The sequence below is a fragment of the Protopterus annectens genome, chromosome 7.part0 (genome assembly GCF_019279795.1).
Source record: "Protopterus annectens isolate FY-2018-M chromosome 7.part0, PAN1.0, whole genome shotgun sequence".
NCBI classification, from domain to species: domain Eukaryota; kingdom Metazoa; phylum Chordata; order Ceratodontiformes; family Protopteridae; genus Protopterus; species Protopterus annectens.
The window spans coordinates 492737439-493261851 of NC_056739.1; the positions used below are offsets into that span (position 1 = coordinate 492737439).

General features: G+C 43.0%; 1 protein-coding gene across 2 annotated transcripts; it reads left to right on the top strand.

Moving 5' to 3' along the window:
* Positions 1-32692: 32692 nt before the first annotated feature.
* SPAG7 (sperm associated antigen 7) lies at positions 32693-414763 on the top strand. Of its 2 annotated transcripts, none has more exons than XM_044077096.1 (7): positions 32693-32805; positions 88756-88823; positions 114278-114366; positions 116873-116957; positions 193262-193351; positions 216553-216709; positions 411598-414763. In XM_044077096.1, exons 1-7 carry the CDS (start codon positions 32721-32723, stop codon positions 411732-411734), a joined length of 711 nt encoding a protein of 236 aa, XP_043933031.1. In that variant the 5' UTR covers positions 32693-32720; the 3' UTR covers positions 411735-414763. The 2 variants fall into 2 exon arrangements, with proteins under 2 accessions (XP_043933031.1, XP_043933032.1); XM_044077097.1 differs by lacking the exon at positions 32693-32805 and adding an exon at positions 33167-33257.
* The last annotated feature ends 109650 nt before the right edge of the window (positions 414764-524413 follow it).

Sequence of the window (524413 nt, forward strand, 5' to 3'; positions counted from 1 at the left end):
ACAAGAATTACTTAGAGGGACTGACAAATGATAAAGTATTGCAGAACATGGGGACTCTCAGAGACAAAGAGAGAAGCAACTGCAGAATGCTAAACAGAAAATAAGGGATTACCTCAATAGTATGCATGAGTTCAGAAAGACTGCTGTTAAGCAACTGTTTTTTGATAACTCTAGCACAAAATCTTTTAGTACAATGACTCAAGTGACAGAGACTAGAAAAGGCTATCACCAAGCTTAGGGAGCCTATAAGAAGGAAGATAACAAGGGATCCTATAGAAGGATTAGAAATATTTTGGAAATTGTATGCAAGTTTGTATAAATCAGAGAAATATGGAAATCAAGAAAAGGTACAAATGGAAATGTTTATGGAAGAATTACATATACCATGGTTAGAGGCAGATGAGGCTCATATACTAACAGTTAGGATAGGAGATGATGAGATAAAATGGTGATGTATAACCAATCTACAGGAAAGTCACCAGGAATAAATGGTATTCCTATAGAAGTTTGGAAGCTAGGAGGGGAAACAATGATAAAGATCTGAAAGGTTTTGTTTAACAGTATTTTAAGAGGAGGAAAAATAACATCCTGGAAGGAAGTGGTGGTAGTTGTAATACCTAAAGAGGGTAAAAATACATCAGATTCACCTTCATACAGGTGCATTTCAACAGTAAACCATGTTTATGTCTATAATGGCTAAAAGAATGGCAAAAGTGATGCCAAAACTGACAGATATGGATCAATGTGGTTTTGTGGAGGGCAGGCAAACATTTGACAACATTAACAGAACACTGATGATCCACAGGGAAGTAGAAGGTCAGAAAATACCACTATTGTTGGTAGGATGGCATTATATTTAGAACCATTGGCAAGAAAATAAGGGACTCAGAAATTCAAGGATATAATTGGTATGGTGGTCAAGAAAAGCTAGCTCTAGTTGCAGATGAGATGATATTATTTTGCATCTGACAAAACCAGAAAGGGGCATTGCAATGTTGTGGAACATACTAAAACAGTTTCATATCTTTTTCAGATACAAAATTAATGAAGCTAAAACAAAGGCAATAGAAGTAAATTATTTACCCACATACAAATTGTTTCAGCAATATCCATACTTATGGGGACATGATAAAATGAAGTATTTAGGAGTATGGATTAAAAATTATTCTGGTGTGGCAGCTAAAGATATGTGGTAAGAGACTAAACAAAACATAATATAAAAACTAAAAAAAAAATGGAAGCTCTGTTATATGGCTATCGATAGTAAGATACAAGCAGTTAAAATGTTTTTAATCCTTTTAGTCTTATACACAGGTTAGGCATATTTTTACCACACAGAGGAGAAGTCGTGGATAGCAATTAATAAAGAGCTGAAGGATTTTATCTAGGGGGGCAAGATGGCAAGAGTCAAGTGGGGTAAGCTTATTCTTCCAATAGAACAAGGCAGATTGGGATTATCCAATTGGAAGGGGTATTTTACAGCAACACAGTTCAGGCTCCTATACATAACACAAGCAAAAAACTATAATTCAAAGTAGAAAGAGATGCTGGCAAAACAGGGGAGAAGCTCAAGAAACAAGGAGAGACTGGGATTTTGGATTCAGACCTTTAAGGAGAATAACAATAATCATACAGAATATTAAATTCATAAAGTAGCATAGCAGAAAGTATTCTAAGAACTAAGCCAACACTGTAATGGAGAAAGGAAATTCTGCCAATAGGGATGACTGCAATTAGGGTATAGACAATAGGCAAGAGGGGGCTGGAATTTATTCAAGAAAACTGGCAAAGGAACCAAGGTTTTGGGAGCAAATAACTAGAGAGTGAAAGGTAATAGAATGGGAGGACACCAAGAACTTATTTGGACTGCAGGTTAGAAATTGCCTTCCCTATCAAGGATTGATATCAGAGTATAGACAAAGAGAAAAAGTAGGGGGGTCCTAAATGAAAGAACAGTATTGGTAGAGTTGTTAGAATCTAGAACAGAAGTTGTCGTTAAGAAAGGAATAATTAGTAGAGCATATAAAATATTGCTTGATAACTATAAGAATCAGAGGAGGTTAGAAAAGACTGGGAAGAGAGACTGGATAAGGAATTCACAAAGAAACAATGGGGGGATATGTGTATGTCTCCCAAATATGCAACAAAATCTAGAAGATTTAGGATCCTTGCTTGAAAGTGTTTACATAGGTATTTTTATACCCCAAGTAGACTTCAAATAATTTTTCCTCAGGTAGACAGCAAAGTTTAGAGGTGTGATAGGGAAGAAAGAGGTAACTGGGAACATATTTTCCTGGGAATATAATGAGTTGGCAGACTTTGAAGATTCCCTGCAGACTGCTCTGTTGGAGATACTCCATTAGCAAATTGCTGAAACTAAGGAAACGATTTTTGAGCTATGATACAGAATCAGAATTGCCTACAGATAGTAAGGCCTTGCTGAGTCTAATTATGCTGGCTACCAAAAAACAATTACTAGAAAATGGAAATTAAAGTCTAAACCAACTTAACTAGAACTAGTGAAGATAATAACAGAGGTAAAATGACTGGAATTGGGATCTTTAGAAAAGGGTAGGAGCAAATTACTTAGGAAAAATGAGAACTGTGGGATCAGTACATGCAAAGGAGGAACGAGGTTTAAAAGAAGGCAGGATCTGAATGAGGTATGTAAAGTTTGACTGACAATGACTGGATGTATAATAAGTGATGTATAATGTTTGCAACTACAGTTGTGTCAGCATGGTTTGCAATGTGTAATGTTTGTAACCGAGATTGTATCGGTATGGCTTATTTTCATTTATATAAATGTAAGATTGCCTATATCATACATGATAATTTAATAAAGATGTTTCTTGTTTAAAAAAATGGAATATTAACATGAAACTTTATTCAAATCTCTCTTATTCCTACTATGCTACAGAATTTTACATCTAACTAGAGAAGTACATTTGTGCCTAATGCTAAAGGCATAGGTTATTAAAGTGCCTGTGATCTCTTGAATTGTCTAGGTTGATCATTGATTTTAATGAATATGTTGATTTCCACAGTGTTAATATAAAAATAGTAAACATTATATATAATAATCTGGAAATTATTATTACAGAATGCATGGCAATGATAGTGGCTTGTCCTAATACCATAAGTACAGTTTCCTACAGAGGTTAGCTGGCATTTCTTTACACCCCCCCCCTTTTACTGGCTGCTTTAAATTTGTTTGAAAATCAGTGTAAAGGAACATTAGATTTTTATTGAATAACAACAAGTCTACCAGAAACTTTAACTTTTCTCAGCTGAATACAAACCATTGTGTGAACTTTCCAGCACCCCCCAAGATCATGGAGCAAGACAAAGGAGGTGTTGTTATGAACTCTTTTTATGCAGTACTAAAATGTTTTATTAAGCAATGATGACTTTTATTCAGTAGTTTCTAAAAATAACAGTAATGCATGTCATAATCACATTGATTTGTTTCTTAATGATGTGTTATTTAATCAAGTTGTTTCTCCTTCACTATTTATATTATTTCATGTCAAATACCTGATTATTCCTTGCATTGTTTTGGTATACCAAAAATTCACAAAACAAACCCAGAGAAAGATCCCCCTTTAAGGCCAACTATTGTGGCTGGCAGCATAGGAGAACCTTTGTTCAATGCCTTGGTAAGATGACATAGTATTAGTTTCTGCTGATCTTCAGAAATTTTTTACATTGATACCCTCAATGTTTAAGCAGGGAATGGTATTGGAATATCTTATTAAACACTACATTTCTAGCAAATCAAGACAATGATCTGGTATGTGAATTTTTTTAGACAGAATTCATGAGTGAGTTCAACGTCAGCACCCATTTTAGTAAACTTAATTGTATGTAACTGGGTAAAACATTTTGTTTTTAAGCGTGTTCTTTTTAAACACGGTTAACTTTATTTATACTACCTGGATGAGTAATTTGTTTTATGGAATGGCAGGTTGACTGAACTTAAGTATTTTTTTTAACTTTTGTAGAAACAAGTACCAACTTATTAAGGTTTACATATTCATATTCTAATCAACATATTGACTTTTTGGGGGACTTCTAAAATGGACGCACATCATTGGTCTAAGCTCTCCTAGTGTGAAAAAAGAAACTGAGAGAGCAGGGCCAGCAACACTGCAAGTTTTAGTAAATTCAATTACTATCGAGTAGGTACACTGCCTTTATGCCAACAAGGAAGAAAACCAACTAGAAAAAAGTGAAGAGAAAAAAGCTGACTGGGAAGAATCCTGCACCTGTTTAACAAAAAGCAGTTCAAGCACCAGCTTTGGTGCAAGACATGACTTCAAGTAAGTTAGAGGAAAAAAAATAAATCAAATGTGCTCAAAGTTCATTAAAATAAACAAAACACTGAAGGAGTGTATCAACTCAAACAACAAAAGGCTGGAAAATGGAAGAAGATTTAAAAAACTATTCAGATGAACTGATAAAATTACAAAAGTCAGAGGTTACAAAACAACATCCACATCAACACACAGAGCCACATCTCATGGAGCCTCTGCTACTAAACCCATAAGGCAAACCATCACACAATCCAACATTCTGGTCATTGGAGACTCCATCGTGAGACATACTGATGTCCCTCTCACCAGGCTGAGTAAGGAGAGAGTCATAGTCAGTTTCTTATCAGGGGCTAGGATCCACCACATTATGCACGCACTCAGATCATTGGACCACAAGTACCAGTATGACTAAGTCATAGTTCATATGGGAATAAATGACCAGAGACATACCTCCCTAGACTACATGAAAAGAGACATCATGGAGCTCTTGGAATATGTGTCTCAGGCAGGTATGGGCCTAAAATTGAGCAGCATTTTATCTTCTCCAAGGATGATGTCACAATACGAACAAAAAATGACTGAATTTAATAATTGGCTTAGTTTCTGGTATAACCCTAAGGGGGGTGCAATATCTGTCAGCATGGAAGGAGATGGTCAATAGACCATGCTGCTTTGTCGGGGCTGGTCTGCACCTCTCCCCTTAGGCTTTTGAATATTAGCTAAAACATTGTGTCCCCCCATACTGCCTTTTTAGGCAATGCCAAACTGAAAGCACTTCTGACACAGTAAATCAAAACCAAGAAAATTTAAAGGTATTACTGCTCAATGCTAGGAGTCTAAACAAAAAACTCCATGCCCTAGCAGCCCTCTTCACTCTAGAGAATGCTGACATCTGTGCAGTCACTGAGACATGGTTTAAAGCTGTGGAAAGCACACCAACACTGCAAGGTTATAATGCCTTCCACACATTTAGACCAGCTACTACACAGACAGGGACTAAAGGTGGAGGAGTCTCAATTTACATCAAAAATAAATATATCTCAAGGCTGGTCAGACAGGACAATGTACTTGAGCTGCTCCATGTTCAAATTACCAAAGGCAAAATCCAGTACTACATCCTTGCAAGCTATAGGCCCCCCTGTATGATCCAGGAAACCCATAATATGTATTTAAACTTATTGGAAACACTCACTATCCAACCCTATACCATAATCATGGGTGACATTAATTGCCCCACTATTAACTGGGAATCCTATACGGCACCAAATGTACAAGCACAGAGATTGCTGGATTTTGTAAACACAAACTCCCTGGACCAGATTGTCAGTACACCAACCATACTGGATCTGGTCTTCACTAATATGGGAGAATGCTGAATACCCCCTACTGTAATGTCTTCCCTGGTAAGGTCAGACCGCAAAATGGTCTTCTTTGAAGTAAAAATAAACCCTGGACCCCCAGCTAAACCTGGAATATTTAGGAACTACTCTAAGTCTAACTTCCTGCTATTAAGTAATAACCTGGCAAAATTTCAAGCCCCCATAAACCCTGAGAACATTGCTGCCTATGCATAACTGTTCACAGAAACCCAATACAAGCATGTTAATAGCTGCAGAGGAGCAACTGTACCTACCAGGAAGAAGTACAGAACTAACTCAAAGAATAAGCCACCCTTGTAGGATCACAAAATCAATGGGCTGTATAACAGAAGGAAGAAAATCATGGCAAAAATTAGGGGGTGTAGTACCAAGCAGGAAAAAGCACTCTCATCAAACCAAACAAGCAACTCAGAGGACAAATAAAGTCTACCAAAGCTAAATTTGAGGTAAATTTGGCTTCACAGGCCAAGGACATACAAGAAGACATTATTTAGCTGTGTCAGCAACCTCATAGACAATACATAAATTGTGTGCAGAGCTCATTGTAAATGGAGCCACCTATACTGAGCCAGAAGATATAGCAAATGTACTGGCCGATAAATTCAGCTGCAACTTTACCCCTGTCTCCTCCTCAACCTTCCCTCAGGAAATGCCATCAAATATAACCCCCCCCCCCTGCTATCACTAGCGAACAAGTCCTTAATTCTCTCTCTAAGACCAAATCTCTGCATTAATGGCCCAGACAATATCCCTGGATGCCTTCTAAATAGCATGAAACATAACCTATCAATCCCTTTGGAGTTGCTATTTAACTGTAGCCTCTAAACAGGTTTCATGTCTCATGAATGGAGAACAGCAACAATCATCCCTCTGCACAAAGGTCGGCCATCTACAGCCCTTGGAAATTACAGATGCATAAGTCTTACTTAACTTATATGTAAAGCCATGGAAAGAATTATCATGGAAATGATCAATAGTGATATATTAATCCTCCAGACACTGGACCCAATCCAGTTTGGTCTCTTCAAGGGCAGGTCATGCCTACTCAACCTGGTGGACTTCTTTGAGAAGGTCACCAAAGCAAAGGATGAAGGCAAAATGGTTCTCACTGCCTACCTTGACCTGACCAAGACATTTGATACAATACCCCTATGATGATGTGAGGTACTACCAGCTATGCAAGGAGAAGTAGGGCAGTGGATGTGTAACATATGCAAGTATAGTTAGTTGGAGTTTTATAAAGAATTATCTGTCATTTGTAAATCTAACAGACTTCTACAGATGCTTGTGTTGAAAAATGTGTTTGTAAAGCTGCTTGTATTAAAGATGTACCAGCAGTGGTTCCTACTGTACAGAAAATAAATACACTTGTATGTCAGACTGTATTGTAACTATTAATATTAATATATTGTAACAGAGGATACTGGAAGATGAGAGCTTAATCTCAGTCCAGCTAAATTTGAAAAATAGGCTGAAATTAAATTACCTGGTTTAGGCCATAAATATTATATCTTACAGTTTTGACTGCAACCAGAGACAAAAAATCTGTGAAAACCAGGACTAGAAATCCTACTGTATTGTCTTTAATGGTGAACTAATTGCTACCCTGGAAGGGTGGACATTTTTTAAATGGTTTTATAACTTCCAGATGCCATAATGCATCTTAGCAAAGCTGTGTGTGTGTGTGCGTGTGTGTTATGACACATATGTGCTAGATTCTGGTTCGGTTTCTAGTAAAGCAGCTAGTGTAGTACCCAGAGCCAGATGACCAGATGTATGTGATGTTATTCTGTAATCCAGCAATGAAATGTTTTAATACTAGATGAGACAGAAGTCTCAGGGCAGTCTGTTTGTGAAACCTAAGAAAGAAGGATGACTCACCTACATCATCTTGCCTTGCTCCAGTAAGTGAACTAGGGGACAGTAATTCTTTAGCTCAGTCAGGAAAACATAGTGAGATTAGTTAAGTATTGTTTTTCTGTATCTATGTGAACCTTTCCATCTGTGTTATTTTTAATAGTTCCTGTGATTGAAATTCTGGTGTTTATTGTAAACAGATATTAAGTATTTTAATATTATTTTATTATTTATTATTAAATATATTTAAACTTTTCATTGTGGCTGGTCTTTTAGAGAATATTTTAACCGTTGAGGGTACTCATATTTATTTGGGACACTGTGGCTGCTCCTGAAAGCCTTGCTGCATTGGTCAAACACTACCATTTGTATTAGTATTAATTTTACTCAGTATAATTGGGTACACTTGTAACAGCTAAGTAGCTATCTTTGGAGTGTTCTGGTGGCAATATCCACCTTATAGATTGGGCAGAGTAGGCATAGTTGGTACCAGCCTTTCCCAGTTATGTGTGTGTGTGTGTGTGTGTGTGTGTGTGTGTGTGTGTGTGTGTGTGTGTGTGTGTGTGTGTGTGTGTGTGTGTGCACGTGTGTGTGTGTGTGTGTGTGTGTGTGTGTGTGTGTATGTGTGTGTGTGTGTGTGTGTGTGTGTGTGTGTGTGTGTGAAAATCAAATCTCAAAGAGTGTGTGGGTCAGCTACTTGGAGCAGGGACACATAGTTCTGGTTTCACAGAGAGAGTGGTGGTGGACATTGCTTGAACACTCGGCGGCTGAGGACTCAACTCTACAGCTCTGGTTGGTATGGAATCTTATTTGGGGCCTGGTGAGAGAGAGGAATATGAATGGATAGTACGTCTACAGGCTGATAAACCTCTGGGCCTAAATGGGTCAGTAAGTATAAAACCAGTGTTAGTTAAGCGACAAAGGGAGAATTTATGAGAATTGTTTTGTCTTATCATTTTTTCTAATGTTCCTTATATTTTATTTTAATATGGATGATTTAAGTATATGTATATATGTTTTATATATGTATTTTATAAGTATAATAGAGTATTTAAGAAATTCAGGTATGATGTGCTTTTAAATAAGTTGCATAATTAATTTGGGTCTTTATCTGAATGGCTGGCTTGTTCATGTGATTTTCAAATGTTCCTCTATTTAAATGTGGTTTGTATAAGTTGATTTTATGTGCTGATGAAGGGTGTAGACCCGAAAGCTTCTTTGAAGCTGTTTGTTCGTGACTACTGTGTTTTTGGATACTACTTGACATTTTCTGATCTAGTGTATTTTCGTGAGAGAGAGGAAAACTCAGCCACCAGCAAGGGAGTGTGCTTCCTGTGTGCTCTTAAGGGAAATTGTGCTTGGTGCAGAAAGCTGCATCTGAAAATACTGTGTGTATCTATCTTTGTTCCAAGTGAGCATCCCTCACTGGTGTCAGTGGTGAGGATTGAGGCTCCTTGAGTACTGGCGCAGAGCAGGGATGTCACAACCCCACTTGGGTATTGTTGACAAACTCATGAGGTTAAGTACCAACCTGTATGTCACCCGGTGGATAGCCAACTGACTCACAAACAGGACCCAGGAAGTTATAATTGGGGAGTCCACTTCTACAAAGAGGCCAGTCACAAGTGCTGTCCCTCAGGGATCTGTCCTTGGACCAGTCCATTTTGGCATTTACTTCTATGAAGTTGAGGCCGATGTCAATGGTCACTGGCTGAATACATTTGCAGATGATTGCAAATTAGAAGTTGTCATTGATTCCCACACTGACACAAATGTTCTCCAGGAAGGGCTAACACAGACATGGACTAAAACTAAATGCCAAGAAATGCATAATAGTATCATTTGGGAAGTCATCCACCCCTGGTAACGATCATATTGATAACACACCCCTTAGAGCTGACCCAGTAGTCAGGGACTTAGGGACAGACATAGACAGCAATCTGACCTTTGACCATCATGTGTCTACAGTAGTGAGGAAATCATTCTATGCTGAACAGCTTATAAACAATGGTATGGCATCTAAGTCCAAAGAAGTCATTGTTCCACTGTATTCAGCATTCATCAGACCTGCCATTGAGCACAATGCCCCCTTTGGTATGTACCTAACCAGGCATATCCAACAACTGGAACATCCACAGAGGTTCCTCAGTAAAGGAATACAGGGCATAAGTAAAATGTCCTATGCAGACCACCTCAAGGCTGTAGCCCTGCATTCTGTCTCCCACAGGCTTTTGAGGGGAAATCTATGCCTGGCATACAAGGCATTGTCAGACTCCACTCTGATGGATCTATTACATATCCACAAAACAAACAGCATCAGAATTACCCATTCTAAGTACGTAAACATTGCCTGTGATATAAATAGGACCTACAGAAGAGACAGGTATGTATCCCAGAGACTACCTCATCTCTGGAACAGGCTTCCCATCCATGTGAGGCAGAGTTCCTCCTTAACCCAATTCAAGTGCAACTTGGACAATTGGATGGGGAACAGGAAATTCATTCCTGGTTTGGCACCTATATCTCTAATGGACACAGGCAACCTGTAAATGGTTCATCTCCCAGGTCCCTGCTTGTAAATGTTTCATCTCCCAAGCCCCTTCTTACACTTATCAAATGTATTAGAACTTGGCAGAGATTTTGGATGCACAGCTAGGCTTAAAAATGCCCCTGTGGTTGTTAGCCTAGTAAACACTTATGAACTCAAGAAAAAAGGCTAGCTGAGTATGAGACTACCCAAAAACAGCTATTTCAAAAGTGGTACTGTTAGAAGATGGAGCACACAGGGAAAACTTTACCAGAGAATCTGGAAGAAGCACACCATATTCATTCTATAAAAGCACAAATAAGCACCTGGACTGGTATTCCAGAAGTGGATTTGTTAACTAAAAGGGCGAATAGCATATATCCTCTAAACCTGGCCACGGAAAAGCAGCCAAGACCTGTATTTAGTAAAGATGCAGAAAAAGTTGATCCTGACAAAACTGTGGCAGAAGGCCAAAGTATTAAGATTAGAGACAGTAGAATGTTTGTGACAAATGATTATTCACTGTACATCAGATGGAAGAGAAGCAGGTTTATCCCAGCAATCAGAGCATGTCAGGACCCAGATGTGAGATTCAAGCTGCTGTATCAGGCTGTCTTCAGAATATTTTTTTTCTGGAGGATCAAAGTCATTTTTTTATGTAGGACAAACTAAGGAGGAAATACAAATTTGTCCAGCAAAAAGTGAGCTATCAAAGAGAAGGGGACTCTGCTTTGCATTCTTTTGATAATAAAGCTTAAAGAGAGACTTTGATAGTAAAACCTTTTCCAATGTTCCAAAGGAAAATGCTTGAGAGAGAAAAAAAGCACATGCACAGACTAGAAGACTCAAGGATAGTTTGGACTTGAACAGGAGTCCAGGGTTGGTAGATGGAGATGACCAGGAAAACTAGATACTTTGACATTAATGAATAAATGTGAGGTTATAAAGCATCAATCACATTTTTGAAATATGGCTTTATAAGAAGAAGTGGAAAGACTGGACTTTTGTTGACTTTGTTAAATTTATGGGGCACTGAAACACATGTACCTCACTTCATGTCATTAATATCTGGAAGAACACTGAAGGGAAGAGGGGGGTAGAAAAGTAACTGTAAGTAAAACAATGTTTGTTCTTAATATTTGTTTAAAATACTTTATGATATAAAGTGCATGTTATATAGTAAAACATTTTCAGTTGCTGTATGTGATAAAGATACTAATGTATGCAAGTGTCTTTTTTTCTTTTTAGTTTTAGGAAATGTAGGAATTACAATGTAAAAAGAAAAGAAAGGCTGGATAAAGTATGACTAAGATAACATACTGCAATCTTGAGTTTTTTATGCGGGCGATGGGTGTAAAAGTGCACAGATTATACATATATGTAGAGTTGACATATCTTCTCCTAAGTTTGCATATGTGAATGTCTGGATAGAGGCCCTTGGCTTAATCTAATAAGTTTATCCATATTATTTTGGAACGTGAATGGCCTCACAAGTATAGACAAAAAGGAAAGAGTATGGAATTATATTAAGAAATGCACAGTGCAAATGGCAATGCTATAGGAGGCAAATCTGGAAAGAAGTGAGCATGTGAATTTGATAAAGAATGGATTTCAGGAGGGATGTTTAGTAAAATATCAGGGATAAGGAAAAGGGGAGTACTTATACTAATTGTTAGAGGAGGTCTAGTAATGATAAAAAAGGGGGAAAGATAATAATGGTAGATTTGTGGTAGTAAGGGGCTACTGACAGGGGAAAAGGATTATGCTGGTGTGTATTTATATTCCACCTGAAACTGTTGTTATAGAACTTAAGAACAATTTTGAGAGACATAATCAGCTTTCAGTAGGGAATATTACTTAAAGGTGGGGAATGAATTTGATTTGCAACAATGAGGATGTATCTGGGGGACCTAGAAGGGAAATATAACAAAATTTGTGTATATCTCTGAGGAGATTTATGAAAATATTTGGTATGGAAGACGTAACTTTAGTTGTAGGAACTTGGAGAGCATATAGATATTATTCTCAAAGGGACAACAACTGTGCTAGACTAGACAGAAATTATATATCACAGGAACAGTTTACCATCAGAATGTCGAACCAGGCCCCATCAAATGATGGGATCATCAACCCCTTTCCGCAAAACCAACAATGTCGAATTCTGACATTGTCGAAATATGACTCACCGTAAACCTTGTAACGGGCTTTAACATGAGTTGAGATGGGGGCAAGATTCGTACTTCAAAAATGTCAGGTACGACACTGTTGCTGTTCGGCCTCCAGACTTCAACTGAAGAGGGTTCGACCGAACCCACTTTGACCTTCTGATTATCACCCCACAGGAACACATGCATTTAATTGAAAGTTTTGACAAACATTCAATACCTATTTCGGATCATGTGCCAATAAAAACTAAGATAAACATGCAGGGTACTGAAGTAAAAATGAGACAGTGGCACTTCCCTACTTTCCTATTAAAAAGAGAAAAATGTAAGGCATGGTTAGTGGAAATTATATGAGCATTATAAGGGAAGACAGAATTTTTTTTGGATGTTATAGCTAATGAGTAGGATAAAATAAAAGTGGAGTTTAAAAATAGGGTAGAAATAAAATAAAATGAGATATAGTTAACAAGTGACAGGAAATTATTTAGAAAGGCTGAAAAAGTTTAAAGTATTGAGAATAAGGGGAACCTCACAGAACAAGAAGAGGTGCAGAGTGCTAAACAGAAAATAAAGGTCTATCTGGATAATATGCATGAGTTTAGAAAGATTGTTGTTAAGCAACTATTTGATAACTCCAAAGCACAAAAATATTCAGCACAGTGGCTTAGGCAACAGGAAGTAGAAAGGGTTGTTGTCAAACTCAGGGAACATATAACAAGAAAAATAACCAGACATCCTACAGAGGCACCAGAGATATTTCAGAAATGTTATGAAAATGTATATAAAGCAGAGAAATGTGAAAGTCAAGAAAGAGCAAAAACTTAAATATTTATGGAAGACTTAAGTAGGCCAATGTTAGAGGTAGATGAGGCTCAACAAGATAAGAGATGAAATAAAAATGGTGATGGACAATCAGTCGGCAGGAAAGTCACCAGGAATAGACGGTATTCCTGTGAATATTTGGAAACTGGGAGGTAAGAAAGTGATAAAAGATCTGGAAGGTTTTGTTTAACAGCATTTTAAAAGGAGGGGAAGCACCAACATCCTGGTAGAAGCGGAGTATAAGAAAATACTTCTGTTGTTGGCAGGTCTTGATGCAGGAAAATGACACAAATGACACTTAGCCCACAAACTCAGTGTGCCACTCAACCACAGCCCATAAGGCATAACAACGTACCCAACACTCTAGTCACAGGTGACTCTGTAGTCAGGCACACTGATGTTCCACTCACCAGGCTAAACAAGGAGAAAGTTACTGTCAGCTGCCTATCAGGTGCCAGGATCAGCCACATAACGCATGCACTCAGGTCACTCCACAACAAGTACAAATATGACTCTGTCATTGTCCATGTTGGTGTGAATGACCTGAGACGTACATCCCTGGACTATGTGAAAAGAGACATGGAGGAGCTGTCCAATCTTGTAGCCCAGGCAGGTATGACCCTAGCCCTGAGTAGCAACCTGCCATCACCCAGAATGATACCACAGTACAAGGACAAAATGATTAACTTCAACAATTGGCTAAGCTTCTGGTGTCATTCTAAGGGGATCTAGTATCTGTTTGCCTGGGATGACATGATCGACAAACCATGATGCTTTGCCAGAGATGGCCTGCACCTGTCGCCCTTGGGCTTCCAGATACTGGCTAAGGCTCTTGCCACCCCTATAGTGCCTTTTTTAGGCAAGGTTCAAATGACAAATTCACCACCATAACAGGCACAAGCAAGCAAAATCTGAGGGTAATGCTACTTAATGCTAGAAGTCTAAACCTCAAAATGCACTCACTCGAGGCACTCCTTAAAATGGGGAACATCGACATCTGTGCAGTGACAGAGACCTGGTTCAAGGGTCCAGAGAGCACCCTAGCATTACCAGGCTATAATTTATACCATACCTTTTGGCCACCTAACCTGGACCGAAACACTAAAGACAGAGGAGTGTCCATATTCATTAAGGATATCCACACCTCCAGGCTAGTTGCTCAGCATAATGCAGCTGAGATTATCCAAGTGCAACTAACTCTGGGCAAAACCACAATCCAAATTGTAGCTTGCTACAGATCCCCCACCATGCCCCAGGATTCCCACTCCTCATTTCTTGATACACTGGAAAATATTAGGGTACGACCAAACACCCTAATAATGAGCGATTTCAACTACCCCACCATTAATTGGGAAAACTACTCATGTACCAACTCTTGTGCTCAACGTTTTCTGAAATTCATAAATTCCAATGCCTTGGATAAACTTATCCACACCCCCACCAGGGGCAGCAATATCCTAGAACTAGTGATTACCAACATGGGCAACCAATGTTCCACACCAGAGGTCAGTTCCACGCTGGTCAGATCCGACCACAAGCTAATCACCCTAGACATCCACATCCCACCCCCACCCCCCATTAGGGAAACCACCATAAAAAATTTCTCCAAAGCCAACTTCACGCTTCTTAAGACAGAAGTGGCAAAATTCACAACATCCATGCTGACGGACAACAGAGGTACGACTGCTGAATCCTATATAAATGCACTTTATAAGCACTTACACATGTGCATGGATCATGCAATCCCTAACAGAACCAAGATGCTATCCTCCAAAAAAAGGTAGCCAATCTGATAGTCCTCTGCCATAAACAAACTCTACAACAGAAGAAAAAAACTGTTGCAAAAAAAAGAGTAAAATCCCATAATTGGAGGAACTTCGTGGTCAGCTTCAGTAAGAAGCTGAGATCCCTCATAAAATCCTCCAAAGCTAGTTAAGAAAACAAAATTGCCACTGATTCTAAAGACTAGCTATGCCAAGAATCTCAATGGCAACACTCAGATGTGCTCTGAGTTACAGCACAATGGTACTAAATATACAGAACCAACTGATATTGCCAACATCCTGGCAGATAGGTTCAGTGCTACCTTTACCACTCTCTCACTCCATAAAGGGCCCATCTCTATAACGGAAGAATGCAAAGTTCCTGTAGTCACAGTTGCACAGGTAAAACCACACTCTCCAAAGCCAAGAACACAGCATCCATGGGACTTTACAACATCCCAGGCTGCATTCTACATGAACTACAGAACGAACTGGCAGCCCACCTAAGTACCATGTTCAGTCATCACCTCACCTCAGGCATTGTGCCCACTGAATGGTGCACAGCAACGGTTATCCCACTCCATAAAGGGGGAGCCAACACGGACCCTGGGAACTATCGCCCCATCAGCCTGACAAGCCTGGCCTGCAAGTCTATGGAACGTATCATCATGGAACTTATAAACCATGACATTGGTAATCTCCAAACTCTGGACCCTACCTAGTTTGGGTTTGTAAAAGTCAGATCATGTCTTCTAAACCTGATAGACTTCTTTGAAGTGGTCACCAAAGCTGTAGATGAGGGTAAGGTGGTTCACACAGCATATCTAGATCTCGCCAAGGCTTTTTACACCATCCCCCACTTTGGAATTATAGATAAACTCACTAAACTAGGTATAAATCCCTATGTCACAAGATGGGTTGCCAACTGGCTCACTGACAGAATCCACACTGTGAAAGTAGCAGACTCTAAATCCAACTTCAGACCAGTGACACATGGAGTACCACAGGGTTCAGTCCTGGGTCCGCTCCTGTTTGGTATCTACTTCTCTGAAGTACAGGCTAATACAGAATGTCTTTGGCTAACAAAGTTCGCAGATGACTGCAAACTAAGAGCCATAATCAAAACTGCTAAGGATGTGGACATCCTACAAAAGGGCCTCACTGAGACAGATGCCTGGTGTCAAAGCCATGGCCTCAAGCTCAATGCCAAAAAGTGCATTGTCATCCCTTTTGGTAAAAACTCTGTACCAATGAACTACCACATAGGCGATAGTCTACTTAACACTGAAAGTGTGATAAGATACCTTGGGACACAGGTGGACAGTAGTCTCTCCTTTGATAATAACATTGCCACATTAGTCAGGAAATCCTTCTACGTGGCACACCTCATCACAAAAGGTTTCTCATCCAGGAAAAAAGAGGTCATTTTTCTTCCTTACTCATCACTCATTAGACCCATTATAGAGTACAACATCCCTTTTGGTAAGTACCTCACAAGACATCTACAACAATTGGAAAGGCCACAGAAATACCTCATAAAGAGGATTACCAGCCTCAAACAGATGCCCTACAAAGACCGTCTCAAAAAACTCCAGCTTTACTCTGTCGCATATCGCCTACTCAGAGGCAATCTCTGTCTAAAATACAAAGCTACGTCAAACCCAGAGATGTTGGACATGCTCCACTTAAAGAAATCCCAATCCCTCTGAGCTACATGTTCTAGGGACCTAAACCTTGTCACCACAATAAACAGAACATGCTGGATGGATAGATTCCTGTCCCAGAGACTTCCCATACTCTGGAACAAACTACTTATCTATATCAAACAAAGCTCCTCATTAGCACTCGTCAAGAAAAATCTTGATGATTGGATGGGAGATAGGAAATTCACCCGGGGATCACTTTTGTGGCTCTGCTTGACAGAGGCACAGGAAAATAATTTTCTTGGGTGGCAAAAGCCAGGATACCATTTGGCTAGGCTTATATAGGCCCTAGGACCAATAGCCTAGTACCTACCTATGAACCTATTAAAAGCATTTGACAGAATAATCCAATAGAAACGTGTATTCTCTGATACACTAATAAGGTTAATTTGGAGGATATATGAGGGATTGTAGGCAAAAATTAAAGTGGGAGAGTTCCTATTTGACAATTTGTTTCTGAACAGAGGAACCAGGCAGGGAAGTCTTCTTTCCCCTTTATTATTTTCTTTATATTTAAAGCCATTGGCAAAGAAAATAATGCTTATTACTGAAATGTAATTAAAAAGATCTGGTCCTTTTGCCTCAGTTCTATGCCAAGCACTAAGCACAAATGGGAAAACTGTTTCTTCTCACAATTTTTTATAAGACCATGTGCCTGACATTTGCTATTGATAATTCTGTGATCAGAAAAACTATTTCTAACTATTGACTTATTCTGAGGTATTTTGATGGGTAGAATACCAAAATTTCATTCCAAGGTGTCAACAATATTAAACATAGGTTGCAGAAAGCAAGCAACTTTAAAGTCAACAATTGTATCATGGACATGTACTCATGCGGTACATGTAAACATTAATGAAGGAAAATTTCTTATGCTGGGTATCAACAATCACATTTTTCATAGTACAGAACTTTATAATTGCAATACACCAGGTGCTGTTTAAGTGTTTATGTATATATCATGTCCCGCATCTTATGTGGGGAAACTAAGTAAACTAAAGTACAGAATTTATCAACACAAATCTGCTATAAAAAGTATGATTCCACAAATACCCTTGCAAAACATTAGTTGTCCCAACTTTAATAAATTCATATTTTTCATTTTGGAAAAAGTACCCAGCTTGTAATGAAGGAGCTGATTGGCAGAGCTTGCTAATGAATAGAGAATTACATTTGCAACTCCTTCTGCAAGCTGACAGATACATCATCAGGTTTGAATGACTACCTTTCAATTAGTTGTGTTTTACAAGGAAAATGAACAAAATAAAATAATGTTGATTTTTTTTATATGTGTGATTTTGCATCCTTATTCACAGTACTTTTTAATTTGGTACTATCATTTTGATGAAGTGTATATCTTACTGGACAAAATCACTTAATCTGTATAATAAAGTTCCTGCTTTTCTTACATTTGACTGAGTTTTGTTTTACTGACTTGGATTTTTCTCAATCTACAGCTGTGGTGGTGCAGGAACCTAGAACTATTACACCATCTAAATATTCTGAAACTCTGAAGATAAACCAAAGTTTCTCTACTAAGCATATTTGCAGAAGACATTATGGTTCCCACATGTCTTGAAGTCAAAAATATTATCTATGATTTCAAAACAAGAAGAAGAGGAATTTGTATTCAGGAATAGGAACACGCTGCCTTGCAGAACCAGTGTAATTCAACAAAACACTGAAGCCATGTCTGGTGAGAGAGCAAATATGAAGCCATACCAAATACCAGAATCCAAATACCCAGCAGTTAAGGAAGAGGTACAGAAAATGCTTAAAATCAGGGTTACAAACTCAAAAGTGAACTTAACAGACCCATTTTATAGGTCCTCATGTGTGATCTGTCTACAAGGTTTTGTAATGTCTTTAGAAAGCTAAATATCATATCTAAATTTGATTTTTATCCCATGCCCTAAGTGGATGAACTGATTGAAAAATTGTGAAGGCTAGGGTGATGTCAACTTTGGACTCAACCAAAGGCTGCTGGTAAATTCCAATAGCCCGCAAGCTAAGGAAAATGGCATTTTCCTCACCAGATGCACTTTTTCACTACAGAGTTCTGCCTTTTGGTCCTCATGAAGCACCTCCAATATTTTTGGAGTTAAAAGATAATGGATAAAGTCCACAGTCTCCATACCTCATATGCAGCAGCAGCAGCAGTCTACCTGGATGTTGTGGTAATATTTTTTGAGGCTTGGAAAAGTCACCTCCTTAGAATTCAAGCCATCTTAGATTCCCTGCATCAATCTGGATTAACTAATAACCCATCAACACACAAGTTGAACACAGCAGAAGCCCATTACTGGTGCTAATTAATAGGTTGTGGGATACTGACACCACAGGCTGAAAAATTTGAAGCAGTGCTAAATTGGCCAACGCCAACACCAACCACTAAGACACAGATTAAGAATGTTTAGGCCTGACTAACTATTATTGTAAAGTCCTAATTTTATTGTCACTGCTTGCACCAACTGACTAAATCAACAGCAAGGGTCCCTTGAAAGTTAAGGGGACAGATGAAGCACAACAAACCTTTAAGCAACTGAAAGATATTCTGTATTTAGAATCACTACTAATACTTCCAGATTTTTCCAAGCAATTCTTAATTCACACTAATGCCTCTGAGGTAGGCATTGGTACAGTCTTATCTTATGTCATGGATGGGGAAGAGAATCCCATCAAATAAGTAGAAATCTCAGCAATACTGGAGTGCCTTCTGTGTGGAATCTGCATGTCCTCCCCGTGGTCGAGTAACGTATAAAGACATGCAGGTAGGTGCGTGCGTGAATGGGTATGCCTTCTTTGATGGTTGGGCATCGGGCTGGCCACTCAGCACCATAAAAATCCACTGCCAATCATTAGCAGACCGGAGTTCCGCTGTGGCAACCCCTAACCGGGAAAAGCTGAAAGACATTACTAGTGAGAGATGTTATTTGGCTACTGAGAGAGAAAGCCTTGCCACAAAAGGTCCCGCAGGAGGAACTTTATATTAATCAAGGACTCCCTCTATAATGGGTCTAGAGGCAAATATTATAAATTGAAACTGTCTAAATAGGCTTTGTACTCTAGTCCTTTAACTTTAAGATTCACCATCATCCTGACCACAGTCACTTAAAGACAGATGGGCTGTATCAGCCTTAAATGCATCTGGTGGGACTGGAACTGGTGGTTCTGTTCTGAGGAGATCATGTGGCATTATGAATTCTGAGACAGTTATTGAACCAGGGAAGCATGCTGTGACTGAAGCATAGGGTGTATCAGAGGATCTGAAGCAGGTAAAACATCCCCACAGCAGTTAACAGGCATCAGCTGTCTCTGGAGATGTATATGGGCCATTACCCGCACAGGAAGTAGATTCCCAACTTCTGGCCTTGCAGAGGATTATGGAGAGAAGTCTTGTGAGCAATATGAGCAGTCGGGGGGGGGGGTATCCCTGATGCTTGAAATCTGAAAGGAAAATGAGATGTTTGGAGTTATCCCTGCTTATATTAAGGAAAGATGGAAGGAGTTATCTTGCTTGCATGATAAAGACTAAAAAACAGTAAAGGTTCTAAGTAAAGGAAAGCAAACAATATGATAAAGAACCAAGGAAGGTCTGTGTAATTCTGGGATATATAGGAACTGGGATACATACACAATCATTAACATGTAGGCTCAAAGATTCATGGATTTTGTCACTGTAAATACCTTGCAGCAGCTAGTCTGCACACCTACTTAGGGTGCAAATGTCCTGGATCTGGTACTCACAAATATGAGGGAACTCTGTGCCCACCCACTTGTGTAATGTCCTCACTGATCAGATCAGATAACAAAGTGGTCACCCTTGAAGGTTAAACTCCCAGCAAACCCCAGAACCTTTAAGAACCTTTACCTCCTATCAAAATGATGGCGTAGTTGCATTTGAAGCCACCTCGAACTCAGAAAACACGGTGGCCTATGCAAATGTGTTTACGAAAATCCTGTACAGACATGTAAATAACTGCATAGAAACAGCAGTACTAAACCCAATTAAAATGAGGAAAAACTCCAAAAACAAGCCCCCTTGGTTGCCCCCAGTATAAATAGGTTGGACAACAAAAGAAAGAAAATCCTGTGCAAAAATAGGAAGGGCTATTCCCAAAAGACAAAAAAATCCCTCATCACTCTCACCAAGCAACTCAGGGTACTACTCAAGTCCAGCAAAGCCAACTTTGAGTCAAAAATAGTCTCTAAGGGTAAGAATAACCATCCATAATGTATTTTTTAGTTATGTATGCAAGCTTAATGGAACATCCAACAGTGTGCTGAACTAATAGCAAAAGCAAATTCCTGTACTGAACCAGGGGGATATAGCAAATTTGCTGGATGATAAATTTAGCTCCAATTTCACCCCACTATCACCCCCAGTTCCCTCCCACAAAATATCCTCTACCATTTCTCCCCTATCACGAAAGAGCAGGTCCTCACTGCACTCTCCAGAACTAAAAATACTGCATCAATGTCTTGTGACAGTATCCCAGAATGTCTCTTAAATAGCTTGACACATGACCTGTCAGGCCCACTAGAATCTCTGTTCAGCCACACCTCCAGACAGGCCTCATCCTAGTGAATGGAGGACTGCAATGGTCATCCTTCTATACAAATGTGGATCATTAACCAACCCAGGGAACTACAGACCCATAAGTTTGACAAGTCTTATATGGAAAGTCATGGGAAATATTATTGTGGATCTGATAAACAAAGACATAGGAAATCTTCAAACACTGGACACATCCTAGTTTGGTTTCATCTAGGGCACGTCATGCCCATTAAACTTTGTAGACTTCTTCAAGAAGATCACTAGTGCCATGGATGAGGGCAAAATGGTACATACTACCTATTTTTACCCAGCAAAGGCATTTGACACAATACTGCGCTCAAGTATTTTAGACAAACTCATAAATTTAGGCATAAACCCTAGGGGTGGGAGATTGGCATAATGGTTAAGGTGTTTACCTTACAGATACAAGGGGCAGGGTTTGATTCTCACATGGGGTAATTGGCTAGGCTTAAAATGGCCCACAAAGGCAGTTAGCCTAGTACTAATCTATGAATCTATGTCACCAGATGGATAGCCAAATGGCTCACAGTTAGGACACATGAAGTTTAGTTTGGGAATCCACCTCCACCAAGCGGCCTGTTATAATGGCGTCCCACAGGGCTTGGTACTGGGACCTCTCCTGTCTGGAATGTACTTCTCTAAAGTCAAGTTAAATGTAGAGGGTCTTTGGCTGACCAAATCTGCTGACTACTGCAAGTTGGCTGCAATTACTGAATCCCTCAAATATGTAGATATTCTGCAGAAGGATCTGACACAGACAAATAACTGGTGCTATAACCACGGCCTAAAATTCATTGCAAAACATGCATAATTATACCCTTTGGGAAGACAGCCACCACTGCAAATTACACATTGATAGAACTCTCCTAAGAGTAGATCCAGTGGTAAAGGACTTGGGTATTCAGGTTGAAAGTAACCTGAAGTTTAATCACCACGTGTCCATGGTAATGAGAACACCCTTCTACGTAGCACAACTTATAAAAAAGGGCATGGCATCCGGAGCTAAGGAAATCATAGTCCATCTATACTCAGCCCTCATTAGACTAATAATCAAGTACAATGCATCCTATGGCATATATCTGACCAAGCACTTACAACAGTTGGAGTGGCCACAGAGGTTTCTCACTAAAAGAATACACGGTGTAAATAATACGTCCTATGCAGACTGCCTCAAATGACTGTCCCCGTACTTGGTTTCCTACAGATTACTGAGGGGGGTCTATGGCTAACCTACAAGGCATTCCCCGATCCAGCTACACATTCCCAAAACAAGGAGCACTAGAATTACCCTACCTAAGGATCTAAACCTCGTCTGTGACATAAACAAAACATGTTGGACAGACAGATATGTGTCTCAGACATTACCCATTTTCTGAAACAGACTCATCTTTCATATTAAGCAGAGCTCTTCCCTAAGCCTATTGAAATGCAGTTTGGACCAATGGATGGGAAACTGCAGATTTACTCCTGGCTTGTTGCCTGTGGCCTTTATGGATATGGACAGTCTGTAGATGCCCAAATAAACAAGTATATACCAAATCCATTCTAGCCCATAGGCATTGATACTAGGGAAAAATGGGTCAAGAATGACTAATCTTAAAAAGGCTCTAGTTTAGTAACCTCTTATAAAACATAAAAGTCTGAAATTTAAGGTGAATCTGATGGTTTAAATCCTAAATTTCTTATGCAAACACCACATTGTTGCTGTCTTCCAACTAAAGCACATTATTAATGTCACACTTTTGCTGGATGTTGTCCTGCAGCTATGAAAAATATCAAATATAACACCAATTCCAAACACTTTTTTGCATTCACTTATCCAACCTGAATCCTACAGGCAAGTCTGCTCTCCTCTCAACACGGGCCAAAATATTTGAGAAAGAAGTTGTCTTGCAACCAAAAGGACATCCTGAAGTGACCTGTAATCTAACTAGTACCAAGTGGATATCACCTTAGCCTTGTATACTTTCTCAAGAAAGGGCATAATACAAAGACTGCAATAAAAGCTTTCAGGAACAATTCTTGAATTGGAAGCAGGCAAATCCATACGGCAGTCTTCATAAATATTTCAAAGTCCTTTGAACCTATGGATCACAGTATGATGGTTAAACTACCAGTCTGTGGAGTGAATGCCTCTTCCCCGAAGTGGTTTCCTGACCATCTCCAACACAGTTAATTTTGTGCAGCATTTGAATGGGGTAATTTCCAAGTTATCTTAACAAAATCTGGAGTTCCTGAAGCCTTTATATTTCAATCCCTACTCTTTATGAAAATCAGTTATTAACTATTTCATTTTGCATCTGAAATGTTACTTTACACAAGCAATGTAGTCATTTGGCATCTGGAAATTCTCCCTTCATTGTCATTTCTCCATAACACTCCATCTAAACATTTCATTTGAACATTTAAGAGTCAGTATGAACTAGGGGATTACCAAAACAATGGCAGAACTATTTACAAATGTTTGAAGTACCTCTTACCTAGTTGGCAGTTCACTGAAAAGTATCCAAGGCTACAAGTACCTTTGTGTCTGGCTGGTCCCATAGTTAACTTTTAAAGCCATATTCTCAATTTAGGGACTAAAGCTTCTGCTATACTGAAGAAGTGCACCAACTGAAGCCCTCACTAATGGTCTGTACTTTGCCATTGCAAAAGGTGCAATCTTTATTGCTCTTTCAAAGGCACATGACTCACTTAATCATACTTTCCTGGCTACAAGTGCTATCAATCTCTGAGCAACTTGTGAACAACCAATTAATATTAACAGGAAGGTAGTGCTGCTTCCAGCTCTCAGACATTTCTTATCAAGCATTAGCACTACTACAACTTATACATAACAAAAATTACCAATCTTGCAGAGCAAAATTTGGACATTTGGGATATCAACACACGGAAGGACAATACCACTGTCAGTGAAGCTGGTCTGACATCTATTACTGCTATGGCAACAAATCTCTTTTGTACACTACTTTATATATCAATAAATTCTGGCTTCTGTAGTACTTTTGGGCAACTGAGTTCACTGAAACATTGCTTAATAACTCAGAGATGAGCAAGTTCACTGGCATTCTCTTGAAGTTCCATAATTCTCTTTTATCGCACTCTACCAATGACTTTTCTAGTGCAGATGTAGCAGTCTGTAATTCTCTCCCTAGACACGTCACGCTCCATGACACCATACCAGCCTCCTCCAGTCAGCTGAAACTTTACCTTCTGCCAAAGGCAAAATGCTGTTGCACAGGTGGTGCTATTACGTAATGCCAGCAAGATAGTTCTTATGTGAATTTGTGGATCCAGCCTTGTGAAACTTACAATGGTGTTCTTACAATTCATAAATAAGTGTTGTGTAAGTTTATTGCACCGTGTTAACAAATCTAATAACATTAATACACAAATTTCTGTGATTCTCTCTTGATACTTAGTGTAACTAGTTCATGACCAAAAAAGGGGCCATAGAGGTCAAACTCACCTTTCAATAAATTAATCAGAGTACTGGACTAGGCATTGTCTCTCTTGCAGCTCCAAAATGGCTTGAGTGAGTAACTGGAGAATGAAGGAATAAAAAAGCATGCAAAAGACAACCCTTATAAGGCCTGAGAAGAAATGAAGACACATCATTAAAAACTAAACTACATAGATTAGATAGTCCTTATATCCATCAAAACCTAAGTATCTGGGTGTTGGTCTATAAACTTAGCAATGGAGTCTTCAGGGAGGCTGTGACTTTGTGATGAATAATCAGAAAGCTTTAGTTAACACAGACAGCACCATCCCATTTAGGGAAACTGCAGGAATTAAAAAGGGAATGAATGAAGACACTAAGGTAAAAAGTCAAAAGCCTTCCCCTACTTTAGCAATCCGTCCATTTTTGTTAAATCCCACCCTGTTTCCTATCAACTCTTTCTACTTCCTTCTCCTAATTCATCACACTGGCCTCTCCCCTCTATTTATCCACATCCAATCTCATTCTTATCTCCCTTCTTTTGCTATTATCACAATTCTTTTCCACACATATCCACATTTTGCCATACTTCCTATCTCCTTTATTCTTTCTCTTCTCCATTACATGTTCTTTGAATATCAGATTAGCTGACCCAAGGTTCTTCTGCTCTGATTATTTACATCAAATCTCCTCCATAAAACATATTTAAAATGTCTTATTGCAACAAACATTCCATATCCCTAGTTCCTTGTCACTAAATTTGCTTTGTACAGTTGGCTTTTGCTTGCAAGTGTTAAGCAGACACTGCTGACACATTTACTGCTCATTGTACATACAAACATCAAGAACTCATATCTATATTCAGTATAAAAAGGCTTCTGTTTCTTCACACATCTGAAAGGCATGTGAGCAGATGAAATGCAATGTTTATGTGTGTGGATATGTGTGTGGACTAGCATGTGTCCTGTAATGAACTGGCATCCCATCTAGGATGGGTTTCTGACTGACACCTGCTGCTTTCCAAGATAGGTTTAGCTTCTCCCCGCAGCCCTGGGTTGGATAAATTGGGTAGTGAAAATAGATTGATGGCTAAGCATTCCCAGTTTAGTGCTCCAGTTTCCACTACCTCATTGATTCAGCTTTACAACCAATGAGAAGCTAATTTCATGGAGTTTGTCACAATCAAAAGGATCAACAGCAGATGCAACTGGGCATTTTGAACCACTGCGTTGTGTTCAACAATTATACTGCAGGGTGCTTAAAGTCTACCATCTATTTGTTTTTAAGATCAGTTAGAAAGGGAAGACTGCAAACAAAGAAAATAATTGTAAAGGTATGAGTGATTACTGCTGCTGTCTAATAAGCAGAGTTCATGAGGAATTGGGCAAAAATATATGAATTGCAGTAACAGTGTTTGGTGTCTCCCAGCTCAATGCCACTGTTTGCTAGACAGGAAGCTTCTGCATTTTTTTCTTTCTGGTGGGCTAACGTGTAGTTACAGCTTCTATTAACTGGTATTATTTTCTGTAGTAATGTTTATTTTTATTCAGCTTGTTAAAAAAAATATCCAAAGAGGTTGAGCCTCAGATTTTTAAAGAAAAGCTTTGAAATATAGAGTATACACAAAGAGCAATTATTACACTACAGGTCATTAGTATCATTAAAGATGAATTCCTGTTCAGCAGAACAGGTGTGCAATGCATTCCTGTTTATATCCTAGACATGAGGTAAACAAGTATGTGGGTTTTTAACATCAGCTGCAAAGTCTTGGTTACTTATTTATGTTTAGTTAATGTTAAGGCTTTGTATACCAGGTATGCATTTTTATGGGTTCATACATTGTTACTAGGCTAACGGCCCTACAGTCCTTACAAGCCTAGCCATATTTATTCTAAGTTGCTCCAATTGGTGGTTAGGTGAGCAAAGTTCACAGTGATGAGTCTATGGTACTTAATAATATGTCACGCATCCATTAATCTTGGTTGTGTTTGAAGAGGGTCAGGGAGGAGCTCTTTTTCAAGTGAATTGAAACCTTGTTTCAGAGAAGTGGCAGTCTCTGGGAGACGTATCTATCTCTTAACCATGATCTGTTCATGTCATAGGCTAGGTTAAGATCCCTAGAGCGAGTGACCATAGTGCGATTCAATTTGCAAATCTTTATCATTTCCATCAGGACAGGGTCAGAGACTGCCCTGCAGGAAAAGCACAGTTAACCACTTAAAAGCCTGTAGGAGACAGATTACAGTGACAGTGCTTTCAGTCTTTCCACGTAGGTCTTGTTTTGTGTGCCCTGTATTTTCTTGGTGAGAAACCTCTGGGGTCTCCCCAGCTGTTGCAGCTATCTGGTGAGGTACGTGCAAAAGGGAGCATTGCACTCAATTATAAGTCTGATGAGGGCTGGGTATAATGGAATTAAAACATCCTTAGATCTAGATGCAATGCCTTTACTTATGAGATGTGCTGCATAGAAGGATTTCCTTGCCACTGTGGAAATCTGGTAGTCAAAGTTTATATTGCTATCAACCTGAATATCCAGATCATGTATCACTGGGTCTATACATAGGGGGTGCTGTTTATAGTGTAATTAGTAGGAAATTGGCTTTTCCAAAGGGAATAATAATGCATGTTTGCATTTAGCTTTAATCCATGACTTTGCTACCAATTATTTGTCTGCATTAACTGTTTCTGCACTATGGTAACACTGTTGAAAGACTCAGTGATTGGACCCAATTTGCAATTATCAGCAAACTTGGTCAGCTACAGGCTTTCCATGTTTGACTGGACTTCTGAGAGATAAATTCCAAACAGTAAAAGGCCAAGCACAGAATCCTGTGGTATGCCACTGATTACTGGTTTTCTGTTAGAGGTAAAGTCACCTACTTTGACAGTGTGTGTCCTGTCAGTGAGCCAACTGGTTACCCATCTAGTTATGGGTTAATTCCCAGTTGGAAAAGTTTCTCTGTAATACCTAAGTGGGGGATTATGCCAAATGCCTTGGCTAGGTCAGGGTAGGTGGTATGCATGGTCTTTCCCTCATCCAGGGCTTTGGTGACTTTCTCAAAGTCAACCAGGTTTAACAAGCATGATCTATCCTTAAAGAATATTAACTGTTTTGGGTCTAATAATGATTCTTTCCATGGCCTTGCAGATGAGGCTAGTCAGGCTTATGGGTTTGAAGCTCCCAGGGTCAGTTGATGCCCCCCCCCCCCCATTTGAGCAGAGAGATTACTGTTGTTGTTCTCCATTCCTCCGGAACATAGCCAGTTCACAAGCTGTGGTTAAACATGGATCCAAGTAGGTCTTCTTGGTCATGTTTTAAGTTGTTTAAAAGGCAACCTGGGATGTTATCTGGTCCCACTGAAGCCATGTTTTTGGCCATGAAGAGTGTAGAGATGACCTGTTCTCTTGAGATAATAGGCTGAGGAATGGTGGCAGGTATTCTTTGGGGAATGACTTGTGGGGACAGGGGGTGAAGTTTGCACCAAATCTGTCAGCTAGCAGGTTGGCTATTTCCTCCAGCAGAGTATGAGTTGCTGTTCACTACCAGTTTGGCACATAGCTGGGTATTCCCATTCAGATTTTAGACATAGTTAAATAATGTCTTGTGATTATCCTGGGCTAGGGAGGCTATTTTGCTTCATAATTAGCTTTGAAGACTTGACAAGATTTCTAATTTGTTTGTTTAAGCTATAGAGGGACTTCTTCCTTTTCTGAGCCAGTTCCCTTCTTGTTCTTTGACATTAGTTTCTTCCTTTTGTTGTACAGCCTGTTTATACTATAGGTCCACCAGGGTGGGTTGTTTTTCAGCACAACCTGGTTTTAATCTGGTCAGGTACAGCTGAATCTACACAACTAATTATACAGGGCGCTGGCATACACCCCTGCACAGGAGTCCATGTGATCTGTGATTGAGTGGGCTTTGAAACTTCTTATACCATCACTTAGCAGGAGACAATTTGTTTTGGAAAAATGTTTAAGCTTTTTGGAACTTTATGGAGTATTTGGCCTTATAATTACATTGAACAAGACTGATTTATGGTCTGACCTTACCAGGGCAAACATCACAGGTGGGGGTGGGGTTTGCAGACAATCTGTTCCAGACCATTTTCATCGACAAAGTCCAAGAACATCTGGGACAGCATGTTTATGGTTGTGAATGTTTCCGATTTGAAGGAATGATAGTTAAAATCACCTGTGACCAAGAAGTTTGGCTGTATGGCAAATGATTTCAGTTAAGTCCAGGTATGCCATATGCTTTTCCTGGTTCATGGTGGGGGACCTATAGCTTAGAAGTGATGTGGTAGATTGTTTGCCTATAGTTAATTGGACATGGGGTAGCTCGAGAGTTGTATTGTACGACTAGTCTTGAGGTCTACTTGCCTTTAATGAAGATGGATACAGCTCCTCCTGTGGTTCTTTCAAGCTCAGTTTGTGGTCTGAATGTATGAAAGGTGTTGTAGCCTTGCATGGCCAGGGTGCTTTCTGCAGCTTTGAAACATGTCTCAGTGACTGCACAAATATTAGCATCTTCCAAGGTGAGAAGTGCTTCCAGGGAGTGCAGTTTTCCATTTAGACTCCTAGCATTAAGCAGGAGAACCTTGAGCATATCTACACAGGATTTTGTTATGTTGGGAGGTTGGTTGTTTTGACACTGCCTAAAAAAGCCACAAGAGCGGTGGCTAATACCTTTGCCAGTATCTGAAATTCTGGAGGAAACAGGTGCAGACCATCTCTGTCAAAGCAGCATGGCCTGTCAACCATGTCTTCCCAAGCTGACAAACATTAGCCTGGGAAGACAAAGTCAATCATTTTTTGTTTGTAGTGTGGCATCATCCTTGGTGAAGTTAGTATGCTGCTTAAGGCTAGGCTCATACCTGCCTGGGACACATAATATGAGAGCTCAGTCATGTCTCTCTTCATATAGACTAGAGAGGTACATCTCAAGTCATTCACCACAACATGGACTGTGACAGAGTCATACCAGTACTTGTTTTTTTTTCTCCAAAATGTTTTTATTCATTTATAACACAACAACTTGACAATATAGTAACAAGAAAAATCAAAAACTATATAGAATTTTGATAACAATTAAAAAAGCAATATACATAGGAGAACAGATTAGACAATTTTGTCCAAGCAATTAAATGATGAGTTATGTTGTTAGTCCTTGCTTTTACAGTAGCAATCTCATTCTTACAAATGTATTTCACAAGATGAATAAGTCAACTTTAAAGACAGGAGTAGACTGGATTTCCAATTTTTAGCAACAATTTTCCTTGCTGGAAAGAGGATAGACCATAGTAAAAATATTTGTTTTTTAGGAATGACTTCAAGAACACTGAGAAGGATAAAGTAGTTAGAAATTATACAGTTGTCATTCCATACAGCTTTACAAAGATACTGAAAGTCTAACCAAAATGGGAAAACGTTTTGCAATTAACAACCATGTGTACCCAGTCAGCATCAGGGTTCCACATCTCCAGCATTTCATTTCATCTTTCTTGTACATTATTGCTAGCCTGTGTGGGGTGAAAAAGAATCTATGTAAAAATGTCCATGTGTATACATGCCATAACAGGGAATATGTGGATTTCTTCACTACCAACTGTAAACAAAGTTTTTTTTAATTTTTTTTCTAAGAATACTTGTCTATTAACTTCACTTGAATAATTCCAAAAAAGAAACATCTGTTTTGCTAAAATCATTTCTGAGAATTTTATAAATAGATATGTATGAAGTGTTCTTGGGTGAGCTATTAATAATTGTTGAGATAAAATCCAAGATTTTTAAGTTACTCTTATTATATGCCTCTAATGAGGGTACGAGCTTAGTATGTATAAAATCCCTACAAGTTTGGCTGTAACAAGTTTGCAATTTTGCAAACTACATCTGCTGCTCAAATAGTCTGCAGAACTTATTTTATTAGCTTGTTGAGTGACTTGATGGCTTCTGGCACCTGACAGGCAGCTAACCATAACCCTCTCCTTATCCCAGCCTGGAGAGGGCGACATTCATGTATCTCACTATGGAGTCACCTATGGCCAGTACATTAGGTTTTGCATGGTTACACCTTATGGGCTTATTTGTTGAGACATTGGTGTGTATGTGTTACGTGTTGTGGTTGTTTTTTGCATTGCTGTGTGTGCAAGTGGTTTCATTGGGAGGTCTCTGATCTATTGGTAAGCTTCTAGTGAGTACTTCTGCATATGGGGATTTATGTGTCATGTCGTTATTTTGTACAGGAGGTACTGTGTGTGTGCTGACAACCTGTTTGGTGTTCAATTTGTCCTTATGTGAAAGTATTACCTCTAATTTCATAGTGTAATTACATCTCTCACACAGAATGTTTGTCTCAGGAGTAAGTGGTATGCATGAGACAACTGCTACATTGCCTCACGATGCCCATGTCAATCAGGTTGGTGGAGAGATGATGGGAAACTGCCCGTCCATTATAGCAGGTTCTTACAGTATGTTCTAATAGGGAAGGGAGTGGGCTAATTTAACTAGACTTGCTGGTAGCTCCAAGACTACCAGAGGGACTTGTACTTGTGTATGCTAAGGCTGATCAATAAGGCAACACGGCTCAGTGTGCAACTGAGTTGCTCCTAGAGCAGCAGAGAAGCCTGGGTGGGTTTCACTGACGGCTGTCTAGAGAAAAAAACTGTGCTTGAAGGCTTTTGTGTCTTATACAGGGTACTACTAACCCACACTGTGCGAAGTGCAAATAGAAGGCTTAAATACAAGCCAAAATAAACACCTTTAAGTGTAGCTACCAACAGTAAAGCACACAATGAGCATTCCTCCAGCAATTCCCAATTCAGATGGGGCTTGATCTACACACTTCTGCACAAGGGTGCAAGAAAGCCATTCTAATGTAAGATGGCTGGTCTAGTGCTCCAGTGTTAAAAAAAAAGTCTAAATTCAGATCTGAATCTAAGCCTACACTATTTAAGTGAAAAGTAACAATATTTAAATTGCAGAGAAATGTAGACACAAGCAGCAGAAATGAGGCAGCAATTAAATACAATCAGTAAAGTGCAATAGGGGATGCTCATTACCCATAATTCATCTGTTACACTGGTTTACTTTATTTATAGCTAAAGCCTCATGAGTGTAAGCTTCTTTTAATTAGTACATGTGCTAAGCTGCTTCTATATTCATTTTTTAAAACGCCACTGTAGTATATGCAGTACAGAGGTGTGCAACTGTACACCGGTAAATGATTTCACCATCTGTATGATGCATTTTGGTTCAGCTCGTACATATGTTTTTACTGTCAAGAAATGCAGATTTTACACATTATACCGTAACCCTCTACGGGCACAAATTTACACATATCGGACAGTCTTATAACTCCGAAGGCAGGATGGATACATACCTCTCAACCATTATTCAGGCATAGCGCTAGGATTTCAGACTTGCCCTTGTTCTTTCTAGAGTTACTGGCATTCTTCATTAAATCAAATATATTCATAAGTATGTAACTTATACATACATTAAGCCACTACAAGACTCTGTTTCGCTTACTATAAGAAAGATATTCTTGTGAAAAATAGTCTTTCCGACCATCTGCAATGTTTTTTTAATACTCGGCGGCGGAGAACGTACAGGTAGCTGAGAAATTAGAGGGGGGTGTCAGTCAACACAAATAATAGGTGTCAGAGGGTTAAACAAGCAGAAACTAAACACATTAAGCTAGTTTTAACACAAACACAAACGCTAGTTTTAACACACACATATCTCAGTGTAAGGCATCTGCACAAAGACCGATATAATGGGGGGGGGGGGGGCATATTTTAAATACTATTCCTATAAACTTTGAAAGTTGCTAGAATAACAAGATTTGAATTATGTATTTTCAGAAGGATTTGAAGCCTGAAACTCAAATGTACGTCACTAGTAACTTCGACCCTCAATGATTTGCCAGAAAACTACAAATTTTCTGAAGAAAGGACCAAATATAAGAGTAAAACAATCTGGACAGTTGATAGATAGTATGACACACACACACAAATATTTGTTGACTGCTTTAAATGATGCTCAAAACAAGATTGAAAATACAGCAAACTCGTATTTGTGAGCCAGTAACTTATTAAGATCGCTGTGCCTTTAAGGGTTCTGCTCCTTTAAGAACGCGATGCTTCCGCAGGAGGTCAGTCTGTCCAAGATGGCCGACCTTCTCGGTTCAATTCTGAGCTCCATGGAAAAGCCTCCTAGCACCGGCGACCCGGAAAGTCGGCGCAGGGCTCGCGGTAAGTACACCGTGTCCCTGCTTTCTTCTCATTTGATTTTGTGGTTTCTTTCACTTTAATGACACCTTTTCCTGTATCAGAACACCGTTTCGATACCGGCTCTTTCCTATTTTGACTAAGCGAGTTTTGTTCCTCCCGCGGCTACCCATTGGACAACGTGCTAGCGATTTCGCGGCCATCAGATGGCTTTTCTATCTATCCATCAAAAACGGTTTAAATAATTTATGTAAAAATTTTCTTCTCTTGTTCACTGGTTGGCTTAACATCTCCAGTGTAGACGTCATCACTGATTGGTGCTGAAACGGTTAGTTTTAGATTGCACTACGGTCCAGCACACATTTTAATCTGTACTTCGTTAGTTGTAGAAATGTAGTCTGGTATGTGTGTGGTCTGCTATTCGTGTTATGTCACCTGACTTTTGTCACGTGAAAGTGCATCAGATGAAAAACGGGGTAAATAGAGTGTAAATCAGAATGCAAAACATCGTGGATTATTACCGAGACCAGTCAGTTTTGTCCTTCGTTCTTTTACAGCTACTAGCTAAAATTTGTGAATTTTGTGTAGACAAATATGAGTTAAAGAATGCCGGCTATGGAGGTGCCAGTATGTAACAAACACTCATTTTTTTTAACCGACCCTTTAATGTGGTTGAGAGGAGGGCTGAGAATTCTTTTCCTAAGAATCTCCAACAATAGGAGCGTGACCAAAGTTTTTGGAAATGCATCCCAACTTCTTTCACCTTAATACCCCATCTCAAAATGGAGGGGGGGGGGGGGTTGATACTTCACAACTGTGCACATTTTTTGGGGGGGGGGTGATACTTCACAACTGTGCACATTTTTGCAGACTGTCCATATTCTTTGCACATATGTTTGGTCTGTTCCTCATAAAAACTTTTTTTTTTGACAAATCACTGGAATGAACTAAGGGTTAAAGTCATTAAATAATGACAAGCATTTGAGTTTCAGACTTCATACCCTCCAGAAAAATGCCTGCTAACATAAATCCTGTTCTAGCAATGTTGTAAGTTTAAAAGAACAATACTTAAAATGCATCCCTATTTTTGGGACTTTGTCCCCTCATAATGTTAGGCTTTGTCCAGATTTCTTATGCAAAGAAGTTGAGGGGTATGGGGGTGGGGGGTGGCAATGTATGTCTCAGTTTTACATAACTTTTAGTATTGTTCGTAGGATCGTAGAATCCTAGGAAGTTAAAAGGCTAATGGCCCTAAGGCCCTTACAAACCTAGCCAAGTTATTGTCCTTATTTCCACAATCAGCACCTGTTGCCCCTGTCCAGGAGGGACACAGGTGGAACCCCTGGGGTGAAGTTATGGTCACCTGTCCAACCGTCCAGATTGCATTTGAAGAGGGCCAATGAGGTTCTCTGTTTGACATTGTGGGAGTCTGTTCCAAAAGTGTGGTAACCTCTGGGAGACACATCTGTCTCTCCAGCAGGTTGTATTAATGTCACATACCAGGTTAAGGTCATTAGAGTAAGTAACCAGTATACCATGTGACCTTTGGATATGAAGCATTTCCAATAACACGGGGTCAGAGATTGCCTTGTATGCAAGGCAGAGATCACTTCTGAGTAGTCTGTATGAAATAGAATAAAGTGACAGTGATTTCAGACGACCCCCATAGGACAGATGGAGGGGACCTTGAATTTTCCTTGTAAACTATTTATTTATATTTGTTGACCGGGAGTGTCCGACTGGACGTAGGTCCATTTTCAGTGGAGGCCCGGGGAGAAAAGCTCCACAGTTAAAATAGACAGTAGTTAGTGGATTACATAGCGATTATTAATTTACATAGCAATTACTTACAACATATTTACAGATGAAAAACATAGTACATCAGTAGACAACTAGAATCTTTATCTGTGAAGTACATAACAGACATTAGCAAATGTTAACATAAGAAGTTCCTGCTGTATAATAAGTACTAGGCTTATGAGCATCTGAGCTTGCTATAATTAAGGTAGTTAGTGGAGTGGAAAGAAAGGTAGTGGTTGGATGGGGTGGGTGATATTAGAGTGGGAGTTGCAAGGGCATAGCCAGCATGTTTTTAGGTGCGCTTTTAGTAAAGTTTTGAAGTGGGTGCATGATGGTATGGAGGTAATTGTGGGTGGGAGGGAGTTCCATAATTTGGCTGTGGTGCAAGAGAATACTGCTTCACCAGCAGAGTTATTGGCTTTAGTGATCTGCAAGTGAGTTTTGTTGCTGGATCTTAGTGGTCTGGTGGTGCGATGGGTTGGAGTAGATTCTGGAGGGATGGGACATTTAGTGGATGGTTTACTAGTTTGTGGGCCAGTGAGAGGTGATACCATTGAAGGAGGTGAGGGAGTTCAAGCCAGCCCAGTTCAGCAAGTGAGTAAAGAACCTTTGTGGTTTCTGCGATTGCTGCAGGTGCTTAGGAAGGTATATACCAAAAGGGGCATTGTACTCAATTCTCGGCCTGATGAGGGAAGAGTACAGGGAGGTTTTAATTTTTTTTTTCTGGAGGCAATGCCCTTGGGTATGAGATGAGCAATACAGAATGCCCCTCTTACCACTGTGGAGACATGGTGGTCAAAGATGTTGTTGACCTGTGTGCCCAGGTCTCTCACCACTGAGTGCATACTTAAGGTGTTGCTGTTGATGTGGTAGTTAGCAGGAACATTGGTTTTGCCAAAAGGAATAATGACTCAATTTTTTTGCATTCGGTTTAAGGCCATGAGTTGGTACCAATCACTTGTTTGTGTAAGACCCCCTTGTAGGATGTTGACATCATTTGGAGGAGATTTTGTGACCACTCCTAGTTTGCAGTCATCAGCAAACTTTGTCAGCCACAGACCTTTAGTTTTTGCTTGTACTTCTGAGAAATAGATTCCAAACAATAGAGGTCCCTGGATTGATCCCTATGGAACACCACTGGTTACGGGCCTGCTGTTGGAGGTGGATTCCCCTATTTTGATTATATGAGTTGCATCAGTGAGCCAGTTAGGTACCCATCTAACGATATAAGGGTTGCTGCCTAGTTGGGTGAGTTTGTCAATGATGCCTGAGTGGGGAATGTTGTCAAATACCTTGGCTAAGTCTAGGTAGGCTGTATGCACAGATTTCCCCTCGTTTGGGGCCTTGGTGACTGTCTCAAAGAAGTTCACCAGGTTTAACAGGCATGATCTCCCTAAGACAAATTCAAACTGAGTAGGGTCAAGTTATTACCTATATCTTTGTTGATAAGGTCCATGATGATTCACTCCATGGTCTTGCAGATAAGGCTAGTCAGGCTAATAGGTCTGTAGTTCCCGGGGACAGTGGAAGCACCACCTTTGTGAAAGAGAATAATGGCTGATTTCCATTCAGTTGGTATGAAGCCAGTGCTTAGACTGTGATTGAAAAGAGAACCCAGTGGTGTTGCTAATTCCTGTTGGAGCCCATGTAGGGCATGGGATGTTATCATGTCCCATAGACGCTGTGTTTTTGGCCTTAGAGAGGGCATTTATGACCTGCTGTTTAGCGATACAAGGTAGGGGACACGTGGTAGGGATGTCATGGGGTACGTGTGACGGAGACAGGGGAGTGAAGTTTTCACAGAATCTGTTGGCCAACAGGTTAGCTATGTCCACAGGCTCAGTATATGTGGTATCATTAACTTCCAGTTCTGCACATATCTGGGCCTTTCCTTTTAGGTTACCGATGTAACTATAGAATGTTTTGTGGTTGTCCTCTGTTGAGGAAGATTATTTGAACTTGTAGTTTGCTTTGGAGGACTTCTCAAGAAGTCTTATTTGCTTGTTTAAGCTGAGGAAGGAGTGTTTCCGGTTTAGGAGGGCTCACTCCCTCTTACTATTAGACGGCAATTTCTTTCTCTTATTGTAAAGCCTGTTAATGGCAGTTGTTCAGCATGCATGGTTGCTCTTCATTGAGGAGCTTGTTTTGGTCCGATCAGGTACAGCCGAGTTAGTGCAGTTTTACAGGTGTTTTTATAAAGCATTGGTGTAGAGCTCGGCATAGTTGTCAGTTCTGTCTGAGGGAGGAGGTGCAGTGATAAATAATTGTTAAATGATCTTAGGGTCTTTTGGCTGAGGGAGTGCTTCTGTGATCCTGTCAGTATTCTGGAAAAGTACATCTTAAAAAGCACACACTGTGACATGTTTGGCTACTTTGTACTTAAGAAAAATAATTTGAATATGTTGGTCATACCTGACTGCATTCTTACTCTGGTGTGTTGTCTTCTTCCCAGGTGGATTCTGTGAGAGCAGCAGGACTGTAGGTGACTCAAGCAAGATCACCTTGTGAAGTGATGGTTGAGTTTGAGTAATTCAAGTTCATAGGTTCATAAGTTCATAGGTGTTTACTAGGCTAATGAAAACAAAGGCCTTTTTAAGCCTAGCCATGTCTTCCAAATCTCTGACGAATTCCGATACCCTTGATAAGTGTAAGCATGGGCCTGAGAGATGAACCATTTACAGGTTACCCATCTGCATCAGAGACATAGGTGCTAAACCAGGGATGAATTTCGGGTTTCCCAGCCAATTGTCCAAGTAATTAGGGAGGAACTCTGCTTCACATGGACAGGGAGCCTGTTCCATAGATGGGGTAGTCTCTGGGATGCATACCTATTTCCCCAGCAGGTCCTATTTATATCACAAGCAATGTTTAATTCTTTAGAATGGGTAATTCTGGCACTGCTTGTTTTGTAGATATGTAGGAGGTTCATCAGAGTGGGCTCTGACAATACCCTGTATACCAGGCATAGATCTTCCCTCAAAAGCCTGTAGGAGACAGAATGTAGGGATAGGGTCTTGAGGTGGTCTGCATAGGACATATTACTTATGCCCTGTTTTCTTTTAATGAACCTCTGTGGACGTTCCAGTTGTTGGATATGCCTGGTTAGGTACATACCAAAGGGGGCATTGTACTCGATGTTAGTTCTGATGAATTCCTTATACAGTGGAACAATGACTTCCTTGGACTTGCATGCCATACCTTTGTTTATAAGTTGCGCAACTTAGAATGATTTCCTCACAACTATAGATACGTGATGATCAAAGGCTAGATTACTATATGTTTGTCCCCAAGTCCCTGACTACTGGGTCAAGTCTAAGGGGTGTGTTGTCAATATGATAGTTATCAGGGATGGATGACTTCCCAAAGATTAATAATATACATTTCTTGGTATTTAGTTTTAGTCCATGATTCTGACAACAGTTGTTTGTCTGTATCAGTTCCTCTTGGAGAACATTTGTGTCAGTATGAGATTCAGTGACAGCTCCTAATTTGCAGATTTAGTCAGCCAGAGACCACTGACATTGGCCTTGACTTCTGAGAAGTAAATGCCAAAAAAGAGCGGTCCAAGGACTGATCCCTGAGGGACTCCACTTGTGACCGGCCTCTTTTAGAGGTGGACTCTCCAATTCTAACTTCCTGGGTCCTGTCTGTGAGCCAGTTGGCTATCCACTGGGTGACATACGGGTTTGTACCTAACCTGCTGAGTTTGTCAACAATAGCAGGAAAACGAGCTGAGTAACGCAATTCTCCACACCACAAAGCAGGAAGTTTGAACCGTTTATTGTAAAGCGCTTTTCATATTAGGCAATCCTAAGACGACTTCAGACAAAGTTACAGCACACATGCCCCTTCTTTTATCTTCCACAATTAAGTTAAACATCACACCGTTGGTTAAAAACGTAAATTCATTAAGTAAGCTAAAAAGCTCTAGATCTGAAGTCATGAACCCGCCCACTGTGAGCAGATCCCAGCACAGTGTAAAAAATGGGCTGCATGCATTCGCCTTTATGCATAAAACAGTTACAATCACATACTTAAGAGACAGTACCTGCAGATTTAAGCTGTCCTGAAGTACCAGTAAGTTTTTTAGCATTGTCATGTTTTGACCTAGTGAAAAGCACTAAGTCTGAGGGCACGAGCCTGCCCACTGTGAACGGGTCACGACACCTTGAAAATTACGAATTACATGCAATTGCCCTTAGGCATTAAAAATTACGAACACCTACCGTAAGGCAGTACCTGCCGATTTAAACTGTCATGCAATAAAAAATAATAAATAGTAAGATCTACACATTAAGTCATGATTTGACCCAATATGCCTATAGTTTAAAAACAAAGTTCGCCCAGTATATGTAATACAAGTGGTTAGGGCGAACAAATTACAACAACATTTACTAACATAAACAGTAGATGATTAACATGTGCGATAAAACCAAGGCTTGCTCCTTTACACAATTGTGCAACAAATATTGACAATATCCAAAATAGCAAAAGTTGTTTAGGAGTGTCAAGACTATTGCACAAGCAGAAGGTAAAATGCTGAAGGTAAAAACTTGCTAATTGCATACTAAATAGCTAACGTGCGGTGGGAGCACTACTACTACGTACATATTTGTACAGTAAAAACTGACAAAATATAGGCTAACATGAACAGTTTGAAACTGTTAGCAACTATTGGTAGTGTCAAGAGTCAAAACTGTTCCTGCCTGTTGTAAATCAACGAAGACACCTAGAGGAGGGCAGTTGAGGTACAAGACGTTGCTTCTACAATATTAAAAAGTGCAATGAACAGAATAAAAAATGAGATATTGAAAATTTATATAATATAATAAAAAGTAAATGGTGAATAATGTTTAAGCACTAAACAAAATGTGTGATGAAGTTATCTAGGAAGTAATATTCACTGTTTGGTCCTAAGCAGTAAATACTAAGTGCTAGACAATAAAACCAAGTCATCTTAAAAGGCTCTTCAATTTTAAAATACAGTGTATGGAGCACATTTCATTTAAACCTGGAAATGTGCTGGCGTCTATACGAATTTGCCACGTGAGTTCCAACACTTCAAGGTGGACAGCTTCAGGACCAACTCTCCCATCAGAATTCACACAGTCAATAGCCCTAAACAAAAATTTGTGGTTAACATTGTCGGCTGCATGTTTTGCCAGTGCGTTAATTGTTTTTAATTTCTTGATGTGATAAGTGTGCTCATAAACACGTTCCCGGAGTTTCCTGTCCATTTTGCCGATGTAAAATGCTGGGCACTGTTGGCACTGGCCAAGATAGACAACGGCCTTAGACTGACAGTTGAATTTGTGTTTAACTTTGTGTTTTTGACCTCTAATTCTAAACTGTTCCCCTGCATCCATGTGAGAACAGAAATTGCACATGTTACATTGAAACATGCCTTTCCTAATAGTGGGGTGTAACACATTGACCTCCAAAAGGTGTTTTAAATTCTTTCCCCTCCTCCGGGTAATTTTAGGGAACTCTGGTAGTTTATTTCTAAGGTTGTTATAATTGTGGATAAACACCCAATTTTTCTATAGGATGGATGAAACAGTCTTGTAATCAGTACTGAAAGATGTAAAAAGACTACAAGGTGGTGGGGGTAAACTCTCAGTATGGTGGGTCATGGGCTGATTTGATGGATACTCGTTCCTATGGGGGCCTTTTAAAATTGGTTGGTATGTCCCCTGTTCTCTCTTGTTACTAACCTCTTGAATCAGTTCATCAACCAATTGTTTGGGATAACCCCGGCCCAGAAACCTAGATCTGAGTGTGTTACATTCCTCTATGAAATCTGAAATTTTGACACCATTCGGGCAGTTCTAACAAGTTGATCTTTTACTAAACATCTATTTTGATAGGTTGGGTGACAGCTGCTGTAGTGAAGGAAGGTGTTGGAGTAAGTGTCCTTCCTATGAATTTTAGCACACAATGAATTTATGCTTAAGTCTTTCCACAAGTCCACGTCCAGGTAGGCTATTCGGTCAGAGCTAAATGTGTGTGTAAAAGAAAGGAAATTAGTGGTGGAATTGAAAAAAATCCACCAATTCTATGGCAACTGCTTCGCCACCTCTAATCAGCATAAATATATCATCCAAGAAACGTGTATAGAAGGCAATTTTGTTATTAATAACTTCATTCTTCTGGAAGATTTCTTGTTCCCAATAAGCCATGATGAGGTTGGCGAAGCTGCCGCCACAAGGTGACCCATGGCTACATCTACCTTCTGTAAAAAAATGGTGTCATTGAAGATCAAGTAGTTACTATTTAGAATGATGTCAAGTAATTCATCCACCAAAGAAATATCTAAAGTTGGTGTGCCTCTCTTTCTCAACATGAAGTTGACCCATTTAATACCCACCTCATGTGGAATGGATGAGTACAGATCCCTCACATCCACAATAAGGAAGTTGAGGTTATGGTCAAATTCAGGGTCGTTGATAGACTTGTAAGATTGACCATGAATCTTTGCAAATGTCCGGTTCCATGACGACATATTTTTTAAGTATGTTGTCAACAAATTTGGTGCATGGGTATGTCATGCTAATCCTAGCATCAACCAGTGGTCTCATTGGTGGATCGTGGATGGATTTGTGAATCTTAGGAATCCCAAACAGTTTAGGGATTCTAGGGGCTAACATGGAAAGGTAGTTGAAGGCTGCAATGTCGATTTTCCCTTCAATAAAAAGGTTGTTCAAGTATGTGCAAATCCTATTGTATGCTGTGTTTAGTTCGTGCCTAGATTTCACTTCATAAGTGTCGCCCCTTAAAACACTCAACATCCTATTTGCGTAATCATCTTGACCCATAATTACTGCACCGCCGCCTTTGTCTGGTTGCATTACCCTAACACCAGCTTCCTTAATAGACCATAAAAGTTACTTTTCTTCAGGTGTTATGTTAGGTCTAACATAACTTTGTATACTTTTGTTGTGTAAGGAACATCTCAGGTCAAGTTCACACATTGTGTCAAAAAGAGCTATGGATTCATGTAGAGCCGGTGAAAAGGTACTGGACACATGTAGCCTACTGTTGTCAGCAGGATTGCCCCCAAATAATGCATTCAAATTAAGTTTCCTAGAAAAAAGTTTAAAATCAATAATTGTTTTTACCAAGTCAGCTTTAGTATCGGGGACAAATGTGTTTCCTTTCGCTAAGAGTTCCACTAAAGGTTGATCAATAGCGATGTCAGTAAAATTAAAGATTTTGAAATCCTTGTTGGTGTTCAGCAAAATAGTAGGTTTGTTTGACACTGCAAAAGTGAGTTTGTCAACAATGCCTGAGTGGGGGGTATTGTGTCATATGCCTTGGCCAGGTCAAGGTAGGCAGTGTAAACAATTTTGCCCTCATCCATTGCTTTGGTGACCTTCTCAAAAAAGTCCACCAGATTGAGTAGGCATGATCTGCGCTTTACGAAATCAAACTGGGTTGGATCCAGTGTCTGGAGTATTACTATATCTCTGTTGATCATCTCCATGGTAATTCTTTCCATAGCTTTACATGTAAGACTAGTGAGACTTATGGGTCTGTAGTTTCTGGGGTCTGTAGATGTCCCACCTTTGTGCAGAGGGATGACTGTTGCCTTTCTCCATTCATGAAGCCTTTTTGAAGGCTACAGTTGAATAGTAATTCCAGAGGCCCTGGTAGGTCATGTTTCATGCTATTTAGAAAGTATCCTGAGATATTGTCTGGGCCCATTGATGCAGTGTTCTTGGTGTTAGAACATTAGTGACCTGTCCTCTAGTGATTGTAGGGGGAGTTATATTTGATATTTCCTGAGGGAAGGTTGAGGGGGAGAGAGGAGTAAAATTGGAGCTGAATTTATCATCCAGGAGGTTTGCTATATCTTCTGCCTCAGTATAAGTGGTTCCATTTACAATGAGCTCTGCACATAATTGTGTATTGCCTTTGAGGTTGCAGACATGGCTAAAAAATGCTTTGTGGTTATCCTTGTCCTAGGAGGCCAAACTTACCTCAAATTTGGCTTTGGTAGACTTTGTCCTCCGAGTTGTTTGTTTAGTCTGAGAGTGCTTTTATCCTGCTGGGTGCTGCACCTCCTAATTTTTGCCATGGTTTTCTTCCTCCTGGTATACATCCGATTGATTTTTGTGATTCCACCAGGGTGGCTTGTTTTATCATTTAGTTCTGTACTTCTTTCTGGTGGGTACAGCTGCCTCTATGCGGGGTGGGTACAGCTGCCTCTATGCGGCTATTAACATGCTTGTACAGAGTTTCTGTGAACAGTTCTGCATAGGCAGAAGTGTTCTCAGGGTTTATATAGGCTTGAAATTTTGCCAGGTTCTCAATAGCAGGAGGTTAGCCTTAGAATAGTTTCTAAATATTCCCAGTTTAGCTGGGGGTCCAGGTTTTATTTTTACTTCAAAGGAGACCATTTTGTGGTATAACCTTACCAGGGAAGGCATTACAGTAGGGAGTGTGCAGCACTCTCCCATATTAGTGTGGACCAGATCCAGTACGGTTGCACCTCTGGTGTATTGACTATCTGGTCCAGAGAGTTTGTGTTTACAAAATCCAGGAACCTCTTTGCTTGTACGTTTGATGTTGTGTTGGATTCCTAGTTAATAGTGGGGTAATTAAAGTCACCCATGAATATGGTATTTGGTTGGATGGTTAGTGTTTCTAATAAGTTTAAATACATGGTATGGGTTTCCTGGTTAATAGAGGGGGGAAGTTGCAGGGAAGTGGTATTGGATTTTACCTATGGTGCTTTGAACATGGAGCAGCTCAAGTGCATTGTCCTGTTTGACCAGCCTTGAGGTATATTAATTTTTGATGTAAATAGCAACACCTCCACCTTTAGTCCCTGCCTGTAAAGTAGCTGGTCTAAATGTGTGGAAGGCATTATAACCCTGCACTGTTGGTGTGCTGTCCGTGACTTTAAACCACATCTCTGAGACCGCACAGACATCAGCATTCTCTAGGGTAAAGAGGGCTTCCAGGGAGTGGAGTTTTTGTTTAGGCTCCTAGCATTGAGCAGTAATAACTTTAGATTTTCTTGGTTTTCATTTGCTATGCCGGAAGTACTTTCTGTTTGGCATTACCTAAAAGGCACTATGAGGGAAGACAATGTTTTAGCTAATGTTCTAAAGCCTAGAGGGGAGAGGTGCAGACCATCCATGGCAAAGCAGCATGGTCTGTTGACCATTTCCTATGCTGACAAATATTGCACCCCCTTAGAATGACACCAGAAACTAAGCCAATTGTTAAAGTCAATCATATTTTGTTCATATTGTGGCATCATCCTTGGAGAAGGTAAAATGTTGCTCAATGCTAGGATCATAACTATCCTGAGGCACATATTCCAAAAGCTCTGTGATGTCTCTTCATATAGTCTAGGGGGGTACGTCTCAGGTCATTTACTCCCACATGGACTATGACTGATCCATGCACTCAGGTCCTATTGTGATCCAATGACCTGAGTGCATGCGTAATATGACGGATCCTAGTCCCTGATAAATAACTGACTGTAACTTTCTCCTTACTCAGCCTGGTGAGAGGGACATCAGTGTGTCTCACAATGGAGTCTCCAATGACTAGAATGTTGGATTGTGTGGTGACTTGCCTTATGGGCTTAGAGGTAGAGGCTCCATGAGATGTAGCTCTATGTGTTGATGTCACTGGAGGCAAAGCTGTGACATAAAAGTAGGATATCTGCTTAGTGCACACTGCAGTGTTTAGGATAACAAACACTGCAGTGCAAACGCCCTGACAGCAATTTTTGGCACAATTACTCAGTCAGGAACCCAAAAAGTAAAGTTTGGAAAGAATATTTTAATTTCATTTATTTATTTTATTTACTAGGGGAGGTCTAATTGGGACTCAGCACCCATTTTCAACAGAGTTCCAGAGAAAGGTTCTGAAATAAATATGAGAGAAATAATGTATTGGTGCATAATCCAAAAGTATGTGCAATATATATGTGTGTGTGGTTGTGTAATAGTTGTACAATAATTATAAAATTATAGTTGGAAAATATTTACAAGTAGTGGGTATTAATTACTGTTTGTTCAATGTATAAGGTAAACACTTTGACAATTGGTATTATAATCAAGAAATTTGCCTTTTTTTGAAGAGGATGATATTTTGTATGTGATAAAACCAGAAAAAGACATGTCAGTGTTGTGGAACTCTTGAGACAATTTCATGTCTTTTAGAGATACAAAATTAGTGAAGATAAAATAAAGGCTATGTATACACACACACAAAATAATCTAGCAATACCCATTTTTTATGATAACATTATTAAATGAAGTATTTAGGAGTATAGATTAAAAAGGATTCTGTTATGGCAGCTAAGGGTATATGGGAAAAGATTAAACAAAAGATAATACAAAAACTGAGAAACTGGAAGCTCTTGTTTATTGATATGGATAGTAAGATACAAGCAGTGAAATATGTTTTTACTCTCTTGTTTTATAAGCCAGTCAAGTATATTTTTATTAATCAGAGGCGAAGTTGTGGAAAGTAATCAATAAAGAACTGAATGAATTTATCTTGGAGGGGAAGAGGGCAAGGGTCAAGCGGGTTAACCTGATCTTTCAACAGCACAAGGTGTTTTAGGATTACCTGATTTGAAGGTTCATACACACTTAAGGCTCATATACATAACACAAGCAGAAAGCTATAATTCAGAGTGGAAAGGGATGATGAAATGGGTGAATTAAAAGAAGGAGAAAGCAGGATTTTGGATGCAGATCCTAAAGGAGAATAACAGCCGTACAGAATATTATATTCATAAAGTAGCAGGAAGTATTCCAAGAAGTAAGCCAATATAAGGATGGAGAAAGGAGATTTTGCCAATATGGAGGAATGCAATTAGGTGTACAGAAAATAGGCAAGAGGGGACTAGAATTCATTGGATAAAACTGGTAAATGAGCTAAGGTATTGGGGGCAAATAACTAAAGAGAGAAAGGTAATAAAACGGGAAGTGGCCAAGAAGACATTTGGACTGCTGGCTAGAGACTGTCTTCCCTATCAGAGATTCATGTCTGAGTGTAGGCAGAGAGAAAGGGATAGGGGAATCCTACGTGAAAGACGTACTGTGGTTGAGTTTTTAATTTAATCTAGAGTAGAAGTTGCTGTTAAGGGATAATTAGTGAGGCACATAAAGTACTGCACAATAGCTCTAGGAATCGGAGGAGCTTAGAAAAGACTGGGAAAAGAGATTGGATAAGTAATTGATTAGGAGACAACAGGGAGGACATGTGTATGGGTCCAAGTATTCAGTATGGGTCCAAGTATTCAATAAAAGTCTAGAAGAGTTAGGATTTTACTTGGAAGTGTTTGCATAGGTTATGATGAAAGTAGACTCCAAAGAAATTTTCTTCAGGTAGATGGCGAATGCTGGAGGTGTGATGGGGGATGAAAGAGGTAACTTGGGAGTGTAATGAGTTGACAGACTTCAAAAATTCCTTGCAGCGTACTCTTGTCAGAAGTATTGGATGAGCAAATGGAGGTAACTAAAGAAATTATTTTTTTGAGCTGGGATATAAGATCTGAATTGCTTAGACATAGTAAGGCCATCCTAGTTTAAATTCTGGTGGCTGCCCAAAAACCAGTTTCTAGAAAATGGAAATCAAAGTCTAAACCAATGTATTTGAAATGTTGAATATTGTAATAGAGATAAGCCCTTTTAAAAGGGCAAGTGTAAACTGTCAATTACATATAAAAAATTTGGAAATTGTGGGAAACATACATGCAGAATGTTTTGGAAGAGGAATGAGATTTATGGGAAGGCAGGAATTGAGCAATTTATGTAATGTTGGATCGATGAGTTATACAAAAAAGTGATGTATAATGTTTGTAACTAGGAAATGTTAATATGGTTGGTTTTCTATTATATAAATGCATGTTTACCTATGTCTTAAGTGATAATTCAATAAACGCGTTTAAAAAAGATAAATTGTTTTGATGAAAAGATCGAGCTGTAATTTAGATAGTTGTTTGTTTATACACTTGCATGTGCACACGCGGTCACGCACACACACACACGGGTCTGTGTCACAAGGTCCACTGTTTGGAAAGTCAGACTTCATATACTTGAGACATGTTCTGATTCGAAAAAGTCAAAACAAAACAGCAAAAGTCTATGTTTTTGTAGGGGGACTGCACCCCCCACCCCCTGCAAATTATATATACCAACTCCAAGATCGCACTACAATGGAGAAAATGTAATGTCCACAATCTCCACACTACCACGATCTCTATACAGCTGCTTTGACTTTGAACATACGGTCTCGATCATATGAAGCACGATTTTCCGAAGAATCGATCTTCTGAAAGTGGTGTGTGTGTGTGTATATATATATATATATATATATATATATATATATACATATATATATATATATATGTATATATATATATATATATATATATACTATAAATAAATAGAGAATTTGGTTTGTAAAGATTAAAAGGAGTTTAGAATACTTCATAGGTTAATACTAAGCTAACTGCTCTTGCGAGCCATTTTAAGCCTAGCCAATTATCCCTTGTGAGACTCAAACCTTGCACCTTGTGTTTGTAAGGCAAACACTTTAACCATTAGACCACCCTCCCTCCCAAGAATAAAGCATAACATATGCTTTCTATGCATCGCAAGCATGCAAATATTCTATATAGAAGATAGTTGAGAGGATGCAGTGGAGATGTGAAGACAGAAAGGGATGGAAGGCATTTGGTCAATGTCCAGTGGGACTTAGTTAAATTGTGAGCAGGACCAGAGTAAGATTGTGTATAATGGATAGATCAAAGTGATGAAAAGGTTGATTTAGATTTGGTTTAAGAAGCTTGAATGAAGAAACTGGATGGATTTGAAGAAAGGTCATGCATTAAGATTCAGCTTGATTAGGGAGGCAGGTCGCATTTGAGTGCGAGTCAGAAGACAAAGGAAGCACGGAGAATGAACCCTGTGATTAGAGTGCAGCTACAAAGTCTTGAATTCCTGTGGTGTTTTTTTAAGTCAGGCTTTAGAAGTTTGTAGATTTTTTTATGAGTCTAATGGAGTTTAGAAGTTTGTCCCAAACGTTTGGAGATACTAATGGAGAACAGTGATCCCCTTGTGAGTTACTGGATTTTTGTGATACAGCTAGGTAAAGATATTTGTAATGTGGTATGTGCTCTGAATGAGTTTAGACAGGGATGGGGTATGGGATGGTTGATATAGTAGTTTGTGAGCCATCACTAATTGAGAGAAGGTGAGATAGTGGGGCAGTTTGAGCCAGTTTTAGGGAAAGTAACGAAGAGCAGTGGTGGGTGCTAGGCTAGGAAGGCTATAAGCAAGTTTGCTAACTTTGTTGTACCATTGTTCAAGCTTAAATTTTTGGAAAGAGGGTGGATTTGTGAAGAAGGAGAAGGCGTACGGGAGGGTAGGAAGCAGAAAGGAATCAACTGTTTTTTCTGTTGTAATCAATGAGGAAGGATTTTGCTTTGTAGAGGAAACCCAGTCTGGTATGAGTCTTTTTGACAACTGAAGCAGCAGGAAGGTCATATTTCAGTTTGTCAGTGATGATGCCTATAAGTTTTGCATTGTCAACTTGTTCAATTTTTAGTGTTGTTTGATGATACAATGTTGAGAATTAGAGAGGTTTAGTAGTTTCAGGGTGAAATATAATTTTTTTGGTAGCTTGCCATCCTTAAGAGTACGCCTTTACTCAATTAAAAAAAAAAATAACTGTGAGTATTGTTGGTTACTCTTTCTTTCCGTACCATGTCATCTCCTGTGGCAAATTTGATGAGAGCAACAAGGTTTTGTGGGGAGGATGGCTAAAGCCAGACACCTCTTGAAGTGATTGGTGACATATGTAACACCAGTGTACAAGTAACAGGTCTTGTTTGTGGGCACCATTTATTTATTTTTTCTTCTCTTGGTATTAATTTTGTTGCTTGTCTGTAACTTGATTTCTCCCCCAAACTAAGTTTCATGTATCAAACAGTTTTCGTTTCTTTTTTATTTATCTGAACAAATGACTTCCATTCGCATAGTCAGTTTCAGTGGTGCAACACATTCACCTTTGATGCAGAAGACGGTGGGTTCTATTCCTACACTTGATAAATCGATTGCTGACACTGTAGAGCAGTATAAGGGGAGTGCTGCACTCCTGAGTGTCATCTTTCAGATGAGATATTAAACTGAAGCTCCATCTGCTGGAGTTGGTGGTAGCTCAGGTGGATGTAAAATACCCTACAGCAGCTGTCAAAAAGAGTAGGGGAAGTTACCTGATGCCCTTGACAAATTTCCCCTAGTTGTATAAATACCATCTTGGTTCTCCCCTGAAAAGGGGCTGCTAGGTTAGTGGGACAAACCCAGTCAACAAAGAATAAATAAAATAAAATGAAATAACTGAATACCTCACATTCTGATTGATAACCTATACTGTTCTTCTTCTTCTTGGTATATTGAATCCTTTGTCTATATTGTTTTGTCACGTAACTTTCCCTGTTTTTGGGTTTGTACTTTACTTCATTAGCTGCTAGATGAATGTAAAAAGTCAGTTTGCTTACAGCTTTTAAAACATACCACCAAACTGTGCCTTCTATTTTGAGAAAGCCATTTTTGTTCCTGCTTACTCTTATTTGCCTCCCATATGTCACATGTTCAGTCATTCTGTGGGCACTGTATCCTTCCGGTTGCTTATACTGTTCCCATCCCACATCGGTTAAGTGGTCATGCTAATATAATCTTGCATGTGCGACTGTTGCAGATAATGACATTCAATAGTTTTGTGACTACTAACATTTCTACAATAAACTCTCAGTTAACCGGAACTCAAGCAACTGGCACACTCAAGCAACCAGAAAAAGAAATCAAAGAAATACAGTACAATTTTCATGTGTTGCACTTTCTGTCCTTCCCCCCTGCAGAAACATACCTTACCTTTTTAGAGTTTTAGAGCTTTTAAAAGGAAGATGGGAATAAATTCCCTCTCTCCCCAACCTGAGAACAAATCAAACCAAACAAATAGTATAGGGTACAGTATTAATCTGACCTATTTTTAGTAGTAACTCTCAAGCAACCAGAAACAAAAAGTTATCCAGCATCTACCAATCCCCATGGGTGCCGGTTAACTGAGAGTTTACTGTATCTTATCTGTTTAAATGGATACTCTTATGCAGTGCTTGAATTTAGCTTGTGTATAGTATTCATACTGTTTGTTATATTGTTATTGTATTGTTCATTTGTTAAATTGCTGTTGTATTGCCAGTCTTTGTGTGTGTGTTTTCTGCTAGATTTTTTTTTATTTATAATGGATTATTCCAGTTGCATTCATGCTTGAGTCAAACAATTTGTACCTGGAAATGGGGACCTTGCTGTGAAGTGTGCTTATGAAAAATGAATGAAGCGAATGCAGGATAATTATTTGATAATTGGGTAGGTTTGCTGATAACAGTTGCCTTTTTTTCTTTTAAGATATCTCTCACTTTGCAGAAGATATACTGATGATGTTGGTAGTATGTGTTTAGATACCTAGGAACCGTAACCCTTCTGTTGTGTTCAGACTGCATATTGATGTGCTAGTTAAGAAGTAAATTTTAAGAAATATTAGTACATTAAAGAATCTCTTGATGTGAACCCATTTTGCATAATTAGAGAATTGTTATGCGCAATTCTTCTGTAATGTTTAATTAACCAAAAATAGTTTTTTCGCGTCCCTTGAGTGATAAGACGCATTTAAACATGGGGTTGGGGGTAGAGGGGCAGATGCATACAATACTAATTTTAAGAACTCTACTTCCTTTTTACTGTTTACCTCACCCATTTCCACTTAGATAATGTTGTAGCTTGATATAGAGCTAGTATCTTTACATTATTGCGTTTTGGTGTAGAATTCTGATCATTATTTGTTGCGACTTATGAAGTGACCCTCCTCATCTAGGTAGTAGAGTAGTTCATTAAAACATACCTAGCAGACAAGCTTGCCTGCAGTTGCTGAATGTAGGCAACTTTTTTATAATCGGGTACAATGATGACTGATGCACAAGTGCTATGACTTCTGTCTGCCATTCCTCATCACCATAACTGACTTTCTTTTTTCAACTTTTTGTAATGTGTGAATTTTATTCTGATTTTTTTTTTTAACAGCGTATAAGCCTATTTAGGCTTGTTATTATACTAGTCATCAGCATACCTCTGGATACTGCAGTTTAACTCTTCAAATGTTTCTGCTGTTTTGAGACCGTGTTTTTTTATATTGTACTTTATATTGTTTTAAGCAAAGGACAGCCACAAAGCTTTCCACGACTGTGTCTGTAAATTCAGAGGAAATGGACAATAACCCCCCAATCCCCCCAGTAGTCCAAAGGAAATATCACAACACAATCTCCTAACCATTACTATAGAACAGGTCATTAATGCACTTTCCAAGGCTTGTGCCCAAGGATTGGAAGATGACTACTCTCCTGCACAAAGCAGGTACAACCAAACTACAAGCCCAAAAGTCTTACCAAACTTGTATGCAAGGCCATAGAAAGAATCATCATGGACATGATAAATGAGGACATAGGTAACCTGCAATGCTGGACCCATCACATTTCGGCTTTGTTAAAGGAAGGTCATGCCTATTAAATCTGGTGAGTTTCTTTTGAGGGGGGTCAACAAAGCATTAGATGAAAGCAAGACTTTACACACAGCTTTCCTTGACCTGGCCAAAGCCTTTGATACAGTACCTCACTCAGGCATTATGGACATGTTCAATTATTTAGGTATAAAACCCTTGTATCACCCATTGGATAACCAACTGGATCAGCGATAGGACCCAGGAGGTCAAAATAGGTGAGACCACCTCCACCAAGAGGCCAGTCACTAGAGGAGTCCCTCTGAGCTCGGTATTGGGCCTGCTTCTTTTTGGCATTTGTTTCTCTGAAATGAAAGCAAATGCTGAAGGTTTATGGCCGACTCTGTTTACAGATGATTACAAGCTAGGGATTATTATTAACTCCCCTGTAGACACTAGCATTCTTCAAGAAGGTCTGTCTCTGACTAGTAAATGGTGCAATCCCGGCTAATTATCATATTGATAGTACAACCCAAAGAGTTGACCCAGCGGTCAGGGATCTAGGTACACACATAGACAGTAGCCTTACCTTGAAACACCATGTTGCCACATTGGTGAAGAAATCCTTTTATGTTGCACAGCTTTATAAGTAAGAGCATGGCATCTAGGTCCAAAGAGGTCATAATCCCACTGTATCCTTATCAGACTAATCATTGAGTATAGTGCTCCCTTTGGTATGTACCTGACCAGGCATATGCAGCAACTAAGAGTGACCTCAAAGGTTCCTTACAAAAAGAATACATGGTGTAACAAACCTGCCTTATGCAGAGTGCCTTAAAGTCCTTTCCCTCTACTCCGTTTCCTGTAGCTTGCTGAGGGGTTATCTATTCCTGGTTTAGAAGGCATCCACAAACTCCACACTTATAAATCTCCTACATATTCTTAAGTCAACGAGTACTAGAAATACAAGGTGTGGGGACCTGGATTTTGTCTGTGACATAAACAGAACATGCTGGAAAGACAGCTGAGTGCCCCTCCTATGGAGCAGGCTACCCATCCATGTGAAGCTGAATTTGTCCATTACCCAGTTTAAGCACAACCTAGACAAGTGGATGGGGAATAGGAAATTTACACCAGGCCTGGCACCCATGTCCCTTATGAACAGAGGTAGCTTAGAAATGGCTGGCCGTCAATGTCCTGTTTGGATGCAGGACATCATTATTCTTTTGGAAAAACTTGGCTAGGCTTATACAGGCCCCTTGGGTTATTAGCCTCGTAACAGTCTATGAATCTGTGTTAAAAACAATTCTGTTTTCTTTATAGAAATGCGTGAAACAGTGCAGTACTTATTGGTACATGTTAAATCATGTCAAGTATCTTTAAACATAAAAGGTTGTTTAGCTTTCACATTAACTAGATGGATCAGATAGTTACTTATAAAGAAACCATGTCATTAAACTGAATGAGGTTGTAGTTCTTGGTTACTAGTTCTGTGTGACATACTTCCTGTAAAATGGTTGGGCAAGAATATGTCTGGTCTGTTTTGGCAAATGGTGCATAATGTTTGGATCAGCTGAGTTGTGGAATGTTGCAGGCCTGGTCCAAAATTCTACATTACAGTGTCTCAGAACTTCCAGCTTTGACAGTAAAGATTAAAAAAAAAAAAAACGACCACTGAGGCCTCAAACAGTGGAGTCCCCTTTCATTAAAAAAGATTCAAGACCATCAATAACATGAGCTCCTATAGTTCCTTTATTCCAGGAGAGGGAGGCTACTGGACACATTTACAGCATGTAGATGTTATCATCATACCCCGATTCTAATTTCCTCTTTAAAAAGCACTTAAGGCCGTAATGGGTAGGAATTTTGTTGCATGTGCACATGTAGTACTTTTAATTTTAGGGTGCAAGGTGCAAAAAAAAGTGAGCGTCATTGCATTTACAAAGGGTATTTGCCTGTTACTTATTTTGGTTTAGAAAACTGGTATTCACGTATGTCTGAAGGAATGGGAGAGAACAGGATCATACATAGCTTAGCTGTCGAAGAACTGGATGGGTTTATTTCTTTATAAGTTGTCCACCTGTCTATTTTGATGTATATGCTAACATCTTTTTGTAGTTGTATTTTGTTTGATGCCACAAGGTTTGCAAGGGAAGTATTGCAACTGCAAAATGCTGGTGGTTTGTTTAATCAAACCAGACTCTCTGTGACCTCAAGGGCTTTAGCATGCCAAGCATGTCCGTCAAGAACTTCTTTTAAGTTCTTTAAAATAACTTCTGTCCCCTTTCCTCTTTTAACTTAAGTCTTTTCCTGGCATCTGTGTGTTTTCTGTAGTGAATCTTGTTTTTGCATTATGTGGCCAAAGTTGAGTTTTAGATTTAGTACTGTCTGGCTTTCAAGGGAGCAGTCTGGAATTATTTCCTTAAACATTGACTTCTTTGATCTTGTTGAAGTCCATAGAAGTCTGTAGTTTTCTCTAACACAACACTTCAGAAGCTCTGATTTCTGGCTCATACCCTTGCCTGCAGTCACAGCTTTGTTATTACTGGAAACAGCATAGATTTGGTTATATGGACATTTGACAATATAATGCCTTTGCTTAAAATAAATCTTAACCCGATTTGCCATTGATTTCCTTCCAAAAAAGGGTCCTTTTAATTTTGTGGCTGCAGTTGTCATCTGCAAAGATCTTTTGAGCTTGAGTAAAATAAAATCTGTCACTTCCACTACTTCTTGCCATCTGTTTACAAAGAAAAACTATGGTTGAGTGACATCTAACTGTATTTTTTAGTTTGAACAGCATGCAATATTTTGTACTTCACCAATAGGCTCTTCAATGCCTCCTGACTTTCAGCTATCAAAGTGGTATCATCTGCGTATACGAAGTTGTTAATAATAATTCTCTTAGGCAGTTTTAATTCCAGCACCTGAGTCCTTTAACCCAGCACTTCACATTATATATTCAGTATATGAATTGAATAAGTAGGGTCACACAATGCAGTTTAGTCGTACTTCTTACCCAACCTTGAACCAGTCATTTATTTCGTATTGGGTTCACATTGTTGCTTCTTGTTCTGCATACACATTCTTCAGGAGTTAAATATGGTGATTTGATAAATTCAGTTCTCTTAATAACATAATTAAAAAAAATACTAATGTTTGTTATGGCCCAAACAGTGAAAGGCTTTCTAGAGTAGTCAATAAAGCAGAATAAAGTATTTTTCTGGAACTCTCTTGTTTTTTCCGTTAGCCAGTGGATATTGTCAAGTTGATCTGTGATGCAGCTATCTCTTCTAAAACCAACTTGTACATCTGTCAGTTCTGGACCCATACATTGCTGGAGTATGGCTTGCAGTATCTTGAGCATTGTCTTTTTAGCATGTGAAACAAGTGTTAATCGTTCATTAATTTGAGCTGTCTTTATCATTGCCCTTATTTTGTGTGTGTGTGTGTGGGGGGGGGCTTGGAGTATAAATTGGTCTTTTCCAGTATAATGGCCACTTGTGTTTTTCACATTTTCTGGCAAATTTTCACATTTGCTGGCAAATTCCAGGCAACACTGTAACAACAGGATTTGAATCAATTTGGCTGGAATTCCATTACTTTCTGTGGCCTTGCTATTTTTAGCAAGGCTTTCTAGGGTATCATTTAACTTCAGTGTCCAGGATGTCTGGCTGTAGGTCAGAGGACATGCCATAGTATGCATCAGTGATGATAGTCTCCTTGTTATATAGTTCTAGGGTACATTCCTGCCACCTGTTCTTGATATCTTCTGTTTCTGTTGGGTATCCACCGTTTTCACCTTTTGTCACACTCATTTGTACCTCGAAGTTTCCCTTAATGTCACCAGTGTTCATGCACAGACCTTATGTCTTTTGTGTTATTGTTTTCCATTTCTTTACACTGTTCATTTAAATATGTGTTATCTCTTCTTGCTGTTATGAAACTTTGCATTAGTTTGACATTTTTTTCCTATATCCATTGGCTTTTTTACTTCTTTCCTCGCCACTTCTAAAGCCTACACCAGCAGTCATTTTGCCTTCTTAAACTTCTTTCTAATTGTTATATTTGTTAATGCCAAGTCTTGGACAGTATCTCAAACTTCTGCCATTGTTCTTCATGTGCTCTATCAGATTTGATCTCTTAAATATATTTTTTATCTCTGCTACATATTCTCTTGGAATATTGTTGAGCTTGTATCTTACTGGCCTAGGTTCTTGTCTTCTTTAATAAGAAGCTGATGGTCTGAGTTGTTGTCAGTTCTAGGTGTTGTTTTTTGCTGACTGTATAGAACTCATTGGACTGCAAAGCACATAGCCAGTCTGATTTTGGTATTGAACAGAAAGTGATAGCAGTGTGTAAAGCCATCTCTTAGGTTGTTGAAGGAAAATGTTTGCTATGACTAGTGAATTATCTTGGCAGAATTCTACTAGTCTCTTTCCTGCACCATTTCATACTCAAAGGTCAAATGTGCCTGTTATTTGGCTGTCAACTTTAGAATTCCAGTCATCTGTGATGAATGTAATATTTTTTATTAGTGAATGTAACATTTTTTAGTGTTATTTCCACAATTTGTTGCAGACTTAATAAAACTGGTCATCTTTTTTCAGTGTCTGTACTTGTGGCATAAATTGTCATTGTAATTGTTGAAAGACTTGCCTTGTTGTTTGAGATCATGCTGGCATTTTTGGGTTGTGAAGAGCCCATATTTTGATACTCTATAAGTACGTTGGCTGTTCCACTTGTTTTGCAAGATTCTTGACAACAGTAGAAAATCTGATTTATATGATGTAAAATGACCAAATCCAGTCAATTTAAGTTCACTGATTTCCAGATGTCAGTTTTTATTCTTTTCATCTTATCCTTAACCACGTCAAGTTATACCTTGGTTCATAGTTCTTGCATTTTAAGTTCAGTGGTGCATCGTTCTTTGCAGCAGTGGACTCCTGTCTGAGCATCTCAGCAGTTGGACTTCCAACTTTAATCCTTCCACATTTTTAGGCAGACTGGGACTTACCCTCAAATCTCTGGAAAATGTTATTATTTTCACATCTTTCAAAGCTCTGACTGTATTATTTTCACAAGAGACAATATCAGGTAAAAATAGCTTTCTCGGTGCTCTTTATTTCTGGGACTGTTCATTCTGGCCAAAGTGTAACCTTTATTATAATCCTGAAATGTTGCAGTTTAGTTTCAAAAGTTGGAAAAAGACAGTGTTGAGTTTTCTTTTTTCATTAGGCACCCCATGTACTGTTAAGATTGGTTGTCATGCAAAGAACAGCTGCTGAAGGTAAAACTAACTTGAAATGCTAATAGACACTTTGTTCTTCCAGTGGCAAAGCCAAGTGTCTAACAGCTTTTAAAGCCATTCATTTCTCCCTGCTTTGAAACTTTTGTTTTCTTTAACCGGTTGCATGTTGAGCAGATTAAGCTCCATGAATTGCAAAGAAAGATGATTTGGGTGTTACTGATTTTAACCCCTTCATGTTTGTTTACACAGATAACACAATGCACCTCTTTAGCTTTGTAGTTGAGGTAAATTTATTATGGGTTCTAGATATGTATGTCAAGAAGTTTTGATTGGAGAATTGACTACAGTCTTGTGCATCAGTAGTGATTTGCGGATTATTAATGAGGGTTTCTGTGTAATAAGGAGTATCAGTAGCTTGAGTTGGGTCTGTGTAGTTTCTATATTTTGATTTGAAAATGATTCACTGTACTTGCAAAAGACATTCAGTGTCATTAAAGCCATTTTTAGTAACATGGATATAAATGAATACTTCAATATGGTATAGATCCTCCAAAGTAAGAGGATTATAATAATGGTAAAAACATGCAGTGGCCATGCTGATACAACTTTCTCCTTTGTTTATAAATATCTTGACCCTAATATGGTTGCGTATTTGGTGGTCAAAGAAGAAGGAAGTCATCAAAGTCAGAAATTTGACAGCAAAGGTTGTAGCTCTTGAGATGGGTATATTGGTAGAAAAATGGCACATCAGAGCTGGGAGACCACAATATATGACAGAACAGTCAAGGATGCAGCAGACAGAAGCTTTAATATAGTCCAGTGATAAAACCAGTGCTAAAAATCAAATAAATTTTAAGCGCTTCCGCCTCTTTCTAGTCAGAGACTTCCTCAGAAACATTTCCATTATAAAACTACTATCTACAGTCCATACAATGCTTCGCTAGAGCATTTGTCTCATTTTATTTTTTATATCCCTTATATGCTCGTATATCCAGTTTTCCTATATAACAACTTGGGCATTTTGTGCAGAAAGCGCAGTAAACTACTTTATCAGACTGAAGTATTTCTCTATTTAACTTAACATGCACATTATTTACTTTAAAGGTACAGCCTTCCATAATGTAGGAACATCAGTAGTGGTAGCAGCCACATTTTTTCAGGAAAGGAAAATGTCTTAAAAACATTTTAGAAGTAACACCCACAGAACCTTTAAATGGTTGTGTGAAAAAATGTGGCCGCTGCCACTACTGTTCCTACATTATGGAAGGCTGTACCTTTAAAGTAAATAATGTGCATGTTAATTTAAATAAGAGAAATACTTGAGTCTGATAAAGTAGTTTACTGTGCTTTCTGCACAAAATGCCCATGTTTTTATATAGGAAAAACTGAGAGACGGCTTAAAAAACAGATATAACAGCATATATGGGATATAAAAAATAAAAATGATACAAATGCTCTAGCAAAGCATTGTATGGAATGTAGAGACCACTCGTTCAAATTTACTATTACTGAAAGCCTTGTTCCTGACATTAGAAGATGTACATGGACATTAATGCTTGAGAAAAAAGAAGCTATTTGGCAATTACAGACTAATGGAATGCAGTGGCTAGGACTAAATTACTCCTTTTCCCTTTCAATTTTTTTTAAATTAAAAGCACTGGAGAGGGGATTCCTTATGTATGTGTGAACTGATTTAGTTTTACTATATTTGTTCTGTCTGTGTTCATCATTTTTAGATAGACATTTAAAATTATTTGTAAATATGTACTTTTGGGGATACAGGATTGGTTTATGGTGGTAAATAGGAGGTGTGATATTAACTAGTTCTTGTATTTAAACTAGTGGTTTTATAATGGAAATGTTTCTGAGGAAGTCTCTGACTAGACAGAGATGGAAGCACTTAAAATACTAGGATTTATTTTATTTTTATAGGACTGGTTTTATCATTGGACTGTATTAAAGCTTCTTTCTGCTGCATCCTTGGCTTTTCTGTCATATATTGTGGTCTCCAGCTCTGCTGTGGCGTTTTCTACCTGAGTTTGTGGTTTGCTTTTATTTTGTTTGTGATGGGTATGTTGGTGAAGAATCTAAACATTTTTCATGGTAGGGCCATCATTTTGTTGAGTGAAGCCTTCCTACAGAGAGTAGCTCTAGGTAGAGCCACATTTGGAGGTCATCCTTCATCCTGATTGGCAGGAGGTTTGTGTACACATTTTTATTATGTTACATATATTGTTATTTTACATTAATGCTGAGGAGTGTTAGTGTTTTGAAGACTGTGGGATATTTCTCAGATGGCTTATTCATCAAGACTTTTTCTCTTGGACATAGAGCAGATGCTTGTTCAAGTCCAAAGTGGTTTAACATATTCTCTAATGTGTGAGTGGCTGTGGATATATCTGTTGTAGTTTAAGTGAAAAGAGGAATTATTGGGCATTAATTTAGGATTCACTGAGTTCAGTCTTGCAATAATTATCTTTCGCTGACCTTCTGCTTCTTATTTTGCAGGCATAACATTTTGGAGACTTTTTCTTTTCCTTGGGTCCTAGAAAATATTGCCATTTTTGATTAGCTAAGAGATTTACCACATTGATTAAGTATACAAATTTTCAACTACCTTAGGAGTTTGTGAAAAATGCATATTCCTTCATCCTTGCCTTTGTGTCCAAACCATAAATGATAGGAGGAAGAACTCTGACTCACACTTTTAGCATTGATTGAGTAGATCTTCCCCAAGGCAGTGCAGCTGGATTACATGTACCTTCTTGCAGCTGAGGACTGAGGGGAAAGTTTAACTCATTCATATCTTTCAGTCAATTGATGGGAAAATTGTAATCTCAAGTTTCTTTAGGATGCCTTGAGTCTTGAGCTTTTAATGGTACAATTTTGTGTTCACTTCATTTATATTATTTTACTGGTAGGTAAAATAGACTATTAGAGTGAATTCTCAGTTGCAGCCTAGTTAAATTTAAATTAATGTAAAAAAGTGAAGAAAATGCATGATATATGTACGCCAAACAATGGCTTTAAGTTAAAGTAGAAATTATAGCGAAACAAAGAAAAATAAATAAATGAATACTTAAACTCTTCTAGTCACTGAAGTACACCATTTATGACAAACTCTTCTAGTCACTGAAGTACACCTTTTTGTGACCCCATGCAGCAACAGCCCTACCTGGTTTACTAATGCATGTACTGGAAAATGCAGAGTTAAGTAACCAGCACAAGTGCATTTGCATTCTGTTACACAGTGAGAGCTGTCTGTAATATGAATCTATATTGGATAATTCACTTTTGAACAGGAAGGAGAGTTCCATGCCTTTGGATTTAGAAGTAAAAAAGCCTTTGGTACGCAAGACAATAAATGTGTGAATTGTTGGTAGTTACACTTGACTTTCTCCTCAATCATTTCATATTCCTGAAGCTTTTGCTGCAACTTTTCCCCATATTCCATCCCTCTGTCTCATCTTGTGGCTGTCCACTGTCTATATCAACTGCTGCCCTTATTTATTGTTGTATTAATGTCTTTTTTCCCCACTAAATTTCTCCACCAGCTGCTGTTTGCCCCCCAAAGTCTTGCTGTCATGTTAAGTGTAATCAGTTGTTCTTCATATTATGTGGGGCCATTGTCTGAACTGTCTAGCCCTGACCTGTGTCTTCCTTAGAAAACAGTGAATTTTCTTGGCCCCCGAATGGCTTTTCCCAAATCACTCCAACTATGTACTATTTACATAGCTGTTTCATGCACTTCCCCTCCACTGTAATCCTCCTGGCTGTCATTATAATGTATCAACAGTTATTGTCTTCTTTCCTTTCTTCTACCTCCACATTGCACCCTGTCCATAATATGGTGAGAACTCCTCATGGTTTCTATCATGTTTTCATTCTATTTCTTTAAATGCATTTCTTGGAGCATAGTAACATCAAATCTCTGTGTAAATATCTAGCTCGCTATCCGTTTCCTTTTTTCTCAACTGTATCACAAATTACGTACAGTACCCCCCCCCCCCCCCACAGTCTTCTTTTCTGTTGTGACACCCGTGCACTGGCCCAGCAATCAAGGAGCCTCAATCCTCACTGCTAACAGCAATGAGGGGCGTCCATATAGGAAAGGATAATAAATACACACACACACACACTAAACTACAACAGATTCAAAAAACTAAATTTCAGAAATTATGGATGGGAGTAAAAAGACTACTCCACCCAGGACAAACCACCACCCCAAAACCATCTGTCGCTAATCAAAGCTCCCCCAAAGATATTGCCAACTCCTTTAACACCTTCTTCACCGAAACCATCCAAACTTTAGCTAACCAACTCTCACCCACTGGCTCCAATCCGAGCACTACCAATTCCAAAACTACAACTTCCTTTAGCCTTCAACCAGTCCCTACTCAACTCATCAAAACCCTACTTGGGAAACTAAGACCAACCACCCTGGCTGCTGACCTCCTCCCAGCTGATTACTTACAAAAAGCTGCAGATGCAATTGCATACCCCATCTCCATCCTTATTAACCGATCCATATCGGAAGCTATAATCCCTGACATATGGAAAATCTCACACGTCATACCACTACACAAAGGGGGCAGTTCCACTGAACTGTCTAACTACAGGCCCATAGCAATCTTGTCTCCACTAGCTAAGATCATGGAGAAGTGTGTACATATTCAACTCATGAAATATCTCACACAAAACAAACTTTTATCCAACTCACAACATGGTTTTAGGCCCAATCACAGCACCACTACAGCCCTTCTCTCTTTCACAGACACTATAAATCAAAATCGTAACAACAACGTACTGTCCTCTGCTCTCTTCCTAGACCTGTCCAAGGCCTTTGACATGGTGGACCACAAAATGCTAATGAACTGCCTGGAGGCCAACAACTTAAATAAACTGACCCTCCAATGGTTTGAGTCCTACCTACAATGCAGGAAAACAGGCTGTACTGTGGGAGGGTAAACTCTCCTCACACCTCTCCATCAGACTAGGAGTACCCCAAGGCTCAATACTAGGTCCCCTTCTGTTCTCCATCTTTATAAATGAACTTAGCATAGCCATACCAGAGGCCACCTGCATTCAATATGCAGATGACTCTACCTTGATCTGCACTGCCTCCACCCCAACCAAACTCACCAAAATAACACAAATCACCTTCAACAAGGTAGAAAACTGGCTGCTAAACCAACGCCTAATACTAAATCCCAATAAAACTAAACTACTTCTCTTTACCCCAACACACAGGACCTCCTCACCCCTGTTCAATATAACAGCTAATAATGGTACCATCATCACCCCAGTTACCCAAACTAAACTATTGGGTGTCATGATCGACTGCAACCTCAGATTTGATGCACACATCAATCAAACGATAAAAACTACCAATATAAAACTTGGCAGTCTGTTCAGGATCAAAGCATACCTCACCCCGCAAGCTAGAATAACAATTGCCCGCTCTCACCTCCTATCTACCCTTCTCTATGCCTCTCCTCTATTCTCCCACCTGAATAAAACCAATCTTAAAAAACTGTCTTCATGCTACAACCAAATCGCTAGATTTGCTACTGACTCACCCTACCGTACCCACCACTGCCAGAACCTGAAACTCCTGGGCTGGTTGGAACTACCACACCTCCTACAGCTCAACCAACTCAAAGTCGCCCATAAAATCCTCCACCAACCGGACACCACCCTAGCCCTAAGAAACACAATCTGCTCCTACAATAACAGTCGCCCACTACGCTCATCCACCAAACTTCTAGTACTTACAATCAAATCCAACCATGCTGCAGGTGACTGACTCCCTCTTCACCAACTCTGTCGGTAAAAACTGGAACTCACTACCTACTGACATTACCAAAGAATCTTCTCCATCCATATTTAAAAATAAACTTATGTCACCTCAAGTCACACTGGATATGCCCCTGTACCAACCCAGACTAAGACTTCATACTTCCCTCCAACATATTCTGTTCAGCTACTCCCCCTCTCATTAATTAATGAGATCCTTTATGACTAAACTACAACTATTGCTATCCTCGGCCTCCATGGTCAATAAGAAAAGCATGCCACTGGACTAATAGAAGTATGTATATACTATGTCTACAAGCAAATTGTATTGTAATCACAATTTAGTGGATTGTCTGTTTTGTCATATCTATGTACTATGTCTACAATCTTCTTCTATGTAACCTCTATTAGTTGAACATTTACTTGTAATGTCTATTTCTTATCCTAATCTGTATCTTTGGAGCTTTTCTCCCCGGGACTCCGCTGAAAATGGACATGTATCCAGCCGGACCATCCCGGTTAACAAATGTAAAATAAATAAATAAATAAATTTCCCTTAAGAGCATACAGAGATCCCAATCAGTCTGGAGCTGGTTTCTCCCTTTCTCTCCAGGTCCCCAGTAAAACTCCCCACTGGCACAGCTGTAGGGTCCAGATCTCAGCCTAGTGGGCAAGCTAAAACCTCCAACTCTCTCTGTCCAGCCGGTGCTTCGTTTCCCTGCCCAAGTAGCTGACACACATACACACACACACTTTGAGATAAGAGTTATATACAATCACACACACTCCTGTGGAAGGGTGGCACAGGTTCTCCAGCTGTGCCCCTTCTACCCAGACCATGCAGTAGATATCCCTGCCACCACCCACTAATATTTATCAGCTACCAGAAGGCCCTTATGAAAGGGTGTCCAATTATACTGTGCAATATTTTTATCCAAATGGTAAGTGCAATTGAACAGTCAAGGCTTATTGGAGTGGCTTGGTCAGTATCACAATATGCATGCAATGTACTCTAGAGCTTAAATTATCTCTACACAAAACAGCCACAGTTGAACGGTTTAAAAATATTTAATAACATTAAAAACACAAGACAATACTTCTTACTACACAGTGCTAGTCAAGAGTTCAGAGATCACAGAGAAATACTTAAAATAATACAGTAGAAAATTTCTGGCATCAGTACAGAAAAAAAACTAATCTAAGCTTCCTATTTCCTAGCTATGTCTAAGAAAAAAACACAGTTCTAAAACTTACATATAGAGCAAGACAGTGCTGGTGAGTTGGATGTTCTCAAGGCAAATGCTAAAATGCCCTCCTTCTTTCTGTCCTTAAATTGTTAACACAGTACCACTGATTCATTTCAGATGACATCATTTCTTTCTGGTTCTCAGGCTAACATAAACTCGGAGGTTAATAGCCCTTTTGATCATGCAGCTGGTCAGGAAGCCAGAGCAATAAAATAAATTATATATACAAATTCTAGCAATTAACTTGGCTCTCAAAGCAGTAGCCAAAATTCCTTCATCCAGACATCTCGGCTCCGAGCCCTGAGATCAAAGACAGTCATGCAATGCTTGACTTATCAGCTTTCTTACAGCAGAGTGCACTGTTGTTACATTTTTTTCAACATCCAACACAGTCTTTTCACATTTAAGAGAACAGGTCTGTGGTTTGCATTATTAACAAATGACAGAATAATTCTATCTAGTTAGGCTGGCAGCCTTCACCTATCTTCACATCTGCCTCTGAGTATCTGCTCAGAATTAGCACCATGAGTCAGTCATAAAATGTTTGTGTGTCTCCCTTTCCATGAGCCTTCTGAATTACTAATTGTATGACCTGTTTTGCATTTTTTTCTATCAGTATCATTTCATTATATATATATATATATATATATATATATATATATATATATATATTTTTTTTTTTACTATTCATTCTTTTTCTTGTGGTTAGTTCCATAACCCCTTTGATCTTTGTATTTTTGGATTCTTTAATTCATTCTATTTTCCTTTCTTTTTATCTCTGTCATTAGCCTCTCTTTTATTTGCCTTTCATTTTAAATTTTGTCCTACTGGTCACATGTTTATTTTAGTCTTGGGTCTAAATTGTTCCTAGTTCCTTGAATCTGCTACTTTGTTTCCTCTTTTTCCCTTCTGCCTTATTTTCTTCTGTACAGCCAATCAGTTCAGCTTGCCCATCACCTTTTCCTAATTTTTCACTTGCTTATATTATTCTTGGTTTCTTTTGTATGTATAGTTGATGGACTTGAGTACTTTTATTTCCATTCAACTTTCAGTTATAACATTGTCTTTCAGTGTATTCACTCTGTCATATTATTCCTGTCCAATAGTCCCTTAGTCTGTTATTCTCCTTCCATATCTCTTTAACAGTTTCCTCCTGTCTTTTTCCCTTTCTCACCCCTTCTTTTGACATTCCTTTCTTCCTGCCACTTGTTTGTTTTTGTATTTTCTGCCTGGGTCTCTATACTATTCTTGGTGCTCATCCCATGTTTCCTTTCAAGTGTTGCATGCATCGCCTGTTACCTCTGCCCATTCCATCAATAGTTTTAAAACGCGAGCTCTGAATTTCTCTTACTTATATCTAGATGATTTTTTTTAGGCCTTGTCAGCTTGGGCTGCACACCCGTACTGCTGCTACTACTGCTCAGGGCCTGACTTGCCTACCCATTGAGTGCATCTTCAAGTTCAGTATTTCTCCTCTCCTTCCTTTGAGTTGTATTTTTCCCACAAGCTAGAGAATGAGTGCCTTATATACAATAATAAAAAAATAAATGGAATAAAGTAAAGTGAAGAGTGTGTTTTTTCAGCACTAACTGAGAAAATGTTTTAATTCTCCATGTTGGGAACTCATTGTTTGCCATTACTGTTGCATTTCATGTATTAACAGTACTTATAGGTGCATGCATTTAGTCAGCTGCTTCTCCAGAACTTAGCCACTGGAAATTCACTCCATTGTTGTTTAACAAAAACGTCACGATTAACACACACACACACGCACAAAAGTTTGGTGTAAGTCAGTCATTTCTGTTGATCCTGCTCTTGGACTTCTACACTCATTTGGACATGTGCCTTATTTTGCATGTTAAACTTTCCCTCACTCACTTTGAGTACTTTAGCATCTTGTTCTTTTTATCAGTCTGTCTTTCCTTGGAGTTTTTTCGCTACTTTCTCTTCTCCGCTTGCTTTCCCACACTTGCTGGATTATCTTGCTTTTGCTGTTAAGACAGTTCTGCTGCAGCCTCTTCCTGGTCCAGTAAAATATTTGTTCCCTGGGGAAAGAAAGTTCTGAATGTAGCGGGGTAGAGCAACTTGAAGATCAGGTTAAGTTGCTTACACATTTTTGAAGAAAATGGGTGTAAACTTTTCACTCTCTAGTCTTGTTCCCAAAGAGCAGTCATTGTCAACAAATTTTTCCTGTTCACCTATTAATAGAGCCTTTGCTCCCATTTCCATAGTAATGACAGGAGTTTTGTTTATTTATTTTTATTTAACATTGGTTTACCAGGAAAGATCCGACTTGGAGCAAAGCCAATTTTCAGTGGAGGCCCGGGGAGAAATGGTCCAGATGTATGTCTTTGAAACGTGGGAGGAAACTGGAGTACCCTGAGGAAACCCACACAAATGCAGGGAGGACATGCAGACTCCACACAGAAGGCACTCCAGCCAAGAATCGAAACAGAGAACCTCTTGCTGTGAGGCGACAACGCTACTGCTGCACCACTGTGCCATTCTTTTACTCTTCCAAGAAGTTGTACTTTTAATTTATAATTTTGGATTTTTAAGACAATAGGGCAATGGAGACTTTGATTAGCTATCACCATTACAAAGACTGTGTGCTCTATCACAATCAAAATTCTGGGTGGCTTGAGCTGAGCAGTGAAGAACTTTTTATAGTCCCTTCCCTTGATTCCTTCAGGAATATTGGAAAATCCTAGACTCTCTTACTGCTCTGTGTTGTAAATCTCTTGAATTTTGGTTTCCATTTTCTCTCATCACCTCCAGTTGTATTAGCCTTGCTTGTCTACTTTTGATTTTCTTTTTTCATGGACAGCCTGTCAGCGGGTTACTTTAAGCCTAGCCAGTTAGTTTAGCAGAAGCCATACCTAACAAATTGTCTGATCAAGCAGGGAATACTGCTGTTGCTGCTTCCTACCTTACGTCTCATCTTACATAAGTCTTGGCAATCTTTATCAGTCTATAGTCAAAGCATCTCACAAAATTTGAGCTGTCATCATACAACAACAGTGCAAAGTTTGTCCTCAGCCTTTTAACAGAGCACACCATTGTGTAGCTCTCAAATAGTAAGTCTCGCTCAACTTCCCCAACTCGACCAGTTAAAAATAGCACAAAAAGTCCTCCACACCCCCCCCCCCCAGCAGTTTACTGCACTGGTATGTCCCGTTGTACTCTCTGTTCATGTGAAATATATCTGGGAAATGTAACACCCTAACACATCTCTCATGGGGAGTCATTTTATGATTGCCACATGACAAAAAAAGAAATACACCAAAAATGCAGAATTATTCCTCCTTGATATCTGCCACTGTCACTAATACAAAGCACCTGACTAGCTCCTCTCACCACACAATAGCATACTGCTACCACCAACTTCAGTATATCTCTTGGGCAGACTTGCTTCTTCTAAACTAATCAGCATCATCAGAATGCACCCCTGTTATGTCATTGACCTTCTCAAGGTGCTTATGTACTTCTTATCCCAAACGCACCTCTCTCTGGCCACCACATACTTCATTGTACATATCTTCTGCTGTTTATTCCTCACTAACTCATTTCTAACCTGTCTCACAATAATCATCTCTAGTTTTTCCCAAGGATCTCCTTTCCACTACACAACAGTATATCATCTTTCACACTTGCATCTTTCCAACCTGAACAGTCAGGTATTGTTACCCCCTCATTGTTTGCACGCCTGTCTCCAGTACTGTCTCTGTTTCATTTTTATAAAGTGTTCTCTTTACTATACGTGCATTGTACAGTACAATTCATTTATTGACTAATTCTTGACATGACCTTATTATAACTTCATAAATGGTTTTGCAAAATGTCATAATAAGCTCCATGGTTGCATATACGAAGTTTTCTCCCCTGGCCTTTGCAGAGAAGGGGTTTTAATTCCCAGTCAGACTTTCCCTGTAAATAAATAAATTGGTGTAAGTGAAATAAGTAAAAATGAATAGTGACTACAGGGGCCAGTAATTTAAATTAAAGATATATCAGTTTAGTAAATCGTATGACAAGTAGAGTTTATGTTTTTATCGGTCTTTTTAGAACCTGGTACATTTGTGCATCCTGGCCAGGTGGTCCTTGAGCAGTTTCCTAAATGGTGGGTATTTGCAGTTCTCAGATTCTTGGTTAATGGAGTCCTGGGAAGAAGGTACAATTTCAACAGAGAGTTTTCTCCAGCAGAAAGTTTGAGTATGTGTCCTGCTGTGTTGCACTGGGGGAGCAGTAGTTGTGACTATAGTAACTTGAAGGTTGGGAAGTAAAAAAAAGAGGGCAACTCTCTAGCTGTGATGGTGATCAATTTTACATTTGAAATTGAAAAGCAGTGATGGTCTTCAGAGATAGAGATATAAATAAAATAATTTTATTAGTTAGCTTGAAGGCAAGAGGTTTTGTAGTTGTACTTTAGCCTGGGTATTAAAACATTTATTCCTAATGCCTCTGTAGTGAGCCGGTTTGATAGCATGTAGGCATATTTAACTGTGGAAAAACGTATCTACTGTGCTTTCAGTCTGGTTGTGTGGAATAAGAGGCTTGGTCTACTTAGATGGATAAAACATCAAGTCACAAAACAAAAGTATATGTGATACAGATAGCTGGCTTAGAGGTAAGGCACTTTAAGGTGTCAAGCAACATAACAGCTGATTTTGAATGCTTTACAGTCAGGTTGCTTGATGTTAACCATTTCCAAAAGAGATACAAATCTTTGTCGACCTACTTAGTCATTTGTATGATCACTTAGTTCTGTTCCAGTGGTAAGGGTGTCAAGTATAGTAAGCAGTCCAAATTTAGTAGGTCCCTAGATGGGTTGTGTATGAATATTGGAGAACAATTTAACAGTTTTGTCGGAGAAGGCAAATATAGGTAAAAGTTTGAAAAAGTAGACTATTGGAAGCTGTCACAAAGTGTCTGAGATCATTGAATAGGGCAGTGGAACATCTTTTGTTAGCGATTTAACTAAAGACTTCTGAGTGATAGGGTGCAGAGAGAGGCATTTAGGAGGGTGTGTTATATCATCTTGACTTTCCACTGCTAAAAATTCAGTTTCCTCATAGACCATTACACAAAATTGCTCAAGTACATAAGAAATTGTTCTAACAGTGATTAAACAAGCAGTCATTTTGTACAATTGCCTGAATTTTTGCAGGGGGCAAGTCCTGCTGTACCCCTTCTGGGTGAAGCCTCTTCCTTACTCTCCGCTAACTTGTATTATTCTCAGAGTATGATGCAGGGTGGCCAAAGAGCACTATTTTAAAAAGTTAGTAAAACTGATTTTGCTGTTTCTATAGTATGCCACATTCTTTGTGAAGGAAGTTTGTGATCAAGCTAATAAGCCTTCCTGTGTAATATGTGAGGCAATAAGAAATAAACAAACATGTCCCTTGAATAATTAGGCATGAGCAAAATAACGATAAGCATACTGATTTCAAAGTTGTACAGGAAAACCCAACAAAGGTAGTAAGGGGTCAGTAGTTTGCAGTGTACTAGGAAAGGCTTAATTGTCTTGAGTGTATCCTGTCAGAAGTAGAAGGGAAAGTAGGGATATGATCCAAGTCCATATAGTGATCGGAAATTGATATGGAAGGAACAGAGTTGAGTTGATAGGAAATGACCAAATGACCATATGGAATCTTATAAACAAAGCCATAGTTATGTTTTTTGTATAGTCTCCTGCTGTCTTTGCCAAGGAAGAGTGGATATGTATTTATTGCTTGCTCAGCTACAGAAGAGACGGGTAATTTAGAACCTACAGACTCAAAAACTATGGGGTATTTCTGGTAAAAAGGGAAGACCAAAGACTTGCAACCAGTACAGACAGTGTGCCTCCTTTGGTACTTGAGGATCAGGATATGATTACTTCCAAGTAACAAACCTAGCATTCCTATTAACAGGCTTCATGAGGGATAACTTGGGGATCATTGCCTTTCTTTTCAAGTGAGGTATTAAAATATTTGAAGGGGAGTAACAAGTCACAGCCCCTCCAGAGTAGAATTCAGTAGTCTGATTACTTCTGTAAAGGAGGATTCAAGTGGAGGAAGATGCATTGCTCTTACTTGTTTCTAGCATAGGAGCTTCTATCCCTTCAGAATATGTGATGGCCAAGGCTGGAAGGCATTCTGTGTGTAGCAGTTGTTCAGTTTTTGCAGTCTTCTATCAGGTGATGCTTAGAATATTTTCAGTTACTGCAGAATGTGATGTCTTTCAAATGTGTTGTGCATAGATGTACCATGGGTAGGGAGAAGATGGCGGAGGACATGGTACTAGTGTTACAGATAACTTCTGAGTTATGTGCACACTTGGCTATCTCCTGTTATCCACTATTCATATCAAAGTTCAGCATAGAAAGCAGTAATGCTGAATATCCAAAACAGGCAGAGGAGAGCCTCTGAAAGTTGTCTTGTCTTGTCCCTTACTAGTGAGTGTCCAACCTTTCACATGGGGGAGATGAAAGACTGATGCCCTGTTGTTGAGTCCACACATAGATATGCTTTCTAGGGACTCAGGGGCCTGTTGCTGACTTACCTGACATACCATGGTGAGTGGAAGTTTTGCAGCCTGTATCTGTCCCTTATTGGGTGTAATCAATCTTGCACCAATCCATCAGTGAACAAGAGAATGGTGTGTGTGTGTGTGTGTGTGTGTGGGTGATGGCCATGAATGTGAACTTTGTGAGGCAGGTACTGGATCAGTCGACTTTGAAGCACATCCAGGGCTGGACGTAGCCCTGGACGTCAGGCCCCTTACCGTTAACTTTTCTTTCTCGTGCTTGGTACCTCTAGATGAACTTTCAGCCCATTCCTTATTCTCTTCTTCATTGCTTAGTACTGGGCACTAATAAAGGCCTCATGTTTCTGTATTTATTTGTGGTGACTGAGTCACATGGTTGAAACACTGATACTTTTAACTGTTGCCACTGTCAGACTGTGATCCCAGTTAAAACAGGCAGCTGTTGTGGTGAACTAAATATATGCTATGGAGACTGCTGGTATACTTGGAAGGTTTAATACTTTTTTATATGGAGTATGGAAAATTTCCATTTAAACAAGTTAATAAAGCCAAGTGCATGAATGTTCTAGAAAGTACTGGAGATAATGGAGAAGTGTAGGTCTCTCAACATTATTGCAAACTCCATGCTTCCGGTGCAAAAGTTCATATGTCTTAATTTCAGTGAACTAACAGCTGGATGAAGGAAGAGATGAGAAAAAGAAATAAATTAATGAATGAAAAAGGAATTTTAATTTATTTTGGGACACAAACCAAAAGCGATATGGTAATGCATGGACTAAGTATAAGAATACTGACAAAGTTAATGAAACAAGCATGTTGACTAAAAATAGGTTAGATACCATGCATCACAAAAATAATTCACTGGGAACAATGACTGAGGGAACTTGTTTAAATGCAAGGAAATGTTTGTATGGGCATGGCAGTTTGGTGAAATTTAAAGTGAAAAAGATTCACACTAGAAGGTATTTTAAAACCACTGGGATTAGTAACTTCTAGTGAGAAAATAACTTCATTTCACTTTGTATACTATTTGGCTTAACCAAAGCCACATTTGTTATCAGGATTTGAATTGGAAATTTAATCTGCATACTGACTTGTCTCCAGGGCTGATGGAATGCATCTTGCCTTCCTTGATAAACTGTGCTCGATTGCAAGAGGGTGGAGTAGCTTTGACTAGATAGTTGAGCTTGACTTTTGTTAAAAATGTGCACTGGCTGCAGGAATAAACAACCTGTACAAATTAATATGAAAGAATGTAGATAGCCTGGCTGTCTAGCACCATAAGAATAAAGGGACCGCTTCAGAACTAAAATGCAGCATGCAAGTGAAATAAGGGGGTCAGTAATTTTGTAATAGCTATTCTCCAGCCCAAAGGTGTTAATCAGGCAGTGAGTATGATTAGAGAAGACTGAAAGAAGCTTTACACTGCTGTTTCTACAGTGTCTCATCTGTATTGCCATGAGAAAATAGGCATATAGTTAATATGTTTATTGTTGGTAGTAAGGGATTTATGTGCTGTTATAAGGGATCAGTTCCATTGGGGTATTACAACACAAAAAGTGTCTAAAATGGCATAAAAAGTATAGAAACAGACAATGAATGACCAGTTTGCAACAGGAAGACGAATACTGTAAGTCAACATATAAGCTTTACAATGGCGCAGTTTGACTTGTTGGTTTTCAGTGTTAATGGGATGGTTAACACGAAAATACTGATTTTTAATGCACAGATTATGATGATGTGGGAAATGTATGTGCATCATGAAGAATGTGACAAAAAATGGGGAGGAGGGTTTCTCTGGAATAGAAACAGAACAAATGAACGGCATCTTGATATTAATTAAAACTGGTAGAAAAATAAAGGTTGAGGAACAAATGAAGGAAAGGCAGGGAATATTTGTAGTGGTGAGGGGTTGTTGTCATGGTGAAAGAATTACACTGGTTCCACTATATATTCTATCAAAAGTAGTGAGTCAGTATATAAAGAGTATTATGGAGGAAATGTAGACATTTGTCAAGGACGGATGAAAGTATTTCCCCCCCCTCAAGTGTCTGAGAGGGGTGGTTGACGACAAGCAAAGTCTGAATGAGGAGGTCAAAACTAGAATCAGTGGGGCTGTAGCTAACAGGTGCAGATTATAAGGTGAAGTGTATGATAAAATAATTCCAAAGAATCTGATAAGTAAGGTATACAGAACAGTGGTGCTACCAGTACTACTGTACTGTACAGAAACCTGGGCAGTAAAGGCAGAGCAGTTGAGACAAATGTGATTGAGATGAATGCCAGAGATGGGTGGTAGGATGCACACTGTGGGCCAGATGAAGAAATGAGGATATAACAGAAGCCAGAGTAGCTCCATTTGAAGAAAAGGTCAAAGAGAACAGATTACGGTGGTTTGGGCACACTTGTAGAAAAACAGAAGACAATCAGGTGAAGAAGATTTGGGACACACTGGAAGGAAGCAAAAGGAAACAAGGGCTTCCAAGAGAGAGGTGGATCAATTGTGTTGGAGAAGACCTGTGACAGTCAGGCATGAGTGTCAAAGAAGGTAGGAGACTGGCATCAAATAGAGAAATATGGCAACAGTTGACATGACAGCCCAACCCCATGTAGAAAATGAGGGATGATGATGATAATATATGGTTTGTAATTACATTATGTTTTGCTTTGCTTTTCATTATATTCTGCAGTTTCTTAAACTGTGTAATAATTTGTAAACGTATGTTGTGTTAATTTCAATTTGTATACTGTAGCTTTTCTCCCCGGGCCTCCATTGAAAATGGGCTCTTCTCGGCCCAATGGCCTTTCCCGGTAAACAAACTGTAAGTAAATAAATAATAATATTGAATGATGATAGTAGGAGACTGGAATACTACAGGAAGTAAGGAAGATGTCTGTGGAGAACCATGATACCACAAAATACTGGCTGAGGACAGATAGTTAAAGAAATACAAGCATGTGTTTGGGCTTACTGATGTTATGAAAATAAGACAGAATGAAGTGGAATATACACATATATTTCAGTGAAATATGTTTTTTGGGCAAGATTAGATAGCAGTTACATATCAAAAGAATACTGTAACATGATCTAAACCATGAAAAACACATCAGGTGATGGTATTGGATCATTTGCCTGCACAGGTTAAGTTTTGTATGCAAGTAAAAATCTTGTGATAAACATTGGCATTTTTTCAGTATTTAAATTGAAAAATAATCCAGTTAATGTTTGGGTAGATAAAACTTTAAGCAAAATGTTATTAGATTTGAAACTAAGGTTGCAAAGAATTGGCATAATAGTAAACTGAAGGCAGAAATGTGGCCACGATGAAAGCAAGTGAAATATGAATAAAAAAGCAAGTATGCGACTTTTGCCAAATAGTATCTGGGACTCTTGTATTGACTAACATAACCTATTTCTTTGGGACTAGTGAGGAAGCCTTAGCCTTGCAGTTTTGGTTTTTGGCATGTCACAAGTTAGCTTATAAGCAAATATGCTGATTGCCTCAAATCACTGGTTCTCTCTGCATAGTCTCATACAGATTTCTGAGAGATGATCTTTGCCTGGCATACAAGGCATCCATGGACCCTGTTTTGATGAACCTTTTGTTGTACATCTCCAAAACAAACAACATCAGAACTACTAGATTAAAAAACATAAATTTTTCTTGCGACATAAATAGGACATGTTGGAGAGATGGATATGTTTCTCAAAGAATTCCCATTCCCTGGAACGAGATCCCCATCCATTTGAAGCAGTGTTCTCCCTATCCCTATTTTAAGTGCAGCTTAGGCCGATGAATGGGTATTCAGAAATTCACTCTGATCTGGCACCTATATATTTGATGGACCAAGGCAGTCAGTAAATTGCCCCATGTATTAATGAAATTTGTGGGCCACATTTGGGTTGCATGGCTAGGCTTATAAGGGCCCTAGTGGTCGTTGGCCTAGTATATACTTATGAGCTTATAATGAATCTTTCCAAACAGAAATGTGGCAAATGCGCTGAAAACCACAACTAAAAATCAAAAACAATTAGAGCGTCAGGAAGCAAACAGCAATTCTGAAGAAGTTTGTCATAGAGATGAAAGAGCTCTTATTATCTGTTTTTAAACAATATATAGTGCTTAGTCTAGTGGGAGTAAACATGCTTTTTATTTTTATCGCGGCATTGTCAATTTTCATTTTAGCTCTGCATGCTGTTTGCTTTCTAGTGCACTAATTATTTTTGGCTTCTAATGAATCTTAATAGCCTTAACCTTTGATCCCATATGCTCAGTCATTCAATAAGCCTAAAAAGAAAAATGTAACAAAACCACGGCACTGGAGATGTATGATTTAAAAACGTTTAATTAATGCAAAAAAACAATAAAACTGAAAAACTTTAAACAAAAAAAACGAAGGTCACAGTAGAGAAGGCTGAATTATAAAACTTATTCGTGAACGCTTTCGTTATCCAACTCAAAAAAAAACTTCATCAGACAAAAGCCATCCTTCCTTTTGTAGTCATTTTAAGTCACATGACTAAAACATGACTACAAGTCAATCAACATATTAAAATATATATGTATATATATATATATATATATATATATATATATATTTTTTTTTTTTTACTAAATATTATCATTACTACACCTAAAATAAAAACCAACCTAACCTAAATAATGTTTATTTTAGAATATATTTAAAACCTGTATACTATAAAATATAAGATCATTACCACATCAGATTTCTAGCTTTAGTAGACAGGCAATTGAACACTGTTCATTTAGACCTGGGAGACAGGCATTTAACATTAATTGCCACCATAATACTTGTTTTTCGAGCAATAAGTTATTCACCGGGCCCCCTCTGTAATCCCCCACTACTTGTTCAATAATCCTAAATTTAAAATGATGTCCTGTGTTATCTTGCACATGTCTTGCCAGGGCATTGTTTTCTTTTCCTTTATTAATACTATAAATATGTTTGTAGACCCGTTCCCTTATTTCATGGTCGGTCTTGCCAACATAAAAAACAAAACATGATTGTTGGGCCTGGTGAACTTATTAATCGAAAAACAAGACTTCTGGTTAAATCTGATGCGGTAATGATTCTATGTTTTATAGTGTACAGGTTTTAAATATATTCTAGAATAAACATTATTTAGGTTAGGTTGGTTTTTACTTTAGGTGTAGTTATGATAATATTTAGTAAATATATGTATTTTTTTTATATGTTGATTGACTTGTGTGTTTTAGTCATGTGACTTGAAATGATTATAGAATAAGGGGTGGAATGTTTTTAATTTGTCAAGTTGGACGAATGAAAGTGCTCACGATTAAAAGTTTTAGAATTCAGCTTTCTCTACTGTGACCTTCTTTTTTTGTTAATTAATGCAAAACAATAAACAGTAAAACTCTGATAACAAGTGCATCCAAGTGATAGAACAAATGAATTTATAAGTGCTTTCATCCATAAAATACTGGACGACTTCTGATAATTAGTTAAAAAATTCAGAAACTTTAAATACACAATAAAACAACCTCATTGATAATTGCAGCTAGTCACAATTGGTTACCTTAAAATACAACAACCAATAAAACTTTCAACTAGTTTGCTTATGGACTCAACCTCCTTTCCGATTGGTAATAAAAACGAGTTAATACATATACAAAACATTGTACATCTAGTCAGTCATGACTGGTAAAATGAAAAACCTTAAAACCAATAGGAAAGGCCATATATTCATGGGCGAATTGGTAATATGACCCGTTCCTTAAATTGTGATTGGTTATGATACAAGACATAGCTACTGTGCAGGACATTATACATCTAGCCTTTCATGATTAGTGAAATGAAAAATCTTAGACCCAATATACGTGTAGTCTTTCATGATTAGTGAAATGAAAAACCTTAGACCCAATAAGAAAGCACATATATTCACGGATGGAGTGGTAGTACAAACCATACCTTAAATCACAATTGGTTACCCATACTACCCTGGTGTATAAGTATAAATAAAAATAATTTCCAAAACACACATTTCCAACCTACCAAAATAATCATAAAAGGAAATATTGTTTAACTATACTTCAGACAGCTTACTATCATTCCATTGCTTTTAACTTCAAAATACATGCAGTGGAAGAGTATTCATTTATGTCTGGCCATACTCCGGCATTTAATCAGAGTTGCTAAATTAATTCTTTCTTTTCTAATGTCTGAGGTCTGCCCCTTAAATTCTCAATAGCAATATAAAAAAAATTATGCCCAGGGCACTGATTTAATATGTTTCACCGGAGCACTATTTGGGCAATTCTTTTTAATATTAAATTCATGTTTGTAAATCGTGCTCTTGAACTTACGGTTCATTTTACCTACATAAAAGACCATTCATTTCTGGCACTTAGCTATATAAACAATCCCTCTGGTTTCACAATTATATCTTCCCCTAACCTGAAACTCAGACCCTTTTATTAACAAAACTTGTACCCTCAATTATATATTTGCAATAATGGCAAAAAATGCATCTTTTCATTTTTGCCCTACTGTTAGTTTTTATGTAGTTGTCAGTAAGCCGTTCAAACTACCATGTCTAATGATGCTACCTAAAACCACACCAACAGCTTTGAGACAGCATACTTTATAAGAAAGTTGTTGATGTGTCTTGATGTAGTTCATCAGTGGGTTTGCCTGTTATCACCTGCCTAGACCCAGTCACAATTAGGCCCATTTCTTCCTGTTTGGAACAGCTCCCCCAAAATACACAAGTCTTGAATATGGCCTTATGAGTCACCTCTGAAATTGTTCTGTTTATTTCTATCCTGCAGTAACTGAACGTGGATTGGTTTTATAATGTGAATACTTTTTAGGTATATAGGTCTTCAGTTTGGCACCCCTTTACTCTTTTTGCCAGTGGAGTAAACTTTAGTTGTTATTCCAGTTCTTTGTGATGCGTTAATAAGGATTTCACTATATATTTTTCCTAGTGGTCTGACTTGTGTAGTTTATCGTAAAATAGACTGCTGTGTGGGGAAAATTTTTGTGCTCCTCGTTCTTTTTTTTTAATTAAGGTGTTTCTTGTTTATCACTTATGACATAGACAAGCATACATTTATATAGATGAAAACAAACCGTATTGACTTTGTTTTAGTTTCAAACATTATACATCACTTATAATCTATCCAGTCACTCAGTTAAAATATTACATAGCTCATTCAAATCCTGCATTCTTTTAAACCTCATTCCTCGTCTGGATGTATTGTTCCCACAATTTCCATTTTTCTATGCAGTTTGCTCGTACCCTTTCCTAAAGATCCCATTTCCATTTGTTTTATCTCTGTTACTACAATCCCTACTTCTAGCACCATTGGTTTAGACTTTGAATTCCATTTCCTATTAATTCCTTTTTTGGCAGCCACCATAATTAGACTCAGCAAGGCCTTACCATGTCTAGGCAATTCCAATTCTGTAACATAGCTCAAAAAAAAAAAACATTTCCTTAGTCATGTCAGTGTGCCTCCCCAGTATTTCTGATAGATTAGTCTGCAGGGAATTTTTAAAGTCTGCCAACTTGTTACACTCTCAGAAAAATATGTTTCCAACTACCTCTTTCTTCCTATCACACCTCCAACATTTGCTGTCTACCTGAGGAAAAATTCTTTGGCATCTACGTGGAGTATAAAAATACCTATATAAATACTTCCAAGCAAAGATTCTAAATCTTCTATACTTTGCATGTTTGAGAGATTTACAGTAGATATAAAAAGTGTACACACCTCTGTTAAAATGACAGATGTTGGTGATATAAAAAATGAGACCACAATAAATCATTTCAAAACTTTTCCGACCTTTAATGTGACCTGTAACCTGTACAATTCAATTGAAAAACAAACAAATCTGTTGGGGGAAAAATTATAAAAAATAAAAAAATGTACAATAAGCTGGTTGCGTAAGTGTGCACACCCTTAAACTAATATGGCACATCTAGGGTAGCAGGTACTGGTATTGTAGTCCTCTGCCAACCATGGGTGCATTTATGTGACTTTGCAGAGAATGTCAAGATGTCATTCTTGAATGACCCATTTGATGAGTCCACTTTGTTTGGTATAAGAGAATCTTACCAGGAGTGAGCAGGAGTGCACCTACAGAGGTCCTTCTGCAACCAGAAGTGTGGTAAGTGTCTGTTTTTCTGCAAATCCCAGGGTTTTGTCTCAGACGGTCCTTGTGGCATAACCCCCCCCCACACACACACACACACACACACACACACAAGAGGCAGAGGAGAGCCCTCCTCATCAGGAGTTCCATGGCCCATTTACCAACAACCCTTTCAGCGTTCCTGAATGCATGCTTGAAAGTTCTGCTCTGGAGGATGTCGAGGGATGTCTGTCTTTGCAGCTGCAAGCCTGGGCAGCCATCACTCCAGATTCATGAGTGCTGAGAACAATTTCCAGAGGTTGTTTTATCTTTCTCTCTCTCACCTCCCAATGTGGGGTTAAAGGCTCTTCCAGACATTCCTCTCCCTCAGCGAAGGGCAGTAGCTGTAGAAATTTCAAAGCTATTAAACAAGCAAGTCATCCAAGAGGGTCCTACCAGACCATAGAGGATCCTGAGTCTATTTAAGATTCTTTTTAGTTTCAAAGAAAAACCTAGGACCTCAGGCCAATAGTGGACTTCAGCAGGTTGAAGACTTATGGTCATGGTGCAGTCTGTCTTGGCTCTACTGAGGAATGGTGAGTGGATGTGTTCTGTGTTTTTTCCAAGATGCCTGCTGCCACATCACAATAGTTAGGCAGTCAAGACAATGCCTAAAACTCTGGTTGGGAGAAAGTCATTATCAAATGTGGCCACTGCAGTTTGGTCTCACTACTGCCCCCGGGTATTCACCAAGGGCATGGCAGCTGCAGGATTCCATTTGCATGGTTTCCGATTGTTCTTTGTGTAGACAACTGGCTTATCACAGACACCTCGAAAGACTCCCTTATATTAGTCAGAAAGTCCTTACTCCAGCTGTGCTCATCTCTTTGTCTTGGTGTCAGTTGAGAAAAATCTGCTCTGGAGCTAGTTCAGGTGGCAGCATTTATACACTACCACCTGGACACTACCTCTCAGATGGCAAAGCTTCTGCTGTTCAGACTGTTATCATTATGACTTCAAGATTCTAAGCTGGTGTTGTAGTAGCTCAACTCCCGGCTCGCTTGCTTCCTCAGCTTCTTGGATCTGTGGTAGCATCTGTCACCCTTGTCTCTCTTAAGAGGATATGAGGATTCTGTAGTGGACACTCTGGTCCAGTAGTCGATTCTTCATCAGACTATAGATTATCCAGACCAATCCACCCAATTTTGTAGATAATGTGTTCAGTTGTTGATATCTTCCCTTCTACTTCCCTTAGCTTTTTCCTTTGTGTTTCCTCCTCCATTGTCTACAGTGATCAGATATCTCCTTCATAAGGTAGGGTGGGAGCATTTCGAAGGGAGAATGGTCCATTGCACCTGGTCCCAGATCAAAGCCAAGATTTGCATCAATACACTGGAGATAAGTTGTCCTGTTACTGTTGCAGGGATGTGATTGGGGTCCATATGGACAAATGTTATCAGTCATCTAGTATATCAACAACAAAGTAGAACCCATTCCTGTTCCCTGTGCTGGGAAGCCATGAAGGTTTGGCAGTAGGTGATGTCTTCCCCAGAATATGTGTTGCTGGAAGAAAGTGCTAGGAAGTCCAATATTCTGATGGGTTGGTACACTAATTAGGTGCATCCTTTTGCCTCATGAGTGATCTCTCAACCCATAATCGGCAAAGATTTTCAGCCGCTGGGGCCAGCCCTCCTGTGACCTGTTTTCATTCCCGTCCAACACCAGGTGCATCAGATGTTTTGACCTGATCCCAAAAGAGTGACAGTCACTGAGGGATGCCTTGGTCCATACTTGGCTACTGGGGCTTCTTTATGCTTATCCCCCGACCTTGACCAGATTTCTTCAGAAAGTGAACTGGTGCAAGACAAAAATGGTCCTCTTCAATTCTTTTTGGCCCTGTTGAGTCTGATTCCTCATCAATTGGCCTCATTTGGTTAACTTTCATTAGGTCTTTGATCCAGGTCCAGATCTGTGTCACCCGTTTGGCATACTTCACCCAGACATCAAATCCGAGTCTCACCATTTGATTTATTCACTTCCTGTGATGGCCAGAAGCTCAGGCTTTTTCCCAGTGAGGTTCACATTTTTTTCTCCTTTCAGAAACACTCCACTAGGGAAGTTTACAGAAGTGGAAAAGGTTTTCAATTTGGACTTGCTGTAAGGAGATGGATCCTTTCTCTTCTCTTTCATAGTGCCTCCCAGGGTTCATGTAACTGGGGGACTCTGTCCCACTAGCTGAGGCGGACTTAACTTTTGCATCTGATGTTCCTTGTTATGTACCTACCATAATGCCAGATCTATGTGGTCATCTTCCATCCATTTCAACATTCCCTCCCACTGTCCCCCTTCCAAATTACCTTTTTGTTCTGGACTCCTGTGGGCTGCACTGGTGTTTATCCAGGGCTTTGTTCTTCAGTAATCTACTGATCTGCACCTGTTGTGTAGGGTATGTGATTTAAGTGCTATAAGCCCTTAGCAGTGAGTAGAGCAAACTCAATCTGAAGGATTGCTTTTGTGATTGTGTATTACGGGAAGGGAAGAAGCCTGAGCCTTGGAGCCAGAAGTCTTGTATGAAGGCCAGACTTGATCCATATGGATCCAGTATACCTAGTAATGACAGATGGAGGAAGACAACACGGATCTAGCATTATGGTAAGTACACAAGTTTTATTTACTTACTATTGGAAGTGTAGTCCATAATCTAACATACTGTATAACTGTATTTCACATTCTTTCACATTCTATCATTTCACATCCTGGCAAAGAAATTACAAAGTTGTCAGAGGATTAATGAGGATGCTATACAGTCACCTGTAGAGGTGTGGTACTGTGTAATGTAATAAAGTTACGTAAACATTTGTAGAAGTCAATTGATGTTGCATTTTCTTCTCCCTTCTCCTCTTACAAATAACAAAAAAAAGAACTGTTTATTTTGTAGGAAATGCCTGCACACAATTTAAGTTGCCTTAGACTTTCCAGTGTTGTTTTTTCGAATAATGGTCTTCAGATGATTGTTTTTTAAAAAAAAATTAAAGTTGTACATACAATTGAATGTGCTGTCATGTTACCTGTTTTGCAGCTGGGTCATTTTTCTGTGAGTTGTTATAGCTGTAATACCTGAGCGAAGGAGCCTTATCGTGGGATTTACTCCCATATGGACAGGTTTGAGTCTGAGGCAAAGGCCACTGTTATCAAACACTCAGACAAGGAGGTAGTAAATGCCACTAACTGCCACCTCACACTGTCTAGGTATTATAGCTGTTCTGCTATGCTTTTTAAAGGTTTGTTTCTCTTGTTTTTTTGGTGGGTTTCATATTTTTATGAGTACTGAACAAACATTTCTCTACTTATTAAGACTCCAATATGTATGACATTTAAAACTAAGAAGTAATTGAAGGCATGTTTAAGATTTCCCTTTGAGTATTTAAGGGAATGTGAAATAATGTCACAATGTTTAGGGCATAGTTTGTCTTAGATGGCAGTTTTTGTAGAACATCGCATATGGGAATTACAGAGCTGAGGAAGGCATACCAACTAGATACTATGCAGTATAAACATACTAGTGAACTCTTGAGAAACTGACACTGTGATTGGGACTATAAAAGTCCCAGCATAGTATATTGAAGAATTAGTTCATATGCAGATTTTGGCACAGATTGATTGTATTATTCAGTGGCCCTTCTTAATTCTGGCATCAGATTCAGTAAAGTTTCTGAAATATGGTAACATGTATGAAACTTAATTTGTTACCATTGTAAGTCTGGAAGTGAGGATATCACACCATATAGTTTAAAAATAAAAACAAATATTCAACATATGTGGACAGTAGAACTGCAAAAACCTTATAGACCTTCTAATATACTTTTGCCAAATCTGTAATGTACTGAAAAAGTAACAGTACTTCATTATGTTTGGTATTTGTAAGCCATACTGTCTGTGTGACAAACTGTAGTTCAGTGTCAGATTCCTGCTACAGAGCGGTGAAGTTCTGAATGCATTGCAGCTAGGTTGGGTTTGATTAGCAGTGTGGGTACTGAAAGAGTTGAGGAAAGAGAGACTACTGCAGTGCTGTCTTGGGGGAAAGGAGTGGGGTGTGCCAGATGTAATGAATATCAGTGGGGAATGGCACCAATAACAGACAACTTTGGCAAGGGAGCAAAGCAAGTGAAGAAGATTGGTTTGGAGGTGGAGCAGCTACCTTGTTATTCCTATTGCACCCCCCATCGACTAGAAGTACTCTGCAAGCAAGGAGAGCGGTAGGCTGTAACATGTAGTTTGCCAAAAGTCCCTTTAGGCAACATTTAATGATGCTCCTGCAGACTCTTTCCCCTCCCTCCCTTCCAGCCCTGATGAGCCTGCCAACTATTGGGCCATATGAGAGAGAGACTGCTGGCCTAGGCTGAGATCGGAAAATAGATGGGCAGACATTGATGCTGAGGTAAGGAACCTCTGTAAATGTAGATGTTTCCTTGCCATGGAGCCACAAACTGTTAGACTGTTTAATCCTCTGAAAAAAATAAACTATACACTGTTGTGCTAAATGTGTTGTAATTGGTGATACATAAGAGGTTATCTCCAAGATGACACCACTAACCTTGTTCAAGTTCAGCAATGTACAGAGTATGTGTCACCATGCACGAGAGCACATGTACTGTATATTTGAGATGACTTCACTGACACATTTCAGGCAGTGCACTGCAACAGAAATGTAAGGCACATCTTTTCAAAGTAATTCCATTGTGTAATCAAAGTAATTATTGCCAACCTGAGGTCTTTCAAATGTACCCATTGTTAGTTATGTTTATCCACTTAACTTGTACCTAAATAACCCTTGGGTTGAAGGTGAGTATTAGATGAAGACATGTGAAGAGGGTGTAATGGAGCTTAATGTCTACACCCATGAGGAAAGCTGAGATGGAAGACATAATCTGAAGGGTTACCCATCAAGAGAATAGATTTATGTCCTTTATTTTTGGTATGATAACTGAGCCACTCAGTCCTTTTAATTTATGACCTAGAAAACACAAAATATAACCTAAAATTACCAAGCTTGAATTTTAAACTGCACATCATGTTGATTTCTTAAATTACAGAAAATGTATTATTGTAAAGCAGCACAGAAAAAAGTTATTGAAAAAGAGGAGGTATGCAAAATAGTGCTTCAGTTAGAATGGGAAAAAGAAATAGGGTGTAAGTACTGTTTCAGATGTTTAGCTAAAATTATGTGTTTGGTATTATCACTTTTGAGAGTGAGGGTGGTATGCTTACTTGAGCATATTACTGTAACATGGGAACTGATCTTGATCCAGTTAGCCAGGAAGTGTTTTTAAAGATTATGTAGAATGACTGAAGGGGTGAAATGGTCCCAGCAATGAATTGGTTTGGAGTTGCATGTTTTGAGTCACTTAATGGCAGAGGCATTACTGCCATAGAAAGGTGGTGATGAGAGACAAAGGCTGCAAGTTGGAAGGTGTGGAGGAGAAATAGTTCCTAACATGTATATGAAAATAGTTCCTAACGTATATGAAAAGAGAGTGCACAGGATATGGATGGAGTAATGTTGCAGATGAATGTGCTTGGCTGAGAGTGAGCAGACCATTGTGATGATCCTTTTGATTATCTGCAATCATGTTGCCTTGGACCTCTGTGCTTAGTGATGCTATAAGTTTGCAGGCTGACTGGAGAATACATGTGCATATTTTATCACTTTAAAGGAGGGCAGAATGTATTGCTGGGATCCATTTTACTTAATGCAGATGCTGCTTTGTGGATCACTTGGTGATGCATACTGTATGCAGTTATATTAAGCGAATCATCTGGATGTAACAGAGCAGCGTGTTTCAGAAAACCTAGTGAGGCAAGAGAGCAGGTGCAGTAAACACTCTTCCAGAGGTTAAGGGGCCAACGATGTTGAGGGATTTATAAATGGATGCAACAGATAAGGTAGCTGAAGTGGGAAGAATTAACTCTGGATTAAATGGTATCTGCAGTTTATCCAGTAGAATACAAAATTTGCAAAGTAAGTGCATCATGGAGAATTTTATCTGGTGTCAAATTATCATAGGTTCATAGATTAGTATTAGGCTAACTGCCCTTGTGAGCCATTTTAAACCTAGCCAATTACCCAATGTGAGAATCAAAACTTGTACATTGTGTCTGTAAGGTAAACACCTTAACTTTTATGCCAACCTCCCACATAAAAAATAAGCTATTTATTCTTATTTTAAGTAAGTCAATTTTGTGTTCATGTTTAAAATGTAGCTTTTTTTTTTTTTTTTTTTTTTTTTTGCAATGACTGTGGGTGTACTGCTACTCGGTTACACCAATGCTAACTTCATTCATTCATAGCCATTGCAAATCTGCAAAAATTTGGTTCTGAAGAAGTTTTTTACGAAAGCGTTGAATAAAGTGGAAGTTACGCTAGTCCGTGGTTTCGTATTTTCCAAGCCTTTAGCAGTTATTTGATCTATTTTGTTTGTTCAACTGCTTTGTCGACTTTTTGATTTTTGTTGGCATCTGGTAGTGTTGCTATGGCTGTTTCTCCTAATGATCCTTTATTGGATTTGAGTTTTCATGACACTCCTAATGGGTCCGAAGGGACTTTGACTCACCAACTGGTCAAAATTCTGGGTGATATACAAAAGACTTTGTGTCTTAACTTCTGAGCATAAAATTCAGACACATACTGAAGGAGCTAGTGAACGTATTTTTAATGGATCTGATGAGGATGTCCAGACTGTAATTGAGGTTAGTACTGGTAAATCTCATAGAAATGAGTCGGAAATTACATCTAATATAGGGCGGAGAGCTGAAAAGCAAAGTCCTACGTATGCCAGCATTGCCTCTGTTCTCTCTAGCAGTAAGGATCCATTTAACAGTAAGAAAAAATCTACTGACTTGATTTATCAACCACATTTCAAAGAAAAATGTGAACGTCTAGACAAACTTTTGAAAAAATACAAAAGTTTGGATATTGAAAATAAATATTTCTTGAAATGTATTGAATTAAATATAGTTCCGAAAGGCTTGAGGTTTTTTAAATGTCCCAGTGGTGTTTCAGTGACTGATCCATTCTTTAAGACTCTGGAACAATTTTTCAACAATACGGGGGTTACTTTCCTCAAGCTATTGATAGAACGCAATTCTAACATGATGAGAGAAATCAAAGATGAAACTGTGGCTATTGAAGACAGTTTTGTATCAAAGCTCCATATTAAGTTCAGCGAAAGAAATGAACATGTTACACTTTTAAAAGAGAGAGAAGAGCATGAAAGGTTGTTCATTGAGAGAAAGAACAAAAAACTGGAGCGTGACATCAATGCATATAGTACTGGCACTACTTTTTCCATTTTTCCTAAAACTGAAAGAAAACAACTGTTTGGCAGACCGAACAACAAGTGGTCCACCTTTTCTTCAGTCCACCTTAAATCCAATGCACAAGGAACTTTATTTAAGCAAGCGGGGCATATGGGTAATTTTGACAATGTTTGTGGATTCAGCAGTGTCTCAGAAACTGAAGATTCTATGGTTAATGTTGAAGAAACGGCTGTTCCATCTATACCTAAAACTTTTGATAAAGTAAACAGTGACACTGCTATCAAACAGGGTGTTTTTTTAAGTTCAGAGAAAGAGCAAAGAACTTGCAAGCAGCAGCAGATGACCAGAAAGAAGGCAAGATTAATGTCTGAATCATCCACAGACAACGAGTAGGTGAGGGTAAGTTTGAAAAGGACATTTTAAATTTATCTGACTGTATTTTAAACAAATTTCATGTTCAACTGTTAAAGTTAGGTTTAAATTTCATTCCCATTAGGCGAGCTGATGTAGTTGAAACCATCATTGATTTAAAGAAATTTACTAGGAAGTTAAATTTAAGATCTATTTTGAAAGATGTGAGAAAAAACAACAGCATGTTTTTTAAACCTTCTAACTTTAATCCAGCTTGAATTCATACTATTCAGGTGTTTGAAACAACATGTGAGAATGAGATTAGAGCTTTGCTCAATAACAAGAGTCAATATTATTTTAATAACTTGAATGTCAACATGAGAAAAGCTATGAAAGAGTTAGTGACTTCTAGAGACATCAGAATAATGAAAAGTGATCAGGGAGGGCTTACTATCAGAATAATGAAAAGTGATCAGGGAGGGCTTACTGTCTTGATGAATCAAAAGGATTATATTAATAAAATGGAATCTATGCTCAGTAATGTGAATGAATATAATATTGTTTCGACAAAGGACATAGAGAAAAGTTTCAGATATATTAACAGTTTTTTGTATGAAAATTTGATGTGCAGTAATATGGATTCTGCAATGTACAATTTTTGTGAAGTAGAACATCCTAGAATAGGAGTGATGTTTGGCATTCCTAAGAGTCACAAAAGCCTAACGGACCCTCCCTTCAGACGTATTATTTCTGCCCCGAATTATGTCACAGTGGGTATGTCAAAAATGATTGATGCAATGCCTAGTCCTATTGTTTGTAAAATGAAGTCATATTTGAGGGACTCTTGGGATTTTTTAGATAGTATTCGTTTTGTGAATGAAGCTCATTTATTCAGTCCAACACAGCACATTGTTTACTCTAGATGTAGTGTCTTTGTACAAGTCCATACCCCATGACAAGGGGATAGAAGCAATGAGAGCATTTTTATAGCAGTGTAGTAATATATCTAATGGAGAAGTCAGTTTTTATTGTGATTCTATGGAAGTTATTTTAGAAAATAATTTTATTTTTAATCATAGATTTTACAAGCAAGTTCAAGGAGTTGCGATGGGGTCCCCAGCAGCCCCAGTTTTTGCCAACTTAGTTATGGGGTGGTGGGAACACACCATCTTGGACTCCTTGAAAACTGAATTCAAGGTCATTTATTACAAAAGATTTATAGATGATTTAATTTTTATTTTATATGGAGGGGTTCGAGAAATGCAGTTTTTTTGTAATAAGTTGAATGAAGTTTCTGACTTCTTGAAGTTTGTTGTGGGATGTTATGGAAATTCCATTAACTTTTTGGATGTAACTTTGACATGGAATGCATTGGGAGAAAAAACTTTACTAGCAGTATTTTTCGTAAAGAAAGTTTCAAGAATAATTATTTACATGCAACTAGTCAACATCCGAAATTCATGCTGAATAATATACCTAAAAGCCAATTCATACGAGCTAGCAAGATGACGAGTGTTGATGAGACATTTATTAATGAGCTTGAATTCATCATACAATTGTTTTTGGAGAGGGGGTACAGTGAGAGTTTGTTAAGGGAAACAGCTAATGACATCTCTAAGCAACGTGCAACCTTGTATCCACCCATTTTGAAAAATAGGCCAACACTCCAAGTTAAGGAAACTGGAAAGTATACTGAAATTTTATGTTTCAGTAAGAATATGAATGTTGACAATATAGGTATACGTAATATTATAAACAATAACTGGAAGATCCTTGAAGGAAATGCTGATTTAATGGCAGCCATTAAGGGGAAACCAAAATTTGTTTATAGGAATGAACATAGTCTGCAAGGAGCATTTGAAAAGGGGAGAGATAGAAGCACATGTACCATTAAGAAGGGGCATATCAACAGGGGTATGCACAAGTGTCATGACTGTTCCGTCTGTAGGTTTATTTTAGAAGGTCCCTACATTCAGCTTCCTCACATACTTTATACCATAGGGGTCCCTGGTAGTTTTTGTTGCAAAACAAAAGGAGTTGTTTATATTGCAGTGTGTGACAAATGCTCATCATTTTATATTGGTGTGACTACTAGAAAATTAAATGTTAGAATGAAGGAGCATATGTTTAATATTAGAAAAAAGGACAAAACCCAAATATTTTATAAACATGGTGTTGAAATGTATTGGTTTTAAAAAAAATTTGTTTTCTATCCTGGAACACTGTGAACCTGACATCGGGGGGTGATTACAGGAATTTTTTGGCTCAAAGAGAGGCTAGATGGCAAATTAAATTACAGGTGGATCATTTTCCTGGGTTAAATGAAGCCATCAATGTTAAATGTTTCTTAAAAGATCGTGAAGCATATGTTTTTTAATGTTTGTTATTGTAATTATGCCTATTCTATAGTGCATATTGATGAATGAAGAGTTTGCTTTTTGTAAAGGGCTCTTTAATTATGTTTTTACACTATGTAATTGATTAATTGATTTTAATTGTGTGCAGTATTTAAATGAATGCTTGATGTAACATTCCTTTTGGTTCTGAAGAAGTTTTTTACGAAAGCGTTGAATAAAGTGGAAGTTACGCTAGTCCGTGATTTCGTATTTTCCAAGCCTTGAGCAGTTTTTTGATCTATTTTTTTGTTCAGCTGCTTTGTCGACTTTTTCATTTTTATTGCAAATCCCTGTTGAATTGGCTAGTCTTTTGCCCATCTGCAAACTCACATTTGAAGCAAAGCTTTACTGAGTAAAAGGAAACTTAACGCGAATATATAAAAGTAATGGGGCTTCAATTCACACAGAGCAACAAGTATTGAATCATATAAGATGTTACTGGCTTAGAAAATGAATAACATATTGGAGAGATGTAAAAGACAGGCTTTACTTCTTTCCACAAATTCGATGCTATGCTTGGTAGGGATCACCTTATTTTGGCTGCTCTAAGAAGATCTATATGTTACGCAGAACTGTCTAGTCCTGTCATATTTGCTTTTGTATGCAGAACATTGTTACATTAATTTTTTTAACTGTTTTTCAGAACATGCAGCAAGAATGAAGAAAATGCAGGAGGAGGAGAAAAGGAAAAAAGTGGAGTTTAGAAAAAAGGTAAGTGGATAATATCTGTACTGTGTATTCCCCACTGTCTCTGTGGGCAATGAATCTTGAAAAGTCCTACAGTATGCAGTAAGAAAATGTACAACAGTCAAATGCAGCAGGTGTGACACAATGTTTCATCATTGTTTCTGGGGAGTTTGCTTTGTCTTTACCTCAGAAGAAGCTTAATCCAGACGTGGTTAGAGCCAGTTCACATCAGTAGTGCTTGCATTCTGAATTCGATGGAGGAAGTTGTATACTTTTGTATGCAAGAAGTAAAGAGGTTTAAGCATTGTATAAGTGATAAAAGGGTAAATGCAGCAGGTGTGACACAATGTTTCATCATTGTTTCTGGGGAGTTTGCTTTGTCTTTACTTCAGAAGAAGCTTAATCCAGAAGTGGTTAGAGCCAGTTCACATCAGAAGTGCTTGCATTCTGAATTCTGATGGAGGAAGTTGTATACTTTTGTATGCAAGAAGTAAAGAGGTTTAAGCATTGTATAAGTGATAAAAGGGTGTTCAAGATACAGAAGTGTAGTGGCACTGGCTTATGCCATGCAATGAAAGCCACTACTACCATCTTGAACTTTGGAGAACCTGTGTGAAGGGGATGTGTGATGCCCCTGCACTGGCCCAGTAATCAAAGAGCCTCAGTCCTCACCAATACCACCAGTGAGGGGCATGCACATTGGGAGGATGACAAGTACACACACAGTAAAGTACAATTTCCCTTAAGAGCACACAGATCAGTCAGTCTGGGGCTGGTTTCTCCCTCTTTCTCCAGATCCCCAATAAGACTCCCTACTGGCACAGCTGTAGGGTTAAGATCTCATCTGAGCGGTCAAGCCAAACTTGTCCAATCAGTGTTTTGTGTCCCTGCCCAAGTAGCTGACACACACACTTTGAGATTTGATCAAAATACAAACACACACACACACTCCTGGGAAAGACTGGCACAGGGTTTATTAGCTGTGCCCCCTTCTGCCCAGACTAAAAGGTAGTTATCACTGCCACCAACCAGCTCTTTATCAGCTACTGTAAGGCCCTTACAAAAGGGTGCATCTTACTGTGTAATGTTACAATTAATCCAAATGGTAAATGTGACCTAGTCTAAGGCTATTATAGTGGCCTGTACAGTGTCACCAGATATATATGCAAGTACCCTAAGAGCTTAAATATCTCTAAACAAACCAGCCACAATCAAAAGGTTTAAATATATTTAATAATAAATAATAAAAGAACAAGACATTACTCAATAACTCAACACAGTGACTACAGAGTTCAAAATCACAGGAAATGTTTTAAAACAACATTGCAGGACAGTCTCAAATAAATACAGAAAACATCTAAACTAAAACTAATCTTACTATATTCTTATCTATCTCTAAAAGAAATACTATACTTAAATCTTAAGGCAAATACAGATGAGAAGTGCTAAAGATTTTCAGGTCTAAAGACAAATACAAAATGCAAAGTCTCTGAGAGAGTTCCTAAATAAATATCAAAACATTACTGCTGGGTCAGCTGGATGACATCACTCTTGTCACCTGTCTTCAGTTCCCAGACTAACAGAAACTTAAAATTTAGCACCTCTGTTTCAAAAATACTTATCTCTCAGAAGTTTGCCTAGAACTGGAAGTCGTAAAACAGTTATATTTGAAACCTGTAATTATTTATTTTTCCAGACCGTAGAAAACTTCTAGTTGTAGGCATTCTGTCTCCTAGTTTCCTTGAAACTGAGATAAATACAGTTGTAAAACTATTCACTTACTTTCTTAGAGTCTGCAAGTTAACTCTGTTCTTTTCCAGCAGGGTACACTGTGGTTACATTCTTGAAGCTCCGTACTTAACATACAGTTCAACACACACTTCTGCACCAGTTGTTTAATATCAACATAACATATAGTTTTCTTACATTTGTAAGACAAGCATATGAATCCTATTAATATTCACAAATGACCTAGAATTATTTACAAAATTCCAGCTAGCTGGGCTGGCAGCCTCACAACCCCCCCTGGAATTTTTCAAGTGACCCCTCAGAAATGTTGCTTGAGAGGGTTGAGCCGATCTGGGAATACCTTACCTCATTCCCTGTCTTGAGAGCCTGTCTGCATTGGCATTGCTAACCCCACCCAGGTGCTGCACTGTCATATCATATGCTTGCAACCCTAGGCTCCGCCTTAGTAACTTGGCATTTTGCTGGCTGGCTTGATGTAGCCATATTAAGGGATTGTGGTCTCTAACTACAGTGAATTTCCTTACATACAGATAAGGCTGACGTTTCTACAGTGCCCATACTATGGCTAGAGATTCGTTTTCTACAGCTGCATAGCATTCCACCCTGGGCTAGAGCCTACTACTGAGGTAATCCACTGGATGCTCTTCTCCTTCTGAAGAAACCTGGCTATGTACAGCCCCCACCCCATGGTTTGAAGCATCCACCTGCACAACAAATTCTTTGCTGTAATCTGGACTGGCTAACACAGGGGGTCCTCCCAAAGCTCCTTTAAGCTTCTGGAATGCCTGCTCACATGCTGGGGTCCACACTACCTTATCAGACCTGTTTTCCCTTGTCAGGTCTATGAGGGGAGCAACTGTGGGTACTATAACTGGGGACAAACTTTCTGTAGTACTCTGCTGTCCGTAAAAATACCCTCACCTGCTTTTTGGTAACGTGCAGGCCATGCCTGAATGGCTTCCACTTTGGCAGGTTCTGGCCTGATCTTACCACTCCCCACTCTGTCCCAGGTGAGAGACCTCTGCCATACCCGCCTGACATTTGCTGGGCTTAATGGTCAACCTTGCCCTCTGTAGTCTGCTCCACACCTCCCTGACATACTGAAGGTGCTCTTCCCGGGAATGGATGTAGTTGGCAATATCATCTAGGTAAGCAAGGACAAAATCTCCTGCTCCTGCTTAGATACAATCTACCAGCCTCTGGAAAGTCACTGGGGCATTTTACATCCCAAAGGGCATCTTTGTGAACTCAATACAAGCCAAAAGGAGTCACAAAGTCTGACATCTCTCTAGCACTGGGAATTGAGGGCACCTGCCAGTAACCCTTGGTTAAGATCAATGGTGGTAAGATACTTAGCCCCACCCAGCTGCTCTAGGGCTTCATCTGTCCTAGGTATGGGGTAAGCATCTGACTCTGTGTGACTATTTTAATTTCCTGTATTCCACACAGAACATGGTGCTGCCATCCTTCTTTGGTACCAATGTCACTGGGGAGACCCAGGGACTGCTGGACTCCTGAATTACCCGTAGTTCCAACACTTCCTGTGTCTCCTCCCTCAGAGACTGACTGTCTCAGGCACCCTGTAAGGGGCCTGCTTAATAGGCTTTTGGGGTCCTGTATCCACATGGTGCTGCACCAGGTGGGTACACCCTGGTTTCCCAGTGAACATATCCCCAAACTCCTGTAACACTGCTCAGATTTCTCGAACCTGGGTAGGGGATAGCTGTTGGGACATTGTTACCCCTTCCACTGAGGTGTCAGTCTGAGCCTCACTGAGGAGATCAGTCATCAGATCCCCTCAGACTCCTCCTACAGTCCACTGCAAATAGTCAGCACAAGGGCCTCCCTTTCATGGTAAGGTTTCATCATGTTAACATGGTACATTTTGTGCTCCTGCCTAGCAGTTCTACCATGTAGTTAACATCACTGACCTTCCTTACCACCTTGTAAGGTCCCTTCCAGGCTGCCTGCAGCTTGTTGTGTCTGACAGTAATGAGAACCATTACCTGTTTCCTACAGCATACTTTCTAGCTTGAGCATTCCTGTCATACCAGACATTTTCTGCTGTTGGGGTTCTGCCAGGTTCTCCTGGGTCAAGCCCATGAGTTCCCTGAGCCTTGTCCTGAGGTTTAGGATGTATACCACAACAGACTCCTTGTGGGATTCACACTCACCTTCCCACCCATCTTGAATTAAATCTAGAGGGTCCCTCACCCTATGCCCATACAACAACTCAAAGGGTGAAAAACCTGAGGATTCCTGGGGCACCTCTCTGTAAACAAACCACAGATGGGGCAGATATTTGTCCCAGTCCCTCTTAAACTGGTCTGCAAATGCGCGTAGCATCATCTTGAGTGTAGAGTTTAACCTCTCAACAAGACCATTAGTCTGGGGGATGGTAGGGGGTGCTCTTTAGGTACCCCACAGTATTTCCACAGACAAGCCAGCAGGTCTGACATGAAACTGGCACCTCTGTCAGTCAGTATTTCATTTGGGAAACCTACCCTGCTGAAAATCTGTAACAAAGCATTTGCCACCTTTTCCCCCTCAATGGAGGACAGAGCCACTGTCTCAGGGTATCTTGTAGCATAATCTACTACAACTAGGATATACCTTTTCCCTGTGGAACTTGGGGTACTCAGAGGCCCCACAATGTCCATAGCTACCCTCTGAAATGACTCCTCAATCACAGGCAAAGGCATCAAAGGAGCTTTCACCTTGTCTCCTGCCATGCCTACCTTTTGGCACTGCTCACAGGTCCTGCAGTACCTGGTTACATCTCTAGAAATCCCAGGCCAATAAAAGTTTTGCATAGCAAGTCTCTTTGTATGTCTTATGCCCATATGACCTGCAAAGGGAATATCATGGTCTGTGGCTTGAAGTGCCAGACGGTAAGCTCTGGGTACTACCAACTGCTGTATTCTCTCATTCTCTAGCCCTCCGTCAGTGGTCTAATCTCTATACAGTAAATCTTTGTCCCAGTATACAGATTCCCCCTTCCTTTGAGAATCCGGTACCTCACTAGCTACCTCCCTCAGGCCTTGTAATATAAGGTCTGAGAGCTGAGCCTTTCTCTTTGTAACCCTTCCCAGCTCCCCTTCCACAGGAAGTCTGGTATCGTCTGACAGCAGTGCCTCACTGTCAGCCTGGGTACTACTACTTGCCTCTACCCTTGCAGTCACTCTGTCCAAGTGAACATCAGTACGCACAAGCAGCTGTGGCTCACCATCAGTCTCACTGATACAGGGTTTCTCCCTCCCTGAAGTAACCACCTCACCAGTCATGGCTGCAACTTTGCGGTCTGTCTGGGTCTCACCCAGGCTACCAGACCCACACGCTTGTCTCCAAGCCTGACTTTGTGTAACTGCATGCACACACGGTACTGCAGTGTCAGAATCATTCCGTAGCAGGACATCTGCAGGGATATCCTCAGACACACCTGCTTGCTTGCTTCCTTTTCCACCTTCTCAGTCAAGGTGAACCCTAGCCAAAGGTATTTGGAATGGGGAATGGGGTCCCTCCTAAAGCTCTGACTGGAGTAGACTACCCAAGGGAGTAGTGCTCCTCTGTAACCATCGTAGGCTTCACAATGGTTAGGTCAGAGTCTCTCTCTCTCTCTCTCTTTCTCTTAGCAATGGCCTCTTTCCCATTCACTAAGATATAACCTCTTGTGGTAATTTGGTACCCTAGTTGTCTCAAGACAACCTACTATTGGCATTTTGTCATTCTCACTTAACTGTCTCTCCCACCTGTTGTTCCCCACCTTGCCTCCATGGACATCTATATGCTATATTGCCCCACTGGTTACATTTAAAACATTTAACCCCTGGTCCTGGATGTATACCTGGGCTAGTGGCTTCCCTTGCTACTGACAGACTGTTGTGGCAGTCTGGGCTGTCCACCATGGGTCCCCTTAGATCCACGAGCAGCACTGGGTGTCACTTTTCTGTGACTTGCTAGGTGTAGGTTTCCCTTCTTTCCCAACTTATCTACAGTATAGCATTGACTATCAGCTAACCAGATTCTCATGTCCTCAGGCAAAGTGCTAAGGCCTTGTTCCCTCACCAAAAGGTCTGCCAGCTCTTCAGAAGTAGTGGCCTAATATCCACTCACCCACCTATGAAAATAAGTGCTCAGTTCAGCAGCATATTCACACACACACTTTCATCTGCCTTGCGTCTATGCTCACGAAATGTTTTCCTATAAGCTTCAGGTGCAACTTAAAAAAATTCTATCAAACAGTTCTTTACAACATTATAATTTAAATAGTCAGTGTCAGACAGTTTGAAAAGAACAGTTACAGCATTACCATGGAGTAAGGGGATCAGGAACCATACTCTGCACCCTTGGTCAACTTATACTGTTTACATACCCTCTCAAACATACAAATTAAACTATCAAAATTATCCCCTTCTGCAAATTGTGAAAAAAAAAATTTGCTGACCTTTGTTGCTTCTGGGGTTCGGTTACTCCCTTCCCCATTACCTCCATGACTGTTGCAAAGAGTCAGCATCTCCTTTTCATGTTGCCTCTGCCTCTCCTTCTCCTCAGCTTACATGTGTCTCTCTCTGCTGCTTCTGTTTCAAAATGCTTGGCCTTCAGTACAAGTCTCTTTAACTCCAGGTAGATTTTTAAGTCCTCTGTAGAAAGGTTGAGCTATCCATTTTCTGGGAGTTGTACATCTCCATGACCAGTCTAATTGTTCTCCTGGTTGCTATTCTCTGATGCAGCTGTGACTAAAGCTGCAATCATGTCTGCATTAGTCAAGTTGGCATGCAGCAGTCCTTTAGGCTGGAACATCTCAGCCAACTGGCTCCTTGTCAACTTGCCAGACTCCTCTGCTGACATGCTTGCCTGCTCTCCCTGACTAACTTAAAATAAAAAAAAAAAAACAATTGTGATATGAACTCTGAATGTTCACTGTGTGGCTGATTAAGAGTACAAACACTTTCAGTGATCACTGTACACAAGCTACAGGAATTCAATATCCACACCACTACAAGCTAATTAATATGTGATGCGGCTAACGCATCACATTCAACCAATTAATATGTGATGTGGCTATCCCACCACTGCCAAACAATTAATATGTGATGTGGCTATCCCACCACTGCCAAACAATTTATATGTGATGTGGCTATCCCACCACTGCCACCAATTAACATATGACACCCCTACACTGGCCTAGTAGTCAAGGAGCCTCAATCCTCACCAGTAGCACCAGTGAGGGACATGCACATTGGGAGGATGACAAGTACACACACAGTAAAGTACAATTTCCCTTAAGAGCATACAGAGATCACAGTCAGTCTGGGGCTGGTTTCTCCCTCTTTCTCCATATCCCCAATAGGATTCCCCACTGGCACAGCTATAGGGTTAAGATCTCACCTGAGCGGTCAAGTCAAAACCTCCAGCATCCTCTCTGTCCAACCAATGCTTCGTGTTCCTGCCCAAGTAGCTGACCCACAGACACACACACATACACTTTGAAATTTTATCTCTATGCAAACACAGACACACTCCTGGGAAAGGCTGGGACAGGTTTACTAGCTATGCCCCCTTCTGCTCATGTTAAAAGGTAGTTATCACTGCCATCGACCAGCTCTTTATCAGCTACTATAAGACCCTTACCAAAGGGTGCCCAATCTTACTGTATAATGTTACTATTAATCCAAATGGTAAGTGTGACCAAGACTATGGCTATTAGAGTGGGCTGTACAGTGTCACCAAATACATATGCAAGTACTCTAAGAGCTTAAATATCTCTAAACAAACCAGCCACAATCAAAAGGTTTAAATAATAAAAGAACAAGACAATACTCTTTAACTCAACACAGTGACTACAGAGTTCAGAATCACCGGAAATATTTTAAACAACATTACAGGACAGTCTCAAATAAATACAAAAAACATCTAAACTAATCTTACTATATTCCCATCTCAAAAAGAAATAATATACCTAAATCTTACTTACAGAGGAAGGCAAATACATATGTTTAGTGCTGAAGATAAATGTTTTCAGGTCCAAAGACAAATACAAAATGCAAAGTCTCTGAGAGAGTTCCCAAATTAATATCAACACATTACTGCTGGGTCAGCTGGATGACATCACTCTTATCACATGCCTTCAGTTCCCAGGCTAATAGAAACTTAAAATGTAGCACCTCTGTGTCAAAAATACTTATCTCTCAGATGTTTGCCTATTTGAAACCTGTAATTATTTTTGTTTACAGACAATAGAAAGAACTTCTAGCTGTAGACATTGTGTCTCCTAGCTGCCTTGAAACTGAGATAAACATAATCGTAAAACTATTCACTTATTTTCTTAGAGTTTGCAGGTTAACTTTGTTCTTTTCCAGTCGGGTACAGTGTGGTTACATTCTTGAAGCTCAGTATATAACATACAGTTCAACACACATTTCTGCACCAGTAGTTTAATATGCACTTAACATATAGTTTTCTTACATTTGTAAGACAAGCATACGATCATATTAATATTCACAAATGGCATAAAATTATTTACAAAATTCCAGCTAGCTGGGCTGGCAGCCTCGTAGGATGTACAACAGTTGTGCCATTGCTTTGTAAAATTCAGTACCAGTTGTCTGTTTACCATAGAGGCAGCTGTGTGGCTGTAAAAGCTTTGTACCTAGGTAATTGTGGTGGCCCATGACACTATTAAAAGCATAACTCTGCTGAGGGGGTCCATGCAAGACAAAGGTAAGACATCTCTTTGGTTATCTAGTCTGCCCAACCTATTGGTATTCTGCCATCTGGCAGATCTAACTGGCAATTTCAGCTTCTCCAGGGCTTGATCTCCCTCACCTTCTGCAATGATGCACCTATTTTCAGTGCTAACTGCTTGACACAGAGTCCTCTGCTCCTTCTTTGGCACTGACAAGCTCTGCACAACTGTTGGTGTTGGGGTCCCTGGCAGTTGAGGTGCTGGCGTCAGTATTTATCCTGGTGTCATCTGAACTATCTCTTCTAGAGGGTACATGGCTCAGAATTGTTTGAGACTGCATCTCAGTGCTTAAACATCTTGTAAATTTTGTATGCAAAAAGTAAAATCTGGGACTGAGGGTTTTGGTGTTGGCTTTTGATCAATTTGAGTGGATAATAACCCACCAGTTTAGTAGGTAGAGGACATGCCATGTGTTTTGCCTCCACTCTATTGACACTTGATTTTTTTTTTGCAACTTTGGCCAATCATTTTCCATCTTAGGGTCAGAGCCATTCTAAATGCCTCATAACCGATCCATCTCCAGCAGGTGTGAACTAAGGATGCTTCAGGAACTTTGGTTGATTCCCCATTGGAGCCTCCCAGGAAGATGCCCTACAGAATCTCTCACTGAAAAGACGGACCTTGATAAAGAAGAAAGGCTTCCCCACTCTTCCCTCCTGAGGATACCAGTTTTTGGGAAATGTTAAAGTTGGTGAGGCAGGGGGTGGGTCCTAGCCCACTGAGTTTTTCTTCCCTGGATGAAGAAGTGTTTTCTGTGACATACAGGTCTGCCCTCTCTATTTACTGACTGATCCCTCCTGCTGACCAAAATATGGACTTGGTGACTGAGAGCATGGTAGGAACCATATGAGAAAAATCTATACCAAGAAAACCTGATAAGATTTTTAGACCCCCCCCCACCCCAAAGGATAGAATTCACTGGAGCAAAGGCCTTTCATTGGGCTTTATTATTGTGACAGCTGCTACCAACTGAGAACTCTGAGGGGAGCTTAGCTGTCCATCCCACCGAACTAGGCGTTTAGGATGACTGATCTTATGAGGAAGCAAGTTTACACCTTGGGAACGTTTTCACACCAAGGCATAAACTACCCCACAAATGTGAGAAGGTTCTAGTGAGACGTGATGTAGCCAAAAAACATGCCTTGGTATGTTTGAGATTTTGCAATCAACTTTAAGGTGTCTTTTCTCAACCCCCCCCCCCTGAAAAAAAGATGGGTTCTACCTCTTCTGACAGAAGGTAAAAGGAAAGCTTCAGAAGAATGAAAAATAAGGAGAGAGACTGTCTGCCTTAGACACGCTTTGAGACTCCATAAAGGTCCTTCTCTAGGCATCAGAAGGTGCCTAAAGCCTTCTGGATTAAAAATTCCAGAGATCTCCTTTTGACTTCCCTTTGGACAAGGACAGTAGAGGATGACCCCCCCCCCCTTTGAAGGGCACCACCCCAGAGGCAGAGGAGATCTGCAAAACTAGTGCTTTACAGATTACTCTTCATTGAGGCATCGTTAGCATCCCTGAAGGGTTGCCTGAGCACTCCTCTTTCGAGGCAGTTGGGGGTTATCTGTTCACCTGGACTTGCGGATGGCCATTACATGAGACAACTGGGTAAGGACAGTATATCCAGACTATGTAATCCGAATTTCCAAAATCCCAGAGTTGCCATCTCATACTCTTTTAGAAGTTTCACCCTACCAGAAGAGATCAGCTGCAAAAGAGATCATATGGCTCATCCAAGAAAAGCGCTATCCAAGAGGTCCCACTAGACCAGAGGGCTTCTGAAGTATGTTACAGATACATTTTAGTTCCAAAAAGGTGGAAGGACTTGGGCCCATTCTAGATTTAAGTAACCTCACAGTTTAGTGATCATGGTACAAACTACACTTTTGGGCTTATACGATGGAGATTGGATATACTGTGTAGAACTTCAGGGTGCTTATTGCCACATTAAAACAGAAAAACCTTATGGAAGCTTTGCCTGATTTGCTTTTGCTTGGGAGATGTAAATTCTCAATTTTGGACCCTGTCATCTGATATTACCCAAGCCCCTGTGTATTTGAGTGCTTGTCCTTTTGTGACAGCTCATAAGTTCCAAAAGATGTACATTTTCTAATACTTCGACATTTTGCTTCTAGCCAGTACAACAAGGGAGTCCCTGCTATTGCAGGAGATTATTATTCCCTAGTCCGTCCACCTCAATGACCCACCCACCTTCCTTCACTGAATTCTGTCTTGGCACTTTCCCAGACTTGTCTTGTAGTCCTAGTCTGAAACCTGTTCCCATCTGCATGTATTCTTCATTCTTTTGCATTTTAAGAAATTTAGGTTGCAGTCTTGATGTGAGAGCTACAGGAGAGGACAGGGACAACATGGGAGAAAAGGATAGAGCTTGAGCACTGGAGAAGCTGAAGTTGCTAGTCAGATCTGCCAGATGGCATAATATCTGTCAGTCGAGGTGGACAGACTAAGGATAATCAAGGTCAGGCTTTACAGTAAGTATATAAATTCCATTTTTGTGTTGCTGGCAATGTTCTTTGACAGCTATCTGTTATTTTTGTACTGCACAAACAATATTGCTGAGGTCTGCAGGCATAAATACTAGTTACTCCACATAGCACGTCTTTGCTACCCTGTCGATGTGTCAGAGAGCTATGTAAGCAACTTCATTTATGAACCGGTAATTTGCAGATGCTTCCTCTTCCCTTAAAGACAAATGTTAATTCAGGGTAGCACATTTGGGAATGTGTGTGTGTATTTGAATATGTGGTATATATTTTCATGTGTTTGCATACATATCTATGTATGTGTAAATAGTTATATTTATTAATTTAGAGATGCAGAAACATCAGTATCTGCGTGCTAAAAGTATCAGATCTCAAAAATGAAAAATATTGAACCTACTTCGATTGAAAAGGGGAAAACCATTGCTTTTCTGATAATTTTTTTTTACGAAACAGTACCTTTTTAAATGTACATTGTCTCAGTGGAGATACTGTTAGGGAAAGGGTTTTTTGTAAGATAATATGTAGAGCTGGAGAAGGAGGCAGTGGCAAGGTTAAGGCAGTAACCCCAGTCGTAACCTTGCCAGTGGGCGTAATCCTAACCCTGCACATTACCTTACAAAAAATGCTTTCCCTAACTGCACAGAAGATATACACACACACACACACACACACACACACACACACACACACACACACACACACACACACACACACACCTACCTTGCATAACCACATGAGCACAACATTAAATTTATCCCCTTACCTAGCCCATACTGTAACCCTAACTCGCAAATATTTATTTGCTGGTGCATGTGCACACACACACCCCCATCCCTAATGCCAAAATTTTCAATGTATATGAAGTTTTGGCATTGGTAAACAACCCTAGTATCTTCGTGCCAGCAAACCTAATACACTGTCTAGAAAGTCTATGTTCCCATCACCAGCATTTCTTGCACTTGAAAATGGCAGTATTCAATAAAAAATACATTAGTTTGCTTTGTCAGTAAAAGTGGATCCTGTTCATTTAGTCCATCTGATCTGAGATGTTGGTCCTAGAGCTGCTTGTAGTATCTGGCTCAGCAGCATTTGTGCTCCAGCCTAGAGCAGCTTTGATTTTCCCTCCTGTCATGCATTAGGGTCTAGCGTTACCACAGTTGATCAATATTCCCACTGCTCCAGTATGCTTAGGCAATATGGATTGTTTCTCTGCCCAAGAAACAACTAGCTGGTTTCGCAATGCTCTGGCTCCCCCCACAACTTCATTCTGTCTGCTGATTAGTGATTTTCCTCATTTGGACTAGCCAGTTAATGAAGATTTCTTCAGTACTTTCTAGCTTCTCCTCGAGTCAACATCTTTGGCTCTTCACAAGAGTAGCAATTGGCTAAGAGCTTTGTTTCTGGCAGAGTCCTCTTTCAGTAACCCCTCCACATGAAAAATGTTGCTCTTAAAGAAAGTAGTCTTTAATTAAAAATGTTATTTCCCCTTTAAGATACCTGATATATATTTTTATCAAAAAGTTTCCTGTCAGGCACTGCTATTTTTACATGTTGTATTTTTTTTTTAACTAAGGGGGTGCTATTTTTGTGAAAAAATATGTACAGCTTGTGTAAACTTATTGTGATGATAAGTTGTACTTTGGGATGAGCAGGGATGTTTTTCAGCGTAGTGCTTCTTTTCGGCTTGTGACAACTTATCTACCATTTTGCTTTTCTGACAGTGTAGTTAGGAGTTTAAATGGAGTGCTGATGGAATTTGTGTGCTGCTTGTGCTTTTGCATTGTGATGTGGCTGGGATAAATGGTGTGAATGTAAGTATGCTACTTGCGTACAGTCTGTGACAACTTGCCTTCTGAAAGTACAGTTGTGTAAAATCTTACCGTAACAGTAGATGTTTTTCTCTTCACTGTTAGAGTACTCAAAATAGAAGGAATTTCCTGCCCAGAGCAGCAAGACACTAGACCAGTATGAAAAAACCTAAAAAAGATCTTGTATAAACGCCATACGTCACATTTATGCTCCCCACACACAAGGTAAGGCATAAAAGGGATTTACGATGCAATTGCCTAGAATTGAATTGCCCCAGAAGAGAACTGTCACCATAGGACAAAGGAGGCCATGCACATCTAGAAGGAAAAAATGCAGGACAAACCAGAAGGGATGGAGAGAGGGAGCGAATACTGCAACAGTGAAGAGAAGGACATCTACTGTAATGGTAAGATTTTGCACAGCTGTATTATGTTCTTCTATATCACTGTTTCAGAATGCTAAATACAAGGGAGACAGCTCAAGAAACAGAATGGAAGGTGGAAGATTGAGAAGAGCCTTCAACAAACCCACATAAATGGTTTCAGCAAAACCTGCTCTGGCCCTAGAAACCACATCCAACTTATAATGCTTAGTAAAGGTATGCACTGAAGACAAAGTTGCAGCTTCAAGGATGAAGTAGGTGTCTATCCCCCTTGAAGAAGATAACAGAAGAGGCAGTAGCCCTGGTGGAATGAGCTCTAACAAAGCAAGCATAGATTTGCTATGAAAGGAATAATAAAAGGAAATGGCCTTCGATATCCAGGAGGAGATGGTTTGTTTAGACACACCCAAAGACCTGGGATGAAAGGAAAAAAAAGCTGATCAGACTTACAAATAGTCCTAGTTTTACCAAATTAGTACCCGAGCTGTCTGTGCAAATCCAAGGTATGCAGGACCCTCTCACTAGCAGACTGAGGGGAAGGGAAAAAGGAAGGGAGTTGTACCGACTGATTCAAGAACAACTCATTTACTGCCTTGGGCATAAAAGAAGGATTAGTACAACAGGACACCTTGTCCCTGTGAAAAAACATAAAAAGGAGGAAAGCCCATAAGTGCCTGGAGCTTGGAAACCCTCAGATGAGAAGTAAGAGCCAGCAAAAAAAAAATCCAAAAAAAAAAAACTCTTCCATGTACAATGTTGTAAAGAAGCAGAATCTGCAGACTCAAAAGGAGCCTGAGTCAAAAAGTAAAATTAAGGTCCCAAGGAGGAGGAATAGGTTTTCTTCGAAGCTGAATATGCAGGAAGCATTTAAGAAATTATTTGACCTTAAAACAAGAAGTCAAAGGAGGATTCAAGGACAGAAAAGCAGAACTGACTGATAAATGGGCTTTCACAGAAGAATAGGCCAAGCCAAACTGGTGCAACACACACAAATAAGAGAGGACCAGAGGGACCCCCACTGAAAAAGGGTCCTGGTTACGAGCATGGCAAAATACAGAAAGTCTCTTCCATTTGTACATATAAAAGTTTCTGGTTGAGGGTTTCCTTGCCTCTTGTAAAACCTTGAGCACATCATCAGAAAAGAGGTGCCTGAAAGGGATCAAAAGCCTATCACACACTATGTCAGTTGCAGAGGGGGACAAGTGGGGATGGATGAGAAACCCCTTGTCCTGTGTGAGGAGATCCAACAGGTGAAGTAACTTGTGGTGATTGCCCCTGGCCAGATGCATTAAGACGGGGAACCAGTGCTGTCTTAATCAAAGTAGTCACTAGTGAGATTTTTGGGTAGTCCAGCTGAATCTTCTGCAGGACTCTTGGAAGTAGAGGAAGAGGAGGGAAAGCATAAAGAAACCTCCCCTTTCAAGGAAAGGAAAGGCATGGCACTCTGGAACAGAAGAAAGGAAGCTGCCTGTTTAGAGGGGAGGCAAAAAGATCCTACCTGAGGAATACCCCACTGATGGACAAGGTCCAGAAACATGTCTCTATGAAGTATCTATTCATGAGCCTGTGTTTTTACCTGCTCAGAGAGTCTGCCACTAGATTGTGCATTGAAGGAATGTATACTGCCTGAAGAGTTAACTGATAAATGAGAGCCACTTCCCAAGCTTGAAGCACCATCATGCAAAGGAGGTAAAATTTTGTAAACCCCCCCCCCCACATGTTCATGTACCACATCACTGTAGTGTTGTCTGTGTACAGCTTCAAGGGGCCTGGAGAAAACATGGAGTGAAAAGGCTCATCTCTTTGATGTTTATATGGTCTAACATCTGATAGGGAAGCCAAAGAACTTTCAGGTGACCAATTGAAGCCCCCCACCCTCACCCTATTTCTAAGGCATCAGTGAACAGCTCTTGAGAAGGGACTGGAGTCTGATAGGGTCGGCCTGGGTTGAGCACAAACTATTGAATCCACCACTCAAATTCCTTCCTGAGACAGAGAAGGAGAGGTACACTGAAATTCAGAGGGTGACTGCTGTAGTCAAACTGATGTGAGGTACCATTGAAGCTTCCATATATGCAGTCTAGCAAGAGGAAGCATTTGAATAGAAGAGGCCATGAATCTCAGGGCCCGAAGAAATTCCCAGACTGGCAAGGCAGTCAGAGAAAGAAGGGACTGAAAGAAGACTGTCAATGACAATACCTTTGTAGGTGGAAGAGAGGCCAACAATGGCATCATCTGAATCCTGCATCCCAGATGTACATGATCCTGAAAGGGAGTGAGGATGGAAGTTGGTAGTAAACCCCAGACTTTGAAAAAGAGAGACTGTGAACTGCAGATCATATAACAGTTGACTCGGAGAAGGCACCTGAAGCAACAGTTTATGTAGATAAGGAAAAATCTGAATTTCTTGCAGCCTGTGGAAGGCAATCACAAGAGCTAGGCATTTTGTGAATACCCTTGGGACAGTAGAAAGGCCAAAGGGCAAAGCAGAGAACTGAAAATGAGAGGAAGATACAGAGAAACAGAGAGACATAAAAACTCCCTGAAGAGAGGGTCAATAGGTATAGGAAGATAAGCATCTTTCAGATCCAAGGACACCAGAAAAAACCTGGTGTAGTAAAAGAGGAAACAGTTTGAAGAGCAAGCATCCAAAAAGATGGGATCTTGAGAAAGGTGCTCAGCCGGGAGAGATACATAATAGGTCTCCACATGCCCTTCTTTCGAGGAGCCAGGAACATCTTGGAATAAAAATCCCTTCCTACTTGGGAAGGGAGGATAGGTTGAATGGTTCCTTGATTCAGCAGGGACCCTGGAACCTCAGTGAAATGAGGAAGTTGCTCTAGAGGAGGTTGAGGAATGCCTGAAAAAGGAGGGAGAGATTTCCATATCATGAAGTAACCCTGACGCATGATAGAAAGAACCTAAGCGTCTGAAGTGATGAGACACCAATTTGGGAGAGCCGAAGTGACAAAGGAACCTGGTCCTAAGGGGGAGGGGGGATTGTCAGAGAAGCAGGCTTATTGAGTAAAGGTGGCATCTGGGCCACAGAACACTGACATCTTAGCAGAGGGGGCCTGCCTCCCACCCCTCTTGCCCTTAGAGGCCTGGTGAGGTTGCCTGTGAACAAAAGCAGACCTAGAAGGATAATTCTTCTGGAACTTGCAGATAGGAGAGACAAAAATATGTTTAAGGTCTTGCAAGGCTTTGCCTTTCTTTTGAAGAACAAGAAACTGCAGCAACAGAACAATCACCAAATGCTGGTACTGAAGGCAAAGCACAATAACTCCTCGGCTTGGACAGTAATCAATTTATTGCAAAGCCAGCAATACGAATACGAATGAACTCCACTAAAATACACATATACAGTTAAGCGCTTTCATCTGACAAAAAGCAGACTTCTTCAGAACAACAACAATAAAAACAAAATCATTTAAATAGTCTTTTAGGCACCAAACAGCATTCCAATTAAAACTTTTAAAGGTGTATGCGCCACATAATAAATCCCATTCATACTACATAATAAATGCATACAAATATTGAATCCATTTCTAAAAACATCCTTCCATAAGTGACATGTTGTCATAAATATTCATAACAAAATGTACCTAGCAAAATTATTAACCTAAAAAGATCATAAAATATCATAAAATAAAATACCTTGATTGGGGGTTTGTCCGGCCACCTATGGTATAAGGAACTACCCCAAACATAAAAAAGGTTTGATGCTTATGTAATCATTAATGCCAGGGAGCTTGGTGGCATCCGTAAAAATCTGCCATTTACTCTCCTTCATTGCCAGTAAGGCTTTAATGTTGCCACCATATACTGTAACATCAGCCTGATCAACAATAGCAAATTTGAATTGGTGCATATCCCCACTTTTCAATATATGTTTATAAAGAGCATTTTTCTTGTCCTTAGATCTTATAGAATAAAGATGGTCATAAATCCGTTGTCTCAACTGTCTCTCCGTTTTACCTATGTAAAACGCTGGACATATATCACATGTTGCTATATAGACCACATATTTAGTGTTACAATTACCTGCTCTATTACCTGCTCTACTCCTTATATAGGACATTATGGTTAAGGAATTAGACTTCATTAAGTGCATGTTTAGGGTAAGAGGGTATCCTGAACATTTATTAAATGACGTTGTAAGCTATGTAAATAGCGAGTGGGGCAAGAAGTATGTACCCCTATTAGGTCATCTTACACAGGATGTTCCAACACAGGCGAAAAAATTAACAGTGGGCCTTGCTCATAGAGTTTGTGTACTTACATATTCTCCAGTTGTACAAAATATTGAGAATATCATAAGGCAACATTGGAATTTAATAACCATGGACGATAATTTAGTGCAGGTTTTAGGTATTTTGCCCAAATTTGTTTACAAGACTGGATTTAACCTCAAGAGGATTTTGGAATCTAAAAAGTATGTAGAAAAGGCTAAAACAAAGGGTACCACGAGATGCGGTGCTTGTAATCAGTGTAGTTTTGTCAACAAAACAGCAGGTTTTAAATTGTTTAATTTTAATAGGACATATATAATGATATATATATATATATATATATATAGGTCTCTTTTGAAGAGACGTAAACATAGCAGCAGTAGCAACAGTCCCAAAAAAGATGTGTATTATCCAAAAGAGCATCTAACAACTTGGCCTTAATGTCCTCATGTAGGGACTGGAGCTGAAACCAAAAATGATGGACCCAAAAGCCGCAGCCCTAGAAGAGGCGTCAGCAGCATCATAGCTACACTTAATAGAGTGACCACTTGAGAAGCAGAACCTAAAAATAAGGCATAGATAACATGACAAACCTGTCAAGGCCAGAGCATACCTGGTCATGTGGGTCTGGTAATTAGTAGCCCTAAAGGCCAAAGTAGAAGCAGTGTAAACTTTCTTGTCAATCCTCTCCATTGCCCTACTTTGGAAGAGGGCAAAAGTTTAGAAGGTTTGTCAGAAAAGACTGACACCAGAGCAGAATCAGCAGGAGGATAAATAAAAACGGACTCTCCTGGAACCTTATAGAACCTGTCAGGTTTCTTAGAAGCAGGAGGCTGAGAATCAGGAGACTCGGAAGCAACAAAGAAAATATCTAACAAGGCAGCCAACACAGGAGGAACTGACAATGTTTTAGGAGTATCCATCTGAAGCAACTCATAATATCTTCTTTGAATATCAGACACTTAAAGAATCCCACTTAAAGAATTCCATCATCCTAGCAATTGTGTCCCCAAAGGACAATTCTTTCAGAGGAAACGTAGGGCTGGCAGACTCCTCGTCATCAGAACCACAAGACAAAATTGAAGGCATCTGTGAAGAATAGGACAAAGACTCCTCACCAGGCACTGAATTCTCATACAAGGAATCTGGTTCCCTAAGCCATTTAGAAGGGGCAGAGGTCCAAGGAGGAGCAGGTACTGAAACCCCTTGAGGAGGCTTTAGGGCTGTTAAGGCAGCAAACAAACCCTGAGAAACTCTTTGTAATTTCCTTTGAGGATCTGTAGGACGGACCGAAACATGCTTTAGTTTTTGTCTTTTCTTATAAGTGACATCAGCCCTAACAAATACCAGAGGTTCCGGCCCTTGGCAAGATATGATTAGAGAACCTGGAACTTCCTCCTTGACCAATATCTGCAGAATTCTCAATCCCCTCTATGTTCAGAGCAAATGTCTGCAAAGCCTTGGAGGACATACAAAAAGACAGATCCATACTGGTGTTCACGGCAGATGAATCCAATGCAGATGAATCCAACATAGACACTAAATGACCTAAAGAGCTATTAACTGCTTCTAGAGAGATGCCTGGTGGAGGCTGGACAGCTAACGAATATGGCCGAGTCTTCTTGGCCTTCTTTTTATCTAGCAGGAATATCTCAGGGTTAAAGGATTCTGCTGTGGTGCCCTTGGCTAACTGTTTAAGCCATTGGTTTTCAAGATAAATGGCCAGGGAAGAAAACTGGCTTCTGAGTGTCTTAGGCACAAATGCTTTACAAATACTACAAGAGGTATGGTCGTGGAAAGCCCTCAAACAAAAAAGACACAGTTTGTGACTATCCTTGTAGGGAATCTGCCTCTCATACTGACATTCTCCTTTCTTGGATGACATGAACTCTAGGTAGTAAGATAAAACACAAGTGCAAAAAAAGCACTTGTCTGGTGTTGCTAAATATTCAGTAGAGCAACAAGGTGTTCAGACTGGGTCTATATCATAACATCGAAGTGTTATAACTTCGAACCCAAAACCACGAAAGCCGAAAACCCCGAAGACTGAGAACAGCGATTTTTTTTTTCCTCTGGGAAAAAAATCGCTGTTCCAGTACAAAACGCGAAACACACGAACATTACAAATATACAAAAATAAAAAAAATGAACAATGCTTTATATGTTCACACTCTAGAATGTCCCAACTACAAGAGATTTTTATTCTTTGTCATAGATAGAGAACAGAGTGACTGTAGGGGTGGGGATGATGAATTAGAATTAGAAGCCAGAGAAACTAAATGGCAACTGAGACCAAATGCTTGTCGCAAGCCAAGTTTAAACGATTATTATTCAGTAGCTCCCTTTTTGAAGCAAAGGGCAGCAGATGTTTAATTTTAAGTGTACTATGAAAACACTTATCTTGACTACAACAAACAGGTCAACTATGTATTGAATTTTTTAGTTTATTTTTTAATCAACCAGAATATATGCTGTAAGTGAGGCAATGGTGCTTCCTAGTACATCCAAGCAACGACAGATCAGTCCATATAAAAAGCAGTTTTATTTTATAAAAAACAGATGAGCGCTTTCACTACAAGAGCTTTGTCAGATCTATGATAAAAACACTGAAAACCAGGGTATAAAAGCAGTATTAATAATCAATCAACCTATCTAATGAAAGGTCTAATCAAGCCTTAAAGCAGCACTGATGTTATCAAAAAATATAAATATAAATTCTCACACAAACAAGTATATAAATAAATTGATGTGGACTATATAAATTCATATGTAAATACATAATTAACCAAACATATCTATAAATACAAATACTTATATATTAAAATATTTATATATTAAAGTACACATGAAAATATACAAAATAATAATATTACAATTCACTTTACATTCCTACGCTGCTTCAATCTGGGTTTTATTGAGGCTCGTTCATTGAGACCTGATCCAGAATCTGCTCTCAATAAAATTATCCATTCACATTCCCTACTCTCAGTGTAGTTCACAACATCACCTCCCCTCTTATTTGGTGTGATAACTTCTAAAACCTTAAAAGAGAAAGTGTGTCCTTCTCCAAGCAGAGTAACATGTTTTGCTAAGGCATTACTTTGTGTTCCTTTCCTAATGTGGTATATATGCTCTCTCATTCTGCCACGCAAAGGGAACGACAGATTCTGGATCAGGTCTCAATGAATGAGCCTCAATAAAACCCAGATTGAAGCAGCGTAGGAATGTAAAGTGAATTGTAATATTATTATTTTGTATATTTTCATGTGTACTTTAATATACAAGTATTTTAATATATAAGTATTTGTATTTATAGATATGTTTGGTTAATTATGTCTTTACATATGAATTTATGTAGTGCACATCAATTTATTTATATACTTGTTTGTGTGAGAATTTATATTTATATTTTTTGATAACATCAGTGCTTCTTTAAGGCTTATTTAGACCTTTCATTAGATAGGTTGATTGATTAATTAATACTGCTTTTATACCCTGGTTTTCAGTGTTTTTATCATAGATCTGACGAAGCTCTTGTAGTGAAAGCGCTTATCTGTTTTTTATAAAATAAAACTGTTTTTTATATGGACTGATCTGTCGTTGCTTGGATGTACTAGGAAGCACCATTGCCTCACTTACAGCATATACTCTGGTTGATTTTATTTACATTTATCGCTGAAGAGAGGCATTAACCTGTCGTTGCAGCAGTCGTTTGGTTTTATGATATTTTTTAAGTATGTTTTATATTATTATGTTAATTATTACTAATATTTTTATCTTGAATGTACTTATTGTGGTTTACAGCATGTTATTGTGTACATTACATATTCAGGGGAAGTATGCCTTTAAGTTTAGTCAGGGTAATTTCATTGATGCAAGCAAAGTTATGAATATTTGCTTAAGTAATTAGAGTATATAAAGGAAGTTGCATCATAATTGAGTGACTCTGATGAAGCCAATTCATGTTTCTTGGCAAAAGCACTTAGTTGGTTTTACTTTGACAGTGTTTAATGTTAAATAAACTAGTGTTTCACGCAAATACTGCCTTGGTGGCTCACTTTTTTATTTTTATTACTATTTACAAGTTTTTGAGCCATTTGGCTTGTTTTTGTTATCTTTCCAGCCATGCTTAATGCTTTTGGTATCTAATCCTCAGCTGTGGCGTGGTTACTTACTGTAGTCCTGCTGGTTCCACTCCTGCTGTAGCTAGAAAGAAAAAAAAACACATACCAATGAGCCCTTGCCGCTGCTGCAGACTTGGTGTACACCTGAACCTGTAGTGGCCTCTGGTTTTACCTCGGACCACTCTTACCTCTCTCCAGCTTCCCCTGGTGTAGTCCTTTTTCAGCCACATCCCCTCTTGCTGTTCCAGTGTACAGTCTGGGCGGGAGAGCTATCTTCTGTAGGTCTGAGAGACAAACTAGGCATTTCTTCATAGGGTAACAGAATCAAGAGACCATTAGACTGGTCAGATGTCCTTTGTTCAAGTTGGTCTTATTCCACAGGGACTCCTATAAATTAAAAACAAAAGATTAAACATTTGTTTATTTCAAGACGTAATTACATTAAGAAAGATGATTTTCTTACCTTATCAAAGCATGATTTACATGCTATGAATCATGGTATCCAGAAGCCATTACAAGTGGGCATCCCCTGTTAAAAAATATCATTGAGGAGACTGAGTGTGCTGATTGTGACAAAGATAGGACTTGACTTATCCTACAGATTCATAGGCCCAACTGTCTGACTGTTGGCAAAATATTAACTCTTCCCTTTCTGTGGATGAAACTGTTTTTTTAATCAGACCATAGCTAGGATGAATGCAGTATTTTTATGAGAATGAGTATATGTTCCCCCTGATCTGAGGAGATATTATGAAGTCTTACAAATTTACTACTCCTCATTTTTCTCCCATCTTTCCTATACTGACAGCCCTGGAGGCTGTGTTGAATGCTGGCTGAAATCATCTAGATACCCAAATGTCAATCCCTAAAAGCAGATAAAATGTATAAAGTACCTCAGACTAAAATGTTTCTTTCCTCTCACCTTGGATACGACCCAGCAGTCATATCCACTATTTCCCTGTTGCTGTAGGTTGATCCTAAACACAAACCCTTCCCCAGGTGACTGGGAAAGCAAGGTGCTGGACCACCTAGGTAGGGAATGCTTTCTTCTTCCCCTCTAGCATTTAGAATTGTTAGTTATCAGGCATACATGTTGAAGTTTATGCTTTGTTGTATGTACAGTCTGAGGGAATTTGCTACCACACTTCCTACAGAATCAAGCTATTCTGAACCAGACTGTTTCTTCCTTGTCCTAGGTATCCAAACATGGTGTGAAGTGTGAGTATGGTTATGAAAATATTGTGTCTAGGGCCACAGCTACTGATACAGTGTTGACAAGATATTCCTGGGTATGTAACCAAAAATTTGGTAATGAGGTTATCTCAAATTTTTTGATTCTGCTTTAGACAAGGAGGTGGTGTTTGACTCTTCTGTTACCCAAGTTCTTAAATAATTTGATGAAAGAAGAAAATTGATTTGGGGAGTTTCCAAGATATTTCATGTCTCCCATTACAAATTTTTTATGCCTCCCCCTTTTACTAAAAAGGCAAATATGCAAAACCAGTCTTATTCTGGCAAAGGAATTAAAAAGAGATCAGTGGAGGGAAAAAAAGAAGAACTGGGGTTGGGGGTGGAGCTCCTTTCAGAAGAAGAGACAGAGCAGTAGTACAGAATGACTATACCACCTTCTTTTCCCTCCTCCTTCTCCTCTGGCCAGTATCTCTTCAAACCTGTCTCAGAAGCTGTTCCTCAAAACCTCCCTTAGGTAAAAGGTTGTCTCAGAGGTACAATGTCTGTAAGAATTCAGACTGATGTTTACAGATTCATTGGAATGCTAACACAGTTGACTAAAAATATACTGCACTTGCCAGGTCGACAAAATGCATAGTCGACCAAGTGCACTGCGACTGTGTGAGTGTGCATAATACAGGTGTCTATGTATGTGTGTAGTATTTAACGTGCTGTAGGTTGTAGTTGGAATTGCTCTCGAATTATTACTGTGTAGTGAAAGTAAAAGAAGATTACAAATGGCATTGAATATTTTCCGCAGGTTCTTCATTCTTTATACACATAAGTGGCTATAGAACCACTACCCATAAGTCAGAGAGGCAAAGGCTTCTATTCCAGAATGTTTCTGGTACAAAAGAAAGAGGCTTGTTGGAGACTGTACTAGAGCTTTCATTCCTAAATCTGTATGTGAAAGTACTGACATTCAGAATGTTGATCCTACAGAAAATGTTACCCCTCATTCCTTTTATGACTTACATGGTTCAGGAAATTTTTAAGGTTGTCTGTTTCTGGATCATATCAGTTCTCTGCATTACTATTTGGGTTATGTACAGCACCAAGAGTGTTTGTGAAATGTTTAGCACCAGTCGTAACTCATTGCAGACTGCAGAGTCTTTATCCAGATGTTAAGAATCATAACCTGAATTGTTTCTTTCTGACAAATCTGAGCCTCCAGATAAACATGTATTTATTTTATTTTTTATTTATTGACATTTTTTTTAACCGGGGAAAGTCCACTGGGTCAGAACCCCATTTTCAGTGGAGGTCTGGGCAGAAAACTTCCAATTACAAATCCAAAAGAAATATTTTAAGACAATATTATATTTTCAGAAAAGATAGTAATATAAAACATTTTTGCACAATTTTTTTCGAGGTTAGAATGAACTTATACAGTTCTACCACATACACAAATTTCAAGATATTAGTAGTCCATAGACTGTCAAGACATAACAGTTTTACCACATGCACAAATTACGAGAGATTAGTTGCACACAGAGTACAAAGTTTTTTAGCAGTCTAGGTGGTGTTGGTAATGCACATGGATTATTTTAGTGTCATTTAGAATTTTCAGGAAAGATAGTAGATACCTTCTTCTTATAAAATTTTGATGCATATCAATACATGGGCAGATTTGGCCTGATAGTGAGATTAAGAAAAAAAATAAAGCTAAGATCTTAACAAATATGGAGTCAAATCAAATTCAGAGAATTTAAAAAATGTCTTGAAGTTGATGGGAGTCATAATACTAAGCATTTCTTAGACTTAGTTTACAGTGGTCTAAAGTTTTGTGCACAGGGGCAGATTGGTTTATTGAGGAAGTGATTTTTTTTTAAGTGAATTTGAAATTTTTTAAAGAATCCAATTGAGTAATAAAAGGGGGGGGGGGGGTAGGGCATTCCATAGTGTGTGAGTATAGGCATTGCCCAGGCCTTTTATTAGGTTTGGAAATATTTAGGAGCGGTTTGTTAGTGGACCACAGATTTCTGGTGGGAATGTAGAATTCTAGGAGAGAATGAAGTGATGGACAATTTTCCGGGTTGTACATCAGTTTATGAGCCAGAGTTAGTTGGGTAAAATAATGGTAGTGGGGGAATTCAAGTCATTTCAGTTCCTTAGTGGCCTGACAGTGATGTTTGGTTTGGACATCCAGAGACAAATTTTGCAATTTTGTAATAACATGATTGTAATTTATTACTTAGAGAAGCATGAAGGTTAGTAAAAATGGGGGAACCATAGAGGAAGGAAGGGAGTAGGAGGGTATTTGGCAGCTTTATTTTTGTGAGTGTAGATCTTGCGTCTGTAGAGTTTTTTTTTTGTTTTTTTTTTTAATTGTGCTTAGAATGTGTTGTTCAAAGGATAGTTTTATCATCAATGGCAATGCCTAGTAGTTTTGCTGACTTCACTACTTCAATCTCAGATAAGCACTGAACGTGATGTCAACCGCTAACAAGAACATGCAATGTTGTTTAACAAGTATTAAGTGTGGAGTTTGGTGTTTTGAACTCCGTCTGATGGAGTCTTGCTTATAGATGAAACTGCTAACTGAGTGAATAAAGGTATTTACGTTTTATGTTCAGCAGTGTTTTTCTGTTTTTATTATTGCTTATTATTGATTTCACAATTTTAGGCTGTGCATTGAATGTGTATGCGCACAGATACAAATATACACATACTACAGGGTGCATATTTACTTCTTGTCTGTTTTTACAGATGGAAGCAGAAATCTCAGCATTCATCCAAGACACAACAGAAAAGAAGAAGAAGTTTGAGCCAATGAACAAGCTTGAAAGAAGTATATTGTAAGTTCTGTCATTTTTCACATCAGGGTCTGAGAATGATAGTTACTTTATTTCCTTCGTGAGAATAGTGACCTTGTAACAGCAAGGATAATGTGGCACTACCACAGTACAAGGAAGGTGTTCAAAATGACCGGCAATGTACAGTTTCCTCCCAGTTACGCTGTCAGTAATCAAGATTCAATCAACAGCATTGGCACTGGAGTGTCAGCTGGGGAGGGGGGGTGTTCCATCATCTCGTCACAGGAAGAGGGAGAAGGTCGATTCAGAGTGACACTGACCCCTTGTGAAAGTTCGGTTACTCTGCTAACAGTAACACTCTGGCCTGTACTCAGCAGCGCTTTAGACCTGCAAATGTTGTATTATCTGTTGTTACAAGAACTGCTTGGGCGCAGTGCATGAATATTATCAGGTACATGGACAAAAAAGGTAGAACCCGTCAGCAATCCAGGCTAGTTCTGCTACCTGCATTTCACCATAGCACACTGATATGGTCTGCTGTCCCAGTGTATAGTAGTGAGTCAGGAAGTTATAGACTGTAGCAGTGGAGAGGATGATGTTTTTGTGCTCAATATCACACTGCAATTAAGAAGAAAAAATACATGGATATAGAAATGGTTATTCTTGCATGTCTCAGCACTGACACTTTTTTTTTTTGCACATTTTTCTTGCTTTAAAAGGATTCTGATGATCAGTTGAAAATAACCTGGTCAAATTACACAGAAGACAGTAAAATCTCTGAGGAGTTTACTCCACCTCAGTGGGAAGGGGGAAAATATCTTAATTTAGGGGATCAGGGAGCACACACCGGTACTTGTGGGATGAGAGGGCTTTGCCTGTTCTAGAAAAACAATGTTGTCCATTTAATTTTGGCTGTATTTCTGCACATATTACGTTTGGTTTCATCATATTTAGACAGTCAGCTGAGACCTTTGAAGCAGTAAGGCAGAGGGGATATTATAAAAAAAGCAAATTAATCTACAGTTTGTGGGAAAGTGTATGACAACTGGAGGACGCAGGTTGAGGATACAGTGTGGACAGACAGGTAATGGGAAATAAGAGGATTTTTTTTCTTTCTAGAATGATGGATGATCAGAGCAACCTTCTTGAATAGATTTCATTATCAAAAGTCAATTAATCCAAAAATGATTGGGAATTGGGTTGATTATGCATACTGCATAGTAGGTATAATGAGTAATTTTGTATGCCATTAAAATCCATGGTTTCTGTGGGCAAGGAGTTAGCAGTCCTAAGTAGAGTGACATGCCAGCAAGAAAGCACAGGGACTTAAAGTCAAGGTTAAGAAGCTTGAAGGGAGTAGGGTGAAGAAAGAGTTGAGGTGGAGCACAAGGGGAAGGACATGGTAAGCAGAGGTGCAGAGTCTGTAAGAATTCATACTGATGTTTACAAATTCATTGGAATGCTAACAAAGTTGACTAAAAAATATACTGCACTTGCTGGGTCGACAAAATACATAGTCTGCCAAGTGCACTACATCTGTGAATGTGCATAATCTAAGGAGTCTGTGTGTGTGTGTGTGTGTGTGTGTGTGTGTGTGTGTGTGTGTGTGTAGTATATAACTTGCAAGTAGGTTGTAGATGGAATTGCTTTATCTGTTCATTGTACCAGTTCATGACAGCTGCTGTGATATTCTTACTTCCATTGATATTGTCTGCCCTGTCCAGTGTCACACCACTAGTCCAATGGAGCAGGTTGTCTTAACAAGGGCTGGGAGGCAGAGAGAAGAGGAGTTGTACAGCATCATTACTTTTGCATGTGGCAGCTGGTAGTTCTGTTCTGATTATACCCTGATACTGTCCTTCTGTGCCATGTAATGCTTCGGGATGACATGCCTGTTGTCCTAGCCCCCAGTGTAAGGGTGATAGGTTTGTCAGTTCCCCTGCCCAGCCCAAAAGCTTGCTAAGCACCTTGTGAACAGTTCCAGTCTTTATCAAGAACAGTCATATCACATGCATCCCAGCATGCCTCTACACCTCTTCCTTTGAGAAAGGCGAGTTGGGGGGGGGGGTGGGTGACACTTCTTCATTTCTCTCTCATTCACCATTGAATTCTCCATTATGTAGAGTGCTAGTCAAATTCAAGTCATCTGAATTGTAGTTAGGGCTTCATCTGTCAATACGGCTGAGCCAGCTATGTGCACATGAAGGATTTGCATGGCTAATTATCCTTTGCAGAAAAGAAATTGCTACAAGGAAAAACTCTGTGTGAGCAAAGTGACACTTTTCTGTCACATAAGTTTAGAGCCATTGTTAGAATGTCACTCAGCAGGGTGAAGATAAAGCTGTAGTTGGATTTTATATTGCAGTTTTGAGTAGCCCAAGGGAAGAATAATGCATCAAAGATACAAGTTCATCAGATTAAGGATTGTCTGGTAAGAGATCTGATTACGTGTGACAGATCTTAAAATGAATCTTAGTTCTGTACAAACTGAACAGTCTTATGGGTTCAGGCACATTTAGTATTTTAATCTTTTTTTCTTTCCTTTCAGGCATGATGTTGTTGAGATAGCTGGGTTGACATCCTTCTCTTTTGGTGAAGATGAGGAGAACAGATATGTCATGATTTTTAAAAAGGTAGACGTTTTGTTTAATAGAGATCACAAAAAAGGATATGTAATTATAAATTTAAAATTTTTTTCTTATTTTTTAAATCCAAATGTATGAGCAACTGTCATTTCTACAAGGTTGTAGGAAGTATCCAAGTATGCAGACCTGATATTACATGTTAGAGAAAACCACTGCAGACAAACAAAAAGAAACAAACAGAAACATGGACTAATTATGTAGAGTATCTCAGCTTGTAGACAGTGCTTCCAGTGGATTTGTGATGGTCGAAGGAGATTACTTTCAATATATACAGATTGTCCTGTAGCAGCAACAGTACATATATACTTTGGGTAGTTAGGTTAGCACTTGGTATACATCCTGAACAGTCAACTGAGCTTAGTGGTGCTTATAGATAAACTAGTCATCAGAACTTTATGAAATGCTACATTTTAGCTTTCTGAAAGAATGTGGATTATTAAGTTTCTCTTTACAGGAGAATTAATTCTGTAGGAAAAAGACGAGAGAGAGACATTCCTGAGCCTTTAATAGTTGTATTATTGTTCACTGTTTATTTTTATTTTTTTGCAAGGTTTGTGACACTCCATATTTATTTTTAGAAACTTGCTTTTACCAGTTTCTTTGTTTATTTTATTCTGTTATTAGCTATGTTAACTAAAGTAATTGTACTAATTCATACTGTCTTTGCTGTATGTGATCATAACAGTTTACTGCTGCTGTGTCATACCTCTAGTTGGTACATCTGTGTAAGCTGATTTACTGACTGTTCATTTGAAAATTAGGGTGTATGTTCAGTCATCGAATGGGCTAACCATCGAACAGCTGAACATTGAACAGTAAGCATAGAAAGTTCACTCACCGAACTTTCATTTAATTCATAGGGTAAGTAGCTACTTGTCCAACACTTCCCCGTGTCACACATGGAATTGTTACAAACCCACCCAGGTGAGGGGCTTTGACCCCCCCACACCCCACTTACTATATATAGCAACTCTGAGACTGCACTACAGTGGAGAAAAGGGGTTTAAAACACTCCCTTGTGTGAGATGGGGAAGTGTTGGACAAGTAGTTATTTACCCTGTCGATGAAATGAAAATTCGCCGAGTGAACTTTCTATGCTTATTGTTAGATGTTCAGCCATTTGATGGTTAGCCCATTCAATGCCTGACAATAGACCCGAAAATTGTATATTTGTAACTGTTCTGTATTTTATGGAGTGCTGAGATTACACTCCAAATGAAGAAAGAAAAAATGTAAAGTGCTTGTGCAGATTGAGATACAACTGTAACAATGCTTTCAGTGGTGTAACAATGCTTTCAGTGGTGTAACAATTGTTGCACATACCCTAAGTACTGTTATGGTTGGGTCTCATGGAAGGGGCATTCCTTGACCCTTAACTGTCCTTGAATATCTTGACTTGTATTTTTGTTTTGCTGCCAAATTTTACATGCTTCAGTTTGTAAGTAATTTGTTTTGCAAAATCAAAGCAGCATTTAAAAAGCTGTCTTTGATATTTTTGTCCGATTACATTTACTTGCCATCTATGTGGCACTACTCACTGCATACTTTGCTGGCTTTCTTTTGAAACTGAGAACACCTGGAGTAGGAAAAAAATGCCATACACTACAAAGAGATATGATCTAGTTTTACTGAAACTGCATTATTATGTTTTTTCGACATGGATGCCAAGAGTCACCTCTCGAGCCCCACTGTCTGTGAATTTTTTTTTTTTTGGGTATCCGTGTCTCGAACACATAATAATGTGGTTATGATTGGAGTCCTTATTATAACCCTAGTGTTTCATTCATGTGGTCCGGGAAGTGTCTGAAAAGGGTCATGCACCAGCCCACTCAACCAATTAATAGACAGTAAGTAAATAAATGTGTGTGTGTGTGTGTGTGTGTGTGTATATATATATATATATATATATATATATATATATATATATGTGTATATATATATATATATATATGTATATATGTATATATATATATATATATATATATATATATATATATATATATATATATATGCGTGTGTGTGTGTGTATATATATATATATATATATATATATATATATATATATATATATATATATATATATATGCATCCTCATTTGGAATTGTGCTATTTAATTCATCAGCAGTCCTTCAGTTCCCAAATGTTTTAGTGATGGATCATTCGTGTTGAGTCTTGAATGTTTATTGACCTCTTGGGGTTAATTCTAGAGTCTTAATATGCCCTTCCATTTGCATCATATTGTATGCACATAACTGTATTGTATGTTTGATGTTCTTCGTGTTTCACTGTTGCAGTCATTACATTTGGGGGTAATCTGCTGTCAGGTTGCCCTCAGTTGGCCTAATTAACAAAGTCTTGGGTCCTGCGTCAGTTGCTGTCCCTTCTTCCATGACGTTAGGTCGTCAGGGGTGTAAAACATGTAGCTGATGCCATTAACCCAGTCTTTCTTGCCGCGCGGTGCCCGAAGCAGAAACAGTTCGCAAGTGCCTGTCGGCCAACTCCTGAAATTTTCATTTTCGAGTTTCAGCACCGAAGTCTTCAACTAAACGCTAAGTACCCCATTGGGGAAACTTTTTCTTGCTCCTTACCGATGTCAGTAAAAGTTAATAATTGCATTACGTGTGGGAAGCAAATACCTCATAAGGATTTTCATTTGTACTGTATTCCTTGCCTAGGCCCTGACCACAGCGTACCTTGCTGTCGGTTTTTTGCTAAATTTAATCAACGCACTATTAAACGTTGGTATATTTTTGCTTCTAAATATTTTGGCTCACAATTTAATTATCCAGAAATGTCTTCGGTTAGCAATTCGACTGCCAGAATGCCTAAAAAACGCAAAGAAAAAGACAGAGACAGACCGTCGAGGTCCAAAACTGACGACGCTTCTCCTAAGCCAGTCGTCAGTTCACCAGTACTCAGGTGCTTTCGCAGCCCCTGATACCCACTACTTCTGATTCGCAGGGCTCTACTGAGACCCATTCAGAGTCCGGTATGCCGCGAGATGCTTCAATTATGGAAACTGTGGATGTCTCTACCTTACATGGGTCTGGCGCCGCTGTGCAGGCAACGGCTTCTGAGGATGTTTTCAGGCCTACAGATTTGTATATTAGACTGACGCCATCTTCAAAACTAAGGCCAAAATCTAAATCTATGTCTAAAAAACTGACGCCTGGCCCACATGTGCAGGCCCCTATGTCTAACAAAGAAATTATCAAAATGGCTGAATATTTAATTACTCTGATCAGGAGTAGCCAACCCCCTCCTTCCAGGAGGCCTAGGTAAGACATTGATTATGACTATTCTGACCAGGATTCTATTTCTTCTGACTCTTCTAATAAACAGGATTTGTCTATACCTACTTATGAGGACTCTAATGCAGAAGATTCCATTCCTTCTGCTTCTCCACATGAGGAATTTACTTTTGGGGAAACTTTACATACATTAAGGGAACATTTCCACTGGGAAAGTCAGGATTTCTCTGAATCTAAAAAGAGACTTAGGGATTTTCTTCTTCTTCCCCAGCATAGGCCTTTGGCTATACTTCCTGTTTTAGACATTGTTCATGATGTTTTTTTCAGAGTCTAGTATGGCTCCTGATTCTCTGCCTCCGGCTCCTTGTAAGCCAGACAGATACTACAGGGTTCCTGACTCCCACAAATTCCTTTTAAAAAATCCTACTGCTGATCCTGAAACCATTTCTCAGGGTTCCAAGGGCATTAAGGCCTCTACTGCTAAAAATCCTACCCTTTCTGATAGAGATTCCAGGGCGCTGGATAGATGGGGTAAGAAGGTTCACACTTCTGCAACCTTGGCAATCAGGGCTGTAAACTGTCAATTTCATATGCTTAAATATCAACAGCATATCATGGGACTGTTTAAACAGAAAATTATGTTAATTTCTGACTGTGTGGAAAATAAAGATTTACAGGATTTATTGCTTTCAGCTGAACAAGTTGGAAAACTTACTTTGCAATGTGGTTTTGATTCTTTGGAGGCCTCTTGCAGGGCTGCTGTAACTGGGTCTGTGCTAAGAAGGCATGCTTGGCTCAAAGAGCAAACTCTGCCTGATCATGTTAAAGCAAATTTGTTGGATGCTCCTTTACAACAGGACCCTCTCTTTGGTAATAAGGCTGAAGACGTTTTAAAAAAGGATGGAAGATAAAGCTAAATCTATGCAAACTGTGAAAGATTTCTTACAAGTGCAACCTCCAAGATTTAGTAGGCACTGGCCTACTAAGAACTGGTCCTTTCCAGTTTCTTCGAGAGCCACTCAAGTCAAACCCAGACATTCCAAAGGCCCCAGGTTTCAGTCACAAGGGACTTTTAGAACAAAACAATCTGGTGCCTCCACCTCCAAATCTGGAAACAACAAGGCACCTCCCTATGGTAAACAGTCTCAATGACTTCCCTCTACACTCACCAAGCACTTACCTTTTAGCCACCGCTTTGGGGGGAAAACTGGCGCTTCATGCATAAAACTGGCAACTTATAACCCAGGGCAAATGGGTTTTAAATATAGTATCCCAGGGATACAGATTTCATTTTTACACGTTGCCAATCCCAAATGGATGGCCAGACCTGCCCCCAAATCAGTGGGCAGAGGCCCAGAAACAAGTTCTGTCCCTCATGAACATGGGGGCTATTCAACCAGTACCAGAAGAGGAAAAGGGACAAGGTTTCTATTCAAGACTTTTCCTGGTACCCAGAAAAGACAAATTATGGCGTCCAGTTCTGGACTTATCTACTCTAAACACATTTCTGGACATTCCAAAATTCAAGATGCTCACTCTTCAACAGTTACTTCCTGTGCTAGGCAAAGATGCCTGGTTGGTAACTCTAGACTTAAAAGAGGCTTACCTGCATATCCCAATCAGGGAATCATGCAGAAGATACCTCAGCTTCAAAGCAGGCTACTTGCATTACCAGTTCTCTGCACTGCCCTTTGGCATCTTCACAAAGTGCCTGGCTCCAGTAATTGCATTTTGCAGGCAAAGAAATATTCAGATATATCCTTACCTGGACGATTGTCTAATTCAGGCAGAAAACAAGGACATTCTTCTAAAGCATCTGGAGTTTGTAAAAAGGGTTTTAACTTGTCTAGGGTACACCATGAATGAAAAGAAATCACAACTAGTACCCTCTCAAAAAATTACATTCCCGGGTGCAAGCTTGAGTACAACTGCCCAGATGGCTTACCTTACACCAGAAAAGCAAATTCAATTGGTGACTGACTTCAAACAGGTGGCCACAAAAACCCTGCTATCTGCAAGACAAATTCTGCAAGCCTTTGGGGTTCATGGCCTCCTGCATTCTTCTAATTCCATATGCAAGACTGCATATGAGGAAACTTCAGTGGAACTTAAAAAGTTTATGGAGTCAACATTGTCACAGCCTGGAAACAATGATTCCTATCATACCTTGCCTGCAACTAGAGTTCCTATAGTGGGCAGAGGCCTGCCCTGAGCATCCAAGTGTTCCGGATTGTGCGGAACACTCCGCATTTAAGACGAGCGAAGCGACCGTTCCGCTGTTCCGCATTGAACAGCTGTGGCTCCGCTACAAGGATTTTGATTGGTTTGTATCGGCACTGCGGTATACAAACCAATGCAAACCTCTGCTGCCCTTCTGCATTACACAGCGTTGGCTGTGCGCCGCAGTTTTTGATTGGCTCGTAGACTGCATTTACAGCCAATCGTGAATGCATTCTACGAGCCAGTCAAGTAAAGAGTCTCAGGAGGACAGCAGCCATTGAGAGCTCCCCAGTACTAGCCAGTCACATTCTGGGAAGCCTTTTTGCGCCAAAATAATGGCTTGCAAAAGGCTTCCTGGAATCAGGGATTTTACTTTTTAGGTCTAATCTCCAGGAAAGAAGACCGGGAAGGAGCGGAATATGGGTTGAAGACATCGGGAGAAGGAAGGTGCATGTTGTGGACATAGGGAGAAGGAAGGTGCAGATTGAAAACATCGTGACTCGGAAGTGGCCAGAACAGAAGGGCTGAGGTTTTATTTTGCTGCTGCTTGCTGCTGGACTACTGGGATCATCATAGTTTGTGCCGTGGTCATCGTGGTGGATTATTTGTGCTGCTGGGGACTTTGGCTAACTGCATATTGAGCGGTTGCTGTGTACCTAGACAAAGGTAAGTGTTTTAGCTGCAATGGCAAGTGTTTTCTTTGAGAACTGGTATGCTAGCACAGATCTTGTTGTTTTAGCAACTTTCCAAGTTTATAAGAGCAATGTTTAGTGTCTGTAAGTTTGTGCTGCTTGTTTCTAGTATGTCTGTGAAGTCTGCCAGAAACAGAGCTAAATGTATGCCAACACAGATGCTGTTATAAACTTAAAATGTTGCTAGAATAACAGGAATATTTAAAGTTTGTTTTTGTACTGCTTGTCTCCCTAGGATTTTGAAGTCTGAAAGTAATTGAGCAATTGTGTACCAACACAGATCCTGTTATTCTAGCAATATTTGTAAGCTTATAAGAGCAATATTTAAAGTGTCTCTATGTTGGTGTTGGTGTTGCTTGTCTTCCTAATATGTCTCAGAGTAATTGCCATTTATTCTAGCAGTATTTCTAAGTTTATAAGAGCAATATTTAAAGTGTCTCTGTTGTTCTGCATGTCCCCCTAGTATGTCTTTTTTTCCAGAAACTGTATGCCAAGCCAGGACCTGTTATTCTAGCAACTTTCTAAATTTATAAGAGCAATATTTAAAGTGTCTGTGCTGCTTGTCCCCTAGTACGTCTTGGAGAGTAATTGCCATTTTTGTTTTAGAGAAAGTGAATGCCAAGACAGATCCTGTTCTAGCAATATTTCTAAGGTTATAGGAGCAATATTTAAAGCGTCTGTTTGTGCTGCTTGTCCCCCTAGTATGTCTCGGAGAGTAATTGCCATTTTTTAGAGAAAGTGAATGCCAAGACAGATCCTGTTCTAGCAATATTTCTAAGGTTATAGGAGCAATTTTTAAAGTGTCTCTCTAATATTAGAAAATGTAGTAAATCTGATTTTTATTTTTGTAAAGTGCTGTTTCATTTACTTATGGTGTGGTTATGGTATTTGCAGATTATCAAATAAAGGTTTTGGATCTGGGAAGTGTGTTTTATTGAATTTTACAGATGTTCTACCATGATCCATGGCAATGGCACGTTTCACGCAGTGCGAAAATAGGGTGTTCCACATTTTGACCATTTGTCACACATTGTTAGGGTCTGTGGTCCACATTGGCCTCTTAACAGGTTGAGACCTATGGGCCTGCCACCAAAACAAGGGACTGCCATTCACTCCACCCCCTGCCGCCCAAACCCTAACTACAGACGCATCAGCCTATGCTTGGGGGGCTCATCTGGCAGGCAAGTGCGTTCAGGGCAAATGGAGCCCAAATCAAATGCACCTTCATATCAATCAGAAAGAGATGCTAGCTGTACAGAATGCACTGACAGCCTTCAAGAACTACCTTCATCCAGGACAATTAATGATAAAGACAGACAACAACACAGTTATGTGGTACATAAACAAGCAGGGGGGGGGTTGCACATTCCTACCCCCTTTGCAGACTAGCCATGGCATTGTGGAACACGGCCTTGACCTACCAAATACAACTACAAGCTCAATTCCTGCCATGAAAGCTGAATACTCTGGTAGACAAACTAAGCAGAAATCACATGGACCCACATGAATGGAAACTGTAACCACGAATTTTCAACATGTTGACACGCAAATGGGGGAGTCCAGACATAGATCTTTTTGCCTTGCCCCAGAAATATCAGTTGGACAAATTCTGCACAAGAACTCATCACAAAAAAGCTTGGAAAGTGGATGCTCTAGCTTTCAGCTGGAAAAACCTATCAGTCTATGCTTTCCCTCTCTGCCTCTGCTCTCCAAAGTTCTACTAAAAGTCAGACAGAACAAACCAAAAATGATTCTGATTGCTCCAGACTGGCCTCGCCAACACTGGTATTCACTCCTGCGCAATGTGTCACACCTTCCACCTTGGCACCTGCATCAGGCACCATACTTACTGTCTCAGCAGAACAACGAAATTCTGCACACTCAGCTCCAAACTTTGAATCTTGCAACGTGGCTAATCATCTAAATTCACCCTTAGCATCCCTCAGCAAACCTGTGATGGATGTCATTTTGGAGGCAAGAAGGCCTAGTACTAGAAAATCTTATGCTGACAAATGGAAAAGATTTAAGCGCAGCAGTGCCCAATATTCCTCAGATTTTACAATACTTAACTGAGATGCTTCACAAGGGCCTGTCCTTTTCTTCCATAAAATTTCATGCCTCTGCCATTTCAGCTCATTACAACACAGAACCCTCCCCTCTTCTCTCATCCTCTGCTAAAGCAGTATCTCAGAGGGGCCAAAAACTTAAGACCTCCAAGTAGAGCTCCAAACTCCTGCCTGGGACCTCAATTTTGTATTGGAAAAACTCTCTCTCCCTCCTTTCGAGCCAGCTGCTACTGCAGACCTAACATTTCTCTCCTGGAAAACCGTTTTCCTTTTAGCAGTCACTTCAGCTAGAAGGATTTCCGAATTACAGGCTCTTATGGCAGTGGAGCCTTTCATTATTTTTCATGCGGACAGGGTGTCTCTCAGGACCAATCCATCCTTCATGCCTAATAGGTGGTATCCAGTGTGGCTCTTAATCAGACCATTCATTTGCCAACTTTCTTTCCCAATCCACAGAACAAGGGTGAGTGGATTCTGCATTCATTGGATGTACACAGACAACTTAGATTTTACTTAAACAGGACAAAATCTCTAAGAAAATCTGAACAACTACTGGTAGCATTTGCTGCAGGGGCAGAGGGAAAGGCTATTTCAAAGCAGACTATTTCCAAATGGATAAGCCATTGTATTCATTTCTGCTACATGCACCATGGTAAAACTATCCCCCAGGGGATCAGATCCCATTCCACCAGGGCTGCATCTACTTCTACAGCCTTTCTCAGAAGTGTTCCTACCAGAGACGTTCTAGAAGCTGCTACCTGGAGCTCAGTTCATATGTTCACCAAACATTATCATTTACCTTTCTTCTCTAAATCCAGAGCTGGCTTTGCAACTGCTGTCCTTCAGGGCCTTATAACTGGTCCTAATGCTGTATAAATCCATCCTCCCAAACATAGCTTTGGGAATCTACCCTAATGTAATGACTACAACAGTGAAACACGAAGAACATAGTACAGTTGTGTACACTTACCATAAATGTAGATGTTCAAGTGTATTCACTGTTGCAGTCCTGGTTACCCACCCTCCAGCCCCCTGTTTTTCTCTTACTATACCTCTACTTTCTTTTACTATACTTAAAAGCCTTTTAGGTGTATTTGCTTTTGTTTGGAGGTATATTTTTTGTGTTTTAAATTTTTTATATATATATATATATATATATATATATATATATATATATATACATATACATATACATATATATATTTTTTTGCTTCCCGTTTGGGGAGCACCTGATGTCTGGGGCAAGAAAACTGATGTAATGGCGTCGGCTGCAAGTTTTATACCCCTGATGACCTGACATTATGGAAGAAGGGACAGCAACTGACACAGGACCCAAGACTTTGTTAATCAGCCCGACTGAGGGCAACCTGCCAGCAGATTACCCCCAAATGTAATGACTGCAACAGTGAATACACTCTAACATCTACATTTATGGTAAGTGTACACAACTGTACTTTTTTGCACTTCTGCCCTGACCCCTTCACCTCAAGCAGAGTGCATTACATTATTAAATTGACTACACAAAGAGGCAGTGTGCCTGTCTAGTCTTTTAATTGCATTTAACACTGTACACCCCATCCATGCTTGCCCGTCACCATTTCCCTACCTGTCCCATGCTCTTATGAATCCTTCTGTGGATTTCCTTTCCAAAAGCCATTCTAGTGGTCTATTCCATATCCATACGCCACTGAAAAGTACTTTTCAGTGCTTTAGGGAAGTAGTTCATAGATACATTTATGGGCCATATTAAGCCTAGCCTGTTTCCTTCAAAGGTGAGAATCAACCCTGTACCTTGTTTTTGTGAGGTAAATCACCTTAGCCATTATGTCAATCCCCAACACCTTGGAGAGTATTGATATATGTGTCATTACTAAAAATGGTCCTTAGATAAAGATCTGAAAAGAACACCTAAAATCCGGAAACCAAAACTACAACTCCGAGTAGAAAATTGCTCATATAATTAAAAATCAGTGGCGATGAATGCAATATTTTAGGTCTGTGCTATGCACCTTGACATATGCAGATTATGAGACTATGTTAAGTCAAACTATTTGGAATAAAACAAAATTCAAGTAAGTGTGGCAGTGTCTTGGATGTTCTACTACAAATCTTTCTGCTCCCACAGATGGTTATACCTTTTGTAATTAACACATCATGATACCATCATGTTTGCTTTAGAAGTAAATAAGTAATTCATCCTAGACTTTACCTATGGAAAATGCCATACAGAAGATTATATACTTTTGAAAACAGACCGGGATATTTATATCTGCTTAGGATACTTTCAGTGAGCTCCATTGATGATAGTTCCAGCTGTCATGAGCACATACAGGTAACACACAGATGTAAAGTAAATTCGGTACCCCCCCCCCCCCCCGAAGCAATCACAAAATCAGTGAGATGCACAACAACAAATAAAAATAGTGTATAGCGTCCAGCCATTACCCTAGTTATAAAACGTGTAGAGTAAGATTAGGAGCCTAACCAAAAACTGCACTCCCTGGAAGCACTTCTGTCACTAGACAATGTCAGAAACCTGGTTTTAAGGCCTCAGAGTACCTCAGCCCTGCAAGGTTACAATGCCTTCCACACCTTTAGACCGCATAATGAATGTGTGAAAACCAGAGGAGGTAGTTTTTCAATCTGTATTAAAGGTAAATTCACCTCCCATCCAGTTAGATCACCTCCCATCTAGTTAGTCTGGACAACTTCATGGAGTTACTGCAGGTCCAGATTATAGTGGGTAAGACCCCCCATTCAAGTCCTAACTAGTTATAGATCCCCTCCATGGGTCACAGCACCCATGAAGCCTACTTAACCAAACTGAAGACAATCCAAATTTTACAGAACACACTGGTTATAGGGGATTTCAGTTATCCCACCATCAACTGGAAAACCTACTCTAGCCCAAACTTACTAGCACAAAAGTTCCTTGACTTTGTGAATCCAAATGCCCTGGAGCAAATTGTCCATTCCCTGACGAGGAACAAATATTCTAGATCTGGTCCTCACCAGCATGTCTAACAGGTGCACTGCTGCAACTGTTGACCTCCCGTTAGTTAAAACTGATCACAAATCAGCTACCTTCGAACTGACACTAACACCAGAACTCACAAAGGGTGAAATCAGATTAAAAAAGACTTCAAGGCAAACTGTACCCTCCTAAGTGAAGGTATAAAATACATTCCAAGCCCCACCGCAAGCTGAAAGTGGTAACTACGCTGAAGCTTACACTAATGCCCTGTACATTCACTTGCATAAGTGTATAAACTCGGCTGTACCAGAAAGAATTAAAGCCAGAGCCCCAAGTAAAATCAAGCTGCCATGGTGGACTTCCAGCATCAATAAACTACAATAAATGCAAAAAGTTGCTCTCCAAGAAAACAAAGACAAGGACCCAACAATTGGAAAGCACCCTCCTCAGCCTTAACAGGCAGATAAGACAACTTATAAAATCCTCCAAGAGCTCCTTTGAGAGAAACCTAGCAAGTACTGCCAAGGATAGCCATAAGGCCTTTTGCAACTACGTACATAACCTAAAGGGTAGGACCCAAGCATGTGCAGAACTGGAGGTCAACGGTATCACACACACTGACCTCAAAGAGATAGCTAGTGGATATGTTTGACAAACATTTCTCTCCGTTATCCCCTCCTAACTTACAACAAACCCACCCCCAAGCCCCCACCTTACATATCTGAAGAATAGGTCCTCAAAGCCCTGTCCAAGGCAAAGAATACAGCCTCTGTGGGACCAGATGACATCCCAAGCTGTCTTCTAAACAGGCTAAAACATGAACTAGCATCACCACTAAGTTCCCTTTTCAATCATAGCCTAACCACAGGCTTTGTTCTTGCGGAATGGAGAACAGCTACCATTATTCCCCTCCACAAAGGTGACCTAGTGACAGACCCAGGGAATTACAGACCCATAAGACTAAACAGCCTCATCTGTAAGGCCATGGAATGTATTATTGTGGACCTTATAAATAAAGACATAGGTGACCTCATAACCCTGTATCCTACACAATTTGGCTTCATGAAGAGCAGATCTTGCCTGTTAAATCTGGTGGATTTCTTATCAAAGTGTGCCCAGGAACATTGATGAGGGCAAATCTGTGCAGACAGCATACCTCGACTTGGCAAAGGCTTTTGACACATTCCCACATTCAGGCATTACCGATAAACTTAGCAAACTGAATGTAAACCCCTTTGTTGTAAGATGGGTTGCCAACTGGCTCACATATTTGGACACACACTATCAAAGTGGGTGACTCCACATCATCCAGCAGACATTTTACCAGTGGGGTGCCACAGGGGTCACTGCTGGGACCCCTACTGTTTGATATAGAAGTTCAGGTCTAAACTAAAGGGGTGTGGCTGACCAAGTTTGCAGACGACTGCAAACTAGGTGCGGTCATTGAATCCCCAAATGATGTCCGTATACTCAGGAGGGTCTTGCACTGACCAACAACTGGTGTATTAGTCAGTCTCAGACTGAATGCAGAGAGGTGCATCATCATTCCGTTTGGCACAAACAATGTCCCTTCACATTATCAGATCAACAACAATACCCTAAGTACCCATGAAGTGGTAAGGGACCTGGGATTACAGGTTGACTGCAACCTTAACTTCGACTACCATGTGTCTCCCGTTATAAGGAAAGCTTTCCACATAGCTCACTTGATTAGTAAAGGCATCGCCTCGAGAGCAAAAAGAAATTATAACCCCCCCTGTACTCAGCACTTATCCAGTCCATAATTTAGTATAACGCCCCATTCGGTGTGTACCGTACTAAACACCTGCAGCAATTGAAGAGACAGCAGAGGTTTCTAACAAAGAAGAACAAGGGCCTCCAGCATGTGCCTTACACGAACCAACTAAAGTCACTGTCACTATACTCTGTATCTTATACACTTCTTAGGAGAGACTTATGCCTGGCCTACAGAGCAACCCCAGACCCTAACCTAATGAACTTACTGCATATCCATAAGTCAAATGAGTCTAGGGCTTACCCATTCCAGTGACTTAAATATGGCCTGTGACTTAAATAGGACATGCTGGAGGGACAGATTTATCTCCCAGTGACTTCCACATCTTTGGAAAAGGCTAGCAATTCATGTGAAATAGAGCACATCCATGACACTGTTCAAGAGGAACCTGGTCAAATGGGAGAGGCATCGTAAATTCTTACTGGGGAAGAGGGCCCACAAACCTCCTGGACATGGGCAGTCATCACTAAATGCAGTCTTGGATATTTGAATAGTACTTCTACTGTAATTACATTGGGTTGAAATGGCTAGGCTTAAAATGACGTCCGGGTCGATAGCCAAGTAATCTCTTATGATAATATAAACTTTGAAGGTTGTTTGCTTCCTACTTGTTATAATGTGGGATGTACTTGCTCTCGACTTGCTACTGTTTATTGCTCACTGTTGCATTGAGATACATGATTATAACTTGATTGTAACCCCGGGCTGAACTTGAAAATGGTACCTTGAGATCAATGCTCTGTCTAGAGTAAACAAACCTGTTGGTCAATTTAAAAAATAAGTACAGAAATTGATTATTTTTGTATTAAAATTTTCGGAGAGAACTACAGACTTAATCTCAGTGGTTAAAAGCTGTAATAACATTCTTTCGTAGAATCAGAAAATTGAAAAGTGCAAAATGTGAATACAACATGCTAAGTCAAGCAATCATTCAGCTGCATGATATAGATAACGTGCCTGCAGAAAAATTTTGTGCACACTTCATAATAAGCAAAAGAAATATGTCAGAATACTATAGATGTAATGGAAAAAATCACTTGTATAACAAACTTGGTAACTGCTGCCACATATAAATTTAAAAACTCATGATTTTCCATAATCCGGACACTTGGCATTTTTATGAACTTTTCTGTCTCAAAACTCTTCCCATAGTGTTCCATCCTTCCATCCCCTACTGTCTAGGTCTTTTCCTCTCATGAGGTATTCCTAGGCTCATTCATAGTAATTTTTTGAAATGTATGTTAAGTTGTCTATCTCGCCTTTGTTCTTGCTGGTTGGGATCGGAGCCAAGGATCAGCTCCGACTCGGCCATCTTCAATAGCTCGAGAGCTGTTTACTGGCTTGAGGCTACCCTTTATCCCATGATGCCTAGCGATAGCTACCCAGATCTCGTTTGCCGCTTCAGCTGCGAGGTGTCGTTTTTCTGGCTCAAGCTTGTATAGAATTTTTTGTGTAAATTCTTACTAGAATTTAACTCTTCTACTATGTTATTATTAGCGATAGTGTTGTTACTGTGGTAGATATTTGTTTATTCTATAGTATTCCTCTTTTTGTAGAACTCGTTTAACTTAGAGAGTTCTCCCCCACCCCTCCCCCCCGGTTAGCCGTTTAACTTAGAGGCTTTCCTACTGCTTTTTTCCTATACGCTAGCCATTTAAATTAGAGGCTTTCCTATTACCCTCTCTAAAAAAAAAAAAAAAAAAAAAAAAAAAACCTTTCTAGATAGTACTTGTGTGCCTTTTCAATAGGTGTGTTTTTTGTACATGTAGAACTGAATATTGCTCTTTTTTATTGTTGGTTAAATTGGTTGGTTTCCTTCTCCAGTACAGTATGTCCAAGGAATGTAAGGTTTCTGGGTTTGAGAAGTGTGACTCATGCTGTCAGAAAATGTCTCTGACAGATGGGCACACTTGCGTCTATTGTTTAGGTGCTGCGCACCTGCAGGACTCTTGTTCTGTTTGCCATGCCTTTAGTCCCAGAGTCCTGCAGGAGCGTAAGAATAAGTTGATTCTTAGGGGTCTGTTAAAACCCCAGGATTCACCGGCCAAGAGTTCACAGCCAGTGAAATCCCCTAAATCCACTAAGCCGTCGACTCCAATTTTGGGGCCGACTTTGGTACAAGATTTACCTTCTACGTAGGTTCCGGCTGGCACCGACAAGACAACCTCCCCGTCGGCTCCATCAGAGGCTTCGGAGCGGTCGCGGAGCCACAAGAGGCTGAGGTCCCCTTCCTTAGAGTCGGTGCATTCGGCTCCTTGGTCTCCTTTACTTCAGAGCGAGCGTAGTCACCGATCCTCTCACTCCTCTCGATCCTCTAGGCTGTTGGACCATGATGTGGAGAGAGTAGTCAGTAGGTTGCTAAAGTCGCAGGCACTAGCTAAATTGTTGTCCAGCCCTCCTCAACAGGTATCGGCTCCATACACTTCTCTTGATGTTCCTCCTCCGAGTCCATTGAGTTCGGAGCCAGGGTTTGAGTAGTGGAACCGTTGGCTCCGATAACTCTAGCTCCTTCGATTATGACATCGGCTCCAATTCCCTTGGTGGTACCTTCCATCGAGGGATCTGGGTGCTGTGGCTACCTCGTCGGCTCCGAGGGGGCGAGTGGCATCGGTCCCTTGTCCGACCCCGTTCTCCCTCTCAGAGCTTCGGTGCAGGTGAGCTCAGCTCCACCATCGGCCTCTGAGCCGTCCCCCTCAGTGCGGAGAAAGATTCCTATTTCTTTGGAACCGGAGCTTTCTCTGCATCATGGCAGGGATGCCTTTGATGTCAATGTGGAGTGTGCTGTCCTCTGAGTCAGCTCCACTTTCAGCCCCACCGGCTCTGTCCCCTGTAATGCCTGTGCCAACCTCTGCTCCTCCTCCAGACCCTAAGCGTAGGGAACTGATGCCCCAGCACACCCCATTGGGTGTTTCCTCCTCTTCCGAGGCCTCTCCTGATCACTCAGAGGAGCCCCCTTGGAAGAAAAAGTGTAAGAGGAAGCACATTGACTCCCCCAAGTCTGTCACTTCTGATACAGACTTAGATGATTCGGAAGGGTCCCCGAGATCCCCCTCTGAAGATGTTTCCTTCTCGGACTTCCTAGAAATGCATATGCAGAGGGGGAACTGGAATCCCCTAGCCCCCACCGAGGATGAGTCTGTATTTCTGGATGCTTTCGGTTCCCAACCTTCCACCTCCTGGGTTTCTCCGCCTTTCGATCCACTTATGACAGTGGTGGCTCGAAAGGCTTGGTCAGATCCGGATACATTGGAACCAACTCCGAGGAGACCTGGTAAATTCATTACAGCACCCCAAGATAAGCAATTCCTTTCGAAAGGTGTTCCTGTTGATGCCATGGTGGTAGCAGCAGCCACCAAAAAAGAGTTAGCGGAGACCTCTTCATCTGTCCAGCCCCCTAACAGGGAGTCTAGGATGATGGACAGATACGGAAAGCGAATGTTCGCTCCAGCGACCTTCTCTATGAGGTCACTGAACTACCTATGTCATTTTTCCCGACTTCAAAGGGATCTCCTTAAAGAGCTTGGAGATGCCCTTCAAGATCCAACAGCTGAGGGAGCACAAGCCAAAGTAGCTTCCCAGCTAGCAACGCTTAATTCTGTTAACTCCTCCATGAGGCTCATTTCATATGCAGCCGATGGGGCGAGTAGAGCCGCAGGTACGGGTGTGGCCCTTAGGAGGCATGCGTGGATGCGGCTGTGTAACTTTGCGGAACCCTTTTGAGCGTCCTTCACCAACACTCCCTTTGATGGTTCCTTTCTTTTTGGACCACAGGTGAAAGACACTTTGACTGGGTGTGAGCAAGAAGGCAAGACTCTCTCTGCTGTGGGAGTCCGTTTTTCCACTCCCTCTAGACCTTACCCCAAGGGTCAGAAGAGTGGGAAGATGTGGTTCCGTAAATCGCAGGGAGCCTTGCCTGACACACGTAGTCATTTTTCCTCCAGAGGCAGGGGGGAAACAACAATAATAGACGCCGCCCTCATGGCAGAGGTGGTCCGCAGAGCCAGGGCAACAGAGAATCTTTCTCTGATAAGCCCTTCCGGCTGCTCACCTCTGGAGGCAGTCAGGGGAAGACTTTCACTGTACCCAAAAGCCTGACAAAGTTTAACACAAGACATATGGGTGCGGTCCATTATATCCGGAGGTTACAAAATTCCCTTCCATCAACCCCCCTTACAGTCAAGGAAGACCCTTCCAGATGTTCCACCCAATATGAAGGAGTAAGCAGTAACAGAAGTTTCAAAACTGCTAGAAAAAAGAGCCATCCAGGAAGTCCCGGCAGACCAGCACGGTTCCGGAACTTACTCAAGGTTCTTTTTAGTACCCAAAAAGATAGGGGACTGGAGACCGATTCTGGATCTCAGCAGACTAAACAGGTCTGTACAAAGAACAAAGTTTCGGATGGTCACGCTACAGTCCGTTATACCCTTTCTGGGTCAGGACAATTGGATGTGCGTGATAGATCTTCAGGACATGTACTATCATATCAAGATGGACAGGCGCTCCAGGAGATATCTTCGCTTCCGGCTGGGGGCCAGTCATTATCAGTTCAGAGCTCTGCCCTTTGGTCTCACCACAGCCCCCCAGGGTGTTCACCAATTGTATGGCAGTGGTCATGGCTCACCTGAGACTTCAAGGATTCCAGGTGTTTCCATATCTAGATGACTGGCTCCTCACTGCTACTACCAGGCATCAACTCCTGCAGGCGTGGGACCACACAATCACAATCTGCTCCCAGTTAGGCATTACAATAAATTTCAAAAAATCTGCCTTCTTGCCCTGTCAATCTATCACTTACATAGGAGCAGACTTAGACACAAGGGATATGTTTGCAAGGCTACCACTAGAAAGGATGTCTGCAATTCGTCAGCAAGTACAGATTCTGATGCAGAGCAAAAGGATCCAAGTCAGGTACGTCGTTCAAACTCTGGGTTCCATGGCAGCAGCCATTCTTCTAATCCCACTAGCGTGCTTTCATATGAGAATTCTTCAGTGGCTTCTGTTCACGCAGTGGTCTTTTCAAGAGCTACCCATGACTCACGTGATCCTGATCACGGATGCATGCAAAAGGCATCCTTCTTGGTGGATGGTCTCCCCACTAATTACTCAGGGCAGACCTTTCATTCAACCCTCTCCGGTAGCCACAGTGACGACAGACACCTCCCTGATAGGGTGTGGGGGGGGCATTATCTGGGCAGGACAGTCCAAGGCACCTGGCAACCTCGCAAGTACCATCTGCACGTAAATGTCCTGGAAATGAGAGCCGTGCTCCTGGCGTTGCAAGCCCTTCAAGACTCTCCTCCTTCTGGGACAGTTGCTATTCAAACGGATAACATGTCAGTGGTGTGGTACATCAACAAGCAGAGCGGAACCAGATCCTACCCCCTGTGTCGAGAAGCACCCAGACTTTGGCAGTGGGCGATTTCCTCCCAACGTTTTCTGACTGCGACGCACATCCCTGGGAGATCCAACGTCATAGCGGACAGGCTCAGCACCGCTATCCTCATGCCTCACGAGTGGTCTCTGAATCAGGAAGTTGCGGATCTTATTTTCTGCAAATGGGGACAGCCTTGCTGCGATCTTTTTGCCACCCCCTTCAACAGCAAATGCAGCAACTACTTCTCCCTTCTTCCGCTTCCAGGTCACATACCCAGAGACGCTCTAGTCCACGATTGGCCTCAGGGACTTCTTTATGCTTTTCCTCCGTTTCCTCTGATGCCGAAACTCATACAGAAAGCAAAGTCGTTGGGTATCAAAATGATCCTCATTGCCCTCTACTGGCCTTGACAGATATGGTTCCCATTCCTGCACCATTACCTTCTCGATCAACCCTGGACTCTGGACCCAATTCCAGATCTCCTGATTCATCAATCAGGCGGGTTGCATCAATCCCTCCAAACTCTCCAGCTCACAGCTTGGTTGCTCCACTTCCAACCTTTGCCAGGCTTCCCAGCATTTCCCCAGCAGTACTGGAGATTATCGTCTCTTCTCACATGTCTACAATGAGGAAAACTTATGCTAGCAAATGGAAACGTTTTTTTTGTTGGGCAGAGGCTAGGAATGTGGATCCCTTTTCTGCCCCAGTCCACGAAATTGTGGAATTCCTAGCACAACTGTTTTACTCCGGGTCCGCTTCCGCTACGATCAGGGTACAATTAGCAGCCATTTCGAACTTTCATGTTGGTTTGTCTAATTCTAACATTATGTCTCATAAGCTGTGTAAAGCTTTTTTGAGAGGGACAACTCTTCTTAGGCCTCCAGTGAGAGATCCCCCTTCTCCTTGGGACCTTAATTTAGTCCTAACTTCCTTAATTCTGCCCCCTTTTGAAGCGTCCTGCTCCAGCAAGTTTCTATCTTGGAAGACACTCTGGTAGCTATTACTTCAGCCAGATGCGTCTCCGAACTTCAGGCACTATGTGTTCGTCCTCCCTACTTGGTTTTTCATAAGGACAGGGTTGCTCTGAGGACTAATCCTTCGTTTCTTTATAAAGTCTGCTCAGAAAATAATTTAAACCAATCTATAGATCTTCCTGTGTTTTTTCCCTAATCATACCAACAAGGCAGAGTACAAACTATACCAATTGAACGTTCATAGACAATTGCGTTTTTACCTGCACAGAACTAAAGAAATAAGGAAGTCGGACCAATTATTCCTTTCTTATGCCTTAGGCAAACAAGGTCTCCCAGTTTCCAAAGTAACCTTGTCTAGGTGATTGTCACACACTATTACTTTCATTTATCAGTTAAGGAACAAAGAGTTACCTATTAAACCGAAAGGTTATTCTACTAGGGCCTTGGCCACCTCTGTAGCCTTCCAGTCTAGGTTGCCCATGGATTCTATCTGTGCAGCTGCCACGTGGGCAAACCCTCATACCTTTATTTCTCATTACAAGCTGGATATGGTCACCAGGAGCAGAGCAGACTTTGGTTCCACTGTTCTGAAGAGTCTGTTCCACTGAGCCACCCAGGATATTAGGTGCTAGGGACACTGTCCCAACCAGCAAGAATGAAGGTGAGATAGACAACTTAACATAAAGAAGTTATGTACCTACCATAACGTTCCATGTTAGTTGTCTTCATCTCTCCTTCTTTCTTGCGTCCCACCCTCCGTCCCCCTGTCCTAGTGGACCGAGAGGAGTTCCTTTTGAGTTCCTGTTTCACTGGCTGCGTGTTCTCTCATTTTTTCCTCTATTGACTTCGAGAATGTGGCAGGTATAGTCAGCCTATTTTTTGGACTGGTTTATTCTCTTGCTATGTCTAGAGTTAGCTATTTCAAATGAGATCTGGGTAGCTATCGCTAGGCATCATGGGATAAGGGGTAGCTTCGAGCCAGTAAACAGCTCTCGAGCTATTTGAAGATGGCCGAGTCGGCGCCAATCCCAACCAGCAAGAAAGAAGGCGAGATGAAGACAACTAACTTGGAACATTATGGTAGGTACTTGACTTATTTTTCTGTGATTTTTGTGCTGCTGTTTTTATATCTTTTCATCTCCACTCTTTTCATTTTGTGAATTTTTGCAGCATCATTTTCAGAATGAAATTCCACTGTTTTTTAGTTCATCACTTCCTTCCAGTTAGATTGCTGTGTATTTTAGTGCTTTCTGTCCTTTTTTTGTTTAAAAGTGATTTTTTGAGTTTTTTGGCTTTTCTGAGTTTGTTTTTTGATGTGATGCTTTGTGTCTTTTGAGCGTATTTCAATATGGCAGAGAGAAAGGCTTCATTGTTTTGAGACACCCATGCTGTATGTACTGTGTGTTTGGGGGTGAAACATGTAGATGTCAGTTGTGATATTTGTAAGAATTTTGTTTAAGAACTTTGTAGATGAGGAAGAATTGCCATTTTGAAGGAGTTAAGTCTACTGACTCTCTTGTCTCCTGTAAGGGCAAGAAAGACTGAGCTTGTAGCAGTGATTCAGTTGCTACTTCTCCTGTTCCTAAAGCCTATCCCATGTGGATATCCCCCTCTTGAAGACAGGGCAGGGCCAGGGAGTAATGCTTATCTAGCTTTGTCCATTGGTGTCCTCAGCTTGAGGTTTTGGTATATAAGGACCCTTTGTGTAACAGGAATGTGAACAGTTTTTCCTCAGAAAAAGGTAACAAAATATTTAGAAGAAAGGCTTTTCTCTGCAACTAGCCTGGATCACAGGATAATGCTGATTGACATGAGTGCTAAGTCTCTGGTGTGCGACTTCAGGTCTTTTCCCCAAAAAGTTGGAATGTCAGTCTGCCAGGGATTTCCCATTTCCTTGCAATTGTGTGACCTCAGAGTTGGCATATAAGTAAAGGGGATGGAAAGGTGCAGTGGGGCTTTTTTGTCTCTGTGTTTTGGCATGCTGTTTGCATCCTCATTATTTGGCTCATTTGTGATAGCTATTTTGGAGTCTGTCACAAATGAGTCTCTCTGTGCTATCAGGGAGCCCTTTCCACAATTATGTTTTTATGTTTCTAGATGTTCTTCTGCAGTCCCTCCTTGAGTGTTGAGTCAGACAAGATGATGAGGACATTGGTCAAGGCACAAATTGAGTTTGGCATCCTCTTTCTATCCTTTATGTTTAGGACATCAAGTGAGGGTTCCCCTTTCTCTTCAGCTGTTGCTTCTTCATTGGGCCAGATTCTGGCTGCAGGTATTATGGGGTTGATGAATATGCCATTGACTCCAACCTTGGCCCCAGGTCTGCCTCTGTCTTTGGTGCCATTGTGTCCTTTATTCTGGTGGCCTTGGTGCTGTTTCTTGCTGTTGCTGGTTGCTAAGAACAGATTCTTGGTGTCTGTGAGTTGGAACTGAACTTGGCTCTGATGCCCTTGGGGCTTGTGTCAGTGTCGTCCACTTTGGCATTTTGAGTTCACTGTGTGAAAACCATCTTCAATGCCGATGTCAGCTTCTGTGCAGAGGTCTTATTGGATCAAGTCTGCACCAACCACTTTGATTTTTGTGTCTCAACCACAGCTATCCTTGGTGCCAGTACCCTCAACTGTGATTACCGTGAGCTCAAAGGCAGTGTTAAAGCAACCGCTAGTGGTGGAAGATACCTCTGTGGAGTCACCATTTACAGCCAATTCACCCTATGACTCCCCTCAGTGTAATAATTTTGCCCTATCTTCTCAATCCCAGAGAGGCCAAAACGTCACTGCAAGAACAGGTGAAGGTAACTGGACCTCTTTTTCCCACTCAGATGAGGCTTCTTTGAGCATTCCAAGGAAGGAGAAACATAAAAGGAGACACCAGATACTGATTAGGATGAAGAGGAATCTTCCTCTATATTCTCCTTGATGACCTTAAGCATGGGGGGGGGGCCCTCTGGAATTCATGTTGGGGTACATGGTATGTTTACTCTCATCTCCCCCCTCCCCGAAGAATGTATATTGCCAGATGCTTTCCAGTGCATCCCACCTCTCTTCTTGGATCATCTGTCTTGCTGACATGATCTTTCTAGTCATGCAGAGGGATAGGCAAGAACCTGACTTGGCCGTGCCCATATCAAGGAGATCAGACTGCATTCCCTGGCCTTCCGGGGCTGGAGAATGTGGAAGTAAGGCTTCCATGGCTAAGTCCTTTGTGTTTGCAGCTGATGTTCATCGTGCATACAGCTGCAGTCATAACAGATGGGTTCTCCTGCCGTCAGGCTGGTCCTCGGTCGGCCGAATTCCAAAGTCTAGGTCCGGCGTCGGTTGTCGTCCCTTCTTCCCTGACGTCAGTGCGACAGGGGTATAAAGGAACCAGCCAACGCCATTTTCTTCAGTCTTTCTTGCCGCGCGGTGCCCGAAGCAGAAGCAGTTCGCAAGTGCCGGTCGGCCAGCTCCTGAGATTACGAAAATTTGGAAACCGAAGTCTTAAAAGCCAAGTACCCCGTTGGGGAAACTTTTCTTGCCTCAGACCGATGTCAGACAAAATTAATAATTGTATTTCTTGTGGGAAGCAAATACCGCATAAGGATTTCCATTCCCTCTGTATACCTTGTTTAGGCCCAGACCACGACGTCTCGGTCTGTCGCTTTTGTGCTACATTCAACAAACGCACTATTAAGCGTCGGGCGGAGTTCGCCCAGCATTATTTTGGGAAAGCATTTAATTATACTATGTCGCCGGATACTCCGACTCCGGTTTTGTCTAAAAAAACGCAAAGACAAGGACCGACACACAAGGTCCGCGGCCTCTACCGACACCACGCCAAAGCCGACTACACGTGGTCCGGTTCTCAGCGAGGTGCCTACGCAGCTCCTGACTACCGATGACACTTCTTTGACGGTGTCTCCTGTGCCCGACGTCGCAGGCTCCTCGGCCCACACCCCGACTACAGATACCGAAGCCACTCTTGGCGTTGAAACTCAGAATGTGGACAGGTCCACCTCCACTCAAGGTGTCTTCAGACCTTCCTCTTCTTTCTCCATCAAGGCTTTCACAAAGTCTAAAGCAGCCATGCACTCTGAGACCAGCTACACAGGGCCCATCTCCAGGCCCCATGCCTAAGAAACAGATGCTTAAAATTGCTGAGGACCTAATTACTCTTATCAGAGGTTCTCAGCCCCCACCGGACAAAAGGCCCAGAGTGGAGGAAGATTCCCCCTCCTCTGATCAGGGCTGCATTATTTCAGAGCACTCTGATGATCAGGAACATTCTTACTCCCCTTTTGAAGACTCTGATGCGGAGGAATCCATCCCTTCTGCCCCCCCCCCCCAGAGGATTACTAATTTGGGGAAACTTTGCATACTTTAAGGGAACACTTCCACTGGGAAGGCCAAGATTATTCAGATTCCAAGAAAAGGCTCAGGGAATTTCTCTTGCTACCTCAGCACAGGCCTCTGGCTATACCTCCTGTCTTGGACATCCTAGATGATGTTTACTCGGAGGCTTGCCTTAACCCGGACTCTCTACCTCCAGCTCCAGTTAAGCTGGACAGGTACTACAGGGTTCCTGACTCCCACCAATTTCTAAACAAAAGCCATGCTGCTGACCCAGAAACCATCTCACAGGGCCCCAAGGGAGTTAAGGCCTCCATTGCTAAAAATCCATTACCTTCCGAGAGAGACTCCAGATCCTTAGAAAGGTGGGGAAAAAAGGTATATACCTCAGCTACCTTATCCATGAGGGCCTTAAACTGTCAGTTTCATATGCTAAAATACCAACAGTTTTTGTTATCACAATTGAAAAGTAAAATGTCACAACCTGAACAACCAGACTTGAAGGAGTTGCAGGATTTGATGCATAGTGCAGAACAAGTGGGTAAGCATACTTTACAATGTGGTTTTGATGCTCTAGAGGACTCGTGTAGAGCTGCTGTTACAGGATCAGTCATACGTAGGCATGCCTGGCTCAAGGAACAAGCCTTGCCTGATCATGTCAAAGCTAAATTACTAGATGCCCCTCTTCAAAAGGATGTACTATTTGGCGCTAATGCTGAGGAGGTGTTAAGGAAAATGGAGGAAAAGGCTAAATCAATGCAAACTGTGAAAGAATTTCTACAGGTACAACCCCCACGCTTTAGTAGAAATTGGCCTTCCAAAAACTGGTCCTTTCCTGCCACGGACAGACCCCAAAGAGGCAGATACAGGCGCCCAAGGGGCAGAGGACAAGCCCAAGGATCGTTTAGAGGCAGACAATGGCAAGCTCCTACACAAAGAGGTGGTTGAGGATAACTCGCAATCTTTCAGAAAGCAAACCCAATGACTTTCCCCTTTGCATGCCAACCAAGTCTCAAATGGCAGCCCCGTTAGGAGGAAAGCTGGCATTATTTTCAAAAAATTGGCATATTGTCACAAAGGACAAATGGATCCTGGACATTATAAACAGAGGCTACAAATTCCATTTTCACACCCTTCCAAAAATGAGAGGCATGCCAAACCTGCCACACAATCAAAGGGCAGAGGCACAAAGGCAAATTACAGATCTCATAAACATGAAAGCTATTCAAGAGGTACCTACGCATGAACAAGGTCAAGGTTTGTATTCCAGGCTATTTCTGGTGCCAAGGAAGGGAAAGGATTGGAGACCTATTTTGGACCTATCCATCCTAAACACATTTCTACTCGTACCAAAATTCAAGATGCTCACTCTACAGCAACTTCTTCCCATGCTGGGCAAGGAGTCTTGGCTGGTAACATTGGACCTCAAGGAGGCATACCTGCATGTCCCAGTCAGACAAAATTGCAGAAGGTACCTCAGATTTCTTGCAGGTTCAACCCATTATCAACTCTCTGCATTGCCCTTTGGCTTATCTACTGCACCCAGAGTATTCACGAAATGCCTGGCATCAGTAATTGCCTACTGCAGACTTCAAGGGATACAAATATACCCCTATTTGGACGACTGCCTGATCCAAGCGGACAGCAAGCACATTCTTCTGAAACATTTGGCTTATGTAATAATGTTGTTGAACTCTCTGGGATACACAGTCAACAAAAAGAAATCAAGGCTAATACCCTCTCGGAAGATAATTTTCCTGGGTGCCAATTTGGACACAAACACCCAGATGGCCTACCTCACGCCAGAGAAGCAGGGGCAACTAATTCAATACTTCAGAACACTAGCAAATTGCACCAGGCTGACTGCAAGGAAAATCCTGCAGGCTCTGGGATTCATGGCATCTTGCATCTTACTAATCCCATGTGCAAAGCTGCATATGAGGAAACTACAATGGTACCTGAAAAACATATGGTCTCAACACAGCCACAGTTTGGAAACAATAATACCACCAATTCCATGTCTGCAAAAGGAATTTCTGTGGTGGGCTCAAGCATGTCAAACAAACACAGGTCTTCCATTCAGCAAGCCTCAAGCAAATCAAGTCTTCACAACAGACGCCTTGGGCTACGCCTGGGGGGCGCACATGACAGATCGGTGCATTCAGGGCAAATGGTCCCAAAAAGAAAAGCACCTTCACATCAATCAAAAAGAAATGCTAGCAGTAATAAATGCTATTATAGCTTTCAAGGACCTTCTACAACCAGGTCAACTTTTGATAAGAACGGACAACACCACAGTTATGTCGTACATAAACAAACAGGGAGGAACACATTCTTACCTCCTATGCAGACTGGCCATGTCACTTTGGAACATGGCCATGGACTTACAAATGGAACTACAAGCACAGTACTTGCCAGGCAAGGAAAACACGCTGGCAGACAACCTAAGCAGGAATATGACAGAGCCACACGAATGGAAATTGCATCCAAAAGTTTTTACAGAAATAATCCAAGAATGGGGAAGGCCAGACATAGATCTCTTTGCCTCCCACAAAAATCATCAATTGACAAAATTCTGCTCAAGGATTTTCCATCCAAAGGCCTGGATAGTGGACGCTCTCTCTTTCAGTTGGACATCAATGACAGTTTATGCCTTCCCACCTCTTCCTCTGCTGCCCAAAGTTCTATTGAAGACCAGAGCAGACAGACCAAAGATGATTCTCATTGCTCCGGACTGGCCAAGGCAACACTGGTACCCACTCCTGAGGAGCCTGACGCATTCCCCACCATGGACCCTTCCTCTAATGCCTCTTCTTCTGACTCAGCACATCTTCAAAACTCTTCACAGCCAGCTAAAAACACTCAATCTAGCCGCATGGAAGATTCCTTAGCATCACAACAGGCCCTACTCTCCAAGGAGGTGCAGAATGTCATTTTGGAGGCCAGAAGGCCATCAACTAGAAAAGCTTACTCTGCAAAATGGAAACGTTTTTGTGTCTGGAATGAGAAAAAGGGCCAGGATCCTGGAAAACTGAATTTACCTCAAATACTACAATATTTGGCTGAACTGCTAAGCAGTGGACTTTCTTTCTCCTTCATCAAAATCCATGCCTCAGCCATTTCTGCAGAATACAACACTGAACCACCTTTATTCTCTCACCCTCTCTTAAGACGGTTCCTCAGAGGGGCTAAGAATTTAAGACCTCCAAGGAAACAACCAATACCTGCTTGGGATCTTAATTTCATTCTGGAAAAACTGACCTTGCCTCCCTTTGAGCCAGCTGCCTCATCAGATTTGCAATATTTATTCTGGAAAACAGGTTTCCTTCTCAGCTCGTAGAGTTTCAGAACTACAGGCTCTCATGGCTGTCCAGCCTTTATCATCTTCCATCAGGACAGAGTTTCCTTACGAACCAACCCGTCCTTTATGCTGAAAGTGGTATCCAGGGTAGCTTTAAATCAGGCCATATATTTACCTACTTTTTATCCTAATCCTCAAAACAAAAGGGAGAGATTACTACATTCCTTGAACATCCACAGACAACTGCGTTATTATTTGGACAGAACAAAGCCTTTCAGAAAATCAGAACAGCTCTTTGTGGCCTATGCAGTAGGAGCTCAAGGAAAGGCAATTTCCAAACAGACAATCTCAAAATGGATAGCCCACTGCATACGCTTTTGCTATTCCTTTCATGGCAAAACTGTACCTACAGGCATTAGAACTCATTCCACCAGGGCCACAGCCACCACTGCAGCCTTCCTCAGTGGAGTTCCTACCAAGGATATTTTGGAAGCAGCCACTTGGAGTTCTGTGCATACCTTCTCCAAGCACTACAACCTACCATTATACTCCAAATCTAGAGCAGGCTTTGCCACTGCAGTCTTGCAGGGCATTTTGGTTCCTCCTAGTTCCACCTAGTGCCTACCACCCCTTTCTTAGCTTTGGGATTCTACCCATCTGTTATGACTGCAGCTGTATGCACGATGAACATAGTACAGTTTTGTACCTACCATAAATGTAGATGTTCGAGTGCTAATACAGCTGCAGTCCAGGTTTCCCTCCCTCCTTCCCCTCTTGGGACAGGCCTATAAGTTAACACATCCTCATACAACCTGATTGGGTTATTCATTTATGATGTATTTGCTTGCAACTACTGTATTTTGATTATATTGCACTGCATTATTACACAAATTTATGTATTGCCTTCCTTCTGGGGGCACCTAACATCTGGGGCAAGAAAAACTGAAGAAAATGGCGTAGGCTGGTTCCTTTATACCCCTGTCGCACTGACGTCAGGGAAGAAGCGACAGGGAGTAGCCAAGACTCAGCAGGGGACATCCCTGCTTCCACTTAAGACCCCCCTCAAAACAAGAAGAAATAACTTCCCTTTTCTTGGACACGTAGATAGTCACTACTCAGGACAAATCGTAGGAGAAGGCTACAAGCAGTAGTTTATTTAAGTTTCAAACTATAGCTCATCATTCCCAAAAGGATACGGGCACCACCTAGGAGTGAATTTGCAGTCACCCATCCATTGGTCTAGGTTTTGTTTGAAGAGTGTCAGGAAGGGGCTCTGTTTCATGTGAATTGGAAGCTTGTTCCAGTGAAGTGGTAGCCTCTGGGAGAGATGCATCTATCTCTCCAGTATGTCCTGTTCTTGTCAGAGGCTAGGTTAAGTTACCTGGAGTGAGTGACCCTCCTGCAGTTTGATTTACGAATGCGTAGCATTTCTATCAAGGCCAGGTCAGACTGCCCTGTAAGCCAGGCACAGATCACCCCATAGCAACCTGTAGGAGACTGAATACAGTGACAGGGCTTTGTCTTTCCACGCAAGATTTGTTTTTTGTACCTTCTCATTTCTTGGTGAGAAACCTCTGTGGACTCTCCAGTTGTTGCAGATGTCTGGTTAGGTGCATGCAGAAGGGAGCATTGTACTCCATTATTGGTCTGATGAGGGCCGAGTATAGTAGAGTTACAGCATCCTAAAATCTAGATTCTATGCCTTTACTTATAAGATGTGCCACATAGAAGGATTTCCTTACTTTTGTGGATACGTCTTGTTCCTAGTTTTGATTGCTATCAATACCTGAGTACCCATATCACATACCACTGGGTCTACACCTGGGGGGGGGGGTGCTGTCTATAATGTAATAATAGCAGGGATGTCAGCTTTCCCATCTCTATGTTTGCTCCCAATTTGCAGTCATCAGGGAACTTGGTCAGCCAACGGCCTTCCAAGTTTGGCTGGACTTCTGAGAAATAAATTTCGAACAGTAAGAGGCCAAGCACAGATCCTGTGGTACGCCACTGGTGACTGGTCTTTTGCTAGACGTGAAGTCACCCACTTTGACAAGATGTTTCTTGTCGGTGAGCAAGTTAGCTATCCATCTGGTAATGTAGGGATTAATTCCCTATTGGGAGAGTTTCTCTATAATACCCAAGTGGGGGATTGTGTCAAATGCATTTGCTAGGTCAAGATAGGTAGTATGCATTATTTTTCCCTTGTCCAGGGCCTTTAACTTTCTTGAAGAAATCATCCATGTTTAACAGACATGCTCTACCTTTAAGGAATCTGAATTGGGTTGGGTCCAGAGTTTGGAGATTACCCATGTCCTTGTTAATAAGGTCTATAATTATTCTTTCCATGGCCTTGCAGATGAGGCTAGTCAAGCTTATGGTCCTATAATTCCCAGGGTCGGTTGATGGTTCCCCTTTGTGCAGAGGGATTACTGTTGTTGTCCTTCATTTCACCAGAACATAGCCAGTACTCGGGCTGTGGTTAAACAGGGATCCAAGTTTGTCTTTGAAGTCATGTTTTAAGTTATTTAAAAGGAAACCTGGGATGTTGTCTGCTCCTATTGATGCCATGTTTTTGGCATTGGAGAACACCGAGATGACCTGCTGTCTTGAGATAATAGGCTGAGGAGTGGTAGTAGGTATACTTTGGGGGATGAAGTTTTCACCAAATCTGTCAGGTTGGTTATTACCTCCAGTTGAGTATGGGTGGTGCCATGCACAACCAGTTCTTGCGGATAGCAGGGTATTCCTATTTAGAATTTGGACATAGTTAAAGAATGCCTTGTGATTATCCTTAGCTAGGGAGGCTATTTTTGCTTCATAATTAAGTTTGGAGGATTTGAGAAGATCTCTTACTTTCTTTAAGCTAGAGAGGGATTTCTTCCTCTGCTGAAATAGTTACCAATTTGTTCTTGGACATTATTTTTTTTTCTTTTGTTGTATAGCCTGTTTATAATTGGGGTCCACCAGGATAGCTTTTTTTTTTTTTTTTGGCAAGACCTGGTTTTAATCCAGCTCAGTTTTGGCAGAGCTGCTTAGGGTTTGTTAACCTTCGCCAGAGATCTGAAGTGAATCTGAACTAAATCCAAGGCATCCACTGTTTTCAACAACAAAAAAAAGTTTATTTTAAGGTTGCATTGTACTTCTTGAACTGTATTTTGCTTAATTGCTGCTTCGTTTTTGCTGTTTTTTACTGCTGTGACTGTTTTATTCTGCACTTTAAATTTCTAGTACTTCTGCGTTTCTTAGCATAGGCTAGATTCAGACTTGCTGAATCTAGACTGTTTGATTTGACTGGAGCACTAAAACCAACCATCTTACATTAAGAGGGTTTCCCTGCACTCTTGTGACAGAAGTGTGTGGCTCAGGACCCATCTGAGTTGGGGATTGCTGGAAAAATGCTCAGTAATGGGATTTCCCATTGGTTAATTTGCTTTAAAAATGTTTAATTTTGCTTGGATTTAAGCCCTGCATCTACATTGGTTTCAGCATCACACTGTAGTGTTTAGCACTGCCGTGTATAGATACAAACGCTTAGAAACACAATTTTCCCTAGATATCTGCTAGAGATACCTCCTTAGCTCCACTGCCTCTCTGTGTGCAATGCAGTTGTGCATTGCTGCCCTGAGAGCACCTCAGCTGAGCATTCTGAGGCATTGATGCAGACTTTCACCCCTAGCCCTCCACAGAATAGCCGCTTCTGTTAGTCTTACAGCAAACCCTGGTCCATCTAGCCCATCCACACTAGTTGCTACAATATATACTGGCCATAATGGGCAGACAGTTTCCCACCATACCTCTCAACCTCTTAGTGCAAAAAATCTGGACAAAGCCCTACAAAATGGGGGGACAAAGGGCCAAAAATAGGGACATATTTTAAATAATGTTTTTATAAACTTAGAAAGTTGCTAGAGTAACGGATTGTTTGAACATACTTTTTCTGAAGGATTTGAAGTCTGAAACTCCAATGTATGCCATTATTTAGTGACTTCAGTCCTTTGATCATCCCAGTGTTTTGCCAGAAAACCACAAATTTTATGAGGAACAGAGGCAAAAATCTGGATGTTCTACTAAAATCTGGACAGTTGAGAGGTATGTTTCCCACAATTTCTCCAGCTAGTCGGATTGACATGGGCATCCTGAAACAATGTAGGAATTGCTTTGTATACTGACAACCACTTACTCCTAAAGCAAACAAATACAGTATGTGAGAAATGTAAATGTACCATGAAATTAGAATCAGTCCTCTCACACAACTGTAAGCAAGACATCCAACAGTTTGTCAGCAAACATATTTCTCCTCTCACACAAGATAAGGTTAAGACACATAAACCCACATATGCAGAGGTACTCGCTAAGAGCGTGCCTAAATACCAGAGACATCCCAAATGCAAACAACGCACACATACTGGTACATGAACAGAATCCACCACTACACATAACACACATACCAGTGTCTCAGCAATTAAGCCCCTAAGGCAAAACACCTCAAAACCTAATGTTCTGATCATAGGTGACTCAGTAGTGAGACGCACAGATGCCTCCCTCACCAGGTTGAACAAGGAGATGGTCATGGTCAGTTGCCTGTCACGTGCCAGGATCTGTCAAATCATGCATGCACTCAAGTCACTTAGCAGTAATTACTGTTATGACTCTGTCATAGTACACGTTGGAGTGAATCACTTGAGCCATGCCTCTCTGGACAATTTGAAGAGAAACGTGACTGGACTCTGATTTTATGTTCCAGGTAGATATGTCCCTAGCGCTAAGCAGCATTTTACCTTTACCTAGGATGATGCTACTATACAGACAAAAAATGGTTGAGTTCAATAATTGGCTTAGCTTCTGGTCACTCCAGGCGGATCCAGTATCTGTCAGCCTGGGAAGACATGATCGACTATCTACGTTGCTTTGCCAGAGATGGCATTCGTCTGTCTCCTCAAAGCTTTCGGATACTGGCAAAGATGCTTGCTTTCCACATAGTCCCTTTATTAGGCAGTGTCCCAAAAACAAAACTTCCAATGTAAAGAAATGCACTAAATGCAAACTCGGTCATGCTGCTTAATGCTAGGAGCTTAAACAGTAAACTGCACTCCCTGGAAGCACTCCTTGCTTTGGAAGATGCTGATATCTGTGCAGTCACTGAGACTTGGTTCAAGGCTGCTGAGGGCACCCCGGCCATACAGGGCTACAATGCCTTTCACATGTTCAGACCCCAAAACAAGTGTGACAGAACCAAAGGTGGAGGTGTATCCATCTTCATTAAATTCAAATACACCTCGAGACTGGTGAAACAGTACGACTCTCTTGAGCTACTCCAGGTCCAAATAACCGTAGGTAAAATACCCTTCCACATCATCGCTAGCTGCAAGTCCCACACCATGAGCCAGACCAAGCATACCGCCTACCTGGACTTGCTAGAGTCGCTCAGTATACAACCAAACACCTTGCTCATGTGAGATTTCAACTATCCTTCCATCGATTAGGTGACTTACAGGAGCACAAGCATGATTGCTGTGAGGTTCCTAGACTTTTTAATTCAAATGCCCTGGAACAGTTTGTCCACACCCCCTCAAGGGGATCAAATGTCCTGGACCTAGTGCTCACCAACAAGGGGTGTCACTGCACTATCCTCTGTGTGTTGCCCCTCCCTGGTAAAGTCAGGCCATAAATTTGTCTTGTGTAAAGTAAAGATTAAACCTGACACAACCACAGGAGTAAAAAAAAAAAAAAAACTGAAAACATTCTTCAGAGAAAACCATTGCCTACTAAGCAATAATATAAAACATTTCAAAGATCCTGCCAACATAGCCAACAATGACTCCTGTGCAGATGAGTACACAAATGCTGTATATAGTCATTTAAATGCATTGACTTGGCTGTACCTAAAAGGAACAAAACCATGTCCTCCTGAAAAAACAAGCCACACTAGTGGACTGTATTTATAAATAAGTTATACAAGAAAAGAAAGAAGCTCACACCTAAGATCAGGAGGGAACTTACTCAGCAGAGGAAGAATACTCTTCACAACTTGAACAAGCAAATCGGATATCTTGTAAAGTCCTCTAAGGCTAGTTATGAAACTAAATTAGCATTCTTTAGTTATGTCTGAAACCTAAGAGGAATTGCACAGGTGTGGTGAACTTATACTGGATGGTATCACTCACACCGAACCTGAGGAAACTGCAGACCTGTTAGCAGACATATTTGTCAATATATTCATCCCCATGTCCTCTCCAGACATACCCCAAAGCATTCCTGATGTCAGTCCTCTACTGAATATCTCCAAAGAACAGGTCATACAGGTGCTCTCCAAGGCCAAAAACATAGCCTCTATAGGACCAGATAACATCCCAGGCTGCATACTAAACAATCTAAAACCAGACCTAGCGAAGCCTCTCAGCACTCTCTTTAACCGTAGCCTGAGCACTGGCTTTGTTTAGGCAGAGTGGAGAACAGCAACAGTAATCCCCTTGCACAAAGAGAGTCCGACAACTGGCCCTAGGAACTATCGACCCATAAGACTAACCAGCCTTATCTGCAGGGCCATGGGAAGAATCATCATGGACCTTATCCATAAGGACATAAGCTACCTTCAATCTCTTGACCCGACCCAGTTTGGTTTTGTCTAGGGTAGACCTTGCTTATTGAACTTGGTGGACTTCCTTGAGAATGTCACCAAAGCCCTGGATGAAGGAAAAGCAGTACATACCACCTGTCTCAATTTAGGCAAGGCCTTTGACACAATCCTCCACTTGGGTATCATTGAAAAACTCTCCCAGCTGTGGCTTAACCCTTACATCACTAGATGGGTAGCCAACTGACTCACGGACAGAATGTACACTGTCAAAGTTAGGGAGTCTACTTCCACTAGTGGACCAATTACCAGTGGGGTACCACAAGGATCCATGCTGGGCCCTCTACTGTTTGGAATCTATTTCTCTGAAGTCCAGGCGAAGGTTGATGGCCTATAGCTTACCATGTTTGCAGATGACTGTAAACTGGGCATAATCATAGATTCCCCAATATTGTCAACATATTACAGAAGGGGCTGACAAAGACAAATGATTGGTGCCAAAGTCATGGACTAAAACTTTACACAAAAAATGCCTCATTATCCCCTTTGGCAAAGTAGCAGCCCCTGCTAAGTATGATGTAGATAACACCCCTCTAAGCTCAAACTCAGTGGTGTGAGACTTGGGAACACAGGTTGATAACCATCTAAACTTCAGTCACCATGTGTCCATAGTGGTTAGGAAAGCCTTTTGCATTGTGCATCTTATAAATAAGGACATCATATCCAAGACTAGGGAGGTTATAACTGCTGTACTCGACCCTTACCAGACAACTAATTGAGTACACTGCTGCCTTCTGTATGTACCTCACCAGACACCTGCAGCAACTGGAGAGGTCATAGAGGTTCCTAAACAAGAGAATCCACGGCCTCCCAGACGTGACCTACATGAAAAGACTGAAAGCCCCGTCACTGTACTGTGTATCTTACAGGATATTGCGAGGTGACCTGTGCTTGGCATACAGAGCAATCGCTGACCCTGCCCTAATAGAAGTGCTGCACATCTATAAATCAAATGGGACAAGAGTAACTCACTTCAGGGATCACAACCTAGCCTGTGACATTAACAAAACATGCTAGAGAGACCGCTATATCTACCTGAGATTGGCACTCCTCTGGAATAAGCTCCCACTCCATGTGAAGCAGAGCCCTCAGTAACCCTATTCAAGCACAATCTTGACAACTGGATGGGTAACCATAAATTCACCCCCAGGGGATGTGTTGCATGTCTTGTGTATTCAAATGAGACATTGAGGCACTGTGATGGGTTCAAGTTGTTTATTGTACATAAACATGTCAGGAGCTTTAACTGGAACATATGTTTAAGCTAACTGACTGACTCATTACTTCAAAGACACTCGCATCTGCATCTATATTCATGCTTGCTCTCACTCTGACTAAACAAAATGGCATTGATCTTGCACGTGCTATCTCGCTACAGTGGCTGATTAGGTACAATACACACAATAACCTACATCCTCCCTCTTTGATTTGTTTGACATGCAATAGGTGAACAAGATATTTCTAACAAGCTAGATATCACATCAACATATAACTACAAATGACTTAAGTCCAAGTTGCTGCGTACCTCAGAATAGGTCTGGAAATCCTACCAGATCTGGTCATATAAAAGTTTTGACTGGGTTTAGCAACAGGGACAGTCTGTGGGGATTCTTTTACAAGTGGAATTTCGGGGATTACATCAGGATTATTTGAAGAAAGTACACTGTCCTTTGGAATTCAAACAAACAAGTGTAGAGTTGCTGTGAGAAATAGTCTTTGGCACAGGCAATCTGCTGTTCACTGGTTCGGAGACTGACAGCATGCATCTTTGATTCCTTTCAAAATCCATTCCATCAGATTGTATGATGTAAGATCTCGTTGCTTCGCAAAGGTCTTTGACAGTACCCACTCAGTCATACCCTTTAGATGTTTGCATTCGTACAACCTCTCTCTGTTTTAATGGTCTGAAGTTTGCTATACTTATCATAATGCAAGTTTTGTGACTGACATTTTCTCAAAAGTTGAGTCTTAACCATTCTGTTCTTTACACTTGGTACTAGCAATTGTTGATCAGTAAAGTTGTTCACATCTGTCTGGACATTAATCTCTGAGCAGGTGAACCAAGCAAGTTACCTTGAGGAATGTTTCTGAGACTGAGAAAGTTAAGGAAAACATTGGTACCATTTCTCTTGAATTTCTCCAACAAATGTTTCGCACTTTGAACTGCACGCTCAGCTAATCCATTGGACTGTGGATACTCAGGAGTACTAGTAACATGGACAAAGTCTCAGCAAAATTCTTGAACTGCTGACTAGTAAACTGTGCACCTTTGTCAGAAATGACTTTGTGCGGACTACCATGAACAGAAAAATGTCTCTACGATTTTGTAATGACAGTGCTGGACATTGTTAGGAAGGTCAATTTCAAACCAATTCGAGTAAGAGTCTACTAACACTAAGTAATGCTGACCATTCCATTAGAAAATGTCAGTAGCAGCCGTTGACCATGGTAATTCAGGAATCTAGTTTAGCTAAAGTGGTTATTTTTGTTGGTGCAATTTAGTACTGTTGCAAATTGAACATGCTAGAATTTCCTTTTCTGTATCTTTTGACATAGAAGGCAAAAATACTAAGCCTCTTGCCCTTCATTTGGTTGAATCAGTACCTGGGTGACCACGGTGTAAAATTTTGATATATTCCTGTTGTAGTGCTGTAGGAATTACCACTTTAGGACCTTTCATGATGATTCCATCTTCCACCATGAGCTCACCTCTTAAAGGAAAATACTTCTGCATGTCAAGTGGTAAACTAGTTTGTCGTGCTGGCCATCCTTGACTGATAACATGTTGCAGCTTCTGGAGAATTGGGTCTGAGGCTGTGTGATTTATGAGTTCATCAAGATGTGATGAGGAAAACATTTGACTTCCATGACTTCAAAGTCTGCTCTCTCATTGTCATGCTGATGTTCTTCGTGTTTCACTGTTGCAGTCATCACATTTGGGTTATCTGCTTGCAGTAGCCCTCAGTCGGCCTGATTATCAAAGTATTGGGTCCTGTGTTGGTTGGTTGCTGTCTCATCTTCCATGACATCAGGTAGTCAGGGGTATAAAGTGTGCAGCCGACGCCATTTTTATCAGTCTTTCTTGCCGTGCGGTGCCCGAAGCAGAAGCAGTTCGCAAGTGCCGGTCGGTCCACAACTGAAATTTTCATTTTCAAGTTTCAGAACTGAAGTCTTCAACTAAAGCTAAGTACCCCGTTGGGGAAACTTTTTCTTGCTCTAAACCGATGTCCGTAAAAGTCAATAATTATATTTCTTGTGGAAAGTAAATACCTCATAAAGATTTTCATTCGTACTGTATTCCTTGTCTAGGCCCTGACCACGACGTACCTCGCTGTCGGTTTTGTGCCTTAAACAACAAACTATTCATCGTTTGTATATTTACACTTCTAAATATTTTGGTACTCAGTTCAATTATCCAGATATGGCTTCGGTAAGCCACCCGACATCCCAAAAAAACGCAAAGATAAAGACAGAGACAGGCTCCCTAGGTCCAAAGCTGCCGACGACACTTCTCCTAAGCTAGTCGTCAGTTCGCCGGTACTCAGTGAGGTGCTTTCGCAGCCCCTGATACCTGCTACTTCAGATTCGCAGGCCTCTACTGAGACCCATTCGGAGTCCAGTATGCCGCAAGATGCTTCAACTGTGGAACCTGCGGATGGCTGTACCTTGGATGAGTCCGTAGCCACTGTGCAGGCACCGGCTTCTGAGGGTGTATTCAGGCCTACTGACTTGCATATTAAACCAACGCCATCTTCTTCTTCAAGGCCTAAAACTCGATCCATGCCTAGAAAACCGACGCCCAGACCGCATGGTCAGGCCTCTATGCCTAAAAAACAAATGATACGAATGGCTGAAGACCTTATTACTTTAATCAGGGGAAGCCAACCTTCCCCCTCTAAGAGACCTAGGACTGAATTTGGTTATGATTCTTCTGATTAGGATTCTGAAATTTCTGTTTCTTCTGATGACCATGATTTACCCTTATCTACCTATGAGGATTCTGATGCAGAGGACTCTATTCCCTCTGCTTTTTCTCCAATGGATTTCTCTTTTGGTGAAACCTTGCATACTCTTAGGGAGCATTTTCACTGGGAAAGCCAGGATTACTCTGATTCTAAAAAGAGGCTTGGGGATTTCATACTCCTGCCCCAACACAGGCCTTTAGCTATCCCCCCTGTACTGGACATTGTTGATTATGCCTTTTCGGAGTCTAGCTTGGCCCCTGACTCCTTACCTCCTGCTCCCAGAAAACCAGATAGATATTACAGGATTCCTGACTCTCTCACAAGTTCCTCTCTAAAAATCCTACTGCGGATCCTGAGACCATTTCACAGGGGTCCAGTGGCATAAAGACTACTACTGCCAAAAATCCTACCCCTTCTGATAGAGATTCGAGGGCACTGGATAAGATGGGGTAGGAAGGTATACACTTCTGCAGCCTTGGCCATTAGGGCCTTAAATTGCCAGTTTCATATGTTAAAGTATCAGCAGCATATTATTGGATTGCTTAAACAGAAAATTGTTGATTCCTGACTGTGCTGAAAATAAGGATTTACAGGATTTAATGCATTCTGCTGAACAAGTTGGAAAACATGCTTTACAGTGTGGTTTTGATTCACTAGAGGCATCTTGCAGGGTTGCTGTTACTGTGTCTGTACTTAGAAGGCATGCTTGGCTTAAGGAGCAATCTTTGCCAGATCATGTTAAAGCTAAATTGTTGGATGCTCCCTTAAACCAGGACCGCCTGTTTGGCAACAAAGCAGAAGGAGTACTTAAAAAGGTGGAGGAAAAAGCTAAATCTATGCAAACTGTTAAAGATTTCCTGCAAGTGCAGCCTCCAAGATTCAGTAGGCATTGACCCTCTAAGAATTGGTCCTTTCCTGCCTCTTCCAGGCCTTCTCAGTCCAAACCCAGAACCAGCAGAACACTCGGGCTTCAGTCCCAAGGTACGCACAGGACTAAGCAGTGGAGGGCTCCTACTTCCAAAGCAGGGAGTAGTAAGACCCCCCTTATGGTAAACTATCTCATTGACTTAACTTTAAAACTTCCAAGCCCTTTTCAACTGACTACTCCTTTAGGGGGAAAGATTGCTCTGCAGGCAAAAAACTGGGAAGTCATTACCCAGGACAAATGGGTTTTAAATATAGTTTCCCAAGGATACAGATTCCACTTCCACACTTTACCAACCCCAAACGGTTGGCCAGATCTACCCCTAAATCAGTGGGCAGAGGCTCAAAAGCAAGTTCTCTCTCTCTTAGGTATAAGGGCTATTCAAACTGTCCCAGAAGAGGAAAGGGGACAAGGTTTCTACTTTTTCTGGTGCCCAGAAAAGACAATTCCTGGCATCCTATCCTTGATCTCTCTATCCTAAACACTTTTTTGATGATCCCAAAATTCAAGATGCTAACTCTTCACCAGTTGCTTCCTATGCTAGGCAAGGATGCCTGGTTGGCAACACTGGATTTAAAGGAAGCCTACCTGCACATCCCAATCAGGGAATCTTACAGAAGATACCTGCGCTTCAAAGCAGGCTTCATACACTATCAGTTCTCTGCACTGCCCTTTAGGTATTCACAAAGTGCCTAGCTCCAGTCATTGCATTTTGCAGGCAAAGAAATATTCAAATATACCCATACCTGGATGATTGTCTAATTCAGGCAGAAAGCAGGACATACTAATGAATCATCTGGCGTTTGTACAAAAAGTGCTAACTTCTCTGTGGTACACCATAAACGAAAAGAAATCACATCTGGTACCCCACCAACAAATTGTATTCCTGGGAACAAGCTTGAACACAACTTCCCAGATGGCTTTCCTCATGCCAGAGAAACAAGTTCATTTGATAGCTTACTTCAAACAAATGGCCACAAAGACCCTGCTGCCTGCAAGACAAATACTGCAAGCCTTGGGGTTCATGGCCTCCCGCATTCTCCTAATTCCATATGCAAGACTGCATATGAGGAAACTACAATGGTATCTAAAAACTCTATGGTGTCAACATTCTCAGGATCTAGAAGCAATGATTCCTATCATACCTTGCCTACAGTTAGAGTTCCTTTGGTGGGCAGAGGCCTGCCACCAAAACAAGGGGCTGCCATTCACTCTACCCTCTGCCGCCCAAACCCTAACAACAGACGCATCAGACTATGCATGGGGGGCTCACTTGTCAGGGAGGTGCATTCAGGGCAAATGGAACCCAAGTCAAATGCACCTGCATATCAGTCAAAAAGAAATGTTAGCTGTACAGAATGCTCCGACAGCCTTCAAGGACCACATTCTTCCAGGACAGTTAATGGTAAAGACGGACAACACCACTGTTTTGTGGTACATAAACAAGCAGGGGGGAACCCACTCATACCCTCTCTGCAGACTAGCCATGGCTCTGTGGCACACAGTCTTGAGCTACCAAGTGCACCTACAGGCTCAATTCCTGCCAGGCAAGCTAAATACACTGGCAGATGATCTAAGCAGAAATCTCATGGACCCACACGAGTGGAAACTGGAACTAAAGACATTCAACATGTTGATAAACAAATGGGGGAGCCCAGAGATAGACCTGTTTGCCTCTTCCCAGAACTACCAATTGAACAAATTCTGCACAAGGACTCCCCACAAACAAGCTTGGAAAGTGGATGCCCTGTCCTTCACCTGGAAAAAATCTATCAGTTTATGCCTTTCCTCCTCTGCCTCTCCTCTCCAAGGTACTACTAAAGATCAAACAAGACAAACCAAGGACTATACTGATTGCACCAGACTGGCCAAGCCAACACTGGTACCCCGTCTTGCGCAGTGTGTCACTGCTAGCACCATGGCACCTGCCTCAGACTCCTACCCTGCTGTCCTAGCAGAAGGGCCAGATTCTGCACCCTCAGCTTCAAACCCTGAACCTGGCAGCCTGGCTAATTACCTGATCTCTCCGTTACCATTCCTCAGTAAACAAGTACTGGATGTCATTCTGGAGGCAAGGAGGCCTAGTACTAGAAAGTCTTATGCTGAAAAATGGAAAAGATTCTGTTCCTGGAACCATACTCAGGGGATGAGCACAGCAGCGCCCAATTTACCTCAGATTCTTCAATACCTAACTAAGTGCTTCAAAAGGGCCTTTCCTTTTCCTCCATCAAAATTCATGCCTCAGCCATTTCAGCTCATTACAACACAGAACCACCCATCTTCTCTCATTCACTGCTCAAGCAGTTCCTCAGAGGGGCCAAAAACTTAAGACCACCCAGGAGAGCCCCTCCTCCAGCCTAGGACCTTAACTTTGTGTTGGAAAAACTTACTCTACCTCCTTTTGAGCCAGCTGCAAATGCAGAGTTGAAATTCCTTTTTTGGAAGACAGCCTTCCTTTTAGCCATCACTTCAGCAAGAAGGGTGTCTGAATTACAGGCCCTTATGGCAGTAGAGCCTTTCATCATCTTTCATGCAGACAGTGTGGCCCTCAGGGCCAATCCCTCCTTCATGCCCAAGGTGGTGGTATCCAGTGTGTCCCTTAATCAGTCCATTCATTTGCCTACCTTCTTTTCTAATCCACAGAACAAAGGGGAACGAATACTGCACTCATAAGATGTGCACAGACAACTTAGATGTTACTTGGACAAGACTAAACCTCTCAGGAAATCTGAACAGCTGCTGGTTGCATTTGCTGCAGGGGCAGCGGGGAAGGCCATTTCAAAGCAAACCATTTCTAAATGGATAAGCCATTGCATTCATTTCTGCTATAAGTACCATGGAAAAACTACCCCACAGGGGATAAGACCACATTCAACCAGGGCTGCATCTACCTTTACAGCCTTTCTCAGAGGTGTCCCTACCAGGGACATCCTAGAAGCTGCTACCTGGAGTTCTGTACATAACCTTCACCAAGCATTACCATTTTCCATTTTTCTCTAAATCCAGAGCTGGCTTTGCCACTGCACTCTTGCAGGGCCTTATAGCTGGTCCTAATGCTGTCTGATTTCCTCCTCCCATCCTTAGTTTTGGGAATGTACCCAAATGTGATGACTGCAACAGTGAAACACGAAAAACATAGTACAGTTGTGTACACTTACCATAAATGTAGATGTTTGAATGTATTCACTGTTGCAGTCCTGGTTACCCTCCCTCCAGCCCCCTGGCTTCTATTGTCTATACCTCTATTCTTGTTTACTATGCTTAAAGCTTTCTGGTGTAGTTACTTTTTGTTGGAGGTGTAACCTTGTATATAATTGGTTCCCATTATGGGGGCAACTGACATCTGGAGCAAGAAAAACTGATAAAAATGGCGTTGGCTGTATGCTTTATACCCCTGACTACCTGACATCATGGAAGATGAGACAGCAACCAACGCAGGACCCAAGACTGATAATCAGGCTGACTGAGGGCTACTGCAAGCAGATAACACAAATGTGATGACTGCAACAGTGAATACACTCAAACATCTACATTTATGGTAAGTGCACACAACTGTACTTTCTGTTGTTTGTCTGGGTGCTGTTGACAAAGTATCAGCAAGGTAGAGATATTTGCATTTAGTATAGACAATATTAAAATTGTACATTTGCAATTTTAACATCATGCTTTGAAGATGTGCCGGGGCTGTATGAATTCGCTTTTTCAGAATTGCCACTAGAGGTTAGTGATCATTTTCTGTCTGAAGGTTTTCCATAAATGTAATAATTGAATTTCGAACAGGTGAACACTTCTGCCAAAAGCTCTCTTTGTTTGTGCATACTGCAATTCAGTTTTGGTTAAAGTTCGGGATGCATAGATTAGTGATATGCCTTCCTGAAGACATGCTGCACCAAGACCATACTTTGAAGCATCACGCGAAAAAACTAAGGGTTTGTGAACTTCATAATATCTCAATGTGGGTGGACTGGCAATTTTCTGCTTCAGAATGTCAGATGTTCTTTGGTGGTGTTCCAACCAGGACCAGTTTACATTTTTGCGTGTCCGTTTATGTGAGGGTGCTGAAAGCTCACTCAGGTCTGGGATGAACTTAGGATCGTAGGAGGTTACTAGGTAATGGCCCCAGAGCCCTTATAAGCCTAGCCAAGTTCAACCCATGTTTCCAAGGGTGTTTGGTTCAAGCAGACTCCTGTGTTCTAAATCCAGGAGAGACACAGGTGGAACCCCCAGGGTGAATTTCTAGTTACCCATCCAGTCGTCCAAATTGCACTTAAATAGGGCCAATGAGGTGCTTTGTTTGACATGAATAGGAAGCTTGTTCCAAAGGTGGGGCAACCTCTGTGCAAGGTGACCATTTTTTTGAAGGATCTTAACTGGGACGCTTAAGCTGCAGCCTATTTATAGGCCTACAGCCCTACACTAATCCCTGCATCCTACATGCTGAACATGCCTTGTAACACTAAATTCACACGGTAGTTATGTAACTGGTATTTTTCATGTCAAATATCACTAATCATCTCTGATAAATTAATAGAACAGTAATTTGTTTAAGTTCCAAAGAATCCAAAGTTTTGTTGTCTTTTTGTTTTTTTTTAAATACCTCCTAGTCTAATAAGCTATTAAGCTCAAGTCTGATTGCTGCTGTATGAATCCCTGCTGAACATCTCCCATGTTAACCAGGAACTCTTCTTACCTTCCTGTTCTACACCGGGTCTTATTAAAAAAAAGGGAAGTAAAACCTTTCTATTTAGCAAAAAGTGAACTTCTTAAAAGGCTTTCATTAAGTGACTCCTTACAAAGAAAAAGATTTTACTGACACAATAACATATAATACAAACTCCAGTGGAGTTATGTTTTGCCATTCATGCCCAAATGCAAGTCTGTCAAAGAGGTCGCGTGCTGAGCAGCGGTTTAGGTAACTCCCATGACTGAGTTTTAAATTTATTGTTTTGAACATTTTTCCAGTAAGCAGTGAAACAAAATGCATGAACCAGTAATGGCAAAACTACCCTATTCTGAATATTTCCATCATAAAAGTCTATTCAAACTTCTGTCAATCAGTAAATATGAACAATCTCTGCAGAAGTAAAAGGCATCTAAATAATTCCACATTAAAGAGATGTGTAACTAATTAAGAGGATGCTGCTAGCAAACAACTTTATATTTCATTGTTTCATCTACAAATAAAGTGTCTGTTGCCCTTGAAGAATAAATTGCCTATGTTACATTAAAAAAAATATAAGCTGGTAATATTGCAGTAGTCTCTGAAAACTTGAGTGGGTTGCTAAAGCCTATGTTTTTACAATAAAAGGTTTAGCATTGTGTTCCTGTTCTAAATGCAGAATAGCATATAAGACAACCATTTAAAGAACATAAATGATTTTAAAGTCAACAAAATATACATTTTACTGCACTATGCAATGCCAAAGTATGGGGTATGTGTACGTGTTTGGCTTTGTAGACTGGTAATGACTGTTGTTGTTAAAAACCTCCACGCTTCAAGAGAGCAACCTGAGGAAACAATGGTGTGGTGTTTGCTTCATAAGGAGGTGGGTGTGACATTTAGAGGAAGCATTATGAATCAGTAACTTCTCCAGTTTGTTAGTTAATCTCAGTTTTCTATTATCTCTCTGTCAAATAAGCTGTTATGAGTAACAACAGAAGATAACTGCAATTTCTAAAAGGAAGAACACTGCAAAAGTGCACACAAAACATGAAAAGGGGCTACTCATCTAATAAAAACATAATTAAACAGCTGAGAGCCTAAAAATAAACCACAATTTAACAGACCAATAAAAGTAAAACAGTTATCATTATGTAAGAACAATAAACATGTACTAAACAAAATACATAAACAATACTACATCAACCAGACAAAACCCCTGCCCTCCAAAAATTATTGCTACTCTATTCCACTTCTAGACACCTCCGATCCAACAACAAATTCCTGCTAGTCTCCACCAAAGCATATAATGTGTGTCTTTTCGGCTTTTCCCGGTTAGGGGTCGCCACAGCGGAACTCCGGTCCGCTAATGATTGGCAGTAGATTTTTATGGTGCCGAGTTGCCAGCCCGATGCCCAGCCTTCAGCAAAGGCATGCCCATTCACGCATGTCTTTTGGAGGCCACTCGACCGCGGAGAGAACATGCAGACTCCACACAGAAGGCACTCCAGCCGAGAATTGAACAGGAGAACCTCTTGCTGTGAGGCAACAATGCTACCGCTGTACCACCGCGGCTTATTAACCACCAAAGCAAGTAATATTGCAGGGAAATCACTCTTTGCTAACTACATCCCAGAAATATGGAACAAACTACCCTCCCACATTACTTCCTGCTGCTCTATCACACAGTTTAGGAAACACCTAAAATCACACTTGAAAGACACCTGGCTGTGTTCCTGTAACTGTCCTGGATAGACCTATAAAGTATAACTCTATCCAGCTAATCCTTGCTGTCCCCTCTAATCCTACCAAAGCATATCTCCTGACTCTATTCTCATAAGTCTCTCTTTTGCTGATGTATGATGATTTACCTATGTGCTTACTATTGTTGGATGGGTAGTATCTACATTACACAACTTTCTTTCTAATATATTATTCATCCTGGAAATGTTCAATCTGAAGTAGTTTACTGAATTTGGTCTTCATCCTGTGGGTTATGGATCCGTATCCGATCCGAGCCGGCAACATTTACTAGCATCAGCTCCGAGCTCCAAACTCCTCTCCTCACCCATAATACACCTCCACTGCCTTCCATCCCCAGATCTCGTTTGCCGCGAATTGCTTCAGCATTGTGTCTTCTGAGCTCCAACTAGTCAGTGGGTTTAAAACCTTTGTGAGTAAATAATTTGTCTAAATTTCTCTCAGTGTTAGTATAGGTCCCCTTTCTCTTCCCCTCACGTGGTGCATCGAGTGTTAAGTGTTTTTAGGTACTTAGAGTAGTTTCTTCTGTGGTGTAGGTAGTAGGACCCCCTCCAGTGTTTTCTGTAGATGTGTGTGTGTGTGTTGGTGTGTGTGTGTTGGTATGTGTGTGTGTGTGTGTGTGTGTGTGTTGGTGTGTGGGTGTGTGTGTGTGTGTGTGTGTGTGTGTGTGTGTGTGTGTGTGTGTGTGTGTGTGTGTGTGTGTGTGTGTGTGTGTGTGTGAGTGTGTGTGTGTGTGTGTGTGTGTGTGTGTGTGTGTGTGTGTGTGTGTGTGTTTGTGTGTGTGTGTGTGTGTGTGTGTGTGTGTGTGTGTGTGTGTGTGTGTGTGTGTGTGTGTGTGTGTGTGTGTGTGTGTGTTATTTAGAAAGAACCTGTTTTTTATTAAGGTTAGCTTTCTAAAATACAGTATGGCTGAAAAGCTTGTTTTCAAGCGCTGCACAGAGTGTGGCCATAAGTTATCACAAGCGGATGGCCACACTCTGTGTGTTTTGTGCTTGGGCATGGCCCGGTATTTGTGCAGGCTTCAACCCCCGCGCCCTAAAGGATAGGAAGGCCAAGTTGGCCCTCAAAGGTCTTCTTCCTCCTTCTGACTCTGTTTCCTCATCTCCAGCTTCGGTCACAGTGGCTGTTATGGCTGCCTCTCCCTCCTCCCTTCCTCTGGCTTCTCCTCCCTCCCAGGCTGGGATTCAACCTCCTGTACCAAAGCCTGTGGTAGCGGAACAGAAGAGAGATAGAGAGAGGGAGAGCAAGTCAAAAAGAGGAAGAGGTCCCTGGACCTCGCTTCTCCGAGTAAGACACCACGGATTGACTCCCCTCGGCTCTGATCTCTCAGGTTCTCCCAGGAGCCAGAGGAGACATGTCCAGCCTCTCGGGCCTCGGTGCCCTGATCCGCCAGTTCGGAGTCCATGGCCTCATCACGGTCCACCTTTTCCTTGTCAGATATGGATCTGGATAAGATGATGAGGCGATTTATCTGTACACAGATCCAGATGGGGTCTTGCCAGCCCCCCTCCCTCTGGAGGGGGGAGCTCGCTTCCTTTCTTTCAACCCATTTCTCCTTCTCCGATCCGTCCTTCGGGTTCGGAGTACTCTGATCCAAGGTTGGCTTTGGTCAGGGGGTCGGTGCCAATGGTACCTGCTTCCTCGACGCCGACAGCTGCCTGGAGCATTTTGGATCTGACTAGCTCAGATCCGAGCTGCTCTCGAAGCCGGGGCTTAGGTGTCGGATCCAAGGAAGTGGAACCTTTTTCATCGGCTCCGACTTTGTCGGGCCAGGTTCCTTCCCTCAGAGCTCCATTCACCTTGGGCCCGACTCCGATTCTCTCGTCGGACCTGGGGAGACCAACCTACTTATTGGTTTCTCAGGAGGTTCGCTCTCCTTCGGCGTTTGTGGTAGAAAGGGCTCTCTCCGTCAGATCAAGACCCCTGACCGCCCCCTCTGACTCCTTCCAGACCCCCTTGGCTCTGTCTACGTTCCCCATCGTTTTACCAGAGGGACAGCCTGTGCTCAAAGAGCCCCAGACGGTTCCCCCCGAAGAACAAATGGCTTGTGAGCGCCCCCCGGAGAGCCCCACCGGAGATGTGCCTTGCAAGCATACGTACAAGAGGAGGCACTTGGACTCCCCCGAGTCCCTTACCCAGGACACGGACTTAGATGATGGAGAGGGTTCCCCAAGGTCACCTCCCGAGGATGTCTCCTTTGGAGACATCATGGAAATATCATGCACCAGCGCAGAGGTTGGTCTGCCCCCATACCTTCTGATGAGTCTGTGTTCCTGGAGGCTTTTGGCACGGGCCCATCTACTTCCTGGGTGTCCCCTCCCATGGATCCTTTGGTGGATCTGGTCACCTCGCAGGCATGGAAGGAACTGGACATCATGGAACCTATCCCGAAGCGACCTGACAAAATCCTTAGCCCCCCCATAGATAGGCCATCTTGGAATAAGGGCTCCCTTGTGGACGCCATGGTGGTAGCAGCAGCCACTAAGAAGGAACTTGCCCAGGAGAGTTTTTTGGTCCACCCTCCTGACCAAAAGTCACAGATGATGGACCGCCTAGGGAAGCGGGTGTATGCGTTAGCTATCTTTTCAATTAGGGCACTGAACTACTTGGCCCATGTCACCAGACTCCAGCGAGACCTGGTAAAGGAGCTGGAGGAGTCTCCCCCCAAGTCCATGTCGCAGGAGGACAAGGCTTCGTTCTCCGCGAGGATGGCCACTTTAAAAGCAGTATCTAACACATCCATGTGACTCCTCTCCTATGCTATGGAAGGAGCGGCTAGGGCAGCTGGGTCCAGCGTGTCCATGAGGCGTAACGCCTTGCTCAGGTTATGTCAGTTTTCCGAACTCTTCATGGTGTCGTTTGCCAGTGCCCCTTATGACGGCTCTACACTCTTCCGTTAGACCGTCAAGGAGACATTAGTCCAGAGTGAAAAGGACGGGAAGACAAGGTCTGCTGTCGGGATCCGCTTCTCTAACCCTCAAAGGTCCTTTTCCAGAGAGGGCAAAAGAAGATGTGGTTCCGGAAGTCACAGTATTCCCAGGACACTCAGGGCTCTTCTTCCCCCATAGGCAGAGGGGGTCCACGGAACTTCGGGTCTCGAGAACCTTACTCTGACAGACCCGGGCAGCAACCCTGAGGGGTTGCCCTGCTCTACTCTGGAGGCAGTCCGGGGACAATTGTCCTTGCACTCAGTGGCATGGGAGTCCATAACGACGGACCGCTGGGTGCTTCATATCATATCCAGAGGATACTCTATCCCCTTCGTGGGTTCCCCCATATCTCCCAGACACCTCACGGATGTACCACCCATGCAAAGGGAGGCAGCAGCACAGGAAATTTCCAAGCTGCTAGAAAACTGAGCCATTGAAACCGTCCCCCAGATCAGTCCAGATCGGGCTTCTACTCCAGGTTCTTTTTGGTGCCAAAGAAAACGTGGGACTTAAGGCCCATTCTGGACCTCTCTACCTTGAACCTGTCAGTTGCCAAAGAGAAGTTCTGGATGGTCACGTTACAGTCCATCATGCCGTACCTGCAAGAGAGCGACTGGATGTGTTCGTTAGACCTCCAGGATGCTTACTATCACATAGAAATGCACAGACACTCCAGGAGGTTCCTCCTCTTCCGGCTAGGAGTTGATCATTACCAATTTCGAGTCCTACCCTTTGGTCTCGCCACAGCCCCAGGGTGTTTACCAAAGTGATGGCGGTGGTAGCAGCTAACCTGAGGCTTCAGGGGATTCAGGTCTATCCGTACCTGGACAATTGGCTCCTCACTGCTCACACCAGGCGTCTACTTTCCCAAACCAGGGGACTCTTGCCCTGCGTTTGGGGATCACAATCAATGCATCCAAATCTCTCCTAGATTCTGTCCAGGTGATAGACTACATTAGTGCCAGGATAGATGCTCTTCATTGCAAAATATTCCTGACCTCGGAAAGAGTTCAAAACCTGAGGATGCATGTCTCCCTGATCTACCGTTCTCATCTTCCAACGGCGGAATCGGTGTTGAGGGCCCTAGGCTTGATGGTGGCAACCATAAATCTTCTCCCATGTGCTCGGTTACACATGAGAATTCTACAGTGGTCTCTAGCTGTACAGTGGTCCCAGTTGGAACTGCCATTGACATATCCAGTTCAACTAGTCTGTCGGTCATCCCTCATATGGTGGATGAGCTCTCAGGACATTTTGGAGGGACGACCCCTTGTTCCAGCCCTGGCCCAAACCACAGTGACCACGGATGCCTCCCAACTCAGGTGGGGGGCATTGTTCGGGCAGGACAGTCCAAGGCCTGTGGTCCCCCATAGAGACCAGCTTGCATATAAATGTCCTAGAGATGAGGGCGGTCCTTCTAGCGTTGCAGGCCCATCATGCCTTACTGCCTCTGGGGACCATTGCTATTCAGTCAGACAACATGTCAGTGGTCTGGTGTCTCAACAAACAGAGAGGGACTAGATCATATCCCCTTTGTCACGAGGCCATGAGAGTGTGGGAATGGGCGATCTCCACCGGTCGCTTTCTCATCGCAAGGCACATTCTGGGACGGTCCAACATCCTAGCAGATAGGCTAAGTCGGACCATTCTGATGCCTTACGAGTGGTCTCTGAATCTGTGAGTAGTGGAACAGATCTTCAGCGAGTGAGGTCAACCTTGCTGCGATCTCTTCGCATCTCCTTCCAACACGAAGTGCAGCAAGTTTTTCACTCTGAATCTCCTGCTGGGGAGTCCCCCAGAGACACTCTAGTTCATGCTTGGCCTCCTAGTCTTCTGTATGCTTACCCGCCAGTACCTCTCATTCTGAGGTTTCTACAGAAAGCTAGTCGATTGGGAAGCAAAGTGATCCTCATTGCCCCATTCTGGCCTCGCCAGGTGTGGTTTCCCTTCTTTTGGTCTCACTTTCTGGCTCCACCTTGGATCTTATTTCCCATTCAGGATTTAATTTCACACCCTTTGGGGGTGCCTCATCCGAATCCGGACAGCCTGAAGCTCACAGCTTGGCTGCTCCATTTTCCGTGATTGCTAGGACTCCTGCACTTATCCTCCTCAGTTACATCTATTTTGGTGGCTGCTCATAAGTCTTCAACCAAGAAGGTTTATCGTACCAAGTGGAAACGTTTTTTTTTTTTTTTTGGGGGGGGGACCTCTCAAAGGAGTTTAGACCCTTTCACGCCTCCTATTTCCGCCATTCTTGATTTCCTAGCTGATATTTTTCAACATGGAGCTAGTTCTTCTACTGTCAAAGTTCAGTTGGCTGTCATCTCTCATTTTCATGTGGGCGAGAATTCTGCCTCTTTAGCCTCTTCCAGACTGTGTAAAGCCTTTATCAAAGGCACCTTTTTGTTACACCCCCCCCAGTCAAAGATCCTGTTCCCCATGGGACCTTACAATGGTTCTTCAAGCTTTGGTCGCTCAGCCTTTCGAGCCTACCGCAACTGCAGATCTGAAACTTTTATCTTGGAAAACAGCTTTTCTGGTGGCTATTACATCTGCAAAAAGAGTTTCAGAATTACAGGCCTTGTCCATCAAAATTCCTTACATGATTTTTCATAAAGATAGGGTTTCCCTTCGAACCAATACATCTTTTCTTCCTAAGGTGGCATCACCAGTAAATGTCAATCAGACCATCAATTTGCCTGTGTTTTTTCCTAATTTTACTAACAAGATGGAATACAAATTACACATGTTGGATGTTCATAGACAGTTACGATTCTATTTACACAGGACAAAAAATTTCCATAAATCTGATCAATTGTTTGTATCCTTCTATAAACCCTTTTTGGGGAACCTATCTCCAAGGTCGCTATAGCTAGATGGATTTCTTCATGCATCCTGCAGGTCTATAAGGACAGAGGTATGACTCCTCCAGATCAGGTGAACGCTCATTCCACCAGGTCCATGGCTACGTCTGCCGCCTTTTGATCTAAAGTGTCTTTGGATGATATTGTTCTACAGCTACTTGGTCCTCATCTCATACGTTTATTTCTCATTACAAAATGGATTTGACTTCCAGAAGGAGAACATCCTTTGGTTCCGCGGTGCTCCGAAATATCCTTTCATGAGGGCCTCCCGTGAGTCTTAGTAGCTGGGGACTCTGTCCCACAGGTTGAAGACCAAATGAAGTAAACTACTTCAGATAAAGAAGTTATGTACTCACGATAACGTTCCATCTGAGTAGTTGTACTTCATTTGTCTTCAGCCATCCCTCCCTCCTTCCCCCGGACCTTGGCATATGATCAGCCTACGGACTGCAGTATAGGTCACAAGTAATCTTTCAGGTTGGGTTCTCGGTATAAGTTCAGCAAACTCGATTTGGGGATGGAAGGCAGTGGAGGTGTATTATGGGTAAGGGGAGGAGTTTGGAGCTCGGAGCTGATGCTAGTAAAAGTTGCCGGTTCGGATCCGATACGGATCTGTAACCCACAGATTGAAGACAAATGAAGTATAACTACTCAGATGGAATGTTATGGTGAGTACATAACTTCTTTTTTTAATCTGTATGCTTTTTTTTTTTTTTTTTATATATACTGTTCATATTTGGAAATTCTAAGTTCCTTTTTGTAAAGTTTATAAGTCTTTTGCATGATATTGTAAGCCTGTGTAACCTTTTATTGATTTTTTGTAAATTTTGTATATGTATCAAGCTTTTGGTATATGTATTAAGCTTTTGTAAGTTTTTGGAACTGGAGCTTTTCTCCCTGGGCCTCCACTGAAAAGGGACATGTATCCAGTAGGACTTTCCCAGTTAACAAATGTAAAATAAGATAAATAAATAAATAACCTCCTAAATGGATATTATGAAGAAATAAGAAGCTTTCCCTGAATGTTTACTATTCCCATGGAATACTAACTTGCACACCTACAAGCACATCAACACTTACAAGCTGACACCTGTTTATAACACTGCTTGATGGCAAACACATTACTTTGAATATAATGTCAAACTACAGCACTACTAGGGATAAAGTTATCACCTTAATCAATGAACACTCAAAGCAAATGACTGAAAGATCATTATCATGGACAAACAGATAGCTACTCTTTGAGTTACACAGCACTCTGAAGCACTACAGTTAACACGTCAGTATATAGCAAAATATTATATGTATGCACATTATACTAATTCTGCACTTGAATTATAATAGTGTCACTACAGATAAATTACAGCTCATAATAACCAGACATTTTCCGACATAAAATGATTCTGGAAAACTAATCTTTCCGTAACTATCAGATTAACAGGGTAGAGTCCCCCAACAGGAAGCAAGAACTATGCGATTATTTATGATGTGCCGTCAAATGTATGAAAATGCTTTCTCAAAACATTGATCTAACAATGCAGTTAACCAGCAGAGCCTGCAGAATAAGCAAATTGTGCTCTTTTCAATTTAACCAGACTGGACACTATAAAGCTATAAACACATTAAAACATGCAGAATGTAAGGTGGTATGCAAAGTGATGCTAGATAGCATTCTATGTGGCTGTGTTACACTTTATGGATGTCATGGAATATGACATCTTTTTTTTTTTCAATAAGGTATTTTGCTGAGAGTTGCTTGTAGTTTTAAATGTTAAACATATGAGAAGGTGCAAGATGTGTCTGCACTGGTAAAACATCTCTGGTAGGCTGCGCAGCCTGCAATCTTCCCTTCTCTCCATATTGGAACATTTAAGCATTCCAGTTTTTTACTCAGCTCTGTTTTTCCTCAAGTTCTGCCAGAAGTACCAAAAGCCCCATGTGCATATACTTTTTCTTTCCTGGCTTTATTCTGCATGATCCTGTTATGAAGTACTTAGTATATCCACTGTTTTTATTCCCCAAACTCCCTCTAACATCAGCTCCCTCCACCCTTGCAGACCAGTAATATAATGAGTGGTCATTTGGACCTGTAACTTGCTTAGCAACACTTCTCCCACTCTAATTCTGCTTGTTCCCTGCTAAGAATGGATTTTTCTGATTGGGTAACACAATGACTGGAGGCTAGCAATATGCCTACTTCGCAGGAAAGGAAATGCACTTGATTGGATGTCCAGGTTTTAGCATTTGTTTAAGTTGGTACCAATAACAGCACACCTCACTAAAGTAATGAAAAAGCAGAGCTGAAGCACAGAGAAGGTAGTTTTACATGTCAGGTCTTCAGAGTTCTCTGTGAGCCATAAACACCCAAGTCAGGACCATTCAGACTAAACGGGGACATTTCCGCATCTCAAAGACAACGTTTGGGATTTCAGGACAGAGCCTTCCAAACTGGGACTGTCCTGGAAAAAACAGGATGGTTGGTCACCTTGCCTCTGTGAGACAAGTCTGCCTCTTCAGCAAGTTCTGTTGATGTCACATATCATGTTGCGGTCCTTTGAGCGAGTGACTCGTGTGCCATTTGACTTATGAATGTGCAACACTTTCATGAAAGCAGGGTCAGCGATTGCTCTATATGCAAGACGCATGCCGCCTCTGTGCAAGTCTGTTTGATACAGAGTAAAGTGACAGTGATTTCAATCTGTCCGCGTAAGACAGATCCTGAAGACCCTGAATTTTTTCATAAGGGACCTTCAATTAATCTAGGTATATGGAAAGGAACATACCAAAGAGAGCATTGTACTCTCTATTATTGGCCTGGTGAGGGAAGAGTACAAGGGGGTTATAACCTCTTTTTTTTCTGGAGGCAATGACTTTACTTATGAGATGAGCAATATAAAATGCCTTTCTTACCACTGTGGAGACATGGTGATCGAAGTTAAGGTTGCTGTCAAGATAGATAAGGATGCAACACAACTGACCCAATGTTTGCAGTGAGATAGATAGATGAAGAAAGAGTCCAACTGGGCACTCCTAGACTTGGAAAAAGCATATGACAAGGTCCCAAGAAATCTGATTTGGGCACTACTGTGGTGGTTCGAAGTCCCAGAAACATTGGTAGAATTTGTGTAGGCTGTGTACAAGGACCCACTGACTCAAGTACAGTGTTTGGTCTCACAGAGAGGTTTCCAGTGGGTGTGCACCAGGGTTCAACTCTGAGCCCACTGTTTGTACTGGTGATGAACTAAATTAGCAAACAGATTAGCGGGGGTCAGATCAACAAAATTGCTGTATGCAATGATGTGGCATTACAGGCAGACTGTGAGCAAGAACTTCAGCAAAAGATAAGGGAATGGAATGCAAAACTGAAAGCACATGGGATGAAATGAAGTACAGATAAGACAGTGGTAATAGCAGCAAACTGAGGAAATGGGACGAAGCTGAGAATTGAGATAGAAGGGATGATAGTGGAACAGGTTAATAGCTTTTAAGTATTTGGGAGAGGTGGTTGAGGAGAAGGGATGTCTGGATGAAGATGTCAAAGCTCGAATCAGAGGGGTTTCAGCCAAATGGCATAGGGTGTCAGGTGTAGTGTATGACTGAAGAATGCAAAGAAGCTGTAAATTAAGGTGTACAAAACAGTGGTGCACCTTGAGGGGACAGATGATAAAATGAGGACATAAGTGGAGATGCCAAAGTAGCTCCAATTGCAGAAAAGATCAGAGAGGACAGATTACGGTGGATTGGATACATGCGCAGAAAAGCAGAAAACAGTCTGGTGAAGATGATTTGGGACAGACAGAAGGCAAGAGGAAACAAGGTTGTCAGAAAAGAGGTGGCTGGATTGAGTGAGAGAAGATCTACAACAGTCAGTGTTAAAGAATGCAGGAGTATGGCATTGAATTGAGAAATATAGTGACAGTTAAACACAACACTCGGACCTTATGTAGAAAATGGAGAAAAAAGGGGGTGGTCGATGATGATGATGATGTTGTTAAAAGCTGATATGATAAGCAGATGTTCATCGTGCATACAGCTGCAGTCATAACAGATGGGTTCTCCTGCCATCAGGCAGGTCCTCGGTCGGCCGAATTCCAAAGTCTAGGTCCGGCGTCGGTTGTCGTCGCTTCTTCCCTGACGTCAGTGCGACAGGGGTATAAAAGAACCAGCCAACGCCCTTTTCTTCAGTCTTTCTTGCCGCGCGGTGCCCGAAGCAGAAGCAGTTCGCAAGTGCCGGTCGGCCAGCTCCTGAGATTACGAAAAATTTGGAAACCGAAGTCTTTTTAAAAGCTAAGTACCCCGTTGGGGAAACTTTTCTTGCCTCAGACCGATGTCAGACAAAGTTAATAATTGTATTTCTTGTGGGAAGCAAATACTGCATAAGGATTTCCATTCCCTCTGTATACCTTGTTTAGGCCCAGACCACGACGTCTCGGTCTGTCGCTTTTGTGCTACATTCAACAAGCGCACTATTAAGCGTCAGGCGGAGTTCGCCCAGCATTTTTTTTGGAAAAGCATTTAACCATACCATGTCGTCGGATACTCCGACTCTGGTTTTGTCTAAAAAACGCAAAGACAAAGACAGACACTCGAAGTCCGCGGGCTCTACCGACACCACGCCAAAGCCGACTACACGTGGTCCGGTTCTCAGCGAGGCGCCTACGCAGCTCCTGATTACCGACGACACATCTTTGGCGGTGTCTCCTGTACCCGAGGTCGCAGGCTCCTCGGCCCACACCCCGACTACAGATACCTAAGCCACTCTTGGTGTTGAAACACAGAATGTGGACAGGTCCACCTCCACTCAAGGTGTCTTCAGACCTTCCTCTTCTTTCTCCATCAAGGCTTTCACCAAGTCTAAAGCAACCTTGCACCCTAAGAGACCAGCTACACAGGGCCCATCTCCAGGCCCCATGCCTAAGAAACAGATGCTTAAAATGGCTGAGGATTTAATTACTCTAATCAGAGGTTCTCAGCCACATCCGGACAAAAGGCCCAGAGTGGAGGAAGATTCCCCCTCCTCTGATCAGGGCTCCATTATTTCAGAACACTCGGATGATCAGGAACAGTCTTACTCCCCTTTTGAAGACTCTGATGCAGAGGAGTCTATTCCTTCTGTATCCCCCCCTGAGGATTACTCATTTGGGGAAACTTTGCATACCCTAAGGGAACACTTCCACTGGGAAGGCCAGGATTATTCAGATTCCAAGAAAAGGCTCAGGGAATTTCTTTTGTTACCCCAGCACAGGCCTCTGGCTATACCTCCTGTCTTGGACATCCTAGATGATGTTTACTCGGAGTCCTGCCTTAACCCGGACTCTCTACCTCCAGCTCCAGTTAAGCCTGACAGGTACTACAGGGTTCCTGACTCACACCAATTTCAATACAAAAGCCATGCTGCTGACCTAGAAACCATCTCACAGGGGCCCAAGGGAGTTAAGGCTTCCATTGCCAAAAATCCATTGCCTTCCGAGAGAGATTCCAGATCCTTAGAAAGGTGGGGAAAAAAGGTATATACCTCGGCTACCTTAACCATGAGGGCCTTAAACTGTCAGTTTCATATGCTAAAATACCAACAGTTTCTGTTATCTCAATTGAAAAGTAAAATGTCACAACCTGAACAACCAGACTTGAAGGAGTTGCAGGATTTAATGCATAGTGCAGAACAAGTGGGTAAGCATACCTTACAATGTGGTTTTGATGCTCTAGATGCCTCATGTAGAGCTGCTGTTACAGGCTCAGTCATACGTAGGCATGCCTGGCTCAAGGAACAAGCCTTGCCTGATCATGACAAAGCTAAATTACTAGACGCCCCTCTTCAAAAGGATGTACTATTTGGGGGCAAATGCTGAGGAAGTATTACGGAAAATGGAGGAAAAAGCTAAATCAATGCAAACTGTGAAAGAATTTCTGCAGGTTCAACCCCCACGTTTTAGTAGAAATTGGCCTTCCAAAAACTGGTCCTTTCCTGCCACAGACAGACCCCAAAGAGGCAGATACAGGCGCCCGAGGGGCAGAGGACAATCACAAGGATCGTACAGAGGCAGACAATGGCAAGCTCGTACACAAAGAGGTGGTGAGGACAACTCGCAATCTTTCAGAAAGCAAACCCAATGACTTTCCCCTTTGCATGCCAACCAGGTCTCAAATGGCAGCCCCCTTAGGAGGAAAGCTGGCACTATTCTCAAAAAATTGGCATGTTGTCACAAAGGACAAATGGAATCCTGGACATTATAAACAGAGGCTACAAATTCCATTTTCATACCCTTCCAAAAATGAGAGGCATGCCAAACCTGCCACACAATCAAAGGGCAGAGGCACAAAAGCAAATTTCAGATCTTATAAACATGAAAGCTATTCAAGAGGTACCTACACACGAACAAGGTCAAGGTTTTTATTCCAGGCTATTTCTGGTGCCAAGGAAGGGAAAAGATTGGAGACCTATTTTGGATCTTTCCATCCTAAACACATTCCTACTCGTACCAAAATTCAAGATGCTCACTCTACAGCAACTTCTTCCCATGGTGGGCAAGGAGTCTTGGCTGGTAACATTGGACCTCAAGTAGGCATACCTGCATGTCCCAATCAGACAAAATTGCAGAAGATACCTCAGATTTCTTGCAGGTTCAACCCATTATCAATTCTCTGCATTGCCCTTTGGCTTATCTACTGCCCAGAGTATTCACGAAATGCCTGGCATCAGTAATTGCCTACTGCAGACTTCAAGGGATACAAATATACCCTTATTTGGACGACTGCCTGATCCAAGCGGACAGCAAGCACATTCTTCTGAAACATCTGGCTTATGTAATAATGTTATTAAACTCTCTGGGATACACAGTCAACAAAGAGAAATCAAGGCTAATACCCTCTGAAGATAATTTTCCTGGGTGCCAATTTGGACACAAACACCCAGATGGCCTACCTCACGCCAGAGAAACAGGGGCAACTAATTCAATATTTCAGAACACTGGCAAATTGCACCAGGCTGACTGCAAGGAAAATCCTGCAGGCTCTGGGATTCATGGCATCTTGCATCTTACTAATCCCATGTGCAAAGCTGCATATGAGAAAAACTGCAATGGTACCTAAAAACATATGGTCTCAACACAGCCACAGTTTGGAAACAATAATACCACTAATTCCATGTCTGCAAAAGGAATTTCTGTGGTGGGCTCAAGCATGTCAAACAAACACAGGTCTTCCATTCAGCAAGCCTCAAGCAAATCAAGTCATCACAACAGACGCCTCGGACTACGCCTGGAGGGCGCACATGACAGACCGGTGCATTCAGGGCAAATGGTCCCAAAAAGAAAAGCACCTTCACATCAGGCACAGAGAAATGCTAGCAGTAATAAATGCTATTATAGCTTTCAAGGACCTTCTACAACCAGGTCAACTGTTGATAAGAACGGACAACACCACAGTTATGTGGTACATAAACAAGCAGGGAGGAACACATTCTTATCCCCTATGCAGACTGGCCATGTCACTTTGGAACATGGCCATGGACTTACAAATGGAACTACAAGCACAGTACTTGCCAGGCAAGGAAAACACGCTGGCAGACAACCTAAGCAGGAATATGACAGATCCACACGAATGGAAGTTGCATCCAAAAGTTTTACAGAAATAATCCAAGAATGGGGAAGGCCAGACATAGATCTCTTTGCCTCCCACAAAAATCATCAATTGACAAAATTCTGCTCAAGGATCTTCCATCCAAAGGCCTGGAGAGTGGACGCTCTCTCTTTCAGTTGGACATCAATGACAGTTTATGCCTTCCCACCTCTTCCTCTGCTGCCCAAAGTCCTATTGAAGACCAGAGCAGACAGACCAAAGATGATCCTCATTGCTCTGGACTGGCCAAGGCAACACTGGTACCCACTCCTGAGGAGCCTGACGCATTCCCCACCATGGACCCTGCCTCTAATGCCTCTTCTTCTGACTCAGCACAGCTTCAAAACTCTTCACAGTCAGCTGAAGACACTCAATCTAGCCGCATGGAAGATTCCTTAGCATCACAGCAGGCCCTGCTCTCCAAGGAGGTGCAGGATGTCATTTTGGAGGCCAGAAGGCCATCAACTAGAAAAGCTTACTCCGCAAAATGGAAACGTTTTTGTGTTTGGAATGAGAAAAAGGGCCAGTGCCCTGGAAAACTGAATTTACCTCTAATACTACAATATTTGACAGAACTGCTAAGCAGTGGACTTTCGTTCTCCTCCATCAAAATCCATGCCTCAGCCATTTCTGCAGAATACAACACTGATCCACCTTTATTCTCTCACTCTCTATTAAGACAGTTCCTCAGAGGGGCTAAGAATTTAAGACCTCCAAGGAAACAACCAATACCTGCTTGGGATCTTAATTTCATTCTGGAAAAACTGACTTTGCCTCCTTTTGAGCCAGCTGCCTCATCAGATTTGCAATATTTGTCCTAGAAAACAGCTTTCCTTCTGGCTATCACTTCAGCTCGTAGAGTTTCAGAACTACAGGCTCTCATGGCTGTCCAGCCTTTTATCATCTTCCATCAGGACAGAGTTTCCTTACAAACCAACCCGTCCTTTATGCCTAAAGTGGTATCCAGGGTAGCTTTAAATCAGGCCATACATTTACCTACTTTTTATCCTAATCCTCAAAACAAAGGGGAGAGATTACTACATTCTTTGGACGTCCACAGACAACTACGTTATTATTTGGACAGAACAAAACCTTTTAGAAAATCAGAACAGCTCTTTGTGGCCTATGCGGTAGGAGCTCAAGGAAAGCCAATTTCCAAACAGACAATCTCAAAATGGATAGCCCACTGCATACGCTTTTGCTATTCCTTTCATGGCAAAATTGTACCTACAGGCATTAGAACTCATTCCACCAGGGCCACAGCCACCTCTGCAGCCTTCCTCAGAGGAGCTCCTACCAAGGATATTTTGGAAGCAACCACTTGGAGTTCTGTGCATACCTTCTCCAAGCACTACAACCTACCATTATACTCCAAATCTAGAGCAGGCTTTGCCACTGCAGTCTTGCAGGGCATTTTGGCTCCTCATAGTTCCACCTAGTGCCTACCACCCCTTTCTTAGCTTTGGGATTCTACCCATCTGTTATGACTGCAGCTGTATGCACGATGAACATAGTACAGTTTTGTACCTACCGTAAATGTAGATGTTCGAGTGCTAATACAGCTGCAGTCCAGGTTTCCCTCCCTCCTTCCCCTCTAGGGGTATCCTTTTATGGTGTATTTGCTTGCAACTACTGTTTTTTGATTATATTGCATTGCATTACTACATAATTTTATGTATTGCCTTCCTTCTGGGGGCACCTGACATCTGGGGCAAGAAAGACTGAAGAAAATGGCGTCGGCTGGTTCTTTTATACCCCTGTCGCACTGACGTTAGGGAAGAAGCGACTACAACCGACGCTGGACCTAGAGTTTGGAATTCGGCCGACCGAGGACCTGCCTGATGGCAGGAGAACCCATCTGTTATGACTGCAGCTGTATTAGCACTCGAACATCTACATTTATGGTAGGTACAAAACTGTACTTTATGCACCGTGTAAGAAAAGGTGCTATTTAAAGGAGCTGCAGCACAAGTTTGTGACTGTGGAATTAACCAGTGTCTGAAGTATGGCAGCATATTTCCCTTCTAAAGCTGATAAGCTGTATTAATCCACCAGCATTCCCTTCTTTTCTTGCCCTTAATCACAAGGGGCACTCCTTGGGTTTGATCATGCCTCTTTTCTTATCCATTTCATTTGGTGACATTCTTCCTGTTACTTGATTTCACATTTAATGTCTGCCTTCCTTTATGTAGAGCATTACCCCCATCTTCATTCTTCTGTTATTCCTGAACAGTCTGTATAACAGTCTGTTTCCAGAGACTTTCACATTCAGACTCACTTGTCAGTGGCTTATGTTTATGTGAGACTAGTAACTTCCTTCAAAACCATCTCTTCCTGCCATATATACCTACTCCTGTATATATTCTTTCCCATCCTTATTCACTATGTCAGTTATCTTCGCTGTTTCTGCTGGTAGCCTCTCTCCCTGTGACACATCTAACTTCGTTCTCGTCCCTGCTGAACTGTTCCTACTATTTCTGTCCATATAAACCTTTCTGTCCCTACAAGCTGAGCAGTCCTCCTTGCACATTTTCATCCTACTCTCCTCACTGTTATGGGTCTCAGATGGCCACTTGTAGTTCTGTTTCTCTTTCCTCATTTTGTCATTATTGCCTGTAAGTGCTCCTCCATCTTGTCTTCGTTCTCCTTGTACTGTCTTCCACAGCTGCATCTCCAAGTTTCTCTTTCCCCTTACTCTCTGTACTCCCCTGGCAGCCTCTACCATTGTCTTTTTGCTCACTGCCTCCCACCCCATCCGGTGTCATGACATCCTGTTGTCCTCCTGCAATCCACTATCATCTCTAGCAGCCATATTCTGCCCTGAAGACCCCTTCATTCTCCTGTAAACCCCATATCCTCTGCCACCACAGATTTCCCTATGCCAGACTGCTCCCAACATTCTGAGCAAATCACCAGTCTGTGTTCCACACTTCTTGACCAACTTATCCTGTCTTTTCCATACTGTTCCATTTTTGAGTCCCTCACTTTTTTATTTGATTTGTTTAGTTATTTTAAGCACCTAGCTGGAAGGCCTTTTGAACTCAAATGTACTTCAGTATAACTTGTTAACAAATCCTGTTAAAGTGACAGGTTAATGGTTTATTAAGAGCAACTGTCCGACCATTATTCCTTAATTTGCCTCGTCCACTGATATTTTGAACAAGTCACACTAGCATCTTATGTTTGATATATTAACAGGTCTTTAAAAAGTCATTTACGTGTAGTAATTTATGTCTTGAAGCAGTGGGGCTTCAACTGTCAACCGATCTAATTTTGGAATTGTTACCAACGAGAAAGTTTTGCAAAGTAGGCCCAGCTACCTGGAATCAACAAACCACCCATTTTCAAAACCAGTTACTCATTAGTAGTCTAAACATAAATAACTGCGTTGTATTCATGAACAAACTCCTTGAATTCCTTACTATTGAGTTTGCATGCAAAAGCCTTTCTGATATGATGACCTCTGATGCCCTGATTAGAGAATGCACGGGAATTAAGTTGTGTGTTTTGTTCTAAAAAAATGTGTATGTTGCACAGTCAATATTACACCTTCTTGCAACTATACATATTTAATCAGGTAAATCTGCTTTGCATTGTACATGCTTTGCTATTTAAATCTTCTGTTGTGTATATGCTTTTAATGTGCCTATGGGCCTGGGTTTAACCAGCCCTTTTACCCTGTCAGGAGATGAACAATTTACTCAACTAAATAAAAGCAATCAGTTTTCATCTGCTTCTGTTCAGTTTCCCCATACATACACTCATTTTTTTCCTGCCTTTCACTTAATGTAGATTTAAAGTAATGAAAAAATGATTAAATGCAAGGTAGATGTATACAGTCTTCTAGTCTGCAAATGCAGAATAATAGTTTCTTACTTTAAACATTCACTTCAATGAAACAGAAGATAAAATAATGTACTAGACTTAACTCACTTCACAAAACATAGCAGGCATACATAATATGCATTGTTTCTTAAGAGCATACCAGCTTTAAATCCTTATATATATATATATGTATATATATATATATATATATATATATATATATATATATATATATATATATATATATAAACCTTCAAGTCTTAATCACTGCACAGGGAACTGTTCAGCAAGACTACTGGATCTGAACTACAGGCTAACGTGTAAACAACTGAACATTTATAAACTGGAAATTACAAACGTCATAAAACAGTTGTAATCAGTAGATTGAAGCTTTAATCCTATGAAGACCCTAGTATAGGGGAGTATGATTGGGTTGCCGTAAAGTACTTGGGCACTTAGGGAGCACTGTCCGAAAGGAAGTATAGCACACAGTCCCTAATGTTTACACTCACCTTGCCATGCCTCTAAGCTCTCCAGATTTTCGCCTCATTTATTTGGAGTGTTCCTCATGAAGTTTGTAATTGTCAGACATAATTAAGGATTGAAGTTGCTGAATAATGACATACATTTGAGTCTCTGAGTTTGTATCCTTCAGAGAAAATGCAGGCAAACACACATCCCGGTAGTTTGGTTACTTTCTAAGTTGATAAGAGGAAGGGATACCTTTTTTTGTACAGACAGCAGGCAGAACCACATATTTAGTTCTGCAGCTGTCATTTTCTGGTCCATACTGGCATATTTTACAGTATAACTCTAGACCCGACCATAACAACTTAAGTAAGAGATGTTTAACATTTGTTAAAATCAAGTCTCACACCACTGTAGCCCTTGACAGATGTGTCTTTTTCCGAATATTGGAGTGCAATCACTACACTCCATGTACTACAAGTGATTAATTCTGTATTAACAGACAAACTTAGTTTAATATGAACAAAAAAGAAAATAAAGCCAAATAAACAAGTTTGCCTTAGTTAAGGTCTTCATTTCTCTGTTCTACTTAGAGGTCCACAGTTCAGGCGAGGGGAGCAGTCACAGATTCTTTGAGTGGCAGCTTGGGCCCTATCCTGAAGCTGAGTCAGGAAATCTTGTATTCACAAAATCAGCATCCATGACACCCGGAAATAGACTCCTTTAATCACACTGTGAAAGAATGTGGTCTACGTCAGGTTCTGCTTCCTGTTGCAGAAAAGGGATTAGGCAATGGATGCAGCTTCCATAATGTAGAGGGGAAGTTTCTTATTTAACTTTTCACCATTCTTCTTGATGTCACTTTTGGTTATTAAGTCAAGGAAAAAAGTACAAAGTAAATCTTTGTTATGTTTGAAGTAAAAAAGAAAGTGGTTTCCGAGGTCTGATTTCCAGTCACTTAGAAGACATGAAGACCACCGTGGACATATGAGGGATGCTGTGTTCAGTTGGAGGGACAAATAAATGTTTGCAGATCTGTGTCTGTTTTTGTTGCCGTATTAGACCCATTAATCACACTGGGTCTTCAGTTGTGTCTCCCAGCTGTGGTTTCACAAGTCCTTGAAGCTCCTGAGAATCTTTTCCCCAGAAGGAACCACTTTTTGTCCTTTTATACCAGTCCATGAATGTGAAGGTTGTAAAGGACTTACCTTCAAGATAGAATTATTTCAAAGGTCTTTATACAAGTATTCATCATTTCAGTTTATCTTGATGGTGTGAGTGACAAAAATGTAGCTTGCCATGCTGATGATGTCCTTCATGGATGCATCTGCAGTCATAACAACTGGGTTGTCCTGTCGTCAGGCAGCCCTTCAGTCGGCCGGATTCCAAAGTCCGGGTCCGGCTTCGGCTGATGTCGCACTTCACCCGACGTCATCTCTGTTGGTCTTCGGGTATATAAGCATCAGCCGACGCCATTTTCTTCAGTCTTTCTTGCCGTGTGGCGCCAGAAGCAGAAGCTGTTCGCAAGTGCCGGTCGGTCGGATCCAGAGATTACTTCTACCGAATACTACTTCGAAGACTTCTAAAGCTAAGTACCCCGTTGGGGACTCTTTCTTGCCTCAGCCGATGTCAGAAAAAGTTAATAATTGTTTAACCTGTGGGAAACAAATACCTCATAAAGATTTCCACTCTTACTGCCTGCCCTGTTTAGGCCCAGCCCACGACGTAGCAGCTTGTTCGTCCTGTGCTTCTTTCAACCGACGAACGCTTAGACGTCGGTCAGAGTTTGCAGAACAGTTTTTCGGTTCTGACTTTGCGTACATTATGCCGTCGGACCCTCCGACTTAGCATTCTGCCAAAAGCAAAGAAAAGACCGACACTCGCGGTCCGGTTTCGGCGAAACCATGGTTAAGCAAACCGCGAGTGTCTCGGGTTTCGGCGAAACCGAGAAAACTGATCAAACTACACCTGAAACTATCACTACAACTGAGGTCCCTGCTAACACTCTTGAATCGGCCTCAGAAATTTTACCCACTACGGTGCTTACCACTGACTTATCAGACACCATTCCCTTGGATGTCTCTACCCCAGCACGTGGTGCTGCTAGGCCTCCAGCAGCCATGTCCATTAAGGCCTTTGCCAGGGCTAAAGCAGCCAAGACTACTAAAACAGTGCCTGTTAAACCCCCTTCCACCAGGCCCTCTGCCAGTTCTCAAATGCTTACCTTGGCAGAAGATTTAATTTCATTAATTAGAGGATCTCAGTCTCACCCAGACAGGGCCTCTCAGCCCCCAGAAAAGAGACCTAGGGCAGAGCCCCCTGAGCCAGTGTCCTCTGATGATTCTGCTGATGAATCAGACATAACTGACCAGCCAGAGGCTCCTTTCTCCAATTTTGAAGATTCGGATGCTGAAGAATCCATTCCAGCTGCTTCCCCTCCAGAAGAATTCTCCTTTGGGGAAACCTTGCATGCCATGCGAGAACAGTTCCAATGGCAGCAACAGGATTTTTCAGACTCCAGGAAAAGACTTAGGACCTTTTTGCACCTACCACAGCACAGGCCCTTAGCTATCCCTCCTGTTCTCTCTGTGGTGGATGATGCTTTCAATGATGCCTGCTCAGCTCCAGATTCTTTACCCCCAGCCCCTGCCAAACCAGACAGATTTTACAGGGTGCCAGATACTCATCACCACCTTTACAAGGCCCCTCTTGCAGACCCCGAAACTATATCCCAGGGTCCCAAGGCAGTAGCCGCGACTATAGCTAAAAACCCTGTTCCTTCTGAAAGGGAAGCAAGGTCATTAGACAGATGGGGTAAAAAAGTTTACACTTCAGCCACTCTTTCAGCTAGAGCTTTAAATTGTCAGTTTCACATGATACAATACCAAGAGTTTATGCTTGATCAGTTAACTAAAAAGCTAACCACTGATGAATCTCTTGATAAGAATTATGTATTAGAAATGGTAAATAACATACAGCAGGTTAGTAACCATTCTTTAAAATGTGGCTATGATGCACTGGAGGCTTCATTTAGATCAGCCATGACTGGCACAGTAATTAGAAGGCATGCATGGCTAAAGGAGCAAGCTTTACGGATCATGTTAAATCTAAATTGCTTGATGCTCCTATGGATAAATCAAGTTTGTTTGGTACACCTGCCCAGCAGGTTATGAAGAAAATGGAAGAAAAGGCAAAATCAGTCCAGACAGTTAAGGAATTCTTGCAGGTTCAACCCCCAAGGTTTAGCAGGAACTGGCCTGCCAAAATTGGTCCTTTCCTGACTCCACAAGACCTCAAAGGGCAGGAATAGGCGTTCCAGAGGCAGAAACCAATCCAGAGGAGGTGCCTACAGAGGGCGACAGTGGCAAGGTAACAACAGAGGCACAGAATCAACACCTGCCTCTACATCAACACAGCCACAGTGACTTAAACCTAAACCCGCCTACCAGGGAACAAATAGCAGCTCCTCTAGGCGGAAAGCTAACCTTATTTTCAAAAAACTGGCACCACATAACAAAGGACAAGTGGATTTTACGAACCATAGATCAAGGTTACGGTTCCACTTCCACACTTTACCAGTCAAAGAGGAATGCCAAACCTACCTCCAAATCAAAAACAGAGGCTCTACAACAGATAATGGAATTAGCAAACATGAGAGCTGTGGAAAAGTGCCAACAGCAGAGCAAGGAAAGGGTTCTACTCCAGACTATTCCTAGTTCCAAGAAAGGAAAAAAGTTGGAGACCAATTCTAGACCTGTCTACCCTAAATACTTACATCATTGTCCCAAAATTCAAAATGCTGACCCTACAGCAACTTCTTCCCATGCTGGGCAAGGAGTGTTGGCTGGTAACTCTAGATCTCAAGGAGGCATACCTGCACGTCCCCATTCGACCTATCTGCAGAAGATACCTCAGATTTCTTGCAGGATCAGAGCACTATCAATTCTCAGCATTGCCCTTTGGCTTATCTACTGTGCCCAGAGTATTCACAAAATGCCTGGCATCAGTAATCGCCCATTGCAGACTACAGGGAATTCAAATTTATCCATACCTGGGCGACTGTCTGATACAAGGGGACAACAAAAGCAAGCTGACAACAGATTTACAAAGGGTCATTTACTTGCTTCAAGCACTGGGATACACAGTCAATTTACAAAAGTCAAGGCTGATACCATCCCAGACAAGGACTTTCCTGGGAGCGGAATTGGACACAGTAAGGCAAATGGCATTCCTAACTACAGAAAAACAAAAAGAACTCCCTCTTTACTTCTTGGCACTAACAAATCTGAACAAGTTAACAGCAAGAAAGGTACTGCAGGCCTTGGGTTTCATGGCATCATGCATAATCTTAGTTCCATTTGCCAGACTACATATGAGAAAGCTTCAGTGGTACCTAAAGAATTTATGGTCCCAACACAGACACAGCCTAGAAACGGAAATTCCACTAATACCATGCTTAAAACAGGAGTTCCTATGGTGGGCTCACATGCCAGTCAAACCCAGGCCTGCCCTTTCGCAAGGTCAAGCAAGCCAGACCATCACAACAGATGCTTCAGACTTGGGATGGGGGCACATATGCTGGACAAATGCGTGCAAGGATTGTGGACACAGGACCAACTTCACCTGCACATCAACCTAAAAGAAATGCTGGCAGTAAAACTGGCAATCCAAAAGTTCAGACCATTTCTCAAGGAAGGCCAGTTGATGATAAGGACAGACAACACCACAGTCATGTGGTACATCAACAAACAGGGAGGCACTCATTCCTACCCCCTATGCAGAATGACTTTGGAGCTGTGGACCCTGGCACTCAGCTACAACATCCAGTTACAGGCAATATTTGTACCAGGAAAAGAAAACTCTCTAGCAGATATGTTAAGCAGGACTACATCGGATGTCCACGAATGGCAGCTACACCCGGACATCTTCAAGACCATCTCGAAGAAATGGGGAATGCCTCAGATAGATCTATTCGCATCACCTCTCAATCACCAGCTCAAAAAATTCTGCACAAGGACATTCCACCCACTAGCATGGAAAGTGGACTCGCTCTCCTTCAGCTGGAAAGGACTAACAGCATATGCATTCCCACCTCTTCCCTTGATACACAAAGTATTACTAAAAATCAAGGAGGAACGTCCAAGGATAATCCTGATAGCTCCAAACTGGCCAAGACAACATTGGTACCCACTGCTGAGGAGCATGTCTCGGAACAATATGTGGCCAATACCCCTGATGCCTTTGATGCTAACTCAGAACAACTACAGCACCATGCATCCAAACCTAAAAACGTGGCAACTGACTGCATGGAACATCACATAGCAGCTGCTAATCCACAGCTTTCACAAAGAGTTAAAGACATTATTCTTGAAGCACGCAGACCTTCAACAAGAAGAAACTATGCTGGGAAATGGAAAAGGTTTGTCATTTGGAGCTCAGAAAGAGGTAAAGATGTATCAAACATAGATATGCCCAACATTCTGGAGTATCTGGCGAACTACTTCATTCAGGCCTGTCCTATTCCTCCATCAAGATTCATGCATCAGCTATTTCAGCAGAATACAGCTTTGATCCACCTGTTTTTTCACACCCTTTGCTCAGGCAGTTCCTCAGAGGAATCAAGAATGTAAAACCTCCAAGGAAACCACCATTGCCAGCCTGGGACTTGAACTTTGTGCTAGAAAAATTGACTCTATCACCTTTTGAACCAGCAGCAACAGCAGATCTGCAACACCTGTCATGGAAAACTGCTTTCCTACTGGCAATTACTTCATCAAGGAGGGTTTCAGAACTACAGGCCTTAATGGCAGTGCAACCCTTTCTAATCTTCCACCAAGATAGAGTGTCCATGAGGACTAATCCTACATTTATGCCTAAGGTGGTATCCAGAGTGTCCTTAAACCAGGCAATCCACCTACCTACCTTCTTTCCCAACCCACAAAACAGAGGGGAAAGAATACTGCATACCTTGGATGTACATAGACAGCTACGCTACTACTTGGACAGAACAAAAATAGCAGAAAGACTGACCAACTTTTGTAGCCTATGCAACAGGAAGGGAAGGAAAAGCTATTTCCAAACAGACAATCTCCAAATGGATAGGAAATTGCATACGATTCTGTTACTCCTTCCATGGAAAGCAAATTCCACAGAACATAAGACCTCATTCTACAAGGGCAACAGCCACTACCACAGCCTTCTTACGAGGAGTGGCTACCAAAGACATTATTGAGGCGGCTACTTGGACCTCCGTGCATACATTTGCCAAGCATTATAATTTACCTCTATATTCCAGATCCCGAGCAGGGTTTGCCACTGCTGTTCTGCAAGGGATCCTAAACACACCATAATCTACCTTTATCCTCCTCCCTAGTTGGCTATGGTATTCTACCCAGTTGTTATGACTGCAGATGCATCCATGAAGGACATAGTACAGTTTTGTACCTACCATAAATGTAGATGTCCGAATTGGATAGCATCTGCAGTCAGGATTACCCTCCCTCCTTCCCCTCTGTGGTACTCCTAGGGTGTTTACCCTTCAAATAGCTAGCTAGTGGGGGGACTTCTTTCATGGTGTATTTGTTTGTATTTATGTACATACATGCTTATTTTTGTGTTTACCTCTATCTTTGGAAACATTGGCATCTATCCAAAATTTTTTAGCCTTCTAGAGGGCTTCTGGCATCTGGGGCAAGAAACACTGAAGAAAATGGCGTCGGCTGATGCTTATATACCCGAAGACCAACAGAGATGACGTTGGGTGAAGTGCGACATCAGCCGAAGCCGGACCCGGACTTTGGAATCCGGCCGACTGAAGGGCTGCCTGACGACAGGACAACCCAGTTGTTATGACTGCAGATGCTATCCAATTCGGACATCTACATTTATGGTAGGTACAAAACTGTACTTTCTTCGTGTTTCACTGTTGCAGTCATTACATTTGGGTAATCTGCTGGCAGGTTGCCCTCAGTTGGCCTGAATAACAAAGTCTTGGGTCCTGCGTCAGTTGCTGTCTCCTCTTCCATGACATCAGGTCGTCAGGGGTATAAAACATGCAGCCGACGCCATTTTAATCAGTCTTTTGTGCCGCGCGGTGACCGAAGCAGAAGCAGTTCGCAAGTGCCGGTCGGCCGACTCCTGAAATTTTCGTTTTTGAGTTTCAGAACCGAAGTCTTCAAACTAAAGCTAAGTACCCCGTTGGGGAAACTTTTTCTTGCTCCTTGCCGATGTCAGTAAAAGCTAATAATTATATTACTTGTGGGAAGCAAATACCTCATAAGGATTTTCATTTGTACTGTATTCATTGCCTAGGCCCTGATCACAACGTGCCTTGCTGTCAGTTTTGTGCTAAATTTAACCAACGCACTATTAAGCGTCGGTATATTTTTGCTTCTAAATATTTTGGATCAAGATTTAACTACCCTGAAATGTCGTCTGTTAGCAATCCACTAAAAAACGCAAAGAAAAAGAAGAGACAGACTGTCGAGGTCCAAAACCGATGACAAAGCTTCTCCTAAGCCAGTCGCCGGTTCGCCGGTACTCGGTGAGGTGCTTTCGCAGCCCCTGATACCCGCTACTTTTGAGTCGCAGACCTCTACCTAGACCCATTTGAAGTCCGGTATGTTGTGAGATTCGCAAAGTATTGAACCCGCGGATGTTTCTCCCTTGGATGGGTCTGGAGCCACTGAGTAGGCACCGGCTTCTGAGGGTGTTTTCAGGCCTCAACATTTTTATATTAAACTGACGCCATCAACAAAAACAAGGTCAAAAACAACCTCTATGTCTAAAAAACTGACGCATGAGCCACGTGCTCAGGCCCCTATGCCTAAAAAACAAATTATCAAAATGGCTGAGGATTTAATTACCTTGATCAGGGGTTCCCGACCCCCCCCCCCCCGCCCCCCCTGCTAAGAGGCCTAGGCAAGGCACTGATTATGAATCTTCAGATCAGGTTTCCATTTCTTCCGATTCCTCTTCTGATCAGGAATTTTCCATTCCACCTTATGAGGATTCTGATGCAGAGGAATCCATCCCTTCTGCATCTCCTCCTGAGGATTACTCTTTTGGAGAGACTTTGCATACTTTAAGGGAACATTTTCACTGGGAGAGTCAGGACTTCTCTGAATCAAAAAAGAGGTTTAGAGATTTCCTTCTTCTTCCTCAGCATAGGCCTTTGGCAATACCTCCTGTTTTAGACATTGTTGATGATGTGTTCTCGGAATCGAGCATGGCTCCTGATTCCTTGCCTCCGGCTCCTAGTAAGCCAGACAGATATTACAGGGTTCCTGACTCCCACAAATTTCTTTTCAAAAATCCTGCTGCTGATCCTGAGACTATTTCTCAGGGTCCCAAGGGTGTAAAGGCTTCTACAGCCAAAAATCCTACCCCTTCTGATAGAGATTCCAGGGTGCTGGATAGATGGGGTAAGAAGGTTTATACGTCTGCACCTTGGCAATCAGGGCTTTAAACTGTCAATTTCATATGCTTAAATATCAACAGCATGTTATCGGCTTACTGAAACAGAAAATTATGTTGATTTCTGATTGTGTGGAAATAAAGAGTTACAGGATTTATTGCATTCAGCAAAACAGGTTGGAAAGCATACTTTGCAATGTAGTTTTGATTCCTTGGAGGCCTCTTGTAGGGCCGCTGTTACTGGATCTGTGATAAGAAGGCATGCTTGGCTCAAGGAGCAAAATCTGCCTGATCATGTTAAAGCTAAATTGTTGGATGCCCCTTTGCAGTATGATACTCTGTTTGGTAATAAGGCAGAAGAGGTTTTAAAGAAAATGGAAGACCAAGCTAAATCTATGCAAACTGTAAAATATTTCTTGCAAGTGCAGCCACCCAGGTTCAGTAGGCACTGGCCTGCTAAAAAATGGTCCTTTCCTGTGTCCAACAGAGCCACTCAAGGCAAACCCAGGCGCTCAAAAGGCTCCAGATATCAATCACAGGGATCTTACAGATCAAGCAATGGGGTGCCTCCACCTCCAAATCTGGAGGTAACAAAGCACAACCCTACAGTAAGCAGTCTCAATGACTTTCCTCTACCATCTCCAAGCACTTATCTTTTGGCAGCCCGCTTGGGGGGAAAACTAGCACTTCATGCTCAAAATTGGCAGTCAATAACTCAGGACAAGTGGGTATTAAACATAGTATCCCAGGGAAAGGACAAGGATTTTATTCAAGACTGTTCCTGGTACCCAGAAAAGACAATTCATGGAGTCCAGTACTGGACTTATTGATTCTGAACACGTTCCTGGACATTCCAAAATTCAAAATGTTGTTTTTACAACAGCTACTGCCTATGCTAGGCAAGAATGCTTGGTTAGTAACTCTAGACTTAAAAAGAGGCATACCTGCATATCCCAATAAGGGAATCTTGCAGAAGATACCTCCGGTTCAAAGCAGGTTTTTTGCATTACCAATTCTCTGCACTACCCTTGGCTTATCTACTGCTCCCAGGGTCTTTACAAAGTGCCTGGCACCAGTAATTGCATTCTGCAGACAAAGAAACATTCAAATTTACCCTTATCTGGACGATTGTCTCATTCAGGCAGAGGACAAGGACACTCTTCTTCAGCATCTGGCGTTTGTAAAAAGGCTTCTGGCATGCCTAGGGTACACCATAAATGAAAAGAAATCACAACTGGTACCCTCTCAAATAATTACATTCCTGGGTGCATGCTTGAATACAACTGCCTAGATGGCTTACCTCACGCCAGACAAACAAATACAATTGGCAACATACTTCAATCAAATGGCAACAAAAACCCAGTTATCTGCAAGACAAATTCTGCAGACTTTGGGGTTTATGACATCCTGCATTCTACTAATTCCAAATGCGAGACTGCATATGAGGAAACTTCAATGGTACCTAAAAAGTCTATGGAGTCAGCATTGTCACAGCCTGGAAATGATTCCTCTCATTCCCTGCTTAAAACATGAGTTTTTTTGGTGGGCAAAGACATGTCACCAAAGCAAGGGACTGTCATTCACTCTACCCTCTGCCACCCATACCCTAACTACATACGCATCAGACCATGCTTGGGGGGGGGGGGCCCACCTGGCAGGGAGATGCATTCAGGGCAAATAGAGCCCAAACCAAATGCATCTGCATATCAACCAGAAAGAGATGCTAACTGTTCAGAATGCTCTGACAGCCTTCAAGTACTTACTTCATCCAGGACAACTACTGATAAAGACGGACAACACCACAGTTATGTGGTACATAAACAAACAGGGGGGTACCCATTCCTACCCCCTTTGCAGACTAGCCATGGCCTTGTGGAACACAGGCTTGACTTACCAAATACGTCTTCAAGCTCAATTCCTGCTAGGAAAGCAAAATACTCTGGCAGACGACCTAAGCAGAACTCTTATGGACCCGCACAAATGGAAACTGGATCCACAAATCTTCAGCATGTTAGCACAGAAATGGGGAAACCCAGACATAGATCTATTTGCCTCTCCCCAAAACTATCAGTTGGACAAATTCTGCACAAGAACTCATCACAAAAAAGCATGGAAAGTGGATGCTCTATCCTTCAGCTGGAAAAACCTATCAGTCTATGCCTTTCCCACTCTGCCTCTACTCTCCAAGGTCTTATTAAAAGTCAAACTGGAAAAAACAAAAATGATTCTAATTGCTCCGGACTGGCCTTGCCAACACTGGTACCCGCTTCTAAGGAATATGTCACACCTTCCTCCGTGGTGCTTGCCTCAAACACTTCATCTACTGTCTCAGCAGAACTATCAAATTCTGCACATTCAGCTCCAAACTCTGAATCCTGCAGCATGGCTAATCAACTAATTATTCAAACCACATCTCTCAGTAAACCTGTGATGGATATCATTTTGGAAGCCAGAAGGCCTATACTAGAAAATCTTATGCTGATAAATGGAAGAGATTCTGTGCTTGGAACCAAGCACAAGGAATAGACACAGCAAAGCCCAATATTCCTCAGATTTTACAATGCTTAACTGAGATGCTTGACAAGGGGTTATCCTTTTCTTCAATAAAAACTCATGCCTCTGCCATCTCGGCTCATTACAACACAGAGCCTCCCATCTTTTCTCATTCACTGCTAAAACAGTATCTCAGAGGGGCCAAAAATTTAAGGCCTCCCAGGAGAGCACCATCTCCTGCATGGGACCTCAATTTTGTGCTGGAAAAACTCACCCTGCTTCCTTTTGAACCAGCAGCTACTGTGGATATAAAAATTCTATCTTGGAAGACAGCTTTTCTTTTGGCAGTCACTTCAGCTAGAAGGGTTTCAGAACTACAGGCTCTCATGGCAGTGGAGCCTTTCATTATATTTTACCTGGACAGGGTGGCCCTTAGGATAAACCCTTCCTTTATGCCTAAGGTGGTATCCAGTGTGGCTCTTAACCAGACCATTCACCTGCCAACTTTTTTCCCAAATCCGCAGAACAAGGGGGAGCGGATTCTGCATTCATTGGATGTGCACAGACAATTAAGATTCTACTTAAACAGGACAAAATCTCTAAGAAAGTGTGAGCAACTACTGGTAGCATTTGCTGCAGGATCAGAGGGGAAGGCTATATCAATGCAGACTATTTCTAAATGGATAAGCCACTGCATTCGTTCTGCTATTTGCACCATGGTAAACCTGTGCCCAAGGGGATCGAATCCCATTCCACCAGGGCTGCCTCTACTTCAGCAGCTTTTCTCAGAGGGGTCCCAACCAAAGACATTCTAGACGCTGCTACTTGGAGCTCTGTTCATACATTCACAAAGCATTATCATTTACCTCTCCTCTCTAAATGTAGGGCAGGCTTTGCCACTGCAGTCCTGCAGGGCCTTATAGCTGCTCCTAATGCTGTTTAGTTCCATCCTCCCATCCATAGCTTTGGGATTCTACCCAAATGTAATGACTGCAGCAGTGAAACACGAAGAACATAGTACAGTTGTGTACACTTACCATAAATGTAGATGTTAGCGTGTATTCACTGTTGCAGTCCGGGTTACCCACCCGCCAACCCCCATTCTATACCTTTTCTTTCCTTCACTATACTCAAAAGCCTTTGGTGTATTTGCTTTTAGTTGAAGGTAAATTTTATGTTTCTAAGGTGCATTTATATATTTACAGTTTATTTATATATATTTTGCTCCCCATTTGGGGAGCACCTGACATCTGGGGCAAGAAAAACTGATTAAATTGGTGTTGGCTGCATGTTTTATACCCTGACGACCTGACGTCATGTAAGAGGAGACAGCAACCGATGCAAGACCCAAGTCTTTGTTATTCAGGCCAGCTGAGGGCAGCCTGCCAGCAGATTACCCAAATGTAATGACTGCAACAGTGAATACACTCGAACATCTACATTTATGGTAAGTGTACACAACTGTACTTTCCTGAATGAGATAGGTTCCACTGCCAGCCTTGTTTGATGAACTTTTGTTCTCCTTGGGACTTGATCTACACTATTGACAGACTTGTCCATTTGACTTTTCAAGTGGCTAATTTAGCAGTTGTGAAGTTTTTCTCTTGTGTGCCTTTTTGGAGTGGCCATTGTATCTGTCTGGCAGATTTTAGAGCTTTAGGATTTCATTTGTAGAGAACATTATTTTATCTTCTGTGAGCTGTGTTTCTCTCAGAATTAGCAAATGTTTTCTCTGAAAAGTGGCTAAAGTGTATACTGGTGAGGGGCTCATATCCTGAACTTTAATGCTAACTGCACATTTGTAATATTTGTGGAGTACAGGGCTTATACAAGTAACACACGCGCAAGTCTGATTCTCTGTAGAGATGACCTTGTGATTCCAGTCTCTGTGTCCAAATGAGCTTCCTTTGTCTGCACATGTGGCTTGGGCTGTGAAGTAATTTTAGGGCATCAGAACTTCTTTGGCACAGAGAGCACTGCTTGTCTATAGAACTGAATTTCTTCTGTGGGATGTGCTAGGCACAGAGTATATGAGTTGTCACCTAGGAGAATGAGCTCCTTAGTTTTTTGCAGAAGTAATGTAGTGATAATGCAGTGATGCTCAAACTACATCATTTTCTCAGTCATTCCAGTAGGTAGGAATTGAGGATATCCTTTCCAGGAGGTGAAGTGTTACTAGCCTCACTGCTGGACTGAAATAGTCAAGCTGAACCCCCAGCTGACTTGATAGTCAGTGCAGATTAGTAGATGTTTTGTCCCCCATGTTTATACTTTAGTGTGAGATATGATCCTTTGTGGCAGACTAGTCTTTGGAGAGTTTTAATCATTTTGAGTTCTCCATTTGTTTGAGTAGGAAAGTGGTGCACTGAAACCTGCCTGGAACAGAATCTGTTAATTTGGTTCTCCATTCCCAACATGCATAAATGTACTTAGTAATTGTTCTGCTTTTTATGCTTCCCACATCAGCATTCCTTTTTTCTGCGTCTCCTTCCCTTTAACTAAAACAGGTGCAAATGCAGCCATTTTAACATCAGCGGTATATTTTTACAAAAGTAGCACAGGTGCCTGTTTTGGTGCTTACTTTCACTCAGGCAGTAGGGTATACTTGTGTCTGAGAGCCTTGGCTTTGATCTATGGAAGTTTAGGCATGGACAAGTATCTCTGAAATGAAATGAATTTGTACACATGGCTCTGCAGCAGACCATTTGAAGAGCCCCCCCTCCCCACTGGTAACTGCTTTCTGCTTTGTTTACTGGACAGGAGTTTGCACCCTCTGATGAAGAACTGGAAGCATACCGGAAAGGCGAGGAGTGGGATCCACAGAAGGCTCAAGAAAGAAAGAGACTGAAGGTAATAATATTGCTGTCAGTTCACTCAAAAAATAAATATCTAAATTGATTGGGAAGCCTCATGCATTCTGTGTAAACATCTATGCCCGAGTACTTTTAAATAGTTTAGGAAAAATGGAAAGTATTTTAAAATGTCTACATGTGCGTGAGAGTTCTCTGTTTCTACATTCTAACAGTGTACAATATAAAATTTAAAATTAATAAATGGTTGACCTGATTCCATCCCCTTCTTACACCCATACACTCCTAGATTCATAGTTAAGTACAAGGCAATCAGTGTACAGGCCATTACAAGCCTAGCCAATAAATTATATTCAGAAGATCCCACCTGCCTTGTAAAGGAAAACAAAAGGTAGTCCAGAGTGGAATTTGAGGCTGACCATGTAGTTACAGTATCTTGGTTTACCTTGGAAGGTGGCAAGAGTATTCCTTTACTTGACATGTAGGAAAGTTTGATCTGGAGGTGGGGGATATACTGGAATTTGAATGCATCATTCAGTATCTTACTTGTCTGTTAATGAAGGTTAAGCTTCTTTAACTGTGGGACTGATTTAGAAAGGCTATTTCTAGGTGTACACCTCGTGGCAACTATTTTGTATTCATGTGCAGCCCTATCATGGTGCTATAGCACAAAGATGTGCAGCAGCACCTTTGTGTGATATCTCTGTGGCAGCACTAAATGCTAATGAGACATTCTGGGGGAGAGGCATATGCTAATTAGGCCTGTCTTGTCCCACCAAAATGAATGCAGTAAGGCATTTGCACAGCTGAGTAGTTCGGAGAATTGCTTGACTGCGTAAAGTAACATGATCACTTATGTTAATGAACTCAGCTAGTGTTCACTCATCATAGTGGTAAGTGTTGTGGAATTTAGCTGATAGGTAGTGTTGGGGGTTTTGTGAGCATGTATGAGTGGGTGCATCTGCCTGTGAGGTTGCAGTAGGGGTGTTAGTTAGGGAATAGGTAGCATAGGTATGTGTGGGTATAGGGGACTATCACATCTCCATGCTCCCCTGGACTAATGGACCTCTAGACATCATGCTTACTCTTTATATCCTACCTTAAAGGCATTTTAAAAATAGAGACAACATGGGCCGGGGGGGGACCATTACACACCAGGGATACTCTTCATAGAGTGCCATAAAGGCAGTTATAAAATAAACAGAGACAGTGTGGGTTTGGGGAAAACAGTACACACCAAGAATACTTTTAATATTTTGCTTAAAAGCCACTAAAAAGATTCAAACTTTGCACCTTGCCACCCCATAACGAGGATATTGGTCCTTCTCTCCACTACTAGACACCATAGATACTTGAAAATCTTACTTAAGAGCTGAACAATTAATTGTTCAATGAGCATTTTCCCGCCTTTTCAACAAGTATTTAAACTGAAAAGGCACTCTCATTAAAACATCTGATGAAGCGTGGGTGTCCACGCGAAAGCGCTCATTTTCTGTCTCCAAATAAAAGATTTGTCCTTTACAAGCGTTACCAGTGTGCCTTGATTGGTATTCTACAGCATTGCAGCAATTTTGGATGGTTCTAAGCGTTTGATACTACACTTGTTTCCAGTACTTAGCTTTGCTCTTTTGGTGTGGTATCATTCAGCAGGATAGCTACCTACTATCGGTGTTTTTTAAGAGCTGAACTCTGCACCTTTAACTCAGAAAGCAGGAGTATTAAACCACTATGCTAACTAGTCAGTTAGTGTAGTTGTGTGTTATTACATAGTAATAAGTATGATGCTTTAATGCCTCTCTTGATATAATGCTTGCATCAGTCTTTGAGTTACAAGGGACATTGAGGAGGCCTTGGTACAAAGCCAGGAAGAACACTAAACGACACCAGGGAGGTTCTTTAAATAATTATTGGGATTTACTTAAAAGCTATTAGAGCAGCAGCTCTAGCAGCAATATACAGTCTACAAACACTAACAAGAATGAAAATCTAATGTCTGCCATTATTAACCAACTGTAAGAATCGGTGATTTATGAGGACAGAGACATATAAGAAGGAGACATTAGGGACATCCTAACAATGCAAGGACAAGTAAGAGATATTTGTTTGTCTGAGAGAGAGTGAATGAGGGGAGGTGCTTATGCCAACATAATGCATGGATCTCCAGTGTTAACTACCACAAGAAAGTGCTGATTAGCAATAGCTGTATTTAATGGTGATTCAGAGACAATGCAGATTAGCTGGTAATGTGGCCTTTCCTCATTGTGGCTAACGTCTCTGAAATAAAAATATACTCAAACAGATCCTTTTTACCACTGCCCTTACTGCCAGGGCCAGGGTTAGTAGTATGTCTGGATAATTGAGGTTGTTCACTGTGTTTTAAGTGTTTCTGTCTGTGGAAGCTCTTGGTTGGACTAAATACAGGAGATTTTGTCCTTCCCTCTAGGCCCAACAGACACCCTCCTCTTTGACATCGGCCTGTCTGGGTATATAAGGGTCATTGGCTGTTGTCCTTTTCTCAGTTCTTTCTTGCCATCATAGCCTGATTCAGCCTTCATAGTGTACATTGGTTGTTTCAAAGCCAGAAACAGTGTGCCTAAAGCTAATTACCCATTGGAGAATTTGTTTTTTTCCTGTGTTATTGCTAGTATTTCTGTTAGATGTCAGTAGGGTTGCCACCTTTCGTTGTGGCTAAAACCAGAGTAAAGCCACACCCCTCGCATCACCAGTAACCCTGCCTACCCCACCCCCTCTCCTGCCCATATTCCTCCCATTTTGTGATGTCACAGTTATATCACCTGGTGGGGAACGCCCTCTTTTTCCATTCCTGCTGCCTGTTTTCGGCTGATTTACTATGCTTTTCTGTGGAAAAAAAAAAACGTAAATCAGCCAGTTTACAAACTCCGATAGTCTGTTTCCTTTTTTGAAACAGAATACGGAGTTTGTGCAGTGTTTTCTGGACTACCAGCGAATCAGTTTGATTTCCGGATAGTCTGGAAAAAAAACGGAGGGGTGGCAACCCTAGATGTCAACGGCTTAGACAAATGTTTGTTTATACTGTGGGAAAACAAGTCCATCACTGAAACTTCCATACTCAAGGGCGCCCGCAGGCAGGTGCAAGGGGGTGCACTTGCACCCCCCTGGAACCGGCTGGCCAAGAAATTAATTTTATTTTAATTTAAAAAAAAAGTTTTTTTTTTTAAAGGTCACTCCTCTTTAAGAACGCCCTTTGCATCCCGTCCAGTCGCACAGATGCAACAGGTGTTTGCGACCTGTTTTCATCTTCAGTGTCTGTGCGACCGATGGTTTACGGCTTTGTTTTTCGCAGCTACTGCAAATTTGAATTCCAGAGGACATTCCCACTGCGGACGAACGTAGAAGTGAGAGAGGTAGGTGTCAGATGGGCAATATTGTGTGCCAAGAGACGCTAGAAGCTCACTAGTCCGACCTGACAGCCATTAAAACTAATTTTATAAGTTTGATAAAGTATTATCTAGTCTCCGAGCTTTACAGCACAGCATTTTACATTCTCTGTTCTCTGTCAGTCTTGCACTAAGAATTTATGTGATATGGGAAATCTACAGATAGGAATACATTTTTATAAGTAAACTTGTACAGTGGTGCCGAAGTGTAACAATTATTCACCAATGCATATTATTAAGTAGTTGTTAAACCAACAAAGCTGCATTTACACAATAGGCTTTCAAGTTATTTTATTACTAATAAAGGACAGCAGTGCAGTGTCACAGTAGTTAACTTGTCATATGGCATAGTTCTCAAGTTTAGTCCTCAGTCCTCGTTTTGAAAGTTCGAAATTAAGAAGTAGACGTAATGAGAAGCTCACTTTATCCAAGGGAGTATAACAAAGTTAAGTGACTTTCTAAGAGTCAGACAATGTGGAATTTTATTTATTCATTATTTATGAAAAATGTATTACCAAGTTAGGTCATTGTTCCATATGGACCATTTTCTGGCCAGCCTAGGATATAGCAAAAATAAATTTTCAGAATATAAGGGAACACTATACTTGAGTAACTGAGTGACATAAAAAGGTAAATGTGACCTGAATTAGCTGAACAGCATTAACAAATTTTGCTGGTGATGCATAAAGTATATGATTAACATGATATAGATTAGATACAATATTTACAGTAGTATATAAGAGGCTGGGAGAAGGATTAAGGAGAAGGTTGAGAAGGAGGAAGGTAAAAAGAGTGCAATACAGGATGAAGTACAACTGGAGTGTTTCAAAGTTTTGCATTCTATAGTCCAGCAGTTTAGACACTGTGCTAGACTGATTCTCACAGTGTGGGTTTTTGCTTGTTAGGACTGTTGTATTGTTATTGACACGTAAACAGTCTGGAAGTTAGCAGAGGGGATTACTATTGTAGTTAAGGTTTTGAGTTCCTCTGCCTTCTTTTGCCTGCTGTGTAACTCTGAGTAAGTCACTTATTCAGATGGTTCTCCCAGACTGGGTCTGAAAAGGTGTCCACATGGATCAGTGCACTACCCTGGTTAATAAATACATCAAAATGGTCAGTGAAATAAACAACCCAAAGAAAAGCAGCGTTTAGTCATTATTAACCTGGGCAAAAGGTTGGCATTCTATTTTGTTAATTCTGTACATTTGAATACAGGAAATGTATGTTAAACAATGTTGTACTTTTAGATTCTTAGTGTTGAATCTAGAAAACCACATTCTTTCTTGCTTGTTAGTGTGTCTACTACAGATCTTGAGGAAAATCCTAACTAGACAAAAATTAAAAGATAATTATAATTATGTCATAAATTAAAAGACTATTGTTATCTTCCTGTGTGGTGCAGATACCTAGATGACTTACTTTATATGACATAATGCTAACATCTACATTGCATGGCTTTATGTGCACTTACCACCCACAAGGAAACACGCCTGTACCATGTAGCATGATTGTATGGCTGAAGAAGCTTTAGACAGTGTTAAGGTTGCCTTTCAGAGGCTCCTGCCTTTTTCTCCATCATGGAAGTAGCAAAACCTGAGCACAAATGCTATAACAATAACTGAACTTCCCAGTACAGCTAATTTTGTCTGAATTACGGTCGAAGTAGGTGTGCATACAAGCAGGAGTAGCTGATCTTTACAATAGTGAATATGCTGGCAGAAGTTCAAAAATAGCTGATGTTAACAAAACTGAGTATGTTGCCAGAGCTACAGTCCATGGCGCTGAGGGCATTGATAAGCATAAGTTCAGTCCAGGATTAAAATGTTCTGGTTAATATTTTATATGTTCGTAACTGAACACCAGCTTGAGTGTACATTAGACAAGAGAGATGGTATAGCATTATGGGTTTATCTTGTCCTCTTACTGTATGCAGTGTTTTACTTTCAGAATCATTCAGCTGTTCTAAAGTCAACACCCATTTGTAATGTACAAGCAGAAGCATTGTACATATCAAACCCCAGCTGCTGTGCTCCATAGCAATTCTGTAGTTATATCATTCAAGCAAGGTCTCATCTTTCAGGGACACTGGTTATGGCCTGCCAATAGAGCTGATTTACAGATCTTGTGAAGAAGTATGATTCCCTTTAGTGATTCATTAATGATCACAGCATGGATCCTGGAAGAGATCCACAACTTCTGTATCTTTTTCTTGTCTTAAGTGTTTGCTCATTGTTGATTTAGGAAAGCTACAATCAGCTTGAGCATCCCTGAAGCTCTTGAGTTATGCCTTGTGCATTTTAGACAGCTGCGAGATGCTAGCAGATGTGAGGTATAAAGATTACGAATTTACTCCCCTGCAAACCTGTCCAAAAGTGATTCAGTAATTTTGTTTGCTAACTTTAATTATCCACATCTAGGCTGGGAGCATTTTTGTGTTTTCTCTTAAACTAAGAAACAAAGTAAAAAGGTCAAGTCGACAAAAATGTAAAGAGCAGACATCTAGCTTCCTTTTTTTTTAAATTTAGGATCCACTTAGTTACTGACAGAGGGCAACACAGCAGAGGAAATTGGATGTAGCACCTTTGAAATATTGTGTAGGCAAACATGGGGAATGTTTATTTCCATAATTAGGATGTAAATGAGAATTACTTTTCCTAAAGGTAAGAACGTTCCTAGTGGGCGGTCTACAGGTATAAACAGCAGTAAAGGTAATCCACAGAGGCAACTTTGTGATGTAGAGCAAAGGTGCTGATCTAAACAGCAGTACATTAAACATAAATAATAGTTTAAATGTTTCAGTAGGAGTCTAGGATGTGTGTGCGTATGTGTGTGTGTGTGTGTGTGTGTGTGTGTGTGTGTGTGTGTGTGTGTAAGAAATAGGTAGGTAGGAGTATGTGGATGTAAAAAGTAGGTAGGAGTGTGTATGCGTGTAGGTAAGTAAAGGTAGGGGTGTGTGTATGTGTGTTTTTAAGTGTGTAAGAAGTAGTTCCTACTCAAACAGGGCTGCTTATCCTAGGCAGGGTTATGCAGTCAGCTCCCCACAGAACAGTAATAGCCAGCAGGATTACACTGGTACAAGACTCCAGTGAATATGATATTAGTAAGAAATATTGACAGGTCATGTCACTGTAACTCTTTTTGCAGAAAACCTCTGGTGAAGCTTCTGAATTTGTAACCTTAATCAATAGCAGAAGACAAAATAGCCAAGCCTTCTCCTCCTCTTTAAAAAGAGGCTAACAAGTTATGTGGATTATGTTTGGTTAGGCAAAGAGGATATTTTAGAAACTGTTAAATATTTGTTGTCAGTTCTTCAAACAGGTTTATACACATGCTGTAATGTCCACACTTTGTGCAGCTGTCCAAAAGCACTAGAGAATCAATGCAACTTTAGACTGGACATCCTCATGCCTTTTTATTTTTCTTGTTCACTTGTCCACATACTAGGGAACCCCAGCTTCGAACAAGTGCAGCACTTGTTAGTCTGGCCACTTGTATTACAGTTCGCCAGCAGTCTTTCTAGTTTCTGAAGCATTACATGTATTACAGACTAACAGAGTTACCATACCATTCAGTCTTTTTGTGGAGATTTGTTGTTCAGAAATGTTATAGCTGAGGAGAAGACAGCTTTATTTAAAATTAAAAAGTAACACTTAAAAGACCAGGAAAGCATCAATATGACCTCTTGAACTAAGATTTTTTATTGCTAGAACTGCGGAGCTCTGCAGAACATGCATCTGAATCTGGACTGTTAGAATCCTTGCATCAAAATAGGTATCACATGCAGTGAAAATTACAAGTGTCAAAGAAGAGCAAAGGAACGTTTCACACTTCTCTAAGAACTATTTGTTCATCTGTATATCGTTCAAAACAATTTTCCTGTGCAAAACATTTTAGACAAAAACCTTATAAAACAGTTGCACGTGGGTTTGGCATTGCTAGCAACAGAATAACACAAAGTCAGCACTAAACATTGATTAAATTTTGCATAGCTAGATTTATAGTTAGACATTTATCCTTTGATGGTGACTATTGGATGATTTCTTTCCCTTGACAACATAGTCATTTTGGTGAAGTGGTAAATCCCAGCACCTTGTCATGCCTTATTATCTGTATACTGTGTCACTTAGTAATTTTTGTCATGGAGAACATGACATTTACTACAGGTTTAAAAAGACATGACTTACTAATTTACAGATATGCAGAGAGACATGCACAGTATGTTTAACTGTTATATTCTGGTGTGTATGCATTTTTATTATATGCTGGAGTCTTTGTTGCTGCTTATCGAGAAAAGCTGTTTTCTGGAGTCTAAAGATTAGAAAGAGGTGTTTTATACACTTCAAGGACTGTGACAAGTTATGAGTAATTTACAAATCATAAAAGATTATCTTCTTCCCCTGTCATACTGTATTTTTATTTAATTTATCAGTTAACATTAAGTAATGTGCACTCAGTTGCAGAATAGTATAGTAAATTCACATAGAGTGATCAGGAAAGAGTTAAGTATCAAGTATGTTATGTGTTAATGATTTGAAATTTTGATTTTACAGGATTCAGTCTTGTAAACTAGTAAGCCAAACATTGGTATAGTAGAGTTTATCCAGCATTGTAGATTATTTATCTGTTGCCTGGAACTCTTTAATGGGCAGGCAAAGAAGGGAAGAATGCTGGCAGGTTATCTGCACAGAGGAGTAGTAAGTACTCTGCAGTACGGACACATGAATGTCATTAAGGATCATGTACTGCGGAAACTGTTTTTTTTTTTTATATATGGGTAGGTCACAAGGTAAAGGTCTCTTCTACCATCAGAAGATTACTGTGCTAGCATGTTCTTCTGTTTTTCATGCACTGGAGATCGAGGAGGCATGCAGTGTCATAGCAGATAGAAGCACTGACAGGTAATAAAAGGGGAATAGTAAGAGTGCTGCCAGAACAAGATATGAAAAAAAGAAATAAAAAAGAAACAAAAAGGTACAAGACTCAAAGAATCAACCCTGGAACTGGAGAAATGTTTTGGAAAAAAACTATGAGTATGCATGATGTGGTCAGGACTTTACATACATCTACACACACACACACACACACACACATATATATATATATATATATATATATACACTATATATAGAGAGATAGATATAGAGATACATATTTGTTTGTTAGCTTGTTTGCTAGGAGAAGTCATTCTCATGTATGATGGGGAGTAAATACAAGTATAAAGATATTAGGAACTACTCATAGAGTAAAACAAAATAAGTTTATTTGCACAACACTAGTATACACTTTTGAATTCAATGCTTCATCAGGCAATATTGCCTGAGGAAGCATTGAAAGTGTATACTAGCATTGTTAAATAAACTTGTGTTACTCCATGCGTGGTTCCTGATATTTTTATACTTGCATTTTTGGAATTTTGGATTATATGGATTTATCTCTCAAGAACTGTTTTTTTTTTTTTTTTTTTTTTTTTTGAGGATGATAGGAAATAAAAGCAAAAAGTTCAGTCAAACTGTTCATGTCCCAATTACTCATTCTGAATGTCCAGGATTCAATTATTGGCTGAAGCACTTAATTCTTTCTACACACTCCACGGTATATGTGTATCATATTCCTATGTATTTTAATGCAAAATTATTTGTGTGGCCACTGTTTTGTTCTAGGAAATATTTTATCTAGTCTCTTCAGTTTCATAGCTAATATTGGGAAAACATGATATTCTGAAATGGATCGGTTCACTTTCAAGCAACAGTAATGAATTATTTTTCAGAGGTGTTTTTACGAACTCTCAATAAATGAAGAAAGCACATATAATCACATATGTAATTACTTTTGTAGTCACTGATTTCATGCTGGGAAGGATTAAGGTGACAGAAGTATATTTATATTATAGTTCTTTTAATAATGTAGCTGGTATTTTTGTATACAAGTATCTTGTAGACTCAGGTAAAGGATCCGAGTGCAAGTCTCAGCTGAAGTGCTTCATTCTTTATCAGTAGGTATCTAAACCATTCATTTTATTTTTTTGTGAGATCATGTATCTGTACTTCAGGGACATTTTTTTGGATGGGCACACCTAGTATACATCATGGTACAGTAGGTATCTAAAAGTGTATGTTATGAAATTGCAGGCAAAGTACTTATTTCATTACATAAAGCACCCATGGGGCTGTAAATGAAATGGTTGACTAATGTTACTTTGCATTTCAATTTCTTCCCAAGAAATTCTGTAGCTCATGCTGTTTTCATAATATTTTAGCAAAGTAATTTTCTAAACTATTTTCAATTATCTCCAGTGATTCCATTATTCTGTTTTGCTCTCAGTACTTCAAGTTTGGCACAAATTGTAGTAGTTAAGACGCTGAGTCGCACTGTGAGGAAAGTACATAGGTAATAGGTAATATTATTCAGCTCTTTAATTAGACCCGTTTGTAGTTATTGATCTACTACTTATTTTTCTTTGGTAGTGTAATTTGTCCTTTGGTAGTAAGTGACTTTTTTTATTTTAAAAACAGTTTGGGTTTGAATAACTGCACAAATATATATTTGTCCTGTGTGTCATCAAGAAGGTACTTTGTCAGAAGCAGGTGCAGATTCTAGCAGTGTTCTAAGTTCATGACAGCAATATTTATAATCTGTTCCTATTTATTTTAGGCTTTGTCCAGATTTCTTGCACTAAGAGGTTGAGGTGTGTGTGAGAGAGAGTGAAATGCCCTAGTTAGAGTTAGCAGGTGGATTTTATTTTCAAGTGCATTTTCAAGGAATTGTGAGCTTCAAGGGAAGAGAAATTTACTGCTGCTCATGCTAAGCCTACTTAAAATGTGCAACTGTTTTGTTTAGCAAATGGTATCACTATTGTGGTATAGAATTTTTAAAGCAGCACAGCAGGTAGCATACTTGCATCTTGATACAGAAGGCTATAGGTTCTACTCCCACAACATGTAGATTTGTATTTTAAGGAGGTGGAGTGCTACAGTCCTGAGTATGTCCTCCTTTGGATGAGATGCCTAATAACTATGAACTTGTTTTTCAGCTTGCCACCCATTCCCTATTGCAATATACCAGCTTACCATTTTTTTTTAATATAACGTAGGCAATCTATTCTTCAAGGACAGCAGTCATTGAATTTGTAGATTAAACACAGAAATATAAAGTTGTTTTCTAGCAACAACCTCTTCACTGGTTTCAGATCTCTTTAATGTAGAATTATTCAGATGACTTTTACTTCTGCAAAGATTCTGCATATTAATTGATATTGGTGGATTGTATGGCAGAAGTTTGAGTAGAGTGGCCCTTTATGGTTGAAATGTTCTGAATTGGGCAGATTGTCATTATTGGTTCATATGATTTGTTTCATTGTTTAAAGGAAAAATGTTTAGAACTATAAATTTAAAACATGCTCTAACAAGTGGTGCTGTATTATACAAGGGATATAATTCAATTATTATATAGTATAATTAATACAGTCAGGAAGGTGAATCAAATGACTTTTCCATGGTTCTAAAAATGTGTGCAAGGAGCCTATGATTTGAAAACAGCCCAAAGGTAAACTTACCCTGCCACTGGCCAGATGCATTTTCTTTGAATGCGGGTTTCAATGTTGTTTCAGTGAATGTGGGTTTCAAAGGTAGAGAAGTTTTAATGCTAAGTCTGTTTTCATTGTAAGACTATTGCTTTGTTTAGGTTTAGTAAATGTCTATCAGTGTTTGTGCTATAAAATTTGAAATAAAAGTTGTAAATGAAATCCAAATATCTGTAATCATTGTAGAAGTAAAGCATAAAACAGTATGCACATTGAGAGATTTGAACAGTGTCTATGACAAATGGGGAGAAATAGCCAAGTAATGGGACACTGGAATGGCTGCATGGGTGGGTGGGGGGTGGGGCTGAGTGGGCGGGGACAGCAGCGGGGTGGGGCTGCATGGGCGGGGCTTGGGTTTGCACCCCCACCCTGCAAAAAATCCTGCGGGCTCCCTTGTCCATACTGCCTGTGAGAGAGCATCAGGGGCCCACAGGCACCGTGGAATCCATTGGTCTTTGCTAAGTCAGAGTTTGCTCAAAAAAGAAGTGTCTCAAGGCATTCATGGTACAGCTTACTGGTGTCAGATATTCCACCCAGGTTCATGATTGTCAAAGGGGAGAGACTTCTCTGCAGTCTCCTCCAGTGACAGTGGTGTGGCCAAGGCCCCTGGCGAGATCCTTTTGGAGATCATCCTACTGTTGGCCTATTCCTATTTCCCATCCAATCATCAAGATTTTTCTTGAAGAGTGCTAATGAGGAGCTTTGTTTGATATAGATAGGTAGTTTATTCCAGAGTATGGGAAGTCTTTGGGACAGGAATCTATCCCTCCGGCATGTTCTGTTTATTGTGGTGACAAGGTTTAGGCCCCTAGAGTGTGTAGCTCGGAGGGATTGGGATTTCTTTAAGTGGAGCATGTCCAACAGCTCTGGGTTTGACATAGCTTTGTATGTTAGGCAGAGATCACCTCTGAGTAGGCGATATGTGACTGAGTAAAGCTGGAGTTTTTTGAGACGGTCTGCATAGGGCATCTGTTTGAGGCCAGTAATCCTCTTTGTGAGGTATTTCTGTGGCCTTTCCAGTTGTTGTAGATGTCTTGTGAGGTACATACCAAAAGGGGCGTTGTACTCTATAATGGGTCTAATGAGTGAGGAGTAGAGGGGAACAATGACCTCTTTTTTTCTGGATGAGAAACCTTTTGTGATGAGGTGTGCCACGTAGAAGGATTTCCTGACTACTGTAGCAATGTGATTATCAAAGGAGAGACTACTGTCCACCTGTGTCCCAAGGTCTCTTATCACACTTTCGGTGTTAAGTATACTACCGCCTATGTTGTAGTTCATGGGTACAGAGTTTTTACCAAAGGGGATGACAATGCACTTTTTGGCATTAAGCTTGAGGCCATGGCTTTGACACCAGGCATCTGTCTCAGTGAGGCCCTTTTGTAGGATGTCCACATCGTTAGGAGTTTCGATTATGGCTCCTAGTTTGCAGTCATCTGTGAACTTTGTTAGCCAAAGACCTTCTGTGTTAGCCTGTACTTCAGAGAAGTAGATACCAAACAGGAGAGGACCCAGGACTGAACCCTGTGGTATACCACTTGTCACTGGTCTGAAGTCGGAATTGGAGTCTGCTACTTTCACAGTGTGGGTTCTGTCAGTGAGCCAGTTGGCAACCCATCTTGTGACATAGGGATTTATACCTAGTTTAGTGACTTTATCTATAATTCCAGAGTGGGGGATGGTGTTGAAAGCTTTGGCAAGCTCTAGATAGGCTGTGTGAACCACCTTACCCTTGTCTATGGCTTTGGTGACTGCTTCAAAGAAGTCTATCAGGTTTAGGAGACATGATCTGCCTTTACAAATCCGAACTGGGTTGGGTCCAGAGTTTGGAGATTACCAGTGTCTTTGTTTATAAGTTCCATGATGATACATTCCATGACCTTGCAGACCAGGCTCGTCAGGCTAATGGGGCGGTAGTTCCCGGGGGTCCATGGTGGCTCCCCCCTTGTGGAGTGGGATAACCATTGCTGTGCACCATTCAGCAGGCACAAAGCCTGAGGTGAGGCTATGATTGAACATGGTACTTGGGTGGGGTGCCAGTTCATTCTGTACTTCGTGCAGAACACAGCCTGGGATGTTGTCTGGTCCCATGGATGCTGTGTTCTTGGCTTTGGAGAGTGTGGTTTTTACCTGTGCAGCCATGATTACAGGAACTTTACATTCTTCCGGTATAGAGATGGGCTATTTAGGGGGTGAGAGGGGGTAATGTTAGCACTGAACCTATCTGCCAGGATGTTGGCAATATCATTTGGGTCTGTATATTTAGTGCCATTGTGCTGTAACTCAGAGCAGATCTGAGTATTGCCATTGAGAGTCTTGACATAGCTATAGAATGCTTTGTAGTTGTCTTCAGAATCAGCGGCGATTTTATTTTCGTAACTAGCTTTGGAGGATTTTATCAGGGATCGCAGCTTCTTACTGAGGCTGACCAGGGAGCTCCTCCACTCGTGGGATTCTAATCTCTTTTGCAGCAGTTGTACAGTTTGTTTATGGCAGGGGACCACCAGATTGGCTTCCTTTTTTTGGAGGATAGCGTCTTAGTTCTGTTTGGGATAGCACGATCCATGAACTCATGTAAGTGCTTATAAAGTGCAGTTGTGTAGGATTCAGTAGTCGTAACTGTATTGTCCATCTGCATGGGTGTCATGAAGTTCACCACTTCTGTCTTAAGAAGCATGAAGTTGGCTTTGGAGAATTTTTTTACCATGGTTTCCTTAATGGGGGTGGGTGCAGGATGTGGATATCTATGGTAATTAGCTTATGGTCGGATCGGACCAATGAGGCATAGACGTCAGGTGTGGAACACTGGTCACTCATGTTGGTAATGACTAGATCTAGGATATTGTTGCCCCTGATTGGGGTGTGGATACGTTGATCCAGGGCATTGGAGTTTATGAATTCCAGAAAGCGTTAAGCGAAGGAGTTGGTACATGAGTAGTTTTCCCAGTTAATGGTGGGGTAGTTGAAATTGCCCATTATTAGGGTGTTTGGTTGAACCCTAATATTTTCCAGTACATCAAGAAAAGAGGAGTGGGAATCCTGGGGCATGGTGGGTGATCTGTAGCAAGCTAAAATTTAGATTGCAGTTTTGCCCAGAGTTAGTTGCACTTGGATAACCTCGGCTGCATTATGCTGAGCAACTAGTCTGGAGGTGTGGATATCCTTAATGAGTATGGACACACCTTTGCCTTTGGTGTTCCGGTCCAGGTTACATGGCCGAAAAGTGTGGTATGAGTTACAGCCTGGTAGTGCAGGGGTGCTCTCTGGAGCCTTGAACCAGGTCTCAGTCACTGCACAGATATCAATACGGCAAGAACCTTAGCCAGTATCTGGAATCCCTGGGGTGACAGGTGCAGGCCATCTCTGGCAAAGCATCGTGGTCTGTCGACCATGTCATCCCAGGCAGACAGATACTGGATCCCTTTAGAATGGCACCAAAAGCTTAGCCAATTGTTGAAGTCAATCATTTTGTCCTTGTACTGTGGCATCATTCTGGGTGATGGCAGAATGCTACTCAGGGCTAGGGTCATACCTGCCTGGGCTACAAGATCGGAGAGCCCTTCCATGTCTCTTTTCATGTAGTCCAGGGAGGTATGTCTCAGGTCGTTCACATCAACATGGAAAATGACAGAGTCATATTTGTTCTTGTTGTGGAGTGACCTGAGTGCGTGGGTTATGTGGCGGATCCTGGCACCCAACAGGCAGCTGACAATAACCTTCTCATTGTTTAGCCTGGTGAGTGGGACATCAGTGTGCCTGACTTTAGAGTCACCTATGACTAGTTTGTTGGGTACGTTGTTTTGCCTTATTGGCTGTGGTTGAGTGGCACACTGAGTCTGCGGGCTGTGTGTCATTTGGGTTGTGTTGGGTGGTGGAGGTTGCCTGCATTTCTGCTTTGGAGGTCTCTGTTGCTTGAGCAGATTATTATTGAGAGCCTCCGCGAATGTTTTTGTGTTTCTATGTGTGGATTTTGGTGGTGTAAGCCAGGGTACCTTTTTGGCTAGGCTTATATAGGCCTAGTACCTACCTATGAACAGTTTGGACTACCAATCTATTAGATGAGCAAAGTGGTCTAAAGTTACAGTGAGGTAGGTAATATTTTTAAGAGCAGGTGTATTATCTGGTTAGTTAAGTACTTTATGAGCAATTATTAGTTGGTTGTACTTTAATAGGCTGGACAGCTCTAGCCAGCCAAGATAGTTTAGGTTTTTACAGTGATGTGTTCTATAAGGCATACCAGTGGCAAATGTAGTTATGTGGTTATAACAGGAAGAGAGTTTTATTAAGATCACTTTTGTTTAAGTTGGTGAATAAAGTGGAGACATAGAAAAGGGTAGAGAGTAGATGAGAATGAGCTATGGCTATTCTAGCAGGTGGGGCAAGAAATGGTTTAATTCTATATAATGTACCAAGTTTTTTATTGATGGTTTTGATAGTTTGGTTGACATACTTATCAAATTTAAGATTGTTATCAACCAAAACACCTAGAAGTTTTGTGCAGTCATCAGGGGAAATTGTGGTACCATCATTAGATTTAATGGATAAGGCTAATACAGAGGACCTTTGAGCGGGAGAGAAAAGTAGAAGCTTTGTTTTGTTCAGATTTAAAATTGGACGACACTCAGAAATCCAGTTTTCAGCTATGTTAAATGTATTTTGGGTTAGTGTCTGCAATACTGGGTGGGAGGTGGCAGAGCAAATCAAAGTAGAGTCATCTGCATATTGAATACAATTAGCTTTTGGAATGGCTGTATGGAGGTCATTAATGAAAATGGAAAACAAAAGAGGACCCAGAATAAATCCCTGGGGGACTCCAAGGGTGTTGGGAAGGAGGTTGGATAGTTTGTTCTGCCATAGGATGGCTTTTTTGTGTATCGCAGAGATATGATTGGAACCATTGGAGAGAATGGTTGTCTAAGGAAATTGCTTTCAAAGTGGAAATAAGTAGTTGGTGGTTAACCATATCAAAAGCCTTTGATAGAGCCAAAAAAGTGCAGATGATAGTTTGTTAATATTTCTGTTATAGTTAATAGCATCAGAGAAAGTAAGCAGGACTGAGGTGGTACTATGATGTGGTCTAAAGCCATGCTGAAATTTTGCCAATAGGTGGTTCTGGATTAGATAATACAGAAACTCCTTATGGATGCACTTTTCAATAATTTTAGCCAGTGGTGATAAGATGCTCTAGGTCTGTCATTGGAGAGTTCAGTGGAGTCACCGCCTTTATGGAGTGGTATGGCATGAGAAGTTTTCCAGATAGAGGGGACTGTAGCTTCTGGTATGCTACGATTGATTAGAATGGAAATGGGATATGCTATGATATTTGCAGCTTTTTGCAAATACTCAGCAGGGAGAAGATCAGCAGATGGGGTTGTGGGTTTTAGTTTTTTTGTTAGGGAACAGATAATAGATCTGGAGATTGGAAGGAGGCTGAAGGAGTACTGGGTACTGGGAATGGGAAGCTGTAAGTTAGAGGAACCCATAGGTAGTTTACTGGCTAGGTCCTGGATAGTCTCCATAAAGAAACTATTAAAGTCATTAGCAACATCCTCTGATGGTTTATCTGGGGAGGCTGAAGGAGTAGGTGACGTGGTTTGTCCTGAGTGCAGTAGTTTATTTATACCTGCCCAAAATTTTGAGGTTTTGTACATCAGCTAGCCTGATGATGATGGCTTTAAATTGCCTGTTCCGTATTGTCAAATTCCAGGAAACCCTCCTGGACTGCATGAAGCTTAAACAGGAGGGTATTGGAAAACAGAGGACTCCAGAAAGAATTCTTGGAATGCTGCAACTCCTATTCTCATGTTGCAAAACATTCTTTGCATTGTGGCATTGATATTTTAGAAGCATCAAGCAGGGCAGCTGCTTTTGGGTATATAATCAGAAGACATGCTTGGTTAAGAGTGCAGTCTCTTCCTGATCATATTAAAAAAAATCTTGGATAGACCTCTCTACAAGGATTTTCTTTTTGAACACAACTCTTGATCTATATTTTGAAAAGCTGGAGGATAAGACTAATTTGCTTTAGACTGATAAAGGCTTTCTGCAGGTACTGCCTCTTTTTTGCTCTTCTGCCTGGTCATAGAGGAAACAGGACTAGGAAAGAGAGAGAGAGAGGAGAGACTGCATAAACCACAAAAAAGATGGCGTGTGGACCAAGGATCTAGGCCTAGTGGACCCCACCCGAGGAGTCCAGCAGGGAGCAGCCATGACTAAGCCAGGAACCTCCCTGCGCCCCTTCCCTTTAGACCCAGCCCCTCCCCCTCCAGCAAAGCTACAAGACAGACTTTTCTCATTTTTAAAAAGTGGCAGGACTTTAACCCAGGACAAATCCGTGCTCCATAGTATAAGAACAGGATACAAAATGCAGTTTTGTTTACTTCCAAGACCTGTAGGCATCCCTTCTGTCCCCAAGGCCTGCTCTGGGATGCTCGGATCTGTCAACTTGTTGCTGGAATAGTGCTCCATAGAGCCAGTTCCACCAAGAGGAAAAGGAACAGGGCACTACTTAAGACTTTTCCTAGTACCAAGGAAAAGTAACCTGGAGACCAGTCCTGGACTTAACACTAAACTGATTCCTGGTAGTCCTAAAATTCAAAATGCTAACTCTTCAAAAGCTCCTGTCAGTGCTTTACTCACAGCCTTACACAGTCAACCTATATCTCTGGGACATTTATCTCCATATTCCCATAGCCCGATAACTGAGGGTCTTGAAGTCCTTTATTGTTTTAGTTGGAAATCTCTGAAATGTCTTAAATTGAGTGACATGTTTAAACACAATGCATGCCAAAAGGGGCATAGTATTCAGTAATGGGACTTCTCGGAGATTGAGCAAAGAGGAATTAGTTGAGGCATATTTTTTTTTATGTACTTCAGAGACATGTTGGTCAAATGAAGGAATAATCAAAAAGAGTGTATAGATCCCTTATGACAGTGACTGATTGAAGGGGTGTGTCACTTACATGGTATGATGTGGAAATGTTTTGTTTAGCAGAATGACTTGTTCATTTTTTGCATTTAATTTAAGAATGTTGTCCTTGCACCTGTTAACAAAATAGTCTAGCCCGTGTTGAACCAGTTTTGAGTCCGTGGAAGAATGAATAATGCCCAATTTATCTGAAAACTTGGATCGAGAAGTAGATATTCCAGATGTGAGAAGGCCAGACACTGAGCATAGTGGTACACCAGTAGTAACATTTTTTGCTTTCAGAAGTTTCCTGACACCCCTGTATGTGGGTTCTATCAGTTAACCAGTTAGCTGTCTACTGTGCAGCATACTGATTTATATTCAGATTTACAAGTCTGTCAGAAATACCTTTATGGAAAATAGTGGCAAAGGTCTTGGTCAGATCCAGATAAACTGTATGTACTGCAAAACCTCAGTTCACTGCTAAGGTGATATTTTAACATAAATTAACAAGGTTAAAGAACCAGGACCTGTCTTTGATAAAGCTGAATGATTGATTTGTATTAATAGACAGTACAGAAAAAAAATAGTGTCCGATTGGTTAAAGTACCCTTTTGTTAGCAAAGATCGGGGGGGGGGGCTCCCCTTTAGTAATATAAGAATCATAATGGGTAGAAATTAGCAGAGATAAGTACATTTGGTTATGATACTTAGAATATAACATATTATACAAGTAGTTACTACTACAAGAGATTTGGTATAGCAGTGACTTAACAGTATAATGTAAGTAATTATAGATAATAATGATGACAATAATAATAAAATTATATCGTTCTGGAAATAAATAGAAAATTCTTTAATGTAGAATGTTTTCAGGATTTAAGCAATGGTATATATAGCTGTCCTGCTTTGTAGTGTTACACCTCACTAGTAATATTACCAGCATCTCTTTGGCGGTAGTATGAAGGCAGTACCATAGAGACAAGTTGCATGCCTTGTGACTAGAACTCTGTAGACTGCATCTGGTTTTGCATTTGCTGGCTAGGCTTAGTAGTAAGAGAGGTGGCTTTAACCCATCTTTTGATTCAGCCTCCTTGTGATACGACTGTCCTTAGTGACGTTGTTTCCTGTATTCTAGAATCAAGATGTGGATTTGGTACACTGATCAGTTAAATGACTGACTTGTTTTATTTTTCCAGGGCCACACTGAGATTTGAAGTGCTGCCAGGATCCCCTCCTTGCCATCCACATTAGCCTCATAATGCTTCCTGCAATTAACTTTTGTAGAGCTCCTCACAGACTCTCATATTGGATTACCTCTGTGTCTGCTAACCCCCTTAATCTTTGGGATCAAAGAAGGTGAAAATAACCCATAGTTTAGTTTTCCCATTTTTAATGCTGTGTCTTTTCATTCCACACAGTAAAACGCTATGTATCCTAGGTAAGAAAACTATGGTGACAGTAACCTGGTTTCATTTATGTTTATAGGTGTGTACTAGGCTAATGGCCCCGGACCCTTTACAAACCTAGCCCATACAAGTGCCCTAGCATTGTGCCACCCGACGTTAGGTCTCAGTGCCTCTATCAAGTAGAGCCACTGGAGTGATCCCCGGGGTGAACTTTCTATTTCCCATCCACTCATCAAGATTTCTATTGAAGAGGGCCAGTGAGGTGCTCTGCTTGACATGTATGGGAAGTCTATTCCAGAGCATGGGCAATTTCTGGGTTTTGAACCTGTCCCTCCAGCATATTCTGTTGATTGTGGTAATGAGGTTGAGGTCTCTGGAGCGTGTAGTGCCGAGGGATTAGGATTTCTTTAGATGTAGCATTTCTAACGGAGCTGGGTCAGACATGGTTTTGTAAGTCAAGCAGAGATGGCCTCTTAGTTGACAATATGAGACCGAGAATAGCTGGAGTAAGTCAATCCATGGAGGACATGTGTTTAAGACCTAGGATCCTCTTCGTGAGGTACTTTTGTGGCCTTTTCTGTTGTTGTTGCATGTGTCTAGTGAGGTACACGCCAAATGGGGCATTATACTCGATGATTGGCCTACTGAGGGAAGAGTAGAGAGAGATGATTATCTCTTTCTTCCTGGATGCAAAACCCTTGGTAATGAGATGTGCCTCATAGAAGGGCTTTCTGACCACAGTGGCAATGTGGTGGTCAAAGGAAATGTTGCTCTCAACCTGTGTTCCAAGATCTTTTATACCCCCTTCAGTGTTCAGTGGGCTCCTATTGATGTGGTAATTAGTTGGAACCGAGTTTTTCCCAAAGGGGATGATGAGGCATTTTTTGGCATTAAGCTTAAGGCCATGGTTTTGACACCAGTTATTGGTCTCAGTGAGGCCTTTCTGTAGGATGGCTACATGGAATTCTTCCTTTGTCTGGCCTTCTATATTATCACATCAAGTGAATATTGGTAGTCATGGGTAAGTCGCACTCATAGGTTGGTACTAGGCTATTGGCCCTAGGGCCTATACAAGCCTAGCCATAACAATTCCCTGGCTATTTTGTCCCACACTATTTACTTCCCTGGACCCCCTGGAAGTCTTCCCAGAGTAAATGGGTAAGATCTTCTGTTAAGGCATCTTAGAAGGGGCCCTTGTGCAGTAGAATTTGTTTACTATGTGCTCACTTTTGTGCATGTGCAGGATACTTCTGCTGCCCACAGTCCCTCCCTAAAGTTGCTGAAAGTCTTGTGTTTGAGCCATTGTATGTATTAATTTCCATTCCCTTCTTAACTGGCCGTCAAGCAGCTCAGCTGGGTGTCTGATTCTGCACTATTCGCATTCTATTTGGGAGTCTTTGTGCCAGATGAGACACCAGTTTTAGCTTTATAAACATTTATTTTAAGAAGTTTATATCACAATTATTTCTTTTTACTGCCATACTTTAATAGACCTTCATTGTAATTACAGTTACAGCATTTTAATTGTTGTCTTTAGACATCTGTTGCATAGAAATGCCCAAAAGGAATGTTTGGGTTTATCAGACTACAGAATGACATTGTAAGAAAACTCGTCCTCTCTTTGGGTCTGGGTTGTTCCATCAAAAGTAACTTTCTCAAAAGGACAAAGTAACCAAGTATTCATGCACTTGTTTGATCAGGAAAATTTCATACTAAGTTGTTTCTGTGTGGGAAGGCTGTGCCCCTTAGACCCACAGTACTAATGAGCACTAGATTTGCACCATCCTTTGGTAATGTGATGTAGCTTCTTGTAATACTAGTCATTCATCAACAAATTCCTTCTAAATGCTTAGCATACTTGCTAAGTTCAGCTGGATTGCATTTGGCTGAATGGCCTTCTCTGTGTTCCATTAGCTTAAAAGGCTGAGATGCCCCTTTGAACTCAGAGGTCGCTGCACCTCAGACAATGGGAATTTTCCCATTTCATAGAATTTCTTGTAGGGAGCAAATGTATACTTCCTGAAAGCTTGATGGCTGTCTCACCTAAATAAGTATATTTTCATTCAGTTTGCAAACTAACTTGACATGGTAGGGGCTCAGGTTTACTCACTTCAGTTTCTAGTATGAATTAATAGCAGCTCACATGCTGTAACTACCAAGAACAATAAACCTAGTGTTACAGCTTCTTCAGCTGCAAGCCATATACAACAGTTGACAAAATTAGAACACTACTCCAGTGAAAGTTAGTCCAGGATATATATATATTTTTTTTTGAAGGAGCCATCTTTTTCCTGGCCCTCTCCAAGGTCATTGCTTGCAGTGGGACTTCACAAACATCCTCCTTGTAGAGTGGCTGATCTTGTTTCAGCCACTGACTTCCATCCATTCCCAGGTGGCTCCTCCACTACTAGAAGTACTCCTTGAACCCAGGTCATTTGGAAAGTGGTTAAGGCTTCATCGTTTTGTGCTTAAAAGTTGGTTTCTTTCTAGAATATCTGGCCAGAGTGCTGCACAAGATACATGTTCGAACACCTTTAGCTAGCTAGTTGTAGTGTTTCCCTTTTCTGCAGGGATTTCCAGAGGCACTGGTGAGACTTTCAGCATTTTATACCCACTAGGAGAGCCAGTAATCCCAGACTCTTATTTTCTCAGTAGCAATTGGAGTTCTTCTGTGCTTAGTTACTTATTACTTCTTGGTGGGCTTCATAGCCATGAGAAGGATTTTGATCAGTATCAGTAAGCTGCCTGCTCTAGGGGATAACATATTCCATAAGAAGCCTGTTTGAGGGAGTAGCATATTCCATACAATGCATGACATGAAAACTAACATCTTGGAATTATTCAGGATAGTTCATATGCAGTCAGTGGAGAGTAATGCCTTATCTGTCAGTGAATTTAGAAACGTCTTTGCTCCTGGTGTATGCATGTTTGTTTCATAGAGTGTGGCTTTACTATGAAGTAGGTCTGTCATGGCCAATTGAATTTATAGTTTTACATATGTTTTTGTAGTATTACTTCTGCCATTGCCATTATTATTATTTATTTTTTGCCTTTTGTTGTTCTTTGATTTAGATTTTGTCCTGTGGCAGTTGAACTTTTGGCTACTAACTAGTGTTCTAACTTAGTCTTTAGGTCTCCCGTGCCTAGTTACCCCTCCACCTGGAGTCTTAAGCCTCACCAGTCTCCTGCACAGGTGGAGTTTGCTAATTCTCTGAAGCAGTGTTGGATGTGGAGAGGAGATTATAGCTCCTGCAGGATCCTCAGTGTTGCATTCATAAGCTCTAATATTTCCACTACTTACATCAACTTATAGTAAAGGATTCTGCTTGTACTGAACTGATAAGGGGCTGACATTCCCCCCACAACTAAACACACTTGTTCACTTGTAGTCTGCACTAGGAATCTGACCTGGTACCAAGACACACACGCACGCACATGCACACACATGCACACACACACATGCACACAATTGCCTGGGCTGCTGTTTGTTCCTAAGCTATAGTAGCTATAGTCAAAGCTTTATCCCTGTATGTCATGGAGCCATGGCTGTAGGATTGTTGTTACTGGAGGATTTTTTCTGAAACTGACTGGAGATAATCTAGCGTTCTTACTGCTATCGTAAGCAGTACTGCGTTCTTTACTTCAGCTTGGTGATTTTGTAGACATCTATGTGTGTGTGTGTATATATATATATATATATATATATAAATATATATATATGTATGTATAAATAACGTATACTATTCTGTACTATATTAAAAATGCTACTTTACGAAAAGGAAATAATTTCTAATAACTTGAGTTCATGTGAAGAATGTTGCATTTCTGTTTTTCACCAGTATAAACTTTTGAGAGTAGTTTCTAGAAGAGGCTATTTTCTCCAGCTAAAGACCTGACCCTACAATTATACCTTGTTCCAATCTACAGGAACTTGAGCAGAAGGAGGCAGAAGCAGCAGCACTGAAAGGTCCAGTAAAGGTCTGCCCAACCAGCAACTATAAGGACAAGTATAGCCACCTCATTGGCACTGTGGCTGCAAAGGATGCTGCGCATACACTGGAAGCAAACCGTGCTTATGGATGTGGTATGGCTTGCTTGATATTTTTAAAAGGGAATAGCTTTTGGGTTCATTTGTAATCTTCATTATCCTGTTATTGTGTGCCTGTTGATATCAGCATTACCCATTTCCAGGGAACCTCAAGGCATCTGTGTGTATCCAGGTTTTATCCATTTATTTAAATGAAAGTTAAGAAAACATAATGATTGATGTCTTGCATCTGTTCAATTCTTTTTTTTGTAATTTGGTTGCATTTCCTCCCCCACCCCAGGTCAGCACTTAGAGTAGATATCACATACCTTGGTAGGTGGTAATAGTGATCACATGCTATTATTTAAGGTTAACATATATTTCTGTAAATCACCTTTGCAACCTAGGCATCTGGATCTAAAAGCAGATGTGATGCAATTTCATATTGGGTACACTGAATGGAAATTATTCGGAGTGCTCTAATGAATGAGATTTTTGCATGTTTTTCTTGAATACTTGTCCACACAAGAAGATCATAATTAATAAATCCATTAACAAAGAAAAGAAAGCATCAAAACTAAGATGCATACAGAAATCCAGTATCACTGAAAAAAAAAAATTTATTTTTTTTTGGCAGAGGTAGTCTTCCTGCATGTTGGATACACTATGTGACATTCTGCTGAAAAAGAAAAAAAAAACAGTGTAACTGAACTTCATTCACAGTTTAAAAAGGCAACGACAAAATTCCCCAGTCCTTCATACCCATACCTTCAAAACTAATGTAGACCGTTATGGGCCATGCACACATCAGATAAAAATTTTCCATTAGTAACAATGACAGCAGCCATTGTTGCTGTTTCTGCTTTGACAATAAAGAATTAATTAACCTACTGTCCTTCCTTGGATAATTTGATCAATGATGTTGCCTGCTGTCTGCTTGAGTTCTGCCATATGGTCACTGTACTTGTGGACCTGTGTAAGTCTGGCATTTGCTGTCACTGTAATACTCAGTTTGCTGTGCTTAGTGGCAAATGATTTTTTGTGGCCAAAAAGAAGCATTATTACTCTGTTCTGACCCTGATGGATCTCTCTGCAGCATTTGACACTGTTGATTATGCCATCCTGGTGGACACTTGTAATCTTATTGTACTGACAAACTGCCTGTTTGTCCTTAGAGGAGTGGTTTAAGGCAGTAACTTGTAGTCTATTGGCCATTTTGGGTCATTTCCTGTCTTTTCCAGCCCCCTGCTATAAAGCGCGTTTTGGTGGGCTTTTCCAGCTATTGAGAACTCAGCACAGCTCCTCGTGGTGGCCATCAGTGTTCCTCTAGCAGCAGAGACCAGAAAAGACTACCTTTCCAGATTTTAAGTATTTTTCTTGGCTTTTTTGACTTTTTGTGCCTTTCGACCACTGTTTCTGCTTGTTTTATCAAAGTTTGCACTGTTTTTACTGTGTTTATAAGCTAAAACTGTTTACTGCACTTGCTAGTTTAAGTTTTGCCTAAAAGTTAAACTACAGGCTAATACACTCAAGTGTACTAGCTTTTGATAGCATTTAGTCGAAAATCATAGCATTTATTGTGTTTTCTGCTTTTCTGTAAAAACTTGAAAAAACAAAAAAATATCCTTGTTTTCCATACTTTCCTAACTAGTGTTCCAGAGACCAGATTTTGCTGATCCCTGGGCTTTGTCTTGGTTCCTGTGTTTCTCCATTTTCCTTGTTTGGTCAGGGGGAAGTTTCTTTACTCACCAGTGAGAGTGGGGAGTACTGAGCTGCCTGTTTGTCCTTAGAGGAGTGGTTTAAGGCAGTAACTTGTAGTCTATTGGCCATTTTGGGTCATTTCCTGTCTTTTCCAGCCCCCTGCTATAAAGCGCTTTTTAGCGCGCTTTAGCGCGAATTAGCGCAGAGTTGCCACTGTTGCACACTAGGGCAGCGCCGGTTAAGCAGGTTTAAACTATTCGGGCTACCTAAAGTCCACTCTTCAAATTTTCCCTTAAAACTACCTTCCTCGAACTATACTACTGATCTAATCAGCGTATCCAATAACTAAAAAGATCATCTCTACTTGACTCCAAGTAGACTATTCTCTATCTGTTAAACCTAGCACTTGCTCCTACAGTACTTATTACCTTGATACGGCACTCTTGTCATAGATAGTACCCCAAAAAGGTAACCCCCCCCATTTCTCGGTCACCCACTTCCCCCTGAATCTTTTTTAAAGTTTTTTTGTCTATCCTTGTAGCATGTCGAGGGATCAGTTGCTAGTGTCCTCTCCTGCTCAGCTGGTGAACCTGGGAATATTGAGGCAATGTTACAATTGCCTCATGTACACAGACAACCCTCTCCTCCTCCCACAAAACACAAATACATGCGAGAGATGCAACTATACGGCCAAACTGGAGGCTGAGCTCTCTCAACATAGGACTGGCAAGACCAGTCAGGAGGAGAAGGTTACCACACACACTATAGACCCAGTCTCACATAGTACCATTACAACCTCAAATCATACACATAAACACACAAAGACATACTCGGAGGCTCTGATCAAAAATCTACCAAAACAGCAGAGGCCACCAAAGCAGACACCCAAACAACCACCACCTCAGAACACAACACCTGCAACACATAGACCTCACAGTCAGAGTGTCAAACAGTCACAGCCCTTAAGGCCAAACACAATGCCAGACACACTAGTCATTGGTGACTCCATAGTCAGACACACTGGCGTCCCGCTCACCAGACTGAGTAAGGAGAAGGTCACAGTAAGCTGCCTTCGGGCGCTAGAATCCGCCACATAACGCAAGCACTCAGGTCTCTCAACAGCAGGTACAAATATGACTCAGTCATTGTCCACGCTGGTGTAAACGACCTGAGACGAACCTCCTTGGACTACATGAAAAGAGACATTGAGGAGCTCTCTGATTATGTAGCCCAGGCAGGTATGACCCTGACCTTGAGCAGTATCCTACCTTCACCAAGAATGATGCCACAATACAGAGATAAGATGATCAGCTTTAACAATTGGCTTAAACACTGGTGTCATTCAAAGGGGATCCAGTATCTGTCTGCCTGGGATGACATGCTGGACAAGCCACGCTGCTTCGCAAGGGACGGCTTGCACCTGTCACCCTGGGATTCGGATATTGGCAAAGGCTCTTGCCACCCCCATAGTGCCTTTTTAGGCAAGGCTCAAATTCTAAACCTACCACCCTAGAACACAAAAAGGAAAAAATTAAGGGTAATGCTGCTCAATGCCAGAAGTCTAAATCTCAAAATGCACGCACTCGAGGCCCTTCTCAGTATGGAGAACATCGATGTCTGTGCTGTGACAGAAACCTGGTTCAAGGCTCCTGAGAGCACCCCAGCGATCAGGTTTTACCTCATATCATGCGTTCCGCCCCAAAATCCGGACAATACCAAGAAAGGAGGGGTATCCATATTCATCAAGGACACCCACACCTCAAGACTGGTGGCAACGCACGATGCATCGGAGACCATCTAGGTGCAATTAACCATAGGCAAGACTGCTCTGCAAATTGTAGCATGTTACAGGCCACCCTCACAAACTCAGGAACCTCACATGGCCTTCCTGAAAACACTAGAGGGGATAAATGTATCACCAAACACCATCATACTAGGTGACTTCAATTACCCTAATATAGACTGGGAACACTACTCGAGCCCAAACACCCTAGCCCAAAAGTTCCTGGAATTCATAAACTCAAATGCCATGGAACAACTAGTCACCATCCCCACAAGAGGAGATAACATACTTGATCTCATCATCACGAACATGGGAGCACAATGTTCAACACCGGAAGTATACCCCTCACTGGTGAGATCAGATCACAAACTAATCTCGCTGGAGGTCCTCATCCCACCCCCACCTGAAATAAAAAAGACCACAGTAAAGAACTTCTCAAAAGCCGACTTCACACTTCTAAAGACTAGTGTGGTCTCCTTTAAGGCCCCCGAGCTGGCGGAAAACAGTACTCAAGCTGCTGAATCACTTACAAATGCCTTCTACCAGCACCTGCAGGACTGCATGGATAAGGCAGTCCCAAGCAAAACAAAGACTCTTTGTACCAAAGGCAAGCGTCCAGTCTGGTGGACCCCAGCCATAAACAAACTCTACAACAAAAGGAGGAAGCTACTACAAGATAGAGCAAAATCCTTAAAAGGTAAGACACCCTTGATCACTATAAGTAAAAACTAAGAGCTCTCATAAAATCATCCAAAGCAAATTTCGAGAGAAAAATAGCTAAAGACTCAAAAGACAATCATAAGGCCTTCTTTAGCTATGTTAGAAACCTAGGAGGAAACTCCCAGATATGCTCAGAACTAGTTCAAAATGATGTGAAGATTACTGATCCTACAGACATTGCCAACATACTGGCTGACAGGTTCAGTGCAAACTTCTCCCCTCCCCAAAGGAGAGATATCTATACCAAGCGATTGCAGCCCCCAAACATCTCCAGCGCCCAAGTGAGAACTGCTCTCTCCAAAGCAAAAACACAGCATCCATGGGACCTGATGGTGTCCCCGGCTGTGTGCTCCACGAACTCAATGAGGAATTAAACCCACAGCTAGGACAGCTGTTTAATCAAAGTCTTACCTCTGGATACGCACCCAGGAGTGGCGCACTGCAACTGTGGTCCCACTTCACAAAGGCGGTGCCTCCACCGACCCTGGAAATTACCGGCCCATTAGCTTGACAAGCCTTATCTGCAAAGCCATGGAGAGGATCATAATGGACCTCATAAATAAAGACATAGGGAATTTGCAGACTTTGGATCCAACCCAGTTTGGCTTTGTCAAAGGCAGATCATGCCTTTTAAACTTGGTTGACTTTTTGAAACAGTCACCAAAGCCATTGATGAGGGAAAGGCAGTCCATACAGCCTACCTCGATCTGGCTAAGGCCTTCGATACAATACCCCACTCGGGTATCATTGAAAAACTCATCAGCTTAAATGTTAACCCATACATCACAAGATGGGTTGCAAACTGGCTGAGTGACAGAACCCACAGGGTCAGAGTTGCTGGCGCCATGTCAGACTCAAAGCCCGTCACAAGTGGTGTCCCACAGGGCTCAGTCCTGGGCCCACTCTTGTTTGGCATCTACTTTTCCAAGTACAAGCAAACACAGGAGGGTTATGGCTGACAAAGTTTGCAGATGACTGCAAACTGGGCGCCATAGTAGAAAACACATCTGACACAGATATCCTTCAGAAGGGTCTCACAGAAACGGATAACTGGTGCCAGAGCCACGGCTTAAAGTTAAATGCCAAAAATGCATAGTCATACCCTTCGGGAAAAACAAGGTTACCCCTAGCTACCAAATAGGTGGCAATCCACTGAGCACAGAAGAAGTTATCAGGGACCTGGGGACCCAGGTTGATAGTAGTCTGTCATTCGACACCCATGTAGCTAAAGTAGTTAGGAAGACCTTCTACATTGCCCACCTTATCATGAAGGGATTCTCATCTAGATCAAGGGAGGTCATAGTCTCCCTTTACTCATCACTCATCAGACCAATGATTGAGTACAATGCCCCATTCGGAATGTATCTGACCCGACACTTGCAGCAGCTGGAGAGGCCACAAAGTTCCTCACCAAAAGGATAAAGGGTCTCAAAAGTCTGTCCTATGCTGCCCGACTGAAAGATCTCCAGCTCTATTCAGTCGCTTACCGCTTGCTCAGAGGTGACCTTTGCCTAACATACAAGGCCATGTCAAACCCAGATTTGATGAATATGCTTCACCTCAAAAAATCTAGATCCATCAGAGCCACAAGGGTGGGAGACTTAAACCTCGACACGGCTATTAATAGGACGTGCTGGAGGGATAGATTCATCACCCAAAGACTCCCTATGCTGTGGAACAAAATCCCGGTACATGTGAGGCAGAGCACCTCGCTGGCCTTGTTCAAGAGAAATCTTGACCAATGGATGGGAGATCGCAGATATACCCCAGGGATTACCTCAGTGTCACTGCTCGACAGAGGCACAGCAAAATAATGGGTATAGTTCCCCATACTAAAGGGGTGGCATAAGCCACAAAACGATGGGCTAGGCTTGTAAATGCCCTCGGGCAGATAGCCTAGTATGAACCTATGAACCTGTGTAGCCTGTCTTCTCTAGTCCTTAAGTGTTTTGACATGTATCTTTGAGTTGTAGCCAGTCTTCTGACTCGCACCCTCTGGAGTACAGAGTACCTCAGGATCCATTCATGGACATTCTACTTTTCATGGGTTTATACTCCTTATTCTGTATTTCATTAGAGGGTAAGGCTTAACATAGCAATGCTATGGTAACCTAGCTGCACCTCTCAGGACAGAGTGGTGAGTGTGCATTCTCTTACCGTTGATTCAGAGACAATTCACCAGTGGTTGTTTGCAAACTTTCAAGGTGGAGGTCATTGCACTTCATGCTACCTTGAGACTGTACCACCGCCATTGTTTATCTTTTTTATATTGGCAGCAGACTTAAATTTAATAAGTGGTGTTCAGGAATCTGAAGTTGAGCATGGTTAGGATATCTGGTTTCCATTTCTGGAACATTTTCAGGGAGCAGATATCTCCATAATGCTTGCTCGGATTTCCCTCTTCTCTTGGCTGTTGTAATGCCCTTTCTCTCTAGAATTCCCCAGCACTGAGACTGATTTGTTAAAACTTGAACAAACTCTGTGGCCAGGTTACTTACTGATGCATCACATTATCCGCACGTTACACTTGGGCTGTGGAGTTTGCATTGGCTTCCAGTTTATGGTCATTATCTTTAAAATGTTAGTGTTCATTTATTTGTCTCAACACAACCTCTGTTTCTCGTATCTGAGGGAGCTTGTCATGCTGTACTCTCTTTCCTGGGTTGTTGTGCTCTGTTTTTGAGGGGCTTCTTACAGTTCCACAGGTCTGTTTGGAAACATCTAGGTATTCAACATTAGATCACTTTTGCAGTAACCTAAGTTACATGGGTTATATCCTGCCCAGGGTATGACCACAGGGCAGCTTTCAAAGCTTCATGGCATCTTCCACATGCTCTGACTTTCAGGGGCTCGAGCAGTGCCACATAAAGACATTTGGTTGCTAAAAGCTTCATAGCTTTCTTACATCAAGATGTGCTCCCACTGCTGGCTTAGTGGAACTGATGATCTTCAAGACTGCGTAGATTACTATCCTGCTGGGGAAAACCTTCCATGTTTCTATTTTTCTGTGGAAAACGTGTCATTTTCTGTGAGTGTTATTTTTATGGTAGGAAATTTATTTTTATGGACTATCAGCCCCTTGCAGGGGGTGTGGTTTATTATGTGAATCCTCATGAAAAAAGTGTAAAAATCTATTTTTTGGCATACTTGTTGCAGAATTTGTGAGATAGGTACAGGGCATTTTTCTTTTGGGTGTTGTAATTTATTTGTTTACCTCAAAATCCTTATTTTACTGTCAGGAAGCTTACAGGTCAGCTACCCACTTTTTAAAGCTTCTTTTTCAGTTGGACTATAGAACATTTACTGGCATCGTTGGTTATTCCTTTCCCTGTCTGTAAGAAAAAGAAAAGTGTTACAGAATCTTTGGATGTCAGGCCAACTCAGTGACTGCCTCAGTTGCCGATGAGAAACTGTACTGTGGCTGAACTTGGTTTCTTGGGTTGCTCATCAATGTCTCTCTGTTCCAGTGATGTATCTCCTTGGGAAGCCACTAAAAACTGGGAGTTAGACGCGTCTTCTGTGGCTGTAGGGTTGTCCTCACCAAGCCAGGAGTAAGCACTTTTGTTGTTCTGGGGGAAAGGAGCAGGTGAAGATGTACCACATAACAGATCTTTTTCCAAGGAGCCTGGCTTGTCTCTATTACTATGAAGAGGGATGATTTGCTGGGATTTCCTTAAGGAGTTGATTGAATTTGAAATGTTAAAAACAGAAGATGTTAAGTTGTCAATCTCGCCTTCATTCTTGCTGGATGGGTTCGGAGCCGATCCTCGGCTCCAACTCGGCACTTGCTAAGCTCGAGAGCTAATTTTACCAGCTTGAGGCAACCCTATATCCCATGATGCAAGGCGGAGACTACCCAGATCTCGTTTGCCACTTCGCTAACGAGGTGCCTTTTTTTTACCAGCTCCAGGTAAGTTACTAAATATAAGACTTTAGTCTACCCCCTTTTAAATTTTCTATCCATAGTTGCTTTTTGTTAACCTTAACGCTATACTTTAACCCTATTCCCGTTAGTGTTCCCTTTTTTTCGAGTTATTTATCCCTTTTCCCTAGCTTAGGCCTTAGGCCTTCCCCTTCCTAAATTTTTTCCTGTCAGGGATTGTTTGTGTCTGACTGTGTTGTTATCCCTGTTTAGTTTAAATTGTTGGATTGGGTGTTTTTTGTGTGTGTGTTGGTGTTTTGTTTTTTTTTACAGCTTGTGTTTCCTCGACACAGTTATGTCGAAGGACACAAAGGTCTCAGGCTTCAAGAAGTGTGACTCGTGCTGTCAGAAGATGTCTCTGACAGACGGTCACACTTCTTGTGTTTACTGCCTGGGACCTCTGCACCTGCAGGACTCTTGTGCTATCTGTCATGCCTTCAGCCCAAGAGTCCTGCAGGAGCGCAGAAATAAACTGATATTAAGGGGCTTATTAAAGCCTGAGAGCTCCCCGACTAAGTCGGCGCCGGGGAAGCCCTCGAAACATCAAGCCTTCGGCTGAAAGTTGCAAGCCGTCGGCTTCTGGTTTATCTTCACCAGGGTCGAGATCGGCTCCGGCCGGAGCCGATCATTCCACTATAGCAGTCACAGTATCGGCTCCATCCGGCGCTGATACTGCCCAGTCTACACATTCAGTGTCTGCTCCGGCCGGAGCCGACGTATCCTCTGCTCCGTTGGCTCCATCGATCTCTAAAAAGAGATCTCGATCCCCCTCATTAGAGTCGATATGTTCGGCTCCGAGATCACCCTTGCTCTCGGAGTGGAGCCATCGGAGCCGTTCTTCTCGGTCGTCCAGGCTGTCTGATCACGACCTCGAGAGAGTGGTGAGTAGATTATTAAAGTCTCAGGCATTGGCCCAAATACTCCATAGCCCGTCTCAACAGACGGTAGCTATTTCACATCCACCAAATATTCCTCCTTCGACTCTCTTACAGAGCTCGGAGCCGGAGCTCCTCAGAACCGTGTCCGTTGTAGCTTCGGAGCCGATACCACTCCTTTTGGCTCCGTCGTCCTGTGCTCCGATTTCCTCCTTGAGACCTTCATTGGAGGGATCCGGGCGTCTGGTCTCTCTCGTCGGCTCCGAGGGGGCGAGTGGCATCGGACCCTTGTCCGACCCCGTTCTCCCTCTCGGGGCTTCGGCGTTGGTGAGCTCAGCCCCGACATCTGCCTCGGAGCCTTCCCTCTCGGTGAGGCCTGGAGTTCCTATCTCTTCGGAGCGGGAACTTTCTGGTCTCTCTGACGGGGGAGCCTTCGAGGTGATGAGGAGTGTACTAGCCCCTGGGCTTAGTCAACAGACTGTTCCATCAGCTCCTCCCACTACAGTGCCTGCTGATGTCTCTTCCCACTCTCTTGCTCCCGGACCCAGAGATCCAACGCCTCAGGTTTCCCCATTGGGAATATCTTCCTCTTCTGAGGCTTCTCCTGATCCGTCAGGTGAACCTCCGCGTAAGAGGACATGTAAGAGGAAACATCTAGACCCCCCCGAGTCTATTACATCTGATACTGACCTGGATGAGTCGGAGGGATCCCCAAGGTCCTCCTCTGAGGATGTCTCTTTCTCAGACATCCTTGAACTCCTTAAGCAGAGGGGGAACTGGCCCTTCCTTAATCCTTCTGAGGACGAGTCAGTATACCTGGAGGCGTTCGGATCTCGACCCTCCACCTCCTGGGTGTCTCTGCCTTTCGACCCTCTTATGGAGGTAGTGGCTCGGAAGGCGTGGATGGCTCCGGATTCAGTGGAACCTATTCCTAGGAGGCCTTCAAAATTCATTACGGCCCCACCAGATAGACAATACTTGACAAAGGGTGTCCCAGTTGATGCCATGGTGGTGGCTGCTGCCACCAAGAAGGAACTAGCTGATCCTTCAGTACCTGTCCATCCTCCTAACAAGGATTCTAGGACTATGGACAGGTACGGCAAGTGGATTTTTTCTTCAGCGACTTTTGCCATGAAATCGCTGAACTATTTGTGCCACTTCACCCGCCTTCAAAGAGATGTTCTTAAAGAGTTGGGAGAAGTTTTACAGGATCCGTCAGCTGCTGGGTCTCAGGATAAGATTAGCTCACAGCTAGGAATCCTTAACTCCATTGTTAACTCCTCTATGCGGCTAATTTCTTATGCAGCCGATGGAGCGAGTAGGGCCGCAGGCACAGGAGTGGCTTTAAGGCATCAGTCCTGGATGCGGCTTTGTAATTTTGCAGACCCCTTCAAGGCGTCCTTCACAAACTCCCCTTTTGATGGTTCGACCTTGTTCGGACCTCAAGTGAAAGACACTTTGACTAGATGCGAACAAGATGGCAAGACTCTTTCTGCCGTAGGAGTCCGTTTCTCCACCCCTTCAAGACCTTACCCCAAAGGACAGAAGGGAGGGAAAATGTGGTTCCGCAAATCTCAAGGAGTCACGCCTGATGCACGTAGTCATTTTACCCCCAGAGGCAGAGGGGGTAACAATAATAGACGCCACCCTAGTAGCAGAGGAGGTCCGCAGAATCAGGGTAGCAGAGAGCCTCTTTCTGACAAACCCTTCCAGCATCCCTGAGATGTTGCCCGATTGTCCACCTTCGGAGGCAGTCGGGGGGAAATTATCGCTGTACCCAATAGCCTGGCTTTCCCTTTCTCAAGACAAATGGGTACAGTCGATTATATCCGAGGGTTACAAAATTCCCTTTATTCAAACCCCAATTCAGCAAAAGGGAACCCTTCCAGACGTTCCACCCGGTCTAAGGGATCTAGCAGTACTAGAAATATCAAAACTGCTAGCAAAAAGAGCCATCCAGCCAGTCCCAGCGGACCAAATAGGATCCGGAATCTACTCAAGGTTCTTTTTAGTTCCAAAAAAGACAGGGGACTGGAGACCAATATTAGATCTGAGCAAACTAAACAAGTTTGTAAAGAAATCAAGATTCCGGATGGTCACGCTTCAGTCCATTCTACCCTTTCTGGGCAAGGACAATTGGATGTGCTCGATAGATCTTCAGGATGCGTACTATCACATAAAAATTCACAGCCACTCCAGAAGATTTCTCCGCTTTCGGCTGGGGACCAGTCACTTCCAATTCAGAGCCCTGCCCTTTGGACTCACTACAGCCCCCAGAGTGTTCACCAAATGTATGGCAGTGGTTACGGCTCACCTGAGATGTCAAGGATTCCAGGTGTTTCCATATCTAGACGACTGGCTCCTCACTGCCACCACCAGGCATCAACTTCTCCAAGCCAGAGATTACACTATTCATATTTGCAGAGGACTAGGGATTTCTATAAATTTCGAAAAATCTGCCTTGTCGCCTTGTCAATCTATTACTTTTATAGGTGCAAAATTGGACACCGTACAACTTTCAGCAAAATTAACAGACCAAAGGATCTTGGACATTCAAAGACACGACCAGGTGATTCTTCTCAGCAACAGAATTCAGGCCAGATTTGCTCTGAAAGTATTGGGTCGTATGGCGGCCGCCATAACACTTCTTCCCTTTGCCCGCTTTTACATGCGTCTTCTACAATGGATGCTATTCGCCCAATGGTCTTTTCAACAACTTCCCATGTGTCACAAGATCATAGTAACTCCAACTTGCAAAAGGCATCTGACCTGGTGGATGTCGTCCCCTCAAGTCCATCAGGGCAGACCCTTTGTTCCTCCTGCCCCGGTTGCCACGGTTACATCGGACGCCTCCCTGATCGGGTGGGGGGGGGGCATTATCAGGGCAGAATGATCCATGGCACTTGGCAACCTTTCGAATACCATCTGCACATAAATGTCCTGGAGATGAGAGCGGTGCTTTTAACGTTGCAAGCCCTCAACGACTCTCTTCCCCTGGGAACTATTGCTCTCCAAACGGACAATATGTCCGTAGTGTGGTATATCAACAAACAGGCCGGAACCAAGTCCTATCCACTGTGTCAAGAGGCTCTCAGACTTTGGCAATGGGCAATCTCTTCTCAGCGGTTTCTGATAGCAACGCATATCCCCGGGAAATCCAACATCATAGCGGACAGATTGAGCAGAGCTATTCTCATGCCTCACGAGTGGTCTCTCAAACAATCAGTGACGGAAGAGATTTTTCAGAAGTGGGGCCTTCCTTGCTGCGATCTTTTCACTACACCTCAAAACAGCAAATGCCCAGACTTCTTCTCTCTCTTCCCCCTTCCAGGCCATCCCCCCAGAGACGCTCTAACCCAAGATTGGCCCCGGGGACTTCTTTATGCCTTTCCCCCCTTTCCGCTGATACCTCAACTAATTCAGAAAGCAACCACCTTGAGAGCCAAGTTGATTCTCATTGCCCCTTATTGGCCTCGACAGATATGGTTTCCGTTCCTACATCGTTATCTCTTGGTACAGCCATGGCATCTGGACCCGGTTCTAGATCTTCTGACCCACCAGTCGGGGCAGCTGCACCAATCCATACTTTCTCTCAACCTCACTGTTGTTTGCTCCACTTCCATCCTTAGCCAGGCTTCCCATGATTTCTAATCCCGTCCGGGATATCATAGTAGCTTCCCTAAAATCTTCTACCAGAAAGATTTACACTAGTAAATGGCGACGTTTCTCCTTCTGGGCAAAAGCTAGAAACATAGACCCCTATACTGCTCCGATTCATTCGGTCTTGGACTTCCTAGCTGAGATTTTTCATTCAGGATCCTCTTCCTCCACAGTAAAAGTTCAGCTGGCAGCCATTTCGAATTTTCATATAGGCCTTTTGGACCACAACATTATGTCACATAAACTTTGCAAGGCATTCCTTCGAGGTATCTTTTTATTGAAACCTCCGATTAGAGACCCCCCACCACAGTGGGATCTAAATTTAATTTTAACATCCTTGATTCTTCCCCCTTTCGAACCTGCAGCTGCCTGTTCTTTGAAATTTCTTTCTTGGAAGACACTTTTTTTAGTCGCCATTACTTCTGCCAGGAGAGTATCTGAGCTTCATGCTCTCTGCATTCGTCCTCCCTATTTAATATTCCACAAAGATAGGGTATCTCTAAGGACTAATCCGTCTTTCTTACCAAAAGTGGCATCGCAGACGATCCATTGATCTTCCAGTGTTTTTCCCGAATTATACTGATAGAGCGGAACAAAAGTTACATTGTCTTAATGTTCACCGCCAACTCAGATATTATCTGGACAAAACTAAACTTTTTAGGAAATCTGATCAACTGTTTCTATCCTATGCAGAGAACAGGAAAGGCCTTCCAGTTTCCAAAGTGACTTTATCTAGATGGCTGTCTTCTGTGATCGCTTACATTTATCAGCTCAGAGGCAAAGAGTTGATTTCTAAGCCAAAAGCCCATTCTACCAGAGCTCTAGCTACATCGACAGCTTTTCAAGCTAGACTTCCAATAGACACTGTTTGTGCAGCAGCCACATGGGCCTCTCCTCATACCTTTGTTTCTCATTACAAATTAGACTTGGCCTCCAGAGACAGAGCGAATTTTGGTTCCACCGTTCTCAATAGTCTGTTCCATTGAGCCACCCAGGATAGAGGTGCTAGGGACGCGGTCCCATCCAGCAAGAATGAAGGCGAGATTGACAACTTAACATTAAGAAGTTATGTACCTACCATAACGTTCCATGTTAGTTGTCTTCTCTCGCCTTCTTTCTTGTGTCCCGCCCTCCATCCCCCTAGCCTGGTCAGACCGAGAAGATTATGCCTCTTCTATTAAGAGGTTTTATTCTTTTTCTAGCTATTCAGCTTCTAGTGTCACTAGATTAGGTTGATCCTTTCTAGAGGATTATGATCTTATTTAGTATTGTTACTTTTTCTTCCTCCTCTACAGTTGGAAGAAAATATTACTATTTCCTTAGCTACCAAACGAGATCTGGGTAGTCTCCGCCTTGCATCATGGGATATAGGGTTGCCTCAAGCTGGTAAAATTAGCTCTCGAGCTTAGCAAGTGCCGAGTCGCAGCCGAGGATTGGCTCCGAACCCATCCAGCAAGAAAGAAGGCGAGAGAAGACAACTAACATGGAACGTTATGATAGGTACATAACTTCTTATTTCTTCACTTCAGATGGAAAAGTAGAGTTCCTCTTGTTCTGCCACTTATTCTCAGTCAGAAGAAGAGGGAGTGGAGGGGAGGAGTGCTTTTCTTGAGTGATTTCTCGAGAATCTAAATATTCTGATTCTGGGGAAGGTGATATTTCAAATTTCCACCAAAAGAGATATTTTTTTTATTTATATATTCTAAGATCTTAGCTAAAATGAAAGACAGATTTTAGTGGGAACAGAATGAAATTCCTGTTTCCTAACAAAAGTAGTAAATTTTTTTGCAGTTGGGTATTCCACAGCCTGCAGCTGTCCCTTTTGTTCTATTGGCTATAAAGACTGTTTTCTCATCAGCTTGCAGATGTTCTTTGTGTTTAACTGTTGCAGTCATCACATTTGGGGTATCTGCTTGCAGTAGGCCTCAGTCGGTATGATTATCAAAGTCTTGGGTCCTGCATCGGTTGCTGTCTCATCTTCCATGACGTCAGGTAGTCAGGGGTATAAAGCATGCAGCCGATGCCATTACATCAGTCTTTCTTGCCGTGCAGTGCCCGAAGCAGAAGCAGTTCGCAAGTGCCGGTCAGCTGACTCCTGAAATTTTCATTTTCGAGTTTCAGAACCGAAGTCTTCAACTAAAGTTAAGTACCCCGTTGGGGAAACTTTTTCTTGCTCTAAACTGATGTCAGTAAAAGTCAATAATTGTATTTCTTGCGGAAAGCAAATACCTCATAAAGATTTTCATTCATACTGTATTCCTTGCCTAGGCCCTGACCACAACATACCTTGCTGTCGGTTTTGTGCCTTATTTAAACAACAAACTATTCGTCGTCCGTATATTTACGCTTCTAAATATTTTCTTAATATTTTCTATATATTTCAATTATCCAGATATGGCTTTGGTAAGCCACCCGACTACTGACATTCTGAAAAAACGCAAAGATAAAGACAGAGACAGGCTGCCTAGGTCCAAAGCTGCCAACGATGCTTCTCCTAAGCTAGTCGCCAGTTCGCCAGTACTCAGTGAGGCGCTTTCACAGCCCCTGATACGTGCTACTTCAGATTCGCAGGCCTCTATTGAGACCCATTCGGAGTCCGGTATGCCACGAGATGCTTCATCTGTGAAACCTGCGGATGGCTCTACCTTGGATGGGTCCGGAGCCGCTGTGCAGGCACCGGCTTCTGAGGGTGTATTCAGGCCTACTGACTTGCATATTAAACCAACGCCATCTTCTTCTTCAAGGCCTAAAACTCGATCCATGCCTAGAAAACCGACGCCCAGACCGCATGGTCAGGCCTCTATGCCTAAAAAAACAAATGATAAGAATGGCTGAAGACCTTATTACTTTAATCAGGGGGAAGCCAACCTCCTCCCTCTAAGAGACCTAGGACTGAGTTTGCTTATGATTCTTCTGATCAGTATTCTGAAATTTATGTTTCCTCTGATGACCAGGATTTACCCTTATCTACCTATGAGGATTCTGATACAGAAGACTCTGTTCCCTTTGCTTCCCCTCCAGAGGATTTCTCTTTTGGTGAAATCTTGTATACTCTTAGGGAGCATTTCCGCTGGGAAAGCCAGGATTACTCTGATTCTAAAAAGAGGCTTAGGGATTTCTTACTCCTGCCCCAACAAAGGCCTTTAGCTAACCCCCTGTACTGGACATTGTTGATGATGCCTTTTCGGAGTCTAGCTTGGTCCATGACTCCTTACCTCCTGCTCCCAGAAAACCAGATAGATATTACAGGGTTCCTCTTTAAAAATCCTACTGCGGATCCTGAGACCATTTCACAGGGACCCAAGGGCATTAAGGCTACTACTGCAAAAAATCCTACCCCCTCTGATAGAGATTCCAGTATCAGCAGCATATTATTGGATTGCTTAAACAGAAAATGATGTTGATTCCGAACTGTGCTGAAAATAAGGATTTACAGGCATTCTGCTGAACAAGTTGGAAAACATACTTTGCAATGTGGTTTTGATTCACTAGAGGCATCTTGCAGGGCTGCTATCACTGGGTCTGTATATAGAAGGCATTCTTGGCTTAAGGAGCAATCTTTACCAGATCATGTTAAAGCTAAATTGCTGGATGCTCCCTTAAACCAGGACCGCCTGTTTGGCAACAAAGCAGAAGAAGTACTTAAAAAGATGGAGGAAAAAGCTAAATCTATGCAAACTAAGATTTCCTGCAAGTACAGCCTCCAAGATTTAGTAGGCATTAGCCCTCTAAGAACTGGTCCTTTCCTGCCTCTTCCAGGCCTTCTCAGTCCAAACCCAGAATCAGCAGAATGCTCAGGCTTCAGTCCCAAGGTATGCACAGGGCTAAACAGTCGGGGGCTCCCACTTCCAAAGCAGGGAGTAGTAAGACTCCCTCCATGGTAAACTGTCTCAATGACTTAACTTTGAAACTTCCAAGCCCTTCTCAACTGACTGCTCCTTTAGGGGGAAAGATTGCTCTGCAGGCAAAAAACTGGGAACTCATTACCCAGGACAAATGGGTTTTAAATATAGTTTCACAAGGATACAGATTCCACTTTCACACTTTACCAACCCCAAACGGTTGGCCAGATCTACCCCTAAATCAGTGGGCAGAGTCTCAAAAGCAAGTTCTCTCTTTCTTAAGTATAAGGGCTATTCAAACTCTCCCAGAAGAGGAAAGGAGACAAGGTTTCTACTCAAGACTTTTCCTGGTGCCCAGAAAACACAACTCCTGGCATCCTATCCTGGATATCTCTATCCTAAACACTTTTTTGGTGATCCCAAAATTCAAGATGCTAACTCTTCACCAGTTGCTTCCTATGCTAGGCAAGGATGCCTGGTTGGCAACACTAGATTTAAAGGAAACCTACCTGCACATCCCAATCAGGGAATCTTGCAGAAGATACCTACGCTTCAAAGCAGGCTTCATGCACCATCAGTTCTCTGCACTGCCTTTTGTAAATAGTCTGGGCACAGTAGATAAGCCAAAGTGCCTAGCTCCAGCCATTGCATCTTGCAGGCAAAGAAATATTCAAATATACCCATACTTGGAGGATTGTCTAATTCAGGCAGAAAGCCAGGACAAATTATTGAATCATCTAGCGTTTGTACAAAAAGTGCTAACTTCTCTGGGGTACACCATAAATGAAAAGAAATCACATCTGGTACCCTGCCAACAAATTGTATTTCTGGGAGCAAGCTTGAACACACCTTCCCAGATGGTTTTCCTCACGTCAGAGAAACAAGTTCATTTGACAGCTTACGTCACACTAATGGCCACAAAGACCCTGCTATATCTGCAAGACAAATACTGCAAGCCTTGGGGTTCATGGCCTCCTGCATTCTCCTAATTCCATATGCAAGACTGCTGTCAAAGGAAAAAATCTTCAAAGACCAATACACGTAAGGTACAGTTAAGGCACTTTTAATTGACTTGCCGCAAGGAGACAAAAACATGCAAATACAAGGATTTGTCTATCAACAGGAAGTATGTTCATTCTTATACTATTTTACAAGACATGGCCTTCTAAGCTGACGTAATCAAGCACAATTTTCATTATTGTTCTACAGCAGATGTTACTCAGATTTTCTGCTGACATGACTTGGTTTGTGAGAAACTTTTGAGAAAAACAACCTGGCCTTGGTGACCATTAATCTGTTTACAAGCGTCTATTGTACAGTGTTACATTTCAAGGTACTTTTCTAACTCAGATACAAGCAAATGCTGATTGCAGTTCATATTTTCAAGCAGGCTTTGTACTAATTATCTGTAACTTCTACAGTTGTGTATTTTCTCATAGCACAGTGGAACTTCTTGTCTAAGTTTCATACAAGTAGTATTGTTCTATTCATTATTTTCCTAACGCAAGCAGAAATCACCTGCTTCTCAGTAAATTTCCAAGGCACAAGTAAGATTTTAGCTAACAATACAAGGTCAGAAAGCAACTGCAATTTGTACAGATTTATGCCGTATGAAATAGAATAAATGTGTTAACCCTTTTCAAGCTCTAAATGCAATAAGCATATTGCTAATACACACATTAATACATATTTTTCTAACATTTCCCCCCTATTAATTTTTATTCTACTTTCAAAATAAGCATAAACAGTTTGTTTTCTTCTCCTAACCTCTTCCACTCAGGATTTTCAGTTAAGAGAGTCATTCAGTTTAAACTTATGAAAGCAGTTTTAGTCTTTTAACATTTCTTCAAACTCAGTACTTTGATATAAGGTTTCAGAAACTGAAATGTCTATAAGGTCTTTAATCAGTCTTTTCATGCAGGGGATACCACAACAAACACATACTCCCAGTAGGAGCATACCTACACAAATGGCAATCAAGATGTTCATTAGGATGGTACCCCACCCCCCAAACCATTTCTGGAAAAAGTCCGTCAGTGGGTTTGGGCCTGGTTTGGTCATGGCCGACACTTGCTGAATTACCTCAAGATGATTGTCTATCTCGTGTTTATGGTCAGGAATATACGAACAGCATTCTTCTTGGATTAAAGCGCACGTACCACCTCTCGCCACTAGGGTGAAGTCGAGAGCCATGCGGTTTTGGAGCACTACAGTTCTCATAGCATTCAGTTCATCAGTCACCAATTCGAGAGCAGAAAAAGTTGCGTTGCTCATTACTTCGAGAAGTTTTGACAGTTTTCTCAGCTTCCAGATCGATTTCACTGCTCCATATGCTGGTAATATGCCTGCCCACGATATAACGCTATCACTCAAGTCCATGTGTGTCAGTCGTTTGCCTAGAGAGTGATGGTCTTTCCAATGCGCATCGATTTGTCCCACTGGATTTACAGGTTTCTTGACGACTTCTCGGACATTTCAAATTTTTCCATGAGGCAAAACTGCAGTGTGTCGTATGGCCGGAACCAGGTAACCCAAAAAACAACTGCCGGACCAATTCTCAGGTAACCATTTGTATGCCTTTCTGCCACACACAAAGTAACAGTCCTCTACTTTAGTAGTAACCTTGCTATGAATATACACTCGTCCTGCATGAAACATTTTTCTATCAATTGTAGACAGCTGTTTATAAAGAACAGAATTATGTTTTACTTCATCAAGTGCTTTGTGCATCAATCCAAGAAATGAATCATAGTTTGTATTACAATAAAAATCTACATTGTTACCTTTAGTGTAACATTTATAAGGAACAGTCACATTGCAATTGCTCCAACCCACCTGAACAGTATCATTTTTATAAAAACACACAGTTCCCTTTTGTGGAACAGACAAGTGCAATGCTATTTTATCTTGTGCTGTAATGGTTGAGGTATCATAAATCAAGTTCTCCCAGGTCTCATTGACCCCTAGGGGGACCGCAGTCATCAATATCCCCCCCCGTATGCTGTCGGCAAAGCTGTGCAAATCCAGCAATTCGAAACATTGAAAGTCTCAGCATACACATATTTAATTGCCTGGTAAGTGTTAAAGTTTGGATGCCAGTTTGAGTAACGCTTCACGTTTATTCAGTTCAGTCTGTGTGGCTGGGAAAAGAATAGGCCACAACAAAAAGATTATTGTCACTAATACAGTTAACAGGATGATTATGCAATACTTCTGAGGAAAGGGTTGTTCTGCATTCCTGTTTCTTCTGGACTCTATCATTTTTGCTCTTGGCATGTAGCAAGGTTTTTGTCCAGTTTAAAGTTTTTAACTAATTTACAGTGCGTCAGGTGGATCCAGGAGGCACACACCGCGATTTTGACTGCAGTGGGTGTTGACAAAAGCAGTTGATATGGACCTTCCCACTTCGGAGGCGCCCAATTCTTCTTCTTAACTATCTTCAGCCAGATCCACGCTCCAGGGGGCACTGCCACTTCTGACGGTTTGGTTCGTTCTTTATCTGAAACAGAATTTAACTGCAGCAAATGTTTAGAATTTAAGAGGTTTCGCATATACTCAGCTAATGTACTGTCAGCTTCCTGGTCTGTGGGCATGAGAGATTTCCACTGAGGTATATAGTAAGCCCTTCCAAAGAGTTTTTCAAAAGGAGTCAGTCCTTTTGCATTCGGAACAGTTCTCATGCTCAACAGTGCCAGGGGCAGACAGTACACCCAGTTTCTCTGCATTTCTGTTATTAATTTTCTTAGCTTACTCTTTAAAATCCCATTATGCCTCTCTACTAGCCCTGCTGATTGTGGGTGATACGCACAATGATTTTTTAGAGAAATACCAAAATGTCTACTTAACTGCTGTATGGTCTGATTTACGAAGTGTGTGCTGTTGTCACTGTAGATTCTTTCCGGAATGCCGAATCTAGGGATGATTTCTTTAACAAGAACTTTGGCCACAGTCGTAGCATCTGGATTTTTAGTCGGAAAGGCTTCCACCCATCTGGAAAACATATCTACAATGACAAGACAATACTTCTTATTTTCACATGTATTTAACTCTATGAAATCCATACAGATAGTATGAAACGGATACAGTGATGTAGGGAAACTCCCTTGCTTGGGCTTTAACGCCCCTTGTGCATGATGTTTATTGAAGATGTGGCATAACGAACACAATTTTTTAGAGTAGTTTGTAAATCCGTATGTCGTGAACACTTGGTTCACCAGCTGTACCATCCCCCCTGTTGAGACATGGCACTGCCCATGGCTCAACAAAGCTGCAAATGTAAACAAATTAGACAGCTATATCGGTTTTCCTTCTTTAGAGATGTACAGCCCCTTTTCGAGAATTGCTCCTCGTTTTACCCATCTTTGTTTTTCAGTTTGCGTAGTAAGTGTTTGCATTGTCTTTAACATTTCTAAGTCTGAAATCTCAGAGGGTTGTAGTTCCTCATTCAAAAGAAATACTTCTGAAGCTGCCTGCTTTGCAGCTGTATCAGCTCTCGCATTACCTTTTGAAATCTTGTCCTGTTGCTTGGTATGAGCTGTGCATTTACAAATAGCTACTTTCTGAGGTAACTGAATAGATTCTAAAAGATCTAAAATAAACTGTGCATGATTGATTGGTTTGCCAGTAGATGTTATTATTCCTCGATTTTTCCACTGTTGCGCAAAAACATGTACAGTAGAAAAAGCGTACTGGCTGTCAGTAAAAATGTTCACACATTTAACGTTTGCTAAGGTACATGCCCGTGTCAAGGCAATCAATTCTGCTGCCTGTGCAGATAAACTATGTGGTAAAGATTTTGCTTCTATAATGTCTGTGTCAGAAACTACTGCATATCCTACTAGGTTCTGTCCTGCAGGACCCCTTTGCATGAGCCGTCCGCGTAATATGTTACCTCGGCATCATCCAAGGGAACATCCGTAAGATCTTTTCTAGGCAGTGTCTTTTGCTCAATCACCTGCAGGCAGCTGTGTGGTGTGCCATCTGCAGGAGTTGGGAGCAAGGTAGAAGGGTTCAAAGTCGTACATCGTTCAATTGTCATACGAGGTTGGCTGAACAGTATAGTCATACAGGAAAGATGCCTAGCAGGGGAAAGATATGCTACCTTCTCTTGTAGTAAAATAATCGCGACTGCATGAGGCATTCTCAATGTGAGAGGGTGGAACAACACTACTGAGGCCGAAGCCTGTACTGCCATTGCAGCTGCAACTACTGCTTGTACACAGTGAGGTAAAGACCGTGCCACTGGGTCCAGTTGTGATGAATAATAAGCAATAGGGCATTGCTTGTCCTCATGCTGCTATGTTAACACTGATGTCATATAACCTTGCTTACAGTCTACAGTTTGGAAAAAACGTTTATGATAAGTTTGATAATCCCAAAACTAATGCTAACTAAAAGCTATTAACTGTTTCAGTTTGCAGAAAGCAGATTCTGCTTCTGGTGTCCATTGTAATAAATCCTGTGCTGCCATAGGCTTTTTATAAATCAGGTTAGTCAACGGTGCAGATTCCAAAGCATAGTTTGGAATCCAACTCCGACAAAAATTAGTCTTACCCAGGAAGGACATCATTTCCTTCTTGGTAGTGGGTTTTGGTGCTTGCAAAATCGCTATTTTTCTGTCCTCATCTAATGTCCTACCTTCCTTGGATATTACATATCCTAGGTATTTAACTTGTTTTTTCCAAAGCTGCAGTTTATTTTTGTTAACTTTATGTCCTTCAGTGGCTAAAAATTGTAATAGCGCTATGGTATCTTCTTTACAATCTTGCTGGTTGGGGGACGCCAGCAGGATATCATCAACATAAAGCAAAATCTGACTACCTCTTGGTGGGGTAAATCCCACCAAGTTGCTTGCCATTTCTTGTGAGAATATTGTTGGACTTTCACAATACCCCTGTGGTAGTCGCGTATATGTATACCTTTTCCCCTGAAATGTGAATGCAAACCAATGCTGGCTGTCAGGGTGTATCGGTATCGAAAAGAACGCATTGCTGATATCTACTACAGAAAAATATTTCTGTTGAGGTTTTAAATCATTCAACAGAGTGTGAGGGTCTGGCACCGTAGGTGCCCTTGGTATTGCTGCATCATTTACAGCTTGTAAATCTTGGACCATACGCCACTCTCCATTCGCTTTCTTAACAGGAAATAAGGGTGTGTTACATGGTGAATCAGGAGATTCCACCAGCACCCCTTCCTTAAGTAAAGCTGCTATAATAGGTTTGATTCCTACCTCTGCATCTTTTCTTAAGGGATACTGTCTTTTTTGTGGTCTAAATGCTGACTTTGGCGTAATAGTAACTGGTCCTGCTGTATGTATAAGTCCTACATCTGATTTTCCTGTTGACCAGAGGTTTTCTGGTATATTCTGTAAGGCATTCTCTTCCTCCTTAAGTAGGAGTGCTAATCATCTGTCCTTGCTAGACTGCAAGTGTACAGCTGGGTGGGTCTGAGTTATCCAATTCAGCTTCTGCATTTGTATTCCCTGTTCTGACAGTTCTAACTCTGTCTGTTTTTCCCATCTCGTGACTTTTTCTCCTAAGTCTACCCATTTTACATTCTTGTCCTTAGTTAAGCTAACATGTGGTAATCGATTAGATTTATAGAGTGCAAAGAACTCCGGGGGCAATGAACAACTGGCTACACTGTTCCCTTCTGTGTCCCAGTACAGATTACGTAATATCAATCTGTTTGCACGATTTTCAAACAATTCTTGCTCATATTCCTTATCAGGTCCTGGTGTATTACAATAATACAGAGTACAGTGCAACAAATGCTGTTTATCAATGTCAAGGGAGGGGAATTTGCTGATGGCTACATTCATCAACTCTTCGGTCACCGCCCCTGGACCAGTCGTAACCAAGTCCTGGCTGTACCAATAAAACATTTTACCCTCCGATTGCACTGCAAAGGTATCAATTTGTCGCTGTGCTTCCATACCCTGCATAGTCGGAACTACTGCTATACCAAATAGCTGCATAAGGTCTCTGCCCAAGAGGTTTACTGGGCATTTTGCAGATGCAACAATTTTGCTTTTCTGGGTCAATCCTGAAACAGGATCAGTTATCACAATATTATGGGAGAGGGGCTCCCAATACAGCTGTCCATTAGCTGCTTTCACTAATAAGTAATCAGGTGACTCTGAATTCTCTGGCAGTTTGGAGGGATGTACCAGGGTCCGTGATGCCCCTGAGTCACACAAGAATCTGACTTCCCTCCCTTCTACCAGACGTGTAACTTCTGGTTTCGTGTCTGCTAAATAGAGCTCTAAGCTCAATAAAGCCAAATCCAATATTTCATTTTTCTTCACTATCCGTGACTTCTTGCACTTCCTCTATTTCTTCTGTCACATTCTCTACTCCCTCTATCACATACTCATTTGTCCTTTCTCTGCTATCCCCTTCTAGTGATTCCTGACTATTATATAGTCAGTCCTCACCCTCCTTATCTTCCGTGGTTGTCTTCTTGTTTTTCTTGCAATCCCTTGCCAAGTGTCCCTTCTTACCGCATTTAAAACATTCACCCCTTTTCTTTCGCCCTTCAAAGTCCTCTGATCGCTGATCAGATTGTTTGTTTCCCTGGGCATTTCTCTTGCCCTTTTTCTCGGACTGTACTACCTATACTTCTGCTCCATCTTTTACAGAAAATACTTGGGCTTTCTTTTTCTTTTTGCTATTAAAATGCCTTTCGGCATGCCTAACATATTCAAGCAATGACTGTAACCTGCTTGTACGATGATCTATCATGTGTTTTGTAATAAAACTTCTTATGGGTGCAATACTGCCTTTCAAAAATGCATTCTTTAACTGCTGCTCATATGGGGAATCATATGTCTGATCTTCAGGAACCTGCATTCCACAATGGTTATTAAAACATTCTAATAGTCTGGTATAATATCTGTCAATAGCTTCACCTTCTTGTTGGATGCATTGATTAATGCAAGTCCAGTCTGCCCTAGGCTTCCATTTCTCAGAGATTCGGTCTGTAAGACCTTTCACTCTGTTGTCTAATTCTGCGCTACTATGTGGGAGGGGCCTGAGCGCAATGTCACTGGGATTCCAGTCGCCACTAATCATGTGCCAATCTGGTCCCACAATTTGTCTGACTACTTTTTCTACCTCTTCTCCGTTTAAATTATAACTCAGCCTCATTCCTTGCAAATCTTCTAAGAACTTTCTAAAATTAACTTTTGGATGGGGAATTCCCTCAGTGACTTTCCGGATGTCTTCCGGAGTCCCGGGTCTATACACTAGAATAGTTGGGTCCTGACCTTCTTGCCCTGCCTGAGGATTAGGCACTTCTATAAGTGGGAATATTTCTTCTTCACTCATAAATCGTGAATTTCTACCCATTTGATATAACTCAATGTCCCCTTTTGAGTTTCCCGCCTGTGTTCGAGACCTGGTCTTGACGGGATCTCTAATAAACGGTTTCGCTTTTGTAGCGTCTCTACTTACAGTGACAGCAGGATATCGCAGGGGTGGACTAACTTGTTCACTTGCCTCATATTCTGGTAAGGGAGGCGGAGGGGCTGATGCTATTACTAAGTTATTATCCTCCTTATCTAAAAACATTGCTTTTGAATTATTACTGTTTTGTTCCCTTCGGTTTACTTCCTCAATCCACCTGTGTGCCTGAGGAATTCCTAATTGACGTTGCTTTTTTACCTGACCTCTAGAATCGGTTTTAAGCTGTTTGACAAGTGAGGATTTCTCTAGTTTACCATCAAATTCATACTTACTAACCCATTTTGAGTAGTATTTAATATTATCAGCATGCTGTGACTGCATGTATTTTGCGTCTTCGGTTAACGGCGGATTTTGGGACCTTTTTGTACAATTATTACCCAATGTTCTTCGTTCCACATTGCTGCAGTCCTTACTATTGGGTAGTCCGCTGTCCAGTCGGCCCGAATACCAGAGTATATGGCTGACGTCGGTCAGGGCGCATTAGACTGACGTCAGTACGTCAGGGTACTAATGCGCATGACCGACGTCATATCCTCAGTCTTTTTTGCCGCATGGTCCGATGCAGAAGCAGTTTTGCGAGTGCAGGTTGGCGTTCTGAAATATTTCCGAATCCGGAGTTTCAGACCGAATCAGAGTTGGCTAAGTACCCGTTGGGAACATTTTGGTTTTTCTTGCCTCAGTATTTAACCGCATCTCAGAAAACGTGAATAACTGTATTTCTTGTGGGAAACAGATACCTCATAGGGATTACCATACCTTCTGTATACCTTGTTTAGGGCCTGAGCACGGGGTTGTTGGATGCCGCCCTTGTGCTAGGTTTAACAAACGCACTATTAAGAGGAGGTTAGACTGTGCCAGGTTAGTGTTTGGGAAGCGTTGCAATTATAAAATGCCGTCGGATGCTCCGGCGCCTTCGTCAAGAAGCGCAAGGACAAAACAGCGAAGCCTAGGGTTGATGAACCGGCAGTCCCGGACGTCGGTTCTTTAGAAGGCTCAGTGGAGCCAGAGGTTTTGCCAGGAGTTTCTATGGAGTCTCAGGCAGAAACTTTACTGTTACAGGATGTGCCTTCTCAGGAGGTAGGCCAGGCTGAGGGGCTTCTCAGGTAACTGTTCTTCCCTCTCTTCCCAAGGTAGTTAGAGCCTCTCCTTCTGTTGCCAAAACTTCTTTGAGAGGTAGGCCAAGTTCAGCTTCAGTGGGGGCTTCTCCTAGCATTTCGGGTTCTGTACCTAAGAAACATATGCTTAAAATGGCAGAAGATTTGATTACTATGATTAGAGGTTCTATGCCCCCCTCCTGATAAGAGGCCTAGGGTGGAACCGGAGTTTGATAGTTTTGAACAGTGTTCAGAGGCTTCTGAGTCTTCTGCGGAAGATTTGCAGGAGTATCCTCCTTATTCTGATTCTGATGTGGATGATTCCACTCCTACAGCTTCTCCTCCTGAGGATTTCTCATTTTCAGAGACTCTGCATTCCATGAGGGAGCACTTTAAATGGGAAGGCCAGGATTACTCTGATTCTAGGAAAAGGCTTAGGGAATTCTTGTTTTTACCCCAGCATAGGCCCTTAGCTATACCTCCTGTGTTGAATGTGGTGGAAGATGTTTTTGCAGAGGCTTCCCTGAACCCTGACTCTTTGCCTCCTGCTCCTGTTAAACCTGATAGGTACTATAGGGTGCCCGAAGCTCATAAGTATTATAAGCTGTTTGACAAGTGAGGATTTCTCTAGTTTACCATCAAATTCATACTTACTAACCCATTTTGAGTAGTATTTAATATTATCAGCATGCTGTGACTGCATGTATTTTGCGTCTTCGGTTAACGGCGGATTTTGGGACCTTTTTGTACAATTATTACCCAATGTTCTTCGTTCCACATTGCTGCAGTCCTTACTATTGGGTAGTCCGCTGTCCAGTCGGCCCGAATACCAGAGTATATGGCTGACGTCGGTCAGGGCGCATTAGACTGACGTCAGTACGTCAGGGTACTAATGCGCATGACCGACGTCATATCCTCAGTCTTTTTTGCCGCATGGTCCGATGCAGAAGCAGTTTTGCGAGTGCAGGTTGGCGTTCTGAAATATTTCCGAATCCGGAGTTTCAGACCGAATCAGAGTTGGCTAAGTACCCCGTTGGGGAACATTTTGGTTTTTTCTTGCCTCAGTATTTAACCGGATGTCAGAAAAAGTGAATAACTGTATTTCTTGTGGGAAACAGATACCTCATAGGGATTACCATACCTTGTGTATACCTTGTTTAGGGCCTGAGCACGACGTTGTTGGATTCCGCTCTTGTGCTAGGTTTAACAAACGCACTATTAAGAGGAGGTTAGACTGTGCCAGGTTAGTGTTTGGGAAGCGTTGCAATTATAAAATGCCGTCGGATGCTCCGACGCCCGCTTCATCCAAGAAGCGCAAGGACAAAACAGCGAAGCCTAGGGTTGATGAACCGGCAGTCCCGGACGTCGGTTCTTTAGAAGGCTCAGTGGAGCCAGAGGTTTTGCCAGGAGTTTCTATGGAGTCTCAGGCAGAAACTTTACTGTTACAGGATGTGCCTTCTCAGGAGGTAGGCCAGGCTGAGGGGGCTTCTCAGGTAACTGTTCTTCCCTCTCTTCCCAAGGTAGTTAGAGCCTCTCCTTCTGTTGCCAAAACTTCTTTGAGAGGTAGGCCAAGTTCAGCTTCAGTGGGGGCTTCTCCTAGCATTTCGGGTTCTGTACCTAAGAAACATATGCTTAAAATGGCAGAAGATTTGATTACTATGATTAGAGGTTCTATGCCCCCTCCTGATAAGAGGCCTAGGGTGGAACCGAGTTTGATAGTTTTGAACAGTGTTCAGAGGCTTCTGAGTCTTCTGGAAGATTTGCAGGAGTATCCTCCTTATTCTGATTCTGATGTGGATGATTCCACTCCTACAGCTTCTCCTCCTGAGGATTTCTCATTTTCAGAGACTCTGCATTCCATGAGGGAGCACTTTAAATGGGAAGGCCAGGATTACTCTGATTCTAGGAAAAGGCTTAGGGAATTCTTGTTTTTACCCCAGCATAGGCCCTTAGCTATACCTCCTGTGTTGAATGTGGTGGAAGATGTTTTGCAGAGGCTTCCCTGAACCCTGACTCTTTGCCTCCTGCTCCTGTTAAACCTGATAGGTACTATAGGGTGCCCGAAGCTCATAAGTATTTGTTTAAGAGTCCTAGGGCGACCCAGAAACTGTTTCTCAGGGGCCTAAAGGTGTTAAGGCCTCTGTGGTTAAAAATCCTGTTCCCACTGATAAAGAGGCAAGGGCTTTGGATAGGTGGGGAAAGAAAGTGTATACTTCTTCCACTCTAGCCATGAGAGCGTTGAATTGTCAGTTTCACATGCTAAAATATCAAAATTTTCTCCTTTCACAATTGAAATCTAAGGTGGATGCTTTGGCGGAAGGTATTGAGTGTAAAGAGTTGCTGGATTTGGTTCATGTGTCTGAACAAGTGGGTAAGCATTCTTTGCAATGTGGTTTTGATGCTGTACAGGCCTCCTCGAGGGTGGCTGCCACTAGTTCTGTTCTTCGCAGGCATGCCTGGTTGAGGGATCAGAATTTAGCTGAGCATGTTAAGACAAGGATTTTGGATGCTCCTTTACAGTCTGATGTGTTGTTTGGTTCGCCTGTGGAAGCAGTTTTAAAGAAAATGGAGGACAAAGCTAAGTCTATGCAAACTGTTAAAGATTTTTTGCAGGTGCAGCCACCGAAGTTTAGTAGAAATTGGCCTGCTAAGGGGTGGACATATCCTGCTTATGATTCCCAGTCTAGGGGTAGGTCTAGGCGTGGTAGGGGCAGAGCTCAAGGTTCTTTTAGGCCTAGAACAGGGAGTTCACCTGCTCAGACTTCTGGTGAGGGCAGGGGTCAGTCCTTTCGTAAACAGACCCAATGACCTGCCTTTTCAGCTGCCAGTAGATTCTCGCCTGGCAGCTCCTTTGGGAGGAAGACTGTCTCTTTTCAAAGAAAATTGGGATTTAATTACTCAAGACAGATGGGTGTTGGATATCATTCACCACGGTTACAGGTTTTATTTCCATACATTGCCCCTTTCAAAGGCATGCCAGACGTTCCTCCTCCACAAAGAAAAGAGGCTCACAAGCAAATTTCTCAGTTACTCCAGATGGGGCCATTCAGCCAGTCCCTGTATCAGAAAGGGGCCTAGGATTTTATTCTCGCCTGTTCCTAGTACCAAAGAAGGGGAACACGTGGAGACCAATTTTGGATTTATCTCTCCTCAACACTTATCTGGACATTCCCAAGTTCAAGATGTTGACGTTACAACAGCTTTTACCTCTGCTGGGCAAAGATCACTGGATGGTAACTTTAGATCTCAAGGAAGCTTACCTTCATGTGCCTATAAGGCTAAGTTGCAGGAAGTATCTGCGTTTCGAGCTGGAAATTCTCATTATCAGTTCTCTGCATTGCCCTTTGGCTTATCTACTGCCAGAGTATTCACAAAGGTTCTGGCTCCAGTGATAGCTTACTTCAGGCTACAAGGAATTCAAATCTATCCTTACTTGGGCGACTGCCTGATTCTGGCTCAAGAAAAGGAAGACCTTCTACAGCATCTGGAATATGTTATAGCAGTGCTAAGATGCCTAGGGTATTCTGTGAGCGAAATAAAGTCCAGTCTAGTACCCTCTCAAGACATGTGCTTTCTGGGTGTGAGACTGAATACAGCAGCCCAGATGGCCTTTTTAACCCCGGACAAACAAAAGAGTCTATCACTTTACTTCCATCAACTATCTCATCAGTCCGTGCTGACTGCAAGGACAGTCCTTCAAGCATTAGGGTTCATGGCATCTTGTATTCTGGTGCTTCCCAATGCCAAACTGCATATGAGGAAGCTACAATGGTATCTCAAAATGTATGGACACAGCACTGCCAGGATTTGGACACTGTCATTCAAATAATACCTTGCCTTCAAAAAGAATTTTTGTGGTGGGCTCAGGAATGTCACCTAAACAAGGGACTCTCTGTGACCCGGCCAGAGGCGAGTCAGATTTTAACGACAGATGCCTCGGACATTGCTTGGGGAGCTCATCTAAATGGAAAGTGGATACAAGACAAGTGGCCTGCCAGACTACAGCCTCTACATATCAACATGAAGGAGATGTTAGCAGTCCAGTTTGCATTAATGGCTTTCAAGGAGTTACTTCTTCCAGGGCAGGTGTTGATTCTAACAGACAACACAACTGTCATGTGGTACATCAACAAGCAAGGGGGAACACATTCTTATCCTCTATGCAGGCAAGCAATGATTTTATGGGAGACTGCGCTAAGCTTGCAACTAACTCTTCAGGCAAGGTTTCTGCCAGGAGCACAGAACTCCTTAGCAGATGTGTTAAGCAGACAAATCATGGATCCCCACGAGTGGAAACTGGATCTTCATGTATTTCAGAAATTGACAGTGTCATGGGGAACTCCAGACATAGATCTGTTCGCTTCTCCACTAAACCACCAGCTGCCAAAGTTTTGCACAAAGGGGTTTCATCACACAGCTTGGAAAGTGGATGCTCTGTCTTTCAGTTGGAAAAACCTTCATGTGTATGCCTTTCCACCTCTGCCTCTTCTTCCAAAGGTGCTATTAAAAGTCAGACAAGACAAGCCAAGGATGATTTTGATAGCTCCAGATTGGCCTCCCACTACTAAGGAGTCTGGTAAGGAAGCCTCCATGGCCTTTACCTTTGATTCCTCATCTGTTATCTCAGAAGGACGGTCATCTGCTCAATGTCAAGCTTCACTCTCTTCATCTAACAGCCTGGCATATTCTGTGTTGAAACACAGCAGGTCTCAACTTCCTCAACAAGTTTTAAATGTGATTATGGAAGCTAGAAGACCTAGTACAAGGAAAGTGTACGAGAAAAATGGAAGAGATTTTTATTTTGGAGTACAGCAAAGAATTTGGAGATTTCTGAGCCTAATTTGAGTGTGGCTCTTCAATATCTTACTGAGTTATTGGACAAAGGTTTGTCCTTCTCTTCCATTAAGATTCATGCTGCAGCAATTTCAGCTCACTATGATTGTGACCCACCATTGTTTTCGCATCCTTTGTTCAAGCAGTTTCTTAGAGGGGCAAAGAATATAAGACCCCCAATGAGCTCCTACTCCTGCTTGGGATCTCAATTTTGTGTTGGAAAAACTTACTCTACAACCTTTTGAGCCTGCGGCTACTGCTGAATTGAAATACTTGTCATGGAAGACTGCTTTTCTGTTGGCTATTACTTCTGCAAGAAGGGTGTCTGAGTTGCAGGCCCTTATGGCAGTAGAGCCCTTTTGATTTTCCATAAGGATAGGGTATCATTACGTACTAATCCTTCCTTTATGCCTAAGGTGGTTTCTTGTGTGGCTTTAAACCAAACTATTCATTTGCCTACTTTTTATGCAGACCCCCAAAATAAAGGGGAAAAGATTTTGCACACTTTAGATGTACACAGGCAATTGCGTTATTATTTAAGCAGGACTAAGGATTTTAGGCAGTCTCAGCAGTTGTTTGTTTCTTTTGCTTTGAGTTCGCAGGGCAAGCCTGTGTCAAAACAAACTATTTCTAGGTGGATTGGGTTTTGCATTGCATTTTGTTATTCCCATCATGGCAAGGAGATTCCAGCTGGGATTAGGCCTCATTCCACTAGGGCTACTGCCACTTCAACAGCATTTCTAAGGGGGGTGGCAACTAAGGATATTCTGGAGGCAGCTACTTGGAGTTCAGTGCATACTTTCTCTAAGCATTATCACCTTCCTATCTACTCTGTCTAGGGCTGGTTTTGCCACAGCTGTTTTGCAAGGCATGTTGTCAGCTCCTACTTCTTTATGATTTGCCAGCCTCCCTTACCTCTGCTTTGGGATTCTACCCAATAGTAAGGACTGCAGCAATGTGGAACGAAGAACATAGTACAGTTTTGTACCTACCATAAATGTAGATGTTCGAGGATCCACATTGCTGCAGTCCAATTTACCCTCCCTCCTTCCCCTCTGTGTTTAGGGGTGGTTGTGTAGGTGAGGTTATATGTTGATATTTTTGTATATATTTTTGTATATATTGTACATATTTTTGGTGCAGGTATTTTGGGCCTTGTCTTTTTAGGGTCTTCTGACATCTGGGGCAAGAAAAGACTGAGGATATGACGTCGGTCATGCGCATTAGTACCCTGACGTACTGACGTCAGTCTAATGCGCCCTGACCGACGTCAGCCATATACTCTGGTATTCGGGCCGACTGGACAGCGGACTACCCAATAGTAAGGACTGCAGCAATGTGGATCCTCGAACATCTACATTTATGGTAGGTACAAAACTGTACTTTTTGTTCTACCCTTTTAATCGTTACGTAACTCCTTATTTTTAACGTGGTACCATGGATGTTTTTATAGTCTCTTCAGAATGACTGCCTACCTGCTCTGTTTCCCTGATCTATGACAAGACAGTAATCTTTCTGTCCCTGACTTATAAATAAAGTCTTAACAGAACAAATACAAATCTAGTCCCTGATCTAAAACAGAAAAAGAAGGTAGATTCACCTTACCTGAGCTTTCGTGATTGATCACCTGGTTCGAGTAAACCCGTCCTTCAGTCACAGATCAGAAAGTGGCTGGCCTCTTTTGTACGACAGTTCAGTTGGAGGGCTTTTCAAAAAAGAAGAACCGATGTGGTTTCTTCCCCATACGGTTTCAAGCCACCTGGTCTGTCTGATCCGAGGCGAAGTGAGGGTTTCCGGTCCGAAGGACCAATCTGTCAAAGGAAAAATCTTCAAAGACCAATACACGTAAGGTTCAGTTAAGGTACTTTTAATTGATTTGCCGCAAGGAGACAAAAACATGTAAATACAAAGATTTGTCTAACTACCATGTTCATTCTTATACTATTTTACAAGACATGGCCTTCTAAGCTGACGTAATCAAACACAACTTTCAGTATTGTTCTACAGCAGATGTTACTCAGATTTTCTGCTGACATGACTAGATTTGTGAGAAACTTTTGAGAAAAACAACCTGGCCTTTGTGACCATTAATCCGTTTACAAGCATCTATTGTACAGTGTTAACATTTCAAGGTACTTTTCTAACTCAGATACAAGCAAATGCTGATTGCAGTTCATATTTTCAAGCAGGCTTTGTACTAATTATCTGTAACTTCTACAGCTGTGTATTTTCTCATAGCACAGCGGAACTTCTTGTCTAAGTTTCATACAAGTAGTATTGTTCTACTCATTATTTTCCTAACTCAAGCAGAAATCACCTGCTTCTCAGTAAATTTCCAAGACACAAGCAAGATTTTAGCTAACAATACAAGGTCAGAAAGCAACTGCAGTTTGTACAGATTTATGCAGTATGAAATAGAATAAATGTGTTAACCCTTTTCTAGCTCTAAATGCACTAAGCATATTGCTAATACACACATTTTTCTAACAACTGCATATGAGGAAACTACAATGGTATCTAAAAAGCCTATGGTGTTAACATTCTCAGGATCTAGAAGCAATGCTTCCTATCATACCTTGCCTACAGTTAGAGTTTCTTTGGTGGGCAGAGGCCTGCCACCAAAACAAGGGGCTGCCTTTCACTCTTCCCCCTGCCACCCAAACCCTAACAACAGACACATCAGATTATGCATGGGGGCTCACTTGGCAGGGAAGTGCATTCAGGGCAAATGGAACCCAAGACAAATGCACCTGCATATCAATCAAAAAGAAATGTTAGCTGTACAGAATGCTCTGACAGCCTTCAAGGACCACATTCTTCCAGGACAATTAATGGTAAAGACGGACAACACCACTTTTATGTGGTACATAAACAAGCAGGGGGGAACCCACTCATACCCTCTCTGCAGATTAGCCATGGCTCTGTGGAACACAGCCTTGAACTACCAAGTACACCTACAGGCTCAGTTCCTGCCAAGAAAGCTAAATACACTCGCAGACGATCTAAGTAGAAATCTCATGGACCCACACGAGTGGAAACTGGAACCAAAGACATTCAACATGTTGATAAACAAATGGGGGAGCAGAGATAGACCTGTTTGCCTCCCCCAGAACTACCAATTGGACAAATTCTGCACAGGGACTCCCCAGAAACAAGCTTGGAAAGTGGATGCTCTGTCCTTCACCTGGAAAAATCTGTCAGTTTATGACTTTCCTCCTCTGCCTCTCCTCTCCAAGGTACTACTAAAGATGAAACAGGACAAACCAAGGACGATACTGATTGCATTAGACTGGCCACGCCAACACTGGCACCCCCTCTTGCACAGTGTGTCACTGCTTGCACCATGGCACCTGCCTCAGATCCCTACCCTGCTGTTCCAGCAGAAGGGCCAGATTCTGCACCCTCAGCTTCAAACTCTGAACCTGCAGCCTGGTTAATTACCTGTTCTCTCCATTACCATCCCTCAGAAAACAAGTGTTGGACGTCATTCTGGAGGCAAGGAGGCCTAGTATTAGAAAATCTTATGCTGAAAAATGGAAAAGATTCTGTTCCTGGAGCCATACTCAGGGAATGGACACAGCAGCGCCCAATTTATCTTAGATTCTTCAATACTTAACTGAGATGCTTCACAAGGGCCTTTCCTTTTCCTTCATCAAAATTCATGCCTCAGCCATTTCAGCTCATTACAACACAGAACCACCCCCCTTCTCTCATCCACTGCTCAAGCATTTCCTCAGAGGGGCCAAAAACGTAAGACCACCCAGGAGAGCCACTACTCCAGCCTGGGACCTTAACTTTGTATTGAAAAAACTTACTCTACCTCCTTTTGAGCCAGCTGCAAATGCAGAGTTGAAATTCCTTTCTTGGAAAACAGCCTTCCTTTTAGCCACCATTTCAGCAAGAAGGGTGTCTGAATTACAGGCCCTTATGGTAGTGGAGCCTTTCATCATCTTTCATGTGGACAGGGTGTCCCTCAGGACCAATCCCTCCTTCATTCCCTAGATAGTATCTAGTGTGGCTCTTAATCAGTCCATTCATTTGCCAATCTTCTTTTCTAATCAACAGAGCAAAGGGGAGCAGGTACTGCACTCCTTAGATGTGCACAGACAACTTAGGTTTTATTTGGACAGGACTAAACCTCTCAGGAAATCTGAACAGCTGCTGGTGGCATTTTGCTGCACGGGCAGAGGGGAAGGGCATTTCAAAGCAAACAATTTCTAAATGGATAGGCCATTGCATTCATTTCTGCACCATGGAAAACCTATCCCACAGGGGATAAGACCACATTCAACCAGGGTTGCATCTACCTCTACATCCTAGAAGCTGCTACCTGGAGTTCTGTACATACTTTCACCAAGCATTACCATTTGCCAATTTTCTCTAAATCCAGAGTTGGTTTTGCCACTGCAGTCTTGCAGGGTCTTATAGCTGGTCCTAATGCTATCTAATTTCCTCCTCCCATCCTTAGCTTTGGGAATCTACCCAAATGTGATGACTGCAACAGTAAAACACGAAGAATATAGTACAGTTGTGTACACTTACCATAAATGTAGATGTTCGAGTGTATTCACTGTTGCAGTCCTGGTTACCTTCCCTCCAGTCCCCTAACTTCTTTTGGCTATACTTCTGTTCCTTTTTACTATGCTTAAAAGCTTTTTGGTGTATTTTCTTTTTTGTTGGAGGTATAACCTTGTTTATATATATTTAATTACTTCCCATTAGGGGGGCACCTGACATCTGGGGCAAGAAAAACTGATGTAATGGCGTCGGCTGCATGCTTTATACCTCTGACTACCTGATGTCATGGAAGATGAGACAGCAACCGACGCAGGACCCAAGACTTTGATAATCAGGCCGACTGAGGGCTAATGCAAGCAGATAACCCAAATGTGATGACTGCAACAGTGAATACACTCAAACATCTACATTTATGGTAAGTGTACACAACTGTACTTTTGCCTGACAGTCAACTTCCTGCTCCTAAAAAGTAAGATAGGCGCATAAATATCTGTTTTCTAATCCTAAAACATAACCTAGAGGTATTTCCTTATTTAAAGCACCTGCTTTTAAACAGATTGTTAATGCTAACTCCATTCCTTCTGACAAAGATGGAAAAGCTTTTGATAGATTTGGAAAGAGAGTTTATTCTGCTGCTTTACTTTTAAGACTTTTTAACTGCCAGGCTCATATGTTAATTTTTTTTGTTGGCTTTTTTTGAGAATAAGAGAAAGTTAACTGTTATCTCCCATCTTCTGAGGTAAAGAATTTACTAAATGCTTTACTTGTATCAGCTTCTTGTGTAACCATGTTCTCCTTAAAAGCACTGTTCATAGGTTCATAGGTTCATACTAGGCTGTCTGCCTAGGGCATTTATAAGCCTAGCCAGAGTGTGTTTGGCTTTCGCCACCCATTTTAAATTAATTTTGCTATGCCCTTTTTCGAGGTTAGTATACTGTGCCTCTGTCTAACAGTGACACAGAAGTGATACCCGGGGTAAACCTACGATCTCCCATCCACTCATCAAGATTCCTCTTGAAGAGAGTCAATGAGGGACTCTGCCTAACCTGGACTGGGATTTTATTCCAGAGTGAAGGGAGCCTCTGGGTTATGAACCTGTCCCTCCAGCATGTCCTATTTATTTCAGTGCTGAGGTTCAAGTCTCGAGCGAGCTCGATGGGATTTGGATTTTCTGAGGTGCAGCATGTCCATTAATTCCGGGTTGGACATGGCTTTATACGTCAGGCACAGATCGCCTCTGAGCAGGCAGTTACAACTTGACAAGGGTGTTCTGTTTGGCCTTTATGCTTCTGAGATTTATAAGAGTTGATGAAATAAGAAATTAATTAAATTTAGTGAATGAAAATTTCCTGTTCTCCTTTTCTAAGTTTAATAAAATGTTTCTAACTCAACACCCTTTTTCAAAAGCAATTTAAGCAGCACTCTGCTAACAAACAAGATTTCAAAAATCAATGGCGAGGATAATCTAAAAAGAACGAAGAGAGCCTTACAGAACCAAGGATAGTCCAAAAAAGTCATTAGGGCTACTTGTCTCGCCAGGTAATAATTTATATTTTTAAATCGCCCAGAAAAAGGAGAAGAGATGTATTTGTTCAAGGTTTATTTCTGGGAGTTAAGCTGTGACTGTAACCTAATCAAGTAACAGCTTAACATGTTAAAGACACGACAAAACAGCAGCGGTGACAAAGAATCACCTTGGAATATCCCCTTTTGAAGTTTTCCCCTTGGTCTGTACTTTGCCCTTCTTCATAGCTTGTCTGCAAAATGATTGCCACGTTTCATAGTCTTTGTGCTGTAATTGCTCCTTGTGGGTGTATCTCACACATCTGTAAGCATTACAGTTCAGTTCCTCTATGGACAACTAGATCTTGGTGCAACCTGCAAAGGACAGAATACTTATTTTACTGTATATTGTAATTTTCTGGCATGGCTGCTTAACATTTCAGTTACACAGCTTCATGTTTTTCTCTGAAGTAAAAGGTAGAGAGGCAGGATTATAGCTAGGATGTTTGAAATGTAATGCTGTCTTCCTGACACTTGAAGAAAGATGGAGCTTGAACTTTGGCCAGTCACCCTTGAATACAGTGCGATTGTTTATCTGTTTAAGGCTTAAAGACATTACAAGGAACATTGATTTGAAGTCTTATTTTTGCAGTTCATACTCGTGATTCCTCCTGCACCCTTTCATCCACCGTAATGATCAGATGTCCACATTTTACTGTCTTTTTATTAGTTAATGGCCAGCTGAGAGCACATCCTGTGATATTGAGGACAGTTGCTCTTGTATACCAGCATTACTTATTTATTTATTTTTTCACAGACATATTGTCTGTGTAAGTGGCAGTGTTGAATACGATCTGCCTCCTACCTACCAGATCTATACTAGTCAATATTTTCTGCTACAGTCTATGTTCTTTTGATTCTTAGAGAAATACAGGTTTTGGTATTGTTCAAGCAGCATATGTTCTTCCAAGTCTGCCAGAATTAAGTTTTTCTCATCACTCATATCTGTTTTGTGTCTTTGCCACATTTTTGAATTCAGCACTGTTTTTACACCTTCTTCTTCCGGACTGCTCCTGTCACTGTTTTTACCTCATCTTCTTCAGGACTTCTCCTGTCATTCATACCTTTTTTGTGACCTGCTCCCTCTGATCTGCACAAAGTCTTCCCCTTTTGTTTTCAACTTATGCCCTGTTATTCTCGTACATTTTTGTAATTGTTATATTTTCGTGAATTAGAAATATGATGTTGAGGTATTTAAAAGTGTTACTACGGTTGTTAATTATTTTTTTAACTAAGTAAGTGAACTGAGCCGCCTTGGTGTTAACCACAAGTGTAAGGAACTAAGTACAACTTATACATGAACAGTTTAGCATAAGCCAGCCAAGCAGCCTTTTTTGGAATGTTGATAGAAACCATAGCACTAGGAAAATAAAAAGTAAATGCATGAACATGCAGCTCTCCGCACAATTACAAGGGTAGGGTTGAACTGCAGACTTTGAAGTTATAAGGCAGGGGTCTCGTACCTCTCAACTGTCCAGATTTGTCTTCATATTTTTGGTCTGTTCCTTATAAAATTTTGGTTTACTGGCAAATTGTTGAGGATTGAAGTCAGAAAATAATGACAGATATTTCAGTCTCAAACTTCATACCCATCAGCAAATCCATGTTAATGTAAAACCTGTTGATGTTATGTGGTCCTATCTCGCCTACATTCATTACTGATGGGTTCGGAGCTGAGAATCGGCTCCGACTCGGCTGATTATTTTCTAGCACAAAGTCTCTAATTGGCTGGGCTAACCGGTATCCCTCGCCCCAACCCCCAGATCTCGTTTGCCGCTCGTTGAGTTAGGACGTGGTCTCGAGCTTGGCTGTGGCCAAGTACACTCTTACTAAACTTTCTAAAGTTTTGTATTTCTCTTTTATACAAAAAAAGCTATTCTCATAGCTATATTGTGTTTTGTGTGTGTTTGAGCCTGTTCGGTTATTTTTTTGGAGAGAGTGTGTGGTATCCCTTGTGTTTGGCAGGCTAGGCCCATTTAATTTAGAGGGACCTAGTCCTCTCCTTCGCATTCCTTTTATAGTGTGTTCCGTTGTCGGTTCCTTTTCCTAGGGAACATTTGAGTTAGAGTTCCTGTGTCCAGTAGTGTTTCCCGCCTTCCTCCTGTTGTTGCTGAGTGTTTGGATATTGTTGGACATGTCGAAAGAGCAAAAGGAGCATAAACCCTCCAGGTTTAAAAAAAATGTACTTATAAAATGTCTATTACAGATGGGCATGCCATCTGTGTTTATTGCCTTGGTGCGATTCATTTACAAGAATCATGCAGTGTCTGCCATTCCTTCAGCTCTAGGGTGCTGCAGGAAAGGAAAAATAAACTGATTTTGAAGGGCCTACTCAAGCCCGCTTTTGAAGAGGATCTAGAGTTTGCTTCTTCTACTGGCAAGTCTAAATCTACCAGAATTAAGAAAAGATCTCCGGCTCCATCTAGTTCTTCGGAGCCCCCAGAGAAGATTTTGAAAATAGCTACTACCTCCTCGGCTCCTTTGGCTTCGGAGCCGCAGGACAAGAGCTCTGTTTTGGATACTGCCTCCTCAGCTCCATTGTCCTCGGGGCCGCAGGAGGTATCTGTGGTACTGGAGTCGACCTCAGCTCCGATCATTTTGGAGCCAATTCGGAGCCGGTCACCCAGTGTTAGACAGGAGTCCATAGGTAGGAGATCCTCATCTCCCTCAGTTTCCTCTAAATCCTCGAGGTTGTCTGATTTGGATGTGGATAGGGTGGTCCAGAGGCTCCTTCAGTCGCCGGTGTTAGCCAAATTGTTTTTGGCTCCGACCCAGTCGGCTCCGGAGCCTACCCCATTGTCGGTAGCGATGATTCCTCCTCCGAGCACCTCTGCGTCGTCGGAGCCTGAGTGTTCGGCGCCGAGTGATGTCCTTGTGCCGGCTCCGATACACCTGGTGGGTTTATCGGAGTCTCCCTCTCGGCACTTTGGCTAGGGGGACACCGACTCCGGTTGTGGTCTCGGAGATGGGTCAGTCCTCGGATTCGGGGGGGCCCACCTTCGAGGCCATGAGGAGCGCACTGGCCAGGTCATCAGTGACATCACTTGGATCGGTCACTCTGTCCACATACACCCCGGCTAGAGCCTCTGACGCCCCCTATCTGTGGACAGCGGAGCTCGAAGGCCTGAGGACACCCCTATGAGTGGTCCCCAACTTTCTGAGGGCCCCTCAGAGTCTGTGCCTGAGGAGCCTCCCAGGAAGAAGTTGTGCAAGAGGAAGCACATAGACTCCCAAGACTAGTCCATCACCTCGGATACCGACGTCGAAGATGCAGAGGGGTCCCCTAAGTCGTCCTCCGATGATGTCTCTTTATCCGACATCCTGGAGATATTGAGGCAGAGAGGTGACTGGCCTTGCAAGCCCCCCTCTGAGGAGGAGTCGGTATTCCTCAAGGCCTTCGGAGCTTAACCTTCCGCCTCCTGGGTGTCTCCATCCTTCGATGAACTCTTGGACCTGATTTGTCGAAGGGTGTGGGAGCACCCTGATTCCGTGGAACCGGTGCCCAGTCATCTGAATAAGTTCCTGTCTGCTCCCCCAGGGAAAGAGTTCTTGACGAAAGGGGTCCCTGTAGATGCCATGGTGGTGGCGTCAGCCACTCAGCAGGAAGTTGCAGAGGCTTCTTCTTACGTCCATCCTCCTAACAAGGAGTCCAGGAGTATGGACCGGTATGGGAAGCGTACCCTGTCTTCAGCGACCTGTACACTGCGGTCACTGAATTACCTTTGTCACTTTACTCGGCTCCAGAGAGATCTCCTCAAAGAGTTGGGAGATACCTTGACGGGTAACATGCCCGAGGCAGTAGCGCAGACTGTTAACGCCCAGTTGTCTACCCTTGGTTCCATTGTCAACTCTTCCATGAGGCTCATATCTTATGCAGCCGAAGGGGCGAGTAGGGCAGCTAGTTCAGGTTTGGCTCTTAGGAGGCAAGCCTGGATGCGCCTATGTCACTTCGCGGAGGTCTTCAAGTCTTCCTTCACTGACTCCCCCTTCGATGGAGCCTCTCTTTTCAGACCCAAAGTGAAAGACACTCTCACCAGATGTGAGCAGGAGGGTAAGACTTTATCTGCCGTAGGGACCCGTTTTTCCCATCCCAAGGCTCAGAGAGGAGGGAAGATATGGTTCAAGAAGTCACAAAAGTCTTTCCCTGCCACTCATGGTGAGCCCCTCCTCCAGAGGCAGAGGAGGGGGGAATTATTCTGGAAGACGCCATCCTAGGGGCAGAGGAGGCCCCCGCAATTTGGGAGACCACGACTCCTTTCACGGATCTTCCTATCAGCATCCCTGAGGGATCGCCCGACTGTGCTATTCCGGAGCCAGTCGGGGGCCGTTTTTCGAGGCATCCTCAAGCCTGGGAGAGCATCACTCAGGATCGATGGGTGCTTCGAATAATTACCGGAGGTTACACCATTCCCTTTGCTTCACCCCCTCCCCCAATCAAAAAAATCCCGGACGTTCCACCCAGTCAAAGGGATCAAGCAGTACTAGAGATATCAAAGCTGCTAAGAAAAGGAGTCATCCAACCGGTCCCCGCAGACCAGATCAGATCAGGAACTTACTCAAGACTCTTTTTGGTGCCGAAAAAAATAGGGGACCTGAGACCCATTCTGGATCTCAGCCGATTGAATCACTACGTCCTGAAGTCCAAATTCCGAATGGTCACTCTTCAGTCTATCTTCCCATTGCTGGGAGAGGGAGTATGGATGTGCTCCATCGACCTCAAGGATGCCTATTACCACATAAAGATAAACAAGGCATCCAGGAATCATTTACGCTTCCGGCTGGGAGCCAGTCATTTCCCGTTTCAAGCCCTGCCTTTTGGTCTCACCACAGCCCCCAGGGTGTTTACCAAGTGTTTGGCAGTGGTGACAGCTCACCTGAGACATCAACGATTTCAGGTGTTTCCGTACCTGGACGATTGGCTCCTTACTGCCCCCACCAGGCATCTCCTCATTCAAGCCAGGGAGGCTACCATAACCCTTTGCCAAAGGCTAGGAATTGCATTAAACTGGGAAAAATCTGTCTTGCTGCCCTCACAGCGTGTTGTATTTATAGGCACAGAGCTAGACTCTGTTCAGATGAGGGCCTTTCTACGTCTAGAAAGGATAACAGTGTTGCAATCTCAGGTCCAAGCTTTGTTTCCCCGCAAGAAGGTTCAAGCCAGGTTAGTTCTTCAGCTATTGGGATCCATGGCGGCGACCATCATGCTAGTGCCCTTAGCCAGGCTACACATGCGGATCCTCCAATGGCTCCTTTCAGTCCAGTGGTCCTTTCAAAAATTCCCTCTTTCTCATCCAATTCTCCTCACGGAACAATGCAGACAGGATCTCCATTGGTGGCTATGTTCCTCCAACCTGGACAAGGGGAGGAATCTAGTTCCTTTGTCTCCTGCTGCCACAGTGACCACGGACGCTTCCCAGATAGGGTGGGGGGGCATTATCTGGGCAGAACGGTCCAAGGCACGTGGCAGGATCACGAGGTACACTTACACATCAGTGTCCTAGAGATGAGAGCAGTGTTATTAGTGTTGCAAGCACTCCAGAGCTCTCTTCCCTGGGGAACGATTGCTATTCACTCGGACAGCATGTCAGTTGTGTGGTATCTGAACAAGCAAGGAGTAACCAAGTCTTACCCCCTTTGCAGAGAAGCCATGAGAGTGTGGAATTGGGCAGTGTCTTCCCAACGGTTTCTAGTAGCAACGCACATTCCAGGAAAATCCAACGTGATAGCAGACAGGCTAAGCAGAGCTATTCTGATGCCCTACGAGTGGTCTCTGAACAACCGAGTTGCGACTCGGATATTCAGCAGGTGGGGTCAGCCTTGCTGCGATCTCTTTGTCAGTCCTCTCAATGCCAAATGCAGCAACTACTTCACCCTGATCTCCCCACAGGGGGAATCACCCAATGACGCACTAGTTCACGGTTGGCCTCCCGGTCTGCTTTATGCCTTTCCTCCGTTTCCTCTGTTACCAAGCATGATTCAGAAAGCCATTTACTTGGGAAGCAAGATGATTCTAATTGCTCCACACTGGCCCCGCCAAGTCTGGTACCCCTTCCTTCAGCGGTACACAGTGGACGGTCCTTGGACTCTGGATCCAGTGCCAGACCTATTGACTCACATGTCGGGACAGTTCCACCCCTCCCTACAGTCTCTCAGGTTGACAGCCTGGCTGCTCCACTTCCATCATTAGTTAGACTACATTCCCTTTCACCTGAGGTGGTGCATATCCTATCGTCATCTCACACGTCCTCCACCAGAAGAATTTACTCCAGAAAATGGAAGAGATTTTCCACCTGGGCTCAGGCCCAAGGCCTGGACCCCTTCACAGCCCCTGTATCAGCGGTCTTAGACATTTTAGCTTTGCTCTTCCGACAGGGCTCCACTCCCTCAACCATTAAGGTGCAGCTGGCGGCCATTTCTAACTTCCATGTATCTTACGAGCCCGCTCTTATGGGCCATAAACTTTGCAAGGCCTTTTTGAAAGGAGCCTGGTTACTTCGCCCTCCTGTGTCAGAACCCGTCATGCCATGGGATTTAAATCTTGTGTTGCAAGCCATCACTTCCCCGCCCTTTGAGCCGGCTGCCACTTGAGAACTTAAATTCTTATTCTGGAAGATGGCGTTCTTGGTGGCGATCACTTCGGCCAGAAGAGTATCAGAACTTCAAGCGTTGTCCATTAAGCCCCCGTATTTGATCTTCCATAAGGACAGGGTATCCCATGAGACTTAATCCGTCCTTCCTCCCTAAGGTGTCTTCCATGTTTAACCTCCATCAATCCATTGAGTTACCTGTGTTTTTTCCAAACTTCTCCAACAAAGCAGAGTTCAAATTTCATCAATTGGATGTGCATAGACAACTGAGATTCTATTTACACAGGACGAAACATGTAAGAAAATCGGATCAATTGTTTGTGTCCCTCTCAGAGAATAGAACGGGTGGCCCTATTTCCAAGTTTACTCATCAGCAGGCAGAAATTTACCATTCCCAGATGTTCATCGTGCATACAGCTGCAGTAATCACAGATGGGTTTTCAGCCGTCAGGCGGTCCCTCGGTCGGCCGAATTCCAAAGTCTTGGTCCGGCGTCGGTTGTCGTCGCTTACTCTTCTGACGTCAGTAAGGCCAGAGTATGTAAGACACAGCCGACGCCATGTTCTTCAGTCTTTTTTGCCGCTGTGCCCGAAGCAGAAGCAGTTTGCAAGTGCCGGTCGGCCAGCTCCTGAATTACGAAAAAATTGGAACCGAAGTCTTCTTTAAAGCTAAGTACCCCATTGGGGAAACTTTTCTTGCCTCAGACCGATGTCAGAAAAAGTTAATAATTGTATTTCTTGTGGGAAGCAAATACCGCATAAGGATTTCCATTCCCGTTGCATACCTTGTTTGGGCCCAGACCACGACGTCTCGGGCTGTCGCTTTTGTGCTACCTTCAATAAACGCACTATCAAGCGTCGGGCGGACTTCGCCCAACACTACTTTGGTAAAGCTTTTGATTATAAGATGTCGTCGGACACGCCGACTACCGTTTTGTCCAAAAAACGCAAGGAAAAGGACCGACACGCGAGACCCGCGGTCCCCACCGACACCACGCCAAAACAGGCTACACGTGGTCCGGTTCTCAGCGAGACGCCTTTGCAGTCCCTGACTACCGACGACACTCCTTTGGCGGTGTTCTCTGTACCCGAGACCGCTGGGTCCTCGGTCCTTTCCCAGACTACAACCGAAGCCCCTGCTAATGTCGAGCCTACTAATGTGGACAGGTCCACCTCCACCCATGGTGTATTTAGGCCCTCATCTTCTTTTTCAATAAAGGCTTTTACTAAATCCAAAGCAGCCAGGCATCCCACGAGGCCTGTTGTACAGGGCCCATCTCCTGGACCCATGCCTAAGAAACAGATGCTTAAAATGGCTGAGGATTTAATTACTCTTATCAGAGGTTCTCAGCCCCCTCCTGACAAGAGACCCAGAGTGGAGGAAGAATCTCCCTCTTCTGATCAGGGATCCATTTTATCAGAACATTCTGATGCAGAGGAACAGTCTTACTCCCCTTTTGAGGATTCGGATGCAGAACAGTCCATTCCTTCTGTATCCCCTCCTGAGGACTTTTCTTTTGGGGAAACCTTGCACACTTTGAGGGAACACTTCCATTGGGAAGGCCAAGACTTTTCAGATTCCAAGAAAAGACTTAGGGAATTTCTTTGGTTACCTCAGCACAGACCTCTGGCTATCCCCCCTGTTTTGGATGTACTGGATGATGTCTATTCGGAGGCTTGCCTTAACCCTGATTCTCTGCCTCCTGCACCAGTAAAACCTGATAGGTATTACAGAGTACCCAGCTCTCACCAATTTCTCTACAAAGGCCATAATGCTGACCCTGAAACCATTTCACAAGGCCCCAAGGGATTAAAGGCCTCCACTGCCAAGAATCCACTCCCTGCAGAAAGGGAATCCAGATCTCTAGAAAGGTGGGGTAAAAAGGTATATACCTCGGCCACCCTAGCCATGAGGGCCTTAAACTGTCAGTTTCATATGATTAAATATCAACAGTACCTGTTATCACAATTAAGGAACAAAATGTCTCAACCTGAACAACCAGATTTAAAAGAGTAACAGGATATGATGCATAGTGCGGAGCAAGTGGGTAAACACACCTTACAGTGTGGTTATGATGCCCTAGAGGCTTCCAGTAGAGCGGCTGCTACAGGATCAGTCATTCGCAGACATGCCTGGCTTAGGGAACAAAATTTACCTGATCATGTGAAAGCTAAACTTCTTGATGCTGCTATACAAAAGGATGTACTATTTGGTACTAATGCTGAGGACATACTACGGAAAATGGAAGAAAAAGCCAAATCTATGCAAACTGTCAAGGCTTTCTTACAGGTCCAACCACCACGTTTTAGCAGAAATTGGCCTTCAAAAAACTGGTCCTTTCCAGCCACTGACAAGCCCCAAAGAGGTAGATACAGACGCACAAGGGGCAGAGGGCAATCACAAGGATCATATAGAGGCAGACAATGGCAATCTCCAGCACCAAGAGGTGGTGAAGACAGTGCACAACAATACAGGAAGCAAACCCAATGACTCCCTCATTTCCATGCCAAGCAAGTCTCAGCTGACAGCACCTTTGGGAGGGAAACTAGCATTATTTGCAAGCAATTGGCATATTGTCACAACAGACAAATGGATACTGGACATTATAAACAGAGGCTACAAATTTCAATTTCACACTCTTCCAAAATGAGAGGCATGCCAAACCTGCCACAAAATCAAAGGGCAGAGGCACAACTGCAAATTTCAAAGCTCCTAAACATGAGAGCTATACAAAAGGTACCTACACACCAACAAGGTCAAGGTTTTTATTCAAGACTTTTTCTGGTACCAAGAAAAGGAACCGACTGGAGACCCATTTTGGACTTATCCATCCTAAACACATTCCTACTCGTGCCAAAATTCAAGATGCTCACATTACAGCAACTTCTTCCCATGCTGGGCAAGGAGTTTTGGCTGGTAACATTGGACCTCAAGGAGGCATACCTGCATGTCCCAATCAGACCAAGCTGCAGAAGATACCACAGATTTCTTGCAGGTTCAATCCACTATCAATTCTCTGCATTGCCCTTTGGCTTATCTACTGCGCCCAAAGTATTCACAAAGTGCCTGGCATCAGTGATTGCCTACTGCAGACTTCAAGGGATACAAATTTACCCTTATCTGGACGACTGCCTGATCCAAGCGGACAGCAAACGCATACTATTGGAACATCTGGCATATGTGACACGGTTACTGCTTTCTCTGGGATATACCATCAACAAGGAGAAATCAAGACTAACATAACACCATCTCAGAAAATAACCTTCCTGGGTGCCAACTTGGACACAAACACCCAGATGGCATATCTTACGCCAGAAAAACAAGGGCAACTATCTCAGTACTTCAAAACACTAGCAAAAAGTACCAAGCTTACTGCAAGGAAAATCCTGCAGGCTCTGGGATTCATGGCATCTTGCATTCTTCTAATCCCATGTGCAAAGCTGCATATGAGGAAACTTCAATGGTACCTAAAAAATCTATGGTCTCAACACAGTCACAGTTTGGAAGCAATTATACCAATAATTCCATGTTTGCAAAAGGAATGTCTATGGTGGGCCCAAGCATGTCAAGTAAACACAGGCCTTCCATTCTGCAAGCCTCAAGCAAAACAAGTCATAACCACAGACGCCTCAGATTACGCCTGGGGGGGCGCACATGAAGGACAGGTGCATTCAGGGCAGATGGTCCCAAAAGGAAAAGCACCTTCACATCAATCAAAAAGAAATGCTAGCAGTAATAAATGCAATTAAAGCTTTCAAGGACTTCCTGCATCCAGGACAATTACTGATAAGAACAGACACCACCACAGTAATGTGGTACATAAACAAACAAGGAGGAACACATTCATACCCCTTGTGCAGACTAGCCATGACTCTTTGGAACTTGGCTCTGGAAAGACAAATCGAACTTCAAGCACAGTACTTGCCAGGACTGGAAAACACACTGGCAGACACTCTAAGCAGAAATATGACAGATCCACATGAATGGAAGTTACATCCTCAGGTGTTTACAGAGATAATCCAAGCATAGGGAGGCCAGACATAGATCTTTTTGCCTCATACAGGAACCGTCAACTGAAAAAGTTTTGTTCAAGGACCTTTCATCCAAAGGCCTGGAAAGTGGACGCCCTTTCATTCAGTTGGACAGCATGGACAGTTTATGCATTCCCACCTCTGCCCCTTCTGCCCAAGGTGCTTTTGAAAGCAAGAACAGACAAACCGAGGATGATACTGATTGCTCCAGATTGGCCAAGGCAACACTGGTATCCACTCCTGAGGAGCCTAACACATACTCCTCCCTGGTCCCTGCATCTAATGCCTCTCCTACTGACTCAGAACAGCTACAAAACTCTTCGCAGTCAGCTGAAAACATTCAACCTCGCTGCATGGAAAATTCCTTGACACCACAACAGTCCCTACTCTCCAAGGAGGTGCAGGATGTCATTTTGGAGGCCAGAAGACCATCTACTAGAAAAGCTTACTCCGCAAAATGGAAGCGGTTTTGCTGTTGGAATGAGAAAAGAGGCCAGGACCCTAGAAAATTGAACTTGCCTCAGGTTTTACAGTACCTAGCTGAACTGCTGAACAGTGGACTTTCATTTTCTTCCATAAAAATACATGCCTCAGCCATTTCTGCAGAATTCAACACGGATCCTCCTTTATTCTCTCACCCACTCTTACGACAGTTCCTCAGAGGGGCTAAGAATATAAGACCTCCAAGGAAGCAACCAATACCAGCCTGGGACCTTAATTACATACTAGAAAAATTAACATTGCCTCCCTTTGAACCTGCTGCCTCAACAGATCTGCAACATTTGTCCTGGAAAACAGCTTTCCTTCTGGCCATCACTTCAGCTCGTAGGGTTTCTGAACTACAGGCCCTCATGGTGGTGCAGCCCTTCCTCATCTTCCATCAGGACAGGGTTTCCCTTCGTACCAACCCATCTTTTATGCCAAAAGTGGTATCCAGGGTAGCCTTAAATCAAGCCATACACCTACCTACCTTTTATCCTAACCCTCAAAACAAAGGGGAGAGGCTGCTTCACACTTTGGACATCCATAGGCAGCTACGTTATTATTTGGACAGAACAAAGTCCTTCAGGAAATCAGAACAACTTTTTGTGTCCTATGCCGTAGGGGCTCAAGGGAAACCAGTTACCAAACAGACCATTTCCAAATGGATTGGCCACTGCATACGGTTTTGTTATTCCTATCATGGGAAATCTGTCCCTACTGGTATCAGATCTCACTCCACCAGGGCCACAGCCACCTCTACAGCCTTCCTCAGAGGCGTTCCTACTAAGGATATTTTGGAGGCAGCCACTTGGAGTTCTGTACATACCTTCACAAAACACTACCACCTACCCTTATATTCCAGAACAAGAGCAGGCTTTGCCACTGCTGTTTTGCAGGGCATTCTGGCTCAACCCAGTTCCTCATAGTACCTACCACCCTATGCATAGCTTTGGGACTCTACCCATCTGTGATTACTGCAGCTGTATGCACGATGAACATAGTACAGTTTTGTACCTACCATAAATGTAGATGTTCGAGTGCTAATACAGCTGCAGTACAGGTTTCCCTCCCTCCTTCCCCACTTGGTAAAGGCATGGGGCCTAACAACCTCTTCATACCACCTGACTGGGTTATCCTGCTATGTTTTATTTGCTTGCTTACACTGATTTTGCATTACATTGCATTTCCTGCATATGTAGATAAGCCTTATTTATGTATTGCCTTCCTTTTGGGGGCACCTGACATCTGGGGCAAGAAAGACTGAAGAACATGGCGTCGGCTGTGTCTTATATACTCTGGCCTTACTGACGTCAGAAGAGTAAGCGACGACAACCGACGCCGGACCAAGACTTTGGAATTCGGCCGACCGAGGGACCGCCTGACGGCTGAAAACCCATCTGTGATTACTGCAGCTGTATTAGCACTCGAACATCTACATTTATGGTAGGTACAAAACTGTACTTTAAGGCTCATTCCACCAGGGCAGTCTCGACTTCAATAGTGTATCATGCCAGGCTTTCCTTGGACGACATTTGTGCAGCGGCCACCTGGGCTTCTCATCATACCTTTATCTCTCATTACAAGCTGGACGTGGCATCTAGAGGCTGGGCTTCCTTTGGTTCCACAGTTCTCAGGAGTATTTTCCAATGAGCCTCCCGGGTTAGAGGTGCTAGGGACGCTGTCCCATCAGTAATGAATGTAGGCGAGATAGGACCACATAACATCAGTTAGTTATGTACTCACCATAACGATCGATGTATGTGGTCCATCTCGTCTACATTCTTACATACCCTCCCACCTGCCCCCTTCCTGAAGGATTTGGAGGAAAATTGTTCTGAGACCATTCAAAATTGTTTTTTATTCCTTTTTCGTGGTGGGTGATATTCCTCTTAGTGAGGTTTGTGTATGTGGACTGATTGCGATGTATGCAAACAAGATCTGGGGGTTGGGGTGAGGTGCATCCTGGGATACCGGTTAGCCCAGCCAATTAGAGACTTTGTGCTAGAAAATAATCGGCCAATTCAGAGCCGATTCTCGGCTCCGAACCCATCAGTAATGAATGTAGGCGAGATGGACCACATACATCGATCGTTATGGTGAGTACAAAACTAACTGTTCTATCAACTTTCTAAGTTTGTAAGAGCAGTATTTAAAAATTTTCCTATTTTTGGGCCTTTTTCTTCCCATTATTTATGGCTTTGTCCAGATTTCTTGCTCTGAGGTTGAGTGGTATGAGGGGGTCTCATAAATAAGCCACAGTGCTGCCATCATAGTTGAAGCAGGTGAAGTGCGTCACTGTTTCATGCAACAAGTTTAAGTAAATGTGATAGAGCTTTACATGTCAATAAATGAATGTGAAATGAACACAGGAGGGATAACTCAGACGTCATCAAATGACAAGAAAGGCTAGGGCATTGTAGTCCAAGGCCGGAGACCCTTGAGAAAAGAACAATAGATGGCGTATTCGGGGTGTCAGTTGTATAACGAGAGAATTTAAAATTATGGAAGAGAAAGTCAGGGAAGGGAAAAAAGAAGTAGGGCAAATCAGTTTTGCCTGTGTAGTACTTGAAGACGGAGAAAAGAAGTGAGAGCTGGATAGTAGCACCATCTCGAGGCCGTGTAATGCATTCAGGAGGCATTGTGGATTATCTTTTTTGAGAAAAAAAGATGTAGAAAATGTAAAAGCACAAATGTAGTTATACTAGCTGGCTTCAGTCTGCTGGAGACTAGTTTTAGCTTCAGGAAAATGACATGTCAAGATGAAGAAAAGATTTTTGTAGATCATTCAAATGATAACCAGATGTGGGGTACACTAGACTTGATGCTAGGTAAGGAAGATGAGGTTACCAGAGAATGTATGCTAGCAACACTGGAAATGGCAACCTTGCCTCATAGTAGTTCATGAGCAGTGCAGAAAAAAAAGGAATGTCTGTATGAAAACCAAGGTTTGCAACTACTGGGTTAATATTTGTCACTTGATTACTTTAAGCTGGTTACTTCCAATGCTTGCAAGCCTTAACTACAGTAGTCACATAAGCGTTAAACAGCTGCCTCTACACTTCTGTGGACTGTTGTTTGCATCCTCAGTTGATGCACAGTGTACATAAAATGCGTTGATACTGTACATACTGGTATGTTGCACTTTTAGAGTTTGTTTTTGTTTTACTTAATTTTCCTTTTGTGCGGACTTCAAAATTTGTGTTGGCGATTTATATTAACTAAGCTCTATACAGTTTTCCTTGATTCTTGCCTTTCAACTGTATTGTTTTTGCCCTCTCTGCCATATTTAGACAATATCTCCAATCCTACAAAGTCTCTAGCTAGACATTCTAAATTTTCTGTCATTCCTGTGCATATCATTATTCCATAAATAAAAGCAAATTGTTTCTTCTAGACCTTGTGAAATGTTTCTTATAAGGGCATTGTTTAGGACCAATTCCCATAAATGCTCCCCTTGATGATGATCTTCGTGTTTCAATGTTGCAGTCATTACATTTGGATTATCTGTCTGCAGGTAGCCCTCAGCAGGCCTGAATATCAAAGTCTTGGATTCCTGCGTCGGATGCTGTCTCTTCTTCCATGAAGTCAGGCCATCAGGAGTATAAAACATGCAGCCGATGCCATTACATCAGTCTTTCTTGCCATGCGGTGCCCGAAGCAGAAGCAGTTCGCAAGTACCGGTCGGCCGACTCCTGAAATTTTCAGTTTCGAGTTTCAGAAATGAAGTCTTCGAAAAAACCTAAGTACTCAGTTGGGGATCCTTTTTCTTGCTGTTAACCGATGTCAGTAAAAGTTAACAATTGTCTTACCTGTGGAAAGCAAATACTTCATAAAGATTTTCATTTGTACTGCATTCCTTGCTTAGGCCTAGATCACGATGTACCTCACTGTCGGTTTTGTGCCTTATTCATATCCCGAACTATTCGTCATCAGTCTATTTTCATAGAAAATTATTTTGGTACTCTGTTTAACTATCCATCAGTGGCTTCGGTTATTCCGAAAAAACATAAGGATAAAGACAGAGACAGACCGCATAGGTCCAAAACTGTCGCCAATGCTTCTGTTAAGCTAGTCACCAGTTCGCCAGTACTCAGTGAGGTGCTTTTGCAGCCCCGGATACCCGCTACTTCAGATTCGCAGGCCTCTACTGAGATGCATTCGGAGTCCGTTATGCCATGAGATGCTTCTTCGACTATGGAACCTGCGGATGTCTCTACCTTGGATGGGTCCGGAGCCGCTGTGCAGCCACCGGCGTCTGAGGGTGTATTCAGGCCTACAGATTTGCATTTTAAACCAACGCCATCTTCTTCATCAAGGCCTAAAACTCGACCCACGCCTAGAAAACCTACATACAAACCGCATGGCCAGGCCCATATGCCTAAAAACAAATGATGTGAAGTTGTTCAATCTCGCCGTTTGTTCTTACATGATCGGCTCCGAGTCTGCTGCTTTCCAAGCTCAAGATCTTTGAGTAGCTCGAGGCACAGTCCCTATCCCATGATGCTCTCTGACTAACCTCAGATCTAGTTTGCCACTGCAACGGATCGCACGATCTTCAGAGAAGCTTGGGTCAGTAAACCTTTTTTTCTTGTCTTTAGACAAAAATTTTAATTTTTTTCTGCATAGTTAGAGTAGTTATATATATATATATATATATATATATATATATATATATATATATGTATATATATATAGATATATATATATATATATATATATATATATATATATATATATATATATAGATACGTGTTTTGTGGGGCATATAGCCTATCGTGTGTTTATATATATTTATATTTGTTAGAACTTGGAGCGGTTGCTCTTGGGCCTTTGGTCGTTTCTTTAGTTTAATATTGTGTGCTACCTTTGCATTTTAATTGGCAGGGCTCTGTTGATTTGTGTTCCCTATCCCTTACTCTTAGATAGTGTGTGTTTTTTGATATAGATATTTAGACCTATAGATAGATATTGTTGTCCTGTGGATTGCATTTAGTACAGTATACTTGTTCTTACTGTACCTTTAGTGATGTTCTTCGTTTTCCATTGCTGCAGTCCTTACTATCGGGTATAGTCCGCATCCAGTCGGCCCGAATACCAGAGTATAAGGCTGACGTCGGTCAGGGCGCATTAGACTGACGTCAGTACGTCAGGGTACTAATGCGCATGACCGGCGTCATATCCTCCGTCTTTTTTGCCGCGTGGTCCGATGCAGAAGCAGTTTTGCGAGTGCAGGTTGGCGTTCTGAAATATTTCCGAAACCGGAGTTTCAGACCGAATCAGAGTTGGCTAAGTACCCCGTTGGGGAACATTTTGGTTTTTCTTGCCTCAGTATTTAACCGGATGTCAGAAAAGTGAATAACTGTATTTCTTGTGGGAAACAAATACCTCATAGGGATTACCATACATTGTGTATACCTTGTTTAGGGCCTGAGCACGACGTTGTTGGTTGCCGCTCTTGTGCTAGGTTTAACAAACGCACTATTAAGAGGAGGTTAGACTGTGCCAGATTAGTGTTTGGGAAGCGTTGCAATTATAAAATGCCGCCGGATGCTCCGGCGCTTGCCCAAGAAGCGCAAGGACAAAACAGCGAAGCCTAGGGTTGATGAACCGGCAGTCCCGGACGTCGGTTCTTTAGGTGGCTCAGTGGAGCCAGAGGTTTTGCCAGGAGTTTCTATGGAGTCTCAGGCAGAAACTTTACTGTTACAGGATGTACCCTCTCAGGAGGCAGGCCAGGCTGAGGGGGCTTCTCAGGTAACTATTCTTCAAAGAGAATTTTTGTGGTGGGCTCAGGAATGTCACCTAAACAAGGGACTCTCTGTGACCCGGCCAGAGGCGAGTCAGATTCTAACGACAGATGCCTCGGACATTGCTTGGGGAGCTCATCTAAATGGAAAGTGGATACAAGACGAGTGGCCTGCCAGACTACAGCATCTACATATCAACATGAAGGAGATGTTAGCAGTCCAGTTCGCATTACTGGCTTTCAAGGAGTTACTTCTTCCAGGGCAGGTGTTGATTCTAACAGACAACACAACTGTCATGTGGTACTTCAACAAACAAGGGGGAACACATTCTTATCCTCTATGCAGGCAAGCAATGATTTTATGGGAGACTGCCACGCTTGCACCTAACTCTTCAGGCAAGGTTTCTGCCAGGAGCACAGAACTCCTTAGCAGATGTGTTAAGCAGACAAATCATGGATCCCCACAAGTGGAAACTGGATCTTCATGTATTTCAGAAATTGACAGTGTCATGGGGAACTCCAGACATAGATCTGTTCGCTTCTCCACTAAACCACCAGCTGCCACAGTTTTGCACAAAGGGGTTTCATCACACAGCTTGGAAAGTGGATGCTCTGTCTTTCAGTTGGACAAACCTTCATGTGTATGCCTTTCCACCTCTGCCTCTTCTTCCAAAGGTACTGTTAAAGGTCAGACAGGACAGGCCAAGGATGATTTTGATAGCTCCAGATTGGCCTCGGCAACACTGGTACCCTCTACTACGAGTCTGGTAAAGAAGCCTCCATGGCCTTAACCTTTGATTCCACATCTGTTATCCCAGCAGGACGATCATCTGCTCAATGTCAAGCTTCACTCTCTTCATCTGACAGCCTGGCATATTCTGTGTTGAAACACAGCAGGTCTCAACTTCCTCAACAAGTTTTAAATGTGATTATGGAAGCTAGAAGACCTAGTACAAGGAAAGTGTACGCAGCAAAATGGAAGAGATTTTTATTTTGGAGTAAAGCAAAGAATTTGGAGATTTCTGAGCCTAATTTGAGTATGGCTCTTCAATATCTTACTGAGTTACTGGACAAGGGTCTGTCCTTCTCTTCCATTAAGATTCATGCTGCAGCAATCTCAGCTCACTATGATTGTGACCCACCATTGTTTTCGCATCCTTTGTTCAAGCAGTTTCTTAGAGGGGCAAAAAATATAAGACCCCCACGTAGAGCTCCTGCTTGGGATCTCAATTTTGTGTTGGAAAAACTTACTCTACAACCTTTTGAGCCTGCGGCTACTGCTGAATTGAAATATTTGTCATGGAAGACTGCTTTTTTGTTGGCTATTACTTCTGCAAGAAGGGTGTCTGAGTTGCAGGCCCTTATGGCAGTCGAGCCCTTTTTGATTTTCCATAAGGATAGGGTATCATTACGTACTAATCCTTCCTTTATGCCTAAGGTGGTTTCTAGTGTGGCTTTAAACCAAACTAATCATTTGCCTACTTTTTATGCAGACCCCCAAAATAAAGGGGAAAAGATTTTGCATACTTTAGATGTACACAGGCAATTGCGTTATTACTTAAGCAGGACTAAGGATTTTAGGCAGTCTCAGCAGTTGTTTGTTTCTTTTGCTTTGAGTTCGCAGGGCAAGCCTGTGTCAAAACAAACTATTTCTAGGTGGATTGGCTTTTGCATTGCATTTTGTTATTCCCATCATGGCAAGGAGGTTCCAGCTGGGATTAGGCCTCATTCCACTAGGGCTACTGCCACTTCAACAGCATTTCTACGGGGGTGGCAACTAAGGATATTTTGGAAGCAGCTACTTGGAGTTCAGTGCATACTTTCTCTAAGCATTATCACCTTCCTATCTACTCTAAGTCTAGGGCTGGTTTTGCCACAGCTGTTTTGCAAGGCATGTTGTCAGCTCCTGCTTCTTTATGATTTGCCAGCCTCCCTTACCTCTGCTTTGGGATTCTACCCAATAGTAAGGACTGCAGCAATGGAAAACGAAGAACATAGTACAGTTTTGTACCTACCATAAATGTAGATGTTCGAGGATTCCATTGCTGCAGTCCAATTTACCCTCCCTCCTTCCCCTCTGTGTTTAGGGGTGGTTGTGTAGGTGAGTTTACCTGCTTATATTTTTGTATATATTGTTCATGGTTTGGTGCAGGTATTTTGGGCCTTGTCTTTTTAGGGTCTTCTGACATCTGGGGCAAGAAAAGACTGAGGATATGACGCCGGTCATGCGCATTAGTACCCTGACGTACTGACGTCAGTCTAATGCGCCCTGACCGACGTCAGCCTTATACTCTGGTATTCGGGCCGACTGGATGCGGACTATACCCGATAGTAAGGACTGCAGCAATGGAATCCTCGAACATCTACATTTATGGTAGGTACAAAACTGTACTTTTCTCTTTATCAGGGATCTGATAATAGTGGTTCTTGCTATTATGTCTGATCTGAAGCAGAAATCAGGTTTTAAGAGGTGTCGCTGTGGGCAAAAAATGTCCATTACAGATAATCATGTTTCTTGTGTGTATTGCTTGGGCCAGTACATTTACAAGAGGATTGCTCTATCTGCCACTCCTTCAGCGGCAGGGTTCTATTAGAGAGGCGAAGGAAGTTGGTTGATAGAGGGCTGTTGAAGCCAGACTTTCAGGAAGCATTGGACAAGGCTGTCCAGACCTCAAAGTCTTCAAAGGGGTCAAAGTCTTCAAAGGTGTCCTCAGTTCCGAGCACCTCTGTGAAGGCGCGGTCGCCGGCTCCTCAGTCTTCTGAGCCGTGCACCGAGCTGATATCTCAGAGCAAAACCCCAGTGCTGGAGCCGGTGTCAGAGGTTTTAAAGTCTCCGATCCTTAGGTTGGTGGCTTTTTCGGCTCCTTCGACCCGTTCTTCGGGGACCCTTTCGGACATCGATGTGGACCGTCTGGTGCAGAGGCTCTTGGAGAACTCTGCTTTGGCCAAATTACTCTTGGCTTCGTCCCAACTGACTTCGAAGCCTGCGACCGTTCCATTGGCTGTTACTACTACTCCTCCTCCGAGGCTAGCCGAGCCTTTGGAGCCGGAAGGAGAAGATCTGATGGTTGTGGAACCTTCGGAGCCGAGGCCTGTCCCAGTGCCTTCGGCCCCATCGCCCTTGATTTCTTCGGTTCCGTTCGAAGAATCTTGGAGCCGACACTTCCTCGTCAGTTCTGGGGCAGAGAGTCGAACCGATGCATCAGTTCCATCTCTTCCTCTCGGGGCTTCGGTGCAGATGAGCTCGGCTCCATCCTCTGGTTCGGAGCCCATGGTCTCAGCACCAAGGATGTTGCCGTCTTCCTCTGAACCGGTGGATTCCTTTGGTCAAGACACCGGGGCCTTCGATGACATGAAGAGGGTGATGTCTGCTAAGACCCTCACATCCTCGGATCTTTCCTCATCCTCCCCTAAAGGGCCACGTTCTGCCTCTACATCGCAGGTTCCTACCAAGCATCGAGACCCAGAGCCTCAGGTAACCCCATCGGGTGACCCCTGCTCTACTGAGACTTCACCAGACACCCCCACTGATGAGGTCCCCAGAAAGAGATTGTGCAAGAGGAGGCATTTGGATTCCCCTCAGGAATCCTTGACATCAGACACCGACCGACTTAGAGAAATCAGAAGGGTCCCCAAGGTCCCCCTCGGAGGATGTCTCCTTTGCAGACATTCTGGAAATACTAAAGCAGAGGGGTGATTGGCAACCAGTTACCCCTACTGAGGATGAGTTGATGCTCCTGAAGGCCTTTGGGTCTCAACCTTCCGCCTCCTGGGTTACTCCGCCCTTTGACGAACTAATGGATTTGGTCACTCAAAGGGTGTGGGAGTCTCCTGATTCCATGGAACCGGTCCCTCGGAGGCCTAACAAATTTATCACCTCCCCCCTAGACAGGACTTTTCTCATGAAGGGAGTTCCCGTTGATGCCATGGTGGTGGCGGCGACCACCAAGAAAGAGATGTCAGAAACCTCTTCTTCTGTCCATCCTCCTAATAGAGACTCTAGGACGATGGATAGATACGGGAAATGCATCTTTAGTTCTGCGACATTTGCCATGAGATCGCTTAACTATTTAACCCATTTCACCCGTCTTCAACGAGATCTCCTCATAGAGCTTGGAGATACCCTAAAGGCAACACAGGTGATGCTGTCTCTGAAAAGGTGACGGTACAGCTTAACACCCTTAATTCTATTGTGAACGCATCCGTGCAGCTCATTTCTTATGCAACCGATGGGTCGAGCCGAGTGGCAGGTTCAGCGATAGCTCATCCTGGATGAGCTTATGCTCCTTTGCGGAAGCCTTCAAGTCTTCTTTTGTCAACACCCCATTTGATGGCTCTCCCCTGTTTGGGCCCAAAGTCAAGGAGACTCTCACTAGGTATGAGCAGAAGGGAAAGACTCAATCTGCTGTAGTAGTCCGATGTTCTTCATCTCACATTGCTGCAGTCCTTACACTTGGGTAGTCCGCTGTCCTCGGTCGGCCCGAATATCAAAGTATTAGGCTGACGTCGGTCAAGGCGCATAAGACTGACGTCAGGGTACAAATGCGCATGACCGACGTCATATCCTCAGTCTTTTTTGCCGCATGGTCCGATGCAGAAGCAGCGTTGCAAGTGCCGTTCGGCGTTCTGAAATTTTCGAATTCGGAGTTTCAGACCGAGTCAAAGTTGGCTAAGTACCCCGTTGGGGAATATTTTAGTTTTTTCTTGCCTCAGTGGTTTACCGGATGTCAGAAAAAGTGAATAACTGTATTTCTTGTGGGAAACAGATACCGCATAGAGATTATCATACTTTGTGTATTCCTTGTTTGGGGCCTGAGCACGACGTTGTTGGGTGTAGCTTTTGTGCTAGGTTCAATAAGCGCACTATTAAGCGAAGGTTAGATTGTGCCAGGTTGGTCTTTGGGAAGCGGTGTAATTATAAGATGCTGTCGGATGCTCCGACGCCCGCTTCTTCGAAGAAGCGCAAAGACAAGGCAGCTAAACCCAGGCAAGAAGAGTCGTCCGCGGACGCCGGTTCTTTAGAGGTCGGTGGAACGGCGGTTCCGGAGGCTTCTCTGGAGTCCCCGGGGGAGACTTTGTTATTGCAGGATGTGGCCTCTCAGGAGGCAGGTCAGGCTGAAGGGGCTTCTCAGGTTACTGTACTCCCCTCCCTTCCTAGGGTGGTTAGGCCCTCTCCTTCTGTTTCTAAGGCTTCTCCCAGAGGCAGGCCAGGTTTAGCTTCTGTTGGTGTCACTCCTAGTTCTTCAGGATCTGTGCCCAAGAAGCACATGCTTAAAATGGCAGAAGATTTAATTTCTTTGATTAGAGGTTCTTTGCCCCCTCCAGATAAGAGGCCTAGGGTGGAACCAGAGTTGGGGAGTTTTGAGCAGCCTTCAGATGTTTCAGAGTCTTCGGCTGAAGACTTGCAGGAGTACTCTCCTTATTCGGATTCTGATGCAGATGATTCTACCCCTTCTGCTTCTCCTCCAGAGGATTTTTCATTTTCAGAGACTCTTCATTCCATGAGGGAGCATTTTAAGTGGGAAGGTCAGGACTTCTCTGATTCCAGGAAAAGGCTTAGGGAGTTTTTGTTTTTGCCCCAGCATAGGCCTTTGGCTATACCTCCTGTTCTGGATGCTGTGGAAGATGTGTTTGCGGAGGCTTCACTTAATCCTGATTCTTTGCCTCCTGCTCCTGTTAAACCGGATAGGTATTATAGGGTGCCTGAGGCTCATAAATATCTTTATAAGAGTCCTAGGGCGGACCCAGAAACTGTTAGTCAGAGACCTAAGGGGGTCAAGGCCTCTGTTGTAAAAAATCCGGTTCCTCCAGATAAAGAGGCCAGAGCTTTGGATAGATGGGGAAAGAAAGTCTATACTTCTTCCACCTTAGCTATGAGGGCTTTGAATTGCCAGTTTCACATGTTGAAATATCAGAACTATCTTCTTTCTCAACTGAAGTCTAAGGTAGATGCTCTGGCGGAAGGCATTGAGTGTAAGGAATTACAAGATTTAGTGCATGTCTCTGAACAGGTGGGTAAGCATTCTTTACAATGTGGTTTTGATGCTGTACAGGCCTCGTCTAGGGTGGCTGCCACTGGGTCAGTTCTTCGCAGGCACGCCTGGCTGAGGGATCAGAATTTATCTGAGCATGTTAAGACAAGGATTTTGGATGCTCCTTTACAGTCTGATGTGTTGTTTGGTTCACCTGTTGAGTCAGTCTTGAAGAAAATGGAAGACAAGGCTAAGTCTATGCAGACTGTTAAAGATTTTTTGCAAGTCCAGCCTCCGAAGTTTAGTAGGAATTGGCCTGCTAAGGGGTGGACATACCCTTCTTATGATTCACAGTCTAGGTGTAGATCTAGACGTGGTAGGGGTAGAGCTCAGAGCTCCTTCAGACCTAGAACAGGGAGTTCTCCTGCACAATCTTCAGGTGAGGGCAGGGGCCAGTCCTTTCGTAAACAGGCCCAATGACCTACCTTTTCAGCTGCCAGATCCTTCTTGCCTGGCAGCACCTTTGGGAGGAAGGTTGGCACTCTTCAGGAAAATTGGACTTTGATTACCCAAGACAAATGGGTACTGGATATCATACACCAAGGTTACAGGTTTTATTTCCATACCTTGCCTCCTTTCAAAGGCATGCCGAACGTTCCTCCTCAGCAAAGACTAGAGGCTCACAAACAAATTTCTCTGCTGCTCCAAATAGGGGCCATACAACCGGTCCCTCTGTCAGAAGTGGGCCTAGGATTTTATTCTCGCCTGTTCCTAGTACCAAAGAAGGGGAACACGTGGAGACCAATTTTGGATTTATCTATCCTCAACACTTATCTGGACATTCCCAAGTTCAAAATGTTGACGTTACAACAGCTTTTACCTCTGCTGGGCAAAGATCACTGGATGGTGACTCTGGATCTCAAGGAGGCTTACCTTCATGTTCCTATCAGGCTAAGTTGCAGGAAGTATCTGCGTTTTCGAGCTGGGACTTCTCATTATCAGTTCTCTGCATTGCCCTTTGGCTTATCTACTGTGCCCAGAGTGTTCACGAAGGTTCTGGCTCCAGTGATTGCTTTCTTCAGGCTAAGAGGAATACAAATCTACCCTTATTTGGACGATTGCCTGATTCTGGCCCAAGAAAAGGACGAACTTCTTCATCATTTGCAATATGTGATAGCAGTGCTAAGATGCCTGGGGTATTCTGTGAACGAAATAAAGTCCAGTCTAGTACCCTCTCAGGACATGTGCTTTCTGGGTGTGAGACTGAATACAGCATCCCAGATGGCCTTTTTGACCCCGGACAAACAAAAGAATCTTTCTCTTTACTTCCATCAATTGTCTCATCAGTCCAGGCTGACTGCAAGGACAGTCCTTCAAGCCTTGGGGTTCATGGCATCTTGTATTCTGGTGCTTCCCAATGCCAAACTGCATATGAGGAAGCTACAATGGTATCTCAAAATGTATGGACACAGCACTGCCAAGATATGGACACTGTCATTCAGATAATACCTTGCATTCAAAAGGAATTTTTGTGGTGGGCTCAGGAATGTCACCTAAACAAGGGACTCTCTGTGACCCGGCCAGAGGCGAGTCAAATTCTAACGACAGATGCCTCAGACAAAGCTTGGGAGCTCATCTAAATGGAAAGTGGATACAAGACACGTGGCCTGCCAGACTTCAACATCTACATATCAACTTGAAGGAGATGTTAGCAGTCCAATTTGCTTTAATAGCTTTCAAGGATTTACTTCTTCCAGGGCAGGTGTTGGTTCTAACAGACAACACAACTGTCATGTGGTACATCAACAAGCAAGGGGAACTCATTCTTATCCTCTATGCAGACAAGCAATGATTTTGTGGGAGACTGCTCTCAGTTTACAGCTAAATCTTCAGGCAAGGTTTCTGCCGGAGCACAGAACTCCTTAGCAGATGTGTTGAGCAGGCAAATTATGGATCCCCACGAGTGGAAATTGGATCCTCATGTATTTCAGAAATTGACAGTGTCATGGGGAACTCCAGACATAGATCTGTTCGCTTCTCCACTAAACTACCAGCTGCCAAAGTTTTGCACAAAAGGGTTCCTCCGACAGCTTGGAAAGTGGATGCTCTTTCATTCAATTGGAGCAATCTTCATGTGTATGCCTTTCCACCTCTGCCTCTCCTCCCAAAGGTACTCCTGAAGGTCAGACAGGACAAGCCAAAGATGATTTTAATAGCTCCAGATTGGCCTCGACAGCACTGGTACCCATTACTGAGAAGTCTGGCACGGGAGCCTCCATGGCCTTTGCCTTGATTCCACACCTTCTGTCTCAGGAGAACAGTCATTTACTCAATGTCAAACTTCACTCTCTTCACCTGACAGCCTGGCATATTCTGTTTTAAACCCTGGAGGGTCTCAGCTTCCACAGCAAGTTTTGAATGTTATTTTGGAGGCCAGAAGGCCTAGTACAAGGAAAGTGTACGCAGATAAATGGAAGAGATTTTTATTTTGGAGTGCAGCAAAGGAATTTGATGTTTCTAAGCCTAATTTAAGTATGGCTCTTCAATATCTTACTGAGTTACTGGACAAAGGTTTGTCCTTCTCTTCTATTAAAGTTCATGCTGCAGCAATTTCTGCTCACTATGACTGTGACCCACCATTGTTTTCTCAGCCTTTGTTTAAGCAATTCCTTAGAGGGGCAAAGAATATAAGACCCCCACGGAGAGCTCCTACTCCTGCTTGGGATCTCAATTTTGTGTTGGAGAAACTCACTCTACAACCTTTTGAGCTTGCAGCTACTGCTGAGTTGAAATATTTATCATGGAAGACTGCTTTTTTGTTGGCCATTACCTCTGCAAGAAGGGTTTCTGAGTTACAGGCCCTTATGGCGGTTGAGCCTTTCTTAATTTTCCATAAGGATAGGGTATCTTTGCGTACTAATCCATCCTTTATGCCTAAAGTGGTTTCTAGTGTGGCATTAAACCAAACTATTCATTTGCCTACTTTTTATGCAAACCCCCAAAATAAAGGGGAAAAGATTTTGCACACTTTGGATATACACAGGCAGTTGCGATATTATTTGAGCAGAACTAAAGGGTTCAGGCAGTCTCAGCAGTTATTTGTTTCTTTTGCTTTGGGTTCTCAGGGCAAGCCTGTGTCAAAACAAACTATTTCTAAGTGGATTGGGTTTTGTATTGCTTTCTGTTATTCCCATCATGGCAAGGAGATTCCAGCTGGGATTAGGCCTCATTCCACTAGGGCTACTGCCACTTCTACAGCTTTTTTAAGGGGGGTGGCAACTAAGGATATTTTGGAGGCAGCTACTTGGAGTTCAGTGCATACTTTCTCTAAGCATTATCACCTTCCACTTTACTCTAAATCGAGGGCTGGTTTTGCCACTGCAATTTTACAGGGCATTTTGGCAGCCTACTGCATTATAGTTTTGCCATCCTCCCTTATCTCTGCTTTGGGATTCTACCCAAGTGTAAGGACTGCAGCAATGTGAGATGAAGAACATAGTACAGTTTTGTACCTACCATAAATGTAGATGTTCGAAGATCCACATTGCTGCAGTCCAATTCTCCCTCCTTCCCTCTGTAGTTAGAGGCGGTTGTGTGGTTTGGGTTGTACATATTGTGAATATTGTATATTTTGTACATATGGTTAGTATAAGGGTGGTTGGTTGTTTTTTGCTGTCTTTTGGTTTTTGACCTTTCTGTTTAGGGTCTTCTGACATCTGGGGCAAGAAAAGACTGAGGATATGACGTTGGTCATGCGCATTTGTACCCTGACGTCCTGATGTCAGTCTTAAGCGCCTTGACCGACGTCAGCCTAATACTTTGATATTCGGGCCGACCGAGGACAGCGGACTACCCAAGTGTAAGGACTGCAGCAATGTGGATCTTCGAACATCTACATTTATGGTAGGTACAAAACTGTACTTTTTTCCACCCCTACTAGACCATACCCCAAAGGGCAGAGAGGTGGAAAAATGTGGTTCCGGAAATCCCAAGGAGCTTTCTAAAACACATGTAGTGAACCCCCCTCCAGGGGCAGAGGAGGGAGTAATAACAGAAGACACAGCCCGAGCGGTAGAGGGGGTCCACAGAACCAGGGTGACAGGGAGCAGTTCTTTGGCAAGCCCTGTCAGCGCTCCTGAAAGGATACCTTTCGGCTCTGGAGGCAGTCAGGGTTCGCTTGGCTTTGTACCCAGACGCCTGGCTAGGAATTACAACAGATTCTTGGGTACAAAGCATAGTTACCAGAGGTTCCATCATTCCATTTTCAGAATCCCCTCCTATTCGAACAAGAATCCCAGACGTTCCACCCAGTCTGCGGCATCAAGCAGCTATAGAAATCCACAAGCTGCTAGAAAAAGAGTCATCCAGCCAGTCCTGGTGGACCAGACAGGATCCGGAACTTACTCCAGGTTCTTTTTAGTTCCAAAGAAAATGGGGGACTGGAGGCCCATTTTAGACCTCAGCAGACTCAACACCTTTGTCAAGACGGAAAAGTTCTGGATGGTTACGCTTCAATCGATACTACCATTTCTATGAATGGGCGATTGGATGTGCTCTAGATCTCATGGATGTGTACTACCACATCAAAATGGCCAGACCATCCAGAGATCATTTGCGTTTCCGGCTGGGGGCCAGTCACTACCATTTCCGAGAACTGCCCTTTGGTCTCACCACAGCCCCCAGAGTGTTCACCAAATGCATGGCAGTGGTTACGGCTCACCTGAGCCATCTAGGATTCTGGGGGTTTCCGTATCTGGACGACTGGCTCCTAACTGCCACCACCAGGCATCAACTGATTCTCTCCAGAGATTACACAATCAATCTGTGCTCTCAGTTAGACATAACCATAAATTTCAAAAAAAATCTGCTACCATCGCAGCATATTTCCTTTATAGGAGCAGATCTAGACACCACCACCACCTTGGTCAGGTTGCCTCAAGCAAGAGTAATCTCTCTACGAAGTCAGGTGTCCCACTTGCTAATGGAAAGAAGAGTACTGGCATACCAAGTTCTGAAGCTATTAGGTACCATGGCAGCTACTCTCAGAGGTTTCTCTGGGACAGATGCACATGAGAATACTCCAATGGTTACTTTTCACCCAGTGGTCTTATCTGCACCTTCCAATGTCGTTCAAGATTCTACTGACAAATACTTGCAAGATGGATTTTCTTTGGTGGTTGAACAGCCACTAGGTAACTGTAGGTCGTCCATTTCTACTTCCCCCTCCCTCAGCCACGGTGACCACGGACGCTTCCCTGATAGGGTGGGGGGACTGTTTCAGGGAAGAACTGTCCAAGGCACTTGGTCAGAGATGGAATCCCATTTGCACATCAATGTCCTAGAGTTGAGAGCGGTGTTTCTAGCTTTGCAGCACTTTCACGACTCTCTACCTCAGGAGACGATTGCAATCCAGACAGACAACATGTCGGTGGTCTGGTATATCAACAAACAGGGGGGAACCAAGTCTTTACCCGTTATGCCGAGAGACCATGAGAATATGGTAGTGGGCTGTATCCACAGGGCACTTTCTGATAGCAATGCACATCCCGGGGACGTCCAACGTGATAGCGGACAAGCTGAGCAGAGCCATTCTGTTGCCCCACAAGTGGTCCCTCAAAGAACAAGTGGCGGAAATGATATTCCGCAGATGGGGCCAGCCTTGCTGTGACCTTTTTGCATCCCCGATGAATGCCAAATGCAGAAGCTACTTTGCCCAGTATCCTCCACTGGGGGACAGCCCAAAGGATTCGCTCATACACGATTGGCCCTCGGGTCTCCTTTATGCCTTTCCACCAACCCCTCTGATCCCTAGTTTTTTACAGAAAGCCAAACGCTTGGGAAGGACTGTTATTCTGATAGCCCCATTTTGGCCTCAGCAGATATGGTTCCCCTTTCTTCAGCAATATCAAGTGGAAGAACCTTGGGTTCTGGACCCAGTGTCAGACCTTCTGACTCGCTCGTCGGGAGTTCTTCACCCTTCTCTTCACTCCCTCAAATTGACAGCTTGGCTGCTTCTCTTCCCAACCTAGCCAGGTCATATAATTTGTCTTCCGCGGTGCAACATATTCTAGTTTCTTCTCATAAAGTCTCCACCAGGAAACTGTACAACAGTAAATGGAAGCGGTTTGTTTGTTGGGCTTCTCAACATGATATTGATCCCTATGTCACTCCTATTCATAATATTCTGACTATGCTTTTTCACGAAGGTGCGGCTGCTGCCACTATAAGGGTTCAATTGGCTGCAGTATCCAACTTTCATTTAGGATGCGAAGGCTCTAATATTATGTCTCAGAGATTATGTAAAGCCTTTCTGAAAGGGACTCATCACCTTAGGCCACCTTTCAGACATTCAATTACTCCCTGGAATCTAAATTTACTACTGTCTCAACTTATGCTTCACCCTTTTGAGCCTGCATCATCTTGTCTTCTGAAGTTTCTTTCTTGGAAGACAATTTTCTTGGTGTCTATTAATTCGGCACGTAGAGTTTTTGAACTACAAGCTCTTTCTATCAGACCTCCGTATCTGGTCTTTCACACCAATAGAGTGTCTCTCGGGACAAATCCTACCTTTCTTCCTAAGGTCTGCTCCAAGGCTAATTTGAACCAGTCTATTGAGCTTCCCACTTTTTTCAGACACCATTCTAATAAATTGGAATACATGTTGCGTAAGCTTGATGTTCACAGACAGCTGAGGTTTTATTTGGACAGAACAAAGGAATTTAGGAAATCTGCTCAGCTCTTTGTTTCCCATGCGGACAATAAGAAGGGGTTTCCTGTATCTAAAGATACATTGTCTAAATGGTTATCTGATTGTATAAAATGTATATATTCTTCAGCCAACCAACCTTTAGAACATGACGTGAAAGCTCATTCTACCAGGGCTGTCTCTACATCTCTGGCTCATGTAGCCCGTTTGCCTTTGGACACCATTTGTGCAGCTGCTACTTGGTGCAAACCTCATACGTTTATCACTCAGTACAAAGTGGACAGAGCCTCCAGGGACAGGGCTTCTTTTGGTTCCACTGTTCTCAGGAATGTACACCCGTGAGCCACCCAGAATTAGGGTGCTTGGGATGCTACCCACGTGTAAGAACAAACTGTGAGATTGAACAACTTCATATAAAGAAGTTATGTTCTTACCATAACGTTCCATGTGAGTTGTTCATCTCGCCTTTGTTCTTACACTCTCTCCCACCTTCCCCCTCCATGTTCTTGAAGAACGGGTATGACTGGTGGTCTGACTAGTGTCTTTCACTCCAGCCAGAGTATCTCTTAGCTAATTGTAAATATGTGTATACATATGTATATATTTTGCATATTGGTATGTTTAGTTGTATTCTTTCTTGCTGGGTTCAGCAAACTAGTTCTGAGGTTAGTCAGAGAACATCATGGGATAAGGACTGTGCCTTGAGCTACTCAAAGATCTTGAGCTTGGAAAGTGACCAACTCGGCTCCGAACCCACGTGTAAGAACAAAGGCGAGATGAACAACTCACATGGAACGTTATGGTAAGAATATAACATCTGATATTGTTAATCCTTGTTCATTCCTTACGTATGGGTATCAATTCTGAGCTCGGAACCGAGCCGGCCATCAGAAGGAAAATCAGTTCTAGGTCTCTTAGAGTGGGAAGGCTGGCTTCCCCTAATTAAAGTAATAAGGTCTTCAGCCATTCTAAAAAAGAAAAGAAAAAGAAGTTATGTCTTACCATAACGTTCCATCTGTATTGTTGATCCTCGTTCAGTCATTACGTATGGGTATCGGTTCCGAGCTCGGAACCGAGCCGGCCATTTTCCAAGCTTGCGTCAGCTTCAAACTCTCGAGCTAAACTCTTACTCACAATTCCCCTCTCCCTGTTACCCCAGATTTCGTTTGCCGCATTGCCATCCGGTCGTGTCAAGCTACTTCTCTTGAGCTAAGTACAGTCAATTGTTTAATTGCTTTAGAAATTACTTTTCTGTCAGAAAAGTTGATATTTTATTGTCTCTTGCCCTTTTGCATCTAGCGTTCATAATTTCCTCAGGTTTTTTCTGTCCTTTACTTCCCCTTTTTACCGTGAGGTAATTTCTCCTTACCGTCGTTGGTAATCCCTTTCTTTTTCTCTTTCATACCTTCGGGTGCTCTCTCGTACCATGGTTGGTACTTTTCTATTTGTTAATATGGCAGATAAAAAGGGTAGTCTGGGGTTTAAGCGGTGTTCTGATTATGGACACAAACTGCCTACTTCTGATGCACACTCTTTATGTGTTTATTGTTTGGGAGCTTCCCATTTATCTGTTGAACCACCTTGTACTACATGTGAAAACTTTTCTAATAGAACTTTGTTAGAAAGGAAAAATAAGCTGATACTGAAGGGACTTCTAAAATCTCACTTTTCAGAGGCTATTTCTGGGTCAGAGGTCTCAACCCCTCCTAAAGCCTATAAGAAAATGGATGTTTCTACTAAGGCTAAATCATTGCCTTTGTCCCCGGCTAGGGACTCTCACCAACCAAAATCTAAAAAGGCTAAAATTTCAGATCCTGAGCTCTCCGTCAGCCCCAGTGTTTTCGGTGCCCAGACCTTTGGCACAGTGGCCTTCGGCTCCATCCTCTCCTGCATCCTTCTACATATCGGCACCAAGGGGCTCCTCGGTTCAGACCTTTACCACTGTTTCGGCACCGACCGCTCAGTCGGCACAGACCTTGACTGCGTCGGCTCCGAGATCTTCCTCGGAACCGAGGCCTTTATTACTGACTCCAGTTTTATCAGTTCCAGTTTCGGCACCGGCAACCACTTCGGCACCGATCCCTGTGTCGGTGCAGACAATGACATCAGCACCGATGACTTCTTCGGTGCAGACTACAGTTGTTCAGTTTTTCTCGGCACCGTTGTCCTCTGTGCGGTCAGATGAGATGGGCACCGAGTCTCCCTCTTTTGTGGACAGGCCTGTGTCTCCCTCAGTTTCTGTGAGGTCCACTAGAATTCTTTCTGAACATGATGTGTTGCGTCTTGTGGACCAGGCATTCTTGGTCAGAGGTATTCCACCCCCCCAGGAACTATCCTTCCTTGGGAGGTGATCACCCATCTCCAAAGACACCTTCTTATTCTCTTCCTTCATTGCGTTTGAAGTCCATGGATATAGTACAGTCTTCCCCTTCTGCAGTTCCCTTTAGGGATCTCACTAAGGAACCGCAGTTGCCTTCGTGGCAGGATAGTTTTGCTACGACCCAGGATGTCAGCTGTGACACGCATAGCTTGCTGCTCCACAGCCATCCAGGGACTCCCGAGTCGGCAGGCTGAGCCACTTAGGGGAGGAGTGCCCCCCCTGTCCTTGGCATACACTTCTTTCTGGGTGGACCAGCCTTCCAATTGATGGAGAAGGCTTTCGCTGCTGCTGGCGATACCGGGCTATCTATAACTCTGCCCTCCTCTGGTACACTGGTTACATAAGTCGCACCTAGCGAACACCGGGTGCAAGGGCCTCAGGACATATTCCCTCAGGAATCCCCTTTTCCGTTGTCTTCCCCAGCTTCTCCCACTGAGGAGGTCCACCAGAAAAGTTTGTGTAAGAGGAAGCACATGGACTCCACAGAGGAGTCTCTCACCGAAGACACAGATTTTCGATAAGGGGGAAAGATCCCCTTGGTCACCCTCCGAGGTATCCTTTGGCGATATCCTTGAAATCCTGAAACAGAGAGGTGACTTGCAGCCCTGTAATCTGACCCCTGAGGAATCTGTGTTCCTGTAGGCTTTTCGTGCCCGACCCCCTTCCTCCTGGGTTACTCCACCTGCCGATTAACTTGTCAAGTTCATCGTGCAGCGTGCTTGGAAGGCCCCTGATACTGTTGAAGCTATTCCCCGGAGGCCAGTTAAGATCTTGTCCCCTCTTGCTTCAGATCCCCATTGGTCCAAAGGTCTTCCTGTAGATGCTTTGGTGGTGGCGGCCACAACAAAAAAGGATCTGGCAGAAAAAGAAAGCCAGACTGTCCATCCGCCTAACAGAGAGTCCCGGGCCCAGAACAGAATAGGGAAGTGCACTTTTGCTTCAGCGACCTTTGCTATCAGGTCCCTGAATTATATGGCACATTTTACCAGGCTTCAAAGGGATCTGGTTTCTGAGCTCTCTGAAACCTTGGCTGGTGCCGTGTCCGATGAGGTACATGACAAAGTGGCCTTTTAGCTGGCCACCATTGAGTCTATATCTAACTCATCTATGCGATTGATATCTCACGCATCAGAAGGAGCAGCTAGAGCGGCGGGTTCAGCTGCGGTCTTGAGACAACACGCCTGGATGCGCTTGTGCAACTTCACGGAACCTTTTAAGTCTTCCTTTCTTAATGCCCCCATTGAGTCCTCCTCGTTGTTTGGGCCCAAAGTTAAAAGCACACTGGCCAGATGTGAACAAGATGGTAAGACCCTTTCTGCCGTAGGTGTCCGTTATTCTTCCCCTCAGCGTGCTTTCTCCTGAAACCAAAAGAGTGGGAAGATATGGTTCAAGAAATCTCAGGGTCCTTTCCGTGACACACAGGCCAAGTTCTCCCCCAGAGGCAGAGGGGGAAACTCACAGGCAAGACGCTCCTTTCGGGGCAGAAGGGGGACTGTGTAACCAGGGTTCCAGGGATTCTTTCCCTGGCCAGTCCTACCAGCGCTCCTGAAGAGCGGCCCAACTCCTGTCCTCTGGAGGAGGTTGGGGGACATTTCTCCTTGTACCCTTCTGCCTGGCTAACCATCACCACCGATTCTTGGGTACAAAGGATCATAACCAGAGGTTATCATATCCCCTTCGATCTTTGTCCTGTCCCTTCAAAAAAATCTTCCCGATGTTCCACCCAGTCAAAGGGAAGAAGCAGCACTAGAGATAGAAAAGTTGCTAGAAAAAGTCATCCAAATAGTCCCTCCCGACCAGATAGGGTCCGGATTCTACTCAAGACTATTTTTGGTGCCAAAGAAAACCGGGGACTGGAGACAAATTTTGGATCTCAATGTATTGAACAAGTTTGTGAGAGTACAAAAATTCCGAATGGTCACTATACAGTCTATCCTCCCACTTTTGGAAAAAGACGATTGGATGTGCTCTATAGATCTTCAAGATGCGTACTACCACATAAAGGTGGACAGGCCATCAAGAAGATTTCTGCGCTTCCGTGCGGGAGCCACTCACTACCAGTTCAGAGTACTGCCCTTCGGACTCTCTATAGCCCCCAGAGTGTTCACAAAGTGCATGGCAGTTCTCATAGCTCACTTGCGACTTCAAGGATTCTAGGGGTTTCTGTACGTAGACAACTGGCTCATTTCCGCCCCTACCAGACATCTACTGGAAAAAGCCTTGGCATACTCTCTCCTCGCTGCTCATAGGCTAGGCATAACCATAAACTGGCAGAAATCCAATCTCACCCCATCTCAGTCGACAGAATTCATAGGGGTTATCTTGGACACAAAAAAATGCAGAGCTGCTATTCCAGAGCACAGAATTTTTAGGATAAAGCAACAACTACTTCCAATCCTTTCAAAGGAAAAATCCATGGCTCACTCGGTTCTACAGCTGTTGGGTTCCATGGCAGCCTCCATCACCATTGTTCCCCTGGCCAGGTTTCACATGAGGCTTCTACAATGGCTACTGCTCACCCAATGGTATCCCTTTCAGCCTCCTCTTTCAGCCATGATTCGAGTAACTCACAGGTGCAAACAGGATTTAAATTGGTGGATGACACACAATCTCTTTCAGTGGTCTCGTCCCTTTTCCCCCAGCAACCCAAGGCCACAGTGACCACGGACGCCTCCCTGATTGGGGGGGGGGCTATGTCAGGGACAGGCAGTCCAAGGCACTTGGTCCCAACCGGAGGCCCATCTGCATATAAATATTATAGATCTGAGGCCGGTGCTTCTGGCGTTGCAAGCATTCCATCCCCTGCTGCCGTCTGGGACAATTGCGATTCAATCTGACAACATGCCGGTGGTCTGGTACATCAACAAGCAAGGTGGAACCAAATCTTACCCCCTTTGTCGAGAGGCCATGAGGATATGGCAATGGGCGATGGCTACCAACCGTTTTCTTCTAGCAACGCACATTCCCAGTAGTTCCAATGTGATAGCAGACAGGCTCAGCAGGTGCATTCTGCAACCTCACGAGTGGTCCCTGAATCCCTTGATAGCGGCGGAGATCTTCCACCTCTGGGGCCGTCCTTGCTGCGACGTCTTTGCATCCCTGGCCGACTACATATGCAGCAACTACTTTGCCCTGATTCCCCCTCCGGGACAGTCATCCAGGGATGCTCTAGTCCATGATTGGCCCTCGGGTCTTCTTCCGCCCTTTCCTCTCATTCCCCAGTTTCTGAAGAAAGCCCGGCGGTTGAAGAGCAAAGTAATCCTCATAGCACCATATTGGCCATGACAGATTTGGTTCCCATTCCTTTGGCCTCACCTACTAGATCGACCATGGATCCTCCATCCAATCCCGGAGTTGATCTCACACCCACAGATCCTGATACATCCCAACCAGAAGAGCCTGAAGCTAACGGCTTGGCTAATCCAATTCCCTTGATTGCCAGACAGAATGATCTTTCTTTACCAGTACGTGATATTCTCATTGCTTCTCATAAGTCTTCCTCTAGAATTACTTATCTGTGCAAGTGGAAAAGATTTACCTGTTGGCTGAAAGATAAACAAGTAGACCCTTTTTCAGCACCAGTGTCAATAATACTAGACTATCTAGCCAACCTGTTTCAATCGGGTCTATTGGCCTTTACCATTAGAGTTAATTTGGCTGCAATTTCTAATTTTCATGAGGGTGTCCAAGATTCCTCTCTTATGTCCCATAAATTGTGCAAGACCTTCATAAAAGGTGTGAATCATCTGAAGCCACCTTTTAGAGAACCTATTCAACCATGGGATTTATCATTAGTGCTACAAGCTCTGACAATGGCACCTTTTGAACCAGCCTCTTCTTGCGACCTCAAGTATTTGTCATGGAAAACCTTGTTTTTGGTCGCTATTACTTCTGCCAGACGTATTTCTGAACTTCAAGCTTTATGTATCAAGACTCCATACTTGATTTTTCATAGAGATAGAGTGTCTCTGAGAACTAATCCGTCATTTCTGCCTAAAGTGATCTCTGAAATGTCCGTTAATCAAGCCATTGAATTGCCAGTTTCCTTCCCCAACCATTCAAACAGAGGAGAGTATTGCCTACATACCCTTGATATGCACAGGCAAATCCATTTTTACCATAACAGGACTAAACCCTTTCGTAAATCTGACCAGTTATTTTTGGCCTTTTCTGGATCTAGATTAGGATCGGCTGTTGCTAAGGTCACATTAGCTAGATGGTTGAAGGACTGTGTGACCTTTATTTACACACAGCGTAATATCTCGTTGCCTACTACCCTGAAAGCTCATTCAACAAGGTTGGTGGCAACTTCTGATGCCTTCCATGCCAGAGCTTCTTTACATGACATCTGTGCAGCTGTAACTTAGGCTACGCCTCATACCTTCATCACTCATTACAAATTGGATTTGGTCTCCAGGGGAAGAGCATCTTTCGGTTCTCTGGTGCTCAGGAATGTCCTTCCATGAGTGCCTCCCAGGAATAGAGGTAGGTGGGGACACTGTCCCATACGTAGGGAATGAACAAGGATTAACAATATCAGATAAAGAAGTTATGTCTTAGCATAATGTTCCATCTGTATTGTTGATCCTCGTTCAGTCATTACGACCCTCCCTCCTTCCCCCTCCTGTGGTTTCTAGTGGATCTCACCATCCAGTTCTCTTAGGTTATTTGACCAGAGGTAGCCTCTACCTTCTTTAACTTGCAAACTCAATCTGAGGTAACAGGGAGAGGGGAATTGTGGGTAAGAGTTTAGCTCGAGAGTTTGAAGCTGACGCGAGCTTGGAAAATGGCCGGCTTGGTTCCGAGCTCGGAACCGATACCCATACGTAATGACTGAACGAGGATCAACAATACAGATGGAACGTTATGGTAAGACATAACTTCTTTTTCTTTTCTTTTTTAGAATGGCTGAAGACCTTATTACTTTAATTAGGGGAAGCCAGCCTTCCCACTCTAAGAGACCTAGAACTGATTTTCCTTCTGATTCTTCTCATCAGGATTCTGAAATTTGTGATTTGAAGTAGTTAACTTCATTCTTTCTGTACATATGGGTATCCGGATCCGATTCGGATCCGAGCCGGCAAAACTTTTCAAGCATCAGCTCCAAGCTCCAAGCTCCTCCCCTACCTATATTACATCACTTCCTCCTATCTAGCCCCAGATCATGTTTGCCGCTCTGAGTCAGCATCGTGGTCTCTGAGCTCTAAGCAAGGCGGTAAGGTTTTTTGGTCTTATTAGTATAGTTGGGTGTGAATACCTTTCCCTTTTTCCTCCCTTCTTCTCGTTTGGTCGTCGTGTTAGTCTAAAAAAAAAAAAAAAAAAAGTGTTTGTGTAGTACTGTTTTGTAGTCTGGTTTCCCGCCTAGGCCCAATCCCTTGTTAAGTGTGTGTGTGTGTGTGGGCCGTTATGGCTTTTACTGTTCTCCACTATGGCTGAACAGCCTAAGGATCTTTTTAAGAAATGCACAGAGTGTGGTCATAAGCTCTCACCAGCCGATGGCCACACACTGTGTGTTCTGTGTTTAGGGGTCGCCCATCTGTCTGCATCCTACGACATTTGTTTAGGCTTTAACCCTAGGGCACTGAAGGATCGTTGGGCTAAGCTTGTGGCTAAGGGTCTGCTACCAGCTTCTGCCCTGGAGTCTGCCTCGGTTTCCTCCCCAGCCAGTGACACTGTGCAGGCAGGGACTCAACCTCCCGCCAGGCCTGCTACATCGGATTCGTCCCAGAGAGGTAGGGACAGAAGAGAGAAGGAGAAGCCTAACAAAGAGAGGGACAGGCCCAGAAAAAGATCACTGGACAGGGAGTCTTTCTCCAGTCCCTCTTCAAAGGCAACCAGGTCTCGTTCTCCTCGGCTCCGCTCTCCCCGTTTCTCACCGGAGCCGATGGTGCCATCGGAGCCGAGGCACTCCCTTCAGATCTGACCCAGACCCGAGTCGGTCGCTTCCTCCAGGTCGACTCGGAGTGTCTCCGACCTTGATATGGACAGGCTGATGAGGAGATTCATCCAGAACCAGATTCAGATGGGAGTCTTACCAGGGCCCTCTCCCATTGGAGAGGGTCCTTCTGCAACTATGTTCCATCCTATTTCTCCTTCCCTGATCCGACCCGACGCTTCGGGGTTCTCGGGTCCGAGTCCTTTTGGAGCTGTTGGGTCAGTGCCGATGGTTCTCGTTTCCTCGACGCCAGCCGTCAGCTTGAGTTCCCCGGATCCAATCTCGGATCCAGGAGACTCTCGGAGCCGTGGTCCGGGAGTCGGACCCGAGGGTCGAGATCTTGCTCTTTCGGATCCCATCCTCAGTGCCCAGAGTACCCTGCCGTCGGCTGCGATCCCTGCTTCGGATCCGGGGTGAGCCTCATCCTTACGAGCTATGGAGGTGTGCTCTCCATCGGCATTCCAGGCAGTGGAAAGGGTTCTCTCCCAGGGGTTGAGGCCACAGCTCACCTACTCGGATCCTACCCAGACCCCTCTGATTTTGGATTCTGCTCCCATTACCCTGTCTCAAGGACAGCCCCTGCCAAAGCAACCCCAGGTTGTTCCCCTCAGGGAACACCCGGAGGCTTACGAATCCTCTTCAGAGTCCCACTGGAGAGGAACCTTGTAAGCGCAAGAGTAAGAGGAGGCACTTGGACTCCCCTGAGTCCATTACCACCGATACGGACTTGGATGAAGGAGAGGGTTCCCCCAGATCACCTATCAAGGACACCTCGTTTGGAGACATTACAGAGATCCTCTGCCAAAGAGAAGGTTGGTCAGCCCCCTAACCCTCTGCGGATGAGTCCGTATTCCTTGAGGGCTTTGGCACGGGCCCATCTACTTCCTGGGTCTCCCCTCCAGCTGACCCTTTGGTGGACCTCATCACCACTAGGACATGGAAGGATCCTGACACCATAGAGCCTATACCCAAAAGGCCAGACAAAATTCTTTCCCCGCCGTCAGACAGGCAGGCATGGTCCAAGGGAGCCCCGGTAGACACTTTGGTGGTTGCAGCAGCCACAAAGAAGGAACTGGCACAGGAAAGTTTCTCGGTTCATCCACCAGACAAGAAGTCCGGGTCGATGGATTGTTTCGGGAAGCGCATGTACTCGTCCGTGACATTTTCTATCCGTGCGCTGAATTACTTGGCACATGTCATCCGAATGCAGCGAGACCTTATATCGGAACTAACTGAGTCGCCCCCGGAGTCTCTGTCGCAGCAGGACAAGCAGTCCTTTACTGCATAGATGACTACACTGAAATCAGTGACTAATACCTCTATGCGTCTCCTCTCTCATGCTATGGGGGGAGCCGCTAGTGCTGCTGGTACAGGCATTGCCTTGAGGTGACACGCCTGGATCAGGCTGTGTCAATTTGCGGACCCCTTTAAGGCGTCTTTCATCAATGCCCCTTTTGATGGATCATCCCTCTTTGGGAAGACTGTACATGACACACTAACCCAGAGTGAGAAGGACGGAAAGACTTTGTCAGCCGTCGGAATCCACTTCTCTAACCCCCAGAGGTCCTATTCCAGGAACCAAAAAGGGCAAAAGAAGATGTGGTTCTGGAAATCACAGTCTTTTCATGACACTCAGGAATATTCATCCCCCAGAGGCAGAGGGGGACAAGACAGATGCCGTCCCAGAGGCAGAGGGTGTCCCAGAAACTTCAGGTTTAGGGAACCTTTTTCCGACAGACCTGCACAGCACCCCTGAGGGGTTGCCCGGCTGCTCTACTCTAGAGGCAGTCGGGGGAAGATTTTCCTTACATCCAGCGGCATGGGAGTCCATTACTACAGACCACTGGGTGTTAAACATCATATCCAGAGGATATTCTATCCCCTTCATTTCATGTCCCATAACTCCAGCACGCCTTCCAGATGTTCCACCCGCTCACAGGGAGGCTGCAGCATTAGAGGTTTCGAAGCTGCTACAAAAAAGAGCCATCGAGCCAGTCCCCCCAGATCAATCCGGATCAGGCATCTACTCCAGGTTCTTTTTAGTGCCAAAGAAGACGAGGGACCTCAGGCCCATTCTGGACCTGTCTATCCTCAACCTGTCGGTAGAGAAACAAAAATTCCGGATAATCACTCTACAGTCCATTCTACCGTTTCTGAGAGAATGCGACTGGATGTGCTCTTTAGACCTCCAGGATGCTTACTATCACATCAAGGTCCACAGGAGCTCCAGGAGGTTTCTACACTTCCGGCTAGGAGCCAGTCGCTTTCAATTCAGAGCCCTACCCTTCGGTCTCACCACAGCCCCCAGGGTGTTCACCAAGGTTATGGCGGTCGTAGTGGCTCACCTGAGACTTCAGGGCATTCAGGTATTCCCCTACCTAGACGACTGGCTCTTCACTGCATCCACCAAACGTCTCTTGTGTCAGGCCCTACTTCCTCAGTCTGGCTCACAAGTTAGGCATCACGTTCAACCTCAGCAAGTCCCACCTGACTCTGGTTCAGATCATAGACTTCATCGGGGCACGGTTGGATTCGATTCAGTCAAAAATTTTTCTCACCCTGGAAAGGATAGAAAATCTCAGACTCCATGTATCAGCGATCTTGGATCACTCTGTAGTCACAGCAGCCGATGTTCTCAGGGCCCTGGGTTCGATGGCAGCCTAAATCTCTATCCTCCCTCTTGCACGTCTTCACATGAGAGTCCTTCAGTGGAATCTAGCAGTTCAATGGTCCTGGCTTGACCTCCCGATGAGTTTCCACATCCGAATCAACCGGACATGCAGAACATCACTCCAGTGGTGGCTTCAGTCAGCGGACACGTTTGTGGGGTGCAGCTTTCTAGCCCCTCCGGCTCCAGCCACGGTGACCACGGATGCCTCCCAGCTCGGGTTGGGGGGGGGCACTTCCTGGGAAGAACGGTCCAAGGCACGTGTTCCCTTCCAGAGATCAAGCTGCACATCAATGTCTTGGAGATGAGGGCAGTGCTTTTATCGTTGAGAGCCTTCCACCCTGTCCTACCTCCGGGGACGGTAGCCATTCAGTCAGACAACATGTCTGTAGTCTGGTATATAAACAAACGGGGAGGGACCTGATCCTACCCCCTTTGTCGCGAGGCCATGAGGGTTTGAGAGAGGGCCATATCCACCAGCCGGTTTCTTATAGTAACGCATATCCCGGAACGCTCCAACATTCTAGCGGCAGCCTCAGCAAGGCAATCCTTCTGCCTTACGAGTGGTCTCTGAAACAATCAGTGGCGGAGAAAATCTTCCTTGTTTGAGGTCAACCTTGCTGCGATCTCTTCGCATCTCCTTCCAACACGAAGTGCAGCAACTTCTTCGCTCTGATCCCCCCTCCGGGGGATGTCCCGAGGGACGCTGTAGTCCATGCTTGGCCTCCCGGGCTACTGTATGCTTATCCCCCATTACCTCTTATTCCGAAGTTCTTTCAGAGAGCTTGCCGGCTGCAGTGCAAAGTCATTCTCATAGCTCCCTTCTGGCCTCGCCAAGTGTGGTTTCCCTTCCTATGGTCTCACCTTTTGGTTCCTCCATGGACTCTAGATCCATGTCCAGATCTAATTTCTCACCTGTTGGGCATGCCTGTGCCCAACCTGGACAGTCTCAAGCTGACCGCGTGGCTGCTCCAGTTCCCATGATCATCAGGACTCCCGGACTTTCATCCCCTGTTAAGAACATTCTTGTAGCTTCTCTTAAAGCCACCACTAGGAAACTCTACAATAGCAAGTGAAGACGTTTTTGCATTTGGGCCTCTCATCGCAATCAGAACCTGTTTACAGCCCCCATTCTGGTCATACTGGATTTTTTGGCCGATCTTTTTCTATCAGGCGCAAGTGCTTCCACCATCAAGGTTCAACTGGCTGCCATCTCTAATTTTCATGTAGGTGAAAATAAGGTTGCTCTGGCTTCTGCCAAATTGTGTAAGGCTTTCCTGAAGGGCACTTTTTTATTGCAACCACCAGTTAATGAAAACAGTGCCCCCCTGGGATCTGACTTTAGTCCTTCAAGCTTTGACCTCTTCCCCTTTCGAGCCAGCCGGTTCAGTTCCGATGAAGTTTTTGTCGTGGAAGACAGCATTCTTGGTTGCCATCACTTCAGCTAAAAGAGTTTCAGAGTTGCAGGCCTTATTCTCCTTGCCCCCCTATTTGGTTTTCCACAAGGATAGGGTTTCGCTGCATACGAACCCTTCTTTTCTTCCCAAGGTGTCCTCAGCAGCCAATATTAATCAATCTATAAATTTGCCAGTCTTCTTCCCAAATTTCCAAAATAGAGGTGAATATAAGCTTAATTTATTGGATGTCCCTAGACAGCTTTGTTTTTACCTCCATAGGACTAAACCCTTTCGGAAGTCGGATCAATTGTTTGTGTCTTTTTCAAAACCATTTTTGGGCAAAGCAGTTTCGAAAGTGTCCTTAGCAAGGTGGATCACTGGTTGTATTGCACAAGTTTATAAGGACAAAGGTTTATCTCCTCCTGGTGTATTGAAGGCTCATTCTACTAGGGCAATAGCCACTTCTGCAGCTTTCTGGTCAAGAGTTTCATTAGACGATATCTGTGCGGCAGCGACTTGGGCCAATTCGCACACATTCATCTCTCATTATAAATTAGATCTTATTTCTAGAGGGGAGAGCATCCTTTGGCTCTGCGGTGCTCAGAAATATACTTCCATAAGGGCCTCCCAGGAATACTAGTAGCTGGGGACTCTGCCCATATGTGCAGAAAGAATGAAATTAACTACTTCAGATAAAGAAGTTATGTACTTAACCATAACGTTCCATCTGAGTAGTTAGACTTCATTCTTCTGCACCTTCCCTCCCTCCATCCCCCACTCTTCTGGTTTTTCCTGTTTAGGATTGTGGTTATGTTGCCATTTAGTGACAGCAAACTCGATCTGGGGCTAGATAGGAGGAAGTGATGTAATATAGGTAGGGGAGGAGCTTGGAGCTGATGCTTACAAAGTTTTGCCGGCTCAGATCCGAATCGGATCCGAATACCCATATGTGCAGAAGAATGAAGTCTAACTACTCAGATGGAATGTTATGGTAAGTACATAACTTCTTTTTTCTTATGATTACCAGGATTTGCCCCTTATTTACCTATGAGGATTCTGATGCAGAGGATTCCATTCCCTCTGCTTCCCCTCCAGAAGATTTTTCTTTTGGTGAAACCTTGCACACTCTCTTAGGAAGCATTTCCGCTGGGAAAGCCAGGATTACTCTGGCTCCAAAAAGAGGCTTAGGGAATTCTTACTCCTTCCTTCAACACAGGCATTTAGCTATCCCTCCTGTTCTGGACATTGTAGATGATGCCTTCTTGGAATCTAGCCTGGACCCAGACACTTTACCTCCAGCTCCCAGGAAACCTGACTGGTATTACAGAGTACCTGACTCTCACAAGATGTTCTTCGTTCCCCATTGCTGCAGTCCTTACTATTGGGTATAGTCCGCGTCCAGTCGGCCCGAATACCAGAGTATAAGGCTGACGTCGGTCAGAGCGCATTAGACTGACGTCAGTACGTCAGGGTACTAATGCGCATGACCGACGTCATATCCTCAGTCTTTTTTGCCGCATGGTCTGATGCAGAAGCAGTTTTGCGAGTGCAGGTTGGCGTTCTGAAATATTTCCGAAACCAGAGTTTCAGACCGAAACAGAGTTGGCTAAGTACCCCGTTGGGGAACATTTTGGTTTTTTCTTGCCTCAGTATTTAACCGGATGTCAGAAAAAGTGAATAACTGTATTTCTTGTGGGAAACAGATACCTCATAGGGATTACCATGCCTTGTGTATACCTTGTTTAGGGCCTGAGCACGACGTTGTTGGTTGCCGCTCTTGTGCTAGATTTAACAAACGCACTATTAAGAGGAGGTTAGACTGTGCCAGGTTAGTGTTTGGGAAGCGTTGCAATTATAAAATGCCGCCGGATGCTCCGACGCCCGCTTCGTCCAAGAAGCGCAAGGACAAAACAGTGAAGCCTAGGGTTGATGAACCGGCAGTCCCGGACGTTGGTTCTTTAGAAGGCTCAGTGGAGCCAGAGGTTTTGCCAGGAGTTTCCATGGAGTCTCAGGCAGAAACTTTACTGTTACAGGATGTGCCTTCTCAGGAGGTAGGCCAGGCTGAGGGGGCTTCTCAGGTAACTGTTCTTCCCTCTCTTCCCAAGGTAGTTAGAGCCTCTCCTTCTGTTGCCAAAACTTCTTTGAGAGGTAGGCCAAGTTCAGCTTCAGTGGGGCTTCTCCTAGCATTTCGGTTCTGTACCTAAGAAACATATGCTTAAAATGGCAGAAGATTTGATTACTATGATTAGAGGTTCTATGCCCCGCCTGATAAGAGGCCTAGGGTGGAACCGAGTTTGATAGTTTTGAACAGTGTTCAGAGGCTTCAGAGTCTTCTGGAAGAATTGCAGGAGTATCCTACTTATTCTGATTCTGATGTGGATGATTCCACTCCTACAGCTTCTCCTCCTGAGGATTTCTCATTTTCAGAGACTCTGCACTCCATGAGGGAGCACTTTAAATGGGAAGGCCAGGATTACTCTGATTCCAGGAAAAGGCTTAGGGAATTCTTGTTTTACCCCAGCATAGGCCCTTAGCTATTCCTCCTGTGTTGAATGTGGTGGAAGATGTTTTTGCAGAGGCTTCCTGAACCCTGACTCTTTGCCTCCTGCTCCTGTTAAGCCTGATAGGTATTATAGGGTGCCCGAAGCTCATAAGTATTTGTTTAAGAGTCCTAGGGCGGACCCAGAAACTATTTCTCAAGGGCCTAAAGGTGTTAAGGCTTCTGTAGTTAAAAATCCTGTTCCCACTGATAAAGAGGCAAGGGCTTTGGATAGGTGGGGAAAGAAAGTGTATACTTCTTCCACTCTAGCCATGAGAGCGTTGAATTGTCAGTTTCACATGCTAAAATATCAGAATTATCTCCTTTCACAATTAAAATCTAAGGTGGATGCTTTGGCGGAAGGTATTGAGTGTAAAGAGTTGCTGGATTTGGTTCATGTGTCTGAACAAGTGGGTAAGCATTCTTTGCAATGTGGTTTTGATGCTGTACAGGCCTCCTCGAGGGTGGCTGCTACTAGTTCTGTTCTTCGCAGGCATGCCTGGTTGAAGGATCAGAATTTAGCTGAGCATGTTAAGACAAGGATTTTGGATGCTCCTTTACAGTCTGATGTGTTGTTTGGATCGCCTGTGGAAGCAGTTTTAAAGAAAATGGAGGACAAAGCTAAGTCTATGCAAACTGTTAAAGATTTTTGCAGGTGCAGCCACCGAAGTTTAGTAGAAATTGGCCTGCTAAGGGGTGGACATATCCTGCTTATGATTCCCAGTCTAGGGGTAGGTCTAGCCGTGGTAGGGGCAGGGCTCAAGGTTCTTTTCGGCCTAGATCAGGAGTTCACCTGCTCAGACTTCTGGTGAGGGCAGGGGTCAGTCCTTTCGTAAACAGACCCAATGACCTGTCTTTTCAGCTGCCAGTAGATTCTCGTCTGGCAGCTCCTTTGGGAGGAAGACTGTCTCTTTTCAAAGAAAATTGGGATTTAATTACTCAAGACAAATGGGTGTTGGATATCATTCACCACGGTTACAGATTTTATTTCCATACCATGCCCCCTTACAAAGGCATGCCAGACGTTCCTCCTCCACAACGAAAAGAGGCTCACAAGCAAGTTTCTCAGTTACTCCAGATGGGGCCATTCAGCCAGTCCCTGTATCAGAAAGGGGCCTAGGATTTTATTCTCGCCTGTTCCTAGTACCAAAGAAGGGGAACACGTGGAGACCAATTTTGGATTTATCTCTCCTCAACACTTTTCTGGACATTCCCAAGTTCAAGATGTTGGCGTTACAACAGCTTTTACCTCTGCTGGGCAAAGATCACTGGATGGTAACTTTAGATCTCAAGGAAGCTTACCTTCATGTGCCTATAAGGCTAAGTTGCAGGAAGTATCTGCGGTTTCGAGCTGGAAATTCTCATTATCAGTTCTCTGCATTGCCCTTTGGCTTATCTACTGCCCAGAGTATTCACAAAGGTTCTGGCTCCAGTGATAGCTTACTTCAGGCTTCAAGGAATTCAAATCTATCCTTACTTGGACGACTGCCTGATTCTGGCTCAAGAAAAGGAAGACCTTCTACAGCATCTGGAATATGTTATAGCAGTGCTAAGATGCCTAGGGTATTCTGTGAGCGAAATAAAGTCCAGTCTAGTACCCTCTCAAGACATGTGCTTTCTGGGTGTGAGACTGAATACAGCAGCCCAGATGGCCTTTTAACCCCGGACAAACAAAAAGTCTATCACTTTACTTCCATCAACTATCTCATCAGTCCGTGCTGACTGCAAGGACAGTCCTTCAAGCATTAGGGTTCATGGCATCTTGTATTCTGGTGCTTCCCAATGCCAAACTGCATATGAGGAAGCTACAATGGTATCTCAAAATGTATGGACACAGCACTGCCAGGATTTGGACACTGTCATTCAAATAATACCTTGCCTTCAAAAAGAATTTTTGTGGTGGGCTCAGGAATGTCACCTAAACAAGGGACTCTCTGTGACCCGGCCAGAGGCGAGTCAGATTTTAACGACAGATGCCTCGGACATTGCTTGGGGAGCTCATCTAAATGGAAAGTGGATACAAGACAAGTGGCCTGCCAGACTACAGCATCTACATATCAACATGAAGGAGATGTTAGCAGTCCAGTTTGCATTAATGGCTTTCAAGGAGTTACTTCTTCCAGGGCAGGTGTTGATTCTAACAGACAACCAAACTGTCATGTGGTACATCAACAAGCAAGGGGAACACATTCTTATCCTTTATGCAGGCAAGCAATGATTTTATGGGAGACTGCGCTAAGCTTGCAACTAACTCTTCAGGCAAGGTTTCTGCCGGAGCACAGAACTCCTTAGCAGATGTGTTAAGCAGACAAATCATGGATCCCCACGAGTGGAAACTGGATCTTCATGTATTTCAAAATTGACAGTGTCATGGGGAACTCCAGACATAGATCTGTTCGCTTCTCCACTAAACCACCAGCTGCCACAGTATTGCACAAAGGGGTTTCATCACACAGCTTGGAAAGTGGATGCTCTGTCTTTCAGTTGGAAAAACCTTCATGTGTATGCCTTTCCTCCTCTGCCTCTTCTTCCAAAGGTACTATTAAAGGTCAGACAAGACAGGCCAAGGATGATTTTGATAGCTCCAGATTGGCCTCGGCAACACTGGTACCCACTACTACGGAGTCTGGTAAGGAAGCCTCCATGGCCTTTACCTCTGATTCCTCATCTGTTATCTCAGAAGGATGGTCATCTGCTCAATGTCAAGCTACACTCTCTTCATCTAACAGCCTGGCATATTCTGTGTTGAAACACAGCAGGTCTCAACTTCCTCAACAAGTTTTAAATGTGATTATGGAAGCTAGAAGACCTAGTACAAGGAAAGTGTACGCAGAAAAATGGAAGAGGTTTTTATTTTGGAGTACAGCAAAGAATTTGCAGGTTTCTGAGCCTAATTTGAGTGTGGCTCTTCAATATCTTACTGAGTTATTGGACAAGGGTTTGTCCTTCTCTTCCATTAAGATTCATGCTGCAGCAATTTCAGCTCACTATGATTGTGACCCACCATTGTTTACGCATCCTTTGTTCAAGCAGTTTCTTAGAGGGGCAAAGAATATAAGACCCCCACGTAGAGCTCCTACTCCTGCTTGGGATCTCAATTTTGTGTTGGAAAAACTTACTCTACAACCTTTTGAGCCTGTGGCTACTGCTGAATTGAAATACTTGTCATGGAAGACTGCTTTTCTGTTGGCTATTACTTCTGCAAGAAGGGTGTCTGAGTTGCAGGCCCTTATGGCAGTAGAGCCGTTTTTGATTTTCCATAAGGATAGGGTATCATTACGTACTAATCCTTCCTTTATGCCTAAGGTCGTTTCTAGTGTGGCTTTAAACCAAACTATTCATTTGCCTACCTTTTATGCAGACCCCCAAAATAAAGGGGAAAAGATTTTGCACACTTTAGATGTACACAGGCAATTGCGTTATTATTTAAGCAGGACTAAGGATTTCAGGCAGTCTCAGCAGTTGTTTGTTTCTTTTGCTTTGAGTTCACAGGGCAAGCCTGTGTCAAAACAAACTATTTCTAGGTGGATTGGCTTTTGCATTGCATTTTGTTATTCCCATCATGGCAAGGAGATTCCAGCTGGGATTAGGCCTCATTCCACTAGGGCTACTGCCACTTCAACAGCATTTCTAAGGGGTGGCAACTAAGGATATTTTGGAAGCAGCTACTTGGAGTTCAGTGCATACTTTCTCTAAGCATTATCACCTTCCTATCTACTCTAAGTCTAGGGCTGGTTTTGCCACAGCTGTTTTGCAAGGCATGTTGTCAGCTCCTGCTTCTTTATGATTTGCCAGCCTCCCTTACCTCTGCTTTGGGATTCTACCCAATAGTAAGGACTGCTGCAATGGGGAGCGAAGAACATACTACAGGTTTGTACCTACAATAAATGTAGATGTTCGAGGATCCCCATTGCTGCAGTCAATACCCTCCCTCCTTCCCTCTGTGTTTAGGGGTGGTTGTGTAGGTGAGGTTACATGCTTATATTTTTGTATATATTCTTGTATATATTGTACATATTTTTGGTGCAGGTATTTTGGGCCTTGTCTTTTTAGGGTCTTCTGACATCTGGGGCAAGAAAAGACTGAGGATATGACGTCGGTCATGCGCATTAGTACCCTGACGTACTGACGTCAGTCTAATGCGCTCTGACCGACGTCAGCCTTATACTCTGGTATTCGGGCCGACTGGACGCGGACTATACCCAATAGTAAGGACTGCAGCAATGGGGATCCTCGAACATCTACATTTATGGTAGGTACAAAACTGTACTTTCCTCTTCAAGAATCCTACTGCGGATCCAGAGACCATTTCCCAAGGACCAAAGGGCATTAAGGCTACTGCTGCCAAAAACCCTACCCCCTCTGATAGAGATTCCAGGGCCTTGGACAGATGGGGTAAGAAGGTATACACTTCTGCTACTTTGGCCATTAGGACCTTAAATTGCCAGTTTCATATGTTAAAGTGTCAGCAGCATATTTTGGGACTACTTAAACAGAAAATGATGTTGATTCCTGACTGTGTTGAACATAAAGAATTACAGGATTTAATGCATTCTGCTGAACAAGTTGGTAAACATACTTTGCAGTGTGGTTTTGACTCTGTAGAAGCATCTTGCAGGGCTGCTGTCACTGGGTCTGTACTTAAGAAGGCATGCTTGGCTTAAGGAGCAAAACTTGTCAGATCATGTTAAAGCTAAATTACTGGATGCTCCCTTAAACCAAGACTGCCTGTTTGGCAAGAAAGCAGAAGTCCTTAAAAAGATGGAGGAAAAAGCTAAATCTATGCAAACTGTTAAATATTTCCTGCAAGTACAGCCACCCAGATTTAGCAGGCATTGGCCTTCTAAGAATTGGTCCTTTCCAGTCTCTTCCAGGCCTTCTCAGTCCAAACCCAGAAAGAGCAGACCACCTAGGTTACAGTCTCAGGCTACACACAGACCTAAGCAGTGGGGGGCTCCCACTTCCAAAGCTGGAAGTAGGAAGACACCCCCCTATGGAAAAATGTCACAATGACTTAACCTTAACCCTTCCAAGCCCCGCTCAACTGCCTAATTCCCTTAGGAAGAAAGCTCGCCCTGCATGAAAAAAACTGGGAACTCATTACCCAGGACAAATGGGTTTTAAATATAGTTTTCCAAGGATACAGATTCCACTTCCACTCTTTACCAACCCCAAACGGTTGGCCAGACCTACCCCCAAATCAGTGGGCAGAGGCTCAACAGCAGGTTCTCTCTCTTTTAAGTATCAGGGCTATTCAACCTGTCCAAGCAGAAGAAAGGGGACAAGGTTTTTACTCAGACTTTTCCTGGTACCCAGAAAAGACAGTCCTGGCGTCCTATCCTGGACCTCTCCATTCTAAACACCTTTTTGGTAATCCCAAAATTCAAAATGCTAACACTTCAACAGCTGCTCCCTATGCTGGGCAAAGATGCCTGGTTGGCTGCCTTAGACTTAAAGGAAGCTTACCTGCACATTCCAATAAGGGAATCTTGCATGAAATACCTACGCTACAGAGCAGGCTCCATGCACTATCAGTTCTCTGCACTTCCCTTTGGCTTATCTGCTGCACCCAGAGTATTCACAAAGTGTCTAGCTCCAGCCATTGCATTTTGCAGGCAGATAAATATTCAGATATGCCCATACCTGGACGATTGTCTGATTCAGGCAAAAAGCCGGAACTTGCTATTAAAACATCTGGCATCTGTAAAGAAACCTCTAACCTCGCTGGGGTACACCATAAACGAAAAGAAATCTCACCTAGTACCCTGCCAACAGATTGTATTCCTGGGAGCAAGCTTGAACGCAACTTCCCAGATGGCTTTCCTAACGCTAGAGAAACAAGTTTATTTGACAGCCTACTTCAAACTACTGGCCACAAAGACCCAGCTTTCTGCAAGCCCTGGAGTTCATGGCCTCTTGCATTCTAATAATTCCTTATGCAAGACTGCATATGAGGAAACTACAGTGGTATCTATAAAGCCTATGGTGCCAACATTCTCAGGACCTGGAAACAGTGATTCCTATCATTCCTTGTATAAAGACAGAGTTCCTTTGGTGGGCAGAGGCCTGCCACCTCATCAAGGGTCTCTCTTTCCGTCTACCCCCTGCCGCCCAAACCTTAGCAACTGACTCATCAGACTATGCATGGGGGGGCTCACTTGGCAGGGCAGTACATTCAGGGCAAATGGAACCCGAGTCAGATGCACCTGCATATCAACCAAAAAGAAATGTTAGCTGTACAGAATTCCCTGACAGCCTTCAAGGACCACATCCTTCCAGGACAATTATTGGTAAAGACAGACAACACCACAGTTGTGTGGTACATAAACAAGCAAGGGGGAACCCACTCGTACCCTCTCTGCAGACTAGCCATGGCTCGGTGGAACACAGCCTTGAGCTACCAAGTGCACCTACAAGCTCAATTCCTGCCAGGCAAGCTAAATTCACTGGCAGATGACCTAAGCAGAAATCTCATGGACCCACACGAATGGAAACTGGAACCAAAAATATTCAACCTCTTGAGGAACAAATGGGGGACTCCAGAAATAGACCTGTTTGCCTCCTCCAAGAACTACCAATTGGACAAATTCTGCACAAGGACTCCCCACAGTCAAGCTTGGAAAGTGGATGCTCTGTCCTTTACCTGGGAAAGTCTCTCGGTTTATGCCTTTCCCCCTCTGCCTCTCCTCTTGAAGGCTTTGCTAAAGGTCAAACAGGGCAAACCAAGGACAATACTGATTGCACCAGACTGGCCACGCCAGTATTGGTACCCCCTCTTGCGCAGTATGATACTGCTGCAGCCATGGCACCTACCCCAGACACCTTCCCTGCTGTCCCAGCAGGCGGGCCAGATTCTGCACCCTCAGCTTCAAACCCTGAACCTTGCAGCCTGGCTAATCCCTTGAGCTGTCCAATAGCATCCCTCAGTAAGCAGGTGTTAGATGTTATTCTGGAGGCTAGAAGGCCTAGCACTAGAAAATCTTTTGCTGAAAAGTGGAAAAGATACTGTTCTGGAGCCAAACTCAGGGGAGGGATACAACAGTGCCCAGCTTACCTCATATTCTTCATTACTTAACAGAAATGCTCCACAAGGGCCTATCCTTCTCGTCAATTAAAATACATGCCTCTGCCATTTCAGCACATTATAATACTGAACCACTCCTCTTCTCTCACCCCCTGCTAAAGCAGTTCCTCAGAGGGGCCAAAAATTTAAGATCCCCCAGGCAAGCCCCTACTCCAGCCTGGGACCTTAACTTTTTGTATTGGAAAAGCTCACTCTCCCACCATTTGAACCAGCTGTGACTGCAAAGTTGAAATTCCTTTCTCGGAAAACAGCCTTCCCTCTAGCCATCACTTCAGCAAGCAGAGTGTCTGAATTACAGGCCCTCATGGCAGTGGAGCCCTTCATTATCTTCCATGCAGACAGGGTTTCCCTCAGGACCAATCCTTCCTTTATGCCCAGGGTGGTGTCTAGTGTGGCCCTAAATCAGTCCATTCATTTGCCTACTTTTTTCCCGAACCCACAAAACAAAGGTGAACGAATACTGCACTCTTTGGACGTGCACAGACAACTTAGATTTTATTTGGACAGGACTAAGCCTCTCAGAAAATCTGAACAGCTGCTAGTTGGCTTTGCTGCAGGGGCAGAGGGGAATGCCATTTCAAAGCAAACCATTTCTAAATGGATAGTTCATTGCATTCATTTCTGCTATAAGCACCATGGAAAAACTACCCCACGGGATGAGATCACATTCCACCAGGGCTGCATCTACCTCTACAGCCTACCAGGGACATTCTAGAAGCTGCTAATTGGATCTCTGTACATACCTTCACCAAGCATTAACACATGCCTATTTTTTCTAAATCCAGAGCTGGTTTTGCCACTGCGGTCTTGCAGGGCTTAAAAGCTGGTCCTAATGCTCTCTAAATTCCTCCTCCCTTCCTTAGCTTAGGGAATCAACCCAAATGTAATGACTGCAACAGTGAAACATGAAGAACATAATACAGTTGTGTACACTTACCATAAATGTAGATGTTCGAGTGTATTCACTGTTGCAGTCCTGGTTACCCTCCCTCCAGCCCCCTGACTTCTCTTGGCTCTACCTTCCTTCTTGTTTGGTGTATGTAAGCTTTCTAATGTACTTGTTTTTTGTTGGAGGTGTAACCTAACATATAATTGCTTCCCATTATGGGGGCACTTGACATCTGGGGCAAGAAAAACTGGTGTAATGGCGTCGGCTGGATGTTTTATACCCCTGACGTCATGGAAGAAGAGACAGCATCAGACGCAGGAATCCAAGACTTTGATATTCAGGCCGGCTGAGGGCTACCTGCAGGCAGATAACCCAAATGTAATGAGTGCAACAGTGAATACACTCAAACATCTACATTTATGCTAAGTGTACACAACTGTACTTTCCATAGGTATGCAGTAGGTTATTGATCTGTCAGGAACTTCGGAAACCTAGCCTTACATTCTCTTCATAGTTTACTCCTTATATGTTGCATACAGCTATACCACAGATAGACTGAACAAGGTTATTTTGGAACATTTACATGTTTCCCTATCCATGAGGGACAGGGAAGCCTGATCAGGGGGTGAGCTTGCAGTTACCCATCCTTTCATCCAGATTGTTTGAAGAGAGCAATAGAAGCACTTTGCTTTATGTGGAATGGAAGATGGTTCCATGGAAGCAGTATTGTCTGTGATACAAACCTATCCCTCCAAAATGTTTTATTTTGCAAAAGAGATTGAGATTGCTTGAGGTGGTGGTTGATATCACTGGACTTGTGAATGTGTAATACGCCTTGTAGAATAGGGTCTGTATGTGAGGCAGAGGTCACCTCTCAGTAGCATGTATGATACTAAGAAAAGTGCCAAGGCTCTGAGACGGTCTGCATAGTTTCTGTGATTTAGGACTTGATTTTTTTTTTTTTTTTTTTTTTTTTTTTTTTTAATTAGTGAGAAAGTATTGTGGTCATTATAATTGTGACAGGTATTTGGAGAGAGACATTTCAAAAGGGTCATTATACGTAGTGAGCAGGGCTAATAAGTGCCGAGTATAATGAAACAATTAACATCCCTACTTTTAGTTATAAACTGTGTGGTGGAAAAAGACTTCCTTTCAACAGTGGATATGTGGTGATTAAAGGACTGTTCATTGTCAGCAGTTTCAGTAACTACCTGATAAATTTTCAGGGGTAAGTTGTGACTGTGATAGTTAAAAATGGAGTCATACTTGCTATAGGATATTTATCATACACTTCTTGGCATTTAATTTTAGTTTGTGGTTTTGACACCAGCTGTTTGTTCAAGACAGACCTCTTGGAGCATATTGATGTCCTCAGGGGAGATGGCACAATGTTTGCAGTTATCTGCAAACTTGGTTTGCTACAAACCTTTAACATTAGCTTTGTCTTTTGCAAAGTAATTGCCAGAGGAGTTGCCCAAGGACTGAATCTTTGGATGCACTGCTAATTTTTTGGCGGAAGTACGGCTGCCCACACTAACTTCTTGGGTTCTGTTTGTCAGCCAGTTTACTAGCCAAAGAGTTATACATGGAGTAACATTTAATTGCAAGAGCTCATTTATGATACCAGAGTGTGGGATAATGTAGAGCACATTTTGTGAGGCCTAGATACACAGTGTGCAGTGGTTTGCCATCATCCTTTGCTTCGGTAACTTTTACAAGGTCAACCAGGTTGTGTAGGCAGGACTTGACCTTGATGAATCCAAGGTTACCTGTATCCACTTGTATTAATTCATAATCACTGAATACCAAATTATTGGAATATTCTTCAGGCTTCTGTCTTATGGTGAAGTTTGACATGCTGTCTGATTTGACAAGGAAGGAAGTTACAATTGGTGGAGAGCAAAACTGCCCCCTATTGATGAGGACTAAGTTAAGGATTTTATTGTCACTGGTTAGGGTGAGGACTAACTGGTCCGGGGAGTTTGTATTGAAGTCCAGAAATCTCTGGGGACATGCGTCAAAAGATGTATTGAAATCTAGAAACCTCAGGGTTTACATATTGGAGGATTTACAAGCTTCCCAGTTTACAGAGGAGTAGTTGACATCTCTTAGAAGAATATTGTCTGCTTGATACATAGGGACCCCATACTAGTTAGGTAGGGGGTATAGGCCAAGGTTTACATAGAGGGGGGTCTTATAGTTAGTTATATGATAAGCTAAGATGTTCTTCGTGTTTCACTGTTGCAGTCCTCACATTTGGAATATCCTGCCAGGGGTAGCCCTCAGTCAGCCCAAATACCAGAGGCTTAGTATTTCTTCATCAGTTGCTGTCACTCCAGGACTGACGTCAGGTCGTCAGTGGTATAAAATCAGGCAGCTGACGCTATTACATCAGTTTTTCTTGCCGAGGAGCCCGAAGCAGAAGCAGTTCGCACGAGTGCTGGTCGGCCGCTACCTGAGTTTTCATTTCCGAATTGAAATTGAAGTCTTCTAAAGCTAGGTACCCCGTTGGGGATCCTTTTTCTTGCTCTAACTGATGTTAGAAAAAGTTAACAATTGTCTCGGCTGTGGAAAGCAAATACCACACCGAGACTTCCATTCTTACTGTGTCACCTGCTTAGGCCCAAACCACTATGTTCCCCGCTGTTGCCTTTTGCTTTGTTCAACGCCAGAACTATACGATGTTCATCGTGTTTCACTGTTGCAGTCATTACTCTTGGGTTATCCTGCTGGCAGGCTACACGCAGTCGGCCTGAATTCCAAAGTCTAGGTCCGACGTCAGTTGCTGTCGCCTCTTCCCTGACGTCAGTGCGCCAGGGGTATAAAAGATGCAGCCGACGCCATTTTCTTCAGTCTTTCTTGCCGCGCGGTGCTCAAAGCAAAAGCAGTTCGCAAGTGCCGGTCGGCCGACTCCTGAGATTTTCAAAAACGAATTTCAGATCTGAAGTCTTAATTAAAGCTAAGTACCCCGTTGGGGAAACTTTTTTCTTGCTCCAGACTGATGTCAGAAAAGGTTAACAATTGTATTTCTTGTGGGAAGCAAATACCTCATAAGGATTTTCATTCTTACTGTATTCCTTGCCTAGGCCCTGATCACAACGTTGCTAGCTGTCAGTTTTGTGCTAGATTTAACCAACACACTATTAAGCGTCGGTACGATTTTGCTTTTCATTACTTTGGCCGAAGATTCAATTATATAATGCCGTCGGAACAACCGACGATCGGAGTTTATAAAAAGCGCAAGGAAAAAGAAAAGGACAGGCATTCGAGGTCCAAAACTGACAATGAGGCTTCCGCTAAGCCAGTCGCCGGTTCTCAGTGAGTTGCTTTCGCAGCCCCTGATGCCCGCTACCTCAGAGCCACAGGCCGCTGATGACTCCCACGTGGAGCCAGCTAGGCCTCTGGTATTGGACACTCGGAAACTATTCCTTCAAATGGGTCCGGAGCTGCTGAACAGGCATCGGCTTCTGAGGGTGTTTTCAGACCCACACAGTTATATGTAAAGCCTACTTCAGCTTCCAAAGCAAAGACTAAAGCAGTTTTAAAGACAAAGAAACGAGTACAGCATTCTTCTGGACAGACTTCCATGCCTAAAAAACAGATGCTCAAAATGGCCGAAGACCTAATTACCTTGATCAGGGGTTCCCATCCCCCTCCTGACAAGAGGCCTAGGCAAGAGACAGACTATGAATCTTCAGATCAGGTTTCCATTTCCTCTGACTCCTCTTCTGCACAGGGATACTCTTTTCCTCCCTATGAGGATTCTGATGCAGAATAATCTATCCCTTCAGCCTCTCCTCCTGAAGATTATTCTTTTGGGGAAACCCTGCATACCATGAGGGAGCACTTCCACTGGGAGAACCAAGATTACTCAGAATCAAAGAAAAGGCTTAGAGATTTTCTTTTACTACCTCAGCACAGGCCTCTTGCTATTCCCCCTGTGTTAGACATTGTAGATGATGTATTTTCAGAGTCCGGCCTTTCTCCTGACTCTTTACCTCCTGCCCCTGTTAAACAGACAGATACTACAGGGTTCCAGATTCACATAAATTTCTTTATAAAAACCCTGCTGCTGACTCAGAAACCATTTCTCAGGGTCCCAAAGGGGTCAAGGCTGCTACTGCAAAAAACCCTATCCCCTCTGACAGGGATTCAAGGGCACCAGACAGATGGGGGGAAAAGGTTTACACTTCTGCTACTTTGGCTGTGAGGGCTTTAAATTATCAATTTCATATGCTTAAATATCAGCAATACTTAATGTCACTGCTAAAACAGAAAATGTTGGCAAATTCTGATTGTGCAGAAAATAAGGAAATGCAGGATTTATTGCATGCAACTGAACAAGTGGGAAAGCATACATTGCAATGTGGTTTTGATTCTCTGGGGGACTCTTGCAGGGCTGCAGTTATGGGTTCTGTCATTAGGAGGCATGCCTGGTTAAAGGAACAGAATCTGCCTGATCATGTTAAAGCAAAGTTATTAGATGCTCCATTACAGCATGATACCTTATTTGGTGTTAAAGCAGAGGAGGTGTCGAAGAAAATGGAGGACAAAGCGAAATCTTTGCAAACAGTAAAGGATTTCTTACAGGTACAGCCACCAAGATTTAGCAGGAACTGGCCTACAAAGAATTGGTCCTTTCCAGTGTCAGACAGGCCACAAAGAGGCAGATACAGATGCCCCAGAGGCAGATCCCAGCCCCAGGGCTCATACAGGCCTAAACAGTGGGGCGCTTCTACCTCCAAAAGCGGAGAAGATAAATCACAGCCATACAGGGAACAGTCCCAATGACTTGCCTCTGCCAGCACCAAGCACTTATCTTTTGGCAGCCCCCTTAGGGGGAAAACTAGCACTTCTTTCTCAAAATTGGCAGATGATCACCCAGGACAAATGGGTCTTGAATATAGTGTCCCAGGGCTACAGGTTCCACTTTCACACCCTGTCAAGGGCAAAAGGTATGCCAGACCTGCCACACAATCAATGGGCAGAGGCACAAAAACAAGTTTCGTCCCTCATGGACATGAGGGCCATTCAGCAAGTACCACAGCAAGAGCAGGGACAAGGATTTTACTCAAGACTTTTCTTGGTACCCAGAAAGGACAAAGCCTGGAGACCAATACTGGACCTGTCTATTATAAACACATTTCTGGACGTTCCAAAATTCGAAATGTTGAGACTGCAGCAGCTTCTGCCCATGCTGGGCAAGAAGGCTTGGCTTGTAACTTTGGACCTAAAAGAGGCATATCTGCATATCCCAATCAGACAATCTTGCAGAAGATACCTCAGATTCATAGCTGGCTCAATTTACTACCAATTCTCTGCACTGCCCTTTGGCTTATCTACTGCGCCCAAGGTCTTCACAGAATGCCTGGCACCAGTAATTGCATTTTGCAGACAAAGAGGAATTCAAATATATTATTACTTGGACGACTGCCTTATACAAGCAGAGAACAAGGACATTCTACTAAAGCATCTGGCATTTGTAAAAAGATTATTAATTTGCCTAGGGTACACAGTAAACGAAAAGAAATTAAAACTAGTACCCTCTCAAGAGATAATATTCCTGGGTGCAAGCTTAAATATAACTGTCCAGATGGCTTATCTCACGCCAGATAAACAAAGGCAACTGACTTCTTACTTCAAAATGTTGCCAACAAAGACCCAGTTATCTGCAAGAAAAATTCTGCAGGCTTTGGGCTTCATGGCATCCTGCATTCTGCTAATTCCATATGCCAGACTGCATATGAGGAAACTTCAGTGGTACCTAAAAAGTGTTTGGACTCAACATTGTCACAGCCTGGAAACTTTAATTACCGTCATTCCTTGCTTGCAACAAGAGTTTCGATGGTGGGCACAGGCCTGTCACCTCAACAAGGGACAGCCATTCACCCTACCCACAGCCAGGCAGTCAATAACAACAGATGCATCAGATTATGCCTGGGGGGGGGCACATGGCAGGAAAATGTATTCAGGGCACATGGCCCACAAGCCAAATGCATCTACATAGCAATCAAAAAGAGATGCTAACTGTTCAGAATGCCCTGGCAGCTTTCAAGGATCTACTTCATCCAGGACAGGAAAATGTATTCAGGGCACATGGCCCACAAGCCAAATGCATCTACATAGCAATCAAAAAAGATGCTAGCTGTTCAGAATGCCCTGGCAGCTTTCAAGGATCTACTTCATCCAGGACAACTAATGATAAGGACGGACAATACTACAGTCATGTGTTACATAAACAAGCAGGGAGGCACACATTCCTACCCCCTCTGCAGACAAACCATGAATTTGTGGGACACAGCATTGACTTATCAAGTACACCTGCAAGCACAATTCCTGCCAGGAAAGAAAAATACTCTGGCAGATGAACTAAGCAGAAACCTCACAGATCCCCACGAGTGGAAACTGGATCCACAAGTCTTCAGCATGTTAACAAAGAAATGGGGATGCCCAGACATAGATCTATTTGCCTCCCCTCACAACTGCCAACTACAGAGATTCTGCACAAGGACTTATCACAAGCAAGCATGGAAAGTGGATGCTCCATCATTAAGCTGGAAAAGCCTAACATTATATGCCTTTCCTCCTCTGCCTCTCCTCTCCAAGCTACTCCTAAAGGTCAGACAAGAGAAGCCAAAAATGATTCTGATTGCTCCAGACTGGCCCCGCCAGCACTGGTACCCAATCCTACAAAGCTTGTCTCAAGGCCCAGCCTGGACATTGCCTCTAATTCCTCACTTACTGACCCAGCGAAACAATCAGATCCTGCACAGCCAACTCGGGACCCTAAATCTGGCAGCATGGCGGATAATGTAGCCATTCAGAACACACCTCTCTCTAAAGCAGTGATGGATGTTATTTTGGAGGCCAGGAGGGCCCAGTACCAGAAAATCTTATGCAGAAAAATGGAAAAGATTCTGTGCATGGAACCAGGCAGAAGGAATTGACACGTTTGTACCAAATATTCCTCAGATTTTACAATACCTAACTGAGATGCTGGACAAAGGCCTATCCTTTTCATCAATTAAAATCCATGCTTCTGCCATTTCAGCTCATTACAATACGGAACCACCTATTTTTTCTCATCCATTGCTAAGGCAGTACCTCAGAGGGGCCAAAAACATAAGACCTCCAAGGAGAGCCCCAATACCTGCATGGGACCTCAATTATGTCTTGAAAAAACTCACACTGCTGCCATTTGAGCCAGCCAATACAGCTGATATAAAGTTCTTATCTTGGAAAACAGCTCTGCTCCTAGCAATAACCTCTGCAAGACGAGTCTCAGAGTTACAGGCACTCATGGCTGTGGAACCTTTCATCATTTTCCATCCAGACAGGGTTTCTCTAAGGACGAACCCAACATTTATGCCTAAGGTAGTGTCCAGTGTGGCCCTTAACCAAACCATTCATTTGCCTACTTTTTTATCCAAACCCACAGAATAAGGTTGAAAGACTCCTGCATTCTTTGGACATACACAGACAACTACGCTTCTACTTGGACAGAACTACAGCTTTCAGAAAGACTGAGCAACTCTTAGTGGCATATGCTGCAGGATCTCAAGGAAAGGCGATCTCAAAGCAGACTATTTCAAAATGGATAGGCCACTGCATTCGATGTTCTTCATTCCACATTGCTGCAGTCCTAACCATCGGGTAGTCCGCTGTCCAGTCGGCCCGAATACCAAAGTATATGGCTGACGTCGGTCAAGGCGCATTAGACTGATGTCAGGACGTCAGGGTACTAATGCGCATGACCGACGTCATATCCTCAGTCTTTTTTGCCGCATGGTCCGATGCAGAAGCAGTTTTGCGAGTGCAGGTTGGCGTTCTGAAATTTTCTGAAGTCGGAGTTTCAGACCGAATCAAAGTTGGCTAAGTACCCGTTAGAACATTTTGGTTTTCTTGCCTCAGTATTTAACCGGATGTCAGAAAAAGTGAATAACTGTATTTCTTGTGGGAAACAGATACCTCATAGGGATTACCATACTTTGTGTATACCTTGTTTAGGGCCTGAGCACGTTGTTGGATGCCGCTCTTGTGCTAGATTTAACAAACGCACTATTAAGCGGAGGTTAGACTGTGCTAGGTTAGTGTTTGGGAAGCGTTGTAACTATAAAATGCCGTCGGATGCTCCGACGCCCGCTTCGTCCAAAAAGCGCAAGGACAAAGCAGCAAAGCCTAGGGTTGAAGAACCGGCAGTCCCGGACGTCGGTTCTTTAGAAGGCTCAGTGGAGCCTGAGGTTTTGCCAGGAGTTTCTTTGGAGTCTCAGGCTGAGACTTTACTGTTACAGGATGTGCCCTCTCAGGAGGTAGGCCAGGCTGAGGGGGCTTCTCAGGTAGCTGTTCTTCCCTCTCTTCCTAAGGTAGTTAGAGCCTCTCCTTCTGTTTCCAAGACTTCTTTGAGAGGTAGGCCAAGTTTAGCTTCAGTGGGGGCTTCTCCTAGCACTTCAGGTTCTGTGCCTAAGAAACATATGCTTAAAATGGCAGAGGATTTGATTACTATGATTAGAGGTTCTATGCCCCCTCCTGATAAGAGGCCTAGGGTGGAGCCTGAGTTTGAGAGTTTTGAACAGTGTTCAGAGGCTTCTGAGTCTTCGGCTGAAGATTTGCAGGAGTTTCCTCAGTATTCTGATTCTGATGTGGATGACTCCACTCCTACAGCTTCTCCACCTGAGGATTTTTCATTTTCAGAGACTCTGCATTCCGTGAGGGAGCATTTTAAATGGGAAGGCCAAGATTACTCTGATTCCAGGAAGAGGCTTAGGGAATTCTTGTTTTTACCCCAGCATAGGCCCTTAGCTACACCTCCTGTGTTGAATGTGGTGGAAGATGTTTTTGCAGAGGCTTCCCTGAACCCTGATTCTTTGCCTCCTGCCCCTGTTAAACCTGATAGGTACTATAGGGTGCCTGAAGCTCATAAGTATCTTTTTAAGAGTCCTAGGGCAGACCCAGAAACTGTTTCTCAGGGGCCTAAAGGTGTTAAGGCCTCTGTTGTTAAAAATCCTGTTCCCTCTGATAAAGAGGCAAGGGCTTTGGATAGATGGGGTAAGAAAGTGTATACTTCTTCCACTTTAGCCATGAGGGCATTGAATTGTCAGTTTCACATGCTAAAATACCAGAATTATCTCCTTTCACAATTGAAATCTAAGGTGGATGCTCTGGCGGAAGGTATTGAGTGTAAAGAGTTGCTGGATTTAGTTCATGTGTCTGAACAAGTGGGTAAGCATTCTTTGCAATGTGGTTTTGATGCTGTGCAGGCCTCCTCGAGGGTGGCTGCCACTGGTTCTGTTCTTCGCAGGCACGCTTGGTTGAGGGATCAGAATTTAGCTGAGCATGTTAAGACAAGGATTTTGGATGCTCCTTTACAGTCTGATGTGTTGTTTGGCTCGCCTGTGGAAGCAGTTTTAAAGAAAATGGAGGACAAGGCTAAATCTATGCAGACTGTTAAAGATTTTTTGCAGGTGCAGCCTCCAAAGTTTAGCAGACATTGGCCTACGAAGGGTTGGACATATCCTGCTTATGATTCCCAGTCTAGGGGTAGGTCTAGACGGGGTAGGGGCAGAGTTCAAGGTTCTTTTAGGCCTAGAACAGGGAGTTCTCCTGCTCAGACTTCTGGTGAGGGCAGGGGTCAGTCCTTTCGTAAACAGACCCAATGACCTGCCTTTTCAGCTGCCAGCACATTCTCGTCTGGCAGCTCCTTTGGGAGGAAGGCTGTCTCTTTTCAAAGAAAATTGGGATTTAATTACTCAAGACAGTTGGGTGTTGGATATCATTCACCACGGTTACAGGTTTTATTTCCATACCTTGCCCCCTTTCAAAGGCATGCCAGACGTTCCTCCTCCACAAAGGAAAGAGGCTCACAAGCAAATTTCTCTGTTACTCCAAATAGGGGCCATTCAGCCAGTCCCTGTACCAGAAAGGGGCCTAGGATTTTATTCTCGCCTGTTCCTAGTACCAAAGAAGGGGAACACGTGGAGACCAATTTTGGATTTATCTATCCTCAACACTTATCTGGACATTCCAAAGTTCAAAATGTTGACGTTACAACAGCTTTTACCTCTGCTGGGCAAGAATCACTGGATGGTAACTTTAGATCTCAAGGAAGCTTACCTTCATGTGCCTATAAGACTAAATTGCAGAAAGTATCTGCGTTTTCGAGCTGGAAATTCTCATTATCAGTTCTCTGCATTGCCCTTTGGCTTATCTACTGCGCCCAGAGTATTCACAAAGGTTCTGGCTCCAGTGATAGCTTACTTCAGGCAAAATGGAATTCAAATCTACCCTTACTTGGACGACTGCCTGATTCTGGCTCAAGAAAAGGAAGACCTTCTACAGCATTTGGAATATGTCATAGCAGTGCTAAGATGCCTAGGGTATTCTGTGATCGAAATAAAGTCCAGTCTAGTACCCTCTCAAGACATGTGCTTTCTGGGTGTGAGACTGAATACAGCAGCCCAGATGGCCTTTCTAACCCCGGACAAACAAAAGAATCTTTCCAGTTACTTCCATCAATTATCTCTTCAGTCCGGGCTGACTGCAAGGACAGTCCTTCAAGCCTTAGGGTTCATGGCATCTTGTATTCTGGTGCTTCCCAATGCCAAACTGCATATGAGGAAGCTACAATGGTATCTAAAAAATGTATGGACACAGCACTGCCAGGATTTGGACACTGTCATTCAAATAATACCTTGCATTCAAAAAGAATTTTTGTGGTGGGCTCAGGAATGTCACCTAAACAAGGGACTCTCTGTGACCCGGCCAGAGGCGAGTCAGATTTTAACGACAGATGCCTCGGACATTGCTTGGGGAGCTCATCTAAATGGAAAGTGGATACAAGACAAGTGGCCTGCCAGACTACTGCATCTACATATCAACATGAAGGAGATGTTAGCAGTTCAGTTTGCATTAATGGCTTTCAAGGAGTTGCTTCTTCCAGGGCAGGTGTTGATTCTAACAGACAACACAACTGTCATGTGGTACATCAACAAACAAGGGGGAACACATTCTTATCCTCTATGCAGGCAAGCAATGATTTTATGGGAGACTGCGCTCAGCTTGCAACTAACTCTTCAGGCAAGGTTTCTGCCGAGCACAGAACTCCTTAGCAGATGTGTTAAGCAGACAAATCATGGATCCCCACAGTGGAAACTGGATCTTCATGTATTTCAGAAATTGACAGTGTCATGGGGAACTCCAGACATAGATCTGTTCGCTTCTCCACTAAACCACCAGCTGCCAAAGTTTTGCACAAAGGGGTTTCATCACACAGCTTGGAAAGTGGATGCTCTTTCTTTCAGTTGGAAAAATCTTCATGTGTATGCCTTTCCACCTCTGCCTCTTCTTCAAAAGGTACTCCTAAAGGTCAGACAAGACAAGCCAAGGATGATTTTAATAGCTCCAGATTGGCCTCGGCAACACTGGTACCCACTACTAAGGAGTCTGGTAAGGAAGCCTCCATGGCCTTTACCTTTGATTCCACACCTGTTATCTCAGAAGGACGGTCACCTGCTCAATGTCAAACTTCACTCTCTTCATCTAACAGCCTGGCATATTCTGTTTTGAAACACAGCAGGTCTCAACTTCCTCAACAAGTTTTAAATGTGATTATGGAAGCCAGGAGACCTAGTACAAGGAAAGTGTACGCAGAAAAATGGAAGAGATTTTTATTTTGGAGTGCAGCAAAGAATTTGGAGATTTCTGAGCCTAATTTGAGTGTGGCTCTTCAATATCTTACTGAGTTATTGGACAAAGGTTTGTCCTTCTCTTCCATTAAGATTCATGCTGCAGCAATTTCAGCTCACTATGATTGTGACCCACCATTGTTTTCGCATCCTTTGTTCAAGCAGTTTCTTAGACGGGCAAAGAATATAAGACCTCCACGTAGAGCTCCTACTCCTGCTTGGGATCTCAATTTTGTGTTGGAAAAACTTACTCTACAACCTTTTGAGCCTGCGGCTACTGCGGAATTGAAATACTTGTCATGGAAGACTGCTTTTTTGTTGGCTTTTACTTCTGCAAGAAGGGTTTCTGAGTTGCAGGCCCTTATGGCAGTAGAGCCCTTTTTGATTTTCCATAAGGATAGGGTATCACTACGTACTAATCCTTCCTTTATGCCTAAGGTGGTTTCTAGTGTGGCTTTAAACCAAACTATTTATTTGCCTACTTTCTATGCAGATCCCCAAAATAAGGGAGAAAAGATTTTGCACACTTTGGATGTACATAGGCAGTTACGTTATTATCTAAGCAGGACTAAGGATTTCAGGCAGTCTCAGCAGTTGTTTGTTTCTTTTGCTTTGAGTTCTCAGGGCAAGCCTGTGTCTAAGCAAACTATTTCTAAGTGGATTGGGTTTTGCATTTCTTTTTGTTATTCCCATCATGGCAAGGAGATTCCAGCTGGGATTAGGCCTCATTCCACTAGGGCTACTGCCACTTCTACAGCATTTCTAAGGGGGGTGGCAACTAAGGATATTTTGGAGGCAGCTACTTGGAGTTCAGTGCATACTTTCTCTAAGCATTACCACCTTCCTCTCTACTCTAAATCTAGGGCTGGTTTTGCCACAGCTATTTTGCAAGGCATGTTGACAGCTCCTGCTTCCTTATGATTTGCCAGCCTCCCTTACCTCTGCTTTGGGATTCTACCCAATGGTTAGGACTGCAGCAATGTGGAATGAAGAACATAGTACAGTTTTGTACCTACCATAAATGTAGATGTTCGAGGATCCACATTGCTGCAGTCCAATTTACCCTCCTTCCCTCTGTGTTTAGGGGTGGTGGTGTGGATTAGGCTATATTCTTGTAAAATTGTATATATTGTATATATGTTTGGTGCAGGGGTTTTTGGTGTTTTTGGTTTGGGCCTTGTCTTTTTAGGGTCTTCTGACATCTGGGGCAAGAAAAGACTGAGGATATGACGTCGGCCATGCGCATTAGTACCCTGACGTCCTGACATCAGTCTAATGCGCCTTGACCGACGTCAGCCATATACTTTGGTATTCGGGCCGACTGGACAGCGGACTACCCGATGGTTAGGACTGCAGCAATGTGGATCCTCGAACATCTACATTTATGGTAGGTACAAAACTGTACTTTTCTGCTACTCACAACATGGCAAATCAGTGCCTAAGGGCATTAGGCCACATTCAGCCAGGGCAGCAGCCACTTCAGCAGCCTTTCTCAGAGGAGTACCAACCAAAGACATTTTAGAGGCTGCAACTTGGAGTTCAGTGCACACTTTTACCAAGCACTACCATTTACCTCTCTACTCTAAATCCAGAGCAGGCTTTGCCATTGCATTTCTGCAGGGCCTTATAGCCTCTCCTAATCCTATTTTGACCCAGCCACCCAACCATAGCTTTGGGATTCAACCCAAGAGCAATGACTGCAACAGTGAAATACTATGAACATAGTACAGTTGTGTACCTACCATAAATGTAGATGTTCAAGTGTATTCACTGTTGCAGTCCAGGTTACCCACCCACCATTCCCCTTTTCTTTGCTGGGACTTCTCTATACTTCTCTATCCTATACAACCTATGTGGTGTGTTTGCTTGTAGATGAAGGAAATGTTTATTTTACTGCATGCATAATTATTGGCATCATTTTTAGCCTACCTTTTTGGGGGTACCTGACATCTGGGGCAAGAAAAACTGAAGAAAATGGCATTTGCTGCATCTTTTATACCCCTGGCACACTGACGTCAGGGAAGAGGCGACAGCAACGGATGCCGGACCTAGACTTTGGAATTCAGGCCGACTGCGGGTAGCCTGCCAGCAGGATAACCCAAGAGTAATGACTGCAACAGTGAATACACTCGAACGTCTACATTTATGGTAGGTACACAACTGTACTATGTTCTTCATGTTTCACTGTTGCAGTCATTACATTTGGGTTATCTGCTAGCAGGTAGCCCTCATTCGGCCTGATTAACAAAGTCTTGGGTCCTGCGTCAGTTGCTGTCCCTTCTTCCATGACGTCAGGTCGTCAGGGGTATAAAACATGCAGCCGACGCCATTACATCAGTCTTTCTTGCCGTGCGGTGCCCAAAGCAGAAGCAGTTCGCAAGTGCCAGTTGGCCAACTCCTGAAATTTTCGTTTTCGAGTTTCAGAACCGAAGTCTTCAACTAAAGCTAAGTACCCCGTTGGGGAAACTTTTTCTAGCACCTTATTGATGTCAGTAAAAGTTAATAATTGCATTACTTGTGGAAAGCAAATACCTCATAAAAATTTTCATTTGTACTGTATTCCTTGCCTAGGCCCCGACCACAACGTACCGTGCTGTTGGTTTTGTGCTTTATTTAATCAGCGCACTATCCGTCGTCTGTATATTTTTGCCTCTAAATATTTTGGTTCTCGGTTTAATTATCCAGAAATGTCGTGGGTTAGCCATCCGACTACTGGGATTCTGGAAAAATGCAAAGAATAAAGACAGAGACAGGCCGCCGAGGTCCAAAATTGCAGACAATGCTTCTCCTAAGCCAGTCGCCAGTTCGCAGGTACTCAGTGAGGCGCTTTCGCAGCCCCCGATACCCGCTACTTCTGATTCGCAGGACTCTACTGAGACCCAATCAGAGTTTGGTATGCCGCAAGATGCTTCAACTATGGAACCCGCGGATGTCTCTACCTTGGATGGGTCTGGAGCCGCTGGGCAGGCACTGGCTTCTGAGGGTGTATTCTGGCCTACGGACTTGCTTTACTTAGGCCTAAATCTCGATCCATGTCTAAAAAACCAACGCCCAGACCACATGCTCGGGCCTCTATGTCTAAAAAACAAATAAGAATGGCAGAAGATCTAATAACTCTAATCAGGGGTAGCCAACCCCCCTCCCCCTTCTAAGAGGCCTAGGACTGAAGTTGATTATGAATCTTCTGATCAGGATTTTGTTTTTTCTGATTCTTCTGATGATCTGGATTTGCCCTTATCTACTTATGAAGATTCTGATGCAGAGGACTCTAGTCCCTCTGCTTCCTGTCCTGAGGATTTTTCTTTTGGGGAGACCTTACATAATCTAAGGGAGCATTTCCACTGGAAAAGCTAGGATTTTTCTGATTCAAAAAAGAGGCTTAGGGATTTCCTTCTCCTATCTCAGCATTGGCCTTTAGCTATTCCTCCTGTACTAGACATTGTTGGGGATGCTTTTTCGGTATCTAGTTTGGCCCTTGATTCCCTGCCTCCTGCTCCCAGAAAACCTGACATATACTACAGGGTCCCAGAGTCCCACAAGTTCCTTTTCAAAAATCCTATTGCAGATCCAGAGACTATTTCACAGGGGCCCAAGGGCATTAAGGCTTCTACTGCTAAAAATCCTACCCCTTCTTATAGAGACTCCAGGGCTCTGTATAAATTGGGTAAGAAGGTTTACACTTTTGCAACCTTGGCCATTAGGGCTTTAAACTGCCGGTTTCATATGTTAAAGTATCAGCAACATGTTATTGGACTGCTTAAACAGAAAATGATGTTGATTCCTGACTGTGTGGAAAATAAAGAATTACAGGATTTAATGCATTCTGCTGAACAAGTTGGAAAACATACTTTGCAATGTGGTTTTGACTCATTAGAGGCCTCTTGCAGGGAAATTGATGGTGTAATGATGAATGTTAGTAGTGCATATGCTCCACAAGTTGGGTGTGCGATGGATGAGAAAGAAAAATTTGGAGTGAGTTGGATGAAGTGGTGATGACTGTACCCAAGGGTGAGAGACTGGTGATTGGAGCAGATTTCAATGGGCATGTTTGTGAAGGGAACAGAGGGGATGAGGAAGTGATGGGTAGGTATGGTGTTAAGCAAAGGAATGCAGAAGGTCAGATGGTAGTGGATTTTATGAAAAGGATGGACATGGCTGTGATGAATACGTATTTTAACAAGAGGGAGGAGCATAGGGTGACATACAAGAGTGGAGGAAGATGCACACAGGTGGATTATATCTTGTGTAGAAGGGCCAGTGTGAAGGAGATTGGAGACTGTAAAGTGGTGGCAGGGGAAAGTGTAGTTAGGCAGCATAGGATGGTGGTTTGTAGGATGACATTGGTGATCAAGAGGAGGAGGATGAATGTGAGGGCAGCACCAAGGATCAAATGGTGGAAATTGAAAAAGGGTAATTGTGAGATGATGTTCAGGGAAGAATTAAGACAGGCACTGGGTGGCATTGAAGAGTTACCGAATAGGTGGGTAACTGCAGCAGAGCTAGTAAGAGAGGCGACTAGAAAGGTGCTTGGTGTGACATCTGGAAAGAGGAAGGAGGACAAGGAGACCTGGTGGTGGAATGAAGACGTACAGGAGAGTATACAAAGAAAGAGGTTGGCGAAGAAGAAGTGGGATTGTCAAAGAGATGAAGAAAGTAGACAAGAGTATAAGAAGATGAGGTCATGGCAAAGAGAGAGAGGTGGCGAAGGCTAAGGATAAGGCGTATGAAGAGTTGTGTAAAAGGTTGGATACTAAGGAGGGAGAAAAGGACATGTACCGATTGGCTAGACAGAGGGACCGAGCTAGTAAAAATGTGCAGCAGGTAAGGGTGATAAAGGATAATGAGGGAAACATACTCACAAGTGAGGAGAGTGTGTTGAGCAGATGGAAAGAGTATTTTGAGGGGTTGATGAATTAAGAGAATGAGAGGGAGAGAAGGTTGGATGATGTGCAGATAGTGAACCATGAAATGCAGTGGATTAGCAAGGAGGAAGTAAGGATAGCTATGAAGAGGATGAAGAATGGAAAGGCTGTTGGTCCAGATGACATACCTGTGGAAGCATGGAGGTGTTTAGGTGAAATGGCAGTGGAGTTTTTAACTAGATTGTTTAATGAATTCTTGGAAAGTGAGAAGATGCCTGAGGAATGGAGAAAAAGTGTTTTGGTACTGATTTTTAAGAATAAGGGTGATGTGCAGAGCTGTAGTAACTACAGAGGGATTAAACTGATCAGTCACAGCATGAAGTTATGGGAAAGAGTAGTGGAAGCTAGGTTAAGACGGGAGGTGATGATTAGTGATCAGAAGTATGGTTTCATGCCAGGAAAGAGCACTACAGATGCGATGTTTGCTCTGAGAGTGTTGATGGAGAAGTACAGAGAAGGTCAGAAGGAGTTGCATTGTGTCTTTGTGGATTTAGAGAAAGCATATGACAGGGTGCCTAGAGAGGAGTTGTGATATTGTATGAGGAAGTCGGGAGTGTCAGAGAAGTATGTAGGAGTGGTACAGGATATGTACGAGGGTAGTGTGATAGCGGTGAGGTCTGCGGTGGGAGTGACGGATGCGTTTAAGGTGGAGGTGGGATTACATCAAGGATCAGCTCTGAGCCCTTTCTTATTTGCAATGGTGATGGACAGGTTGACAGACGAGATCATACAGGAGTCCCTGTGGACTATGACGTTTGCAGATGACATTGTGATCTGCAGTGAGAGTAGAGAACAGGTGGAGGAGACCCTGGAGAGGTGGAGATATGTTCTAGAGAGAAGAGGAATGAAGGTCAGCAGGACTAAGACAGAATATATGTGTGTGAATGAGAGGGAGGATAGAGGAATGGTGAGGATGCAGGGAGTAGAGGTGGCGAAGGTGGATGAGTTTAAGTACTTAAGATCAACAGTTCAGAGTAATGGTCAGTGTGGAAGAGAGATGAAGAAGAGAGTACAGGCAGGATGGAGTGGGTGGAGAAGAGTGTCGGGAGTGATTTGTGACAGACGAGTACCAGTAAGAGTGAAAGGGAAGGTCAACAAGTGGGTAGTGAGACCAGCTATGTTTTATGGGTTGGAGACAGTGGCAGGCAAAAAGGCAGGAGTCAGAGCTTGACGTGGCAGAGTTGAAGATGTTAAGATTTGCACTGGGTGTGACGAGGATAGACAGGATTAGGAATCAGTATATTAGAGGGTCAGCTCGGGTTGGAAGGTTTGGAGACAAATCCAGAGAGACAAGATTACGTTGGTTTGGACATGTGCTGAGGTGGGATGCAGAGTGTATTGGGAAAAAGATGCTAAGGATGAAGCTGCCAGGTAACAGGAAAAGAGGGAGGCCTAAGATGAGGTTTACGGATGTGGTGAGAGAGGACATGCAGGTGATTGGTGTGACAGAGCAAAATGCAGAGGACAGGAAGAAATGGAAACAGTTGATCTGCTGTGACAACCCCTAATGGGAGCAGCCGAAAGAAGAAGAAGAGGCCTCTTGCAGGGCTGCTGTTACTGGGTCTGTGCTCAGAAGGAATGCTTGGCTTAAGGAGCAATCTTTGCCTGATCATGTTAAAGCTAAATTGTTGGATGCTCCTTTACATCAGGACCGCCTGTTTGGCAACAAGGCTGAGGAAGTTCTTAAAAAGATGGAAGATAAAGCTAAATCTATGCAAACTGTTAAAGATTTTTTTACAAGTTCAGCCTCCTAGATTTAGTAGGCACTGGCCCTCAAAGAATTGGTCCTTTCCAGCCCCTTCCAGGTCTTCTCAAGCCAAACCCAGACACAGCAAAAACTCCAGGTTTCAGGCCCAGGAGACACACAGAACTAAGCAGTGGTGGGCCTCCACTTCCAAATCTGGGAATAATAAGACTCCCCCCTATGGTAAACTGTCTCAATGACTTCCTTTTAAAATTTCCAAGCACTTATCAACTGACTGCCCCTTTGTGGGGAAGATTGCTCTTCATGCAAAGAATTGGGAACTCATTACCCAGGACAAATGGGTTTTAAATATAGTATCCCAGGGATACAGATTTCCCTTCCACACGTTGCCAACACCAAGCGGGTGGCTGGACCTACCCCCAAATCAGTGGACAGAGGCCCACAAACAAGTACTTTCTCTCTTAAGCATGGGGGCTATTCAACTTGTACCAGAAAAGGGACAAGGTTTCTACTCTAGACATTTCCTGGTACCCAGAAAAGACAATTCATGGCGTCCTATCCTGGACCTGTCTACTCTAAACACCTTTTTGGAGATTCCAAAATTCAAGATGCTGACTCTTCACTAATTACTTCCTATGCTAGGCAAAGATGCCTGGTTGGCAATACTAGATTTAAAAGAAGCATACCTGTACATCCCAATCAGGGAATCTTGCAGAAGGTACCTATGCTTCAAAGCAGGCTACATGCACGATCAGTTCTCTGCACTGCACTTTGGCTTATCTACTGCCCCCAGGGTATTCACAAAGTGCCGAGCTCCAGTTATTGCATTTTGCAGGCAAAGAAATATTCAAATATACCGATACCTGGACGATTGTCTAATTCAGGCAGAAAGCCAGGACATACTTTTGAATCATCTGGCCTTTGTAAAAAGGGTTCTAACTTGTCTGGGGTACACCATAAACGAAAAAAATCACACCTGGTACCGTCAACTAATTATATTCCTGGGAGCAAGCTTGAATGCAACTTCCCAGATGGCTTATCTTACGCCAGAGAAACAAATTAATTTGACAACCTACTTCAAACAAGTGGCCACAAAAACCCTGCTATCTGTAAGACAAATACTGCAAGCCTTGGGGTTCATGGCCTCCTGCATTCTTCTAATTCCATATGCAAGACTACATATGATGAAACTACAGTGGTATCTAAAAAGCCTATGGTGTCAACATTCTCAAGACCTAGAAACAATGATTCCTGTCATACCTTGCCTACGCCTAGAGTGTTCCTTTGGTAGGCAGAGGCCTGCCACCAAAACAAGGGACTACCTTTCACACCACCCCCTGCCACCCAAACCCTAACAACAGATGCATCGGACTATGCATGGGGGGCTCACCTGGCAAGGAAGTGCATTCAGGGCAAATGGAACCCAAGTCAAATGCACCTGCATATCAATCAAAAGAAATGTTAGCTGTACAGAATGCTCGGACAGCCTTCAAGGACCACATTCTTCCAGGGCAACTAATGGTAAAGATGGACAACACCACTGTTATGTGGTACATAAACAAGCGGGGGGGGGTACACATTCTTACCCCCTCTGCAGACTAGCCATGTCATTGTGGAACACAGCCTTGAGCTACCAAGTGCACCTACAAGCTCAATTCCTGCCAGGAAAATTAAGTACACTGGCAGGCGGACTAAGCAGAAACCTCATGGACCCACACGAGTGGAACACTGGAACCAAGAATTTTCAAAATGTTGACAAGCAAATGGGGGAGCCCAGATTTAGACCCGTTTGCCTCTCCCCAGAACTACCAATTGGACACATTTTGCACAGGGACTCCCCACAAACAAGCCTGGGAAGTGGATGCTCTGTCCTTCAGCTGGAAAAAACTATCAGATTATGCCTGCCCCCCTCTGCCTCTGCTCTCCAAAGTACTACTAAAAATCAAACAGGACAAACCAGGGATGATTTTGATTGCTCCAGACTGGCCGCGCCAACACTGGTAACCCCTCCTGCGCAGTGTGTTATGGTTATCTTTATGGCACCTGCCTCAGACTCCTTCCCTGCTGTCTCACCAGGAGAACCAGATTCTGCACCCTCAGCTTCTAACACTTTGCAGCCTGGCTAATTACTTAATCCCTTCTTTACCATCCCTCAGCAAACTTGTGATGGATATCATTTTAGAGGCAAGGAGGCCTAGTACTAGAAAATCTTATGCGGAAAAATGGAAAAGATACTGTGCCTGGAACCAATCTCAAGAGTTGAGCACAGCAGCTCCCAATTTACCTCAGATTTTACAATACCTAACTGAGATGCTTCACAAGGGCCTGTCTTTTTCCACCATTAAACTCTACACCTCAGCCATTTCAGCTCATTGTAACACAGAACCTCCCCTCTTCTCTCATCCACTGCTCAAGCAATTCCTCAGAGGGGCCAAAAATTTGAGACCGCCCAGGAGAGCTCCAAACCCAGCCTAGGACCATAACTTTGTCTTGGAGAGACTCACTCTACCTCCTTTCGAGCCAGCTTCTACTGCAGACTTAAAATTTCCTTCTTGGAAAACAGCTTTCCTTTTAGCAATCACTTCAGCTAGAAGGGTATCTGAATTACAGGCCCTTATGGCAATGGAGCTTTTCATCATCTTTCATGCAGACGGGGTGTCCCTCAGAACCAATCCATCCTTCATGCCCAAGGTGTGATATCCAGTGTGGCTCTTAATCAGTCCATTCATTTGCCAACCTTCTTTCCCAATCCACAGAATAAAGGGGAATGGATACTGCATTCCCTAGATGTGCACAGACAACTTAGATTCTCCTTGGACAGGACTAAACCTCAAAGGAAATCTAAACAGCTGCTGGTGGCATTTGCTGCAGGGGCAGAGGGGAAGGCTATTTCAAAGCAAACCATTTCTAAATGGATAAGCCATTGCATTAATTTCTGCTATAAGCACCATGGAAAACCTATCCCCCAGGGGATCAGACCTCACTCCACCAGGGCTGCATCTACCTCTACAGCCTTTCTCAGAGGCGTCCCTACCAGGGGCTTCCTAGAAGCTGCTACCTGGAGTTCTGTACATACTTTCACCAAGCATTATCATTTGCCAATTTTCTCTAAATCCAGAGCTGGCTTTGCCACTGCAGTCTTGCAGGGCCTTATAGCTGGCTCTAATGCTATCTAAATTCCTCCTCCCAACCATAGCTTTGGGAATCTACCCACATGTAATGACTGCAACAGTGAAACACGAAGAACACAGTACAGTTGTGTACACTTACCATAAATGTAGATGTTCGAGTGTATTCACTGTTGCAGTCCTGGATGTCCTTCATGGATGCATCTGCAGTCATAACAAGTGGGTTGTCCTGTCGTCAGGCAGCCCTTCAGTCGGCCGGATTCCAAAGTCCGGGTCCGGCTTCGGCTGTTGTCGCACTTCACCCGACGTCATCTCTGTTGGTCCTCGGGTATAAAGGCATCAGCCGACGCCATTTTCCTTAGTCTTTCTTGCCGCGTGGCGCCCGAAGCAGAAGCTGTTCGCAAGTGCCGGTCGGTCGGATCCAGAGATTACTTCTACCGAATACTACTTCGAAGACTTCTAAAGCTAAGTACCCTGTTGGGGACTCTTTCTTGCCTCAGCCGATGTCAGAAAAAGTTAATAATTGTTTAACCTGTGGGAAACAAATACCTCATAAAGATTTCCACTCTTATTGTCTGCCTTGTTTAGGCCCAGCCCACGACGTAGCAGCCTGTTCGGCCTGTGCTTCCTTCAACCGACGAACGCTTAGGCGTCGGTCGGAGTTTGCTGAACAGTTTTTCGGTTCTGATTTTGCGTACATTATGCCGTCGGATCCTCCGACTACCCAATCTGCCAAAACGCAAAGATAAAGACCGACACTCATGGTCCGCGGTTTCGCTGAAACCATGGTTAAGCAAACGCGAGTGTCTCGGTTTCGGCGAAACCGAGAAAACTGATCAAAGTACAGCTGAATCTATCTCTACAACTGAGGTTCCTGCTACCATTCTTGAATCGGCCTCTGAAATTACACCACTACGGTGGTTGCCACTGACTTATCAGACACCATTCCTTGGATGTCTCTACTCCAGCACGTGGTGCTGCTAGGCCTCCAGCAGCCATGTCCATTAAGGCCTTCGCCAGGGCTAAAGCAGCCAAGACTACTAAAACAGTGCCTGTTAAACCCCTTCAACTAGGCCCTCCTCTAGTTCTCAAATGCTTACTCTGGCAGAAGATTTAATTTCATTAATTAGAGGATCTCAATCTCACCCAGACAGGGCCTCTCAGCCCCCAGAGAAGAGACCTAGGGCAGAGCCCCCTGAGCCAGTGTCATCTGATGATTCAGCCGATGAATCAGACATAACTGACCAGCCAGAGGCTCCTTTCTCTAATTTTGAAGACTCTGATGCTGAAGAATCCATTCCAGCTGCTTCCCACCAGAAGAATTTTCCTTTGGGAAACCTTACATGCCATGAGAGCAGTTCCAATGGCAGCAACAGGATTTTTCAGACTCCAGAAAAAGACTTAGGACTTTTCTGCACCTTCCACAACACAGGCCCTTAGCTATACCTCCTGTTCTCTCTGTGGTGGATGATGCTTTCAATGATGTCTGCTCCGCTCCAGATTCTTTACCTCCAGCCCCTGCCAAACCAGACAGATTTTACAGGGTGCCAGACACTCATCACCACCTTTACAAGGCCCCTCTTGCAGACCCCAAAACTATATCCCAGGGTCCCAAGGCAGTAGCGGCGACCATAGCTAAAACCCTATTCCTTCTGAAAGGGAAGCAAGGTCATTAGACAGATGGGGCAAAAGGTCTACACTTCAGCTACTCTCTCAGCTAGAGCTTTAAACTGTCAGTTTCACATGATACAATACCAAGAGTTTATGTTTGATCAGTTAACTAAAAAGCTAACCACTGATGAATCTCTTGATAAGAAATATGTATTAGAAATGGTAAATAACATACAACAGGTTAGTAACCATTCCTTAAAATGTGGCTATGATGCACTGGAGGCTTCATTTAGATCAGCCATGACTGGCACAGTGATAAGAAGGCATGCATGGCTAAAGAGCAAGCTTTACCGGATCATGTTAAAGCAAAGTTACTAGATGCTCCTATGGATAAGACAAGTTTGTTTGGTACACCTGCCCAGCAGGTTATGAAGAAAATGGAAGAAAAGGCAAAATCCGTTCAAACGGTTAAAGATTTCTTGCAGGTTCAACCCCCAAGGTTTAGCAGGAACTGGCCTGCCAAAAATTGGTCCTTTCCTGACTCCACAAGATCTCAAAGGGGCAGAAACAGACGTTCCAGAGGCAGAAACCAATCCAGAGGAGGTGCCTACAGAGGACGACAGTGGCAAGGTAACAACAGAGCCACAGACACAACCACTGCCACTACATCAACACAACCACAGTGACTTAATCCTAAATCCGCCTACCAGGGAACAAATAGCAGCTCCTCTAGGCGGAAAGTTAACCTTGTTTTCAAAAAACTGGCACTATATTACAAAAGACAAGTGGATTTTACAAACCATAGATCAAGGATACCGGTTCCACTTCCACACTTTGCCAATCAAAGAGGAATGCCAAATCTACCTCCAAATCAAAAACAGAGGCTCTACAACAGATAATGCAGTTAGCAAACATGAGAGCTGTGGAAAAGTGCCAACTGCAGAGCAAGGAAAGGGTTCTACTCAAGACTATTCCTAGTTCCAAGAAAGGAAAAAGTTGGAGACCAATTCTCGACCTGTCCGCCTTAAATACATACATCATTGTCCCAAAATTCAAAATGCTGACCCTACAGCAACTTCTTCCCATGCTGGGCAAGGAGTGTTGGCTGGTAACTCTAGATCTCAAGGAGGCATACCTGCACGTCCCCATTCGACCAATCTGCAGAAGATACCTCAGATTTCTTGCAGGATCAGAGCACTATCAATTCTCAGCATTGCCCTTTGGCTTATCTACTGCCCAGAGTATTCACAAAATGCCTGGCATCAGTAATTGCCCATTGCAGACTACAGGGAATACAAATTTACCCATACCTGGACGACTGCCTGCTACAAGGGACAACAAAAGCAAGCTGACAACAGATTTACAAAGGGTCATTTACTTGCTACAAGCACTGGGATACACAGTCAATCTACAAAAGTCAAGGCTGATACCATCCCAAACAAGGACATTCTTGGGCTGAATTGGACACAGTAAAACAAATGGCATTCCTAACTGCAGAAAAACAAAAGAACTCCTCTTTACTTCTTGGCACTAACAAAGCTGAACAAGTTAACAGCAAGAAAAGTACTGCAGGCCTTGGGCTTCATGGCATCATGCATAATCCTGGTCCCATTTGCCAGACTACATATGAGAAAACTACAGTGGTACCTAAAGAATTTATGGTCCCAACACAGTCACAGCCTAGAAACAGAAATCCCTCTAATTCCATGCTTAAAACAGGAGTTCCTATGGTGGGCTCAGGCATGCCAGACAAACCCAGGCCTACCCTTTCGCAGATGTCAAGCAAGCCAGACCATCACAACAGACGCTTCAGACCTAGGATGGGGGGCCCACATGCTGGACAAATGCGTGCAAGGATTGTGGACACAGGATCAACTTCACCTGCGCATCAACCTAAAAGAAATGCTGGCAGTAAAACTGGCAATCCAAAGGTTCAGACCATTTCTCAAAGAGGGCCAGTTGATGATAAGGACAGACAACACCACAGTCATGTGGTACATCAACAAGCAGGGAGGCACTCATTCATATCCCCTATGCAGAATGACTTTGGAGCTGTGGAACCTGGCACTCAGCTACAACATCCAGTTACAGGCAATTTTTGTACCGGGAAAAGAAAACATTCTAGCAGACATATTAAGCAGAACCACATCGGATGCCCACGAATGGAAACTGCACCCGGACATTTTCAAGACCATCTCAAAGAAATGGGGAATGCCTCAGATAGATCTATTTACATCACCTCTCAATCACCAGCTCAAAAAATTCTGCACAAGGACATTACACCCACTGGCATGGAAAGTGGATTCGCTCTCCTTCAGCTGGAAAGGCCTGACAGCATATGCATTCCCACCTCTTCCCTTGATACACAAAGTATTACTAAAAATCAAGGAAGAACGTCCAAGGATAATCCTGATAGCTCCAAACTGGCCAAGACAACACTGGTACCCACTGCTGAGGAGCATGTCTCAGAACAATATGTGGCCAATACCCCTGATGCCTTTGATGCTAACTCAGAACAACTACAGCATCATACATCCAAACCTAAAAACGTTGCAACTGACTGCATGGAACATCACATAGCAACAGCCAACCCAGAACTTTCACAAAGAGTTAAAGACATTATTCTGGAAGCACGCAGACCTTCAACAAGAAGGAACTATGCTGGAAAATGGAAAAGGTTTGTCATTTGGAGTACTGAAAGAGGAAAAGATGTGTCAAACATAGATATGCCTAACATTCTAGAGTATCTGGCGAACTTCTTCATTCAGGCTTGTCCTACTCATCCATCAAGATACATGCATCAGCTATTTCAGCAGAATACAGCTTTGATCCACCTGTTTTTTGCACCCTTTGCTCAGGCAGTTCCTCAGAGGAATCAAGAATGTAAAACCTCCAAGGAAACCACCTTTGCCAGCTTGGGACTTAAACTTTGTGCTAGAAAAGTTGACACTATCACCCTTTGAACCAGCAGCAACAGCAGACCTACAGCACCTGTCATGGAAAACTGCTTTCCTACTGGCAATTACTTCAGCAAGGAGGGTTTCAGAGCTACAGGCCTTAATGGCAGTGCAACCCTTCCTAATCTTCCACCAAGATAGAGTGTCCATGAGGACTAATCCTACATTTATGCCTAAGGTGGTATCCAGAGTGTCTTTAAACCAGGCAATCCACCTACCTACCTTCTTTCCCAACCCGCAAAACAGAGGCGAAAGAATACTGCATACCTTGGTTGTGCATAGACAGCTACGCTACTACTTGGACAGAACAAAAACAGCAGAAAGACTGACCAACTTTTGTAGCCTATGCAACAGGAAGGGAAGGAAAAGCTATTTCCAGACAATCTCCAAATGGATAGGAAATTGCATACGATTCTGTTACTCCTTCCATGGAAAACCAATTCCACAGAACATAAGACCTCATTCTACAAGGGCAACAGCCACTACCACAGCCTTCTTACGAGGAGTGGCAACCAAAGACATTATTGAGGCGGCTACTTGGACCTCCGTGCATACATTTGCCAAGCATTATAACTTACCTCTATATTCCAGATCCCGAGCAGGGTTTGCCACTGCTGTACTGCAAGGGATCCTAAACACACCATAATCTAGTTTTATCCTCCTCCCCTAGTTGGCTATGGTATTCTACCCACTTGTTATGACTGCAGATGCATCCATGAAGGACATAGTACAGTTTTGTACCTACCATAAATGTAGATGTCAGAACTGGATAGCATCTGCAGTCAGGATTACCCTCCCTCCTTCCCCTCTGTGGTACTCCTAGGGTATTTTACCCTCCTAATAGCTAGCTGATGGGGGGGAGTCTTTTATGGTGTATTTGTTTGTATATATGTACATACATGCTTATTTTTGTGTTTACCTCTATCTTTTTGGAAACATTGGCATCTATCCAAATTTTAGCCTCCAAGAGGGCTACTGGCATCCGGGGCAAGAAACACTGAGGAAAATGGCGTCGGCTGATGCCTTTATACCCGAGGACCAACAGAGATGACGTCGGGTGAAGTGCGACATCAGCCGAAGCCGGACCCGGACTTTGGAATCCGGCCGACTGAAGGGCTGCCTGACGACAGGACAACCCACTTGTTATGACTGCAGATGCTATCCAGTTCGGACATCTACATTTATGGTAGCTACAAAACTGTACTTTACCCTCCCTCCAGCCCCCTAACTTCTTTTGGCTGTACCTCTACTTTCCTTTGCTATGCTTAAAAGCCTTTTTGGTGTATTAGCTTTTTTGTTGGACGTTATCTTTATACTTTTATATTTAATTGCTTCCCATTAGGGGGGCACCTGACATCTGGGGCAAGAAAAACTGATGTAATGGCATCGGCTGCATGTTTTATACCCCTGACGACCTGACGTCATGGAAGAAGGGACAGCAACCAACGCAGGACCCAAGACTTTGTTAATCAGGCCGACTGAGGGCTACCTGCAAGCAGATAACCCAAATGTAATGACTGCAACAGTGAATACACTCGAACATCTATGTTTATGGTAAGTGTACACAACTGTACTTTGTTGGGCCCTTATTGTAGCTAGATATTTTCGCGCTCAGTCCTCAAATTTCGATATGGCTTCGGTAAGCCATCTGATTACCGATCTTCTGAAAAAATATAAGGATAAAGACAGAGACAGACCACACAGGTCCAGAACTGCCGACGACGTTTCCGTTAATCTAGTCGTCAGTTCTCCGGTCCTCAGTGAGGAGCTTTTGCAGTCCCTGATGCCCGCTTCTGTGGATTCGCAGGCCACTACCGAGACCCTTTCGGAGTCCGGTATGCCATGAGACTCTTCTTCAACTAAGGCTCCTGTGGATGTCTCTACCTTTGATGGGTCCAGAGCCGCTGATCAGGCACTGGCTTTCGAGGAAGTACTTCGCACTACCGATACTAGACACAGACCGACTTCTTTCACGTCTTCAGTTCTTTTGAAAACCGAGTTTCTAAGGCCCAGGTTATGAACCACACCCAAAAAAATGATGACACAAGCTCAGGCACCTGCTTCATTGCCTCAGTCTCAAATGCTTAAAGTGGCGGGAGACCTTATAATGCTTATTAGGGGAAGCCAGGCTACCCCTTCCAAAAGAGAGAGAGTTGTCCCCAGTAGTTTTATCTGAACAGGAGTCCGATGAATCTGATGCATCTGAATATGAAGATTTGCAAACCCTCTCTGCTTATGAGGATTCTGATGCAGAGGAATCCATCCCTTCAGCCTCTCCGCCTGAGGAGTTTTCCTTTGGAGAAATCCTACATACTTTAAGGGAGCATTTCCAATGGGAATGTCAGGACTATCCTCAGTCAAAAAAGAGACTCAGGGAATTCTTACATCTACCACAGAACAGACCTCTGGCCATTCCTCCTGTCCTGGATGTTATGGATGATGTTTTTGTGGAATCCAGTCTGACCCCTGACACCCTCCCTCCTGCTCCCAGGAAACCTGACTGGTATTATACAGTCCCTGATGCTCACAAATTTCTTTTCAAAAATCCTACTGCTGACCTCAAGGTCATCTCTCAAGGACCTAAAGGAATCAAAGCAACTTCAGCTAAGAATCCCACCCCCTCAGATCGGGATTCCCGAGCATTAGACAGATGGGGTAAAAAAGTATACACGTTTGCTACTCTTGCTATTAGAGCATTAAATTGTCAGTTCCACATGCTGAAATATCAGCAACATACCATAGAACTCCTCAAACAAAAAAATATCTTCTTTCCCTGCTTGTGCAGAAAATAGAGAGTTAAAAGAGTTAATGCATTCTGCAAGTCAAGTAACCAAGCACACCTTGTAATTTGGTTTTGATGCCCTAGAAGCATCTTGCAGGGCAGCAGTCACTGGTTCTGTCCTTAGAAGGCATGCTTGGCTTAAGGAGCAGACCTTGCCAGATCATGTCAAATCCAAATTATTGGATGCACCCTTGAACAAAGACAACTTATTTGGCACCAAGGCAGAAGAGGTCTTAAAAAAGATGGAAGAGAAAGTTAAATCTATGCAGACAGTTAAAGACATCTTACAGGTCCAGCCACAGAGGTTCAGTAGGCATTGCCCCTCCAAGCACTGGTAATTTCCTGCCCCCTCCAGGACAGCTCAGTCCAGACCCAGGGAAATCAGACCCCCCCAGACAACAGCCCCAGGGAATGCAGATATCTAAGCAATGGAGTTCCTCCTCTTCAAAAACAGGGAGTGCAAACCCATCCCTTATGGTAAGAACTCACAATGACTTCCAGCCCCTCCCTCTGCCCACTTGCTTCTGCCCCTAGGAGGAAAACTCTCCTTCCACGCAAGCAATTGGGCCACCATTACCATCGACCACTGGGTCATCAACATAGTGTCCCAGGGATACAAGTTTTATTTCCACACTCTGCCAACCCCAAAAGGGTTCCCAGATCTTCCACCAAACCAGTGGGCAGAGGTCAAAAATCAAGTCCTTTCCCTGCTCTCCACGAGGGCAATAGAGCATGTTCCTGCAGAACAGGTAGGCCAAGGTTTCTACTCCAGACTCTTCCTGGTACCCAGAAAAGAGGGCACATGGAGCCCCATCCTCGATCTATCCATTCTAAACACCTTTCTGGCGATACCAAAATTCAAAATGCTCACACTCCAGCAGCTTCTACCTATGCTTTCCAAGGATGCTTGGTTAGCCACCCTAGACCTAAAAGAGGCCTACCTACACATCCCAGTCAGGGAATCATGCAGGAAATACCTAAGTTTCAGGGCAGGATCTATGCACTTTCAGTTCTCTGCGCTTCCCTTTGGCTTATCTACTGCTCCCGGAGTTTTCACAAATTGTCTGGCTCTCGCCATTGCTTTTTGCAGACAAAGAAATATTCAACTTTACCCATACTTAGACGGCTGCCTGATTCAGGCAGACAGGAAAAGTTACTACAGCAGCTGACCTTTATAAAGGACCTACTGACCTCCCTGGGGTATACTATCAATGAAAAAAAATCAAAACTAGTCCCCACACAAAAAATTGTATTCCTGGGAGCAAGCCTGGACACAGCATCCCAGATGGCATTCCTTACTCCAGAAAAACAAGCCTACCTGACAGGCTACTTCTCTCATTTAGCCACCAAAACCCAGTTATCCACAAGGAAAATCCTACAAGCTCTAAGGTTCATGGCCTCTTGCATTCTACTCTTTCCATATGCCAGACTGCATATGAGGAAACTGCAGTGGTACCTAAAAAGCCTTTGGTGTCAGCACTCTCAAGACCTGGAAACTCTTATACCAATGATACCTTGTCTAAGGAAAGATTTTCTTTGGTGGGCAGCAGCATGCAACCACAACAAGGGACTTCCCTTTTCACAACCCCATGCCGCCTAGACCCTCACTACAGACTCATCAGACTATGCCTGGGGTACTCACCTGGATGGCAGGTGCATTCAGGGCCAATGGAGCCCAAATCAAATACATCTGCACATCAACCAAAAAGAGATGTTAGCTGTTCAGCACACCCTGACAGCTTTCAGTACCCCTACTCTCCCCAGGGCCTCTACTGATCAAAACAGACAACACCACAGTGATGTGGTATATCAACAGGCAGGGAGGGACTCACTCCTATCCTCTCTGCAAGCTTGCCATGACCCTTTGGCACATGGCCTCAGCCATGCAACTACACCTGCTAGCACAATTCCTGCCAGGCTCTCTAGACTCTCTGGCAGACAACTTAAGCAGAAAACTGCTAGACCCACGAGTGGCAGCTAGACCAGAAAACCTTCACCCTTGTAACCCAGAAATGGGGCACCCTGAAGGTCGACCTCTTTGCCTCCCACTCCAATCATCAGCTCAGCAAATTCTGCACCAGGGAACCTCACAGCAAGGCCTGGAAAGTGGATGCTCTATCCTTCCAGTGGGTAAACCTCTCGGTCTATGCATTTCCCCCTCTACTGCTCATTTCAAGGTTACTGTTCGAAATAAGGAAGGAAAAACCGAGGGCAATCCTGATTGCCCCAGACTGGCCATGCTAGCACTGGTACCTACTGCTGCGCAGCCTGTCACCCCTGCCACCATGGCACCTACCTCAGATCCCAACACTCCTGACTTAGAGGAATGGAGAATTCATGTATTCCCAATTGCAGACCCTCAACCTGGCAGCCTGGCTTATTCCCTGACCTCTCCTCAAGCTGCCAGTCTAAGCAAACAAGTTGTAGATGCGATACGTGAGGCCAGACGCCCTAGCACTAGAAAATCCTATGCTGACAAGTGGAAAAGGTTTTGCACCTGTATCCAGGCTAAGAGAGCCGGAATGGCACACCCCTCCCTACCTCTCATCTTGGATCACCAGGCAGACCTACTACACAGGGATCTGTCCTTCTCTTCTATTAGGATTCATGCTTCAGCCATCTCTGCTCATTTCAGCACAAAGCCACTTCTCTTCTCACATCCTGTCATCAAACAGTTCCTAAGCGGGGCTAACAACTTAAGGCCACCCAGAAGAGCTCCTACCCCAGCTTGGGACCTTAACTTTGTATTGGAAAAGCTCACCCTGCCCCCCCCCCCCCCCGAACCTGCAGCCTCAGCAGAGTTAAAATTTCTCTCTTGGAAGATGGCCTTGCTTCTGGCCATCACTTCAACTAGAAGAGTATCAGAGCTACAAGCACTTATGGCAGTAGAGCCCTTCATCATTTTCCATGCTGACAGGGTCTCCCTCAGGACTAACTCATCCTTCATGCCTAAAGTGGTGTCCAGTGTAGCTCTCAACCAATCCATTCATTTGCCCACCTTTTTCCCTAACCCACAAAACAAGGGGGGAAGGATTCTGCGCTCTCTAGATGTGCACAGACAGCTCAGATTCTACCTGGACAGGACTAAATCTTTTAGTAAAACAGATCAATTGCTAGTCAGCTTCGCTGCAGGAGCAGAGGTCAAAGCCATATCCAAACAAACAATCTCCAAATGGATAGCACACTGCATCTGTTGCTGCTACAAACAGCACGGGAAACCATCCCCACAGGGGGTGAGGGCCCATTCCACCAGAGTAACCACCACCTCTGCAGCTTTTCTCAGAGGGGACCCCATCAAGGGCATCCTGGAGGCTGCAACATGGACATCTGTTCTCACCAAGCATTACCACCTGCCTATCTTCTCCAAATCCAGGGCAGGCTTTGCCACCGCAGTCTTGCAGGGCATCCTAGCCAGCCCCCAGTCTTCTTGACTGCCTCCACCCTTTTCTTCAGCTTTGGGAGTCAACCCAAATGTAATGACTGATGTTTGAGTGTTTTCACTGTTGCAGTCCTGGTTTCCCTCCATATCTCTCTCTCTCTCTCTCTGTCTCTGTCTGTCTCTGTCTCTGTCTCTCTCTCTCTCTCTCTCTCTCTCTCTCTGTCTCTCTCTCTCTCTGTCTGTCTCTGTCTCTCTCTCTGTCTCTCCTTACAAGGACATTTCTGAATTTACGTTCTACTGAATTTATGTTCTTCCACTATAATCTAGCTCCCACTTGGGGGCTCCTGACAGTTAGGGCAAGAAAAAAACGATGTAATGGTGTCGGCTGCCTGATTTTTTACTACTGACGTCAGTCCTGGAGCGACAGCAACCAATGCAAAAATACTAAGCCTCCGGTATTTGGGCCGACTGAGGGCTACCCCTGGCAGGATGACCCAAATGTGATGACTGCAACAGTGAATACATTCAAACATCTACATTTATGCTAAGTGTACACAGCTGTCCTTTGTTAGACTTGGAAGAGTTCCAGGTGATTATCTTGCCTGGAGGTGAAGTATTTTTTAAAAAATATGGAGACCCCTCTGCCTGTAGTGTGTTTGCCTAATGCGGTGAGCTTGAATGTGTGATGGGCATCGAAACAGGTCTCTGTGATGATGCAAAATCAGCATTTTCCAGGGTAAGGAGTGCTTGTAAGGAGTAGATTTTTTTGTTAAGGCTGTTCACATTGAGCAGCAGTAAATTAATGCTATTTGGTTTCTGTTTGTTTTCCCCTTCTGCTTCTGAATTTTCCCCAGGTCATACTGCCATGGAAGAGCACAAGAAGCATTTAGGCTCCCCTCATGAGTTTCTTACTGAAGGTAATGATTTCAATAAAAGGGAAGGGTCCCCAAGGCCCCCCCTGACAGATGTCTTCTTTGGGAACATCTTGGAATTACTTCAGCGAAAGGGGTGATGTCCTGTTCTAAGAGAAATCATTTTTTCTCAAGGGATGTGGATCTGGCCCATTTATTTCCTTGGGGCCCCTCTGGAGGGCGAGCTTATTGATCTAGTATCCTTGTGGACATGGAAGAGAGCCCACCCCCCAAGCCTGACAAGCTTTTAGTTTCCCCATAGGACAGACCTCAGTAGATGCCATCATGATGGTGGTGGCCATGAAGAAAGAGGTTTTGCAGGAGAGCTCTTCTGTGTGCCACCCAAACAGAAAGTCTCAGGCTTTGGACAGCTTTGGAGATCGAATTTATGCTTCAGCGATGTTTGCCTTATACGTGCTAAACTGCCTAGCATACCTAACAAGATTTCAGAGGTCCTGAACAAAGAACAATCCAAGTCTATCTGTCTCTGTCTCTCTCTACCCCCTCCCTCTGATGCCATAATATGAGTCCTGCAAAATGATGGATTCGCAGCTGGCAACCTTACTGTCCATTTTGAATGTGTCCATGATCTTATCCAGCTTGGTAGATTGCACATCTAGAGCAGCAGTTTCCAGCATCGTTATACACCAGCATGCCTGGATTCTTCTCTGTGAATTTGATGAGAACTTCAAAACATCCTTTTTCAGTGCCCATTTTGACTGATCTGCCTTCTTTGCTCCCATAGTTAAGCACACACTTACTGGAAGTGAACAAGATGGCAAAACCCAGTCTGCATTTTCACCCCTCATAGGACCTACTCCAATAACCATATGGGTGGTAAGAAGCTATTGTTACAGAAATCTCATTGTTTTACAAAGATCACTTCTGCAGACAGATGTCCCAGGGGCAGAACGATGAACAATAACAACAATGGATATTGCTCTAGAGGCAGAGATGGTCTGCAGAACCAGGGGTTTTGAGGCCCTTTCACAGACTGACCCTTCCAATACTCCTGAAAGATTGGTACATTTCGTAATATCCAGTGACCATGTCATTCCCTTTACTTGTACAAATGAGATTCCACAAAGAAAGCTTCTTGAAGTTCCACCCCCCACAGAGGAAGGCAGCAGCTCAAGAAATCATTAAGTGGCTAAACAAATGAGCCATTTAAGAATTCACCCCAGACCAGCAAGAGTCTTGAGTCTACTCGAGGTTCTTTTTGATTTCAAAGAAAGAACGTGATTTCGGCCACCTAAACCACTTTAACACACAACTTTGTCACAGTTCCTTCCTCAGCAAAGGCAAAATGGACTGATGACTGGCCATGCTTGGTGCACCTGCAGGATTGCAGTCCAGGTAGTTCCTTTGCATTTGGCTAGGAGCCTTCCTGTTAGAGCACTTCCTTTTGATCTAACCACAGCCGCTAAAATGTTCACCAAATATATGGCAGTGGTTGTGGTATATGTCCGACTACAAGACTTCCAGGTGTTCCTGTATCTAGATAATTGGCTCATAACTGCTACCTTGAGGGATCTGCTAATCCAGTCCAGAGACTCCTTGCTCCATTTATGTCTTAACTTAGGGATAACTGTCAGTCTAGAAAAGCCCAAATTGACACTTCTCCAGAATATGGGATTCATAGGATGCAAGCTGTATACCACTTTGCAAATAGCCAAATTCTCAGAATTCAGATTAGCCACTCTGTGTCAACAAGCCTACCTGGTTTTCTCTCATTAAAGCCCTACATCTTTAGGGCTGTATGGCAACATTCATCACTGTTTCTCTTGCAGATATTGCATGAGGGTGTTAGAGGACAGTCTCACTGCACCATCCTATTCACTTTACAGTCTGGGACCTGCAGACAGCACATTCAGTGTTGACTAAGATGTTCTTCTTGTTTCACTGTTGCAGTCATCACATTTGGGTTATCTGCTTGCAGTAGCCCTCAGTCGGCCTGATTATCAAAGTCTTGGGTCCTGCGTCGGTTGTTCTCATCTTCAGTGACGTCAGGTAGTCGGGTATAAAGCATGCAGCCGACGCCATTACATCAGTCATTCTTGCCGTGCGGTGCCCGAAGTAGAAGCAGTTTGCAAGTGCCGGTTGGCCGACTACTGAAATTTTCATTTTCGAGTTTCAGAACCGAAGTCTTCAACTAAGCTAAGTACCCCGTTGTGGAAAATATTTCTTGCTCTAAACTGATGTCAGTAAAAGTCAATAATTGTATTTCTTGTGGAAAGCAAATACCTCATAAAGATTTTCATTCGTACTGTATTCCTTGCGTAGGCCCAGACCTCGACGTACCTTGCTGTCAGTTTTGTGCCTTATTTAAACAACAAACTATTTGTCGTCGATATATTTACGCTTCTAAATATTTTGGTACTCTGTTCAATTACCCATCTGTTCTTTGTGTTTCACTGTTGCAATCATTACATTTGGGTAATCTGCTGGCAGGTTGCCCTCAGTCGGCCTGATTAACAAAGTCTTGGGTCCTGTGTCAGTTGCTGTCCCTTCTTCCATGACGTCAGGTCATCAGGGGTATAAAACATGCAGCCAACGCCATTACATCAGTCTTTCTTGCCGCGCGGGCCCGAAGCAGAAGCAGTTCGCAAGTGCCCTGACCATGACGTACCTTGTTGCCGGTTCTGTGCTTTATTTAATCAGCACACTATCCGTCATCGGTACATTTTTGCTTCCAAATATTTTGGATCACCATTTAATTATCCAGAAATATCGTCGGAATACCTAAAAAATGCAAAGAAAAAGACAGAGACAGACCGTTGAGGTCCAAAACTGCCGACGATGCTTCTCCTAAGCCAGTCGCCAGTTCACCAGTACTCAGTGAGGTGCTTTCACAGCCCCTGATACCCGCTACTTCTGATTTGCAGGCCTCTACTGAGACCCATTTGGAGACCGGTATACCGCGAGATGCTTCAAATATGGAACCCGAGGATGTCTCTCCCTTGGATGGGTCCGGAGCCGCTGTGCAGGCACCGGCTTCTGAGGGTGTATTCAGGCCTACAGATTTGTATATTAAACCGACACCATCTTCAATTGAAAAGCCAAAATCTCGATCTATGTCTAAAAAACTGATGCCCAGGCCTCATTTGCAGGCCCTTATGCCTAAACAAACAAATGATCAAAATGGCTGAAGATTTAATTACTCTAATCAGGGGTAGCCAACCCTCCCCCCCTTCAAAGAGGACTAGGGCTGAAATTGTCTATGAATCTTCTGAACAGGATTCTATTTCTTCTGACTCTTCTAATGAACAGGATTTGTCTATACCTACTTATGAGGACTCTGATGCAGAGGATTCCATTCCTTCTGCTTCTCCCTCTGAGGAGTTTTCTTTTGGGGAAACTTTATATACCTTAAGGGAACATTTCCACTAGGAAAGTCAGGATTTTTATGAATCTGAAAAGAGGCTTAGGGATTTTCTTCTTCTCCTCAGCATAGGCCTTTGGCTATACCGCCTGTTCTAGACATTGTTGGTGATGTGTTTTCGGAATCTAGTATGACTCCAGATTCTCTACTTCCGGCTCCTTGTAAGCCAGACAGATACTACAAGGTTCCTGACTCCCACAAATTCCTTTTCAAAAATCCTGTTGCGGATCCTGAAACTATTTCTCAGGGCCCCAAGGGCATTAAGGCTTCTACTGCTAAAAATCCTACCCCTTCTGATAGAGATTCCAGGGCGCTCGATAGATGGGGTAAGAAGGTCTATACTTCTGCAACCTTGGCAATCAGGGCTTTAAACTGTCAATTCCATATGCTAAAATATCAGCAGCATATCATGGGACTGCTTAAACAGAAAATGATGTTGATTTCTGATTGTGTGGAAAATAAAGATTTACAGGATTTATTGCATTCAGCTGAAGAAATTGGAAAACATACTTTGCAATGTGGTTTTGATTCTTTGGAGGCCTCTTGCAGGGCTGCTGTTACTGGGTCTGTGCTTAGAAGGCATGCTTGGCTCAAAGAACAATCTCTGCCTGATCATGTTACAAGCAAAATTGTTGGATGCTCTTTTGCAACAGGACCGTCTCTTTGATAATAAGGCTAAAAAGTTCTAAAAAAGATGGAAGATGAAGCTAAATCTGTGCAAACTGTGAAAGATTTCTTACAAGTGCAACCTCCACGATTTAGTAGGCACTGGCCTACTAAGAACTGGTCCTTTCCAGTTCCTTCCAGAGCCACTTAAGTCAAACCCAGACATTCCAAAGGCACCAGGTTTCAGTCCCAAGGGACTTTCAGAACTAAACAATGGGGTGCCTCCTGTTCCAAATCTGGAAACAAGACACCTTCCTATGGTAAACAGTTTCAATGACTTTCCTCTAGAATTACCAAGCACTTACCTTTTAGCCGCCCCTTTGGGGGGCAAACTGGCTCTTCATGCAAAAAACTGGCAACTTATAACCCAGGACAAATGCGTTTTAAATATAGTATCCCAGGGATACAGATCATTTCCACACATTGCCAACTCCAAACGGATGGCCAGACCTGCCCCCAAATCAGTGGGCAGAGGCCCAGAAACAAGTACTTTCCCTCTTAAACATGAGGGCTACTCAACTTGTACCAGAAGAAGAAAAGGGACAAGGTTTCTATTCCAGACTTTTCCTGGTACCCAGAAAAGACAAATCATTGCGTCCAGTTCTGGACTTATCTACTGCGACCAGGGTCTTTACAAAGTGCCTGGCTCAAGTAATTGCATTTTGCAGGCAAAGAAATATACAAATATATCCATACCTGGACGATTGTCTAATTCAGGTAGAAAACAAGGCCATTCTTCTAAAACATCTGGCGTTTGTAAAAAGGGTTCTAACTTGTCTAGGGTACACTATAAACGAAAATAAATCACAACTGGTACCCTCTCAAAAAATTACATTCCTGAGCGCAAGCTTGGATACAACTGCCCAGATGGCTTTCCTTACGCCAGAAAAGCAACTTCATTTGGTGACTTACTTCAAACAGGTGGCCACAAAAACCCTGCTATCTGCAAGACAAGTACTGCAAGCCTTGGGGTTCATGGCCTCCTGCATTCTTCTAATTCCATATGCAAGACTGCATATGAGAAAACTTCAATGGTACTTAGAGTTTGTGGAGTCAACATTGTCACAGCCTAGAAACAATGATTCCTATCATTCCTTGCCTGCAACTAGAGTTCCTATGGTGAGCAGAGGCCTGCTACCAAAACAAGGGACTGCCATTCACACCACCCCCTGCCACCCAAACCCTAACTAAAGACGCATCAGACTATGCATGGGGGGGGCTCATTTGGCAGGGAAGTGCATTCAGGGCAAATGGAGCCCAAATTAAATGCACCTTCATATCAATCAAAAAGAAATGCTAGCTGCACAGAATGCACTGACAGCCTTCAAGGACTACCTTCATCCAGGACAACTAATGGTAAAGACGGACAACACCACAGATGTTCTTCGTGTTTCACTGTTGCAGTCATTACATTTGGGTAATCTGCTGGCAGGTTGTCCTCAGTCAGCCTGAATTCCAAAGTTTTGGGTCCTGTGTCGGTTGCTGTCTCCTCTTCCATGACATCAGGTCGTCAGGGGTATAAAACATGCAGCAGACGCCATTTCTTTTAGTCTTTCTTGCTGTGCTGTGCCCGAAGCAGAAGCATTTCACAAGTGCCGGTCATCCAACTACTGAAATGTTCGAGTTTGATTTTCAGAACCGAAGTCTTCACTAAAGCTAAATACCCCGTTGGGGAAACTTTTTTCTTGCTCCATACCGATGTCAGAAAAAGTTAATAATTGTATTACTTGTGGGAAGCAAATACCTCATAAGGATTTCCATTTATACTGTATTCCTTGCCTAGGCCCTGATCACAACGTGCCTGGCTGTCGGTTTTATGCTAGATTTAACCAACACACTATTAAGTGTTGGTATATTTTTGCCTCAAAGTATTTTGGAAACAGATTTAATTACCCAGAAATGTTGGCGGATAGCAATCCGACTACTGGAGTACACAAAAAATGCAAAGAAAAGGACAGAGAAAGGCAGTCGAGATCCAAAACCGACGAAGCTTCTTCTAAGCCAGTCGCCGGTTCACCGGTACTCAGTGAGGCGCTTTCGCAGCCCCTGATATCCACTACCTTTGAGTCGCAGGCCTCTACCGACACCCATGCGGAGTCCGGCATGCCGCAAGATACACAAGGTATTGGACCGACGGATGTATCTCCCTCGGATGGGTCCAGAGCCACTGAGCAGGCACCGGCTTCTGAGGGCGTATTCAGACCTCAACATTTGTGTATCAAACTGACGACAGCTGCAAAACCAAAGACAAAAGCAACTTCTAAAACTAAAAAAATGACGCATGAGCCACGTCCACAGGCCTCTATGCCTAAAACACAGATGATCAAAATGTCTGAAGACCTTATTACCTTGATCAGGGGTACCCATCCCCCTCCAGATAAGAGGCCTAGGCAAGACACTGATTATGAATCTTCAGATCAGGTTTCTGTTTCTTCTGATTCCTCTTCTGATCAGGAGTTATCTATACCTCCCTATGAGGATTCTGATGCAGAGGAGTCTATACCATCTGAATCTCCTCCTGAGGATTATTTTTTTGGAGAAACCTTGCATACTTTGAGGGAGCATTTTCACTGGGAGAGTCTAGATTTCTGAGAATCAAAAAAGAGGCTCAGGGATTTCCTTCTTCTCCCTCAGCACAGGCCTTTAGCCTTTCTCCCTGTTTTAGACATTGTGGATGATGTGTTTTCGGAGTCAAGCTTGACCCCTGACTCCTTACCTCCGGCTCCCAGTAAGCCTGACAGATATTACAGGGACCCTGACTCACATAAATTTTTATTTAGAAACCCTGCTGCTGATCCTGAAACTATTTCACAGGGTCCAAAGGGAGCTAAGGCCTCAACAGCAAAAAATCCTACCCCGTCTGACAGAAATTCAAGGGCACTGGACAGATGGGGAAAAAAAGGTTTATACATCTGCAGCCTTGGCAATAAGGGCCTTAAACTGTCAATTTCATATGCTTAAGTATCAACATGTTATGGGATTGCTGAAACAGAAAATGATGTTGATTTCTGAATGTGCAGAAAATAAAGAATTGCAGGAATTATTGCATGCAGCTGAACAGATTGGAAAGCATACTTTGCAATGTGGTTTTGATTCCTTAGAGGCCTCCTGCAGGGCCACAGTTACTGGATCTGTGATTAGGAGGCATGCCTGGTTAAAAGAACAAAATTTGCCTGATCATGTTAAAGCTAAATTGCTAGATGCACCTTTACAGCATGATACTCTGGTATTAAGGCAGAAGAGGTTTTAAAGGAAATGGAAGACAAAGCTAAGTCTATGCAAACTGTTAAAGACTTCTTACAAGTGCAGCCACCAAGATTCAGTAGACACTGGCCTACAAAAAATTGGTTCTTTCCTGTGTCAGACAGAGCTCAAAGGGGCAAATCCAGACGCCCTAAGGGTTCCAGATACCAGGCACAAGATTCATACAGGTCAAAGCAATGGGGCGCTTCTACCTCCAAATCTGGAGGAGATAAAGCGTAAACCTACAGATAACAGTCCCAATGACTTCCCTCTGTCTACACCAAGCACTTATCTTTTGGCAGCACCCTTATGGGGAAAATTAGCACTTTTTGCTCCAAATTGGCAGTTAATAACCCAGAACAAGTGGGTACTAAACATAGTATCACAGGGATACAGATTCCATTTCCACACTCTGCCAATGGCAAATGGTTGGCCAGATCTGCCAAAAAATCAATGGGTAGATGCACAGAAATAGGTTATGTCCCTCATGGATATGGGGGCCATTCAGCCAGTACCAGAACAGGAAAAAGGACAAGGTTTTTACTCGAGACTGTTCTTGGTACACAGAAAGGGCAAGGCCTGGCGGCCAATACTGGATTTATCGATTTTGAACACATACCTGGACATTCCAAAATTCAGAATGCTGACTTTGCAGCAGCTTCTGCCCATGCTGGGCAAGAATGCTTGGCTGGTGACATTAGACCTAAAAGAGGCATACCTGCATGTCCCAATAAGTCAATCGTGCAGAAGCTACCCCAGAGTCAAGGCTGGCTTAATGCATTACCAATTCTCTGCACTGCCCTTTGGCTTATCTACTGCGCCCAGGGTCTTTACAAAGTGCCTGGCACCAGTAATTGCATTTTGCAGACAAAGAAGTATACAGATATACCCTTACTTGGACGACTGTCTCATTCAAGCAGAGATTCTTCGACACATGGCGTTTGTGAAAAGGCTTCTAACATGCCTAGAGTACACAATAAATGAAAAGAAATCACAACTGGTACCCTCTCAAAAGATAACATTCCTGGGTGCAAGCTTGAATACAACTGCCCAGATGGCTTACCTCACGCCAGACAAGCAAAGGCAATTGACTACTTGCTTCAAACTGATGCAACAAAAACCCAGTTATCTGCAAGACAAATTCTGCAGGCTTTGGGCTTCATGGCATCCTGCATCCTACTGATTCCATATGCAAGACTGCATATGAGGAAACGTCAATGGTACCTAAAAAGTTTATGGAGTCAACATTCTCACAGTCTGGAAACAATGATTCCTCTCATTCCCTGCCTTCAACAGGAGTTTATGTGGTGGGCAAAGGCATGTCACCAAAACATGGGACGGGCCTTCATTCTATCCCCTGCCAGCCAAACCTTAACAACAGACGCATCAGATTATGCCTGGGGGGGGCCCACATGGCAGGAAGATGCATTCAGGGCATATGGACCCCAAAACAAATGTACCTGCATATCAACCAGAAAGAGATGCTAGCTGTTCAAAATGCCCTAACAGCCTTCCAGGACTTACTTCATCCAGGACAACTACTAATAAAGACGGACAACACCACGGTCATGTGGTATATAAACAAGCAAGGGGGCACACACTCTTACCCCCTTTGCAGATTAGCCATGGCACTGTGGGACACAGCTTTGACCTACCAAATACATCTTCAAGCTCAATTCCTGCCAGGAAAGCAAAATACTCTGGCAGACGATTTAAGCAGAAACCTTATGGATCCTCACGAGTGGAAACTAAATCCACAAGTCTTTAGCATGATAATAGAGAAATGGGGGAGCCCAGACATAGATCTGTTTGCCTCTCCTCAAAATTATCAATTGAAAAGATTCTGCACAAGGACTTATCACAGACGAGCATGGAAAGTGGACGCCCTATCCTTCAGTTGGAAAAACCTATCAGTTTACGCCTTTCCTCCTCTGCCTCTTCTACCCAAGGTCCTCCTAAAAGTCAGACAAGAGAAACCAAAGATGATACTAATTGCCCCGGACTGGCCCCGCCAGTACTGGTACTCAGTCCTAAGGAACTTGTCTCAATACCGAGCTTGGACCTTACCTCAAAGACCTCAACTACTGTCCAAGCAAAACAATCAGATCCTGCACAATCAACTCCAAACACTGAACCTGGCAGCATGGCTGATCATGTAGTTATACAAACAACACCTCTCAGTAAAGCTGTGATGGCTGTCATTTTGGAAGCCAGAAGGCCTAGTACTAGAAAATCTTATGCTGATAAATGGAAGAGATTCTGTGCTTGGAATCAAGCACAAGGAACTGGTACAGCAGAACCAAATATTCCTCAGATATTACAATACTTAACTGAGATGCTTGACAAAGGCCTATCTTTCTCATCAATTAAAATCCATGCCTCTGCCATTTCGGCTCATTACAACACAGAGCCACCAATCTTTTCTCATCCTTTACTAAAGCAGTATCTTAAAGGAGCCAAAAATTTAAGGGCTTCTAGAAGATCACCATTACCTGCATGGGACCTCAATTATGTGTTGGAAAAGCTCACCCTGCCCCCATTTGAACCAGCTGCTACCGCTGATATAAAGTTCTTATCATGGAAAACAGCTCTGCTACTAGCAATTACTTCAGCAAGAAGAGTTTCAGAGCTACAGGCCCTCATGGCTGTAGAGCCTTTCATCATATTTTACCCAGACAGGGTGCCTCTGAGGACAAATCCACATTTATGCCTAAGGTGGTTTCCAGTGTGGCTCTTAACCAAACAATTCATCTGCCAACCTTTTATCCAAATCCGCAGAACAAGGGGGAGAGAATTCTGCATTCCTTGGATGTACACAGACAGCTAAGATTCTACTTGAGCAGGACTAAAGCTCTAAGAAAAACTGAGCAATTACTAGTGACATATGCTGCAGGATCAGAAGGAAAGGCTATTTCAAAGCAGACAATTTCAAAGTGGATAATGCACTGCATTCATTTCAGCCACTTACACCATGGTAAACCTGTGCCCAAGGGCATTAGGTCTCATTCCACCAGAGCTGCAGCTACTTCAGCAGCCTTTCTCAGAGGAGTACCAACCAAAGACATTCTAGAGGCTGCTACTTGGAGTTCTGTTCACACCTTTACAAAGCATTGTCATTTGCCAAGTCCAGGGCAGGCTTTGCCACTGCAGTTCTGCAGGGCCTTATAGCCGCACCTAATGCTGTTTAGCTCCAGCCTCCCAACCATAGCTTTGGGATTCTACCCAAATGTAATGACTGCAACAGTGAAACACGAAGAACATAGTACAGTTGTGTACACTTACCATAAATGTAGATGTTTGAGTGTACCCACCCACCATCCCCCTGTCATTCTGGAGTTTATCTTTCCTTCTCTATCTTCTACAACCTATGTGGTGTATTTGCTTGCAGATGAAGGTAAAGTTTATATTGATGCATGTATATATACATATATATATTTTTGCTACCTTTTTATGAGCGCCTGACATCTAGGGCAAGAAAAACTAAAGAAAACTGTGTCGGCTGCATGTTTTATACCCCTGACGACCTGACATCATGGAAGAGGAGACAGCAACTGATGCAGGACCCAAGACTTTGGAATTCAGGCCGACTGAGGGCAACCTGCCAGCAGATTACCCAAATGTAATGACTGCAATAGTGAATACACTCGAACATCTACATTTATGGTAAGTGTACACAACTGTACTTTATGTGGTACATAAACAAGCAGGAGGGTACACATTCCTACCCCCCCTGCAGACTAGCCTTGGCATTGTGGAACACGGCCTTGAGCTATCAAGTACAACTACAACTCAATTCCTGCCAGGATAGCTGAATATTTTGGCAGACGAACTAAGCAGAAATCTCATGGACCCACATGAATGGAAACTGGAACCACGGATTTTCAACATGTTGACACGCAAATGGGGGAGCCCAGACATAGATCTTTTTGCCTCACCCCAGAGCTAGCAGTTGGACAAATTTTGCACAAGAACTCCTCACAAAAAAGCCTGGAAAGTGGATGCTCTGTCCTACAGCTGGGAAAATCTATAACTCTAAGCCTTTCCCCCTCTGCCTCCGCTCTCCAAAATTCTGCTAAAAGTCAAACAGGACAAGCCTCGCCATCACTAGTACCCACTCCTACGCAGTCTGTCTCAAATCTCTCCATGGCACCTGCCTCAGACACCATACTTACTGTCTCAACAGAACAACCAAATTCTGCACCCTCAGCTCCAAACTTTGAATCTTGCAGCTTGGCTAATCACTTAAATTCCCCCTTATCATCCCTCAGCAAACCTGTAATGGATGTCATTTTGGAGGCGAGAAGACCTAGTACTAGAAAATCTTATGCGGACAAATGGAAACGATTCTGTGCCTGGAATCAGTCTCGAGGGATAAGCACAGCAGTGCCCAACTTACCTCAGATTTTGCAATACTTAACTGAGATGCTTCACAAGAGCCTGTCTTTTTTCTTCCATAAAAATCCATGCCTCAGCCATTTCAGCTCATTACAACACAGAACGTCCCCTCTTCTCTCATCCTCTGCTAAAGCAGTATCTCAGAGGGGCCAAAAACTTGAGACCACCCAGGAGAGCTCCAACCCCTACCTGGGACCTTAACTTTGTTTTGGAGAAACTCATTCTCCCTCCTTTCAAGCCAGCTGCTACTGCAGACTTAAAATTTCTCTCATGGAAAACAGCCTTCCTTTTAGCAATCACTTCAGCTAGAAGGATTTCTGAATTACAGGCCCTTATGGCAGTGGGAGCCTTTCATCATTTTTCATGCAGATAGGGTGTCACTCAGGACCAACCCATCCTTCATGCCCAAGGTGGTATCCAGTGTGGCTCTTAATCAGACCATTCATTTACCAACTTTCTTTCCCAATCCACAGAACAAAGGGGAGCGGGATTCTACATTCATTGGATGTACACAGACAACTTAGATTTTACTTGGAAAGGACTAAATCTCGAAGAAAATATGAACAACTGCTGGTAGCATTTCCTGCAGGGGCAGAGGGAAAGGCTATTTTAAAGCAAACCATTTCCAAATGGATAAGCCGTTGTATTAATTTCTGCTATAAGCACCATGGAAAACCTATCCCCCAGGGGATCAGATCCCATTCCACCAGGGCTGCATCTACTTCTACAGCGTTTCTCAGAGGTGTTCCTACCAGGGACATTCTAGAAGCTTCTACCTGGAGTTCAGTTCATACTTTCACCAAACATTATCATTTACCAATTTTCTCTAAATCCAGAGCTGGCTTTGCCACTGCTGTTTTGCAGGGCCTTATAGCCGGTCCTAATGCTGTATAAGTCCATCCTCCCAACCATAGCTTTGGGAATCTACCCAAATGTAATGACTGCAACAGTGAAACACGAAGAACATAGTACATTTGTGTACACTTACCATAAATGTAGATGTTCGAGTGTATTCACTGTTGCAGTCCTGGTTACCCTCCCTCCAGCCCCCTGTTTTTTCTCTTACTATACCTCTACTTTATTTTACTAAGCTTAAAAGCCTTTTTGGTGTATTTGCTTTTGTTTGGAGGTCTATTTTTTGTGTTTTAAATTATTTAATTTGCTCCCCATTTGGGGGGCACCTGACATCTGGGGCAAGAAAAATTGATGTAATGGCGTCGGCTGCATGTTTTATACCCCTGACGACCTGACGTCATGGAAGAAGGAACAGCAACCGACGCAGGACCCAAGATTTTGTTAATCAGGCCGACTGAGGGCAACCTGCCAGCAGATTACCCAAATGTAATGACTGCAACAGTGAATACACTCAAACATCTACATTTATGATAAGTGTACACAACTGTACTTTATATCTTCGGTAAGCCACCCGACTACCGACATTCCAAAAAAAACGCAAAGATAAAGACCGAGACAGACCGCATAGGTCCAAAGCTGCCGACGACACTTCTCCTAAGCTAGTCGCCAGTTCACCGGTACACAGTGGGGCGCTTTCATAGCCCCTGATACCCGCTACTTCAGATTCGCAGATCTCTACTGAGACCCATTTTGAGTCTGGTATGCTGTGAGATGCTTCAGCTGTGGAACCTGCCAATGTCTCTACCTTGGATGGGTCCGGAGCCGCTGTGCAGGTACCGGCTTCTGAGGGTGTATTCAGACATACTGACTTGCATATTAAACCAACGCCATCTTTTTCTTCTTCAAGGCCTAAAACCCGATCCATGCCTAGAAAACCGACACCCAGACCGCATGGTCAGGCCTCTATGCCTAAAAAACAAATGATAAGAATGGCTTAAGACCTGATAATTTTTATCAGGGTAAGCCAACCTTCCCCCTCTAAGAGACCTAAGTCTGAATTTGCTTATGATTCTTCTGATCAGGATTCTGAAATTTCTGTTTCCTCTGCTGACCAGGATTTACCCTTATCTACCTTTGAGGATTCTGATGCAGAGGACTCCATTCCCTCTGCTTCCCCTCCAGAGAATTTCTCTTTTGGTGAAACCTTGCATACTCTTAGGGAGCATTTTCACTGGGAAAGCCAGGATTACTACTCTGACTCTAAAAAGAGGCTTAGGGATTTCTTACTCCTGCCCCAATACAGGCCTTTAGCAATCCCCCCTGTACTGGAGATTGCTGATGATGCCTTTTCGGAATCTAGCCTGGCCCCTGACTCTTCACCTCCTGCTCCCAGAAAACCAGGTAGATATTACAGGGTTCCTGACTCTCACATGTTCCTCTTTAAAAATCCTACTGCGGATCCTGAGACCATTTCACAGGGACCCAAGGGCATTAAGGCTACTACTGCCAAAAATCCTACTCCCTCTGATAGAGATTCCAGGGTGCTGGACAATGGGGTAAGAAGGTATACACTTCTGCAACCTTTGCCATTAGGGCCTTAAACTGCCAGTTTCATATGTTAAAGTATCAGCAGCATATTATTGGATTGCTTAAACAGAAAATTATGTTGATTCCTGACTGTGCTGAAAATAAAGATTTACAAGATTTAATGCATTCTGCTGAACAAGTTGGAAAACATACTTTGCAATGTGGTTTTGATTCATTAGAGGCATCTTGAAGGGCTGATGTCACTGGGTTTGTACTTAGAAGGCACGCTTGGCTTAAGGAGCAATCTTTGCCAGATCATGTTAAAGTTAAATTGCTGGATGCTCTCTTAAACTAGGGCCGCCTGTTTGGTAACAAAGCAGAAGAAGTTCTTAAAAAGATGGAGGAAAAAGCTATATCTATGCAAACTGTTAAAGACTTCCTGCAAGTACAGCCTCCCAGATTTAGTAGGCATTGGCCCTCTAAGAATTGGTCCTTTCCTGCCTCTTCCAGGCCTTCTCAGTCCAATCCCAGAACCAGCAGAACACCCAGGCTCCAGTCACAAGGTACTCACAGGACTAAGCAGTGGGGGGGGCTCCCACTTCCAAAGCTGGGAATAGTAAGACTTCCCCCTATGATAAACTGTCTCAGTGACTTATCTTTAAAACTTCCAAGCCCTGCACAACTGACTGCTCCTTTAGGGGGAAAATTGCCGTGCAGGCAAAAAATTGTGAACTCATTACCCAGGACAAATGGGTTTTAAATATGGTTTCTCAAGGATATAGATTCCACTTCCACACCTTACCAGTCCCAAACGGTTGGCCGGATCTACCCCCAAATCAGTGGGCAGAGGCTCAAAAGCAAGTTCTCTCTTAAGTTTCAGGGCTAATCAGACTGTCCCAGAAGAGGAAAGGGGGACAAGGTTTCTACTCAAGACTTTTCCTGGTTCCCAGAAAAGACAACTCCTTGTGTCCTATCCTGGGCCTCTCTATCCTAAACACATTTTTGGTGATCCCAAAATTCAAGGTGCTAACTCTTCACCAGTTGCTTCCTATGCTAGGCAAGGATGCCTGGTTGGGCAATACTGAATTTAAAGGAAGCCTACCTGCACATCCCAATCAGGGAATCTTGCAGAAGATACCTACGGTTCAAAGCAGGCTACATGCACTATCAGTTCTCTGCACTGCCCTTTGGCTTATCTACTGCACCCAGGGTATTCACAAAGTGCCTAGCTCCTGTCATTGCATTTTGCAGGCAAATAAATATTCAGATATACCCATACCTGGACAATTGTCTAATAAAGGCAGAAAGCCAGGACATACTATTCACTCTGGCGTTTGTACAAAAATTGCTAACTTCTCTGGGGTACACCACAAACGAAAAGAAATCACATCTTGTACCCTGCTAACAAATTGTATTCCTGGGAGCAAGCTTGAACACAACTTCACAGATGGCTTTCCTCACGCCAGAGAAACAAGTTCATTTGACAGCCTACTTCAAACTACTGGCCACAAAGACCCAGCTATCTGCAAGGAAAATACTGCAAGCCTTGGGGTTCATGGCCTCCTGCATTCTCCTAATTCCATATGCAAGACTGCATATGAGAAAACTACAATGGTATCTAAAAAGTCTATGGTGTCAACATTCTCAGGGTCAAGAAGCAATGATTCCTATCATACCTTGCCTTCAGATAGAGTTCCTTTGGTGGGCAGAGGCCTGCCAACAAAACAAGGGAATGCCATTCACTCTACCCTTTGCCGCCCAAACCTTAACAACAGACGCATCAGACTATGCCTGAGAGGCTTACTTGGCATGGAATTGCATTCAAGGCAAATGGAACCCAAGTCAAATGCACCTTCATATCAATCAAAAAGAAATGTTAGCTGTACAGAATGCTCTTGACAGCCTTCAAGGACCACATTCTTCCACAACAATTAATGGTAAAGACGGACAACACCACTGTTATGTGGTACATAAACAAGCAGGGGGGAACCCACTCATACCCTCTCTGCAGACTAGCCATGGCTCTGTGGCACACAGCCTTGAGCTACCAAGTACACCTACAGGCTCAATTCCTGCCAGGAAAGTTAAATACATTGGCAGACAAACTAAGCAGAAATGTCATGGACCCACACGAGTGGAAACTGGAACCAAAGATATTCAACATTTTGAGAAACAAATGGGGGAGCCCAGAGATGGACCTGTTTGCCTCCCCCCAGAACTACCAATTGGATAAATTATGCACAAGGACTCCCCACAAACAAGCTTGGAAAGTGGATGCCCTGTCCTTCACCTGGAAAAACCTATCAGTTTATGCCTTTCCACCTCTGCCTCTCCTCTCCAAGGTACTACTGAAGATCAAACAGGACAAACAAGGACGATACTGATTGCACCAGACTGGCAACGCCAACACTGGTACCCCCTTTTGCACAGTGTGTCACTGCTGGCCCCATGGCACCTGCCTCAGACCCAGCAGGAGGGACAAATTCTGCACCCCCAGCTTCAAACCCTGAATCTGGCAGTTTGGCTAATTACCTAATTTCTCCTTTACCATCCCTCTGTAAGCAAGTGTTGGATGTCATTCTGGAGGCAAGGAGGCCTAGTACTAGAAAATCTTATGCTGAAAAATGGAAAAGATTCTGTTCCTGGAACCAAATTCAGGGGACGGGCACAGCAGTACCCAATTTACCTCAGATTCTTCAGTACTTAACTGAGATGCTTCACAAAAGCCTTTCCTTTTCCTCCATCAAAATTCATGCCTCAGCCATTTCAGCCCATTACAACACAGAATCCACCCCTCTTCTCTCATCCACTGCTGAAGCAGTTCCTCAGAGTAGCCAAAACCTTAAGACCACCCAGGAGAGCACCTACTCCAGCCTGAGGCCTTAACTTTGTATTGGAAAAACTCACTCTACCTCCCTTTGAGCCAGCTGCAAATGCAGAGTTGAAATTCCTTTCTTGGAAAACAGCCTTCCTTTTGGCCATCATTTCAGCAAGAAGGATGTCTGAATTACAGGCCCTTATGGCAGTGGAGCCTTTCATCATCTTTCATGTGGACAGGGTGTCCCTCAGGACAAATCCCTCTTTCATGCCCAAGGTGGTATCCAGTGTGGCTCTTAATCAGTCCATTCATTTGCCAACCTTCTTTTCTAATCCACAGAACAAAGGGGAACGAATACTGCACTCCTTAGATGTGCACAGACAACTTAGATTTTACTTGGATAGGACTAAACCTCTCAGGAAATCTGAACAGCTGCTGGTTGCATTTGCTGCAGGGGCAGAGGGGAAGGCCATTTCAAAGCAAACCATTTCTAAATGGATAGGCCATTGCATTAATTTCTGCTATAAGCACCATGGAAAACCTACCCGTCAGGGGATAAGACCACATTCAACCAGGGCTGCATCTACCTCTACAGGCTTCCTCAGAGGTGTCCCTACCAGGGAAATCCTAGAAGCTGCTCCCTGGAATTCTGTACATACCTTCACCAAGCATTACCTTTTGCCAATTTTCTCTAAATCCAGAGCTGGCTTTGCCACTGCAGTCTTGCAGGGCCTTATAGCTGGTCCTAATGCTATCTAATTTCCTCCTCCCATCCTTAGCTTTGGGAATCTACCCAAATGTGATGACTGCAACAGTGAAACACGAAGAGCATAGTACAGTTGTGTACACTTACCATAAATGTAGATGTTCATGTGTATTCACTGTTGCAGTCCTGGTTACCCTCCCTCCAGCCCCCTGACTTCTTTTGGCTATACCTCTATTCTTGTTTGCTATGCTTAAAGCTTTTGGTGTATTTGCTTTTTTGTTGGAGGTGTAACCTTGTATATATATATAATTGCTTCCCCTTATTGGGGCACCTGACATCTGGGGCAAGAAAAAAACTGATGTAATGGCGTCGGCTGCATGCCCCTGACTACCTGACGTCATGGAAGATGAGACAGCAACCGACGCAGGACCCAAGACTTTGATAATCAGGCCGACTGAGGGCTACTGACTGCAACAGTGAATACACTTGAACATCTACATTTATGATAAGTGTACACAACTGTACTTTCTCCTGTAGTCTGTCTAGGTCCTCCCTTTGTTCTTATTTCATCATTAGCAATGGTGACCAGACACTTCACTTCTGGACGGGAAGACCATCTAAGGCATGTGGTCATCAACAGAGGCTAGTCTTCAGATCAGTGTTCTGGAGGTGAGGGTAGTCCTCCTAGGGTTGCATAACTTCCAGGACTCCTTCCCCTGGGATGTAATTACAATTCATAGACAAAATGTCAGGGTCTGGTATATCAGCAAACAAGGAGGAACTTGCACATATCTGTAATGTTGGGAGGCCACGAGGGTTTGGCAGTGGGTGATGTCTTCCCTGCATGTTCTGTTTGAAATACATATCTTGGGGGGACGTCCAGTTTATTAGCAGACAAGTTGAACAGGTCTGTTCTTCTGTTGTCTCTCAATCATTCAATGGCTTCCTAGATTGTTAGCCTCTGGGTCCAAGCATTGCTGTGATAGGTTCACAAACCTGTCAAACACCAAATACAGCATTTACTTTGCTTTGATTCCCCAGGAGAGAGAGTCACCAAGGGATGCTCTAGTCCACACTTGGCCCCTGAAGAAGGCGACTTGGTGCAAGGTGAAGGTGATCTTCATTGCCCCCTTTTGGCCTTAATAGATATGGTTCCCCTTTTATGGCCTTATTTGGTGTATCCTCCCTGGGTGATGGACCCTTTTCCATATTTCATATTTACCCATCCAGCAAATTTCACCCAGATATCAAAGCCCTGAAATTAACCACTTGGTTTCTCCACTTCCAATGATGGTCAAGAGATTCCAGGCTTTCATGGACAGTGATCCACATCTTATCTCAAAAACCCTCTATCAGGAAAGTTTATAGAAGTGGAAGAGATTTTCCATATGGATATCTGTTAATGCTCTGGTTCCTTTTTCAGCCAATTTATTGTTGATTTTAGATTTTCTGGCAGATTTGTTTCATGTAGGCGCTAGCTACTCCACCATCATTTGGCAGCTATTTCAAATTTTCACTTGGGTGAGGACCGTACTCTTATTGCCTTGTTGAAATTGTGGAAAGACCTTTTTGTGGGGGACCTTACCTCCTACGGTCACCTGTAAGGGATCCTATTCCACCTTGGGATGTTACTGTTTTACTCTGTCTTGACAAAAATCCCTTTTGAGCCTGTGCTACTACAGAATTGAAATTCCTTTTTTAGAAGACCCCTCGTTCTGATGGCGGTTACTTCTGCAAGGAGAATTTCAGAACTCCAGGCCTTTTTGTATAAACTACCATAGTTGGCCTTTCACAAAGAGGGTTTCTCTTTGGACCAGTCCTGACTTCCTCAATGAAGTTGCTTCTGACACTGCCTTGAATCAAATTAACTCACTGGTTTAATTTCATGAACAAGAGAAAATATTTCTTGCATTTGTTAGATGTTCATTATCAGTTATGGTTCTTATTGCCCTGAACTAAGGACCTTAGAAAATCTGGCCAATTTTTTTGTGCCAGATTCCAAAAGAGTTGCCATCAGGCTTTACACTGTGGTAAGTCATTTATACCATCTTTGAACAGGCTTACACTGGGGCCATATACCAAAACACCTCCTCTCAGTGTAAGAATTCACTTACGCAGGGAACGGGTATTTTGGAATCGCGGGTCCTTTCTCTTCTTTTCTAAAGCTAAATTAGAAAGTAATGTTTCCAAGGTCGCATCATTCAGGTGGCAGTTCAACAGCATTGTTTGTCTGTAGAACCAAAAAATTGCTGTATGTCACAAACTTAATGCTGACTCTACTAGGTCTGTTGTAACTTCCACAACCTTCTTTTCTAGAGTTCAAATTGATGATATCTGTGTTGTGGCTATTTGGTCTACAGTGCACACATTTATTTCTCGCTACAAGTTGGACCTGCAGTCTAGAACTGTGGCTTTGTTTGGCTTCACCATTTTTTAGAACATCCTTTTATGAGTCCTCCCAGGGTTTGTAGTAGCTGTGGACCCTGTCCCAACAGTTAAGATGGACAGAAAGGACATCAGATGCAAAAGTTATGTAGAAACCCTAGCACTAGATCCATGTTGTTTTCTTCTGTCTGTCCCCCTGCTTAATTGTCATTATCCTGGGCACTTGATTGACCATACTAGACCTGTCTGGAGCCTTTCTTACAGTCTTGGACTGTTTTGTTGGCATTTCAGTCCCCTTTTCTTGCTTGTGTGACATAGGAAGAGTTATTTATATAGGCAGGCAAACTCAATCTGAGCAGCTGTCAGGGTGGAGGGGATTGTGCGTAGGGGAAGGAGACTGAGTCTTGGATCCAAAAGTCTGAATGTTGCTGGCTGCGGATCTTGTCAGATGTAATATACCTAACAATTGAGACAGACAGACAGAAGACATGGATGTAGCTTTAGAGTTGATTTTATTTTGCTGTTAACTGTTGCATTCTCTATCCAAGTTTGTCTGATTTGTTAACTAGCTTCTTATGTTGTGTAGCATTAGATGCCTTATTTAAGTCTGATAACTAATATCAAATGTAGCCCTGCTTTTTTCTGGTGGTTAGCAAAGAGGATTAAAACTCTGAGCGATTAATGAACTACTCCATTCTTTCCATCTCACGTTGCCTACTGTGTTGACTCAGTGTCTTGGGTTTCACATGTAGAGACTTTTGTAAATTTATGTAAAATAAAAGATGTCTGCATTTTCCTGGCTTTTCTTCGTTACCAGAGCAGAGCACTTGTAGCTTCATAGGTGTGTACTAGGCCGATGGCCCTGGAGTCTTTACAAGCCTGGCCCATAGAAGTGCCCTGGCATCATGCTGCTGTTAGTTCCCGCTGCCTCTACCAAGTTTGTGTTTCCCATCCACTTATCAAGATTTCTCTTGAAAAGGGCCAGTGAGGTGCAATGCTTGACACGAATGGGAAGTCTATTCCTGAGCATGGGCAGTCTGTGGGTTATGAACCTGTCGCTCCAGCGTGTTCTGTTGATTGTGGTAGTGAGGTTGAGGTCCCTGGAGTGTGTGGTGCGGAAGGATTGGGATTTCTTCAGGTGCAACATTTCTAACTGGGCTGGGTCAGACTTGGCTTTGTAAATCAAGCAGAGATCGCCTCTTAATAGACGATATAAGACAAAGAATAGCTGGAGTTTTTTGAGTCTGTCCATGTAGGGCATGTATTTAAGGCCTAGGATCCGCTTCATGAGGTACGTTTGTGGCCTTTCCAGCTGTTTAGTGAGGTGCATGCCAAATGGTGCATTATACTCCATGACTGGTCTAATGAGGGAAGAATAAAGAGAGATGACCTCTTTCTTCCTCGATGCAAAACCCTTAGTAATGAGATCTGCCACACAGAAGGACTTAAATTCATTTGCCTTGACTTTATTCTTGTGAATTAATTCTGAACTGGATTGTGCGTGCATTGGCTTGCAGATGTACTAGAAAATTTTTCTTGAGTAGTAATTCCATGATCTGATGTTAATCTTTTTCGTCTTTTCCTTAACTGATGGGTCTCTGATCCGATCCTCTGATTCTTCCTCGGCCACTCAACAGACTTTAGACTCTGTAGCTTGAGCTTCTCCCCTTACCCATAATCCCCTGCCTACTTATGAATTTGCCACTTTAGCAATAAGATGTGGTCACTGTTAGCTCGAGCGATTTGATTGTGGAGATTTATTTATTGGGATAAGTACACTCCTTTACCACAATACTTCTCTGTCTTTCTCTTTAGCTTTATTGCTATTATATATATATGTACATGTATGTATGTGTGTATATATATATATATATATATATATATATATATATATATATATATATATATGTGTGTGTGTGTGTGTGTGTGCACGTACACCTGTATGTGTGTGTATATATGGCTTCACTTGAGAATCTCGAAAAACTGAAATCCCGAATTTCAATTTTCCGAAATTCTATGCCCGAAAGCTTTAACTCACAAAACACCAGAAGCGCGAAATTCAAAATCGTGACCCTACACTACAAATACACCACACACATACACACAATGTCCCCCCCCACAATCAAACATACAATCCTACACTACAAACAGACCCTGCACCCCCCCCCCACTTATATATGCTAACTCCGAGATCACACAATCACACACACAAAGGTAACTCACACCCACACATTTCACAGCCCCTTGCACACACACATCACAGCCAAAATATACACTAAAGCCCGTAACCTACACACTCATACATACTTACCTAAACTTACACCTATCCATTCACACACCACAACACTAGAAGCTCCAAATTTCGGGATTTTGAATTTCGCGCTTCTGGTGTTTCGCAATTTAAAGCTTATGGGCATAGAATTTTGAAATACTGAAATTCGAGATTTCAGTATTTCGGGATTCGTATGTGAACCCACACATATATATTTATATATATATATATATATATATATATGTATGTATATATAGATATATATGCGTGTGTGTGTATGTATGTACAGCTGTATATACATGTATGGTCTCTGAATTATTTGGCATGTTACGAGATTTCAGAGCGAATTGATCAGTTTTCCAATACCCTGCCAGGGTCTATTTCTGCAGGATAAGAAGACAGTTTATTTGCAGCTGGCCACCTTTCAATATTTATTCAATGTTTCCATGAGACCAATATATCACACCTCAGAGCGAGCTGCTAGAGCAGCAAATTCAGGCTTAACTATTAGAAGACATACCTGAATGCGCCTCTGTGATTTTGTGGAGTCCTTCAAGTCTTCATTCATCAGTGAGGGGGTAAAAAATTGTGGTTCACAAAATCGGAAGGCTCCTCCCAACTCTTGTGAAAAAAGATACCCCTCATGGCAGAGGAGGAAACTCCAGTGGAAGATGCCATTCTTGAGGCAGAAGTGGCCTGCAACATAAGGGTTCAGAGGTTCATTCTCAGATAAGTACTTTCAGTGTCCCTGAAAGTTTACCCAAATGCTGCACACTGGAGACAGTCGGGGGGGCTCATTTCTGCACCCACAAGCCTTGATCGCCATTAACAAAGATTGTTGGTTGCAGAGTATCCTATCCAGAGGCTATTGTGTACCAACCCCCCACCCAAATGCAACAGAAAAATTATTGACATTCCACCCAGTCAGAGGAAAGCCGCAGGTACAGAAATCAAAAAGCTGCTAGAAAGAGTCCTCCAGTTAGTCCGTTCAGACCAACAGGGGTCCGGAACTTACTCAAGATTCTTTTTGTTGCCAAAAAAGTTTTGGTTCTGATCAGTTTAAATCAGTTTATGAAACATTTGAAGTTACGGATGTTCTTGGTTCAGTCCATCCTGCCTCTCTCTTAAGGAAAGACTATGTGCTCTGTAGATCTTCAAGATGAGTATTATCATATCAAGATATACAGGCACTCCAGGAGATATCTATGCTTTTGGCTGGGAGCCAGTCACTAGCAGTTCAGAGCCCTGCCCATTGGTCTCACCACAGCCCCCTGGGTGTTCCCCAAGTGTATGGCTGTGGTTGCAGCTTACCTGAGACTGCAAGGACTCCAGGTGTTCCATATCTAGATGACTGCCTCCTGTTTGCTTCCACAAAGCCTCTACTAATTCAAGCTAGGGGCTGTTTGTTCCTTCTCTGTAAATAGCTGGGCATTACCATAAACTATTCCAAGTCTCAACTTTATTCAGCCCAGGCTATGGAGTTCATTAATGCCTGTGTAGACACAAACTCACAAGTGGCAAGTCTTACCTCAAACAAGATCGGAGACCTTAAGAAAACAGACATTGCAGATCCGTACTCTTCCTTCACCTTCAGCCAAATTAGTCCTGCAACTGCTGGGTCCATGGCAGCCTCCATAGTTCCAGTTCTAGAGATAAAATAGGCACAGGAGTGTCTAAGTGACCCAAGCCAGATGGCTCACTGATTGCATCACCTTTATTTGCAAAAACAAAGGCCTTCAGTACCAAATGGTCCTAAAGCACACTTCACCAGATCTATGGCAAAATCATCTGCTTTCTGGTGACATTTGTGGAGCTGCTACATGGTCCAATGTTCATATCTATGTAGCTCAATACAAGTTGGATATATTATCAAGGAATAGAGCAGCTTTTGGCTCCCTAGTACTCTGGAATTATCCGTCCTTGAGAACTACCCAAGATTACTCTTAACTGGGGACTCTGTCCCATCAGTTGAGGAATAAACGAAAAAGACAACATCAGGTATACTTGTTATGTACTCACCATAATTCTACATCCGTGTTCTCTTGATGTCCTTCATGGATGCATCTGCAGTCATAACAAGTGGGTTGTCCTGTCGTCAGGCAGCCCTGCAGTCGGCCGGATTCCAAAGTCCGGGTCCGGCTTCGGCTGATGTCGCACTCCACCCGACGTCATCTCTGTTGGTCTTCGGGTATAAAAGCATCAGCCGACGCCATTTTCCTCAGTCTTTCTTGCCGCGTGGCGCCCGAAGCAGAAGCTGTTCGCAAGTGCCGGTCGGTCGGATCCAGAGATTACTTCTACCGAATACTACTTCGAAGACTTCTAAAGCTAAGTACCGCGTTGGGGACTCTTTCTTGCCTCAGCCGATGTCAGAAAAAGTTAACAATTGTTTAACCTGTGGGAAACAAATACCTCATAAAGATTTCCACTCTTACTGTCTGCCTTGTTTAGGCCCAGCCCACGACGTAGCAGCCTGTTCGGCCTGTGCCTCCTTCAACCGACGAACGCTTAGGCGTCGGTCGGAGTTTGCAGAACAGTTTTTCGGTACTGATTTTGCATACATTATGCCGTCGGATCCTCCGACTACCCAAACTTCCAAAAAACGCAAAGATAAAGACCGACACTCGCGGTCCGCGGTTTCGGCCGAAACCACGGTAAAGCAAACATGAGTGTCTCGGTTTCGGCCGAAACCGAGAAAACTGATCAAAGTACAGCTGAACCTATTCTTACAACTGAGGCCCCTGCTACAACTCTTGAATCGACCTCAGAAATTTTACCCACTACGGTGGTTGACTTATCAGACACCATCACCTTGGATGTCTCTACCCCAGCACGTGGTGCTGCTAGGCCTCCAGCAGCCATGTCCATTAAGGCCTTCGCCAGGGCTAAAGCAGCCAAGACTACTAAATCAGTGCCTGTTAAACCCCCACATCCAGGCCCTCTTCTAGTTCTCAAATGCTTTCTTTGGCAGAAGATTTAATTTCTTTAATTAGAGGATCTCAATCTCACCCAGACAGGGCCTCTCAGCCCCCGAGAAGAGACCTAGGGCAGAGCCCCCTGAGCCAGTGTCTTCTGATGATTCTGCTGATGAATCAGACATTACTGACCAGCCAGAGGCTCCCTTCTCCAATTTTGAAGATTCTGATGCTGAAGAATCCATTCCAGCTGCTTCCCACCAGAAGAATTCTCCTTTGGGGAAACCTTGCATGCCATGCGAGAACAGTTCCAATGGCAGCAACAGGATTTTTCAGACTCCAGAAAAAGACTTAGGACCTTTCTGCACCTCCCACAGCACAGGCCCTTAGCTATACCTCCTGTTCTCTCTGTGGTGGATGATGCTTTCAATGATGTTTGCTCCGCTCCAGATTCTTTACCCCCAGCCCCTGCCAAACCAGACAGATTTTACAGGTTGCCAGATACTCATCACCACCTTTACAAGGCCCCACTTGCAGACCCAGAAACTATATCCCAGGGTCCCAAGGCAGTAGCCGCGACCGCAGCTAAAAACCCTATTCCTTCTGAAAGGGAAGCAAGGTCATTAGACAGATGGGGTAAAAAGGTCTACACTTCAGCTACTCTCTCAGCTAGAGCTTTAAACTGTCAGTTTCACATGATACAATACCAAGAGTTTATGCTTGATCAGTTAACTAAAAAACTAACCACTGATGAATCTCTTGATAAGAAATATGTATTAGAGATGGTAAATAACATACAACAGGTTAGCAACCATTCCTTAAAATGTGGCTATGATGCACTGGAGGCTTCATTTAGATCAGCCATGACAGGCACAGTGATAAGAAGGCATGCATGGCTAAAGGAACAAGCTTTACCGGATCATGTTAAAGCTAAGTTGCTAGATGCTCCTATGGACAAGACAAGTTTGTTTGGTACACCTGCCCAGCAGGTTATGAAGAAAATGGAAGAAAAGGCAAAATCTGTTCAAACTGTTAAAGATTTCTTGCAGGTTCAACCCCAAGGTTTAGCAGGAACTGGCCTGCCAAAATTGGTCCTTTCCTGACTCCACAAAATTTCAAAGGGGCAGGAATAGACGTTCCAGAGGCAGAAACCAATCCAGAGGAGGTGCCTACAGAGGACGACAGTGGCAAGGTAACAACAGAGGCACAGACGCAGCCACTGCCACTACATCAGCACAACCACAGTGACTTAATCCTAACTCCGCCTACCAGGGAACAAATAGCAGCTCCTCTAGGCGGAAAGTTAACCTTATTTTCAAAGAACTGGCACTACATAACAAAAGACAAGTGGATTTTACAAACCATAGATCAAGGTTACGGTTTCACTTCCACACTTTACCAGTCAAAAGAGGAATGCCAAATCTACCTCCAAATCAAAAACAGAGGCTCTACCAGATAATGGAGTTAGCAAACATGAGAGCTGTGGAAAGAGTGCCAACAGCAGAACAAGGAAAGGGTTCTATTCCAGACTATTCCTAGTTCCAAGAAAGGAAAAAGTTGGAGACCAATTCTCGACCTGTCCACCTTAAATACATACATCATTGTCCCAAAATTCAAAATGCTGACCCTACAGCAACTTCTTCCCATGCTGGGCAAGGAGTCTTGGCTGGTAACTCTAGATCTCAAGGAGGCATACCTGCACGTCCCCATTCGACCAATCTGCAGAAGATACCTCAGATTTCTTGCAGGATCAGAGCACTATCAATTCTCAGCATTGCCCTTTGGCTTATCTACTGCGCCCAGAGTATTCACAAAATGCCTGGCATCAGTAATCGCCCATTGCAGACTACAGGGAATTCAGATTTACCCATACCTGGACGACTGCCTACTACAAGGGGACAACAAAAGCAAGCTGACAACAGATTTACAAAGGGTCATTTACTTGCTACAAGGACTGGGATACACAGTCAATTTACAAAAGTCAAGGCTGATACCATCCCAAACAAGGACATTCTTGGGCGAATTGGACACAGTACAACAAATGGCATTCCTGACTACAGAAAAACAAAAAGAACTTCCTCTTTACTTCTTGGCACTAACAAAACTGAACAAGTTAACAGCAAGAAAATTTCTGCAGGCCTTGGGCTTCATGGCATCATGCATAATCTTGGTCCCATTTGCCAGACTACATATGAGGAAACTACAGTGGTACCTAAAGAATTTATGGTCCCAACACAGACACAGTCTAGAAACAGAAATCCCACTAATTCCATGCTTAAAACAGGAGTTCCTATGGTGGGCTCAGGCATGCCAGTCAAACCCAGGCCTACCCTTTCGCAGAGGTCAACCAAGCCAGACCATCACAACAGACGCTTCAGACCTAGGATGGGGGGCCACATGCTGGACAAATGCGTGCAAGGATTGTGGACACAGGATCAACTTCACCTGCACATCAATCTAAAAGAAATGCTGGCAGTAAAACTGGCAATCCAAAAGTTCAAACCATTCCTCAAAGAGGGCCAGTTGATGATAAGGACAGACAACACCACAGTCATGTGGTACATCAACAAACAGGGAGGCACTCATTCATACCCCCTATGCAGAATGACCTTGGAGCTGTGGACCCTGGCACTCAGCTTCAACATTCAGTTACAGGCAATGTTTGTACCGGGGAAAGACAATACTCTAGCAGACATATTAAGCAGAACCACTTCGGATGCCCACGAATGGAAGCTGCACCCGGACATCTTCAAGACCATCTCAAAGAAATGGGGAATGCCACAGATAGACCTATTCGCATCACCTCTCAATCACCAGCTCAAAAAATTCTGCACAAGGACATTCCACCCACTAGCATGGAAAGTGGACTCACTCTCCTTCAACTGGAAAGGCCTAACAGCATATGCATTCCCACCTCTTCCTTTGATACACAAGGTACTACTAAAAATCAAGGAAGAACGTCCAAGGATAATCCTGATAGCCCCAAACTGGCCAAGACAACACTGGTACCCACTACTGAAGAGCATGTCTCGGAACAATATGTGGCCAATACCCCTGATGCCTTTGATGTTAACTCAGAACAACTACAGCATCATACATCCAAACCTAAAAACGCTGCAACTGACTGCATGGAACATCACATAGCAGCAGCTAATCCAGAACTTTCACAAAGAGTTAAGGACATTATTCTTGAAGCACGCAGACCTTCAACAAGAAGGAACTATGCTGGAAAATGGAAAAGGTTTGTCATTTGGAGTACCGAAAGAGGAAAAGATGTGTCAAACATAGATATGCCTAACATTCTGGAGTATCTGGCCGAACTTCTTCATTCAGGCCTGTCCTACTCCTCCATCAAGATACATGCATCAGCTATTTCAGCAGAATACAGCTTTGATCCACCTGTTTTTTCGCACCCTTTGCTCAGGCAGTTCCTCATTGGAATCAAGAATGTAAAACCTCCAAGGAAACCACCATTACCAGCCTGGGATTTAAACTTTGTACTAGAAAAGTTGACACTATCACCCTTTGAACCAGCAGCAACAGCAGACCTACAACACCTGTCATGGAAAACTGCTTTCCTACTGGCAATTACTTCAGCAAGGAGGGTTTCAGAACTACAGGCCTTAATGGCAGTGCAACCCTTCCTAATCTTCCACCAAGATAGAGTGTCCATGAGAACTAATCCTACATTTATGCCCAAGGTGGTATCCAGAGTATCTTTAAACCAGGCAATCCACCTACCTACCTTCTTTCCCAACCCACAAAACAGAGGGGAAAGAATACTGCATACCTTGGATGTACATAGACAGCTACGCTACTACTTGGACAGAACAAAATATAGCAGAAAGACTGACCAACTTTTTGTAGCCTATGCAACAGGAAGGGAAGGAAAAGCTATTTCCAAACAGACAATCTCCAAATGGATAGGAAATTGCATACGATACTGTTACTCCTTCCATGGAAAACCAATTCCACAGAACATAAGACCTCATTCTACAAGGGCAACAGCCACTACCACAGCCTTCTTACGAGGAGTGGCAACCAAAGACATTATTGAGGCGGCTACTTGGACCTCCGTGCATACATTTGCCAAGCATTATAATTTGCCTCTATATTCCAGATCCCGAGCAGGGTTTGCCACTGCTGTACTGCAAGGGATCCTAAACACACCATAATCTACTTTTATCCTCCTCCCTAGTTGGCTATGGTATTCTACCCACTTGTTATGACTGCAGATGCATCCATGAAGGACATAGTACAGTTTTGTACCTACCATAAATGTAGATGTCGAACTGGATAGCATCTGCAGTCAGGATTACCCTCCCTCCTTCCCTCTGTGGTACTCCTAGGGTGTTTTCCCTCCTAATAGCTAGCTGATGGGTAGAAGTCTTTTATGGTGTATTTGTTTGTATATATGTACATATATGCTTATTGTTGTGTTTACCTCTATCTATTTGGAAACATTGGCATCTATCCAAATTTTAGCCTGCAAGAGGGCTACTGGCATCTGGGGCAAGAAACACTGAGGAAAATGGCGTCGGCTGATGCTTTTATACCCGAAGACCAACAGAGATGACGTCGGGTGGAGTGCGACATCAGCCGAAGCCGGACCCGGACTTTGGAATCCGGCCGACTGCAGGGCTGCCTGACGACAGGACAACCCACTTGTTATGACTGCAGATGCTATCCAGTTCGGACATCTACATTTATGGTAGGTACAAAACTGTACTTTTTCATCCTTCCTCAACTTCCCACCCACCATTCCACCTGCCCTTTTTGTCGTGACACTGGTATGACCTGAGGAATATTCTTGGCTAGGTTCTGCTCTGTGGAATCCAGAATTTTCCTTCTCTGATTATTTCCTATTTCCCACTTTTTGTGTTACTTGACTCAGAAATTACTGTTGACAGCTTTTTCCCATTTTGGCATTGTGATTGCATAAATGGAAGGCAAACTCAGCCTGCTGTAACTCACGAGTAGTCTGGGATTATGGGTAAGGGGAGGAGCTCCAACTGTGGAACCTAAAGTCTGTCGAGTGGCAGATGATGGATCTAACAGTTAGATCCAAGACCCATCCTTTGAGGAAGGATGAAAACAGACAACACAGATGCAGAGTTATGGTAAGTACACAACTGTAATATTTTTACTGCAGAGGTCATACTGCTGAATTACAAGTTCCGTGATATGTTTTACTTCCACCTTCTACTGAAGGGAAATTGCATATTCATTCTTCTTCATTGGATGTCATGTCATGAACCTGTGGCTCCCCCCACCCCTTTTTTTTTAGTTGTGTGATTATTTTGCATGGGTTTAGTTTTCTTTATTGATTGTTTTTGTTCTATAAACCCCATCACTTATTGAAGTGATCTCCAGAGTTAAGTACATTGGAGAGGCTCATCTTTGACTCTACTATCACACAAAGGCTTGTTGCTTCTGTGGTGGCAGTTTTATTGTTCCGTATTATACAGTCTAGTCTTCATGCCAGCCTGATGAGCTTACTGAGGCACTGTGCACCCGATGTCTGCTTCCTACAGTTTTAATTGACTTAACTCTAGCTGTATTATCTTTGAAGTATATTACTTGGCAATTGCTTGTTCTACAAGAACTGAGTTGATTTATATAGAATATTTTCTCACCTTTCACATTTCAAAGGTTGTAGTTGTTTGATGCCTTCCTCTTGTGTAGTAATAATGTTTTTGTTCTTAAAAGTGGCTTTGGTCAAGTTGCTGCAGTTAGTTCCCAAGACAGTAAAGTCCCCCATTAGTAACACCTTCATTTTCTTTACCATCTTAAGGATGTCATGCATCTTATTTTTATCTTTCTCAGTCTAAGGCTTTTATTTTCTTATTCAACCCTTTTGAAAACTTTCCATCATTACCAATATTCACTGTAGGATGACGTTTAGTCATTTATTCTAGTATTCCTTCCTCCTATAAATTGTGTAAGTTGGTATGTTTGCATTCTACTCATGATTTTTTTATCCATCGTGTTTTTGGTACTGTCACGGTATGAAGACATTCTCTTCCACCAATGCTACTGAGCACAGCTGTTGTGAGCCTTTATATTTGCTTTGTCTTGTTTTTCTGCTTCATCTTTATGTATGTTCTTTTCTTTTTTTCCTCCCATGTACTACTAATCTCCTGATCTTATTACCTTTTAGAACTTGCAAATAAACTGTGTTTTGAGATGAGGGACATGATTTTCTCTTCTGCTTTGAAAATGTAATATGGAATAAAAAGTGCAGTCTACTGCAACAGAGTTAAACTGGAAAGCACCAAAGACAGTCCCATGGTACTGGGTCATATAATTGGCTGAACTGAAGTTACTACTTGGAAACAAGCGCAAGAGAGGTATTGATTGAATGATAGGCAGCTTGGCCAGTTTGGGCTTGCAGATTGATGCTGTTAAGCTTAAGAAAAAGTATGACCTTCCTGAGAATGTACCAGAATGGGGTAAATGAATATTTGAAGCCAGAACGGGTATTGCAAACATTAGGAGGTTGTTGGCTAGGGCATATCATGGGTCGATGGTGGCACACTTAAATCAGGCATAGAAATGGGAAAAGAGTCTCTTTATCTCCAAGAATAGCCGCAAAAGCAAGGAAATTTGGGATCTTAACCTGGAAATGAATGTGCATATATTTTTACACCATGTAGAAGTTACAAAGAATCTTTCTTGCTGTACCAAATTGCTGCTGGAGATGTATCGTAGGTGAGATAATTATGTGGGACATATCTTTTGTGGTTTAATGAGCTGCATTTCTTAGGATTGTAGCAAAAAAAAAAAAGTTACCACAATGAAATGAAAAATGGGTAACAGACCAGAGTGGGAGGACATACTACATAATAATGAGGGAGATGGAAAAAATAGTATTAGGGGCACAAAGAGGTCACGTGGGGAAACCTAATGATTAGGAAAGGACATGCAAGTCAGTTTTATAATGTTGGTACTGGGAATGTACGCTAGACAACTATTATTGTTATATGAAGACAAGGCAGATAAATTGAGAGAAACCTAAGGATGGAACTCGTTTAAAGAGAAACAGGGGAGAGGTGTGTTAATGTTCTGGGAGTACTGTGAGGTTCCTAATTGGAAAATGGAAATAGGAAGTAAAACAGAACTACATGAATAAACAATTGGAAAAGTTCATAGAAGTAATACACATCAAAGTGAATTGATAACAATGTAAATGTCAGTAATGGACTAGCATTCTGTTTAAATGGTGAAGGGATAACTGATGGAGAGGAGGCGGTAATCTTATGATTAAGGGACTAGTCACCGAATATATTGTGGGATGAGCAGCATACATGAGGCTTGCACTTTTTGTAAAATCTGAACATAAGTTCAGGAGTTGGAGGGGAACAAAATTGATATGGAATTCCACAAATGCAACAGCTGGGCATTACAAGCTCAACACAACACCTGCCCATAACCACACATTTTCAGAGCACCACTCCAGTAATATTAAAGAGTAAAATACCCCCCCCCCCAGATAATCTAAATACATAAAACACAATTTAAAAATAAAACTTTTTATTGCAAGGGAGCAGTCTTCTTTACACCTTATTTGGATGTCTTCACACCCCCCCCCCCCCCGGCTTAGTATAGCACTAGGATCACACAAACTTAGTGAAAAATAGAATAAAGGCACTTTTAACTTCAAAATTCTATTCCACCACTTCTCTGTGTACCAGTGGCCCTGGGTGCAACAGATGTGAGCAAATTATGCCGAGTATATCATTGCAGACTAAAAACATGTTCAAGGAAGCCCATCTTAAGAAAAACATGAGCAGGAACTATAGAAACATCAGTGTAATTAGAATACTAAATGGGAATCACTATTTTTTTAATGTTTTTCTATGTCTTACCCTCTAGGTATTTAAAATGTTTGCTAATGAGCAACTTAGACATATCACTTAAGAGTTTGGTTCCCTTTGTGGATAGATGTAGACCATCACAACAATATATCTGAAGATCCATCCAAATGAATCCCCATTCCACAAAGAAACCAAAGCTTTGACATTCATACCAGTTGTTCAGTGATTCACATCTGCCTGTAATATGAAGTGCCATTCTATCACCCATGCTAGGAACAACACAACACTTTCAAGAGTGTTTCTGTACGAGCTACCCATGCAAGTTTCACTTCTTACTTCTCTGTTCTACTGTGATCCTTTTCTGACTCTTGTCATTAGACCCTACGTGGGCAGTGACATTGAACCTCCTTCCTTATGCAGCTTTTCCTGTGATCCTGAGGATTTATTTCCTGTTCCGCATAGGGGTCCAAATGAAGAGATGATAAGTTGGCAAGCAAGGGGTAGTATTGCTGAAATTTAATTCATCCTCAAGTCTTGGTGAGTACCTTTGCAAGGTGAACCCTGATTTTCACAAAGTCTCACCAAGATGACAATATAGACTGTATTTATATAGTATATATCATGGACAGAAGTAGGTTAAAAACAAAGAGAGAACTGGGTGCACAAGACCCGGGATAAAAAGTGCCCAATTCTGGTAGGCACACTGGTGCCAGGACTGTAAAAGTTGACGGTGTAGAATCCTCAAAATACGGAAACATTCCTACAGTGGGGCCAGGCCAGCCCCCACCCCCCCCCCCCCCCCCTGTTGTAGAAGGAAGTAGCAATCCACAAAAATCACTGAAACTGATAGGCTAAAGAAGATCCATAAAGACAATAAAGTGGACTATTGAGGGTAGGAAAGAAATTGTGTATTGTTACTATTATGCAAAAAGCCCAGAATTTCCAGACACAAGATATACAAAACAATTAAGAGAGAAATTAGAGGAAAGAAAAATACTTCACAGGAACACCTGTTAGAAGCTTCAAATGAAAATTTGTGTTCATTAGTACAACAGATTTGTGAAAAACAGTATATAGATCAAGAAACTTTGATCTGTTTGGAAAAAGAAGCATCTGAGGAAGTGTGAATATATAAACAAAGCCTAGAGATATTTGAAAAGTATAAAAAAGAAATAGACATGGGAAAGAAGTAGAGAGAGATTTGATATGGTGCAGTATTTATGCCAAGGATAAAGCTAAATTAATCAGTATAAAGAAGGCAGCCCCAAAGATATTCAAAGAGAAATACAAGCAAAGGCATCCGGATATGGAGAATTTCACAATAAAAAAATATCACAAAGAGGTAATGTAAAAAAGAAGATTAGTAAAGTAGAAGTTAAGTTATGGAGTGTCTTTGAATTGAAGGATTTGGTGCAGAAGGTCTAAAACGGATTACATTACAGCATGATTAAGTGAGTCCCCAAAGTAAGGAGAAGCAGGAGGATCAGGAGATGTGAAGAAGAAATATGGACATGGGAAAGAAAGAGATTTAATATGGTGTAATATTTATGCAAAGGAGAAAGCAAAACTAACCAATACAAAAAGAGCAGCACCAAAGATATTTGAAGAGAAATACAGGCAAAGGAATCCGGACACAGAAAACTTTACAATACAAAAAATAAGAAGACAAAGAGGAAAAATACTTGTTTGCTCACGCTGTTCAAAGCTGCGGAGACTGGCCTGCTGTGATATTGGAAAAAGATAAGTATTTATTTTCAATTGTCTTCTGCACTTTTGTTTTAATACATATCTCTGTAATCTGTATGATTTTTCCCCACCCACTTAGTTGTGGTGGTCTTAAGTCTTGATGGCTTTGAGTTGACCGCCTCTGGTATAAAGTTGATACTGGACACTCCCCCCAGTCACATTATATCAGCTCATTCTGCTGTTTATAGTGAGAACTTAGAAAAGGCCCACCCCTTTAGCTTCTGAACCTTGAATTATCTCATTATCATCTGTCTCTTCACTTTCTATTATTAAAAAAAAAAAAAAAAAAAAATGTACCTCTTTCTACTTCATTTTGTTGTTTGCCATATTTAATACTGCTTGTTGGTAGCCTCACTAAATTGATGACAGTATTCTAATGAATCGCTGCTTTATTAGTGCTGTCTGTTACTGTTGTGATTTGTGAGCTGCTGTTTCAAAGCAATCTACTGATTAACTATATTTCATTGCTATCTACTGCAATTCATTACTGTTTAACTGCATTTTATTGCATTTTGTTGCTGTTTAACTGTATTTTTTCATACTGCAAGTGCTATTCTTTTGACTATAAGTGATTAGTCTGTTTCATTGCGAGTTTTTTTTTCAGTAGCATAGTCGAAATACAGGTCTGCAGCATCTAGAGCTTCAGCTGCACAGTTTAAACCCCCTTTTTGAGGTATTCCAGCTGTAAGTTAACTGTTTTTTCCTGCAAAAAAAAAAAAAAAAAAGTTCTAAGCTTGTTTTTCGCCTTTCCTGTTACTAGAGTAGTCCAGATACAGATTTGCTGTATCCAGGACTGTTTTGTAAGTTTCTGAGTTCCCCTGACCTTTCTCTGTTAGAGGGAAGCCTTTCAGCTTATCTTTGGGAGTGGTAAGCACTAGGTAGCGTATCTGCCACAAGAGAAGTAGTTTCTGCCTCTGAAATTGTAGTTTATTGGTCGTTTGGGCATTTTTTCTATCCCTTTCACCGTTCTCTTCTCCTGCACTTTAATTAGCTTATTCGCCTAGCACTTCATCAGGCTTTTTGTAGCAATTATTGTAGCACACAAGTGCTATCAGCACTAGACGTCCTATAAGGAAACCGCTCCAGTATTTAGTAATGATGACCATCCCTCCTGGCATGTCTAAAGGTCAGTTTCCTGTGCTTTCTCCTATTAACCTGGTGAACGTGGGCATTCTGAGGCAGTATAGCAACTGCCTCATGTACACAGACAGCCCTCTCCTCTTACCTCCCAACACTCAGACTTGTGAGAGATGCGTTTATATCTCCAAATTGGAGGCCATGCACTCTCAAGCCAAGACCGGAATAGCTAGCCAAGAGGAGAAGGTCAACACCTGCACCACACCACATGGCACATGTAGCCCTCCAGAACACCCACCATCACAGCCTTCGCATAAAAACACAAACCGCACACCCACTTTTGCAGAGGCTGTCAATAGAAATCTACTCAAACAGCAGAGACCTCCAAGGCAGAAACACACTTGAACACCAAAACACAGCACAAACCACAAGACACATACCTCACCCACACAGTGTGCTCCTCAACCTAAACCCCTAAGGCAAAACAGCTTGCCCAATACAATAATCGTAGGTGACTCAATAGTGAGGCACACTGATGTCTCACTCAGAAGGCTGAATAAGGAGAAGGTAACAGTCAGCTATCTATCAGGTGCCAGAATCCGACACATAACACACACACTCAGGTCACTCCACAACAAGTAAAAGTATGACTCCGTCATTGTGGATGTGGGTGTGAATGACATGAGATGCACCTCCCTGGACTACATGAAAAGAGACATGGTGGAGCTCTCGGATTATGTGGCCCAGGCAGGTATGAACAGGCAGGTAGGTGGCCCTGAGCAGCATCCTACCGTCACCTACAATGATACCACAGTACAAACAGAAAATTATTGACTTCAACAATTGGCTAAGTTTCTGGTGTCATTCTAAGGGGATCCAGTATCTGTCTGCTTGGGATGACATGATTGACAAACCTCGATGCTTTGCCAGAGATGGGCTGCATCTGTCACCCTTGGGTTTCCAGGTACTGGCTAAGGTTCTTGCCACCCCTATAGTGCCTTTTTAGGCAGTGTTCCAAAGACCAAATTACTACCATAACAGCTATAAATAATTGCAATCTGAGGGTCATGCTTCTGAATGCTAGAAGTCTAAATCTCAAGATGCACTCGCTCGAAGCACCCCTCAGAATGGAGAACATTGACATTTGCGCTGTAGTGGAGACCTGGTTTAAAGCAGCAGAAAACACCCCTGCACTACCAGGCTATACCTCATTTCACATCTTTTGTCCCCAGAACATGGACCGAAGCTCCAAAGGCAGTGTCTCCATATTCATAAAGGATATGGACACCTCCAGACTAGTAGCACAGCATAATGCATCTGAGATACTCCAGGTACAACTAATATTGGGTAAGATGGCAATTCAGGTCGTAGCCTGCTATAGGTCCCCAACTATCTCCCACGACTCACTCCACATTCCTAAGCACCCTGGAAACTATCAAGATCCAACCCAACAGTCTCATACTAGGTGACTTCAACTACCCCTCCATCAGCTGGGAAAACTACTCCTGCAGCAGTGCACTGGCCCAACGCTTCCTGGAATTCATCAGTTCCAAAACCATGGACCAGCTCATTCTTACCCTCACTAGAGGAAGCAACATCCTTGACCTGGTTGTTACTAACATGGGCAACCTTTGCTCTACACCAATAGTCAATTCCTCCCTGGTTAGATCCATCCACAAACTAATCACCATGGAAATCCCCATCTCACCCACACCTCCCGCAAAGGTATCCACCATGAAAAACTTCTCCAAAGCTGACTCTGGACTCCTAAAAACAGAGGTGGCTAACGTCACAGCACCCATGCCAATAGAAAATAGATGTTTGACTGCCGAATCATACACCAAGGCACTGTACGAACACATACATAAATGCATGGAACTAGCCATACCCAACAGAACTAAGACGCTCTCCTCCAAAAAAAGGAAGCCAAGTCTGGTGGTCCCCTGCCATTAATAAACTCTACAACAGAAGGAAGAAACTGTTGCAGAAAAAGGTGAAATCCCAAGACTGGAAAAATTCCCTTATTAGCCTCAACAAAAATTTGAGATCCCTCATCAAGACCTCCAAAGCCAGCTATGAAGGCAGAATTGCGGCAAACACTAAAAACAACCACAAAGCCTTCTATAGTTATATCAAGAATCTCCATGGCAATACCCAGATTTGCTCTGAGTTACTGTACAGTGGTACCTCCTATACTGACCCAACAGATATTGCCAACATACTGGCCGACATATGCAGTGCCAGCTTTACCCCTCCCACCCAAAGGACCAATCTCAATACCGGAAGAATGCCAGGCACCTAGCATTACTGCAGCACAGGTTAAAACTGCATTGTCTAACGCCAGGAATACAGCTTCCATGGGACCTGACAATATCCCTGGCTGTGTTCTACATGACTTACAAAGTGAACTGGCACCATATCTGTGTGCTGTGTTAACTCACAGCCTCATCTCAGGCTTTGTCCCTACCGAATGGCGCACTGCTACAGTCATCCCTCTCCATAAAGGAGGAGCGACTGCAGACCCTGGAAATTATCACCCCATTAGCCTGATGAGTCTGATATGTAAGCCTATGGAGCGCATCATCATGGACCTAATTAACAAGGATATAGGGAATCTCCAAACTCTAGATCCCACACAATATGGTTTTGTGAAAGATAGATCATGCCTGCTCAACCTGGTTGACTGCTTTGAGTTATTTACCAGAGTGGTGAATGAAGGCAAGGCAGTTCATACAGCCTACCTCAATCTGGCCAAGGCCTTTGATACCATTCCTCACTCAGGAATTATTGATAAACTCAGCAAACTAGGCATCGACCCCTATATCGTTAGGTGGGTTGCAAATTGGCTCCCAGAACCCACAGTGTGAAAGTAGCATACTCCAAGTCAGACTGCTGACCAGTCACAAGTGAGTCCAACAGGAATTGGTCCTGGGTCCTCTCCTGTTTGACATCTACTTCTCAGAAGTCCAGGCCAACCTGGAGGGACTCTGGCTGACCAGATTTGCAGATGACTGCAAGCTGGGAGCCATTATTAACTTCCCAAGTGATGCAGACATCCTACAGAAAGGCCTTGCTGAGACCAATGACCAGTGTTGAAACCATGGCCTTAAGCTTAATGCCAAAAAATGCGTCGTCATCCCCGTTGGGAAAAACTCATTCCCCACTAATTACCACATCGATGGGAGCCCACTGAACACTAAAGGCCTTATAAAAGATCTGGGTACACAGGTTGACAGCAACCTCTCCTTCAACCATCACATTGCCACTGTGATCAGAAAGTCCTTCTGTGTGACACATCTCATTACTAAGGGTTTTGCATCCAGGAAGAAGGAGGTCATCGTTTCTCTCTACTCTTCCCTCATTAGACCAGTCATAGAATATAGTACCCCATTTGGCATGTACCTCACTAGACACCTGCAACAGTTGGAGAGGCCACAAAAGTACTTCACAAAGAGGATCATAGGCCTTAAATACATGTCCTACATGGACAGACTCAAAATACTTCAGCTGTTCCCTGATGTCCTTCAAGGATGCATCTGCAGTCATAACAAATGGGTTGTCCTGTCGTCAGGCAGCCCTTCGGTCGGCCGGATTCCAAAGTCTGGGTCCGGCTTCGGCTGATGTCGCACTTCACCCGACGTCATCTCTGCTGGTCTTCGGGTATAAAGGCATCAGCCGACGCCATTTTCCCCAGTCTTTCTTGCCGCGTGGTGCCCGAAGCAAAAGCTGTTCGCAAGTGCCGGTCTGTCAGATCCAGAGATTACTACTACCGAATACTACTTCGAAGACTTCTAAAAAGCTAAGTACCCCGTTGGGGACTCTTTCTTGCCTCAGCCGATGTCAGAAAAAGTCAATAACTGTCTAACTTGTGGGAAACAAATACCTCATAAAGATTTCCACTCTTACTGCCTGCCTTGCTTAGGCCCAGACCACGACGTAGCAGCCTGTTCGGCCTGTGCTTCCTTCAACCGACGAACGCTTAGGCGTCGGTCGGAGTTTGCTGAACAGTTTTTCGGCTCAGATTTTGCGTACATTATGCCATCGGATCCTCCGACTACCCAAATTGTTAAAAAACGCAAAGAAAAAGACCGACACTCGCGGTCCGCGGTTTCGGCCGAAACCACGGTTAAGCAAGCCGCGAGTGTCTCGGTTTCGGACGAAACCGAGAAAACCGGTCAATCTTCAGCCGAATCCATGACTACTACTGAGGCTCCTGCTACCTTAGTTGAATCGGCCTCAGAAGTTTTGCCTACTACTGTGGTTCCTAGTGATTTATCAGACACCATCCCTTTGGATGTCTCTACCCCAGCACGTGGTGCTGCTAGGCCTCCTGCAGCCATGTCTATTAAGGCCTTTGCCAGGGCTAAAGCAGCCAAAACTGTTAAATCAGTGCCTGTTAAGCCCCCTCACACAGGCCCACTTCTAGTTCACAAATGCTTACTCTGGCAGAGGATTTAATCTCCTTAATTAGGGATCCCAATCTCACCCAGACAGGGCCTCTCAGCCCCAGAAAAGAGACCTAGAGCAGAGCCCCGAGCCAGTGTCCTCTGATGATTCTTGGATGACTCAGACATTACAGACCAGCCAGAGGCTCCTTTTTCTACTTATGAAGATTCCGATGCTGAAGAATCCATTCCATCTGCCTCTCCACCAGAGGAATTTTCCTTTGGGGAAACCTTACATGCCATGAGAGAACAATTCCAATGGCAGGGACAAGATTTCTCAGATTCAAGAAAAGGCTTAGGACTTTTCTGCACTTACCACAACATAGGCCCTTAGCTATACCTCCAGTACTGCCTGTTGTGGATGATGCATTTAATGATGTTTGCACTGCTCCTGATACTTTACCTCCAGCCCCTGCCAAGCCAGATAGATTTTACAGGGTGCCAGACACTCATCACCACCTATACAAGGCCCCACTTGCAGATCCTGAGACTATATCCCAGGGGCCTAAGGCAGTAGCCTCGACCTCAGCAAAAAACCCTATTCCTTCTGAAAGGGAATCCAGGTCCTTGGAGAGATGGGGGAAAAAAGTTTACACCTCTGCTACTCTCTCATCTAGAGCTTTAAACTGTCAGTTTCATATGATCCAATACCAAGAGTTTATGCTTGATCAGTTAACTAAGAAGCTGTCCTCTGATGACTCCTTAGATAAGAAATATGTTTTAGAAATGGTAAATAACATTCAACAGGTTAGTAACCATTCTTTAAAATGTGGCTATGATGCACTGGAGGCTTCATTTAGATCAGCCATGACTGGCACAGTGATAAGAAGGCATGCATGGTTGAAAGAACAGGTCTTGCCGGATCATGTTAAAGCAAAGCTGTTAGATGCTCCTATGGATAAGGCCAGTCTATTTGGTACACCTGCTCAGCAAGTAATGAAGAAAATGGAAGAGAAGGCAAAATCTGTACAAACAGTTAAGGATTTCTTGCAGGTTCAGCCCCCAAGGTTTAGCAGGAACTGGCCTGCCAAAAATTGGTCCTTTCCAGACTCCTCAAAATCTCAAAGAGGCAGGAATAGATGCTCTAGAGGCAGAAATCAATCCAGAGGAGGTGCCTACAGAGGACGACAGTGGCAAGGCAATAACCGAGGCACAGACACAACCACTGCCACTGCAACAGGACAATCACAGTGACTTGGCTCTGACACCACCTACCAGGGAGCAAATAGCAGCACCTTTAGGTGGAAAGTTAGCCTTATTTTCGAAAAATTGGCACTATATCACAAAAGACAAGTGGATTTTGCAAACCATAGACCAAGGCTACAGGTTCCACTTCCACACCTTACCAGTAAAAAGAGGAATGCCAAACCTACCTCCAAATCAAAAAACAGAAGCTCTACAGCAGATAGCGCAATTAACAAAGATGAGAGCTGTGGAAAGAGTACCAATAACAGAACAGGGCAAAGGATTCTACTCCAGACTCTTCCTAGTACCAAGAAAAGATAAAAGTTGGAGACCTATTCTCGACCTGTCCGTCTTAAACACATACATCATCGTCCCAAAATTCAAAATGCTGACCCTTCAGCAACTTCTTCCCATGCTGGGCAAGGAGTGTTGGCTGGTAACTCTAGATCTCAAGGAGGCATACCTGCACGTCCCCATACGACCAAATTGCAGAAGATACCTCAGATTTCTTGCAGGATCAGAGCATTATCAATTCTCAGCATTGCCCTTTGGCTTATCTACTGCGCCCAGAGTATTCACAAAATGCCTGAAATCAGTAATCGCTCACTGCAGGCTACAGGAATCCAAATTTATCCATACCTGGACGACTGCCTGTTACAAGCGGACAACAAAAGCAAGCTGACAACAGATTTACAAAGAGTCATTTGCTTACTGCAAGCCCTGGGATACACAGTCAATTTACAAAAGTCAAGACTGATACCATCCCAAACAAGAACATTCTTGGGTGCGGAATTGGACACAGTAAAACAAATGGCGTTCCTAACTGCAGAAAAACAAAAACAACTCCCTCTTTACTTCTTAGCATTAACAAAGCAGAACAAACTAACAGCAAGAAAAGTACTGCAGGCCTTGGGCTTCATGGCATCATGCATAATCTTGGTCCCACATGCCAGACTGCATATGAGAAAGCTACAGCGGTACCTAAAGAATTTATGGTCTCAACACAGGCACAGCTTAGAAACCGAAATCCCACTAATCCCATGCCTGAAACAGGAGTTCCTATGGTGGGCTCAAGCATGCCAGTCAAACCCAGGCTTACCCTTCCACAACTTTCAAGCAAGCCAAACCATCACAACGGACGCCTCAGACCTAGGCTGGGGGGCGCACATGTTGGACAAATGCATACAAGGATTGTGGACTCCAGACCAGCTGCACCTGCACATAAACCAAAAAGAAATGCTGGCAGTAAAACTAGCAATCCAGAAATTCAGACCATTCCTCAAAGAAGGCCATTTAATGATAAGGACAGACAACACCACAGTCATGTGGTACATCAACAAACAGGGAGGCACTCATTCATACACCCTATGCAGAATGACTCTGGACCTTTGGAATATGGCTCTGAGCTACAACATCCAGTTACAGGCAATATTTGTGCCGGGAAAAGAAAACACCCTATCAGACATGTTAAGCAGAACCACCTCGGATGCTCACGAATGGATGCTACACCCGGACATCTTCAAGGCCATCACAAAGAAATGGGAATGCCACAAATAGACCTATTCGCATCCCCACTCAATCACCAGCTCAAAAATTCTGCACAAGGACATACCACCCACTTGCATGGAAGGTGGACTCTCTATCCTTCAGTTGGAAAGGCCTGACAGCATATGCATTTCCACCTCTTCCTTTGATGCACAAGGTACTACTGAAAATCAAAGAGGAACGCCCAAGGATAATCCTGATAGCTCCGAATTGGCCAAGACAACACTGGTATCCATTGCTGAGGAGCATGTCTCAGGGAGAATGTGGTCAATACCCTGATGCCTTTGATGTTAACTCAGAACAACTACAACATCATGCACCCAAACCTAAAAACCTTGCAACTGACTGCCTGGAACATCACATAGCAGCAACTAACCCAGACCTATCCCAAAGGGTTAAAGACATTATCCTTGAAGCCCGCAGACCTTCAACAAGAAGGAACTATGCAGGAAAATGGAAAAGGTTTGTCATTTGGAGTACTGAAAGAGGAAAAGATGTGTCGAACATAGATATTGCTAACATCCTGGAGTACTTGGCAGAGCTTCTACATACAGGCCTGTCCTATTCCTCCATCAAGATACATGCATCAGCTATTTCAGCAGAATACAGCTTCGATCCACCTGTCTTTTCGCATCCTCTACTCAGGCAGTTCCTCAGAAGGATCAAGAATGTAAAACCTCCTAGGAAACCACCATTACCAGCATGGGACTTGAACTTTGTGCCAGAAAAATTGACACTCCCTCCATTTGAACCAGCAGCAACAGCAGATCTTCAACACCTTTCATGGAAAACTGCTTTCCTACTGGCAATTACTTCAGCAAGGAGGGTTTCGGAACTACAGGCCTTAATGGCAGTACAACCCTTCCTAATCTTCCATCAAGATAGGGTGTCCATGAGAACTAATCCTACATTTATGCCTAAGGTGGTATCCAGAGTGTCTTTAAACCAGGCAATCCACCTTCCTACCTTCTTTCCCAATCCACAGAACAGGGGGGAAAGACTGCTGCATACCTTGGATGTACATAGACAGTTACGCTACTACCTGGACAGAACCAAAAGTGACAGAAAAACTGACCAGCTTTTAGTAGCCTATGCAACAGGAAGGGAAGGAAAAGCAATTTCCAAACAGACAATCTCCAAATGGATAGGAAATTGCAAAAGATTCTGTTACTCCTACCATGGAAAATCAATTCCACAGAACATAAGACCTCATTCTACAAGGGCTACAGCCACTACCACAGCTTTCTTACGAGGAGTGGCAACCAAGGACATTATTGAGGCGGCTACTTGGACCTCCGTGCATACATTTGCCAAGCATTATAATTTACCTCTATACTCTAGATCCCGAGCAGGGTTTGCCACTGCTGTACTGCAAGGGATCCTAACTACACCATAATTTTTCTTCCTCCACCCCTAGTTTAGCTATGGTATTCTACCCATTTGTTATGACTGCAGATGCATCCTTGAAGGACATAGTACAGTTTTGTACCTACCATAAATGTAGATGTCCGAACAGGATAGCATCTGCAGTCAGGATTACCCACCCTCCTTCCCCTCTGTGGTACTCCTAGGGTATTTACCCTCCTAATAGCTAGCTGGGGGGGAGTCTCTTATGGTGTATTTGTTTGTACATATGTACATACATGCTTATTTTTTGTGTTTGCCTTCTACTTTTTTGGAAACATTGGCATTTATCCAAAATTTAGCTTTCCAAGAGGGCATCTGGCATCTGGGGCAAGAAACACTGAGGAAAATGGCGTTGGCTGATGCCTTTATACCCGAAGACCAGCAGAGATGACGTCGGGTGAAGTGCAACATCAGCCGAAGCCGGACCCAGACTTTGGAATCCGGCCGACCGAAGGGCTGCCTGACGACAGGACAACCCATTTGTTATGAATGCAGATGCTATCCTGTTCGGACATCTACATTTATGGTAGGTACAAAACTGTACTTTTCATATTGTCTACTAAGAGGCAATCTGTGCTTGACTTACAAAGCCATGTCTGATCCAGCTCTGTTAGAAATGCTACATCTAAAGAAATTCCAATCCCTCCGCACCACGTGCTCCAGAGACCTTAACCTCATTACCACAATCAATAGAACATGCTGGAGGGATAGGTTCATAACCCAGAGACTGCTCATGCTCTGCAATAGACTTCCCATACATGTCACTGGCCCTCTTCAAGGGAAATCTTGATGAGTGGATGGGAAATAGAAAGTTCACCCTGGGGATCACTCCAGTGGCTCTATTTGATAGAGGCACAGGGAACTAATGACGAGCGGCATGATGCCAGGGCACTTCTATGTTCTAGGCTTGTAAAGGCCCCAAGGCCATTAGCCTAGTACACACCTTTGAACCTATTATGAAAAGGAGATTAGTAATTGAGAAGTTAAAGAAATAGAAATTGTGGTTATGGAGTACCTGTGAAGTGAAGGATTCAGTGTAGAAAATCTAATTCAGAAAGCACCACAACAGGATAGAGCAATGGATATCCAAATTAAGGGGAAACTAGTGGAACAGGAAGCAATTGGTCAGGTGCCAGATGAAGATATTTTGGAGTCTTCCACAGAAAACCAGTATAAACATCCACTTGAAGCTGCTGGACAGCAAGGGAAGGAACAGGAAACTCTAGAAACTCTGATGCAGTCAGTGTTGTGGAGTGTTAGGCCATTGAGTTCCCATATGACAAAGTAATGGATGGCACAAGATGAAATTGAAGAGAATATGCCACAGGAAGATGCTATAGAACTTTCTATAGATTGCCCACAGGAAATCGAAAACAAGGGATGTGCCCTCAGTCTGGAAGAAAATGAACTAAGAGAAGAGTTGCTTGATTTAATAGACCTAGATAGACATGTTAAGATCAATGAAAGATATAGACTGCAGAAGGTCAGTAAAACCCAAAAAGTCAGAAGTCTGATAAAACAAATGAACACAGTAATTAGGACTGTCCATAGAGATCCATGCAATATAACAGAAGTAAACAGGATATATTACTGTGCAGCTAAATTAACAACTGATAAAAGTACTACCACAAGAACTTAGGGTAGTGAGGGAAAAGAAGGGGAGAAGTCGAATACCATCATGGAAGTATCGAATAGAGAAAACTATAAAGCAACTTAGACAAGAAGTGTTATTACTAGAAGAGTATAGAAGAGGGAACAGATCAACAAAAATACTTCGAAAGAAGTGATAAAAGCAATGCACAGTATTAGAACAGATCAGGATCTATCATGCACTATCGCAAATAAACTAAAAATCTCAGCACAGGTGGAAACATTTAGAAGATACGCAGATAAATATAAAGGAAAAGTACAAAATAAGCAATTTATTGATGACCCAAAAGGTTTTATAGAGAATTGGGAAACAAGGTAAAAAGAATTAAAAGACCACCAAAAAAAGAAGCAATAGATCATTTTGGCAAAGTATCTATGAAGGTCCTGTGGAACATAACAAAAATGCTAAATGGATAAAAGAAGTAAAAGAAAGAATAACCCTGCACTACCAGGCTATAACTCATACCACACTTTTTGGCCATGTAACCTGGAAAGGAACACCAAAGGCGGAGGTGTATCCATATTCATTAAGGATATCCACACCACCAGGCTAGTTGCTCAGCATAATGCAGCCGAAGTTATCCAAGTGCAACTAACTCTGGGCAAAACTGCAATCCAAATTGTAGCTTGCTACAGATCACCCACCATGCCCCAGGATTCCCACTCCTCTTTTCTTGATGTACTGGAAAATATTAGGGTTCAACCAAACACCCTAATAATGGGCGATTTCAACTACCCCACCATTAACTGAGAAAACTACTCATGTACCAACTCCTTTGCTCAACGCTTTCTGGAATTCATAAACTCCAGTGCCCTGGATCAACTTATCCACACCCCCACCAGGGGCAACAATATCTTGGATCTAGTCATTACCAATATGAGTGACTGGTGTTCCACACCTGAAGTCAATGCCTCTTTGGTTCGATCCGACCATAAGCTAATTACCCTAGATATCCACATCCTGCCTCCACCCCTCCATTAAGGAAACCATGGTAAAAAATTTCTCCAAAGCCAACTTCATGCTTCTTAAGACAGAAGTGGTGAACTTCATGACACCCATGCAGATGGACAATACAGTTACAACTACTGAATCCTGCACAATTGCACTTTATAAGCACTTACATGAGTGCATGGATTGTGCTATCCCAAACAGAACCGAGATGCTATCCTCCAAAAAAAGGAAGACAATCTGGTGGTCCAACTGTCTGTACAACAGAAGGAAGAAACTCTTGCAAAAGAGAGTAAAATCCCACAAGTGGAGGAGCTCCCTGGTCAGCCTCAGTAAGAAGCTGCGATCCCTGATAAAATCATCCAAAGCTAGTTACGAAAACAAAATCGCCACTGATTCTAAAGAAAACCACAAAGCATTCTATAGCTATGTCAAGAATCTGAATGGCAACACTCAGATCTGCTCTGAGTTACAGCACAATGGCACTAAATATACAGACCCAACTGATATTGCCAACATCCTGGCAGATAGGTTCAATGCTAACTTTACCCCCCTCTCACCCCCTAAAGAGCCCATCTCTATACCGGAAGAATGCAAAGTTCCTGTAATCATGGCTGCCCAGGTAAAAACCACACTCTCCAAAGCCAAGAACCCAGCATCCGTGGGACCAGACAACATCCCAGGCTGCGTTCTACACGAACTACAGAACGAACTGGCACCCCACCTAAGTACCATGTTCAGTCATAGCCTCACCTCAGACTTTGTGCCTGCTGAATGGCGCACAGCAACGGTTATCCCACTCCACAAGGGGGGAGCCACCATGGACCCCGGGAACTACCGCCACATTAGCCTGACGAGCCTGGTCTGCAAGGTCATGGAACATATCATCATGGAACTTATAAACAAAGACATTGGTAATCTCTAAACTCTGGATCCCACCCAGTTCGGGTTTGTAAAAGGCAGATCATGTCTCCTAAACCTGATAGACTTCTTTGAAGCAGTCACCAAAGCCATAGACAAGGGTAAGGTGGTTCACACAGCCTATCTAGATCTTGCTAAGGCTTTTGACACCATCCCCCACTCTGGAATTATAGATAAACTCACTAAACTAGGTATAAATCCCTATGTCACAAGATGGGTTGCCAACTGGCTCACTGACAGAACCCACACTGTGAAAGTAGCAGACTCCAAATCCGACTTCAGACCAGTGACAAGTGGAGTACCACAGGGTTCAGTCCTGGGTCCTCTCCTGTTTGGTATCTATTTCTCTGAAGTACAGGCTAACACAGAAGGTCTTTGGCTAACGAAGTTTGCAGATGACTGCAAACTAGGAGCCATAATCGAAACTCCTAAAGATGTGGACATCCTACAAAAGGGCCTCACTGAGACAGATGCCTGGTGTCAAAGCCATGGCCTCAAGCTCAGTGCCAAAAAGTGCATTGTCATCCCCTTTGGTAAAAACTCTGTACCCATGAACTACAACATAGGCGGTAGTATACTTAACACTGAAAGTGTGATAAGAGACCTTGGGACACAGGTGGACAGTAGTCTCTCCTTTGATAATCACATCGCCACAGTAGTCAGGAAATCCTTCTACGTGGCACACCTCATCCAGAAAAAAAGAGGTCATTGTTCCCCTCTACTCCATCACTCATTAGACCCATTATAGAGTACAACGTCCCTTTTGGTATATACCTCACAAGACATCTACAACAACTGGAAAGGCCGCAGAAATACCTCACAAAGAGGATTACCGGCCTCAAACAGATGCCCTACTCAGACCGTCTCAAAAAACTCCAGCTTTACTCCGTCGCATATCGCCTGTTCAGAGGTGATCTCTGCCTAACATACAAAGCTATGTCAAACCCAGAGCTGTTGGACATGCTCCACTTAAAGAAATCCCAATCCCTCCGAGCTACATGCTCTAGGGACCTAAACCTTGTCACCACAATGAACAGAACATGCCGCAGGGATAGATTCCTGTCCCAGAGACTTCCCATACTCTGGAATAAACTACCTATCTATATCAAACAAAGCTCCTCATTAGCACTCTTCAAGAAAAATCTTGATTGGATGGGAAATAGGAAATTCACCCCGGGGATCACCTCTGTGGCTCTGCTCAACAGTGGCACAGGAAAATAATTTTCTTGGGTGGCAAAAGCCAGGGTACCTTTTTGGCTGGGTTTGTATAGGCCCCAGGGCCGATAGCCTAGTACCTACCTATGAACCTATAAGAAGTTTAAAGGTACAAGATATGAACTGGGATGAAGTAATAGCCAGAGAGGTTGAAAACCCCAGGTCCAGATGCAGTACCTAACTTTTTGTTAAAAGCATTTACATCTTTGCACAAAGATTTAGCCATGAGTAAGAACCATTTGTATGCGCGTCCTGAACAGACACCAACCTGGCTAATAACAGGAAAAAATGCTCCTTTTTAAGAGTGAACCTGCAAGCTACCCTAAAAATTATAGAGCAATAACTTGCCTTCCAACTAAATATAAACTGTACACAGGGATTTATGCTGACAGAGTTTATAGTCATTTAGAAGAAAACTCAATTATGGCAGTAGAACAAAAGGGCAGTAAAAAAAGTCACACGGAACAAAGGATCATTTGTTGTTAAATAAAGTCATAGTGGAGAAGTGTAAAAAGGGGAAGAATCTTAAGTATGGCATGGATTGACTACAAAAAAAATTTGATAGTATCCCAGATTCATGGATAAGAGTGCTTAAAAATGTATAAGCTACACCCTACACAGATTGACTTCTTTACAGTGACCATGAAACAGTGGCAGACCACTTTGCAATTAAGCCATGATAAAGAACAATTTATTACTCCAGGGTAAAAATCCAAAGGGGTATATTCCAGGGTGACTCTCTGTCACCGCTGCTGTTCTGCCTTGCCCTTAACCCATTAAGCTCTCTACTTAACAGCTTAGGCCATGGCTATAATTTGGCTCCTAGAAAACAACAAAGTGTATAGACTTCTCATTTTCTCTTTGTCGATGATTTAAAACTGTATAGCTTATCAGATGAGGAACTGAAAGCACAACTGCAAGTTGTCAGAACTTTTTCAAATGATATAAGAATGTCATTTGGCCTTGATAAATGTGCAAAAGCAACCTTTGAAGCAGGAAAACATCAGTTTGGGACAAGAATGTGCTAAAAAGAACTTGAGCAAGGAGTGTATAAATATTTGAGAATTGATGAGGGAGCAAGAATAAAACACGAACAAATGTGAATAAAACTTAGTAAGGAGTACTTCAGAAGACATAAATTAATCCAGAAAACAGCACTGACATCTAGGAACAAAATCCATGCTATAAACCAATTTGCTCTTCCTGTTCTAACTTACAGTTTTGGAGTGATTGACTGGCTACAAAATGTGCTGGATAGATTAGATAGGAAAACAAGAAAGATGCTTCATGCTCACCAAATGCTTTATAAAAAAATCAGTGCTTACCAAGATTATATATTCCCTGTTCTGAAGGAGGGATGGGCCTCCTTGAAATTGATTACATGTATAGATCTGCAATTGTGGGACTCCACACACATCTGCTGACCTCACAAGACCCAAACGTAGTGAAAGTTTTGAAACATAAGGAGAATAAATCTAAGATGACTTCCCTGCTTTGTCTAGTAGAAGCATATTGGCAGCAAGCGGGAGTGGAAATCAAATAAGTAGATAAAAATCAGGCAGCAACTGAATGTGCCAAAAAACAAAAGAAAGAATATAAGGACCACGTGAGAAGGCAAGAAATGTGGAAAAAGCCTCCTGTTGATCAGGAACGAATGCAGGAATGGTTAAGGAGAGATGAATTTAAACCAAGAGATGATAGGTTAATACTGACGGCCCAAGATAGTGGGCTATGTACACGTTGGTTTGCAAAGTCCATTGAACATGTGGAAGAAACTAATAAATGTAGGATGTTATGTAGTCCTATCTCGCCTACATTCTTACCCGTGGGTTCGGAGCCGAATATCGGCTCCGACTCGGCCGATTTTACTAGCTCAAAGTCTCTCATTAGCTGGGCTAAGCAGGTATCCCATGGTGCACTGCTCCATATCCCCAGATCTCATTTGCCGCTTGTGTAGCTAGGACGTGGTCTCACTTGGCTGTGGCTAAGTACCTTCTTTTTCTTGATTTAAGAAAAGTTTGATTCCTATCAAAAGCTATTTTCATAGCTATTTGTCTAAGTTTGTCTAAGTTTGTCTGGTTGGTTAGGGATTGTGATTGTGAGTTTTTTGTGTGGTATCCCTCTTACTGTTCCTCGGGCTAGGCCCGTTTCAGTTAGAGGGCCTAGTTCTCCTCTGTTGCCTTCTGTGTTCGCTCCAAACCGTTTAATTTAGAGGTTTCGGCTACACTTTCCTTGTGTTTCAATCCCTTGTTCAAAGAGTGTGCTAGAGTTTTTGTGTGTGTTTGAACACTGCTTTTTGGTGTTGGTTACCTTAGTGCCGTTCCCGCCTTTATAGAGTGAACGCCTGTTTTTTGTACTGACTTGGTATTGCGTTGTGGGCGCAGTAGTTAAGATGTCTAAGGGATACGAAGGAGCATAAACCTTCGGGTTTTAAAAAGTGCTCAAAATGTGGGTACAAAATGTCCATTACCGATGGGCATTCCATTTGTGTCTACTGCTTAGGAGCCATCCATCTGCAGGAATCCAGCAGCTTTTGTCATGCGTTCAGCCCTAGAGTTCTCCAAGAGAGAAAGAGTAAGCTAATCTTAAAGGGACTATTAAAACCCTCTTTTGAAGAGGCTATGGATTCGGCTTCCAGTGGCAAGTCTAAATCTGGCAAGTCAAAAAAGAGATCTCCGGCTCCATCAGCTTCATCGGAGCCACCGGAGAAAATGTCTAAAACTGCATCGATCTCCTCGGCTCCACTGTCCTCGGGGCCGCAGGAAGGATCGGTATCAATGGAACTGGCATCGGCTCCAATTGTTTTGGAACCTCCTAGGAGCCGATCACCCAGTCTCAGACCAACTTCTCCTGAGAGGAGATCGCATTCTCCATCCCTGTCCTCCAAATCCTCCAGGACCCTTTCGGATGTGGATGTGGATAGGGTGGTTCAGAAGCACCTCCAGTCACCGGTTTTGGCAAAATTGTTTTCGGCTCTGACCCAGTCGGCTCCGGAGCCCATCCCGACACGTCTTCAATCATTCCTCCTCCGAGCACATTTCTGTCTTTGGAGCCGGAGTGTTCAGCACCGCGTGATGTTTCTAGGCCGGCTCCGATACCCCATTCGGCTCCATCGGTACCGGCATCGGATCCGACCTCATCAGCTCCGTCCTCGGGGTTCGGGACTCAGGATTCTTTGGTCGGGCCTGAGGGGGACATCTCGGGGCTTATTTTGGTTCCGAGCCTCCCTCTCGGTGCATCGGCTCGGGGAACTCCAACACCCGTCATGGCCTCAGAGACTGGTCGCTCCTCAGACTCGGGGGGGGGGGGGCAACCTTCGAGGCTATGCGGACCATGCTGGCCAGATCGTCAGCTACATCAGGCGGGTCGGTCACTCTGTCCCCCACCACTCCGGTGAGAGCTTCTGTTCACCACCCATCCATAGACAGCAGAGCACCAGGTCTTAGGGATACCCCCACGAGTGGTCCCAAAATTTCTGAGGGTCCCTCAGAGTTTGTGCCTGAGGAGCCCCCCAGAAAGAAAACGTGCAAGAGGAAGCACATAGACTCCCAAGATGAGTCCCTCACCTCTGATACTGACCTCGAGGAATCGGAGGGGTCCCCCAAGTCATCCTCTGATGATGTTTCCTTCTCCGATATACTGGAGATACTGAAACAAAGAGGTGACTGGCCTTCCAAAGCCCCTTCCGAGGAGGAGTCAGTATTCCTTAAGGCTTTTGGTGCTCAACCCTCCGCCTCCTGGGTGTCTCCACCCTTCGATGAACTCCTTGACCTGATTTGTCGAAGAGTGTGGGAGAACCCTGATTCTGTGGAGCCCGTGCCCAGGCGTCCCAACAAGTTTCTTTCCGCCCCCCCAGGGCAAAGAGTTTCTGTCAAAAGGAGTACCTGTAGATGCCATGGTGGTGGCGGCAGCCACCCAGAAGGAAGTAGCAGAGTTTTCTTCATCCATCCATCCTCCTAACAAGGAGTATAGTACCATGGACAGGTACGGGAAGCGTACTCTCTCGTCAGCGACCTTTACATTACGGTCGCTGAATTACCTGTCTCACTTCATTCGGCTCCAGAGAGATCTCCTCAAAGAGTTAGGAGAAACTCTTACGTTTAACGTTCCTGAGGCGGTGGCCCAGACAGTTAACGCCCAGGTCTCTACCCTCAACTCCATTGTCAACTCATCCATGCGGCTCATTTCGTATGCAGCCGAGGGAGCGAGTAGGGGCAGCAAGCTCAGGTGTCACCCTTAGAAGGCAAGCCTGGCTGCGCCTGTGTCACTTTGCGGAGGCCTTCAAGTCTTCCTTCACTGACGCCCCCTTTGATGGTTTCCTCCTTGTTTGGGACCAAAGTGAAAGACACCCTCACCAGGTGCGAGCAATAGGGAAAGACCCTGTCTGCCATAGGGGTCCGTTTTTCCCTTCCTTCTAGGCCTTACTCCAAGGCCCAGCGGGGGGGGGGGGGTTCAAGAAATCACAGAGGTTTTTTCCTGCCGCACAAGGTGAACCCCCCCTCCAGAGGCAGGGGAGGGGGGGGTTATTCAGGGAGACGTCGCCCCAGAGGCAGAGGGGGCCCCCACAATTCAGGAGACCGCGACTCCTTCCGTGGTTCTCCATACTCTCGGGCCTGAGGGTGTGCCCGACTGTGCTTATCCAGAGCCAGTCGGGGGTCGAATTTCCTAATATCCGGAAGCCTGGGAAAACATTACCCAGGACTGATGGGTATTATGGATAATTTCCAGAGGTTACCTCATTCCATTCTCATCGGTACCCCCGGCAATCAGAAAAATCCCAGACGTACCACCCAGTCAAAGGGATCAAGCAGCCTCCGAGGTCTCACAGCTGCTAGAAAAAGGAGCCATCCAGCGTGTCCCCTCAGACCAAATCAGATTAGGGACTTACTCAAGATTCTTTTTGGTGCCGAAAAGAACAGGTGACCTGAGACCCATACTAGATATCAGCCAACTCAACAACTACGTACACAAGTCCAAGTTCCGTATGGTCACACTACAATCGATTCTCCCATTGTTGGGAGAGGAGGTATGGATGTGCTCCATCGACCTCAAGGATGCTTACTACCATATGAAAATGGACAGAGCATCCAGGAATCACCTACGCTTCTGGCTGGGAGCCAGTCACTTCCAGTTTTGAGCCCTGCACTTTGGTCTCACCACAGCCCCCAGTGTGTTCACCAAGTGTATGGCGGTGGTGACAGCTCACTTGAGACGTCAGGGATTCCAGGTGTTTCTGTATCTGGACGACTGGCTCCTTACCGCTCTCACTAGGCATCAACTAGTTCAAACCAGGGACGCTACCATCAATCTATGTCACAAGTTGGGTATAACAGTAAATTGGGAAAAATCTGCCTTATTGCCCTCACAGCGTGTCACCTTTATAGGAGCAGAATTAGACACCATTCGAATGCGAGCATTTTTACCTCAAGAAAGGATCAGAGTATTACAACAACAGATACACATGCTGATGCCCCTGAGACAAGTGAAGGTGCAAGATTGGTTCTCCAACTCCTAAGCACCATGGCAGCAACAATGATGTTGGTCCCTCTAGCGAGATTACACATGAGAATTCTCCAATGGCTCCTCTTTGTTCAATGGTCTCTCCAAAGACTTCCACTGTCTCATCCCATCTCACGGACAGATGCAAGCAGGACCTCAGTTGGTGGCTGTGCACCAACAATTTGAAAGGGGAAAAGCCCTTCGTTCCAACCATCCCAGTTGCCACGGTGACCACGGACGCCTCCCAGATGGGGTGGGGGGGCATTATTTTGGCAGGACAGTCCAAGGCACGTGGCAAGAACACGAGATGCATTTGCATATAAACGTCCTATAGATGAGAGCAATGCTTCTTGCATTGCAGGCACTTCAGAGTGTTCTTCCTCTAGGGACGATTGCTATACACTCAGACAACATGTCAGTGGTGAGGTATCTAAACAAGCAAGGGGGAACCAGGTTTTACCCTCAATGCAGAGAGGCCGTGCGAGTGTGGCATTGGGCAGTAACTTCCCAATGGCTTCTGGTGGCAGCGCGCATTCTGGGGAAGTCCAACGTGATTGCGGCCAGGCTAAAGCAGAGCTATCCTGATGCCGTACGAGTGGTCCCTGAATCGCCTGGTTGCAGAGCGAATCTTCAGCAGATGGGGTTAGCCTTACTGCGAACTTTTTGCCAGCCCCCTCAATGCGAAATGTAGCAACTACTTCACGCTGATCCCCCCACAGGGGGAGTCACCCAGGGACACTCTGGCTCACGATTGGCCCTCCGGTCTGCTTTATGCTTTCCCTCCATTTCCCCTGCTGTCAAAGGTGACTCAGAAAGCGCAATCCTTGGGAAGCAGAATCATTCTGATTGCTCCACACTGGCCTCATCAAGTTTGGTTCCCCTTTCTTCAGCAATTCACTGTGGACACTCCTTGGACTCTGGACCCCCAACCAGATTTACTGACACATATGTCGGGACAGTTCCACCCTTCCCTGATGACCCTCCGGTTGACAGCCTGGCTACTCCACTTCCATCGTTAGTCAGACTTCATAATTTCTCACCGGAAGTGGTCCATATATTATCATCCTCTCATAAGCCATTCACTAGAAAGATTTATTCTAGTAAATTGAAAAGGTTTTCTATCTGAGCACATACCAGAGGCATTGATCCTTACACAGCTCCAATAGATTCAGTTCTGGAGTTTTTGTCTATGCTTTTCCATCAGGGGTCCACATCAGCCACCATCAAAGTTCAACTGGCGGCGATATCTAATTTCCATGTAGCGAATGAACCTAGTCTCATGGCACATAGTCTATGCAAGGCATTCCTTAAAGGTACTCTGTTGCTCCGTCCCCCGGTGTCCAAACCTATCATGCCCTGGGATCTCAATTTTGTCCTACAAGCCCTTACTTTACCACCCTTTGAGCCTGCAGCTACCTGCGAATTGAAATTCTTGACATGGAAAACAGCCTTCTTAACAGCAGTCACTTCAGCAAGGTGAGTTTCAGAAATTCAAGCCCTCTCTATCAAACCTCCATATTTAATCTTCCATAAAGATAGGGTCTCTCTTAGACCAAACCCTTCGTTCCTTCCTAAAGTGGCTTCCGTGTCTAACATAAATCAGTCCATTGAGCTGCCTGTTTTCTTTCCCCACTTTTCTAACAAGGCCGAATTTAGATTTCACCAATTGGATGTACATAGACAATTACGCTTCTATCTACACCGAACAAAAGATATCCGGAAGTCTAACCAACTTTTTGTCTCCTTTTCGGAAAACCGAATGGGTTCCCTGGTATCCAAGGTCACACTGTCTAGATGGATAGCTAGTTGTATCTCTTTCATCTATCAAGCAGGAGGTGAAGATCTGCCATTTCCGGTCAAGGCTCATTCTACTGGGGCTGTTTCCACATCCACAGCCTACCAAGCCAGATTGTGAATGGATGATATATGTGCTGCAGCTACTTGGGCTTCTCCTCACACATTTGTTTCTCATTACAAATTGGACGTGGTCTCCAGGAGCAGGTCATCTTTTGGCTCCACAGTTCTCAGGAGTATTTTCCTATGAGCCACCCAGGATGTAGGTGCTAGGGACGCTGTCAGCGAGATAGGACTACACAACATCATGAAGTTATGTACTCACCATAACGTTCGATGTATGTAGTCCATCTCGCCTCACATTCTTACTTACCCTCCCACCTTCCCCCTTCCTGGAGGATTTGGAGATTAGGTTGTCATCTACAGAGTTCCCTTGCTTAGCTTATTCTTTATATGGATGTGATGTGTGCATGGAGTACAAATGAGTTTCGCAGCAAACTAGATCTGGGGATATGGAGCAGTGCACCATGGGATACCTGCTTAGCCCAGCCAATGAGAGACTTCGAGGTAGTAAAATCGGCCGAGCCGGAGCCGATATTCGGCTCCGAACCCACGGGTAAGAATGTGAGGCGAGATGGACTACATACATCGAATGTTATGGTGAGTACATAACTTCTTGTTTTGTAAAACAGAATTGGAAACAGATAAATGTAGGTTTTGTAAAACAGAATTGGAAACAGTTACACACGTCGTTGCTGGTTGCGACACATTAGTGGCATAGTGGCAGAAGGACTGTATACTGAAAAGCATAATAATGTGGCGAGACTGTTGCACTGGGGATTGTGCAAACATTATGGTATTGAAATAGCTGAAAATCACTGGAAATATGAGCCACAAAGCATCATAGAAAATGAAGTCTACATCGCATGGGATCACCCATTACTAACAGTTCAAAAAATAGATGCTAGAAAACCAGATAGTGATCTAGGAAAAGAAGACAAAAGTAGCATTGATCACTGAAATTGCCACACACAGTGACTACAGTGCCCTGCATACAGAGAGACACAAATTCATAAAATATCAGGATTTGCAATCAGAAACAAGAGCAATCTGGAAGGATACTCGGATATTTCCAATAGTAGTAGGAGCAATGGGTCGAGACTACAATTCTGTTTAAATAAGCTACCAATACATGCAACTCCATACGAATTGCAGAAAGAGTCATTACTAGGCACATCGCAGGTGCTGCAAAGAGCATTTTTGGCTGACTGACATCAAAGAGTGAAACAATACTAATTTCATGAACTTTAATCATACTATGACTTAGGAATGGGGTCCATTCCCATCATGCTATTAGAAACCCAAAAGGTTTAGAGAAGTTAAAAAAGGCAGAAGACATATTGCGAAGTAGATACCTCACCTCTTCACATAGTTCCACTCTTCTATTGTGACTACCAAAACAGAAAAGCTTTCTGTAGTTCTTATATATACTTAGGACATATAGTACCAAGACACTGTAGGAGTTGTGGAGAGGAACATTTCAACGGATGCATCTCTCCCCACCACTCTCACTATTTGGAGTTCAGTGTAGTACCTGTGGTATCATTCTTAATACTTCTTGGTACAGTGACAGTAAACGTTCAGTTCTCTGAGTCTGAAAGTCCCACAGGTGATGTCTATTTCTGCTGTGAAGAAAGCTACCTCCTTGTTTATTTCAGAGGGTTGCCCATTTATCGCAAAACACAACAAAGTCAAGAGTGGTGGTTTGTCACTTTTGTACAATATTGACTTGCACAACTCAAATCAGCAGGAGCTAAAAATATACAATAGTCTGAATGCAAATATAGTCATGACTGATGACGGATATAATTATCCACCTCTGTAAGGAGAGGAAATTAAGATGGAATCTTAAAGACCTATTTTGTACTCTTAATGTACTGAGAGCAGTGGTGTATGACCTTCAGTGGTTAATACATTTTTCATTTTTTGAAGTGTATTAAATACTCATGTTTGTCCAAGAAATGTGATTGGTATAGACTGTACTGGCTTGTAGGGGGAAGTAACTGTTATTTATCCTATTAAAGGCATTAAAGAAGGCAATAAATTGAAGCATGTTTTTCTGTCGTAAATGAGTTTTAAAGGTAGAGTTACAGAGTTGGTATACCTGAATGGAGTAGATTTTTGGTAGGGCAGCTGCAGCTCTTAAAGTGAATAATTTCCATCTTCACCTGGACATCTAGCACAGACTGTTTGTCTGTACACATTTAGATATTATGACTGAGCCCCTTGTGTCTACTGCTGGTGTCCAGCCTTGATACTTTACTACCAGTGCTTCAACTTGTTAGCCACCTGCACTTATTTAGGTAGCACAAGCTCCCTGAATTGTTGGGCCATCAGCTCCTGTTTACTCTTTGCCACCTGTGTACTACTGCAGATCTTCTGCCTCAAATGGTCCTCTGCTGGTGGCATCCAATAAATGCATGGTCCTGTCTATCCACACATGAATTGGTTTGGCAGTACCCATATTTATGGGGACATGATAAAATGAAGTCCTTAGGAGTTTGGATTAAAAAGGATTCTGTTACAGTGGCTAAGGATGTTTGGGAAGAGACTAAACAAATGGTAATACAAAAAACTGAGAAACTGGAAGCTCTGCTTTATGGATATGGATAGCAAGATACAAGCAGCGAAAATGTTTTAGCCCCTTTAGTTTTATTCACAGGTTAGGCATATTTTTATCAACCAGAGGTGAAGTTGTGAATAGCAATTAATAGAGTTGCATGATTCCTTCTGATAGGTGAAGAGGGCAAGAGTCAAGTAGGATAAGTTGATCCTTCCAGCAGAACAAGGTTGTTTGGGATTACATGAGTTGTAGGAGTATTTTGGAGTTACACAGGTAAGGCTGGTATACATAGCACAAGCAGAAAGATATAATTCAAAATGAAAAGGGATGATGATGAAACAGGAGGGAGCTCAAATAAGGAGAGACTAGGACTTTGGATGCATATTCTTAGGGAGAATAACAATAACCATACAGAATATTATATTCATAAAGTAAAGTATTTAAGCAAACGTGGGAATGGAGAATGGAGATTTTGCCAATAGGGATGATTGCAATTACTGGTACAGAGAATAGACAAGAGAGAGCTGGAATTTACTGGAGAAAACTGGCAAAGGAACCAAGGTATCTGGAGCAAATACTTAAGACAGAAAAGTAATAGAATGGGAAGATGCTAAGAATTTATTTGGACTGCAGGCTAGACATTGCCTTCCCTATCAAGGATTGAAATTGGAGTATAGGCAAAGGGAAAAGGAATATGGGGATCCTAAGTGAAAAGACCAGCACTGGTGGAGCTTAGTAGAATCTAGAACAGAAGCTGCTGTTTTAAAAGGGATAATTAGTATGGCAAATAAAGTATTGCATGATAACTACTTGAATCAATCAAAAAGAGGTTAGAAAGGATTGAGAAGAGAGACTGGATAATCAAAGAAACAATGGGAGGGATATATGTATGACTCCCAAATATGCAGCAAAGTCTAGAAGATTTAGAATCTTTGTTTGGAAGTGTTTGCATAGGTATTTTTATACCCTAAACAGACTCCAAAGAATTTTTTGTCAAGTAGATTGGAAATGTTGGAGGGATGATGATGAGGAAAAAGGTAATTTGAAACATTTTTTGGGAGTGTAATAAGTTGGCACACTTTAAATATTCCCTACAGACTTCTCTGTCAGAAATAGTGGGTGTTTAAATTGGTGTAACTAAGGCAATTCATTTTTGAGCTGTGATACAGATTCAGAATTATTCTGGTAGTGGACAAAACAGCAATTACTAGAAAATGGAAATCAGTCTAAAACAACTGTTGTAGAAGAAGTGATTATAGTAGCAGAGATAAAAGAACTGGAAGTGGGATCTTGAAAAGGGTAGGAGCAAGTTATGTAGAAAAAAATGGGAGTTGTGGGGACAATACATACAGAATAATGTTTTGGAGGAAGAATGGAGTTTAAGGGAAGGCAGGAATTGAATGAGCTATGTAATGTTTGGCAATGACTGTGTAGGAGATGCATGATGTTTCCAAATGAAAAATGTGTCAGTATGTTTTGTTTTCATTTATATAAATGTATGGTTGTCTACATTTTAAGTGATAATTCAGTAAAGGTGTTGCTTGTTTAGAAAATGCATGGTACTGTCCTTCCAGGAGAGCAGGTGTTACAGCACAGTACACTGACTATGACTTGCAACCAAGCTGTAGCCTGGGTTCCTGATGGGTAAGATGAAATATGTCTTGCTCATCCAAATGCTAACCAAATAAAAATAATGATGGTATTGTAGCATTTCATGTGCCCCATGTGTTTTAGGCATCTTTCCATCCCCATCTCTCTTGTTTCATTGGGATGTATTTATGTTTATAGCTGTTCACTAGGCTAGTAACCACAAGGGTGTTTCTAAGCCTAGCCATGCATCCCAAATCTCTGACAAGTTCTGGTACCCTTGATAAGTGTAATCAGGGACTTGGGAGAGTCTCTGCTGGACAGGGAAAACAGGTGCTGACTTTGTGTGAACATGACTTGAAACTGTAGTTTTATTGGCCATTCTGGGTCAATTCCAAAACTCCTTCATCTTCCTCTCTTAAAACCTGGTTGCCTCGTGGTTTTGGCGTCTTTTCAGGCTTGTTGGCTGTTGGTGAAGCACCCACCAAGAGGAGAAAACGCTGAGAGAAGAAAGGAGCCACTTTTGAGACTTTAAGTATTTTTTCTCTGTTTATTTGCTAAGTTTTTCTGCATAGCCGCCTATTTTGAGCATTTTCTGGCTTGTTAAATTTGATTTCTGCATTAGTAACTGTATTTAGAGCACAACCTAGAGCTGTTTACTGAATTTCCTGTTTGCACTTATTTTTAAAATCATTTTTTCTCAAAACTTGCATTTTATCTGTCTTTGGCCTAGCACTCTTGTGTGGGGTCATTTACTGCACTGTTATAACTTGCTGATACTTGTTAACCTCTGCTATATCTGAAAAAACAAAAAAAAAAATCTTGCTTTTTTCCCACTTTTCTGAGATTTAAAAGTTCAGTTACAGGCTTGCTGTTCTTGAACTGTTTGTAAGTTTCTGTGAGGCCATTTTTGCTTGGGCTAAAGGAAAGTCTCTCTGTTGATCAGTGGCAGTGAAAACATTGAGCAGCCTGCCTGCCCATGTGGGAGTGGTTACTGACTTGAAACTGTAGTTTTATTGGCCATTTTGGGTCAATTCCAAAACTCCTTCATCTTCCTCTCTTAAAACCCTCTTTGCACGGTTTTGCACGTTTTGAGCATAGCGCAACAACGGGCAGTGCATAATTGGGTTTAAACTATTCCTGGCTCCACAAAGTCTGCTCTTCACTTTTTCCCTTAGAACTGCTCTATCTCTCAATTTAAACACCATATTCTCATTCTAAGGCCCTTCACTGGTCCAATTAAGTAATCCTACAAGTTAGCACTATTAAACCATAAGCACTACTTACTCTTATACTCTCTACGATTACCCTGTCCTCTATTGGTCCGTCTTAAATTCAGTTTCCCTATTACTCTAGCATGTCCAAAGGTCAGTCAATGGTTTCCTCTTCAGTCCAGCTGGTGAATCTGGGAATTTTGAGGCAATGTTACAACTGTCTCATGTACATGGACAACCCTCTCCTCCTCCAAACAGGTTCAAATATATGTGAGAGATGCAACTATTTAGCCAAACTGGAGGCTGAGCTCTCTCATCTCAAAACTGGTGTAACCAGTCAGGAGGAGAAGGTAACCTCACACAACACAATTCCAGTATCACATAGTCCCACCACATCAGCGAACCAAACACATAAATACACAAAAACATACGTGGAGGCTCTAAATAAAAATCTACCTAAGCAACAGAGACCTCCAAAGCAGACATCCAAGCAAACGCTACCTCAAAACAAAACACACACAACACATAACCCACAAAGTCAGTGTGCCAAGCAGCCACAGCCCTTAAGGCTGAATAACACACCTGATACTCTTGTTATAGGTGACTCTATTGTCAGACACACTGACGTCCCGCTCACCAGGCTGAATAAAGAGAAGGTCACAGTGAGCTGCCTGTCGGGCGCTAGGATCCGACACATAACGCAAGCACTCAGGTCACTCCAAAGCAAATACAAATATGACTCAGTCATTGTACATGCTGGTGTGAATGACCTGAGATGTACCTCCCTGGACTACATGAAAAGAGACATAGAGGAGCTCTCTGATCATGTAGCCCAGGCTGGTATGACCCTGACCTTGAGCAGCATCTTACCCTCACCTAGAATGATGCCACAGTACAAAGACAAAATGATCGATTTTAACAATTGGCTAAAATTTTGGTGTCATTCAAAGGGGATCCAGTGTCTGTCAGCCTGGGATGACATGCTCGACAAGCCACGTTGCTTAGCTAGGGATGGCTTGCACCTGTCACCACTGGGCTTTCGGATATTGGCAAAGGCTCTTGCCACCCCATAGTGCCTTTTTTAGGCAAGGCTCAAAAGTCAAACCCACCCCCATAGACAGCACAAGTAACAAGAAACTAAGGGTAATGCTGCTAAACGCCAGAAGTCTTAACCTCAAGATGCACGCACTCGAAGCTCTCCTCAGTATGGAGAACATCGATATCTGTGCAGTGACAGAAACCTGGTTCAAGGCTCCAGAGAGCACCCCAGCACTACCAGGCTATACCTCATATCATGCTTTTCGGCCCCAAAACCTGGACCGAACCACAAAAGGAGGGGGAGTTTCCATATTTATCAAGGATATCCACACCTCCAGGTTAGTGGCATTGCACGAAGTATCTGTGACCATCCATGTGCAACTAACAGTGGGCAAGACTGCTTTTCAGTTTATAGCATCCTACAGACCACCCTCTCAAAGTCAGGAATCCCATTCGGCTTTCCTGAAAACATTGGAGAACATGAAGATCTCTCCGAACACCATTATATTGGGCGACTTCAACTACCCAAACATTGACCGGAAGCACTACTCAAGCCCCAGCACCTTAGCCCAAAGATTCCTGGAAATTATAAACTCAAATGCTATGGAACAACTAGTCACCACTCCCACAAGAGGGGACAACATACTAGACCTGATCATTACCAACATGGGGACTCTATGCTCCACACCAGAAGTATATCCCTCATTGGTAAGATCAGACCATAAATTAATTTCACTGGATGTCCACATCCCGACCCCACCCCCAGCCCAGAAAACCACAGTGAAAAACTTCTCAAAAGCGAACTTCTCACTTCTCAAAACCGAAGTGGAATCCTTCAAGGCCCCGGGGCCAGTGGAAACTACAGCCCAAACTGCAGAATCCTATATAAATGCATTCTACGGACATCACCAGGAATGCATGGATCATGCTATCCCAAACAAAACCAAGACCCAATCATCCAAAGGCAGGCGTCCAGTCTGGTGGACCCCTGCCATAAATAAACTGTACAACAGAAGGAGGAAGCTACTACATGATAAGAGCAAAATCCCTAATAGGGAAGGCATCTCTGATCAGTACTAGCAAAAAATTACGATCCCTCATAAAATCCTCCAAGGCCAGCTTCGAGAGAAAAATTGCACAGGACACCAAAGACAATCATAAGGCTTTTTTCAGTTATGTTAGAAACCTGGGATGCAACTCCCAGACTTGTTCTGAGTTGATTCTAAACGACAAAAAATACACTGAACCCACAGACATCGCCAATATCCTGGCAGACAGGTTCAGTGCATCATAGATAAGCTATCCAGCTTAAATATAAACCCCTATGTCACAAGATGGGTCGCAAACTGGCTCAAAGACAGAACCCACAGAGTGAGAGTTGCTGGAGCCATGTCAGACTCAAAACCGGTCACAAGTGGCGTCCCACAGGGTTCTGTCCTGGGACCACTCTTGTTCGGTATATACTTTTCCGAGGTACAGGCAAACGTGGGAGGACTATGGCTCACCAAGTTTGCAGACGACTGCAAACTGGGCGCCATAATCAACTCTCCAGCTGACACAAACATCCTTCAAAAAGGTCTCACAGAGACAGATAACTGGTGCCAGCGCCATGGTTTAAAGCTAAATGCCAAAAAATGTATAGTCATACCCTTTGGCAAAAACAATGTGCCCACAAATTACCACATAGGCGGAAACCCATTAAGTACAGAGAAAGTTATTAGGGACCTGGGGACCCAAGTTGATAGCAATCTCTCCTTTGAAAACCACATTGCCAAAGTGGTTAAAAAGACCTTCTACATAGCCCACCTCATCACGAAGGGTTTCACATCTAGATCGAGAGGTAATCGTGCCCCTTTATTCATCCCTCATCAGGCCCATCATAGAATACAATGCCCCTTTTGGGATGTACCTTACCCGACACCTGCAGCAATTAGAAAGACCCCAAAAGTATCTCACCAAGAGGATCAAGGGTCTCAAACAGATGCCATATACTGCTCGGTTAAAAAAACTCCAACTCTACTCAGTTGCATACCGCCTACTTCGAGGCGATCTATGCCTGACATACAAAGCTATGTCAAATCCTGAATTAATGGACATGCTCCACCTCAGTAAATCTAAATCCCTTAGAGCCACACGCTCGAGGGACTTGAACCTCAGCACAGAAATAAATAGAACTTGTTGGAGGGACAGGTTCATAACCCAGAGGCTCCCTTCGCTCTGGAATAGAATTCCAGTTCATGTGAGGCAGAGCACCTCACTGAATCTCTTCAAGAAGAATCCCGATGGGTGGATGGGGGATCGTAGGTTTGTCCCAGGGATTACTCCCGTGTCACTATTAGACAGAGGCACAGTAAACTAAACCTTAAAAAAGGGCACAGTATACTCCAATCAAGGGGTGGCATAAGCCATACAGAATCGGGCTAGGCTTATAATTGCCCCAGGGCAGATAGCCTAGTATGAACCTATGAACCTATGGGTGAAATTCTTGGCTAGGCTTATAAGGGCCTCCGGGCCAATAGCCTAGTATCATCCTGTGAAGCTGTAGCCTGGGAGATTAACTATTTACAGGTTGCCTGTGTCCATTAGAGACATAGATGCCAAACCTGGGATGAATTTCCTGATATTCGTATGTTGCAGTATTCTTTGTTGTGGGATTTCCTGCCCTCAGGTGGCTTGTACGTTGGCTCCTGTATAAAAGCTTCAGCTTGGCTGTTGTAGCTGCGTTGGACGTCACATGTAAGGCCATAAACTAGGGGCCTTAAATGTGACGTCTGCACAAACAATCTTCAGAACTTTTCAGCCGCAGGAGAACGACGCATCATGTATTCTCTCCTCATCATACTTCTCAATAAAGCTAAGTAACCCGTTGGGTTTTTGTTTTTTTATATCCGATTGTTATTGCTTAGGCTTGTTTGTTGTAGCAATTTATAGTCGATGTCAGGTAAAAAGGGTAAATGTCAATGCGGGCACCAAATACCCCATAAAGACGCCCATGATCGGTGTGTTTTTTGCTTTGGCCAGGAAGCAATCATTCCACTTGCTCCATTTGTCAGTCGTTTGTGCCGAAGACCCTACACAGCCATCTGGCCGCACTTAAACCTCTACTTAGAAAACCAGTGCCTTAAGTGGTTAGCCCTAAGAATGGATCCTGCATCAGAGGCCGTATCAGAAGCTCCGTGTAAGAAGCCCAAGTTTCCTAGGCCTTCTTTGCATGCCGCTCCATTACCGGGCGCCCCACCAGCTGCTGGTTTAGGAGCTGAGGGGCGCCCGATGGATCCGTCAACCTCCACGACTACCTTTGGGGAAGCCGTTGCCCAGCCAATGATCGGCATGTCCACAGAGCCAACCCAGACCCTGACTACCGTCGAGGTCAAGGGGGAACCAGAATCTGTGCAACCTCCGACCGGGATCTTGACTTCAGATACGGTTCTTTCTCCGTTTCCAATGTCCACCCTGTCTAAAAAGAAACAGAAAATCAAACAGAAGGCCGACCTGATTGGCAGTCCTTCACTTTTTCCCTGATGCAGGTCTTTATGGCCCTTAGGCCATTAGCCTTATCCTCCACTACTTTACCTTTACTCAGCCCTAGGCCTGCTTCATCATCCCCCCCAACATCTCAGGTTAGGGAAGAAGAGCATGATGCATCCTTTTCCTTCTCAGTGGACTCCGTATTTTATACCTCCCAAATTGCATCTCCCCAGGAGTATTCTACTCCTGATAAGGAATCTATTGAGGGGGGTTCTCACCCCCTAAGGATATTACATTTGGTGAGACCATCACCAAGATGAGACTACTTCAAATGGGGTACCTCACAAATGTCTGACACCCAAAAGGGGTATTTTTGAGCTTCTTCAAGTTGAATCACCCTCCCCTTCTGCTGTTCCTTTAGTTCTGCCTGTATACCTGGATGATTCTGCATCTAAGTCCCCAGACTCGCAGCCACCTGCCCCCAAGGGACCAGATTGCTTCTACAAGGTGCCTGACGAGCAGAAATTGTTAGTCAAACCCAGCAGTGATTGCCACCAACCCTGATAAGCAATCCAAACTCCTTCCCTCCGCCTCACTCCTACACACACTGGTAAAGACAGCAAATCTATGGATAGGATTGGTAAGAAGGTATACACCTCCTCCACATTGGCTTTCAGAGCCATTAACTGTCAGATGCACATGACTAAATATGCTCTAGACTTGGTCTCTCAAGCCTCCTCCATGCTGGCTTCTATCCCTGACAGCCCCATTAAGGCTGACATCTCCTCCAAACTTTCTCTGGCTACACAAGTAGCCAGACACTCTATTAGATCCAGCTATGATATGCAGAAGCTCCTGCTTACTCTGCAGCATCTGCTTCTGTTCTCAGGAGATGCTCCTGGCTGAGACTTCTCCCAGAAGTCTTTAAGTCCGAGATCTTGGATACTCCCCTGGATCACAGTTTCCTTTTTGCAAAACACTCTGCAGGTCTTTTTTAGAATCTGCAAGAAAAAAATAAGGAATTGCAGGACATAAAACATTTACTGGTGTCCCCCATTCCCAAGTACTACAGAAACTATCCAGCTAAAGCCACCTTTGTTAGGCGAAACCCTACCCAGACAGGAACTTCCTCTTCCAGAGCTAGAAGAGGTGCATAAAGACCCACCATGTCCAGACCTGCTGCCCCGCATCCTTAGCCTAGACAACCCTTTTAGGACAGAAGAGGCCCCAACAATGCGTGACTGCCTTGTCCCCCTTCCACTCTCAACATGCCTTTCCCACTGCCTCTCCTTCTGGCAAACCATAAACTCAGACCAATGGGTACTATCCATAATACAAAAAGGATATTTCCTGTCTTGGAAAGAAAAAACACCCATGAGAGGCATCCTTTTCCCATCCAAAAAACAACAGCATCTCCTTCCACAGGTTCTGACAGAACTGCTGAAGCTGGGTACCATAGAACCTGTTCCCTCAGGACAGGAAGGAAAGGGCTTTTACTCCAGTCTCTTCCTGGTTCCCAAGAAAGACGGCCCTTGGAGACCCATCTTAGACCTCTCCTTCCTAAATCTTTACCTTCAGGTGCCCTGCTTCAGAATGCTGTCACTTCCCACCGTTACCTCTCATACCAGCCAAGGCTTTCATGGCCACCTTGGACCTAAAAGTGGCCTGCCTACACATACACATCAGAACTTCCCACAGAAGATTCCTGCTTTTCTTTGGGCCCTCCTCTCATTTCCAGTTTACTGCTTTGCTCTTTGGTTTGTTCACTGCCCCCCCGAGTGTTCACAAAATGCCTGGCCCCTGGCCATTGCCTTCTGCAGAACTCATGGAATTCAAATTTACCCTTATCTGGATGACATCCTAATACTGGCAGAGTCAAAAGATACCCTCTCAAATCATCTACATTTCACCATGTCCCTTCTGCAGAATCTAGGGTTCACCCTCAACCTTCTAAAGTCCTCCTTGAGCCCAGACCAGGACAAGATTTTTCTGGATTGCAGAATCCGAATGGACAGAATGAAGGCCTTTCTCCCAAAGGACAAGGTCCTATCTCTGACCTCCCACTTCAAGGAACTGCTACACTCTCAGGCAATAACTGCAAGGCAATTCCTTCAACTCCTGGGCTTAATGGCAGCAGCCATCCCTATGATACCTCTGGCCAGAATGCATATGCGCAAGCTACAGTGGTACTTCAAAAACATTTGGTCCCAGCACCTGAATCACTTGGAACAAATAATCCCCCTCCTTCCCTGTCTAAAGAAAGAAATCAGCTGGTGGATCCAACAAGTCTAGCTAAACCTTGGGCTTTCCACTTCAGCCCCCCCCCCCAACCCAAGTAATGCATACAGATGCCTCAGATTTAGGTTGGGGAGCAACAGTGGCATCTTTCAGGGTTCAAACAAACCGGCACCCTTCCTTGAAGGCCAAACACATCAATATCCGAGAAATGGCAGCGGTCTTCTTAGCTCTAAAAAACGTTATCCCTCTGCTTCTGCCAGGGGTCCTTCAAATAGTAACAGACAATACCACTGTAATGTGGTACCTCAACAAACAGAGAGGGACAAAGGCATATCAGCTGTGCAGACTAACCCTGCTGATATGGGATCTAGCTTCTAGCCACAACTTATCCCTGCAGGCAACCTACATCCCCTTGCAGGACAACAAGCAACCAAATCTCCTAAGCAGGACATCCTCTCCACAACACGAATGGATGCTGGACAGGACCGTCTTCCTAGATATAGTCCACCGGTGAAGCACTCCTGAAATAGACCTGTTCGCCTCCCCCCAGAACAGGCAGCTGCAGACCTTCTGGTCAAAGACCTACTCCCCTCAGCCTGGAGAGTAGATGCTTTCAACATCTCCTGGGAGGGGAAGTTTCTTTACCCCCCCCTTCCACTGTTTCAGAAAGTCCTCCTGAAAATCAGGAAGGACAAACCGAAAATCTTGTTAACGACTCACTACTAGCCAAGGCAGCACCGGTTCCCCCCTACTTCACAATCTAGCCAAGGGTAATCACTACAAGTTACCCTACAAGTTGGACCTCCTGACACAAGAAAAAGGAACTCTCCTCCACCCACACTTGCAGATGTTGTCCCTGACACTGTGGGTGATAAACTTTTGATCCCATTCAGACACCACTACTCAGAAGACATGCTTTCAATCTTGAAGGAGGATAGGAAACCTACAACAAAAAAATCCTACCTAGCTAAATGGGAAAGATTTACTAAGTGGTGTCTAGACAAGTGAAGGGACCCTTGCATTGCTGATCCACCCCCCAGGTCTTACTTATGTGTGTCAACTGATAAAAAGTGGACTTTGCTATTCTTCAGTGAAAGTACACCTTTCTGCATTATCAGCCTGCTTGCCTCTTGATCCTGCCTTGCTAGCCAGGCTCAATGTAAAACTTTTCCTTAAAGGAGTGTTACACATTAGACCTCCAAAAAAGCCCATCCTTCCACCCTGGGACCTTAACTTCATCCTGGAAAAGCTTACCCAACACCCATTCGAACCTGCTGGGGCAGCTACCCTTCAGATATGTACATGGAAAACCATCCTTCTAGTGGCTATCACCTCAGCCAGAAGGGTTTCAGAGCTGCAAGCCTTAATGGCTTGCCCCTCCTACACCACGTTCCACAAGGACAGGGTCACCCTGAGAACTTACTCCTCCTTTATGCTCAAGGTGGTCAGTGATTTGTCTCTGAACCAATCTATCCACCTTCCCACCTCCCACAAATGAAGGGGAGAGGGTACTCCACTCCCTGGATGTACTCCGGCAACTAAGATTTTACCTGGACAAAACAAAATCCATTAGGAAATCTAAACAACTCTTTGTTTCCTTCCATCCCAGAGCATTGAGCAAGGCAGTCTCCAAACAAACCATTGCATGTTGCATCAGGAAAGCCATCTGTCTTTGCTACTCCCAAAGCGGAAAAGAAAAAACCCTATAGGAATAAAAGGCCGTTCCACCAGGGGAATGTCTACCTCCAAGGCTTTTCTAAAAGGTCTGGATACGTCTTCTTTATGGAAGCATCCACATGGTCCACTATCCACACTTTCACCAAACATTACAAGCTAGACCAAGTCTCCAGAGCACATGCAGAACTCGTCAGAGCAATCCTACAGGGTTTTGTACAGTCCTCTTCTGTATCCACCACCCTCTCATCCAACTAAGCTGTGGTACTCTCCCACAACAAAGAATGTTGCAATATAGGAACAGAAGGACATAGAATATTTGTGTAAAATCTTACCATAACCATAGATGTCCTTCTCTTCCATGTTGCAGTATTCCTTCCCACCCACCAATAACCCCCTCATCATTCTCCTTTCATCCCAACATCACCCTGGACCTATCTGTACTACCGAAGGACCCCAGGGTCCTATACCTGACACCACTGGCATCTTCTCCTGCCGGGCCTTGTACTCTACCCACTGAGCTTCAAGTTCTAAAGATTGTGCATGCAGACGTCACATTTAAGGTCCCTGGTTTATGGCCTTACGTGTGACGTCCCACGCAGCTGCAGCAGCCAAGCTGAAGCTTTTGTATAGGAGATGACGTACGAGCCGCCAGACGTCAGGCAGTCCCACAACAAAGAATACTGCAACATGGGCTATGGCTATGTTAAGATTTTACACAACTATTCTTTCCCCATCCAGTTGCCCAAGTTGTACCTGAATTGGGTTAGGGAGGAACTCTGCATTACATGAATGGGGAGCCTGTTCCAGAGACGGGATAGTCTCTCTGGAATACATACCTCTCTCTCCAGCAGGTTCTGTTTATATCACAGGTGAGGTTTAAGTCTTTAGAATGAGTAATTCTGGTGATTGTTTTGTGGATATGCAGGAGGTCCATCAGAGTGGGGCCTGACATTTTGCAGACCTTGCCCTGTGCACGCATTCCTGTCTCTTAGGAGCAATGCTATCACATAAACCCTTCTTTGCATCTTTCATTACAGAAGTTGTCTTTCAAAACTCACATCTCTGACAATGTCATGCAGTCCTCACACTTGTTAAAAGAGATGTCTGTCATTTCACTACTTCAGTTTCCATCTGTGTCTGTAAACTATCTCCACACAATAGAGTAGGTACCCTTTGTTCCAGTAGTCCAAACCAGTGATTATTACACTTGGGTGAATTCCTGCTAACCCCAAGAAAGCTGACTTTCTTTGCAGTCTGACAAATATAATTATGTACTTCTCTGACAGCAAAGTACTGTACATTGTAATGGTAAAGGATGTAGTGTCTTTATCAGGAAGCTTCTTGCATTTATGTCTGCTGCTACTGTAGAAACAGATTAATTGCATATTTAAATTTTGTGTTGGCACACGCATGTAGGTTAGTGTTGAGATATTTAACAGTGCATTCTATCGTTTAGAATTTGAATCTTTCATGGTCATTTTGTTCTGCTACTTCAAAGTTTAGAGTTGCTCTAAACTAACATGTGGTGTCCTAGGAATGTTACAGAGTCTGTGACCAACGTGTTTTAAGCCTATAGCAACTACTTAACTTTGTAGTTTGAATTTAAAGGAGGTTAGTGATCTAGCCTTTATGGCATCATTGGATAATTTCTTCCATTGTTTTGCAGACCGCCCTTAAAAAGATGTTATTCTTAAGTCTCTTTGTTGTCAGGATGTAATGTTAAACCATTGTTAAGGTTGTTATGGCATGATTAGTAAGTATCCAATTTAAGGTTGCACCCAGTGAGCCCTTGTGATACTGCTAATCACTTTAATAGGATCCTAGTGTTCTAGCCTGTATTGCTGCAATGCTTCTAGTCACCTGGCTTATGACAATTTGCTAATATCAGAGATAGTGTATAAAGATACACTGAATGCTGTCTGGTTTCTTGAGTTTGGAAACAGTACGTACAGAATAATGAATCATATACAGTGTGAAATATGGTCAAGGTCTGGTATACACACAACAGCAACTTAAGAAACAGGCTTGAGGGGCAGAAATTCCAGTGCCTTTTTGTCCGATTCAGCATAAACACTAAATGACATTTCTCTAGTGACAGTTATCCCAAGGTCTTCATTGTCTTCTTTTTGTCCATAGCCAGCAGATGAAAAAATATTAATATGAAATATAATAACTTTGTTACAGACTCTATTGTGAAGCCTGTTTCTCTTTAATTTTCTAGTTCCTGTGGCCAACAAGAGGGACACTAGATCAATTGAAGAAGCCATGAATGAAATCAGAGCAAAGAAAAGGCTGAAACACACAGAGGAAGAGGAGGATGAGGAAGAAGGTGGAGGACCTGCTTTTGGTGCCTTCTAGAAAACAATCTGCCATAATTTAGTGGAACTCTAACTTGCAGGGGGAGAGAGATCTCCAAATCGGCGCTCTCCACTATTGCATATACATACATATGGGAGTAGGTCAAGAAATGTCTCCCCAGAAAGATTCATGTATATCGTTTTCAGAACCTAAAATATTGTGACATTTCTGTGTGGAGAAATAAGTAACCCTCTTGCCTCTGGAATGTTTTATTTATCCTTCCAGGTTGCTTATCCCAGAAAAGTGTAGAGTGCGGACAAATTGTCATTTTAAATAGTTTTACTTAGAAAGAAACATGTATATTTTGAAGGATGATTTTATCTTTTTAAGGTATATCCTCATTTTGTGGGAGATGGAGTAGAGGTGGACATTTTTATTACTCTGTTTTTGGCAGATGGCATCCTGTCTCATTAGTCTACTGGCTGCATATGTAGTTTCCACACATGACACTGCATTTCCTTTCACTGTTCCCTGTACTTTCCTTACCCTTATTGCTGAGGGCCTTTGTGAGGTACCCTTCAGAGGGTCAAAGATTTCCACTCTTTTGTGAAGGAAGCTAGAAACTTCTGTTATGACTTGATGTCTTTTAGTGGCTTTGAATTTCAGGGGGTCAGTGCTGCTGTACTGAGGAAGCCAGAGAGGACATCTATTGTTTCCTTTTCTTTAGCAAAGAATATTATGAAAAGGTTGTGGTCCATCTCTTCTTCTTAAGTTTCCTCCCACTTTATCAAGACAAGCATTAAGTAAATTGGCACTACATGTACTTGCCAACCATAGGTGAGTGCTTATGTGCATGCATGCGTGCTGGGATAAACTGACATCCCATACAGAATTAGTGTCTTTTCCTTTGTACCAAGTGAGTGTAGAGATAGCCTTTGGCTCTCTATTGACCCTGAATTTGGTAAAGCAGATATCAAAGAATGAATCATTTTAGAACTTGAATAACCATGCAGTTCATCCTATGAATCCAGTTAGAATATCTAGGAAAATTGTCAACACTCAAGTTTGAACATGTACTGTAACTTTCCCTGCTGTCTAGTGATGTGTTCACCTTCTGAATGTAATCCTTCATTTACAGGATTGAGAACAGATATTGATTTTTGTTGATTACTAGCATCTTCAGATTTCCATGCCAGTGTCTCCATTTTTATTTGGAAAGGAAATTGTAACCGCCATCATGTGGCTTAAACTGAGGAAAGGCACATTTTTTGTTTTTTTCTGCTCAAGAGAGTTTTACTGTGATGTTCCTTTACAGCAGAACATTATTTTAACACCAGAATTAGTATACTGTGAGAATGCGCACATTGTATGTCTCTGTTTTTACTTAAAGAATCTTTAAGCTGCTACTTTACTTTTTGGAAGGTTGCTGAGAATTTGCACTTGATGAATATGTGTGCTGTTGCTTAGATTTAGTAACAGTGGCTCCTGAACATTGGGAAGTAGTTTTGTTGAATCTGTCCTGTATAGCTAGGAATTGCTCACCTTTGTTTAATACAGCGCTCACGTAATGAGGATGACGTGGGCTAGAGTACATTTCCCCACCTTCCCCCGTCATGGAGCTGTAAGTTCTAGATTTAGAGGTTTTTACCACTCTAGCCTCTACTTCATTTGAAACTGTGTTTTTTATTGCTTAGGATGGAGAGACAAAAAAATGCATGTGCATGTCCTGGAAAAACTTTTCTATGCAGAAATTCCATTTATGAAGAAAATACGCATTTGCACATCGCACGCAAATACAAGATGGACTTTTTTTAGTTTATTTCATCTGAACTGAAAATTTGCAGTAGTTCACAAGGACCACAATAGTCAGAGAAGCATGAAAATCAGGTTAATGGGTTCTAGCAGAAACTCGCAGCCAGTAAAATAAAAGCAGCTGAACTCAACTTTGACTTACTGAATTTGCCCACGTGTTGTGTTGTTTTCAAAAAATGTTGGAAATTGTATGCATGTTGATTTCATTGCACAGACTTAGTTGGTTATGTTGGAATTCTACTGGCAATTACACATGTTGTAGTATTTTGTAGGGGAGGGTACAAAATGAGTAAGTTTTCATTCTGTATAGCCAGCTTTTAAGACATACTGCAACAAAAGTGATCTTCAGTGTTGAACTTGGCATCATGTGGTCTAAGAAAAATAACCAGTTTTTTACTTAGGTATTTTAATGTCCCTGTGGACATTCAAGATTGTTTGAATCTGTGTGATGATGTGAGACTTATGACAATGCTAAGGCTTTTGTCGTGTACTTGATCTTTAAAGATGGAATATGTGCTTGCCTCCTCATTCAGGGGAACAAATGGAAGATGAGCTGTTAATGAGAATGGAATGTTTGATTGCTATCCAGGGTGGTAATTGAGCTGCCCAATTTCCTCTGACACTAATTTATTCCCACGTGTGCTATTGGCTATCAGCTGTGCAAGCTAAAAGTTGGAACTGTCAGAAAAAGTACTAAAAATCAGTAAATACTTTAAGCCTTGAAATGAGGAAGTATGTCCACGATTCTGGTTATAGTCTTTTAAAACAAAAGACTTGTTTATGTAATACACAGTTATAATGGCAAGGAAATGGTGTGCAGCTTTTTGAATGCATAACTTTACATTTATTTTGAGTTTTCCTTTCAGATACTTGTGCTTTGGGTTAAGCTTTAAAATGGTTCATTGAGATCAGTACTTTACAGAATGAACTGGTTATCCCAAAAATGCATGTCCAAGTTGGCTTTACAGAATCATGAGCAAGTTTTATATGTGACAAAAGTTAATAGTAACACAACCCTTCTGTTTAAAAATGAAATTGTAAACTGCTTTTTTATTAGGTAGAATAAGAAATCTGTTGGTACCAAAGTTAGGTGAAGGTGTTAATCCTCATAATTCACACACTGGTAAATCTTTGCTTGTTATGTAGATCAAAATGACATCTCCCCTTTGCCTGGTATGTTTGAGTGTAAATAAAACTGATTACCTTAACCTATCCAGATAAGTTAACAACTGAAGAACATTTATCGTTTTAATAAATCTCTTCTGTAACTTTTCTAACTGATTTTGTTTTATTTAAATACGGTATAATTCGTGCACTGCATATTCTTAATTTGGTCTCACCAGGGTATTAAATACAGAGCATCAGAATACTGTGATTTTGCACACAATTTCATGCAACCAAACCGTGAAATTGTTAACTATTGTTTGTATCGTGTGCAAAGGATAAATTGTCTTATTTTCAAGAATATTGTGATGCAAAGTAACACCTGGAATAAGAAATGAGAAATTTAACACATCCTAAGCATTTACATTTAGTGATCGGCAAATTAATGCAGTGAATAAAACAGGATTTTTTTATTGTACAGTTCCCAAACAAGTACATTCACATTGCTGCTTCAAATGTAAGATGAGGTGCTTAACAAAGGTGGCAGGAGATGTTCTTCGTATTTCACTGTTGCAGTCATCACACCTGGGTTATCAGCCTGCAGGTAGCCCTCAGTTGGCCTGAATACCAGAGTCTTGGGATTTCTGCGTCGGATGCTGTCACCTCTTCCATGACGTCAGGTCCTCAGGGGTATAAAACATGCAGCCGATGCCATTACATCAGCTTTTCTTGCCACGTGGGAGCCTGAAGCAGAAGCAGTTCGCAAGTGCTGGTCGGCTGCTACCTGAAATTTTCGTTTTTCGAGTCTCAAACTGAAGTCTTCTAAAGCTAAGTACCCCATTGGAGATAACTTTTTCTGACATCGGTTAGAGCAAGAAAAAGTAAACAATTGTCTTGCCTGTTGAAAGCAAATACCTCACAGAGATTTTCATTCTTACTGCATCACCTGTTTAGGCCCAGACAACAACTTCCCTCGCTGTTGGTTTTGTGCCATGCTTAACGCCCGAACTATTCGTCGTCGGGCTGTCTTTGTTGCTAAATTCTTTCACTGTCGTTCTCCGTATTCTGAAATGGCTTTGGTAAGCCATCTGACTACTGATCTTCCAAAAAAATGTAAGGATAAAGACAGAGACAGACCGCATAGGTCCAAAACCGCCGACTATGCTTCCGTTAAGCTAGTCGCCAGTCCACTAGTACTCGGTGAGGCGCCTTCGCAGCCCCTGATACCCACTTCTACAGATTCGCAGGCCTCTGCTGAGACCCATTCAGAGTCCGGTATGCCACGAGATGCTTCTTCAATTATGGAACCTGCGGATGTCTTTACCTTGGATGGGTCTGGAACCACTGTGCACGCACTGACTTCTGAGGGTGTATTCCGACCTTCTGATGTTCATATTAAACCGACTACTTCATTTCAGACTAAAGTGACCAAGTATCTCAGGCCCAGAGTTCGCACTATGCCTAGAAAACCGATGACCAAAGCGCATGCTCCCATGCCACAGAATCAAATGCTTAGAATGGCTGGAGACCTTGTAATTCTAATTAGGGGAAGTCGGCCTTCCCCCTGTAAAAGACAAAGAATTGATTTCCCTTCTGATTCAACAGGCCACGAGTCCGATGACTCTGATCTCTCTGATTACCAGGACATACTCGTATCTACCAATGAGGATTCAAATGCAGAGGATTCCATTCCCTCTGCCTCACCTCCAGAGGACTTTCCTTTTGGTGAAACCTTGCATACCTTAAGAGAGCATTTCTGCTGGGAATGCCAGGACTACCCACAGTCCAAAAAGAGAGAATTTTTAGACTTGCCTCAGCACAGGCTTCTAGCTATACCCCCTGTCCTGGATATTGTAGATAATGTCTTCATGGAATCCAGTCTTACTCCTGATACTTTACCACCAGCTCCTAGAAAGCCTGACAGGTACTGCAGGGTACCCGACTCTCTCAAATGTCTCTCTAAGAATCCCACAGCAGATCCAGAGACCATTTCCCAGGGACCTAAAGGTATTAAGGCTACTACAGCCAAAAATCCTACCCCTTCGGATAGGGATTCTAGGGCTTTAGACAAGATGGGGCAAGAAGGTATATACCTCTGCAACTCTTGCCATCAGGGATTTAAATTGCCAGTTTCACATGTTGATGTACCAGCAGCATATTATGGAACTAATTAAACAAAAAATGTTGTTACTTCCAGATTTTGCAGAAAATAAAGATTTACAAGAGTTAATGCATTCTGCAAACCAAGTCAGTAAACATACTTTGCAGTGTGGTTTTGATGCATTTAAGGCATCTTGCAGGGCTGCTGTCACTGGGTCTTTACGGAGAAGGCATGTCTGGCTGAAGGAACAAATCTTGCCAGACCATGTCAAAGCAAAATTACTAGATGCTCCATTAAACCAGAAACATTTGTTTGGCACAAAAGCAGAAGAGGTACTTAAAAAAAGATGGAGGAAAAAGCTAAATCTATGCAAACTGTTAAAGATTTCTTACAGGTACAGCCACATAGATTCAGTAGGCATTGGCCTTCAAAAAGCTGGTCCTTTCCAGTCCCTACCAGGTCTTCTCAGCCCAAACCCAGGGGCAACAAACAGCTAAGGCTACAGTCTCAGGGTACACTGAGATCTAAACAGTGGAGTGCTCCCCCCTCAAAACAGGGAGTGGTAAGCCACCCCCTTATGAAAAATTCATAATGACTTGTCTATCATCCTTCCCAGCCATGCCCAAGTATTTGCACCCCAGGAGGAAAACTCGCCCTGCATGCAAAAAATTGGATCTCCATTACCCAGGACCGATGGGTCCTAAACTTTGTATCCCAGGGATACAGATTTTATTTCCACTCACTGCCAACCCCAAGCGGGTTGCCGGACCTTCCTCCAAACCAGTGGGCAGAGGCTCGAAAGCAAGTACTTTCTCTTCTCAGTATCAGGGCTATTCAACCTGTTCCAATAGAGCAAAGAGGACAGGGTTTCTACTCCAGACTGTTCCTGGTGCCCAGAAAAGTGGGCTCTTGGTGCCCTATCCTGTACCTGTCCATTCTCAACACCTTCCTGATGGTCCCAAAATTTAGAATGCTAACACTGCAACACCTGCTTCCTATGCTAGCCAAGGACTTCTTGCTAGTCACCCTAGACCTAAAAGAAGCTTATCTGCACATCCTCATAAGGGAGTCTTGCAGGAGATATCTACGTTTCAGGGCAGGCTCTATGAACCATCAGTTCTCTGCACTTCCCTTTGGCTTATCTACTGCACCCAGGGTATTCACAAAGTGCCTGGCTCCAGCCATTGCATACTGCAGGCAGAGAAAAATTCTAATTTATCAATACTTGGACGATTGCCTGATTCAGGCAGACAGTCAGGAATTACTACTTCAGCACCTGGCATCTTTAGAGAGACTTCTAACTTATTTGGGGTGCACCATCAACGAAAATAAATCACATCTGGTGTCCAGCCAAAAGATTGTATTCATGGGAGCAAGCTTGAACACAACTTCCCAGATGGCATTCCTTACTCCAAAAAAGCAGGTTTATTTCACAAACTACTTCAAACTAATAGCCACCAGAACCGAGCTATCTGCAAGAAAAATACTGCAAGCCCTAGGGTTCATGGCCTCATGCATTCTACTTATTCCATATGCAAGACTGCATATGAGGAAACTTCAGTGGTACTTAAGTCTCTGGTGCCAACATTCTCAGGACCTGGAAACAATTATTCCTATCATTCCTTGTCTAAGGGCAGAGTTCCTCTGGTGGGCAGAGGCTTGCAACCACAACAAGGGACTCCATTTCACTCAACCCCTCGCCGCCCAAACCCTGTCAACAGATGCATCACACTATGCATGGGGGGCTCACATGACTGGCAAATGCATTCAAGGCAAGTCCAGGACAAAGTCACCTACATATCAGTCAAAAAGAAATGTTAGCTGTACAAAATGCTGTCACAGCTTTCAAATACCTTATCCTTCCTGGACAACTCTTGATAAAGACAGACAACATCACAGTTATGTGGTACATAAACAAGCAGGGGGGGAACTCATTCCTAACCACTCTGCAGGTTAGCCATGGCCCTGTTGAACACAGCCTTGAGCAACCAAGTGCACCTGCAAGCTCAGTTCCTGCCAGGCAAACAAAATTCACTGGCAGATGACTTAAGCAGAAGTCTACTGTACCCACATGAGTGGAAACTGGAACCCAACGCATTCAAACTGCTAACCCACAGGTGGGGGACACCAGAGGTTGACCTCTTTGCCTCCCCCCAAAACCATCAATTGAGCAGATTTTGCACCAGAAATCCCCACAGCCAAGCATGGAAAGTGGATGGCCCTATCCTTTACATGGGAAAACCTCTCAATGTATGCCTTTCCCTTCTCTGCCCCTCTTCTCAAAAGTATTACTCAAGATCAAACAGGACAAACCTTATTGCACCGGACTGGCCCTGCCAGCACTGGTACCTGCTCCTGTGCAGTCTGGCAGCAGTGCCACCCTGGCGCCTACATCAGACCCTCTCCTTGCTGTCCCAGCAGGAGGGACATATTTTGCATCTTCAGCTGCAAACCCTGAACCTTGCAGCCTGGCTTATTTCCTGAATACATCACCAGCAACCCTCAGCAAACGGGTGCTGGACGTCCTCCTTTAGGCCAGAAGGCCTAGTACTAGGAAGTCTTACTCAGAAAAATGGAAAAGGTACTGTTCTTGGAGCCAGTCTCAAGGAAAGGACACAGTCGTGTCCACTTTACCTCAAATCCTAGATTACCTAGCAGAGCTGCTCCACAAAGGCCTATCCTTCTCTTCTGTTAAGATTCATGCCTCTGCCATCTCAGCTCATTATAATACTGAGCCTCCTCTCTTTTCTCAACCTCTTTCTCAACACTTCCCCTTTTGAGCCTGCTGCTACAGCATAGTTAAAAATTCCTTTCTTGGAAAACAGCCTTACTTCTAGCCATCACCTCAGCAAGAAGAGTGTTTGAGGTACAGGCACTAATGGCTGTGGAACCCTTCATTATTTTCCATGCTGACAGGGTTTCCGTCAGGACTAACCCATCTTTTATGCCCAAATTGATATCCAGTGTGACTCTAAACCAATCCATCCATTTACCAACCTTTTTCCCTAATCCTCAGAATAAAGGGGAAACGATCCTGCACTCTGGACTTACACAGACAACTCGGATTCTACCTTGACGGGACTAAGCCTTTCAGAAAATCTGACCAGCTGCTAGTCAGCTTTGCTACAGGGGCAGAGGGCAAGGCCATTTCAAAGCAAATCATTTCCAAATGGATAGCACACTGCATCCATTTCTGCTACAAATACCATGGAAACCTACCCCACAGGGGATTAGAGCTCATTCCACTAGGGCTACCTCAACCTCTACAGCATTTGTGAGTGGGGAGTCCCTACCAGGGACATCCTGGAAGCTGCAACCTGGAGTTCTGTACACACCTTCACCAAGCATTACCACTTAACTGTCTTTTCTAAATCTAGAGCTGGATTTGCCAGAGCAGTCTTACAAGGACTGCTAGCCAGCTCTACTATTACTTGACTGCCTCCACCTTTCCTCAGCTTTGGGAATCAACCCAAGTGTGATGACTGCAACAGTGAAACACGAAGAACATATTACAGTTGTGTACACTTACCATAAATGTAGATGTTCGATTCACTGTTGCAGTCCTGGTTACCCTCCCTCCAGCCCCCCCCCCCGACTCTTCTATGCTTTCTACCTAGCCTCTTTTTGGCCATATCTTATGGCTATGGTATTTACTTTTTACTGGAGGTATTCCACACCATGTAATTGCTTCCTATTTTGGGGCTCCTGACATCTGGGGCAAGAAAAACTGATGTAATGGCGTTGGCTGCATGTTTTATACCCCTGACAACCTGACGGAAGAGGCAACAGCATCCGATGCAGAAATCCCAAGACTCTGGTATTTGGGCCGACTGAGGGCTTCCTGCAGGCAGATAACCCAGGTGTGATGACTGCAACAGCGAATACAGTGAAACATCTACATTTATGGCAAGTGTACACAACAGTACTTTTGCGGTAGACAAAGGGAAGAGAGGTCCATCTTTATCTTTTTACCTGGGCAAATACTGAAGGCTTAGCCAGGGGAAATGCTTTTTCTCCTTCACAGTTGTCCCTATTTTATCTATATTGTACAAATATAATATATTCTGCCATTCAGAATATATCACTATATTTTTCACACAGTGCACGTATGTAAACGTACTCTGCCCACAATGAAACTAGTCCCTTGAATCTGTCACATGTCTGCAAATCCAAACTACACAAATCAAGATAAGTGCACCAGATTTCTTCCTGACCCTGTGCTCTACATTAAATGTATTACTAGTACAACAAACAGCTCCTAGCTTCCATTACATCTTTCTCACCCCCCTTTTTCCCAACACTCGCATTACCCATCTCAGGATCTAGTTGACACACACACACACTAATTCAACCTATGCTGCCCAGAAACCCCATTTCCTCTGATTCATTGGACATCCCGCCATCTTCATATCTGCAGTTGTTTAGACACTAATACATCCCCTTCTCACTTGCCCCCTCCTCTCCTGAGAGCACCCAATACTGAATATTTTCACTATTCTTAATGCAGGCAGCCTATTAGAAGTTAGGACAAGCGGAGGCCTTTCTCAAAGCTAAAAGGGATAATTGGCTAGGGTTAAAATGGCTCGCAAGGGCAGTTAGCTTAGTACTAATCTATGAACCTAAAAACACAGGCATCAGAGGTGTAACAGAAGCTTGCCTCAAAACAGACTAATTCAATCTCAGTTGCAGTTTCTCTGGCTACACCTTCAGTGCCTGCTCAGGCAAGAAAAATAGAGATGGAAATATTGTTCCACTTAAAAACAAGACCAAAAGTATAATTTTTCAAGCAAAATACTTCAGATAGTACCACTGACCACAACTGGCTTACTCTGAAATCACCCCTCCCCACCAGCAACCTGGATACATTTTGAATAGCTTATGGACCACGTCTATGCAAACTAAACCTGTTGACAGCACAAGTAAATTGGAACATTTTAATATTAATTTTCTAAGCCCTATAAAGTATACTATTCCTGACTAAAACAGTCACTGACCCATCCTGGCAGTACAAGACCAAATTTCAGGTCAGGAAAACTTTTTCTTCATTGACTTTATAACCACCAATACCCTCACACTTATGACATATTTTTCTCCATTTTCCTCCTTCCCTTACTAACCACTACATCATCACATTCAACCTTTACACACCTGCCAAAAAAAAAAAAACACTTTCTATTTGATAAACTTTCATCCGAAAAACAAATATTTTTATTTGTATTTTGCCCAGTCAACTAATGTATAAATAAATAAAATTTTACAGTCCTTAACTTTGACCTAACACCAGTTACTGTCTTGCACCTTGTCCAGCCTTCTTTTCAATCTACAAATTAAGACTTTTCCCAAAGTTATTAACCTCCAGAAAGCAGACAAAACTAAAGTATGATCAAAGAACCAAAGCATTATTTTTAACTCTGAGACCATGTTTGGTCTTATTGGAAGCAGTTACTCTCCCTAGATAAACCGTATTTCATACCTCTTAGACAAATATGTGGCATTTTCCTTTGATTCTGTCAGAAAAATCTAACCTACCAGAAACAATTTGGGATGTAATTCATCCAACGCCCCATTATCAGAGAATACATTTCCACAACTTTAAGAAACCTGTTTGCCACTAAATTCCTTACTGAGTTCACACAACTTCTCCATTTCCAAGGTATACTGTATTCTTAACCCATACTGACATCTATACCCCCTCGATTTACATATCTATTTTACTTCAAAGCAATTACCAAAAAGGGACAGTGAAACAATTGTTGATAATCCCCTGTCAGACTCTTCTTCAGGAGCTAATGATCTCCACCCCTGCTCTATCTCCATCTGTAAAAAAAATCACCTCCTTCAAATTCTTGAGGTCCTGTACAAGTCACATCTTGCTCAAAACATTATGTCTGATTCCTGAAAGGAGTCCATTATGAAGCCCATACCAAAAGTACATAGACAAGATTTAGCTAATGACTTTATCCCTCCCTCTAGTCTTCCACCACTTAGGACAATTTTTGAAGCAATCATCTCCGCATAGCTCTGTGACTATTTTTATAACAGAACACAATCACAAAAGTAACGACTTCTGGACAGGGAGCGCACCATGGCCACTTCATATACTCTTACAGAAGACATCTTTTTAAACATAAACAAAGACTGTTTCACTTGTTCAGCCTTTATTGATTTGATTAAAGTCTTTGACCTTGTTCACTTCTCCTTCTAAACTCACTTATCTAGTTCTGCATAAGCAACCAAGCCTCCTGTGGGTTAAAGAAATTAATTTACAGGCACTTTACAGTGTAACTAAGTACATCATCACCTCCTTTAGGATTGCCTAATGAAATGCATCCACTAAGGTTTAGTACTTTCACCAATACTTTTTATTTTTGTTTATAAAATGCTTTTTAGCTGACTTACCAAACATCTCCTTAATGATGTGATGATGTACTGATCCCACTACTCACACATTTTTTAAAAAAAAAACAAAAAAACAAAACTCATTCCCCAAATTTAAAACCACCTATTTTACAAACAGTGTTAAATACCACATATCCACCCTTCTAGCCTCCCTCCCTCAAATAATATCCTAAACATCTAAATCTTCCAAGTTAACATACCCTCCCACCTGGAATACTAGATGTTCTTAGTGTTTCACTGTTTTAGTCATCACTTGTGGGTTATCCCTGCTGGATAGCCCTCGGCCGGCCCGAATACCAGAGTAAAGGATTTCCCTTCTGTGTCGGCTGTCTGTAGTGTGAGGCTGTCATCAGGGCTATAAAATGAGGCAGCCAATGTCATTCGTCTTTCTTGCCATGCGGTGCCCAAAGCAGAAGCAGTTCGCAAGTGCCAGTTGGCCGACTCCTGAAATTTTCGTTTTCGAGTTTCAGAGCCGAAGTCTTCAACTAAAGCTAAGTACCCCGTTGGGAAAACGTTTTCTTGCTCCCTACCGATGTCAGTAAAAGTTAATAATTGCATTACTTGTGAAAAGCAAATACCTCACAAAGATTTTCATTCGTACTGTATTCTTTGCCTGGGCCCTGACCACAACGTACCTTGCTGTCAGTTTTGTGCTTTATTTAATCAGCGCACTATCTGTCACCTGTATATTTTTGCCTCTAAATATTTTGGTTCTCGGTTTAATTATCCAGAAATATCGGCGGTTAGCCATCCGACTACTGAGATTCCAAACAAATGCAAAGATAAAGACAGAGACAGGCTGCCTAGGTCCAAAGCTGCCGACGACGCTTCTCCAAAGCCAGTCACCAGTTCGCTGGTACACAGTGAGGCGCTTTCACAGCCCCTGATACCCGCTACTTCTGATTTGGAGGCCTCTACTGAGACCCATTCGGAGTCCAATATGCCACGAGATTCAACTGTGGAACCTGCGGATGTCTCTACCTTTAATGGGTCTGGAGCTGCTGTACAGGCACCGGCTTCTGAGGATGTATTCAGGCCTACGGACTTGCATATTAAACCAATGCCTCCTTCTTCATTTAGGCCTAAATCTCGAACCATGCCTAAGAAACTGACGCCCAGGCCGCATGCTCAGGCCTCTATGTCTAAAAAACAAATTATAAGAATTGTTGAAGATCTTATAACTTTAATCAGGGGAAGCCAACCTCCCCCTTCTAAGAGACCTAGGACTGAAGTTGTTTATGAATCTTCTGACTAGGATTCTGATTTTTCTGATTCTTCTAATCTGGATTTGCCCTTATCTACTTATGAGGATTCTGATGCAGAGGGCTCTATTCCCTCTGCTTCCCCTCCAGAGGATTTTTCTTTTGGTGAAACCTTACATACTCTAAGGATTTTTCTGATTCAAAAAAGAGGCTTAGGGATTTCTTACTCCTGCTTCAGCATAGGCCTTTAGCTATACTTCCTGTACTAGACAATGTTGATGATGCTTTTTTGGAGTCTAGTTTGGCCCCTGACAGATACTACAGGGTCCCTGATTCACACAAGTTTCTTTTTAAAAATCCGATTGCGGATCCAGAGACTATTTCACAGAGACCCAAGGGCATTAAGGCTTCTACTGCTAAAAATCCTACCCCTTCTGATAGAGACTCCAGGGCGCTGGATAGATGGGGTAAGCAGGTTTACACTTCTGCAACCTTGGCCAGTTTCGTATGTTAAAAGTATCAACAACGTGTTATTGGGTTGCTTAAACAGAAAATTATGTTGATTCCTGACTGTGCTGAAAATAAAGAATTACAGGATTTAATGTATTCTTCTGAACAGGTTGGTAAACATACTTTGCAAATGTGGATTTGATTCATTAGTGGCATCTTGCAGGGCTGCTGTTACTGGATCTGTGCTCAGAAGGCATGCTTGGCTTTAGGAGCAATCTTTGCCTGATCATGTTAAAGCTAAACTGTTGAATGCTCCCTTAAATCAGGTCCGCCTGTTTGGTAACAGAGTTGAGGAAGTTCTTAAAAAGATGGAAGGTAAAGCTAAATCTATGCAAACTGTTAAAGATTTCTTGCAAGTTCAGCCTCCTAGATTTAGTAGGCATTGGCCCTCTAAGAATTGGTCCTTTCCTGTCCCTTCCAGGTCTTCTCAAGCCATACCCAGACACAGCAGAAACCCCAGATTTCAGTCCCAGGGGAACCATTAAGACTAAGCAGTGGGGGATTTCCGCACCCAAATCTGGGAGTAGTAAGACTCCCCCCTATGGAAAACTGTCTCAATTACTTGTTTTTAAAACTTCCAAACACTTCCCAACTGAATATTACTTTAGGCAGAAAGATTGGTCTGCAGGCCAAAAACTGGGAACTCATTACCCAGGGCAAATGGGTTTTAAATATAGTATCCCAAGGATACAGATTTCACTTCCACAAGTTACCAACACCAAGCGGGTGGCCAGATCTACCCCCAAATCAGTGGTCAGAGGCCCAAAATCAAGTTCTCTCTCTCTTAACCATGGGGGCTATTCAGTTGGTACCAGAAGAGGAAAAAGGACAAGGTTTCTATTTGAGACTTTTCCTGGTACCCAGAAAAGGCAATACATGGCATCCTATCCTGGACCTTTCTACTCTAAACACTTTTCTGGTGATTCCAAAATTCAAAATGCTGACTCTTCACCAGCTGCTTCCTATGCTAGGCAAAGATGCATGGTTGGCAACACTAGACTTAAAAGTAGCATACCTGCACATTCCTGTCAGGGAGTCTTGCAGAAGATACCTATGCTTCAAGCAGGCTACATGCACCATCAGTTCTCTGCACTGCCCTTTGGCTTATCTACTGCACCCAGGATATTCACAAAGTGCCTAGCTCTAATCATTGCATTTGGCAGGCAAAGAAATATTCAAATATACCCATACCTGGACGATTGTATAATTCAGGCAGAACACCAGGGCATACTTTTGAATCATCTGGCCTTTGTACAAAGGGTGCTGACTTGTCTGGGGTACACCATAAACGAAAATAAATCACACATGGTACCCTGTCAACAAATTATATTCCTGGGAGCAAGCTTGAATACAACTTCCCAGATGGCTTTCCTCATGCCAGAGAAACGGATTCATTTGACAACCTACGTCAAACAAGTGGCCACAAAAACCCAGCTATCTGCAAGGCAAATACTGCAAGCCTTGGGGTTCATGGCCTCCTGCATTCTTCTAATTCCATATGCAGGGCTGCATATGAGGAAACTACAATGGTGTCTCAAAAGCTTATGGTGTCAACATTCACAGGATCTAGAAGCAATGATTCCTATCATACCTTGCCTACGCTTAGAGTTCCTTTGGTGGGCAGAGGCCTGCCACCAAAACAGCTGACTACCATTCACACAACCCCCTGCCGCCCAAACCTTAACAGATGCATCAGACTATGCATGGGGGGGCTCACCTGGCAGAGAAGTGCATTCAGGGCAAATGGAACCCAAGTCGAATGCACCTGCACATAAATCAAAAGGAAATGTTATCTGTATAGAATGCTCTGACAGCCTTCAAGGACCACATTCTTCCAGAACAACTAATGGTAAAGCTGGACAACACCACTGTCATGTGGTACATAAACAAGCAGGGGGGTACACATTCCTACCCCCTCTGCAGACTAGCCATGGCATTGTGGAACACAGCCTTGAGCTACCAAGTGAATCTACAAGCTCAATTCCTGCCAGGAAAACTAAATACACTGGCAGGCGGACTAAGCAGAAACCTCATGGACCCACACGAGTGGAAACTGGAACCAAGGATTTTCAACATGTTGACAAGCAAGTGGGGGAGCCCAGATATAGACCTGTTTGCCTCCTCCCAGAACCATCAACTGGATACATTTTGCACAAGGATTCCCCACAAACTAGCTTGGAAAGTGGATGCTCTATCCTTCAGCTGGAAAAACCTATCAGTTTATGCCTTTCCTCCCCTGCCTCTGCTCTCCAAGGTACTACTAAAGATCAAACAGGACAAGACAAGGATGGTTTTAATTGCACCAGACTGGCCACGCCAACACTGGTGTACCCCCTCTTACGCAGTGTGTCATGCTTGGCCCCATAGCACCTGCCTCAGACTCGCCTTCCCTGTTGTCTCAGCAGGAGAACCAGATTCTGCATTCTCAGCTGCAAACCCTGAACCTAGCAGCCTGGCTAATTACCTAATCTCTCCTTTACCACCCCTCAGTAAATCAGTCACGGATTATAATTTTAGAGGCAAGGAGGCCTAGTACTAGAAAATCTTATGCTGCAAAATGGAAAAGATTTTGTGCCTGGAATCATTCTCAAGGGATGAGCGCAGTAGTGCTCAATTTACCTCAAATTCTACAATACTTGACTGAGATGCCTTATTAAGGGCTTGTCCTTTTCCTCCAACAAAATTCATGCCTTAGCCATTTCAGCTCATTATAGCACAGAGCCTCCCCTCTTCTCTCACCCACTGCTCAAGCAGTTCCTCAGAGGGGCCAAAAATTTAAGGCCACCCAGGAGAGCTGCAACTCCAGCCTGGGGCCTTAACTTTGTCTTGGAGAAACTCACTCTTCCTCCTTTCGAGCCAGCTACTACTGCAGATTTAAAATTCCTTTCCTGGAAAACAGCTTTCCTTTTAGCAATCACTTCTGCAAGAAGGGTATCTGAATTACAGGCCATTATGGCAGTGGAGCCTTTCATCATCTTTCATGCGGACAGGGTGTCCCTCAGAACCAATCCCTCCTTCATGCCCAAGGTGGTATCCAGTGTGGCTCTTAATCAGTCCATTCATTTGCCTACCTTCTTTCCTAACCCACAGAACAAAGGGGAATGGATACTGCACTCCTTAGATGTGCACAGACAACTTAGATTTTATTTGGACAGGACTAAACCTCAAAGGAAATCTGAACAACTGCTGGTGGCACTTGCTGCAGGGACAGAGAGAAAAGCTATTTCAAATCAAACCATTTCAAAATGGATAGGCCACTGCATTCATTTCTGCTATAAGCACCTTGGAAAACCTATCCCACAGGGCTTCATACCCCATTCAACCAGGGCTGCATCTACCTCCACAGCCTTTCGCAGAGGCGTTCCTACCAGGGACATGCTAGAAGCTGCTACCTGGAGTTCTGTACATACTTTCACCAAGCATTATCATTTGCCAATTTTCTCTAAATCCAGAGCTGGCTTTGCCACTGCAGTCTTGCAGGGTCTTATAGCTGGTCCTAATTCTATTTAAATTCCTCCTCCCAACCTTAGCTTTGGGAATCTACCCAAATGTAATGACTGCAACAGTGAAACGCAAAGAACATAGTACAGTTGTGTACACTTACCATAAATGTAGATGTTCGAGTGTATTCACTGTTGCAGTCCTGGTTACCAGCCCCCTTTCTTCTTTTGGCTATACCTCTACTCTCCTTTACTATGATCAAAAAGCTTTTTGGTGTATTTGCTTTTTTGTTGGAGGTATATCCTTGTAATTATAGATTTTATTGCTTCCCATTAGGGGGGGCACCTGACATCTGGGGCAAGAAAAACTGATGTAGTGGCGTCGACTGCATGTTTTATACCCCTGACGACCTGACATCATGGAAGAAGGGACAGCATCCGACGCAGGACCCAAGACTTTGTTAATCAGGCCGACTAAGGGCTACTGCAAGCAGATAACCCAAATGTAATGACTGCAACAGTGAATACACTAGAACAGCTACATTTATGGTAAGTGTACATAACTGTACTTTCCTCCCCTTCAAAACCAGGGAGTATAAAGCCACCCCTTATGATAAGAGCTCACAATGACTTTACACTTCCACCCCCTCTCTCTGCCCACCTGCACTTGCCCCTAGGAGGAAAACTCTCCTTCCATGCAAGCAACTGGGCCACCATTACCAACGATCACTGGGTCCTCAACATAGTGTTCCAGGGATATAAATTTTATTTTCACACTCTGCCAACCCCAAAAGGGTTCCCAGATCTTCCCCCAAACGAGTGGGCAGAGGCCAAAAAGCAAGTTCTTTCCCTCTTCTCTATGAGGGCAATAGAGCATTTTCCTGCAGAACAGATAGGCCAAGGTTTCTACTCCAGACTCTTCCTGGTACACAGAAAAGAGGGCACATGGTGCCCCATCCTCGACCTATCCTTTCTAAACACCTTTCTGGTGATACCAAAATTCAAAATGCTCACCCTCCAGCAGCTTCTTCCTCTGCTTTCCAAGGATGCTTGATTATCCAACCTAGACCTAAAAGAGGCCTACCTGCACATCGCAATCAGGGAATCATGCAGGAAATACCTATGTTTCTGAGCAGGATCACTGCACTTTTAGTTCTTTGCTCTTCTATTTGGCTTATCCACTGCTCCCAGAGTTTTAACAAAATGCCTGGCTGCCGCCATTGCTTTTTTTGCAGACCAAGAAATATTCAAATTTACCCATACTTGGATGACTGCCTGATTCAGGCAGACAGGAAAAGCTGCTAAAGCACCTGATCTTTGTAAAGGGCCTACTGACCTCCATGGGGGTAGACTATTAATGAAAAGAAATCAAAACTAGTCCTCACTCAAAAAATTGTATTCCTGGGAGCAAGCCTGGACACAGCATCCCAGAAAGCATTCCTTACACCAAAGAAACAAACCTACCTGACAACCTACTTCTCTCAACTAGCCACCAGGACCCAGTTATCCACAAGGAAAATCCTGCAAGCTCTAGGGTTCATGGCTTCTTGCATTCTACAAATTCCATATGCCAGAATGCATATGAGGAAACTGCAATGGTACCTAAAAAGCCTTTGGTGTCAGCACTCTCAAGACCTGGAAACTCCTATACCAATGATACCTTGTCTAAGGAAAGTTTTTCTTTGGTGGTGGGCAGCAGCATGCTGTGACAACAAGGGACTTCCTTTCTCACTACCCCACATCACCAAGACCCTCACCACAGATGCATCAGACTATGCCTCGGGTGCACCCCTGGACAGCAGGTGCATTCAGGGCCAATGGAGCCCAAATCAAATACATCTGCTCATCAACCAAAAAAGAGATGTTAGCTGTTCAGCACGCCCTGACAGCTTTCAGACCCCCCTACTCTCCCCGGGTTCTCTACTGATCAAACCCAACAACACCACGGTGATGTGGTACATCAACAAGTAGGGAGGGACTCATTCTTATCCTCTGTGCTTGTTCGCCATGACCCTTTGGCACACAGCCACAGCCATGCAACTACACCTGTTAGCACAATTCCTGCCAAGCTCTCTAAACTCTCTGGCAGACAACCTAAGCAGAAATGTGTTAGACCCACATGAGTGGCAGCTAGACCAAAGAACCTTCACCCTTGTAACCCAGAAATGGGGCACCCCGAATGTAGACCTCTTTGCCTCCCACTCCAATCATCAGCTCAGCAAATTCTATACCAGGGAACCTCACAGCAAGGCATTTCCCCTTCTACCACTCATTTCAAGGGTACTGCTCAAAATAAGGGAGGAAAACCGAGGACAATCCTGATTGCCCCAGACTGGCCATGGCAGCACTGGTACCCACTGCTGTGCAGCCTGTCACCATGGCATCTACCCCAGATCCCAGCACTCCTGACCCAGAGGAATGGAGAATTCATGCATCCCCAATTGCAGACCCTCAATCTGGCAGCTTGGCATATTCCCTGACCTCTCCTCAAGCTGCCAGTCTAAGCAAACAAGTTCTAGATGTTATACATGAGGCCAGATGACCCAGCAGTAGAAAGACTTATGCTGACAAGTGGAAAAGGTTTTGCACCTGGATCCAGGCTAAGGGAGCAGGAATGGCACAGCCCTCCCTACCTCTCATCCTGGATTACCTCACAGACCTACTACACAAGGGTCTATCCTTCTCTTCCATTAAAATTCATGCCTCTGCCATCTCCGCTCATTTCAGCACAGAGCCACCTCTTTTCTCGCACCCTCTCATCAAACATTTCCTAAGAGGGGCTAACAACTTGAGGCCACCCAGAAGAGCTCCTACCCCAGCTTGGGACATAAACTTTGAACCTGCAGCTTCAGCAGAGTTAAGCTTTCTCTCTTGGAAAACAGCCTTGCTTTTGGCCATCACTTCAGCTAGAAGAGTATCAGAGCTACAAGTACTTATGGCTGTAGAGCCTTTCATCATTTTCTATGCTGACAGGGTCTTCCTCAGGACTAACCCATCCTTCATGCCAAAAGTGGTGTCCAGTGTGGCTCTCAACCAATCTATTCATTTGCCCACCTTTTTCCCTAACCCACAAAACAAGGGGGAGCGGATTCTGCACTCTTGCACAGGCAGCTCAGATTCTACCTAGACTGGACTAAATCTTTTAGAAAAACTGATCAATTGCTAGTCAGTTTCACCGCAGGAGCAGAGGCAAGGCCATATCCAAATAATTTCCAAATGGATAGTACATTGCATCCATTTCTGCCACAAACAGTATGGAAAACCTCCCCCCAGGGGTCAGGACACATTCCATCAGAGCAACCTCCACCTCTGCAGCTTTCCTCAGAGGGGTCCCCACCAGGGACATCCTGGAGGTTGCAACACGGACAAAGCATTACCACCTGCTTATCTTCTCCAAATCCAGGGCAGGCTTTGCCACTGTAGTCTTGCAGGGTATCCTAGCCAGCACCCAGTCTTCTTGACTGCCTCCACCCTTTTCTTCAGCTTTGGGAATCGAACCAAATGTGATGACTGCAACAGTGAAACACGAAGAACATAGTACAGTTGTGTACACTTACCATAAATGTAGATGTTCGAGTGTATTCACTATTGCAATGCTGGTTTCCCTCCCTCCTTCCCCCTTGTCTCTCTCACTCTCACTCTTCTTACAAGGAATTTTTGGTATTTACTTTCTACTGGTGGTGGTCTTCCACCATAACCTAGGTCCTTATTGGGGGCTCCTGACAGGGCAAGAAAAACTGACGTAATGGCATTGGCTGCCTGTTTTTATAGCACTGACAACCTGACGTCAGTCCTGGAGCAACAGCAACTGATGCAGAAATACTAAGCCTCTAGTATTCGAGCTGACAAAGGGCTGCCCTGGCAGGAATAACCCAAATGTGATGACTGCAACAGTGAATACACTCGAACATCTACATTTATAAAAGTGTACACAACTGTACTTTTCATACGCTTAAATACCAGCAAAATATGATGCAGTTATTAAAACAGAAAATGCCCACCCTACCAGACAGCAGTACAACCAGGGAACTGTCAGATCTTATACAGTCCAGCTCCCAGCTAGCCAAGCATTCCCTGCATTGTGGATTTGATGCCTTGAAAGCTTCCAGCAGGGCTGCAATATCTGTCTTAGTGATCTATAGGTATGCTTGTTTAAGAGAATAACCTTTGCCTGACCAAGTAGAGTTCAAACTATTAGATGCCCCTCTGGACAAGTACCAGCTATTTGGACCTAATGCTGAGGAGGTTATTAAGAAAATGGAAGACAAGGCCAAGTCCATGCAGACTGTGAATGATTTTTACAGGTAAAGTCTCTCAGGTTCAGTAGGGACTTTCCCACAAAGCATTGGTTCTTTCCTACCCAAACAAAACTGATCCATAGGAAGGGGTGCAGGGACAAGGTCTTCCATTCACCAGCCCCAAACCCAGCAGAGATCCAGACTATGGACCACTGCCACACCTAGGCAAGGGAGTTCTAAGCCTAGTCCCTTCTCCAAGAACTCACAGTGACTCTTCCCCCTACCTCTACGCCCGACCTCCCCAGAGAGACTAGGAGGAAGACTTTCCCTCTTTCTACAGAATTGGCAGGCCATCACCTCAGATCTGTGGGTCCTAAAAATTATTAACAGCGGGTACAGAGTCTCTTTCAAAGAAAGCTGCAGAGATTCAGGCTTCCCAGATGTACCAGCAAGTCAGAGAGCAGAGGTAATCTGCCAAATCCAAAAGTTGTATGCCCAAGTCGCCATGGAACCTGTACCAAAGGAGCAGGTCAGAAAAGGGTTTTATTCCAGACTGTTCCTAGTACCCAAAAAGGAGGGCACCTGGCACCCTATTCTCGACCTATCCACTCTGAATCTGTCCCGCTTGGTTCCAAAATTCAGAATGCTGACACTACAAAAATCTTTGCCAATGCTGATTGCCTCATGCTTGGCTAGTGACCCTAGATGTGAAGGATGCCTACCTCCATATTCCCATAAGGAAGTCCTGCAGGAGTTTCCTGCATTTCAGAGCAGGGTCACTACACTTTCAGTTCTCTGCTCTGCCCTTTGGTTTATCTACTGCTGCCAGAGCCTTTACCAACTGCTTGGCTCTGGTCATTGCCTAGTGCAGACAGAAGAGCAGACAGATTTACCCCTACCTGGACGACTATCTCAGCCAGGCAGACATGGAGGAAAGAATCCTGCAGGATCTCACCTTTGTTCAAACTCTTCTTACCTCCCTGGGATTCATGATCAACTGGGAGAAGTCCCAATTTCACCCCACAAAAAGATTAACCTTCCTGGGAGCTCTGCTGGAAACAGCAACACAAACAGTCTTTTTCCCTCCAGAGAAGCAGACCTTCCTCCACACTTACTTTTCTCAGCTGGCCCGCAGGACCCACCTCACAGCAAGGAAATTCCTGCAAGCAGTGGGATACATGGCTTCCTGCATCCTGCTGATTCCCCTAGCAAGACTGCACATGAGGAAACTACAATGGTATTTCAGGAACCTTTGGTGCAACACACTCACTGGAATACCAGCTGCCCCTGATTCCCTGCTTAAAGAAGAAACTCGTATGGTGGGCAGAGGCATGTACCCTGAACAAAGGTCTACCCTTTATCACTCTCCCACAGGTCCAAACCATCATCACAGACACCTCAAACACAGCCTGCGGGGGCACACCAGGCAAGTATGTGTATCCAGGCGATTTGGGAACAGGAGGTTCAGGGCTTACATATCAACCTAAAAGAAATGCTGGCGGTTCACAGGGCAATCCAACCTTTCAAAGATCACTTGAGACCAAGAGTGCTCTTAATCCAGACAGACAACACAACAGTAATGTGATGCATCAGCAAGCAGGGGGTACTCATTCCTACCCCCTGTGTCACTTAACTATGCAAATCGGGCAGTCAGCCTCAAATCTGGGACTGCATCTGATTGCTCAGTATATCCCAGGGAAACAAAACACCCTGGCAGACCAGTTAAGCAGAAGCCTCCTGGATCCGCACGAGTGGCAGCTGCACAGGGCGACCTTTCTCAACATCAGTAAAACCTGGGGGAACCCAGACATAGACCTCTTCGCAACCTCAGACAACCACCAGCTAACAAAGTTCTGCTCAAGAGAGTTCCATCCAGAAGCCTGGAGGGTGAATTCCCTCTCCTTCCCCTGGGGCAACCTGTTTGTGTACGCATTTTCCCCCTTGCCCCTGATTCCCAGGGTATTTCTCAAGATCAGGGAGGAAGGCCCAAAGGCTATTTGCATTTTTCCAAACTGGCCCCAACAACACTGGTACCCCTTGCTCCTCAGTCTGGCCAAAGAACCTCCCATGAACCTGCCCCTAACAACAAACCTAACTCAGGAGAAAGGGAAAGTATTGCATCCAAACCTCCCCACACTCAAGCTGTCCGCATGGCTGATTCCAGAAAGGCGGATAATGCCACAACCTTCAGCAGGCAGGTTTTAAACATTATTAAGGAGGCCAGAAGGCCCAGCACCAGAAAGTCTTACTCTGCCAAATGGAAAAGATTTACCATCTGGTGCCACAGTAAAGACATCAAGAGCACCCAGGCCAGTCTGGCATGGAGTCTAAACTACCTGGCAGAGCTCCTAGAAAAGGGATTGTCATACTCATCCATCAAAACACATGGCTCTGCTATCTCTGCCTATATACAGTCGGATCAGCCTATTTTTTCCCCAACATCTGTTAAAACAGTTCCTTAGAGGGGTTGTCTACATCAGACCACCTAGAAGGCTACCTGCACCTGCATGGGATCTAAACTTTGTCCCAAAAAAACTGGCTTTGCCTCCCTTTGTGCCAGCTGCTTCAGCAGACCTGAAGTACCTGTCTTGGAAAACTGCCTTCCTGCTAACCATCATCTCAGCCAGGAAAGTTTTGGAGCTTCAGGCCATTATGGCCACTGAGCCCTTCATTTTCCATGCAGACAAGGGTGTCTGTTAGGACCAACCCCTCTTTTATGCCTAAGGTGGTCTCGGATGTTACCCTCCACCAGGCCATCCATCTACCTATCTTCTTTCCCAATCCCCATAATAAACACAAAAAAAAATTTAGCAAAGTTAGATTTTCCCACTGTGTGATACCTTAAAACCTCTTGTATCAGAGGCAATGTGGGATTATATGCAAATTACCCTTTAAGGATATCTGGTGTTTCAGCTAAATGGCAATACTGAATGTCCTTGACTTTTTCTTTTGCTTTTACTTTTAAGCCTACTAATGGACAATTCAGGCCAATGAAGCCAAACCCCCATAATGAAGGGGAAAGAATTTTGACAGTTGAGATATTACCTGGATAGGACTAAGTCAGTCAGAAAAACTGACCAGCTACTGGTCTCTTTCGCTCTTAGGGCAGAGAGGAAACCCATATCCAACTAACCATTTCTAAATGGATTTTCACATTGTATCAATTTCTGCTATTCCTATCATGGAAAGAATTCTCCCAAATCCATCAGGTCACATTCCACAAGGGCAGCCTCTACTTCCACAGTCTTCCTGAGAGGGGTCCAACCAAGGATATTTTGGAAGCTGCTACCTGGACATCTATCCACACCTTCACCAAACACTACCAGCTGGCTATCTTCTCCAAAACCAGGGCAGGCTTTGCATCTGCAATCCTGCAGGGCATGCTGGCATCCCCTTGAATAGGTGCTTGCTTTTTAAGCTCCTATCATCCTTCCTCCACCCTTTCTCAGCTTTAGGAATCTTCCCACAAGTGATGACTGCAACAGTGAAACATGAAGAACAGTACAGTTGTGTACACTTACCATAAATGTGGATGTTCGACTGTATTCACTGTTGCAGTCATGTTTCCCTACCACCATCCCCCTTTTTTTCTCTTTTTGGGGGCTCATACCTATTGGGGGGGGCAAGAAAAACTGATGTAATGGCGTCGGCTGCCTCATTTTATAGCCCTGACAACCTGACGTCAGCCTCACACTACAGACAGCCAACGCAGGAGGGAAATCCTTTACTCTGATATTCGGGCCGGCCGAGGGCTACCCAGCAGGGATAACTCACGAGTGATGACTGCAACAGTGAATACATTTGAACATCTACATTTATGGTAAGTGTACACAACTATACTTTCTCCAGCCACTGGTGACCACCTGCCTTCTTTTCCGTATTACTGTCTCTCTGCTCTTTCACATCTACATCTGTCACTTCTCCTTTATTGCTCTGTCTTTCTCAGTGATAATATTGTCAGACTTCTGTGTGTATTTTATCTGGTGTGGTTCTGTTTATATTCAGATGTTCATCGTGTTTCACTGTTGCAGTCATTACACTTGGGGTTATCCTGCTGGCAGGCGATCCATAGTCGGCCCGAGTTCCAAAGTCTTGGTCCGGCGTCGGTTGCTGTCACCTCTTCCCTGACGTCAGTGCGCCAGGGGTATAAAAGTTGCAACCAATGCCATTTTCTTCAGTCTTTCTTGCCGCGCAGTGCCCAAAGCAAAAGCAGTTCGCAAGTGCCAGTCGGCAGACTCCTGAGATTTTCAAAATTTAATTTCAGAACCGAAGTCTTCAATAAAGGTAAGTACCCCGTTGGGGAAAATTTTTCTTGCTCCAGACTGATGTCAGTAAAAGTTAATAATTGTATTTCTTGTGGGAAGCAAATACCTCATAAAGACTTTCACTCTTACTGCATTCCTTGCCTCGGCCCTGACCATGACATCACCAGTTGTCGGTTTTGTGCTAGATTCAATAAACGCACTATTAAACGTCAGTTTGATTTTGCCTTACATTATTTTGGATGACGATTTAATTATATAATGCCGTCGGAACAACCGACGACCGGAATGTATAAAAAATGCAAAGACAAAGAAAAAGACAGGCATCCGAGGTCCAAAACCGATGACAAAACCTCTTCTAGGCCAGTCGCCAGTTCGCCGGTTCTCAGTGAGGCGCTTTTGCAGCCCCTGACACCCGCTACCTCAGTGCCACAGGCCATAACCGACAGTGACGTGGAGACACCGAGGCCTGTGGAAACTCAAGGTATTGGGCCTACGGAAACTATACCCTCAGATAGGTCCAGAGCCGCTGAGCAGGCACCAGCTTCTGAGGGTTTTTTCAGACCTTCACAGCTTACAATTAAGGCTACTACAGCAGCAAAGGCAAAGTCCAAAACACCATTAAAGACAAGGAAGCAGATGCAGAATTCTCCAGAACAGTCATCCATGCCAAAGAAACAGATGCTTAAAATGGCCGAAGACCTTATTACTTTAATCAGGGGCTCCCATCCCCCTCCTGACAAAAGGCCTAGTCAAGACACTGATTATGATTCCTCTGATCAGGTTTCCATTTCCTCTGATTCTTCTTCTGATCAGGGCTATTCTCTCCCTCCCTATGAGGACTCTGATGCTGAAGAGTCCATTCCTTCAGCCTCACCGCCTGAGGATTATTCTTTTGGGGAAACCCTGCACACCATGAGGGAGCATTTCCATTGGCAGAGCCAGGATTACTCAGAATCCAAGAAAAGGCTCAGAGATTTCCTTTTATTGCCTCAGCACAGGCCCCTGGATATCCCTCCTGTGCTTGATATTGTAGGTGATGTTTTTTCTGAATCCAGTCTGTCTCCAGATTCTTTACCCCTTGCACCAGTAAAGCCAGACAGGTACTACAGGGTCCCTGACTCTCATAAATTTCTTTGCAAAAACCCCGCTGCAGACCCAGAAACAATTTCTCAGGGTCCTAAGGGGGTTAAAGCTTCCACTGTCAAAAATCCAGTCCCCTCAGATAGGGATTCCAGAGCTCTGGATAGAAGGGGGAAAAAGTTTGCACTTCTGCTACTTTAGCTGTAAGAGCTTTAAACTGTCAGTTTCACATGCTTAAATATCAACCGTATCTCATGTCATTGTTAAAGCAGAAAATAGTTACAAATATAGAAACTCCTGACAGTAAAGAAATGCAGGATTTATTGCATGCAGTTGAACAAGTGGGAAAGCAAAATCTGCAATGTGGTTTTGATTCATTAGAGGCTTCTTGTAGAGCCACAGTTACAGGCTCAGTTATTCAAAGACATGCTTGGTTGAAAGAACAAAGTTTACCTGACCATGTTAAAGTGAAATTATTGGATGCTCCACTACAGCATGATTCTTTGTTTGGTGTTAAGGCAGAAGAGGTGTTAAAGAAAATGGAGGATAAAGCAAAGTCAATGCAAACTGAAAGATTTCTTACAGGTTCAACCTAGATTCAGCAGAAACTGGCCTTCAAAGAATTGGTCCTTTCCAGTGTCAGACAGGCCACAAAGAGGCAGATACAGACACCCAAGAGGCAGATCTCAGCCCCAAGGCTCCTGCAGACCCAAACAGTAGGGTGCTACAGCCCCCAAAGGAGGAGAAGACAAATCACAACCTTATAGGAAACAGTCACAATGACTTCCCTCTTCAAATGTCAAGCTCTTACCAGTTGACAGCACCCCTAGGGGGAAAGCTAGCACTTTTTTCAAAAATTTGGCACATGATCACCCAAGACCAATGGGTGTTGAATATAGTTTCTCAAGGGTACAGGTTCCACTTCCACATGCTTCCAAAACCAAAAGGTATGCCAAACCTGCCACAAAACCAATGGGCAGAGGCACAAAAACAGATTGCTGCTCTTATGGATATGGGAGCTATTCAAAACGTTCCACAAGAAGAACAGGCCAAGGATTTTACTCACGCCTTTTCCTAGTACCCAGAAAGGACAAAGCATGGAGACCAGTACCAGACCTATCAATCCTAAATACTTTCCTGGATGTTCCAAAATTCAAAATGTTAACACTACAACAACTCCTGCCCATGCTGGGCAAAGAGGCTTGGCTAGTTACTTTGGATCTCAAGGAGGCATACCTGCACGTCCCAATCAGACAATCGTGCAGAAGATACCTCAGATTTATAGCCGGCTCAATGCATTATCAATTCTGTGCACTGCCCTTTGGCTTATCTACTGCACTCAGGGTCTTCACAAAATGCCTGGCACCAGTAATTGCATTTTGCAGACAAAAAGAAATTCAAATATATCTCTACTTGGACGACTGCCTTATACAAGCAGAGAGCAAGGACATTCTTCTAAAGCATTTGGCGTTTGTAAAAAGATTGCTAATTTGCCTAGGGTACACAGTAAACGAAAATAAATCAAAACTAGTGCCCTCTCAAGAGATAATATTCCTGGGTGCAAGCTTAAATACAACTGCCCAGATGGCTTATCTCACGCCAGACAAAAAAAGGCAACTGACACATTACTTTCAAATGATGGCAACAAAGACCCAGCTCCCTGCAAGAAAAAATCTGCAGGCTCTGGGTTTCATGGCTTCTTGCATTCTACTAATTCCATATACCAAACTACATATGAGGAAACTACAATGGTATCTAAAAAGTGTTTGGACTCAGCATTGTCACAGCCTAGAGACAGTCATAACCTTGATTCTCTGCCTACAACAGAAGTTTCGTTGGTGGTCCCAGGCCTGTCACCACAACAAGGGACAGCCTTTCAACTTACCTACAGCCAGGCAGACAATAACAACGGACGCATCAGATTATGCCTGGGGAGCACATATGGCAGGAAAATGTATTCAGGGTGCGTGGACCAAGGAACAAATGCATCTTCACATCAATCAAAAAGAGATGCTAGCTGTACAGAATGCCCTGACAGCCTTCAAGGACCTAATACATCCAGGACAATTATTAATAAAGACAGACAATACCACAGTTATGTGGTACATAAACAAGCAAGGGGGCACACATTCCTACCCCCTATGCAGACAAGCCATGACTTTGTGGAACACAGCACTGGCCTACCAGGTACATCTGCAAGCACAATTCTTGCCAGGAAGAAAAAATACACTGGCAGATGAACTAAGCAGAAACCTCATGGATCCTCACGAATGGAAGCTAAATCCACAAGTGTTAACATGATAACAAGGGAATGGGGACGCCCAGACATAGATCTCTTTGCCTCCCCTCACAATTGCCAATTACAGAAATTTTGCACAAGGACTTATCACTCTCAAGCATGGAAAGTGGATGCTCTATCATTCAGCTGGAAAAACCTGACAGTCTATGCCTTCCCTCCGATGCCTTTTCTCACTAAGGTGCTTCTAAAAGTCAGACAAGAGAGGCCAAAAATGATCCTGATTGCACCAGACTGACCACGCCAGCACTGGTACCCAATCCTAAACACTTTGTCCCAAGGACCACCTTGGCCTCTACCTCAAATCCCTCATCTTCTGACACAGCAAAACAATCAGATTCTGCACAGACAACTCAGAACCTTAAACCTGGCAGCATGGCAGATAATGTAGCCACTCAGACTGCACCGCTCTCTAAAGCTGTTATGGATGTAATTTTGGAAGCCAGGAGGCCCAGCACTAGGACATCTTATGCAGAAAAATGGAAGAGATTCTGTGCTTGGAACCAGGAACGGCTCGACCCACTGGTCCCTAATATACCTCAGATTTTGCAATACCTGACTGAGATGTTGGACAAAGGCCTATCTTTTTCATCTATTAAAATCCATGCCTGTGTCATTTCAGCTCATTACAATACGAATCCTCCTATTTTTTCACATCCTCTACTACGACAGTACCTCAGAGGGGCAAAGAATATAAGACCCCCTAGGAGAGCACCAGTACCTACTTGGGACCTCAATTTTGTTTTAGAAAAACTAACACTGCCTCCATTTGAACCAGCCAGCACAGCTGATCTAAAATACTTATCATGGAAAACTGCTCTGCTCCTAGCAATAACTTCAGCAAGAAGAGTCTCAGAATTACAGGCATTGATGGCTGTGGGAACCCTTCCTCATCTTTCATCAAGACAGGGTTTCTCTCAGGACAAACCCAACATTCATGCCAAAAGTGGTTTCCAATGTGGCCTTAAATCAAACCATTAATTTGCCTACTTTCTACCCAAATCCCCAGAATAAAGGGGAAAGACTTCTGCATGCGTTGGATATACACAGGCAGCTACGATTTTACTTGCACAAAACAAAAGCTTTCAGAAAAACTGAGCAACTGTTTGTAGCATATGCTGCAGGATCACAAGGAAAGCCTATCACAAAGCAGACAATCTCCAAATGGATAGTACACTGCATCCGCTTCTGTTATGCACAGCATGACAAATCTGTGCCTAAGGGCATTAGGCCTCATTCTACCAGAGCAGCAGCCACCACTTCAGCAGCTTTCCTCAGAGGGGTACAAACCATAGACATTTTAGAAGCTGCAACCTGGAGCTCAGTGCACACTTTTACCAAGCACTACCACCTACCTCTCTACTCCAAATCTAGAGCAGGCTTTGCCACTGCAGTTCTGCAGTGCTTGTTAGCCTCGCCAAATCCAATCTAGACCCAGCCACCCAACCTCAGCTTTGGGATTCTACCCAAGTGTAATGACTGCAACAGTGAAACACGATGAACATAGTACAATTGTGTACCTACCATAAATGTAGATGTTCGAGTGTATTCACTGTTGCAGTCCAGGTAACCCACCCACCATCCCCCTCTTTGCTGGGACTATTCTGTACTTCTCAACTCTATACAACATATGTGGTGTGTTTGCTTGTAGATGAAGGAAATGTTTATAGTACTATATGCATACTAGTTTGGCATATTTTTATCTTTTCAGCCTTCCTATCTGGGGGCACCTGACATCTGGGGCAAGAAAAACTGAAGAAAATGGCGTCAGTTGCAACTTTTATACCCCTGGCGCACTGACGTCAGGGAAGAGGCGACAGCAACCCACGCCGGACCATGGCTTTGGAACTCAGGCCGACTACGGGTCACCTGCCAACAGGATAACCCCAAGTGTAATGACTGCAACAGTTAATACACTCGAACATCTACATTTATAGTAGGTACACAACTGTACTTTCTGTGTAAGACAGTATCTCGCTGCTATAGATAACATATTAGTTATCCACATTAATGCTGTATTAATGATTTTAGTTTTGTGTGCTAGGCTTTTCTGGAGTCTGTCCACCCGGATCACACTCTGCTCCACTTAATATGTTAACAAGGTAATTGGACTGGTCCAAAGACCTTTTTTCAGCCATATTCCAATCCCAAGGCAGCTACTTAAATGCTATTAATTATAGAGCATTAAATTTACAGTAGCATCAGAAAGTTGTAAAGTGTACAGTCATGCATTTTGTAAGTAAGCACTAGGCAGTATACAGACAATTACAAGACTGGCCAATAAACCATATGCCAAAATTCTGTCCAGCCTCAAGCAGAGAAACACAAGATAGACCAGGGGAGAATTTAAGACTGACCATCCAATGTTCTAGCTCTCTCTTGAAGTTGACAGTGGTGCCGATGTCCGTCTATTCATCTGCTGCAGTATTCGTAACATGAGGGAGTTCCCCGCCGTAGATGACCTGATGTTTGCCAGTATACAAAAGACTTTACTACATTAGGGTGCATGGCACATCACACGTAGGCTGTGATTGGACATTGACCGTAAAAGTAACATATGTGCGCATCATCCTTAGAACTTCTCTGCTGCCAAATCCGAATGCCAGATTCCAACATACAGTCTGGCTCAAGTCATTTACAATTCTTCAGATTTCAGATAAGTGCCCTTTTGGGGAATTTTTTGACTTTTGCTACTGTCTTTGGTTAGGGTTCATGTCATCCAAGAGGGGCATGTGCCAATGTAGATGACAAATTCCACACAAGAATAGCCATCTCCAATGCCTGTTCTGCCTAGGCCCAAACCACGACCACAGAACTGCTCTATTTGCCAGGTGTTTGTCCCACAGACTTTAAGGAGTAGATTATTCTCTTTAGCTATCTACCTAGAGAATCAGTGATTAAAGCTGCTAGCAAAAAGTGCTATGGAGGGATCCCCGGGGCCTAAGGCAGAGTCAGTTTTGAAGCAGAAGGCCAAAAAGCAAGGCATGAACCTTCTGCTGCACCTCTGGATACCGATGTCTCTCTTGAGGCAGAGAACAACCTGGAGACATGCACAGTTCACAGCTCAGATCCACAGGCCGAGCCTGATATCCAGGCCACCTTGGATCTGAGCATAAACACATCCACAGAAGCTGAGAGCGGACATGCATTTCAGATGTCCAAGGGGAACCATGGCTCATGATAATGGAAGGCCCTAAGGGGATTCCTCATATCCTTGTTAGGGAAGAGGTAGAATCCAACCTGATAGAATGTAGGCCTACGTCGGGCCCTACTAAAGGAGACTTATATGGGAAAAAGAAACAAAAGCAAGCATTTATCTCCACCAAAAGAACCTGCTAGCGACAAGTAACAATTCACTCAGGGCCTCTTCTATGCCCTTATGGCACTTAGGCCTCCTCCAGGTTTTACAGCTCCCTCTCCCAGTACTGTCTCTGCACTTAAAAGCATTAGGGAAGAGGATTTAGAGAAGAGGCATCTTCAGGGGAGGAATCACTGGCTTACTCTTCACACATCCCTTCCCCCCCTGGATTATGCCTCTCCAGAAGAAAAATCCAACGAAACAGATTCACCTATAGAAGACCTGGCCTTTGAAAAGACCATTTTAAATGGGGTAACACCCAAGTATCTGAAGTACAAAAAAGATACTATGAGCTATTGCAGGTGGAATCACCAAGCCCATCTACTATTCCTCCTCTCTTGCCTGCCTTTCTTGATGCTTTTGCCTCAGCTTCACAGGCAGCAGATTCCCAGCCACCTGCCCCCCAAAAGTCAGACCACTTCTACAAGGTCCCAGAGGACTGCTAATTTCTCTTCAGATGCCCTTCTGCAGACCCTTCTGCTATTTCTGGAGCTTCTGACAAGCCATCAAGAAACTGCCATCCACTGTCCTCCTACCATCTGATAAGGATAGCAGGATCCTGGATAGACTAGGCAAAAAAGTATACACTTCTGCCACTCTAGCATTTAGGGCCATAAATTACCAAACACACATGATCAAATTCACTTTAGAGCTTATGTCCCAACTCTCACAGGTAATTGCAGGCTTACCTGACTCAGAAAATAAAACCTTGGCTACTTCCTTGTTTGGTGCATTTTCTCAAGTAGCACATCACTCTGTAAAGTGCAGCTATGATACTGCAGTGGCTTCCACCAGAGCAGCAGCCTCTGGATCAGTATTAAGAAGGTTCTCTTGGCTAAGACTTCATTCCTCACCTGAGGACATAAAGGCCAAACTTATGGATGTTCCTTTGGGCAATTCTACCTTATCTGGACCTGCACCTGCTAACCTGCTCAAACCATTGCAGAAAAAGGGTAAGGAACTGCAGGAATTGAAACATATTTGTTTCTCTAGTACCCAAGTTCTAAATAAATTATTCTGCAAAGCCTGTGTTTGTGTGTTTGTGCATAGGCATTCACGTCACCCACAGCCCAGAACAAAAAAAAAAAAAAGAGTGACAGGAGACCACAACAGCCTAGGGCCCACTGGGAACTCCACCAGCAAAGGGTCCCTTTCCAGACAAGCCACACTATTTGACTGTTTTCCCTCTCTCACCCACACCCCACTTTCCCAGTGCCTTCCCCTATCCTTATCAGCCTGGCAAAACATAACCCAAGATGCTTGGGTCCCCTCATTTGTTCAGAAAGGTACTTTATAGTGTGGGATCAACTACCATGCTTCAGGGCCATCCCTCAACCTCCCAAGGAACAACTTGTCTTTTCCCAGAGGATCTGTTAGAATTATTGAACCATGGGACCATCCAGGTGTCCCCAAAAAACAAATAGGCAAAGGATTTTATTCCAGGTTGTTCCTGGTGCCCAGGAAGGAAAGTCCCTGGAGACCCATCTTCGACCTGTCCCCCATCGCAATACCTTTCTAAGGTACCTACTTTCCGTATGTTGACTCTCCAGACTGTTCCCACTTATTCTGCCTCAAGCCTTCATAATTACTGTGGATATCAAAGATGCATATCCACACATTCCCATCCATCCCAACTACATGAAGTTCTTACGCTTCTCTGTATCATCATGGCATTTTCAGTTCTGTGCCTTGCCCTTTGGACTTTCTACCAAACCAAGGGTCTTCAGATGCCTAGCCCCCATAATAGGCAACTGCAAACTCCAGGGAATACACATCTTTCCTTATCTGGATGACCTCCTCCTTCTAGCTACCTCCACAGAGGAGTTGGAATGAAATATTGCCCTTACCATCAGTCTTCTACAAAGTCTAGGGTTCACCATAAACTTAAAGAAATCAGTTCTCACCCCTTCACAGGATTAGATTTTTCTGGGGTGCAGGATTCAAACAGATCTTATGAAGGTCTCTCTACCCCCAACAAAAGGTACAGGACCTCATCTTACTTCCAAAGTCTTCTGCTGGTTCACCACATTACAGCCAGAGAGTTCTACAGGGCCTTGGGCCTCATGGCATCCACCATTCCCATGCTCCTCTTATCCAAACTCCACATGAGAAAATGGCAATGGTATCAAAAATCATTTTGTATTCAACACCTCTTAGAATTCTCCATTCCTTTCATCCCCTGTCTGAAGAGGGAATTTCAGTGGTGGATACATCATGTCACTCAACCCAGTACTCCCCTTACACCTACCTTCCTGCTCCTTGTCAAGAGATCTTCCCATCTGCCTCAGACATAAGTTGGGGAGCAACCTTTGGCCACCTGAAAGCAGAAGAGATCTGGTCTCCCTCTCAATTGATGGAACACATCAGGGTAAGGGAGATGAGAGTGCTGCTATTGGCCATGCAGACCTTCCACCCATTATCCAACCAAGACCTCTAAAGCTGTTCACAGACAATATGACAGTCCTCTGGTAGGTGAGCAAACAGGGGAGGACCAAATCCTATCTATTATGCAGGCTGGGTCTTTAGACTTGGGAGCTGGCAGTACAATTCCAGATGACCCTTCAGGCAGTGTACAGCCCATCTTCACAGAATTCTGTGGCAGATTACCTAAGCAAGTCCAAAACACCATTATACAAATAGATGCTTCAAAGGGTTGTGTTTCTGGACATTGTCCAACAGTGGAGTATTCCTCAAGCAGACCTGTTTACCTTCCCCACGAACAAACAACTTCCACAGTTTTGTGCCAGAGAGCCTCATCACATGGTCTGCAAAGTGGGTGCCCTTCCTTTCTCTTGGAAGAGGATGTTTGTGCACTTCCTCCTCTTCCCCTCATCCCAAAAGTCCTGTCCAAAATTCAGCAGGACAAACCAAACATCTTGCTGGTGTCTCCCTTCTGGCCAAGACAGCACTGTTCCCCTCTCCTCCTGCATTTAGCCAAGGGCAATTACTACAAGTTGCCTCACAGAGTGGACCTTCTTACACAAGGCAAAGGGACCCTCATCCATCCCTGCTTGTCGACTCTTCAATTGACCCTGCAGGTGATAGGGTACTAATCCCTTTCAGACACCTGTTCTGTGAGGATGCATTTACAGTCCTTCAAGAGGCCAGGAAACCAAATACCAGAAAATCTTATTTAGCCAAATAGAAGAGATTTTCAGTCTGGTGTCACAAAAAAACAGGCCCCATTAACAATGGGAATTCCCCTGGTTTTAACTTGTTTGAATTACCTGATGCTGGTTTGGCTTACTCTTCAGTGAAAGCTCATATTTCAGCCATATCTGCCTGTCTGCCTCTATCCTCCCCCCTTTAGATCTGAGGCTAAACAATTTCTTGAAGGTGTCCTACACATTAGACCACCTAGGATATCGGTTCTGCCTCTCTGGGACCTTAACTTTGTTTTGGAAAAGCTGACTCTCCCACCCTTTGATCCAGCTTCCTCAGCTTCTCTACAATACTACTACTGGAAAACTTTTACTTTTAGCCTTAACTTCAGCCAAACGAGTGTCTGAGCTACAGGCTCTTATGGTATCCCCACACTTTCTGGTCTTCCACAAAGACAGGGTCTCCCTCTGCACAAACCCCTCATTTATGCCCAAGTAGTCAATGACCTAGCTGTAAATCAGTCCGTACACTTACCATAGTGAGAGGGTCCTCCATACTTTAGATGCCCAGAGGCAACTTAGATTTTATTTAGACAAGACCAAAGCTGTTAGAAAATTGGATCAGTGTTTTGTTTCTTCAGGGCCTTGGGGTGGACTGTGTCCAAGCAGACTATTTTCTCCTGGATTTCCAAGACTATTTCCTTCTGCTTCACTCACCATGGCAAGACTCTCCCTTCCTCTGTTGGGGCTCATTCCACCAGGGCTGTTGCCTCATCTGGGGCCTTTTTCAAGGGATTGGTTACTAATTTAATTCTTGAAGCAGCTACATGGACCTCAGTCCATGCCTTCTCCAAACACTACATATTAGATGCAATTTCTAAATATAGATCAGGGTTTTCCAAAGCCATGCTGCAGGGCTTCCTGGAAAGCTTCTCACCTACACCTTCCTCCCTTACTTCATGAGCTTTGGTATTCTCCGTCATGTTATGAATACTGCAACAGATGAATAGGACATAGAATAGTTGTGTAAAGTATTACCATAATGACATATGTCTTTTTCTTCTCTGTTGCAGTATTCCTATCCCTCTCTCCTTTCTTCTGACCTTGCTTCTTCTTGGATGATTCTTACTATACTAACTTAGGCTGGCATTCCTCCTGGAACAGCCATTTCTGAGGATGGTGCACGTGTACATCACTTTTATGGCTGACGTCAAATCACAGCATACGTGCAATGTACCACGCACCCTACATTGGCAGATGTCAGGCTGCCTATGGTGAGGAACTCCCTCATGTTATGAATACTGCAACAGAGAAGAGCAGGACATCTTTCGTTATGCTAAGATTTTACACAACTATTCTTTCTACTTGACATGTAGTAGAAGTTTGTTATAAAGGTAGAGTATATGAAGCTATCACACAGAAGTTTGTTCTAAAGGTAGGAAATATAAAGCTATCACATGATGTATTTATTGCCAATGAAGATTTAAATAATTCTGGGTATTTTTGCTGCTGTTCATTCTGTGAAGGGTAAGGAAATTTGGATTTTGCATGGGTCAAAAGGCTAGACAATTCACCATGGAGGACTCTATATGAGATGAAGTACAGGGAGAGGGCTGCTTGTGTGTGAATAACTGACTTCAAATCATTGATCATTTTTAGTTAGGAATTTGACTTCTCATAACCTCATTGATATATTCAGACATATATACAAGAAGAGGCATTATATTCAGTAATGGGTCTGATGAGAGGTAAAGGGAAATCGACATCTTTGAATCTACAAGAGATGCCTTTATTAGGAGCCACTTTTGAGATTTTAAGTATTTTTCCTCTGTTTATTTGCTAAGTTTTTCTGCATAGCCGCCTATTTTGAGCATTTTCTGGCTTGTTAAACTTGATTTCTGCATTAGTAACTGTATTTAGAGCACAACCTAGAGCTGTTTACTGAATTTCCTGTTTGCACTTATTTTTAAAATTGTTTTTTTCTCAAAACTTGCATTTTATCTGTATTTGGCCTAGCACTCTTGTGTGGGGTCATTTACTGCACTGTTATAACTTGTTGATACTTGTGAACCTCTGCTATCTCTGAAAAAAACAAAAAAATCTTGCTTTTTTCCCACTTTTCTGAGATTTAAAAAAGTTCAGTTACAGGCTTGCTGTTCTTGAACTGTTTGTAAGTTTCTTGGAGGCCATTTTTTGCTTGGGCTAAAGTAGTCTCTCTGTTGATCAGTGGCAGTGAAAAACATTGAGCAGCCTGCCTGCCCCTGTGGGAGTGGTTACTGACTTGAAACTGTAGTTTTATTGGCCATTTTGGGTCAATTCCAAACTCCTTCATCTTCCTCTCTTAAAACCTGGTTGCCTCGTGGTTTTGGCATCTTTTCAGGCATGTTGGCTGTTGGTGAAGCACCCACCAAGAGGAGAAAACGCTGAGAGAAGAAAGGAGCCACTTTTGAGATTTTAAGTATTTTTCCTCTGTTTATTTGCTAAGTTTTGCTGCATAGCCGCCTATTTTGAGCATTTTCTGGCTTTTTAAACTTGATTTCTGCATTAGTAACTGTATTTAGAGCACAACCTAGAGCTGTTTACTGAATTTCCTGTTTGCACTTATTTTTAAAATCGTTTTTTTCTCAAAACTTGCATTTTATCTGTCTTTGGCCTAGCACTCTTGTGTGGGGTTATTTACTGCACTGTTATAACTTGTTGATACTTCTGAACCTCTGCTATCTCTGAAAAAAAACAAAAAAAATCTTGCTTTTTTCCCACTTTTCTGAGATTTAAAAAAGTTCAGTTACAGGCTTGCTGTTCTTGAACTGTTTGTAAGTTTCTTGGAGGCCATTTTTTGCTTGGGCTAAAGTAGTCTCTCTGTTGATCAGTGGCAGTGAAAAACATTGAGCAGCCTGCCTGCCCCTGTGGGAGTGGTTACTGACTTGAAACTGTAGTTTTATTGGCCATTTTGGGTCAATTCCAAACTCCTTCATCTTCCTCTCTTAAAACCCTCTTTTTCGCGTTTTTGTGCATAGCGCAATAACAGGCAGCGCCGCCTAATTGGGTTTAAACTATTCTTGTCTCCACAAAGTCTGGTCTTCACTTTTTCCCTTAGAACTGCTCTAGCTCTCAATTTAAACACCATATTCTCATTTTAAGGCCCTTCACTGGTCCAATTAAGTAATCCTACAAGTTAGCACTATTAAGCCATAAGCACTACTTACTCTTATACTCTCTACGATTACCCTGTCCTCTATTGGTCCGTCTTAAATTCAGTTTCCCTATATTACTCTAGCATGTCCAAAGGTCAGTCAATGGTTTCCCCTCCAGTCTAGCTGGTGAATCTGGGAATTTTAAGGCAATGTTACAACTGTCTCATGTACACGGACAACCCTCTCCTCCTCCAAACAGGTTCAAATATATGTGAGAGATGCAACTATTTAGCCAAACTGGAGGCTGAGCTCTCTCATCTCAAAACTGGTGTAACCAGTCAGGAGGAGAAGGTAACCTCACACAACACAATTCCAGCATCAAATAGTCCCACCACATCAGCGAACCAAACACATAAATACACAAAAACATACTCGGAGGCTCTAAATAAAAATCTACCTAAGCAACAGAGACCTCCAAAGCAGACATCCAAGCAAACGCTACCTCAAAACAAAACAAGCACAACACATAGCCCACAAAGTCAGTGTGCCAAGCAGCCACAGCCCTTAAGGCTGAATAACACACCTGATACTCTTGTAATAGGTGACTCTATTGTCAGACACACTGACGTCCCGCTCACCAGGCTGAATAAAGAGAAAGTCACCGTGAGCTGCCTGTCAGGTGCTAGGATCCGTCACATAATGCAAGCACTCAGGTCACTCCAAAGCAAATACAAATATGACTCAGTCATTGTACATGCTGGTGTGAATGACCTGAGACGTACCTCCCTGGACTACATGAAAAGAGACATAGAGGAGCTCTCTGATCATGTAGCCCAGGCTGGTATGACCCTGACCTTGAGCAGCATCTTACCCTCACCTAGAATGATGCCACAGTACAAAGACAAAATGATCGATTTTAACAATTGGCTAAAATTTTGGTGTCATTCAAAGGGGATCCAGTGTCTGTCAGCCTGGGATGACATGCTCGACAAGCCACGTTGCTTCACTAGGGACGGCTTGCACCTGTCACCACTGGGCTTTCGGATATTGGCAAAGGCTCTTGCCACCCCCATAGTGCCTTTTTTAGGCAAGGCTCAAAAGTCAAACCCACCCCCATAGACAGCACAAGGAACAAGAAACTAAGGGTAATGCTGCTTAATGCCAGAAGTCTTAACCTCAAGATGCATGCACTTGAAGCTCTCATCAGTATGGAGAACATCGATATCTGTGCAGTGACAGAAACCTGGTTCAAGGCTCCAGAGAGCACCCCAGCACTACCAGGCTATACCTCATATCATGCTTTTCAGCCCCAAAACCCGGACCGAATCACAAAAGGACGGGGAGTTTCCATATTTATCAAGGATATCCACACCTCCAGGTTAGTGGCATTGCACAAAGTATCGGAGACCATCCATGTGCAACTAACAGTGGGCAAGACTGCTTTTCAGTTTATAGCATCCTACAGACCACCCTCTCAAAGTCAGGAATCCCACTCGGCTTTCCTAAAAACATTGCAGAACATGAAGATCTCTCCGAACACCATTATATTGGGCGACTTCAACTACCCAAACATTGACTGGGAGCACTACTCAAGCCCCAGCACCTTAGCCCAAAGGTTCCTGGAAATTATATACTCAAATGCTATGGAACAACTAGTCACCACTCCCACAAGAGGGGACAACATACTAGACATGATCATTACCAACATGGGGACTCTATGCTCCACACCAGATGTATATCCCTCATTGGTAAGATCAGACCATAAATTAATTTCACTGGATGTCCACATCCCGACCCACCCCCAGCCCAGAAAACCACAGTGAAAAACTTCTCAAAAGCGAACTTCTCACTTCTCAAAACCGAAGTGGAATCCTTCAAGGCCCCAGGACCAGTGGAAACTACAGCCCAAACTGCAGAATCCTATATAAACGCATTCTACGGACATCTCCAGGAATGCATGGATCATGCTATCCCAAACAAAACCAAGACCCAATCATCCAAAGGCAGGCGTCCAGTCTGGTGGACCCCTGCCATAAATAAACTGTACAACAGAAGGAGGAAGTTACTATATGATAGAGCAAAATCCCTAATAGGGAGGGCATCTCTGATCAGTACTAGCAAAAAATTACGATCCCTCATAAAATCCTCCAAGGCCAGCTTTGAGAGAAAAATTGCACAGGACACCAAAGACAATCATAAGGCTTTTTTCAGTTGTTAGGAACCTGGGATGCAACTCCCAGACTTGTTCTGAGTTGATTCTAAATGACAAAAAATACACTGAACCCACAGACATCGCCAGTATCCTGGCAGACAGGTTCAGTGCAAACTTCTCCACCCCCTCCTCCCCAAAAGAGCAAGTATCTATCCCAGCAGAGGGCTGCCTCCCAAACATCTCTGATGCTCAGGTGAAGACTGCCCTCTCCAAAGCAAAAAACACTGCTTCCATGGGACCAGATGGTGTCCCAGGTTGCGTCCTACATGAACTCCAAGAGGAACTAATCCCTCAAATAAAACAGCTATACAATCTCAGCCTCACTACAGGATATGTGCCCACAGAATGGCGTACAGCAACAGTGGTCCCACTCCACAAAGGTGGAGCCTCTACGGACCCTGGAAACTATCGCCCCATAAGCCTGACTAGCTTAGTTTGCAAGGCTATGGAGAGGATCATCATGGAGCTCATAAACAAAGACATTGGGACCTACAGATACTAGATCCTACCCAGTTCGGCTTTGTCAAGGGCAGATCCTGCCTTTTGAACCTGGTTGACTTCTTCAAAACAGTCACCAAAGCCATAGATGAAGGGAAGGTAGTCCACACAGCCTATCTAGACCTTGCAAAGGCATTTGACACAATACCCCACTCGGGCATCATAGATAAGCTATCCAGCTTAAATATAAACCCCTATGTCACAAGATGGGTCACAAACTGGCTCAAAGACCGAACCCACAGAGTGAGAGTTGCTGGAGCCATGTCAGACTCAAAACCGGTCACAAGTGGTGTCCCACAGGGTTCTGTCCTGGGACCACTCTTGTTCGGTATATACTTTTCCGAGGTACAGGCAAACGTGGGAGGACTATGGCCCACCAAGTTCGCAGACGACTGCAAACTGGGTGCCATAATCGACTCTCCAGCTGACACAAACATCCTTCAAAAAGGTCTCACAGAGACAGATAACTGGTGCCAGCGGCATGGTTTAAAGCTAAATGCCAAAAAATGTATAGTCATACCCTTTGGCAAAAACAATGTGCCCACAAATTACCACATAGGCGGAAACCCATTAAGTACAGAGAAAGTTATTAGGGACCTGGGGACCCAAGTTGATAGCAATCTCTCCTTTGAAAACCACATTGCCAAAGTGGTTAGAAAGACCTTCTACATAGCACACCTCATCACGAAGGGTTTCACATCTAGATCAAGAGAGGTAATCGTGCCCCTTTATTCATCCCTCATCAGGCCCATCATAGAATACAATGCCCCTTTTGGGATTACCTTACCCGACACCTGCAGCAATTAGAAAGACCCCAAAAGTATCTCACCAAGAGGATCAAGGGTCTCAGAGATGCCATATGCTGCTCGGTTAAAAAAACTCCAGCTCTACTCAGTTGCATACCGCCTACTTCGAGGTGATCTATGCCTGACATACAAAGCTATGTCAAATCCAGAATTAATGGACATGCTCCACCTCAGTAAATCTAAATCCCTTAGGGCCACACGCTCGAGGGACTTGAACCTCAGCACAGAAATAAATAGAACTTGCTGGAGGGGCAGGTTCATAACCCAGAGGCTCCCTTCGCTCTGGAATAGAATTCCAGTTCATGTGAGGCAGAGCACCTCACTGAATCTCTTCAAGAAGAATCTCGATAGGTGGATGGGGGATCGTAGGTTTGTCCCAGGGATTACTCATGTGTCACTATTAGAGAGAGGCACAGTAAACTAAACCTTAAAAAGGGCACAGTATTCTCAAATCAAGGGGTGGCGTAAGCCATACAGAATCGGGCTAGGCTTATAATTGCCCCAGGGCAGATAGTCTAGTATGAACCTATGAACCTATAAGTTAAGGGAAAGAGAAAGCTTATTGGAATACTGTAATGATATGGTGGTCAGCAGATTGACATATCCTTCAGCAATCACTGTTGCGGTATCGTGTGATGTGATATCCTACTGAGGATAGCCATACATCTGGCCACCATAACAAAGTCTTGGTGCCCTTACCTTGTGCCATATGTCCAACATATGACCTCTGCCCAACTGAGGCAACAGTACATAATGGATTTACAGATGCAAAGTACTTAAGTACTTGGCTGATAGCAAGGAAGTTCTGAACTTTCTCTTTGATTTGTCTCTCTCTTTCTTAGCCATTGGTTGAAAAGTATCCCTGTTGGTGGCACACTTTTGTTTTTTGTAATTCATAAGCTTTGTACATGTCATAAAAGAGAGGGAAATGTGACTGTGGAGGGCAGATTCCTCACACAGATCACCATACTAAATGTTTGTTTTGTTGGGTGTTGAAAATGATTGTAGGGATTGTTATGTCTTGTCAGGCATTTGTTCCTAAGACTTTGTGTAGTCATCTATCTTTGAAATTAATCTAGAAAACCAGAAACGTAAAAGTGCTTGCTTGAAGGTAAGATGGCATCTGAGTCCTCAAAAGCAGACATTCTTTCAATGCCAAAGAAGTCATTGGATAAGTTTAAGTTTGAGACTTCACTTCTGAGTTGGATCCAAACATCTCCAAGTCTCTTGATGAGACCAAGGACAGTCCGGCTGATTCTTATTCTGCTGTGACCCCATGGGAGACAGATATGTTACAGCTGTCCCACATGTCCAACCAGTCTTGCAACTTGACCAAGAAGGGAGAACTGCAGCTTGCATTATTTGAGAGGCCAGACAGCATACTCTTAATTTTTATTAGGAAAGAAGTTCCAGGTTCTTTGAGGTACATCAGGGCTCAGATCATCCTCGTTTGGTGCAGGCAGATGATGCTTATAAAAAAAAAAAAAGAAAACTAGACATACAGATGTTCTTCGTGTTTCACTGTTGTCATAACATTTGGGTAATCTGCTGGCAGGTTGCCCTCAGTCAGCCTGAATAACAAAGTCTTGGGTCCTGCGTCAGTTGCTGTCTCCTCTTCCATGACGTCAGGTCGTCAGGGGTATAAAACATGCAGCTGATGCCATTTTATTCAGTCTTTCTTGCCGCGCGGTGCCTGAAGCAGAAGCAGTTCACAAGTGCCGGTCGGCCGACTCCTGAAATTTTTGCATTCGAGTTTCAGAACCAAAGTCTTCAACTAAAGCTAAGTACCCCGTTGGGGAAACTTTTTCTTGCTCCTTACCGATGTCAGTAAAAGTTAATAATTGCATTACTTGTGGGAAGCAAATACCTCATAAGGATTTTTCATTTATACTGTATTCCTTGCCTAGGCCCAGATCGTAACGTGCCTTGCTGTCGGTTTTGTGCTAGATTTAACCAACGCACTATTAAGAGTTGGTATATTTTTGCTTTAAAATATTTTAGATTCAAATTTAATTACCCTGAAATTTCGTTGGTTAGCATTCCGACTACCGGAGTTCACAAAAAATGCAAAGAAAAAGACAGAGACAGACCGTTGAGGTCTAAAACCGATGATGAAGCTTCTCCTAAGCCAGTCGCTGGTTCACCGGTACTCAGTGACATGCTTTCGCAGCCCCTGATACCCACTACTTTTGAGTCGCAGGCCTCTACCGAGACCCATGCAGAGTCCGGTATGCCGCGAGATTCTCAAGAGTATTGATCCCGCAGATGTCTCTCCCTTGGATGGGTCCAGAGCCGCTGAGCAGGCACTGGCTTCTGAGGATGTTTTCAGGCCTCAACATTTTTATATAAAACTGACGCCAGCTTGAAAAACAAGATCAAAAACAGTTTCTAAGTCTAAAAAACTGATGCATGAGGCACGTGCTCAGGCCCCTATGCCTGAAAAACAGATGATAATTGGCTGAGGACTTAATTACCTTGATCAGGGGTTCTCAACCCCCCGCTAAGAGGCCTAGGCAAGACACTGATTATGAATCTTCAGATCAGGTTTCCATTTCTTCTGATTCCTCTTCTGATCAGGAATTTTCTATTCCACCCAATGAGGATTCAGATGCAGAAGAATCCATCCCATCTGCATCTCCTCCTGAGGATTATTCTTTTGGTGAATCCTTGCATACTTTAAGGGAACATTTTCATTGGGAGAGTCAGGACTTCTCTGAATCAAAAAAGAGGCTTAGGGATTTCCTCCTCCTTCCTCAGCATAGGCCTTTGGCTATACCACCTGTATTAGACATTGTTGATGATGTGTTTTTGGAATCAAGCATGGCTCCTGATTCCCTACCTCCGGCTCCTAGTAAGCCAGACAGATATTACAGGGTTCCTGACTTCCACAAATTTCTAATCAAAAATCCTGCTGCTGATCCTGAGACTATCTCTCAGGACCCCAAAGGTGTAAAGCCTCTACAGCCAAAAATCCTACCCCCTCTGATAGAAATTCCAGGGCGCTGGATAGGTGGGGAAAGAAGGTTTATATGTCTGCAACCTTGGCAATTAGGGCCTTAAACTGCCAGTTTCATTTGCTTAAATATCAACAGCATGTTATGGGCTTACTGAAACAGAAAATTATGTTGATCTCTGATTGTGTGGAAAATAAAGAATTACAGGAATTATTGCATGCAGCAGAACGGGTTGGAAAGCATACTTTGCAATGTGGTTTTGATTCCTTGGAGGCCTCTTGCAGGGCTGCAGTTACTGGATCTGTGATTAGAAGGCATGCCTGGCTCAAGGAGCAAAATCTGCCTGATTATGTTAAAGTTAAATTGTTGGATGCCCCTTTACAGCATGATACTCTGTTTGGTAATAAGACAGAAGAGGTTTTAAAGAAAATGGAAGACAAAGCTAAATGTATGCAAACTGTAAAAGATTTCTTACAAGTGCAGCCACCCAGGTTCAGTAGGCATTGGCCTACAAAAAATTGGTCCTTTCCTGTGTCCAACAGAGCCTCTCAAGCAAATCCAGGCACTCAAAAGGTTCTAGATACCAATCACAGGGTTCTTACAGGTCAATGCAATGGGGTGCCTCCACCTCCAAATCTGGAGGAAACAAAGCACCACCCTACAGTAAGCAGTCTCAATGACTTCCTTCTACCTTCACCAAGCACTTATCTTTTGGCAGCCCCCCTTGGGGGGAAAATTAGCACTTCATGCTCAAAATTGACAGTTAATTACCCAGGACAAGTGGGTATTAAACATAGTATCCCATGGGTACATATTTCATTTCCATACTTTGCCAATTCCAAACAGTTGGCCAGATCTGTGTAACTCCAAATCACTCGAAGCCGGTAATATCCACAATGTACACTTTATTTCAAGAAACACAGAGGTTGAGCGCTTTCATCTGCCGCAATACAGATTTCATCAGAACCAATGACATCACAGCAGTACATACATTATATACCTGTTTTGGCGCCACAAATCAATTAATTATGCTAATCTTAAAACAGCAATGTTCCCTAAGAACTATACTGATAAAATACTATGCTAAAGTACATTTTCCAATGCGTATAATACCCTAAAAAGATGTTAAAATATTGCTATAAAATGTTAAAATACTGAAAGAATTGGTGAAAAATACTTAATGTTAAATTACTAGGTTCCTATAAACTCTTGTTAGTTTTCTAAATAAATAAATAAATAACTAACTAGATGAATAAATAAATAAATAAATAAATAATTGAACCTGTTCTAACTTTGTTGTTTGCTAAATACACATTTGATGAAATATTCCTATGGTTAAGAAGTTGATACATACATCCATTTATCTACTGGGAACAGTCCCATACTTGATACTTAAAATTTTTACTATGTGAATACATATAATGAAGTGTTTGGGACTAGATGATTGTTTTTTATATATATTTGTAAAACTTAATTCAATGCTAACAAGGGTTTCAAACTGATAAAATCGTTAATACCTGGGGATGTGGTGGCATCTGTGCATATTTGCCATCTGCTTTCTTTCCATGCCAGGAATGTCTTCCAATCCCCTCCCTTATCCTTAACATCTACTTGATCAATGATGGAAAACCTAAACTTGTGATCAATACCTTTATCCTGAATATGTCTGTATAAAGCATTTTTGGTGTCTTCCTTTTTTATCCTGTACATATGTTCGTATATACGTGTCTTGATCTTCCTCTCCGTTTTGCCTATGTAGAAGGCCGGGCACGTAGTACAGGTAGCTATATACACTAGACGTTGGGAATTACAATTACCTGTAATGCAAGTTACCTTGGTGTGTATGATGTTGCCAAGTCTAATGGTATGTGTAGTGTTGATATACATACATTGTTTGCAACGTCCACATTTACTGGTCCCTTTAGTACTCTTTTTACCTTCATTCTTCATTCCACACTCCAATATGCTTTTTATGTTGTTTCCAGTCTTGTACACGGTACATATCTCTGTTCCAACTATGTTGCCTAGAGTACCCGCAGAGGTGATGATATTCCAATGCTTCTTAAGAATGTCTGTAATCAAGTTTACAAACGGGTTAAATCTGATCACGCATACTTTCTTGTACGAATCCAAACTTGGATTGCCCTGTATAGTGATGGGACTCCCTAACAATGGTTTGTATTTGAGTCCCCATTGTGCTTTTACAAAAATAGTGATGTTGTCCAATAACTTCTTGGGATACCCCCTTTCTGTGAAGAGTTGAGTGATGATGTCTAGTTCGCTATTCATGTCTTCAAAGGTGGATGACATCCTTGCTGCTCTAATACACTGGCCCTTCACAATATTTTTGAATATATGACGTGGGTGGCAGCTGGTGAAATGGATGTAATCGTTGGAAAAGGTGGGCTTCCTATACAATCTGGAAATAAATCCAGTACCTGTATTACCTATCCACGTGTCCAAGTATGCGATGCCCTTTTTGTCATGTTGAAACGTGAAACTCAAAAAATCTGTTGTGTTATTGAGGTATTCCACAAAGGTGGGAATCATGTCAGTTGGTCCGGTCCATATGATGAACACATCGTCCAAAAATCTGGTATATAACCGTATGTGTTTGTAAAAATCACAAGTAAATATGTAAAGATTTTCCCACTCTAGCATTACCATATTGGCAAATATGGGAGCACAAGATGCTCCCATGGCTACCCCTCGAGATTGTCTGAAGAATTCACCTTGATGTTCTATGTAGTTGTGTTCCAACACCAGACTCATCATGTCCATAATCAGATTCACTCTGTCCCAACTACTTCCTAAGTATTTGCTTAAACTACTTTGAAAAAAATCTAGTCCTGAATCCACAGGAATGCTGGAAAAGAGATCTTGAACATCAATAGTTAAGAACGTCAGATTTTCATCCCACATATCCATAGTTAATTTGCTTAAAAAGTCCCAAGAATCCTTGACCAAGTGGTTGACCTTAGTGTAAATGTGCTTAGTCCACTGGTCAATGATTGTTCCTATCTTGAATGTCTTGGACTTCGATCCTGAGATGATGGGTCTAAAAGGTGGTTTAATCTGGTTCTTGTGAATCTTCGGGATTCCGACAATACGTGCCAAAACCGGGTAGTCAGTTCTGGCGTACTCATATAATTCACTAGTAATGCGATTGTCAATTAAATACTCCTCTAAGGCGTGGTCTATACGTCTATGACCGGTGTTGATCTGGTTTAATGACACCTTTTCATAGTTGCCTGAGTCATGTAAAATACTGTGAATTTCGTTGTAATACTGGGTATTGTCAAAAATCACAACCCCTCCACCCTTGTCCGGTTTCATGATTCTAATCTCCTTGTTGGTAATAAGTTCTTGCAAGCATATTCTTTCGTCTGTAGTTAGATTATCTGAAAATGCGTTACCTACACTTTTGCTATTCCTAATGTCTTTGTGTAATTGATAGATGTCATGACAAACCATATTCTCATATATGGCAACCTGAGGATTCACGGTTGGTATGTAAGTGCTTTTTTTCTTTAAGTTGTTAGAGTTCCTGTTAGCTACTATCTTGTTAGGATTGTCATTAAATTGAATGGCTAAATTTAGCCTTCTACAGAAAATCTTAATTTCCTTAATAAGGTCAAACAAATTAAACTTAACCGTTGGTATGAACTTCATACCTTTACTGAAAAGGGAGATAAGGTCCTTGGTAACGGAGATGTCAGTGTAGTTATACACATTGAAACCTTGATGACTACTAATACTTGGCCCTTTGTTAAGAACTGTGTCCGAAATGACACTGTTTGCTGGTCTAGGAGTATGGAATGACAACGTAACGGAGTCTTTGTCTGGTACAATACTATAGCCTGCATCAGCAGTGTCCACAGTAGTGGAGCTACAATGATACTCTAATATTTTCTTTGCTGTTTCTTTGGTGCAGGGAAGTACCGCCCCCCTTGAAAATTTTCCTCCTCATTCCTCCGTGTGTATCTCTTATTACCTCTAGAATGTGTCACCTCAAATATTCCCTCATTCTCTCTATCATATTTAGGCCAAACATAGGCTCTATCGTTTCTGTATGAGTCCATGTCTCGATCTAATTTATGCATTTTCCTTTCATAAGCATTTTTCACTTTGACTGTAGCCTGACTGAACTGACTAGAATAACAGTCATACCATCTTTCAAACAAATCATCCTTAATGATAGATTCATTCAAATTGTACACATCTTCTAATAATACTTTAGCTTTATATTCATTGTGTTTAATAAGATGTTTCATAAAAGTATATCCAAAATCATCAAACATAAGATTAAAATCAGTTATTATGCTAGAATCAATCTTAATACCTAATGGCAATTTGAAGAACCTAAGTCCTTTCGGGACTATTTTTAAGGCTATACATTTCTCAAAATATGCAATGTCCATCCTTACACATTTTAACTGTATCAATTTCTTGCCTAGTAAATATATTCTAGATTTAATATCATCTTTTTTATTTTTGTTGAAATTAATATTATCAGATGTTTCATTAAAATGTCCCTTTAAACTGTGCTTATTCATAAAGTCAAATTCATCTGATACAAAATCATTAAACATATTGAACAGGCCTGTGTCTTTAGATTTTATATCCGTTCTTTTGGTATGTGAACTTTTAGGGCTAGATAAAATGTCATTATTAACAGTACCTTTACTGCAATGAGATGTCTTGTTAATCACTGTGGAATATGTCCTTAAATTCTCGTTGTGCCTTTTTGGTCGTGCACCCAGTTTCTCATTGTCGGCATTCATGTTTACCATGCTGAAATCGAAGGTAAAATCCTCCTCTAGGGATATATTCACGGTATTGGCTACCAAGTCAATGCGTTGGTTGCTTTCCACCACTGGTGCCTCTCCCTGACCATTGGGGATGTCGCTGATATAGCTACAATCCGCCGCTTCATCCAAAATGATGAATTTAGCTCTTACTGTCTCATCATAACTGGCGCCATCCCGAACTGGAACAATCTCAGAAGTACCATGCTTGTTAACGTGAGCGGAACCTCCGCTCTCCAAAACAACTGCCGTGAGCTTGTTTACCATGTCTAAAAGTTTATTAACGTCACCTTTGAGTGACGTTACCTCCTCTCGAAGTGCCTTGTATTCCTCGGGCTTCAATGAAGTGCTCGGAGAACCCTCTTCTGCCATCGGGCAACTGGTAAAGAGAGAAAATGTAGATAAGTCACAACGTGTAAGCAGAAAGCAGAACAGTGTAACTCCAAATCACTCGAAGCCGGTAATATCCACAATGTACACTTTATTTCAAGAAACACAGAGGTTGAGCGCTTTCATCTGCCGCAATACAGATTTCATCAGAACCAATGACATCACAGCAGTACATACATTATATACCTGTTTTGGCGCCACAAATCAATTAATTATGCTAATCTTAAAACAGCAATGTTCCCTAAGAACTATACTGATAAAATACTATGCTAAAGTACATTTTCCAATGCGTATAATACCCTAAAAAGATGTTAAAATATTGCTATAAAATGTTAAAATACTGAAAGAATTGGTGAAAAATACTTAATGTTAAATTACTAGGTTCATTTCGGACACAGTTCTTAACAAAGGGCTAAGTATTAGTAGTCATCAAGGTTTCAATGTGTATAACTACACTGACATCTCCGTTACCAAGGACCTTATCTCCCTTTTCAGTAAAGGTATGAAGTTCATACCAACGGTTAAGTTTAATTTGTTTGACCTTATTAAGGAAATTAAGATTTTCTGTAGAAGGCTAAATTTAGCCATTCGATTTAATGACAATCCTAACAAGATAGTAGCTAACAGGAACTCTAACAACTTAAAGAAAAAAAGCACTTACATACCAACCGTGAATCCTCAGGTTGCCATATATGAGAATATGGTTTGTCATGACATCTATCAATTACACAATGACATTAGGAATAGCAAAAGTGTAGGTAACGCATTTTCAGATAATCTAACTACAGATGAAAGAATATGCTTGCAAGAACTTATTACCAACAAGGAGATTAGAATCATGAAACCGGACAAGGGTGGAGGGGTTGTGATTTTTGACAATACCCAGTATTACAACGAAATTCACAGTATTTTACATGACTCAGGCAACTATGAAAAGGTGTCATTAAACCAGATCAACACCGGTCATAGACGTATAGACCACGCCTTAGAGGAGTATTTAATTGACAATCGCATTACTAGTGAATTATATGAGTACGCCAGAACTGACTACCCGGTTTTGGCACGTATTGTCGGAATCCCGAAGATTCACAAGAACCAGATTAAACCACCTTTTAGACCCATCATCTCAGGATCGAAGTCCAAGACATTCAAGATAGGAACAATCATTGACCAGTGGACTAAGCACATTTACACTAAGGTCAACCACTTGGTCAAGGATTCTTGGGACTTTTTAAGCAAATTAACTATGGATATGTGGGATGAAAATCTGACGTTCTTAACTATTGATGTTCAAGATCTCTTTTCCAGCATTCCTGTGGATTCAGGACTAGATTTTTTTCAAAGTAGTTTAAGCAAATACTTAGGAAGTAGTTGGGACAGAGTGAATCTGATTATGGACATGATGAGTCTGGTGTTGGAACACAACTACATAGAACATCAAGGTGAATTCTTCAGACAATCTCGAGGGGTAGCCATGGGAGCATCTTGTGCTCCCATATTTGCCAATATGGTAATGCTAGAGTGGGAAAATCTTTACATATTTACTTGTGATTTTTACAAACACATACGGTTATATACCAGATTTTTGGACGATGTGTTCATCATATGGACCGGACCAACTGACATGATTCCCACCTTTGTGGAATACCTCAATAACACAACAGATTTTTTGAGTTTCACGTTTCAACATGACAAAAAGGGCATCGCATACTTGGACACGTGGATAGGTAATACAGGTACTGGATTTATTTCCAGATTGTATAGGAAGCCCACCTTTTCCAACGATTACATCCATTTCACCAGCTGCCACCCACGTCATATATTCAAAAATATTGTGAAGGGCCAGTGTATTAGAGCAGCAAGGATGTCATCCACCTTTGAAGACATGAATAGCGAACTAGACATCATCACTCAACTCTTCACAGAAAGGGGGTATCCCAAGAAGTTATTGGACAACATCACTATTTTTGTAAAAGCACAATGGGGACTCAAATACAAACCATTGTTAGGGAGTCCCATCACTATACAGGGCAATCCAAGTTTGGATTCGGACAAGAAAGTATGCGTGATCAGATTTAACCCGTTTGTAAACTTGATTACAGACATTCTTAAGAAGCATTGGAATATCATCACCTCTGCGGGTACTCTAGGCAACATAGTTGGAACAGAGATATGTACCGTGTACAAGACTGGAAACAACATAAAAAGCATATTGGAGTGTGGAATGAAGAATGAAGGTAAAAGAGTACTAAAGGGACCAGTAAATGTGGACGTTGCAAACAATGTATGTATATCAACACTACACATACCATTAGACTTGGCAACATCATACACACCAAGGTAACTTGCATTACAGGTAATTGTAATTCCCAACGTCTAGTGTATATAGCTACCTGTACTACGTGCCCGGCCTTCTACATAGGCAAAACGGAGAGGAAGATCAAGACACGTATATACGAACATATATACAGGATAAAAGGAAGACACCAAAATGCTTTATACAGACATATTCAGGATAAAGGTATTGATCACAAGTTTAGGTTTTCCATCATTGATCAAGTAGATGTTAAGGATAAGGGAGGGGATTGGAAGACATTCCTGGCATGGAAAGAAAGCAGATGGCAAATATGCACAGATGCCACCACATCCCCAGGTATTAACGATTTTATCAGTTTGAAACCCTTGTTAGCATTGAATTAAGTTTTACAAATATATATAAAAAACAATCATCTAGTCCCAAACACTTCATTATATGTATTCACATAGTAAAAATTTTAAGTATCAAGTATGGGACTGTTCCCAGTAGATAAATGGATGTATGTATCAACTTCTTAACCATAGGAATATTTCATCAAATGTGTATTTAGCAAACAACAAAGTTAGAACAGGTTCAATTATTTATTTATTTATTTATTTATTTATTCATCTAGTTAGTTATTTATTTATTTAGAAAACTAACAAGAGTTTATAGGAACCTAGTAATTTAACATTAAGTATTTTTCACCAATTCTTTCAGTATTTTAACATTTTATAGCAATATTTTAACATCTTTTTAGGGTATTATACGCATTGGAAAATGTACTTTAGCATAGTATTTTATCAGTATAGTTCTTAGGGAACATTGCTGTTTTAAGATTAGCATAATTAATTGATTTGTGGCGCCAAAACAGGTATATAATGTATGTACTGCTGTGATGTCATTGGTTCTGATGAAATCTGTATTGCGGCAGATGAAAGCGCTCAACCTCTGTGTTTCTTGAAATAAAGTGTACATTGTGGATATTACCGGCTTCGAGTGATTTGGAGTTACACTGTTCTGCTTTCTGCTTACACGTTGTGACTTATCTACATTTTCTCTCTTTACCAGTTGGCCAGATCTGCCACAAAATCAATGGGCAGAGGCTCATAAACAAGTTCCGTCCCTCATGGAGATGGGGGCTATTCAACCAGTACTAGAACAGGAAAAAGGACAAGGTTTTTATTCAAGGCTGTTCCTGGTACCCAGAAAAGACAATGCATGGCGTCCAATACTGGACTTATTGATTCAGAACACGTACCTGGACTTTCCAAAATTCAAAATGCTGACTTTACAACAGCTACTGCCTATGCTAGGCAGGAATGCTTGGTTAGTGTCTCTAGACTTAAGAGGCATACCTGCATATCCCAATAAAGGAATCGTGCAGAAGATACCTCCGCTTCAAGGCAGTTTTTTTGCATTACCAATTCTCTGCACTGCCCTTTGGCATATTTACTATGCCCAGGGTCTTTACAAAGTACCTGGCACCAGTAATTGTATTTTGCAGGCAAAGAAGCATACAAATTTATCCTTACCTGGACGTCTGTCTCATTCAAGCAGAGAGCAAGGACATACTTCTTAAACATCTGGCGTTTAAAAAAATGGCTTCTAACATGCCTAGGGTACACAGTAAATGAAAAGAAATCACAACTGGTACCCTCTCAAATAATTACATTCCTGGGTGCAAGCTTGAATACTACTGCCCAGATGGGCTTATCTTACGCCAGACAACCAAAGGCAACTGACAACATACTTCAAACAGATGGCAACAAAAACCCAGTTATCTGCAAGACAAATTCTGCAGGCTTTGGGGTTCATGGCATCCTGCATTCTACTAATTCCATATGCAAGACTGCATATGAGGAAACTTCAATGGTACCTAAAAACTGTATAGAGCCAACATTGTCACAGTCTGGAAACAATGATACCTCTCATTCCCTGCCTACAACAGGAGTTTCTTTGGTGGGCAGAGACATGTCACCAAAACAAGGGACTGTCATTCACTCTACCCCCTGCCACCCAAACCCTAACTACAGACGTATCAGACTATGCTTCGGGGGCCCGCCTGGTGGAGAGATGCATTCAGGGCATATGGTGCCCAAAACAAATGCATCTGCATATCAACCAGAAAGAGATGCTAGCAGTTCAGAATGCTCTGACAGCCTTCAAGGACTTACTTCATCCAGGACAACTACTGATAAAGATGGACAACACCACAGTTATGTGGTACGTAAACAAGCAGGGGGGTACACATTTCTACCCCCTTTGCAGACTAGCCATGGCATTGTGGAACACAGCCTTGACTTACCAAGTACATCTTCAAGCTCAATTCCTGCCAGGAAAACAAAATACTCTGGCAGATGACCTAAGCAGAAATCTTATGGACCCACACGAGTGGAAACTGTATCCACAAATCTTCATCATGGTAACACAGAAATGGGGGAGTCCAGACATAAATCTATTTGCCTCTCCCCAAAATTATCAACTGGACAAATTCTGCACAAGGACTTATCGCAGACAAGCATGGAAAGTGGATGCCCTATCCTTCAGCTGGAAAAATGAATCAGTCTATGCCTTTCCCCCTCTGCCTCTTCTCTCCAAGGACTTACTAAAGGTCAGACAGGACAAAACAAAAATGATCCTAATTGCTCCAGACTGGCCTCGCCAGCACTGGTACCCAATTCTAAGGAATATGTCTCAACTCCCTCCTTGATACTTGCCTCAAATACCTCATCTACTGTTTCAGCAGAACAATCAAATTCTGCACACCCAGCTCCAAACTCTGAACCTTGCAGCATGGCTGATCATTTAATTATCCAAACAACACATCTCAGTAAATCTGTGATGGATGTCATTTTGGAAGCCAGAAGGCCTAGTACAAGAAAATCTTATGCTGATAAATGGAAGAGATTCTGTGCTTGGAACCAAGCACAAGGAACAGGCACAGCAAGACCAAATATCCCTCAGATTTTACAATACTTGACTGAGATGCTTGAAAAGGGCCTATCTTTTTCTTCAATAAAAATCCATGCCTCGGCCATCTCGGCTCACTACAACATGGAGCCTCCCATCTTTTCTCATCCTCTGCTAAAACAGTATCTTAGAGGGGCCACAAATGTAAGGCCTCCCAGAAGATCACCAACTCCTGCATGGGACCTCAATTTTGTGCTGGAAAAACTCACCCTGCCTCCTTTTGAACCAGCAGCTACTGTGGATATAAATTTTTTATCTTGGAAAACAGCTTTCCTTTTGGCAATCACTTCAGCAAGAAGGGGTTCGGAACTACAGGCTCTCATGGCTGTGCAGCCTTTTATTACATTTTACACAGACAGGGTGTCCCTCAGGACCAATGCTTCCTTTATGCCTAATGCTTCCTTTATGCCTAAGGTGGTATCCAGTTTGGCTCTTAACCAAACTATTCACCTGCCCACATTTTACCCAAATCCGCAGAACAAGGGGGGTGGATTCTGCATTCATTGGCCGTACACAGACAACTAAGATTCTACTTAAACAGGACCAAATCTCTAAGAAAGTCTGAGCAACTACTGGTGGCATTTGCTTCAGGATCAGATTGGAAGGCTATATCAAAGTAGACTATTTCTAAGTGGATAAGCCACTACATTCGTTTCTGCTACTTGCACCATGGTAAACCTGTGCCCAAGGGAATCAGGTCACATTCCACCAGGGCTGACTCTACCTCAGCAGCCTTTCTTAGAGGAGTTCCAACCAAAGACATTTTAGAAGCTGCTACTTGGAGCTCTGTGCATACCTTCACAAGGCATTATCATTTGCCTCTCTTCTCCAGATCCAGGGCAGGCTTTGCCACTGCAGTTCTGCAGGGCCTTATAGCCGCTCCTAATGCTATTTAGTTCCATCCTCCCATCCATAGCTTTGGGATTCTACCCAAATGTAATTACTGCAACAGTGAAACACAAAGAACATAGTACAGTTGTGTACACTTACCATAAATGTAGATGTTCGAGTGTATTCACTGTTGCAGTCCGGGTTACCCACCCGCCATCCCCCTTTTCTATAACTTCTCTTTACTTCACTATATCCTAAAGCCTTTGTGGTGTATTTGCTTTTAGATGAAGGTATAGTTTATGTTGCTAAAAGTGCATTTACATATATTGCTGTTTATTTATAAATATATATATCTATCTATCTATCTATATATATATATATATATATATATATATATATATATATATATATATATATTTGCTCCCTATTTGGGGGGTACCTGACATCTGGGGCAAGAAAAACTGAATAAAATGGTGTCGGCTGCATGTTTTATACCCCTAACGACCTGACGTCATGGAAGAGGAGACAGCAACCGACGCAGGACCCAAGACTTTGTTATTCAGGCCGACTGAGAGCAACTTGCCAGCAGATTACCCAAATGTAATGACTGCAACAGTGAATACACTCGAACATCTACATTTATGGTAAGTGTACACAACTGTACTTTTCTCCTCAGTCTACTAGGGATCCTTAGCAGGAGTGGTAGGATTTTTTGGGAGTCTTTAAGACTATTATGTCTTAAAAGCCACCTTTTTTCTTTCCTACTTCTATTCTCCCCCCCCCCCTTTCTTCTTCTTCTCCTCCTCTCCGAAAGCAAAGGGATGAATCACAGAAAGGGGAGTTGGATTCATATGGGGATAATTCATTGGCCTGTTCATCCCAACTTCATTTTCCTGTTACTTATACATTGAATATTGAAGATACTGTCTCCTGATTCCCATGTAGAAGAGCTTTACATTGGGGACACCATTGTTTAGATGACTCAGCATTTTCAGTGCGACTGTGACATCCAGAAAAGGTATTATGCTTTGATGGAAACGGGTGTGTCTAAGCCTAATATTGTTCCTCTTGTTTTAGAAACTTTGTTGGATACTTTCTCCCCTGCTTCCTTTAATCCTGAGTCTCAACCACTGGCTCATAAAAAACAGACAGATTTTATAAAGTGCCAAATTCATCTGTCATTACTGTTTCCTCTGAAAAGTCTTGTAAGCACTTGTGTTAAAATGTTTTGCCCACAAATAGAGGCATTTATAGATAATGGCAAAAAAGTGTAGAAAGCCTTTAATGCTATTAATTACCAAAGTCACACGGTTTAGTACTTTTTATGTATTCTGGTTAGGCCTCTCTCTGATTTTGGTGTGTCAGAAGCCAAGTCTTCTACACTATCTCTTCATAATTCTGCTTCTCAAGTAGCTCTGCATTCTGTTAGGTATATTTATGATGATGCAGATGCCTCTTCTATGACTGTGGCCATTAGTTTGGTTCTTCGTGGGTTTTCCTGACAGACTTCAGCCTTTACCTGAGGATGTTAAAGCCAAGTTGCTTGAGTCTTGTTTAGATAGGCAACATTTTTTTGCTCTGTGTTTACATAACTTAAGACCTTGCTGGAAAAGGGTTCTGCAGGACCATAAGTAAATTGTTCTGTAGTCTGTTACTAAATTTCAGAGAATTTATCATTCTGAGGCTGGTCCTTTTCTTTGTTAGGATCTAAAGTCTTCTCAGAAGGGCAAGAGACCTTCTCAAAAGCTTTTTAGAAAAGCTCGACTTCCAGGGGGTTCTAAATCTTCCTTTCCAAAAAAATCAACTGCCTTGTGACTATCTGCCTTTTCTTGCCTGTTCATCCCATTCCTGCCTTTCAGAGGTTCCTTTATCTCAAATTATCTTTCATTCTGCAAGTTAGGAAATTAATAACTTTTGACAAATGGATTCTGCCCATCATTTAATACAGATACAAAAGGTCTTTGAAGGCTTTCCCTCTTCCCTCAGGGTTTCGTCAGCCCCCTCAAAGTCAGATTCATCTTATTCTTCCTTTTATTTGAGACCTGTTCTTGCAAGGGGCAATATAACTGATTTTTCCTTTATTTATTTATTTATTTTACATTTGTTGACCGGGCTAGTCTAGCTGGATACATGCCCATTTTCAGTAGAGGCCCGGGGAGAAAAGCTCCACAATAAAAATGGGTTAGTAAAATCAAGTATGTTATACATTCAAATAAGAAATATTATACAAAGAAAAGAAACTGGTTCATAAGTATTACTGGCAAAAAAACTTTACAATACTGAGAATCAGCAAGCCCAAAACATATATATTTTTTTTTTTTGGGAGAATATAAGGGTGAGAAAATAGAGAATAGAAAGTTTTAGTCAAGGTTTGTAAAGGACAGAGCTAATAAGAATTAAGCACAGGATTTAGTTGATTTTAGAAGGTTCAAACACTAATACTATACTAACCTAGAAAAGGTTTGAGGGGGTGAAAAGGGTAGAGGGAGTAATAGTTTAGTCAGGGTTAGTACAAGGACAGAGCCATTGAGACTTAAGCAGAGTTTTTAGCTGCTTCTTGAAAGTGGGTAGAGAAATTATAGTGGTGAGTTCATGAGGGAGCTTGTTCCAGATAGGTGCAATACAGTTGGCGAACAAACAGTCTCCAGCTTTGTTGTTGGATTTATAGGGTGCTGCTAGTAGCTTTGTAGCAGAGCGCAAGGATGATAGATTTTTATAAGGAGTAATAAGGGTACTAAGTATTGTGGTGTTAGAAGGTTGACAGAAGATTTTGTGGGTGATGGTAAGTTGCTGTAGTCATATTTGATTTTGTAGTTCCAGCTAGCCTAGTTGTTTCAGATTACAGCAATGATGGGTTCTAAAAGGGGCTCCTGTGGCAAATCTTGTAATATTATTATAGGATACTGCTAATTTATTGAAATTAGCTTTTGATAAGTTTGTGAAAATCGGTGAGGCATAAAGAAGGGTAGATAGTAAGTGTGTTTGAGCTAAAGTACTTCTGGCTAAGGTAGTTAGGAAGGGTTTGAGCCTATAGAGAGCTCCAAGTTTTCTATTGACTGACTTGATGGTTAAGTTAATATGGGCATCGAAGTTGAGATTATGGTCTATTGTGACACCTAAAAGTTTGGTAGTTGAGTCAGGGGATATTATTGTGCCATTGTTTGACATTATATCGAAAGTAAAAGTTAAAGATTTCTGTGATGGGGTAAAAAGTAATAATTTAGTCTTTTTGGGATTTAGTAAGAGGCCATGCTGATAGAACCAGTTTTCAGCTGCTGTGAAGACTTGTTGTGTAGTGGTCTGGAGTGTTATTGGGGAGGATGCTGAACATATCAGAGTTGAGTCATCGGCATATTGTATACATATGGATTGAGGAAGGGACATATTTAGTTTGTTAATAAAAATAGAAAAGAGGAGAGGTCCCACTATTGAGCCTTGTGGCACTCCAATTGTGATGGGAAGAAGAGATGATATTTGATTATCCCAAAGGACTGCTTGTTGTCTGTTATCTAGGTAGGATTTAAACCATTGGATAGCTTGACTGTCCAAGGCAAATGATTTGAGGATGTTTAGTAAGAGGGAATGGTTGACCATATCAAAGGCCTTAGAGAGGTCTAAGAATAGTGCTGAGGACAGCAGGTTGTTGTTCCGATGTTTATTAATATGGTCTGTGAATGACAAGAGTGCTGTAGTAGTGCTGTGATAGGGTCTAAAACCATGTTGGCAGTCTGCTAATAGGTTGTTTTTGAGAAGATGGTCAAGTAGTTGCCTATGTATGCATCTTTCCAAGATTTTAGCTAATAGAGAAAGTAAGGCTATGGGTCGAAAGTTAGCAAGTTCGATAGAATTACCACCCTTATGAAGAGGAATGATATGAGAGACTTTCCAGAAGGTTGGAATAAAGCCTTCAGTTATGGTTCGATTAACTAAGATGGAGACTGGAAGGGCAATTGCTTTGGCCGCAATTTGAAGGTATTCAGCTGGGAGGAGATCAGCTGAGGGGGTACAAGGTTTGAGTTTTGTAAGAAGAGTAAAGATGAGATCAGTTGAAACTGGTTGCAGTGTGAAAGGGGGGGGGGTTTGTTGAGGCTATAAGGTGTTGGAGTGAACTGTGGAGATAAATTTGAAGCAAGAGAGGTGACAGTATCTGAGAAAAATTTGTTGAAAGTTTCAGCGATTTGGTTAGGTGTGCTATGAGTGAGGTTAGAAGGAGTGGGTGTTTTAGAGTTGCCTGGATGTAGTAATTGATTGATACTTGTCCAGAATTTTTGAGGATTTTGGCATTGGGTATGTTGGAATTTACAAGAATAATTTCTTTTATCAAGGAATATAAGTTTCTTTGTTGCATTCCTAAGTTGTTTAAAGGTTTGGTGGTCAGCTGGGTTTTTAGTACTACGCCATTTGGCCCAGGTTTTATTTCTATGCAACATTTTTTGTTTGGTTTCTTTTGTTAGCCAAGGAGCAGGCTTTGCTTTGGTTTTAATTAATCTAGTAGGGGCATGGAGGTTAAGTATTTGAAGGAATTTATTGTTAAAGTATGAGACTGCATCGTCTAGAGGCAAGTATTTTAGTGGAGACCAATTACATGCTTTAAGTTCTAATAGGAAGTTAGTTTGGTTGAAATTGCTTTTGTTCCTGGTAGTTCTAATTTGAGTATTATTGGAGATGGGGGTTTTGTTTTTGGTGATAAAAGTGATTAAATGGTCACTGATATTATCAGGTAGTGTGCCTGTAGTATAAATCATAGAGATGTTATTGACTAGAATCCAGTCAAGGATGCTTTGTTTGGAGCTGGTTTTGTTAATTTGAGTGGGGACAGTAATGGTTTGATTAAAGCCATAGAGGTTTATGTGAGAAGTGGGTTTTTGGGAGATGCAGGAATTCCAATCAATATTAAAGTCACCTAGAAGTATAGTTTCCTGAGGGAAGGAGTTTGAGAGCCAGTGCAGTAGGTTTTCAAGGGTATTAATATTGTTACATGGGGGAATATAACAGCAAATGATATAAATGGATTTGTTAATGTTAATTTGTAGTTTGGTGATTAAGATTTCACTATTGTTTTGTAAGGGTGGTTTTGTATCTAGTAGGGTAACCAGTAGTTCAGTTTTGTATAGTATAGCAACACCACCACCCTTTTTGGTGTGCCGGTCAAGTCTAAAGATGTTATATCCTGGAGGTAGTATATCATTATCCTTGGTATCTGTTTTTAGCCAAGTTTCAGTAAGACAAAGGATATCGAAGGAATATAGGTCAAGCAGGGCATGCATTTGTGTTGTCTTATTATTTAGGCTGCGAATATTTAGGTGGGCTATTTGGAGAGAGTTCTGATTGGGGCTATGAATTGTGGAATTAGTTTGATTTACTATGGGGAAGGTAGGTTGGTGATTCAATGGGCCAGGATTGGGATGAATGTCGCCATGTAGGAATAATAGTTTCTGGCTATGTAGGTATTTGGAAAGTTTGGAAGAGATTGAAAAAGCTTTCTTGTTTAGAAAATAATTGATATGAGTTCCTCTGTGGTAATGTGGCATGAGGTAGGAAGCTAATGAAGTTATATTGATGTGTGGTTGAGAGATATGGAGAGAGTATAAAGTAGTTTGTTTTAGTGCTAGTTGAGATTCAAATAAGTTTGTGTTTTCATAGAAGGTAAGGGAGTAAGTAAGGAGAAGAGTGTTTAGGAGTAGGAAGGAGGAGAGAAGAGTGTTTTTTTAGAGATGTGTGGGTTATACATAGTGGGAGAACGTTTGTATAAAGAGACAGTAAATAAATAGGTATAAGAAGGGGAGTGAAGGTGAGTAGTTGATTTAAAGGAGAGAGTTATTTAGAGGAAGAACAGATAAGAGTATCAGTGAGTGGGCGGAGTGTTAAAATTCCTTAATTAAAGGGGTATGGCTATGGGTTGATGGAGTAGGGGGTGTGGCTATTGAGCTATAAGTTTAGGAACCCCGGCCGGTGGGTGGGAATTGGGGGTAGGGTAGGGGAGCGGAGTGAGCCCGCAGGGCGAACGGAGCAGGTAGAGCAAAGGAGAAGGATAGCCAGAAGCTGAAAAAGGAAAAACAATCAGCCAGTGTGTTTGGGATCACTCCCAGGGTCAGGTAAGCTACCGTAGAGAAGGAAAGTAGTATGATTTAAATAAGGCAGAACAGAGAGACCTACAGGGAGATTAAGCAGGTAAGACAGTGTTAAAGTATTGGAGAGATAACGAATTACTAGATTCAGGTTAAAGTGGGGAGGGCTTTTGGGTAAATAGGGAAGACTAGTTGTAGTATAAGAGACTGGGGAGGTTACTTACAGAAAGCAGATTTTTACTCAAGAATGGTTTTGTTTTACTTATACATAGGTCAGGCATACTTTTATCAACTGGAGAAGCTGTGGATAGCAATTAAAAAATAGAGTTGAAGAATTTTATATGGGAAGAAAAGGACCGCAAGGGTCAAGTGGGATAATCTGATTCTACCAATAGAACAAGGTGGCCTAGGATTACCTAATTTGAGGGGGTATTTTAGAGCAACACAGTTAAGGCTGTTGTGCATAGCACATGCATTAAACTATAATTCAAAGTGGAAAGGAATGATGCTGACAAAGGGAGGAAGCTCAAGAAATAAGGAAAGATTGGGATTTTGGATGCAGACTCTTAAGAATAACCAAAATCATACAGAATATTATATTCATAAAATAGCAGGGAATATTCTAAGAACCAAACCAGCATGAGAATGGAGAAAATAAATTTTGCTGATAGGGTTGACTGTGGTCAGGGAATACAGATAATAAGCCAGAGGGGGGATGGAATTTACTGGAGAAAACTGGCAAAGGAACCAAGGTACTGGGAGCAAATACCTAGAAAGCGAAAGGTAATAGAATGGGAAGAGGCCAAGAATTTATTTGGATTGCAGGTTAGAGATTGCCTTCCTTATCAGAGTATAGGCAAAGCAAAAGAAATAGGGAGCTCCTAAATGAAAGACCAGCACTAGTAGAGTTTTTACTTGAACCTAGAACAGAAGTTGCCATTAAAAAAGGAATAATTAGTAAAGCTTATAAATTATTGCATGATAATTATAAGAATCAATCAGAGGAGCTTAGAAAGGATTAGGAAGAGAGATTGGATAAGCAAGTCACAAAGAGACAATGGGGGATATATGTATATCTCCCAAATATGCATAAATGTCTAGAAGATTTAGGATCTTTGCCTGAAAGTGTTTACATAGGTATTTTTATACCCCAAGTAGACTGCAAAGAATTTTTCCTCAGGTGGATAGCAAATGTTGGAGGTGTAATGGGCAAGAAAGAGGTAGCTGGGAACATATTTTTTGGAAGTGAGATGAGCTGGCAGACTTTTGGGATTCCCTGCAGACTGCTATGTTGGAGATGCAGGGTGAGCAGATTGGACTGACTGAGGAGATGATTTTTTTGAGTTATGCTACTTAATCGGAATTGCCTAGACATAGTAAAGCCTATATGAGTGTAATTATGGTTGCTGCCAAAAAAGCAATTACTAGAAAATGGAAATCAAAGATCTGAAGTAGTTTACTTCATTTGATCTTCAACCTGTAGGTATCAGATCCGAGCCAGCAACTTCACAAGGATCAGCTCTGAGCTCCAAGCTCCTCCCCTACCCATAATACACCATTACTACCTTCCAACCCTCAGATCTTGTTTGCCGTGGCTTCACAATGCATCATGATCCATGAGCTCCAGGTTGTGAGTAGAGGTTTGATGTTTTATTCCCCTGTTACTTACCTTTCGGTGTGTTTATTGGTAATGTAGGTCTCCTCTCTTCTTCCCCCTCACTGGTGCGTCGAGTGTAGGTAGTTTATAGGTAGTTCTGTAGTAGTTAGACTTTCCCTCCCCCTTCAGCCTTCTTTGTGTTTGTGGTTCTGAGTGTGTGGCGAGTGGAGAGTGTCCTTAAACATTCCTTTTTTTTGGGATTGGTTATGGCTGCTCTTCCAAAACAAGTGTTTAAAAGATGCACTGAATGTGGCCACAAACTGTCGCCTGCTGACAGCCACACTCTTTGTGTTCTTTGTTTGGGTGCTGCACACCTTTCAATGGACTGCAGTATTTGTGTGGGTTTTAACCCGCGAGCCGTTAAAGACCGTAGGGCTAAACTCATGATGAAGGGCCTTCTCCCTTCTATGGAGGTGGCTGCCTCCGGTTCTGCTTTGGTCACAGCCGTGGCTGTGACCGACTCCTCTCCAGCTCCCACCCTTGCTTCTCCCCCCTCCCAGGCTGGGACTCACCCACCTGCCTCTAAGCCTGTGGAAGGAGAGCATAGAAAGGGCAGAGAGAAGGAGAGATAGCATAGGAGTGAGAGGAGGAAGAGGTCCTCGGACCTTTCAGCTTTGACTAGGCCTCCCCCAAACTTCAGACTAGGTACCAACCTGACTCCCCTCGGCTCCGATCTCCTAGGTTTTTTCCAGAGATGTCTTCTAGAGCCTCGGTTCTCCGACCCACCAGGTCGGAGTCTGTGGCTTTGTCGCGGTCTACCTACAATCTCTCAGAAGCTGACATGGATAAAATGATGCAGAGATTTACTTACACACAAATTCAGATGTGAGTCTTGCCGGCCCCCCCTCTCCCTCTGGAGGGGGGAGCTTGCTTCCCTTCTTTACACCTATAGCTCCTTCTCTGATCTGACCTCCAGTTTCTGAGTACATGGATCAGAGAGGTTCCCTAGTCAGGGGGTCAGCGCGGACAGTACATGTTTCCTTGATGCCGACAGCTGCCTGGAGCATGTCGGATCCAACTAGTTCAGATCTGAGTGGCTCTCGGAGCCATAGCCTGGGTGTCGGATCTGAGGGGGTGTATTTTTTTTCTGTCAGCTCTGACCTTGTTGGGTCACGGCCACCTCCTTGACACGCCATCTACTTTGGGCCTGTAAATTCCCATGTAAGACCCGGGGATAGTGGCTCCCTTACTAGTGTCCCATGAAGCTCACTCTCCTTCAGTGTTTGATGTCATGGAAAGGTTTCTCTCCAGTGGGTTGAGGCCCCTGACTATATCTTCGGACTCCTTTGGTGTGTGAATCCTGTCATTTTACCACAGGGACAGCCCATGCTCGAGGAGCCCCAGGCGGTTTCCCTTGAGGAACAACAAGTAGTATGTGAGCCCCCTCTGGAAAGTCCCACTGGAGAGGTTCCTAGCAAGCATACGTGCAAGAGGAGGGACTTGGACTCCTCTCCGGAGTCCCTCACTGAGGACACTGATTTGGATGATGGGAAAGGTTCCCCAGATCACCTCCCGAAGATGTCTCCTTTGGAGACATCATGGAAAATTTGCACCAGTGGGGAGGTTGGTCTGCCATGAAACCTTCCTCGGACGAATCAGTGTTCCTGGAGGCTTTTGGCACTGGCCCATCTACTTCCTGGGTGTCCCCCCCCCCGTGGATCCATCAGTTGACTTGGCCAACTCGCGGGCTTGGAAGGAACCGGACACTGTGGAACCAATCCCTAAGTGCCCTGACAAAATATTAACCCCCCCCCCTGCAGACAGACCAGCTTGGAATAAAGGGTCCTTGGTAGATGGTATGTTGGTAGCAGCCGCCACCAAGAGGGAACTAGCCCAGGAGAGTTCCTCGGTCCACCCACCTGACAATGAGTTTAGGACGATGGATCATCTAGGGAAGCGAGTTTATGCATCAGCAACCTTTTCTATCAGGGCGCTGAACTATCTGGCCCATGTTACTTGACTACAGCACAACCTGGTTAAGGGACTGGTTGAGTCACCCCCAAAGTCCATGTCACAGGAGGACAGGGCTACATTCGCCACAAGGATGGCTACCTTGACAGCAGTTTCTAATACGTCTATGCGACTCCTCTCGCATGTGACCGAAGGAGCAGCTAGGGCGGTTGGGTCTGGTGTTTCCATGAGATGCCATGCCTGGCTCAGATTGTGTCAGTTCATGGAACCCTTCAAGGCATCTTTTGCGATGAAAGCTCTTCCCTCTTTGGTAAGACCGTCCGTGACACCTTGGTCCAGAGTGAGAAAGACAGAAAGACACTGTCTGCCGTTGGAATCTGCTTCTTGAACCCTCAAAGATCTTTTTCCCAGAATCAGCGAGGGCAAAAGAAGATGCAGTTCCAGAAGTCTCAGTATTCGTGGGACACTCAGGGCCCTTCTTCCCCTAGAGGCAGTGGGGGGACAGGACAGACGCCGGGCAGAGGGGGTCCTAGGAATTTTGGGTCTCGAGAATCGTTCTTGGACACACCCGCACAGCAACCCTGAGAGGTTACCTGACTGCTGTGCTCTGGAGGCAGTCGGGGGTCACCTGTCATTGCACCTGATGGCATGGGAGCCCGTGTCATCAGACCATTGGGTGCTTCAGATAATTTCCAGAGGCTATTCAATCCCATTTGTGGTTCTCCCTACAACTTCCAAACACCCCCAAGTGTACCACACATGCAAAGGGAGGCAGCAACACTAGAGGTTTATAAGCTGTTAAAGAAACAAGCCATCAAAATTGTCCCCCAAGATGAGTCCGGATCAGGCATCTAGTCCAGGTTCTTTTTGGTGCCAAAAAAGACAGGGGACTTAAGGCCCATTCTGGACCTGTCTACTCTGAACCTATCAGTTGCCAAAGAGAAGTTCTGGATGGTCACCTTACAGTCCATCCTGCCGTGCCTTCTAGAGAGTGAGTGGATGTGCTCATTCGACCTCCAGGATGCCTACTATCACATAAAGATGCACAGAAGCTCCAGGAGGTTTCTCTACTTTTGGCTAGGAGCCAATCATTATCCGTTTTGAACCCTACCCTTTGGTCTCACCACAGCCTTCAAGGTGTTCATCAAAGTGATGGCAGTAGTAGCGGCTCACCTGAGGCTTCAGGGGATTCAAGTCTACCCTTACCTGGATGATTGGCTCCTTACTGCTCCCACCAAGTGTCTACTTTGTCAGACCAGACACTATTTCCTACGTCTTACTCCCTATCTAGGGGTTACAATCTACACAGCCAAATCTCTTCTGAACCCTGTCCAGGTGATAGAATACATAGGAGCATGGATAGACACATTACAGACAAAAGTTTTCCTAACCTCAGAGGGAGTTCGAAATTTAAGGATGCATGTCGCTTTCATTTACTGATCTCATCTTCCCTTAGCAGAGTCAGTTTTAAGGGCCCTAGGTTCTATTGCAGCAACAATAATACTTCTACCATTTGCTTGCCTACATATAGGTTCATAAGTAAGTACTAGGCTATCTGCCCAAGGGCATCTGTAAGCCTAGCCAGAATGTGTTGTTGTTTTCCACCCCCTTAGATTAGTTCCCTGTGCCTCTGTCCATCAGAGCCACTGCAGTGATCCCCGGGGTAAATTTTATAGGTTCATAGCTAAGTTAATAAACAGCCTCTGCAAGGCTTGAACCCAGGACCATGCACACCATAGACAAAGTGATTTACCACTAAGCCATACCAGATATGCGAGTACTTCAGTGGACTGTAGTGGTGCAATGGTCTTTGTTGGATCTTCCGTTGTTGCACACGATACACATAAGCAAAGTTTGCAGGTCGTCCTTTCTATGGTGGATGCAGTCTTCGGAAATCTTGGAAGGACAACCTTTTGTTCCAGCCCCTGCCCAAGCCACAGTGACCACAGACGCCTCCCAGCTAGGGTGGGGGGAGGCATTGTTTGGGAAGGACAGTCCAAGGCATGTGGTCCCTGATCGAGACCAGTTTGCTTCTAAACATTGTAGAGATGAGGGCGGTCCTTTTAACGTTGCAGGCCCTTCATGCTTTTCTTCCTCTGGGAACCATTGCAATTCAGTCAGACAATATGTCGGTGGTTCAGTGGTCTGGTATATCAACAAACAGGGAAGGGAATGACCAGATCTTACCCCCTTTGTCGCGAGGCCACGAGAGTTTGGGAATGGGCGATCTCCACCAGTCATTTTCTGGTAGCAATGCATATTCTGGGGCGGTCCAACATTCTGGTGGACAAACTAAGCTGGACTATTCTGATGCCTTATGAGTGGTCTCTAAATCCTTCAGTAGTGGAGCAGATCTTTCTAGAGTGGGGTCGGCCTTGCTGCGATCTCTTTGCATCTCCTTTCAAGGCAAAGTGCAGCGAGTTTTTCGCTCTGAACCCCCTGCCGGGGGAGTCCCCCAGAGATGCTCTAGTCCATGTTTGGCCCCACGGTATTCTTTATGCTTATCCCCCTGTGCCCCTTATTCCAACATTCCTACAGAAGGCTCATCGACTGGGTAGCAAAGTGATCCTCATTGCCCTGTTAGGTATGGTTTCCCTTCCTTTGGTCTCATCTTCTAGCTCCTCTTTGGATCTTGGATCCCATTCCAGATCTCATTTCTTACCCCTCGAGGGTCCCTCATCCAAATCTGGACAGTCTGACTCTCACAGCTTGGCTGCTCCAGTTCTCTTAATTGCTAGGACCTGGGTTGTCTTCTTCGGTCAGATCTATTCTGGTGGCAGCTCATAAGTTGTCCACCAGGAAGATTTATCGCAGCAAATGGAAGCATTTTTCTTTCTGGGCCTCTCAAAGGAGTCTAGATCCTTTCACAACTCCCATTCTGGCTATCCTTGACTTTTTGGCAAATATTTTCAACAGGGGGCTAGCTTGTCTACGGTCAAGGTTCAACTAGCCGCCATTTCTCATTTTCATGTTGGTGAGAACTCTGCTTCTTTGGCCTCTTACAGATTGTGCAAAACCTTTATCAAAGGTATCTTCCTCTTAAGTCCTCCAGTCAAAGATCCTATCCCTTTGTGGAACCTTACTATGGTACTGCAAGTGTTGGTTGCCTCTCCCTTTGAACCTGCAGCAACCGTAGATCTTAAGTTTTTGTCTTGGAAGACAGCCTTCCTAGTGGCTATCACCTCAGTTAGGAGGGTTTCAGAACTTCAGGCATTGCCTGTCAAGGTTCCATACATGGTTTTCCATAAGGACAGGGTTTCTCTTCACACCAATCCCTCCTTTCTCCCTAAAGTGGCATCTGAGGTTAATATCAAGCAAACTATCAATTTACCTGTTTTCTTTCCAAATTTTACAAAGTTGAATACAAGTTGCATTTGTTGGATTTTCATAGACAGCTACAGTTCTATTTGCACAGGCCAAAACTTTTCATAAATCTGACCAGTTGTTTGTATCCTTTTCTAAGCCATTTTGGGTAAACCTATTTCCAAGGTGACCATTGCCAGGTGAATTTCTCTATGTATCCTTCAGATCTACAAAGATAAAGGTTTGTCTCCTCCGGTTCGGATTAGAGCCCACTCGACAAGGTCCATGGCTACTTCTGTGGCCTTTTGGTCTAGAGTATCCTTAGATGACATTTGTTCTGTGACTACTTGGTCCTTATCTCATTCCTTTCTTTCTCATTATAAATTGAATTTGATTTCTCGAAGGAGAGCATCCTTTGGTTCTGCGGTGCTCCGGAATAACCTTCCATGAGGGCCACCCAGGTGTTTAGTAGCTGGGGACTCTGTTCCACAAGTTGAAGATCAAATGAAGTAAACTACTTCAGATAAAGAAGTTATGTACTCACCATAATGTTCGATCTGAGTAGTTCTACTTCATTTGTCTTCAACCATCCCTCTTGCCTTCCTCCTAGCCTTATCATATGGGCAGCGTTCATAGCTGGCACTTTGTGTTTATGTAAGGTGTTTGGATCAGGTTGCGTAGTGTAGGGTGCAGCAAACTCGATCTGATGGTTGGAAGGTAGTGGTGGTGTATTATGGGTTGGGGGAGGAGCTTGGAGCTCGGAGCAGATGCTTGTGAAGTTGACGGCTCGGATTCAATACGGATCCAATACCCACAGGTTGAAGACAAATGAAGTAGAACTACTCAGATGGAACGTTATGGTGAGTACATAACTTCTTTTCTAGACCACCTTTACTAGAAGTAGTGAATATAGTAACAAAGATAAAACAACTGGAATTGGGATCTTTAGAAAACGGAAGGAGCAAACTACATATGAAAAATGGGAATTTGTGGGAACAATATATGCAGAGCAGGAATGAGATTTAAGAGGCAGAATTTGAATGAGCTATATAACGCTTAACTGACAATGACTGGATGGTTTGTATCCAATGTTTACAACTATAGTTGTTTCAATGGTGTCTGTGATGTAAATTGTAACTAAAGTGATATTTTGCATGTTTTTCATTTATATAAATGTAAGATTGCCTTTGTCATATGTGTAAATTTAATAAAGATGTTTAGGGAAAATAAAAAAGAATGGTTTTGGTTTCCAGAAAGGAGGACACTTGGAAACACATTTTGGATCTTTCGTTCCCCACTTTTCTCAAGGTCCCAAGTTTCAAGATGTTGATTATTCAGTCCTTATTTCCAGTGATTCTTCCACGGGATTTCTTGTTGACTTTGGATTTAAAGGGTGCTTATCTTCATATTCCAATTTATCCACACTACAGGAATTCTTAAATTGTGTCTTTATATAACATTCGTTTTATGCTTTATACTTTGGTTTTTCTACTGCCCCAAAGTATGTGTCTACCTCCTGTCATTGCCTTCTGCTAGCTTCAAGCTATTTAGATATTTCTTTAACTAGGTGATCTTCTCAGTTAGGCTGCTACCAGAGAGCTTCTTCTGACTCATTAGCAAAATGTGGTGGATCTTCTGGGAAATCTGGGGTTCACTCTGAACCTGAAATCTTAATTCCATTTCCAAATCAGATTTTCCTGTTTGCAGAATCAACACATTGTCAGTGATCATTCTTTTGGATGACAGGGTTACTTTCAAAAGAATCTACTCTTGAAAATGACCTCTGCAAAGGAAATTCTGAGAGCTCTAGACTAAATGGCATCAATGATTCTTATGGATGTTTTTCGTGTTTCACTGTTGCAGTCATCACATTTGGGTTATTCCTGCCAGAGTAGCCCTCAGCCAGCCTGAATCCAGAGGCTTAGTATTTCTGCGTCGGTCGCTGTCGCTTCAGGACTGATGTCAGGTCATCAGTAGTATAATGTAAGGCAGCCGACTCCATTACATCTGTCTTTTTTGCCATGGAGCCCGAAGCAGAAGCAGTTTGCATGAGTGCCAGTCGGCTGCTACCTGAGTTTCATGTACCGATTTGAAGCTGAAGTCTTCTAAAGCTAAGTACCTCATTAGGGATCCTTTTTTCTTGCACTAACCGATGTCAGAAAAAGTTAACAATTGTCTCGCCTGTGGAAAGCAAATAGCACACCGAGACTTTCATTCTTACTGCGTCACTTGTTTAGGCCCAAATCACGACGTCCCCCGCTGTCGCTTCTGTGCTTTGTTCAACACCAGAACTATCCGTCATCAGGGGCCTTATTGTTGCTAGGTATTTTCAAAACAAAAAACACTGCAGCAGGCTCCAAACCTTTTGTATAGTCCAGAATATATGAAATAACTGTTGAAATATCACAGCACAAACCATTCCACAAAGAAAAAAGGTTTGGAGCCTGAACTTCTTGTGGAATTGTTTGTGCTGTGATATTTCAACAGTTATTTCATATATTCTGCACGATACAAAAGGTTTGGAGCCTGCTACGATGTTTTTTGTTTCAAGTGTTTACCTTTTGGTGCTTTTTTCTGCTAGATATTTTCGCTTGCAGTCCTCGAACTCCAATATGGCTTCAGTAAGCCATCCAACAGCAGATCTTCCGAAAAAAAGTAAAGATAAAGACAGATACAGACCGCACAGGTCCAAACCTACCGACGACGCTTCCGTTAAGCTAGTCATCAGTTCTCTGGTCCTCAGTGAGGCGCTTTTGCAGCCCCTTATGCCCGCTTCTGTGGATTCGCAGGCCGCTACTGAGACCCTTTTGGAGTCCGGTATGCCGCAAAACTCTATTTTGACTAAGGATCCTGTGGTCGTCTCTACCTTCGATGGGTCCGGAGCCGCTGAGTAGGCACCTGCTTCCGAGGAAGTGCTTCGCGCTACCGATTCTTGACACAAACCGACATCTTCTTTCGTGACTACTGTCCTTTCAAAAACTACCGAGTTTCTTAGGCTCAAGGTACGTACCACACCCAAGAAACTGATGACCCAATCTCAGGCACCTGGTTCTTTGCCTCAGTCTCAAATGCTTAAAATGGCAGAAGACCTTATCATGCTAATCATGGGAAGCCAAGCTACTCCCTCCAAAAGGAAGAGAGATCTGTCCCCTGTAGTTTTGTCTGAACAAGGGTCAGATGACTCTGATGCATCTGAATATGAAGACATGCAACCCCTCTCTAATTATGAGGATTCTGATGCAGAGGATTCCATCCCTTCCACCTCTCCCCCAGAGGATTTTTTTTGGGGGAAAAACCCTTCATACCTTAAGGGAGCATTTCCAATGGAAGAGTCAGGACTACCCTCAGTCTAAAAAGAGACTCGGGGAATTCTTAGATCTTCCACAGCACAGACCCTTGGCCATCCCCCCAGTCCTGGATTTTGTGGAGGATATTTTCCTGGAATCCAGCTTGACTCCTGACACCCTCCCTCCTGCACCCAGAAAACCACACAGGTACTATAGAGTCCCTGACTCACACAAATTTCTTTTTAAAAATCCTACTGCTGACCCTGAGGTACTTTCTCAAGGGCCTAAAGGGATTAAAGCAATCTCTGCTAAGAATCCCACCCCCTCAGGTAGGGATTCCCAAGCACTAGACAGATGGGGTAAAAAAGTATACACCTCAGCTACTCTTGCTATTAAGGCACTAAATTGTCAGTTCCATATGCTGAAATTTCAGCAACATACCCTGGAACACCTCAAACAAAAAAATGTCTTCCTTTCCTGCTTGTGCAGAATCTAAAGAGTTACAAGAGTTAATGCATTCTGCAAGTCAAGTAACTTAACACACCTTGCACTGTGGTTTTGATGCCCTAGAAGCTTCTTGCAGGGCAGCAATCACCGGATCTGTCATTAGAAGACATGCATGGCTTAAGGAACAGCCCTTGCCAGACCATGTAAAATCTAAATTGTTGGCTGCCCCCTTGCACAAAGACAACTTATTTGGCACTAAGGCAGAAGAGGTCTTAAAAACAGATGGAAGAAAAAGCAAAATCTATGCAGACAATTAAGGATTTCTTACAGGTCCAGCCACCCAGGTTCAGCAGGCATTGTCCCACAAAGCACTGGTTCTTTCCTGCTCCCACTAAGCCAGTCCAGCCCAGACCCTCCAGACAGCAGCCACAGGGAATACAGAGATCTAAGCAGTGGACTATCTCCATTTCAAAACCAGGGAGTTCTAAGCCACCCCCTTATGGTAAGAACTCGCAATGACTCACCTCCCCGTCCCCCTTCCTCTGCCCACCTTCACTTACCCCTAGGAGGAAAACTCTCCTTTCACGCAAGCACCTGGGCCACCATTACCAATGACCACTGGGTTCTCAATATAGTGTCCCAGGGAAACATATCGTCTTTCCCCACCCTTCCTAACCCAAAAGGGTTCCAAGACCTACCTCCAAACCAGTGGGCAAAAGCAAGTCCTTTCCCTGCTCTCTATGAGGGCAGTAGGGCATGCTCCTGCAGAACAGAGAGACCAAGGTTTCTACTCCAGACTTTTTCTGGTACCCAGAAAAGAGGGCACCTGGTGCCCCATCCTCGATCTATCCATTCTAAACACCTTCCTGGTTATCCCAAAATTCAAAATGCTCACAATCCAGCAGCTGCTACCCATGCTCTCCAAGGATGCTTGGCTAGCCACCCTAGATCTAAAAGAGGCCTACCTCCATATTCCTATCAGGAAATCATGCAGGAAATATCTCTGTTTATGGGCAGGAACTCAGCTCTTTCAGTTCTCTGCACTTTCCCTTGGCTTATCTACTGCTCCCAGAGTTTTCAAAAAATGTTTGGCTCTGGCCATTGCTTTTTGCAGACAAAAAAATATCCAGATTTACCCATACTTAGATGACTGCCTAATTCAGGCAGACAGCCAGGAAAAACTGCTCAAGCACCTGGCCTTTGTAAAGTCCTTACTAACCTCCCTAGGGTACACAGTCAATGAAAAGAAATCTAAACAGGTGCCCCCCAAAGGATTATATTCCTGGGAACAAGCCTGGACACAGCATCCCAGATAGCATTCCTTACACCAGAAAAGCAAAATTTCCTGCCAGCCTACTTCTCTCAACTAGCCACCAGACCCTGCAAGGGAGATCCTGAAAGCTCTTGGTTTCATGGCATCTTGCATACTACTCATTCCATATTCCAGACTGCATATGAGAAAACTTCAATGGTACCTAAAAAGCCTTTGGTGTCAATACTCTCATGACCTGGAGACCTCTATAATTCATTGCCTCAGAAAAGATTTTCTTTGGTGGGAAACAGCATGCTCCCACAACAAGGGACTACCTTTCTCACCACCTCCCTCCCAGACCTTCACCACAGATGCATAAGACTATGCCTGGGATGCACACCTGGACTGCAGGTGCATACAGGGCCAATGTAGTCCACACCAAATCCCTCTGCAGATCAACCAAAAAGAGATGATGGCTGTCTAGCATGCCTTGATAGCTTTCAAGCCCCTTCTCTCCCCAGGGGCTCTCCTGATCAAAACAGACAACACCACTGTAATGTGGTATATCAACAAGCAGGGAGGGACTCACTCCTACCCTCTATGCAGGCTGGCCAGGACCCTTTGGCACACAGCCTCTGCCATGCAACTCCACCTGTTAGCACAATTCCTACCAGGTTCTCTGAACTCTCTGGCAGACCAATTAAGCAGAAATCTTCTGGACCCACACGGGTGGCAGATCAACAGAAGAACCTTCACCCTAATAACTCAGAAATGGGGCACCCCAAAGGTCAACCTCTTTGCCTCCCACACCAACCATCAGCTCAGCAAATTCTGCACCAGGGAGCATCACTACATGGCTTGGAAAGTGGATACCCTGTATTGCCACTGGGTCAATCTATCGGTCTATGCCTTTCCTCCACTACCTCTCACTCCCAGGGTACTGCTCAAATAAAGGAGGAAAAACCAAGGACAATTCTTATAGCTCCAGACTGGCCTCACCAGCACTGGTACCCCTTGCTGTGCAGCTTGTCCCCACTGCCACCATGGCATCTTCCTCAGATTCCAAACCTTCTGACCCCGAGGGAAAGGGAATTCATGCATCCTCAGTTGCAGACACTCAGTTTAGCAGCTTGGTTTATTCCCTAACCCCCGATCAATCTGCCAACCTCAGTAAACAGGTTCTAGATGTTATACGTGAGGCCAGACGCCCTAGCACTAGAAAGTCTTATGCTGACAAATGGAAGATGTTCTGCACCTGGATTCAGGCTAAGGGAACCAATATGACAGAGCCCTCCCTCCCTCTCATCCTGGATTACTTAGCTGACCTACTACACAGTGGCCTCTCTTTTTCCTCTGTTAAATTCCTATCTCTGCTCATTTTGCCACTGAGCAGCCCATTTTCTCACACCCCTTGATCAAACAGTTCCTAAGAGGGGCTAGTAACTTGAGGCCACCCAGAAGAGCACCAACCCAAGCTTGGGACCTTAACATTGTGTTGGAAAAGCTCACCCTGCCCCCCCCCCCTTCAAACCAGCTTCTTCTGCAGAGCTAACAGCTTTCCTTCTGGCCATCACTTCAGCCAGAAGCATCTCCAAGCTGCAAGCACTCATGGCTGTAGAACCCTTCATCATCTTCCATGCTGACAGGGTATCCCTCAGGACTAACCCATCCTTCATGCCCAAGGTGGTGTCCAGTGTGGCTCTCAACCAATCCATTCAATTTCCCACCTTTTTTCCTAATCCCCAGAACAAGGGGGAAAGAATCCAGCACTCTCTAGATGTGCACAGACAGCTCAGATTCTATCTAGACAGGACTAAATCCTTCAGAAAGTCTGATCAATTGCTGGTTAGCTTTGCTACAAGGGCAGAAGACAAAGCCATCTCCAAACCATTTCCAAATGGATAGCACACTACATTAATTTCTGCTACAAACAACACAGAAAGCCTTCCCCTAAGGGGGTCAGGACTCACTTGACCAGAGCAGCTTCCACCTCTGCAGCTTTCCTCAGAGGAGTCCCCACCAGGGACATCCTGGAGGCTGCCACCTGGACATCCGTTCACACTTTTGCCAAACATTACCACCTGCCTTTCTTCTTCAAATCCAGGGCAGGGTTTGCCTCTGCAGTCTTGCAGGGCATCCTAGCCAGCCCCTAGTTTCCTTGACTGCCTCCACCCATTTCCTCAGCTTTGGGAATCAACCTAAATGTGGCGACTGCAACAGTGAAACACAAAGAACATAATACAGTTGTGTACACTTACCATAAATGTAGATGTTTGAGTGTTTTCACTGTTGCAGTCCTGGTTTCCCTCCCTCCATCCTCCTTTTTTCTTCTCTTTCCTTACAAGGGACATTTTGGTATTTACTTTCTACGGGTGGGGTTCTTCCACCAGAACCTGGCTTCTACTTGGGGGATCCTGACAGGTTAGGGCAAGAAAAACTGATGTAATGGCATCAGCTGCCTTACTTTATACTACTGACGACCTGATGTCAGTCCTGAAGCGACAGCAACTGAAGCAGAAATACTAAGCCTCTGGTATTCAGGCCAGCCGAGGGCTACCCTGGCAGGGATAACCTAAATGTGATGACTGCAACAGTCAATACACTCAAACATCTACATTTATGATGTGTACACAACTGTACTTTCTTTACACCAGATGAGGAAGATTTAGTGGTATCTGAACTCTCTTTGGACTCAACATTGCCATTCTTTAACCTGCCAGATTCTTCTCTTGCCCTTCATCAAGAATGAACTTTTTTGGTGGATCAGCCAGATTTCACTCAATCCAGCATTGTCAATTTTGGTTCTTCCCATGCCTCTGTTTGTTCTCATCTGCCTCAGATCTGGTGTACAGTGCTTATTCCTACAGTTATGTGGTACAACACACAAGGGGCACGGAGTCTTATCACCTCTGCAGACTGATGATAGGTTGGAAAATATCAATTTAATGCAAAATCTTTCTACAGGCTGTGTACGTACAGTCTGGGAGAAACATTGTAGCAGGCCTTTTGTGCAGATCTGAGCAGACCCTAACAAACAGATGTTAAACATTGATCTTTCTGGATATTGAATGTTGGTGGGGCAGTGTAGCTAGATCTTTTTGCTTCTATACACAGACAGCTCAGGCTATTTTGTTCAAGTACCATGCACTTAGGCATGGAGAACACATCATGACTTTTCCTTTGGAAAATAATGTTCTTTTATGCTTTCCTTCCACTTCATTTGATTCCAAAATTTCTTATAAAAGATTGAGGACGACAAACCAAAAATGTTGTTGGTGACTCCCTTTTGGTCAAAGGAGCATTGGGTCCCCTCTTCCTTAATCTGGCCAGTGGCAATCAACACAAATTACTTCACAAGATGGACTTAATTCACTCCACTTTGAATCTGACTCACTGGGTGACAGAATTTTAATTCCTTTTAGGCACCAGTTCTCCGAGAACATGCTTACGGTTTTACAGGAGACTAGAAAACCAAATACAAAGAAATCTTATGGCTTAAAATGGAAGATATTTCCCTTTGATGCCAAAGAAGGAATAAAAAAACATGATCATATTAGTATTCCTAATATTCTGGCTCATTTATTTGAGCTGCTGAATTCTGGGCTGGCATTCTTTTCTATTAAAGCACATCTGTCAGCTATCTCTGTTTGCCTACCTTTGTATCCTCCAGTCATTTTTATTTAAGGTGACACAGTTTCTGAAAGATGCTGTAGATATCAAACCACCAGAAAGAGCTCTCCCCTCCCTCTTGGCACTTGAGTTTTTTGTGGAAAAGCTTATCTTAACCCCTCCCCTTTTGAACCTGCTTTTTCTGCTTCTCATGTTTTGTACTTGGAACACAATGCTATTGGTGGTTTTGACTAAATTGGCTTCAGAGATGAAAGTCTTGATGGCTAGTCCTCATTCTCTCATTTTTACCAAGGGTAGGGTTACTCTCTGCATTAATTCTATTATGCCTAATGTTGTTAGTGAATCAGACCATTAACTTGCCTTTTTTCTTTCTCCTGAATAAAGGGGGAGACTCCTCCACTCATTGGATGTGGATATGCATCTCAGGTTTACTTGACAAAACCAAGTGTATTAGGAAATCTGATCACTTTTCTGTCTTTCCAGGAAAAAAACTTGGGAGCTCAATTTTTTACACAAATTGTTTTAATAGCAAATCCGAGGCCATCTCTTTTTGTTGTTACTTTCATGGCAAAGAGCTTCTGGCTTCAGTTAAAGCACATTCTAATAGAGCTGCTGCTTCGTCAGGGGCTTTAAGCATCTAGACTCCAGATCTATTCTTGAAGCAGCCACTTGGTCTTCCATTCACACTTTTACAAAACATTACAAAACTGATTCATAGATTAGTACTAAGCTAACTGCCCTTGTGAACCATTTTAAGCCTAGCCAATTATCCAATGTGAGACTCAAACTCTACACCTTATGTTTGTAAGGCAAGCACCTTAACCATTAGGCCACCCTCCCAACCCAATGTTGTCTCTAGGATTAGGGTAGAGTTTGCCAGGTCGTCTGAACTATATCCCTGTTCATGTTTCCTTCTCCATATCATCCATCATTTACTAGTTACTATAACAGTGATCATTGAAGGATATAGTACAGTTGTGTAAGAACATAACATAACAGATGATATCTGACTGATCACTCTTGCAGTGTTACATGCCATCCTCCTTTCTTTTTGTTTGATCGTGGTGAGTTCTATGGTTGCCTCTACCTCTGATACAGATCTTTGTCTGGGGGCAATAAAATCCTGAGACACTTTGCAGGTGTACACCCCTTATGTACCTCTGCCTCCAGTGGGCTGAGGACATGCATCAATGTATGGCAAAATGGGAGGGCACCTTGGTTTGAATAAGCCAGGTGATCATACAGCTGTCTTTGGCAAGATATCCGATCAGTTGAGCATCTTCAGCTTATTTTATGTTCTTACACAACAGTACGTTATCAACAAGAGTGACTAGATCCCTTGTAACAATGGCTGGAAAGATGTGTCACCTATATGGTATGATGTGGAAAGGTTTTATATACCAAAATGAGCTATAACATATTTGTTCACATTTACAAATGGTTACTTAACACATCAGTAACAGTTTGTGAAGTGTATGTAGCTTTTTGAAAATTAAGAATAGCACGTTTGTGGATTGACTTCTTATAGTACCACCGAATAGGAGTGTTATGATTATGAGGGTGTGAAATGTTACTGAAAACAACTGGATGACTACATGCCATGCAGTGCCTGTGTTTGTTATTGTTTCCTTTATCTGAGTCTATAATTTGTGTATAGACAGTTTAGGAAGGCTACAGAATTGTGCATTTCATTTTGGTATTTATTATGGTATTTGCTGCCTCATTGGAGCATTGACATTCAGTGATTTTTAAGAGTTTTGCAGACTTAAAAGAAATTACATAATCAATTCTGGATACAGACTAAAAATTAAAGTAGTCAAGCAAGGGGGTACTGTAATAACAAATAATAATCCAAAATTTATTGAATATAACATAAATTCACAGCTCAAAAAACAAAGGTCGTTGCATTGACAGAAAAAAGGACTTGCCACAGACAATTTTAAATGTAGCAATAAAGAAAAACTATATGCAAACAAACCAGATCAGTACTTTTTAACATGAACCATAGGATTAGCACTATACTCAGCACTAGACAAGTAAATTTGTACATGATTATAAAAAAAGTCAGTTTGCATTCCTTTGCTTTCTGTCTTTCAAGGTCATTTTTAAGTGTGAATTATTACTTTCAAGTAAATAGTTGAAAACAAGAGTCAGGCTTGATGGTACCTCTGTTTGAAAACAGATTCTGTCTTGGATATAACTCTAAAAACTGATACAATTCTGTTTATAACAGATGGAATAACTGAAGACATGCTACTCTCACCAGGAAAAAAACGAGAAATGTTGAGCTTTGCTAGTGAAGGGATAAAACAGAAACCTTTGTATTGTTCATCGTATTGGTCAGTGCTGCAGTAGCCTTAGCTAAATGGGTTGTATCATACCAAGGGTATAATAGCCAGCCAGCTTCTAAAGCTTCAGGACACGTTCCACATGCCCAAATATGCAGGCAGCTTGAGCTGAACTTACTAAAAGACTAGTTTGAGTACCAAGCCCTTCAGAGCTTTGCTGCCACTGAAGAGTACACTCCTAGGAGGATTTTGAGGATCAGTGGTCTGCTTCTGCTCTTCCTTTGCGGATGAGTTCCCTTGGGGGGGGCTTGCATTTATACTTTCCTCTAAAAGAAAGTTATTTTCAAGCTAAGTTTCTTTAATGGACTGTCATAAGATTAAACAGAATAACTCTTTTTCCTGTCAGTTTAAAGTAACTGAAAAACTATGTGTTTTTCTGTGGAGAATTTTTTTTTTAATCTTGTGGGGCTGGCATAGTGTTAAGTGCTTTTTACTGTATTTTGTGCTGGAAAAAGTAACTTTATTTTACAGGCATTTGCTGCTTGTTTTCCTTATGAAAGTAGCATCTTTTTGGCTTGACCATAGAACAAACTGGCTGTCCTATGGTTGGTCCTTCTTCCAACCACAAAAAGAAAACGTAAAACAGCCTTTGCCACCACAGCAGATTCACAATTTGCCTTAGCCTCAGGTGTGTGACTCTGCTCTGGCTATTTGTTGTATTTCAGATGACTCTTTTACCCAGAAAATGTCTGGTGTAGCACCTACAGCCACTATTAACCAGTGGTTAGCCATGTTGCCTGGGGCTGTTGGGGGTCTCCTCAGATGGTAAGAGATACACTCTTGTTGGTCCTGGGAGAGGGAACAGGGAAGGCTTCCTTGTTTAGTTAGACTGTTGTGCCCATCACTATGGAAGCTGATGCTGCCACTAATAACACTGTTAACCCTGGTTTTCCTGTCAAAAAGTAGAAAACTAAGCATGTATCTACTCCTCAAATTTCCTTAGACAGGAGTAGTTTACAGGTTAAAGCTCAGGGTTTAATTCAGGTACTTGTTCCTTCTTATAAGGTAGCTCTTGGTAAAGTAAAGGATACTTCCTTTCTTGAAGAGAGTCTGAATCTGGACAGGAAGTAAAAGGGACAGATATAGTTTTCTTTCCTCAGAGATTTCTGATTCAGATGCAGAACACTTTTTATTCTTCCTGTGGGGGATTTCTTTCTTTCTTTTTTTTTTCTTTCTTTCTAGAATGTTCCAGCATTTTCAGTAGGAGAACACAAGACTTTTTTCAGTCCTTCAGAAAAAAAGTATGAGCAGTTACAGTGGGAATTTCTCGAACTTGCACCCATTCCTCTAGTTTTGTCTGCCTTAGTGGACATGTGATACTGCCTGCAATTTTACTGCCAGTCATCCATCTGCTCCAAAAAGGCAGTTAGGATGTATAAAGTTACCCAGCCCTTTAAGCTTTTATACACTCTTCCCTTCAGCTACCTCGATTTTCAAAGCTGCCACCCTGTACATAGTAAGAGAAATATTTTTAAAGGACAGCTGGTAAGAGCAGCAAGAATGTGCTCCACTGGAGAGACAATTCTGGCCAAGGTAGGAACCATCACTGATATGTTCAAAATAAGGAGGTACCCTAACAGAATACTTGATGGTGTAGTGAAACAGATGGAAGAAGGGTGGGGGACAAAATACAAACCACTACTGGGTAGTGGTATGACTTTCCAAAATGACAACAAAAAACAGACTGGAACAGGAGGGTACAGTATGAGCATGGTTATCCCATTTGGGGAAGGGGAAAGAACACTTAAAGGTATTATTAAAAGGAACTGGAATATTTTTAAAGGTAACATGGACATATTCAACACCTTAGGACATGTACCAAGCTTTGTATATAAAGCTGGAGAAAAATTTTAAATAACTTATGGAACATGTAATTTCTCCTAGAACTTTGACTATCAAGGGTACCACTAAATGTGGTCGATGCAATCAATGTCCCTTTATTTTGGACAATGACGTGGTATACATCGAAGGAATTAGTAAAGGCATTTCTTTACACAAAGGTAATTGTAATACAAAAGGTGTCATATATATTTCAATCTGCCGAACATGCACATACTTTTATGTTGGCAAAACAGAGAGGAAATTTAGAACCAGAATATATGAGCACCTGTACGCTATTGCCAAAGGTAACACTAATAATGCCCTATACAGACACACACTTACTTGTCAAGGGGAAACAAAATTTAAGTTTGGAACTTTAAAAGTGGTTCCACATAGTATAAGAGGTGGTTGGTGGGAACTTCAGGTTGACTTGAAAGAGTTTCATTGGATTATAAGGCTTAATGCCTTAGCCAAACCTGGGTTAAATGATTGTGTTTCTCTGTTACCAGTTCTTAGAAAGAAAGCCCTAATGTTTTAAGTGATAAACAAAAATATCTGTTAGGATTGTTTTTTAACATTTCTTAACATTTAATTCATTAATGGGCCACTGCTTGTAAAATGTTTTACACAGTATATTACATACTGTTTTTAAAGGAAGTTATTTATTTATAGAAATTATATGTTATGATATCTTGGGTTATTTTATGGTACATCTTTAAACGTCTAAACCTTTAATTATTTCATTGTTTGATTAATTATTAATTTATGTATATAAAGGACATGACTTTAAGGGGGTGATTTAGTTCTGAAGAAGTCCTCGAGGTTCATACAGGGGATAACAAATATAGAATATTAAGTTGTCTATCTCACCTTCATTCTTGCTGGTTGGGTTTGGAGCCGATCCTCTGCTCCGATTCGGCCATCTTCAAAAGCTCGAGAGCTGCTTACTGGCTCGAGGCCCCCCTATATTCCATGATGCCTGGTGCTAGATACCCAGATCTCGTTTGCCGCTTCTGCTACAAGGTTGCATTTACTGGCTCAGGTCATATTTTTTCACTTTATTGATATATATTTAGAACTTTTTTATATATTATTAGTTAGAATATTTAGTGTTCATACATATTTGTAGTATCTGTAGGTATTTGTTAGTGTTTAATCCCCCTTGAAAACTTGTTTTTCTTCTTAGAGAGTTCCCCCCCTCCCCCACGCCCGTTTTCCTCTTTAAGGTAAGCTGTTTCAGTTAGAGGCTTATGCTTGTTTCCTTTTTTAAGGTAGAAAAAAGTTTTCAATAGAAATTGTGGTAGTTGTAGGTCCGTTTAGCTTTTCTTATATTATAAAGTGTGTGTGTGCTGTTAGGGTGTGGTAACTTGTGTGGACTGTGTGTTTTTTCTAGTTACCAACTTCCCTTAGTACTCTTTCTTTGTATTTTGATTTTTTCCTTTACAGGAATGTCTAAAGACACGAAAGTGTCGGGATTCAAGAAGTGTGACTCATGCTGTCAGAAAATGTCACTGACAGATGGTCACACTTCTTGTGTCTATTGCTTGGGCACCCTACACCTGCAGGACTCTTGTTCGGTGTGTCACGCCTTTAGTCCAAGAGTCCTGCAGGAATGTAGGAATAAGCTTATCCTTAGGGGGTTGCTTAAACCTGAAGGATCACCGACCAAGACTCAGTCAGTGAAACCTTCCAAGCCACCGAAGCCGCTGGCTTCCAGTTCGGAGCCGTCGTCGGGTGTGGCGCCTGCTTCAACTTTGGTTCGGACTGGAACCGAAGTACCTATCTCAAAGCCAACTTCGGCTCCAACTGGAGCCGAAGTACCTATCTCCCAGTCGGCCCCGACTCTTCTGTCGGAACCGTCAGGGAGTCGAAAACATTCCAGATCACCATCCTTAGAGTCGATTCATTCGGCTGTGGGGTCGCCTTTATTGCAATCGGAGAGAAGTCATCGATCACACTCTTCTCGGTCGTCTAGACTATCTGACCATGATTTGGAGAGAGTGGTGAGCAGGCTTTTAAAATCGCAGGCCCTGGCTAAAATGCTATCCATCCCCCCTCATCAGGGTTCGGCTCTACCTATATCTGCAGTAGTTCCTCCTTCGACTCACTCCTTGAGCTCGGAGCCAGAGCATGCTGAGGCTGGGATCGTGGGACCGTCAGCACCGATACCTCCCCTTTTGGTTCTGTCGTCGGCTCCGATCTCTTCCATGGTGCCATCCTAAGAGGGATCTGGGCTCCGGGACTCCCTCGTTGGCTCCAAGGGGGCGAGTGGCATCGGACCCTTGTCTGACCCCGTTCTCCCTCTCAGAGCTTCGGTGCAGGTGAGTTCGGCTCCTACATTGGCTTCGGAGCTGTCTTTCTCAGTGCCGGGGAGGATTCCGGTCTCTTCGGAGCCAGAGCCTTCTCCGATATTGGAAAGGGGCGCCTTCGAGGTCATGAGGAGTGTGCTGGCATCTGAGTCAGCCTCATGGTCAGCCTCATTGGCTCCTCCCCCCCATGGTGCCTGCTCCTGCCTCTGCCCCTCCTCCAGACCCCAAGCGTGGGGAACAAGTGCTCCAGGGCACCCCATTGGGTGTATCTTCCTCTTCTGAGGCCTCCCCCGTTCATTCAGAGGAGCCCCCCTCGAAAGAGGAAATGCAAGAGGAAGCATGTTGACTCCCCTGAGTCTGTCACTTCAGATACCGATTTGGAGGAGTTGGAAGGGTCCCCGAGATCCCCCACTGTGAGGACGTCTCCTTCTCAGACATCCTTGAGATTCTTAGGCAGAGGGGGAACTGGACTACCCTTAACCCTTCCGAGGATGAGTTGGTATTCCTGGACGCATTTGGATCCCAACCCTCCACCTCCTGGGTGTCTCTGCCTTTCGATCCACTGATGTCTGTGGTGGCTCGAAAGGCGTGGTCAGCTCCAGACACAATGGAACCAACTCCCCGCAGGCCCACAAAATTTATTACAGCCCCACAAGACAAGCAATTTCTGACCAAGGGTGTTCCCGTTGATGCCATGGTGGTAGCAGTGGCCACAAAAAAGGAGTTGGTTGAAACTTCTTCATCTGTCCATCCCCCCTAATAAGGAATCTAGGACGATGGACAGATATGGGAAGCGGATGTTTTCCTCAGCGACCTTCTCCATGAGGTCACTGATCTATTTGTGCCATTTTACCCGCTTTCAAAGGGATCTCCTTAAAGAGCTAGGAGATACCCTTCAAGATCCATCAGCTGTGGGGGCCCAGGCTAAGGTTGCCTCCCAGCTGGCGACTCTTAATTCGGTAGTAAACTCCTCCATGCGGCTCACCTCTTATGCAGCCGATGGCACGAGTAGGGCCGCAGGCACAGGCGTGGCTTTGAGGAGGCACACTTGGATGTGGTTATGCAACTTTGTGGAACCCTTCAGGGCATCTTTCACCAACACCCCCTTTGATGGTTCTGCTCTGTTTGGACCACAGGTGAAGGATACTCTTACCAGGTTTGAACAGGAAGGCTGACTCTCTCTGCTGTGGGAGTCCATTTTTCCACTCCTTCAAGACCATATCCCAAGGGTCAGAAGAGTGGGAAGATGTGGTTCCAGAAACCCCAGGGAGCCATGGCTGACACATGTGGAGAGTTCCCCTCCAGGGGCAGAGGAGGGAACAACAATAGACACCACCCTTGGGGCAGAGGGGGGGTCCAGAAAATCAGGGCCAAAGAGAATCTTTCTCTGACAAGCCCTTCCAGCATCCCTGAAGTGCTGCCCGGCTGTCCACCTTCTGAGGCAGTCAGGGGAAGATTTTCACTGTACCCAAAAGCCTGGCAAAATATAACACAAGACAAATGGGTACTGTCTATCATATCCAAAGGCTACAAAATTCCCTTCCTTCACACTCCACACATTCCCAAGAAATCCCTTCCAGATGTTCCACCCAATCTAAGGGATCAAGCAGTTCAAGAAATTTCAAAACTGCTAAGAAAAAGAGCCATCCAGTCAGTCCCAGCAGACCAACAAGGATCCAGAATTTACTCAAGGTTCTTTTTGGTACCAAAAAAGACAGGGGACTGGAGACCCATTCTGGATCTCGGCAGACTAAACAGGTCTGTTCAAAGAACGAAGTTCTGGATGGTCACGCTACAGTCCATTTTACCCTTTCTGGGTCAGGACAATTGGATGTGCTCCATAGATTTTCAGGACACGTGCTACCATATCAAAATGGACAGATGCTCCAGAAGATTCCTCCACTTCTGGCTGGGAGTCAGTCATTATCAGTTCAGAGCTCTGCCCTTTGGTCTCACCACAGCCCCCAGGGTGTTCACCAAATGTTTGGCAGTAGTTACCGCTCACCTGAGACGGCAAGGATTCCAGGTGTTTCCATATTTAGACGACTGGCTCCTTACTGCAACCACCAGGCATCACCTGCTGCGAGCCAGAGACTACACCATCCAAACTAGGCATCACAATAAATTTCAAAAAGTCTGCATTGTCTTCTTGTCAATCTATCACCTTTATAGGCACAAACTTAAATACAAAGGACATGTCAGCGAGACTTCCAGTAGACAGTGTTAGACATTCGACGACATGTGCAGTTCTTATTAGGATGCAAAACAATTCAGGCCAGATTCATCCTAAGAACATTGGGTCTCATGGCAGTGGCTATCATACTAGTTCCCCTTGCACGTTTTCACATGAGGATTCTTCAGTGGATGCTGTTCACACAATGGTCCTTCCAGCAACTCCCAATGTCTCACATGATAATGATCACACAGTCATGCAAAAACCAACTTGTTTGGTGGATGGTTTCCCCATCATTACACCAGGGCAGACCATTTGTTCTTCCTCCTCAAGTAGCTACGGTGACCACGGATGCCTCCCTGATCAGGTGCGGAGGGGGCATTTTCAGGGCAGAACAGTCCGAGGCACCTGGCAGCCTCATGAGTACCATCTGCATATCAACGTCTTGGAGATGAGGGCTGTGCTTTTAGCATTGCAAGCTCTTCAGAACTCTCTTCCCACCGGGACCATTGCAATTCAAACAGACAATATGTCAGTAGTATGGTACATCAACAAGCAGGGCGGAACCAAGTCTTACCCCTTATGTCGAGAAGCACTCAGACTTTGGCAGTGGGCAATCTCTTCCCAACGGTTTCTGATAGCAGCGCACATCCCTGGGAAGTCCAATGTTATAGCAGACAGGCTGAGCAGAGCAATTCTCATGCCTCACGAGTGGTCTCTCAGACTGTGGCGGACAAAATCTTCCGCAAATGGGTTCAGCCTTGCTGTGACCTTTTTGCCACCCCCTTCAACAGCAAGTGTGACAATTTCTTCTCTCTCCTCCCTCTTCCCGGACACTTCTCCAGAGACGCTCTAGCTCACGATTGGTCTCAGGGACTTCTTTATGCATTCCCTCCGTTTCCCCTGATTCCCAAACTAAAACAGAAAGCTACCACATTGGGATGCAAGATGATCCTCACTGCCCCTTACTGGCCTCGACAAATTTGGTTCCCGTTCCTGCATCATCACCTTCTGGAGCAGCCCTGGACCCTGGACCCACTATCAGACCTCCTGATCCATCAATCGGGTGGGCTGCACCAATCTCTTCAATCTCTCCAGCTCACTGCTTGGTTGCACCACTTCCGACCTTAGCCAGGCTTCCCAACATCTCCCACTCGGTGCGTGAAATCATCTTATCCTCGCATAAGTCTACCACTAGAAAAACTTATGCTAGTAAGTGGAAACGTTTTTCCTTATGGGCAGAGACCAAGAATACAGATCCCTTTTCAGCCCCTGTCCACCATATCTTAGAATTTCTAGCGGAACTTTTTCAAGCTGGATCCCCTTCTGCCATGATTAGAGTTCAGCTAGCTGCAATTTCAAACTTTCATACGGGCCTAGCTGATACAAGCATCATGTCCCATAAGTTTTGTAAAGCCTTTCTTAAAGGGACCACTCTATTCAGGCCCCCAGTAAGAGATCCCCCGCCTCTGTGGGATCTGAATTTGATTTTAGCTTCCCTGATACTGCCCCCCTTTGAACCTGCAGCTTCTTGTTCTTTCAAATTTCTTTCTTGGAAAACCCTTCTACTGGTTGCAATTACATCGTCTAGAAGAGTTTCTGAACTTCAGGCTCTTTGTGTTCGTCCTCCTTACCTAATTTTTCACAATGATAGAGTTTTGCTTCGGACTAACCCTTCCTTTCTTCCAAAGGTTGCTTCTGATAATAATTTGAATCAGTCCATTGACCTATCTGTGTTTTTTCCAAATTATTCCAACAAAGCTGAATACAAATTACATCTGTTGGACGTTCATAGACAATTACGTTTTTACTTGCATAGAACCAAGCAAATCAGAAAGTCAGACCAGTTGTTCCTGTCCTATGCTGAGGGTAAACAAGGTATACAGGTGTCGAAAGTAACCTTATCTAGGTGGTTGACATTCATTATTACTTTTATATATCAGTTAAGGAATAAAGAGCTTCCTGCTATACCAAAAGGTCATTCCACTAGAGCTCTAGCTACTTCAGTGGCATTTCAAGCAAGATTGCCAATGGAAACTATATGTGCGGCAGCTACATTGGCCAGTCCTCATACCTTCATTTCACATTATAAGCTGGATGTGGCCTCCAGGAGCAGAGCTGATTTTGGTTCCACTGTTCTGAAGAGTCTGTTCCGATGAGCCACCCAGGATTGAGGTGCTAGGGACGCTGTCCCAACCAGCAAGAATGAAGGCGAGAGAGACAACTTAACATTAAGAAGTTATGTACCTACCATAATGTTCCATGTTAGTTGTCTTCTTCTCGCCTTCTTTCTTGCGTCCCACCCTCCATCTCCCTATCCTAGTAGACCGAGAAGAGTTCCTTAAGTTTTTTATCACTGGCTGAGTCTTCTCTGGCTATTACTTCTCACTATCGGTCTCTCCAGTAGGTTCATGCACCCTACTACAGTTTACTGTATTGCTGTTATTATAATTATTATTATGTCTGTAGTTAGGTTTACCAAATGAGATCTGGGTCTCTAGCGCCAGGCATCATGGGATATAGGGGGGCCTCAAGCCAGTAAGCAGCTCTCGAGCTTTTGAAGATGGCTGAGTCGGAGCCGAGGACTGGCTCCAAACCCAACCAGCAAGAAAGAAGGCAAGAAGAAGACAACTAACATTGAACGTTATGGTAGGTACATTACCTCTTATTTTGGAACCTGGCACTATTCTGTGGAGTTTTTTTTGTGGGGCTTATGGTGTTTTTACTACTATTTGGGCAGCGTTTTTCTTTTAAAAGGTTGTGCAATGGTGTCCTTGCAAACGGCTTTGTGGAGTTGTTGGTCTTTTTATACACTCTTCCCAAACCTGATCCAACACCTATAGCTTTAGTTAATCCTCCTACTAAACACTTAGTTAATTCCAGTCCCATTATTGATAATTATAGGAGAAAAGCACATGCATCAGCAACTTTGATGATCAGAATTTTGAACTGTCTGGCTCATATGTTTAGGTTTGTCCTAATTGTTAAATTGTTAATGTTTTATCTGGAATTTCTTCTTAAGGAAAAATCTACTTTAAATAATTTAATTTCTTCTGTTTTTCAAGTCTCTACTCCTCCTATACACAGTGTATGACTCTTGATACTTCAAGGTATGTGGCCACTGGTACAGTTCTGAGGGGGTTTTAAGGTTGCTTTCTCAGAACCTCCCAGATGATAAAAATGAGATTTTAAATTCTCCTTTGTGTAAAGATTTAGTTTTTGATTTCTCTGCTGGAGAGGTGATGAAATGGATAAGCTGATTCATGAAATCAATATTTTTTAGCCCTACTACTTTTCCAAGGGATTCTCTAACTCCTCATCCAGTTTTTATAAGAAACAAAATAGACTCAACAAAAATGCAGGTAAACAGACATTTAAGAATAAATGGCAAAGGGGGTTTCCAAGAACAACTCTGGAAACTTCCCAAATCAAGTACAGTTCAGTAAGTCAGAATGACAGACTTTGTTCACCCCTTGACAGCTGTTTTGTCTTCCAGAAACTGATTTTTCATGTTTCTCTTTGCCAACAGATAGTTTCAGACAGGTGGGTTCTGAAGATCATACAACAAGATTACTGGTGGCAATGGGAAGAAATTCCAACTTTCCAAGGGGTAATTCCTTATCAGCCAGACCTAAATCTTTTGTTTCACTTGTCCTTCATCACATGCTCTCCTAGGGAGTGATAGACCAGTTTCCCCCTACCCAGTTGGGAAAGGAGTTACATTTAGTGATAATGCCCAAATTCAAGATGTTACTTCAACCTGTTACCTCTTCTTCCTCATTCAAGTTTCCTGGTAACACCACATCTGTTATCCAGATTTCAGGAGTTTAATGATCTGAAGTAGTTAACTTCATTTGATCAGCAACCTGTGGGTTACGGATCCGAGCCGACAGCATACCAAGCAAAAAGATCCAAACTCCAAGCTCCTCCCCCTTACACATACTACACTGCAACCTCCTTCCAATCCTCAGATCTCGTTTGCCGCGGCTTTGCCAAGCACAGGATTCGTCGAGCTCCAGGCAAGTGTAGCAATCTTTTACTACAAACCTTCTCTTTTAGTCTAGTTTTTTTTTGTGTGTGTATTTTAGTACCTTTCTTTAGGTGTTTATTCTCCCTAGCCTTTATCTCCCCCTTCACCTTTGGTTGTTGTCCATCCCTTAGTATGCCCCTTTTCCCTCCTTCAGGTGTGCGTGTGTGTCTCAAGTATGGCTGAAAGTCATAAAGTGACTTTTTCCAAGTGCTCTGAGTGCGCCATAAGCTGTCACCAGTGGATGGTCACACTCAGTGCGTGATTTGCTTGGGGGTTCTGCACCTTTCATTAGGCTGCCAGATCTGTGTGGCCTTCAACCCCCGAGCCTTATGGGATAGGAGGAACAAGCTGATTCTGGCAGGTCTTCTACCCGCGGAATCTGCTTCTTCTCTTCCCTCTCTGTAGTAACAGCCGTGGCTGCGGCTGACCAGCCAACTGGCCCTCTTCCCCTGTCTGGGACTCACCCTCCCAGCTTGTCTCAGGGAGAAAGAGGGGCCAAGAAGGACAAAAAAGAGAGAAGGGAGAGAGAGAGAGAAAAAGAGAGAGAGAGAAGGAAGTCACAAGCGGCAGGCCGAACTGGACCCCTCGGCCCCTCCCGCTAAAGTTGTCTCTTCTCCCTTGAGAGTTTCCAAGCCTTCCTCCCCATGGCTCCATTCACCATGTTTCTCCCCGGAGCCGGAGGAGGAGACCTGACCAGCCTCTAGGTTGTCGTCGTGTCAGCCCTCCTGGTGGGTTTCGGTGGCTTCCTCCAGGTCTACCCACAGCATCTCGGAGGCAGATATGGACTGGATGATACGTCGATTCTTGCAAACTCAACTGCAGATGGGAGTGTTGTTGCCCCCCCCGGGGGGAGTTCAGCTCCACTGTTCGCCCCAATAGCTCCTTCTCCGATCCCCCACCAGATTTCAGAGTCTTCGGATCCGAGGAGCCCTGGAGTCAGGGGGTCGGCGCAGATGGTTATTACTACCTCAACGCTGGTCATGCCCTCGAACTTATCGGATCCGCTTTTGGATCCGAGCTCTCGGAGCCGAGAGCTGGGCATCGGATCCGGGGGGGGGGTGAGTGTGTCTTCGGCTCCTTTGCAGTCGGAGCACACCATCCTCTCGGGTCCGACCACTTCGGCTCTGGCACTGATCTCCTCATCAGATCCGAGGGTCCCAGCCACTTGTCTTAGAGAGGCCGGTTCCCCTTCGGCATTCGACGTGGTGGAGAGGGTTCTCTCTGGAGGATCGAGACCATACCTGTCAACCACAAAACATCAAAAATCTGGACAAAGGCCCATGAAAAATAGGTACAAATCTGTACGCTTATTAACATAACATTTGCATGCATAATTGTGTAACTCCGCCCACTCCAATGGAATTGTGGGACACCAAATTTCAAGTGCAATCTGAAGAACAGGCAATCAAAATATGGCCCCAGAGTCCTCCTGCAGCTATTCCAATATCCCATTACTTGGCTATTTCACCCCATTTACCATAAACACTGTAATGTGCATACTGTTTTACTTCTACAGTTATTATCTGGATTTTAATTTTACATTTTATAGCACAAACAAGACTAACAGACCAAAAGTATGAGCCAAACATTCCGGTTAAACTGGGACATTCACATACACACACACACACACACACACACACACACACACACACACACACACACACACACACACACACACACACACACTTCTCTGCAGCTATACACAAAATAAAGCACAAGTTTCTCTGCAGCTTTACACAAAAGAAAGCAAATGTTTCTCTGCAGCTGTGCACAAAACAAAGCACAAGTTTTTCTGCAGCTTACATAAAACAAAGCACAAGTTTATCTGTAGCCCTTACACAGTATAAATAAAAGCAGCTGTTAAATAAGTAAAGCTCACACACACAGTAATTTAATGCTGCTGTTTGTTTAATATGTAAAGCTCAATCTCCTGCCTGCAGCCATTAAATACATAAAGCTCATTCAGCTGTTAAATAAAGATCACAGTGCCTCACAAAAACAAAAAGCACAAACTGATTTAAAATATAAAAATGAGCAGGACAGGTACTACTACTAGATCTAGTTCAATTCTTTTCAGCATCTTTCCATAAGCTAAAACATACAAAACGTGCACGTCAGAAAATTACTGCTGACTCGGTGCCCTTTGGTCAGGGACCATAAGACACAAAACAATGCTCAATCCGTGATTACAGTTACCCATCATCTGCATCTTGCTTTACTGCACAGACTACATAATAAAAAACATTACACTGCCTTGCCTACACAAACAGAAAAAAAATACACTAAAGGCTTACTATATTCAGCAATAAAACAAAACAATTTGCCCATCTATCAGAAAACGGAAATCTTCAATGATAGTTTCAGTGCCATTCTAGTAATAAATTATGGGCTTCAGTTCTTTGATGTAGCATAAGCATCTTAATTGCAGACTAGCTCATAAAAAGACATATAAAACACTCAAACTTTAGCAGAAGATTATACAAACACAGAGCTAAATTATTATTCAAAATATTTCCTTTCAAACAACTTCCCTGTGTGTGCTAATTACACAGATTTACATTTACTCCAACAAATTATGGTCTAGTCAGCTTATAGCTGTGCTCTTTCAAGGTTACTTCACGTGCCAAACAACTGCTCAATAGGTTTAACAATTAACACATGACAAATATTGTTTACAGTTTGTGGTTCATGTTTGTTACGTGTGAAATTCGACAACTGTAATAAATAGTATGGTTGAGAGTGAATTACACCTTCAATGCACACAGGTGCTACTACAATTTAACTATAAGAACCATGTTGCATGTTTTTAAAAGTCATAATTTGACACACTGAAGCAAGCAAGAAGTTATTTCCCAAAATCCAGCAAGACAGGGAAGAAAGTTATGCTACTGGACACACAACATACACATTTTTTTTTCATACCTGACACACACACACACACACACACACACACACACACACACACACATATACACACACACCACTTACCTCTAAATAAAAGTCGAGTGAACGCTTCTACATAACACAGCGACAAACTGAAATCCCCAAGCTTCATCTAAATAAAATCCCCACAAAGCGAGCGAGCGAGCTTCTTCAGTCTAAATAAAACCACACTACTCGGTAGGTACTCGTAACTCCTTTCTGGCTCTGGTGACTCCTGCTTGTAAAAGCATTTGAACCAGAGCCGGAAATATGTGCTACATACAAGCTTGGAGCATTCCGACAGGTTGGTGGTGCTGACGTCATTGCGCACGTGATGATGTCAGCACAAGAAGCGCGAAAGTTAAAAAAATAAAAATAAAAGTCCGAATAAATCGGAAATGAAGGGGTGCCACTCGGGAATCGTGGCGCCCCATTATTTGAACCCCAAAACGCGGAAAAAAACAAGGAATTTGGGACAGTTGACAGGTCTGATCGAGACCCCTCACTCTTTCCTCATGGTCCGCCTACACTCCCTCGCAGGTCAGTTTGTCCTCCATCATCCAGTCCCCCCAGGGACAGCCTGTGTTGTTGATGCCCCAGCCAGTTCCCCTGGAGGAACATGAATCCGTTGGTAAGCCCCCCCCTCGGACAGCCCCCCCCGAGGAGGTCCCTCACAAATGCCTGTGCAAAAGGAGGCACTTGGACTCCCCTGAGTCCATCACTGAAGATACCGATTTGGAGAAAGGGGAAGGTTCCCCCAAATCAACCCCCGACGACATCTCCTTTGGAGACATTATGGAAATACTCCACCAAAGGGGGGGGGGGTCCACCCAAAAACATTCCTCGAATGAGTCGGTATTCCTGGAGGCGTTCCACACAGACCCATCTACCTCTTGGGTGTCCCCCCAGCCGACCCCCTGGTTGACCTGATTACCACCAGGGCGTGGAAGGAGCCGGACACTGTAGATCCGATACCCTGAAGGCCCGATAAGGTTCTTAGTCCCCCTGCAGACAGAGCTTCGTGGAGCAAGGGTTCCCCGGTTGATGCCATGGTGGTAGCGGCAGCCACCAAAAAGGAACTCGCCCAGGAAAGTTCTTCAGCCCATCCCCCTGACAGGGAGCCTCGTGCAATGGACCATATTGAAAAGCGGACTTTTGCTTCAGCTACCTTCTCTATAAGGGTGCTGAATTACTTGGCCCATGTAATCAGACTGCAGCGGGATCTGGTCAAAGAGTACGCTGAGTCTCCCCCAGAGTCCATGTCGGCTGAGGATAAATGGACTTTCTCAGCTCGTATGGCCACTCTCAAGTCAGTGTCTAATACTTCTATGTGGCTACCCATGCCACGGAGGGAGCCGCTAGAGCTAGCGGGTCCGGTATTGCCTTAAGGCGTCATGCCTGCCTTTGACTTTGTGATTTCTTGGAGTCGTTCAAGGCGTCCTTCGCGAATGCATCCTTTGATGGGTCAACCCTATTCAGGAAGACCGTCTGCGACATGCTGGTCCAGAGCGAAAAAGACGGGAAAACGCTGTCAGAATCCACTTCTCTACCCCTCAAAAGTCCTTTTCCAGGAACCAGCAAGGGCAGAAGAAGATGTGGTTCTGGAAATCTCAGCAAGCCCGGAATGCTCAGGACTCCTTCTCCCCCAGAGGCAGAGGGGGACAAGGTGGACGCTGGCCCAGAGGCAGAGGGGAACTGAAGAACTTCGGGTCACGGGAATCCTTTTCCGACCGACCCGTGCAGCATCCCTGAGGGATTGCCCGATTGCTCCTCTCTGGGGGCAGTTGAGGGGTGCTTTTTGAGGTACCTGGCTCAATGGGAGTCCATCACGACAGATCACTAGGTGCTTCAGATAATATCCAGAGGCTATTCAATCCCCTTCATAAACAAGCCCCCTTACTCAAGGTGCCTCCCAGATGTCCCACCCACTCAAAGGGAGGCTGCGGCTTTGAAAATAAAAAAGCTGTTAGAAAAAAGAGCCATCCAGCATGTACCCCAAGACCAGTCTGGATCAGGCATCTACTCCAGGTTCTTTCTAGTGCCAAAAAAGACATGGGACTTAAGGCCGATTCTTGACCTGTCAACAATGAACCTTTTCATTGCCAAGGAGAAATTCTGGATAGTCATACTCCAATCCATCCTACCCCTCTTGCAGGAGGAGGACTGGATGTGCTCCATAGACCTCAAAGATGTGCACTACCATATTCTCATGGACAGACAGTCCAGGAGGTTTCTCCGTTTTCGGCTAGGGGCCAGTCATTACCAGTTCAGGGTCCTACCCTTCAGTCTCACCACAGCCTCCAGGGTGTTCACCAAGGTCATGGCAGTTGTAGCGGCCCACCTGAGGCTCCAGGGCATAAAGGTCTTCCCGTACCTAGACGACTGGCTCCTCACCGCCCCCACCAGGCAGGATAGATACCCTCCAGACCAGGGCCTTCCTAACGTCAAACAGACTTCACAGCATGACTCTGCATGTGCTAGCCCTCTTTCAGTCCCCTGCTCCCCCAGCAGAATTAGTCCTGAGAGCTTTGGGGTCCATGGCGGCAGCAATCAGTCTGATTCCTTATTCTCGTCTGCACATGAGGGTTCTACAGTGGGGGTTGCAAGCCCAGTGGTCTATTCTACACCACCCTCTAGACTTCCCGATTCCCCTCAGCAGGGTTTGCAGGAACTCCCTTATGTGGTGGCTTCAATTTGGAGCCCTTTGGGAAGGACGACACAATGTTATGTCACCACCCCAGGCCACAGTAACCACGGATGCCTCCCACCTAGGGTGGGGGGGCTTTGTGCGGGCAGGACTGTCCAAGGCACGTGGACTCAGAACGAGACCGTACTGTATATAAATGTCCTGGAGATGAGGGAGGTCCTTTTAGCATTGCAGGCCCTTCATGCCTCTCTTCCTCTGGGAACTATTGCTATCCAGTCAGACAATATGTCAGTGGTCTGGTAAATCAACAAACAGGGGGGAATCAGGTCTTACCCCCTTTGCTGAGAAGCCATGAGAGTTTGGGAATGGGCAATCTCCACCAACCGCTTCCTTTTAGCAATGCACATTCTGGGTTGGTCCAACATACTGGCGGACAAATTGAGCAGAACTATCCTCTCTGCTTACAAGTGGTCTCTGAACCCTTGTGTAGTGGAACAGATCTTCCTCAAGTGGGGTCAGCCTTGCTGCAATCTCTTCGCATCGCCTTCCAACGTGAAGTGCAGTGAGTTTTTCCCTCTAATTCCTCCTTTGGGGGAAGCCCCCAGAGACGCTCTAGTCCATGGTTGGCCACCCGGTCTTCTTTATGCATATCCTCCACTTCTGCTTATGACAGCATTTTTGCAGAAAGCTCGCTGGTTGGGGAGCAAGATTATCCTCATAGCCCTATTCTGGCCTCATCAAGTCTGGTTCCCCTGCCTGCGGTCTCATCTCATAGCTCCACTCTGGATCTTGGATCCCATTCTGGATCTGATTTCTCATCCCTCGGGAATGGCTCCTCCGAACCTGGATGGTCTCAAACTCTCAGCTTGGCTGATCCAGTTCCCCTAGTTGGCAGGACTCCCGGTATCTCTTCCCGAGTCAAGTCTATACTGGTAGTGGCACATAAACCCTCTACCAGGAAGATGTACAGTAGCAAATGGAAATGTTTTTCCATTTGGGCTTCACGAAAGAACTTGGATCCTTTCACCACTTCTATTCCAGTGGTACTGGAATTCTTGTCTCATATTTTTCAGCAAGGGGCCAGCTCATCTACTGTGAAGGTTCATCTGGCTGCCATTTCCCATTTCCATATTGGGGACAACTTTGGTTCTCTCGCTGCTGCCAGAATTTGTAAGACCTTTCTAAAAGGCACTTTTCTTTTGAGACCCCCTGTTAGAAATTCATCCCCGCCGTGAGATCTGACCTTAGTTCTTCAGGCATTAGTTGCCCCTCCATTTGAACTCACAGCTTCCATTGATCTGAAGTTCTTGTCATTGAAGACAGCTTTTTTGGTAGCCATTACTTCAGCCAGGAGAGTGTCGGAGCTTCAGGCTCTCTGTGTCAAACATCCAAACCTTGTGTTTCATAAGGCTAGGGTATCTCTCAGGACTAATCCCTCTTTTCTCCCTAAAGTTGCTTCCGAGATGAACATTAATCAGTCCATTAATTTGCCTGTCTTTTTCCCTAATTTCCAGAACAAAGGAGAATATAAACTTCATTTGCTGGATGTTCACAGACAGTTACGTTTTTATTTGCGCAGGACGGCTGTCTTTCATAAATCTGATCAATTTTTTGTCTCCTTTGCTAAGCCTTTTCTAGGGAAACCAATTTCAAAGGTGACTCTCGCCAGGTGGATTTCGAGTTGTATCCTACAAGCATACAGAGAGTCTGGCTTACCAGAACCAATGGGAGTTCATGCTCATTCTATGCGTTCTATGGCAACGTCTGCTGCATTCTGGTCTAGAGTTTCCCTGGATGACATTTCTTCAGCGGCTACCTGGGCATCCTCTCACACCTTTATTTCTCATTATAAACTAGATTTGGTGTCTAGAGGAAGGGCTGCCTTTGGCTCTGCAGTGCTCCGGAATATCCTTCCTTAAGAGCCTCCCAAGATTTCAGGTAGCTGGGGACTCTGTCCCACAGGTTGCTGATCAAATGAAGTTAACTACTTCAGATAAAGAAGTTATGTACTCACCATAACATTCCATCTGAGTAGGTAAACTTCATTTGTCAGCAACTGTCCCTCCCTCCTTCCCCCTGACCTTGATGGTTATTTAGCTGAGCTCGAGGTTTGGACTTATGAGTTTTACTTTGTCCTTGAGTCAGATGTCTCAGGTTGTTAGTTTGTTTTGTTATTATGTGCAGGTGGCAAATGCGATCTTTGGATTGGAAGGAGATTGCAGTGTAGTATGGGTGAGGGGGGAGGAGCTTGGAGCTCGTATCTTTTTGCTTGGTATGCTGCCGGCTCGGATCCGTGTTGGATCCGTAACCTGCGGGTTGCTGACAAATGAAGTTTACCTACTCAGATGGAACGTTATGGTGAGTACATAACTTCTTTTTTTTGTGTATCTGGATCACATAATCAGTTCTCTACCTTACCTTTAGGAATATCCACTGCATTGAGTGTTTGCATAGTATCTAGCTCTATTTATAGGTCATTGCAGGGTACAGGCTATCCATATTTTTCTATATTTAGATAACTTTCTTATTTTTGCAGATTATTTTTCAAAGTGTTAGGAATCTCTTTCTTGGGTGAGACGCTGGGATACCAAGAGAACAATCAAGTCTTTGCTGTGTCCATATAGAATTGTGTTTCTTGAATGTCAACAAGACTTTTTCTTCCACAGGAAAAAAAATAGATCTATTTCTAGTTGTATTTCTAGGGTTTTCCAACACTTTGGTCACTACAAAGGAATGCCTCCGGATTTTGGGTCTCATGGCTTCTATGATCTTCATGATACCACTGGCAAGACTCCAAACAAGAAAGATATAATGGTATCTGAAGTTGTTTTGGTTCCAGCCACAACACCTTTTGTCTTTTCAATTCCCAGTGCTGGGGTTTGTCAGAAGAGTGATCACATGGTGAAGACAACAGATACCCTTAAATTCAGATCTCCCCTTTTCCCTCCCAGTTCTAAAGCAGTCACCACAGAAGCCTTGTATTTTGCTTGGGGAGCAATTTCAGGAGAGATAAATGTGCAAGGTGGACAGGATAACAAGGACAAATACAAGTAACTACATATAAGAAAGATGGTTACTCTGACCAAAGCAGTAAACTCTCTGAATCATCATTGGTCTCAGGGACTTCAACTTATTACAGACAGTACCACAGTCATGTAGCACATCAACAGGCAAGGGGGAACCAGGTTGTATCCCCTTTGCAGGTTAGCCATGTTAGCATGGGATATAGCTTCACAGCTTAATCTCACTGTACAGGTATCCTACATTGTGTTATGGCAAAACTGTTTCACAGACCAGCAGAGCAGGAGCAAGACAGACCCTCATGAATGAGGAGATGATAAGGGGATCTTCTAAGATTTGATCCATCTGTGGGAAGTTCATCAACTAGACCTCTTTGCCTCCTCTCTGAACAGTCAGCTGGCTGTCTGGAAGATCGATGCCTTTTCTTTTCCTTGGAAAGGAATGCTCCTGTATGCTTTTCCACACTTTTCACTAATATCCAGAGTACGTCTGAAGATTAAGATCATTGTGGTGACTCTTCTGACCAGCTAACTGTGGTTATCCCTGTTTTTGGAAATGGCCAGGGGCAATTATCGCAAGCTTCCTCAGAGACTGAATCTACGAACACAACAGCGGTGTTTGATACACCCCAACACCAATCAACTCCAATTGACTGTCTAGATAATAGGGTCTTAATTCCTTTTAGGCACTTTTTTACTGAGGATGTGTAGTAGATTCTAATATAGACAAGAAAATCATATTAGCAAATGGAAAAGGTTTTATAGTTGGTGTTAACAACATATTCACCACCCATTCAGGGCTAGTTGTTCTATGGTTTTACAATATTTGTGAGTTACTATCCTGTGGCCTTTCTTACTACTCTGTCAAGGTTAATTTATTGGCCATTTCAACATGTCTGCGAATAGATTCTCCTCTTTCAGTGCAGTCTCTAGTCAAAAATTTTTTGAAAGGAGTTTTTCATAGCAGGCTTCTAAGAAAGCCAGTGGCCCTTTCTTAGGATGTTAATTTTGTGTTAGCTTCTCTAACACTTCCTTCATTTGAACCAGCTAACCTGGCATTGCAGGCTGTTAGAGTGAATCAATCCTGTATAATTTTCCACAGGGACATGGTTTCTTTGAGAACTAATCCTTTTATGCTTAAAGTGGCATTAGAGTTTAATTTAAGCTAAACTAGCCATCTCCAAATTTTCTTTCCTGAACCCTAAAATGAGGGAGAAAGGATGCTCCGTAACTTGGATGTCCACAGTCAACTCTGGTACTATATTAAATCTTTTAGATCTTTAGATCAGTTGTTCATATGCTGTGAAGGAAACAAGTGACAACCTGTGTCAAAACAGACTATTTCCAAATGGTTGTCCAAGGCTATTACCTTTTGTTGTACTCGGCACAACAAAGCTCTACCAGGGCCTTGGCTTCATCTCTGGCTTTTTGGAAAGGATGGATTCTAGATGCAGCAACATGGCCATCTGTGCATACTTTTACAAAGCACTATTGTGATGACGTGAGGTATTCCCAGCTATGCCAGCAGAAGTAGGGCAGTAGATGTGTAACATATGCCAGCATAGCTAGCTAGAGTTTTGTAAAGAATTATATGTCATTTGTATATCAAACTGATTTGTACAGGTGCTTGTGTTGAAAATCACACCACGCCCTATCGCACCACCAGACCACTAAGATCCAGCAACAAAAATCACTTGCAGATCACTAAAGCCAATAACTCTGCTGGTGAAGCACTATTCTCTTGCGCCATAGCCAAGTTATGGAACTCCCTCCCACCCACAATTACCTCCGGGGTCTATATTAGAACACCAAACATTTAAAATGTCGAGTGTTCTAATATCAAACCCTACCAATCGAAAATACTAAACATCGAACATTCAGAACAACAAATTTTTTCCTAGGGAAAAAAAATCGCTGTTCCAAAACACATGCACACAACACAAGCACACCAAACAAACAACAATCCACACACATACACCTAAACTCTTACACCTAACCCTACACTAAACTATACACACATCACTAACTATCCACTTACCTTAACCCAAACCCTAACCCTAAGGTCCATCACTATCACACACTCACCTCACCCGTGCCCTAACCCTATCTCACCTAACCCACCCTAACTCTCATGTCCACACAATCACACACGTACCTAACCCATGCCCTAACCCTAACTCACCTAACCCGCCCTAACCCTCATGTCCACACAATCGCACACATACCTAACCCGCACTCAATCACACACTTACCTGAACCCAACCTGTACTTTCCACCAGTGCGCTGAAAATATCGAAGCAACAAAAATGGACAACCAAATTCTTTCCCTAGGAAAGAATTCGGTTTTCTGTTTCTTCGATATTTTCAGTGTTTGCTGAAAACGGGTCGATGTTAGAACACTTGACATTTTAAATGTTCGGTGTTCTAATATAGACCCTTACCTCCATACCATCATGCACCCACTTCAAAACTTTACTAAAAACGTACCTATAAATATGCTGGCTATGCCCTTGCAACTCCCACTCTAATATCACCCACCCCATCCACCCACTACCTTTCTTTCCACCCCACTAACTACCTTGATTATAGCAAGCTCGGATGATCATACGCCTACTACTTATTATACAGCAGGAACTTCTTATTGAAACAATTGTTAATGTCTGTTATGTACTTTACAGATGATAAAGATTCTAGTTGTCTACTGATGTACTATGTTCTTCATCTGTAACTATGTTTGTAATTGTTAATTGCTATGTTACTCAAATTGTTAATTGCTATGTAAATCCAATGTAACTACTGTGTGTATATTTTAACTGTGGAGCTTTTCTCCCTGGGCCTTCACTGAAAATGGACCTACGTCCAGTTGGACACTCCCGGTCAACAAATGTAAATAAATAAATAAAAAAAAATGCATTTGTAAAGCTGTTTATGTTAAAAGTGGGTTCTGCTGGACAGAAAAAAATACATGTGCATGTCAGACTGTATTGTAACTGTTGAATGTATTGTAACAGAAGACACTAGAAGAGAAGAGAATAATCTCAGTCCAGCTAACCTTGAAAAAAAATGGTCTGAAATTAAATTACCTGGTTTAGGTGATAAAGATTGTATCTTACAGTTCTGATTGCACTCAGAGACAAAATGTCTGTGAAAACCAGGACTAGGAATCATACTGAAATGATGCTTTAATAGTAGATGAGACAGAAGTCTCAGGGCAGTCTGTTTGTGAAGCTTGGCAAGAAGGAAGACCACTCACCCACTTCATCTTGCCTTGCTTTATTAAGTAAGTAGGAAACAGTAATTCTTTAGATCGGTCAGGAAAATATAGTGAGATTAGTTAAGTATTGTTTTCTGTATCTGTGTGAATCTTAACATTGGTGTTATTTTTAATATTTCCTATGATTTGAATATCTGTTCATTGTAAATAGATATTTAGTATGTTCATGTTCTTTTATTATTTATTATTAAATATATTTAAACTTTTCATTGTGGCTGGTATTTTAGAGAAAATTTTAACCTTTGAGAGTACTTGTATTTTATTGACACTGTGGCTGCTTCTGAAAGCCTTTCTGCATTGGTCAAACACTACCATATGTATTAGTATTAATTTTACTCAGTATAATTGGTACCCTTATAAGACCCTTAGAATATCTATCTTTGGAGTGTTCTGGTGGCAGTATTTACCTTAGTCTGAGCAGAGGGGGCACAGCTGGTAAATCTGTGCCAGCCTTTCCCAAGGTGTGTGTGTATGAAAATCAAATCTGAAAGAGTGGCAGCTACTTGGAGCAGGGACACAGAGCACTGGTTTCACAGGGAGGGAGATGGAGGACTTGACTTGAAACATGCAGCTGAGGACTCAACTCTACAGCTTTGGTTATTTGGGGGGGGGGGTCTTATTTGGTGCCTGGTGGGAGAGGGAAACCCATCCCAGAACAAGAGTTTGTTCCCTGTCTGCTCTTAAGGGAAATTGTGCTTGGTGGAGAAAGCTGCATCTGAAAATACCGTGTGTATCTATCTTTGTTCCAATTGAATGTCCCTCACTGGTGTCAGTGGTGAGGATTGAGGCTCCCTGATTACTGGCCCAGATGAGGGGCTTCATATATTGGTGAGGAGTAGTGGGGATATTAATTGAAGTTCTGTAGCCTGTGGGCATAAGTCACTGAAGGTGTGTGTATTCTCAGCAGTCACAAGGTAAACATACACAGTTTAATTTTCTCAACAGTTTTGTTTATTTTGTGTTACTTTAGTTTAGTCAGGGAAAGTAGGCAAAGATGTCAGCAGAGGATTATAGCAAGCTGACAAAGAACCAGTTGGCTAAGGTGTGTGAAGCCAAAGTACTGGTGCATGCCAACCTGACTAAAGAGGAAATTATTTCAGCTGTGGTCACAGCTGTAGCCCAGACCAGCAACCAGGAGGATAACCAATTTGGTGATGGAGATTTGTAGCCCTCAGAAACAGGACAGTTCACCTTTTCCTCAGAGGACCTAAAACCCTGTTTGGAGTTACAGATGAACTGGAGGCCAAATGTTTGGAATTAGAATTGGCAGAGCGACTGCAGCAGGGGCGGCCACAATGGTGCAGCAGTTAGTGATGCCACCTCACAGCAAGAAGTTCTCTGGTTCGATTCTTGGCTGGGGTGCCTTCTGTGCAGAGTCTGCATGTCCTCCCTGTGGTTGCGTGGGTTTCCTCTGGGTGCTCCCATTTCCTCCCATATTCCAGAGACATGCTGTAGGGGGATTGGACACTCTAAATTGGCTCTAGGCATGAGTGCGTGGATGTGTGTGCCTTCTGTGGGAGGTTCGGCACCGGGCTGGAAACTCGACACCATAAAACCCCACTGCCAATCATGAGCAGACAGGTGATCCACTGTGGCGACCCCTAACTGGGAAAAGCCGAAAGAAGAAGAAGAAGAAGAGAGACTGCAGCAGGCAAAACAGATGGAATTAGAATCAGCAGAGAGGCTGTGGTATGTGGAGGTCACAGAAAATAAGAGACTGCGGAGTTTGGAAGCTGAAGAAAATGAGAAGCAGCATCAACATGAGAGGGAGATGCTGATTCTTCATCAGGGTCATGGAGGTAATGGGGAAGGGAGTAACTGAACCTCAGAAGCAATAAAGGTCAGTAAATTTCTTCCACAGTTTACAGAAGGTGATAATTTTGATAGATTTATTCATATATTTGAAAGAGTATGCAAACAGTATAATGTTAACCAAGGGTGCTGGGTACGTTTCCTGCCCCTACTCCATGGTAAAGCTGTAACTGCTGTTTCTAAATTGTCTAATACTGATTGTTTAAACTATGATAAAGTTAAACAATGTTTATTGAAATGTTTTAAGTTAACACCTGACACAGAAAAAAAGTGTCATGAGCATAGACGCAAGTCAAATAAAAGTGTATGTGATTATATTGCTGAGGTAAGCACTTGTTTTCATAGGTGAGTGAATGGGTGTCAGGTCACCACTCTTGAAAGGCTGGCAGACCTTTTGGTGAGGGAACAAGCCCTTAACACTTTACCTGAGGACATGAGAATCTGGTTGGCAGACGGAGTATAACTCTGCAGATCAGCTGGAAAAAAAGGGATCTCTACTTAGCAAGCAAGGCATCACTGCACAAGAATGGGATACCCAGTGCTATACATGGATATAAGGGAACCCATGGCGGGCAGCCTAAACCATCCTAACAGAGTCCACCAGTAGCAGGGGAAGCCACTAGTTCATGTGCATGGCCAGGATCAAGGTTTAGGTTTTCTAAATGTGACCAGTGGGGCCATGTAGCATACAGATGTTCCTGAAAGCAAGGTGGGGAACAAAAGGTGGGGGAGCCAGCAAGTGGGAATAACAGAATGCCAGTGGTAAGTTGTCTGGAGATAACATAGTTACCAAACTATCTTAGTGGATGGAAAACAGGCCACTGCTAAGAGAGATGCAGCCTCTGACATAACCGTTGTGAAGCCTGTAATGGTTAAAGAGGAGCAGTACTTGTTTGGGCAGGTCCACTCCAGTCCTTCCTAAATCCTTGACTGGTGGTCCCTTGGGCAGAGTGAGTGCAAGGGCAGAGGTGAGTGGTAGCACCCAGGCTGACAGTGAAGCACTGCTTTCAGAGGATACCAGATTTCCTGTGGAAGGGGAGCTGGGAAGTCTCACAAAGGTAGAGCTGAAACAGGCTCAGCTCTCGGACCCCCTACACTGAGAGGCTTGAGGGTGGTAGCTGGGGAGGCACCTGATTCTCAAGGAAAAGGCAAGTCTGTATACTGCAAGAAAGGGTTATTGTATAGAGAGTGGACCCCTGAGGGAGGGCTAGAGGGTGAGGTAATACAGCGTTTGGTAGTGCCTAAACCCTACCATCTGGCACTTCTAGTCATAGCCCATAACATTTCTTTTGCAGGTCATATGGACATAAAGCATACCAAGAGACATATTATGCAGAACTTTGTTGCCTGGGATTGCAAGGGATGTAACAGGGTACTGTGGAACTTGTGAGCAGTGCCAAAAAGTAAGCAAGCAGGAGACAAGGTCAAAATCCCTTTGATGCCTTTGCCTGTGATCGAGGAGCCATTCAGGAGGGTAGCAATGGAAATTGTGGTACTTCTGAGTACCCAAGTTCCACAGGGAAGATGTATATCTTGGTGGTAGTAGAGTATGCTACTAGATACTCTGAGGTAGTGAAGGTGCAAATGCTTTGTTAGAGATTTTCAGCAGGGTATTTTTCCCAAGAGAAATACTGACTGACAATTTCATGTCAGACCTGCTGGCTTGTCTGTTGAAGCACTATGGGGTGAAGCATCTAAAGATCACCCCTGCCACACCCAGACTAATGGGCTTGTGGAGAGGTTAAACTCTACACTAAAGATTATGCTACAGGCATTTGCAGACCTCTTTAAGAGAGAGTGGGACAAATGCCTGCCCCATCTGCTGTTTGCATATAGAGAGGTACCCCAGGAATCCACTGTTTTTTCACCCATTGAGTCGCTGTATGAGAATATGGTGAGGGGGGCTTTAGATTTAATTTGTGATGAGTGGGAGGGTGTGTATGAATCCCATAAGGAATCTGTTGGGGCATATGTCCTAAACCTCAGGACATGGCTCAGGGAACTCATGGGCTTGGCCCAGGAGAACCTGGCAAAAGCCCAGCAGCAGAAAAAGGTCTGGTATGACAAGAATGCTCAAGCCGTAGAGTATGCTGTGGGATATCAGGTTATAGTACTCATTCCTGTCAGGCACAATAAGCTGCAGGCAGCTTGGGAGGGACCCTTTGAACTGTTAAGCAAGGTTTGTGATGTTAACTACATGGTAGAACTGTTAGGCAAGAGGCAGGGGCACAAACTGTACCATGTTAACATGATGAAGCCTTACCATGCTAAAGAGGCTCTTGTACTGAGTATTTGCAGTGGGTGGCAGGAGGAATCTGAGAAGATCTATGGCTACATTGAGCCAGCCAGCAAAATGCCAAGTTACTAAGGTGGGGCCTAGGGTTGCAGGCATATGATATGACAGTCAAGCACCATAGTGGGGTCAGCAATGCCAATGCAGCTGGGTTCTCAAGACAGGGCATGGATTAATGTATTCCTAGACAGGCTCATTTCTCTCAAGCCATGTTTCTCCAGGGTCAGTTGAGAAACTAGCTTGAGTCTTCAAAGCAGGGAGAGATGTGATGACATGATGTATTGTAGCACAAAATCCAAAAGGCAGAGCAAAGTCAAGGTTCACATATTAAAATTATAAATAAAAATAAAAATTATTTCAGCAACGCAAAATTAAAGTAAATGTTTAATACGACAATAAAGCTTTCGGGACCAACAACCCTTCATCAGTGTAAAAAACATGTAATTAACATCTTCTTTAAATACATTGCAAGATTAACACAACCAATAAAAAACAGTTATGGCAATCAACAATTAAAATCCTTAAAGAACTAAAGTGTTTAATGCAAGCACATTTGTTTATATTTTAAAATACGTTTTAATGATTCTGTCTGGTTAAATCCGGGTGAGAATTTGCGTGCAACCGGAGAATCCAATTATATTCTTTTATTTCCAATTTATTCTTAATGTTCCCTCTAGTCAAGTTCTTAAAAACTTTGGGCAGGATTCACGAAGCCTCCGTGTAAGAGTTATAACTCATACACGGAGGCTGCAGTTAAACGGAGTGATGTCAGCATGCTCTGCATATTAATGAGAGCATGCTGAATCACACTGAAGGCCAACACGGTCCGTGTAAGACAGTAGGAGGCGTGTCCGTAGGCCGAGCCCTGTAAGCGGACACGCCCCAGAAGAGGAAAAGTACCCAATACCCACGACAGAGTCCACGGAAATGTGAATAAACAGAACACAACACATGCCCCCACAGACTATGAACAGAAAACATATAAATAAACATGTTTCATATTTTTTTTTAAATTGTAAAAATGTTTAACCGTGAGTGCGCTCGTTTGCGCGGCGCAGCTACAGTTAGCAGTCAGTGGGAAAGCATATAAGAACTAAATATGCAAAATAAGCCAGGAAGAAATAGCGTAGCGGTAGAGATGTTGGCTGAAGAGCAGGCATTCATGGTTCGAGCCCCCACAACACCAATTTTTTTTTTTGCAAAATAAGCAGGAAACAAGTCCCTGACAAATATGTACACATAAAACCACAAGTTATGTAAAATGTAATGAAATAGCCCATTTATATTGAAGACATGTGAGGTAACAAAAGACTAAAAAATGCCAGATGTGCTCATAGCTGAGCTACAGTTTAACAGAGGGAGTGCATCTGCCCGTAGATGAGCAGTGGTTTAACTGGTGCAAAATGAGTGCCTGTAGCTGAGCAGTGGTCTAACACGCTAAATCTATGTGCCCCTAACTGAGCTGAGTGGAATATGCGTGCCGATAGCCAAATGAGGCTTAAACCAGCGTACCCTGTTTGCGCGGAGCTGCGCACCGCGCAAACGAGCTAACCGATGGGCAACGTTGAGCAAGCCGTATCAAAACTGCCTTTACACAGACACACCCCTCAGCATGTCTAGACAGTCATGAAAAATAAAAAGCAGTGGCCAGGTTCGAACCCAGGATACTATACACCATAGTCAAGGTACAGAACCACTAAGCCATGACAGCAGTACCTGTAAATGCAATAATAGCTAATATCTAGGAATGAATACAAACTAGAGCATGACAATGCAATTTTACTGAAGTTGATACAATTCCAAAATGGCCAATCACAGATATGTGCGGGAAAAACGGACTCTATAAGCCCCATAGGCGGGAATACACAGCATAAACAATTGTAGAACTGACCTGCAGGCAGAATGACAGGAGTAGGAGAGGGTAGTCGCTTTCGAGCACAGAGGTGGGGTGTTGAGGAGTCCAGGTACATGGTCTGGCTCCTAGTCCATAATCATGAGGCCCAACTCATGCAGGGCCAGGTCCTCTGGGGAGCATACACGGCTGAGGCGTGGGACCGGTTGGCTCATGATCTCACCAGTGCCACAGGGATTCCTAGGACTGGTGAGCAGGTCCGTCACCACCATGCAGACCTGAAGAGACGCAAGCAGGACCAACTGAACCTTTGGATCCAGGAGGCCCGGCAAACACCCAACGCCCCACTACTGAGTAAGTAACATTTAATTATGTATGTAAAAATTAAACTAGCTGATATTATGGAGATGTGTATTCCAATATTACTTCATTTATATTACAGCTGCAGGTGTCCGTTCTGTGAACCGCAGAGCCTATGGCGATAGGCTGGTGCGGTTGCGCCACCAGGCAGGTCAGTAATCCACTACCAGTAACTGTAAAGAAATATAAAAGTATGACAGTCAGCAAAAGAGTGCAGTGTAGTCAGTAAGGAATAACATCTGCAAGTAACAGTGTGAAAGTGTATGCAAGTATTGCTTGATTACAAGAGTTTTCAGCCTGTAAGTTTAACCTAAACATGAAACTGTCCGACAAATATTCTGAAATAAAAATGCCCTGCCTGTAAGAAAATAGTACACAACCTGCAGCAGGCTGAAAAGTATAGCTGCAGAAGATGATGAAATCACATGTGTGAAATATATCCCTGTGGAAATACTGAAACATGACAGAAGTGAGACTGCTGGAAAGGATTGTAATAACTACTGTTAAAACATGTCAATAAAGCCTAGAAGTACCATCCTGAATAGTAAAATGAAAGCAAGTGAGAGAGTGTGAGAAAGTGTCATGAATCCAGCAATACAGTAGTAATAACCCCTGAATAAAGTATACTGCAGTCAAGACAGAATGAAATGCATGTGAGATTCAAAACCAAACAGCGAAATCTGTTCAAAGTGTTGCTGCATGTGGAATGTGTATCCCAAAATCTGGATATGTTGCTCTCAGTCTGAAATACGCAGATAGGATGATTGTCTGATATACCAAACATCCACACTTGTCTACAGCTATATAAAGCAAATGTAGCAAGATGATGTAGCTGAACAAAGCTAGATATGAATGTGTATGAAGAACACTAAAATGTATATTGATGTTGCAGTGACAGTCCTATCACCAAGGTGAAATAGTTATCATATAGGAAACTGTAGTTAGAACAGTAGTGTGTATATAACTGTAGCTATTAGAAATGTACAGCATATGTATTGTTATTCGAAGGTGTTAATATTACTGTCTTTACCCCACCCTATAACCACATATAACCCATTCCACGTGAACATGGTATGTGCAATCACAATTAACACCCCTGGACGTTTGTCCTGTTGGGTCATATATATCTGCATGTCTGTTGATGCATCTGCCCTGTTCATACATCCGCACCTGATGGCCTGTTGCCATCAATTAACCCTGCATGTTGTTGGACTGTGTATTTCTGTTCAAATTATGCATGTGTTATGCACGCTGTTCAATGGTGTGAATATCTGGGTGTTTGGTTAATGGGAATACTAATGCATGCTGCTACAACTAATTGTGAATGGTATTATATGTCACTAACCCAAACTGTCATGACATAATGCAAAACATAGGACGACAGGGAAGGCGGGTTCCAGCGGACCCACCTCTCCCACCTCAGCTGGCGAGTGCACCTGGCACTAGTGCCGAGTCCGGACCCTCCTCCGGTGGCCCTGTGCCACCTGCGGGTGGAAGCGCTGCAGGGGATGGGGCTCACCCCCCCCCCCTCTGCAAGTGTGGCCGGAGGAGAACCACCACTCACCCTCCGTAGCATCCGGACTGTGGTGCGTAGGGAGATTTGGGACTTTGTTCTTGAGCCCCTATGCCAGCTCGAGGCACGGGTGGCGCAACTAACGGGCATGCCTGTTGCCTCGCCTACACAGCCCCCAGCACAGCCCCATCCTGGGCAGTGAAGGAACAGTGGCAACTGCCTATGGGTGGGGATATCAGTTCCACTGTTGCCATCTGTGGGCTCATGGGCTCTGGATATCCAAACCTCCATCCCCGTCAATTGTGTAACCCCCCCACATGTGGCATACACTGCCCCTGTATGCGTCTTGTTTGTCTTGTCTGTTTACCTACCCAACCTACCTCCCCAGCTGTACCGACTTCCTTCACCTGACATACCACTCTCACCTGAAAAAAAAAAAAAAAAAAAAGGGCACTCTGTACCCACAAAAAAATTACGCCCCATACATAGCTGCCCACTCCGCACACATGTCTGCTGGACATGGAACCTATCAATTACAATTGGCTGTACAACAAGAATTATTGTTGTCCTGACACCTCTCTCAGGGGTGGAAGGTTTCAAATGTCACACCAAATTACATACATATGCACAGCTGTTGCTGATGAAGAAATGGGCAGCTATGGGCCTTACCTACATCCCTCCTGCACATCCCAAGCTTGTTTCCCTACTGTCTTACCCTCTTTGTGACCCCTTTTTCACCACTTTCCTGTCTCCCCATTTTCTTTTCTTTCAAAGAAAATAGCGCGGGTGTGCGCCAGAGTAAGCACCGTTAAGCGGTTGTAAGCGGGTGTGCGTGGAGCTAACCGCCAGTGCGCATGCGTGAGCTCCGCGCAAACCAGTGCTAGCCCGGTTACAACTGCTTAAAAGTGCCTTAGTCACTGTGATTGACAGGTCCTGTACTCAGTTCAAAAGAAAAATAAAATCCCACTGTCAGTCCCGAACCCAGGACCTTGGAAACACTAGTCTGTACGACCTACCACTAAGCCATGACTCTTATACAAAAACATTGTGCTAAAATAAATATAACATGTAATAGTAGGGATGAATGTAAAGGGAATATAGGATGTGTAGTACACAAAGCATGTCATTTAAACTTACTGTCAAAACTACTGGATTTCCATAATATTAGTGTGTGAACAGAAACAGCCATGCTAGTTGGCAGCTTGTAGATAATAAGGTCAGTTAAAGTACATAGATATATGTATGCATATGTACATATATATATATATATATATATATATATATATATATATATATATATAAATATATCTATATATAGTTGTAGGAGTCAATGTGCATACACACTTGCTACAAGGAACATGAGAGAGGAATGGAGAATTGTGAATATACAACACAGCCTGAAGCATGAGAGAGATACTAACCTTTACACTCACAGAACACTGTCCACAGCATACCAGCATGGTCCCGCCCTCACAATCTGAAAGGGCAACGCCTATCCCACATACCCTTTTATAGCACTGACCTGAAATCACAGTGAGAACTGCAATCAGTACACAACTGGCTGTATGCAATTAGCAAATGCTGGCTTACAATTGGTGCAGAGGCCATCACATGGACCTATGCAGATACCTACAAAAGCATCCAGTGCTAACACTCCCCACATGCAATACATTCATTGCATTGTCTGTAAGCAGACAGAGGGAGAGCGAGAAGTGAGAGAGAGAGAGAGAGAGCAAAAAATAATAGAAACCAGACACTGTGACTCTGTAACCCGAAGCTGTCAGCACTGACAGTAGCAGCAGCAAGCAGAAGCTGTGGTAATGCAACCAGCTGCGACAAACAGAGGTAATGCAAAGTAGCAGGTTAATAGTGTGCATACTGTGAACCCTCCAAATGTGTCATAGGTCTGTATCCATAGGTATGTCCATATGATATGTTGTGTGTACGTAGTTCCACCAAAAGGGGATGACCATACATCACATGTCAATCAGTCATAGGCCAGGATCCTGGCAGCATGTGTCTGTGCGTTGGCCCAGCAATGGCTGTAGTGACTGCTTTGAAATGTCAGCCAGGCTCAAAAGTCAGGATCAGCCCATCCCAAAGGCACACTGGCTGGGAACAAGTGTCTGCAGGTACCTGATGTCACTGCATATGCATCCCATACTGCATAATTCCATAGCTTAGCAGACCAGGCCCGTTATGCATATGATGTGGTAATTCCCAGGGTCAGTCGAGGTGCCCCCTTAGTGGTGTGGGACCACTGTTGCTGTATGCCACTGTCCAGGTACATATCCTGTAGCACGGCCAAGATAAACTATCAGTGTTACATGCGGTGGTATGTCCTCTCAGAGTGCCGGTAGCACACATCCAGGGGGACCACGAGGTCACAGTGATGTTGTGTGTTCTCCTCTGCTGAGGGCGGCCCTCACCTGGACATGTGAGATGATAGGGAGGTTACATCCAGCTGGGATAAATATTTCAAAGGTGGGGGAGAAGGAGGGGGGATATGTGCACCGAACATGTCTGCAGGATTGTTGCCAATATCCGTGTGTTTGGTGAATGTTAAGTAGGTGTGGATTAACACAGAGCATATCTGAGGCATGTGGTCCATATGTGTAACATAACTGAAGAAGGCCTTGTGGTCATCCATAGTGTTTATTTCCATTTCCCTCCCAGAGTAGGCCGTGGCTGTTGTTATGATGGACCGTAGCGTAGTACCAGTGCTGACCACAGATGCCTACCCTTAATGTGAATGTGCTCTGTCCTGCAGTAGCCTCCTGCTATTGTTATACAATCTGCCTCTGTCTGGGGTCCACTGGACAGGATGCCTAACCTTTGTGCATAGGGTCTGTGTTATATCCTGGTAAATAAGGAGACCACACGGTTTCTGGAGTTGTAAGGTCTTTCTTTATTAAGAGCCTCCAGGTGCGCACCCATGCTACATCTCACAACTTCTGCAAGTCATCCATACACCGGAACCAGCAAGTTACCAGAGAATACAG

What these genes read in the sequence shown, in the direction of transcription:
- SPAG7 (XM_044077096.1), top strand. Translation starts at nt 32,721, where the DNA reads ATGGCCGACCTTCTCGGTTCAATTCTGAGCTCCATGGAAAAGCCTCCT. An exon ending in AAGTCGGCGCAGGGCTCGCG is followed by an intron (nt 32,806 to 88,755) that starts GTAAGTACACCG and finishes ACTGTTTTTCAG; the next exon opens with AACATGCAGCAAGAATGAAG. An exon ending in AAGCTTGAAAGAAGTATATT is followed by an intron (nt 114,367 to 116,872) that starts GTAAGTTCTGTC and finishes CTTTCCTTTCAG; the next exon opens with GCATGATGTTGTTGAGATAG.